The sequence below is a fragment of the Ursus arctos genome, unplaced genomic scaffold (assembly GCF_023065955.2).
Source record: "Ursus arctos isolate Adak ecotype North America unplaced genomic scaffold, UrsArc2.0 scaffold_7, whole genome shotgun sequence".
Classification (NCBI taxonomy): Eukaryota; Metazoa; Chordata; class Mammalia; order Carnivora; family Ursidae; genus Ursus; species Ursus arctos.
The window spans coordinates 22,253,981-22,830,696 of NW_026623089.1; the positions used below are offsets into that span (position 1 = coordinate 22,253,981).

The window sequence follows — 576,716 nt, forward strand, 5'->3', positions numbered from 1 at the left end:
CTGTGTATTTACTGTGTTTTACAAAAACATCCATCAGTGGTGGATTTGAAAGGGAAGAAAAAGGAACAATTTTCCCTAACCATAAATGGTTTGAGAAATGCTGGTCTAGACTAGAGGTAGAAATTAGGGACCTTCTTGCATACTGATTTTCCAATAGACCAAGAATGTGGTGGCCTGTGGTTAAAAACCACAATGGCACAGCTAAAATCTAGCCTTCCCTTATCCATCATAGGTTTTTTTCTTCTCTCTTTACAGTGTTTGTTTTATCTTTATATGGATGTCTATATATACACAGGGCGGACTGTTAGCGGTGTCCCTTAATTTTTAAAAATTATTTATTCAGAAACTTGAGAGCTTGTTGAACACATATACAATCATAAAGATGGTAACAGTGATCACGGACTATTTGGTGAGGTAGGACTGGATATCTTTTACTACTGACCTGGCCCATGCTGTAGAGTATTTCACAAACTTACATTCACTCGGAATACATTTTGTGGCAAAGAAATTATAGCTTGTTGTAGCTTAGGCAGATGAGTGAAGATAATTGAGAAATGATTTAAACTCTACCTACACACGGTCATTAAAAATGAAATTCTCAGTCAATCCACTGTTATTTCTTCTCCAGAGCACTAACAGTGAGTTTGCCTTTTTCTCCCCCCTTTACTTGATCAACTGGTAGTTACGGTATCCTGTAAGCACCGTCTTAATAACTTGCTCACGAGTATAAGTAATCCAAACTGCATATTGATTAAATTTCAATTATAATAAAACGAGATTTTAAGAAATCTAGGGGGAGGGTACTCTGAATTATACCAATTAAGAATTTTATTGAACCTAGGGGATTTAAGACATTCTGCTCTGCTGCTTTTCTCCTGAGTGATTGATGTTACTTGTAATTTAGAAACAAAACAAAGGGGATATGCTTTTTAAATGTGCAATAAACTACAATTTTACTTGAACTAAATTATCTCCTTTCAAGAAAGCCTTTTTTTTTTTTTTCCTCCCTCCCCTTCCTACTGTGAGCTTATGGTTTTTCCTGTGTGGTTCTTTAATGTCTTTATGGTTTGCATTTTCTTAACAGAACTTTTCTGACACAAACCTGAAAACACCTTTTGATCTCAGATTCATAATTATCCTTTGGAGCTTCTTAGTCCCTTTTTCAGAGCTCAGTGGTTTCTAACAGGAAACAGTAAGGAGCAATACATTTAGTAGAAAATTCAAAGTCCTTGATGAATTTAGTGTGATCTTAAACATTTAACAAAGCTTTTGTGTTTGACCGTCCTTTTATGCCATATGGGAATAAAGCTGGCCCTATTGATTTTGCTAGTGGCTTTGTGTGAAGATCACATGAGATAATGGATATAAAATCATTTTAGACATGTATTAAATGTATTCAAAATGTAGAATATTAATATTATCAAAGAGAGTCTGGGGAGGTAATTTTTTTTTCTTGTAAGGAATATATAAATCAATGCCGAGTAAGCAATATAAGTTTTGATGACCTTGGGACCTGTAAGCCATACATTAGTAAGGAGTAAGTTTGGATCTTTGCTTTCATTATACTTTTACAGCCTTGAAACTTCTGCCACCCTTTGCTTCAATCCTTGTTCCCAAGGCTGTAATGTGGGACTTCTTTTAAAAAGATCAACCTTTCCTCTGCCTCTCCCCTACCTGCCCCCCGATTTGGGGAGGTAAAGGGAATATTCCTATTTATTACAAAAATTCAGTTTAACAAAAAGAAAAAAAATCCCATTTAGGAACCTACGATTTAACTGAAAATTTACTTCTATTTTCCCAGGTGGGTACCAATTCCTACCTTCTCAGGAGCATTAGTAGTTCACCTTGGGGTAAGGATATTACTTCAGAGAACCACTTATTTTAGGAGGAATGGAGATATTTGGGGCACAAAATAGAATCCTGTGGAAGTTTCTTTGAAATGCAAATGATCCTCTTTAATTTGGTCCTGAATGCACTTTCATTCATTCATTCATTCATTCAATGTGTGTTAGGTCCTGTTCTGGGCCCTGGGGAATACAGCAGTGACAAAATCCCCTGCCCCCCTCGATCTCTGTTCCAGGTGGAGAACATAGACATTAGATAAAACAAGATATGTTGATATAAGATGGTAATGAATGCAATGTAGGGAAAAAAGGCAAAGTAAAGGGCACAGGATGTGGGGGGGGCAGTGGAAGAGGATTGCAGTTTCTAAATTAGGTGCTGAAAGAAGGGTAAACTTTGAAAGCACGGAGCTGAAGGATATGTGGGAGGAGTAATGTATTTCTGTAGTATTTCTGGCAAAGGTAAGCATGAGTGGAAATGCTCTGAGGTACGGGTGTGCTTTGTACCTCCCAGAAACAGCCAGGAGACCAGTGGACTGGAGCAGGAATGAAGGAGAGGGTAAAGGGAAAGAAGTAAGGGGGTAGAAAGAAAGCAAATCATGTAGGGATTTGCAGGCAGAGATGAACAGGAGGTCCTCTGGGGAATGCTGTCAGGAACAAAACCTGAAGCAAGTGAGGGAGGTGGGATTTAGCAAAGGGAGAAGTCGAACCATGATGTAATTACAGTAGAACCTCCAAAAATCGTATGAGGAAGTTGAGAGCTAAGTGGATCCTTCAGAGTTGTTCCAAATTGAGGCAAGGAGTCTGGACCTTTGTACTCACGCATTAACCAGCCATTAGATGGGAGCTGCTTCTGGGAAGGGAGTCCAACTTGGGGTGAGGCTTCTTGCTTTGGCCAAAGACAATTACTGGAAGAGACTCAGCCATGAGTTCTTAGCAGCCCACACTCCCAGCAGCTGGGAAACTAAATGTCCTTTTACTGCATAAGATAGATATCTGAGTGACACCCATGGCATTCAGTTCAGGGAGGTACTGGAGATTTTTTGAGTAAAGCATTGAAATTAACTTACTTTTCTCCAGAGAATCGTTCTAGGTCTGTATTAATATATAAAATATCGAGAACAGAAATAGGGAGCCCTCTGTAGAGGTCATTTCAATAATCAAGGCAAGAGAGATGGTGGTTTGGATAAACATACTAGTAATAGAAGAGCTAAGAAATGGTAAGAACTTGAATATATTTTGATGTAAAGCCAATAGAATTTGAAGATAGGACAAATGAACAAAAGTGTGATAAATGACTCCAAGGTTTATAAAGCAGCTCAAATGATGGGATTACGATTATTAGAAAATGAGAAGACTACAGGAGAAGCACACTTTAGAAGGAAGTCCAGGAACCCTATCTGGGACATTTAGAGTAGAACGTGCAAGTTCAGATGTAAAGAATACAGTTCTTTATGTGAGTTCAAAAAATAGGTCAGGGCTGATCATAATTATTTGCAGGAAATGAAATCTTTTTGCTGCTAAGCTAAGGAAATTGGTATCTTTATTTAGCTTCTCTATGATTTAAGAACCTTCATGGACTTCCCATTAAGTAGTTCAAGTTCAAATATTTTAGCCTAGAAATTCTTAATAATTTTGAGTCAACTGCTTAAATAATTTTAGTGAATTATTTCAAATATAAGGGAAAATATGGAGAATATTACAACCACCTGTGCCTAGCATCCAGTTTTTAACAAATCTTATATTTTGCCATTTTAAATTTAGCATGAACATTTGCTTTTTACTCTTGCTCTCTATAGATATGGTTGGTTCTGTCTTTGTATGTTTTCCCAATATTTTCTTTTTTATTCCAAAGGTAGTCACTATTTTGGATTTATCATCTTCATAAATATTTTTATCATTTTATCATTTGAAAACAAAATACATAAACATTTTAATATATATTATATAAAAGATGTAATAAAATAATATATTCTCCACATTGTTACATTTTATATCAATAGTATCACAGTATATTTCCAATCTACAACTTTATTTACTTAAAATTACTTTTTGGAGATTTAACTGGGCCAGTAGGTAATGACATAGGTGTAGGTATAAATAGAGATAAAGGTCATTTGCATTGATGTTTATGGTACTCCTTTGTAAGGCTTTACCATAATACATTTATCCTCTCTCCTGTGATGGATATTTGGGCTCTTTCAAATTTTTCACTATTGAGAACAGTGGTATGAAAAATATGCTTTATATGTCTCCCTGAACATTCCTTGGAGTTTTTTGGGAGCGCTTACTTAAGAAAGGAATTGCCTGTAGATGGAAGTTCTGTATCTTCTGCTCTACACAATATTGCTAGAATACTTTTTAATAATAGTTTTACAACACTTTACAGTCTCCCCCAGTAGAGTATGAGAATTCTAGTTCCTCTGTGATTTTGGCAACACTTGGCATTTTCAGACTTAAGACAAAAAGAAAGACTTACGGTTGTGATATAATATATTATTGTTTATATTTTCACTTCTTAGACTTCCAGTGAAGTAGAGCATATGTTCATTTTTCTTGGCCATTTGTGTTTTCTCTTATGTGAATTATCTATTCATAGTCTTTGTCTATTTTATTTATTTCTTATTGATTTATAGGGTATGAGGAAGAAAGATATTTGTATATACTAAACACGAAACATTGTCCGTCAATTTCGTGTATTGCTGATACCATCTCAACATTGTTTGCAGGCTTTTATTTGTTATATTAGAAGTTTTATCTTTACATAATTATTTTTAATGTATCAATCTTTACTCTTATAGTTTATACTTTTTCTATCTTTCTAAGTCATTCTCAATGTTCTGGTCATTAAATGTGTCCCTATAGTTTTTTTTTTTTTTTTAATTTTGTTTGTTTTTACATATAGATGTTTAATATGTCTGAAAATTCTTTTTGTGTACCATTTAAAGTACAGATCCATATGAGCAATTATCTCAGCATCATTATTAAATAATGCCACCTCTAAGTAATAAATAACTTAATATTTATTAAATTATATCATAAAGAAAATATCGAATAAAAATATTAATATATTCATGAGGGTTTTTTTTTTTCTTTCTGTAATTGCTAGTCTAGTTCCTGGTCAATTTGTCTCTCTCTCTGCTAACACCATCCTGTATTTTAATTACAATGATGTTATAAATGTTGATATATATAGTAGAGTAAGTTTTCTCCCTCCACCCTTAGTTTCCAAAGTTGTCTTTATTATTCTTGGTATTATGGTGCTAGATAGCTAGCCAGATAGGTAGGTAGATGGATAGATAGATTCATCAAGTTTCATGAAATACTCTATTTGGATTTTAATATAATTTGCATTGGTTTAATTAATTAAATTAGGAAAGTAACTTTACTATTTTGCACTTATCTCTATAAAGACATGTGCATTTTTTTTTTTTACTAGGTTTATTTCTGGGTACCTTAATTTTATTGTTTTTGGTGTTAACGTGAATGTATTTTTTTTTATTAGAAGCCATACTGCAGCCCTAGGCAACAGTCAGTTAATAACTACACTTCCAAAAATCTTTCTTACCTAATTAGATGTTTACAAGTCTGTCTTTTAGTAGATTATAAACTCTGTGGTTTCCATACATGTTGCATGTCTTCGGTGCATGTCACATGTTTGAAGGAGTGCTGTTGTCTATCATTAAGAAGTCCTTTGTGGTCTGTTTCTCTCCACTCTTACCTCATCTATCCAAAGAGATTGGTGAGAAATTAAAGCTTTCAGGGTCTGTGATAGGCTCCAGATTCTTTTGCTTCTGAAATATGGACTTGACTGGCAGAACAGAAGAAGGTAGTAGGTGGGTCTCTTCTGCAACATTTAGGATTTACTGCTTGAAATGTATTCTGGTCTCCAGTTCTGTGACATTAATAGCAACTGCAGCCTTGGTGAATTCCTTTTGCTTACTTGTCCTTTCCTGAGATGAAAATGTTTAGAGGTAGCTACACTGCCAGTCAAGGACAAGCTTTGACATGGCAATGATCTGAACTTGACCATGCAAACACTAAATCTTGAGATGTTTCTCCAGATCTTTTCCACAAGTGAATTGATTCCAGATTTATTCTGTATGGCTCTGTTGCAAGTAACCTCTGGAGAGGTCTGTCTACCTGTCAGGTAGAGTGTTTGGACTCTATCCTTCTAGACCAAGGATAACATTAACAAATAGAAGAAAAACCCTATAGTGAAGAGAGATTTGAATTTGCAATTTAAATAAAATTTTAAGAACAGGCATTGATTTATTCTTAATGTCCTTTTCAAAGTTGTACAAAGACCTTCTCAAGTTCGAGGACTTTTGATTTTATGGTGCCTTTGCACTATGAATAAAATATTTTTTGGAGTACTAGCAGAAATGAACTAAGTTTATAAAGAAACTGCTTATCCAGATCTCTCAATACTTCATTTAAAAAGAGCCTTTTGTTTTTCCTCTTAATGTTTCCTGTCTCAGGAAGGTCAAGTTGCCACTCACATGTTTGCAGTCAGTATCAATTGGTCTGAGTGTCGTCCACTAATCCTCTCCCTGATTAATATAATTTGGATATTCCTAATTTTATTCTTCCATTTCACTGTAAGATATAATTGAAAGTGCTCTGATGCAGATAAGGAAAGGCAGTCATAGTACAGAAATTCCCTTCCAAGAAACCAATATTCCCTTTTTAAACAATGATGGAGGAGGAAAATATTAACATAGTTATGGTGTGTGATCCTGAAGCTAGAGATAACTATTTTCTTTGAATAGTACAATATACTTTCCCTAGGGAGTAGATCAGCTTCTTGAGGGTAATGTAAATAATTTTCAACAACAATAAAAATCCTACCATCAATACCAGAATGAGAATTTCAAGTAACATTGGACATATCTGTTTCAGGAAGTATCTACATTATCTCACTTAAGACCCACAATTATTATTTTATTTTTAGATAGCTATTATTATTATCATTTAATGGATGAGAAAACTAAGACTTAAAAAAGCCAAATTGCCTTCCTAAGATTCCATAGCTAGAAATAGGGAATTTGGGCATCAAATTGATGCTTTTCTGACTTTTAAGCCAATACTTTTAATTATTGCACTGCATTTTCCTTCCTCATTAAAGTAGGGGTAAGACTATGTAGAAAAGGAACACAAAGAAAATGACTATATATTTGATATCACTGATGACACAAAATACCATAAAATAATACTTTTTCTGTAAAATAAATAGAACAATTCAGACTCACTTTAACTCTCTCTCTCTCTTTTTTTTTTTTTTTTCCAGAACCTGAAATCTAAATATATATTGAGCACAGTATGTTTGGGTGCTACTATTGTGAGACTGGAATTTTCCATTGAGAGTGTTCTAAAACCCACTAAGAAAGAATATTCTGTATATTAATCACTTGAAAATTTTTTTCACCAGTGTGCCTTCTTGGTAATCTACTTTCTCCCTCCCTCTTTCCCTCCTTCCCTTCCTTTCCCTTTCCCTTTCCCTTTCCCTTTCCCTTTCCCTTTCCCTTTCCCTTTCCCTTTCCCTTTCCCTTTCCCTTCCCCTTTCCCTTTCCCTTCCCCTTCCCCTTCCCCTTCCCCTTCCCCTTCCCCTTCCCCTTCCCCTTCCCCTTTCCTTTCCTTTCCTTTCCTTCCCTTCCCTTCCCTTCCCTTCCCTTCCCTTCCCTTCCCTTCCCTTCCTTTCCTTTCCTTTCCTTTCCTTTCCTTTCCTTTCCTTTCCTTTCCTTCCTTTTCTTTCTCTCTCTTCCTTCTTTTCTTTCCTTTCTCTCTTCCTTCCTCCCTCCTTCCTCCCTTCTTCCCTTCCTCCCTCCCTCTTTCTCTTTTTCTCTTTCTCTCTCCCTTCCTCCTTCCTTTCTTCTTTCATAACCAAGGCGATTGTAGATGTCCCTTCCAAACAATGATTATTCTGGTTATAGTCTGTTCCCTAAAGGGGGTGTGTTTCTAATCTTGATCTACCAGAGGCAAATTCATCATGGTGCCTGGAATTCAGAATCTATTGTCTTCCTGCTTGTCTCTTTCTATGTTTACCATTTTTAAAGCTTTTCATGTTTGGTACTTTAAAACCTTTTAATTTACGGAGCCAATAGAGTTGTGTACTGAGTGGGTTGCTTAAGTCACCCTGACTCCTCCAGAGGACTTGAAGTGCAGTCAGAAGCAGGCATGCAAGAAGGACCGGTGTGTCTGGAGTGCAGGAACCATCCTCTAATATGTTCCCTTTTCTTTTCTTTTCTTTTTTCTTTTCTTTTCTTTTCTTTTCTTTTCTTTTCTTTTCTTTTCTTTTCTTTTCTTTTCTTTTCTTTTCTTTTCTTTCTTTTCTTTTCTTTTCTCTTTTCTTTTCTTTTCTTTTCTTTTCTTTTCTTTTCTTTTCTTTTCTTTTCTTTTCTTTTCTTTTCTTTTCTTTTCTTTCTCTGTTTTCCCTCTCCCTGGGAAGATCATTTACTGTGACTGAGAAGGATGTTGTAGGCAGACACTTGATTTAATGAAAGGGTTTCACACAAATCTTCCCTTTGGTAAGATTAGTTGCACTTGTAACATTGGCCGAAAAGTCACCCTGAAATAACTATGCTATTGGTACAAGGGCCCAGACAAGGGGAGGGAGACTCATTATTTCAGCTGAGTATCTGAAAAGGGAACCTCCAGTTTAATTCATGTTTAGAAGCATTTTCAAGACAAGCAAATAATTTTAGTAAGTGCTTCAAGGTAGAAACTGGTTCTTAACTCAAGTTCCAGCCTTAATCCCTGGGGCATTGATAACTCAAAGTCATCTTTGTTTGTTTGCCTTCAGTTGTTTTGGCAAGTGTGATTCTCAGATATTAACACAATCATCATCTAATGTAAAGAGAATGAAAACTGGAATGTATATGAATAAGCTACTTTGTGGTTAGAACTTCTATGAGTTACTAATTGTTTAATTCAAGTTCTTGATTTCTAAAGTCATATTTAAAGTGCTTTGGAGGACAAGCCTTTTTTTTTTTTTTTTTTTTTAGATCAAGCAAATACCAAGTATTGGAATGTTGGCTAATACTTCCAAGGTTAGACCAAATTCTTATTATGTGACTTTGTTTTGCTCAAGGACCTATTCTCCCTTTTTAAAAAGTGTATTTATTTGTTTATTTAGTAATCTCTACACCCAACATGGGGCATGAACTCACAATCCTGAGATCAAGACTTGCATACTCTTCCCACTGAGCCAGCCAGACTCCCCAGGATGTATTCTTGATTTCAAATTCTCTATTTATTAGAAACATTTCATAAAGAATGAAGAATCACTACTCCATTTCCAGGGTCCTATTTTATTCATTATATGATTTTTGAAAAAGTAAGATTTTTTTAAAGCCCCATTAATTAAAGAATAAAATCGTCGTCTTCTGAATATTGCTTGTCAGAAAAAGCAAAATAAAGCAAATTACAGAGTGGAGAACTGCTTCACACGCTGCGAGGGGTGCAACAGCACATGATGCAAGGCAGTGTGACAGCCTCCCCAAATGTTTCTTTCAACATTTCATTTAAAAAAAAAATACCCTTGCTTGATTGAAAATTCTAAAAAAGCTTTTTCTATAACTAGTGTTGATTACCTTTCCCCATCCCCTGAATTTTCCATTCACTTCCAAACGTCCTGATTTTTCTTGGGGTTGAATTATAATAATGTGGCCTCAGGACTCTGGTTTGGAGAGGTGGTGCCTCTGTGGGGTCCTTTGGATTGAGAAAGGAAGGCAGAGAGGGCCTTCACTTGCCTCTCCTTCCTTTTCAAATTTTGGGTAAGAAGAAGGAGTTTGCATGACTACCAAGGTCTGTTATTTTTCCTTTCACTCTGAGTTCTTGATCTTCTTTGGCTCACAGATCTTTAATATCTAATTCAATGGCAAAAGAATTTCTGTGGGCATTATTGACAACGTGCTTTAACAACTAAAATCTCTTCTTCTGCAAGAGCTTGCTGATATTCATTCAGATTTTTTTTTCTTTTGTATACTCATAGATCTCATTTTATTTTCTTATAGAATATTTTTTAAAAAACTCGTACACAACATAAAACTAACGAATATAATATTCATTCGACAAGAACATAAGAAAGCCTTGAAGAGTTTGATGGCACCAGTTTTATCAAGTGTCTTTTTTCACTTTCAAAAACATTATCAGTTATTTAACCTTGCAGCATTTTGCAGTGTTGAGTTGTTAAACAATCCTATTTTATGTACTGCAGACAATCCTTCAGACCAGTGAATTTTTAATTATATATATTATAATACAAACACACACCACAAAACAAATATATACATTTGTATTATGGTCCCTGTTAATCTTTAATGTGCTTCTTACAACAGAAATAATAACCCAAATAATTTTTTTTACAGTTATTGGCACTGAGCATTAAAATGTTCAGTTATTTACAGTTTTGTAGACTGGTTAGGTGATCAGCAAGTATGCATTTTTAATTGTTCTATGAAAGGCTTATTAAATGTGAAAGAAGCGACTAGCTTGTCATGCATCATGCAATCTATTTCAGCCTCATTACCTGGGCGATTAGGTTGTAAGTAAAGAATATTTAAATACCTATTTATTATCTAATTGTTAAATAAGCCTGATATATTTAAGTTAGTAGCACAATGAAAAAATAAGATAAATTGAGAACTGGATGATTGATTCATCTCCTCCAGGGGAAAAAAATAAAACAGAAATGTGTCAAATCCAGTTACAGAGAATTGATGTTTTATGTAACTCCTTTTGAAGTAGAAATTAAATTTCCTTAAAAGGTTATATTAAGAAGGAGATGGGATGGAACCATGAACCAACACACCATTACTCTAATAAATCTGGGGGAAAATACATTTTGAAAACTTTTCTGAAGTGTGGTGTTAAATTGATTTATTCAGTCCTAAGCAGTAATTATGGAATGTGCTTATCTAGAAACCTTCTGCTTCTATTGATCCTCATGTCTTCTGATGAAAAGCTCATAATTCATTACATTCTTGAAGTTTAGAATTGTTAGAATTATTTATGATCCATGGTCTTAGGTGCTGGTAACTAGGCAGTGGGAGTGATAATTCTACACTGCAGCACACTGACTGTTTCCCTGAGCCAAGTAGGTAGCTGGTGGAGCCAGACAGTATATACAAAGAAAGTTCTGGTTTCCTGTGGAAATTTTAAGAGCTATTATCATGTCCAGAAAACTAAAGAATCTGTAAGGATGTTCAACTTCTATGATCTACTTTTCCTCTAGGGTACTTTATCAGTTAAGAAGGGATAGTCCTTGTTGTATTTGTTTACTTCAATTTTTAAAATGCCATAGTCTTCTGGAAATGCAGTTCTTTAGGTTTCTGTTCCTGTGGGCAGAAATTATAATGAAGAGGTCCCAGTAGTGTTACAGCATTTACATAATCAAATTCATATTTCCAGTTGCCACACTCTATGCCTTATACCTAGCCTAGGTTTCATTTTTCATCGTAGAATTTATACTGCATTTGCAATTTCTCCCAAATCTGTTCTTTTTTACCATTTGCTTTTTGTAATGATGCCACCCATGTCTACCCAGTTGCCTCACCCTAAACCATGGTACCTTCTTTGACTTTGTCCTCTCATCTCTTCTATCCAGTTAGTCACAAGGTCCTGTCAAGTCTGACTCCACAGGTGTCTTCCACCTGTTCTTTCCTTTCTATTCCCATGGTCACTATTAGTTTCAGGACTTAATTACCTCTCATTTGGACAGTCTTCTCCTAAATGATCCCCCACTTCCGGTCTCTTCCTCACCCAATCTTCTTGCTGCCAAATTCATCACCCTGAAGCACAGCTTTAATTATGTTATTCTCTAGTGCAAAAATTTAATGCTTTCTCCTTTGATCACAAATTAAATTTAGTTTTCTATTTAACTATCATGATTCTGGGTAATTTGACTATACCAACCTCACCCTTGAAACTTTTCAACAGCTATTGCATTACTCGGACACTCTCGTCTTGCCAAACCAGACCAGTAGTTTCCAGACTTCAGGATTTAATAGATTTTTATATTTTTGTTATTATTAATTACTATTTTGATTTTGGGCTTTGGACCTACACTTAATATATAAGATTATAACACATAAGATTAATAGAAAAAATAAAAATGCCATCTCCTATAATTATATCATCATTATTTCATAAAACAAAGACTTCAACTTCAAAAAATTGTAAAGATTACAGATTTGGAATAAATGGCTTTTTTTAAATTATAACAACCTGTCTTCATAAAACACTAACAGTTCTGTCCTTATTTTCCTCATTTGGCTAACAACCTGTAAAGAATTCCCATACAGTGTAGAACCATAGAATCAGTTTATTCCCCAGACACATAATGTGATTTCTCACCTTAGGTGTTCTTCTATATGTTAGACATTTTTTGAGAGTAGAAGCTGTCCCATTCTTCTTTCGATTGCTAAAGTCCAACACTTGAGAGAATCTGGATGATTTCCTAAGCACGGATGTTAAATTAGTTGACTCACCTGTCATCCCTAGGGGTGTTTTACTATGCATGATTCCCAGGCATTTGGTGTTCGATAAATACATGTCAAAATTTGGACACTTCACTAATCTGTGAATGTGAAATAAGAACTCAGGGTATAACAAATTCTTGTTCTCAGTGCCTACTTCATGTCATGAACTTGATTATTTTGAGAGTCAAGTCATTTTATACTGTACAGATGAAGATTTATAGTTAACACGTTTTATCAATTAGTACACATACATTCACAAGAGAAGATAACATTGAAAATTAGGAAAATTAGTTCTGTTCTAGAAAATCAGAATTGTAGTTGGAAGATCAGCAAACTGGTCAAATAGTGAATATCTTAGGCTATGTGGGTCATACAGCAAAAAGGTCAGACAGTAACTATATTAGGCTATGTGGGTCATACAGTGTTTGTTACAACTACTCAGTTTGGCTGTTGTAGGGTAAAGCTATCGTGCATAACATAGAAATAAATGAGCATAATTCTGTTTCAATAAAACTTATTTAGGTATATACTATTTGAATTTCATATAATTTTTACATGCTGTGAAATATTATTCTTGTTTTAAATGTTTTTCAACCATTTAAAGAAGTAAAAACCATCCTTCATTCATGGGTCACATGAAAGTTGTCAGCAGGTCAGATTTGACCCATGGGTCAGAGTCTGCCAGTTATGAATGTACCACTAGCTCAGATAGCCAAATACATCAGTGTCAATGAAAAGGGCTTAACTAAGACTTACATTAGTTTCAGTATATTCAATTTTAAATGAGGAGGTTATCCTTATTCTTAGATGCCAGGGTTCTAATTGGATCTTTCTCTACGTGAAGCTATTTCTACAATGATTATGAAATATAAGAACTCTGTTCAGAAACCGACTATCTGTAGGGTAGAGTTGGCCTGCAGGGGATCGATTTTCTTGTTGTGAATCAGTATTTAGATATCTGCTTTGTTATTTATGGACTGGGGAATTAGTTTAAGTTGGAGGCCTGGGAAGCCTAACTTGGGCTGTAGGGGAAGACTTTGCCTTTTAAATAGTCTCTGGATTTGTTTGGTTCTGTGTATTATTTTCAAAGACTCTCAAGTGATTTGATAGCCCACCTCCAAAAAGAATATACTGCATCTAGATTTTAAATATTACTTCAGGCAAAAGGGACCTGGACAGGAATTTCTATTACGTTTTCTCAGGAAAAAGTTGGCCACATTTTCCTTTCTGGTTGAAGTTTCCCATACTTTTTTGTAAGGTACATTTTCAGACAATATCTTGTCTTTTTATATACCCTCCTCCCAACAGCGTTTTCCTTGGGGTCTTCTGTTCCATCTTTGGTGAGCAGATCTAATTCGGCCTTGAAATATTAATTATAGTCTCTGGTGAAAGGATAAGTTCTCATGCCTTAAGGATATCTGTCAAAATACATGCACAAAATGTGAAGCTCATTACTTTCCTGTAGGGTGCAGCTCTCACTGCTTCCAAATTCTTAGAAGTGAAAGGAACCATTCTCTTTGGTTTTAGATTATGGTTTAGGTTAGCAATTCTCTGTCATTAAATGTTTAAGTCCATGGGCTCCTTCACATTGTAGAACACACACATTTAATAAAACAAGCCGTAGCTTGCATAAGGAAAAGAAGCTACTGCTTCATTTGTGTTTTCTGAAGTATCATTTCCCTACCATACTTTCCCTCTACCACTACCGTCCTCTAAATGTTTTGTTTTGGAGGCACCTGGCTGGCTCAGTGGGTAGAGCATGCAACTCTTGATCTTGTGGTCATGAGTTCAAGCCCCATCTTGGGTGTAGAGATTATTTAAAAAAAAATTTTTTTGAACAAAAAAAAAGGTTTCTTTGTGTCTAAACTCCTGCATAGGAAGCATCCATTTTCAAATTTCTGTCCGTTTGAGAATTATTTAGAATTTGGGGAGTCTGCTTCTCCCTCTCCTCTGCCCACGCGTGCTTTCTCTCTCAAATAAATAAATAAAATCGTTAAAAGGCACCTGGGTGGCTCAGTTGGTTAAGCATCTGCCTTTGGCTGGGGTCATGATCCCAGGATCCTGGGATCAGCTTCAGGTAAGGCTCTCTGCTCACCAGGGAGCCCGCCTCTCTCTCTGCCTGCTACTTCCGCTGCTCATCCTTGTTCTCTCTCTCTCTCTCTCTGTCAAATAAATAAATATTTAAAATAAATAAATAAATAAAGTATTTGGGAAGCTTTTTGGAGGAGATGATACATAGGTTGGGTCCTATTTATAGGGCTTCGGACAAGTCACTAAAGAACTTCACCCATTAAAATGGCATGGAGTCTCACCAGGCCATATATTGTCCAGAGCAATGGTCACTCCTCTCTCTCCCCTTCATCCTCGCAACGATTTAATAAGTATACACCATACCTGTACAAGTGTGCCCACCTTTCTGGCTAGATTCTAAAAGTGTTTTCCTTACGCTTCTTGTGTAGACATTTAGAATGCAGGGTTGAAATGGAAATGTCAGAATAAATGGGGAATGAAACTTCTTATAAAACCAATAGTCTATTTTCAAGTTTGAATACTGTTCAGCAATTTTGAGGTCTCAGGAAGATTAATAGCCTAGGGAGGCAAAGGTGTAGTTTCTGATAACAGAGAGAATGCAGGGTATAACAGGTCTTGATAACTATCAATGTGCATATTACCCAAAAGGACATTCTAGAAATCAAATATTCACCATGCGTTTTTTCCATCAGGACACAGCTCTGGGCAAGGCACAAGGTTCTCGGATGTCCATAGAGATCGGCTGTGTAATTGAGCATATTTGATTCCTTATTCATATTGGCAAATGTTATTTTTGTCTGGTGAAAATGACAGAAGGATATTTCCCACTGGGAGAGGTGAGATGAGTCTAAATGAAACCTATAATTCATATGATTATAGCCACGGCAAATGAAAGAATCTGATTTGCCAGGAAACTTAATAATAGGTAGGACCATGGGGGCAAAATAGCAATCAGAGATTAGTCAAACATTTTCTACATTTATGGAGAAAAATCTGTGTTTCTTTTATTTCTGCTCAGAGCCATGCAGAGAAGCTAATGTTTCTACTCAATCTATAGTGCCCACCACCCTTACTCAGCCTCATATTTGCATAGATATGGTTCTGACTTCTAAAGGCTGATTGTGTTAATAATTGTGACAGTTTCTTTCTATTCTCAGCTTTGTCTTTGATGTAAATTTGTTTTCTTGAATTTGATTAGCAATTACTTTGCTACTCTCTCTTTTTTTCTAAGTACCCGTATTGGAAGACAGTTTATCTCTTTGGGCCTCAATGACCTCATCTGTAAAACACAGGTGGCCAAGATCTCTTTTAAACTCACACCCTGTGTTTCTCTTCTGTAATTCTCCAAGCAGCATTGGACACTGGTTTCATTTTTATACCAGAAGCCACCTGGTTCCAAAAAAATAATTGCATATCCTAAGTTTAAATGTATTTTTTTTCTGTAACAGAACAGTCAGTACAAGGGCATATGTAGGTTCTCAAAATTATAACTGTCAGTAGTTTGTTTAATGTGAGGCAATAGAAGCTATTTTTGGAGAACTAATTCTAAATGATTCATTTTGAGATTAAAAATAATAATATATTATTTTCATTACTCACAACTTATAAAAAAATGTGTAAGGAGTAAAATTCCACCAATTCTAAATTGTAAAGTGGCTTGGAAAAGCTCCCAGAAATTTGGACAAATATTTGTTATTGTTTGAACTCGCAAGTCACTATTTAATATTTGATAAAAATGATTTTTTAGGGATGACTGGGTGGCTCAGTTGGTTAAGCCTCTGCCTTGGGCTCAGGTCATGATCCCAGCGGCTGGGATCCAGTCCCGCATCAGGCTCCTTGCTCATCGGGGAGCCTGCCACTTCCTCTGCTTGTGCACAGCCTCTCTCTCTGACAAATAAAATCTTTAAAAAAATGATTTTTTAGCTATGCCATTTATTGTTATTCTGCTATTCTTCTCTGTTTACTTCTTTTTAAAAAATTAAGTTGTTTAGTTTCTATGTCTCTGCTTCTTCTTCAAATTTCTACTGGAATTCTGACTTCCCTTTCTCCAAAACTTACCACAAATGGAATCTTTTCAAAATTGATTGTCTTTGGTATAAAATCCCACGTAAGTTTTTAGTTTGTTCTTTTTCCTGGGAGCTTAAAAAACAGCAACAAAAAAATAATAAAAACTGCCACTATTGGTTTTCTGAGGTACTTTTTTTCCATCTCTTCAATCATTAATGTGTCTAGTCTAAATAGGTATTCTTAAAACCAATTAGCATATTTTTAATCCATAAGAGTTGTTTAAAATGCAATACTAGGGAACACATTTAGCTGTTGGAAGGTGGCAGGCCATTTTCTAGGTGGACGAATTTGCATTTGCTGTCACATTGTAACTGGGGTGCAGGGGTGCAAGAGCACCTGGCTCCATTGGTCCCAAACAGACCAGGTTCAGCCACTCCCTGTTAACAAAATCCAAAGGCAGAGGGACAGGTGGTGGTGAGACAAGAAAGGGATTTATTTCAGTGAGGCCAGCCGCCAGGAAGACAGCAGACTGATGTGGTCTCGAAGACTGTCTCTGAAGTGCCAAAAATACCTCTAGGTTTATATAAGGAAAATGTGGGACAAAGGTCAGTGGGTACCGCAGGTGGGCAGTGAAGGTCATGTTTATCATTGTCTTGAAGTCTGTCACGGGCGGGGTCTTGCTGGCTAAGTCCTTATTGCTTGAGGGGGTAGTTTTGGTTCTCATCAGGGGATGCTTTGCCCACAGGTTCTTTTGCCTGAGTTAAGAGAGAAACTGGAAAGCGGAACTTAATTAGAAGTACAGTCTGAGGTCAAAATGAAAGTAGTTGAAGTCCTCTTTCAACATGTCTGATTATGTATTTTTGAGGAAGGTATTGTTATCTTTGTTGTGTAGAAAAATAATAGGAATAGACGCTTGAGCACTGTTTCCAGTGTGAAGTCATTAGTTAACTGGTAGCAGCTGGAATAATAGGAGTAACTATACAGGCAGGTGTAGGATACCCAAAACATGTGTTGTCCATCAGCCTCTTTGATCCTAATGTTGCAGTATTTCTTTTCCTTTAGTGCCTGAGGTTTTTGGTCTCGAGGCTTTAAAGAATGAAGAGGTAGACCAGATGAAGAGTGGAGGGCAGCAAAGCAAAGTTTGTTGGGCTATAATACAAAGCTCCTGAAGAGGGAGAGGACCTGAGAGGGTTGCCATTGGAGATTCCAAGTCTAGGGGTTTTTATGAGATCGTGGGTGGGCTGTTTAAATCTGTTTAACCCTTCATGCATCTGTCACCCAATCAGATTTTTGTCTATGCACTCATTCACCTATCAGATAGTTGTTTACACGGGAAAGGGTGGAGGGCTCTTTTCAGGGTGGTGTACGTTAATGGGATGGGGTCTTTTTCCTTTTAAGGGTAGGTTCCTCTAAGGAAAGGGGCCCTTTGCCCCTGCCTGCCTTTCTTCTGACTGTCCTCAAGTACACCCATACGGCAGGGAAGGCTTTCTTAGATTCTAAAGCAAAACATCTACAATGACTAAAAGTCGTTCTCAGGTCATCTAGAAATTACCTTTGGCTCCTTATTTTTACCAGGAGTGATTCATTAATGGAATAAAGAACTGTCAGCCAATTAGCTAAAGCATCACGAGAAGCTGGTGGCACAGGTGATGGGCTGAGTGTGGTTTTAATTTAATGGTAGGGTTCAGAGGCTGTCCCTTCACAAGGCAAACGTTTGTACTTTCTTGAGGCTTGCATACTTATCACTAGATTACTAAACTCCAAGAAAACATTCTTCTCCTGCTCTCTACCTTGTAATGGGATTATTTTGTTAATCCGATCTATCTCAGTGTGAGAAAGAACTCTACTTTCTTCCAGGTTATGATATGATCATCCACCATCTACCAGGGAAAAACAAAATCTGCCTCTTTCCCCAGCAACACAGGTTTTGTTAAATTTTACTTTCTGTAATTTGTGCAAAGAATGCCACTGTTGTCTTTTTAATACAGCCATAAAATTATATTTTTATGTTTGATTATTTGCTTTCTAAAACTTTCTCCCTTAATCCCCCCCAGAAGCAAGGGGAATAATTACTACGCTTGCGTCTGTGTAGACCCAAATTGTTTTGGAAAATACATGAAATTTTTTATTGCTGAGACTCTGAAGAAAAAACAGTAGAGGAAGCAATTGAAGACTTCTAAAGTACTTACCTAGTTGTTTGTAGGAAAACCAGGAATGAAGCTGTGATTGACTCATCTTTTGTTGACTTTAATATTATGCCCTGGAATGATCTGAGGCACCCCATTATCTGTCCTGCAACTGAGCTGTCTCATTTGTCATCTTTACCCAGAAAGCATAGGAAACCTATTTTACGTCAGAGTTATATGGAGCAAGACTCAATCACTGGAGCCACATTTTTACACTCTGTGTTTTGCAGAGAGATGGTTTCATCATAATCTCGGGCTGATCATACTGTGTCTTTTCCTTCAAAGCAGTTAATGGTCCCCTGCGTAAGTTGTGAAATGGATATATAAGTGTGTTTGTGTTATTGGGTCTGGGTAAGATCTGGATATTTGCTGAGAGCAGAGATCTGTAGCTATGTACATTAAGTAGACTTTGAAATAATGCGTGCTTGGTGAATATCATGAAGAATTGGAAGGGGCCCCTTTGCGAAGTTTTTGTAATGTCTGTGTGTGTTTGTTTCATGAAAGTTCTTTACATTTTCTTACAAGACTCCAAGATTATAGGCATCTATAAAATAAGAGCCACCATAAATACACAACTGTTTGCCTCAGGAAATTTATCTTATTCTCCATTTCTTCCAGGCGTTGATTCCAAGGTATCATAAGTTACCTTCATTTTCTTACTCTCATGGCTTACCTCTGGCTTGCTCCCCTCACCCCATCCTGATTTGTGTTACTGTTTAATCAGATCCAGATTGTTACAGACTAGGAACCCCCACATTGTATGAATAGGGGGGCAGGCATTTGTAACATCATCTCATTTACTGATCAAAATATATGTTGACCCTGGATCAATTAAGTAATAAAATTATAAAATGCCCCAGGGAAAGATTAGGCACATACTCAGAGCCTCAAGTGCATATAGTTCGTGAATATATATTTTTATGTTACTGTGGAAAGTGGTTCCACAAAACCGCAGGCAACTTCAACTCTGGCTAAATAAAAATAGAGAGTAGCTCAGCTGCTAATTCGGAGTAGAGGATATTGGCTAATGTCAAGTAGAGGATTATCAGAATCAGTGCAATCTCCTTTTTGGGAGGAGAAAAATTTTTTTCACAAAAGAGAAAAATCCCCCCTAATTCTTCTTAACGAAAAATATTACCCAAATTATAAAGGAGATAATTTTATTAGATTAATACTGTCAAAAAATCAGATAAAGAATGAATCAACATTTTATTTTCTGTAAACAGAAGTTCTTGAAATTTAAAAAATTTAGTCTTAGAAGCAAAAAACTATATTTTTGAGTATGTATGTCTCCATGTAAATCTATATATCTAATACTCTTAAAATATTATTTTGTAGATAAGTGGGAGTTAGAGAAATTAAGTAATATGCCTTGCTTCTCCTAGTTAAAAGGATAAACAGATTGAAATTTTAAAATTAAAATCAGAATTTGAACTCAGGTCTATAAAACTCCAAAGACCACTTTCCATCATGTCATGTCATCCTAAGACACAAGTGATCTCTCAGAATTTTCCAGATAAAAACATTTGATAGAAAGGGCATATAGTAGTCACTTCAAAAAATAATTTAAAAAAAATCCATTTTTGATGAGCCAAAAAGAATAGTATAGAGAAGGAAATTCTGAAATATCATATGCTTAAGCTATTTTACCAAAATTGAAATGGAGTCAGATTTGCTTTTCCTTAAAATTAAATGTTCTTAATTGGTATCCTTTTACATTATTTAATTTCATGCTATTAAAATTAATAATAGTAATAATAATAATAAATAATACTTTGACTCTCCATGGATTGGGGTGGGAAGAAACATATAAGGTGGTCAGAAATGATTTGAAATCACTGGATTTTGGACACAGAAACAGTCTCCAATACACCCTAGAACAGATGGTAATAATAAAATCAGTCTTCTGAATTGTTTGCATCTAATTTCAGATCAGAAATCATTACTGTTCAGAGGGCAATAGGAAAGATATTTTGTAAGTTTTGCATATTAGACTTAAAAGTCAGTACTGCAATTTCTGCTTCATTGTTCCACCTCACCAACATTAATGGGTGATCTAAATAAAACTGGCTCATTTTGCTCTCACCACAGAAATGGCCTGGTCTCAGCACAGCAATACAAATAAATGGCCACATAACAACTCCAAAAGGTTTGAAACAATCATGTACATCTTTACGGAAGATTTTCTTAAGGGGGTATCAAAGGGAAATTATACAACACAGCACCAAGTGAAATGTCTTGAAAATACTCTGTGCAATAACATCTCTAGAGTTATATCCACCATTAAACAGCTGCCTTGTAATTAAGGGGCAGTTCTGCTAACTAAAGTCCCCCGTCTGCAAACCAGGCTCTGCTAATCACACTCTTTAGAGATGGTAGGTCATTAATACTTTCAACATTGCATGAAAAGAGCACCAATTAATTACAGATGAGGCATGGGAAGATTTTCCTCATTGCTTTTCATTTTAAATCTCATGATTGTGTACTTAGTATAGCTTACTTTTAATGAGACCATACAACATTTCTCATATATATTTTTGTGTGTGTGATTCTAACCCCTCCTTCCTCACCTTGCTCAATGTCATAACATCTCAGATCATTAATTTGATCCCTTGAGATATATGTATAGGACCATGAACTTTTTTAACACTGCAACACAGACAATTGAGGTCTGTTAATGATAGCCTCAGCAAGGGGAAATTCATTTAATGACCTGTGTGGGAGCCATTCTTTCAATCACATGGACATTCTGAGCAATAGAAATTGGAGGCTGTAACTAAGTGTGTAACCAAAAGATGCATGGTTTTAGGTATCTGTGTTGACCTGAAGCCATTGCACTCTAGAATAAGGGTATATACAAAAGCAATACATTGTAAGTGGTCCTGTTCCTAGACAGCATTGGCCATTATCCTAGCCAGATACCAAACAGCATGAGATGATTTCATTTTCTTTTAACTTGACTCAATAATGGCTAGGATTTCAAGACAAGGTAGTAAAAATATTTATGAGGTCATTAACAGGAAATGTCATTACTATTGCTGCATTTGTTCTTAGAGATGCTGGAGGACTCTCTCAGGGCATACCTTGGTACCAGAAACTTCTGAGTTCATTCCTCTTTCCTTTATCTTTTTCCCAAGATTGTGTGTGTTTGTTTTAGGGGGGGCGCAAACATAGTCTTCTGTTTCTGAGTTAATGGAGAAAAAAGGAGCTATAAATCCATAGGATATAGAACTGAAGAGGACCGTTGATAGCCTCCCAACCCCTACAGAACAGGAGGGAGAGCACAGGTTGAGAAAAGTGACATGGTTCAGCCAGGGTCAAAGAGTGGGGCAGAGACTTGGGTCTTTCCCTTTCACTACCATTCCACGGATACGAAGCATATGCCTTGTATGTAACACGTACTTTATAAATGTGACCTTGGGGAATGAACTGATGAATGAATGTGGTAATGGCATACCGGGTACCAGCACTCAGAAAACCTAGTTTCCCTGTTCCTGCACACTGCAGCCGTTTCTCTTGGATTGTGGTTTTCTTTCAGTCTCCCTGCTGATAGAGGGAATGGCTCTGAGAGCAAGTGAAGGACAGCAGAAGGTCAGACAGTTTACAATGGGGGGTTAAGTGATGGACTGTAAGGCTCAAGTGTAGAGGAAACTGTTCAAGATGAATGACCAGGAACTATTTGAGATTCAAAGACTTGTTAGACTAGAAGAATTTAGTGAAGAGTTTGGAAAATGGTGAATTGGTGATACAGCAGAAAGCAGAATGGACACGGATGCTTCAGTGTTATGCTTGAATCAAAAGGCCAATGACAGATGTGCGTGAGCTTCCCTTAGGTTGACAGAGGTATGTGTCCAAAGGTGTGACCTCTGAAATCAGAGCATAAGTGAAATGCAAAGTATCAGATAGCTAAATTCCTAATAGTTTGATATATTTTTTTTGTGTGTGTGTTTTGCTTTTCTTTCTTTTTTTTAATAATATTTTTTTATTATATTATGTTATTTATTTTTTATTATATTATGTTATTTATTATATTATATTATATTATTATATTATATTATATTTATTATATTTATTTTTTTATTATATTATGTTATTTATTATATTATATTATATTATTATATTATATTATATTATATTATATTATATTATGTCACCATACAGTACATCCCTGGTTTTTGATGTAAAGTTCCATGATTCATTAGTTGCATATAGCACCCAGTGCACCATGCAATACGTGCCCTCCTAACTACCCATCACCAGCCTATCCCATTTCCCCACCCCCTCACCTTTGAAGCCCTCAGTTTGTTTCCCAGAGTCCATAATCTCTCATGCTTCATTCCCCTTCTGATTACCCACCTTTCTTTATCCCTTTCTTCTCCTACCGACTTCCTACTTCTTATGTTCCATAAATGAGTGAAACCATATGATAATTGTCTTTCTCTGCTTGACTTATTTCACTTAGCATTATCTCCTCCAGTGCTGTCCATGTTGCAGCAAATGTTGAGAAATCATTCTTTTTGATAGCTGAGTAATATTCCATTGTATATATGGACCATATCTTCTTAATCCAGTCATCTGTTGAAGGGCATCTCGGCTCCTTCCACAATTTAGCTATTGAGGACAATGTTGCTATGAACATTGGGGTACATATGGCCCTTCTCTTCACTACGTCTGTATCTTTGGGGTAAATACCCAGTAGTGCAATGGCTGGGTCATAGGGTAGCTCAATTTTTAACTTTTTAAGGGACCTCCACACTGTTTTCCAGTGTGGCTGTACCAACTTGCATTCCCACCAACAATGTAGGAGGGATCCCCTTTCTCCACATCCTCTCCAACAATTGTTGTTTCTTGCCTTGTCCATTTTTGCCATTCTAACTGGCCTAAGGTGGTATCTCAGTGTGGTTTTGATTTGAATTTCCCTGATGCCTAATGATTTTGAACATTTTTTCATGTGTCTGTTAGCCATTTGTATGTCTTCATTGGAAAAGTGTCTGTTCATATCTTCTGCCCATTTTATGATTTGTTTATTTGTTTCTTGTGTATTGAGTTTGAGAAGTTCTTTGTAGATCTTGGATACCAGTCTTTTATCTGTAGTGTCATTTGCAAATATCTTCTTCCATTCTGTGGACTGCCTCTTAGTTTTTTTGACTGTTTCCTTGGCTGTGCAGAAGCTTTTTATCTTGATGAAGTCCCACAAGTTCATTTTTCTTTTGTTTCTCTTGCCTTTGGAGATGTGTCATGAAATAAGTTGCTGTGGCCGATGTCGTAGAGGTTGCTACCTATGCTCTCCTCTAGGATTTTGATGGATTCCTGTCTCACATCGAGGTCTTTCATCCATTTGGAGTTTATCTTTGTGTATGGTGTGAGAGAGTGGTCAAGTTTCATTCTTTTGCATGTAGCTGTCCAATTTTCCCAGCACCATTTATTGAAGAGACTGTCTTTTTTCCACTGGATGTTTTTTCCTGCTTTATCAAAGATTAGTTGCCCAAAGAGCCGAGGGTCCATTTCTGGATTCTCTATTCTGTTCCATTGGTCTATGTGTCTGTTTTTGTGCCAGTACCATGCTGTCTTTGTGATCACAGCTTTGTAGTACAGCTTGAAATCCAGCAATGTGATGCCCCCAGCTTTGTTTTTCCTTTTCAACAATTCCTTGGCGATTCGGGGCCTTTTCTGGTTCCACACAAATTTAAGGGCTGTTTGTTCCAGTTCTTTGAAAAAATGTCATTGTTATTTTGATTGAGATAGCATTGAAAGTGTAGATTGCTCTGGGTAGCATGAACATTTTAACTATGTTTATTCTTCCAATCCATGAGCATGGAATATTTTTTCCATCTTTTTGTGTCTTCTTCAATGTCTTTCAAGAGTGATTTGTAGTTTCTAGAATATAGATCCTTTATGTCTCTGGTTAAGTTAATTCCGAGATAACATATGATTTTTGGTGCTATTGTAAATGGAATGGATTCCCTAATTTCTCTTTCTTCAGTCTCATTGTGTATAGAAATGCAACTGATTTCTGAGCATTGATTTTGTATCCCGCCACATTACTGAATTGCTCTATAACTTCTAGTAGTTTGGGGGTGGATTTTTTTGGGTTTTCCATACAGAGTATCATGTCATCTGCAAAGAGAGACAGTTTGTCTTCTTCTTTGCCGATTTGGATACCTTTTATCCCTTTTTGTTGTCTGATTGCTGTTGCAAGGACTTCTAGTACTATGTTGAATAATAATGGCGAGAGTGATGCCTTCCTGGAAACCTATAAACCACCAAGACTGAAACAGGAAGAAACTGATTTTTTAAGCGGACCAATTAATTATGAAGAGATTGAAGCAGTGATTAAAAACCTTCCTAAAGGGGCACCTGGGTGGTACAGCAGTTGAGCGTCTGCCTTCGGTTCAGGGCGTGATCCCGGCGTTCTGAGATCGAGCCCTACATCAGGCTCCTCCACTATGAGCCTGCTTCTTCCTCTCCCACTCCGCCTGCTTGTGTTCCCTCTCTTGCTGGCTGTCTCTATCTCTGTCGAATAAACAAATAAAATCTTAAAAAAAAAAAAAAAACCTTCCAAAAAACAAAATTCCAGGGCCTGATGGATTCCCCGGGGAATTCTACCAAACATTCAAAGAAGAAATAATACCTATTCTCCTAAAGCTGCTTCAAAATATAGAAACAGAAGGAAAACTACCAAACTCATTCTATGAGGCCAGTATTACCTTGATCCCCAAACCAGGCAAAGACCCCATCAAAAAGGAAAATTACAGACCGATATCCCTGATGAATATGGACGCCAAAATTCTCAACAAGATCCTAGCCAATAGGTTCCAACAGTACCAAGGATCCATCATGACCAAGTGGGATTCATCCCTGGGATCCAGGGTGGTTCAACATTTGCAAATCTATCAGTGTGATACATTATATCAACAAGAAAAGAGTTAAGAATCATATGATCCTCTCAATAGATGCAGAAAAAGCATTTGACAAAATACAGCATCCTTTCCTGATTAAAACCCTTGAGACTGTAGGGATAGAGGGTACATTCCTCAATCTCATAAAAACCATCTGTGAAAAACCTACAGCAAATATCATTCTCAATGGGGAAAAGCTGGAAGCCTTTCCCTTGAGATCAGGAACATGACAAGGATGCCCACTCTCACCATAGTTTGATATATAATCAACATATCAGACTACAAAATGCATATGCATTCATTATTTTATTTTTATGAGTGTTTTCATTACACATGCAAAATATATTCAGTTTTTATGTTAGTACATTTGCAATATATGAACATGGTAAGGGAACCATTAGAAATTCTACCCTCTAGATAAAACTACCGTTAACACTTTCATTTGTATACATCCAAATTTTCCATATATATATATATATATATATATATATATATATATATATATATATGTTATTACTTTTGAAAAATTAAAATGATAAAATATTAAGTTCCTTTATACCCTCTCTTACTTGAGGCCTTTCTCTTTACTGTCTAATTTCTGTGAACTTGTGAACTTGTGGTTTGATAACAGTCAGTTGGTGTGGGAATATTAATGTAGCAGTCAGTTTTATTCTGAAAAAAGGCACAGATATTCTGAACTGAATCATGATGTCATAAAAAAATACTCTGTGTGTGTAAGTGATCCATGCTTTTACTTCCGATTATGCATTTTAATGAGGTGGATATGAAAATGTTTTTGCATCTGCAACATATGTAAAAGGAGGTCAAGATTAAGAATGAAAAGAGAGTTTAGAATTAAATATTTTCTCAAAGATCATCTATATAGTGACAAATGGAAAGCTGAATGTGGTAGAATCTTTGTGACAAATGAAGACTCTTTCCTAAACTTTCAGTGACTTCGGAGCAAAGCAGCTTTCAAGTAAGGAAAAGGATTCACTAATAAGTGATATGAGACTTTCAGTCAGGGCGCCATTGAGGTACAGGGAATAACTGGATGAGGCTTTTCTTATCTTTGGACCAAAGGAGTAAAAATGAACACTTACTATATTCAGAAGAGCATGTCTTTAGAGCCAAGGCATCTAATATGATAGGTACTAGGCAAATGAACCTATTTACATTGAAATAATTGAAAACTAAATAAAAGCTCAGCTGCATTAATGATTTTTCGAGTGCTCAGGAAGCCACCTGTGACCAATGGTCACCATATAGCACAGTGCAGATTTAAAACATTTCCTCATTGCAGAAAGTTTTATTGGACAGAAAGTCCTCTGTTGGAAAACACAAAACTCAAAACCTTCATAGCAACTGGAGAAAGAAGACACAAAAACTCAATGCTAAATAATAGTAGAAGAGCAATCATAAGGCCACGTACATTTCATGATCAAAGGAGTAAGAATGGCAGTTTCTACCCTAAGTTCAGCTAAGGTGATGTCAGTCTATGGAAGTCTGTAATCAGAAGTTTAGATATCATGGACAAAATGGAACTTGAAGTGGGTGCCAAAGAAAATTTCGATTTGAAATAGTAGTGAATAAGGTAAAGTTTTTCAGATGTCAGGTACAGGATAAAAAGTGGGGGGGAGGGGACTTAAATTAATTTTAAGAGAAGTGTCCTTTGCCATTTTCTTGTTGTCTGCTTGTGCTTACATTATAAATATTTAATTCACAGTGCCTTTCTTTAAATTTTTCAAGCCACACAGACATTTTGTGAGATTTAGTAAAATTAATTCCCCTATTATTATTTGTCTTAACTGGAAAAACAGAAATGAATTGAGTTGCAAAACACTGAAAATAAGGATTTTAGAGTGCCATTATTGAATCTTTTAACTTAAAAAAAAATTTTCCAGTACAGTTCACATACAGTGTTATATTCATTTCAGGTATACAATATAGTGATTCAACAATTCTATATATTACTCAGTGCTAATCACAATTAGTGTGCTTTTAATCCCTGTCACCTGTTTCAGTCATCACCCCCCATCCTCTCTTGTAACCACCAGTTTGTTCTCTGTAGCTAAGAGTCTGGTTTTTGGTTTGTCTCGTTTTTCCTTTGTTTTGTTTCTTTAATGCCACGTGTGAGTGAAATTGTATGATACTTCTTTTTTCTCTTATTTCACTTAGCATTACACTCTCTAGATCTATCCATGTTGTTGCAAATGGCAGAATTGTGTGTGTGTGTGTGTGTGTGTGTGTGTGTGTGTGTGTGTATACCACATCTTCTTTATTCACCTATCAATGGGCACTGGAACTTCTTCCATAATTTGGTTATTGTAAACAATGCTTCAATAAACATAGGGGTGTGTATATCTTTTAGAATTTGTGTTTTCACAGTCTTTGGGTAAGTACTTAGTAGTTTAAACACTTTGGCTTCTTAAGTCACCTTTTCTATCAGGACATCTCTTATCACATATGCTGGATAGACACCAATAACAACAGCAACCACAGTAAAACTTACCTTTTTATTTTTCCATTAAAAATAAATACAAATACATGTTAATATTTTCTCCTTGATCCCAGTGAATTATCTTGTGCAACCCAGGGTGAGGATGACTGCTAGAGAGGGGAAATTGGAGCCCTTGCCCACATGCATAAGTCAGGTAAACATGTGCTGCAGTACAACGGTGCTTGTCATCCATACCACAGTGAGATCTAATTACCCTTCATGATGTCGAGGAAACTTGACATTGAATGGGTTTCCTAAGAGCTCAGAGAAGCAAATGGAACATAGAATGAAATTATTGCATGTGAACCCTTTCTTTCAAGAGAACCAATCACTATAATTGAAACATCTCACAATATTTGATTTGCTTTGGCCCTTAAACCAAATGTTTCAATTAAACCCATTTGAATTAGCATGGCTAAGATCATTTCCAATGCTTTGTCTAAATAACCACAGGCCTCAGCCTGGAATCTCACCCTCAAACCTCAGAGGACATAGCCCAGGCTTTGGGCTGCCTGTGGACCAAATGTAATGGGGATCTTTATCATTCCCATATGGGAGTACTCATTAGTGACTACAAGCATTTTTCTTCTTATACTTGAAGCAAAAATTCTTCCGCAGAGAGCTAATCAGTTTCCACAGCCAGAAAACAGAATTCCAAAGTAGTTTTTCTATTTAAAGAGGTGTCTGGTTTCACACATGGTAATGGAAGATGAAAATACTCTTTCTGCTTGCATTTTGGATCTATTCAAAATATTGAAATGTTGTATATGGAGACATGAACTTGAAGGTCAGCTCTCCCTTTGGCCTCTTATCTATGGTCTAAAGAAATAATAAGGACCAAGTTCTGATATATTTGTCCAATTATTTTGACATCTAGAATTTTACCCATTAACATTAATTAAAATTTAATCACCCAGGAATATTGTTTAACACAAGGGGATCCTAAATTGTATATAAACGTGAAGGAATAGTCCACCTCCCGCAAGCATCCCTAATGTGGGAAAGTAGTACATTAATAGCACCAAAAGACCTCAGTGAGATATGGTAGCCTGGATATTGACTGACACTCACTGTCCTCTGGCACCGTGAATCACAGACTTTTGGAATTCAAAGAATGTAAAAATGTAATCTGTATCTCCCTAGGTGATAAACCTAGTCCAAAGAAGAGAAGTGTCTTGGCTCCAGGTCACACAGCTCTTTCGGGACAGAGCCCAGATAAAAGTCAAGATCTTAGGCATCTCAGCCTTGTTCTCTGTCAATATATCTCAAAGCCAGTTTGCATTCTTACATTTGTAATTAGCAATTATCATGGGTAGTGACTTTGTTGGCTGAAAAAACAGTGATTTTCCCCACCTGAACCTCAATTAATGCAAATAATTATAAAACAATTGACCATGAATTAATTTTTGCCTTTAACTCAGTAGAGGTTTACAGAAGTTGTACATGTGTATGTGTACTTCCTCCGAAGGATCATGAAGTTTTATGAGGTCAGAGATGAGTTTTTCATTTCATATGGTTCTTCCCAGATAGCACAAGGCTTTCTTCACTGTAAGTGCTCAGACATTGCTGTTCACTGAGGAAGAGCATCAGTTCCTGAAAACTGGAGTATCTACCACCCTCCCTTATAAGCCCTACCCATAACGTAATGTGAAAGAAATCATAGTCCTTGGCATAGAATATCTGAGTGGTGGAGTTTAAATCTACTTTTGAAGAGATGCTTTTGAAATTGTTCCCCTCTCCTTTTCTTTTCCTTTCCCCATCCCTGCTGTGAAATGTCAGAGAAGATTTTGGAGATCTTACTCATTTTGGTTCTCTGAGTGGAGGAAGGTTGGAGGACCTAACCCTCATCTCTGGTGATGCAAAACCAACCAAGCAAGGTTCAGTCTTGTCTTTAAAGTTTATAAAAACTCTTTGAGCCAGAACCTTTTGTCTTTAGTAAGAGTTCTGCAGGAAAGCAGTACTTAGATGTTAAGAGCTAGTTACTGAGTGGGCAATAATCTCTAGACAATTTTGTTGTTTAAAAAAAAATTGGACAGGATCTCCAATCTAGCCTCTTTCCTAATAAATACTAATTTTGCTCTGCTAGGGGTACCTGATCAATACTTCTCCAATTCCAGAGAGTTAATTAATTGCCATCACCACACAGCCATGATCGTTTGAAAGAAGAGAAAAGTAGGGGAATAGGATTGACCATTTAAATAAATTTAATCACCAAAAATAAACAAAATATCTATAATTAAAGATCGTTAAACATGGTAGGGAAAACTAGCTAAAATAATCTTAGGTCATGATAAAAAAATCAAACAAAGATATTTTATTTTATCTATTTTAGACAAAATAGATTTACGATTTATTTATTTATTTTAGAGAGAATGTGTGCACCACGTGGGTGTGCAAAAGAGGGGGGGAAGGACAGAGGGAGAGGGAGAATCTTCAGCAGACTTCCCTCTGAGCACAGAGCCAGATGCGGGGCTCCATCTCAAGGCCCTGAGATCGTGATCTGAGCCAAAATCAAGAGCCTAACACTTAACCAACTGAGCCACTCATGTGCCCCTCAAATGAGGATATTTTAAAATGTAACTCTAATTTCTGTATTGATGTTGTTCTTAAATGAATACAGACTCCCCCCCTCCCCCCGGCTCTGTTTGGAATAGCTTTAACATTAAAACTAATCTTATCAAGCCCATGAAATTCAAGTTGCATTAGGGTTTTATGGATCTTATTACAGCCTCAAACTAACATTAAAAAATGTATTCTTCATTCTCTGAAAGCAAAAATAGCTAGTTGGCTTGATAAGGGACCTTTATTTCTTAAAGTATGAGAACACAGCAGGGATTAAGATGTGTAGTTTTCCTTGCAAGTTAGATAATTTATTTGTGAGGAAAAACCCTATGCAGAATTGTGGTGAGACAAAGCAGTAATGACTATTAGTTTGTAGTTTTGGTTGAATAGATGTTGATGGGAGGAAAACTCAGCTGCTGGAGTTTTTAGAATTAATGTTTTATAAAGTTGTAAGAAAATCTAAGGCATTCTGGCTATGTTAGCAAAGTACGAAATTGGTAGGGGGCTGAAGGACAAAATTGAGAAAAAATAATTTTCCCCAAGTCTTTTCTGATTTTTTTAAATTTTAAGTCATTGTTACATCTGTGCAAATGGCTACGGAGAATAGAACAAAGAAACAATGTTCTAGGAACATAGTGGATGAAAAAAACTAGTTCACTCTCTTATGTACACAGCGTTCTCCTATCTGTTGTCTCATCTGGTATTCTGCATTACATGGAAAGTCAAAAATGCCTATCATCATTTTAAAGACTAGAAACTAAGGTTTCAGAGAAGTTAAGTCTATTTACCAATGGAAGTTGTAGCCAAGAACAAGAATGTCAAAAACTTAACATGAAAAATTCTTTCAGTCTGATGCAATCCAGTATCAACTCTTCTAATTCGAATTCGAATTGAATTCTAATTCACAATTGTCAGTCAAATTCAATCAACCTCCTAGATCAAATTTATTGGGAGCCTCCCATGGGCTGGTTCAATATTAGGGATTGTATATTTTGATAGAGAGTATTGTATGTTTAAAATGGTGCCAACTGTCTAAAAGATTCATTCATGCGTTTCCTTGGATAATAATGGAGTAACTACCACGTAATAGGCATCGTACAGAGCTGCACCTTGTATTTTGGTTGTAAGTGTAGCCACCAACATCAGTTCCTCACTAGTGCCCGTCTTGACATTCTAATTAGAGATTCCCAGAAGTAGAAAGATCTCAGGAGGGGAGAGGAGACTAGCTTTTAATGAGCATCTACTCTGTACACTCCTTATTTTACCCATAAAGAAACCCAAGATAATGTCACCGAGAATATTGGTGAGAAATAGTATAATTCACAGTGCACTCAGGCATGACGCTGGTCCTAGAGGACCCTGGGCTCAATTAACTTGCTTGGAAAACATAATAGATACATCTTCACTGGCTACTGAAAAGCACCCACTGACCACCACCTGGATGTGCAAATGTCTGCAGTCTCCAGCACTGACACAGTTTTAGTGAATGTTGGAAAGAAATCAATAAGAGGATGGTAAAACAAACAACTGATGAACTTGCCCACACAGACTTCAGACATAGTAAGCTTGAAATGATCTGTCACCAGTCCCCTGTAGAGGGACGCATGGCATTACGTTCTGTACAATTCTAGAGCTATTATGGTCTAGTGGGTATAAAATTTGAGAAGTTTGGGGAGTGAGGTTCTAGTATTAAAGAAGTCTACATTATCTGAGATTTTTTTTTTTTCCTGGCCGATAGCCCTAGGATATTTACTGAAACTTTGGTAAGGACGGGGGATTAAGTTATAATATTTTCAAGGAGCTTCAGAAGTTACAACAGAGATCTGTAGATCTCTTCAGGCTAATTCTTTGTGGAACACAACAATAGACTAAGTCCAAAGACTTTTTTAACCACTAACCTTGCAGACACCAGTCTGGTCTTTAAGAGAATTTTGCTTCCTTCCTGGTGGTGGCTTATTTTAAGTCTTAATCTTTCTTTCTTAGAAGGCACATTGCCATCCACAGTTAATCCTATATGGTATTTTTGCATTTCATCCTTCCATAGGGATGTGGAGAGTAGGGCAGATCATGTATGTCTGCCTAAGGTGAGACAGAGTGAGGTAAATCTTGATTCTCTCTCATAATGAACTTATAAGAGCATTTTGTAGTTGTGCAAGAGTTTTATATATATGTGTGTGTGTGTGTGTGCTTATATATAATGTAATATATTTATGTAGAAATATATACAATTTATAAAAATATACTTTAAAATATATCACATATTATCACATATATCATATATATACATATGGATGAGAGATTTTGAATATTATAAAATATTTTTAAAAAATATTTACTTTGCAATGAAGATTCATAGAATCTGGGATTATAGAAAATACAGTAGTATTGTACCCCACCGTGACAGATAATTTAAAACAGCCTTAGCAAAAAGCTCTGATGGAGAAGCAATATTTTTAAAGCAATTATCTTAGAACTAAAGCTTAGATGGAAAGGCTGCTTTGAATTCTTTAGGAACTCATCAGCCATCATTGTCTAGAGGACTATATCCAGTAGCTAGTCTGAGATACCTTGGGAACTCATCTCCTTACTCCTAAGGTCAGAAATTAACTGGTGTGGTCCAAGGCGAGAGTACATCTGAGATAGATGGTTTTCTTTCTAGTTGGAGTTCATGCCTCAGCAGCCCCATGACATATAGATGCATGATGATGTGCTTTGTGTTATGTTCAATGATAATCATATCATGAAAATGGGAGTGTTTCAAGAGTCACATGGTGCCTAGTGCATCAAGCAGTTGCTTATTCATAGATTTACTAGCGCATGTTTCATGGTTTATTCTAATTCAAAAGGCTGTCACATGTGTGGTGCCATTTTGTGATCTGAAGTAATCTTCATCTCCATAACTGGTCGGCGCAATACCCCCAACTCTGACATTCCAAAAGTACTCAGCATAGCACTATTGCGATCTCCAAGATCTTATGTACTTTTGCTTTTCCTAGTCTTGTTTCACTGTCTCTCTGATTCCTCTGCTCAAGCCTTACGGGTTTCTTTCCACTCCTTAAATATACCCTGCTTTTCCCTTTCTTGGGGCCCTTTACATCTGACATTCTTTTTACCAAGAGCACCCATCCTCCAAATTTTCATGTCTGGTTTTCTCTGTATTCAGCTCATCTATTATCTCTTTAAAGAGATTTCCCATGATTAGCTCTATTAAGCCTCCCTACCCACAAACACATGCCATCACTCTCTGTCGTATTTCTCTGTGTCATTTTTCTATAACATTTAGCACAATTTAAAATTCCTATTTATTTCTTTATTTCATTATTGGCTCCATGCTGGGCAACACAGGGCCTGAATTCGCAACCCTGAGATCAAGACCTGAGTTGAGATGAAGAGTCAGACGATTAACTGAGCCACTCAGGCACCCCATTATTATTTTTTTTATTTGTCATATCTCCACCTAGAATTTAGGCTTTACAAAAGACAGACCCTTGTGTCTTATTCATTGTTATATCCCCAGAACTCAAAACTGTACCTGGCATACAGTAGATGATCAAAGTTCAAATGATTATATGTCTAATAAAATATCACTGCCACACATGGCCTAAATTAGGAATTTCTGGGAACAGTTAGAGCCATCTACTAGGCACTGTGATTCCTCCATGGGCTCATCTTTATTTCCCACCCATTTGATACAATAGTTGAACATATCCTGATTTTGGAAAGAGCTAAACTTAATAAGGTGCAATCTTGAAAACAGCATTGTTCTTTCTTGCCTTTTCCCACTAAACTTGCCTTATGGTTCCCCTCTTCCTCAGTCTCTGGATTAATCTCAGGCAGACCTCTTGGCTATCCCAGTTATTTTGAGACAATAAAAAGAACTCTGTTCATATCTAAGCATTAGTGATGTGATGTCAGAACTTTAAAATCATTCAAAACTAAAACTTTCCTCCTCCTCATGATCCAGCCTGCGTCAGGGTTGGAAGACTGCAGTGGATAACGGGGTCTTGGTTGGCTTCTTTCCTCTTTCCATTCACCACCTCTCCCACTGGAGAGGCTCACTGCTGATCCATACCCCTTCAGGGTTGGACCTGGGGAGAAGAGGTTAGAAGGGAAGGGTAGAGCTTTACATGGCTAATATAGATGCAGTCTAGTATGAGTGTCCTCTTGGCATGAGTTGACCAAAGATGACTTTTATTCAGGGACGTTTTCTGCAGGCTCTTCAAATATCTTCTAGGTTGGGTTCTTTTTTCCTCCTGGATATTGCCTCTCCTTTGCCTGGTCAGTTATGACTCACCTTCTACTTGCTATAATTGGAGCCCCTTTATCTCTTTCTGTGGTCTTCTGTAGGAATTTAAGAAGACCTCAGTCCACATTACTTCCTGGGGGTCCACATCAAATTCTCAGAAAATATGCAGGTTTTTACTTTACAAAATGTTAAGGAAAAGGCACCTTGACCTTCAACACAGCCCTCCATACTCCACAGTTCAGGAGCCATAGATTCTCAACTTTAGATATTCAAGTGTGAGGCAAACACTAGTCACCATGGTCCTTATATGCCGTATGATATCTTTCAGGGTCACTGAATGGTCCTCTGCAATCCTTCTGTCTTAATTTGAATTGAGGAAGCCTGCCTCTACTTTTCCTCATGGTTGGCAATATAAATAGCACAGTAATTGTGCTCTCTAAATAAATCCTCTGTCTTTGTTCTGTTGGTCGTGACCAGGCTGTCACTTCCATGTTTCTCAAGAGTGCATCAGAAACCAAGCCAGCAATCCCCACACTCCAGAGGAAATACAGCAAATACTCTGAGAACTGCCTTTGAAGCCTGTCTAGTTGGACACAGGGTGATTGAAAAGCCTTACAATCCCCTCTTCTATGGAGAGAAAGAACAAGCAATAAATTAATATTAACACCTTTCTTCAAACACTATCCTTTCCCTTCTAGCCTTCACACCTAAAACCTTTATAGTCCAGAGGTGGGTATAAGGTAAAGGCAGCATGGACATTTTTACAATCTCTTGTAAAATCTCTTGTCACATGTCCTGACTAGCAGGTCTAGTCTTATTTCTCCTTACCTTATTTCTCCATACAAGGATAATTAACATTTATTGTATTAGTCTAGGCCTTTGGGGAATCAGCCAGAGATGAGACAGAGTCTCATTTTAAATTCCTGTTGCATTAAAAAAGTATATTATTTAGGGGCGCCTGGGTGGCACAGCGGGTAAGCGTCTGCCTTCGGCTCAGGGCGTGATCCCGGCGTTCTGGGATCGAGCCCCACATCAGGCTCCTCCGCTATGAGCCTGCTTCTTCCTCTCCCACTCCCCCTGCTTGTGTTCCCTCTCTCGCTGGCTGTCTCCATCTCTGTCAAATAAATAAATAAATCTTTAAATAAAAGTATATTATTTAATAATATTAGATTAGTAGTTGTCTCTCCCATACTGACATAGTTTTGCTCTCATTTGCGTTTGCAGCATGGACTGGCTAGAGTCTTTCTGGAATGAGCATTGCTTAATCAGAGGTGGACTCTATTACTAGAGGAGAGAAATGAACCATTGTTAATTACTAGGTATCATACAAAGGCCTAGATTCAGGGAACATATACAGGTGAACACAACCTTCTAGAGAATGAAACAAAGTAGGGAGAAAACTGCTGAATGTTTTACATTCTTTGATCACAGAAACTGTACACAAGAGTTATACTTTAACCAGGCAGAACACAAGTTCTCAGCAAAAGTGGAACCTGACATTAACCGTCCTGTCAGTGGGGTTCCTTGATTGTTTTGTATATAATTTGAACAACAGCAGCAGCAACTTTGCCCTCTAATGCTTTGGAAACTTTCTCTTCATTTAAGTTCATGGTGCCTGTTGTCTGCTTCTCATTGGGCTCTGACCTTTCAGTTCAAGGAGGCATAATCTTTTCTATAATCCATATTTGTATGTTTTGTTTCCACAATTATTTTCCATACAAAGTGTCTTTGTATTCTCCTATAATGTCCTTAAATTTAAGCTTACAAGTAGTAAGTGCTCAATTAGTGACTACGAATTCATGACTAGATTTCCTTTCTTTGTTTATTCATTAGGTTCCTATTATGTGAAAATATTTTTGTAGTAAATACCAAGAGTCAAGTCACAATCTACCAGGAGTCAACTTTAAGAGGCTCCCACTTCAGCACCCAGATGGCTCAGTTGGTTAAGTGTTTGACTCGTGATTTTGGCTCAGGTCATGATCTCAGAGTCATGGGATCGAGACCTGCATTGGGCTCCACACTCAACAGGGAGTCTGCTTGAGGATTCTCTCTCTCCCTCTCCCCCTCTCCGTCTGTCCCTCCCCGTGCTTGAACTTTCTCTTTCTATCGAAAAATAAACAGATCTTTTGTAAAAAAGAGGCTCCCATTGGCCAATGATGTGGAAATTTGGTCCTCTATAAAGACAATAATAGTAATATATTAAAGTGTATCAAATATGTCTAAATCTGATTTTTTAAATTAAAGAATAGTTGACATACTATGTTTGTTTCAGGTGTATAACACAGTGATTTGACAGTTCTGTGCATTATGCTGTGCTCACCATGATAAGTATAGATACCATCTGTCACTGTATAATGTTGTTACAATATTATTGATGATATTCTATGCTATACTTTTCATCCCCGTGGCTTACTCATTTTATAACTGGACATTTGTTCCTCTTAATCCTCTTTGCTTATTTTGCCTTACCCCAACCTGGCAACCACCAGTTCTCTGTATTTATGATTCTGTCTCTGTCTTATTTGTTTATTTGCTTGTTTGTTCATTTGTTTTGTTTTTTAAATATGCAAATAAGTGAAGTCATATGGTATTTGTTTTTCTCTAACTTATTTCACTTAGCATAGGTCCATCTATGTTGTCACCAATGGCAAGATCTCATCCTTTTTCATAGCTGAGTAATATTCCATTGTATGTATATGCCACAACTTTATCCATTCAACTATCAGTGAAAGCTTAAATTCTTCCATATTCTGGATATTGTAAATAAAGCATAAGCATTCTTCCTCCAGCTCACCCTGAGCAACATTGAACTCTTTTTCAATTAGTGTTTTTGTTTCCTTTGGGTAAATATCTGGTAGTGGAATTACTGGTTCATATGTTTTTTGTTTTTTGTTTGCTTTTGTTGTTTTTTGTTTGTTTATTTGTTTTAGAGAGAGAGACAGGGTGGGGGGTAGGTGGGTGGAGAGGGAGAGAGAAAATCTTAAGCAGGCTTCATGCCCAGTATAGAGCCCAACACAGGGCTTCATCTCACAACCCTGAGATCACGACCTGAGCCAAAATCAAGAGTTGGATAGCCAACTGAATCACTCAGCAACCCCTCATATGATATTTTTATTATTAGTTTTTTGAGGAAAATACGTTTTCCATGGTGGTTGCACCAGTTTACATTCCAACCAACAGTGCATGAGTGTTCCCGTTTCTCCACATCCTTAGCAACACTTGTTGTCATTGATCTTTTTGATACTAGCTGTTCTGACAGGTGTAAGGTGGTATCTTATTGTGGTTTTGATTTTCATTTTCCTGATGATTAAATAGGAGATCTTAATAAAATAATGATTATCATTAAAGAATAGTAGAAAACAGTTCATTATTTGGAAACTGCTAAATGAAGGAAGAGAGTCAAGTATTTATTCTGCTTTTGCTGTGCCATTGTGTAACTGAGTAACCAAATAGATGAAGGGAAGTAATCAATAAAAATGAATGTTGATGTTAAAATACCAACATTTTAAATCTCTAATCAAGAAATGAGTCTAGACATTCAATATCAAAGACTGCCTATGTCAAAAAAGAGAGAGGGGGCACCTGGGTGGCTCAGTCAGTTACCCGTCTGACTCCTCATTTTGGTTCAGGTTGTGATCTCAGGGTCCTGAGATCGAGCCCTGTGTTGGGGTCTATGATCAGCACAGAGTCTACTAGTCCCTAGTGCTTGCCCTCTGCCCCTCCCCCCTTTCAAATAAATTTTAAAAAATTTTTAAAGAAAAAGAGAGCAACAACCAGATATTTTCTGCTTTCTAATGGAAAAACATCATTTATAAAAGTCTTAAAAAAGACTTAACATCTGCTCAAATATGATCAAGCTTCTGGATCGAATTTCTAATTTATAAGAAATATAGATAACAAAGGAGCATGTTAAACTATACCATGGAGTGTAGTCAACAAAATCTTGATTTTATAATACTCCATAGAAAAAATGACCCAGTCTATTTGACTAATAAATTGTAGGACAGAGACAGAGGAAAGGGAGAGAGAAAATATAGAGTAAAAAAGATTTGAAACACATGTCAACTAATCCAAGTATGGGGATATTATTTGAATCCTGATTCTAATAAATGGTAAAAATAGGTAAGATTTCTGTAAGACAACTGGAAAATTGAACATTAGTTAAAATTTGATTGTATTAAGAAATAATTATTTTTGGTATGACAGTGGTATTGTTCTTAGATCTGAAAATGGTCCTTATCTTTTAGAAATGCATACTAAAATATTTGAATGAAATTATATGGTTGATGATTTTTGCTTCAAAATAATATGGGTGATGAGATAGTAGATGGGGCATAGATTCAACATAGTTCACCATGAGTTTATAATTGCCGAAGCTGGGTGATGGTTGTATGGGAGTCGTATATAATATTCTACCTATTTTTGTATTTGTTTCACGTTCTTCATAAAAATACTTTGAAAAATACTAGAGGGAAAGACAATATATTAATCAATATAAACATTCCTTCATAAAACCTAACATGTTAGTTTTAGAGAGAGAAATTTGTGCATTTCGTTGTATTTGTTTTTGTTTTTTATAGAAACCATGCACTACTGAATAGCAATAGACTGACTTTTAACCTAGTGTATTGATCCAAGAATGATTCAGGGAATCCGTAACTATCCAGAAATATATGCAAAATTCATTTTGGATGTATGTGGTTTTGCATTTTGGAGGTCAAAGGACTCCATAAACCAAAAGATTGTAAGAACAGAAAATTTATAGACATTACTTTTTTTAAGAGAGACTCCAGAGAAATATTGTTTTAGTATGATGTAGCAACTGAAATGAAAAAAAAAATGTGTTTTCAAAATAACTTATTAAATCAGCAGGAACATGTTTCCATTTTGTCAAATCCAAGCATACCAATGTATAATTTGAGGCAAACCTGTTTGAGCAGAAATGGTGATGCGTCCTATGTGTCTGAGGTTTTCATTATCTGGTTGTGCTTTGTTCAAATTCTTACGCTTAAAACCACCTCCTCTCTAGACCATGTCCCTTCACCTATTTAAGGCAACCTCCCTTCTGGACCAGAGCCTCCTCCAACTCACCCTGAGCAACGTTAAACTCTAAGAACTCTTTTGAACAACTTTTAGATTTCTATATGTACATTTTATGTAAGTTCTCTCTGCAAGTGGAGGATAAGTTTTCTGCTGGCAGAGACCATGTTTTTGCTGCATGTGTATTCTTCCCACTGTGTGAATCTGATTAGGAAGAAAGCATCACTATTCATTTAGTTCACTCTTTGTTCTATTTACCCTTGATCTAGAAATAAAAGTGCCCAAATTAGATATTGTAAAGGAAACTGAGTAAACACTATGTTTGAAGGAACTATTTGCATGATCCTCACTTGTCTGATTCTCTAAATTTAGTTATCTGCTTTTATTTCAGTTCAACTTGAAAAATCTGACACACATGGGAATATACAATGCCATATCTCTAGGCAAAATTCTTTTTTTGGCCGTTATTTTTTTTTTACTTGTTCTTATTTAATTCTAATAATCGGCCATTTAAAGCCGGAAGGATTAATTTTAAGATAATATTATAAGAAAACCTTTCTCCCCCATGTAAGTTTCCTTGTAAGGTCATTTTGAATGTGATCTTATTTTTTTTTTAATCTTCACTGCTTCACTTACATTTTTTAAAAAAAATATATACATTCACAGCATTACTAGGTTATCACTACCTCTTATTCTCACATTTAAAACTAATTTTAGGAAAATACAATATCTAGAAAGATTCTCATGAGTTTTCCCATCAGCAGGGTTACCATTTTTCTGCAATATAACAGCTTGGGAACACAAAGGCATTTGAAATAGGCATCCTTGATACAAATTGCAGATTACTTTCTCACTACTCTTGGCTGTCTACTCCCAAATCAATAGAAATTCATGGGATCTGAAAATTAAATCTTGCAGTGCGTTTTTTTTTTATTCTGATTTTATTGATAAGGTTATAATCCTCCTGCACTATTTTAGCAAGTTCAGGTGGAAAAGTATTAACACTGACATTTGAAAATGAATGTGTTAGGTAGGAGAGGAGGAGGAGATGTTAAGACTCCCCAGCCCAATTACCTAGGTCCTCTTTAAATTTCATGGACTGCACTAAGCCTACCAGAGCTGTTTTGCTATGGAGGCGTGCTAATGTTCAGTTTGTTCCTACTACATTACCCAAATGCAAGGGAATAGACTCATTTAAAAAAAAAAAAAAAGAAGGAGTAAAGGTCTTTCCCAACTGAGGGAAAAAATCAAATCATCAAGACTCAAGAGTTCTTCTGCAAAATCCAAGGCAGTTTTGTAAGTACAATGACCACAGACTCATTTCTGAAGGGCTGACATAAGGTGGTTTACTAAAAACAAATAGATTCTGAATTTAAACAGAAGTTTTAGTACTCCACATGTTCTTCCTGGCTATCATACATCATTTAGTAAGAAAAAAAAGTTGTTTCCTTAGCTCTTCTCCTTGGTAAACCACTAATCCATGTCATGCCACAGGACTGTGATTTATTATCTCATCTAATCTCTAAGAGAGGGTATCATTAGAACATTTCCATCTTTCTCTGGTAAATTATTTGGAGAGAACCATTTTTTATATCCTTATTTACCTCAGTCACTGGGGGAGGTCTAAAATTCCCTGTTTCTACATGTAGATAGATGGCTTATTTCCTATATGAATACATATATCTCCTGATTTGATTCCATTCTGTGCTTTACCTCATTGCCCCCAAGCACTCAAAACCCTCCAGATCTCATAAACTGTCAGCATGTAAGTCCCCCATCTCTTTAATTTCATCAGTTACTGGTAGCTTTTTCTTGTTCTGAATCCTGAATCCATCCTGAATCCATGGCTTTACTTGCAACTCTATGAAGTTGCAACTCTATCATCAGTAATAACGGTACCATCTCGAAAATTTCAGATGTCTCTGACTACCACCTCCTGTATTTCTGCTCATTTATTTCATTCCCTCCATGACAACAGCTTAACTTTATGTGAACTTTTAACCCATTTTCCCCTACCATTTTCCACTCTTCCTGGTGTATGTACTCATTCCCTTTTACCCAGCTTAGTTTCCATAGTCCACCATCATTTGTCCCTTGTTTTTAATTTACTTTCAATTCCCTTGCACCCCTCCCTACAACCATGAATCTCATAAAAGATCAATGTTTCTTAAACCTAACTCTCTCTACTCTGTTCTTGCTCCCATAAAGCAGTGTCTAGAGAATTCACATAACCTTACTGCTAGGATTTAATTTAAATTTGTAACAGCAGATATAAAGTGAGGACTCAGAACTTATCAGAAATATCCAAATACTCTTCTAAATTTCCCTAGTCAGATCATTTTCCCTCTTCCCAGAATGTTTTACTTGTCTTCTTTCTTCAAATCTCATATCTTCCACCAGATCCCCGCACTTTCAGTGAAGTCATGAAAAATGAGAAACATTATCTTCCACCATTGAATCTACTAACATTTGTACAACCACACTCACACTCTTGATATTCCTTCTCATTGCTATATATGGCATGTTTCTGCTGCTGTCACCAGCCCTGACACTCAAATTCTAAGTTCTGTTGTTTCTTGTTTACTCAAGGATTTCACTCCTGCTCTCTTGCATCATCACTTTTTCTGTCTGTCTGTCTGTCTCTCTCTCTCTCTGGTAACCTACAATCTTCCTGAATTCATTTATTAGCTCTAATAGCTTCTTTTGTGTGTGGATTCTTCAGGATTTTCTATATACAGTATCTGTGTATAGACACATTTTTACTTCTTTCTTGTCTATCTGGTTGGTACTAGTGTTCCACAGCAATGTTGAACACACATGGCTCATGAGAGTTGGCATTCTTATCTTATTCCTAATATTAGAGGAAAAGGTTTCAGCCTTCCACCATTAAATATGATGTTAACTATGAATTTGTTTATACATGTTTTTTATTGTGTTGAGGAAGTTCTTTCCTACTTCTAATTTGTTGAGTGTATTTGTAATGAAAGAGTATTAATTTTTGTGAAATGATTTTTACATCTCTTGAGATGATTGTGAGATTTTCTCCTTTATTAATATGGTATATTACGTTGATTTCCATATATTGAACCAACCTTACATTCTTAGGATAAATCCTACTTGGTCATGCTGTATAATCATTTATAGATTTATTTAGCTAGTACTTGTTGAGGATTTTTGCATCTATATTCATAAGGGATTGTGTTACTCAAGGTTTTTCAGAGAAAGGGGTAATAGGATAAATACATGCACAAACACACCTATCTATGCTAGTGTGTGTGTGTGTGTGTGTGTGTGTTTATTTATTTATATCCTGTTGTGTATATGAGAGAGAGAAAAAGAGACAGAGATTGATTTAAGGATTTGGCTCACATGGTTGTGAGGCTGGCAAGTCCAAACTGCAGAGCAGGCCAGTAGGTTGGAGACTCCTGCAAGACTTGACCCATAAGTCTGAAGGCAGTCTGCTGGCAGAATTTCTTCCTCTTCAGGGTAGGCCTTCAACTGATTGGATGGGCCCATTCACTTGACGGAGGGCAATTTGCTTTACTCAAAGTCTGCTGATTTAGATGTTAAATTTGTTTAAAAAAATACTTTCACAAAAATATCTAGAATAGTGTTTGACTAAATATCTGGGTACCATGCCTTAGCCAAGTTGACACATGAAATCAACCATCACAGGAATATTGGTCTGTTTTATTTTCATGTGATGTCTTTGCCTGGATTTTATATCAGGGTAATACTTGACCTCAGAAAATGAATCAGGAAGAATTCCCTATTTTGCTTTATGGAAGAATTTGTAAATTATTGGTGTTAATTCTTTTTTTTTTTTTTCTTAACATGTAGTAGAATTTGCCGTTTCTTGGTTTTTCTTTGGAGAATTCTTTTGTTTACTAACTCAGGCTCGCCCTTCCTTCCTTCCTTCCTTCCTTCCTTTCTTTCTTTCTTTCTTTCTTTCTTTCTTTCTTTCTTTCTTTCTTTCTTTCTTTTTTTTTTTTTTTTTAAGGATTTTATTTAAGGGAGAGGGAGAAGCAGACTCCCTCCCTGCTGAGCAGAGAGCCTGATATAGGGCTTGGTCCCAGGACCCTGGGATCATGACCTGAACTGAAGGTAGGTGGTTTATCGACTAAGCCACCCAGGTGCCCCTAAGCACTTTATTTGTCATAGGTCTATTCAGATTTTCTCTTTCCTTGAGTTTGTTTAGATAGTTTGGGTCTAAGGATTTGTCCATTTTATCTAAATTATCTATTTGCTGTAAATGTACAGACAATTTATTTTAATTTATATTATTGTACATGCCATCATCTCCATCTAGTTTTTGAGGAGTTTCATTACACAAAAGAATTTCTGCTAGTGTATTTGAGGTCATTTCTCCATCTACTCCCAGTCCCAAGAAAAAACTAATGTGCTTTCTGTTCCTAGTTTTGTCTTTTTCAGAAATTCCACATAAATAGAATAATACACTGTATCATCTGTTGTGTCTGGCTTCTTTCACTTTATGGAACATTTTTGTGGGCACATTCTTTTTGCTTGTAAAAATAGTGAGTTCTTTTTCATTACCGAGTAGTTTTCCATTATGTTGCCATCCTAAATTTTATTTATTTATTCATTGACAAGCATTTTTTAAAAGTTTTTTAGCGATTATGAATAATTGCTGCTATGAACGTTTGTACAGACATATATCTTCATGTCTTTGAAAAGAGATGTAGGAGTGGAATTGCAATCATCCAGTATGGGAAGTACATGTTTATTTTTTTAAGGAACTACCAAACTGCTTTGCAAAATTGCACTGTAAGAGAGTTTTGTGTTCTCCATACTCTCACTGACACTTAGTACTATCTCTTTGAAATGCAAATTAACTACAATGAGCTACCATCATAGTCTCCACACTAGTAGTGTCTCATTATTATCTTTTTTTAAAGATTTATTTACTTAAGAGAGCGAGCACCTGTGGGTTGGAGTGGGGGAAGGGCAGAAGGAGATGGAGAGGGAGAATCTCAAGCAGACTCCCTGATGAACATGGAGCCAGACAGTGGGGCTTGATCTCCGGACGCCAAGATCAGGAGCTGAGCTGAAATCAAGGGTCAGATGCTCAAAGAACTGAGTCACCCAGGCACCCCAGTGTCTCATTATGACTTTAATTTTCATTTCCCTGCTAACTAATGATGTTGAGTTTCCCTTCTTATGCTTATTAGCAATTGCTACGTCTTCTTTGGTGAAATGTCTATTTAAATCTTGTGTCAATATTTTTAAAATGTTAATATTTAATATATAACTCTTATTATTACAGAGTTATCAGTATTCTTCATACAATTTAGAGATAAGGCCAACAGTGAATATATAATCTGCAAAGCTGTTCTTCTAGTCTATGGCTTCTTTTCTTATTTCAAATGTTTTTTAAAGAGCAAATTTTTGAAACTTTGAGGAAGTAGAATGTATCTTTTTTTTTTTGTTCTTTTTTAGACTGTGCTCTTTGTGTTATGCCTAAAAATATACCTCTGAATCCAAGGTCATGCAGAATGTGTTCTGTGTTTTCTTGTGTAACTATTATGTTTTTAGTTCTTATGTTAGGTCTCGAATCCACTGAGTTGTTTGCCATGGTGGTTGAAGGTTGTTTTTATTTTCTTTTCGAATGCGGCTAGGCAATTGTTCCATCATCTCTGTCAAAAAGACCATTCATTGAATTCCCTTAACACTTTTTGTCAAGTATCAGTTGACTATAACTGTATAGATTTATTTCTGGGTGTTCTGGTCTATACCATTGATTAATATGTCTACACTAGCCCCTGAGATAAACAGTAAAGGGGACACGGCCTTCCAGAACACTAGCCCAGGTTTATTTCCTTTGTTCTTATGATGATCTCAGGCTTCCAAGTATAGTGAGAGACACAAGGCTCGGGGCACAAGCACTTTTCAAGTGTCTGCCTATATCATGTTTGCTGTGTGCATGCTGGCTACAACTGGTTATGAGGCCAGAGTCAAGGGACTGAAAGGCAAAGTTACACTACAAATTCATGGGTATAGGAAAGGGAAGAATTTATGGAGAGGTAGTAAGACCCCACGAAAAGGAAATGACTAGGTGATGTGCCTAGACAAACAGGGCCTTAGGGCAGTCTTGCGGATATTTCCAGGGCTTAGCAAGGCCCAGAAGTGTCAGGAAGATTCCTTTGTACCCCTGAATGGCACAAAGTTAATAGAAAGAGCTGGTTAGTATAAAGGGGCTTTGTGGATGGGCACAAAGGATGACTTAACAATGACAAGCTGAACTAACAGCATGATGAGGCCTCGTGACTTGATATTCAGAGTCAGTGCAGGGAGAAAAGCTGTGAAGGGCAGATAAATTGAAATAGATCTGGTATTCCTATACTTTGGCAGAGGAGGGGTTGAAATAGAAATTTAGTGCAATACAGAAAATTAAAGAATGTTCTGTTTTTTTGCACCTCTCAGTTTGTGGTCTAAGAGTCATTCTCATAGTTGAATTTTCTACAGCTGTTTGTCCAATTTGTCTCCTGCAGCCATGTTTACACTAGCATGTTTGGTCAGGGGAGAGCCTGCTCTTACGTGGCAAGCACCAAAAACTGCATTACTTTCTTATCTTTTTTCTTGGGTGGGGGCAGAGATATATTTTCCAACATTCTCCTGCCTTTGGCAATGCTCAGTGTAGAGCTCTTTCGTGGCCAGCAGCTAGACCAGTGACTTCACTGAGTCCGTGATGAATTACATGTTGGTGGGAACATTCTGGAGCCTGCTGTTAGGGGCTGGGTGACAGCCTGTTTAATGGACTCTTTGGAATCATGTTCTACCTGGTTTGGTAGAATATTTTTAATATTCTTTTAATAATTTTATTTATTTTTATTTCCTGCTCTTTTCCTCCTCCCTACAGGCCATTGTAAAATTTAATTTCTTCCTTCCTTCCTTCCTTCCTTCCTTCCTTCCTTCCTTCCTTCCTTCCCTCTCTCCTTCCCTCCCTCTCTCCTCTTTTTTCTTTTCTTTCTTCTCTCTTATTCTCATTTTTTAATGGCACAGGTAGCTTTGGGAACAAAAGCTGTAGAGCCCAAACTAAATGGTCAGATTTAACATTGTTTAAATAAAATTGCCCTTCATATTACATGGCAAAGACATTTAAATATTAATAGCATTCTTTCATTTGGCATATAAAAATTTACTTAACAGACTTTGAAGTTGCTTTCAAGTTTTTACCATTATAGATTGAATACTACCATCTTAGTGTATGTCATTAATTATGTATTAACTAAATACAGTTAAAAATCTTGTTTCATAAATATTGCTTAATTGCTCACCATTACCGAGAATGTCTTTTTAATGGGAGTATGGGTACTCGTTAATGCTGAAACCTGTTTTAAGGCTGAGAGGAATAATAGTGCCAAGTCAGGCAGGCTCTGAAGATAATCTTATTAAGAGCCCCTATGGATTGTAGCCTGGGATAGACCTGAAACTCATAGGGTAGCTCTGGATTCAGTGATGTAATTGGAAACACAAGGTGGAAAAGAAATCAGGAAAAAAGAAAATACTCATATCTAAACAAGCAATTTCAAGCTACAAAAATTACGGAAATGATACCAGGTGATAAACAGCTAGGAAAAATGCAAGGCATGAATGGCAAGGTTCAGACAAGGAAAATTCAGAGTTTTTTCCAGGGATAAATCCCCCCCTGAAAATTCTATGGCAGTGGATCTCCAACATTAGAATGTCTAATATTCCCCCAGGCCCAGGTGCCTGGGTAGGGGCCTTCCTTCTGGGCTGTACCCCAGAGATTGTGGTTTGTATAGCTGAATTCAAGTTCTATGTGAGGAGGTTTTCCTTTCAGAATCCAGGTGATTCCAGGGGAGATATTCATCTAGGAGCGTGCATTTCAAGCATATTGATCTTAAAAGCTGAATTAAGTAATCTCTGCAATCCTTCAACAAACACTAAAGACTTTACTTCAGATCCCTTCAAATACAGGTGACCCTTGGATGACATGGCAGGGGCATGACCGCCCCCCAGAGTCAAAAATCCACAAAAAAGATAGCTTTTGACTGCCCCAAAACATAACTACTAATAGCCTACTGCTGACCAGAAGCCTTACTGATAAACACTTAACATATATTTGTCTGTTATATGTATTATATTTCTGTATTCTCACACTAAATTAACCTAGAGAAAATATTATTAAGAAAATCATAAGAGAAAATGTATTTACTGTATTGTATTAATTGAATAAAAACCGTATGTAAGTGGACCTGTACTTTTCAAGCCTGTATTGTTCAAGGATCAGCTGTATTTATTGGAGGGTCTTTTAAAGGTCAGTGATGGCTCGTGGGTGAAGTAGTGTCTTCTCTCTTCAGGGCCTTATCTCAGTGGGCAGCTGCCTGTCCTCCCTCCATGTCATACCCCATTTGACCACAGGCAGGTGCTGTGTACGGAGTCTGAAAGCTCGCTTTTCATTCATCAGTTTGCGTCTCTTCCTACCCGCTCTGCCCCCCTCCCTCCTTTGTAACCTCCACAGGTACTCATTTAATGACACTCTGAAAGGCCAGCAGATAAATCTGGATTTCTCCGAGCTGAAAGCTGCTTCCCTTCTATGGGGACATGTTCTGAGACATTGTACACAGACAGGAAGCATTCGCATCTGATCTGCTTTATCCTGAAGCAGTAGGAGCCCTAGTGCGTTATGCCGGGAAGCTAGTCTGCAGGGTAGGCCTAGAGATAGGGAGCTTCTTCTTGCTCAGCGTGTCAGAGAATCAGCGTGGAAGCTGTGTGTCCAGGGCTGTTGTCTGTGACAAATGCCTCCCGAAAGCCAGGTGGCGTCTCTTGACGGATGCAGCCCCTCTCCTCAAGATTTCGATGAGCCTGTACATTTTCGCGACCCTCTAAAAGAAACGCTTTGTTGAAAACTTTCTTTGGAAGTACCCAATACTACGTGTGATATGCAGATTTGGTCTTTTTCCAGTGTCTCGGTTCTGTGACAGGCCAAAAAAGGAGAACAGAAAATTTTGCTGCTTTCTCTGCTTGCCTGTGAGTTGAGTGAGGAGATTTTTATGTCAGCTAATTGCAAGGCAACCAGAGAAACACAGAGCAGGTTGTAGCCCTGGCTTGAGCTCCCTGTGGTCACTCAGAAGCAGGGACGGCTTAGATACAATCCTCTCTCTGCCAAATGGAATGGCTGGATGTACTCTTGCTCAAGTGGGGCCCTGGGAGGATGAAGTATGCTGTAGGCTCGCAGTCCTCCTCCTGAAAATGGATATGGAGAGTCACCTGTATTTGAGTTGACCAAGGCACTGTTAGGTGTGTTCCTGCATTTGATCCTGGAACTGACACATACTGGTTCTTTGGTTCTCCCTCTTACCAGCACTGTGCCTGCCTCACTAGCTTAAGAATGAATAGGAATCTTTTAGCCAGTCGTGTTCAGAAGAGCTGAGATATTGGCATTAGGAAAGAATTGTATTCACAAGGAGAAATGCATTCACAGAATGTATAAACAGAGCTGTTACAAGTTTGCAAAGTGTATGTGCAGATCCTACAGTCAACATCTCATGGTCAAGATAAACCAAGGTGTAGTCTTTCTTTCCATTTGTTTAAGTCTTTTGTTACATTATAAGATGAGAAAATGTTATGCAAATTGAGATCAATTTAAAAATTTCCATTTAATACATTGGTGCTTTAATTTTTCCATTGAACCAATTTTACATTTAAAAAGTTGACACTTTTTATCAATTTTCAGTATCTTATGAAGATAGGACCAAAAGCCTAAATCTGAGAAAGACTTGGGGACAGTGAAGCTCAGGTCAGATCCCTTGCTTTCCAACGCACTGTTTGCTACCAAATGGCTGGTACATCTGACATCTTCTTAGACTCCCTCCCAGCCTGTCTAATATTTCCATGAGGGGATTCAGCATCTCATTTCACACCAGGTGGAGGGTTTCCCCATATCGGGACCCGTTCAGTGTTCCCAAGCAGAAAGGAGACCTGGTTCAAGTCGTCCAGGTATCTTAGGGTGTGTCTTCCAGGTTAAATGTACACAGGAGTGATTTCTGTTTTCAGATGAGACACCCCCTGCTCTCTCCATTCCTCTCTATATACAAAAGAGGCCAAACACAGAGTCATAGCACTAGGAAACCTTCACCATTTAAACCCTGGAGCCATCTGTAAGAACTACCTGCATACCCAGAGGGGGAGTCAGCCCCTCCCCAGTAATAACTACCTGCAGTATTTCCCTTCTACCTGCATTAAGACTCCCACTAACAGGTGGATTTTTTTTTTTTTTTTGCGCATTTCTTCATGTTACAGGTGTGCTGACAGCCAGTCTTCTGTTTTGCTACCTGTAGCATTCACCATGTCACAACACAGGTACAGAAATTCCCTCTTTAGGTTTTTGTCTACTTCCCTGAATCACCAACATAGCAGAACACTAACAATAGCATTTTTTTTCATACATCAGTTGTCTTTTACTAACAGTGACGGTTCTTTCAACCCAGTGTCAGATTCAAGTTTCTGTATTACTGAATTGATGGGCATTCACACACACACACACACACACACACACACACACACACACACACGCACACGCACACGCACACGCACACGCACACACACACGCAAATATGTTGTTTCATGTAAAGTTATTTAAGCTTTCATTTTTCAAAACTCTTAAGGACACTGCAGATACCAAGTGGATATATGACCACAGCTTACTCCCTTTACCTGGGTTAGAATGCAGAAGGGTTGGGAGGCTTTGGTACTAGAGCTCCTAGAGATAATTTCTCTTGTTCCCTCTTTTGTATGCAGCCTGCTGCCACCAACATGGCCATTTTTGGAATTTTTAGATGGAATCAAAAGGCAGGTTTGGTTAGAATTTCAGACTGACTTCCCTGTCATCATCGCAGGAGAGGAGTCCAAGTTTAGCTATTGTTATTTAACTTCACACTGGATGAGGTAGAAGTAAAATGTATCATATGATGGAATCCTATCATGATTAGATTTTAGGATAGTTCATGATTTTAGAGTTCAAAAGCCCAAATTTCACATGGCATGCCTTTCAGCTGAATGGACACTTGATTTAATTTTGGGAGAGTAATACTCTCTATGGGGAATCAGTCATACTCTGAAATTAGTATTGCCAATCTTCTTCCTGGATGAGTCAGAAGGGGATCTGCAGTCCTGTGACTGAGGTGGGCTGTGCCATTCTGTGCTGCGAGTGGGTTTTGCTATTCTCAGCTAGGTTGGATTGTGCCAGCTGATGCTGGGAATAGCCACGTAATCCTATGCTGGGATGGATTGTGCTAATTTTTTCTGAGGAATGGTGTCTCTTTTTCTAGGACAAATGTGAAATGCAGCAGTAGGATGCTTTTTGGGATAAAAGACATCTTATAGCTACCATTGTTTCTAGGTAGATAGAGGAGATAGAGTTTGATTCCAAGAAGGAAAGGTATGGGTTGATGATTGATAATTATGGGCAATGTATCACTATGATTTTTATTTTTTAAATTTTTTATAATGATTTTTTATTATGTTATGTTAGTCACCATTCAGTATATCCTTAGTTTTTGATGTAATGTTCCATGATTCGTTATTTGCATATAACACCCAGTGCGCCACTATGATTTTAAACTTAAAAACTTAACAACTAATAGTTGGCTTGAGGATTTGTGAAAAGTGCTGTCACCTATGTTATCATTCGTCGCCCATTGAATCCCTTGATTTGTTTTCAATTAAATTATTTTTCAGTGACGCAGATGGTTTATTTTTCTATAGCCTTCTCAGAATTCACCCTGGGGTCATCAGAGATCATGTCATAGTTACTCATTATTCTTCCAACAAATACTTGTTGAACATTTGTAACATATAACACTCTACGGGGAGGTGTGGAGATACAAATAAATATACATCATGATCTGGATCCTAAAGCATGTAAGTTCTATTAGGATCCTAGTTAAATACAATATAAGCTTGTAATTAAAAAATCCACATATCACCCTGAAATTTTGACTTTGCAACCTATTAGTTGTAGGACCTTGGGCAAGGTTCTTGACATATTTAAGCCCTTATGATTTTTTTTTTAATTATAGAAGGAGATGATAATAGTGTCTACTCAATAGAAATAGGTTAGGTGGGAGAATTGCATGGCATAATTTTTGTAAAGAATTTAATTTATAGGAGGTGTTGCAAAAGGTTGGCAATTATTAATAATCCCAATGTTATAAGCAATGTTATAGGGGCGCCTGGGTGGCACAGTGGTTAAGCGTCTGCCTTCGGCTCTGGGCGTGATCCCGGTGTTCAGGGATCGGGCCCCACGTCAGGCTCCTCCGCTATGAGCCTGCTTCTTCCTCTCCCACTCCCCCTGCTTGTGTTCCCTCTCTCGCTGGCTGTCTCTAAAAAAAAAAAAAAAAAAAAAGCAATGTTATAATACAGAGAATATGTATTCTTTTCTCATTTAATTTTTAAAAATAACATGCATGTTGAATCATGAATGTAAAGAATAAGAGTTTCTTGAGGATAGACAGGCTGCCTTCATTGTTTTTAAAACTTTCACATCCTGTCTTCAGAGTATGTGGCTCTTAAATGCTTGTTGCTTTTGTAGTCTGATTGACAGATTAAATGAGGAATTCCTCCAATAAGTTTGGGTAACATTTCCAAAGAAGCTGAAGATTGTACGAACTCAAAGATAGTGGTAAGTTCAATGCCTTCAGAACCTAGAACTGTATTCGAAGTCCACATACTGGCTCTGTGACCTGAGGCAAACACCTGAACATCTTTACACATTAACTTCCTCCTCTGTAAAATGGGAGTAATATTGTTTTATTTTAAAATGTTGTTTTTAAGACTAAGTATAACTACGTGAAAGTTTTAACACTGTGCGGAACATATGCTAAACTTGCAATCCTTAGTTATTCTAACTATGCACCTGGCACCATCCATCAACACACTGAGGAGTAAATCACACACATAAACGTAAACTCTGTACCCTCCTCACCAAAACAGAAGCAACAGTCCTGATTTTTGTTCTCAAGGCATTTGATCTGTATTTAATTGATGAAATTCAGAAAAATTCTAGCCAAGTTTAAGAAGCAAAAAATTCTAGCTTTCTTTATTCAACTTCTAAGCGTTTAGTTTCAAGAATAATAGACATAGCTTGAGACTTATTATTAAGAGGTCATAATTGGCAAACTTAAACTTATAATCCCTTGGCTCTATGTACCGTGTTGGTGGGTGATGACCTAGTAAAGAGAATATTCAAGTAGTTTGTTATTCATGCTTTTGAGGAACCAGCATATAGTCATCCCTTTCTCTTTCAGACCTGCAGTTACCAATAGCCTTTGGCCTGAATTGGAAAGATATATATTTTTTTATGTATATGAGTAAGGAGCACAAACACACACACAAACCCCACAGATGAATAAAAGCAAAACATGCCCATATCCCTAAAAGAAGTTTTTCTGTAAAACAGTCTCAAATGCCACTATAACTTTGGCCTCGATAGCAACCACTTATATTGTAGACAGAAGACAAGTTTTGTGGAGTTATTGCAAGCCCTTTATGCAGAGCTGAAAAGCACATGCAAAAAATGAGCATGGGTTTTTAAAAACAGCTCTTATAAAATCTACCCTGTAACACTTCTGCCGAGTGATTTTTAATAAATTATTATTCATAGCATAGACTTCCAAGGAGCAATTATGTGTTGCCCTCCTTCACAAGTTAAAGTGGGAATTGGAAAAGACAGGAAGGTATTCTGCATTTGTCCTGTGAGAAAGATGCTCACAATTGTTCTTATGTGTGTCAGAGTATTGACCTATATTATGTTATTTAATAAACTAAACATGTTAATATCTCTCAGAAATTGTGAGTAAATATTTGACCATGTTTGATCAGTGTCCAAATATAGTCAATATATGAAAAGATCTGAACTTAAGTAAAGACTTAAAGCAGCTTTACTCCCAGCATTTTGTTTAGCCATGTTCTGTTAAATCTTTCAATATTTTGAACAGATCCTATGAGTTTCCTGTCATGTTTGGTTATGGAAAATTCCAGTTGCATTTAATCCAAGTAAAAATGTAATAATGCCTTTTCAAGTGAAAGTCTTCCTCTTTCTTGGCTCAGGGACTTGCTCTGAAGACAAGACTGGTCAGTCTTTTATCATCCTCCACCTTAAATTTAAGTCCTCACTTCATTACTAACTAAATGGTTCAGCATTATGTGTATTTATGACAAACATATTTGGATTCGGTACTAGAGAAAGAGATATGGATCAGACCTGTCCTTTATTCTCAAAACACAGTGTGATGGAAAAATGAGACATTAAAACAATTCCATTAGAGTGCTGTGTGGTATGAGAAACAGTGAAGAATAAATAAAAGTAAAACAATAATAAATGGCGTGCCTGGGTGGCTCAGTTGGTGAAGTGTCCGACTCTTGATTTTGGCTTGGGTAATGATCTCAGGGTTGTGGGATGGAGCGCCATGTTGGGCTTCACGCTCAGCATGGAGTCTGCTTGGGGCTCTCAACCCCTCTCTTTCTGCCCCTCCCCCCACTTGGGCTCTGTCTCTCTCAAATAAATGATAAAATCTAAAAAAAAAAAAAGTAAAACAGTAATGGACATAGAAGGCAGTTCTCCCCACAGTGGATTTCAGGGAAGAGTTTGTAGAGAGCTGTGTCTTGAAATGGACTTAGAGGGTCAGGGAGAGGACAGGCATCCTGGGCAGCAGTGATGGCATGCGCACAGGCAGAAAGGACCAAAATAGTCCGATTTTTCAGAGAACAAGTAGATACTTTGTAAAATAAATGATGGCCAAAGTATTATTAGAGTATAAAATAAAAACAGGTATATATAGTGCTTGGGACCCAATCTCTAATGTGAATATTACATTACTCTTATTTCTCTTGGCAGCGCAATGAACGCAGCTGAATCCCACTTGCTATTGTTTTTAGTATGAGATCTTTGGGAAATTCAGAAAGAAAGGCCCATAGCATAGGAATTCTTAAAGGAAACTTGAAAATTTATTGAAGTGAACATATATCCATGCACTCATTCTTGTGTTGTTTATTGTTGCTAAGTGTAATCCCCTACATGTGGAAATTCAAAGATTAATGGCACAGTCACTCCTGTCAAGAAAATTCAGACATGTGGAGGCTATAAAAAGTGTGGGAACTTTGGTAAGAAAGGGGTGGAATTCATGGATTTCAGGGTAGGGGATCATAATTCCCAGGGAAGAGGTCAAGTGGATGGCTTCCTTTATGCTTCAGTACACAGCCCTTGACAGAAGTCTCACAAAGGTAGCATCACGTCAATAGGTTAGGGTAGGAACTTAAGCAAAAACATAGAGACAAGACAGTACAGGCACACCTGGGCGACAGTGAGAAATCTGGCCCATGTAGGCAAATAGGGGAAATAAAAATGGGAAATACGTTTTGCCTGGAGAAGAGATGATGACCCTGAATGTCATTTTCATTGGGTGGGAATCAGTAGAGAATCACTGACTGTCTTTTGAATAAAAATATAATAGGAACAGAACATGTGTCAGGACACTTACTATGGTGACAGTGTGATGGACAGATTGCAAAAGGAGCTCCCCAGGATCAGTTGGAAGGCTACAACCACAGTGCAAGTGAGAAGCTATGAGGGTCCAGAAAACCACATGCACAGAATAGAAAGAATTTGGGAAGTATTATGTAGCAGGGGGTGGTGGTAAAAGATGACACTAAGAGAAATCAGGGGAAGAACTGGTTGTGAGTTACAGAAGCAGTGAGAGCTGCCTACCTTAAGCTCTGTCCTACAACCATGTCTAAGCCCTGGTTGAGCTGTGGCTCACAGATCCATATCACATGGATTCATTATAGGAGTTGACAATTATAAGAACAAACTCCTTGCAACTACCTGGTGACCAATCGGTCCCATAGAGAGTGCATTATATAAGAAATCAATAATTCAGAAAGATGAGACCTCAAATAACTACTTTTGCCTCTGGACAGGTATGCTCCAGGTGTGAACCACACGAGCAGGTTCAGATGCAAAGATTCTGGCATTCACATGCTGCCTGGGGTATGTTTTGTAAGAAGTTTGAGGATGAGGAGTTTTGCTTTACCCCAGATGTTAACTCCTCAAACAAAGGAACATTTATCCCAGCTTAGTCATTCCTCATTCTATTGACAGAGAATTCTGTCTCTTTACAGGGAAAAAAGAGCTGCTGTCATCTTCACACATTAGATTGGATCATAAGAAAGTACTGTTATGGAGATCAAAAAGAGTCAAGTATCACAATGGTTCGACCTCTACATGCCCAGTAAGAGTGATGTAGTGGAAAGAACATTGAGTAAAGCACAGAGAGAATGGGAGTACTGGTTCTCATTCTCCCATTATTAGATACATGATCACTATCAGTTCATTTTCAAAGCTTGGAACAAGTAAAGGACTATAGAACTGGAGCTCCAGGAGATACCTATGGAAGAAGCTTATTTTATCAGAACAGGCAGCCATGATTAATTATAATGTTGTCACTCATCCAGTATCAACTATAGGAGCTGTAGATTGTACTGGTAAAGCATCGGAATTCTAAGGCCATATTACTTTGGTTCGAATCCTGGCTCTCTCACTTACTATATCCAAGATTTGGACAATTAACCTCTTTACATTATAGTTTCCTTACTGGCGAAATGAGGATAATAAGAGTACCTTCTTATTGGGTTGTAGTGTGAATTAAAACAGTTAACATACATAAAGTTCATAGAATAATGTCTACTACATTATAAACACTACTCATAGTTGCTACTTTGAACACTATTATAAGGAAGTTCTTTGCTAGAAGATTCTTGCTGCCTTCACTTTCCATTCAGTACTTTTTTTTTTCTTTTTCTTTTTTTTTCCATTCAGCTTTAATGGACTGGTGCTAAACTGTCAGTGGTCCACTTTGAAGCCATGTACAAATCCCTGGGGTTGGGGATCAATAGTGACAGCAGCTAATTGTGGTGCTCAAACATGGGGAATCTTAACTGAAATAAATCAATAGTATCAAGGAATGGGATAAAAGCCCAATTGGAGATGTTTACAATGGAAAATAACAAGGGCTAAATTACCCTTTAAAACTTTCGATCAAGTCATCAGCTGGTAGAGAACAGAGTGTTTTATTACAGAAAAGTAACCAAGCAACTATGGTATGGAAAGGCAGCCATGTTTCAGGAGTTGCTGTCGGTGTTGGAAGCACTTAGCTAACATTAAGCCCAATTAGTGACAGGATATACTTCTCCATCCACTCTAGTCAAGGGGAAGTGAAAAGCAGCTATTGAATTCGGAGAATACAGGAGTGAGGGAGAAATCAGCTTCAAGGTCAACTGCCAGCAATGAAGTTCAGTTTTTCTTATTCCTTTGCCTTTTATTTGCTGCCTGCCCTTTTTCTCTGCCCTTAGCCCAAAGAGTAACTTCCAGCTCTCCTAGCCACAAATGCTCTCCAGATTGCCACAAAATAGATATTGCTTATGATTTTTGGTGTAAAGTAGACAATAAGGAGAACATTAGATACTGGTTTTCTTTTCACAAAGAAAGTTTGCACAAAAGGTGTTGGGCGGGATATCACAAATATGAAAAACAAATTATATTCTACATTTTTGAAGATCAGGTTGCTTACTCAACTCTTGTCATTTAGGTTTCTGCCACTGGGTATAGCATCAAGGTCAACAATCAATAAACTCATTAGGACTTACAAGCATCTTTGATTAATATTCCTTGTCTAATTTCCTGAGAAATGTACTATATCTTCTAGCTTAATGAAGACAAGGCTGAGTTATTTAGGTGTTTGTTAGTGAGGCTTATTTACATATAATTAACTAGATTCTCTGTGTTTATAGCAAGCAGTAAAAACTTTGTACCAATGGATGTACTTTCTACCGAGTTCTATATGATTAACCAAATGTTTTTGTTCCACTAGAAACTCTTTGATTGAAAGGGCTAATTATTCTGTCCATCAATTAAAATCAGACATACCCATGTAAACATTGGTTGGGCTCTTTGTTGAGAGCAGTTCTATATTTCTCCTCTTAAAATTAGTAAGCTTTTTTAGGTTCACAGCAAAACTAAGTGGAAAGTGTAGAGTTGTCATATGTCCCCTTTTCCCACACAAGTACAACCTCCCTCACTGTCAATGTCCCCCATCAGAATGGTACATTTGTCATAATTGATGAAGGTACATTGATGCATTATTATCACCCAGAGTCCATAGTTTAAATTAGAGTTCACTCTCGATGTTATGTATCCTGTGGGTTTGGACAAATGTATAATGACACGTATCCACTCTGGTATTACGGTACAGAATAGTTTCACTGCCTTAAAATCCTTTTTTGCTCTGCCTATTTATCCCTCCATCCCCCTAACTCCTGGCAACTACTGATCTTTTTACCATCTCCATAGTTTTGCCTTTTCCAGTATGCCATATACTTGTAATCACACAGTGTGTAGCCTTTTCAGAGTGGCTTCTTCCACTTAATAGATACTCATTCGAGGTCCCTCTACGTCTTTTCAGGGCTTGATAGCTCATTTATTTTTAGAACTGAATAATATTCCATTGTCTGGATACCACCATTTATTTATCCATTCACTTGCTGAAGGAAAACTTGGTTGCTTCCCAGTTTTTTGGCAAATATGAATAAAATTCCTGTAAACATCCATGTTCAGATTTTTATGTGAACATGTTTTCAGTTCACTGGGGTAAATACCAAGGAGTAATTGCTGGGTCTTAGTGTAAGTTTTGTTTTGTAAGAAACAGCCAAACTCTCTTCCAAAGGGCTATACTATTTTATATTCCTACCAGCAATAAATGAGAGTTCCTATGGCTCCACATCCTTGCCAGTAATTGATTTGTCAGTGTTTTGGATTTTGGCCATTCTAGTAAGTGTGTGGTGGTATCTCAGTATTGTTTTAATTTGCAATTGCCTGATGACATATGATGTTGAACATCTTTTCGTATGCTTATTTTCCATCTGTACATCTTCTTTGGTGAGATATCTGTTGAAGTCTATTGCCCATGTTTTAAATTGGGTAGTTTGTTTTCTTATTATTTTTTAAGAATTCTCTGTATGTTTTGGATAACAGTCCCTTATCAGATGTATCTTTGCAAATATTTTCTCCCAATTTATGGCTTGTCTTCTCATTCTCTTAACACTGTTTTTTGCAGAGCAGAAGTTTTTAATTCCAACCAAGTGCAGCTTATCACATTTTCTTTCATGGATCTTGCCTTTGGTGGTAGATCTAAAAAGTCATCAGCATACATAGGGTTATATAGGTTTTCTACCATGTCTTCTTCTCGAAGTTTTATAGTTTTATGTTTTATATTTAGGTCTGTGATCTATTTTGAACTAGTTTTTGTGGAGGGTGATGGATCTGTGTCTAGGTTCCCTCCCTCCTTTCCTTTCCTTTCCTTTCCCTCCCTCCCTTTCTCCTTTCCTTTCCTTTCCTTTCCTTTCCTTTCCTTTCCTTTCCTTTCCCTCCCTCCCTTTCTCCTTTCCTTTCCTTTCCTTTCCTTTCCTTTCCTTTCCTTTCCTTTCCTTTCCATTCCATTCCATTCCATTCCATTCCATTCCATTCCATTCCATTCCTTTTTTTTCCCATATGGATGTCTGGTTGTTCCAGCACCATTTGGTGAAAAGATTACTTTTGCTCTATTGTGTTGCCTTTGTCAAAGATCAGTTAACTATAATTATGTAGGTCTATTTCTGGGATCTCTATGTTGTTCCATTGATCTATTTGCCTCTTCTTTCACCAATACTATGCAATCTTAATTACTTTAGCTTTATATTAAGTCTTGAAGTTGGGTAGTGTCAGTCCTTTGACTTTGTTCTTCTCCAATATTGAATTGTGTATTCTGGATCTTTTGCCTCTCCATGTAACTTTGGAATCAATTTTTAAATACACACAGAGTAACTTGAGGGGATTTTGGTTGGGATTGCACTGGATCTAAATCAAGCTGGGAAGGACTGACATCTTGACGATATTGTTTTCTCAGTCATGGACATGGGCTGTCTCTCTATTTAGTTCTCCCTTGATTTCGTTCATCAGAGTTTTATGGTTTTCCTCATAGATCTCGTGCATGCTTTTTAAGATTTATACCTAAGTATTTCATTTTTTGACTGCCAATGTAAATGATAACAGGTTAGTATCTAGTAATGCAGTGTTTTTTGTTTTGTGTTTTATTTTGTTTGTGTGTGTGTGTGTCTGTGTGTGTGCGCGCCTGTGTGTTTTGTCTTTTTTTGTTTAAGGGCAGGCCTGGTTAGAAGAACAGAATGCTCTGGCATATTACAAAATGGTTGCTTTTTTTTTTTCTCCTTGCCAGAAGCATAAGGGGATTTTTGTTAGATTTTGCTCTTAGGACCTGGTAAAGCTCCTGGAAGTAAAGCTCACAGAACTGTGGGGCTCCCCCCCACATGTGACTCAGTCCCCCTGGAGTTTTTAACCCTCAGAATTGTCCACATTGAGCATCCAGCAATTTGTCAATTATGGTCAGGTTTTCCTATCTCAGCACTTACTCCCAGAGGATTTCTGCCCATGGATTTCTACTGTGGTTATGCTGTAATTCTCAGTATGCACCTGTGTCTCCTCAGTTTTGGGGGCATTGGTTTGCCCTGTGACCTCCCTTCTCCAGTGGATCTGTGAAGAGTTGTTGATTCTTCATTTTGTTAAGCTCTTGTTGTTAGGATGGAGTGGTGACTCCTTATATGCTGGGCTGGAAATCTTCCTCTCCTCCTAATATCATGTGTATTTTTTTTTTTTAGGATTTTATTTATTTATTTGACAGAGAGACAGTCAGCAAGAGAGGGAACACAAGCAGGGGGAACACAAGCAGGGGGAGTGGGAGAGGAAGAAGCAGGCTCATAGAGGAGGAGCCTGATGTGGGGCTCGATCCCATAACACCGGGATCACACCCTGAGCCGAAGGCAGACGCCCAACGACTAAGCCACCCAGGTGCCCCTATCATGTGTATTTTGATTTATGAAGAACTCAAATTAGGAGATTATAAATTCCAGTAAATAGAGCAAATAGCATGTCTCAGGCATTATTAGGATACAAACCAGTAAAAATTGATCAGGTTTTGTCTTTTGAGTATTTTTAATCACTGGTTAGGTGAGGACAGTTATTTAAAGATTTAATATACTTTGGTTGTTCCAAGGAAACGATGTGTCTAGATTAGAGTATTAACTTCAAGAAGGCAAAAACTTTGTATGTTTGTGCCTAGCATCTACTCAAGGGTTGAATGATGAAAGGAAGGACTGAATAAAGAAATAGAAATGCCCTGTAAAGTGTAAGACGTTAATAAATGTAAGGTGGACTTTTTCACATGCTTTCATCAAACTTCCACAGAGGAACACAAACTCTGGGAGTATTGAGACTATAGCCAAGAACTGTACCCCTCTCTGGTACATAAAATGTGTTTAATCTCAAGTGTTATATTAAAAATAAGTTTAAATGATACATAATCAATATAATCTTGTTCTACTATAAAATACAATTTTATAATTCCTGAGTAGAATGGATGTTCCCCAAAGGTGAATTCTACTTGTTCTGTGGCTTCAAGGAATCTCTAGCCTGCTGGCAAGTACCATGGAGGTCTGTGGTTTCTCATTTAAAAAGCATAGAGTAAGGTATCATTGTTATAAATTCATATCACAGAACTGTCGGATCAAATTGCAAAAAATGGCATTCACTAAAAAAGATGAATATTTATCACACTGCCAAGGAAAGATGCCACGTGGCTATTTTATCAGATAACATTATATGTAATCTAAAGAACTGGCAAAAGTTGACAAAAATTGACAAAAGCTTTCTTTAAAGTCTGCCTAAGGTGAGCAGTATTTCTTAACATTTTTTAGTCCTTAGATTCTTTTGAGAATATGATGAAAGCTATGAACCCTCTCAGGAGGAAAAACGGATATAAGCAGATACACGCAATGTTTTTCACTTAGTTTTCATGAATCCTCTGTTGGCCTGCGCTCCAGGCTGAGGACTCCTACTATGTAGACTGCCAGATGGATTAATTGTAATGATAGCAGACAGTAGACATTCTAAAGTGAAAGTGTGATGTATGGCCCTCCTTTCTCCTCTTCCTCTTAGTTTTGAGAGGGGATATGCATGTTGGTGTCTAAATAGGGTGGGTTATTTTTCTTAATACAAGCAGGTACAAAAGGTTATACAGTGAAAATTTTCTCTGTCTCAGAGGTTACAGTTCACCAGTTTCTTTCGTAGCTGCCATGAGATAACACTATGCATACACAAATATATGTTCATAGATATATAATGCAGGCATATGCTAAAAATACAAAAGTACTTCCACATTTTGCAGACCGTTCTATGCCTTCCTTTTCCCCTCCTCAGCAACAGTGTATCACACATGTACTCAGTGATTTTTAATATTGCAGAGTATTCGGTTTATGTACCGTTGTTTATTTATCCTGTCTCCTCCTGATACGCATTTCGGTTGTTTGTGATCCTTTGCCTCTAAAACCAATAAAGCAATAAACATCCTCATACATATGTCTTTGTGCACATGGGAGTTACTCTATTTTAAACATAATGAAAGAGCTGGGGCGGCTGTAGAATGACTGGCATTTGTTCACAGGCTCACCACGTTCAGCATGGCACGTTTAGTCATAAGAATGCTGTGGGGAAATTAATTCATTATATTCATGCCACCTCAGGGTACCAATCATCCTTTCTATTCTTGCTTCTATGTCTCTCATTGTAGCTTGATTCTGTAAGGGAACAGAAATGAGGCTGAACCTTAATTATGTTTCAGCATCCAGTTTGCCTGAATTACAGGAGGACAGAAATGTTTTCGAGGCTCTCTTCTACCCTGACTGCATGTCCTTCCCATAGCAGCGGTCCAGCATGTTCCTGCACACTGACTATTGTCTGCAGCGGCATTTGGCACTGGCTCATAGAGTCTCTGTGGGTGTCGTGGGAATGGAGTGGGGCCTGAATTTCTGGTACATGGATTTTCTTATTGTGAAAAGAAAATTAAAAAATTAAAGGAACAAAAAGGCATAACTGTCGGGCTTTTCTACTTGATTGGGTTAAGGTGCTGGAGCCATACATTCAGGCCAACAGATTGCTACATGGTAAGAGATTTGTCCTGTGCTGGAAAGAGCAAGCTTTCAAGACGCTTTCACACTTACGCCATAAGTTATTTCATCATCCATGCCCGTTTGTTACTCATGTAGGCTCTCCTGACAACTTTGCACATGGCAGGTAAAAGCTAACTTTCATTTCTATTGAAATCAGGTTCTTTTCTCTGGATATGGTTATTTCCTATTTTAAATCTTATCCTGTGTCCCGCTTCCTTAATTTGCACATTGGCACTGGTCTACTTCTTATTAACCCACTACTCAATAAGCCCTTATTGCTGCTACTAGACCGCAGACTGTTCTGGAAACTTCTGATCCCCACCACTCCTAGATGTGTCTCCAAGCCCAACTGGTCTCTCTTCTTTGGGTGAGACTTATTCTTGTACTGACTTTCACATTGTTATGTGTATTCACAACTAATGGGGGGCAGTATCAAGACAGAAGTCAGAACTGCAAGGTAAGAAGTGGGATGCAGACAGGATGACATAGGTTACAGGGGTCAGTGTGGAACATGAGTCAGGTAAGTCAGTTGGAAAAGAGTCAGGGAAAGCAGTGGGTTAAATTCAGTTAAATGATTTACAAAGAAGACCCAAAAATCAAACTCAGGCAAGGTGAGAGAGCTAAAGGGCAAGCAAATTGACTTAGAACAAGAGAGGTTTAGATGTTGAAGGGAAGAGAAAAGGGAGGAGAATAAATAGGACCAATGGCAATAGAAGACCTTGTAAAACTTTCAGTAAATATTGTGACATACGTACCATGTGTTGGGAATTCCACTGGGCATTAAAGACACGATAGTGAGAGGGAAAAAAAAAACTCACAAAAATCTCTCTTGTCATGAACCTTAAATGAAAACAAGGTATCTATATAATTAAAGGAAAGGGAGGATCAAATGTCCTTACATGAATAACATGAGACTGGTATGTAGAAATAACTCACAATACTTGCATTGTATGGGACAATATTTTTTCAACTATCTTTGGTAGGAAATAATTCTATAGGCTTTTTTTTTCAAGTTCTGTATTCAAATACATTATATAAGTGGTAGCAAAAGTTAAACAGATTTTTTAAAAACTCTGGAATTCTCAGTACCTTTAGTAGGCTGGAGTATCATGTGAATTTACAAGAGAACTATGTATTTTCTCAATATTTACAAGTTCAGTTAATCCTTTTCTAATCGAGTATTTTCTGGAATTATTATTTCATAAAGCTGTGTTTCACAAACATTGATGTTGGAAATGGATGAGTAAGATAAAAAGTATAATTCTTTTTATCTTTTGCCTATTATGACTCCATCGGCTCCCCTGATCTTCCATTGCCAGTACTTCTTGTGATGACATCAGCTTCATGTGGGGACAACTTCAGCTGCTTAACTTCTCCCTCTTCATCAGTCTAGAGAGCCACTGGGCCACATGAAGAGAGTCTGTGAATTCTTTTCTGCAGCATATGGAGAAGTCAGTGTTCGATGCTAGTAGAAAAAATGGCAGGTGCCTCCCTTCTAGCAGGAGTGGCTGATGACTTTATAACGTGAAGGAAGTGTTGCCATCTGTACAAAAAAATCAGCTGTTACACCAAATGGGAAAATGTGTGAAGTGGCTCTCTCAGATTGCCATTCTGTTTTGACAGGTGGAGTGATGGCATTTTTTTTTCTCTAAATCTGCATTGTAAGACATCCTTTCTAATGCAAGTCAATCCCATTTCATTGCTTCCAAGTAATATCTATTTCATCCATAACTAATATACATCCCCCAACTTAGAGTCTTTAATTTTGAGGGAATCTCATAATTGCCCATGATTATCCACTGCATATCTATTTTCTTTAGAATACTTCGGTATAAGGGGTAAAAATGTGTATACTTAAATGAAAAATTATTTAAGTTGCATTGTTTATTGAGAAAAAGAGAAAGGACATGTTCAGAGAGTTGTACTGTTTTCTACTTTTATAAAAAAGTTGTTATATAGCTGCTAGTGAAGTGTACTTTTTCACTGTTTTCATAATTCCAAGAATAATTCATCCACCTAATGACCCTGATATATAATAGAACCTAGAGCTCTTGGTCTAGATAATCAGAACAACAGAGAAGTCCTCCAATAAAATACCCAAAGCCCTGAAAAATAACTTTGTGAATTATGTCTGATATGAAGAGGAAAGAGGGGGTGCCCCTATTGCTAGTTTGACTGAGGCATAAACGTTTTTGGAGACAATGAAGAAGTAAGAATGCCTTTCTTTAGAATACAAGATGACAGGTTCAATAACTACATTAAATTGGTACATTTCTCAATCTAGTAAGTTTTGATGGAACATGGTTAACCTCATTGTTCAATAGATTAAGAGTAAAATAAGGTGCTGATTAGCCTTGGTATCTGTGCAATTCATCTGGGTATTTTGACAATTTGTATCCAGTCTGGCACTAATTAATGTACGATTCACAGGGAATGGAAGTTCGGTGGCTAAATGTCCTAATTGTCACAAAAATTTTCTACTGATGATGACAAGAAGCAGAAACATGAGCAAATCACTTGTCTGTGATGATAAGCATCATGGCAAATTGAAGGGTAAAGATCACAATGTGTGTAAAGGGAGTTAACTGGAATAGACAGCATTCTTCCTCAATACCCTTTCCTTCTTCTTAGAAATGGTTGGGAAAAAGGCAAAGGGAGACTGCACGGACATAAGCAACTGAAGATAACTGACGTATTTTTTTTTTTGATTCGGAAATCTTTTCTTTTTTAAATTTTTTAAATAATTTTTATTTTGTTATATTAGTCACCATACAGTACATCCCCAGTTTTTGATGCAATGTTCCATGATTCATTATTTGCATATAACACCCAGTGCACCATGCAATATGTGCCCTCCTTAATACCCATCACCGGCCTATCCCAATCCCCCACCCCCCTACCCTCTGAAGCCCTCAGTTTGTTTCTCAGAGTCCATAGTCTCTCATGGTTCATTCCCCCTTCTGTTTACCCCCCCTTCATTCTTCCCTTCTTTCTCCTACTGATCTTCCTATTTCTTATGTTCCATAAATGAGTGAAACCATATGATAATTATCTTTCTCTGCTTGACTTATTTCACTTAGCATTATCTCCTCCAGTCCCGTCCATGTTGCTGCAAATGTTGTATAATCATTCTTTCTGATGGCTGAGTAATATTCCATTGTATATATGGACCACATCTTCTTAATCCAGTCATCTGTTGAAGGGCATCTCAGCTCCTTCCACGATTTAGCTATTGTGGACAATGCTGCTATGAACATTGGGGTGCATATGGCCCTTCTCTTCACTACGTCTGTATCTTTGGGGTAAATACCCAGTAGTGCAATTGCTGGATCATAGGGTAGCTCAATTTTTAACTTTTTAAGGGATCTCCACACTGTTTTCCAAAGTGGCTGTACCAACTTGCATTCCCACCAACAGTGTAAGAGGGATCCCCTTTCTCCACATCCTCTCCAACATTTGTTGTTTCCTGCCTTGTCAATTTTTGCCATTCTAACTGGTGTAAGGTGGTATCTTAGTGTGGTTTTGATTTGAATTTCCCTGATGGCTAATGATTTTGAACATTTTTTTCATGTGTCTGTTAGCCATTTGTATGTCTTCATTGGAAAAGTGTCTGTTCATATCTTCTGCCCATTTTTTGATTTGATTATTTGTTTCATGTGTATTGAGTTTGAGAAGTTCTTTGTAGATCTTGGATACCAGTCTTTTATCTGTAGTAACTGACATATGTTTTGGAAGCAGCACAGCAGGATAGAAAACTTCTTGCCCTCGACCTCAGATGCGTTCGAGGGGTTGAATCTCAGATCTAGCAATATGTATTAGAATAGTTCTGTGACCTTAGGCACATCTCAGAATCATCTACAAATATATATTTGTTGGTAGGATAAAATGAGATATTGTATAAAACACATCAGGCATAGTGATGTAGTGATTTACCAAATAATAAATGCTTAATAAAAATTGTTTTTCTTTCCATACCTCACAGCACATTTGTATTTAACACACATGCCTGTTCATACCTCTACTTTTCTTGGTTGTTAGAATTTCACTTTCATGTGACCCATTCAACTGTGATTTCATGTGCTATGAATTATTGTATATATATGCAGCTATGTATACATACATATATATAAATATATAGGTTAGTATTATCTAAAATGCATAGCAACATGGCAGTACTAGTAGAGCTTTATAGAAATGAAAGGACAACAAGCATCATGTTTGATGATTAAAAAAGCTAGATAAGAAAACAGATGTTTTAGAAACACTGAAAACCAGCTAATTTGTGATCTCATGCCTCTCTCTCTCTCTCTTTTTATCACAGTGACTCCTTTCTGCTATTGGCCTTTTAGCTATAGTGAGCATCATTATGTTGCTTCTCTGTCTGCTACTTCTACTCCCTCTCCCCACAGACATGTGTGCAAGCCTGACCTCACCTAGAGAGCACAGGATAGGTTAAAGCACCACTATCCCCAGGTTTCAAAATGTCATCATTAATGCATAAGTGTCTACAGCTTTAAAAAATAATTTAAAACACTTTTACATTTATTTCTCATTATGTCTTTCATGAGAACCTCTTTTCTTACAAATATGATTGCCATTATTTCCTTCAACACAGGACACAGAATCCAAGACAGAGTGACTAATTCCTTTGTCCAGCAAGCAGCAAGGAACAGGTGGAAATCAAGCCCCCGATTCACAGGTGTTGTTTTCGCCACTCCATCTTTCCTTGTAAAACCCAAAGTCCAGTTGAGAATTCTAATGGAATTCCAGCTGCTGGAGTGGGAGAGCATGCTGAAATTCCTACATGTGTGTTTCTTGGTATCTATTGACTTTAAACACATACAATTGAGTTGGTTGACAGATCAATTAAAATATAATTAGACTTTCTCCCTGGCAATATCCCACATTTGAAACGAGTTTATTGAGAGCGACTAATCAGTAATCCTCCTTTTCAGTCCCATCAGGTAGACCACTTTAAGGTGAAGTTCCATTTTTTGCCATAACCTACCTAGAGATTCTTGTAATTGACAGGATGGGCACCTGACTTTGATATGATGTGGCTTTGCAGACGTTTATTTACTCATTATATTTTAGGAATAAAAGGAAAATGATGATCTAATTGTAATCTCTGATTTCACAGAGAGAACTTGGTGCAGAAAGTGACTTGAGTTCCCCCTAGAAAAGCCAAAAGCTAGTGGTTGTTTTCTGACTAGAATCTAGTTTGACTCCTTTGACCCTTGGTTCAATGTTCATTTGTCTTTTCACTCTATCTCAGTGTCAGTGTAACCTACTGGCTTTTTTTAAACTGATGTAATATTATATAGCTCCTCACAGCTTACAATTTTTAATGGGATAATCTCATGAGCTACTAAATTCCATGAAGTGTACTACATTTCTGACCACCTGTAATCAGTTTAAAAATTGTTAATGTCTGAACTAGCCTTTAAGGGCAGTCATATGCTTTTATTATAATTTTTCAGCTTTATTGAATTATACTTAAAATACAGAATTTACACAGTCAATATACACATTTTGATGAGGTTGCCCATATTTAATTTTGAGGAGGTATATATGCATATACCTGTGACATCATCACCCAGTCAAGGAAATAAACATATTTATCACCTCCAAAAGATTGCTATGTCCATTTGCGTGTGTGTGTATGTGTGAAAAGAATACTTACCATGAGATATGCCTTCTTACCAAGTTTTTAAATGTCCAACAAACATCTCCTTTAGAGAGATCTACCAGAAAGTGTAGTCTCTAGTTAACAATACTGTATAGTATATTTAAAAATTGCTAAGGTAGTAGATCATATGTTAAGTGATAAATACATACAGACAGACAGACAGGAAACTTTTTGTGGTGATGGATATATTCATGGCATAGTTTGAGGTTATGATTTCATGGATATATACTTACCTTTATGCTCATCAATTTTAAATATTAAATATATACAGCTTTTTTGTAGCAGTCATACCTCCATAAAGTGTTTTTTAAGAACAATGTATGAGATTATATATATATATATATTTTTAATATTTCTAACTGTCAGAATCAGTGAATCAAAATTTTCATACATAATGTCAAAAAAACAAGAACCAACAAATAAAACAAAACACCATAGGCTATTCTGTTATATTACACAGAGAAGCTGTTTCACTAAGCTATAAAATAAAAATTAAATGATTTTGGAGAGGATTCCCCTTGGAGTTACTGACTAATATAACACTAGAGAAACCTAGGATGAGTAATACCCTTATCTCTGAGGTACTGGAGCCCCTGCCTTAGACACCGTGCTTTATAGGGTCTGGTCTTGCCCTTCCCTAGCCTTCCTTGCCTTCCTCCCTGTTCTCTAAGGTGAGTCTACAGAGCTAATAGGATATGTCTGCCAATGGTGTATGCATGTATGTTCCTATCTACACCATGTTCCATGTACCTGGAATCCAGAAATTTCCAAACTTAACCTGTCTCTGGTCTGTTTCAGGGCTTGGCAGGACCTGTTTCCAAGTCCATCTTATTGTGGGTTCAGTGCCCAATTAGTGACCATAACAGCAGTCAGTCCCTAGCGCATGTGGGGATAGCGCCTGGACATGGAGATGGGTCTCTATACATGCCAGCCATGTGGAGGGTGGAGGAGGAGTGTAAGAATCATTCATTTATACTCTCTCTCTTTCTCTTTTTTAAGCACTCCGCAAATGTCTAGAGCAGTCTATTTGGAATTATCTGATATCATAAAGTATGATAAGTCTACAAAGACTTAGAGTTTCTCAGATATCATGTTTTTGTTTTAATGATATGTTTAAAGTATAATGAGAAACTAGTATTTTTTTTTCTAGTATGTTGACTATGGAAAAATATGAACTAGGTGAAGTTTTTTGGTGCTGCCCAAACTGAGTGCCCAATAGCTTTCCACAGGCATGATAGGCTGCTCAAACCCTTCCCTTCTTGGGCAGTGCCCTCGGGTTAAAGAAACAAATACATCAATGTATTTTTGCTGTATATGGCAAGTGCCTGCTCTCTTCTTTCAGAAGTTAGACAATCAATCCATATTACCAGTAACATATGGCCCCAGGCATAAAACCTTACTTGCATCTAGTATATCACTGTGCATGAATCACCTTCCCTTCTTTGGCATTTTATAATTCACCAAAAAGTCTTATGAGGTAGGTGTATCAGTAAAGTGTTACACTTTACAAATGAGGACACTCAGCCTGGCACATTTAGTTTTCTTGTCCAAATTCACATGCCTAATAATTGGTAAGGCCAAGCCTAATGGCCAGGAAGCACAATTCAACAGAGAACAGATCATGTTTTACTGAAGTTCTACACTTGGTGTTGTAGGAGAGGTTATTAGGGATGAAGGGACTGCAGGCGAGAGTATGTTAGATTTCTGGTTATGATTACAATTTGGAAGCAGAGTATTCTTGAGCTTAAGATGTTACTAGGGAACATTTTTTCATTTATATGAGGAATCACCTAAAGAATAAAAATTAGGGATGCCTAGTAGCTCAGTCAGTTAAGCATCTGCCTTTGGCTCAGGTCATGATCCTGGCATCCTGGAATTGAGTCCCACATTGGGCTCTTTGCTCCATGGGGAACCTGCTTCTCCCTCTGCCCGCTGCTCCCCCTGCTTGTGCTCTTTCTCTCTGAAAAATAAATGAATCTTTTTTTTATAAGATTTTATTTATTTATTTGACAGAGAGAGAGACAGCCAGCAAGAGAGGGAACACAAGCAGGGGGAGTGGAAGAGGAAGAAGCAGGCTCATAGCGGAGGAGCCTGATGTGGGGCTCGATCCCAGAATGCCGGGATCATGCCCTGAACTGAAGGCAGATGCTTAACGACTGAGCCACCCAGGCGCTGCAAATAAATAAAATCTTTAAAAAAATAAAAAATAAAAAAGAGTAACTTGTATCTGCAGAAAAAAAATTTACATCTATTTTTAAAAGACAGAAAAGGGGAAGATTTGGAAAGATACAAAAGGACAATGAAAGTAGAAAGTACCAAATAAGATTCAGAAATAAATCCAAATATATTAGTAATTATAAATAGGCTCAATTCATCAGTCAGATGATAGACTGCTATGTGAATAAAAATCAAGATACACTAATGTTATTATACAAAAACTTTATTTAAACAATTATTTTTTATTTACTTGAAAATAATGTATAAGCCCAAAGAAATCCAGGCTAGGAATTTTAAGAGCTAACTAAATGTAATATAAGAGTAAATGAAAGAGAGAATGGATCAGAAAGATAAAAATTAATGTGTATGTATTGAATAATATTTTTAAATTCATAATTAATAGTTGACAGAACTATATGAGAAAAAATAAGTGAACAATTATAGTTCAATAATTTAAAATACTCTTTTCTAAAAGTAGATCAAGCAAACACAAATAAGCAAATACATAGGAGATTTGAAAATCATGTGCTGGTAAAAACTTTATAGTCAACAATACATTCCTTCATTAATTTCTTTCTTTTTAAACATTTTTAAAGGTTTTATTTATTATAAAGAAAAATTTTATGTATGAGAGAGAGAAAGAGAGAGAGCAGGAGCAGGGGGAGGGGCAGAGGGAGAGGGAAAAGCAGGGAGCCTGACTTGAGCTAAATCCCAGGACACTGGGATCATGACCTGAGCTGAAGGCAGACACTTAACCAACTGAACCACCCAGGCGCCCCATTCCTTTGTTAATTTCTTCTTTCTTTTCTATTTATTCACATATTCCTCTGCTCTTAAATAATTATATGTATTATAGATTTTAAAAATCAAGTAATACATTTATCAATTTATATATCAAACAGAAATCTGGATGAAGTTGATACATTTCATGAAACATAAAATGCCAAAATTGGCTAAATAAAATAGAATAAAATGTGAATCACATAATAAAGACAACAAAAACTTTAGTAATGAAACTTTTGATTCCATTTTTATCAGAAAGCCCAAATCTGGTTTAAAGTTGAGTTATGCTAAACTTTCAAGAAACAAATAATCCCAATCTTAATAAGAGGCTATGAAAAGTAAAATAAAGAATGAAGTAATTTAATTTTTTCATGAAATTAATAATAATCTTGATATCCAAATACAAGAAGAGAGATCATAGGCCAATTTCACTTTTAAATATAGATATAAACATTCTAAATTAATTTAACTGAAGAAATATATGTTAAATTAATACATCAGGAACCAGGTTTGTTCCAGAAATGTAATGATCTTTTAACATTAGAAAAATAGAACTGTAGTTAATAATGAAGTATAGGTGAGAAAAACACATCAAACATGCAGAAATCTCACAATCTTCAGAAATGTGATCATGTTCTATATGACTCTGATAAAAATAGACAATTTTGAACAAAAGATAATTTAACTCCAGGAATAACAAAATTACAAAGTTGTCAAATATTAATGTGCAGCTAAGACTGTTACAAGCTCTTGTGAATTGCTGGTGGGTGATTCAACTGTCCATTCATTGTGAAGAAGAGACTGGTGATATATATCTATATCTATCTATCTATATCTATATCTATATCTATCTATATCTATATATATCTATATATCTATATCTATATATCTGTATATATCTATATATCTATATCTATCTATCTATATCTATATCTATATCTATATCTATATAGATATATATCTATATAGATATAGATATATAAAATTTCATTAAGACCCAGAACTTTTATTCCCAGGTCATATCCAAAATAAGCCTGTGTAAATTCATCAAAAGACATGTGCACAATTTTTTATAACAACTGTTTTTTCTTTTGATGGTGGTTGTGAATCGTTGGAAGCAACCTACATGCCCATTCCCAGGGGAATGGTTAAATAAAATATGGTATATGCAAAAAATAAAATATGATGCAGAGTCAGAAGCAAAGAGCCAGATTTATTGCAGTTAGGCTACATCTCACAAACATGTTAATAAGAAAAGAAAGCAAGAATAAGATTTATAGCACCATTTATGCAAATTAAAACTGCACGTTAACACCATATATTTTTCAAGGATACACATATATCTAAATAGGTACACAGAAGGGAAATTGGAAAGATATATATTAAAAACACTAGTGTGAGTACCTTTAAAAAGGAGGGGAAGAGCAGTAGGGATGAGAAATGAAGAGAAAATAATGCAATGAAATAGAAGAGGGACTGCCAGGGCTAGTGGTGAGTGCTGAATAATTTAATTTAATTTAATTTAATTTAATTTAATTTAATTCTGTGCACCTAAGGTGCAGATAAAATTAAAAGATGAAAGTAAAATTGACTATGTGGTATATGTGTAAAAAAAATTGTATTTTTATGTGTTCCTTGCAAGGCTTTCTTAATAGCAAGTTCTCCAAGTACTTTTGGAATGGGATTCAATTATATACTATTTTTCCCATGAACACATCTGTAACGTAAAGTATTTTCATCTATTGTGCTCTGAAAAGTAGTTACTTTGCAGGTAATCATAATTTTTCTGTTTTTCCTTGGCTGAATGAAACAGGCTTGAAAAGTTTGCATATTTCCTTTGTCTGTTCAGGCAGTAAGGATAAAAGGAAGTCTGTAGTTTTTAGACAGCCTTTGAGTTGACAGGCTGACACCTTGAATCTGAATCAGATTCTTTAAAGGTCAGGCTGACAAAGTGAGCGAGGCTATGAATTTTCTTTCCTGACATTGAACTGGCTTGGGTGAGGACCCATTTGTAATGAAGCACCAGCATCTATTTGCCAAAATGTACAAACAAGCAAAAAAATAATAATAATAATAATAATAATAATAATGAAGGCAACTGCTCTTTTAAGAGCAGGTATTATTTCATCTTACTGGTAAAGGAAACTGAGTCACGGGAAGATTTAGTGACATTGCTTTCCAAATCACACCATGAATCAGACAAAAGTCAAGTCCGAACGAGAACCACATTTTCGGATTCCTAGCAAGTACAGCTTCCAGGACTCTGCTGCCCCCATAACGTACTCAAGTACACTTGATCCAAGGTACAGTAACAAAATGCATCATCAGTGTTTAAGATTCTTCATATGAAACATTCCATAGAGTTTGGTAGTTTATGGGAAGATGCAAAGTAGCAATTTGTGTTTGCGGTAGAGGCATTTTAAATGACTAAAGTTTTAATTAACCGCTAATTTTTTTCTTCCCGCGGTATGCACAGTAAACTTTATCTGTTTGCTGTCTGAAGCTCTGTGTTTGCAAATTAGGAGCTCCTGCTTCTTTCCATTTTAATTAAAACCTGCGAGCTTGACATAATCAACTTCCTTCCTTTTTTGGTTGTTTAATGAACATTAATGAAACAAAATTAAAGTGCTATTTAACATTCATCCAATTTATTAATGGTTAGGCAGGATAACTTTGTTTTCAGGGACAGGAATTGAACTTGAATAATTTAGGGAAATTAACTTTCTCAGTAGCATTTAATAAAACCATAGCAGGGCATGTGACCTGCAAAATCAGGTCAATTCACTATTGATGTTATTGTTTATACTGAGAAGTCATCTTGAAATCAGAGAGACCATCAGAAATTTAATCAACAATTGTTTCCACTTGATTAAAATTCTGGCATTTCGGGTGAGGACAGAGTGCCATTTTCTCATGATCATGCTATCACCTGTTTCACCCATGTATTTTCTCTATTATCTCAGGTACTTACTTCCTAGTTTTCTACTTCTGTGCATTCTTTGCTTACATATTAAATATCTTCTCTATACCAGGCCCTACCGGATATTTTATACATTTCTGTGTATATGTTTATGATGCTCAGGAGTTCGTCTTTAGAAGCAATAGAGTGTTGGGGCGCCTGGGTGGCACAGCGGTTGGGCGCCTGCCTTCGGCTCGGGGCGTGATCCCGGCGTTCCGGGATCGAGTCCCACATCAGGCTCCTCCGCTGTGGGCCTGCTTCTTCCTCTCCCACTCCCCCTGCTTGTGTTCCCTCTCTCGCTGGCTGTCTCTCTGTCAAATAAATAAATAAAATCTTTAAAAAAAAAAAAAAAAAAAAAAAAGAAGCAATAGAGTGTTTTACGGTAAGCATTCCAGCTTCGACAAGAAAAACCTTACTTTGAATCCTAGATCTGCCCCTTTAGCAGCCGTGTGATCTGGGGCAAGTTATCTTCTTTGATCCCCAAGTTTATCTCATCTGTGTCTGCCTCACAGAATATGTCATCCAATCAGAAAATATTGTTTGTGCCAGGTGTTGTATTAGGCCTAGGTTCATAAGAATGAACACGGTGAACGTGTTTGTGCTTTCAGGGAATTTGCCATCTAGCAGGGGAGAGAGATTTAAAACATTAAATCACGTATAATGATTTCTTAAATTTTTACCAGGTTTACTGAACAGCTCAGATGTCTGGAAATCATCATAGTCTTTCCTGAGGAAAAATAAAATATTAAACTACAACTTGAAAGTGAGTAGAAGGTAGCTGGCCAAGAGAAAATAAGAGGGGTAAGTGTTCCAGGGAAAAGAAACAGCATTGTCAAAGCCGCGAGAGGAAAGGAACTTGGTTTTCATGAGCATTTGAGGAAGGCCAGAGCAGAGACAGAAAGCGGGGAGTTGATAGACATTGGCCACAGGGTAGATCATGCAGAATCGTGGATGCCAAATTGGATGTTAGACTTTGCCTAGGTGCAATGGCAGCCACTTAAGGGTTTTAAACAGCAGAATAAAGAGCGTGTTAGTTTTCTATTGATGCTGTAACAATTCACCACAAACTTAGTGGCTTGAAACAACACAGGTATTTTATTTTATACTTCTCTACGTCGGAAATACAACGCAGGTCTCACTGGTCAAAATTAAAGTGTTGACAGGACTGTCTTTCCTGCTGGAGGCTCTAGAGAAAAATCTGTTTCCTTGCCTTTTCAAGCTTAGAGGCTGCCCACGTTCATTGCCTAGCATAAGGAGGAGGCCAAACAAAGCTGTGATCTCAGAAAATGCCCTGCAAGGCAACTGAGGAATATAAATTCACTTCCTTTTGTTTGTTTAAGTTTTTTATTTAAATTCCAGTTCGTTAACAAATAATGTAATACTGGTTTCAGGAGTAGAATTTAGTGTTCGTCACTTACATACAACGCCCAGTGCTCATCACAAGTGCCATCTTTAATACCCATCATCCATTTAGCCCATCCTCCTGCCTACCTCCCCTCCAGCAGCCCTGTTTGTTCTCTATAGTTTAGAGTCTCTTATGGTTTGCCTCCCTCTCCCTCTTTTTTCCCTTCCCCTATGTTCATCTCTTTTGTTTCTTAAATTCCACATATGGGTGAAGTCATATGGTCTCTGTCTTTCTCTGACTGACTTATTTTGCTCAGCATAATATACTCTAGCTCCATACATGTCATTTCAAGTGGCAAGATTTCATTCTTTTTGATGGCTGAGTCATTTTCCATTGTGTGTGTGTGTGTGTGTGTGTGTGTGTGTGTGTGTGTACACACCACATCTTCTTTATCCATTCATCAGTTGATGGGCATTTTGGCTCTTTCCATAATTTGGCTGTTGTTGATAATGCTGCTATAAGCATTGGGGTGCATGTGCCCCTTCAAATCTGTATTTTTGTATCCTTTGGGTAAATACCTAGTGGTACAATTGCTGGGTCATAGGGTAGTTCTATTTTCAGTTTTTTGAGGAAACTCCATAACGTTTTCTAGAGCGGCTGTACCAATTTACATTCCCACCAACAGTGTAAGAGGGTTCCCGTTTCTCCACATCCTCACCAACATCTTTTGTTCCCTGTGTTGTAAATTTTAGCCATTCTGACAGGTGTGCGGTGGTATCTCATTGTAGTTTTGATTTATATTTCCACAGTAAGTCATGTTGAGCATCTTTTCATGGGTCTGCTAGCCATCTGTAGGTCTTCTTTGAAAAAATGTTTATTCATGTCTTCTGCCCATTTCATAACTGAATTCTTTGTTTATGGAGTGTTGCATTTTACATGTTCTTTATGGATTTTGGATAATAATACCTTTTCAGATATATCATTTGCAAATATCTGCCCTCATTCTGTAGGTAGCCTTTTAGTTTTGTTGATTGTTTCCCTCGCTGTGCAGAAGTTTTTGTCATGATGAAGTCCCACTAGTTCATGTTTGCTTTTGTTTCCCTTGCCTCTGGCAATGTGTTTAGTAAGAAGTTCCTAAGGCCAAGGTCAGAGAGGTTGCTCTAGGATTTTATGTGTATTCCCCTCCAGGATTTTGACGGTTTCCTGTCTCACATCTAGGTCTTTTCATCCACTTTGAATTTATTTTTGTGAATGCTGCAAGGAAGTGTTTTAGTTTCATTTTACTGCATGTTGCTGTACCATTTTCCCAACACCATTTGTTGAAGAGACTGTCTTTTTTCCATTGGATATTCTTTCCTGCTTTGTCAAAGATTAGTTGACCATATAGTTATGGGTCCACTTCTGGGGTTTCTATTCTGTTCCATTGATCTACATGCTTGTTTTCATGCCAGTACCATACCATTTTGATGAATACAGCTTTGTAATATAGCTTAAAGTCTGGAATTATGATGCCTCCAGCTTTGCTTTTGTTTTTCAGAATGACTTTGGCTATTTAGTGACTTTTGTGGTTCCAAATAAACTTTAGGATTGTTCAAGCTCTGTGAAAAAATAATGTTGGTGTTTTGATAGGGATTGTATTAAATGTGTGACTTGCTTGGGTGGTATAATATTTTAACAATATTTGTTCTTCCAATCCATGAGTATGGAATGTTTTTCCATTTCTTTATGTTGCTTTCATTTTCTTTCATACGTATTCTGTATTTTTCAGAGTACATATCTTTTACCTCTTCCATTAGGTTTATTCCTGGGTATCTTATGGTTTGGGTGCAATTTTAAATGGGATTGATTCCTCAATTTCTCTTTCTGCTGCTTCATTATTGATGTCTAGAGATACAACAGATTTCTGATGTTGATTTTGTGTCCTGGTACTTTAGTGAATTTGTGTTTTAGTACTTGCAATTTTTTGGTGGCATCTTTCAGGTTTTCTTCATAGAGTATCATGTCATCTGCAAATAGTGAAAGTTTGACTTATTCCTTGCCAATCTAGATGCCTTTTATTTCTTTTTGTTGTCTGGTTGCCAAGGTTAGGACTTCCTGTACTATCTTAAATAACATTGGTAAGAGTGGAAATCCCTGTTTTGTTCTTGAACATAGAGGAAAAGTTCTTAGTTTTTCCCATTGAAGACAATATTAGCTGTGGGTCTTTTGTATATGGTCTTTATGATGTTGAAGTATGAACCCTTTATCTACTTTGTTGAAGGTTTTTATCAAGAATGGATGCTGTACTTTATACTATATCTATTGAGAGGATCATATGGTTCTTATCCTTTCTTTTATTAATGTGGTTTATGATTGATTTGCAAATATCGAACCACCCTTGCAACCCAAGAATAAATCCCACTTGATCATGGTGAATAATTCTTTTAATGTACTGTTGGATTCGATTTGCTAGTATCTTGTTGAGAATTTTTGCATCCATGTTCATCAGGGATATTGGCCTTTGGTTTTGGAATCAAGGTAATGCTGGCTTTATAGAATGAGTTTGGAAGTTTTCATTCCATTTTGTAATTTTTTGGAACAGTTTGGAAAGAATATTAACTCTTCATTGAATGTTTAGTACATAATAATAATAAAATAATATAAAAATATATAAAAATAATATAAAAAATAAAAACCCAATTTCATTGAAAAAAAAATGTTTGGTACAATTCCCCTGGGAAGCCATCTGTCCCTGGACTTTTGTTTTTGGGAGATTTTTGGATACTGATTAAATTTCTTTGATGGTTATGAGTCTGTTCACATTTTCTATTTTTTCCTGTTTCAGTTTTGGTAGTTTATATGTTTCTAGGAATTTATCCATTTCATCCAGATTGCCCAGTTTGTTGGCATATAATATTTCATGGTGTTCTCTTATAATTGTATTTCTGTGGTATTGGTTGTGATCTGCCCTCTTTCATTTGTGATGTTATTTATTTAGGTCCTTTCTCTCTTCTTTTTGGTAAGTCTGGATAGGAGTTTATCAATTCTGTTAATTCTTTCAAAGAATCAGCTCCTGGTTTCATTGACCCATTCTACTGTGGTTTTGTTTGTTTCTATATCATTTATTTCTGCCCTTTTCTATTATTTCCCTTCTTCTGCCGGCTTTAGGCTTTATTTGCTGTTCCTTTTCTAGCTCCTTTAGGTATAAGTTTAAGTTGTGTATTTGAGATTTTTATTGCTTCTTGAGGTAGGTTTGTATTACTATATAATTCCCTCTTTTGACCACTTTTGCTGCATCCCAAAGTTTTCAGACTGTTGTGTTTTCATTTTCATTTTCCTGTGCTTCCATTTCTTCTTTAATTTCCTGGTTAGCCCATTCATTCTTTAGTTGGATGTTCTTTAACTTTCATGTATTTGTGATCTTTTCAAATTTTTTCTTGTGGTTGACTTCAAGTTTTATAGTGTTGTGGCCAGAAAATGTGCACGGTATGATCTTAATCTTTTTGTACTTGTTGAGGCGTGATTTGTGACCCAGTATGTGATTTATTCTGGAGAACGTTCCATGTGTACTCGAAAAGAATGTATATTCCCCTACTTTAGGATGAAGTGTTCTGAATGTATCTTTTAAGTCCCTCTGCTCCACTATGTCATTCAGAGCCATTTCCTTGTTGGTTTTCTGCTTAGATGATCTGTCCATTGCTGCGAGTGGGGTGTTAAAGTCCCCCACTATTATTGTGTTGTTATCAACCAGTTTCTTTATGTTTGTTATTAAGTGATTTGTATATTTGGGTGCTCCCAAGTTGGGGACATAAATATTTAGAATTGTTAGATCTTTTTGTTGGATAGACCCCTTTATGATGACACAGTGACCTCCTTCACCTTTTGTTTAAAATCTAGTTTGTCTGATATAAGTATTGCTACTCTGGCTTTCTTTTGATGTCCACTAGCATGGGAGATCGTTCTCCATCTCCTTACTTTCAGTCTATGGGTGTCTTTAGTTTTAAAGTAAGTCTCTTGTAGGTAGCATATAGATAGATCTTGTTTTTCTTTACCTATTCTGATACCCTGTGTCTTTTGATTGGAGCATTTAGTCCATTTACATTTGGAGTAATTATTGGTAGATATGAATTTAGTGCCATTGTATTACCTGTTAGGTCATTGTTTCTGGAGGTTTTCTCTGTTCCTTTCTAGTCTTTGTCACTTCTGGTCTTTCTCTCCCACTCAAAGAGTCCTTTTAATATTTCTTGCAGGGCTGGTTTAGTGGTCACGAACTCCTTTAGTTTTTGTTTGTCTGGGAAGCTCTTTATCTCTGCTTCTATTCCCCTTGCTGGATAAAGTCTTCTTGGCTACATATTTTTCCCATCATGCCCTCTCTTCTGGACTGCTAAGTTTCTGTGGATAAGTCTGCTGCTACCTTATTTGTCTACCCTTGTAAGTTAGGGATTTCTTTTCCCTTGCTGCTTTTAGGAATTTTTTCCTTATCTCTGTATTTTGCAAATTTTACTATAATATGCATTGGTGTTGGCCTGCTTTTGTTGGTTTTGGTGGACGCTCTCTGTGACTCCTGGATTTGGATGTCTGTTTCCTTCCCTAGATTATGGACGTTTTCAGCTATAATTAGCTCAAATAACCCATCTGCCTCTTTCCCCCTCTTCTCTTCTTCTGTGACTCCTATGATAGAAATGTTATTAAGCTTTATGGGGTTGGTGAGTTTCTTAAGTCTCATCTGTGATCAATTATTTTTCTTTCCCTCTTCTTTTCAGGTTCATTATTTTACATAATTTTGTCTTCTATATCACTTATTTGTTCCTCTGCTTCTTCTATCCTTGTGCTCATTACATCTGATCAGTTTCACATCTCAGTTATAGCATTTTTTATTTCAGCCTTACTAGTTTTTAGGGCTTTTATCTCTGTGGTAAGGGACTCCCTGGTGTCTTCTATGGTTTTCTGAAGGCCACCTAGTATCCTTATGATTGTTGTTTTAAATTCTGGATTAAGCACATTACTTATATCTGTTTCGATTAGATCCCTGGGCGTGACCTTTTCTTTTTCTTTCTCTTGGGTGAAATTCCTCTGTTTTGGCATTTTGTCTAGGTCTCTGTCTTCTGTGTGTTAGGAAAGCCTGTTATGTTTCCTGTTCCTGTGAGTAATAACTTTATTAAGAAGAGGTCATATACCGTCCAGTACCTGGTGCTTTAGGAAGTGTTTCTGGTGTGTGCTGTGTGCACTCTGCTGTTGTGTTTTGCCTGTGTCTTTCCCTCATGTCAGCCCTCTACAGAGTTTCTCCTTGTTTGCAGTGGGAAGTGTTTGGACCTTGTCCAATGGGTTGTGAGTTTTAACTAGGTGTGCTTTGGTCTGCTTGTTAAAATAAGCCTGATGGTAAATTCGTTAGAGCTGAGCTTTGCAGCAGTCCATGGTCAGCAGACTTGGTGCATGCAGGAAGTTTGTGCTGATCTTCTGGGGTAAGGGCCTCACTGCTGCTCTGGATCTCAGGCACATTTTCCCTAGTAAAAAAGCACCTGCAGAGTGCAGGGAACTGGGGCTTCATGTAAGTGGCTTAAGCTACTCACTGAAGTCTGTCTGTGCTGATGGGTAAAAATGATGCCAGTCTGCTCTCTTATACCCAGAGAGAGGAGTTTGTGCCCACTGTTGTCCAGGAAGCCCTCAGAGAAGAGTGAAAATCTCCCCTCATGTCTTCCACGCATTCCTCTGATTGTCTCCATTCTATCTCTGTCTTTGCCATCTGCCCACCCATTAGTGCAGTGCACCTGTATTTTGTCTCAAGCACAATGGCTGAGTTTCAAAACTCCAAATTTTAGGGGCCCAGCACAGCGCAGACCCACACTCATCCTCTGGCGGAGGGTTTCATCATTCGGGCTGGTGCAGTTTTTTCCCAGAAGGCAAATACATGAATGCACAAGTGCTTGGAGTTTAGAGTAAAGTGCAGCAAAAAGCTGATATCCAGATTAACTGCCATCAGCAGGTGTCTCTGCCGCATGCTAATGAATGGGGCAGCACAGTGGTGCCCACTGACTCTTTTGTCCTCTGAGAGGCAAGGCCAGCTCTCCCAAATGCACTCCAAAAAGGGAAACTCTCTCTCCCAGGATGACCCAGGGGATCTTCAGATCATGCTGTCCACTCCCGGGCCTCTACCTTCCTTCTCACAGGAGCAGCAGTGTACCTGCTGGGCTCCACACTGGCTACTGTGCAGACTTCTAAAACTTTAGTTTTTGAACTCTACTGGTTATAAAAACTCGCCATAATCAGCCCTTCTCATTTTCCCAGTCAATGGTTTGGGGGAAGTATTTTTCTTGTGCAATCCTTTGTATACTTCTTGCTTGCTCTTTCTCTCTGTCTCCCCCTCCCTTTCTGCTCTCTGTGATCAGGGCTCCCTCCCCACCACAGCACCTGCAATTATTTTCTCCCCCAAAATCATGTTTCTGCACATCCTACCTTCCATGATGGTGTCTTTTCTCCCTCTAGTTGTGCAGTTTGTTCTCTTAGTCCTCAGTTCAACTTCTTGGGTATTCAGAATGATTTGATATTTATCTAGCTGTGTTTGAGAGATGAGGCAAACATAGGGTCCCCCTACTACTCTGGCGTCTTAACTCCTCCTACATAAATTCACTTCTAAATCATTCATCAAGGGTCACGCCAGAGAGAAGTAAATTTATAGGTACTCACAGCATAAGTGGATGGTTGTGGCTGTATAAAGAGAAAGTAAACTGGGACAAGTACAATGTACTATGATTTTATGTAGCACTAGGAACAAATATTACAGTAATTAAACTATAATAGTTCATCAGTTATAGGATGTTTTCTGATTTTAATGGTGTTAAAATGTGAAAAAAATGTGCATCTTACATGAAATCAGAAAATGATAATTAAACTTTTTAAAGCACTTATTCTTATTACCATATCACCATTTAAAAAATATTATTTATGTATGCCAATATAGAATATGTTGTCACATTATCTCCCCATATTGTCTACTTCCTTTATTCTTCTTATTCTTCTTGCTAAACAAAGTATTTTTATCTGGCTCGTGCATTAACATGGACATGACAAACAGAAGGTACATATGGTATTCTGCCAACTTTCCCAGCTTTTTAAACTACTCTGGGAAGACATCACAAAAAGACATCAGTGAGCTTTAGGAAGACTCAACTTCTTCCTCATAGATGAAGTGAAAACATAATTGATTGTTGAAACTAGGAGTATTATGAGAGTCAAAGTGACAGCTATTAATAAACATGCCTGAATAAAAAACCTTGAAATGGAAGTGTCCAAACAAAATGGGAAATAGTGTTTCTCTGGTCCTAAAAGTTCTGTAACTCACCACCAGTTTATTAGAATTTAGCTTGCAGGTTGAAGCCTATTTGCCAACCCCATGTCAATATAAGATATTGATATAACTGGAAACAATAAAGAAGCTATCGGCTAGACTGGAAGCAGCTGTGGCTTCAGGATCTCCTGAGGAATCCTGACTTTTGTCTCCAGTCAGCTCTCCAGTTTGTCCCCATTTCCTGTCTTTCTCTTTCTCTGACCTTCCTTAGCTGTGTGTACCTTAACTCCAGCCTTGTCACTGTGGGATCCTGAGCAGTGGTTTATGAGGCTGCTGCTTTCATTTTTCTTGATGCATGTTTCCTTCATTGTCAGTGTTGCCCTGCTGACTATAGTAGTGTGGGAGTTGTCCCCACCAGAGCCTGATTTTGATAGTTGGATGTATGGTGTGTCAGATAAACATGGAAGAGAGAAGTGAACCACAAAACAGACACCATTTGCAAGAGTGGTGCCATGCAATGAAGAAAGACTAAAAATGTGAATAGCCCTAATGTGTAAAATATCTAAATATTTTCTCTTATTTCTGACTAGAGATTTGTGAAAAATTTAAGGGAACTATAAACACTGTAAAGGAGATACACCACATATTGAAGTGAGGTGAGACAAATGATCCCATTAAATAGTTTGATGTTTTGGCTATATGCTACAAATGATCCAAACAAGTGAAAAAATATATAAAAATACAAAGTATCTGCTTACCTTGCATTCTTTGATTCTAAGTACATAAACCATAACTTTATGTAAAAAAAACAAAAAGAATCAGTGCCATGACATTCCTTTCTCATTTAACAAAATGTTAAATCATAAATTAGGCTGATCCTGCTCTCTTCGTCTAGAATAAAAATTGATGGCCACATGGCTTAAACAAACTACTACTCTTTCTCATAGCAGAATTGCTTTATTTGTCAGTTTTGATAAGAGAAATCCAAGCATAAATGGTTCTATAATGAATATCAAGGCTTATATTTTAATCAATAGAGCTTGAAGGAGGATGTTGGGAAGAAAAAAAGAGAAAGAAGATTAGAAAGAGGCAAAGAAAAAGAAAGATAATAAATACTTTAAAAAGAAACAGCTAAGTAACAGAAGACAAAGTTATTTACCCACCCATCTTAATATTTCCTACCAAAACAATACAGAACAGCAAAAGGGGGGAACACACACACACACACACACACACACACACACATACACACATTATCCATAGAGATCCATTGTAAAAATTTTGAGAGCAAAATTCCAAACATACTAACTGCAGATACTTCTCAGTAAAATAGTCAAGAAGCAGAAGAAAACTGCAAATCAACACTCCGAAGAGAATTAAATATACTCAAACAAGCATTTGAGGATATGAAAACCACCTTGAATCAGAACTACAAAAACAAAAATAGAAATGGCCAAAAAAGGGAGAAATGAAAAGAGACTTGTTGGTTTCAAGAAAGACCTGGAAGGTGAGGCAAACCATAAAACAGACTCAACTATAGAGAACAAACTGAGGGTTGCTAGAGGAGAGGTAGGCAGGGTGATGGCTGACTGGGTATTAAGGAGGGCACATGTTGTGATGAGCACTGGATGTTGTATATAAGTGATGAATCATTAAATTCTACTTGTAAAACTAATATTACACTATATGTTAACTAACTGGAGTTTAAATAAAAACTTGAAACAAAAACAAAGTAAAAGAAAGACCTGGAAGAAAAAGATAAAATTATCTCAGAAATAAAATTAAAAAAAATAATAACAGGGTATCTACAGGGTAATAGACTGAAATGCAAATTAAGTAAGTGGTTTGGAAGAAAGGCATAGAATCAACCAAGAGAAAGCAAATGAGATAAAAAAAAAAAAAAACAACTAGAAATTGATCAGAGGAGGGGTACCTGGATGGCTCAGTCAGTTAAGTGTCCAACTCTTGGTTTCAGCTCAGGTAGTGATCTCAGGATCATGAGATTGAGCCTGTGTTGGGCTCTGTGCTCAGCAGGGAGTCTGCTTGGATTTTCTCTCTCCTTCTCCCTTTTCCCCTCCCCCCCCCACTAACATAAATAAATAAAATCTTTCAAAAAATTTGTCAAAGGAAAAGTAGTAGAAATAGAAGAGAAGCAAAGAAGGAATAATAATAATAATAATATTAGCAGAATCTCTGGAAAAGAAAAATAATACAATTACATGGAAGTAATAAATGAACTCACCATAGACAATACCATTTGTAATTGTTACTGGAAAGAAACATCCATGGCCATTTAAACTAGTGGCAGAAAGTAAAATGAGAAATAGGAGATGTGCAGCGTGTCAAAGTATCTCTTCACAATACACTTATTACAGTGGAAAAATTAGCAACTTTACGATGAAGAAACCTGGTAGATGCCACCTCAGCCAAGTGATCAAGGTTAATGTTAACATTCCCAGTAATAAGACATCTGAACATCATGGAGACCCTGCTAGAATTCACTAAGAAGCACACCAACATCACTTCTGTGTTACTTTTATTAAAACTATGCAACTTCAATAATTGTGAGAAAACACCAAACTCAGTTGAAGGATACTCTACAAAACGTGGTCACTGTGAAAAGTGTCAAGGTCATGAGGGACAAAGATTGTGAATCGCCATGACTAGAGGAGCCTAAGGAGACTTGACGACTAGGTGCAATGTGCAGCCCTGGACAAGATCCTAGACCAGAAAAATGACATTATGGAAAAACTGAGACTTGATAATGGTCTTAGGTTAGTTACTAATTTTATGTAAGTATTAATTTCCTGGTTTCTGTAATTTCATTGTGGTTGTTAAATATTATTAGGAGACAGTTTTTGAAGGGCATAAGGGAACTCTGTACTACTTTATATAGTACACACTTTTTTGGTCTGAAGTCATTTTAAGCAGGAAAAGCTAAAAAATAACCTTAGTTGTGATAAGCACTATTTTTGCTCTGTGATGTTGTTATGTTCTATAAGAATACCATAACACATGTGAAAATGCTCTATATTTAATTTTATTTATATTTGTACATAAATATATACTATATGTAAAATATATATACAATTGTCATATGTAAGTACATATATCTATGTAAAATCATATCAGAATATTTTTCTCAATAAAAAATATTCTTTAAAGTTTCTCTTTGTAAATATGAATATTTAAGTCTTATACATGAAATGAATGTCTGCTTATTAATTAATTCATGTTTACTAATGCATGTTTAAAATAACATGTTATAATGACTTTTCACATATCCCATAAAACAGCATTATTTGAATCATTTAAATCATTTTTGCCATGTTTTCACTAGTATTAGTAACTTTTTGGGTCATCTAATGAGATTGTCTTTATTTCTCTCTGAATTATTTATGATATGGTATTTTTGAGTCAATCCATGAGGCTGCCCCTAAAAGTCTTATTCTTAGACTTGGAACTAAATCATTAGAAGTTACAACAATTTTCTTTTAAAAAAATCTACTTGAAATTAAATAGAAAAGTTTGGTTGAATTGTGAAGCTACTTTATTGTTTTTAAAATAGTCTTAAACAGGTTTGCTTATAAAAAAATTTCCAGTCACAATTGAAAATAATGATCAATAACCTATCTTAAATTCATTTATCTCCTTTCAAAATTGCTTATGCTATAAGAATTTGTAGTTATCAAAACTAATATTGTCTGAGATCTCTTCAGTCTAATGTATTCCCCGACAGACCTTCAATGTAAAAAATGAATTAAGAAACCACCTCAGAATATGAGATTGATAAGACAAACTTTTTCTTCTTCTTCTTCTTCTTCTTCTCCTTCTTCTTCTTCTTCTTCTTCTTCTTCTTCTCCTTCTCCTCCTCCTCCTCCTCCTCCTCCTCCTTCTCCTCCTCCTCCTCCTCCTCCTCCTCCTTCTCCTTCTCCTTCTTCTTCTCCTCCTCCTTCTTCGACTGATGGGTAACCAAGGCCTATATTATGTATCTGACATAACTTACTTTAGAGGAAAGTACCAAAAATCCAACAGACTTTTTAAAAACTTTTCATGTCAGTGATTCAGAACTGTATACACACTTCCAAAGTGGGATTGTTACTTAAAATCACACCTTTGTGCATTGAGTTGACTTGACTACATAGATCCAAATGACCTTTCTCCCTATTTTGAGGTTCTGATTAAAGCAGAATAGCTTTAGGGAAACTTTCAGTAGCAAATAAAAGTCTCCCCATTTTTGTGGAAATGAAATGATGTCTGACAACGGGTCAGAGATAAAATGAGATGAGAAAGCTCCTGTTCCCTGAAGTGGTCAGGTCCAGTGTATGATCCTCTGCAATAGCTAGAGATAAATCTGTCAGCAGGACTTTATTTTCCTTGTCTCTAAGTCCATACAGCTCCCTTTGCAAATATTTTTTTTTCTCATTCACAGAGCTGCAAATCAATATTTACTTTTGTTGGAGAAATGTATGTGGTGGATGTGACTTAGTTCCTAACTCAAGTATGCAAGAGAACACAGGGGGGGCATTCTCTCTCACTCATCCATGGAAGGTTTATGTGCTTCTGGGAAAATCCAGAAAGTTCTAATCTCCAGTCTATCATGCTTGTTGCTGCTGGCCTTATTATTCAAGTCCATGAGCTTCCTGGAAGAATACTAGCTCAGGATCCCATGCCACATGCTGGCATGTGATGCTGTACTACACAGGAAGGACCAGGGGCCAGGGAATAGCTTCCCTAAGTTTGCCAAACTTTATCCTCTAGGTGTTTCACCATCACACTGGACTGATATACAGAATCAGACATGAGAAACCCAGAGAGCTCTAACTCCTACTTGGCCTAGGGAAAATCTCCCTTTTTCCTCTTACACCTGCAAAGGTTGAGACTCTCCCCCTTCCTCTGCAGTACACCGAGAACATTCTCTGCCCTGAGTCTAAAGAATGGAAGGAAACATTAAACATTGAAGCTTTTACATTATACCTATAAAATTCCAGAAACAAGAAAACACTAAAACCTGCATGGCCTAGAGGAAGGGTAAAGGATAAGACATAAAGGGGAAAATACCCTAAATAAAACAAAACTAATAATTTAAAAATTCTTTTGCTGCCATGAGGCAAATAATAATTGACTACAGGCCTGGCCAGATGAATATCCGGAAAACATATTACAATTGACTCTTAGGGGGAAGGTCAGTACTATTTTGTTACACTGATAGAAATCTGATTATTTGCATCCAGAGAGGCAAAAGTTCTATAAAGTATGTACTCATTTCCATATATCATCACATTCGTTTATCGCAGATGCTAACTTCTGCAGTCCAAAGGGACCTCCTCCCCATTCTGGGAACTCCCGAAATGCAAATCTGTGTGTTTCATTTACTTTGCTTTTTCTGGCTTACGTGTGTGTACTCCTGCTTCTTCCCCAAGCCAAGGGCAAACTCCCTGAAGTATGATTCATGCTTGCTGCACATCTGTAATGGTCACAGTACTGAGCATAGTACCAGGCACACAAAATATAAACTTAAAAAATTAACTGGAATTGAACTACATGAGCATTTAACATATGCAAATACAACTATACAGACTGAGGAAAATAATGAAAAAAAATAATGCATAGACTGAAGCTATTTATCCTGCCATTTCACTTGTTGGACATTGGGACTCGTTCTCAATTCCCTGCAGATTTCAGCCTTTTATGTTCCTGACTGTGGTTGTAATGTTTGAAAAAACCTTGTGATTAAACATACAAGTGTCAAACTAGAACACAAGAGTCTGTTGTGTAAAACTGACTGAAGTACATCTGTCTGTGTTGAATTTAGGGAGTGATAATACCATGGGGAAACTTAACGGCATCCTCAAGGGTAATGTTGATTATGAGCAATGTTCATACCATGCCATGATTTTTGAACCCAGTTATTATGTGTGATAGATAGTTTGCATTGAGTCTGTCAGGCTCCTTTCTACCTATTTTATCTTTGGAGAGGCTGGAAAATTTGAGACCACAATTCCCAGACTCTTGCAAGCAGGTTGGAATATGCGTCAGTTTCTGCGAGTAGAAGAACACGTGCAAACCCAGAATCCATATGTGAATAGTTCAGATAGAAGTCATCTTCCTTCTATGGGATCACTGGAACACTTTCAGCAGCTGGATGCTTCATTCTAGTGTTGAGATTTCAGTTTTCAGATTGTGGTGGTAAGACCTGTAACACTAAGGGTTATTGCTACAACAAAATGTTCTTAAATTTCACAGGCCAGAGGTAACTCCCTGACTTGTGCTACTCTAGCCCTTCAAACTATTTTATAAGCATCTAATTCTGTCTTTCAAATGGGTAGGAGTTTTCCAAGAACCTACCTACTTCCCTCCACCAGGAGGCAGTTTGAAGTGTTGACAAAGAAAAATAATTAAGACGTATCTGTGTGTGTGTGTGTATGGAATAAATATGTATTGTATATTTACTGATTCTACATCATAATAGTGCCAGAGGAATAAGGAACCTGAAAAAAGCATATGACCAACCCCCCCTTTCAATTACAGATGAAAAAACTAAAGTCCAAAAATGTTTTGGTTTGTCCAGATTTAAGCAACAGTGACCTACAGCAAGGGGGCTAATACCCATGTCTTCTGGCCACGTGTTCAGGGCCCTTTCCACTGTGTGACTCTGCTTCCAAAAGATTCAAGAAGACTATCTACTTAAAATCATTGCTAATTACTGTGTTCTACTCTCTCTCTCTCTTTCTCTGCTGATCTCTCTCCTCCCATCTCTTTGTCTTTCTCTCCTACTCGTTAAGACAGAGTCCAAGTAATTAAAACTCAAATTTGGTGCTTATAATTACAGCACAAAAAAACATGTTTGTATATGTGTAAGTGCACTTCCCCACGTGATATGTCATTAAGAATATGGTTTAAGTTTAAAAATGACTTTAACCCGGTCATATTATTTAGATACCATTTGGAGAGTACCAATCAACTTGGGGGCATTATCTAGATTCTAACATTTTATTAACTTTGTGACTTGAGAAAGTTTCTTTACCTCTCTGGGCCTTGGTTCGATCATCTATAAGGTAGAGTAAATACTAGAGTGATTAAATGTGGCTTTCCTGAGTATTAGGTTATGCTCATGCATTACAAGCAACTCATCTGCATGGGACCCAGTTTGATCTAATGACACTGGCATTACAAGCTCTGGGGACATAGAAATATAGCACTCTTTGCACAGACATTGGTTTTCTCATGATTAGTAGAAGCAGCTGTGAGGCCTCTTTGAGCAGCCTTATTAATGATCAGAATTTTGAAGAAGAGAGGAAGGATGGGGCAAGTTCCTCCTGGTGACTGTAGATAACAGAAAGGTTGATAGACACACTGAAAACACATCATTGTGGATCCCCAGATATGGCTAGACAGTACTTTGGGAGGGTTTCCTACCTTGCTTAGAAGGATATATGCTATCAAGATAACAAATACAGTATTTGCATTATAAACTTAAGATATCGATAACAAAGTGTTTGGTGTGTAATTTTCACTAAATAATTGGTATGCCATTTGTAAACAGCTACTGTATTCTGTCTTTCTAACATAAAGGAGATTTTGCCTCTTCCCCATGGGGGACAATTCTTTGCACAACGAGTTTCTTTAGTGAGCAGAGCTTCAGCAATGACGAGATTAAGAGGCGCTATCATCCTGGGGCGCCTGGGTGGCACAGCGGTTAAGCGTCTGCCTTCGGCTCAGGGCGTGGTCCCGGCGTTATGGGATCGAGCCCCACATCAGGCTCTTCCACTATGAGCCTGCTTCTTCCTCTCCCACTCCCCCTGCTTGTGTTCCCTCTCTCACTGGCTGTTTCTATCTCTGTCAAATAAATAAATAAAATCTTTAAAAAAAAAAAAAGGGGGGGCGCTATCATCCTGAGATGATTAAAGACCTAAAGAAAGTCATTTGCATCACTCACTGAAAGACAGTGTTAGGGGCTATATATTTTATAAAAGATCCAGATACGGACATTGATTTTGCGGTGGACCACCAGAGTCCACATTCTGTCCTGGGGAAGCAAAATTTAGTGCCATTTTTTAAAAAGTTAATTAAACCCACTGATGTATGACCAGTAAAAAAGTGAGCATGTCAGAATGCCCGTATTGCAAGAAGGCACTCTGAGAAAGCAGACTTCATGACCGAAAGGGTATCTATGAATGGTGCCAACACCTGTCCTCATCTCTCCAGAGAAGACCAGAGAAAAGAATATAACCAGAAAATAGCTATGGGGGAGTCTAATGGCAAAATGTAATAGAAACACCACCAGATAAAGAGCCAAGGGGTCTGGAGTCCTTCCTCCCCCCATTCATTTATTTAAAAACATTTACTAAGCCCCTGAAATATTGTATCAGCTCTGTGACATAGACATACAGCCCTCAGGAAGAAAAATAAGGCCTTTGATTTCAGTGAGTGGATATTCAGTAGGCTCTGGTTCTCCTCACTATGTGTTCTTTATCAGGTTGGTTCTCCTCTCTGAGCCTCAGTTTCCTCTATGATTCTACTTTTGTCAGAACCCTGGGGAACGGGGCATGCAAAATGAGGTACAGATTTGGAGGAATGCAATGGAGAGATGGTAGATTTGATTGGGGGCACATTGAGTTTGAAGTTCATTGGAGGACCCTTGCTTAGACCTAGGGATGGAGACAGAGATTGAACATGGAGAGGAGCTGAATCCACAGGGTAAGTCAATAGCTCTCTTGCAGAAGGAGGGCTTTATGGGAAGGGGCCATGGGAAAAAGTGCAGAGGAAACACTAGGCTAACACCCTGGCCATGTTACTGTGCTGTCCTCACAATAACTCTGTGAGGTTGGGGGCTCCTCTTGTTCCTGTTGTAGAGATGAGGAAATCCAAATGAAGCAAGACTAAAATGTCAAAATGACATGGTCAGTAGCTTATGAAGTCCACTCCACCCTAGTTTAACTCTATAGACTGTATCTCTCTTTCTTCCTCACGTGGACTTTCCTAGAGCATATGAAGGAAGCTTCAAAAGAGGAAAACGTGCTTCTTGCCGGAGGAATTCTTGGGGAGTCTATGGAAAAGGTAGCATTCGGGCTGGGTCAGCATAGGCAGGGCAAGATGGAACTGATAATTATAGGTCAAAATGCAGTATCAATGGAATGAAAAGTTGAAAACTACAGAAAGAAGAGTAGGGCTGGAGGTTATAGTAGTAAAAAGAAGAACATTAAGGGTAGAAAGGTAGTTTGTAACAGTCTGTCCAAGGCGTGGAATGTCAAGCCAAGTATTTGATTAATAGTCAAATGGCTGAATCAGCATTGAAGGTTTCTGAGCAAAGCAGTGATGTACTCAGAGTTTTACTCCATAAGGATTAAATTTCCAGGATTTTCAGGTTGACTGAAGTCCTTGTTTGACATCACTAAAGGACCTGGAAATTTGGGGGAAGGAACTTTTAATTGTAGTGCCTGGCTCATTTTCAAGGTTGACTCTTCTAGACTAATCCTGTTGGTTTATTTTTTGCTCCTTTCCTCCCACCCTCCCACCACCCACTTCCTAAGGTACATTAGACTTCCCCATTCCTTAGGTTAAGCCATAGCACCCAGCTCTGCACATCAACGAGCCGTGATAAACATCACTTCCTGTATTACTGCATTGCACTCTGTATATCACCTTGATAAGCCTGTGTCCCTGGAGCAGAGCAGCTCAGATGCTGCGTTTTAGATGTCAGAAAATACTCTTGAAACTTGCATTTCACCTTCTCCCTACCCTCAAGGCCACCCCAGCAAAACACAGGCTCCCTCTTTTGATATAGAAAAAGCCCTGGGGACGGGTGGGTGGGATCTGAGCAAATGGCTCCAAGAGTGAATGTGAGGTTATGGTTTTTCCCATCTATTTTCACTTTTGTTTGAAGGTTTCAGAAAATACAGGGGGGAAAAATCTAACAGCTCCTCATTTTCGTGTCTTTCTGGAGCTGTTGTATCACAATGATATCCAAATGCCAATGGGTCCTGAATACTTTTTAAAAGGGAAACAGTGTCTTTGATCTCTGATAAGTTGTTTGTGGATCCAGATGAAGAAAAACTGCTCTACGGTGAGCGGGTGAGCATCTATCCTTACAAACAGTGGTGTAATAAAGTTTACAATGGGTCTCAGAATTGGTCCCTCTCCAAATGACAGGGATAGCTTTCCTCGTGATATCAGGCCTACAGCACTCTCCTCCTAATCCAGAAGACTGTATTGTTGCTGCATTGTTTTTTTGTTTGTTTGGTTGGTTGGTTTTTTTGGTAAATAGTAGAAAGAATCACTCTATGTCTTCTACTAAGATACTAAATAAGGCTCTGTGGGTTCACTCTAAAAGCAAACCAGCAAAAATGAATATACAAAATAGTGTTTATTCTTTCTCACTTACATGGCAACTATGAAGGTGGTTCCTAATTGTCTTACTCACAGCTGGGCCCTAGATTTAGTGGCTACCTAATTAGATACATTTTACTGGAAGTCTAAGTATGAGGTATTAATGGTTCTCTTTCTGTTCCACTTTAAACAGTAATCAAGAGGTTGGGTATGCTTGAGTATTTCCTTCAGGGCTATTCACTGGTAAATTTGGAGATGATCTAAATCTCATAAGTAATTGTAACAGAATATCCCAAGAATGTAGGCTATATAAAATGTTTAATTTACTGCAAAATATACTGCCTCTCAATATATTTTTTTAAATACCCTATTATAGCTTTGGCCAGCTGTTGCTTTTATTAGAACATTCAATTAAAAAATGCTGTCTGTGTTAAGACTCTCCAAAACTCAAATTGTTAGAATTAATTCTCTATTAAAATGTATATCTAAGATTTGCTCTATCTATGGACAATTATTTTTTATTAGAAGTCTGCTAGAACACATGATGCCTTTTATGGTTTAGTTATTAGCCTGTAAATAGTGCATAGAATGTCACTTTGGGGTCAGGGAAGATACATATAAATTATGGATGGCGAACATAAGGTGAAACACAGTTTTTTAACAACAAAATCCCCTTGCTCCCCTCCTATATTGTAAATCAACCTGGTGTTTAACATTTCCCTGAAATGAAACTAGAAATATTTCCTTCACCGGTGAGATCTGAAGTCTCACTTATTTTAGACAGACTCACAGTATCCTGACCAAGAGGGTTCCATTCTGAATAGACTACATACACACACAGAGGATGGTCCTAAGAGAGACTGCCCATATGCCAAGTCCAGAGAAAGCTACTTCAGGAATTGCATTAATTCTTTCCCCCACTTATCTGTAAACCCAAATGGCAACTACTCCCAAGGATTTTATATCAAGTTGCTTTTATTATGCCCATAATATGACCCTCCTGGGTTTGCTGGTAGTTCATCTTCATTTTATTTCCTTTGATTATTTAATCATTCATGAAAGCCCCTCTTCCCTCTGGTACTCTCTGATTCTATAGAACCTGATAATAGAAAGATGTATTTTACAACATCCAGTGAGAGACTTCATAAATTCCATCTGCTCTCAAGACAGCACCTAGTTTAAGATGATCAGAATGTTTTGCCAGCATATACAACACTCTGATTCTTGCTCTTCAGAAGGTCATTTAATTGAAAGTGATCCCACATGTCTTTGGTTTGCCTTAATCCTAATTCTGCCCAGAATTTTTTTTTTAAATCAGATTTCAGCCAGTATGCAAATTCTGAGATCAATCAGTGAAACACCCCTTTGTTGGCAGGAAGCACAAAAATCCAGGGATGATGGCTTGCTTTTGAGCACGGTTTTCACGTTTCATTTTTGTTACGGTCTTGACTTTAATGCTCCCAGATTTATTTTAGAAGTGGGTTTATTGTCTGCAAGACCCAAACTCATTTTCAAATACTCTGTAATTTAAGAGCACCCACTTCTACCTCTGCCTTTCTCTCTTTCCTCTCGTCTCTGGCTTCCACCTTCTGTTTTTCCCCCTTCTGTGTTTGTTGCCTTTGCAATGAGCATAGTTGCCAAAAATCTTGTATGGAACATGCCAGAAAACATTAGCATGCAACTTTAGTGAAGAACAAAGGTTAAACCTCAGAGCTGCTGAAATATTGCTGTTAATTAATGATATTTTTAAAAATCATGTAGGAAAAATTAATAAAATCCGTGGTAATAAATGGCCATTTTTTACCTATATGTACATTTTTTTTAATGCATAGGGAGGCTGTTTGCAGCTCCTCCCCTAAAGCATAGTTCCCCTAATCTGGTCAAGGTCCTCCTTCAGGAATGCCATTGGGTATTGAGAACTTCTCCATGGCTACTTTCTCAGGCTGGGCATTATACGAGGTTATGCTGAGCTCTAAATCTATGCCTATTTCCTGAGACACAGTCCTGGAATTGTTGACACTGTTGATCAGATTAGATGGAAATGTGGCTTATAGCAACAGCACATGTTAGTGACAGATAAAAGCTTCTTTATGCAGCAATTTCAGCATTGAGTCCTTTATAAAACAAGGTGTCTGTGCGTTGTGATAGGGAGTAATTAAAAATGAAAAGGCTGTCTACGATGAATGTCCTATACATTTTTCATTTTTCAGAAATGAAGTTCTATGTCAATAAATAACCATGCAGCTGTGATGGTAGCTTTTTGCAGTGTATGCGTGCGTGTGTTTGTGAGCATGTGTGTGTGTATGAGCATGTGGGTGCGTGACAGAAGGGGAACAAAACAGAGTAATTGAAAGAGGTTGAGAGAGTGGGGGGTGAGGGGAGCACCGGGGTGGGGAGAGAGAGAGAGAAACAGAGAAAGAGAGAAAGAGAGGTAAAAGTACTAATAAAATGTAACAACAGCAACAAAAATATGTGTAATACTTAGTGTTTAATATATGTCAGATAAGGCAGGGTTGAGACTAGGGTGAGGCAAGTGCTGTACTTAATTCAGAAGCAACATTTAAGAAAATGCCAAAAAATAAGCCAACAAGATAAATACTTTTTTAAAAGATTTTCTTTATTTGAGAGAAGAAAGAGAGAGCATGAGTGGGGGAGGTGGAAGGACAGAGGTAGAGGGAGAAGCAGACTCCCTGCTGGGTGGAGAGCCCGACATGGGGCTCAAACCCAGGACCCCGAGATCAAGACCCAAGCCCAAGGCAAATGCCTAACCAACTGAGCCACCTAGGTGTCCCAATATAAATCATATTTTAAAGCAAGATCAAAAAATCGAAATTGATGCAAAAAATTCCATTTTGAAATATCAAAATCATAAATAAAAATGAGTTCAGTAGTAAGATGCTAAACTCTTTGACTAGCTTGTCTGGTTTAATACCCAAACAACTATATGAAATTTGTATTATTGTTATGTATATTTTAGTGATAAGAAATAAGGCTTAAAGCAGAGAGGTTAAGGAGGTAGAATGGTAAGGAGGTAGAGGAGGAAGAGATAAAGGAGGTAAAGAAGGTGAAGGTAAGGTACAGGAAGAAGAGGTAAAGGAGGAAGAATGATGCAACAGCTTGCACACACACACCCCCAAGGTTAGGATTAGTGTTTGCTGGGAAAGAAGTTCAAAGGCAGACACAAGTATGTGTCACCCACTGTCCATTGTGCTCTGGACTATGCAGAGGGATCTAGGTAGGACGGGGTGTCAGATGCAGAGAGGAGCCGTGGCCACAGGTGTGGAGCTTTTCTTGTTATGATGCAGTGGATCTGTGGTCCGCAAGCCCAGTTCCTGCACCTCAGCTTGCAGGGCTGGTGGAGCACTGGCCCCTCCCTGGGCGTGTCTAGGAGCAGGAATGGAGGCATCATTTGCAGCTGTGTGGTCGCAGTCTCCTTGTCCCTGGTTCTTTGTGGAGGCTCCTGTCCCTTCTCTGTGTGATATGGCTGCATGGCTCCCACAGGATGCACTATCCAAGCCGTGGCCATGATTGTTTACTGAACACTCCCAGCACTGGCCAGCTTCCATGGAGCAGGTTTCAGTTCTCAAATGGTCCTGCTCTGTAGGAGACCAGCTCCCTCTCTGGGAGGCCATCCTTCAGGGAGCCCATCACTCCCTTAGCCTTTACCTTCAAGTGCTAAATATATTTGTCCAAGTCCACACATGCAAGACATTTGCAAAGTCAGGATTCAAATCTGGTCTGTGCGGTTCCGCAGCTCACACATTTAGCCCCTATGTAGGATTCACATCATTCATTTATTCCTTCAGAGAACAATGACTGAAGATTTAATTTATGTCAGATCATTTTCTAAGTTTTGAGGAATAAAACAGTCAACACGACAGGGACCATCTTTGTCTTCATAAGACTTATTAGTTAAAGGATGAGGAACATAAATCTTTATGATTTTGGAGCACAGGGATTCTTCGAGTAGGTCACCCCCAGGTTTATATCGTGCGACATGCTGTAATATGACCAAAGAAAATCACTACTGTGCTTAGAATGAAATCCAGACTAGACCCCATCTCATGGGACTGTGCACTGGGGGGTCTCTCTCTCTCATTATCATTTCATACCAGAGTCTCTCATGCTTATTATTTTCCAGCCACTATAATGGTCTTGCTTTAGTTCCTCAAACATAGAAAGTTACTTTCTGCCTTGGTAAATGTTCTTCTCTCTAAGAGTCATGTTTCTTCCCAGGCTTATCTCCCTACTTTCTCATCATTTGGGTCTCAGTTGAAGTCTGTGTTTCCAGGGTGGCCTTCTGTGACCATCATAGGGAGAGCAGATGGCCACCCCTGTCATTGGAATTCTCAGTCCCTCATTTTTTTCTTTTTCTTTTTTTTTAAATAGCACTGACTATGATTTGTAATCATTGTCTTTATTTATTTGATTTTCCTTGGTCCCCTTAACAGAAACAAGGGCAGGAAATAGGTTTGTTTTGTTTACCATTATATCTCCAGAAATTTATGCAGTGCCTTGTGTAGAAGTGCTCAGTAAATGTCTGCTAAGTGCATAAATTAAACACTGATAATTATAGTAATAACGACTACCATTTAACCAAGATTTAGTCTGTGCTAAGCCCCTCCATAAGTACAACAATTCTTGAGGTAGAAGCTATTTTAATAAAAATGTCTTATTTTATAATTATGAAATAATAAATCCCCAATGGGAAGAAATGCAAATAGTGCAGAAAATCTACTTCTATCTAAATCCACTCCCCAGATATATAACCTCTGTTCATAGCATGCTGTATATCCTTGTCAGTATATTCCTTGGTCATATATTCTGACTCCTCTGTGGCCCTTAGAGTCAATAACTTCACATTTCATAGTGTCTCTTGACCAACAATGAAGAACTTGGAAGACTTGAACGAGCTAGCTGGTTATGAAGCTTCAACCGTTGACCACCTATCTCCATCCTCTAAGACTTTGAAAAGGCCAAGAAAAGAGATGCTAGAGTTTAGAGAAAGGATTTCTTAGGAGAAAGCTGTTGTCTCTGTGAGTTCCCTCTTTGTGTCTTGAAGGGTAGAAGGGTTAATTTGCTCTCACCTTAAGCCTCCTCTCAAGGAGAAAATCAAAAGTGGCCCTTGTGGAGATTTGGGGAGGCTGTGTTTGAGAAGCAATCACATTTTTTAAGTGGCAGAACAAATGTATAAGCTTTCACTTGATGAGATAAGAACTACAAGTGAGAGAGAGTGGGCCTGGCAATGTCTGACAGAGTCACTGGGAGGACCAAGGAGCCCTCAGCCTAAAGAAGTGGGGGGAGTCTGTGCCCCAAAACACCATAACTCCATTGGTGGAGGTACGTTTATGTGTCAACAAAGCTGTAGTTACAAGATCTTCAATGGTAGGTGTTTCTCAAGAAGCTACAGAGGACCCCAGAGAGGAAAGAATTGGCTTTAGATATGTACTTGGTTCAGGGAAAATAAATGGCATTTGCATTAATACTAGTCAGTAAGACCTTTCCTTACTGCTTTCCTGCCTCCTTCTAGAAGTGGAGGTAGAGGAGGGGAGGGTTTCCAGTAAAGAGAGAAGATAATACCTATGCCAGCATTTCCCCATGAAGGCTTCCTCACTGGGGGGTTCCATTTGCAGAGGGGAGAGGTACCAAGGTAAATGAATTCCAAAATTTGACCGCTACATGGCATTGAGCATTTTAATTACTTAAATGAGATTTTTCTGGCAATATGAAAGTAGTATTTTCTTTAAGAGTGATTGAATAAGTTATGGAGCCTCCTCAATATTACAGTTTGGTTTAGACGTATAACCTCACAGAGGGGGGAGGTTCAAGTAGGGGAGAGGAATGCAATATTTTCTTATTGCACCTGGAGTCCCATTTAATCAATTTATGAGATTATACACACTTAAAAAAACAAAACAAAACAGAATTAGGATCATGCCATACCTCCTATTTATCATGCACACCCTTCCATGTCAATACACAGTCAGCTATATGGTAAGTATTCTTACCCTCATTTACACACCCTAAGCTTCCTTGTTCCAGCATACCACTAGGAGCCAGGCAAGTGCATAGAGCCAACAAATGACATTTGGTGGTCTAATATAACAGAAAAAATAAAATGTTTTCTGTAGAAGGTGGAACTTTCTAATGTTTGAAACGTTTACAAATAAGATTTATTTAATTAATTTTTTATTCATTCATTTATTTATTTATTTTTATTTATTTATTTTTTTTTTAGTAATCTCTATACCCAACGTGGGGCTCGACCTCATGACCTGAGGTCAAGAGTTACATGTTCTTTCAACTGAGGCAGCCAGGTGTCCCTACAATCAAGTAATTTAAATTAAGTAAAGAGCCAAGGTCACAAAAGAGGTCATTGGGGCAGGAGGAATTCAAATAGTACTGTCTTATTCCCTAGGCTTCACTCTTTCCACTGCTAAGTTTTGGCCATCTGTATGTGATCCAAAGTGAGCAGGCCTGAAGGGAGGACTGTGGTTGATCAGGGCATGGGAAGGTGCTATAGGACAGACAACATGCTCCGTGAAAAACACTACAAGTAAGAGAGGATCCCGCCATAGGATTCAAACCCTGCCATTTGCTGTGATGTGACTGTGGATCAGGCACTTAGACTCTTAGAGTCTCTTTTCTCTTAGATATAAACAAGCAGTATTTCACACGCACAGAAGTATCATGAGAGGCAAGTGAGATTATGTATGTTGAGGTACTCTTAAGCTATACAGCATGTCCACATAAAAGATGCTTATATGTTGTTTAATCAGGATAGAGAAAAACTTGTTTCACAGCCTGCACATCTGGGTGTGCAGTTTTGATTATTTCAAGTCTAGGAGAACTTTGCTAATGTTGGCTGAGTTGGGTAATTTCGGAAGAGAAACCGCAGTGGTATGCAGAGTATGTACCATTGTACTGAGCTCAGAATCAAGGCTTTTGATGTGTATCTCGGTCTGCACTTAGCTCTGCCCTTACTTCCCTTGGGTTTTTGGACAAGTTGCTTCAAACCTCTAAGTCTGATTTTTTTTCATTTCTAAAATTGGGTTAATAATGCCTACTTCCTAGGTTTGTCCTCAGGATTCAAGGAGATGATGTTTTGAAGCACGTAGAGGCATTCATTAAAGGCTCTAGTATTATACCCGTTGTTACTATCCCATAGCTCTCATTTTCTGCCCCAGTTGGGTGTGGTTTTGGGAAAATAATTCTCTGTTTCAATATATGTAGGAGCCGTCCTCCCAGCTCTGTAGGGACCATGGTCTGTGGGGCTCAGGCAACAAATCACTTCTTGGTTAATACAGCGATAACCTCATGCTGCCTGGTGCGGGAGGCAAGACCTTTCTGATCTATCAGGCTTTTACATTGTTGATATTGTTGCTGATGATCCAACAGGGCCTTTCTTGGAATTTATAGAAAGAAAAATCATGACCTTACAATCCTTACCACGGGAGGAAAATAAACTGACAAAAGAATTTTGTGGTTTTTGTTTGAGTATATCCAAGGTTCTTTTCTTTGGATTGAACCCTGACCTTCATGTCAAACATGAACAGCTAATAAGTTTTTCTGTTTGTTTACCTGTTTCTAACAATGGTGAGGCTTTTGGGGGACATTAGCGTAAAGTACAGAAGAAGACTGCGTTTGCTATGACCCCTCCCCCTACCTGAGCTCTACGCTGCAGCCCGAGGCATATTTACAAGTATAGGGTGATATCACTCAGCCCCCATGTTATGGACTTACTTGCGTCCCCCCCCAACAAAATTCATATGTTGAAATGCTAATCCTCACTATATTTGAAGATGGAGCCTTTAAGATGGTAATTAAAGTTAAGTGAGGTCATGAGGGCCCTAAGCCAACAGGACTGGAATCCTTACAAGAGGAGGAAGAGCTACCAGGAGTGTGTGTTCCCAGAGCAAAGAGCATGTGAAGACACAGCAAGGAGGAGGCCATTTGGAAGCCTAGAAAGGAAGCTTCCCCAGCAACCAAGCCTGCTGGTGCTCTGATCTTGGACTTCCAGCCTCCCAAACTGTGAGAAAATAAATTTCTGCTGTTGAAGCCGCCAGTCTGTGGTATTCAGTTATGACAGCCCAGGCTGACTAATACACCCTGCGCCAAAGTCTCCTATCTCTCACCATTTAGTTCAGCACAAAATCAATCTTTTTAATTGATTGTATCTGGCTTTATCCACTTGTCCAAGCTTATCTCCTGCTGTTCTCCCCACTAAATTCCATCCACACAGTCTTGTATTCCTTTGATATTCTGAGTTTGTAGGAGGAAAAAATCGTTACTTGAAGTGTGTCTGACTGGAACTCTCTTTCCCTGGTAGTTTTCAAGAGTGGCTCCTTCTCTTCCTTGACATTTCAGCTCAAATGGCCCTTCATCAGAAAGGTTATGTCTGATCATTTCATGAAGAGTAACCCCTCCTGCCCCATCCCCAGAACTCTCCACAGTACTCTTGTCTTATTTCCTTCTCAGTATTTGTCACTCTCTGACAGGATGTCGTTTACTTACTATTTGTTTGTCTCCTCTCACTAAAATGAAAGCTCAGTGAGGGCAGGGGCCTGTATTTGTTGAGCGTCCATCCTCTGCCTCAGTGTCCTGTGGAGCACTGGAAACATGAGCAGGTCACTATGTGTATGCTGAACATTGAATGGATGAATGTGTCTCTTCTGTTTCCTGTTCCCCATGCCCCTTTCTACCAACTCTCCACCCATTTCCTATCCCATAGTCCATGTCCCAGGCTGCCTGCTTTTAGATATCTGCTCCAATTAACTAAAAGCTCTTATAAAATTGAGATAATTCTCCTCACAGAGGCAGTTGTATTTCGTCTGGAATTAGACTTCTTATGTTGGAAGTTTAGTCAAGTGGGCAAATACTGAGGTCTACAATGACCGGTCCAATGCCCCTCAAATTGAGATCACCATCAGTAACCTTTAATTCCACTCAGTTGAAGGGCCTTTCAGGCCTTAGCCTGTATTTAAGCTGTACAGGGAAAGATTGGTGCTCATAAAAGGAAAATATGTTTTTAATAAAGTGATCTTATAAGACATTAGATATTGGCTGGTTTTGAAGGTCTTTTATTGCACCAAGTCTTCAATAAAACACAATTCCCTCTTCCCTGAAGGTGTAAGCGGGAGAAAATGTGGGAATGCAGTGGTCACAAATCTAGGAAAGGATCCACAGCTCAATGACGTTGAAATCCAGTCTTGAGAGGTATAAACCACCAAACCTGTTGTGTAATTTGCAACTATACTACTACACGTGCCAACAAGGCAGGGAAGTAAAATCCCAAACAGAACCTCTAATCATTGGTTTTCCTGTTTAAAGATGCCCCCAATCTACTATCAAACCTTTATCTCCCTCTGTTCCTGCAAGTTGTACAAACTGAAGCCTGCTAATTCTGATGCCAACATGATGCTACTTGTCATTTTTCATTGCAAGTGTTTATATAGAAAATACCATCCAGCTTTCATGGGGGAAGGCTCTCTTCCTTTACTTCATTACCCTGAGCCTAAGCTCAGTTTCAATATCAAACACAGAGAGAATGATCTGAATCTAATAGAGTAGAGATTGGTCACGGAGAAGCATTAGCCAGGCCCCTATGAGCAAACATGGTTTCTAAATTAATATCCTGCTAACAGCTTCTTCCTCCTGTTTTATTAAAGTAGCATTATGACTTGGAATAGTTCTAGATTTTTTTTTCCATCAGTGTCCAATATCTAATTTTAGTACTTTGCAGAGGAAGATTCTATTAAGTTGTATTATATAGTTAGCATTGAATATATAGTTATTTTTCCCCACTTGAGCATAACAGGAAAAGGCTACTTTAGTTCACAGGATGCTTAGCACACAAATAGCTTTACCAGTTCGTTGAACAGCCCTATAAAAACCAGTCTCTGTAAGTTTAAATGCTACCTTCAATCTATTCCATTCCTCTCCTCCCCGCTGCCTATGCATGTAGAACCTTGTCCCTATTTTGCCTTAAACTTGATTTGATTAAAGAGAGGCTGCTTGAATTGTCTTTGCCAAAACATAAAGAGCAAAAGCAAATATCCTAGAAACATCCCTCACCTTTAACAGTAGGGAATAATAACAATGACATCTGATCAATGCAGAAGAGCTGGTGAGACAGTGGGCAGCTGGAAAGAAAAGCATGAAGAAGAAAAAAATCATCAAACCTTTAAAATTGTAATAGACTGGGAAAATTACCTTTTCATCCTGGCAATGATTTCTGTTGAGAAGAGCATGGTCTCTCTCCCTCAGTTTCTCTCTGTCTCCGCTTCTCTTTTTTCTCCTTTACCTCCAAAGAAACAATTCTCTAAGAATGGGAAGGTGTTTTTTTTTTCCCCTATTAAATGGAAAATCATTGAAGTTTTGCAGTAATGCTAAAAAACTAATAATAGAATATATTCTGTTTGTAAATATGTAATCCTTTTGGCAGACCTACAGAAACAAACCAGCACTGATGTTTTGTCTTGCATTTATTTCTACTTATAGGAAATTTCCCTAAAGTAAGATGCTGATAACATTCAATCCAACTTTTCAAAATAGATGGCAAGAGTTTTAAAGCACTAACATCTTTTTCTTTGCTTATAAGGAATTAAAAATCCCAGTAAATTAAAATTCTACCATTTATACAATCGTACATTATGAGTCACCCATTTAAATACACCGATTGTAAGATGAGTACATGAGTCCTGATTGTCTGCATTTTCATGGTCGTTTGTTATTTCCTCTACAAATAAAAAATGTTACCATTCATTGCATTCACTTCCCCCCAGTTCTTAAAGAAGAAAGATGCAAACCTCTGCAACCACTTATTTCCGTAATCCTTTCTCTGGATATGTTCTCTAAGGTAAACTGGCATAATCTCATCATCACGTGGTGAGTCCATATTTCAGACCTACTCTGGATTTGCGTATTTCCTCCAAGATTACTGCAAAGTTATGTAGCTGAGTCTACAGCAGTGTTTGTCAGGGTAGTAAAAAAAATGAAAAAAAATTAACCCTGCTCTAGTGTGCCTGTTTTCAAAACTGATTTAGCATACTGTTTTTCAAGAAAGTTCCTAGTTTATGTTTTTGTCACTCATGTATTTTATTTTACTGGAATAAAAGAATGTGATGTTTTAAAAGTTTAAATATAACAAATTACTTATTCTTTTTCACTCAGATATTCTCATTTACTGCATATCTTAATCTTTGTTGCCTGCCTAGCTTTCTACGAGCAGCAATCTTCCTGGCACTGCTTCTCAAATGAAATGGTCCTTCTCGTCCTCTTCAGTCTTTGAATTATAATCTTGCTCTAGAAGGATTTATGTGCTTAAATCTTGGAATTATAATCTTTCTGTTTGTTCTTATGATGATTTTTCAACTTACCGGATAAGACATCACTTTTACTTGTGAGGTTCTCTAATAACAGGTTACGTTTATTTAATATTGACTGCAGGGTAGACACCCTTCTAAGTGTATGCTGTTTGGGGAACCATCAGGAAAGAGCATACCTAAAAGGAATTATTAGAGAGTTTAATTAAGGGACTATTTACAAAAATATAAGCAGAATTAAGGGAAAACAACAGGGGATGGCGAAGTACTCCAGAGTCAGCAACAGAAGAACCTGCTAGACTCATAAGCAATACGGTTGGGATGAGGTTACCAGAACCTGGCCACCAGTGGCTGTGGAAGAGGGCCACCCAGTACCAAGCTGACTCTTGGTAGAGGACTGCAGTGTGACCTCTCTGTGGCCTGGCATGGGGCTGCTGCGGGAACAAGTATACATAGACCTTGCTTTCCCATGCCTTCCAGCCTCCTGCAGATCTGTCTTGTAGGCAACAAACCTGATTGGAAGCCAGAGGAGGAGGCTGGCTGCTCAGGGTACACAGGTGTGCCTCCCAGGCACCAAAGCAGGAGGAGAAAAAGGGAGGAAGTAAACCCTCTCTAGCACTGTCTAGTGATCCTGTAGATAATGGGCTGAATGCCCTCAATGATCATATCACATGGGTAGCTAATATTAGCCCTGTTTTACATGTGAGGCAACTGACTTAGGTGGTTTGCAAATGGGTCATATATCTCAGGAGCAGCGGAGCCAAGTTTTTGAACCCAGAGTCTTTCCCCACAATCCGTGTGCTGATTCATTACAACATGCTAAATAAGGAAGAGCTTTCTTATTGCTCCGTGGAAACCAAGACACAGAATGTGGCTCTCTTCCTGAAGCTATTCTCCCCTTTCCTTAACTCTCATTTTTATGCCTTTGTAGCTTCATCTGAGAACGATAGCGTCTGTGGAACTAGTGTGAACCTTTCATCGACCTTAGGACGTAAATTACCCATTGAGGGGCTTTCCTTGTGACTAGAACAGCTGTTTTCTGAATCAGTAAATATTTTAAGAGTTAATTCTGTCTTATTCTTAGCCTTTTTTTTTAAGTAAAGATTTTATTTACTTGACACAGAGAGAGCGCGAGCACAAGCAGGGGGAGCGGCAGACAGAGGGAGAGGGAGAAGAAGGCTCTTGCCGAGCAGGGAGCCCCACTCAGGGTTTGATCCAACGACCCTGGGATCATGACCTGAGCCGAAGGCAGACACCTAACCGACTGACCCATCTAGGTGCCCCAGCCTTTTGAACCATCATTCAAACATCTAAATACAATTGCATAGAGGTTTCTACTCTTCTGATTAGTGAGAGAGAGAAACATTTTCTGAGGAATAGTACAGTGGTGTAAAACTGAGATGTGTGGTAAAATTTTAAAAATTAGCTGAAAGATTTTCAGAACATCTATCTTCTTTCATATGGGAAATCACACTTTCATTAGGTTTCCACTATCCTGGAGTAAACTGAAATTCTCTCATGTCAGAAAGCTTAGTGGAGGGGCGCCTGGGTGGCACAGCGGTTAAGCGCCTGCCTTCGGCTCAGGGCGTGATCCCGGTGTTATGGGATCGAGCCCCACATCAGGCTCCTCTGCTATGAGCCTGCTTCTTCCTCTCCCACTCCCCCTGCTTGTGTTCCCTCTCTCGCTGGCTGTCTCTATCTCTGTCAAATAAATAAATAAAATCTTAAAAAAAAAAAAAGAAAGCTTAGTGGAATGCATATTTAAACTCTATTCTTGTCACAGTCAAGATTTTCTGTTGCAATGAACAGAAACCCTATTCATGGTAGCTTAATGAAGAAAGGGCTTCATTGGCTCATGAAGTTGAGAAAGATACTAAGAAATTAGTGGAATGAAGAAGGTTCTATAGGAATCAAGGTCTAAAGGATTGCAATCTGAGACACCATTCCAGAAGGATCTCTCTCTGTTTCTTTGACTCCACTTGTATTTCATCTCTGCTTTTACCAGCTTCTCAATGTGTTGGCATCATTTCCTTTTATGCAGTAGTTTCTTCACATTATGGATGGATAACCATTGTCAGCTCCAGTTTAGCAGCTCCAACAAAAGGAGTTTCTTTCCTTAGGGTCCATATGTCAATCCAGGAGATAAATTCTGATTGGTTCCTCTAGACCGGAATGATTATCCCATATCCTATTCCACTGTTACCAGGAAGATGGGGTGGTATGATTCCCCAGACCTGGCTCACTTGCCAATCTATATGATCAAAAGTCCTGTGTGAGTTACCAAAGAACAGAGACAGAAAAATGTGTTAGGCAAGGGGAAAAAAAAAAAAACTGATCTGTTACCATGGCCCAATAAAGTCAGCCAGCTACCCAGTGGTTTAATAGATTGTGAGCTTGCCTCCTTCTTTCATTTTCTTCTTCCTCAACCATTCAAGAGATAATGCTATTTTAATTTACCACTTCGTTTTGAAATGGTATAAATTTCATGTACAGGAAAACCATTTTGAAACTTTCTGATTAAAAATTCTTATTTAAGAATACTTTTGTATATCTTACATCTTGATGAAGAACATGAAAAATGTTGAACCACAGATGTTCCATGAGACATTCAAAATTTGCCTTTGCTGTATGAGTCACATTATTTTTCTTCTCAAATGAAAGTAGGAGGTTGGTGGTCATATAACTCTTAATCAAGTGTTCACAATTCACTATCTTATCTATCTGGAATATTGACATTTTATTCTGTTTTCAGTCAGTACAATAAGGCCTATTTCCATTATCCCCACCATCAATCTTTAAAAATCTATGGCAGTTTTTCCATTTCTACATTAATATCATATCAGTTTATCCCTCTTCCCTATCCTCCATTTTCCTCAGACCTCTAAAAAATAGTGGGAGGTCCAAATGTATTCATGTTTGTGAAGGCTTTTTTTTTCAGAGCTCTGAAATTTTTAAGGAGAACAAGTGAACAACGCCCAAATATAATGTTTATTCTCTTCACCTATAATTTATTAGGCATTTAAAATTTCCCTTGACATAGTAAATAAATGTTTTCTTCAGCTACATTGGACATAAAATTCACGAAACCACTCCATTTTTTTAATTACACATGGTACTTGGGAGAGTGATATACACATCATAGACGCTTACTGTGGATTGGGATATAGGCATTTATATTGTCCAGACAATATAAGTGCAAGAAGAAATTTAAACACTATACTTCATTTATCCAAACAGTTTGAAATGTTGGACACACCATTCTTTTAGATTTTAGTGGGGTTACATTTTCAGAGAATGTTTGATTGAACACCTTTTTTTAAATTTCGTCTCTTACAACTTTATGGTATACCAAGACCTTCTGGAAGAATTATCTCTGAACATTAAAGTAGGAATGACACACAGGAAATGGTGATAAAAGTATATAGAAAAAAGAACTAGGTATCAAGTGTATGATATGCTATATATTATCTAGGTATGTTAGATAACATTTATTGAACATTGACTATATATAACATCGTAGACCCAGTGCTTTTGTGCATTAGGTCATTTAATCTTCATAACAATTGGAGAGGGTAGAAATTAGATGTCCATGCTACACATGACAAGTTGGCACTTAATGTGGTTAAAGCAGTCACTTATGGACACAAACTTATAAAAGTTGGAGCTTTACATCAAATACAGGATTGTCTGCCGTCAAAGGTCCTCATCTCAGTCAGTATATAACCTCACTTTCAAGCTGTGTCACAAGATCATGATTTAAAAACTGTTACCAAGAAAATACATTAAAAAACAAATTAAATAAATAAATAAAAGCATTGCCACTGCATAGGTGTGTTAAGTGTTTAAAGGAATTATATGTTTCACTCAGTTTCCCACAGTTAATGAAGGACAAAGCTGGAATCGGAACTCACAACAGTGGTACCCTAGCCTCACTTCTAATAAGAAGTACAGAAAGGCTGTAATTGTGTTATTTCATCCTCAGCTAAAATGAAGTCCTCTAGAAAAAAAAAATCAGCTGTTCTTTCCCTTGCACTCACATTAAGAAGTCATAAAGGTTTAAGATGTACCTCCTGGAACATTTCCACTTCTGACAAATTGAAAATGACACCATTGGCATCACCTGAGTGGACACTTTCCTGGACAGTTTGGTCCTTTTGCATCTTTTCCACTGCTATTATTTATAAACCATCTAACTAGGCCTGGTGATTTCATTTTCAAATTAGTTATTGATCCACACTCTAGGAAAAGAAAGGTCTTTCTTCCTATCTATCTATCTATCTATCTATCTATCTATCTATCTATCTATCTATCTTGTACTTGTTCAAGGGAGTCCACAGGAGAAAAGTGTAAGAGTTATGATGAGAAGATATCTTCTTCTTTAGGAACTTCATGGTAGTTCTGAATGTCAACCTTGAAAAGATAACACCTGGAATTAACCATAAGGAGTGACTCAAGGAAACATAGTAAGTCAGGGCCTTGACCCTAATACTCTTTTTTTTATATCCCTCTGCAATGACCCAGGTCACAGTAATATTCTGATGGTATGGTTTGAATAATTAGTCTAGTCTTATATATATTAATTTCCAAATGCTGTGTGTTAAATTATCAAACACTTAGAGGCTTAATACAACACATATTAAGTATCTCATAATTCTGTGAGTTAGGAGCCTTGACATAGCTTAGCGAGGTTCTCAGAGTCTTTTAAAGCTGTAATCAAGAGGTACTTATGCTGCAGTCTCATCTGGAGCCTAGACTGGAGAAGAAACAGCCTCTAAGCCTACTCAGGTTGTTGGCAGGATTCACTTCCTTGCAGTTGAAAGTTGTATGTCCCAGGCTTCTTGCTGGCTTTTGGCCCGGGGCTGCGTTCAGCAACTAGAGGCCAATTGTATTCTGTGTCACATGGCCCCCACCATAGGCCCTCTTACAGCATGGCAACTTGCTCTTTCAAGGCCAAAGAGGGAGAGCTAGACACTCTAGCAAGACAGGTACTAGATCCTTATATAATCCCCCTAACCTATGCCACATTTCATTGGTTAGAAGCAAGTTCCAGGTTCAACTCCCACACAAGTGAGGGGATTTCACAAAGGGGCAGATACTAGAAAGCAGGAATCCTGGAGGTCAACTTAAAATCTGTCCTACGCTGTGCAAAACGGAAACAAGCCAACTCCAAAAAAAAAAGGTGCATAAAATAGTTTCAAACACCTAATTCTTTCACCTGTCCTCATTCACCAGTATCCTATAGAGGACCAAGGTCTAGAGTTTTCTGGGAGTCAAACTTAGGCATGAATAGTGAATAGTTGCTTAGGGCTTTCTTCCTCTTGTATCAGATTCTCATTAAAGTTATCTTAAGCAAGGAAGTGTAATTCCTTGACAGAAAATTGGCTATCTTGTATTTTGTTTGTTTGTTTAAGATTTTATTTATTTGACAGAGAGAGAGAGAGAGAGCCAGCGAGAGAAGGAACACAAGCAGAGGGAGTGGGAGAGGAAGAAGCAGGCTCCCAGCGGAGCAGGGAGCCCAGTGTGGGGCCCGATCCCAGGACCCTGGGATCATGACCTAAGCCAAAGGCAGACGCTTAACGACTGTGCCACCCAGGTGCCCTATCTTGTAGTTTTTGGACTTTAGGGACAGTTTGGAATCAGGGATCACGTTGTTATAAGGAAAAAGCATTTCTCTGTCTCCATCTTTTTTGTCTTTGTTTCACTCTGAGCTTCTGCTATATTCTAAGTATAGACCACATTTTATTTTTGTATTAGAACACAAGTAGGAAAAGGATTGGAGTGGAAGAGAGGTTTTGAGGAAGTCTGTCAATGATGCACTATGGGTCAAGAATTCAACTATGAGCCATATGACTTGGGTAAAGGGGTAGAATTTGGTTATGCAAACCTGACTCTATAACACATCCTCATATTGTCCCTTCCTTGCTTCCTACCTCAATTTTTTCCCCCTCAATCCTGCTCCCTGGGATAGCACTCTGGATAAAACAATAGCTTATACCTCTTCACATTAGACCCTACGTTGTGTGGGAAGGCAGACTAAGTGGAATTTGGGGTGGCTCTAGAAAGGAGATGGAGCTGAATTATTCTCTGATCTGATGACAACAAGAATCTCATGACTGGTGATGATGGCGTCATTATCATTGGGGCTTTTATTGTGAGTAATCAGAATGAAGTGCAGGTAGAATATAAGGCACTGGCTATGCAGGAGCTGAGGGCTTGAATGACATGGGGGAAATGATAATTATAAAGAATGTGAATTCATTTGGTTCTTTATTGGAAAACTTGAAATAAGATGATGATAGCTTCAGGGCAGCCAACTGCTATCTCAAAGCACATGAAAGCCAGAGAACCTCTGGGGCAGCTATTAAGGAGATTTTCATCTTCTGAAGCCACAGCACAGACTGCACTGAAAATTAGGCCCATTGTAAGGATGGTCCCTCCATATGGCCTAATTCCTCCAGAAAACCAGTTTTCCACACGGTGGTAGGTCAGTTAAATTGGATTCCTTCTACACAGAAAGGGAAAGAATTGATATCTACTAAATATGGATTTTCCTTCCCTGCCAGTAGTACATGTACCATCACCACTTAGGAACTTACAAAATGCCTAATTCGTTATCATGGTAGCCTACATAACATTGTTTCAGAACAAGGGACCCTTTTACAGTAAAGGGACTAATACTATGAGCAATGATTGCATGATAACAGATACATCGGTCATACTATAAATTCTGTCATCCAGACAGAACAGTAGAAGGCGTTACTAAAAGTTCAACTAATGAGACAGTTCAGGAACAACATCTTGGAGATTGGGACACTGACCACTGGAATACATACTGTCTAATGGATCAAAAGTGTCCATAATAACTAGTATATATGGGTCTGGGAACCAAGCAGTGGAAGTAGGATTGGCTCTTCTCACCTTACTCCCGGTGATGTGCTTATGAAATCAGTGTTTTCTGTCCCCCAGGCCTTAGGCTTTGACAAATTAGTGACCATAGATCTTAGAAGAAAGAATGCTTCTCTTAGAAACATCAGGAGTTCTGTTGAATTTTAAGCTATAACTTCTTTCTAGTTGCTTTGAATTTCTTATGCCAGAGGAACAGGCATAAAAAAGAGTCACATTCTGATGGAAATAGCAGATCCAGATTATCATGTTGAGTTGGCGTTGGTTCTACATAGTAGTAGACGATGAAAGGAATGTCCTGAACTAGGGAGCTCACTGTGGCATTTGTGCTTCTGTGCCCAGCAATAAGGGTGAAGGAACACTTGTAAAATCTTGACTTTTCAAGAATGAATTAAGGGCAAAAATATATTAGGGATAAGGGCCTGGGTTATCCCACCAGGCAAATCATTATGATAAGTTGATGTGCTGGCCAGGAGTGAAAGAAACCTAGAATGAATGGTAGAGATTGAAAATTGGTGTTTGCAAGCATACATAGAGTGATCAAGTGACAGAGGGGTGAGATGACCTTTAGAGTCTTTTCCCATTGGAGACTCAATGCCTCAAAAGGTCCAAATATTCATTTATTTTCTTAATCTATTAACTGTTTGCCTGTTTTGTATCCACCCCTTAAATCCATCTGGATAATGTTATTAATTATCTTGATAAATATATGGCAACGGTGTACTTGATGCCCTTATACAAACCTGTTCTTCGTGATAAATCAGGTGTATAGAAAACAAGAAAAACAAAGTTCTCAAGTAACGCCTAAGATGATAATTGAGTGATGATTAACTCTCAGGTCGAAAATACATGCACTTCACATAGAGCAAGCTGGGGTTTAAGCAAAAGATTTTTCACAAGAAGTGCAAATGAGGAGCTCTATATTATTACTTTAGGGTAATAGGAAAAAACACCTTAATTAGTGAAGGTGAGCAACCAACTTGATAGGCTAATGAGATGTTGAGCTTCAATAAAGGAGGTTTCGGGAAGGAATTACTGCCAGTATCAGGTTTTGCTGCATTGCCATGTTAGAAAGTTCCTGAACAAAGACTAGAGGAAAAGAGTTGATCTTCACACCCCAGGCCTCAATCATAGGGGGTGTGATTTGGAGACTTCCTGGGAGACTTTCTCCTTTATACACTGTTCTGCTCAAGTGTGATTTTTATTTTTTTAATTGGAGTGAGCTTCGAGGTTTGTTGTGTGGCCTTGGATGAATCGTTTACCTTTTTAGAACTGAGATACCTGTGCCATAAAATAAGAGACAATGGTTAATTTCTTTACAACTTTATTCAACTGGTATCTTTTGGACACCTGGGGTAGGCTAAATTTTGGGGATGCACTTAAGAACAAGATTAGAAACTCTGTAAAAGCAGTGAAGGTGACTTTCCAGTATACTAAATAAACAATCCTCCATTAGGCTCTTTGAGCCCGTTTCTGGCCTACACGCTGAGAGGTAATACTAGAACTATATCTTCTCAGATTAAAATTTGAAGACGCCATTTGATAGAAGCCTTGCCTTCAGGCTTACTCTGAAATGGAGCTTGTCTCTTTTATTCTGGAAGATTTTCAGCCTTCATGAGTCACTCGTTTCTGTTTTTTATCCTAGGCAAATAAGATGTTCTTTCTAATGTTCTACCAAAATCTCCGATTTATAGTAACTTCATTTTCTCTGATTTGTATCTGAAATAACTTCCCAGGATCCTTGTAAAAGATACTTGAAAATAGTCATTGAAGCTGGGGAAAAAGTCTCATTAAAACTATACTGTTGTCATGGGTGGAACAGTTTCAGACACACACCAACATTGCTGGAGATGCCATAGAAAGCATGGCATACTAAAAATGGCTATTTGTCAGAATAATACCAGGAATGGGATCTGGGGAAATGAGGTCGGGCATTGCCTGACAGATGAAGATTTCCTCAGGGTCCTTCTGGTGGCTCACACCAGCAGTTGACTTTGTTTGGTTTTATCTTGGTACGGTATGTCAACACCCAGCTGCAAAAGGGAGATTTTTCTGGCTAAAGTTGGGGGCATTAGGTATGTGAGGCTAGTGAGGAAAGGTGTAAGCTGTATACAATATTCTTAGAGCACCCAATGAAATACTAGCCTTGAGCATTTGCTAGTTCTACTAAAATACATCTTTGATTAGTTTGAAATTGCAATTATTTTGATAATAATACTTATAAAAGAGCTTGCAAGAAAAATGATGAACTTTTCCTTTCCATTTGAAAACAGTTCCTTGAGATTAGCAGAAGGCATTAGAGAAATAACTGCTGCTTTTGCATCTAACCCTGCAAAGACAGGATGGCTGGTTGTTTAGAAACCTATCAAAATCATTACAGCTCCCGCAGAGGAGTTGGACTTATCTGGATGTTCTGAGCCAATTATAGGGGGGGGTCCCCTGTTTTTCTTGGTGATGCTACAAAAATAGAGGCAAAATTCCATATGAGAAATGAAACTGAATTTTGTATCTGGCAATAATAATAACATGATAAGTAAATCAAATGATATTACATATTAAAGCATGTTCTTAAACATAAAATAAAGTCTAATTTCATTATTGTTTTTACCCATTCACTTGTTTCTTTCTTTTTTTTTTTAAAGATTTATTTATTTATTTATTTATTTATTTATTTATTTATTTGAGAGAGAGGGAGAGCGAGCACACAGAGGGAGAGGGAAAAGCAGGCTCCCGCTGAGCAAGGAGCCTGATGTGGGGCTTGATCCCGGGACCCTGAGAACATGACCTGAGCCAAAGGCAGATGCTTAACCAACTGAGCCACCTAAGCACCCTGGCATTCACTTGTTTCTTTCTTTTTTTTTTTTAAGATTTTATTTATTTATTTGACAGAGAGACAACCAGTGAGAGAGGGAGCACAAGCAAGGGGAGTGGGAGAGGAAGAAGCACGCTCCTAGCGGAGAAGCCTGATGTGGGGCTTGATCCCAGAACGCCCGGGATCACGCCCTGACCTGAAGGCAGACGCTTAATGACTGCGCCACCCAGGTGCCCCTCACTTGTTTCTTAAGTGAGAAAAATAGTTGGTAAAAATTAGTTTCTTTGAAATTGGTGAAGAGGCACTCCTCATTGTGAAAACTTTGACTTGTTAAGCCATATTTAGGATTATTATGTTACAACTTATCCTTATATGTTTCCCTGGGGTGCTGGAGTCAATGTCTCTCTTAATGGTAAAAAACTCTGTTGAATAAGAAAATAGAATATATAGAATTATCCACATATTGTCCATAAACTAGAAATGTTTATTCTTTGATTAACTTATTCACCCAAAAAGTTCCAGATGGTTTTTTTCCCCACTCGATATAGCTGCCAATTATCTTGTGGATCCTTTTGGATATCTTTACATTGTCCAGAAAACAATTTTTGAATCTTTTTTTTTAATAATAATATTTTTTATTATATTATGTTAGTCACCATACAGTACATCCCTAGTTTTTGATGTAAAGTTCCATGATTCATTACTTGTGTATAACACCCAGTGCACCATGCAATATGTGCCCTCCTTAATACCCATCACCAGCCTATCCCATCCCCACCCAAGCCCTCAGTTTGTTTCCCAGAGTCCATAGTCTCTTGTGCTTCATTCCCCTTCTGTTTACCCCCCCCTTTCTTCTTCCCTTTCTTCTCCTACTGATCTTCCTATTTCTTATGTTCCACAAATGAGTGAAACCATATGATAATTATCTTTCTCTGCTTGACTTATTTCACTTAGCATAATCTCCTCCAGTCCCATCCATGCTGCTGCAAATGTTGGGTTATCGTTCTTTCTGATAGCTGAGTAATATTCCATTGTATATATGGACCACATCTTCTTAATCCAGTCATCTGTTGAAGGGCATCTCGGCTCCTTCCACAATTTAGCTATTGTGGACAATGCTGCTATGAACATTGGGGTGCATATGGCCCTTCTCTTCACTACGTCTGTATCTTTGGGGTAAACACCCAGTAGTGCAATTGCTGGATCATAGGGTAGCTCAATTTTTAACTTTTTAAGGGACCTCCACACTGTTTTCCAAACTGGCTGTACCAACTTTCATTCCCACCAACAATGTAGGAGGGATCTCCTTTCTCCACATCCTCTCCAACATTTATTGTTTCTTGCCTTGTCAATTTTTGCTATTCTAACTGGCATAAGGTGGTATCTCAGTGTGGTTTTGATTTGAATTTCCCTGATGGCTAATTTTGAACATTTTTTCATGTGTCTGTTAGCCATTTGTATGTCTTCATTGGAAAAGTGTCTGTTCATATCTTCTGCCCATTTTATGATTTGTTTATTTGTTTCTCGTGTATTGAGTTTGAGAAGTTCTTTGTAGATCTTGGATACCAGTCTTTTATCTGTAGTGTCATTCACAAATATCTTCTCCCATTCCGTGGGCTGCCTCTTAGTTTTTTTGACTGTTTCCTTGGCTGTGCAGAAGCTTTTTATCTTGATGAAGTCCCACAAGTTCATTTTTTCTTTTGTTTCTCTTGTCTTTGGAGATGTGTCATGAATCTTAAATACACTTAGAAATTAAAGTATCATAGTAAAATAGAATCAGAAATTTAATTAAAAAAAAAAAAAAACTGGGTGTAGTCCCTAGCTAGTCTCATGAGATGTTACTTTACTTTACCTAGCATAGGTTCCATCCTTATGCACGTATGGTCTGTGAATCAGATTGTGTTCAATACTCTTTCCATTTTAGTTTCTGAGGTTTTAGTTCCCTGTATAATTATCTCATCCATCCATCTCTCCTCTATCATTATTATTATTAATAGTAGTAAGATAACAGTATTTTAATCAAGGAGGAAATGAAGAGCCAGGAAGATGAAGTTATTTACTCTAAGATATACAGCCTTTTGCTGGCAAAGCCAGAAACAGTAGATTGAGTTTTGTGCTAAGTACATTAGGAACATTTTTCTGTTTGATCCATCTCTCAAAAAGTTAAATACATGAGAATATGTATCTCTTAGTTTATCAGGGAGAAGCTGATAAAAATAGATAATTGGTCCTTACAAAATGAGGGCTAAGAGTTGATCACCAGACCCAACACAGCAGAATGGACCAGGAAAGTCGCCTTCAGGCATGGAGCAGTATACAATGGAGTTATCATCACGTCCTAGTGCCATCTCCCTAAAACCCTTCCTCTCTTTAGGTCGGACCCCTTGCAATGAAATTTCTCTTTGAAATGTTTTATTATTTCTCAAGAGCAACTTAACATGACTCCCTTAGCCTGGAGGCCTGAAACCCCTGAATTAGATCCCTGAAATGATGCCACAAAGCTGAACCCATTTAATTTTGTCTGGTTCTATTCATTTGCATAATGAGTATTGAGCTCATTTACAGCTCTATGAGAACACTCCATATTAGCTAGTGGCAAAATAAAACTCTTTTTATAACTAGGATTTTCTAAGTAGCATTCACTCAAAATAACTTGGGAAAATATTAAAATTGTGAATTGAATTACAAATTAATTTGTCTGCATAATTTCAAACTTAAACAAAAATTCCGAGATTAAAGGCATACATTATAATTTAATAATAAACTGAAAAATGGAGGGGGATCAGGAAAGATGGCCAATGAAATAGGTGTTCCTTATGTGTCCTTTTGGTCACCTACTTGCACTCTGACCAGTAAAGTAACAAGGACTGACTATAGATATATATGGAGAGCCACATACATAGGCCAGTGCTCCCATAAAAACAAGGAGAAAATGCAGACAGAATCTAATGTTTATATACACTAAGTCATCAAAGAACTGCAGAAGCAATATAACACCAAGCAAATGAAGCTGTATACAAATGACCACGCACTAAATTGTTGATATAAAATTCTAACCACGGAAAACTATGGTGACCGAATTCAGCATAAGGGTTTATTAGTCATGTATCACTAGGTAACAAATTCCCACAAATTTAGAGAATTTAAACAACACAGGCTGATTATTTCAAATTTTCTGTGGGTTTGGAGGTCAAGTATGGCGTATCTAGATCCTCTGTGTAAGCTATCACAAAGAAGCAATCAAGGTATCCGCTCAGTTCATTGTCTTCTGGAGGTGTCTCTGGGGAAGGATCTACTTCCAAAGCAGTTCAGTTTGCTGGCAGAATTGATTTCCTTGTAAGGATGAGAGACATGGCTTCTCTCTGGCTGTCAGTTGACTCGGGTCCTGGAGACTTCCTGCAGTTCCTAGAGGCTGCCCTTAATTCCTTGCCATGTGGGTTTTCCCAACATAGTCACTTTGTCAAGCCAGCAAAGAGTCTGTGGAGCGAATTCACTAGCAAGATGAAGTCACATATAACATAACAAGCACATAGTAACGTCTCATCCCCTTTACCATTTCTTTTGGTTAGAAGCAAGTCAAGATCATTGGTGTAGGGGGTGGAGAGGATGGCAAGGGCACCTTACAGTCTTCCTGCCAAGTACCTACATCAACGTGTTTATTTAAAGGGAAATAACTGAAACCAGAAACAAAGGTGTTTTTTTTGGATACTGAAAATACTATATTTCTTAATCTTGTTGGTAGCTACAAAAGTATAGTCACTCCATAACAGTTTAGCAAGCTGTGCACTTATGATTTGGGCCTTTAGGAATGTTAGATTTTGATTAAAAGTTTACTCTAAATAATAATGTTGAACATATTTTCATATGCCTGTTAGCTATTTGTATGTTTTCTTTGGTAAAACATCTGTCTAGTCCTTTGCACTTAAATGAGGTATCTAAAATAGTCCAACTTATAGAAGCAGGGAATACAGTAGTGGGTGCTGGGAGCTGGGGAGTGGGGTATTTGGGAGTTGTTCTACAAACAGTATCAAGTTTCAGTGATGCTCAAAGAATAAATTCTAGAGGTCTGCTATACAACACGATGGCTATAGTAACAACACAGTATTGTGCACTTCAAAATTTCTAAGAGAATAGATCTCATGTTGTGTTCTTACCACAAAAAATAAAAAAGAAAGAGACACAAAGAAACTCTGGAAGGTGCTGGATACATTTATTATCTTCATCCTGATGAGGTTATCACGAGTGTTTGCGTATATACTAACTCATCAGATTGCATACATTAAATATGTGCAGCTGCTTAACAAGTATACTTCAATAAAGCTGTTGAAAAATTTACTTACAGTCAACATATGCCCACAGACAAATATATACATTTCTAATACATATTTTGTACTCACTATATCTACGTAATGTAAAAGCAAAAAAGAAATAGGCTTTATTAATATCAATGCTTTATTTGATACTAACTACATTAAGTTAAAGAAAAAGACACAACTTTCTATCTTACAGGAAAAAAAAATCTATGGTGATATACTAGTCATTACTGTCTTGTACCAAAATCTTATAGCAGCAAAATACACAAAGGGGGTATTTATGTGTCTTTTACAGAAATTGATAAGCCCAGTAGGCAAAAATTAAACAGAAATTTGAATAATATAATCAAGTATTTCCAAAGAGATCACATACATACATATTCTTTTCTTAAATCAATGGAATATTTACAGAAAAAATTCACCAATATAGTTAGCAACAAAGAAAATCTAAATTTCTAAATTAAAGATACTGCATAGGCCAAATTATTTAATCATAGTCCAATAAGAGTATACCAAAAACAAAGAAATAAACACACAAATTCAAAACATGAATAAAAGAGAACAAATTTTACTCCTGAAAAATTAAGAAACAATCCTCTGAGTATTTCCTAATCACAGTGATGATAAACTCAGCATTAAAATTGTCTAGAAAGGAATGAAAGTAACAAATCATAGTAAAACAAGAGCTTGACTTAAAGCTAGACTCAGAAGAATATCTCTAAGTATTTTTTAATTAAAAACGAAGTTGTGAGTGAATTATTACTAATAAGAAACTAGTAAAATGAAACTAAAACTAAGCCCCCAAAATTGAAAGAAACTTTTTGATAAAGACAGAAATAGAAATTAATGAAATAAGAAAATAGTAAGATTACATACAATGAATAGCTGCTCTTGAAGATGCTGGTTGGTTTGGAGAAGGAAAGAAAGAAGAACATACACAATATTAAGAAAATTTAACCTGTTTTATGTAAAACTAAAGAAAGTTACAAGGTAATATGGTGCATGACTCTAGAAGTATATTTAAACTTTGGGAAAATGGGTGATTTTGCCGCAAAATATTAGACATCACTTTGATTCAGGAAGAGCTGTAAAATAACGGCAGACAAATCATCATAAGGAAATTTCAAAAGTTTTTTTTTTTAAAGAAAGTACAACTTGAAAAGTGCCAAATTCAGATCGTTTTATGAGTTCTGGGTTTCTTAAGAGTTACATAAGAATTGAGCTTAAAGATGATCTATAATTCTGATAATCCCCCACCAAAGAAAAATCTAGAGATTTCTCCAGGTAATTTCATAAGTTATCACTAAATGTCTTAGTCAAACCTGATAAATGCTGTACAAAAAATATGGACAAAATTAATTTATAAATACAGGTGTGAACATGCTAAATAAATATCAGTAAATTATATATTGAAAGAATAGGGTGCTGTGAGAAAGTTGGGATTATTCTAGGAATGCCAACATTGCTCAATGTGAGGTAATCTATCAAAATATGAATGATATATTTAAATTAAAAATGACACCTAAAACTTAGTAAATAAATATATCAATAAGTTAAAGGAGAACAAAAATTCACTGTAAAAAATATCTAATATGAGTAAAACAAATAGTAGGAAACTACCTATATCTAATCCTATTTCTTTACTCAAAACTAATAGCAGACATCATCTTTAAAAGTGAAATAATAAAGCCATTCTCACTGAAATCTTGATGAGAACACAGATGACTATTATCCTACTAATCAACATTGTAGTTGATGTTTTATCTAATCAATATAATTTAAAATAGCCAAAACATGAATAAAAGAAAATCAACTTGAAATGTAGATAACATAACCTGTACTTTGAAAATACTCAAGGGAACCTAATATATGGATTTAATAAATCATTTGACTCAAAAATAAATCTATAAATCCCAATAGTTGTCTTTATTAAAACAAATAATATGTCAAGAATGAAAATGGGAAAAAATCTTGACCAAAACGTATGAATTACCTAGAAGTCAATTTAATAAGAAATATATAACATGTATCATAAAGAAATCTATAAAATGTTACAGAAGAACATTAAACAAGATATTGATAAATGAAGTAACAGACCATTTCACTAGATGGTATAAATTAGCAACTTAAAAATGCCATTTCCTTCCAAATGTATATATAAAATTTGTTATCAGGTTTTAAAAATATACTGTGATTCAGATTACCAACTGATATTTTTGGGAGAAGAAAATACTAGGCCAATTTCAGTTTTACATAAACTAATATGTGTACATGGAAATTGGTAAGAAATGAGGAAGAAAAAAAGCGAGGAAGAATTTGTATCTCCTTCACATTAGAATTTTCTAGAAAACTTTAATCTTAACAGTATGTTATTAGACTAGAGTTAGGCAGATGTATAAAGGATAAGCAAAACAGACTATAGTGTTCAAGAGCAAATTTTACTTTATAGGGAAATTCAATATATGTGAGGAGTAACACTTGAATTTTGTGGAAAAGAGACAGATCTTTTATAAGAATAACTGGATTCTTTCCATTTATTCATCTGTATCATTGGTGCAAGTCACATATGTAATTTTAAACTAGGAGTCATATTGAAAAAGTAAAGAGAGATCAAATTAATTTTAATATATTTCATTTAATTCAATATATTACTGTTTCATTATGCAATGATTATAAACAATTATTAATTACATATTCTTTTTTGCTTGTTTTTCCTGCTAATTCTTTGACATCGGTCTCTATTTTACAAGAACAGCACGTCTGTTTAGAGTAGCATATTTTAAGTACTCAGGAGCAGACTGTAACTACTGGCAGCCATATTGGAGCCTCTCTCCAACTGATGAGATAAATGCTGTGAACTGCACCCATCAGGCAGGCCCCTTGTTCTATGAATTCTTGTAGAGTTCAGCCAAAGAGAAGCACCCAGGAGAAAAACCTGGAGTGAAAGGAATAGGTATTGGAGGACTGGCGTATTTATTCCTCCATGTACCTCTCTGCTGGGCTGTGAGTTGGTTTCATCCCTGTCCTGCAGAGTTCTGGTAATAACCACTCTGTCCCTGCCTTTCCTGCCCTTCCCGCTCCAAGTAGAAGAAAGGAAAGGCGCTTCACTATTGGTTTCCCTTGACCTCGCCTCACCTTTGTAAATCATTGCTTTATTAAGCCTTCTAATTTACTCTGTTTGAATGTGCCATCTTTTTTGTGCCAGGCAGTATCCTAATTGACATAATTATTCAGTTTGAAGGATGTAAAATTATACTTCATCACATATCACAGGTAACATACACACACCCACCATATACCCCAAATGTATTACAGCTTTCAACATAAGGTATATAAATATATATAAGAAAATATTTGAGTAATTTTGTGGGGAGAAGCACAAACTGAGAAACCATAAAGTATAAAGCAAAGCAAGAAAACAAAAAAACCTGAAATATTAGATGACATTTATAATTAGGATGTTTATGTGGTTAAATTAATCAAAAACGGTAAAAAGATTTTTTTTAAATATAGAAAAATATGGATATCGTAAAATAGACAAAATATTAATATCTTTAATTTACAAAGACCTAGAGATTTCTTAAGAGAATCTGAGAAGAAAAATGGACAATAAATGTGAACAGAAAATTCACAAGAAATTAAATGCACATGTGAAATAAGCATATGGAAAGATGTTCAATTTCACTAGTAGCTGGTCAGTCATGAATTAAAATAATAATGTGTCATTTTCCCCCCAAGTGGTAAAATGAGAGATTGTGTAATTTGTTCCCCCAGTGGCAAAATGGAGGAGATTGATGTCATGCAGTGATGAAAAAAGGGCAGTGTCAAAAGCACCATCATAGATTACTGGTGTGAGTGTAAATTTCTACAACCACATTCTTGGGTGGTAGAATGGCCTTATCTATAATCTTAAACTCAAACTTTGCCTTTGCTTTGCTTCCACAATCCCCTAATTAGTCACCTACCAGAGTGAGATAAAAATATCAGTATCTAAGGATATGTTTATGAGGATTCTTATTACTCTACTGTGACCTCAAATACTTGAGGAAAAAAAGTCTGCCATAGGGGAAATGTTTGAAGAGGTGTAGGCATTTATTTTATGAAACAGTATGCAACTAATAAAAACAGGTTATGTCTGCATGTGTTGATCTGTTAGCAAGGAGAAAATATACAGGAGAATATATATTGTACAATTTTATTTCATCAAAAAAAACAGGAAAGAAAAGAAAGAGAAAAACACAAGTCATGCATGTATATGTACATAGAAAACCACTATGGAAGAAGATGCGCTACACAATTAATGTTAATTACATCAATATGTTGGAAATGAAGAGGGGAATTAGGAAATAATACAGAGTTATGCAGATAAAAAATACAACAATAGATTCATTAAAAAAGCAAATACTTTGAAATAAGAATAAAGAACAAAACCAGAAAGCTACACAAAATATCATTTAATATTTACATATATAATTATTTAATATTCTTTATATATAATATCTATATCTATATCTGTCTATATACACACACAAAAAACTGCTCTTTGTTAACATCCCAGAGTCAAATTCGGGGTAGTCTGAATATCTGAAACTTGCAAAAAGAGAGGATTCCTACTCACATAGATTCAGCTTTCTGGAAGACTGTCCTGTTATCACACTTTCTACTGTTCATTAAGATCAGTTCCCAATTTTAGAGCCCTCTGATCATTGTGTACTTATGCATTCATTAACTGATATAATTATTTTAAGAACTTAATTGATAGTTTTGGTAGTAGATTGGTCCAAGTTTAATTCAGGAAAAAAAAAAAGGCCTGAATTGGGAATTGTGCTTCCCTGGGTTCTATCTCAAGGAATTGCTTTGTAAATTAGGAGTGCTTAGTGCACTTAGTCTATGTCTCAATCTAAAATGGTGTGTAAAAACAGAGGAAGTTGAGTGAAATCTTTGTTACAAGTTATCAGAAGTTTTAATATTTAATAACCCCTCTTGTGTTTTCCCATTCTTAAGTGAGGATTTCACTATAAGTAGGACTATATTTTTAAATTTGTGTTTTAGATGTTTATGCACCTAGTCTAATTTTATAGCATAATTGGCATAGATAGTGTATGGGGGGGAGGGCAAGAAAGCAACGATGTTTCCCTGCTCTTCTGAGATAAATGTCATTCAGAAGATAGATAAACAAAGTGCCTTGCCAAATAGAACATGCACTCTAAATGCAGAACCAGAAGATAATTGGTCTATTACCAGTCTTGACTATCTGATGTTTGAGAACCTACCTAGCTTATCTGAATTCATTTTGCTAGGAATCCACAAAAATGTTTTACAGTTAACCAGATAGCATCTTACTCCTGCCATCTGCATTGCCTGGCACGTCATCCTCAACTTCAATCATACTATTTTTTCTACCCAGTCACAATTCAAATTTCACCTCTTTCCCAATGATTTCCTTAACGACAGTGATTGGAAATTGAATTTCTTATCTCTTATCCAATACTGTCATGCATTTTTGATAATGTTGTACATGCTTTAACACTCTTAATGCTTATAAATTTCCAGTGGCAATTAGTAGAGCTTTGCACAAACTAGTTACCCATTATGATTTTTTAAATAAGAAACATGTTGAATATGAAAAGATTTGCAATCATTTTGTACCATATTTAAGTAATTGCTGAAAAATATTTAAATCTGGATGTTTTGGGGAATTGCAGATATGGCCCAAATTTCATAACAGAAACTAGTTTAGATGAGTCAGAAAGTTGGAAGAGAAGATAGTCCACTGATTCTATGTCTATTTTATAATACTTTGGAGACCAGAGAATGTTGGAATCTAGAGATTTATAAAACATTAGCCCTGCAGCTTTCCTGTGTTTGGTTTTCCAGATGGTACATTGCATATTGTGGGTATTCATACAATACAGAGAAGATTAATCAAAAGAGCAAAACATGTAAATGTCTTTTTTAATCATAATTTTAATTCTCTCCTTTCTTCACTTCCAAAGATTTGGATAAAATATTTCCCTGCCTTGGCAGTATTTTTCTTTGGAATGCAAATTCCTAGTGTGGACCAATCACATATCATTCCAGGCCAGACATCTCTAAAATGGCTAGCATATGCAAAAGATTCTCCTATGAATTTGTGTTATGTATTCAGAACCCCTGATAATTTTAGGCAAACACAGGTAGAGAATCCAAATGAAAATGTTTACTTACCTTAGGAAACTAAAGACTTATATCAACTTTAATTCCATAATATAAAACTTGTTTACCCCTGCCTCCAACCATTTCCACACATCTTCCTGTAATAATTCCTGCTCTCCTCTGATATATATTAGTCCATATTGAGTGGTTACTTCAAATTCGATCTCAAAACTGGTTTTTTTTGACTTTACCTTCCAAGATTTTCCTACTCTGATAATTCTTTTATCCAGATTTCCATGTAGTACCTGTCTAATCATTGTTGTATATTTATTCTATCATGTGTGTATTTTCTACCTTGTTAGTGCATTATTTTGCCATTATTTTTAGACTGGATTGTGTCTTTCTTAGAGGATAAGCTTCTAAATATGAGAAATTTTATTCTGTCAGGGTTCTATTTATTTAGGGCTTAAAGAATGATGGCAGAAAAGATACAATTAATAAAATACATGACAGAGCTAGGATAAAAACAGTTTAGAGTTGGGTAATGTCTCTCATTTGATGAGGTGAAATTGAATTTCAGTCATTGTAAGGTACTACCTTATAGTCTGCAGAAACTGCATCCCAAGTGCATAATGTAATTACGTTGCAGAATAGAAATATGTGTGAAAATAGAATAGAAAATATATGTGAAAAGCCAGTATTGTATTTGACTGTAAACCAAGGCATTAAGAGAAAATATACATGTGACAGACATTATACATCATTGAAAATAGTTGGAATTAAGGATATAAGAACTAAAAGCACATGAGGTTGGGAAGATATATGTAAATCAGTTTATGAAAGCCCTCATGATAATAATTTTCAAGTCAAGACTGCATTGAGCACTGGATATATGCCAGACATTGTAACTAATCAGTTTAAACATATCTCATTGAATCTTTGCAGTATCCCAAGAGAAAGGGATTTCTATCCACATATTATAAATGTAGAAACTAAGCCTTAAGAAATTAGAACAGCTAATAATAAGTAGAGAAGAGAAGTTTGAATTAGCTGGCTAAAAAGCTGCAAGTAACTACAACAGAAGGTATCAAGAAAGCCATTGGAACAGAAGAGTGATAGTGTCAGATCTAGACTATAAAACAGAAGCTTCTTTGGTTTTTAATCAAGGAATAATAATTGCGAGGGGTGATGGAGGTATATAAAATTTCTTCAAAGGATTTTTGGTAACTTCTCTCCTACCCAATTGAGAATCACTGTCTCACAAATATGGGTTGGCAGCAACATGAAGAGTCAGCTTCCCTAATGCATGCTTCAATCCACTGTTCCAAGAAAGAGACTATTTGGTGTCCTCTCTGCATGGGTTAGATCAGCCTTGTAATACAGCATCCATTTGCAAGGCATTAATTAAGAAAAATTGATAAAGCGCCAAGTATTCAGGGTCAAGCAATTAGGATGGTGAAGACATTTGAAATCATTTTATGATGGAAAAGTAACCTGGGTGTTTATTTAAGAAGAGAGGAGAGCATCAGATGTATCTTCAAATGTTTAAAGAGTTGTTCCTTGTTGGAGGAAATCAGGTGTTTTAGGTTGTTGTAAACATAACTTTTTTCTGGGTTCAGTTCAATGTAAGAAGGGCATTTCTAATAATCATCTTTAGGGTGTTGGGATGGACTGCATTGAAGTAGGTGACCTTCTGAGCACTAGAAGTTTGAAAATTTAGGTTGAGCAACCTTTCATCAAAGGTATTATCCTTTTCTGATTTTTCCCTTGGATGGGGGAGATACCTTAAATGCCAGAATTTTCTGTGTTTCAAAGAAGAGGTAATCCAATGCAAATGAGCTCAATGTATAAGGGAACTCATTAGCTTATATGAATGGAAGTCAGGAGATAGGGCATGTTTCAGAAGTAGTTAAGACCCAAAAGTTCATATACCCCTATTGCCAGGATACAGTTTGATTTTCCAATCCGGCTTCACTCACGTTGGCTGCAAGTTGCATGAATCTTAATTTGTATTTAGACAAGGGAAATCTCAGCTGCAATAAAGTGCACTGTTTCAGTCTCATCCTATATCCCTGAATGTGCTGATCATGTAGATCTGGGTCATAAACCCATCTCTGACCCACAATCTCTGGAAAAAAGGTTATGAGTATACTATAAATTTGTCGTATCCCCCTGAGCAAGGGCTTTTGATTTTTAGCAAGCATTAGAGTCACCTGTATTACTTGTTAAAACACAGATTACTGAGTCTCTCTTCCAGAGTTTCTAATTTGGTAAATATGGAGCCCAATAATTTGTATTTTTTAAAAAATTTTATCTATCTATCATCTATCTATCTATCATCTATCTATCTATTTATCTATCATCTATTTATCTATCTATCGATCTATCGATCTATCGATCTATCATCTATCTATTTTCGAGAGAGGCAGACAAGGAGAGGAAAGCAGAGGGAAAGGGACTAGCAGACTCCAGGCTGAGTGCAGAGCCCCACGTGGGACTCGATCTCACCATCCCTGACATCACAACCTGAGCCAAAATCAAAAGTCAGATGCTCAACCACCTAAGCCACCGAGGCACCCCAATAATTTCTACTTTTAACATCTTCCCAGGTGATGATGATAATGCTGGTCCAGGGACCACACTTGGGGAACCACTGTCCAGGCCCCATTTCAAAACAAATGAAAATCTCTAATGACAGGACCCAGGCATGTGTATTTTTGCATGTGAATACAAATCATTTGAAATCTTAAAATGCATTCTCTGGTTTGGTAGGTCTGGGCCAGGGTTTGAGATTCTGCATTTCTGGTAAGCTCTCAGGTGATGCTGATGGTCCTGTTCTGGACTTCACGTTGAACAACAAGCATCTAGAAGATCCTGATTGAATTCATCTGGGGGAGGTGTTCCTAGTTGTGAGGCATTAGCATAAGCAATCAGGACCCAGGAGTTAAAAGCCAACCCCCAAGCACGAGGAAGAGTCGATTTCTTCTGGAAAGACGCTTGGTTGGCAAGAAGGTGGGTAATCGGACTGGCTGTATTGGTCTTTGAGCTATCTTGCAACTTTTAGTTTCTAGGAATCTTCTTGAGATTCTTTGTGTCAGCTGATACAAAAAAAGGACTCAGCTTCAGAAGCTCTTCATAGTTGAGAAATCAACTCAAGTAGAAATATTTGTTTTGTCAATTCAAAAAGAGTCTGAAATCATGACTGTCTTCTGCCAGGCTCCAGTCCTGGTGTGTTCTAAAAGGAAGTCCCCAGACACCCGCACAGCTGTTATCACAAGAAAAGGTAAGGGAACAATTTCTCCTTCACCAATGGGATGGAATTTGGATTAGCCTGTTAGTTCCTTTTTTCTTTTCTAACATCTCTGCAGTGTTTACTTTACCTTTGCCACTGTGTTTTGCTCACTAATAACGGCTGCTCTGGTCTGAATTAATAGATCAGTTTATAGAAAAGATTTGCATGATAGAGAATCAATAAAGCAAATTTAAATTCCTAGGTGATACGGAGAGAGGAAATAGGACAAATATCTCTGGTCATGATTGACAATTGTGAGCAGACAAGTGAAAATATCTTCTTTCTGGGGGGGGGGGGTAGGTGTGTGATGTCAAGGGTGAAAATACCAGGAAAATTCAAGTCGAGGTCTGACGGTCTCTGGTCTCTGCTGTAACCCACACTTATTAAAACTGATAGGAGTTGTTGATGGATTCTGTTATTAAGAGAAAATGGCTTTGATAATAAATCATTGATCTATGCACTCTGTTTTGCCCAATATGAACCACTACACCTTGATGGTTTTTGTGTGAGGCTACTTTAGGAGAATCTTAAACCCTAAATAAGGGCAAAAGAGAGCAGGGGTCAAGGAGGCTTCTTTCTATGGATGTTTGTGTTATCTCCGGTACCCATTCTCTGTGGTTCTGAAGCATGGCTGGCGGAGTTGAGCTGGGTTCGTTAGGGGCGTGTTTTAATCCTCAGGTGGCTGTTCCCCCAGTTATCCGTTGTCTTTCTGTGGCATATTTTATAGTTAGGATCTGCAGGGTAAGCCTCATAAAAATTATAAATTTTATCGCCCCACATTAAAGTGACTGGTAAAATGACTTGGATGACTTAAGAGCATGGCTAATTACCCACTTCTTACCATTTGCAAGGTCACCGTATCAACTGCTGTGGAGAACAGTATTGGGGGAAGGGCTGACATGAGTTTGAGGGGTTTCCTGAAAAGATCAATGACCTTGGTTGTTGGAGGAGACAAAACGGGCTCCAGTTCCGGTAGAGGGCAGCAATAGCAGCATATGCTTGTCCTTGTCCGAGGCCGGGCCCAGGAGGAACTCATGATCAGAGTAGCAGTAACAATCACCAGCTGTGTTATTACTCCGGCAAGCAGTAAATATTCCTTCTCTTAATTTTCAAAACAAATGAATGAGATTTTTATTATCCTCATTTTACTAACGAAAGAGCACACTTGGACTTTAATATACCATAATGAGTTGACCAAGCCCAGGTACGTCAGAAGTAAGATTGAATCCAATCCATACCCTGGAAAACGGTCAGGACTACAGACTATCTTCTCATGCTCCGATGATGGTCTCATGTGATTTCCTGCAATTGTACTCCCGAGACCTGAATATTTCTGCAAGATGTTCCTAGATGTTGGGGAGGAGGGGAGTTCCTATGTGAGTAGGATAGGATTCATGAGAAATCTGGGGTACATAATTTTAAGCAAGTTCATTTCTTCTAGTACCTCACCAGGAGGGAGATACACTATAAAACACAGTATATTATAGAATATTATCTATAGTGGAACACAGCTCAGGAAGAGCTAGGGGAAAAAATACAGGACCAAGTGTTAAAAACCTGGCCTCAAGTCCTGCTCAGATGATTTAATTGACACCCCCCAAGCCCTAGTCGCTATCCCCCACACTGGGCAAGTTACTATCATCCTTCAATTTTCACCTTACTAATAGGACAGTCATAATGCTTTCTTCGTTCAGAAGTGGAGGAAGATTTTCTTAAATTTTTTTAATAATTATTTTTATTATGTTAGTCCCCATAAAGTACATCCCTATTTTTTGATGTAAAGTTCCATGATTCATTAGTTGCGTATAACACCCAGTGCACCATGCAATACGTGCCCTCCTTAATACCCATCACCAGCCTATCCCATTTTCTTAGTATTTTAAATATGTATACAATATAATTATTTAAGTGTATTGGTATTTTATCCAGGAAATTGATGCACATAATTACTATATCTGAAACCTTCCCCAGTTGCTTTTTCTGTAAGTCTACTACTTGGAGCTATAGTTTACCTAAGGAAATGGCTCACAACACTTGCTAGACTTGCTTTTTCCATCCACAAAGGATTTGAAGTGACTTATAGCCAGAGATATTTGCATATAGATAAGAAAAGAAAGCCAAAAATAAGTCAGGCTCATTGGTAAATTTAATGGACCAATGCAAAAGAGAAAGTAATATTGTAGATTGTCAGCCTAAAAGAGTATAGCCTTACTAAAGTTGAACCTCTACTTGGTTCTTACTTCCTGGTAGCTAGGGAGGTCTCAGGTTGAAGCCACATTGCCTCATCACTTGGTATTGCAGCTGTCAGAGCAGGAAAATGGAATCAAAGAATGGGAGAAAGTGAGCATATTGTATAGGGAAAGAGAGAAGAAACTGCAGAAGTTTAGAGAAGATGAGGGGACAGAAGCAGATTATCCTATCTGCTTGATTCAAAATACTTTAACTCCTGTATCTGGAGACCTCCTTCCAAGACTGTGTCTATGCAACTGACACACTGGGATAGGGATTATAAACATCAAAAATTATACGACAAGCTGTGTTTTTACCCTATGAATCCAAGATAAGTCTGCCAACTAAGACATGTAGAATATAGAAACAATAACAAAAAAAATAACATGTATGTGTTTGCAATGATCATGATCTCAACAGAACATACTGAGCATGTGGCTAAAATGGGAATTTGTTGACTTTGGAGGCAGAGTAAACACTATCACCAAAAGAAGTCTCTACGAATTGAAAGACCCCACATCTGGCATCTTTCTACTGAAATAAGAAATTCCTTTTATTGAGTAAGATGCCTCCTTTACTACTCTGTGAACTCTATAGAATTTACTTGAACTATAAGTACCCAAATTCATAGAATAATAGGACTTTGGTTCAAGCAAGTGCCTTGAGGGGACCTACACTTTACAAACAAGGAACCTGAGGCCTACTAAGGAGACTTGCATTCTCAAAGCGGTTGATGACAGAGTTAGGGCTTTAGATTTCTGTTTATACGCAGCCCTTTGAGAGAGTGTCCGCATGTAATTTTATATCTACATCTTCAAAGCAATAGTGTATTTTGTAACTCAGAAGGCTTCAGAGCTAATTAGAAGTCAAAACAAGAAGGCATCTGATGAACATACAAAAGAAAACTGATTTTAAGTGGGCGGGTACAAAAGGAAAAGAATGGCCTGAGTTTCTGTTTTAAAAAAAAAAAAATGTTTTGGGAATGCGGCGAAGCACTTTGAGTTAATATTTACCGTGATGTGTAATTACAGGAATTTGAGCTGATGCTCTTGGGTAAAAATGGTCCCCATCTTTTCAGAAAGCAATTTCTGCTCCGCTATGGGGAGGGAACAAACAAGACCACTGAGAGATGGGACTGAATTATTAAAAGCTCGGTTGGCTTATAAGGATTAATTGTGAGTCCTGAATCAATATTTTATCATTTTAGCTGGTGAAAAATGTATGAGACAGCCCCCCTTTTTGCTAGTGTCCCAGTATAATTAAAAAAGATCTAACCCTCCAACAGGCATCTCCTTCTCCTTATGCCCGTGTCACGTTGCTTAGGTTCTCATTGATCTAGGAGCGGTGTCTCTGAGGCTCTGTGCCCAGCATCCTTGCTCCCCTAACCACCACATGCACACAACAGCTTAACTTACTCAGAAAACATGTATTGCTCGCTGATTGAGGAATGGGTGTTGTGAGGTATATGATGAGAGATAGAGTCCAAGTCCACCAACAAAATACAGACATTGCCTATGTGGAATCCAACTGTCCTTAGACTACATCATGGTGTGAATGTGCGTGGGGTGTGTGTGTGTGTGCGCGCGTGCGCACGTGCATGCATGTGCACCTGCCTGCACAGGTCCAATGGTTGTAGATACAGTTTAAAATAACCAGAAAGCCTAAGCAGCTCAGTCTGTTAATATTTTTAAATTTATTTATTTGTTTATTTAATATTTTCAGATTAACTTGGGGTTTGGGGTCTGTCCCAGACCCCAAGTTTTTGGAAGCTCTCAGGAAGTGTCTCACGTAGAAGGAGTGATAACAAATGGATGGGTACATGAATTTGGAATCTGAATCCTGCCCATACCCCTTAATAGTTCGGTAACCTTGGGCAAGCTCTTTAACCTCATTTTCATCCTCTGAAAAATGGAAATAAATCACTTATTCTCCCCCAGATTTGCTGTAAAGATCAATTAATGTAAAAGCATTTGGTATGCAGTGCCTGATGTAAGCCCTCAATAGTTATTTATTATAAATCCATACATGTAATTAGATAAATATTACATGTTTCACTGACTCAGATGATTTTTCTATTTTAACATCTCTGAAGCTGGAATACAAATAAAAAATAGTGTCTTAAATTCAATGAAGGAAAATTCTATAAAATGTGTATTTATATAACATGCATATATGCATTTATAATATATTCAGATAACATACTGATAATATGTATTATTGGTTCATGAACAGCCCTTATCTACCTGCATATTCGTATCTGTTTTTTCCTTACTGGTCCAGTTCAATGTGGTGATCTGACGTTGAGATCTAATTCATGTAATTATGTGGACATTATAGCTGGAATCTTATAGAATTGGTTGTGTTGCTGTTGTTTCTGATACCTGCATTGGGGTGTCCAGCAGTCAAGGTCTGAGGCATTGAGGAATCCATGGAGAGCAGTAATTTCCTTTACTACAAGAGTGATTAGTACTTACTATGCCCCAAATCCCTCTAATTTCTGCTAACATGGAGCTCATCTCATGGATGCTCCTTGTGTCACATTGTTACTCATAACTTATGCCAGCAGGCTTGAGACTCTATATACTTTACAGATTGAATTAATCAACTCTTTCAGGTTTGGTTTGTAGACTGGCTTTCTTAAGACTGAGGCTTCTATCCTGGGGCTAAGCTCAGGCTGGGAAAAGCTGAGTCTCTGGCAGTGTCCAGTCCTTAGGATTGTTCTTCCCCTTCAGTAGGTATGGGCATCTGACTCTTGTTTGCTGATGAATTATTTCCTGGGTATCACTTCTCCTTCCAAGGTGCCTACGTGTGCTGCCTAACTGCCATAGCTGAATACTCGGGTTGTGATGTGCGGTATATAGTGTCGCAGCCCTGGTGTCCGTTCCTCTGCTGTCTACTGCTCTGTTTGTGCTCAAAGTGCTTGACTGCTCCATCCTTCACTCCACCCCATATCACAAGAGATTGAGCTCTACAGACGGTATTTCCCAGACTACTTTTCTTCCATCTGGCCTCCTGCTAGCTCTATTTGATAGCAAACACTGACAAGAGCTTGAACTTGAGGAAAGGAGAGCCTCAGGTATGTTTGACTGTGGGATTTGGGACTGCTCCTAGTAGGGACTGCATTTTTCTATTGCTGGATGCCTCCTCTGGCCCAACCTCCTACCACTTCTGCCCCCTTGAAGGTAGCTAATCTCTGGGCTCTAGCAATTCCATTTCTTCTCTTTATCCCTATAGCCCAAGGGTGATGGAGACTTCCTGCTTTTGCTTGTTTCTGAGTTGCCCAACCTCCTACCACTTCTGCCCCCTTGAAGGTAGCTAATCTCTGGGCTCGAGCAATTCCATTTCTTCTCTTTATCCCTATAGCCCAAGGGTGATGGAGACTTCCTGCTTTTGCTTGTTTCTGAGTTGCCCACTGTTCAATATTTTGACTTCTCCCACATCTTTGTAACTAGTTTTCTATATTAAAATCCTACAACTTACCTGAAATGGGTATCACTTTCCTAACCAAGTCCCATGCAAAAAGACCTTGGGAACCCCGACCCTGCAGAAACTTGATGCACCCTCCTGTGTCTAAACATTGGTAAGACAATGAGTTTAAGCTGAGATCTGTAATGTATCTCATTAACTGATTGTCAAATGTGAAAAGAGCATCCAAGAGCCATGAAGAATGATAGAACTTTAGAGCAGGCTGATCGAAAGATGGCAAGGTGGCAGTGGGAAGTGTTTTGTGTATTGTATTCGGGATGGGGGATGGCGTATCAGAAAAATAGCACATTGAGAGAATAGTGATTCACTTTGGAGTGTAGGATACTACAGAAGACAAGAAAAGATGTTACAAATTAATAACGTCAGACACAATGTCATTTATTTTGATCCTTATATTTGCCAAGCACTAAGTGGTCCATTTACATTCTGTAACTTTATAAAACCTTGTAAGGGAAGCATTATTAACCAATATAAAGATGTAGAAACTGAAGGTGAGAGATGTGAAGTGATTCTTTTAAATCCACACAGCCAGTTGCAGAGCTAGGCTGTCGAGTCCGATGCTAGCCCCATCTGTTCAACCCATCTGACTTGCCATTCTTGACTGTGGCATGCAGGTGCCCACCGTAGGGCCTTTGCACATTCCTTGATCTGCCTCCAGAACTTCACATTTCTCTTTTTCATTACCTAGAAATAGTCCATGTATTTGTTTTTGATCCTCTCCTGTTCCCCCTACCCCAGTTAGAACATAAGCTTCATGAGAACAAGAAATGGGACTGTCTTTCCACTGTTGGATTCCTGGTGCCTAGAACACTGCTTGACACATTGTAGCTACATAGTATCGATTCAGTGAAAGAAAGAACAGCACATAGTAGACCCATAATAAATATCATTGCTGTTTCCTTTCCCCGTTCTCCAGGGTGCCCAAAGCCCAGCCCTTAAACCACTTTCAAGGACATATACCATATATCCATCAAAGTCACTGGGTCTGCTCCCAGAAAAAGTATTTTTAGGGAAACCTATAAATAGCAGGCTTTAGAACCATCTCTCCCAGCCACTGTCCTCAGGTTGGTTGAGGAATAAGATTCCTACCCTGCCAAACTACTTATATATTTTTTAGGTAATTAAAGCAATGAAGATGTCCGGGAGCATAACACATTGTATGCCATCCCCGCCGGACCTATTCATCTGCTTAGTTTCTGATTCCAGTTAGCAGTTTTATGGAGGAAAATCACATTGGAGAGGGGGAACTCAGGCAGAGCCTCATGGAGGAACAAGCTATTTGCTATTTCCAAGAGAGAAATGAGTGAGAAGAATGAAGGTGTGAACCTGACTTCCTGTTTCAAGCAAGAGCTGTGTATTTTAAACAGGCACGGGGAGCTCCAGCCAGCAGCACGGCTTCTGTGTGGACATTGGAAAGAACCTTGCACTGTTTGAACTACATCTACATAAAAGGCAAGCACATAGGGACATACTGTTTCCCCAGGAATCAGTGTAGCACAGAAGGGTGTTGTATCCCTGTGGAAGTAAAATGGTAAACTGCTGTTTCTTTGCAGGACACCCCCTTGTGGGGGCAGGGTGGGGGTGGGGCAGTGGGAATTTGCCTCTGGGAGGGGTAGTGTGAGCTTCTGGGTAGCTCTCTTCCTTACTGCAAGTTCAGCTCCAGAGAAGTCTCAAGGGAGGCTCTCTGGATATCTTCAAAGATCACCTTTCATCCAGCTCTGATATCCTGCCCAAGTGTCCTGGAATGAACACATAGGTAATCTTAAAACAAAACAAAAACAAAATCTTTCCACACTGTTTGGTAAAACTGACATGCCCTGAGCCCCCTAGTTTCCTCAGCTGCCCTGACCACTTTGGCTCCTTCCTGGAACCCACAGTTGCTTCATGGCCCAGGTTGGCATCCAGCCTGGCAGGTGGTCTGCAGAGCTGTCTGAGCTCATGGGTGATGGTGGTCGTGGCTGTTCAGGGCCTCCACCTGACAAAATGCAGAGGATGAAAAATACTGTGCTTCTGATCAAAAGGGGGCACATCTTTCAGTGTCCTTCAGTCTCCCCTAACTGTTGAAATCTCTCCGATTCCTTTAGAGGCCTCTGATACAGGGCTAGGGACAGTGTTAGGGGGCACAGCTGAGTGCAGGCCTGGGAGCCAGCCTGAGCTGTGTTCAAATCCTTCTTGCTAGTTGGGTGAACATCTGTGTTGTCATCTCCATATCTTGCCGTCACAGTTCTATATCTGAATCTCGGGGCCTCCTTGGTGAACTGGAGGGTAGTCATTTGAACGTGAAGGCAAGAAACGGGAATCAAAGGGACTAACTTTATGCTTGACAAAATAACTTTATTGAAAGGACTTAATAAATAACTTTCATGTAGCTCCCAGAAATTGAAGGAAGGACTGAGCACCTGAGCATTGTTGGAAAGAGCAAGAACTACAGCAGAACTGGGTGTTTCTGAACAGATGACTGGGCTCCAAATATAACTCCTCTCCGTATGTGTTCCAGTTTCTGGAGGAGAGAACCTGGCTCTGCGAGCTTGGGCCTCGGGCTTGCCTTGTATCAAGGGGAGCAGGTCCCTTTGATTGGCACCCCCACAGAATCTCATGGATTAGAGAAGAAGAACTTTCCTGAAGAAAAGAAAAACCATCCACAACCAAGCGGGAGATGTCCAGTAGAGCAGAGTCATAGGGTCACCGGAAAGTTAATAAATGTGTCTAACATATCAGTTGCTTAGCTTAACACATCCTGTGAACACTCAACAAATAGATGCCAAGTATGAAATAAATGATAATGATACAACAAAGTGTGCAGACACAGTATCCATACTATTACCAGTAACGATAGCATCAACAGCAGCCGTACTGGGAGACCAGGGTCTTTCGTTTTGGATAGGCTGGCTGTAAGGTCAGTGGCAAATCCAGGATTCATTTTCTTCATCATAGAATGAAGGGTATGCTAGTTTCCTTCCATTGCTAAATTAAATGACACAGTATACATAAAACACTACATTTTTTTGGCTTGTGGCTGAGTACTCAATTTTATGTTTGTGCATAGGGTCGTATCTCTACATCTCCATCTGTATTTATGTATCTTTGTCTGACATAGGATTACATATTAGGACTCTAAGAGAATCCTAAAATCCATTATTAAGATAAGTTTGAGGTTGTGTCTTTCTTTAACCTTTTTTGGACCCCTTTCTATCTGTAAATGTGCTACTCGAACATCCACGTGCAAATAGAACTGACAGATCATTCCACCAAAAAAAAAAAAAATCATCTGCTGGCAGACTCTGGGCAAGTATATTAATTATTAGGTTTCCATCACCAATTTTAAAAATATTTGACAGGCAGAGCACGAGTAGGGGGAGAGGGAGAAGCAGTCTCCCCACTGAGTAGGAAGCCTGATGTGGGGCTCAATCCCAGGACCCCAGGATTATGACCTGAGCTGAGGGCAGATGCTTAACCAACTAAGCCACCCGGGTGACCCTCCATCATTAAATTTAAGAGTACATTTATAGTTACTAATTTACAAATTCCACACTGAATATTCAAAGTGGATATTAAGAGCTGTGCTTTAATGAATGAGACCCAGACCTAGATAAAGGAATCTGCTCGTGGACTAGCGTGTGCTATTTTCTGAAGAAGGCAAGGTCAGAGGAGGATGCTTGTGTCAGTAAGAGCAGATTTTCACTTTTCCAATGACTTATTTGGCAGTTGTTCTTTTGCCTTCCTATCTGTGGCCCATCTTGGAAAAGCAGCTGGTGCTTAGTAAGGAAATGAGGTGCACGCTCTCAAAGCAGGTCTCTGCTTTGAGTTGTTTGTCTTGGAAGGTAATCGAATGAACAAACTGATTTCACCTCAGAAGAACGCATGCTCCATCAATGTAGGTTCCCACCATATGCCTTCTTTGGTGATGTTTCCAGAATACAAGAGGAGAAAAATTAAGCAGAAGTATTCTCCATAATATTAAATTATCTTGAGGTAAATTTGAGCTGAGACTAAGTAGTGATGATGGTAGTCATTTTCCCCTGACAGCTGCTTTCTATTTAATCCAATTCAGAAAATACAACAGATTGTTTGCCCCTGCAAACCCAGAAGTAATTAAGTAGTCCCAATCAAATGGTTAAATAGGTTATGGTGTGCAGTATAGTACACAGACACGACACTCTGGAACCATTATTTTTTAGACCCTATCTAATGAACATGGGGAAATCTTCCGAACATATTAGTAGGTAAGAGAAGGCAGGGTTCAAACAACATTATGTAACACAATCTCAAATAATCAAATATTTTAAAAAATTCTACACTGATAATTCCTTGTTTCCCAAAGATTCTGAAAGGAGTAGGTGCTTCTTTATAAACATAAAGAAAATTGCTGCTCTATTTTTAAAAGTGGCTCCACTGGCCCTTCTACCCAGCCTCTGGTTCTGGGTAAGCAGTGTCACTGGATCTACTCCTCCCCTTCCATCACATAATCTTCTCTACCTCTGTATGATTGCCTAGGATCGCTTCAGTGCATGGACCAGACCTTCTGAGATTAAACTCAGAAATCTTGCTCCTTCCTTAATGAATTCACCCTTAGCAGTTCTACTAGCTTCCACAACTCATTTTTTCATCTTACGTTATTAAGTGCATACACGATGAGCTTTCTCTAGATGAGGTCTGTGGAGGATATGGTGTGAAGTCCTGCAGCACACCCTTGGTGTTAGCACAGTGCCCATCACAGCATGACCAAGAGTAGAGCAACAAGAAGCAAATAAAATTGTACAATGCTGCCAGTTGACCTCAGCAAGGTACTATACCGACCTCTTTGAGGTCTGCATAGATGACGGTAATCCACATATTTTCCATCAAGATGAGAACAAGGTGGGGTTGAAAATGTGATCATGTGATAAGAACACAGATGACTCCTACCTAGGACAGAAAGCGTATGTTCAGTTGTCATTCTTATAAACAAAGATCAGAAAGATTCAAAGGAGGTAGAAGTCATGTGGTTTAGTGAGTTTCTGGGGATAATTTATGTAGGATTTATCACTCAAGGTGGGACTTGAAGGAGGTAGAATTTGGTAAGCAGATGGGCACTTCAAAATGAAAGGCATGAGTAATTGGAAAGTATGAATAATTTCCAAAATCTGGAATATGTTTGGGTGCCAGGGGAAATTGGGTTTGACTGTCTCAGGAGCAGTATAGATGGTGCAGGATATGTAGGTCATGGTCCTGCAGCAGAGAGTACTTACTCCGGGAGAGTTTATTCTCCATTTGGTAGGAACAAGAAACCACAAGTGGCATGGTATTCTTAGACTGAGTGGAGGTTTCATTTACATAGAAAAACTGGGGATGGGGAGGCCAATCAAGTGGTTATTCTAACATTTCATTCAAGACCCAAAGAGGGACTTTAGAGTGATAGTATTGGAAATAGACTGAGGTGGACAGAATCCATGGGTTGAATTCTAGCATTTTGCAAGGTAAATAAGGTTCTTTACAACCTGTATTTAATTTATATTTCCTGGAGTAGCATATTTCAAGGCCCACCTATCCGCGTGCATTTCTGCTGTTCAAATATACAATTCTGGATAATTCTGGATCACTCTGTTGTTTTGCTTTGTACATGCTATCTGTGTTTAGAATGCCCTTCTCTACCAGTTCAGATGTCCTCTCTCAGTATTTGTGGACTCATGCGGATAGTTTTCCATCCTAAATTACCCCACAGTATTTTTTCATATCTTTAGTCCTTGACTACCCATGATAAGTTCATTGAATGCATATCTGTCTCCCTCACTGGACTATGAGTTCTCATTCCCAACCTACAGATATCTGAAAACTTGAAAAGATTTTCTTCTAGGTCTTCTAAGTCATTTCCCCAAATACTCAACAGGACAAGCCCAAGGCCTTGCCACACTCCAAATTCATTCTATTTAAAATATTTATTATGGAGCCCTGGCTGTGTTCGGTCTTGTGATAGATGCTGTGTAGGATTTAGAAAAAAATAAAATATATGATCCCTGTTCTCAAGTTGCTCACTAGATAGCAGGGAATCAAGATCAGCAGTTGTAAAAACAGTAAGAGGGCAGAACATGATATGTAATTAAGAGTTTAATGGTGTGGTGAAGATGTATAGAGATTTAAGGGGATGGAAATTGGTGAGTTCTGAAGAAGTCAAGGATGGCTTCATGGAGGAGATGGAAAGAAAGAAATGGTGAGGACATTGGAAAGTGTTTCCTAATTAACCCCCTTCTCTGCCTTGTGACATGTACCTGTGGGACTTGGCCAGGACAGGTGGAGACATGGATGTACAATGGCTCAGAGTTAGGATATTTGGGAAGAGAAGACACTGAGTGTGCACATTTCAAAGATAAATAAGCAGTGTTTTTGTGTGTGTGTGTGTGTGTGTGTGTGTGTGTGTGTGTTTTTGAGACAAATCAGCCTAATACATCTCCAGATATTTTTGTCTGAGGTTAGAATAGAGTTCAGCTGACTTAGCTACTATCTTTTTAATCAGAATCCGTAAAATAGTTGGTAAATGAGGAAGAAACTGATTTCTTTATAATAATTACCAAGAAGTCCTTGTATCCAAATTCTTAATTTGAAGAGCTCAAAGCAGTCAGATATTCAGAGGTGAACTTAAGATACTAAAAAATATGTAAATAGCTGTAGATATACACAATAATCTTAATATTTCTTTGGAAGGATTTGGTTTTATTTGGAGTCTTTCCAGTTTATCATTCTAGAATCAAAGACAGTCTAGTGTTTGCAGATGATAAAAATCCGAATCGAATCGGTTATCCCCATAATTGAGATGTGTTTGTTTTTAGCATTAAAGCTGCATAATGTTAACTTGATGTTTTGAATGAGAGGTTGCCACCAATGGAAACCCACTGCAGCACTGTATTTTCTTTCCTTGTTTAACAACATCCTTCTTTAATAAAAAGAATGCAATATTTATGCTGTGTTAGAATCCGAGTACTTGAGAATTAATAATTATATGGGATTGAGGTTGTGCTGACTAACCAAAATGAAAAGGTAGAGGCAAATTTAGTATTTCAATCTTAAGTAAGGTTTGCTGACTTTGTTTCTGTGTGCTTGACAAACGCCACCAAAGTGACATTTTGTATAAATACATGTACACCTGTGATTCCTTTTTTAATGTAATGCGCTGTATTTTTCCTTACATAATAACCACAAAATAATAAAACTGGGTGGGGGGAATCGTTTACTTATCATCTTTAGGTCCATCTGAAGATCATAATCTCTTAGATTGTAGTCTCTGTGTATGATTGAAGAAATATGTGATTGTCAAGGTTTAATGCAAAACAGCAATCAGGTACAAACAGTAAGCTCTATGTGTCCTATGTGGGAGCTTTTCTCCACCTATTGCTACTGCCTTTTGTCCACAAGGTGGCACTCTCTAGATATGTCTAAATTCAAGCCTTTTTAATAAAGATGCATCAAAATAGAAATCTTCCCCAACCAGCCTCCATTGTTAAAAGCCTTCCCCAAAAGCCAAGTAAATCCACTTAATGCAGTTTAGAAAAATAGCATGGTTAAATGTGTCACATAGATCAGCAACAAGGTGTCATTCTTTAGATTGTTAATGTATAAAGTCTTTAATTCTGGATCCGTCCATTTAGGTCTGATTTTTGTTCCCAGGTATGAACAGGAAAGCAGATTGTCCCTACCAAATGTAATTAGTCCTAAAGTCTGTCTGTTCCAGCTTCCTTCTTAGGAAGTCCACGAGCGCATTCCATTGGGCGGAGTTTATGGAAAGAGAAGGGGCTTGTCCACTTTGATTGCAGTGACCATATATCTCAAATTTGCCAGGACTAAGATAACTTTAGTTTATCTTGATTACTCCTCATGGGTATTTATATTTCTAGAGTTTATGTTCCACATTTTAGATTTGAAAATAGATTATTTTTAAGGCAATCTTGATTTACTTTTCAGCCGTGGATACCTGGGTCTGTCAGGAGCATGAATACAGATAGTCCCTATTTAAGTTTGGTATTTTCCCTGGGAGATGTCTTTGTTCATTGGCCAGGGTATAGTGCAAAGATGTGGCTCTGGCAGCTGGATTCTAGGAACAAGTCATTCCTGTAAGCTTTCACTGCCTCTTGTGTACCTGTCTCAGGAAAGAGATACACTGTAACCCTTGGCTTGAGATACTTTGAAATTAAACTCCCAAAAACCAAGTCATTGCTCTATGGTCTGGTTCTTCTAGGCAGAATTTTATTGTTTCTTCACCTACCATTGAATAATTATGAAATAAACAGACTTTCAGTAGAGAAAACGATATGTTTTCTATGTCATGCAACTGAGAAGGCAGACACTGGGTAGTGCTTACAATCAAGGCTGTCAGAGGGCTTCTAGTGTTTCCCCCTCTCCCTTCTTATAAGAAAGGAAACTGAGATCTACTGAGACCAAGGATTAGCTGAAAGTAACAATGTAGATGTTGTCACTAAGACAGGTTAGTGTCCTAGAACAGGTAATGTAACAGGTTAGTTACAATCTACCTTTATATTTTTTGCCCATAATTCAGGTACAGATAAATCAGTGACAGATCCTACATTTTGTTAATGTGGGTGATGAGGACTGCCTATGTTTCAAAACATTTTTTGGGGTACATGGAGCAGGTATTTAAAATGTCCATGAGAAACTCATGCCTGAAATTAACTGGATGTAAATTAAAGGAGGAGGAGGAGACCGTAGAAATTCTCAAATACCAAATAATGTGGAGTGGGTGGATTACCAGGGACCATGAGAAAAAAAAAACTGATTAACTGAAAAATGGCCTTAGAGAGGCATCTTATAAAATCTTCATACCTTCAATGTCCTCCCTGGCCTTATTGTGGAAATGACAACTGGGAGGAGTTATAGTCTTGCAAAATCGAGTAGATGTAATAAAATGGGAAAGAGTTTTGCTTCGGGAAGCCTCTTTGATGCATACGGTGTTGTGAAATGCATTAAGGCCCCAGCATAAATAACCTAGGTATAAGTGTACCTGATAGACTTTTGTGGGTGGTAATGTAAGTGTGAAGTAAACAGAAGGACTTGATTTGATTTAAAATGAGGAGGAAATTTGATAAAATAGGGACTATGATGGAGAGGTCAAATTGGAGAACAGGGGTTACAGAGCCCAAACAAATCAGCATGAAGAGATGGAGATGTGTGCGGAGACGAGTGAACTAATCAGCCCAACACTAAATATATTATACACTGTGCTCTTCTTGTGCAGGGAGAGTGAGTGCTACATGACTTCAGGGGCCACAAGAGGGACGGCATAAAACAGGTCAATTTTTCCCGATAATCTTAGAATCTTACTGGAGAGGAAAGATGTCGGCACCTAAGAAAGTTGGATTTTAATACAAATATTAACAAAAGACAATACAACAAAAATGGTGCAACATAATATATGAAGAATTACAGAGACAAATCACATGACTCTCCAAAGATCCTCACTAACATGAAAGGGACAGATTAAATTACATGAAATCCATTAGAAAGGTGAATACCTACCATTTACATCGATATGGATGGAACTGGAGGGTATTATGCTAAGTAAAATAAGTCAATCAGAGAAAGACAATCATATGGTTTCACTCATGTGGAATGTTAAGGAATAGTGAGAGGACAATAGGGGAAGGGTGCGGAAACCGAAGGGGAAGAAATCAGAGGAGGAGAAAAAGCATAGGAGACTCTTGAATCCCAGAAACAAACTGAGGGTTGAGGAAAGGAAGGTTGGGAGGGGGATTGGGATAACTGGGTGATGGGCATTAAGGAGGGCACGTGATGTGATGAGCACTGAGTGTTATTTGCAACTACTGAATCGCTGAACATTATATCAAAAACTAATGTACTATACGTTGGCTAATTGAATTTAAATTAAAATAAATCCATTTTTTTGGACAAATTTCTATCCTATACAACTACTTGAATTCTGTTAATATTAATCATTAACTATTAATGTGGATGATGGAGCCTACTTATGTTTAAAAACATTTTCTTGGTACATGGAACAGTTGATTGAACTGTTAAATTAACACCATGTAAGGTAAAATGATAGAGACTTGGTTGCCTTTGCTTCCATAGCTACGACTTTCCAAATTTCCTCCTCCAGTCTTTGATCTCAGGGATTATTAGCTCAGAAGAATAAGCTTTCTAAGTCCTTTACTTTTAAATGTTTATGTTATTAAAGAAGAAGCCTGCTAAAATAGAAGTACAGTTCCTACACTTGGAAGAACTTAGTTTGAATACCAGTATTTTTTAAATTAACTTTTAGATTCCCAGGGAGAATCACACATTAGATTTTTTTTTGTCAGTGGTAGTTAATTATGTACAATCATTTGTGACATTCAAAATGTTTTAAAAACTATAATTCACTTTGTGATTTAGGCTGAAGAAATTATATTTTTCAAGGAAGCAGTTTTTCAAAACCCCATTTTTATTTATTTAGAGAGAGCATATGTGTGGGGGGGTGGGGGAGAGGAAGAGAGAGAATCTTAAGCAGGCTCCACTCCCAACACAAAACCTGACATGGGGCTCAATGCCGGGACCCAGGAGGTCATGACCTGAGCCAAAATCAAGAGTTGGCCGTTTAACCCGCTACGCCACCCAGGCACCCCTCAAAACCCCTATTTTAAATGATTGCTAAAATGCTCACTCAATGAACAATAGTTGCTGTTTTTTCTATTATTATTATTCCTCTATTCAAGTACCTAGAACAGGCGCTGTATATAAATTAACCCTCACCGACAGATTTGCAGTTTCAACAAATCACTCAAAAGATGGGAACAGTCAAGCTCAGAGAGGTAGCATCTTGTTAGAAAATGGCTCAGCTGAAGTTCACTCCAAAATCTCCCTGATTTCCAAATCACTGCTTTTTCCACGAGGTTATGCTGCCTCCTTGCGGAGTACCATGTTGGGAAATTGTCACATGACGTGTGTGTGTGTGTGTGTGTGTGTTTGTTTGTTTGCACACACATGTACAGGGTTATGTAGAATTTTTGATCTCTTAGACAAGCCCCTAATCAGCTTCAAGATTTGGAAAAAATTGAGACCCAGGTTAGAATTAAATGTTACATTGTTCTTTCCTGATCTCCATCTATACTACCCTCATCCCACTCCAGAAGAAAAACTCTGACGGCATGCAATTTATTGCCATCAACTCTTGGACATCTTTTCATCCCCATTTACTTTTAATGACTGCATACTGTCTGACCCAAATCAGGTTCTCCAGTATCTTTGGAAGGCTGAAGCTATTAATCTGTATTTATATCTGATGGTTCCACAAATAACACTTGTTTTCCCTCAGGCCCCAGAAAACCCAAAAGCACATTAAATTTTATTTATTAAAAAAATATATCCTTAGGTGTACTTACATGTAGACAATAGTTTAAAGCTCACTTATACTGAATTTTTAAATGCTTATGTCAGACAATTATATAATCTAAGATTTATGAGGGTCCTTAGAGGTAACATAGTCTGAGTTTTTCATGTTATCAAAGAGTAAAATGAACCTTTGAGAAATTAGGACATCCTTAGTTTAAAATTAAATAATATTTTAGGGGCATCTGGGTGGCTCAGTCGTTAACCGTCTGCCTTCGGCTCAGGTCATGGTCCCAGGGTCCTGGGATCGAGCCCTGCATCGGGCTCCCTGCTCAGTGGGAAGGCTGCTTCTCTCTCTCCCTCGGCCCCTGCTTGTGTTATCTCTCTCTGTCAAGTAAATAAAAATCTTAAAAAAAATAAAATTAATAAAATTAAATAATATTTTAAATTTGCCAAGGAAATCCAAAGAATTCACATAAACATTTCTGTCAATGAGAGTATTTATGTCGTCTAGCCCTTCCCTTATGTGTTGTGGCTGAGTATGAGGCAGTGTTGCATGGGGAGTGGAATCAGGGAGATCTGAATTTGAGATCTACTTCTAGCAAGTTCAATATGTGGCTTGGAGTATATTGTACAATTTTCTCTACCCAAGTTTCTTTTTCTCTATATTAGATGTTCTAACTATCTCAAGAGACCCATTCATTCATTCATTCATTCATTCATTCATTTTAGGAATGTGTAATTTTAAAAATTTAATTACTGAAGTATAATTGACATACGTTATGTTTCAGGTGTAAAATTGATAATTGATTCCATAATTTTATGCAATACTCAGTGCTCACTAGGATAAGTGCAGTCACCATCTGTCACCATACGTTAATACAATATTGTTGACGACTTTCTTTATGCTATACTTTTCATCTCCATAACTTATTTTATAACTGGAAGATTGTACCTCTTAATCCCACTCATCTATTTCACCTGTCCTGCTACTCACCTCCCCTCTGGCAAGCATGAGTTTGTTCTCTGTATTTATCAGTCTGTTTGGTTTTTAGATTATACATATAAGAGAAATTTTATGGTATTTGTCTTTGGCTTATTTCATTTAGCATAATACCTTTAGATCTACCCATGTCATCCTAAATGGCATGATTTCATTCTTTTTATGGTTGCGTAAGTTTTGTGTGTGTGTGTGTGTGTGTGTGTGTGTGTGTGTGTGTACACCATATCTTTATCCATTTATCTATTGATGAATATCTAGGTTGCTTCCATATTTTGGCTATTATAAATAATGCTGCAATAAACATGGGGGGCATATATTTTTTGAATGAGTGTTTTTGTTTTCTTTGGGTAATTCGTAATGGGATTGCTGGATTGGATGGTAGTTCTATTTTTAATATTTTGAAGAACTTCCCTCCATACTGTTTTCCATAGTTTTGTACCAATTTAGGTCCTTACCAACAGTGCATAAGGGTTCCCTTTCCTCAAGAAACCATTTTAAATGTTAAATGATATAACATGTGAAAAGAACATAACACACAGTCTTGTTTATAGTAAAATTTCAAAAAATATCAGTTTTCAGTGCTGTCGTGTCACAATCCCTGCTTTGATTACTTCTTTGACTTTGGCGATATACTGATCTCTCTAAAAGAGGCTGATACCAAAAAATGGTAGTAATTCCTGATCTGTCTACTATAGCACGTGCTCGCTCTTTCTTTCCTCCTTTCCTCTTTTCTTTACTTAAAATCCATCCCTTCGACCCACTTCTGATGTCAGTACTGCTGTTGTGGACAGCTCAGTGCACTGGCTGATACATCACCTGAAGTCACTGCAAAGTCTCTTCACTTTTCTGCCCCAAGGCTTTCCTGCCTCTGGAAGCCATTCAACCTGGCCTCAAGTGCAACATGGAAATGAAGGGGGGTTAACACTTACTCTCAATCAGTGGGTGTTGGTGGGTAAATGTGCAGTCTCCTGTCCTTCAGAGGAACAACCCTGAGGCACATTTTACATTGACCCCTCAGGATCCCCAGGATATTAACCCCAATTGCCCGCAGCAGGGATGAACTTGATTATACTTCCTTTACTGGCTTTTATCCTTCCTTGCCTTTCTTTCTTTACCATCTCTCTCTTATCATCCTATTTAGAGTTTTTATCTTACACGGGATGCCTGGGTGGCTCAGCCGTTAAGAGTCTGCCTTCAGCTCAGGGTAAGATCCCAGGGTCGTGGGATTGAGCTCCGCACCGGGCTCCCTCCTCTTTGGGAAGCCTGCATCTCCCTCTCACACTCCCCTTGCTTGTGTTCCCTCTTTAGCTGTCTCTGTCAAATAAATAAATAAAAATATTTAATAAAATAAAAATAAAATAAGTAAAATATAAAAAAATAAAAAATTAAAAAAATTAAAATTAAAAAAAGAAAAAAAAGAATTTTATCTTACACAGACTACCTCTACCCAAGTCCTTGCTTCAGGCTCTGTTTTTAGGGCAGTTCATCAAAGATCTCCCTCTCTATCACATTGCTTTCAGTTACCAAATTAAAACTGGACTGGGACAACAAGAGGTTTTACTGATTCAGACAAGTAAGACACCCAGAAGAAGGATTAGTTTCATGTGTGTCTTCAACCCTGCATTTTTTTTTTTTTTTTACCATATTCCAAAATTTGCTTTCTCTCCATTATTCTTGGCCTCCAAAATAGCTCCTTCATCCTGTGGTAGATTTTTTTCATAATCTCAAGATGGGTTTCACTGGCTTCCAGAGCCAGATATTTTGTCAATTACATGTGGTATGAAAGAGACAATATTTTCATCCCAGGATGCTTCAGCATGGGTTTTTATGTCCACACTGGTACCAATCACTGTGACCAGGGACGTTATATATACTGACTGGCTTAGATTGATTCGTGGATTTTACCCTAGATCTAGGAAAGGAAGCAGCTTCTGGAGAGTCACATAATTTAACAGAAAGTGAAACTTCTGCAAAGGGTAAATAACTAGGTGGATGTTGAGGTAACCAAAAATGTCTGCTATTTTACCCCCACGGGATGGTGTTGGAATCAAAATGAGAGGATATTTGTGAATATCCATTTGTACAGCATGAGGCTTTATAAATACCAATGGTTGTTGTTAGAATCTGATTTTCCTTGGCAGGGGCATCTCATGAGGTTCTATCCCTTTGTCTTTAACCCAGAACAAGGATTCTATATGCAAAAATGTCTCAAAACCACTCCCTAGGTGTTCGCTGAGAGTTGTCAGCTTTGTAAGCCACAATACTCCAGCAGATGTGCATGGGTAGGGAATCAAGAGAAATTTCTGTATATACAGGAGGAATGATGCAAATTTTCCTCTGGGCAAGGTTTGATGCTCACTGAAGCAGCTGTTCGGTCTCAGCTGCTGCATATAGGTGAAAGGGAAAAGGATATGGTTAGTATGGGCTCAAGCAGTTTTTATTTTAGTAACAGCACCATACCACACATGGGCCAATCTGCCATTTAGAAGACTGTTCAATTTCGTTCCTCACAAGAGGAAAGAAACAAATTGATTCCACAGGAAATAGTATAGTCTACCCTAAACACGATACGCAACCTGTTGTCCACATCTTAAAGTCATCTTAAAGCACCAGTTTGGGAAGTAACTTTGACTTTTTGACCATAAACTATAAACTGTTTGAAAATACCATTGTTTGAGAATACCATTTCTAAATTGAGATCCAACACCATACAAATTAATAAATAAAACAAGTTTTTAAAGATGTGGTAGTGTTTAGAACAAGGAGATCCCAAATGGAGTAGAAAATGTCTTATTAAATAACATAATGGCCATTTCAGATAGGAACAGTGTTGGTCAGAGCACAGATAGAATCTTTGGAATAAATGGCAGTGAGCAAAACACCGTGAAGCTGGCCAATAAATGTTTTGGTAAACATTTTTCTTTTTTCCTTAATAAAAGAACATAGGGTTCATGTGCTAAGGCAAAAATAGGAGAAAAAACGCACTAATCCAGGGAAAAGAAATAGGTCAGCATTAATCCTAGCCTTGCTTTATAGCGATAAATGTGTTTTTTAAAATGACTAATTGAATACATGACAAGAAACGACATTCCTGGAAAATAACTAGCAATTGAAAACATATCGCTACCTTGCAGAAAGCCAGACTCATAGTAACTCATACTGAAACACAGAGTAAGGATTGGTAAACCACAGCAATAACTCAGGTTGCTGTGAAATGGCTGAGAAAATTGTTTTTACTCTGCAAACTTTTGGCACCAAGCTTCTTCTCTGATCCTACCTGCTTCTGCTGGGAATCACATGTGGTGGCTCTAGGGAGGAAGGAGTCATGAATATTTCAGAGTATGGTAGTCAGATAAGTACACAAGGCAGGAAAAGTAAAGAGGTGAGAAAATACCTTGAATTAGATATTGGCAATGTTTGTTAATTGGTGGTTCTATGTGAAAACGCTCAAAGAACCAGTTGGTTTCACAAGTTGCACCATGTCACCACAGATAGGATGTAGCAGCATGACCAAACCCGGATCCATGGTATGGGAGAAACATTGCAGGGAAGTGTTCAAAATGCTACAACGTTAAGACGTGTCCTGTGCAAGGTGAAGAGCAAGTATAGTAAGAGCTCAGAGATGAAGGCTGTATCACTTTATTCTACATTGTTCTGGAGGACACATTCAGAACTACGTGGAAAAGTGACAAGGTAGTTGATTTCTGCACAATACAAAGAAAAACTTAATACCAGTGAGAACAATCCAAGAGTGAAAGGTCTAATCAGATCCTTGTCCGTGAATGTGGTCAGAGACCCCATTCTCCCAAGATGCTGTTGAGGATCCAGTTTGAGTTCAACTAAATAAATAAGGCTTCAGATGTTCTAGGAGAAAATAATTTATCCCTCAGCTATTGCAAATATTTTTTATTTCTTTGGGATTTTGGAAATGAGGGGTTTTTTGAAACATTTGAGAAATATGTTTGATATGGGAGACCTGAAAGCAAGAGAAATTTCACTCCGGTTCTCAAAATTTCTGAATTCCAGGATAAATTTATTGGCTTTTATTAATTTGAAAGTAAACTTTATCTAATTGATGTTTTCAACTCTTTTTAGTTGTTATATCTGATATTTTTGGTCTTCTCACAGGCTTGCTTTTACTCCTGTTTATGAGTTGTATTTTACTGTTTCCTTGCATGATTCATGATTTTTCCTTGAAAACTGGATATTTTAGGTAATATATTCCATCTACTCTGGATCCTTATTTCCTCCACATTTTGGGATGTCTTACTGTTTGCATGCTTAGTTGCTTGATAATTTGAGTAGTTTAGTGTATTTGATTTCTTCAGTAGTGTGAAGTCTTTAATGTTTCTTCTGGGAGTATGCAGCCTTGGGCATGTGCAGTCCCCTTGAGCACCTGAGATGGTCAGCCTCTATTAATGTCATAACCATTTGCTTTCACTAATTGCTAGCTGATTGCTGTATTTTTTGCAACACTATCCTGAGGCATAAATTGTTCCCCAGTCTAATCCAATTAAAGTAAGGCTCCTTTACAGGGACAGTCTTACCAGTCTTTGTGGTTGTTCTGACCCCCTGAAAGCTCTCCTTAATGGTCTCTTTCATTGGTTCTCTCAGTTAAAATTCTTTCCTGCTTACAGTTTTGATTTTTTGTGTTTAGAGTCAGAGAGCTACCAATCTCCTCTTAATTGCTCATTTGGTGATCTCCGTTGTGTTAAAAAAATGCTCATAATCTCTTCCAAATTAAGTGAAGCTTAATTAGGAAAAGTTGTGGACTCTGTGCTTACTGTCTGCCTCTCCTACTGGACAGAACCGCTGTGCCACGCTGAGTGTGGGCTGACGGTGGAAGATAATTGCCCACTTCTAGAGGGACTCCATGTTCAGCAAGTGGGGCTTTGGGCAGCAAAGTAGCTCCTGGACTTCTGGACTTGCCCTTTTTGGCATGGAACCTCTGCCGTACATGTTAGGTGGGCAGGGGTGTTTGGGATCAGGCTTCCATGGACTTCCGGAACTTCTAGAACTTCATCTGTATGAGTGAGGACTGGGTGAAGGAAGAGATCAGTGTTTTTGCCAACAGCTCCCAGAACAGGGTTTCTGCAGTTCTAAGTTGGCGTGGGATGTGGGTGCCCTCCTGGGTCCTACGGTAGCCCTAGACTGAGAGCTAGTAGACAGGAAGACCTATCTGCTTTGCTTCAAATATCTAAAGTAGAGCTTCCATCACATTGAGCTGGGGGTGGAGGGGAACAGGGTATGAAATAACATTGAGTCATGGTTTAAATGCCACAGATTCTTGCTGTTTTTACCTAGATGTAGTAGATTGTCTTGAATAAATGGTTGTCCATTTGCTATATACACTTAGGACAATTTCTAAAGACTTGAAATAAGTTAATTTCTTAATTTTTCATAGTTAAATGCTTGTTTGCTTGACTGGAAAAGAGTCCTCAAACTGCCATTTGGAAAGTCAATCTCACTGCTTGCTTTTAAAATAATAGCTTATCTTGGATATTCTGTGAATTTACTACAATGTGTAAATTGGATTTGCTGGCATTTATTTTGTTAGTGGATCATTTTCTCTGTCAATCTTAAAGCTCTCTCTCTCTTTTCCAATTTGGTGATACTCTCAGTCACTATGGTCTATAATAGTGCATCTTTTTAAATTTATCCTACTCCTTTCCCCTTAGAATATTTAAGGTATGTTGAGGAACTTCTAAGTCTCCATATCTCCGAATCTACTTTTCGTCTTCTTTAGTTCAGATATTCTCAAATATAGCAAATATCTGAATTACTTGGAGAATTTATTAAAAGATAGATTGCTAGTCTATACCCCCAGAATCTGATTTCATAAATGTAGGGTAGGTCTCAAATTTGATTTCCAACAAATTTTCAGATGATTCTGATATTTCTGATTGATCCAGAGACCACACTTTGAGATCTGTTCTAGTTCTTTTATCTCTTTACTGAACTTCAAATGATTTCATCAAATTTATCTTTCCATTTACAAGTCTCTTTAGCAGTGTTGGTTTCGCTATTTCACTCATTCTCTGTAGTTTAAATTTCGGCTGACTAATCATAGCCTCCTGTTCTTTCATTGTGGTTTGTTTATTTTCAATCCTCCTTTATCTCATTTTAACATATTTAGAACATTTTTTAGATTACCGCATTACATCAAGTTCTTGGATACTAATTTTTTGGTATTGTGCTAATAGACTGTCCATTAGGTAGGATCAATTCCTCATTTGTCTGCTAATTTTTAATGTGAGATTACCCTTGACATAAAATATTAGCTTATGGGAGTTTTGTTCATGCTGGTCATAGTCATAGTGGGTGAAATCTGGAGTTTTATTTTTGCCAGGAGCTTGTAAAAATTTATAAACCTGGACCCATTTCAGTAATAATTGTCATCATACAATTCGCAGTGTGTGTGGTATAAATTTGGATCCCAATTCTAAATTCAAAGAGGTGATATTTTAATTTTACATTCAAGTGTGTGTGTGTGTGTGTGTGTCTTTTCTGGTTCCCCTTCCATGTTAAGTTAAGGTTTCTGTGGGTTTATAAACAAAGTGACCACTACCAGCACATTAAACTAGATTGCCATGGTGACAGGCTAAAGGATTATTCCTGTTTTTCAGAGATTGTTCTTTGTTTCGAGTCCTAGGATTTTCCTGCCATTCACCTTTTGTATTTCAAGTATGGAATTCATTATCTTTAAATGTATATTTATCAGTTTCTATGTATGATGTTGGGCATTACATATCAGGTGAGTCTCACAACTATCAGAAGTTTATATTTGTAATCAGAAAACAAATTAATTAAAATAAGACACTAATCATCAAAGGATATACACTTACGATCTGTTCACATATTGCATTTTATATTTCTAAATGAGATTTTAAACAGGTGACACAGTGAATGTTTACAGGCAAGAATGTGCTGTACTTAAACACTACATCTCCTGATTATCTTAACTTCCTCTCTTGTCCATTGGTTACACCAGTCATTGATGCAATGGAAATGACCAATTTCAAACTTTTCTTATTTCCTGAACATGAAACAGGAGTTGAATTCACTACTGCTTTTGAGGAACAATAGAACTGACAAGTAATTGGACTGATAAGGAAGTCTGATGCCATTTTGATGGACGGTTTTCCAGGTCCACGAAAACAGTCACGGTGGCAGGCAGTTCTGGTTGTTTTATTTACTGGTATATTCTAGCACATAGAATAGTGCCTGGCATGGAGTGAAGGTTCAATAAATGTTGAGTAACTGCGTAAAACTGCTAAATTGGTCTTAACTAAGGAATTGGTTGTAGTCTCTAGAATCAGGCTAAAATTCCAAATCCTGATTCCCAGAGCCCTAGCCCCTGAGTTCCTTCCCTAATGGAATCCTGGAGATTAAACACAGACCTGTAAATGTGAGGCAATGGTAAGGGTAGGGGGTGCTCTGTGAGACCATGACTCTGTGGAACTCACTACAGCTCAAGCTCTATCTTTGCTAAGATTTATGGTATTTCTAATGAAACAAGAGTCCTTTGCATTAAAAACAATAGATATCCCACTGTTTAAGTGTCAGGTAGTTAGACTATTGTTTTCCCAAAAGCATAAAGAGGAAAGGTGAACTCATACACATAGCTTGCTTAATTTGGTAATTACTAAGATCAGGACCTGAGCGGAAGATAAGAGGAAAGCCAGCACTATTAGATCTACTCAGGGCCACAGACATATCCAGTGTTCCTGCCTTTCTTTTGTGAACAGAGGTCTTGTCACTGGGATAGGAGCAGACAAGTGATGTAAAAAACAAAAAAACAACAAAAAAACTACCTTCTCCCAGTATTCTCTACATATTTGGCCATAAGACTGCATCTCGGCTTTGATTAATGAAAATTCCCCCATGGAATCTTACAACTTTTTAATGAGTATTCCTAGTCTGTAATTATTTGTATGATTTTAATACCTGTTAATGGAAAGTGAGGTGAAGCTGGATCAGATTTTACCACCTATCTGGTAACTTAAAATCAAAGCTTCTAAACCCCTATTATTCTTTAATTCAAAGAGTTTCTCCTTCCCAATCAACATGTTCATCAAGAGTCAGTTCCTCAGTAATATATCTTTCTTTTTAGCTCCAGTGTGATTTAGGGACCACTTTTAAGATTAATGTAGTATAGAGGGCTTACCTGTAGCCTTACATTTACTGGCACTTATTTTAATAATTAAAATGTTAAAATCTTCTATTGGACTATAGGCTCCTTGAGAAGAAGGTCCAAGTCTTATTTTCATATACTTGGTAGCTAATATGGTACCTGGCACAGCCCACTCAATATACATATATTTAGTGAGGACACGATACCTCACCCTCACTTCACTTCTAGCAAATGCCTTCCAGGATCCTTAGGCACAAAAAATCCCTTTCCTTATGAGATCACACCTTCCCTAAACTATGGAAGCTCTTGGGACATTGCTCTGCCTGAGCTAAATGAATTTAAATTTATATAAGTAGAATGCTGTTATAGTTTATCTAATCAAAAGCAGAAATTAAAGGGAAACCAGATCCTCATTTTAAAAAACTCAGGCTCTTTCTTACTTGAAATACTAAAATCAACTATTTAAGATAGATCATTGGAATACTTAACATTTAATTTGACTAGTGGTTTGTTTCTTCTCCTTCAAATTTTCCTCCAAGGACTGGCAGAGAGAAAAGGAAATGCTCCTTTGGAATTTGCTTCATTTAATCAGTTAATGACCTAGAATCATCCCCTTCTTGCAAAGTGGGTCCCCTGGTTAGTGATTTCTTCTCTGCTGCTTTCTGGTTGGCATTTCTAAAGTTTCTTGGGAGATAGGGTAGGACAGGAGCAGGGTTCACAGAGAGAGAGGCAGAACCCAAGGATTTCAGTGAATTCAGACTTGAGTCAGGCGTGCCACTTCTGTGGCTTCATGTCTTTATTAAGTAGATGCCTTGATCTAGAATATCTCTTCTAGTTTGAAGGTTCTGTCCTGGAATTCTGAGACTCTCTCTGCCCACTATTCCCCCCCTCCATACCATCACCACCATGGACACAGAGAAATCCTATGGCTGCAATGAATCCACTGGGATACAGAAGCATGATAAGAGACAGATGTTGGGCTGCTGTATCTGCACACAGCTTCTAGTGCCTTGTCCACACCCTTCATGGGCATGCAGGATTCTCAAATACCAGCATGTTTTCAGAGTATGTTTGTGTAAGGTAATAGGGGAAGGGTGTGTGGGGGGGTGGTATATGGTAGGGAAGGAGAAAGGGAAAGGCAGGGTACAGTTTGATTATCACTATGTTTTAATCTAGTAGTTATTAAATGCTCACAATCTGCCAGGCATTGTGCTGTGAGCTTCTGTTTCTAAATTTTACTATTAGAATAAAACTTCGAGTTGGTACTATTTTAAATTCATTATGCAGATGAAGAAAAGGCTCAGGGAGTTGAAATAAGTTGCCAAGTTCACATGGATTTTAAGTGGTATGAATGGTAAACCCAGGCTTTCTGACTCCAGGGGTTAAGCTCATAATCATTGATCTATAGAGAAAGGGTTTCATAATCTTGCTATTTATGAGCAAACAAGCAAGCAAAACTCAGTGGGAGGAGAGGATCTGATAAGTTTCAAAAGCCTCAATGTGAGCAGCAAGACATGGTCCAAAGAAGAATGTTGGTCTCCTTGGCTTTCAGAGCAGTACCTTCCCCTGAGGAAAGCTCTGGGTGTGAGATCATGCAGGACCAGCTTTGAGCCATCAGTCAGACTAAAACAACAAAACAACATAAACAGTAAGAATGTGATTTCTGCTATTCTGGCTAAAAATACGTATGAGTATAATTGAAGTAAAAGAGAGTTTTACAGAAACCTAATTTTAAAACCAAGTTTCTCAATGGTCACATTCCTGCACAAAATGGCTCCTTTCCTTTATTGTAAATAGAAATTTAAAATACTTTCTCTGTAATTTGAGGCCTTTATTAAATTTAGTTTGATGGCACATTGATGTGTTGGTTTATTTATTGAACAGACATTGAGTGCTTTCTGTGTGTTGATAGGTAGGGTTGATGTGATTCTATAGGCATTGGCATTGTGACTAACATATAGAACATGTGCATTTAATGGTAACGATGACATTGATTAGGTATCCACCAGTTCTTCACTTAGGATGTAGGTTCGGCTGAACCAGAGGTACGATTTTAGCAGATGCAGGGTAAAAGTGGAATGTACCGTATGTGATGTAAGGAGGTACACAGGTTTGCATCACCCCAACACTTGCTTCCATCACCATATGGCTTTCTTCCTTCTGTACCTGTGTGTCTCTGTGCCTTTACATGGTTGTCTTAAAAGGATAACAGTCATTGGACTTAGAGCTTGCCATAACCCAGACAGCCTCTTCCTGCCTGTTCACATCTACAAAGACTCTATTATACCAAGATGGGGTCATATTTATAGGAACTGGGTGTTAGGATTCCAACTTATCATTTTGGGGAACACAGTTTAACCCACAACACTACTATGCCATTTTCCTTTTTAGCCATGGTTATTTAAGAAGTTATGTTTGGATTAGGTCTCTTGATAAAGTATTATACTTCATGCAGGATGTGTAAGAGGCCAAAGGTTTTAAATAAATCAATGGGTAGGACAAAATCCTCCATTGCCTCGCATTCCTCAGGCTGATCCTTTGAGAAAATGTGTGCTGTGTTCATACAGAGAAATGGGCAACAGAGAGGGGTTCACTGTATAACTATAGATCAATGTTGGAGAAAGAAGGGAAAATAAATTATATACCATTCTGAGAGGGTGATGTGCTATCACCACTGTGTACAGTGCTAATACTTAATACTTCTTAGATGAATAAGTCCCATTCTGTCTTTAGCAAATCTCAGCATGATTTGAGGAAGCCTGAGAAATATTCTGCCTTCTCACTATTCATTTATATTTTTCTATTCACTTATTTATAAGTGCCTTGTTCCAACAAAGATTTAAAATGATATAAAAATGTAGGCAAGTAGCCATAACAAATATAAACTACAGAACTCAATGAGGGAATTTAGACAATAACATTTTGGGGATGAGGTCCTCCAAATAAATGTTGCTCTCCACTTAATCATTGTGCTGTCCCACAAATTAGTTGAAATTCGTGTATCTTAAAAACATAGTGAACTGATAAAACTTGAATATCATGTAGCTATTTGAATTCAGGTGCCAGTGGGAATGCCTTAAGGGAAGTGATATATTTTAAAAGGATTGCAATTTATTTTTTCTTAGACATTCTGGCCCTAAATTCTTGCAAAGAGAGCTAGTCCTTAAAAAGTGAGATCCCTTTGGTCATCTCTCCAGAGTAACCTGAGGCAACAGGAGAGGGTAAGCATTGTGTGGTCTATGCAGCTGTCATCCTTCTGCACCTTGCCATTCCTCTTGTGATGGCACAAGATCTGGCTTCCGTGGTAACCAAGAAGCAGAAAGCCATTAGTCTTCCTCCTTGAACATCCAACCTTTGCCATACCTATACTAGAGCAGTGAACATCTGCTCATTGATCCTTCCCTTTCTTCTTACTTGGTTTAGGGAAAAATAAGAGCGTTACAATGTTTTGTTTTTTTTCTTTTCCTGTGATCATGGAAAAGGTGTTAATTGTTTAATCTCCATCATTTAGGGAAAAATGGTGCTTAGAAGGGCGTTATTAGTCATTGTGCCGGGACCACAGGCATAAACTAGGATTGTCCCAAGCAAACCAGAGCACATAGCTGCACCGTATACAAGTATCATCAATTAATGTTTATAACATTATAGCAAAGTATAATTCAGTAAAAGCAATTCTATGGTGAGCAGGTGAGAGGGTTGGGTTGAACAATACAATGCACATTAGAAGTTTGTTTCTCTGCTGTTCTGGCATAATGAAAAGATAGATTTTAAAGAATCCTGTCTAATCAACAGGCAGTATAACCTTCAGGCAGTCCTCCAACATTTTTCTCTGCTGAGTTTTGAAAGCTGAGCTTCTGGGAATTTGAGATTATATTTCTTGAAAACTACTTGGATTGAGGCTATTTAAGATTCACAGTTAAATGCAGCATCTTAAATAATCAAATATACAGTGCAAATTGACTTTTTTAAAAAAGCAATGTGAGGATACTAACACCCATTTGTATTGGAGGCTATGCTTCATACGTTCTGAAGTAAACCATACTTCTACTTTGCAAGCAATTAAATATTTTAGCTTACTGGCAGTACATTTGTTTACTTGCTTATTTGAGTGCTAAACAGACTTTCCCTGTAAGGTATGGCATGGATGCTATAAGGTATTCCAACATCGTGCTGTAATTCTCATTCGTTGTAATTGTCCCTGGCAACTCAGTTTTCAAAGACAGAAGACCTGCTTAATGGAGCGCCTATCCTCTTGGCTGTCATTGGCTCTCCCTGCAGTGACTTCCTACTATTGGTGATATCTTCAGTGAGGCCATTTCTTTCAGAATACCAGCAACTTTTCTAGTTTGGAAAAATTTCAAAGTTCATTGAATTCACATATTTATTTTTTAGACTTAGAGTACTTGAACTATACAGGTCATATGTGCTCTTAGTAGCAAAACTAGTAATAGAATCCAGACATCTTGACTTCTAGTTTAATCTGTGTCCTGCTTTCATGAATTTCAGGTGAGTCCCATGGAAGAGATTTAAGGCACTTGATTCATGCATCCCTCTTGCTCAAACCTCTTTTTATGGGTTAATTTTGTTTTGTTTTAAATCCTGTGTCTGCCTGAATGTATCAACTACAGGCAAGTTCAGGTATTTTCGTTGGGTTTTTAATTAACATAAATAGGACTTATTCACCAGGCTTGCTATCACCCGAGACACCATAGCATTCAAGATTTTGGAATGTTCCTGGTTGTAATCATTTGTGGTAAGCACCCCTGGGCTTTAATATTAGTATCTTCTAAATAGTGTCTGCAAACTAAAACTCTAGATCCAAACCTTGTCTGCTTTTGTAAATAAAGTTTTATTGGCCACACTCATTTTTTGGCATAGGCTGTTTTCACTCTACTCGGGTAGAGTTCGAGTAGCTGTAACAGAGAATGTCTGCCCTACACAGCTGAAATATGTATTATCTGACCCTTTGCAGAAGAAGTTTGCCAAGCGTTGCTTTGGAAACTATAAAGCTCACTTCTTGTAGTCAAGATTCTGTTGGTTAGATTCTATTTCTTTTTTAATGGTCTATAGGAAAAGCTTTAGATAATTTTAGATCCATACTAAGAGTTGTCAATAGACAACTTAGTGCCTTCCAGAACAATCAGTGAAGTTGTGGGTTTTGTTGTAATGATGATTCTTCCTGCGTCTTGAATATTCATTTGTCCTTAAAGCTGACAGGTAATTATAAATTGAGATGACATAGTCTACATAAACATGAATGCATTTCTCCTTTAAAATGTGAGAACCCAAAGATACAAATGTGTCTTTGATTTGTGAATTGACATTTGCAAGCTTTTAATGAATTATCTATGAGAAGAATATGAGAGAAATCAACATCTGCTTTGAAATTACTGTTAAAGTTTTTGAGCCTACCCTTGTTCTTAGTGAAGATGCTGAGGTGATAGATGTATTCTTCTGTGGATATAGTTATAGAATTAGCTCTGCAGTAAATTGGCCAAGTCTTAAGTTTTTTTTTTGTTTTTTTGTTTTTTTGTTTTTTGAGAAATTTCCAAACAAATCCAATAAACATCCTGGCACCATTTATAAGGTTGACTTAATTTTGTTAGGTGTCTTTCAACACTTTGCCTAATCAGATTTTAAACAAGTAATGAGTATCTGCAAATGGTACTGTGAATCTTTCCCTTTCAATTTCCTCTAAGAACATCCACTAGTATTTCAGTGACTTTTGTTATTGTTATTTTGTTGGGTAGTATTCATCGTGTTATACGTTTCTGCAGTGACTACTCATTGATCACTACGTAACTATCCTTCTTCCATCACACTTATGACTAAACAATACAATCACTTATTTAATAATCTCTTTCACTTGACTATAAATTTCACAAAATTAGGCTCCAAGTATATACTGTCCCTCATTGTATCCCCATAGTACTAATTTATTTATTCAGCATATATTATTGAGTGGTTACCTACACCAAAAGCTGTGCTAATTCTGAAGAAAAAAAATATGAGACAATCATGTCCGAATCCTGCTGGACTTCACCGTTGAGTTTCTAGAGCACGACTGAGCATAAAGAAATTGCTTAGGGTTACTCCTCCAAAGAATCAGTTAGTGAAGACTACTAATATTCTATACTAAATCAGTAAGAATCATGGTTAATTTTATTTTAATTCATTGCTATAGGTCTCTAGTCTCATGACTATAGCCAACAAAAAGGATAATATGAGAAATAGTACATGGTTCAACTCTCACCCACTACTAGAAAAATAACAACTAACAAATTAACTACAAGGAGTGCTGAGGATAGGATGAGCTTCAATTTAATCTGGATATTTTTAGAGTAAAAATATGTATGTATCAAGTCTAAAAGGCAAGGTCCCTGCAGTGACCTATAAGAGCCCATGCATCAGGTTTTCTACTTTTCATTCTACTCCAGCCACATTTTTGTCTTTGACCTCTATCCATGGCAAATGGGCTTCTCCCTCTGGATCTTCTTTTTTTTTTTTTTCTTTCTTCTGCCAGAAGCATTCCCCCTCAAGGAATCCATGTGGGTCACCGTCTCAGTTCCTTTTGCTGGATCTTACTTCACTTGTGTTAATTTTTCAGAGAGACTTTCTCTGACCTCCCCATCAAAAAATGAGCGTTCCTACCCAGGTTCTATCTGTACCCTTTTTCTGCTTGCTTGCTTGACATACATATGTATGTATGTATGCATGCAAGCATTCATTTATATACTCAATTATTGCTTTAACCAATGATATTACAGATTTAAGAAAAGGTGTTTTATATATTATAAGGAGCAAACTTAGACCAACATGGCTGAGGCAATAGAGAATGTCTTGGCAAAATAGACATATAATGCTACTAACATTTACAAAGGGTAGTGATTACTGAATATTTCGGTAATGGAGAGATGTAGGCTCTGATTCTTAGTAAACAACTACTCTAAATGAAATTGAGGAGCTGCATGAGTCCATGAGGTTATGGTTTCTAAATATTCTGTGGCCAGATGAATCACTGAACTCTACCTCTGAAACTAATAATACACTATATGTTAATTAATTAAATCTAAGTTAAAAAATAAAATGACCTTAGTAAAGTCATAGAAAAAAAATATTCTGTGGCAGTCTCTGTGCAACATTTGAGCAATGTTGTACACATGACTGTACAAATGACTCCTGTACCTTTAGATTTTCAGGTTTCCTAAGGCATGACCTTTTCACCTAATTTGAAATTTTACTGGTTATACTCACTAGAATCCTAGCTGAACATTGCACATGGCTGAAACAGGCAAAAGTAACAGATATGGCCGTCTGGTTTGCGCCTATCTCAGTGCAGAAGTCACTGCCAGTGTCTTAATTTTATCAGCCCAACTACCAAGACTTGCTGTATGCCTGCAAAGTGTTCTGAAAATCCTTAACCTTCAGAGATGATTTTCAGCCTGGGACCAGCAACTCAGGGCCGCCCTTGCTCCCAGTACTATCCATACAGGTTCTTAGATGAAAGAAACATGCTCTATTACATACTTTTCAATATTTATGTGGAGTCATGTGAATTTTGTTATGAAAATAAGGCTAAAGTTTCAACATTCAGAACCACTACTTTGCCAGAAGAATTACATTAGAGGCGGGATGTGTATGGACGTCTCCTCCAAGAACTGCCTTACAGTCTGCAGGGCATGGGAACATTTTGACTCTCAGTAGATGCAAAAATGTGACACTCAGCAGGGGAGTGAAAAATTGGACTTTATTGTTAGAAATTAGCTGTTTGGAAAAAGGAACTGATAACATACATTTTAAAGGGCCATGGCACTTCTCCAGGAAAATGTTTTGGATAAAAAGAAATTTTTCGTTCACAGAAGTGAACCATTCAAAATCGATGAAGAGGATACAATGTTTTTGTAAGGAAGTAAGCCTTAAGAGTTCCTTGTAAGTGGAATTTTGGTCTTTGAGAATGCAAGTCTGTTCTGGAGTTCTGTTGACTATGGATGTAAGTTGCCTTCTCGGTCTGTGTATGTGTCCATAGCAATTCAATATTGACATACATTCATTATTGTTTGCATATTCTGAGGGCACCTTATAAGTTCTGAACATGCCATGGGAAGTTATTCTTTTCTAGTTGAGCTGTGAGCTCTTTTAGTGTCCCTCTCTGCCATCACATGTTCTCTTTGGTTGCTGTTGGAAGCTTAGGCAGATGCTACTGCCCACAGCCAGAGACCCTGTTCTCCGGGAAATTCAGGACAGGTTTGGTCTCAGAGGACTGTGCTTCAGGTCTCCTAACGCTTCTTGCATGGCTCCAAAGGAGGCAGGAAGTAAGTGCGAGAGTGCACACTATCCAGGGATTTACAGATCCCCGATCCTTGCTTTGAGAGTACATTATTCACACACAACCCTGAAGGAAGCTTATGTTCTGTCGACACCAGAATTTTGACTCTATCATGATGTGTTTTCTAGTCTAACTTTAAAGATCTGACACAATCCATTTCCATTGATATTCCCTATTTAAAATTTAGGTCAGAAGTTCATCTTTTTAAATTTTTAAAAAACTTATTATTTATTTATTTTTAGAGAGAGAACAGGGGGAGGGGCTATGGGAGAGGGAAAGAGAAAATCTTAAGCAGGCTCCTTGCCCAACATGAACCCAATGCAGGGCTCGGTCTCACAACCCTGAGATCATGACCTGAGCCAAAATCGAGATTCAGACGCTTAACTGACTGAGCCACCCAGGCATCCCCAGCAGTTTCTTTCATCTTGAGGCTAACTTTACCTCATCAAACAAATGTGTAATTGCACTTGGAGGAAAGCTGTGGATGGCTTTGATGACCTGCATTTTGCCTTGGATCCTAGTACTGGGTTTCTTAGTGGAAATGGTAGTTTTTCTGAAGGTATATGGAGACCGTCAGGACCTAATCAGCCCAGGAACATGTGACCAATGACCAGGTCAACAGTGAGAGCAGAGTCACCACAATGACCTAATCAGCAAATTTAATTCATTGTACACAGTCTTTTCTACTGGCTTTGATGGCTTCTCTAGGACCATGTAAAATTATTTGTCCATGGGCTTACCAAAATCTATGATGATTTTGATCAAGAGGCACAAACCTATTCCCATGCTCTTATCATTCAGTTTGATGCACAAGTTGTTGAAATTGTGGATGGAAACAAACATGGCATCCATTTGTGAACACATTTTTTAGTAGGAATCTAAGTTCCTGGGTTTAGTCTTGTGCACAGATTGAAACTAATCTATTATTATCTGGATGATCTTTTTTACTAATCTCCTGTGACTCTGCTTCTAGAGCTCAGGAATATGTCAGACACAGGTCCAAAGTCCCATGCCTACAACAGAGGACTGAAGCACAGGAAAATAGCGGTTAAATCACACGGACTTGAGAGAAACTAGTGTCTTCTCCCTTGCTTTCTTGTATCTGCTGCATTCTAACCCAGTTAGTTCTCATACAGTTACCAAAATCAGAAGGGTCATTTAGAGCAAGAAGCACTCCTACAGGAATAGGATTGCATAGCCATGAGATCAGCAAAGGAAGGTTTGTAGTATATCCCAGGGAAGTGGGGTTTTTTGTTCCTCTAGGAAAACAGGATCAGTGTGGAAACATCAGCATTTTACTTTGAGTCCAGTTAGAGTCCATCACACATTCCTAAGCTATTTGAGTAGATTTTGACAATTGGAAAAATATGCAAAAACGGTATTGATCCAAATTGTAGGTACTGTGGGAAAACTCTGGATTTGTGTGGAATAAAGAAACATTTGTTTGTGTGTGGCTGTTAGTATAGTTTGTATCACTGTTGGCTCGTGTATGTTTTATACTTTGGCTGGTAATGCGGTACTACTTTACCAATTTTGCTCTCTCAAATTCCTTCCGGTTTGGCCACTGGGAACTCTTTCAGTTGACTCTTGTGTTGCTTTGACATTCCCCCATCGAATGTTCTTCCTTGGTCTTCATTTCTCTGTGGTCGTTGCCTTTGTCCTAGTCTGAGTACGTGTGAGTTTGATGCTAACATAAGGTGTAATTGGTAGGTTTGAGAAGTCCCGGAGAAGAGCAGTTCTCAAGCTTGTTCTGTTTCACTTCAACTCTTAAACCAAGCTACTTTAGAAAAACAAATTTACTGACTTGCCTCATCCAGTTTGTAAAAGATGTTTTCCCTTGGTATTTGAAATCTAAGCCACAGATTAAAAAGAAGAAGAAGAAGAAAAAATTAATCTCCTATTATACTATTACGCACACACACACACACAAACACATGCATATATAGACTCTGGGAACTTTGTGTGAAGGGATCTAATAACATCTTCGTATCTTCAGAATTCAGGATTTCATCTGACTTTTTAGCATTGAGCACTAAAAATGTTCAGTCTTTCTTGTGACCTGATTGTAGAAATTTCAGCCATGAGCGTACTCATGTGTTAAGGTTTAATGATATCCTACAGCTACCTCATCAAGGATGGTTTCCTGTCTGACAGGAAAGTGACAGAATTTGGATAACTAGCTAGCATGGGCAAATTTTGTTAAGGATGTGGAAATTAGGGAATCCATCCCATTTACAATAGCACCAAAAACCATACGTTACCTTGGAATTAACCAGAGACGTAAAGGACCTATATTCTAGAAACTATAAATCACTCTTGAAAGACATTGAGGAAGACATAAAAAGATGGAAAAAGATTCCATGCTCATGGATCGGAAGAATTAACATAGTTAAAATGTCCATGCTACCCAGAGCAATCTACACTTTCAATGCTATCCAGATCAAAATACTGAGGACATTTTTCAAAGAACTGGAACAAATAGTCCTTAAATTTGTATGGAAACAGAAAAGGCCCCAAATCGCCAAGGAACTGTTGAAAAGGAAAAACAAAGCTGGGGGCATCACAATGCCGGATTTCAAGCTGTACTACAAAGTTGTGATCACAAAGACAGCATGATACTGGCACAAAAACAGACACATAAACCAATGGAACAGAATAGAGGACCCAGAAATGGACCCTCGGCTCTTTGGGCAACTAATCTTTGATAAAGCAGGAAAAAACATCTGGTGGAAAAGAGACAGTCTCTTCAATAAATGGTGCTGGGAAAATTGGACAGCTACATGCAAAAGAATGAAACTTGACCACTCTCTCACACCATACACAAAGATAAACTCCAAATGGATGAAAGACCTCGATGTGAGACAGGAATCCATCAGAATTCTAGAGGAGAACATAGGCAGCAACCTCTACGACATCGGCCAAAGCAAACTTTTTCATGACACATCTCCAAAGGCAAGAGAAACAAAAGATAAAATGAACTTATGGGACTTCATCAAGATAAAAAGCTTCTGCACAGCCAAGGAAACAGTCAAAAAAGCTAAGGCAGCCCACGGAATGGGAGAAGATATTTGCAAATGACACTATAGATAAAAGACTGGTATCCAAGATCTACAAAGAACTTCTCAAACTCAATACACAAGAAACAAATAAATCAATAAATGGGCAGAAGATATGAACAGACACTTTTCCAATGAAGACATACAAATGGCTAACAGACACATGAAAAAATGTTCAAAATCATTAGCCATCAGGGAAATTCAAATCAAAACCACACTGAGATACCACCTTACACCAGTTAGAATGGCAAAAGTAGACAAGGCAAGAAACAACAATTGTTGGAGAGGATGTGGAGAAAGGGGATCCCTTCTACATTGGAGGGCACTGGAGGAGATAATGCTAAGTGAAATAAGTCAAGCAGAGAAAGACAATTATCATATGATTTCTTTTATCTATGGAACATAAGAACGAGGAAGATTGGTAGGGGAAGAAAGGGATAAAGAAAGGGGGGTAATCAGAAGGGGGAATGAAGCATGTGAGACGATGGACTCTGAGAAACAAACTGAGGGCTTCAGAGGGTAGGGGGTTGGGGGAATGGGATAGACTGGTGATGGGTAGTAAGGAGGGCACGTATTGCATGGTGCACTGGGTGTTATACGCAACTAATGAATCATCAAACTTTACATTGGAAACCGGGGATGTACTGTATGGTGAGTAACATAATAAAAAATCATTAAAAAAATAAAATTAAAAAAAATACATCTTTTGAGAGCCTAAAAAAATAAAAAAAGGATGTGGGATTTCACAGACTCTTTATTTTACTGTGATCCTGTAATACCTAACTTTATACCTGATTTTTGTGTTTATCATCACATTGGATACAGATAAAAGGATGAATTCACTGTCTTCATCGTATATAACACAAAGCTAAAATTAGAGGTAGGAGATGAAACACGCTGGTACTAATGCAGAAGGTTTGAAAGGGGATACTTTGAATTGAGAGTTGGGAAACATATTCTGGAGTCTCACAGTGTCCTGCACAGTACACTCTTTAGATACAATAGAAGGCAAATACCTTCATAGATCAATGTTCCTTGGCATCCTTGGGAAAACAGGACTACAGAACAACAATAAAATCTTAGAGAAGATTGTTTATGTAAGGTAATATGCCTGCTGTGCTCTTTCATTTACCTCCCAGGGTCAATGGTTACCTACTTAATCTCAGATGGTAATCAGCGATTCTTGAAAAATTTAAAAGACCACGAAGTGGTGAACCAATAGCAACAGTGATTAAGTTTTTACTGTAAAGAGCCAGACCAAGACAAGTGAGCAGATTTAAAGGAAATGAAAGCATTAAGGAATCAATATACAGTTGCAAGAGCTTCTTAGTGAGTCTATCTGAAGAATGAAACATTTGCTACAACCATTACATCAATATGTGGCAAACAATATCTTAAAATTTACAAACAGGTTCTTCTTACTCGATCTGTAGTCTGTTCTTTGAAATGATGCTTTAAAGAGACCATTTTTAGGGGTAAGACTAACTACAATTCTTGTATTTTCCTTTTCAAAGAGGTCATTAGTAATTACATGGATAAAGATGAAAAGAATGAATGATTATTAGCTGAGTGTAGAAGATACATATATACTTTGAATTTTAATTACCTTTATTTATGTCAGTGATGTATGAATAGTTGTTTTGTGAGATGCCGAGCCTGAAAAATGCCTTAAAATAAAAATGTTCTGTGAGGCAGTGAGTTTTGGAAACAGTTTCTCTAATGAGGAATATTAAAGTGATTTAGATTTGGGTAGAGTGGAATTGGAGTCATAGCTCTCTTTAGGTTGAGAGATGTATGGATGAAGACCAAAGATATATATATATTTTAAATAAAATACCTTGAAATAAAAAAGTTATGGGACCAACAGAATAGGTTCCAGAATGGGTAGCTAGAGAAATGGCTTAAGAATCACTATAAGTCCCATTTGATTGATTGAATTATGTAAGAATTTCATGTATGATTTAAAAAAATCATTAAAGTTACAAATTATTTAATGCATATTGTGAGGAAAATAGCTAAATGTTAATGAATAGCAAACTAACACAAGTGAACACCAATATACTCCAAAATGATTTAGATACAAATTTCTTTATAGCATCCCACCCACCAAAAACAAACAAAAAAAGATGAACTACAAAATCATTTATTTTGCTATTTTGAAAAAAATTTTATATGGACTTTATTTTTTAGAACAATTTCAAAATTACTGGGAAATTTTAGAAGCTAGTAAAGAGAGTTTCCACATGCCCCCATACCCAGTTTCCCCTGTTATCAACAACTGACATTTGCATGGTACGTTTGTTACAACTAATGAAATGATATTGATACATTGTTAGTATTTAGCATTTATAGATGGTTCTTAACTCCTTAGTTTTTATCAGATGGCCGTTTCTTGTTCCAGGATTCCATCAAAGAGATCATAGTGCATTTATCTGTCGTATCTCCTTAGCCTCTTCTTAGCTGTGGCAGCTTCTCAGATGGTCCATGTTTTTGATGACTTAAACCGTTTGAAGGAGTACTTGTTAGGTATTTTGTAAAATAGCCCACTTTGGAAATTTCCTGATGTTTTCCCTCATGATTAGACTACGGTTATGTTTTTGTTGTTGCTGTGTTGTTTTGGGAGGAAAACCACAGAGGCAAGTTTCATTTTGTAACACTATGTCAAGGATAATAGATCACCTGGATGAGGTGATAATACTTCAGCTTTCTTCATCCTTAATTTCCTCTCTTCACTCCTTTTCTATACTAAAGTAGAGCTGTTTCTGGCTGCTTATGGGCTGCCCTACAGAATTGAGCCTGTAGAATTAAGTACAAAGCTATCAGATTTGATTCTCTCAAAGACATTTATGCTGACTATTGGACAGGAGAATAGGGACATCTCTCCAGATCCTACAATCATTAAAAGAACTGCAAATGGTATTATAAATAACTTCATGCCAATAAATTTAACAACTTTGATGGAGCTGTTATTTTGTTCTGCAAAATTAAATTTAATGAAAGTGATAGAAGAAAGAATTAATTTAAATTAAAAAAAGAAGCACATACATCAAATACATGAAAATTCTTAAGTAAAAAAAAAAAAAAAAAAAAGAATTGCCTGATATCTGTTTAAAAATAATGAATCCTGGGGCACCTGGGTGGCTCAGTTGGTTAAGTGACTGCCTTCGGCTCAGGTCATGATCCTGGAGTCCTAGGATCCAGTCCCTCACTGGGCTCCCTGCTCAGCAGGGAGTCTGCTTCTCCCTCTGACCCTTCCCCCCTCATGCTCCCCCCCCTCAAATAAATAAAATCATAAAAAAAATAATGAATCCTAATTAAAAATTATCTAAGCCCCAATGACTTTGTGGTGAACAAAACATTTAAAGCAGGAATAGGTGCTTTCAGAGAAAAAAAGTAAACTTTTCTCATTTTACAAGGCTATCATAATTCATCACAACATTACCTAAATAATAGTAGAAAATAAAATTATCTCAAGCAGGAACACAAAAATATTAAAATATTAGCAAATTTAATCTAATATATATAACACGAGCAAGTGAGGCTTAACCTTAATTAAGACAAGTTATTTTACTATTTTAAAAAATCTGTTATAAAGAATTCTTCTCAATGGATAAAAAAAACTTAATAGAATTAAACACACATAAATATTTCCAACTTATTTGGAGTAGAAGGAAACTTTCTTAATTTGATAAAGGGTTTCAATGCAAAGGTCAAACCACATGTTTCTTCATGCATGAATAACTATTGAACTCTGTCCCCTGAATTTGGGGCAAAACAAAGGCCATCTACTCTTAAAGCTTTTTTGTGCTGGGGCTCATTCCTTTAGCGTAAGGCTTTCCAGATTCATACACATTGTTTCATGTATCAGGAGTGTGTTTCTTTTATCGGTGAATGCTGGTTCATTGGGTGGATATAGCATAATTCGATCATTGGTGGACATTTAGAATGTTTCTAGTTTTGTTTGTTTTTTTTTTTTCCTGTTATGAATATAGCTGTAATATACATTTTCAAGTGTTCTTTGTGTGGAAGTGTTTCATTTCTCTGCAGTAAATTTCTAGGAGCAGAATTGTTGGGCAGCATATTTAACTTTATAGGGAACTGACAAACTCTTTGTCCAAACTGGCTATGCTGTTTTTATTTGAGATCTTTTTACTGATTAGCAGAGTCCCACAACTTGAGATACATCGTATTTTCATTTTCATTCCATTAATCTATATTCTAATTTCCCTTACGACTTTCTCTTTGACCCACAGATTATTTAGAAGTAGTTTGTCCAATTTCTAAGTATTTTGAAATTAACCTGTTACCTTTCTGTTATTGGTTTATATTTTAATTCTATTATGGTCAGAGAACATGTGTTTTTATGATTTTAATTCTTTAATATTGTGAAAGTTTGTCTTATGAACCAGAATATGGTTATCTTGGGTCGTGTATGCACACTTGGAAACAATGTGCATTTTGCTCTTTGGGGTGGAATATTCTATAATATCAGAACCCATTGGTTGATGGTATCATTCAGTTCTTTTACATCTTTGCTGATTTTCTGACTACTAGTTCTATTTATGGTTGATAAAGACATCCACAGCTGTATTTGGGGATTTTTTTTTTCTCTATTCCAATCCTGCTTCATGTTCTCAAGCTCTCTTCTTATGTTCATATACATTTAGGGCTATTTTGGTTCCTTGGGGGATTTACTCTTTTGTCATTATGTAATGTCCCACTAATTTCTGGTAATTTTCTTTACTCTGAAGTCTGCTTTGAAATTAATATATCCACTCCAGCTTTCTCTGTCTTAGTGTTTGTGTGGTAAATATTTTTCCATCCATTTAATTTTAACCAACTATCCCCTTGCTTTTGACCTTAGTATCTTGTAGATAGCATGAAGATGAGTCAATTTTTAAACCCACTTTGCTGATCTCTTTCCTTTTGTTAGGGTATTTAGATCATTTAGAGCCCATTAGTTCATAAATAACTTGCATTCCTGAGCTCCTCCCTCTCCAAGTTTTCTCTGCTACTTTATAGTACTCTGGTATTCCCCTTTTCTGTGCTCTGGCCAGAAATATGGAACTTTAGCTACTCTACCTACCATGTGCTTCCTATGACTTTGCCAGCATCAGGGACATAGCAGAATAGAATAACTAAAGCTCCAGCTTTTTGGCTAAGGGGAAGACAAGAAAAAAAAGAAAACAGCTGGGGTTTTCTTCACCTTCTTGGGACCACAGATCTCTAATCAGGGGAAGGTTTTTTTCCCCCTAAGTTTATGCACTCCTGGGTGGACATACATTTGTGCAGCCATTTTGGTGGGCAATATACAAAACAGTATCTAGCAAACTTGAAAATGAGCAGCCCTGGAATCCTGTTTTTCATCACATACCCTAAAGAAACTTTTTATTGTGTGTAAAAAGAGACAAAAGTAGTTTATCATTTTAGTATTTTTTTCGTATTAGTAAAAATTAAGATTAAAATAAAAAAAAATTAAGATTATCCTGAATTTCTATTAACAGGGAAGCGAATGGTTTCCTTCTTCACTCTCTTCATGTCTGTTCTCTAAAATAGCCTCTTCAGAAATACCTTTCTCGACCACCATATTAAGATGGTTTGTTTCTCTCAATGCCAATCTCCCTCTATCTCCTTATCCTATTTTATTCCCTTAATTGTTCTTAATATTATCTAACACTATATGGCACTACTGGTTTGTCTCCTGCTAGTTCTCCCTAGAACTCCACAAGAATGGGGATTATTTATTGTTCATGTCACTACATCACATTATATATTTATTCGTTAAAATATTTGTTTGTTCTCTCTCTCCCTCCAGAATACAAGTTCTCTGAGAGGTAGGAAATTTGTCTTAGTCACTGTTGTATCCCTAGTAGCTGGAAAAGTATGTGTTACAAAATAGGTGCTCAGAATATTTATAGAATATATGAATGTGTGAATTATTTAAATCAATAAAAATTTCATGACATTTTATAATTTTCTGTATTTTTCTTCACTTTTATATTTTCTAAATGACTGTGGTTAAATTGTAGGTGATCCTTTTTTCTCTTTGTTATGTTTTATTTTTCAAATTTATTTGAATACATTTTATTTTCAGAAGTAGAATGCTAATTATTTTTATTGTTAATATTGTATTTTAAAATTTAGCAACAAGCCCTTTGCTTAGGATTCTGGCCTATTTATTTTATACCCCCTTCCTCTGGCAACCTATTTTTCTAGCAAAACAATTTAGTACTCACGAGTGAGTATTTGGCATGGAAAACTGAGAGTTTCCATATTAGGCTCTATGCTTACTTCTCCAGCTTCTAACTCTGTACACATGCTGTTCTTTTTATCTGGAAAAGACAACACAGGATAAGATTCCATGGTAACTAAATTTGGGATGCCTATGTTTAGGAAAAGCTAAATAGATTCTTTCAAATGCAGACCTATTGAGGGCATTTTATTTTCTAGGGTGTGTTATGAGTCTCCAAGAGGGATCTATAACATGCACAGATTCAGCTTGTTTGCCCATCGAGTTCCTTCTTCAATTCGAATGGTCTTCTGCTAAGCATTCTTTGAATATTTCACAATGTGGACCATTATATCTTGCTGTATTTCATACTTTGTTCAGGCAAATAATCTTTTTATCTTGAAAATTCCCTCACTACAAGTGATAACTATCAAAAATTTCTAGAGGGAGATGGGGCTCCTGGGTGGCGCAGTCGTTAAGCCTCTGCCTTCGGATCAGGGCGTGATCCCGGCGTTATGGGATCGAGCCCCACATCAGGCTCCTCGGCTAGGAGCCTGCTTCTTCCTCTCCCACTCCCCCTGCTTGTGTCCCCTCTCTCACTGGCTGTCTCTCTCTGTCAAATAAATAAATCTTAAAAAAAAAATTTCTAGAGGGAATTCAGCACTATATGTATTGTGACCCTGGAAGGACAGTCCTCTTTGTTCTTAATCTCCTGACAATGAAATCCAACCTGTTAAATTGACCCCTATCCCACATCCTCCTCTATTCTCTGAAGTGTACAGTGACTTAAGGCATCTGTGAAGAATTTGTGACCTCTTGTTACTGATGAATGGTTCACTGGGTGAACGTGTTCTGTACGTATGAGTCAAAATCAATTTGACAGGTGGAAGTTGCCTTCAAGCTTTTCATGAGAACGAGAGAAGACAATGTACCTTGAATTGTTTTCCGCTCTTTCAATGTTGGTTGACAATGAAATTTTTAAGGATTACAGAGTCAAAGTGGGTGGTTTTGGAGAGGGAATGTGTTGGAATTTCATTTGGTTTCATGATCAAACAAACGGACTAACTTGGATTAAGGGTGAGTTCTGAATGTAGGCTTAGTTTGCTCTTGTAGAATTCTGATGTTGTATCCACTTCAAAATGTATTCAGAGAGGGAGCCATTGTCACTCCATCTGCTTTACATTTGACAAAAGTAATCCTTTTGGAAAGGTTTCAGCTGAAATCACTTAGCTAGAAAAGCCCATGGTGACAACAGTGAATTTGGGAAATTCATTTGTCCTTTTAAAATTATTAATTTATCAGGATAGTGGGAAGATCCACTAAAAAAGTTCTAGTTTGAGCTTCACAATTCATAGCATTGATGAATTTCCAAATTTTAAAATGTCTTTTTATGATTCTCTTTGCCATTTGACACCCAGTTTTCAATGATCGAGAAAAGTTTTTGAGTTATACAGCAGTATTACTCTGTTTTTGTTGCGGTTAAAATCTATTGTGTACTAAGTATTTACTGAGTACTAGGGATAATTCTAAATGTTTTACATATATTGTTTCATATAATCCTCAGCACCATTCTTCCGCCACTAAGAACGCTGACATGACAAGAAAATAGGGTACTTTGTCCAAGGGGCCAAGATGGGATTCAAACTCACATAGTCTGGTCAAAACCAGAATATCTAATGATGGCTATACAGTATGCAAGGGAATTTAACAGTATAGGCTCTGAAGCAAAAAGCACCCTAAATTCCAGAGTTTACTGTATACTGCAAGACTCTGAGGAAATTGTTCAATCTAGTTAAGCGTCAGCGTCCTCATCTGTAACTTAAGGAGAAGAAATTCTCCCATTTAATAGGCTATTTTTAAAGATTAAATGTGTTTATGCATGTGCATGGTGGGGCTGAGTAAACAATCAGAAATCGTTACCTGTTATTCTGATACTATTATTCAGATTATGTCAGAAAAGTTTCCCCATGTTAACTGGTTGGTTCCTCTATGGAAAGTTCTGTCAAAGGCTTTATCTGGAAAAAAAAAAATGTAACGATACAGTAAAAGTTTAGTGTGTTTCAAGCCACAGATAAGATTTCCTGCAAGAACACATTATTTTAAATCACTCTTGAATTAATCTGTCCTTTTTCAAGAGGATAGTAGTTCAATACCATCATCATAAACTTCACTATCATATTCATGATTCATAAAGGCTTGAAATATGTTTTGAAATGTGTGCTCCAATCAGCAAAGAAATAGCACCCTGCCCTCTCAATGGACCACAGAGATGGTCTTAGTACTACGTTCTTCAGTTTTCTACCTGGGTCCAATTAGCTTCACAATCCATAACATCAAATCAAGAGTTTTACCGTGGGAACTGACTGGCTGATGATTTTCAGGAAGAGAACATATGCTTTGACTTACAATTCATTTACAGACATAAAGCAGATTTACCCTCCTAAAAGACCCAGGAAATAATAAATTCCTAATGAATATCCCTGAGTTTTAAAATCCTTCTATTATACCTACTGTATGAAAAATTTCTCTACTCTAAACAAGTTTATAAATTCAGTTCAGTTTTCACATATTTTTTGTAATCTAGGTACTTTTTAGGTAAATAAACAGATTGTTCTCTCTAGAATTCAGATTTAGCAATAATCTTCTTAATGTTTCAACTCAAATGACTGTCTCCTGCAGGTCATTTGCTGGCCTCACCCACGAATCTCCCTTGACAGAATCCAGGGTAAATTGCATTACTGCACATTACAATCATTGTTAATAATTCCTTTTATCCGTTAGTACTTTCTTGCGGTACCTTAATCCGTCAGTTTGTATCCTTCTTTTGAATTGCCTTCTCTTGACCCTCACACTCACAAGGTCTGTGGCTCTAGTCTAACCATCATTATGTACCAGGGAAAGGGATTTTGCTTTAAAAAGATAAACTGTCTTGTTTCCACAACTGAAAGTGTGATTTTTGGGGCTTTCTCCAGTCAAGCCCTACACTGGTACTCCAACAAAATAATGTAGAAAAAACTTGAGCACATAATTTTGAGATTTAAAACTCTTACTTCATATCCTTTGTTGTTTATTTGACCAAAGACTTCAAAAAATTCCTTTAATAAATTTTGTCCTCTACAATTTTTCTGTTGAACGCAAAGTGATAGAAGCTCATCCTAGACTCAGTGCTGACCACACGGTTATAAGCAGCTCTTCGTGAATGGCAACCACAAGGGCCGCTTTGGATGAACTATCAGCAAGGTGTCTCATCATTGCAAGCAGGGAAAGTTCACATGTGATCATGTCACCTCCTACTGTAACATACTGTCTTCTCTTTAGCCTTCTGCCAAGAAGGCTTTGGTGGCTCCAGACACCACTCAGATGCCTTAATAACAATTGAAACAGTGAGCTACATCATTTATGGCTTGTGCTTTTCTTTGCTTGCTTGATTATTAATTTTTTTAGGATGAGAGAGGGATCTGAATTAATCATGTCGATGCTGCAAAAATGGTCTACAAAAAGTAGATGTCATCTAACAGACCCCTACTCTTTATGTCGCCTCCTCTTTCCCGTTCATTCTGTTCCCACCCAACTAAACTGCTCTTTCAAGTGGTCAAATCTAGGGACCATTTCTCTGTATTAGCTTTTCTTTCCATCTCTGCAGCAGCATTTAACATACTGCTCTGTGACATTTGGACATGTTGTCTCTCTCACTCTCTCATCACACATCTCCCTTGGATTGTGGGATCATGTGCATTAGTCTTGGTATCCCTTCTTTCTCTGTCTACCTTCACAGCGGTTCCTTCTCTACCTGCTATTGAATACTGGAAAGTTGAGTCTTCTTAGATACACTGTATATATCTCTACCTCCTTTAGTTCCAAAGCTTTGTTTATTTTTTTTAAATTATTTATTTACCAGAGAGAGAGCACAAGCAACAGCAGCATCAGGCAGAGGGAGAAGCAGGCTACCCACTGAGCAAGGTGCCCGATGTGGGACTCCATCCCGGGACCTGGGATCATGACCAGAGCCAAAGGCAGACACTTGACCAGCTGAGCCACCCAGGTGTCCCAGTTCCAAAGCTTTAAATACTGATGACTTTCAGATTCGAATCAAGAGTTTTCACTTTCCCTTGAGCTCTGGACTTGGACACCAACTTGGAGACTAAAATACTAACATACACATTTAAATGGCTCAGAGTTGATAGGTCTCCCAATTTTCCACATTTTCTACCCTTCCCCATTTCAGTAAACGAGGCTGCATGCCACTCCATTGTTGACTTTGCAACATAGTTATTCTTAATTCTTTCTGTATCTTAGAGAATATGGAGAGTTAATTTTGACCAGATGGGTGAGATTTCTATAGGAGACTATTAGTGGGAGACTGAACGTAATGTTCTTCCATCTGGCCCAATCTCTTGTATCTTCTTAGCTTTTTGTCTCCTTCATCATCCTACCAAGGAGGCTTCTGGATTCTTTTACTACATTTTTATATTGCATATTTAATGATGGGACTATGTACAGAAGATAATGATACTAAAATTTTTGTGTAAAATATAATTGTTGAAAGAAACAAAAGTGAATTTCCAGACTTAAGATGTTTTGACCTACAATATCCCTTTTCTTTGATAACATTAATAGCTGTGATTTTTATTTATGAACGGCTGACAGCTGACTCCATTGCATCAAACACTTCGACAACCCTCATAGGAGGATGAGGTGAGAGGGAACATGGCTGATTGAGTCTGAACATAGAATCAGAGGAAAGATATGTCTATCATAAGCCTTTTGTCTTTGGGTATTTTTTTTTCAAACTTAGAAGTTGATTTAATCTTCCGTAAGAAAAGGAAACAATGACGCATAGAATGTCAAATATATCTGTACATGAAGTATATTCTGAGTCAACCAAATTCTTACATGAAAGGGAGCTAGTCTCTGAGTCATAATTTTCTTTCCACACATCATTTTGAACTTAGAAAAAAATAGAGCATCTTGAAAAGCAGGAGTTTCATGTAAATGAAGACTCGGGAAGGAAAACTTTTGGCATACCTGGAATCCTACACCTCTGAATCAAGAAGGAATTCTGGCAAAGACAGTGTCTGCCTTTCTAGAGGTTAACAAGATCAGAAGGGAAACTGAGGAAGTGTTTTTGATAAATAACACATGACTCAAGAGGAGACCCCTGTTATATATATAGCTGTTGAGGACAGGAGTATGTTGTAAGGGCCAGTGTAAAACAAAGACTTCCCATAAAAATTCACTTAAATACTTGGAGAGGAAAGGAATTTTCTGTGATAAGTGTAAGGACCTTCTGGAAATTTATATCTTTGCAAAGTTACACTGGGAAAAAAAAAAAAGGTTTCTAGGAAGCCGAGGAAAGACTGTTGCTCTTCCTCGTCTCTGTCAGGGGTCCCTTGCTCTTCCTTGTTCCTCTGCCCTGAGAAACATGAGAGGATGATTAAAAAAAAAAAAAAAGAAAAGAAAACTTTCTAATCTCCAGCACATGTTATCTAAAGACTTTGGCGGCATTTATAGATACTCAAAAGAAAACGACACTTTTGGAGACAGACACATCTACTTTGAATGATGTGATGTAAACTGGGAGCTGACACTTCTTTCTGGAAAGGGCTAGAATGTAAATATTTTAGGCTCTGTGGGCCATCTGATTTCTGTTGCATCTGTGCAACTCTGCCCATACAGAGTAAAAGCATTCCTAGACTATATGTAAACAAATGGGTACAGTGTTCCAATAAACCTTTATCTACACAAGCAGGTGGATGGCCAGATTTGACCGGTAGACTTTTTGCTGCCGATCACTACATTCAACTATTGAAGAATGCTTGCTGAAGAAATCCTTACTAGGGGGAAAAAAGGACAAAGATTCATTGCAAAATTTACTAAATCCAGGGTTTCAAAAGCCTCATCAGGGCATTCAGTTCCTATTTAAAACCTCACAAAAAACATTTGTAACATTCTTTTAGTTTTCAGTTTTAAATTAAAATGGAAAAACTCTCATTAAAATATATATAATACTGTGTTATTTACATAATTTGAAAAAATAGTAAATAGACTTTCAAGATCTGAACCTTAATTTTCAGAGCTGCACTGGAAGCAAATAAAAAGCCTACTTAAATGCTGGTTTGCTATCTTTTAGGAACAAATTAAATCATAAATCTGGAATTCTTCCAGTCCGTCTTCTCTTAGAACAATATAAGCTTATCTTCAAACCAGTGAGAAGTCTTAGGTCATGTCTGAAATCTTAAAAGCTTGAAAAGAATTATTATTATGCTTATAGTCTAAGCTAATTGACGTGGGGGATACAATTGTAGCCTTTGATAGTTTACTCACTACTCCCTTGATTATATCTTTGCAAAAAATTGTCACCATAGTCTAAAATATCTTTCACCAAAGAATCAGCTTTGTAGCCATGGTAGAGCGGAAAGCGAAAGATTTGTAAATCAGGCTTCTTAAGAAATATGCAAGATTTTGATGCAGATTTCAGGCATATAGTAACAAGCATGCAGTTTTGGAGAAATGTAGCCAAAGATCCATTGCAGTGAAATTGAAGTAAGAACTGTATACATACTGTGGAATTGAGACCTATCTTGAGGAGCTGCTTAGATTTCAGTTAGAAAAACAATGATTTATGAGACGTGGGTGGAATCAAGGAAGCACCAGCATTGTCAGCTGTGAGCGAAGGAGGGTATGGATCTAAACGGTAAGCAAGAGAATTAAGGTCAAATCATCCTAAGGATTTATGGGAAACATGCGGGATTTTTTAGAACCTGAAAATTGGAGGATTTGAAAACTGTCTTCTTTACACGTGGACAAAATCACACTTTGGCTTTAGGATGCACAACCATTTTTTTTTTTTTTTAACCTCTGCAGGTTTGTACAATAAAAGCATCCATAAGGCCATAGACGCACTATTTTTTTTCATAGATCCACTATTATATTAAGGCAAAGTCCCAGTGATTTGCAACGATTCTTTTAAACAGATTTGTTTTGTTTTGTTTGAGAGTTTTATATTTCCACGGTGGAAGCTGGAACATGGGTGGTCCCCTAAGGAAAACATTGATCTCAAAAATGTAAAAAACTAATTATCCTGTCATTACGGTTTAAATAAAGGAAGGGAGAGCAGGCAAATTTTTTTTTTTTTTCAGTTGGGTTAGTGCAGCTTTTCATGTTCACCCAGAGCCTATAGAATTGCTCAATTAGTCACCAAAGCCTCGCACCAGTCCTCTTGCCAACTGTCTAAAACACACACATGCAAGCCACATGGCCGTGGAGCAGCTGCACGTTGCTCTAAATTACGCACCGTGGCTTTAGAGTCCTTAGCTGCTTGCTTTTTACAGCAGCCTTAGTGAGGATGAAAAAGTACATTTTTTATAACACATAGGATGATGCGCTTAATGTTTTCTCTCCAGTCTCTGAATCCTAGCTCTATTTTCTGTGACATATAGCGTACAATGTAAATGAGATGTGGAGTAACAAATTAAAAAGCTTTTATAGAAACCTTTAATTACTATTTATGGCTCCCCTGGCATTACCTAAGCTGGCTACTACTCAAATAATTACAAGTTCCCCGATGAGTGTGGGGGTGTGCATTGTTGACTAACAACAGATGTAGTGAGCAACGTGATTTATTATTAAGGGAAAGCCGTACGGTAGTTTTGTTTTGTTTTTTAATCAATGATCCTCTGCCTCTGCACAGCCAGGCAGACAATGAGAAAGGGCATTTTTTAAAAATGGTGGCATTTTTCTGCCCTGCAGCTGTTCTTCTTGGGTGAGGACTCCTTAACCCTGTCACTGTCCTTTACTACATACTATCAATAGCATAATGAAAGGGACAGATATGCTCACCTAGTCCTACAGTAATTTAAGCATCATGAGAAGTGATATTGCATTTGTAGTTATGTAATTAATACATTTACTGAGACCTCCCTCCAGGCAAAGCACTATGCTGTTGCCTTGTTAAAACTAAAAAAATAGTGCTTGACGTAAAGGGGAGTATGATCTAGTACATGATTCTTTCATTAGTATACGACATTATTTCCTAAAATGACGAGGTGGTATAAATTGTATTAATCCAACGTTTACTGAATACCTACTATCTGTCAGCTACTGGTTAGGCTCTGGAACTCAGGAATGACTGTCCTGGCCTCTAGATACGATCTAGTAAAGGACAGAGAGAGCTACATAAATGGCACTGCTAGATGGCGGAGAGGATACGTGATTGGATTTCCAACCCATATATATATTAAGGGAGTAGGAGGAATGAGATTAAAACTGAGTGGAGCTGATGGGAAGACATCTGGGATAAGTTAGAATATGAATTTGCTTAAAAGAAAATGTAAGACTTAGTCCTGACATGAAGGGACCTTCCAGGTAAAATAATGGCTTGATATGAAAAAAAGTATATATGTATTCACAAGGATAAAACTGGAAGAAATGTAGTTGTTGTAAGACTGGAAATCAGCCACAACTATTGTGTAGACATCTGTTTGATGGGATGATACAGTGGTAAAATTAAAAGGAAAAAAGATAATTATTATTTTCATGATGCTTACAGTCTAGCTGGAGGGTGAGAGCATCTATTGTACAGGATCGGATTGGTTTATACATAGTTTGTTGTAATGATGGAAACTTGGATTTATTTTGAAGCAATGTACCTCGTCTAACGCTTAGAGGTTGTGTGAGTGTAGAGAATACACATGGAATTACTTTACTAATTCTGAAACTTCAAAGAAATGTCAACTGACTTGACTCAAGGGCTACATAAGCACTACTTCTCCTCAAATATCTCACAACTGACTTCTTTGCAACCCAAAGGGCTTCCTTGGACAGAACAGATAATTTTGGTTTTTTGTACTTTACTAGCAGTGACGAAATGCTGTCCGTAATGATTCTACCTCTTTGGAAGGCAGATGGCATCATATTTCACCACATTGGGAACCTTGTGTTTGCAACTGACAATCAAGAAATCCAGAAAGGAAGTTGCTATCACTTCTTGAATGTCAGTGTAAGAGTCTTGGCCCCTCAGGTTGGGACTCCAGCTCTGTTTCCAACAGCAATGTGGGATGAGCCAGCAAACCCGTCAGCAGTAGAGCCACACTCATCCCAACAGCACTAATGGCCACGAATCTCATGCTTGCAGAGATTGCTCGGTAGGACCTTGAGTCATTCTTGACTTGAAGCACAGTCTTGTGATGGTGATTGTAGTGTTCTCTGGTACGGTGATGTAGCCTCACTTGGGTGAGCCCAGGCTGAGCAGGGCTGGTCAGTAAACCCTCTGAAGTGTGGTATTCTCAAGGGAAGGATGACCCCAGGATATCAAGGAAGTAAAAATTTGCAGAGGAGAACTCGAAGTCAGCCTTAGCTGATTAGGTGAGAGCCTGGTCCTCCTTGAGCAATGCAGGCTGGTGTCCCAAATACCTCTCTCACTCACCACTCATATTTTAACTTTAAGAAAATCTCTTTTACTTTTTTGTATGAATCATATCAACATTAAATAATTTTATATAACCTTTATCCCTCACACAGCTCTGAGAAGTGAATGAGTACTATATTTGGTCTCTTGGACACTTCACATTATTTCCATGACTCATGTCTTAGACTTTGAGTATTTTGATTTTTAGAAAAAAATTTTTAAATGCTACAATATGGCTTTTCTTACTTCCCTATACCTTCATATCTCTTCATTGGGACAGATAGACCCAATGTTGGTATCTCATTATATAGCATTTCTAAAATAATTATAATACCCACTGGCATTTACTCTAGCTAAGTAATGTTGTCATACTCAGTTGTCATAGCCTGAGAAATGTGTTGAGGCATGAGAAGTGGACTGTTGTCTCATACTTACAGCTCACTCAAAGCCCCAGTAGATTCTAAATCCATGGTAAATTGTTAGGGTATCTCTGTGCATTGCCATCTCTTTATGATCCTTAGACAGAATTGATCTAAGCAGGTGCATTAGTGTCCAAAGAAGATAAACAGAAAATCCCAATGAGATGGGCACACATAACTCATTTACTCATTTTATAACACTGGAAGCCTAGTGACTATTGCAGTTGACCCCTTGAACGATGCAAGGGTTAGGGACATTGAACATCCCCCCCATGCCCACACAGTCGAAAATCTAGGATTACCCCCAAATTTAGCTAGTAGCCTGCTGTTGACCAGAAGCTTTACTGATAACAAGAACAATCAATTAACACATATTTAATGTGTATTGTATGCTGTATTTATACAATAACTAGAGAAAACAAAGTGTCACTAAAATCATAAGGAAGAGAAAATACATTTATGGTACTGTACCGTGTTTATTTATTTTTTTTACAAAAGCCTATAAGTGGACCTGAGCAGTTCAAATCCATGTTGTTCAAGGATCAGCTGTATTTCAAACTTTATCCAAATGCCTTTACCTCACATTTAAAATGACTATAGATATTCATGTAATAAGAAAGTCTAAAAATTCCAGTTAGATGTGCGCTCAGCAGAGGGTTGTAAGACCTAACAAAAATCTATTTATGCATGCTAAAAGATTCTGCATTTCCCATTTTCTATGATGGTGTGTGCATTTTAAATACTAAGGGATTAAGAAGCTTAAAAAAAAAAAGATAGTCAAGGGCTGACCTGCATAGATAAATAAAAGTGTTAATCTGAGAGAAGAAAGTTTGAATTAGAAATGAGATAATTAAAAGTGAAGATATGGTAGAACAAATAAGTAGATAAGGATGGAAGATTTAGGTCCACCAATAGGCAGTCTTAATAAGTTTGCCATACTGTCTCCTTGATCAACTTGGTGCCTACAAATTGTATATTTTTAGTGGAACCAGTAGAAAGTCTATCTGTAATATGTTTTTTTTTTTTTTGGTTTATTTATTTACTTATTTTTTAATGATTTTTTATTATATTATGTTAGTCACCATACAGTACATCCCCGGTTTCCGATGTAAAGTTCGATGATTCATTAGTTGCGTATAACACCCAGTGCACCATGCAATACGTGCCCTCCTTACTACCCATCACCGGTCTATCCCATTCCCCCACCCCCCTCCCCTCTGAGGCCCTCAGTTTGTTTCTCATAGTCCATAGTCTCTCATGTTTCATTCCCCCTTCTGATTACCACCCCCTTTCTTTATCCCTTTCTTCCCCTACCGATCATCCTAGTTCTTATGTTCCATAGATGAGAGAAATCATATAATTGTCTTTCTCTGCTTGACTTATTTCACTTAGCATTATCTCCTCCAGTGCCGTCCATGTTGCAGCAAATGTTGAGAATTCATTCTTTCTGATAGCTGAGTAATATTCCATTGTATATATGGACCACAACTTCTTAATCCAGTCATCTGTTGAAGGGCATCTTGGCTCCTTCCACGATTTAGCTATTGTGGACAGAGCTGCTATGAACATTGGGGTGCATATGGCCCTTCTCTTCACTACGTCTGTATCTTCGGGGTAAACACCCAGTAGTGCAATGGCTGGGTCATAGGGTAGCTCAATTTTTAACTTTTTAAGGGACCTCCACACTGTTTTCCAGAGTGGCTGTACCAACTTGCATTCCCACCAACAATGTAGGAGGGATCCCCTTTCTCCACATCCTCTCCAACAATTGTTGTTTCTTGCCTTGTCTATTTTTGCCATTCTAACTGGCATAAGGTGGTATCTCAGTGTGGTTTTGATTTGAATTTCCCTGATGGCTAATGATTTTGAACATTTTTTCATGTGTCTGTTAGCCATTTGTATGTCTTCATTGGAAAAGTATCTGTTCATATCTTCTGCCCATTTTTTGATTAGTTTGAGAAGTTCTTTGTAGATCTTGGATACCAGTCTTTTGTCTGTAGTGTCATTTGCAAATATATTCTCCCATTCCGTGGGCTGCCTCTTCTAGCCAAGGAAACAGTCAAAAAACTGTAATATGGTTTAAAACAGAAGAGCAAACTAGCACTTTACTTGATACAGTATAATGGGGCCAATGACCACTGAACCATGACAGTAGAAACCACATTTTTAAATTAATTAATTAATTAATTAATTGCATGCCCTTTAAATGACCCTAATGTCTTTGTTATTACTTCACGGCTCTTTATGTCCAAGCTTTTGATCTTTTTTCACACAGTTTTCATAATGAGTCTGCTTAATTTTCATGCAGAGGAGGCAATCCTTGCAGCAAAGCAATATGGGAAACAATTGCTATTCTTTGATGTGGCGGCTTTGCATGAGGTCCTAGGAGCATATTGGGCACTAGAATTTCTTTAGAGTGGATGTAATAATATTTTAGCATCTATTACTTTTAAATGCTGAATGCGATTATTTCATCTAGTAGGAATGGGGTATTCTTGGCTTTATAAAATTAGTGTAGTTCATGTTGAAATGTGTACCAAATTATTTAAAAAAAATACTGCCGCTACCCTAAAAATGTCTCATTCTGTCTCACTGAAAGATTTTTTCTTTTGACTGCTTTTCATTTTTGTTGTTGTTGTTGTTGTTTTTGTTCTGAACTACTTAGATAGAGACCCTAATAGTGAGCTCTTGCCTTTGTCAGAATGGTGTGAAATTTATTTTTTTATTAATATTTTATTTCTAGAAACCTTGATCAACAAGAGCTTTTCCAAAAATACTTCTATGTTTCTCAAGGGTTTTGAGTGCTTTCTGGTTATACCAGAGAACTTTGTAACTGTCAGAGACACAAAATTTCACTTCAATTTGGATGTATGCTTTGTTATTCTGTTTTCAGTGACTTGAATGAAACTACTGAAATGATCCAAAAATAACCATTAAAAAAAAAATTCTTCACCACCTGGTAGATTCAATAGTGGTGAAAAGATACTATCTCTGTCCAGGTCTGGCCTATTGTGTCCTACCCCAGGTGACTTGTCTTATGAACACAGTGCAGATGGTTTCTTAAATCTGACGGTAAGGCAGTAAGAATGAGACATCTGTGAGGTGTTTGAGATAGCCAGGGAAAAAGAAATCTGCAAGTGAAAGCCATCCTTGTTATTATAAATGGAAATATCAAAGATCCTGGGGTGGTAATTCTAGAATTCAGATTATTTTCCAAAGCATGGCAGTGCCCTTTCCCACCCACCACCCACCACCGGAGAGAAAAGTCTCCTTTGAACCACCCAAGTGGGTGTAGGGAAAACTCCTCAACCATTTGTGCTTTGGATATTATATTATTACAGAAGCCAATAGATATCCTCAACTGACTGTATATAAATGAACATTTACTTTGACAGGTTGTTCAATATGTTCCATGCTGTCCAGCCAACATACAGTAGGCAATGACATTAGAGAGCAGGAAACTTTTGTCAGCAGGAATATATAATTACAATGTATTTACCAAGTGTGTACCTGGGAGCTCTATGAAATTACTACGTAATTAAAAGGCAGTGTGTTTTTTTACTCAAGCTGCCAGGTGGAGTATGTGGAGTGTTCTTATACTAGTTAAAAGAAGCCCGATACTTCATAGAACTGTTCAGAACACTGATGGGGAGTTTCAGAGTGGATGCAGATTGTTTTCATTAACCGTTCATTGTCTTTCAATTAATTCCCATTTATTTTTGTTTCAGTATTTCCTCTTTCTGATGGCCACTTAAAATTGGATAACCTAGTGAATAGTTTATAATATTGGTAAAATTGATACACCCCCACCCTTGAAGCTTTTCATTTAGTAGAAAGAATGCACTGCTTTTTGAGAAACTCGTTCCTGAAATGCCAGGCTTATAGTATATGGGAGATCCTGTTCCTCTTCAGAGATTCCAGTTCAGTGGTAAAAACATAATGGCAAATTTTCAGATTTATTCTGTATTTAAATAAACAGATATTAGTGAGAGAAATGGTACATAGTGACACAAGGGCATTCAGTAATGAAATCTGTGTGTGTGTGTGTGTGTGTGTGTGTGTGTGTGTGTGTTTTGCTTACAACTATAAGGCAGGGACTATGAAGATCTTGTTCATGGTGTTTCAAGGTGCTTATGACTAAGGACAGTGTATTTCGACTGGAAATACCTAAATAGTCCAAATTTCAAGCCACTCTAAAAAATATTAGGGGAAACAAATGGTTGCAGCAGAAATTTGCAATTCAGATAGCACTGGTTTCTGGAAGCAAACTGTTTGCTTCCATTCAGAAAAAAAACAAAAGAAAAAAGTACAAAAAAACAGCCCTCAAACCTCTACTCATGCTGTGAACACCTACCATACACAGTTGAAATAGGCGTTAATTGTCCTATCATATCACAGTTGTTTTTCATGTAATTTTATCGATGCTTCCCAGGGTGTAGTTAATGTTTTAAAATACTTTGCATTTAATCATAATTACCTGAGCCTCTCTCACAATCTTCTGCAATTCTGGCTGTTAAGGTCCCATCTGTAATGAAACAGGTTTGTCTTAACATTTTTCAGTATCGTTTCTTTTTGTCTTTTCTGCACTCATAGTTGGGCCTTCAGTAAAGGAGTACAGGACTAGAGCAGGGTGCAGTTTCCTCTTGGGGACTTTTTCCTTCAGATAAGCTTGAAGATTTGTATGGTTCCTTTTTCCATCACAACATACAGAAACAAAATGTCCCTGTGGACATTGCTATAGTACCCTAAGCTGGCTGAATGAGTGGTGAATTCTGTCCCTAAGAGACACATATAGATGAATGTGCAGATGGAGAAAATGGTTGAGAATAATTTTACATGAAAGAGAACCACAGAGTATCCAGGAATTCTACACATGAGGTGGAATTTATTTTCCAGCATCTTCCAGGACTCACCCTGTGATGAAAATCGATTTATCAGGTGCAAAGAAAGTTTGGCAGAGAGAAAAATAAGTGCTATATAGAAGATGAAAATAGAGAACAGAGAGTCTGTCTATATCACTCTAAAAGAATTTTGAAAAGTAAAAAATAAAGGTAACTGGGTATTGTGGAACATAATTACTTTTCTGAATGAACAGGCTGGTTTGAGGTTGTGTGGACAGAGCTGAGTAGATTAAAATGACAGGCATTCCTCCTTTGCCTCCCAACAGGCGCACAGCTCTTGCCTAATGGAATATAATTTGTATTTGGAATAGTGACTGAAAGTTCGAGAAAATAGCAAATAATTACTATTTTTCTCTTCTATAATTAGGTTTCAACAAGGACACAACAAATAAAAATAGTAATGAGAGTTTCATATTCTTTTAGATTTAATCTATGTTTGTATGTATTTTTTTTCTTTCCTAGAATTTCTCCCACTCCTTATTGTTCTATATTTATTGACTCATAGGAGGGAGGGAAGGTAGAAAATACATAGAGTTCTCCTGGCTTTGGTTTCTAAAAAGCGATGTCTGTGGAAACAGAGCTTCAGAATCTCAGCAAAATGATGGAGAGAAACAGTAAAAAGAATCCTGCCATCTTATACAAGAGATAGGTTTCCCTATCCTATGAAGCAGATAGAGTGAAGTAATGAAAATAAATATGTTTATGTATTGAAGAAAAATTTCTTCCCTTTTCTCAGACAGAACTCTTGAAAAATGTGTCCAGTGATATAAGGGGGATGGAACCACAGAAAACCTTCCAGAGATTTGTAGGTCCCTGGTCCCACAGTAGCACAGTAGTAGAGATAATCCCATTAATCCAACATTGGCAGGGAAACAGGAGAACTGATAGACCTCAAGGTGCCATGAAGACAGTATTGCCAAAGAAGATAGGGTCCATCGGTGCAGACCAATGACTAAAAAATAAAAATCCTCATTTGCCAATGCCTTAGCATTGTGTATCTCTCCCAGCAACTTGATATAACACCAGAAGAACTCTGAAAAGTCTATGGCTCAATTTTCCTGTCAACTTCCATTTCCCGAATCCTAGTAGATGGAGGCTTGAGACCGAAACAACTTTGTTTTTGTAGAGCTCAATAAAATGCGCACTACATACCTGAGGTTGTACAGTGCTGATTTTGAGTTTAGTGGGTTCAATTTGCGAAGGATGGGTTTTGTTAGATTGGCTTCCCCTGAAAGGAGAAGTCTGAGATCGGACGTGATTGCAGGCAGTTTATTGGGGAGGTTGTCTCAGGAAGCCAGGGTAAGGGAGGACGAAAAGTGAGACCGAAAAGGAGAGAAGTGAGTACGCGTGCGTGCGCGCGCACACTCACACACACACTATAAAAGTGCATCATTGTAGTTCTTGCTGTGAGTAATGAGGGCTTGATTCTTCTAGGGTCTCTGTGTAGCATGATGAAAGCCTCCAGAATTGTGCACTGGCTCCTCCCCCCACATACCCACCCCCAACTGTCAAGGGTGGCTTCTGAGAGTCTTAACTCTAGTATCTGCCCTACCTTTTTACGTGAGGAAGGCCCTGAAGCAGGAAACCATAAAAAGACACACAGCATGGGTACTGTCTGCATGGAAATGTTCACCACTGTTTATTAGAAATCAGATTTGGCCCAAGCAAAAGAGATAAGGAATATAACAAAAGCATCTGGTATAGTCCCTCCCTTGCATGACTCAGATCCACTTTTGCTCAATATTATGTCCATCTCTTATTGATTCTTAAAGATGGGAGCCAGATAAAATCTCTCTTAAAAACTTAGGGAAGAGTTCATTGAATATACTGTAGTCCCTACTGCTGCCAATGGTGCTGAGAACATGAAAATAATAATTTTCCTCCTCTACCACTGATTCTATGTTCCTACATCTTTTTTCAGCCCTTCAGTGTTCTGTAGTTCTTGCCTGCTGATATGACTCAGCCCTTGTTCCTGAGGCGTGTTGCCCTTGTTAGGCTGTAGTTGAAGACACAAAGCACCAAGAAAAGCTCCCAATAAATCTGTTGATTCCAGAGACTGTCTCTCTACTCCCTCTAACCCCCATTATTTAGCAGTAACCCTAGCTCTTTAAAGTAAAACAACAATAACAACATGAATATTCCAGAGTGATCAGGTTGCAGTTGTAACTTTGAGTTTAAGGAAAAATTGACTATGTCCTCTGGTGGAAGTTCACCTCCCTGACTGGGAACCAAGACCTCTTATCTAAAAGAGTATGAGAGGCACAAATTTTGCAAGTGGCTCAGTGAGAGTGATGATGGGAAAGATCAGTTCTTCTAAAGCTTAGTTCCCAGAGCTGTGTATTCCATCTTTGGGAGACTCAGCATTTGTAGGCTATTGGTTTATTGTATATATTACATTCTGGAGGAGAGAGTGTTATTCTGGAATGTTAGTGGAGCCTTTAATGGGTCACGCGAACATTTTATTAGGCTGGTCAATTCCATGTGATCTGTATGGTAAGGCCAGTGAGTTATGTCATAATGCAATAACTGGTACTCCTTAACTGCAACCTTGTCCAGTTGGTCCGAGATGATGTTATACAATAGTCTATGCCAGTATATGAGACATTCTGTAAGTACTCTAATAGCACTGCTGCAAGAAGCACTTTGAGCAGGGAAGGGAAACATATCTAGACTAGATTTCAAATCTAATAAGGATACACAATTGCCATTTACAGGGTAGAAGGGATCCAATGTCTTCAACTAGACAGAAATGACAGACTAATCTCCTCAAGGGATTTTACTCCCAATAGGGGTCACAGAGTGGAATTTTGTTGATTATATGTCTGCTGTTTAGCTGTTTGAGTAGCTAAATCAGCTTCACTTAGAGGGGTTCTTCCTGTTGGGGTCATGCATGGGCACTATCCAAAATGGAGACACTTTTTGTGAGCCAGTTGCACAAGCAGAGATTGACAGAATATAGAAGCAAGATAACAACCATTGGATGAGCCATTCTGTCCACTCTTTATTGTGATTGTGTGCTTCCTTTGCAGTGGGTCCTTTTTGATGTTTACTGATAGGATCCACAAATATTCGTGTACTTAGTGCCCACTCGCATGGATTCATGAATACACATCAACCTCACAACCTCTTGGATTTGAGTTCCCAATTTTTTCCTGACCAGTCAGCCAAGATATTTGTAATTTTTCATGAGTCTGTATATCCATTTCTCTCTCCAAAAAGATAACTAAATAAATAAACAGGTATATTTCTAGAAGTTTCCCTCACCACTCTTTTAGGGCAATGCTCAAACTGAAAAGTGGCAGAATAACATTTCAGCTTGCACTGATACTAGCTGGACAAGGCTTCTTCACGGCAGGCCTGATTTTTCTTTTTCATTCATGTGGTTGGAGGGATTGGCACAGAAAGACACAGCCATAACCATTGGTGCAACATCAGTAAGGAGGGCAAGTATCTTGTTTGTGTGCACGACTCTGACTTGCACTCTCTGGACCACTCGGGCACAATTTTTAAATGTATTGTTTCCATCATATCATAGATTGCTGTTGATTAGCCTGATGTCATCAATAAAAAGTTCAGGCATGAATATAAAGGTGATTTAACATTTCTTTGGGCTGTATCATGACAGAAACTAGGAGAGTTAACCTTTGGTTAACAATACACTGAAAGTGTATTGCTCTATTTCCCATATAAAAGCAAACTGAATTAAATTCTCATTATTGATGGGGTTTGAAAAGAACACATTTTTCATACAAATAGCTCCATACCAGCTCCAAGAGGCTGTATTGATATATTCCAGGAAACAGTCCTCATCTATCAGAACAGTTAGGATTGTGGATATCACTTAGTTAAATTTATAATTATTAGTTATCCAAAACAATACTTTGATTTTTGTAAATTCCTTTAATTTTTGAGGGTGGCCTTAATCTCTGCAAAGGATTATGAGGAACTGTAGTGCTTCAGATGTCTCTTTGTTAGGATGGGGATAGTTTTAGGGGAGTTACGTATATATTCTTTCAAGGACTCTATAGACTCTCCAGATGACTGGCATCTAATCAAAAATTCTGACACACAATTATTTTTTAAAAGGGATTAGTTTATAGTTGTTTCTTAAACAACAAATAAAAGTAACTTAATCACAATTCAGATAATAGAGACAACATTCTAAAATAAATGTTTGAGAGTGTGAAAATAGAGGAAAAGATGGTTAAAAGTGGAAGGAAACCTGTAGTATTCCAATAGAGAATTAATACTTATAAAATTAATAAATTAGCTATTTTATAACAAAATACAGTATACAATATTAAAAAACCCACTGTATGAATATAAAAAGAATCTGGACACAGGAGAAAACAGGATTAATGGATTTGATAACATGTCAACAGAAAAGCATTTAAACTGAAGCAAAGACAGGACTAAAATGGCATAGAACAGGGTGTGAAAGACATGTGAGACACTATCAAACCCTTTAATGTCTTGGGAACTGGAGTCCCATAAAGAGAGGAGAGGGAAGGTAAGGGAGACAAAATTTGAAGACCTAATGACTGAGAATTCCTCCAACCTGATAAAAGATCCCAACCCCAAAATGCCAGAAAATCAGTGAAACCTCAACAGGAGACATGCAAAGAAAGTCACCTTTAGATGCCTCCTACTCAGATTGCTGGATAGTAAAGAAAAAACCTGAAAGCAGCTAGAGAAAATAGAAACATTATCTTCAAAAGAGCGACAATAAAACTGAGGTCTGACTTTGAACAGAAATGATAGAATCCAGAAAACAATAAAATGACATTTTTTTAAAATCACTGGAAAAAAAAAAAAGAATTCCAGTCTTGAATCGTAAACCTAGAGAAAATATTCATCAACAGTGAGAAGGCAGAATGAAGACTCTTTCAGACAAACAAGAGCTGAAAGAATTTATTACCAGAGATTCACACTGCACGAAATCCGAAAGGGAGTTTTTTTTTTTAGGCTGAAGAAAAATGATTTCAGATGGAAGGTTTGAACTACATGAAAGAATAAAGGATTACAGACAAGATAAACATGAGGGTAAATAGGAAAGAATACTAAGTGTGAAAAAACAGCAACCATGTCTTACGTAACATGTAGAAGGAAACTACGGTAGCAAAAAAAAACCCACAGGGAGAGTTAAACTTTTTTTCTTTTTTACGTTCCTTGCATTATTCCAGATGCAGCAAATATACTAATTCAGGATGGACAATAGTAAGACAAGTATGTATATCTAGGATATCCACTAAAAAACCAGAAAGGTGTACTAACAATCTAATAAAAATAGTTCTGTTTTCTTTTTCTTTTTTTTCCTGGGCAAGAGGAATATATCATTGAACAAGCAAAAGTCCTTGCTCTTTTGAAAAGAGAAAATAATTTTACATATAAGACAAGTTAGGTAATGAAAGCTATTGGTAAAAATAAATGTTAAAAATTGTTATTTCTTGACCATGTAGTAGATTGAGGCACTGACCCAAGAGTTCAACGCGCATAGCTGGATTTCTTTTTTCTCCACATCAATCTTACGAAGGAGATATCACTATCTAAGTTTTACGTATGGATAAAGTAAGGTTTATAGAAATGGAGTGATTTACTGAAGGCTACAAATGAGTAAGTGACATAAGCAAGTTTATAGCATGTTTTTTTAAACCTCCTAGCAAAAGCGTTTTTTTCCATGTTATCAGTTTCTTCAACCTTATTTTCAATTTCTACATAATATTTTTTGGTAGATATTCAAGGCACACTGTATGCCAGGCAGTATTTTAAAAAGCAATTCCTCTCTTGTGGGTTATGGCAGAGCTTGTAGTGCTATTCCATATGTTCCATGACATCTACTAGGCCTCCTTTTCTTTTGGTTAGGAGACAGGTGGCTAGTTTAGGCCAATGGACTGTGAGTAAAATGATGTGGAAGCAATTAAGGTCTGATTTTGTTCACTTACCTTCCCCTGACACAGTGCCACATTTCGAGATAGCCGAATCACAAGACAGAGTGAGTCTGGATCTCTGATTAGTGAGTGGATACAGGAGGTACCCTTTACCTGCATCTTTGTGTGAGGGAGAAATGAACTTCTGTTTGTACAAAGCCGGTGTATTGTTTATTTTCATAGGGTAGCCTATAGCCTATCTGGACTGATGCATGAGCTATTTAGCTTGGGTTCATTTTTTTTAACTACACATATTGAAAATAATTGTAGATTAAATATTTTCTACCTTTGGGATTATTTTCTTGGTATAGATAATCAGACATGGAATGAATGGTTCCAAGTTTCTGAGGCTTACCTCTAAGTTGCCTTCCCAAGGGTGGTTTTTATCATAGGTCTATTGAGTTGAGTGCCGTGTTTTACTAGACTATCAGGATTATTAATCATTAAGGTCAAAGTCATATATTCAGACACATGAAACAGGAAAGAACTTTGTTGTTTTGATTCATATTTATATGATTATTGGTGAAAGTGAACTTTCCTACATTTACTTTTTAAATAGTTTTATTGCACTCTGACCTATGATAAACTGTACATATTTAATGTCTAACATTTGAGAAGTTTTGACATCTGTATATGCCAGTGAAACCATTGCCACAGTCAAGATAATGAACATATGGGTTACTCTCAGAACTTTCCTCATGCTCCTTTATAATCCCTTCCTTTTCTTATCCCCAAATTAAAAGGTAACTGTTCTATCTCTGACATATTTGCATTGAGACAACTGGTGCCATCCATATCTTTGTTCCTTTGTTCCTAATACTTCTTTTCTTCAGGTATTTTTAAGATTTTCTCTTTATTATTGGTTTTGGGCAACTTGATTATGATTATGATAGGTCTTATGGTTTTCTTCATGTTTCTTGTTCTTGGGAGTTCATCAAGCCTCCTGGATTTGCAGATGTGTAGTTTTCATCAAATTTGAGGATCTATATCCAAATTATTTCTCTGAATATATTTCTAATTACATGTACATTAAGCTGATGAAAGTTGTGTCACAATTTCATAGGCGCTCTGTTCATTTTGTTGACATTTCTTTGTATTTCATTTGGGATGATTCTTACTGCTGTATCATCAAGTTCAATCTTATTCTGTATGATGTTAATCTGTTAATCTTATCCAGTTGTGTTTTTCTCACAATAATTATAGTTTTCATCACTAGAAATTAGATTTGATACTTTTTTATATTTTCCCTGTCTATAATCAACTTTGTGCACATGTATTATAATACCTGTTTCCATTTTCTCATCTGTAGTTCAAATGTCTGTGCCAAATCTAGGCTAGTTTTTTTATTTGTTTTGTTTTAATTAAGGTATAATATACCAATTGAGGTATAATTGCCATATAACATTAAATGAGCTTCAGGTGTACAACATGATTTGATGCTGTATCTGTTACAAAATGATCACTACAGTAAGTCTAGCTAACATTTACTGTCATACATAGGTGCAACTTTTTTCTTGTGATGAGAAACTTTAAGATCTACTTTTTTTTTAAGATTTTATTTATTTGTCAGAGAGAGAGAGGGAGAGCACGCACATGTGCAAAAGCAAGCAGAGAGAGAAGAAGGCTCCCCTCTGAGCAAGGAGCCTGATGCGGGGCTTGATCCCAGAACCCTGGGATCATGACCTGAGCCACCCAGGGGCCCCAAGATCTACTTTCTCACAAACTTTCACATATGCAGTATAGTATTTAACCCTAGTCACCATGATGCAAGTTACATTCTCATGACTTATTTATTTTGTAACTAGGAGATTTATTTTATACCTTGTAGCTTTTGACCCCCTTCACCCATCTCACCCACCAGCCAAACCCTGATTTTGTCAACCACAAGTCTGTTCTCTGTATCTGTGAACTTGGGTTTATCTTTTTAGGTTCTACATATAAATGAGATTGTACAGTATCTGTCTTTGTCTGACTTATTTCACTTTGCATAATGCCCTCAAGGTCCATCCATGTTGTTGCAAATGGCAAGATTTCATTCATTTTTGTAGTAACTAATATTCCATTATATATATAATGTACCTACACCACATTTTCTTTATCTTTTCATCCATCAATGGACACAGGTTGATTCCAATTTTGGCCATTGTAAGTAATGCTGCAATGAATATGGAGGTGCATATATCTTTTTGAGTTAAAGTTTTCTTTTTGTTTGGATAAATAACTGTGGTGGAATTGCTGGATCATATGGTAGTTCTGTTATTATTTCTTTGAGGAAATTCTGTACTGCTTGCCATACTGTGTCTGCCAGTTTGCATTTCCAACAAGTGTTCTCTGTGCTCCATCCTTGTCAACACTTGTTATTTTCTGTCTTTTTGATAATAGCCCTCCTAACAGGTAGGTGGTGATATCTCATGGTGTTTTGATAACTAAAATTACAAGTATGGTTGACACATAATGTTACATTAGTTTTAGGCGTACAACAATGTGATTCGACTTCTTTACATCTCATGCTGTACTCACCACAAGCATAGCTACCACTGTCACTATACAACTTTGTTACAATATTGTTGACCATATTCCCTATGTTGTGCCTTTTATCCCCATGATTTATTCATGCAATAACTGGAAGCCTGTATATCCCATATGTGGAATCTAAAAAAAAAAAAAAAACAAATGAAAAGCTGAATCAGACCTATAAATAGAACAAATTGATCGTTGTGGTTTTGGTTTTCATTTCCCCGATGATTAGTGATGTTAACATTCTCATGTACCTTGTTGGCCATCTGTAGGTCTTCCTTGGAAAAAAAAATATTCAGATCCTCTGCCCATTTTTAAATTGGATTGGGTTATTTGTTTTGTTTTGCTACTGAGTTACAGAAGTTCTTTATATATTTTTTATACTAACCCCTTATCAGATACTGATTTGCAAATATCTTTTCACTTTCAGTAGTTTGCCTTTTCATTTTGTTGATGAACATTTGTTGTGCAGAAGCTTTTCTATTTGATATAGTTCCATTTGTTTATTTTCCTTTTGTTGCCTTTGCTTTAATGTCAAATCCAAAAAAAATCATTGCCAAGGTCAATGTCAGTAGCTTACCACCTATGTTTTCTTCTAAGATTTGTATGGTTTCCAATCATACATCTAAGTTTTAATTCAATTTGAGTTAATTTAAGTGTATGGTATAAGATAGGGGTCTAGTTGATTTTTTTTTTTTTTTTGCATGTGGCTGTCCAGTTTTCCCATCAATATTTATTAAAAGGACTGTCCTGTTGTCATTGTATGATCTTAACTCCTTTGTCATAAATTAGTTCACCATATATGTGTGAATCTATTCCTGGGTTCTCTATTCTGTTCCATGATATACATGTCTGGTTTGTTTGTTTGTTTTTACTTTCACAAAAAAACTAAAACTTTATTTTACCTGATTTCCGAATGTTGAATGAGTGTTCCCCAGAGCCACCATAATGAAGAGTTACCGAATTTTTTTCTATATCTTTTCTGAATTTTCTTTGTGACTGGTAGTTATTACCAAAACTTTTGACTAAAACACTTTTTTCTAGACTTCAGCATAAAGCTTACAGATGTGTATGTTTTTCTATTCAGATAATTCAGAGGATAAAAATGCGAAGCTTAGGGAAAGCACATATGAAAATATATACAATAAATTATCTGGGTGATATGTTCCCATTGAGCACATTAATATTTTTTTAAATGTCAAAATCTCCTTACGTTCCAGTCTTGTAAACTATATGGGAAAGTACAGTAATTTATGGAATAAGGAAAAACTTTGACTTACTTTTCACATTTAGCAACTGCTATTTATAGGTTGTTTAATGGGCTTCCTATTTTTTATTTTAGTGTAAACATAGTAACTCATTATTTTAAGAACGTTTTCTGCTCAGTGTTATTTTATAAAGTGAGTCTCTGCCAGGAAATGAATCCCTTAACATTCAATCAACAAATATTTTAAAATTATACAAATTTATACTAGTTAGAGTCACACATGTATTTTCTATCAATGAGCAGTAATAGTTTTAGTAGATGGAGACAATCTCAGGGAAGAACATACCGTATTTCAAATCAGAGTATAAAAAGCCACCTGAAAATCAATTTACTAACAGAATTTTCTGTTTATCATTTTTAGCTTATTTCTGAGAAGAAAATATAATTATTTCAAAATAATTTTAAAACATTTAAACAAAATATCCAACTCAATCTATTGCATCATGACCATTTAATAAAGAAAACTTCCAAGATAATATAAAATATTTGAATTTGATAATACTTGAATATCAATCCTATAAAATGTTTATCAAAATTCAAGATACGAAAAGTAAATGAGATTACCAAGTCTAATCTGTATACAAAAATACTGTTCTTGCACATGAAAATTTTAGTCTTTCTGAAAAAATTTTCCCAAAAACATGCTTCAAATCCTTCTTTTATTAAAACAGTTCGTTCAACAAGTAACATTTTTTTGATAAGTATATTTTAATTCTTATTCTACAGCAGTCTACAGTCACATTTGATTTAAGTTGCTACAAGAATAAAGAAATTTCTGGGGCGCCTGGGTGGTTCAGTCATTAAGCATTTGCCTTCGGCTCAGGGCGTGACCCCGGGGTCCTGGGATCGAGTACCGCATCGGGCTCCCTCAGGGAGCCTCCTTCTTCCTCTCCCACTCCCCCTGATTGTGTTCCCTCTCTTGCTGGCTGTCTCTCTCTCTGTCAAATAAATAAATAAAATCTTAAAAAGAAATTTAAAAAATAAGATCATGATATGAAAACATAACACATGTATTTGACCTTATTAGAGAAAAAAAAATGAGCTCTAAAATAGATTTTCGATTTCATTTAGAAAATTTTTAAGCATACCTTTTATGAAATATATACATTAGTGGATTTTTAAATAAAATTTCCATTTTTAAGACAAGACAAGGGAAATATTCAGTTCAGAGCTGGAGAAGGAAAATTTTCTTCTGGCAAACTGAAACCAGAGTTTTTCCAATTTGGGTAGTGGTATGTTGCTCATTGTAGTCATAAACTGAAAACTCGTTTCTTAAATGCTATAAATCAATTAGAATGTTCTTTGAATTCTATGAAATGTTGGGCGTGTAAGTATTTACAGTTGTTATATCTTCTTGTTGGAATATCCACTTTATGATTATATAATGCCATTCTTTGTCTCTTTCACAGTCTTTGTTTCTAGTTTGGTATAAGTATTGCTATTCTAGCTTTCTTTTGACATCCATTTGCATGATAAATGTTTCATCATCCCCTCACTTTCAATATGCAGGTGTCTTTCAGTCTAAAATGAGTCTCTTGGAGGTGGCATATAGATGGTCTTTTTTTTTTTTTAATCCATTCTGACACCCTAAACTTGCAATTGGAGCAATTAGTCCATTTACATTCAAAGTAATTCTAGATATGTATTTATTGCCATTTTATTACGTGTTTTGACATTGTTTCTGGAGATTTTCACTGATCCTTTCTTGTCTTTGTCACTTTTGGTCTCTACTTTGATTTAGAGTCCCATTTAATATTTCTTGCAGGGCTGGTTTAGTGATGACAAATTCCTTTAGTTTTTGTTTGGGAAATTCTCGCTCTCTCTGATAGCCTTGCTGGAAAGAGTGTTCTTGGTGGCAGGTGTTTCCCATTCAGCACTTTGAATATATCATGCAACTCCCTCTGGCTTGCCAAGTTTCTGTTACGTAATCTGCAGCTAGCCTTATGGGTTTTCCCTTGTAAATTAATGATTTATTTTGTCTTCCTATTTTTAAGATTTTTTTTCTCTTTATCACTGTATTTTGCAAGTTCAGTTACAATATGTCTTGGTGTTTGCCTGCTTTTTATATATTTTGATGGGAGCGCTCTGTGCCTCCTGGATCTGGATCTCTGTTTCCTTCCTCAGATTAGGGAACTTTTCTGCTATTATTTCTTGAAATAAACTTTCTGCCCCCCTTTCTCTCTTTTCTTCTTCTGGGACTCCTATAATGTTAATGTTATTATGTTTAATGGAGTCATCGAGTTCCATAAGTCTATTCTTGTGTTCCATTCTTCTTCTTTCAGCTTCATTATTTTCCGTCATTTTGTCTTGTAGGTCACTAATTTGTTTCTCTGCTTCTTCCAGCCTGCTCTTTATTGCATCATGCCTGTTTCTAATCTTGTTTATTGCATTTTTCCTCTCTGATAGATTCTTTTAAAAATCTCTTACCTCTGTGGTAAGTGTCTCCCTGATGTCTTGTACTCTTTTCTCAAGCCTGGTTAGTATACTTATGACTGTTGCTTTAAATTCTCCATCAGGCATGTTATTTATATCTGTTTTGCTTAGCTTTCATTTGGGATGAAATCCCCCATCTTGGCATTTTGTCCAAGTTTCTGCCTTTCTTTTGTGTGTTAGAAAAGCCCGTTAGGTCTCCTACTTCTTTATGTAATGGCCTTATGAAGAAGAGGTCAAGTAGTACACAGGGCCTGGTGCTTCCAGGAGTGTCTCTGCTGCTGTGTTTTGGCTGCTCTGTCCTTTAGTCAGTTGATGGCAGAGGCTTTCCTTGCCTGCTGTGGGCAGTGTTGGATCCCTGGCCTAAATATGTTGACTTTTAAGTAGGTGTGCTCTTGTCTGCTTGTGAAATGAGTCCTGACACCCATTCCAGCAGAATTGAGGCCCTGCAGAACTCTCTGGGTGGGAGACATGGTATGCCCAGGGGTTTGTGCTGGTCTTTGCGGGAGGGGCCCACCACACTGGGCCTGAAGCAAGCTTGACTGAGAAGGGGAGTCTCCCAGAGCACAGGGGGGTGGGGCTTGGTCCCAGCAAGTTAGGTAGCTAATGTCAGTGTTGTACTGCTTCCCACAGGTGGCTCTATATTTATGCTGAGGGGTGGGGGAGGGAAATGGCGCCAGCCAGCTCCTTTGTTCCAGAGAGGCATCTCTATGAATACCACCTCTCAGGGACATACTCTGAGAAGAGTGAACAATCTCCCTTTGTGTGCCCCAGGCATTCCCCAGATTGCCATTTCCATACTATCTGCCCCCTGGAGTGTTTGTCTGCCCTCTCTCCGGGAGCAGCACAGTGCCCTCTGGGTTCTCTCCCAGCCAAGCTTGCTGATTTTTAAAACTCCAGGCTTTAAGCCCCAGTGGTTGCAAGAACTCATGGAATTCAGACTGTTTCATTTCTTAAGCCAATGGCTTTCGGAAACATTCTCCTTGTGTGTTCCCCTGTGAGCTCCTCTCATTCTTGTCCTTCTCTGCAACCATGGCTTCTTCCCCTCCACAGCACCCATGATTCTTTTCTCCCCTAAACCATGTCTCTGCACTTTCTACCTTCTTTGATGTGGCATCTTCTTTCCCTTTAGTTGTGGAATTTGTTCTGTCAGTCTTCAGGTCAATTTTGGGGGTATTTAGAATGATTTGATAGTAATCTAGTTGTGTTCTTGGGACAAGGCAAGCCTAGGATCCTCCTAGTCTGCTGCCCTCTTGCAATGCCTCTGATACATGTGTTTGTTCTTATGCCAATACCATACCATTTTGATTGCTATAGCATTGTAATAGCGTCTGAAATCAGGGAATGTGATGCCTCCGGATGTGTTCCTTTTTCTCAATATCGCTTTGGCTATTTGTTTTTGTTTTGTTTTGTTTTGTGGTTCCATACAAATTTAAGGATTGTTTGATCCATTTTTTTTTGTTGAAAATGCCATTGGAATTTTTATCAAAATTGCATTGAATCTGCTTTGGATAGTATGGACATTTTAATGACATATATTCTTCTAATCCATGAACATAAAATATCTTTCCATTTGTTTGTGCCTTAATTTCTTGCATCAGTGTCTTATAGTTTTCAGTATACAGATCTTTAACCTCCTTGGTTAAGTTTATTCCTTAATATTTTATTCTTTTTGATGCAATTGTAAATGGGATTGTTTTCTTAACCTCTTTTTGATAGTTTGTTACTAGAGTATGGAAACTCAACAGAGTTTTGTATACTGATTTTGTATCCTGAAACTTTACTGAATTTATATAATGGTTTTGTGGTGGTCTTTAGGGTTTTCTATATATAATATCATGCCATCTTACAAGTAGTGACAGTTTTCTTTTTGATTTGAATACATTTTATTTTTCTCACCTAATTATTCTGGTGAGGACTTACAATAACTATGTTGAAAAAAAGTGGTAAGAGTCTTGTTCCTGATCTTAGAAAAAACACTTTCAGGTTTTCACGCTTGATATTAGCTGTGGGTTTGTCATATATGGCATTTATCATTTTGAGGTATTTTGTACCTTCTATACCCATCTTATTGAAAGTTTTTATCGCAAATGGATACTAAATTTACTTCTAAATTTGAAGTCAAGTGTGGAAAAAATAACCATAGGCTGTATCTGAGAGCCCATTTCCTCTACTGTGAGATAGAAGTGTGCTTGGGCACTTATGAACAAGTGACAATCAAGTAAGGTGTCCATGGTGGTATTTTGTTTGAGTTCTCTGCTATCAGTGCCAGCTCAGACCCCATATTTAATATCATCTCATAAGTTCTCATTAGTATACAGTTATAGGATACATGGCTGAAAGTCTCTATGGAGAAGGATTGATAGGATCTTTATTGTAATTATTTTCAATGACATTTCAGAGTCCCTACCCAAGTAACAATTGGCTTCCTATTCAGTTGGGGGGAACTGCATCTGAAAACTTGGGAGGGAAATCCTTTTAAGGTTTCTATCAGCCTTCTTATAAACTCTTTCATGTTTCTAAGAAAAAAAAAAACCAGTATCCTTATCAACTGCCTTGTGTCTTACCCGAGAAACCCATTTGTTCATTCGTCATTGCTACCAGATCTGCAGACAGAAGGGCATCCCGGTTGATGCTCTGTTGCTACTTTCTGGTAAAAAAAAAAAAAAAAAAAAAAAGCATGTCCAATGTCACCACCTGGCCTCTTGTATACACATTGTCACAGGGAGCTCAGTTCCATGGCAGCATCCCCTAATGCCAATTTTGGCCTACAAATGGCTGTCACCACTAAACCAGGAGTAGGGTTGAGGTGTGCTTCAGCCAAACTGGAAGGTTCCCAGGAATCTACTCATTTATATGCTGATTATCAATACTGAGGTCCTACAGAAGTCCCTGACTTTACCCTGGGCTACCTGCCAAGGTAGTGCATGATCTCCTTTGCTGTTCTGCTAACAATTAAACTCTGAGCTTAATTTTTAGCACTGCACTGGTTTCAGTGAAGGGTCTCTTTAAATTATGCCATGATCTTCAGGCTTGTATGTCACGCTCTACTGGTTGACAGACCTAAGCATGCCATCCTCTTTCTTCAAGTCTTAAGAAATTTCACAAAAGCCAGCTACCTCCTAATCTTTATAATTACTATTGCCTCACGCCTTTCAAGTGCCAGAACTAATGAATACATTACGCTTCCCCTTCGCATTGTACCTCATCTCAGTCCGTCACAGGTAAGATTATTGGTGACTGTGATGTTGCATCACCCATCACAGGTTATCGGCACCATATATAGTGCCGTCAGTAATTGACATCTGGGCAGCAAGGAAGCTAGTTCCAAAATTCCATCCTAAGGATATGTTTTCTAAGACCAGTTCTGGAAACAAACAAACTGTGTAGGCCTTGCCAGTTGGAGAGCTTGGAAGAAGAGAATTTTTGAAGGCAGTTTATTTGAAAGGTTATTCTATGAAATAAGAATGATGGAGTAGGTGAAAGATAAAGAAAAATTTGAATTAAGGGTGAGGGTTAGGTTGTTGTTGAGGGCTGGATTCCATTGGTACTTCTGTGAAGCAAAGGGAATGCCTCCCTGTATTAAATGTCCAATAAGCACGGAGAGCTTCTACCGGTTGAAATTGTCCCTGTGGGGTATTAACTCCAACGCTCTTTAGAGCTTTGCAAAAATATATTACCTAAGCCAATTCTCCACGTTCAGAACGTGCCCTGAGGTTGAAAAGGAGAGATAAATAGGACTCTTTCAGTATGCATGCAACTTCGAACCACAGTTGGTGCTGAAATAAAAACTGGGCCAGGAAACCTAACTTGTGCAAAACAAACAAACAAACAAAAAAAACCCAAAAAACAACAACAAAAAAAAAACAAGTTTATCTGCCACATATACGATTTATCTGTCTTAACCAGGACCCTCTTGAAAATAAAATTAGAAGTAAAGTGTACACATTAACAGTGTAGCAGGGGGAAAGAGGGAGTGGGTAGGGTGCTATAATTCTAGTACCTAGAAATAAAGAATTAAAGATGGCCACAGTTTTACACAAAACCACAATGACTTCTTAGTCACTACCACTCACCTTTGGAAGAATTTGTTGAGAAGTAGAAGGATTTTTTTTCTTTCTAATCTCTTCTCTCATCAGCATTTGTCCACAGTGTTCTTTTTTCTTTTCTTTTTTGCATTTTTTAATAGCTTTATTGAGATGGAATTTACGTACCATGCAATTCACCCATTTAAAATGTACAGTTCAACAGTTTGGGGTATATTACATTGATTTTTTAAAATTGTAAAATGTGTAACATAAATGTCTCCGTTTTAATAATTTTAAGTGTACAATTCAGTTGGCATTAACTTCATTCACAACTTTGTGCAGCCACTGCCACTATTTCCAACATTTTTCATCATCTCAAACAGAAACTTTGTAGCAAGTAGTAATGCCCCAATTCTCCCTCTTTCCCTTTCCCCTAAGCACCTCTATGCTTGTCTTCATGAACTTGCCTATTCGAGGTGACTCATATAAGTGGAACAACACAATATTTGTCCTTTTGTGACTGCCTTATTTAGGATATATTTTCAAAGTTTATCCATGTTGTAGCAAGTTTCAGTATTTCATTATTTCTTAAGGCCGAATGACACGCCATTGTATACATACACTACATTTGTTCATCCATTCATTCAATGATAGATATTTGTGTTTCCACTTTTTGGGTATTTTTTGGGTATTGTGAATAATGCTTCCATACTCAAGTCATCTGAGTCCCTGCTTTCAAAGCCTTGGAGTTCATTCTAATTTTTTGAAAGGTACAGAAGTCTGTGTTAAGTTTATTTTTTCTTTCTGTGCTTTCAGTATCTTTTTCCATTTTTGTTCAGCGCTCCATCATTTCTAGTAAGTCAGCCTTGATTTTTATTGTTCTCCTATATGTGATGTGTCATTTTTTTTTCTGCCTGCTTTTAAGATTTTGTCCTTTATTTTTTTAAGCTTTATTGAGATAAAATTGACACACAACATTTTGAAAGTTTAAGGTGTACAATGTGATGATTTGATACACATGTATATTGTTCAATGATTGACACAATAAGGTTAGTGAACATACCCATCATATCTCACGATTATCATTTCTATTTTGTGGTGAGAACATTTAAGACCAACTCTCCTGGAAACTTTTAAATATATAATTCAGTGTTATTTCCCAGCACCATTTATTGAAGAGACCATCTTTTTCCTCATTGTACGTTATTGTCTCCTTTCTTAAAATATTCATGCATGGGTTTATTTCTGGGCTCTCAATTTTGTTCCATTTGTCTATGTGTCTGTTAGGGCAATACCATACCATTTTGATTAGTATAGGACTGTAATATACTTTGATCAGGAAGTATGATGCCTCTAAATTTGTTGCTCTTTCTTGATACTGCTTTGGCTATTCAGGGTCTGTTGTGGTTCTATTAAAACCACATTGTGAAAAATGCCATTGGAATTTTGATAGAGATGTGCATTGAATGTATAGACTGCTTGGGTAGTATGTATATTTTAACAATACTAATTTTTCTAACTCGTGAGCACAGAACATCTTTCCATATATTTATATCTTCTTCAATTTCTTTAACCAGTGTCTTAGTTTTCACTATACAGATCTTTTATTTCCTTGGTTAAATGTATTCCTAAATATGTTATTCTTTTTGATGCTATTATAAATAAAATGGTTTTCTTAATCTTACAGTTCACTAATTTTGTATAGAAATGCAAACTATGTTTGTATATTGATTATGTATCTTGCAACTTTACTGAACTTATTAGTCCTACGGGTTTTTTTAAAAAAATTATTTCAATTCAATTAACACATACTGTATTATTAGTTTCAGAGGTAGAATTCTGTGATTTCAAAAGTTGCATACATCATCCAGTGCTCATTACCTCAAGTGCCCTTCTTATTGCCCATCACTCAGTTACCCCATCTCCCCCACCACCCCTCCAGCAACCCTATAGTTGTTCCCCATAGTTGAGTCTCTTACAGTTCCTCCCTGTTTTCCTCTTATTTTTCCTTCCCTTCCCCTATGTTCTTCTGTTTTGTTTCTTAAATTCCATGTATGAGTGAAATTATATGCTAATTGTTTTTCTCTGAGTCCTACAGGGTTTTTTGATGGAGGCTTTAGAGATTTTTATATATAATATTATGTCATGTGCAAATAGAGGCAATTTTACTTCTTCGCTTCCATTTTAGATGCTTTACTTTTTTTTTTTTTTAATCTATCTGCTCTGATACTACGTTGGGAAAAAAAAAAAGTGAATGTGGGCACCCTTGTCTTATTCCTGATTTTAGAGGAAAAGCTTTCAGCTCTTCAACACCAAGTATGATGTTAGCTGTGGGCTTGTCATATATGACTTTTATTATATTGAAGTACATTTCTTCTATTCCCTAGTTTGTTGGCAATTTTTATCATGAAATTAAGTTGAATTTTGTAAAAAAAATTTTTTCTGCATCTATTGAGATGACCATATGATTTTTATCCCTCATTTGTTAATGTGGTTAATCTGGGATCAATAAATTCCACTTGCTCATGGTGATCCATCATTTTAATATACTGTAGAATTCAATTTGCTAATATTTTGTTGATGAATTTTACATTTATGTTCACCAGAAATTGGCATATAATTTTCTTGTATTATCCTTATCTGATTTTAGTATCAGTGTAATGCTGGTGTCATAAAATGAGTTTGGAAGTGTTCCTCCTTTTCTATTTTTTGGAAGATTCAGAGAGTTTGGCATTAGTTCTTCTTTGAATGTTGGGTAGAAGTCACCAGTGAAGAAATTTGATCCTGGACTTTTCCTGTTGGGAATTTTTAGATTACTGACTTAATCTTTTTATTATAACTACTTGGGTTTGGATTTTCTATATTCATGAGTCCCTCCTAGTAGGTTTTAGATTTATAGGAATCCATTCTCCTAGATTAACCAATTTGTTTGCATATTATGGTTCACAGTAGTCTCTTACAGTGTTTGTGTGGTATCCAGTGTAGTTTTCTCTTTCATTTATAATTTTGAGTTCTTTCCTCTTTTTTTCTTGGTGAATATAGCTAAAGATTTGTCTATTTTGCTTATCATTCCAAAAATCTAGCTTTTAGTTTTTATTGATCTTCTCTACTGTCTTTTTTAGTCTCTATTTCATGTATTTCCTCTCTGATCCTTTTCATTTTCTTTATTATACTAACTTTTGGTTTACTTTGTTGTTTCCTTCTTGTTCCTTGAGAAACAAAGTTAGCTTGCTTATTAGAGATGACTTTTTTTTTCTGAATGTAGGCATTATTTTGATGATCTTCCCTCTTAGAACTACTTCTGCTGCATCTGGTAAGATTTGGTATGCTATATTTCCATTTTCATTTGTCTCAAGATATTTTTTGATTTCCCTTTGTTTCTTCTTTGAGCCATTTGTTTAGGAGATTATGGTTGAATCTCCATATTTGTAAATTTTCTAACTTCCTGTAGTTAATTTCTAGTTTCATACCATTATCAGAAAAAGATGCTTCATATGATTTTAATAATTTTTAAGCCTTGTTTTGTGACCTAACATGTGAACTGTTTTGGAGAATGTGCCATGTGCACCTGAGAAGAATGTGTATTCTGCTGCTAGCGAGTGGAATATCTGTTAGGTCCATCTGTTCCAATGTATCCTTTAAGTTCAAAGCTTCCTTATTGATTTTCTGTCTGGATGATTCATCCATTGTTGAAAGTGGTATATTAAATCCTCCAATATTATTGCTGTCCATGTCTCCTGTTAGGCCTGTTTGTATTCACTTTATGTCAATATGTTGGGTGAATATTTACAAATATGACATCCTCTTTTTAGATTGACACCTTTATCATTATATAATAACCTTTTTTCTTATTACAATATTTGGCTTAAAGTCTATTTTGTATGATACATGTATAGTTATTCCTGTTTTCTTTTGCATGAAATATCTTTTCCCATCACTTCACTTTCAGGGTGTCCCTAAAGTGAGATGAGTCCCTTGTAGGCATTGCATATTGGGGATAGATATAGATATATAGATGTGTGTGTGTATATACATATATGTGTGTGTGTGTGTGTGTGTGTGTGTGTGTGTGTGTGTATATATTCTTTCAGCCACTGCTGTCTTTTTACTGGAGAATATACCTGTTTACATTTAAAGTAATTATTGATAGGTACAGACTTTCTGTTGTCATTTTGTTAGTTGTTTTCCATTTGTTCCGTAGATCTTTTATTCCTTCTCTTGCTCTCTTCCTTTTTGATTTTATAGTTTTCTGTTGTGGTATGTTTGATTTCTCTTTTATGTATCTACTATAGGCTTTTCCTTTGTGGTTAGCATGGAGGTTATATAATCTATCATCAGCTTAAAATAGACTAACTTCAAACAAACATAAAAGCTCTACATTTTTGTGCTCCCTCCCCCACATTTTGTTTTTGATGTCACAGTTTGCATCTTTTTACAATATTTGTTATATCTATTAACAAATCATTGTAGTTATTTTTAATATTTTTGTCATTTAACCTTTCTGGTAGAGTAAAAAGTGATTTATTCTCCACCATTACAATCTTAGAGTATTCTGAATTTATAGATTTACTTTTATCAGTGATTTTTATACTTTCATAAGATTTTCTATAACTAATTCGCCTTCTTTCATTTCATCTTAAACTCCCTTTAACATTTCTTGTGAGGGTGGTAATGAATTCCTTCAGCTTCCTCTACTTTGTAATGTGTACTTAAGCACTCTCCATGTTTGTTTGTTTGTTTTTTGGCTGGATAGCTCACACTTTCTGGGACTGAATAACACTCCTTTGTCTACACATAGTTGATTTGTCCACTTACTTGCTGAAGAACAGCTTTGTTTCTTCCATGTTTGGGCAATTATAAATAAGCCTATTATAAATACCACGTGCAGGTGTGTGTGTGTGTGTGTACACATAAGTTTTCCCACTCCTTTGGATGAATACCAAGGAACAATTGCTGGATCATATGCTGAATGTGTTGCATTTGGTAAGAAACTGACAACTTGCCTTCCCACATGGTTGTACCATTTTGCATTCCCGCAGCAGTGTGTGAGTGTTCCCACTGTTCTACATCCTCGTCAACATTTGGTATTGTCAGTCTCCCAGGTTTTGGCTATTCTAATAGATGTGTAGTTGTATCTCATTGTTTTGCTTCGTATTTCCCTGATGACACATGATATGGAACACCTTTTCATATGCTTGTCATCTGTACATCTTCTTTTGTGAGTGTCAAAGTTTTTGGCCCAATTTCAAGTTGGGTTATTTTCTTGAGTTTTAAGAGGTCTTTACATATTTTGAATAATAGTCCTTTAGCAGATATGTTTCTTTCAGTGCCTCTTTTAATTCTATTGATATTGCCTTTCACAGAGGAGAAATTTTCCATTTTAATTCACTCCAGTTTAACAATTATTTCTTTCATTGGTTGTATCTTTGGTGTTGTACTTCAAAAGGCATTGCCATACCCAAGGCATGTAGGCTTTCTCCTATGTTTGCATTTTAAAGTCCATGATCCATTTAACTTTTGTGATGGGTATAAGGTCTGTGTCTAGATTCAGTTTTTGTTTTTTGCATGTGGATGTCCAGTGTCATTTGTTGAAGAGACCATCTTTGTTCCAGTGTATGTCTTTTGCTCCTTTGTCAAAGGTCAATTGAGTCTATTTATTGGAGTATATTTCTGGGCTCTATTCTGTTCAATTGATCTATTTGTTTATTCTTTCACATACCACATTGTGCTGATTACTGTAGTAATACAGTAAGTCTTGAAGTCATGTAGAGGAATTCCTTGAATATTGTTCTTTTCTGTTTTTTTAATAATACGTGGCTAGATGTATTGCATCTGAACTTGAAATTCAAGAAAACTCTTTGTAATATTACAATTAGATGTGTTCCTTCAACTACAGTTTATTCAATCTGAAGCCTCTCGGCAGTCAGATTGAAATGTTTGTCAAGGGCCATGCTAAATAAAGGTGGTACTTAGTGTGATTTTGTTTCTTGAAGTGTGTACACTTCTGAGTGGAACTTTTATGCATGTCCAATCCTGTTTTGAATTTTACATGAGGTCTAAGTTCTATCTGCACTGAAGACTTCTATTTTCTGATGCAGTGAATACTTAGACCTTAAGCTGGCCTCAAAATAAGCTTTCCTTGTTGTAACATATTGCAAATCAAATTCAGCCTGGCATTTAATCAGGTTGTTTAATTTTAGGAATGTGTATGTGATCTTTCTGATGATTCTTCAAAACTGTCCCTGCTTTTTCTCGCCTTTTAAAAAAAATCATTAGGACAGAGACTCGGTCTTTTTTCTTAATAAAAAGAAAGCAATTATAGGGTAGAAATGAGAGATGAGACATTCAAACCAGCTGATTATAGATATTGCCAACCTTGAGCTTTTCTATACTTACCTCTTAGGTTCATTAACAATAGCCAAATTGAAGTATGAGTAGATGAACAGAATTCTAAGAAATTAGTACTGCTGCCATGTTGATATTTGTATTACTTCATATACAGAACTCAACACAGTTCCTGAGGCATGGAAATTATTAAATGAACAATTCATCTAGTTTTGTCTCATTTACTCATCACAAGAACACTAATTAATAACTTATTATCTAAAATTTTTTTTAAAAAACTGAGGCACAGAGGAGGAATTTGGGAAGTCCCATAACTAGTGACCGAGAGCTGAGATTCAAATTCAGGTTCTCTAAGTAACATGCACTCACATTCTTAACCATTGTCCTCTCTTGCATCATAATTATTAACCAATGCCACATGCTTATTTTGTGGTGGTGGAATGCAGGAGGATAATTAACATATATTAAGTATTTACCATGTGGCAGAATTAAAATGACTTTATATATATTATCATGTCCGCTCTAAGTAACATTCAGTATTTTCTCTGTCAGTGCACCATTCTTCTCTGGTCAAATATTGTGTGTATTATCAGTCACATTATATAGTATTTTTTCAGTTTAAGGCACAGAGATTTGAGATACAATTTAAAATGCTTTTTTGACTATAATATCCTAAATTTGTTTTGAAATATTCAACATATATAGGAACATATTTATGAAGTATGAAGGATAATCAAATGGCCACATGTGTACTCACCACAGCTTAAAAAACATCGTTATTGATGCATTGTGTCTCTCCCTGATCATATTCTTCCCCCCCTTCCCACAGGGATAACCAATTTTGAGCATGTGTTTATCATTCTCTTAAAAACATAAGATAGAGACAAGTATTCCCATATGAACTATATTAGCGTTTATTGCTTTTGAACTTTATATAAACGGTGTTAGACTCGGTGTATTCTATCGTGACTCAATTTTATCAAGCAACATCGTTGACACAATTTATTCATGTTGATGCATGTAGCTATAGACTTCCTTTATTCCCAAAGCTTTATCAAAATATACTTAGTTTATTACACATTCTCCTGTCAGTGGAAATTCGGTTTCCAGATTTTGCTCTTATAAACAGTGTGCTACAAACATTTGTTTCCATGGCTTCTGGTGGTACGCTGATGCAAGTTTATCCAGTGTATGTGCCCAAACGTGTAAATAATGCCAAATTCCTTTCCAAAGTTTTTGGATCAATTTACATTTCTCCCTATGCTAGCTCTCAATACAGCATATCTTTATCAACACTTGATATTATTTCTGACGTGTATCTCTCCAGCTATAGGATTTCTATATATATATATAGAAATATATATCATCATATATATCATCTATATATATATATAGAAATATATATATCATTCTATATATATATATAGATATATATATATCATCTGTCTATATCATCTATATATCTATAGAGAAAGTCCAAGTAATTGACTCAAAACCTATGTTAAGATTTTTGGTGTATGAACTAGAGATTCACTCGGGAAATAGAAAATTGGAAACAGAGGAGAGGAACTTGAAGGTTTATGTAAAGTTAAGACTTTTGAGCACCATGATCTGGCCATGCAGGAATGTATCAGGAAAAACAAAGATCAAAAGCCTCTAACAGCCAGGGAAATCTCTTGGGATCTGGATGATTGTTCAGAATCGGGCACTGCTCTGGAGAACGGGTATGCTTACTGTCTTTGTAGTGGGAGTGAATTATCAATCTCTGCTGGTGGGGACTTTCCATTCTTGTAACTCTCTCAATACTGAGATCAAAACCAAAAAGATTCAGAAAAAAACAAATGCTAAAGTTTCTCTATATATTTCTTATTCAAATGAAGGAGAGATACATAATTTTTATTCTAAGTGATCAAGGGTCTCCTGACAGTTTGCTTCATACTTACATACAAATACCAATGACTGTATCTTCATTTGTGTCAGCTTTTTGCACTCAATACATTTTTATTACAAGCCTGGATTGTTAGCTATTCTGTAACGTGATTTTGCTGCCTATACAATTCTACATTATGCTTCTATTCAATGTTGGTTTCATCTCTTCGTGTAATAATTCTACATTATGCTTCTATTCAATGTTGGTTTCATCTCTTCGTGTACTCTCGTGGCACCTTTCTCCACACACCCCTGGCCTCCTCATCAGTGCCCTGTTTTGCTTGTTCTATAACGCAGGTGGTCCATCCATGACTGCCCCCATCTAGTCTCAGAACATCAGTGTTTCCATTGTTCTTCCTCTTGGTATTCTGTTAATTAGAATTCACCCTTGCTGGTTCCCACTCTGATTACTCACAGTAGGAAGTATTGGGTGTTCCTGGAGTGTTATCTTTCATATCTGCATTTGTATCCTGTAACCTTGGAGACAGTATCTCAAGGGTCAGAACTGGTGGGATTTCAAGGCATTGTGACAGGGTCGAGGTAAAGCCACTTCACTTTTATATAATTGTAAAATAAGGTTTAGCCTCTTCCCTATACATCTGGGGCCACACCCCATATGTAATTGATCTCAACTTTAGTTGCCCTATATGCAAAAAAAGCCAATTAGTGAGATGCAGTACGCAGCAAGGGTTTGAGAGGCTGCCGAAGGAGGAGAGAGAAGAGCAAGCCTGAAATCTGCCCACTGAAGGAGAGTAAGAGAAACGTAATGGCAAAAGAAAAAGAATCTGGGTATAGAGAAGAACTACCTGACTTTAAAATCAGATAAGTGAAGTAATTAACAGAGGATTGAAGTCAGTTGGTTGCCTCTACGTGCATGGATCTTCTGCACACATTGGCATGTGATCCATGACCAGAAACTGGGACCCTTGGCATGGTCCAAGGGTGGATTTTGGGCCCTTCTACATCCGAAGTCCATCCTTCAGATACCTGCACGTGCTCAAAGAGAAAGGCGGCGGTCCTGACTAGTTCTGGCCAGTTTCTTTGTGAAGGCTTGTGTCTCTGCAAAACGACTAAATCAAAATTTTGGCAAGCATGTTATCTAATGGAAACATGGTGGCAGAAGAACAAGCAGGTTTTGGCAAACAGTTGGAGTTACGCTTACTAGTTCTGTTAACTCTTTGGTTACTGGTTTGAGTCCCCACTGTCTCCTTGAGGGAATTGGAATCATTACTCCAGCGACTTCCTGCTGAAAGAGGGTGGAGATCAGTTAGAAGAATGAAACTTTTATTCCTTATTTCTAGGTTAAAAGCCAACATTTGCGTTACTAATTCTTTTGCTCTTTAATAGTTTTTGTACAACATTGCATAGCACATTTTATGATTAAGTAGCAAAGAAGGAGAATTATGACTATAGGCATTTCACATTGAGTAATCCTAGTTAGTAAAACTGACCTAATTTCTTGGAAGGATCCAAGAATACTGGATCCCTGAAAACCAGTCTAAAGCTATTCTGAGACTTTAGGAGAGATTTGTTGTAACCAAGTAACTTGTCTTATTTTGTCAAGAGGAACGTTAACTTCTGAGGGAATATTAATATATGTACAGCATGATGAATTAGCTCCTACACGAACTCTTGTTCTGTTAAAATAAAAATTTACTGTTTAAAATTGGCAAAGAGTTGAAGGCCTTTTGTTGGGCTGCTCTGTACGGTTTGGGCAGTTTCATTGTGATTCCTAAAGTCATTAAAAGATTTGTACTTATATGTTCACGTGATTCCACTCTCTAGCATAATGTGATGTTCTCCCAGGTACGAACCAAACCTTATTCTTCCAATTTCTGGAAAGATAATTAGAAGATTATTTTGTGGTTTTTCTCTTTAACCTGTAGAGCAGTTAGAGAAAAAAACCAGTTTAATGACTGACTTTATCAGAGTTATATGTAAAAAGGGGTGACCAGAAATCCTAAAAGACAAGTACTTTCCATGCTCCAGCTATTGTTTATACCCACAGGGGGGAAAAAACTGGGGGTACACATAGTCATTTCTGTGAATTCAGGGGGCTCAATACTTTTGTTTTGCAGAATCACTAAAGGTGCTATTTATGTGGTTAAGTTTAGTGTAACTGGTAAGAGGCATTCAGGGAGAGGGTGGGGGCCCCATGTGGCCAAGTTTATTAGTATTGTACAGAGAGGAGTAGAATCTGATGAGTAACTTTTGTTAAAAGTATGTTTCTCCAATGTCTCTGGAAGGTGGTGAAAGGAAAAGGGTCAACTGAATATACAAAAGGTGACGTTATTAACTCCTATGGTTATTTTGTAAGCATAAGGAGAAGTACAAGCTTCTCATAGTGGATTTCAATTACTGAATGTGGGGAACCCATATTTCGGGATAGTTAAGAAAAAACAAGGATGGGAACAGTGAAAAAAAGCTAACCTGGTTAATTTGACTCTTTAAGCTAAGGGAGTATGTCAATTTGGATGTTTTGAAAGCTTATGGACCAGAAAGAAGTTGGTTATGGGCATCACTATAGGGTGGTTGTGGTCATACTGAGTGGGGCTTAGGGTAACACAGCCAACAGTGAGGAGGATTGCCAGCAGCTTTGGCCAATGTTTGAGAAATCCTAAATCTTCCCAAGCATGAAATGTAAACAATAGGAAAAAGGAGTAACATTCACAATGTATACGCTATGAGTAGTTCACAGGTTACTTACCATAGATTACTCTCTTCCAAACAGCTCTACAAAATAGCTCTTTCAGAGGCTCATTGGTGCAAGCAGGGTTCTTTCTGAAGTCTTCCTTGGAATATATAGGGAAACTGTGGAATTTGTGGAGCCAGCCTAACTTGAGTGTGGCGAATCCACGGCTTAATAGCTTCAATTACCCTGAAGAATAATGGGTAGTCAAAAGCACCTCATAAGGTCCTCTTCAATGAGGTTGGAGTTAGTCCTCAAGGTGCTTGTTCTTCCATATTTTTAAAAAATCAAGTCTCCAGGATTCAGGTGGTACAAGGGCACATCTGTGGGGTTACATCAACCTACAGGAAGCAAACTTTATACATAGAGTATTTCCTAAAGATTAAATGTACCTGATAGTATCCAGTTTCCTAATTTGAGCCTCATCAAAAATGCTTATGTCATAAAAAGAACATAGAAAGTGTCTTACATATGACATTTCATAAACATTTAAACCAAACCTGCTACTAGGGGCCACTCTTGCTCTGCTTTGGATAACCAGGAGGGCTTCCCCCCCCCCCCAACTTAAGTTGGTTTCTTGGAAAACTTGTCAAAGTTTTTTGTTTTTTAAGTGTATGGTTCTGTTTTTCCAGTTGATTTGGGTTTTCCCGAAGTAAGTAATTTCCATTGAAAGCCCAAGGCATTGGCTACTGCTTATATGACTTGTGCCACAAATGATGCCCCACTGCTACTCTGCATTGGTAGTGGCAATCCAATTTAGGAATAAAAGTGTTTTTGAGGGGCACCTGGGTGGCTCAGTCAGTTGAGCGTCCAACTCTTGATTTCAGCTCAGGTCACGATCTGGTCTCAGGGTTCTGGCATCAAGCCCTGCATTGGGCTTCATGCTCAGGGGGACTCTGCTTGAGGATTCTCTCTCCTTCTTACCTTCCTCCTCCCTAAAATAAATCTTTAAAAAAAGTGTTTTTGACAACTTTTCAAGTCTTCTCTGAATGTATGCAAAAGCCTCACCCCAACTTCTGAAGGCGTCTACAAATATTAGCAAATATAACCTGTTGTTTTTTGCATAATGGTGAAGTCTATTTGTCAGTCTTTTCCAAGATAGCTCCCTCAAGGGTATACACTGTTTAGAACTAGTGGGAGCCCAGACTTATGATTGATTTTAGCAGATTTTGGACTGTCAATTGAATCATTCTCTGAAGATCAGGATCCATTGAAGATTTGCAGCTTGTCCATAATCAGTCATATTCACCAAAGCACCCGTGATCTCTTTCATAAGATGTTCAAGCTTGGAGTCTTGATCTACCTGATTGGTCCCTGGTACAATCAAGCAGTATGATTTCTAGTCTCCTCAGCAGTGGACAATAATTCTAAAATGTCTTCATATTTTTCTATTTCCCATAGTTAACCCATTTTCCTTCTAGATAGATCCATGTGCATAAACCAATGAAAAGGCTTATTTAGAATCAATAAAAAGTCACTCTCTCATCCTTAACCGAAATGGAAGGATCTTATGAGAGCTACTATTTCAGCTTTCTGAACAGAGATACCTGGAGGGAAGGCTTCTATTTCCACTGTCTATTGATGGATCACAGCTGCATATCTAACTCTTTATCATCCCCGATCCATAAAACTCCAATCTGCAAATATCTCAAGGTCTGGTTTTAGAGGCAGATCTATCACATTGAGATGGCTGGAATAAACTTGTTCAATTATCTGTATATAGTCATGTATGTGTCCCTCAGGGGGGAGCAAAGTCACTGGGTTTGGGTTGGAGACTACCTTCAAAGTAACACTGGGATTGTCAAATAGGATGGCCTGATATTTGCCTCACCGTTCCGAGGTGGCCCAGTAGCCAACCTCTTGCTTTAGTAGGGACAGTACATAGGTGGACTATGCACTGCAGTAGGCTGCCCCCAAGTAAATTCTTCCTCTTCTTGTAATAGATCACAAGAGGCCACGATTGCTCTCAGACATACAGGCCACCCCTTAGTTATAAGGTCAAATTGTTTTGAAAAATACACAACAGGTCCTTTTATGTTAACCCAATTTCAAGTTAGCACTCTTAGATTGATCATGTGTCTCTCATGGACAAATCAAAAAAATGTTCTGATAGCTGGAGGTCCCAAGTGGAAGCTCTGAGTAGCTTCTCTTTGGAATGCCTATGGCATTGTCTGGAAGTAAGAGGCCCATTTCCTCCTCCTTTTAGTACTTCATACAAGGGTTTATCAGTGAGTTCAGAATTGGGTATCCAAATATGGTGGAATGTATACAAGTGTCTTTTAGTTGTGGGAATGCTTTCTTCCTGTCAGGGAGCAGATTCCTTTCTCTGTGACGTTTCAAAACCCAGCTAATTAACAGGTAGATTTTTGAGACCTGCTCAGCCAAAAAGGTTAGGGTCAGAATCATGTTTTAGTCGGAGGCTTGTCTAGTCTTGCTGACAGCCAAAACATCTATATGGGCAAAGAGTGTTCCTGCCTGGAAGTCTCTGGCTAAGATTTCCCCCCAAATGGTTTCTGTGGGGGAGACAGTTTTTTAAACCTCGAGAAGGGGTATCCAGCAACACTGCTGCTCATTCTTAGTCTTGGGGTCTTCCCATTCAGATGCAAACAGTTCTCAGGAGTCTGAACTGAGAGGGATGCAAAAGAATGCATCTTTTAAATCCAGTACAGTGAACTTGTGAACGTCCCCAAAGTCGTTAACAGCGTATGGATTGCGTACCACCAGGTGGATATCATCTACAATTTGGTGAACAGTTTTAAATCTTGCACAAACCAAGTTTTTATACAGGTAAAATGGATGTATTGTATGGGGATTAACAAGGCAGGTGAGGCCAAATTCCAAGAAAGCAGAAACAATGGGCAGAATGTTCCTTTAAGGGTTAGTATCTGAGGTTTGAAATCTTAACCCCATCACGAGGTTTAACATGTATGATAATTGCTGATTTTGTCCTGACTTCTCATCTACCCAACCAACCAACCTTTCTTTCTTCTTTCCTTCCTTCTCCCCTCCCCTTCCTTCCAATAAATAGAGAGTACAATTGAGGGAAGGAGCAGAGCCCCCCCGTCTTACCTTTTAGATGCTATCTTCTAATAGGTCTTTCCACCTTAATGGAGTAGCATTGTTTGAAAGGCTCAAGCTTGCTCTGATGGTACTTTTATATCCACATATCCAGGTTGAAAAGGAACTTTAGCATTCAATTTATTTTATAAGTCATGACCCCGTGAAGGGATAGGGCATTTGGGCATCTACAGAACATTAAGATGAGTTTGGCCTATGTGGCAATCTAGTGGTTGGAGGAAGGTTTTAGTCAATACTTCCCAGGAAATTCCCATTACGGCCATAGTTTGATTTGAAAGCCAAGAGGGCCAGGTATTTAGTACAGAATAGGTGGCCCCAGTATCAATCAAAAAATCTGAGCTTATTTGCCCTCGTAATCTGGGGTTCCTTGTGGGAAATGATGGCAGGCTATGTAAGGTACACGAGAACCACTGGGCCCCTTCATTTCTGCTCACTATCCACCAATTCAAGCATCTGGGGGGCAGTTTAGGGCTCTGTCTCCTCAAGAGACCTCATGACCTTGGGCATTTTCTTTTTCAGTGGGCCTCTTCTGTACAATAGGCGCATTGATGAGATCCCAAACTTCTTACCTGGATCGCCCTCATCCTTATAGTGGTTCTTGTCCTTGGATTCCATTGAGTTAGGGCAGTGGCTAACAAAGTAGCCTGGTGTTTCATCTTCCGGTGACATTTTCTTTCTTGCACTTGGTTCCTGCTGTTCCAACCTGTAAAGGCAATTTTAGCCAACTGTTACCTAGGCATTCCCAATGCATCCTCTAGTTTTTGGAGTTTCTCTTAAATGTCCATGGCACTTTGTCTGATAAACATCCTATTAACCATTTTCAAATTTTCTGGAGCCTCAAAACCAGTAATTAATATGTCTCAATTTTTTCCCCCAAGAAATTCTGAAAGGTTCCCAATTTTTACTTCTTGAACTTTTTTTTCTTTCAAACTCTCTCTTTTTTTTTTTTTTTTGCTTAAGGGCCCCTTTTTAAAAATCTAACTAAAATACAATCCCAATAGTGTTTAACTTACCTTGGTCTCCATAGTCGAGATCCATGGTAAGAAGAACTGTCATAGCAAGAGAATTTTGGGGGTTATTGAGGGTGTTCACATACAGCTGATTAGCTTCTGCCCTAGCCTTTTTAGCACCATGTAGTATTCCTTAGAAGTAAGGAAAGTAATAAGTTTGGTACATTTGTCCAAATGGGGTTATGGGTGGCAAATAGAGGTGAGAACAAATTTTTCACGCTCTTGAGGCCATCTCTATAAATGGTTATAGTGTTTAGAGAATGGAGACTGGACCCAAATCTTTCCTGCAGGTTTTCCCCTGGCATCTAAGCTCCAATTGCCTCAGCAGAGATTGGCCTCCTTGGGAATGAGATGCTCCCTGACCAAATTGAGTACCACACAGGGAATGAGAAAGGAAGGCCATTCCTACTTCTTGGCCCCCCAAGGTAGGAGGTCCTGGTTCAGGGCTCTGTTGGGGCTCAAGTTGTTAGGACTAGTGCTGTGAGGGAGTTTAATTCAGTAATTAATAAAATATCCTATTTTCCCTGGATAGAATTGGGTAGCACATGCTTTATAATTGGAGTAAAATTTTACATTTTCTGAGCTGGCTTATTCAGATATTCTGAAAACATAAAAGATGGAACATAAGGTATTTCATCCTATTTTTTCCCTTTTACAAAACAAATATAATTGTAATGTGGTATACTAATTTATGGATGTGTTAATTGACTATTTTTCTCCGGAGTCTAACAAATATTGTGGCCAAGCAGTATTGCAAAAAAAGATAGATATAAAAAGAAAAAAATATATAACTAAACATTGGTCAGTTTTGGAGAATATAGTCAAAAGAGCTGCATTTGGGGACTGAATTGTCATTTCCCTTTTCCAAAATTTTATCCAAAAATACCAAAAGCTACAGCAACAAACAAACCAAGCCCAGGGTGCCTCTACGAATATTAGTTCCTCCCTAATTCTGGGCTTCAATGACTGAAACAAAAGGCTTCCTAATTTCTAGTTCCTCCCTAAAAGTCAGAGCTTTGCCAACTGAACCAAAGGGCTTTCTAATCAACCTTTCTTTTAAAGGCTAAGAAATGCCCTAGCTAGAGGCAACACAATGGAAGGAAGAAATCAGCCCAACCAAACAGGAGTAAGAAAAAAGCTCATGTGCCATCACATACAAAGTATTCACCAAGAGATGTCTGTCCAAACTGAAACCCAAATCCATTTCCCTGCCACAAGAGTTGGAGTAAGGTCGTGGGGACTGTCCCGAGGACAAAGAGTCCAGGCGGCTGCATGGACTCATCAGATTCCCATTACTGGCTGGGAGCTAATGAACCATGGACAGTGGCGATCTGGCTTGCTCACCAAATTTGTAATCGAACTGAAGTGTATTTGTCTGATGCAAACCCAGTCATTAAGACATCAAGGATGCAGAAAGGAAAGGGTTTCTTTGATATGCAGCCATACAATGAGACTCGAGGGCAAGCCTCAAATCCACTTCCTAGAAAGGGGCGAGTCAAGGATCCTTACAGGTAAAAGAAAAAGTATCTGGGTATAGAGGGAAAAAGCTATGTGACTTTAAAATTAGATAAAGTTAGAAAGTAAGGGAAAGTTGAAGTTATTTTGTCTGCCCCTGTGAGGATCTTCTGCTTACGTTTCCATGTGGTCCATGACCAGAGAATGGTGTCCTTAGCAAGATCCAAGGGCAGATTTTTAGGCCCTTCTATGTCAAAAGTTTACCCATCAGACACTCATGCATGCTCCAAGAGAAGGTTGGAGGTTCCCACCGGTTCTGGCCGGTTTCTTTGTGAAGGCTTGAGTCTCTGCGAAACAACTAAATCAACATTTTGTTAGAGAACATTCCTGCCTAGCACTATGCTATCTTAGAGAAACATGGTGGCAGACAACCTTCTAAGTTGCACGTATTAGCCACCTTAACCCGTTGGTTACTGGTTTCATATCTGGGGTTTTATTTTTGAATAGTAAGTTAAAGAAATATTACCTATAGATAGTTAAATAAAATGTACATTGTGAAAGACCGCTACAATAAAGCTTTCAAAAAAACCCTACACTTTCTTTACCTGAGTCTGAGTAACACTGCCAGAGAGTAGGAGCTGATGGAACTGTGGGGCTTTTAACTTTCTTAGGGCAAATTTATTTGAAATCCCTATCTAATTTCTTTATTGAGGGGAAATAGACAACCCATGCTTGGTCCTCTCAATGAAGAATAACCTTAAATGTCATTGACAGGGTTTTGATAAAGCAATCACACAACACAGGCTGCTCAGTTTTCGTGTGGCAATGAATACAAAGTACCTACATTCCAGGGTCTAAAATATATTTGTTCCTTAGGGGCGCCTGGGTGGCACAGCGGTTAAGCGTCTGCCTTCGGCTCAGGGCGTGATCCCGGCGTTATAGGATCGAGCCCCACATCAGGCTCCTCTGCTGTGAGCCTGCTTGTGTTCCCTCTCTCGCTGGCTGTCTCTATCTCTGTCGAATAAATAAATAAAATCTAAAAAAAAAAAAAGGAAAAATTAAAAAAAATAAAATATATTTGTTCCTTTTAAATTTTGCTTTTATCAAAAAGGATCCTTATGCAAAAAAAGAACAATATAAAAACTGCATATATTAAACATTTTTAAATGATCTGATGATCATGATGGTTGGTAACATTTAAGTAAAAAAGAAAACTCAATTATAAATGTCCTCTTCCAGCAACATCTGAAAAAATATTAAGCTCAATTTGAATCCAAACATAAAGGTTTCCTAGTAATTGTACAGATTTTTAAGCTTCATTGCGTTACCAGTTTTGGAACTTCTGGTTTTGCTTTATTGATCTTGCTAGTCATGCCCTGCAGAGTTCAAACATTGCTCAAACCAAACCTACCCATTGATGATCTCCAAACGACTTGGGTCTTATCTTGTAATAATACTAAAATCAGTTTCATGCACCAGCCCCTCCCACCCTCCCACACACAATTTATCTCTATTAAGGAGTTTTCCTTTCTATAAGTCATTTAGCTCCATGTTTTATTTCCCACATCCTATGAGAACCTGGATTTCATGCCTGTACTTAAAACCAGGAGCATAAACTACCTGAAATAAGTGTGTTTTGGGACTATAAGAGACTAGTGGGTGAAAGGTGAAGTACAGGAAATAAGATCCTCCCACGTCTGCTACTTGTCAAGTCTGGTTAGTGACTGCTTGGAGGACCACAGCCTTTGGGAGATAACAGAGGGATGGCTCTAGGGGAGTGTAGATTGGGGAGAATATTTGAAATGTCACTCTTATTCTGTCTTTAGAGATGCCTCTAGGGTCAGGAACATATTGTAATTTGCAACTGCAGCACAAGAGGAGAAAAGAGATCCAAAAAACCCTTTAAACCTCTCTCTGGTTCCTTTTATCCATTTATACTCAAAACTAATCTCACCTGAGGATATATCTAATTTTTATTTCACCGCATTCTGGAGACCTCTGCCAGGCACTGGTGATCTGTTATCAGGTTGACTGTATTCACTGGTAATACCATCAGTTATCAACAGATCTAGGATTATTTAGTTCTAAGAACCAGGTTATTAAATCCTCAAATCTTCTATAGCTCTCAGCCTCTCCTAAATACAACTTTTTAGTTAAATAATTTTAGAATCAGATTTAATAAGAAGCATCAGTGGCAAGCAATTGAGTCTCTCCAATTTGACACTGGGAATACTGTGATTTTTTTTTTTTTTTTTCAGATGACCAGTCAGAAATCTTAAGTTAACCTTTCTATTCGCTATGGCAACATCCTTCAAAGTATAGCTCTTGAACCCTTGTATCATCCAGTGTGATCACTAAATGTCTACCTTCCTGGGTTGTATTCCAGAGTACTAGAATGAGAATCTCAGGAGCAGGGTGAAGAAATCTACATTTTAACCTGCATTTAACCTGCATTTTTCTTTCATGATTATTGTACTGATTGGCTTTGGCAAAGCAGTTATCTGAAGCTAATAAAAAGTCATACTTTAGCTCCTTTTCTTCTGAAGGTAAGATGACACTGACTATTAAATCATTTTTAGGATTTGCCAGTGCTTTCAATTCTGTCATTCCGTCACTGGTATAATTTTAACCAGGACACTTCTGGAACGTTAGAAGGAACTCGGGAGTTGGACCTAGTCTTGCACGTGCTGACGCTGTCACTTACTAGCTAAGTAAGTGCACAAGCCGGATACTAAAACCTTTCCAATCTATTAGCTGCCTTATCTGAAAATGGGGTTATTAATAGTGTCTTTCATTTAAAGTAATTGTTTCATGGCATTTTCAAAGCTGGGACTCCTTTGAGGTGTTTTATATGCTATAGTGATGGAAATATATAGGCAAAACAAATGTTCACCTCCAACTTTAGTTTTTCTCTAAAACGGAAGCAAGAAACATTAAAACTATGAATACTGTGTGAAATTTTTTAACAAAGGTACTCCCTTTCACAATGAAGACTGACTTGCAGAGTCAGTTCTGTAAAATATCTCTGAATGTTGTTGTTGAAGATATAGTATGGAATGATTTTGCTAATGGGTGATAATATGGCTAACATATGGTGAAATTTAAATTTGTGGGTGAAAACAATGTGTGCAAATCTGTATGGTTACCTGGAGCTATATATAAACCTTTCCAGGATATAAATATATAAACACAGGACTACTTGTGAATATGTCAGGGTGGGGGGATTTCAAGAAAGGAATATCATTAAAAGATTGAAATACAAAATTCATAAAATATTGAGTTTATGCATTAACGAAGATAATACTAATGGGATTCATTTGAGTCTTACCTGAGAATCAAAAACTATGTTTAGAGAGTTGAGAATACCGCTTGGCTTATTTGCTTTCGGTCTGTTTCTCTGTGGGAATTAATAGTGCATATTTCACTCTGAAGCCGGCTTCAGGCGATGCTCGATGAACATTATGCAGTTAAAAAAGTTACAGCTATCACTGTCTAATGAAAGGAGCCTGGTGGTGACTGGCCAAGAAGACAGGTCTTCTCTCACTTTCTTTGTCTTAAATATCTAACCGTATGCTTGGTTTTTGAAATTTAGTGTCATTCTAGGTAGCAAATAATGTCCACATAGGTCAAAGAGTTTTGAAAGATCATATTTGCATTTGTGTCAGTGTTACTCCATTCATATTTCTTTGAGTTATAACTAAAGAGCCAGCCTTCCATAGTCAAGGGAAGAAGGAGGACATTTTGTCACTCACCTCCTGATGGAAGCTCCGGAGAGAGTTATCTGTCTATCTGTCTCTCAGGAAATCTGTTCTTGACGGCAGCGCAGGTGATCCACCAGAGAATCTGGCATGTTGCAAATGATGGACGACTACTAACAAAGTTAGAAAATACTTGTCTTTAAAAATAACATTGCACAGTTTCAAGGTTCCACCTATGACAACCATATTCTCAAACACTTGTTTTATGATAGGTTTTCTTAAACAAAAAAGGGCAAAATTTTAGCTTGTGCATAGGTCTGAACATTATGTGGTATATGTCTGTGGCATGAAGAAAAATGGTTGCAAACTACTTGCCCATAAATTGTATTTTTGGCTTCTAGTAATGCAAAAGGGAAGAGAAATAGAATAGTGACAATGATCCTTTTCTGAGAAATGTATTGTTGACCTTAACAAAAATCAAGAAACCTTTGTGTTTTCTTGAGGCTATTAGATAAACCCTTTGAGTATGCTGTTTGCTTCTGAGATTCGTCTTGATAGACTCATTCTACAGGTTCTAAAGTTAAAATAATTTTTATAGAGTATGGGGTATGGCTAATTAAACCACACATAAAAAAATGGTGACGCAGGGTACCTGAGTGGCTCAGTTGGTTAAGCGTCTGCCTTCTGCTCAGGTCATGATCCCAGGGTCCTGGGATCGAGTCCCACATTGGGCTCCCTGCTCAGTGGGGAGTCTGCTTCACCCTCTGCCCCTCCTCCACCCTCACGTGTGCTCCCTCACTCTCTCACAAAAATAAATAAAATTTTTTAAAGAATGGTGACACACATAGGCTAGCAACAGAGGTAAACCATTACCACTTCTAAGCCTGCTGGACGGAAAGAGAAGCTATACAACAAGAGCCTTTAGAAAATGATGAGCCCTGAAAGAAAATCCTCCCATAGGATTTATAAACACTGAGTGTGTCCCCCAAAAACTATAGACAAAAAGAAGAAATAAAGCTCCTCCCGTCTTCTCCAATAGGAGGCACTATTGGCCAACTCAGCTGGAAGCCAGAGGCTAAGGAAGTTTCCCAGGCCACAAAGCCAGCAAGGAAGAGCAGGGGGTGAGCCCAAGAGGAACAAGGAGTGCAAACAACGAAAGCAGTACTTTGTTAGATGTGAGGGAAAAATAAAAGGAGAAAAACGTGATTCTTCCTCTTTCTTCCAGGTGACTTTGCCAAATAGCAATTTCTATATACTCAGGAAAGAAGTGAGCAGAAACATCATGCTGAGAAAAGCTGGAGCTAACATATTATCTATTTCAAATAGATCTGTGACATGCTTTTATAGTGATGACTCTCGGTAAGTGAAACTTTTGCTTTGGATATTCTAACTTTAATCAAGGGAGCCCAGACTAAGTCAGCTATGTGTTATTTCTGCATTAAAACCCAGATGGAAGTAATGCTTTCCTTTGATGGCGGGTCTGCCTTTGTTGGTGCCATGGAAGAGAGAGAAAGCATCAAATGATACATTACTTTATCTGCTGCTGACAAGTGTGATACTTACTCTATTTCAGTGTGTGTTATGACTTCTGTTCCTAGAAACAAAGGAAGAAAAATTATTAAGCCGTTAAAAAACCTTTTGAATATTCATAACAATATGCCCATGCATGATTATTTAGAACAGGAAGTCACTACCAGATAAATAAGTTAAAAATGAATCATTTTTCTTCCTTTAGCCATATTCAGTCAGTTTCAAGGCAACTACTGACAGTTAATCTTCATTATTGCTAAATTATTTTTGCTTTGGTGTCTCTGCTAGTAAAGGTGCATAGACTATGGGGAGCTGTCCACAGCAAAATTAGTACTTGAACAAATAAAGTGGCTTACCTGTTATATATTAATCCTGGATTAATGGGGAATGGAAATACAGTTGGCTCCAAAAGTGCTTGAGTTTTTATTAATGTGCTTAGGAACACTTTTGAAGGGAAGGTAGATTAAGGACAGCTTTCCTAAACACAGTGAAAGAAAGATATTATTAAAAGGTTTAAATTTTATGGGTTTATAATATGAAGATTTGGACAAAAGTTACAGATATAATTTTCTTGACTCCCATTACTGGTAACATATATATCACTGGTTTATCCGACCAATACAATTTAATACAGATTGTATGTGGAAAATTTATGTATTTAATATAGATGCAAGTAGGTATACCCATGCATGGGCAAAGACAACGAAGTGGAGATTTGGTGGTACTAATTTACCAATTAAAACTGTAAATGCTGTGTATGCATCAATCTATCTAAAATAATCACTATCCTAATGATTTAAAGTTCATTTTTTGAAAAATTACTGGTACAATTTCTCTCCAAACATTGTAGTTAATATACAAATATATATTATCAATGTATTTGTGTATCTCACTATTCCTGACTAGCCTGTGCCCCTTGACTGCAATAATAAATCCCCAGAATACATAATATTTTCTATGACCCAGAATCCATAACATCAGAAAGACTATATAAATGCTTTGAATACAAAAGGTTGTCAAAGTTCAATGAGTTTAGGATTAGGATACACCAAGTTTTGATTCAAACACCATAACATACAGGTGTAGCTCATCTTACTCTGCTTCACTTTATTACACTTCACAGATACCCCCCCCCCCAACACACACAAATGGAAGAGGTGTGGCAACCCTTTTCTGAGCAAGTCTATCAGCACCGTTTTTCCAACACCTAGTCATCCATCCTTCTCCCTCTCTTCAGGCCTCCCGATTCCCTGGGGCACAATATTGAAATTAGGCTAGTTATCAATGCGACAATGGCCTCTGAGTGTTCGAGTCAAAGGAAGAGTTACACATCTCTCACTTTGAATCAAAAGGTAGAGATGATTAAGCTTCGTGAGGAAAGCATGCGGAAAGCCAGGCCTCTTGCAGCAACTAGCCAAGTTGTGAATGCAAAGAAAAAAAATGCCTGAAGGAAATTGTAAGTGCTATTCCAGTGAACACTTGAATGATTGGTAAGTAAGTGAAACAACCTTCTGGCTGATATGGTGAAAGTTCTAGTGGTCTGGAGAGAAGGTCAACCCAACCACAGCCTTCCCTTTATTTAAAGCTGCATACAGAACAAGACTCTACCTCTCTTAAATTCTCCAAAGGCTGAGAGAGGTGAGGAATCTGCATAGCAAGAGTTTGAAACCAGCAGCAGTGGGTTCATTAAGTTTAAGGAAGAAACCATCTACCTAACATAAAAGTATAAAATGAAGCAGAAAGCGCTGCTGTAGAAGCTTCATGAAGAGACATAGCTAAGATAATTCATGAAGGTGGCTATAATAGACAACAGATTTTCAGCGTAGAGAAGATAGCTTTATATTGGAAGCAGATGCTATCTATCTCTGACTGCCCAGAGAGGAGAAGCCAATGCCTGGTTTCAAAGGTAGGCTCCTAACAAGAGGAGAGTTAGCAGCTGATGTAGCTGGTGACTAGGGCCCTTAATAATTACAGTAAATCTACTCTTCCTGTGCTCTATAAATAGTGCAGCAACGCTGGGGAATAGTACATCTGTTTACAACATGGTTTACTGAATTTCTTAAGCCCACTATTAAGACCTACTGCTCAGGGAAAAAAAAAAAAAAAACCTTTCAAAATAATAGTACTGCTCACTGACCCTGCTCCTGACCACCCGAGTGTTCTGATGTACATGTACTGAGATTAAGGTTGTTTTCATGCCTGCTAACACAACATCCAACACATGGGTCAAGGAGTAATTTCAACTTTCAAGTCTTAATATTTAAATACATTTCATAAGGCTATAGCTGCCATGGATAGTGATCTGGGCAAAGTCGATTGGAAACATTCTGGAATGGATTCACCATTCTAGAAGCCATTAAGAACATTCACAATTCATGAGAAAAGGTCAAAAATCAACATTACCAGGAGCTTGGAAAAAGTTGATTCCAAACTTCATGGATGACTTCAAGGGGGTTCAAGATTTCAGTGGAGAACATAACTGCAGATGGGGTGGAAACAGCAAGGAATTAGAAGTGGAGCCTGAAGATGGGACTTAATACTGCCATCATCTCATGATAAAATTTAAATAAATTAAAAAAAATTGCTCCTCGTCTGTAAAAGATTTATTTGGGGGAGAGAGAAGGAGGAAGGGGAGAGGGAACCTGTTGCAGGGCTTGGTCCCCAGACCCTAAGATCATGATCTGAGCCACCCAGGAGCCCTGAGGAGCTGCTGTTTATGGATGAGAAAATAAAGAGGTTTCTAGAGATGGAAACTACTCCTGATGAAGATGCCGTGCAGATTGTTGAGATAGATAACAACAAAGGATTTAGAATATACATAAACTTAGTTGATAAAGCAGCATCAGGGTTTGAGAGGATTGACTCTAAATTTCAAAGAAGATCTATTGGTAAAATGTTATCAAACAGCATTGTGTGCTATAGAAAAATAGTTCATGAAAGGAAGAGTCACCACAGCCACAGTAGCCACCCACACTGAGCAAAGACCCTCCACCAGCAAAAAGTTCCAACTCACTGAAATCTCAGGTAATGGTTAGCATTCTTTTAGCAATAAGGTATTTTTTAATTAAGGTATATACAGTAGGCTTTTAGATCATCTTTTAAGTATGCAATCGTATTCTAAAATATAGTGCAAAGGTAACTTTTAAATACACTAAGAAACCAAAAAAATTCATTTGCCTTGCTTTATTGCAATATTCATTTAATTGTAGTGGTATGGAACCAAACCTGCAAGGTCTCTCAAATATGCCTATACATTATTTCTTATAGAGAACTCACTAGCACTGGCCACATTGATAGCACAAGGACATCCTCAAGTAGAATTTACTTGTCAGTTAGAAATATATTAGGTTCCAAATAACAACAACAAAACCTTGGATCACTGCAGTTTAAAAGGGAGGATCGTTCACTTACTTATGTCTGTCTGTAATCTTAACGATCAAGTTATGTTCTTTCTCCTGCACTATGCTTGTCAAGGTGCCAGGTTGCCTCACATCCACGAGAGAGCTGAAAAAGAAAAGAAGGGCTATAACCCCCATTTATAACAGATAAAAATGTAATTGCTTTGGTTTGTGAATATTCTATGAATGTTTTAAAAAACACTAGGCAAAAAGCTCTCTTAGATCTTTTCCATCAGCAAAATCCTCGATAGGTTATGCTTTAATATATAAATAAAAACAAAACTCTTATCTCTCTCCCAAATGTAAAGCCTTATCCCATTCTAATTTTGACATGAAATCTTCCCAGGAAACAGTAGGACTGCACCATAAGTCATTTCGATATGAGCTCATGTATTTTTAGAAATTTATTGTTATAAGTGTCAGTGGATTCTGAGGGAACTTTTGTAATTGCAATATAACTTAAGATTCATTACTAGAGGAGAGGAAAAAAATATCCAAGGGAATGGAGTAGAGTCCATAGAAGATAGATTAAAATGGTTAAGATCTCCCACGTATCATTTTATATATATATAATATATATAATATATATATAATATATATATAATATATATAATATATATATAATATATATATAATATATATAATATATATATAATATATATATAATATATATAATATATATATAATATATATATAATATATATAATATATATATAATATATATATAATATATATAATATATATATAATATATATATAATATATATATAATATATATAATATATATATAATATATATATAATATATATAATATATATAATATATATATAATATATATATAATATATATATAATATATATATAATGTATGTGCCAAGAATGGATAAGAGTAGAACCCATAAAATTAGCCAAAGAGCTCAAAGAAGACAAAATAACCTAGGGGGTTCTCTAGGGGGGAACCTAGGTTTGGGGCAAATAAAGACCTATTTTATGCAAAGACTTAGAAAATTAAGTCAAAATGAATGCCTTTCAGTTTTGAAATATTAGTGATAATAGTCCAAATTCTCCATAAGCTTATGATACACCTATAACAGACAACAAAAGGAAGTTGGTGTTTTTGACATTACCCTAAAAACATTAATTCATAGTACATGTTGTCACTTACTGACCTCTTCTAGTAAAAATCCCTTAGTGTTACTGTCCCCCACACTGGTTTAAGAGACCACAAGACTGACCCAAAGAAATGTTTTCAAGATTCTAGTGAATTCACATATATTTAAAGTGCTCATTGGGTACAATTCTCTATGCATGAGCAGAGAAAAACATACTATATATCTATATCTATATATATATATACACACACACACATATATAAGGTATAGTGCCTATACCTTTATGAATCCTTAAAATTAGGGAGTTAAAATATACAAATGGAAATGCATTTTAAGCTATTCGTATACAACCTGAAATAGTGTAAGCACTCCTATTTAATTCTCACCATACAATAGCATTATCCCTGTTTTGCAGATTGCTTGGGTTTGGGGAGTATCTTGCTCAAGTGTTACTTATTTGTTGTGTTATCTCTTTTTCTTCACTTATTGGGATGTTCATGTTCTAAACCATTGCACTATAATACATTTTAAATAATAAAGTTATGTTAGACCTTCCTGTTTCATCAAGCTGCCTTTTTTTTTTTTTTCCAGCCAATGACATGGTCTCTTCTTAAAGGAAATTGAGAGCTTGCATTGAAAACTATGGGATCTGCATTTTTTCCTTCCTGAATACAAGAAGGATAGAAATAAAGATTAATACAGATGCCAAAAAAAGTCCTGCCAAATAATCCTATCACTGTGGTTCTTGAGGTCAGTGATTTTGACTTTCTGGTTATCTGTTTATGTCTCTTCTTCCTCCTAGATGCCTTCACTTTTCCCTCTATTACCCCAGCATTAAACTATGAACCCTTCCTCTCTCCTTCCATAAATAGAACACATCAAAATCACTCATAGCCTAAAGAAACTTACCTTTCTTTTTTCATTTTGGTCAACGATTTTTCCTTCATGAGCACATTCAGTAAGGAAGCACTAAACTTTTTTTTTTTTTAAATAACGTCTCCTAGTAAATCTCAGATCATGGGCTTAGTGCATCTATTAGGAACGGTCTTCTGAGCATACCAATGGCATTTAAGCTGCCCAATTTAGGTTCTTACTTACCTATACATTAACATGATAGTGGATACTGTTGACAACATGTGTTTTTTCTTGAAATTCTCTTCTTTCATTGAAAGTGAATGTTTTCACCTTATTATCTCACTTTCTGGAAGAGTACACTGCATTCTTCTCTCTAGTTTCCCTTTGTGGTCTCAAATGGTGCCAGTGCTCTCCTGGAGTCTTTCCTTCCCTGAGTCATCCCATACATAACTCTATGATAAAGCCTCCATAACTCTAATGACTTAATATCTTTGGTCCTGACCTCTCTCTTGAGCTAAAAAATTGACCCTCCAGTGAATCCATTCTTATACTTCTTTTGAACCTGAAAATCAACATTCCCTTACTAAACTCATATCTTTCACCCCAATCCTCTTTAAATCCTCTTTAGTTTCTTCTTTTGTCCTAAAATACTTTTCATACTTTGCTACCTTCCCCTTACGATCTAAACTCTACCCAAATCTGCAATATTAATAGTCCTGACCTCTCCTACCTTCTTGTTCCACCTTTCAGGAGATATCTCTATGTGAATGCTCCTCGAACACATCAAACTTTAAAAATATATATATATAGTTTCTATTACAAAACTTTTATTCCTATTTTATTCAATTTTACAAATGTTCTACCAGCTAGAAGTAATGTCACCAAATGGCAACATCTGTAGTTCCTGACTTTGATCCACCTCACAAGAAGAACAAATAACTACTATTCATGGACAAGCCACCACTGAGGGAATCCAAGGATACAGGGGGAGGCTAACGCACACACCCCTGAACCACATAGACCAAGAGAGACCACATCGCCCATTCCCCCAGGCTAGCAAAGTACCATGCCTAGAGGTGTCCTCTGAGTGTACCATTCCCCACAGTGGGAAAAGAGAGCCCAGGGTATACATCTGGACCCCCAACATGGTGGGTTACTTCCTGGGAGTCCCCACTCTGGTCTTACCCCATAGGAATTACAGGGGAATCTATCTATGGAGCTTGAACACTAGAAACCTAAATGTGACAGAGAAGGGGAGAGGGGCTTTGAACAACTAGCACTTGGATCTTGTCCAACCAAATGCCTACCCGTAGTACCTAAGTAGTGGTCCTAGCCAGCAGAAGCAGTGGTACAGTCTGACTAGGGAACCTAGTGGTCTGTAGGTCTGTATGATTTGGGTTCTCACCCAAAGAGATTTGCCAGCTCCAGAGCCTGCTCTGCCCTGCCCGGGCAGTGGAGTTACATCATAGCTCTGCCCATTGCTGATGGGCTCAGTGCACAGTCATGCCTGTTTCAGGTCCCCTACAGAAAATGGTTCCATCCCTGGGATGCTTCATGCTGCCCTGCCAAGGCAGAGAAGCTAACTGATAGCCTCATCTACTGCTGAATATAGTACCCAGTCCTGACTGAGTACTAAGCCTGACCAAAAAATCCAGGTGACTGCAGAATCTCTCCAGTAGATTTGCTTAGGCAGGGAACCAAGCCATCAACCTTATCCAACTGCTCTCAGCCAGCATACCCTTCCACCCCAAAGCTCAGTAGTGACTTTACCCCAAAATAAACCTGATAGCAAGCCCTACCTGCCAGGAGTTTTATAAGCAGTTGCATCCAGAAACCCAAATGTGCCAACTGGAGATGAACTGTCTCTGTGAAATCAAATCTGCAAAGTCTACAATGAAGACCACTTACTCAAATGCATTGATACCACTCTAAATAATCAAAGATCACGAAAATTTGGTAAACATGACATGCCAAAAGAAACTAATAAAACTTGACCTTAAAGAAATGTAGAAATCTGAACTGCCAAAGATTTTAGAATAATCCTCCTATTGGAGTTTATAAGAACACACACAATTAAAGTTAGGAAACTGATACATGAACAAAATGAGAAGTTCAAAAATGATAGAGACCATCAAAAACCAAACAGAAAAGGCTAGAGCTGAAAAATACAATGACTATCCTGAAAAATTCAGTAGAGAGCTTCAAAAGCAGAGTCAACTGTGGGAAGAAAAAGAAAATCAGTCAACTAGAAGAGAGGACATTTAAAATTAATCAGAGGAGCAAAAAGAAATGAATAAAAGAATTCTGTAAGACTTATGGGACACAACCAAAAGAAACAATTCACAGTATGTAAATTTCAGAAGAGTAAGAGACTAAATTCTATTTTAAATAGTGGCTGAAAAATGTTCAAATCTGGTGAGAAATAATGGACACCTAAATTCATGAGGGACTCAAAAAACCCAAATAGGTTGAACCTGAATAGGGCTATACTGAGACATATTAAATTGTTGGAAATGAGAGAAATTGCCTAGAAGAGAACCTCTGTAAGCCTATAGGTGAATTTCTCAACAGAAATGTTTCAGGCCAGGAGAGAATGAGAAGATGTATTCAAAATATTGAAAGATAAAACCATCAACCAAGAACTCTATAGCTGGCAAAGCTTTCATGAATGGAGAAATACTCTGAGAAAAATAATGCTAATTAACATTGTAAAAACATAAGAAGGTAGTATAAAGCTCACTGATATTGGTGAATATGTAAAAATATTTAGATTCTATAATATGGTAATTTACCTACAATACCAGTTTAAAATTTACCTTAAATATAATCATCTGTTTGTTATTAGTTACATAATATAAAACTATGTAGACTAATATCAATAACCTTAAATGTGAGGGGAAGTTAAAGTAAAAATGTAAAGTTTAAGAATTCTATTGAAGTGAAGTTGTTATCAGTTTAAGTAGGGTGCCATAATTTTTTTAAAGATTTTATTTATTTATTTAACAGAGAGAGAGAGAGACAGAGAGGGAACACAAGCAGGGGCAAAGGGAGAGGGAGAACCAGGCTTCCTGCTGAGCAGGGAGCCTGATGCAGGGCTCGGTCCCAGGACCCTGGGATCATGACCTGAGCCGAAGGCAGATGCTTAACAACTGAGCCACCTAGGCACCCTTAATTTTAAGGTATTTTATGTAAGCTTTATGATAACTGCGATGGGAAAACCTATAGTAGTTACACAAATAGACATAATAAAAAAGTCAACACTGATACCAAAAGAATCAACACACACACACCCAGGACAGTAAGATATAAACAAGGAACAACTGATCTACAAAGCAGTGAGGAAAAAAAAAAAAAAGCAATAGTCCTACCTATCAATAATTTCTTTAAACATAAATGGATTAAATTCTCTAATCAAAAGCTATGGAACAGCTAAATGGTAAAGCAACAAAACATTCAAATGCTGCCTATGAGAGACTCAATTCAGCCTTAGAGAAACACATAGGTGAGAGGAAGGAAAAAGATATTTCAAGAAAATGGTATCAAAAGAAAAAAAAGTAGTGAAGCTATACTTATGTCAGAAAAAAAAAGACATTAAAATAAGACAAAGGAGCTCATTAAATAAGGGGTCATTCCATCAAGAACATAACAATTGTAAGTACTTACACCCCCAACATCAGAGCACACAGGTATATAAAGCAAAAAATACAGAAGTAAAAGGAGAAATAAACAGCAATATAATAGTTGGGGATTTTAATACCTTCTCTCAGTAATGGATAGGTAGATCATACAGAGAATCAATAAGGAAATAAACACACTATAGGCAAAATAGACCTAACAGACATAGACAGGAGAATATGCATTTTTCTCAACTGCATATGGGAAATTTTCTAGGATACACCATATGTTAGGCAACACAATATGTCTTAGCAAATTCAAAAAGATTGGAGTATCCTCTCTGACTATAATGGCAGAAAACTAGAATTCAACAGGAAGAAACTAGAACATTCATAAATGCATCAAAATGAAACAACACTCAACAGCTAGTGGACAAAAAAAATGCAGGCGAAATAAAGTGCCTTGAGAAAAAACAAAATGGAAACCCAACATATCAAAATTTATGAGATACAGCAATAATAGTTTTAGGTGGGAATTTTATAGCAACAAATGCCTACCAAAAAGAAAAAGTTATCAAACAACTGAACTCTATATGGTAAGGAGCAAAAGAATAAAACTGAGTTTGAAGTTAACAATGAGAAGGAAATAATAATGAATAGAGCAGCAATTAATAAAATAGAGAACTGGAAAACAACAGAACTGATTAACACAAGTAAGAGTTGGTTCATTTAAAAGATAAACAAAAATTACAAATCTTGATGTAGACCAAGGAAGAAAAAAAGAGGTCCCAAATCAACAATATTATAAATAATAAAAGACATTTCATTGGATGCCATAGAAATAAAAAGGATCAGGAGGTCACGATGAACAAGTACACATCAACAGACCGGACAACCTAGAAAAATAATTGGAAACATACATCCTACCAATATTGAATATACCAGTTATAGTAAGGTTGAAGAAGTAATAAAAAATCTACCAAGGAAGAAAAGCCCAGAACCACATGGACTCACTGATGAATTTTAGCAAACATTTGAACACGAATTAATGGCAATCCTTCTTACTCTTACAGAAAAACTGAAGAAAAGGGAACACTGTCAAACACTTATTTTATGAGGCCAGCATTATCTGATACCAAATCCAGAAAAGAACACTACCGGAAGAGAAAACATAGGTCAATATCTCTGATGAATATAGATCCAAAAAAAAAAACCTCAAAAATATTATCAAACTAAATTAATCAGCACATTAAAAAATATTTTACATGATCAAGTGGGATTTATCCCTGGGTTTCAAAGATGGTTCAACATATTAAATCATATTAATAGAATGAAAGAAAAAAATTATTTCAATGGATACTGAATATTGTCAAATGCCTTTTCTGGATCTATTAATTATAAAAACTTCTAACAAAGTAGGTATAGAGTGAACATATATAACGTAATAAAGGCCGACTATTATAAGCCCACAGCTAACACCATATTCAATATTAAAAGACTAAAATCTTTCTAAGATCAGGAACAAGACAAAGGTGTCACTCTCACTACTCCTATACAACATAGAATTGGAGTCCTAGCTTGAGCAATCAGTCAAGAAATAAAAAGCATCAGAATTGGAAAGAAAGAAGTAAAATTGTCTCTACTGTCAAATGACATGATGCCATATACAGGGAAAAAATTCTAAAGACTCACCCCCAAAATATTAGATCAATGAATTCAGTAGTTGCAGGATACAAAATTAACATACAAAAACTGTAGCATTTCTATGCAGTAACAACAAATTTTCTGAAACATAAGATATATTTGGGATACATTTAACCAACTGAGAGTGCTATACATTGAAAACTATAAGACATTGATGAAAGAAATCCAAGACAGAAATAAATGGAAAGATATTCTGTGTTTATGAATTGGAAGAGTCAAGATTGTTAAAGCTATGTATAAATCCAATACAATTTTTGTCATGCTTCCAGTGGCATTTTTTTTTTTTTTTTGCAGAAGTAGGAAAAAAACACTAAAATTTATACAGAACCACAAAAGACTCAATCATGAAAGCAATCCTGGGAAAAACAAAAGAGGAGGTATTACACTTTTTGATTTCAAGCTGTATCATAAGCTATAGCAATCAAAACAGAATTGTGCTGGCATAAAAACAAATAGACCAATAGAACAGAATCAAGGGCCCAGAAACAAACTCCAGCATATACAGCCAACTAATATTTGACAATGGAGCCAAGAATACTCAATGGAGAAAAGACAATTTTTCCAATAATTGTGCTATTTATTGAAAAGACTGTATTTTCACATGTAAGAGAATGAAACTAGAAACTATCTTACATCACTCACAAAATTAAAACATACATAAAACAGCTAATAACTAATTGATAGTAATACAATAATACTAGGGGACTTTAATACCCCACTTACATTAATGGATAGGTCATCCAAACAAAATCCAACAAAGAAACAGTAGCTTTGAATGACACATTGGACCAAATGGATCTAATAGATATATTCAAAACCTTCCATCCTAGAACAGCAGAATACCCATTCTTTTCACGTGTGCATGGAATATTCTCCAGAATAGACCACATATTAGGTCATAAAACAAGTTTCAACAAGTTCCAAAAAAATTGAAGCCATATCATGCATCTTTTCCTACCACAATGTTATCAAACTTAAAATCAAGCATAAGAAAAAAATCTGGAAAGAACACGAATAGATGGAGATTAAATAATTTCAACATATACAAAGCTATAGTAACCAAAACAGCATGGCATTGGCACAAAAATAAACACATAGATCAATGGAACGGAACAGAGAGCCCAGAAATAAACTCATGATTGATAAATAAATCTTCGATGAAACAGGCAAGAATATGCAATGGGGAAGAAGGCAGTCTCTTCAATAAATCGTTTTGGGAAAACTGGAGGTACATGCAAAATATAGAACTGGACCTCTTTCTCTTACATAAAAATAAACTCAAAATGGATTAAGGACCTAAAATGTGAGACCTGAAACCATAAAAATCCATAAAAATAGCACAGGTTGTAATTTCTCTGACATTGGCAATGGCAACATTTTTCTAGATATGTCTCCTAAGGGAATTGAAAGCAGAGAAATAAAAAGCGATTCAACACCAAAAGAACAAGTAATCCAATTAAAAAAATGGGCAGAAGACATTTCCCCAAAGAAGACATACAGAGGCCAACAGAAACATGAAAAGATACTGAACATCACTCATCCCGAGGGAAATGCAAAGCAAAATCACAATGACTTATCACCTTACAGAATGACTAAAATAAAAAACACAAGAAACAAGTGTTGGCAAGGATGTGGAGAAAAAAGAACCCTCATGCACTGTTAGTGAGAATGCAAACTTGGTGCAGCCACTGTGGAAAACAGTATGGTGGTTCCTCAAAAAATTAAAAATAGAAATACCATATGATGTAATAATTCTACTGCTGGGTATTTACCCAAAGAAAAGAAAAACACTAATTTGAAATGCACTCCTATGTTTATTGAAGCATTATTTTCAATAGCCAAGTTATGGAAGCAGGCCAGGTATCTATCAATAGACGAATAAAGAAGAAATGGTCCATATATACAATGGAATATGACTCAGCCATAAAAAAGAATATAATCCTGCCATTTGCAACAACATGGGTGGGTCTAGATAGTATAATGCTAAGTGAAATAAGTCAGAGAAAGAAACACCACATGATCTCACTCACATGTGGAATTTAAGAAACAAACAAACAAAGAAAAAAGATAAACCAAAAAAACTGACTCTTAACCACAGAGAACAAACTGATGTTTTCCATAGGGAAGGTGGGTTGAGGATGGGTGAAATAGGTGAAGGGAATTAAGAGTACATTTACCATGATAAGCACTGAGTAATGTATAGAATTGTTGAATCACTATATTGTATACCTGATATTATTATAACACTATATGTTAACTATACTGGAATTAAAATAAAAAAAACCTTGAAACAGATTACAGGCTTAAATGTAAGACTGGAAACCATCAATTCTAGAAGAAAACATAGGAAAAATATTTCTTTGACATGGGTCTTGACAAGGACCTTTAGGTATGATACTTAAAGCATAAAGAAGAGAATCAAAAGTAAAAAAGAAAAAAAATGGGATTACATCAACTTAAAAACTTTCACACAGGAAAATAAATGTTCAAAAAAATTAAAAGACAGCCTATTGAATGGGAAATAATATTTGCAAACCATACATCTGATATGGAAATAATATCCAAAATATTCAAAGAGCCCATACAACTCATAAGCAAACAACCCAATTAAAAAATGGGCAAGACACCTGAATATTTTTTTTTCTGATGAATATAAATGAATGGGCAACAGGTACATGAAAAGATGCTCAATATAACTAGTAATTAGAGAAAGCAAATCAAAACCATAATGAGATATCACCTCATGCTTGTTAGAATGGTTAACATCAAAAAGAAAAGAAATAACAAATGCTGGCAAGGATGTGGAGAAAACAACCCATTGCACCGTTCATGGGATTGTAAACTGGTACAGCCACTATGGAAAACAGCATGGAGGTTCTTTAAAAAATTAAAAAGAGAAACTAGCTACCAGATGATCAAGCAATTTTAATTCCAGGAATATATTCAAAGGAAATGAAAACACTATGTTGCGGAACACATCGTAGCGGAATTATTTGCAATAGCCAAAACATGGAAAAATGTAAATGCCTATCAGTAGATTAATGAATAAAAAAGATGAGATACACACACACACACACACACACACACACACACACACACAGACACACAGAGGAATATTATTTAGCCATAAAGAGGAGGAAATGCTCCCATTTGTGACAACATGGATGGTAAGTGAAATAAGTCAAAGAAAGACAAATCACTTGTTTGTGGAATAAAAAAAAAAATAGACAAAATCAGAGGTAGGAAGTGGGGAGAGGGGAAATTGAATGAAGGTGGTCAAAGATATAAACTTCCAGTTATACGATGTATATATGAAAGTTGCTAAGACAGCATATCCTAAGAGTAGTTATCACAAAGAAAAAAATGTTTTTGTGTGTTTTGTATCTGTATAAGATGGTGAATTTTAACTAAATTTATAGTGGTAATTAATGTTGGATATATGTAAGTAAAATCATTATATTTTATACTTTATACAGTGTGACATGTCAGTTATATCTCAATAAAACTGGAAAAAATAAAATAAAAAAAAATTGCTCCATGATATCCATTATCTCTCTAGCTTAAAATCTTTATTGTTGGTACTTAGTAAATGCTCATTTGAAAAAATAGTTGAATAAGACAACACATTATTTTACTCCTCTCTGTTCTTTCAACCCAATTTCTACATCCAATTAATTTCCAAGTGCTTCAAAGTCCCTTCACAACACTTTTTGAGCTGGGGCTTTCTTTCTTCCTATTTCCATTGCCAGATCTTCACTGTCTTTGTAGCAATGGCTTTCTACCTGATTTTATGATCTTCAATCACTACACCTTTATATGCCACTGATAGTTTAAAACAAATGACACTGGACTCCGGCCATGTCTTTGGCTAGGCTTAAAATTTTTTTTCAATCACCATTCTACAACCTATTTCCATGCCAGGACCCAATACTCGTTTCTATATTTCTACTTCCATTGGCTTTATTCAACCTATATTTGAATAAATGTTAGAAGGAAGGCGAAAGGAATAGATCTGACTTTGTACTCATTTTTCACCAATTTCTGTTCTCTCATCTTTTCTCTACACATACAAATAGTCTCTACTTTTCATAGCCCAGTTAAAATGCTTAATGAAAATTTTTCTGATCTGTACAGTCAATGGCAACTTCTTTTTTCTGCAAACTTCAATGGCACCTTGAATTTGGGCCAACATAATATGTTACTGCTGATCCTTTCTGTAATGATTTTATTTACTGAGCACATGCTATGTGTCAGGCTATAGTAAGGTTATAAATGGTAAAACAGACTCAGAATGGACCACATAAAATTTATAAACCAGTGGGAAAGTGCTATTAGAACTGTCATGTGATACCATCTTTCACGCCAATGGACCTCAAAAGAAAGCTGGGGTAGCAATTCTCATATCAGACAGATTGGATTTTAAACTAAAGACTATAGTTAGAGACACAGAAGGGCACTATATTATTCTTAAAGGATGTATCCAACAAGTGGATATGACAATTATAAATATATATGCCCCCAACAGGGGAGCAGCAAGATACACAACCCAACCCTTAACCAGAATAAAGAGACATATAGATAAAAATACGTTAATAGTAGGGGACCTCAACACTCCACTATCAGAAATAGACAGAAACCCAGGCAAAAAATCGACAAAGAAACAAGGGCTTTGAATGCCATACTCGACGAGTTGGACCTCATAGATATATATAGAACACTACACCCCAGAACCAAAGAATACTCATTCTATTCTAATGCCCATGGAACATTCTCAAGAAAAGACCATGTTTTGGGACACAAAACAGGTCTCAACTGATACCAAAAGACTGAAATTATTCTCTGCATATTCTCAGACCACAACGCTTTGAAATTGGAACTCAACCACAAGGAAAAATTTGGAAGAAACTCAAACACTTGGAGACTAAGAACCATCCTGCTCAGGAATGACTTGATAAACCAGGAAATCAAAAATCAAATTAAACAATTTATGGAGACCAACAAGAATGAAAACACAATGGTCCAAAACCTATGGGATACTGCAAAGGCAGTCCTAAGGAGGAAATACATAGCCATCCAAGCCTCACTCAAAAGAATAGAAAAATCTAAAATGCAGTTTTTATATTCTCACCTCAAGAAGCTGGAACAGCAACAGAGGGACAGACCTAATGCACACACGAGGAAGCAGTTGACCAAGATTAGAGCAGAAATCAATGAATTAGAAACCAGGAGTACAGTACAGCAGATCAACAGAACTAGAAGCTGGTTCTTTGAGAGAATCAATAAAATAAAGACAAGACTTATCCAAAAGAATAGAGAAAGGACCCAAATTAATAAAATTATGAGTGAAAAAGGAGAGGTCATAACCAACACCAATGAAATTGGAAGGAATATTAGAAACTTTTATCAACAGCTTTATGCCAATAAATTAAGCAATCTGGAAGAGACGGAGGCCTTCCTGGAAACCTATAAATTACCAAGACTGAAACAGGAATAAATTGATTTTTTAAACAGGCCAATTAATTATGAAGAGATTGAGTCAGTGATAAACAACCTTCCAAAAAACAAAACTCCAGGCATGGACAGTTTTCCTGGGGAATTCTACCAAACATTCAAAGAAGAAATAATACCTATTCTCCTAAAGCTATTTCAAAAAATAGAAACAGAAGGAAAGCTACCAAACTCATTCTATGAGGCCAATATTACCGTGATCCCCAAACCAGGCAAAGACCCCATCAAAAAGGAGAATTACAGACTGATTTCCCTAATGAATATGGATGCCAAAATCCTCAACAAGATCCTGGCTAATAGAATCCAACAGTACATTAAAAGGATTATCCATCATGACCAAGTGGGATTCATCCCTGAGATGCAAGGGTGGTTCAACATTTGCAAATCTATCAGTGTCTTAGATTTTATCCAGAAAGAAAAATTCAAAAATCATATGATTCTCTCAATAGATGCAGAAAAAGCATTTGAAAAAATACAGCATCCTTTCCTGATTAAAACCCTTCAGAGTATAGAGATAGAGGGTACATTCCTCAATCTCATAAAAACCATCTATGAAAAGCCTACAGCAAATATCATTCTCAAGGGGGAAAAGCTGGAAGCCTTTCCCTTAAGATCAGGAACACGACAAGGATGCCCACTCTCGCCACTATTATTCAACATAGTACTAGAAGTCCTTGCAACAGCAATCAGACAACAAAAAGGGATAAAAGGTATCCAAATCGGCAAAGAAGAAGTCAAAATGTCTCTCTTCGCAGATGACATGATACTCTATACGGAAAACCCACAAGAATCCACTCCCAAACTATTAGAAGTTATAGAGCAATTCAGTAATGTGGCAGGATACAAAATCAATGCTCAGAAATCAGTTGCATTTCTATACACGAATAATGAGACTGAAGAAAGAGAAATTAGGGAATCCATCCCATTTACAATAGCACCAAAAACCATACGTTACCTTGGAATTAATGTAACCAGAGACGTAAAGGACCTATATTCTAGAAACTATAAATCACTCTTGAAAGACATTGAGGAAGACACAAAAAGATGGAAAAATATTCCATGCTGTTGGATCAGAAGAACTAACATAGTTAAAATGTCCATGCTACCCAGAGCAATCTACACTTTCAGTGCTATCCCAATCAAAATACCGAGGACATTTTTCAAAGAACTGGAACAAACAGTCCTTCAATTTGTATGGAACCAGAAAAGGCCCCAAATCGCCAAGGAACTGTTGAAAAGGAAAAACAAAGCTGGGGGCATTACAATGCTGGATTTCGAGCTGTACTACAAAGCTGTGATCACAAAGACATCATGGTACTGGCACAAAAACAGACACATAGACCAATGGAACAGAATAGAGAGCCCAGAAATGGACCCTCAGATTTTTGGGCAACTAATCTTTGATAAAGCAGGAAAAAACATCCAGTGGAAAAAAGACAGTCTCTTCAATAAGTGGTGCTGGGAAAATTGGACAGCTACATGCAAAAGAATGAAACTTGACCACTCTCTCACACCATACACAAAGATAAACTCCAAATGGATGAAAGACCTTGATGTGAGACAGGAATCCATCAAAATCCTAGAGGAGCACATAGGCAGCAACCTCTACGACATCGGCCAAAGCAACCTTTTTCATGACACATCTCCAAAGGCAAGAGAAACAAAAGATAAAATGAACTTGTGGGACTTCATTAAGATAAAAAGGTTCTGCACAGCCAAGGAAACAGTCAAAAAAACGAAGAGGCAGCCCACGGAATGGGAGAAGATATTTGAAAAATGATGCTACAGATAAAAGACTAGAATTCAAGATGCACAAAGAACTTCTCAAACTCAATACGCGAGAAAAAAAATAAACAAATCATAAAATGGGCAGAAGATATGAACAGATACTTTTCCAATGAAGACATACAAATGGCTAACAGACACATGAAAAAATGTTCAAAATCATTAGCCATCAGGGAAATTCAAATCAAAACCACACTGAGATATCACCTGACGCCAGTTAGAATGGCAAAAATTGACAAGGCAAGAAACAACAATTGTTGGAGAAGATGTGGAGAAAGGGGATCCCTCCTACATTGTTGGTGGGAATGCAAGTTGGTACAGCCACTCTGGAAAACAGTGTGGAGGTCCCTTAAAAAGTTAAAAATTGAGCTACCCTATGACCCAGCCATTGCACTACTGGGTATTTACCCCAAAGATACAGACATAGTGAAGAGAAGGGCCATATGCACCCCAATGTTCATAGCAGCATTGTCCACAATAGCTAAATCATGGAAGGAGCCAAGATGCCCTTCAACAGATGACTGGATTAAGAAGTTGTTGTCCATATATACAATGGAATATTACTCAGCTATCAGAAAGAACGAATTCTCAACATTTGCTGCAACATGGATGGCACTGGAGGAGATAATGCTAAGTGAAATAAGTCAAGCAGAGAAAGACAATTATCATATGATTTCTCTCATCTATGGGACATAAGAACTAGGAAGATCAGTAGGGGAAGAAAGGGATAAAGAAAGGGGGGTAATCAGAAGGGGGAATGAAGCATGAGAGACTATGGACTCTGAGAAACAAACTGAGAGCTTCAGAGGGGGTTGGTGGGGGAATGGGATAGTCTGGTGATGGGTAGTAAGAAGGGCACGTATTGCATGGTGCACTGGGTGTTATACGCAACTAATGAATCATTGAACTTTACATCAGAAACTAGGGATGTACTGTATGGTGACTAACATAATATAATAAAAAAACATTAAAAAAAACACAGATTAGGAACCTGAGAAAATAACATTGCTTCCTTCAGAGAATTTTGCTGGTAAAAAAGATGAGGAGAAAGAAAAGCTCAATTTCCTTTAAAAAAAAAAAAACTGTCATGTGTTCTGTAAAGAATAGGAACATATAAAAACTAATGAGGTAGGTGGGTAGGGGGGCTTGCATTTCTGGGCCCCATGGTACTGAAACAATTAGACAGTTCTGAGCAGGCTACCATGACCAGAACATAGAGGCCGACTGAAACAAACCCCTGGCTTTCCTGTGACCACTCCTTTTAAGACATAGAGATAGCTGTTTTGCCTAAAACTAAACACAAAGAATCAAACAAAATTAGGAAATGGTGACTGTGTTCCAAATGAAAGAACAAGATAAAATTCATTTAAAAAATATACCTTAATGAAATGGAGATAAGTAACTTACCTGATAAAGAGTATGGTCATAGTAATGGCCATAAGTAACAGTCGTAAGTAATGGTCATAAACATGCTCACCGATCTCAGGGAAAGAATAGATGAATAGAGACAAACCTTCAGCAAAGAGATAGAAAAAATAAAGTACCAACATAAGTCACTGAGGTGAAGAATAAAATAACTGAGCTGAAAAATATACTAGAGGGGTTCAACAACCGAGTAGGTGAAGCAGGAAAACTGATTAGTGACCTGGATGACAAAGCAGTAGCAATCACCCCAACAGAGCAGCAAATAAATAAATAAATAAATAAAATAATTTAAAAAGTTAAGATATCTTAGGAGACCTAGGGACAACATCAAACAATATTCACATAATAGGGGTCTCAGAATGAGAAGAGAGAGGAAAAGGACAGAAAATTTATTTGAAGAAATAATGGCTGAAAACTTCCTTAAACCAGGAAAGGAAAAAGACATCCAGATACAGGAAGCCCATGAGTTCCAAATAAGATAAACCTAGAGATATCTACATTAAGACAAATTAAAATAAAATGTTAAAAGAGAGAATTTGAAAAGTAGCAAAAGAAAAACAACTTGTTACATACAAGGAAACCCCAATAAGACTATCAGCGGATTTTTCAATGGGAACTTTGTCATACTACCCCTTTCTGGCCTATATTCAAAGTGCTGAAAGGTAAAAATAGTCAACCAAGAATTCTCTACCCAGCAAGGGTGTCATTCAGAATTGAAGGAGAGATTAAGAGTTTTCCAGATAAGCAAAAGTTAAAGGCGTTCACCACCACTAAATCAGACTCAGAAAGAATGTTAAACAGACTTCTCTAAGATAAAAAGAAAAGCCAGTAATACAAAACATATAAAAGTAAAAATCTCACTGGAAGAGAGAATTAAATTTAAAAACGTAGTGAATTAATGACTTATAAAGCAAGCAGAAGGGTAAAACATAAAAGTGGTAAAATTAATTAAACTTACAATATTTAAGAGATACACAAAATAAAAAAGATGTAAAATATATCAAAAATATAAAAAGGAAGAGTAATAAAAATACAAAGTTTTGGAATGTGTTCCAAATGAACTCAGCAACCTACAAGAGATTCATTTACAGATGTTATATGTGAAATTCACAGTAGCCACAAAGAAAACACTTAAAATGTATACACAGAGCTAAAGGGAATCTATAGAAAACAATCAAACCACAAGGAAGATGGAAAGAAAAGAAGAAAGGAACAGAGGGGAACTACAAAAGTAGCCAGAAAACAATTAACAAAATGGCAATAACTACATACCTATCAATAATTGCTTCAAGTGTAAATGGACTAATTGCTCCAACCGAAAGATAGGGCAGCTTAATGGATTAGAAACAAGAACCTTCAATGTGGTGCCTACAAGAGACTCACTTCAAACCTAAAAATACAGACTGAAAGTGAAGGAATGAAATAAGATGTTTCACGCAAATAAAAAGTAAAAGAAAGCTGGGAGCTATACTTACATCAGACAAAATAGACTTTAAAACAAAGACTGTAATAAGAGGTAATGAAGGGAATTACAGAATGATAAAGAAGGTCAATCCAACAAAAGGGGGTAACATTTGTAAATTTTATGCACCCGATTAGGGGCCCCTAAATATATAAAGCAATTAACAGACACAAAAGGGAGAAATGACAGCAATACAACAGCAATAGGAAATTTAATACCCCACTTACACCAATGAATATGTCAGGCCTTAAAAGGCACTTTAGACCAGATGGACTTAATAGATATATACAAAATATTCCATCCAAAGGCAGACTACACATTGTTCTCAAGTATGCATGGAAAATACTCCAGGATAGATCATATGTTAGGCCCCAAAACAAGTCTCAATACATTTAAGAAGATTTAAGATTATTTTTTCATTTAATTCAGAGAGAAAGAGAGTGAGGGAATGAGTCGGGGGAGAGGCAGAAGGAGAGGGAGAGAGACAATCGCAAGCAGACTCCACGCTGAGTATAGAGCCAGACTGCAGGGCTCAATCTCACAACCCCGAGATCATGACCTGAGCTGAAATCGAGTTGGATGCTTAACCAACTGAGCCACGCAAGTGCCCCAAATTTAAGAATTTAAATCATATCAAGCATCTTTTCAGAATACAATGGTATGGAACTGGAAATCAATCACAAAAAGAAAATTGGAGAAATCACAAATATGTGGAAATTAAACAACATGCTACTCAATAACAAATGGGTCAATGAAGAAATTGAAGGAGAAATAATAAAAAAATTAAAAAATACCTTAAACAAGTGAAAATACAACATACTAAAATCTATAGGATGCAGCAAATACAATTCTAAAAGGGAAATGATTCAAAGTGATAGAGGCCTCTTTTAAGAAGTAAGAAAAAGCTCAATCTAACTTTACACCTGAAACTAGAAAAAAGGGACGAAAAAAGCTCGAAGTTACTGGAAGGAGGGAAATAATAAAGATTATTTGGATATAAACAAAATAAAGACTAAAAGGGCAATAGAAAAATCAATAAAAATAAGAGCTGATTCCTTGAAAAATTGACAAAATTGTTTACTCTTTAGATTCACTAAGAAAAAAAGAGGTGTGGCTCAAATAAATAACATCAGAAATGAAGGAGGCAAGTTAACAACTGATACTGAAGAAAAACAAAGGATCATAAAACACCATTTTGAACAATTAAATGCCAACAAATTGGACAACCTAGAAGAAACGGTGATATTCCTAGACACATACAAATTACTAAGACTGAATCATGAAGAAATAGCAAATCTGAACAGAACAATTACTAGCAAGGAGATTGAATCAGTAATGAAAAACCTCCCAACAAACAAAAGTCCAGGACAGATGGCTTTACTTGTGAATTCTATCAAACTTTCAAAGACTTAATACCTATCCTTCTCAAACTCTTCCAAAAAATTCAAGCAGAAGGCATGCCTCCAAACTCATTTTATGAGGCCAACGTTACCCTGATACCAAAATCAGACAAGGATGCCACCACCACAAAAGAAAAAAAAAAAAAAAAAAAGGAAAGAGGGAAGGAAGAGAAGGAGAAAGGGATGGAAGAAGAAAAGGAAGAAAAAGAAGGAAGAAAGAAAAATTAAATTACAGGCCAATGTCCTTAATAAACATAGGTGCAAAAGTCTTCAATGCAATGTTAGCCAACCAAATTCACTGATACATTAAAAAGATCATACACCATAATTAAGTAGGATTATTCCAGGGATGCAAGGATCATTCAGCATTTGCAAATTGATTTGATACACTACATTAACAAAATGAAAGATAAAAAGTATATACTATCTCAATAGATAACAGAAAAAAAATTCACAAAATTCAGCATCCATGAATGATAAAAATACTCAACAACGCAGGTATAGAGAGAGTGCACCTCAACATAATAAAGGTCGTGTATGATGAACCAATAGCTAACATATTTAATGGTGAAAAGCTGAGAGATTTTCCTCTAAAATTAGGAAGAAGACAAGAATATCCATTCTCTCCACTTTTATTCAACATAGTATTGGAAGTCCTAGCCAGAGCAATCAAGCAAGAAAAATAAAGAAAAGACACTCTAATTTGAAAGGAAGAAATAAAACTATTTGTGGATGACATGATTTTATATATATAAAACCTTGAAGGCAATATCAAAAAACCATTAGAACTAATAAATAAATTCATAAATTTGCAGGATACAATTTGTTGATTTTTATACATTGACAATAAACTTCCAAAAAGGAAAATCAAGAAAACATCCTATTTATAATTGCATCAAAATAAAAATAAAATACTTAGAAATAAATTTATCGAAGGAGGTAAGAACTCTGTACACTAAAAAATGACAACACATTGATGAAAGAAATTGAAGATGACTCAAATAAATGGAAAGTTATTCTGTGTTCAGGGATGAATTAATATTGTTAAAATGTCCATACTACCCAAAGCAATCTACATTCCAACGGCATTTTCACAGTAATAGAACAAAAATTCCTAAAATTTGTATGGACCCACAAAAGACCTTAAGTACCCAAAGTGATATTGAGAAAGAGGAACAAATCTGGAGGTGTTGTGGATTCTGTGATTTTAAACCATATTGCAAAGAAATAGTAATCAGAACAGTATGATATAGGTATGAGAACAGTTTTATAAATAAATAGAAAAGGATAGAGAACCCAGGAACAAACCCACACATATATGGTCAATTAGTTTACAACAAAGAAGTTAAGATGATATAATGGCAATAGGACAGTCTCTTCAATAAATGTTGATGGAAAAACTGTACCACTATCTTATACCATACACAAAAGTTAACTCAAAATAGATTAAAGACTTAAATGAAACCATACAACTCCTAGGAGAAAACATAGAAAAGTAAGCTCCTTGTCATCACTCTTGGTGATATCTCTATCTATCTATCTATCTATCTATCTATCTATCTATCTATCTATCTAATCTGACTCCAAAGGCAATGGCAACAAAAGCAAAAACAAAAACCAAAAAAGCAAAAACACCAAACCAAACCAAAGCTAAACTAAAAACGATTAGGACTACACCAAACCTGTAAGTTTCTGCACAGCAAAGAAAACCAACAAAATAAAAAGGCAACCTACTGAATGTGACAAAATATTCGGAAATTGTGTCTGATAAGGGGTTAATTCAAAAATATTTTAAAAACTTTTATAACTCAATAACAACAAAAAATCTGATTAAAAAATAGGCAGAAGATCTGAATAGACATTTTTCCAAAGAAGGAATACAGATGGTCAACAGACACATGAAAAGATGTTCAACATCACTAATCATCAAGGAAATGCCAGTCAAAACCATAAGGATGTATCATCTCACCACCTGTCAGAATGGCTATTATCAAAAAGACAAGCTATATCAACTGTTGGTGAGGATATGATGAAAAGGGAACACGTGTGCACTGTTGGTAGAAATGTAAATTGGTGCAGCTACTATGGAAAACAGTATGGCAGTTCCTCAAAAAAGTGAAAATAGACCTACCACATGATCTAGCAATTTCACTGGTATTTATCTGAAGAAAATTAAAACACTAATTCAAAAAGATATATACACCCCTATGTTCATTACAGCATTATTCACATTAGCCAAGATATGGAAACAACAAAAGTATACATTGATGGGTGATAAAGAAAATGTGAGATACACGCACACACACACACACACACATATATACATACACAAACATATACACACAGTAAAGAGGATGTGATATATATATGTATATATATGTGTATACATACAGACACACATATATATGTGTATACACAGACACACACATACACACACACACTGGAACACTACTCAGCTTTAAAAATGAATTAAACCTTGCCATTTACAACAATGTGGATGGACATCATTGAGGGCATTATGCAAAATGAAATAAGCCAGACAGAGGACAAATTCCATATGATTTCACTTATACATGGAACCTAACAAAACAAGCAGATGAAACAAAACTCACAGAGGCAGAGAATACACTGGTGGTTACCAGAGGGGAGGGAGGGTGGAAAAATTTGGAGAAGGATGTCAAGAGGTGCAAAATTCCATTCATAAAATAAATGTCATGGAGATGTAACATACAGCATGATGAATACAGTTATTAATGTTGTATTGCGTATTATGTAACTTTATATGGTGATGTGGGAAACTAGACTTATTGTGGTGATCATTTTGCAGTATATACAAATATCAGATCATTACGTTACATACCTATAACTAATATAATGTTACGTTGTCAATTGTACTTCAATAATAAATAAAAGAACCAATGAGAAAACCTAAATCACATTTGTGTTGCAATATAAAGGATGAAAAAGTGCATTTCCCCTAATAGACTTTCAATTTGTGCAAAGACTTCATATCTTTTTTTTTCTCCTATAGCTCCCATCTCTGCTCTTCACAGGGTAAATAAGTATTTGTTGAATAAAGACATCTAAATATTGCCACAGCACACATCCTACCACTCTAAAGACAGTCATTTTGGAGAAGCACCATAAGGGATGGCCCAAACTGAGAATATACCTGCCAGCTCATGCAAATAGAAACGTTCTGCTTACTAAGACAACAGCACCTGTTTCTAATCAACCTTGACATATTCTTTGTAGTTGGTGGGGTTGATGGTGACCCATGCTGTGTTCTAGCAAATCCTATCATTTTAGCTGACACAACTGAGGTGGGATACAGTAATGTAGGGGTCACCTTAAATCACCAGCCCAAAGGATTCTTCCTCTTGGAAACTGGAGAGGCTGGTGTGTTAGCACCTAAGACACACAACCAAGGATGTTCTTGTCGGTGAAATGAAATGTCACAAAGTAATGCATTCATGCTTCTCCCTAAATGCCATGGTCTTGATTTTCACTGATCTCGTGGTGGTATTGTTTTCTCTCATATAAGGGAGTTGGTGCAGATATAATCACTCAAGTTCTTAAATGCCGTTACTTGACATCCATTGCTGAGAAATGCTTCATTTGAGAAATTGTCATCGAAGGCAGGAGGCTTTGCCACCTAAGTGCCTAAATTCTAAAATGGAAACCAAAACTTTTTCATCTCAAATGCACACTTGTATCAATCAATAATGCTGTCTGGAGTATGTTTTGGAGGATTTTAAGTATGTGCCAGGCTTCTCAGCTAAAAGGATCGTTAACCCTTTCCCACTCCCCCCTTTTTTTTTTTACTTTATCTAGACCATTTTTCTTATCTTCCATTTTTTTCAATATCTCATTCCAATATCTCAATTCTCACTTCACTTAATTCCACACTCAGCAGACTCTGAAGAGTGCTGACCCAAACTATTTTCTTACTCTTATTTCCTTTTCCACTATATCCTCCCCTCACTCCTGTTCACCCCAAAGCTCCCCAAAGACACATACTGTCCTCTATGTGGTTTAGCTGTAGTCACCTGTGAATCACTTATCTAGGGTGAGAGGATTCCGTGACTCCCACAAAAGTTAAAAAAGGACTTTAAATCAGTTATGACAGGAAACATGCATAAAGTTTCTATGATGTATAAGGCAACATTCTATACTCCTCCTGAAAGATATATAAATAAAGCTGAATAAGTGTTCAGAAACCATGACTACTTGATGTTCAAATGGATTGTCTTACGGTGTTTAATAATTGTGGTCCTAATGAGTTGAGATGAGATGAATTCCACTCACTTCTAAATTCATCAAGAAAATCTTCCTGGGGGTGATATATCATAGTATTATATAAAGTTTCAAGAGACAATACTTAAGTAGAATTTCCTAAATTGGAAACTTTCCTAGAACGTTTGGATCAATATACCTAAACTATGCTAATTGGGGTTACTTAGGACAAAACAGTAAGTAGTGTGTATTTCTTATTAGCTATTGCCTTGGTTTTTAATGTGTGCTGTGATTTTATTTGCAGGGGTTGTCAGACTTTTCCATTTGAAGCTGTGTATGAGAGAGAAAGAGAGACAGAGACGGAAATGAATGCCTACTCAAGAGAAATTTATTAAATGAATTGCTATTGGTGTGTCTGTTTTTGTAAAGAAATTCACTCTAAATAAGAAGCTGTCATAATTTTCCAGTAGTTTCCCTTCAGGTGTTGGCTAATCTAATATCATTCAACTTACTAGAACTTTTATATGAGATATTATACAAATACCTTAAAATTGAAAGTACTCATATTTTTAAAAATCACTATATTGACGACACTGGATGAATCTTCTAGTTCCAACACTATTCATTTTATTTATGGAATTTACTTTCATATTTTTTTCAACTTAGAGGTAAATAAACATTTAACTGTTTTTTTTTGGTGTTTTAAAGTTGTATTTTAAAGAGACACATGCATATGCAGAATTGTTCTGACCTGGGATACAGAGATTAAAGAGTCTGGCTTATTTTTGAAAGGATGAAGCAGCATTCAGAAAGAGAATTCTGATGAGGACCCATGATCTGTTAGTCCATATTTTTAAATCTGCAAGATCATGAAAACAACTCAGACAATGAAATGGAGTGGTATTAAAGAACCTATGTGAATTGTCCCAAGACGTCCAATTTGAAAATGTAACTCTTTAATATAAAGAACAAAATGAAAGACTGTAATTTGACCAGATTCTGTCCGTATCTCCCAATGACATTTTGACCATATTCTCCTCATTTAGTCCAGTAAAATTAAATCACCAGTTCACTGTCAGAACTCTCAAGATCCTGAATTTAGAAGTTTGGAATACCTTACCATTAGCCATTCCTTAATCTAAACTTCACCAGGTTTCAGGCATCACGCTGTGAAAACACCTACGAGGGGTGTTAAGTAACAAATTTTACCTCATTTCATCATTTTATGAAAGAGTTAAGAAGCATGACAGTATGTGAATACAAAATGTTTAGAGAATTTCAGTAAGAATGTTCAGAAGTACAAATAGCTGCCTGCTACAAATGGCTTTGGTGGGTACCAGTAATTCCTGCTCAAAATTAGTCTGCTTCCATCACTAGAGGAATTAGATTTTACATTTTTACAGTGCCTTTTATTTACACATACTGAAAATTTCCACAACCTCCATTTTCTCAACCACCTGGTGATTTTTTTTTTTTTAATTTCACAAATGGGAAACTGGGGGAGGTTAATTGGCTTTTCAGTGCAATGAAGGGTGAGTCAGTGACAGAGCCAGAAATAGACACCAAAGCTTCATCTCCTCTCCTCCTGGTTCTCATCATGAGAAAGAGCTTTCTGCTTGTAAATACGTTTAATGACATGGTTCCTGGAACTGTTAATTAGGGTAGTTTTTAAAACCCACCTGGTTTCAGAGCTAGATAGAAACTTTCAAAGGTATCATGTTTTAATCAAAAAACGTTTGGGAGTTTTGTGTCAATTTTGTGAGACTTGGGAACTTCGTGGTGTATCTAGCACAACTTAATAGTAAAATCTGTGTAGAGTTACCTCCGTGTATGCTTACTAAGTACGCTCAACCTTACTCTCCCAAGAGAGTTACACAAATTGTGTTTACAACTTCTATACCAGGCAAAACCACACTTATTTCATTGGGAGCGTGAACCCACACCCATGTAAAATGGTGAAAAAAACCCTACAAAAGGAAATATACTCAGGACTGGCATTATCTGTCTTAGTTGCATATTTGACACATAGTTAAGAATGTCTATCAATGATGAGTTCATAGGAACAGGGAGCTGATAGACATCACAGATGAGTGGCTGCCGATAGTAATAGTTATAAGAATAATAACAATAAATACCTTAGCCCTTTTAAATGCATGTATGAAGCAAGTAATTTTTTAACATATTTACAGAACTGGTTTAGTTTGTGGTGTCCAGTTTTTAAGAGAGAAAGCAATTGGCCATGTTTTTAAGCTAGTAGCCAGAGCAGAGAGAAGACCTTTAAAAAGTATTGATTAATACTAATATGGGAAATATTTAATTTGGAAAAGATTTGTGAGAATACTAGATATTGTATGGGATATTATATGGAAGATGCATTACAGTTACTCCATATAGCAACAAGAAACAGAACCATTAGTTGCGTGTAACACCCAGTGCACCATGCTATACGTGCCCTCCTTACTACCCATCACCAGCCTATCCCATTCCCCCACTAATGAATCATCGAACTTTACATCAGAAACCAGGGATGTGCTGTATGGTAACTAACACAATAAAAAAACATTAAAATAAAAAAAAAGAAAGAAACAGAACCAAAAAAAGAATAAATGGAAGCTATACAGGTGCAACATTTTAACTCCAGGTAAGGAGGAGATTTCGAATAGAGATGTGCAGGTATAGGATAGGCTCCAGACATTTCTGGGGGGTGAATAAGCCTATGCTCTATTGTTGAGGGGATTCATGTACCAAATCAATTGTTGATTTAGCTGGAATTTCAGGTCCTTACAAGCACAGAGGGTCCATTATTCTTATTGACAGGATGTGTAGTGAAGCATTAATTTCTGTGGGGAATTCAGAACAAAGAAAGGGAGAAAACACTGGAGAGATTGCAAGGACAGGAACTAAAAGGGAGATTAGAGTTTTCATGGATGAAAAGGAACATTGAGGCCATTTTAAGGAAAAAGAGAAATGAAGAAAAAAATAGCCTGTTCTTATAAGAAATTGTCAAAAGAATAGTCTTGAAAGAGTTGAATGTACATACATATTCAAATTGGTAAGAAAGAAATAAGACATAAAGGCCAAGAATATGTTTTGATGTAGTTTGACAAATCACATATTGTGAAGGACAAAGAACACAGACCTTGGAACCAGAAAGATTCAAATTCATATTCTGATTAAATAGTCTCCATCTCCGAAGCAATCACATTTACAGAAACTGAACAATGGTTACCAGGGGATAGGGCAAGAGAGAATAATGGAGTTGTTTAATGGGTATAGTGTTCCAAGTTTGTGAAAAACAACAATAAACACACACACACGCAAATGTTTTACAACAATGTGAATATACGTAATAAACTGTACACTTAAAATGGTTAAGATGGTAAAAGTCATGTGATTTTTAGTACAATACAAAAAAAAAAAAAAACCTCTCTAAAATCTGCGTGTAAGATCTCTGAATACTAAGTTCCTCCCTGTGTAACAATTTTGCATACTTGCTGGGAGTATTAGCTGAGTTCTGTTAAGTGACTAGAATAGCACATGAATGAAAATGTCAAAATGTTTTCATTTTTCCCCATTTTCTCTCTCTTCCTAACCTGTTGTGAATTTTATCCAGAAAAACATAGGAAGTAGTTACATGAAATTACCTTTTCTGTGGATGATGGTGGTAAATTTTAAAGTCACTTTCCAAGGCAAAAATTTCCCCTGGAAATTCTTTTAATTTTGGAGAGAATACTAAACAATGCCTTTTCTAAGTATATACAGTTATATTTTCTTCTCTTTTAACATGTCATTACTCTGAATATTTTTCAAAATAATTGGCTTATGTGTAACAGCCACATTGCATGAAAAATACACAATTCATCTTCAAACGCATACTTTCATTCAGCTTGAAAAGACAGATCAAGACAATGAAGACTGAGGCAGCAGATTTACTTCTTCAATCTTAGGTTTACTGCAGGTCAGTGGTTCTCAAACTCTTTGTGCATCAGAATCATCTGGAGGGCTTGTTACAACCCAGATCGCTGGGCCTTGCCCCCCGAGTTTCTGATTCACTGGGTATAAGGTGGGTCCTGAGAATGCATTTCTAACAGATCCCAGGTCAGTGCTGCTGCTGCTGCTGGTCAGTGCCACGCTTAGCACTTACATATCCATTACTCTACTCATACACATTGGGTGAAACAGTACAAAGTATCTTCCAAACTGTTAAAATCTCAGTCTCATAAATGAAATTGCACGTGTGAGGCAAATGGCCTTATAAGACCCATTGTACTCAACTCCTAAGCACATAAATTTCAAAAACTAGGGGACAAAATAAAAATGAATAAAACACATATAAAAAACACCTCCTTGATGAAGTTTCTTGGCCACTTGTGAAGAAACCCACCCATTCCACATCCCAATCCCACTGTCTAGTCAAAAATCTGTCTCTTGTTGGTTTAACTTACCATTAAGTTTCAAGCAGGGCCAGCTCTGGTACTAATCACTGAGAAGAATGCTGATGTGACAGCTGTGCTGGGACTGAGGGTGACAGAGTCTCTACTTGGACAACGAAGTTATATAACATACTAAGTAAGCACCCTTCTGATATTAAACCCCTTCGAACATCATAATGCAGATGGGTTTAAAAGATATCTGCTTCCTTTAATGACCACACTATTTAGGCAAATAAAATCAAGGTTCGACCCTGCTTCCCCCACAGTGGGCTAAGAGGATAAAAGAAAAAGTCACAGCTCATCTCTGTAAACAAGAGATCAAAAATTGAAACCACATGTGACAAGCCTGATTTATCTGTGCCAATATACATGTTTTTTTCTGAACACAATATCCATTTTTCTAACTACTTTATTCAATTTGCTTCCATAAAATTCAGTTAAAGCTCTTGTTTTAAATTGCTTTTAGTGTACATTGCCCCAAATTGTTTATTCAGTTCTGTTTGATTCAAAGCTTTGCTTTTCCTTTCAGATCTCTCCATTTCTCTGCCCATTATGCATACTCTCCCTAAAAGAATCTTCTCCTGGGAGGGTAATTATCATGTCTCTTGTAATGGTGTAGTTAAGGTTGTGTCAAAAGGATACTTGCATAGTAGGATTAACTACTCTTTTGTAGGATTTGCTGAAATCAAAGTAATTATTTCCAGTTACAGTGGTATCATAGTGAATCTACTCTGAGCAGAAACTTGGAATATTTAAACTCACTGGAGGAGTGAACTCGGCCCAGGCAAGTAATAGAAAAAAAACCTTTTACCTTAGACTTATAGTTACACTCCAAAAATTATCAGGTAATGGGAGAGAATTAGCTTCTAGATTTGCAAAAAAATAGACGGTCTTTCTTGCATTTCATGTTTGTGCATTAAAAAGAGCAATAATAATTTCAATAGATTCAGGAGGGCAAACCAAGGAGAGAGAGTGGGGTAGGGAGGGATGACTTTTTTTAGGCTTTCAGGAGGAGCTATAGATCCTAAATTTAAGTATTCTCAAATTTTTGTTGAGTGTATTAAGGACATCCTAACTTGAGGAAAACATAGCAAGGGGAGGGAATGTCTTTACTTCAAGATTTCAGCGCTACCATTGCTTTCTGAATTACAGTATGAGAAACAACTCCCTGTGAGGAGGAGCCTTATACTATTTTCGTAACCAAACAATAAAGAACAATTCTGTTAAGATCAAAGACATAGGAGAGGAATTGACTGATATAATACGTGCTTACTATTACATACACACAAACAAACACATCTTAAGTCCTGATTCTACTGAATGAGAGAAAATATACACTATTTGCTTCTGGGATGCATGAGGATGGTAGTGAAAATAAAATTTAGTTAAGGTGAGAGTGCTGTTTCTCAATAAAGGAAAATTTATTAGGCTGTCAAGAATACAGTCTTAACAGCTTATGCTCCCACAATAAAAGTTGTCTATCAGAGAATCAAAGAAACTCAAGTTCATATAAAAGTCTACATAAAACATGTCCTTTGTCTATTTCCACATAGTTTCCTTATTTTAACATGAATACCCAGGATTTCCAATCTTGGGGCAAAAATAAAATTATGAGTACAACTCTATAATAAGAACTTTGGGAATCTTTTTAAAAATCACTACATCAATAACTCCTGAATAATTGGCACAACTAACAATGAGGTTAAAGATATCAAAACAGAATCCCTGCTCTTTAGGGTTGTTTCATTCATTCAAAGTAATTCTGTGGATATGATAAGCCCAGTTCAAGTCAAACACTTCTGGAGTACCAGTGATTATAAAGATAGAATGCTAGGCGCTGTATTGAACGTTAGGGATTATAGCAAATCCTTGTCTTCATTGAGCACACAATCCAGTAGCAAAGTCAAGTACAACTCAGGCTCTTTACAGTGATTAGTGTTATGTTAGATAATTAATTTGGATTTCTGTCAAGAGTGCAAGGCAGTTATAGGAAAAGAAAGATTGAGTATAACCAAGAAGCATTCAAAAAAGGTCTCTGAAAGGTTTGGTATTTGAGCTCGACCTTCAATGATAGATAGCTCATTGCTATAGTCTTTGACTTCACTGGGATACCATATATCATATCTTGGCATGTCGAAGGCATAGAAGGAGGGTCTGATTTGCATGTAGGCAACAGGGGTGAGTAGTCCATTGCAACAGGAATGTGTGTGACAGAGTATAATTGGAGATGTGCTTGAAAAAGCAAGATGGGTGATTAAAAATGTGGCTTAATTTTTGGAACCACCTTATGAATCAGCTAGCATAGACATCATTATCCCTATCTTATCCCTATAATAAAGCAGAAAATTTAAAAGTGTAGACATAACTCCCTTGTGAGAGTTGATTAAATAGTTGTAAGTCTGTTTTCTCTGGGGCCAAAGTCAGAAAGGCCATCAGTCAGGGAGGGGAGATGATCATAAAGTGGGGAATGCCAGAGACAAATATGAATCTAGGAAGACTATCAGCTCCCCAATCTCACTGATGGTGATAGGCTCTAGGAAAAACTGGCACCTTGCACCACAGGTGTGTACACACTTGCCCCGGGATTCAGAGAAGGTAAGGAAGAAATCTGGTTGCAGCTGGAGGAACCTTGAGCCTATCTACTGCCCCACTCTACAAGGTGAGTACGAGATAACATGAGTTGCATATGAGTTGCAACAGCACCTTCTGTATGGTGGCCTGCAGAGAATAAAACAGCTACTCCTTTACTTATGCCTTGCAAATCTCATAAAAATTCTCAATGGCCAACAATAGTTCAGAACCACATAGGGAAGAGAATTCTGGGAAGGTAATCCCAGTTTAGCTAAGCTGACTTGTACAAAGCTACCACAGTTGCAAAGATTCTGGATACTATTATATTCCTCTAAAGAGTGATTTTTGTTCTAGCAGGTAATTTATGTGATGGGACTTCAACTCCATAGTCTGTCTTCTGGCCTTGGGCTGCAGTGGAAACCTCCATTCAGTTTTTTCAACTGACTTCCTGGGTTCTTTTTGATACCTGCATTGTTCAGCAGTCAAATTTAGGAAAATTTTCTATATATCTCTCCTGTGTCTCTCTTCTTTCTGGGAACTCCCCAACTAACTTTTAGTCTGTCATACCAGCAATGAACTCTGTCCTCTGACATCTTAGACCAGTTAGGGTGTTGCTTTCTGCTGCTTTATGCCACCTACAATTTGAGAGATGTCCTCAAAAAAGCACCAACAGGCAACTCTCACCAGGTATGATTCTTGTCTTCCAAGGGTAGTGTTATAGACTGAATGTTTATGTTTCCCCCAAATTTATATGTTGAAGTGCTAACCCTCAATGTGATGGTACTTGGAGGTGGGGCCCTTGGGAATTAATCAGTTTTAGATGAGGTCATAAGATGTGCCCCCATGTTGGGATTAGGATCCTTATAAGAAGAGAGAGACAAGAGCTTATTCTCTCTGGGCACACACAAAGAAGACGTCATGTGAGCATACAGCAAGAGAGGAACCATTTAAAAGCCAAGAGAAGAGGCCTCAGAATGAAATCTACCTCGCTGGTTCCTTGATCTAGGACTTCTCAGCCTCCGGAACTAAATAAATTCCTATTGTTCAAGCCACCTAATCTATGATATTTTGTTATGGTAGTCCAGGAAGACCAAGACAGGGTTTGGTCCCAAGAGGTGGGATATGACTGTAACAACCACCCAGAATTGTGGAACAGCTGTGGAACTGAAGGGTAGAGGCTGAATGAATTTTGGGGTGCACGCTAGAGATATGGCCAGTAAGATTCTGGTGAAGTCTCAGATGGGAATGAGGAACACATTATTAGAAACTGAGAGAAAGACAATCCTTATCATAAAGTGGAAAAACTGTGTTATGGTGTTTTGTGAGGGATGAAAATGGATATTTGGTTGAAGAGGTTTCTGAGCACAGTGGTTGAAGGAGACTTGGCTCCTCTTGACTGCTTATAGTAAAAATGCAAGGAGAGACAGAGAAACTCAAGGAAAACATTTTAAACAAAAGAGACCCAGAACTTAAAGATTTCAAAAATTCTCAACCTGCCTGTATTACAAAACAAATAAGAAACATGTTTGGAAGGACTATCAAAAGTGTGGCTGGACTACCATGGAATAAAGAGCTCCTGGTTACGATTCATAGACTTAATAAGCTATCCTATGATAGAAGAGAAGAAGCCAGGAAGAGAGATGTTATCCTATTACAGAAGCACTGACAGCTGGGACTAAAGGGGGCAGAGTCACATGGGCATGGCCTCACAGGGGCTGAGAGGGTGATCGTCCCCTGCCAAGCCACAGGGGTCATATTGCCACTCCAGTAGACCAGTAGGGCGAACCACTGGACCAAAGAGGATCACTCTTGAATCTTAAGATCCAATGGAATTTGCCTTGCCACGTTTTGGATTTATTGAAACCTATCACCTCTTCTTTCTTATTTCTCCTTTTTGGAAAGGGAATGACATCCTATTCCTGTCCCACCTTAAATGTCTAGTGTTAAGGCCATTCCATCTATGGCATGTTGTTATGGCAGCCCAAGTAGACTAAGATGGGTAGTCTCCATTTTCTGCCTTCAAACACTGTGCTGTGAGCTTTTTTTTTTTTTATTTTATAATTGTTACCTGTGGGAGAGTTAGTGTGATTAAGCCATTAAATCATTATCAGATATCAGTGACATATTTCTTGATGGTGATATATTGTTAAAAATCACATTTCAAAATGTTCAATATATAATGCCTTTTAAATTTCTGAATATACTTATTCATATATGCATAGAAACAAGGATTTAGAGGGCTTTCAGCAAAATAGTGAGTGGTTGTGTTATAGTGTGAATTTATGGGTATTTTTTTTTTTCTATTTGCCTATCACATTTTCTATGTTTCCTTATTTGATCATGTAAAATTGTGTAGTTTGGAAAATATATATAGATTAAGCTGGAAAAAAGACAAGAAAAAACATAACGCTGATGTGTCAGTTCGTATTTGTAATATTTTTGCCTTGATTTAAGACAACCTAAAAACAAATTAAGAATGTTGTTCGTATTGCTAACTTATATGCGCCCAGTCATCTCCTTCACTATTAAAAGTGATTAATTAAATCTAAAGTCAGTAATTCTGAGAGTACCCACTGGATATTAGTAAGTGTTAGAATCAGCCTGTATGTTTTGTCGTTATGAAAACATGTATTTACATATTAAATAATCCTTCTCAAATTAGTTTGTTACAGGAGTGTTACTATTTTTAATTTCCTTCTTGAAAATTGGAATTCCTATTCTTTAGTCAACTAATTTTCTCTCTGTCTCTTCCTTATTTCCCCTTCCCTTCCTCTCTTTTCCTCTTCGCTTCCTCACGGTAGTCAACAAGCTTATCCTCTATGCCAAATACTGTGCTGGGCTCTGAAGATCCAGAGTTGAATGAACTCTCAACTCTAGTCTCCTAAGGAACCTACCTAGGAAGACAGACAAGACATGACTTGATTTGACCGTATCTGAGATGCAGGTATCCACAGGGGGCAGAAGAAAGCAGAGTAGAGACACTAAAGCGTCTCTAGAAAAACCGGAGAGCAGAGGCTTTCTGCTTCTGAATGATTTTTATAAGAAAAGATATGAAAAACACATTCAGGTAGAGCGTCGCCATTCTGTCCCTTACAGATTCATATTTAAATTATAACTTTTCATTTTAAGTTCTGTTTTAGCAGGTAGAGACAACAGAGAGCTGTTTTATATCAAGTGATATATCAAGAGATTGTTTTTACAGCAATCATAATTTATGTTGCAGAGCTTTTTCTGTTTACTTTTAAAAATACTTAAAGAACTCTTACATATCCTGAAAGGCTCGGTTCGGTCACGATTGGACAATAGTGACAGAGTCACATCTCCTTTACAGTCGAGATCAGCTACATAAAAGTTGAGAAAAATTGGTGGGTTTTGGCTGATCAGAAATGTGTTAGTATCCAAACAACTTCAGTATTAGCATTTGGACTGAGCCTCATTTACGGAGACATAAAAATAAAGTTTTTCCACAGTAATTTTAAATGCCTTATGGTGAAGTTGATTGATCTCCTACATTAGGCAGAAAAAATGAAAATTCCCCAAGGAAACACTTAACATGAATAAAAAACCACGGAATATTAATACACCGTGTCTGTGGGTCCTGCATATTTTATTTCTTTCATAGTTCATATAATGATCATTGAAAACCTAGTGCTTTCATGCATATTTGAAGTCAAACTCCCCCCTGACTTCACTGGGTAAAGTGTGCAAGATAACAAATGCGTTTAGCCTTTAAATGAACTCAACTCATCAGAAGTGATAAGTGCTTTTCAACTAGTGATGGGCACAAGGCAGAAATTTGGGGAGGTAGATACAAGTTGGAATATTCTATCTGAAGCTATTTGATTCAGCATTAGGGGGTTGATAGTCTCACAGGAGCAGAAATTAGCACATTCAGCAACATTACAATAATATAGAAGTTAACATTTGTTGGGCAAATGAATTTTTGGTGTCAAACATAAAAGTAGGTTTTTTCTTGCAACCCACTGTGGAGACCCATGAGGAACCATAAATTTGAAATATTGTGAATTTTGAAAAGTGAATGTCAAAGATTAATTACTTCTAAGAGAACAGCACGGAGCTTTTGCATGATTCACAATGACAGAGAGGATATTATCCCCTGTAATTTGAAAGGGGAAAAATGCCATTTCTTTGCATATAGTCAGGAGAAAAATCTTGAAAAATAAAGTTATCATCTCATTTGATACACAAATTTGTAAAGATATTTATCTTTTGGATGAAGAAAGAGGTAGATGGCTTCCTACTTCCATGTGCTTTCTCCAAACTAAAATAGAAGGAATTAAACCAATTTAGGTTTTATTCATGCAATGTGTAAATTCAGTAAATACCAGCTTCTCTTTAATACTGCCTTCCACACTGCCAACCATCTCCAAACGAACACTAGGAGAAGTCTCACTCTGACACATTTCTGGAACAACAGAACAAGGTTACATTCTCTCAGCTTCCTGGTGCCCCTTAGGTCCTCAAGGACTATAAATTAGCCAAAATGGGGAAGTGAACAGGATATTAAATAAGAAGTTGAGCTCAATTCCAGTCAAGAAAATTTATTCTCATAGTAACTCTTACCACAATTTTGGTGATTTTCCAGGCATGAGGGAAAGTTTGCCATGACGCCACCAATCTCCTTGTCTTGGTTCGTCTCTAATGTTTATTGTTACAGTACGATCTGGCTTTTAAAGGATTTCTGGAGATCCAAGGCTGTACTAGCTCATAAGGAAACAGGCAGCCGTGAGAGCTGCTGGAGGAAGGCAGGAGACTCCTGCACCCCACAGGGTAGTGTGGACTAACTATGCAGTCCATTCATAAAACGTACTGCGTTGAAAGTTCACTGAACCCCCGGTGAGAAGGGTAGGAGGGAATTGAGGTAGGGAAGGCACTCAAGTCTTGGCTTTGGTACCGCTCAGGAATGATTTTTGGAGGGCTTATGAGGGCACACAAGGGAAGACAAAATAGAGCAGGGGAGAAGGGAACAGGTGGAGTGATTAAGAGCTTCGACTTCGGAGGAATGCAGCCCGAACTTCACCACCTGCTTCACTATTCCTCCGGTGTGGGCACATGCCATAGCCCTCGGAACTTTCGGGATTTTATTTTCCATTTATATACTTGGCACATGTATTGTATCTTTTGCATATCATTATTGTGAGGTTTAAAGTAAAGTAACAATGGTAATCATAAAACGACATCACAGTACTTAATAATTATATATTTCACACGGTTATCACAGTCCCTGGCAAATACGATCTTTAACGTCACTGTATTTATTAGAGCGCTACTCTGATTATATTAGCTCTGCTTTTTCTTTGCAATGCTGGTTAGGTGAGTCTCCCTGGACAATATGTCCAACCTTTGTTTCTCATCTCAGAAATGGCAGAGATGGGTCAGCTTGTCTCCAGGGTCCCCATCTAACTAACAGTCCATGACTTGGTCTATTTTTTTTTTAAAGATTTTATTTATTTATTCAACAGAGATAGAGACAGCCAGCGAGAGAGGGAACACAAGCAGGGGGAGTGGGAGAGGAAGAAGCAGGCTCATAGCGGAGGAGCCTGATGTGGGGCTCGATCCCAGAACGCCGGGATCATGCCCTGAGCTGAAGGCAGACGCTTAACAACTGTGCCACCCAGGAGCCCCGACTTGGTCTATTTTTACAGACTGCACTTCTGAGAGTGAACAACTATGTACACATATTCACGTGGAATTCTAAATTAGGAGATTTTATATGAGGAATAGAAATGGGGAAAAAAAGCAAATAATTAGAGAGAGAACATAATGAAAGAAAGGGCCCATAAAAATCCCTGCCTATTTCCAAAGTCTGTTTTTACACATATGCATTCCCCATGAGACTGCCCAAATGCAATTTAGAGAGACACTGAATTGGATTCAGAAAGTTGAGTGCTTTATGAATTTTTGTCTCTAAGTGACATATGCCTTTCTGCAAAATCAGAAAATAGATTTGTTCAGTGCAGGGAGTGGAGTATTACTGATATAATTGGGTAAGGCTGGCAAAATATGTTCGGTTTTAGTTGATGACACTGAATAAATCTCCTGTCAGGAATAAATTGAGTATTCATGGAAGCTTCAATGTACCCATGAACACAGACCAGCATAGAAATCGGAGAGCCTGATCAGATTTTCTTATATGGATTCAAAAACATTACAAAAATTGACTCACATGTAGAGGAAAATGCCACTGTTGAAACCCAGCAGTTTATAAGACAACAGCTTCCTTCTAGAAATGAAAAAGAAGCCATCAAAGTTGTGTGCACTCATGAGATGCTGTGCAATGTTACGACGCCCGAGTTTACTACTAAGTGTCATTTCTTCTGGATCTCATATTAAACCTAGTTCTCGAAATTTTAAACTAGAGTAGAAGATGCTACCACCCCAGAGATGGGAGGAGCTTTAAAATCTATAAATCTATTGGTTGTAACCAACAGGACGAACTAGCTACCAGGATTGGGTGGTTGACAGGACGACTGAAACAATCATCATCATTTTCTGAATCCTATAAACAGCCTACAGTTCAGAAAGCAAGAGCACTAAATCAGACAAAAATATTAAGGATATTTCCGGTATTTCTTGCCCAAAGTGGCATAAATCCCAATGCATTTGCTTTGACTACATTTATAGAGGATGGTTTGATGGTCAAAATTTTATTTTCACAGACTCCTAGCAAAGAAAACTGAGGATGAACTGGGACTTGTGTCTGACAAACCATAGTCATAGTACTTAAAAGGGGATTTTAATACACGAGGAAAGATCTAGACTGATAATGCAGGACTTAAACGGTGATCCCTGGGTTATGATGCAAGCTGCAATAACTCTTCCCAGGGTTTATGAATCCATGCTAACCATTTTCATTCCAATACACACACACACACACAATCACTGTCATTGGAACAAAAAGAAAAAGTCAGAATGCTCTTCAATCTTCAAGAATGTCTGTTTATATTGGTTACTGTACTGGAGAAGAAGCTTTGGAGCTTATGTCTAATTTTCTCAGGGTAGGGACCACCGCCTCTACAGAACACACCTCGACAGATACATTACTATCTGAGTTCAGTGAAACAAGAGGCTTTTTCTCTCTAGCTTCAGTATCTCAAATGGAAAGAATGGAGGCTGTGAGGTAAAGACAATGATTTATATCAGGCTGCACCATTTACCAGGTGATTGACTTTGAGCTAATCAATTTGCCTCATTTAGCTTTAGTTACCTTATCTGTAAAGAGTAAAATTCAAATACATTAAATAAGGTCCATGGAAGCCTATTATAAGGCATAAAGTATAAAGGGCAGCAAAGTATAGTGTTTAATTGCGTAAGATCTAGCATCGAAACACATCGGTTTAAATCCAAATTCCCTTGCATAAAAGCAATGTGACATGAGCAATTTTTTTTTTCAGTGTCTAGATGTATAAGATAAAAATAAGAGTCTACGTCTCTTAGCACTATGCGGTGGGTTCAAGAAAATGTGTAACAAAAACGTTCAGAAAACACGTGGCAGATGGTAAGTGTTCAATAAATTCTAATTATTAATTTGATGTGGATAATTATACAGATATGATTGTTCTCCTTTTGTTTTTCCCCCCTTTTAGTCTGCTTGTTTCCCTTATCTTTTCCTTATTTAATTTTTTTTTTTTTTTTGGTGTGGAATTTTCTTTCTCCATGCTTTTCTTACTCCCTGATTTCTCTCAATGGAATATATAGCTATTAGGTCCTTTTGGGACAAGCCCTGTGCATGACTCAGAACTTGCTGAAGAGTCTTGGGACAATTGTCAATGGACAATCTGACTGCAGGCTGATGTCCGGAATGCCTCCTTTGTCCTAGCAAACAGACAAATTCATACAGAAAGCTCTGCAAGTCCTTACTTAGCTGAGGGTTGATACTATTTTACAACAAATTTCTCCTTTTGTATCCATTCAAAACCATATTTATTAAGCAGCCACTGTGCCAGTCACAGGGAATGCAGAGAAGAATAAGACGGACAGATTTTTTTGTGGTTATGAAGCTTACACTCTGTTAGAAGAAGTGCCCGAGTATGTAATCCCAGCGACCCTACTCACGTTAAGGGCACATTCTGAGGCGGACTACCGCCTGTAATTATACTTGGCTTGCTTCTTCCCCCTTCCCTTTCTGCTTTCTCCACCCTTACTTTTTTCTCTTGACAAATCCTCTTCATCTAATAAGGCATTTACACAGATATTCTCATTTCAGGGTCTATTTCTGGGGCACCTAACTTAAAGTGTCCAAGAAGAGATAGTGAGCTTATGGATATAATTTCATGGATTCCTGAGTCAACAAGTGTTAGCAAATGGCTTATCTTAATGACTTGTGAAAATTTCCTTTGGGTTCTGTATTTTTTTTTTTATTCAAGTAGATGGTTAAATTTAACTCCAGGATGAGAGTTAAGAGTCTCAGAAATTACCAGGAGCCAGGATAGCAGCACAGGTATAGGGAAAGAGTATTCTGTTGGTGGCAATGGAATAATTTCCTCTTTCAGGATTAATCTTCCATTATAGAAAACAGTGATGTTTTAATATTAAGAATATTAATGAAAGTAATGGCAAATATTATAGTACTTTCAATATCAGAATTTTTTTCCTAAGTACTTCATAAGTATCAACTCTCATAGACCCTAAGAAATCACCATCATAACTTATGATGAAGAAACAGAGACATAAAGAGAGAAAGTTATTTGCCTTAAGTCACACAGCTAGTGACAAAGCTGGGATTTGAACAAAGGTACTTTGGCTCCAGAGAATGTGCCCCAACACAAAATACAGCCTTTCATAATATAATAAATGGAATGATAATATCAGCAGCATCATCAACAAAATAATAGCAGCGTTGAATGTCTCTTCTGTGTCGGCAAGACCAGGCACTGTTCTATATGGCCTTTGCATATAGTATCTTGTCTAAACCTCACAAAAAATGAGATGATAATACCATATATAGTTTAAGAACTGGGAAACTGAACCAGAAAGAGGTTAGGTAATTGACCCAAAATCACAGATAGAGGCAGAATCAGGTTTAAAGTAAAATGTATTGCATTCTCAACAGAGAAATATGGGATATTGTAATATAGGACCACTCATCTTACTCTGTTTTACAGTAGCTGAATCATCTTAGAGTCAGGAAGGGAAAGGGAATTTTTGAAATTTTACTTAGAAGTAAATTATATTACCTAAAACTTTTTACTACTATGGTGTAGTATGAAAGACAAAAAATTATTTAAAAATCATTATTGCAAAGATTTTCTTTTATAGTTTCTTAGACATTTTATATTTTTAATATTTAATCTCATGCTTTTCCAATAGTTTTTATATATGAGGCAGAGTGGAATTTCATATTTTTTTTTCTTCTGGCATGGATATTGGGTAATCTAGTACTATTTACTGCAAGTTTATGTTTCCCCATTGAATTTCCTTAACCACATGTATATCTAGGTCAATTTCTGGATTCCCTGTCTCAACACCATCCTGCCTTTGTTATGGTAGCTTTACAGTAAGTCATGAAATTTGTGGTGTACCTTCTCCAAATTTGTTCTTGATTTTCAAATTGTTTTGGCTACTCTAGGTTCTTTGCATTTTCATATGCATTTTAAAAGTAGCATGTCAATTTCCTACAAAAGACCTTCTCTGATTATGGATGGGATTGTCTTGCAACTATACATCGATTTGGGGAAAATGGAAATCTCAACGCTGTTTTCCTACCCATGAATATTTTATACAGGCATACCTCATTTTATTGCACTTTGTAGATATCGCATTTTTTACAACTTGGAGGTTTTTGGCAATCCCGTGTGAAGCTTTATCCATGCAATTTTTCCAACAGCTCACTTTGTGTCTTCACGCCACATTTTGGTAACTCTCACACTATTTCAAACTTTTTCATTATTATATTATGGTGATCTGTGGTTAGTGATTACGACTCACTGAAAGCTTAGATGATGCTGTATTTAAGCAATAATGTATTTAAAATATATACTTTTCTAGAAGATGTAATGCTTTTGCATACTTAATAAACTATAGTATAGTGTAAACGTAACTTTTATATGAACTGGGAACCCCAAAAATTCATTTGACCTCACTATATGGCAGTGGTCTGGAACCGAACTTGCTATATCTCTGATATGTATTATTCTATTTAATCACCTTTGTAAGGGCCTTTTGTGGTTCCATAAATTTTTGGATTGCTTTATTTCTGTGGAAAATACCATTGGAATTTTGATTGACATTGCATTAAATCTATAGATAGCTTTGGGTCATATGGATATTTTAACATTATTTATTCTTCCCATCCATAAACACAAGATACCTTCCATTTATTTGTGTCTTCTTCAATTTCTTTCTGCAGAATCTTGCAGTTTTCACTGCACAGATATTTCACCTTGGTTAAGTTTATTCCTAAGAAGGGACACCTGGGTGGTTCAGTTGGTTAAGTGTCTGCCTTCAGTTCAGATCATGATCCCGGGGTCCTGGGACTGAGCACCACGTGGGGCTCCCTGCTCAGCTGGGAGCCTACTTCTCCTTCTCTCTCTGCCCCTCCCCATCCTCATGAGCTCATGCACCCTCTCTCTCTCAAAAAATAAAATCTTTTAAAAAATTTATTCTTAGCTTCAATGCTCTAAGTTTCACCGTGTTTATAGTTACGTAGAAGAATAAAGGACCTACCAACATGAAAAAAAATTTATTCCTAATTATTTTATTGTTTTTGAGGCTAGTAGGAATGGGGTTTATTTTTTTTAGATATTGTTAGTGTATAGAAATAACTAATTTCAATATGTCAATTTTGTATCCTGAAATTTACTTCAATTTGTTGATTAGTCATAATAGGTTTTTGAAGTCCAAGACTACATATCTATCAATCATCTATCTATCTATCTATCTATCTATCTATCTATCTATCCATCCATCCATCCATCTAGTTCTGCAAAAAGACAATTGTAATTCTTCCTCTCTGACTTGAATGTATTTTATCGCTTTACCTTGCCTGATTGTTCTAGCTAGGATTTCCAGTACCATGATGAATAATAGTGGTGAGAGTGGACATCCTTGTCTTGTGCCTGATCATAGAGGAAAGCTTTCAACTCTTCCCCAGTGAGTATGATAACTGTGAGCTTGTTGTATCCAGCCCTTACTGTGTTGAGGTATATTCTTTCTTTATCCAATCTGTTAAAAGTTTTTATCATAAACAAAATGCTGTATTTTGTCAAATGCTTTTTCTGCATCTATTGAGATGATTGTATGCTTTTTATCTTTCACTTTCCTAACGTGGCATATTACTTTATTTGTATATATTGAAACATCCTTATATCCCAGGGATAAATCCCACTTGATCATGGTGTTCATACACCTTTTAATGTGCTGTTGAATTCAATTTGGTGATATTTTGTTGAGAATTTTTACATGAATATTTCTCAGGAATACTGATCAAGAAGTTTTCCTGTAGTGTCTTTAACTGGCTTCGGTAATAGGGAAATTCTGGCCTTGTAAAATGCGTTTGGAAGTGTTATTGTTTCTTCAAAGTTTTTGAAAGAGTTTACAAATGATTGGCATTAATTCATTTTTAATTTAGAATTCCCCAGTGAAACTGACTGGTCCTGGACTTTTCTTTGTTGGAAGCTTCCTGATTACTGATTCAATCCCTATACGCGTTATCAGTCTGTTCAGATTTTCTATTTCTTCATGATTCACCTTGGTAATTTTTATGTTTCTAGGAATTTCCTCATGCTTTTTTTCTGGGCTATTGAATTTGTTAGTACATAATTGTCCATAGTAGTCTCTTCTGATCCTGTGTGTTTCTGTACCAGTTGTAAGGTCTTCTCTTTCATTTCTAATTTGATGTAGTTGAGTCATCCCTCTCCTTCACTTAAAGGTTTGTCATTTCAAAAAATCTTTTCAAATAACAAACTACTAGTTTCGTTGATCTTCTCTCTCATTTTTCTGGTCTCTATTTCTGCCCTGATTTTTGTTATTTTCTTCTTTCTGCTAATTTGGGGCTTCACTTATTCTTTTTCTAGTTCCTTGAGGTCTGAAGTTTGGTTGCTTATTTGAGATCTAGTTTTTTTTTTAATTAATATAGTTATTTCTTGCTATAAACATACCTCTTAGAACTGCTTTTGTTAATCCCATTAGTTGATACCTTGTTTGAGATTATTATTCCTTCTGATTTCTTCTTAGATTCACTTGTTGTTCAGGAGTATGTTGTTTAAATTCCACAGATTCATAATTTTCCAAGTTTCCTTTTGTGGATTTCTATTTTCAAACCATTATATTTAGTAAAGATATTTGGGATGATTTCAGTCTTTTAAAATTTGTTAAGACTTCTCTTGTAATGTTATCAATGCATGCTGGAAACGTGTATTCCGTTGCTATTGTAATGGAATGTACTATACATCTGTTAGGTCCCTCCACTACAAGGGAGAAGCTGGCAGGGCAGCAGAGGAGAGGCTGTCTTCAATGAGGCAGTGGGTGGGGCTATGAGGAGGAGATATGGAGACATAGGGAATCTTCCTTTTTGGGAACTGTACCTACTTGTAAGTAGCCCATTGGTCAGTTAGTGCCTATGGATATTTTGGGGTGGATTGCCTGATGGCCTGTCTGTATTCAGCCAGGTGGTCCCTATGGCCCTTTCTGCATTCCATTGCTCAAGCCTGTTTGCCTAAAAGCAGCCTTTAAAATTCCCTCAACAGACTGCCAATGACGAATCTTTGGCATTTGGGTGGAGGTCTCATCTTCAGTAGGTTCTTCCTGCTGTATGAGGGACATAGAGATGTCCCTACCTAAACTTGTCAGTTCATTAGGGCTTCTGCGCAGTTATAGATCAGAGAATGGTATTATATTAATGTGCTGATAGGCGATTTGAGTGAAAGTATGGTCTAGATTGGAAGTTTTGTGGGTTTGTCACACAGTATGCCGGAGGCACCCAAGGTCCAATTGGGTGGACCAATAGGTGAGGTTTTCCCTACAGCTTGTGGGTGGGCTTCCTGATGGAGCCTAAATTGCAGTCAGCAGGAATCACATCCCCTTGATGACCTCTGGGAAATTTATGTGTTCCTTTCCCAATCTGCTTTCTCCCTCCAGTAATGGAGCTCATGATTTAATACTCTGAATATTGTGAAAGACAAATGAGCCTCTCCGGTAGCATCTCACGTACCTGGGGAAGTCAGGCACTCACGCCCCTGTTCTTCTTTTCCCTTGTAGGAGAAATCACAGTCTGTCTCATTTAGCCCTATCTTATGTCACCTTGAAGGTGGAGAGATGTTGGCAAAGGTATATATTTGCTAGAATTCACTACTGACGCTATCTGAGCCTGGGGTTTTCTTAGTGAGATTATTATTATAAATTCAATGTTTTTGATAAATCAAGGATTATTCAAATTTCCTATTTCTTGTGAAGTTAGTTTTAATTATTTATGTTTTTCAAGAAATGTATCCATTTTTTTCTTGATATCAAGTTGTTTATAATGAACTTTTTTTTTTTTTTAAGATTTTATTTATTTATTTGACAGAGAGAGAGACAGCCAGTGAGAGAGGGAACACAAGCAGGGGGAGTGGGAGAGGAAGAAGCAGGCTCATAGCAGAGGAGCCTGATGTGGGGCTCGATCCCATAACACCGGGATCACGCCCTGAGCCGAAGGCAGACGCCCAACCTCTGTGCCACCCAGGAGCCCCTATAATGAACGTTTTATACTTTTAATATCTATTGGATTTGAAGAGGTATCAACTCTCATCTTGACAGTGTAATTTTTAGTTTTCTACTTTTCCTTGAAAATACTGTGAATTTAATTTTTAATATTTTCAAAGAGCAAGTAATATATAGACTTTCTCTACTTTCTTTTTATTTTATTGATTTATAATCTTTAGCATTCCTTGTATTCTACTTGTCTTGGACTTAATTTACTCCTCTTTTTTTATGCGTCCTATAGAGAAAATAGAGATCATTGATTTTTAAACTGTCCTGTTTTTCTCAAATGTATCTTCAGAACTGCAAACTTCCCTTTCAAGTCTATTCTAGGTTCAGTTATGATTTTGATATTACTGTGTTATATGATCATCCAGTTTTAAATATTTGTCTCCCTTTATCCATTGTTTAGAAACCTGTTGATTAATTTGAAAATATTAAGATATTTTATAGTATCTAATTTGTTACCAGTTTATAATTTGATACAGTTTTAGTTAGAGGAAATACCTTGTAATGTTTTATTTTTTTGAATTTATGGAGATTTGTGTTATGGCTCATTTTATGGACTATATCAGTCAATGTTCCATACACACTTAAACTATATGTATTCTAAAATTGTTGGGTATATTGTTCTGTAAAAGTCAAATAGGTCAAATTGTTTGATAGTGTTCAGGCCTTCCATATTCACTACTGGTATTTGTTCAGGTCATTCTATTAATTACTGAAGGGGGGTTAAAAATCATTATACTTTGTCATGTTTTTCTCTTTAGTTTCTTTAATTTTTCTCTTCAACTACTTTGAAACTTTGTTATTAGGTGCAAATATGATTAGGATCCTATGTCATTCTGATACCTCTTATTATGAAATTATATTTTTTATGATTAGTAAAATTTTTTTCCTAAAGTCTACTTTGTGTGATACTGATATAGCCATGCCAACTTTGTAAGTATACAAAGGTACACAGATTTTTCATCTTTACAACTTATCTGCATCTTTCTGTCTAAAGTGTGTTACAAAAAAAATAAAAAATGTGTCTCTTGTAGACATATCTGTTTTTTGTCTTGTCTTTTTACTTTTACCCAGTTCAATAATCTCTAGCCTCCACCTATAATGATTTATAATTTTTCTTTCATTAACCTTTAATATAATTATTGAGATGGTTGGGTTTAATTCTACATCTTATTATTTTCTTTTTCTTTTGATCTTTCTTTTTGTGATTACTCTAGAGCTAACAATATACATCTTTAACTTATTAAAGTCGACTTAGACTTAATATTTTATTTTAAACTTCACCTCTCACAGTTCCTAATTATATTTTACAGTGTTTTCTTCAGAAATATAATAAACACTGTTAAGGAATTGAAATAAGAAAAAAAAGCAAAATATATCTGACAAAGGAGTTATATCTATGATATATGAAAAAAAATCTTAGACTCAACAAGAAGACAGTCAAGGAAAATCTGTGCTAATAATGTGAACAGATACTTCCAAGGAGATATATGGATGGCAAATGAGCACATGAAAAGAAGATACTCAACATAAGTAGTCATCAGAGAAATACAAATTGAAACTGTGAGATATAACTACAAGTCAATTATACTGGTTAAAATGAAAGGAATGCAGAAACAAGTATTGGCAAAGATATGGAGCTACAGAAACCCTCAGACAGCGCAGGTCTGATTTTAAAATGCGGTGCCGCTCTGTAACCTATCCCTTGATAAGCCCAGTCATCCTAGGTCACCCTCCTAGGTCCACTTTACTTGCTGAAAAGTTACTTGCTGAAAACTCTTTTTCATCCAACCCACTTTAGTGTTCCCAATCTTATCCTTTGGCACAAAAGCCCCATTTTCTTCTATTCTTTTAAAATTGGCTCATTTGGACCAGAACCTGAATCAGTAGTGATTGAATATTTTTTCTTTCATTTTAGGATTGGGGAGAACTCAGTCTTTAAAACACAATGCCTTATCTAAGTCCTCTTGAAGGAAAGGAAACTGGGTATCTTGGCTGCGGAGGCAGAAGGACCTTCCCATTCCCAAACCTTAGGATGATTTTTTGTTTTCTAATATGGACAACAACTATAGTAGCAACAAAAACAAAGTGCTGCTACATTAACACCAGATGGAACACTCATATTTTCCTACAGGAACATTAACATTTTAAGTTAATGTGACTTTCCTTAGACACAATTTAATAAGGAAGGTTGAAAGCATCACTTGTAGAGATCTAGTTCCCTTTGGACTTAAGGGTCTGGAGCCTTTAATACAGTTCTACCAAGAATAAAGGAAATATGCTAGATGTCTTATATATTTATTTCAAATATAAGAGTTCTAAGATACAGATTTTAACTATTAGACTGTTTTAAGGATTGCCCTATAGAAAACATTTTTTGATGTCTCAGTGACTAGGAAGAACTCGATGAGAATAATTTCTGATCTAAGTTGAAGCTCCCTAAAACTCCTCTTGGAGTGGAATCTGATCTCAGTATACAAGTACCACAGTGCCTTATGGCAACCTGAATAGAGTCCACTCTTGGGGAAGCAAGGAGACAGTTGTCAGTGTGCTGTTAGTGATTAACGCAACCATGAATGAGAGCACCCCTGTGTAAGACATCGGTGGGAGCTCTACTTAAAGAAAACAATTCAGTGAAGCACCTAATGAGATGTAAAAATAAATTTAAAAGGAGAAATATTTCATTTTTTTAATATCAACTGTTACGTAGGTGTCTTAGCCTCGGTTCCCCCAGAGTGGGGCATGAGACAAAGAAGTACATGCAAGTATATTTTCCCCCTTGGGGGAGAAAGGCTTGTACCACGGAGCAGGAGCAAGGGATAAAAGAAGCTTCATTGGAAAGATGAAAAGACGTGAAGAATAGCTATACATGAAGTTCCTTTACGATGTTTCTTTGTGAAAAAGACATATTTACTAATTTTTCCTTCTGGACAATGGAATTTTTATATTTTGAGTGCCTCATACGGAAATTTGAGTTTTACTGCTTGCTGTACTACGTAATTGTTCTTTTGTCCAGACAAAATTACAACACGTTTTCTCTTCTCTAGAAGTTTGGACAAATCTAAAAGTACATTTAGGTTAGTTTTGGAATTTCTCAACTGACAAAAGCTTCCCAATAACATTATCTGCATTAAAAATCTTTCCTTGTAAGCATCCTTCATATTTGTCCACTTGATGCTCTGCAAATGTACCTTATTTTGTCGGGGAATTTGGGCTTCGGTTTTTATGAAACACAATAAATTATACATGCAACATATTTCATATCCTTATAGCCAGAGAGTAAACCTGTCACCATTCAATTGAAAATAGGTCCCTGATTGATACAGCACTTTTCCGAGTAGCCTCCATGAAGGGACTGACCCTCTGTGACTTAAAAATCTGTGCATCTCAGCAATGATTATTCATCTGTACATGCATCCTTCTGATATGACATTATTGTTTTTGTGTTTGATTTAATTCAACAAAGCGATGGTGAATATATTCTGTGCACCAGAAACCACTTTGTTCTGGGGATAAGAGATTAAGAAGGCACTGTACCTGTCCTGGCAGAGCTCACAAACTAATGAAAAAAATCAGAGGTGTGTACTTTCCTATAATATAAGCAAAGCTATAATAGTGCCAAATAATAAATTTCAGAAAAGCTAACTGGAGTGTAAACCAAGTTCCGCTGAAGATGAGGGAGAATGGGATGTGTTATACAGGAAGAAAAATAGGAGAGAACACTGAACTGGATATCAAAGATTAAGTTGCAGTTTGCCAGATGGACATGTGATAGAGAGGAGGGGATTCCGACTTTCCTGAGATAGAATGGGGTAGGCATAATTTGACTAGGAAGTCAAATGACCTGTTGTGTTTGGAAAATGCCAAATGTATCTACTAAGAATGGATGGGAAAAAATTAGTGAGAATGAAGAAGGAATAAACCTAGTTATAAGGGCACTGAATTCCATGTCCAAGGATTTGGAATTTTTCATGAGATATACCAGGAGATATTAGAAATGACACCTAGGCTGCAAGGCATGCCACTAAAATCAGATGTTTTCCTCATACAGCCTGCAAAGCCTTTTTCATGCCCTCAGTCTTCCAAGAATTCAAGAATAAGCCACAAAATCTCTGGGTTTTACTCTTGGGAAGAAGAGAGAAACCACTGGGGCAGCTGTAGGCTTGCGAATACCAAACTGTCCCGTTGACTAATATGATCTTTGGCGTTGGGGGGAAATAGCTAACCGGCCCTGTCCAGTGGAGTAAAACAGGTGCCTCACAGCAGCAAACACAACCATTATTCATTTTATATACTTACTGAAATAAAAACAGAAATACAGGAATTCCAGCACTTGTAAGTTTGTACACTGGACCTAACTCTAGTTCTTGGAAATAGAAAGCTTGTAAGCAGATTTACCCAGAAGGGACAGGAAAGAGAGAAAACAAAGACATAAAATCAGTAAACAAATGCCTGAGCTCTACCAGGGGAGTCTGTTTCCCCTTGAATGCTCTATCTGCATTAAATGCACATTGATGACAAATGGAATACCTCCATTTACTGGCAGGTCGATCCGGAGAACCCACAATTTCTGATGTATAGCTCCAATTTCTGTACACTAGAAAGCTTTCCTTTCCTTATGAAGCTCTTTAGAACTCTCCCTTGGGGTTTTGTTGTCTATGATGATGAAAATACAGGCAAAAAAAAAAAAAAAATAGATGGAACCAAAACGATGAGAATAAACATAAAGAGAGTTTCCAAAGGCTATTTGTTGCTAAGTGAGTGCAGTCTTGTACCATTGCGCGTATGTCATGCTCTCCTGGCTCAGCCTAGTCCTGGAGATCAATATGCATTACTAATCAAAACGGCCTGAGAACTATAGTGCTACAGTCACCTCAGTGATACCAAGCGGCTTTTACTGTAATCTCAACTTTGACAGCCGCATGTTCTATTAAAATGCTTCAAAGGTAGGAATTCAAATAATGTTGGAAGTCTTATTATCCAAATTAATGTTTCCATGGGCAGGCACTTCCCAGGAGCAGCACGCATGGCTTAGCACTCCCCATCTACTTACTTCTCCGTATAGCACTACCCATTGTGGGTGAACACTGGGGTGCTTTTCTCAATAGGGAAAAGTTACTCTCTTACCAAGCAGGGAGTACTGAAGAGTCAATCTCTTTTCTTGCCTCTCTTCCCTGAATCACTGACAGATAGGGACTCAATCTGCTCAGCAGAACATGAGTCTTTCTGCATGAGGGCTGTCCCAAAGCTAGGTCAGTTAATGGGTAAGGCAGAAGAGAATTATAGTACACTACATTTGGGGAAACAGCTAGCTTGGACCTATATCAAAAACCAAATAAAAGACACTTAGATGGTCATTTACATGCCTTGCCTTTTCTGGTAAAGTGAGTGGGTGAGAAGGTTTTAAAGGCCAATCAGCCTCAGATTGTATCTTAGCTTGAAAGTTTATTAGTTATATCATTGGACAAGTCATTTTATTTTCTCTGTTTTCACAACCATAAATTGGCCAAACCAATGGTCCCTAAATCATCAACATGTTGTGAGGAAAAATTGAGTCTTAAATGTGAAGATCTGTGCTCATAACTAGCCTTTGATAAATGTATGCTGGAGTAATTGTTACTATCTTGGAAGTTAAAAGTTGTGTCATCAGTAGAGGAATTTTTAACTTGTGTAGACAATTTTGAAGAATAGATACCATTCCTTAATCATTGGAAATCAGAGTAAATGATTTACATTTAAGCTTCTATGGAATGTATAGCCTGGTCACTTCAGTCTTTCTACAATTCTGCCCAGATATTTGACTATTCTCAAGATCACATTTACAGCATTACTTATTTGTGTGTGTGGAGTAGGAACCAAGTCTTACAAGTTGGCATATTATAGGAATTAAAGATAACTCCATAAGAATTAAAGATAACTGAGTAGATTACAAACTTGTTTCAAAGGTTGATCAGCAAAATGGAGGGAGTTATCATTGGAAGGCCTCTACTGTTCCTCCCCAAATTAGAGGTGAGAGATTAGAGGTGATTTGTCTGGACCTAGAACTATAGAAACTTCTGTTACCCTAAGTAAGTTCTAACTGCAAACTTAAGTCTTCATATTTATTTCTGGTCCCCATTAAGATTTAGGGTATTTACAAGGTGTGTGGATTCCAAAGATCAGCACTGCCAACTGTCAACTCTGTTGCGTCAAATGCTCAAACAACAGGGTCTCTATTGTCTCCATTATAATCATGTTAATTACCACCTGTGTGATGGAATCTTATCTTGTGCAGGATTATGTTTAAGGTTCTTTCTTATCATGGAATTGTTTAGAGCTTCCCCAGTGATCTAAGGCCAACTATGAAGACTGTCTCCCTACTCCATAGTCTTTGGTGAGTTTTTCCTATAATGTTATCTAAAAATGTAAAGAAAAGATGTTATTGATTACAATGGATAGAACTGCAGTACAAACTGATGACAATTTCAAATGGAATAATTTGAGAAAAGCTTAATAGAGGGACTATTTATAGAAAGTCCTGAGCAGAGTTTGAGGAAGCTAATAAGGGATAGCACTGTGTCCCAGTGCCAGTATCAGCTGGGCAAACATTAGTGTTCTTAGCATCTGAGGAGGCAAGTGAAAGGAGCAGAAATTAATTCCCATTGCTTCGCTGTATGTAAAGGATTGTTTCAGAACAACTGGGCAGAGAAAGAGTGGAGGAGTAGATGTCCGAAATTCAATTCCTTCTAGCCCTATTCCTTACTTTCCTTCTGTTTTTCTCCCTATTGACTAAAGTTTGAGGTCATGGAAGTATGTTGATGTAGGCAAACTCCTAGCACACAGTATTATGAAAAAGATGGAAGAGTGGATCTGGAGGGACAAATGGAAGATATCCCTTACACTGATCGGGGGGAACTTCCCGGGGGGAGGGGAGAAAGAAGAATCCAGATAAGTACTTTTTTTTTTTTTTTGCAGAAATGCTGGGTAGAACTGATTAGACAATAAGTTTTATATGCTGAAAAAGTAATGTATCTGGTATAGCTGTTAAAAAGAGAACATCTGAGGTCACCAATTTCAGGACAGACATACATAGCCACAAATCAGATAAGAAGAGGCAGAATATAAAGTGTTCACACTCCCATGACTACAAAAGCAAGGCAAATCAAGAGTATGTATGGAACGTAAGTGGGGTAGAAGGTTTGGCTGAGGCCGGGAGATAATTTACAAGTCTTTGTAATGACAAACTGCCTTCTTAGGTCAATTGTGTTATAATGAGATAGAAAACAAATAAAATGAACTGAAACTGGGGAGAAATAATACATGGTATATGGAATCTGCTACTCAAAATGTTGTTTACAAACCAACACTGTTGGTACTATCTGGAAATGAGAAATTAAAAAGATTGGGTCCCAGCCTAGGAATTACTGAGTCATAATCTGTATTTTAACAAGTCTCCCTAAGATTCATATGCATTAAAATTTCAGAAGCACTGATCTAGTTATTTCTTCTTTGGCGAACTGGAGGATGTGGTTGTATGATGAATAAGTGAGGGGATAAGTCTGTAGTGAGAGGTCCTGTGCTTTGAGCTGAGGTGATTTCATTGAGTCTATGAGCTCAGGAGACTTGAGGCACTAAAGATTTCTATTACCATCCACTGACTAGCTGAAGTTAAAGTAATTACATCAGGAGTTTGTAGACACACCCTGTCTCATGTTGTCCAACTGATTGCCACTGAGTCAAGGGAGGAAACTTCAGGACAAGGATGTGATTATAATCATCCCCCTCTGCCTTGATCAATTACCCCATATCTTGCGACAATTTAAGAGAGATGAGGCCTCTCCAAAGAAATGGGAGTGGACAGGAAGAATGACAGTGGTAGATGTCCAGTGTATTTGTAAACCTATCCACTCTGCCAAATTATTCCTGGTATCAGGACTCACTTTTCAGAAATTGGAACCAGTTGGAGGATAACGTAAGGAATATTTCACTGATGTCATATCTTCATAACCATGAAAAATCAGGATCAGGTTGCAAAGGGGTTTTATCAAGTCCAAAAGGATATATTTTGACCAAAGCGTATAAACTATAAGCTCCATGATAGCAGAGAGTTATATCCTTTTTTGTTTACTGCTATATCTCCTTTGTTTACTGCTATATCTCCAGAACCTAGGACAAAACCTGGCAGTGTAGGAGCTTAATAATATCAGATAATATTATTCAACAAATAAATTCAATAAATTGAATTTCTTGAATGATTCAAAGTATTTTCCAAAATTCTTAAGTCTCAAATCTTAAGACTAAGTCTTACCCCCATATACACCAGAATAATAAGAGGTCTTATCAGGTCAGTACACATAGACAATCAGCTATTGAGACCTTGGTACAATATTCAGGCCTCCCTTCATTTTGTTGGAAATTCTTTAAATATTGTGACATTCAGCAGTTTCGATCACCACTTATGGATTCAAGCTTTAGTTAAGATCTTGACCACAGGGATATTACTAGTTCCCTCCTCTAAGAAAGGAATTAAAAAACAGGAAAAAATATCAACCATGAATGAATCCATCCTTTCAACTAAGAGAGAGATAAATTTTCAAATAAAAGGGACTACCGATTAATATGATAATAATCCAGGGAAGCAAAACCAATCAGTGCTGATTTTACTCAAGGACATCTAAAGTTCTTAAAAGGGGGTGTTTAGGATATCCCTTATTTTGGGACTGAAGCCACTATTAACAGGGAGACATAATAACTTGCACATAGCAAGTCTCAATAATGTCTGAATAAGTACATAGAGTTAAAAGAAAGTTGAAGTGGAGGTAAGGTATTTATTTTCTCTAGGATGAGCATAAAGGATATCATGGGGAGAGGGAAGAAAGTACAGCAGATACCAAAAAACAAAAACCCACAAAGACAAAAAGCCATACTTGGTGATTATTAGAACAAGTATCCCACAAGGTAGCTACAGCAGGAGTCCTACAAATGTGGTCCACATACCAGCAGCATCAATGTAACTTAAGAACTTATTAGAAATTTAAGTTATTGGGTCCAATGCAGACCTACTGAATCAGACATTCTGAAGTTAGGGGTCAGAAAGCTGCACTTTGCTCTACCTTCCAGGTAACTGTGATACAGGGTAAAGTTTAAGAACCCCTGGTCTCAGTTTGGGAAATAAGTCCAAAAGAAAAGATCAGGTTGTAGAAAGACTTTGAATATTCCAAGAAGCCTGGACTCCACTGTAGGCAATTGTGTAGGTCAGTACTCAGGAAAAAATTGCAGTTGGGGAGAGTGTTGTGCAGTGTAGACATAGGTGAGTCTCTTAATTAATCTATGTTTGAAATGTTTCTATAATTTGATATTTTTCTTTAATAAACTGTCCATTTTTATGTTAACTTTATTTTTCTAAGATCACAGCTTTGTTATAGATCTTTGCTTTTTTTTTAATTTGAAGTTGGTAATATCCTAAGATATTACTGATAATAACATTCATCTTAGTGAGATAACTTTGGAGAAGTAATGTAATACTTCTGTCCTTCAAATAAATAAGAAGTATTTTTATTGAATCAAAATCTCATTGGCCCACATTTCTCTGTGAGCTGCACTCTTTTGCAGTTTGGATTGATTCATCATATCTTTTCTCCAGAAATTGACTTTCTCAAGTGGTTCCTAAAAGGACACTGTCTAGACAATATCCACACGAACTTTACCAGTTTCTTATCGGAATTCACACTTTGAATGCAGTCCAATCCATATCCCAGTATACAACAGCTAAAGCCCAAACACCCCAATGATAGAATGAAGTACAATAATGAGATCCTCTGGACAGTTCCTGAGGTACAAGTTCCTGAAGAAAAAAAAAAAAATCAAATGCCCTTAGAGGCCCTTTTTAAAGAGGAAACACCTGCTTTCCCAAATAGAGAGTCTTTGAAATCAGTGTGTATTTTCTCAGTTTATTTTGACCACTATTTTAAGAAGCATCAGGTGACTGTTACTACAACTCTGTGAGTCATTCTCCCCTCCCCATCTCCCCCCATCCAGCCTCTAGTAGGGAGTGAAAAATAAAAATGTTCATAGGGAAACACACCTACTTGCAAGAGACTTATTTTGTTTTATGTGCTCTAGGAATGTGAGGGCCATATTCTCTGTCTATACTGGTTTTCTCTTGTATGTACGTATGCATTTGTCTGCTTGGTTATTTGTGTTTTCATGCATTTATTTATATAGTATTTATAATGAGCGAGGTGCATTTTCTGATCTTTTTCTTCTCTCTCCTCTTCTTTAATATCCAGTCTCCCCTCCCAAGGGGAAATATCCACTAGGAGGGTTTTATTGACAAACAAGAGGGATGTAATCAGTGTTGGGGAAATATAATTAGAAACAAAATGTCCTCCAAACCCAGAAAACCTCTCCACAAAGAGATTTCCAAAAGGAAGAACACAATTTTATTATTGAATAAGCATTAAGCCGGATGTACATCACGGGCAATCTGCTAAAGAGATTTGTAAAGACAGAAAAAAATCTCACCCTTTTATACAGCCAAGCAGATACAACCCATTCCATACATCTTCTCAAGAAAAACAATAACCGGATTCAAGTAAGAGGACTCGACAGCACCATTTGTCACACATCGTAGTGCATTGCAGATCTACTTGGTAATTGGGGTGGCCACCTGTGTTAGCTAAATGGCTTCCTCCAAAAATAAATACATAGGTAACAAAGACAAACTTCTCACATCTTTATGACAAGCAGTAGTTTTAGAGCAAGGCATCAGTACTGCTAAATGTAGGCTACTACCTTCACACAGGAACTGGGAGGTAGTGGTACTATTTTCCTTGATGATATCTGAAAGACATGGCCCCCAAGTCCTTGAGAAAGAAATACATTCCTTGGTCCTAAAGCTGGTGGGAAGCTTATTTAGCTTTTAGAATTTATCAATTCTATTACTTCTAACTAATGCATAGTCTCATAATTATAACCATCAAGACATGAAACATTCCTATTACCCCTAAAAGTTCCCTCATTTCCCTTCATACTTAATCTTCTACTTCTGTCTCCAGCCGTAACAATGACTAATAAGTTTTCTGTCTCTATTGTTTTGCTTTTTTCAATTGTCATATACATGGAATCATGTAGTAGACATTTGCCTCCAGCTTCTTTCACTTAGTCTAATATACTTGAGAATCACCCATGTGTATTGCTTAATTACCATGTTTTCATGAATTTTCCAATTGTCCTCCTGTTATTGACTTGTAGTTTTATACCTTTACAGTCAGAAAAGACATTTGATACATTTCAATCTTTTAAAATTTGTTTTGTGTTTGTGTTAAATTTTCCTGTTTTGCATTCTAACACATGATCTATTCTGGAGAATGTTTCATGTGTACTTGAGAAGTATACATACACTGTTGCTGCAAAATGGAATATACTATATATGTCTGTTATGTCCATGTGGCCTATAGTGTTCAAGTCTGATGTTTTCTTATTGATTTTCTGTCAGGATGATCTATCCAATGATGAAAGTGGGTACTGAAGTGCCCTACTATTACTGTATTGCTATCTATTTCTCCCCTCAGTTGAAAACGAGAGAACACTTACAGACTCAGTTTATGAAGCCAACACTACCCTGATACAAAGCCATGAAAGGACACCACAAGAAAATTACAAGCCAATACACCTTATGAAATAGATGCAAAATTCTCAACACAATCCCTTGAACTGAATTCAACAGCACATTTAAAGGATCATACAGCATCATCAACTGAGAATTATCCCTGGGATGCAAGGATGGTTCAATGTATGCTAGTCAAAAAAGCATGATACATCACAGTAACAAAATGAATAAAAATCATATGTTTATCTCAATAGATACACAGAAACATTTTGAAAATTCAACTTTTCATAATAAACTCTTCACAAGTTAGGTACAGAAAGAATGATCCGCACATAATATAGGCCATATATGAAAAGCCCACAGCTAACATCATACTCAATGATGAAAAGTTGAAAGCTTTTATTCTAAGATCAGCAACAAATCAAGAATGCCCAATCTCATCACTTCTCTCCAACATGGAAATGGAAGTCCTAGCCAGAGCTATTAGTCAAGAGAAACAAATAAAAGGCATTCAAATCAGAAAGGAAGAAGTAAAATGGTCTCTAATTGCAGATGACATAGTCTTATATATAGTAAACCCCAAAGACTCCACCCGAAAGCTATTGCAACTGATAAACAAGTTCAGTTGTAGGACACAAAAGCAATGTACAAAAATCAGAGTGTTTCTATACACAGACAATCAACTGTCAAAAAAAGAAAGAAATTAAGAAAATATCCCCATTGAAAGTGCCATGAAAAAGAATAAAATGCTTAGGTATAAACTTAACCAGGAGGTAAAAGACCTATACACTGAAAACTATAGAACACTGATGAAAGAAATGGAAGAAAACACAAATAAATGGAGAGATATCATGTGTTCATTACTTGGAAGAATAGGGTTAACATGTCTAAACCACCCAAAGCAATCTACATATTCAAGCAATTCCTATCAAAATGCCAGGAGCATTTTCACATAGAGGGGAAAAAAAAACTTAAAATTCATATGGACCCACAAAAAAATCCAAACAACCAAAGTAATTGTTAAGTAGACAAAGCTGGAGTCATCACATTCCTGATTTCAAATTATATTAAAAAGCTATATTAATCAAAATAGTTTGGTACTGGCATAAAAACAAAAACATAAACCAATGGAATAGAATAGAGAGCTGAGAAATAAACCCACGCATATATGACCAACTATTCTTCAATAAGGAAATCAAGACTATACAACAGGAGAAAGGATTATCTACTCAATAAATAATGTTGGAAAAATGGAGTATCCAGATGTCAAAAAACATAAAATTGGACCTTTATCTTAAAACATACAAAAAATCAAGTCAAATGGATTAAAGAACTAAATGTAACACTTGAAATCTTAAAATTTCTAGAAGGAACCCAGGGAAAAGCTCCCTGACATTCATCTGGTCAATAATTTATTGAATGTGATACCAAATGTAAAGGCAACAAAAGCAAAAATAAGCATGTTGGATTACATTAAACTAAAAAGCTTTTGCACAGCAAAATAAGCAATTGACAAAATGAAAAGGCAATCTATGGAATGAGAGAAAATATTTGTAAGCCATCCATCTGACAAGAGATTATTAACCAAAATACAATAGGAGTTCATGCAACAAAATAGTAATAAATAAATAATCCAATTTCAAAATAAGAAGGAACAACATAGACATTTCTCCAAAAAAGACATACTAATAGCCAATATGGAAATACATCAGTAATCATCAGGGAAATGCAAATCAAAACCACAATGAGATATCATCTCACACCTGTCAGGAGGACAATTATTTTTAAAGAATAACAAACATTGTCAAGGAAGTGAAGACAGTGAAAGCTTGGTACACTGTTGGTAGGAATATATATTAGTGCAGTCATTATGGAAAATAGCATGGAAGTTCCTCAAAAAAAATAAATAAAAATAAAGCTATCATATGATCCAGCAATCTTACTACCAGATATTTATCAAAGGGAAATGAAATAAGGATCTCAAAGAGATATGGACACTCTTATGTTCCTTAGATTATTCACAATGTCAAGATATAGAAACAACCTATGTGTCCATAGATGGACAAATGGATAATGAAAATGTGGGGTATGTGTGTGTGTGTGTGTGTATAAATAATGTGGTGTACACACACACAATAGAATATTACTCAGACTTAAAATAAGGAAATCCTGCTATTTACAACAATGAAGATGGATCTTGAAGGCGTTATGTTAAGTAAAACAAGCCAGACACAGAAAGAGAAATATCATATGCTCTCAGTTATATAGGGATTGTAAATTAGTCAAATACACAGAAACAGAGAGTAGAATGATGGTCATCATAGACTAATGAGAGGGGAAAATAGGGACGTGGTGCTTAAAGTGCAAAAAAAAAAAAAGTTATTTAAGATAAGTAAGTTCTGGAGATCTATATGGCATAATGCTTATAGCAAATAATACTTTATTGTATACTTAAAATTTACCAGGAGAGTAGATCTCATGTTAAGTGTTCTTACCATATGCTCACAAATAATAACAAAGGAGACAGAAGGTAACTTTGGAAAATGATGGATAGGTTTATGGCCTTGACTGTGGTGATGGTTTTTTGGGTGTATTCTTATCTCCAAACTCATCACTTTATATAGGTTAAATATGTATCTCTTTTTATATATCAACTATACCTTAATAAATTAGTTTTAAAAAATAACTTTAAAAATACATAATTAAGAAAAAAAGAGAAAATACAAAAACACAATCATAAAAATACTCAAAACTAGAGAAAGCAAAAAAACAAATGGAAGACCAAAACCAAAAAAGACAGAATGATAAATAAAAGGAAACATAAAGGCAAATAGAAAACAATTACCAATACAGTAAATATTAAACCAACTATATAATAATCACTGTTAATATTGATGTCTAAATACACAAAGTGGATTTTAAAAAACTACTTTAAATATAAAGACACAGGGGTGCCTGGGTGGCTCAGTCGGTTAAACATTTCTGTTCGGCTCAGGTCATGAACCTAGGGTCCTAAGATCAAGCCCCTCTCCCTCTCCCTTTGCCTCTCCCCCCACTCATGTGTGCTCTTTCTCAAATAAACCCTTTAAAAAAAATAAAGACACAAATTAAAAGGAAAGGGATGGCAAGAGATATACCATGACAACACAAATGAAAAGAAGGCTGAACTTACATATTAATTTCAGACAATACAGACTTCAGAATAAAGAGACTTATTGGGGAAACAGAGGAGAATTGCGTAATGAGAAAGGAATCAATTTTCTAAGAAAACATAGCAATCCTAAATGTGTATGCTCCTAACAAAAGAGCACCAAAATACTTGAGGCAAAAACTGGTAAAACTGCAGGGAGAAATAGGAAAATCCACTATTATAGTTGGGGTTGAAGACAACACCCATTGATTAGTAATTGATACATTGATACATCTAGCAGGCAAACTGTAAGTTCAGTCGAACTGAACACCTACCCTTAATCAACTGGGTCTAATTAATAGAATATTCCATTCAAGAACAGCAGAATATACATCCTCCTAAGCTTACATGAAATTCACCAAATCAGTATCTGGGTGATAAAGCACATCTTAACAAATTTAAAAGAAGGTAAATCGTATGAAGTATGTTCTCAGACCACAGTGGAATTTAATTAGAAATCAGTAACAGAAAGATAGCTAGAAAATTTCAAAATATTTGGAGATTAAACAACATACCATAAATAACACACAGATCAAAGAAGCCTCCAGAGGAATTTTAAAATATTTTAAACTAAATGAAAATACAACATATCAAAACATATGAGATACACCAAAAGCTGTGCTTCAAGTGAAATTTAAGGCACTGAATGCATTTATTAGAAAGAAGAAAGGCCTAAATGTGTAATATAAGCTTCTACCTTAGGAAACTAGAAAAGGAAGAGAAAATCAAACCCAATGTAAGACAAAAACAACACTTAAAATTAGAGAGCAAAAATCAATGAAATTGAGAAAAAAAAAAGGAAACCAATCGAAGAATCGGTGAAATCAAATACTGGTTCTTTGAAAGGATGGTAAAATTGAAAGCTTCTAGCTAGGTTAAACCCATTGCCACTCCCCACCGCCCAAAGCAGACATAGATACCAATTATTAATGTAATAAATGAAAGAGGAGCCATTAAAAGAATAAAAAACAATAAAAACCATAATAAACAAGTCTATGTTCCAGAATTTGATAACCTAGATAAAACAGACCATTTCCTTGAAAGATACAATCTACCAAAACTTACACAAAGAGAAATAGATAGCCTGAATAGACTTATATCTATTAAATAAAGTCAATCAATGATTAATAATCTTCTAAGCCCAAGTGAGTTAACTGGTGAATTCCACAAAATATTTAACAAAGTGATAGTGATTTTCCACAAACTGCTCCAGAAAATACAACAAAAGGACCAATTCCTAATTCAATCTATGAGACCAGAATTATCTTAATACCAAAATCAGACAAAGACATTACAATAAAGGGAAACTACAGACCAATATACCTTATGAACATAGACCCAAATATCCTCAGAATATTAGCAAAAGTATTCTATATCATGACCAAGTATGATTTATCCCCATTGCTCAAAGCTGGTTCAACATTCCAAAATCATTTAATGTAATCTATCATATCTACAAACTAAAGAAAATAATAAGCATGATTATATCAAAGATGTAATTTTTTTTTGGAAAAAACCCAATGGCCATTTAGGATCAAAGCTATCAGCAAACTGGAAATAGAGGGGAATGTCTTCAACTTGATTTTTTAAATCTACAAAAAAAAAAAAAACAACACTTACAATTAAAGTTATACTTAATGATGAAAAGTAAGTTGTGCTTCAACTGAGATCAGAAACTAGGCAAGGATGTCCAACCTCAACATTCCTATTCAACGTTGTACTGGAAGTTCTAGCTAATGCAGTAAGACAAGAAAAATAAATGTATGCAGAAAAGGAATGGAAAAATAAAGCACTTTTTGTTTACAGGTATCCTGACTGTATGTACAAAACCCCAAAGAATCAACAACAAAAATCCTCTGGAAATTAGTGATTATTTATGGTCGCAGGACACAAGGCAAATACACAAAAGTTGACTGACTTCCTACACACCAGCAATGCACAATTAGAATGTGAAATTTAAAATGCTGCATTATTTATATTATCTCCTTCCAAAAAAATTTAGGTATACAGGTAACCCTTAAACAACATGAGTTTGAATTGCACGGGTTCACTTTTACATAGAATTTTTTTACAGTACAGTACTTCAATGTATTTTCTTTAAAATTTCCTTTCTTTAAATTTTCCTTTCTCTAGCTTACTTTATCATAAGATATATAACATACATAATATGTATTGACTGGTTATAAGTAAGGCTTCTAATCAGCAATAGGCTACTGGCAGTTAAGTTTGGGGGCTCAAAAGTTAAACATGATTTATGACTGTATGGGGGTTAACACTCCTCACCCCTGCATTATCAACTAATGTAGGTATAAATACAACAAAATATGTATATTATTTCTATGTGGGGATTATAAAACTCAGGTGAAAGGAATAAAAGACATAAATTGAATGTCGTGTTCTTATATAAGAATTCTCAGGAATTTTAGGATGTCCGTTCTTCCCAACTTGATCTGTGGATTCCGTATAATGTCAGTAATATCTGTAATTATGCCTCCTCTTTCATTTCTGATAGTAATAATTCATGTTCTCTCTCCATCTTATCAGTATGACTAGATGCTTATCAATGACATTGATGCTTCTGAAGAATGAGCCTTTAGTATCATTAATTTTCTATGTTTTTAATTTGTTTTCTATTTGTTGGTTTTTGCTCTTACCTTTACTATCTTTGTCCTTCTGTTTGCTTCAGATTTTTTTTTCTAATTTTTTTCGGCTCCAATCTCTCTCTTCTATTTGGAATTCTAATTACATATATGTTAAAATGTTTGATATTACTCCTCATCATCTTGGATGCTGTGTTCTGTGCACTCTTTCTCCCTAGTATATCTATTACTTTTCTTGATAGGATTTTTATTTGACTTTAGTTCCCATTTCTGTGATGAAATTCCCTGCATCTTTGTGTGGGTTGTTCACCTTTTCCACTAAATCTTTAAAAACTAATTATAAAGTGTCTGATGGTCCCAAGTGCTAGGTCATCTCTAAATCAAATCCTTCCTTGTTTATTGCATTTCCTTTTGACAATGCATTTTTTTGTTTTCTCTTGCCTTTTAATTTTTGATTGAATGCCAGGCAGTGTGATATCCCATGAAGTATATTAGAAAATATGCATTATCAATGTGTAAAAATACACACATCTCTTCTCAATCAATTGTAGAGGAATTTAGCTGGGAAGTCTTAGTGTTGTTCTGTTTACCCTTCAGTGCACCACGAACTTCAAATTCCCTTAATTATGACTGGTGTGTATAAAGGTAGCTGTTGATTGTGGAGTTCCTCTCGGTGTTTTTGCTCCACCTTGCCTTTAAGCCACCACTATACATCTCTGTTTCAGAAGGATGTCTATGTTCTTTGCCTTTTCTGAGTAGTAAACTCATATTGCTTGCTATGCTGATGGGAGACAGGAACAGTTTTGTCCTGCTCCAGCCTGAGTGTTAGGTATCCCCTGTGTTTCTGAGCCATGGAGGTGGTGTTCTCTCAGCATTCTTGTCCCGTCTTTCATAGCAGAAAGCTAACTTCTGCTTTGAATGTGTAGCAAGTCTTGTGCAGGAGTTTATGACCCCTTTTCCCTGAGGTATGAGACTTCAGACAGCATTGGTATGGAATCCTGGGCTCTGTACATTTTTTTGTGATTTTAATAAAGAATTTACTAATGCCAATGAACTCCATTTCATACTGCCCCCCCCCTTTTGGGGCAGATAAATCTTCATTCAGTTCTACTTTTGAGTTTTTTGGAACACACATTGAGTGAAATTTCAGAAATACAGAGATGCAAACTATTTGAACCAAACACACATTTTCCTTTTCTCTATTATGGATGATAGTCAGCATTTTCTTTTCTGTTTTCTCCTATTTCTCATTTTATACTTTCCCTGGAACAACTTTTCTGGAGCCTCGACATCATTTTTAAATTTTAGTTGGAAGGCTGCATTTTCTTAATTGAATCCCACTCTGCCTGAGAGTGGTTAATTATCAGAACAGCCACTGTGACACGCAATTCTCTGGAGTATTTCTGATGTTTTCCAAGTCACATATGTGAATGGCTTGTTCTTTGTGGCAAAAGAAGTCAATCAGGCAGAACAATCTATGTGGATAATTTAGAAGTTATATATGAGAAAAGGGGATCTGTACACAACTGGATTTCAAGGTCTTTCTGTCAAGGGTGCTAGTCTAATCAATCATTACTTCTAAATTCACATAGTCTATTTATCTCTTGTGTTGAAGTGTTGAAAGCCAAGATTAATGATGGCAATGGGGAGTGCAGCTTTTGCAGAAGATAGTGACAAGATATCCTTGGAGAATCTTTTCTGTGTTATCCAAAGTTTTCTAATAGACTAGTATGAAAGTAGAAATATTTTGGTTACTTGAGCTTTCTAATTTAGGTGTAAATGTTAAAATTACATTAATTATCTAGACAGATTATATCTAGTGTTGTTTTCCCTTTAGTTGAAGGGTTCATTAATTAATATCAAATCTGTTTTTGTTTTTGTTTTTTTTTTCCCCTGACACCATTGCATTCACCATAACAAATCCAATTGACTTTTCCTGGCTATTTCCACAACGTTTCATTGCAATTTGCTTCATCTTGTTTGGAATAAAAAATTTAGCTGACATTAAATGCTAACAGAGTAAGAAACAGTGACCATGTTAACATTGTAGCATTAGGACCATTTTGGCTAGTCTGATTTATTTAAAGAATTATGGTAGTAAATTAGACTCATCAAAATGAGCAATGCATATTGTCCATTTGGGCAACACAAAGAGAGATATAGCCCAAATAAAAATTATGTTTGTGTTTTATATGCATATATATATATGCTTTTATATATATATATTATATATACATATATATTATAGACAGTATTTTAAAATATTTTAAAAATATTTTCCAGTATACCATTATCTGTAGGATGTTCAACTTAGCATGCATGACATAGAAAAAGCTCATATAAATTTACCCCAGTTTATCCCTCTATCCTCCCCTGATGTTTTTGCCTAAAAATCCAGTGCTCTGAAAACTCTGAACTTATGACCAATCTCAGACATCCGGTGCCCGCACAGAACTCTATAGTTAGGCATCTGCCACCTTCTCTGGGCTGTCCATTCTACTCCTGCGGACTCATCAGCCTTAACATCCAGTTGGAATGTTATTTGTGCTCATGGCTTTTACTTTTTTATTCAGAGCGGTAAATGCATTCTTTCATTATAGAATCTATCTTACTATATGGTAATTTTCTGTTTATATTTTATAAAAATTTTCTTCTATATTTCTCCCTATAGGTTCCTAGAGGAACAGAACTATACCATCACTTTTTATAGTCTCAGTGTTCTAGGATATCACTTCTCATCTAATATGTATTTGTTGAATGATAAGTGACTAAACTACCTATTTGATGATGGATTGAGTAAATAGAAGAATGAATTTAGGTTGTTAGTAATTAGTTGATCCTAATGGAAAATATGACAGGATCAGCACAGTTCCATTTCTACCTGCAGAAAAGCCTAAAATATATTATCTTTTGGCAGTGACCTAATTGCTTATTTGAAGATTTTCTGAAAAATTAAGAAAACAGGTACAAATAGATAGCAAAGACTATCTTCCTTTGTCTCCCTCACCGCAATGCAGACACTTCTTTTTTGCAAAGTTCAAGTATTTCACAATTTTATTGTTATTACTATTACTGAACAGCATGTATTTAGTCTCATCAGAGCCACAGAGTTGCCTGGATTCAAAGATGCTGGCTCATGGTAACAAGACACAAATCACTATGTGAAAACCCAGAATGACAGCTTGTTTATTTTCCATGAGACATGTAAGATTTTGGATCAGTCAACAGTACTTTTGGTCTGAACAGAATTGTCTCACTGGAGGTTAGTTACTTAGAAGCCAAAGTATCAGAAGTATACTTGGTGATCAAAATTTGATAAAAGGAAAACAGAAGCTATAATGCAGGCTGTACAATTAGTGACACTGGGTTCTGATGGGCCTGCCAGGCAACCCAGATATTAACTTCAGTCTAATGGGCATCCTCTCCTCTTGACCAGTTTCAATATGCATTGCCAATGTTTTTCCTTGCCATTCACTTTTTCTGTATTTATTCTTTCACTCGTGATCTATTCACCTTTTGATCAATGCATTCTTTCTCTTGGTATGTTCCTATCTCCAGTCAGGTTACTCTCACATTTTGCTGCCGAAGAGTGTCTTCAAGAGGGTCAGTTTTTTAAAATTAACATATAATGTATTATTTGTTTCAGGGGTACAGGTCTGTGATTCATCAATCTTACACAACACACTGCACTCACCACAACACATACTCTACCCAATGTCCATCACCAAACCACCTCAACTCCCCACCCACCTCCCCTCCAGCAACCCTCAGTTTGTTTCCTAAGAGACTTTTATGGTTTGTCTCCCTCTCTGGTTTCATCTTGTTTCATTTTTTCCTCTCTTCCCCTATGATCCCCTGCCTTGTTTCTTAAATTCCGCACATCAGTGAGATTGTATGATAATTGTCTTTCTCTGATTGACTTATTTCGCTTAGCATAATACCCTCTAGCTCCAGCCACGCCATTGCAAATGGCAAGATTTCATTTTTTGATGGCTGTGTAATATCCCCTTGTGTGTGTGTATATATATATACACACACATCATTTCTTCTTTATCCATTCATCTGTTGATGGACATCTGGGCTCCTTTCATAGTTTGGCTATTGTGGACATTGCTGCTATAAACATTGGGGTGCAGATGCCCCTTCGGATCGCTACATTTGAATCTTTGTGGTAAATACCCAGTAGGGCAATTGCTGGGTCATAGGGTAGCTCTATTTTCAACGTTTTGAGGAACTTCCATACTGTTACCCAGAGTGGCTTTACTAGCTTGCTTTCCCATCAACAGTGTGGGAGGGTTCCCCTTTCTCTACATCCTCGCCCACATCTGTCTTTTCCTGACTTGTTAATTTTAGCCATTCTGACTGGTGTGAGGTGGTGTCTCACTGTGGTTTGTATTTGTATTTCCTTGATGCTGAGGGATGTTGAGCACTTTTTCATGTATCTGTTGGCCATTTGGAGGACTTCTTTGCAGAAATGTTTGTTCTCGTCTTCTGCCCATTTGTTGACTGGGTTATTTGTTTCTTGGGTGTTGAGTTTGGTAAGTTCTTTATAGCTTTTGGATACTAGCCCTTTATCTGACATGTCATTTGCAAATATCTTCTCCCATTCTGTCAGTTGTCTTTTGGTTTTGTTTACTGTTTGCTTTGCTGTGCAAAAGCTTTTTATCTCGATGAAGTCCCAATAGTTCATCTTTGCCTTTGTTTCCCTTGCTTTTGGAGACATGTCTAGCAAGAAGTTGCTGCAGTTGAGGTCCAAGAGGGTAAATTTTTAACATCTCTATTGTAAACCATCACAGCAACAGTGAATTGATATTTCAGTAATAAACCAGGCATTGTTCCAATTATTTTCCTTTTATAAAATTTAGTTTTCCCAACAACCTTTTAAATAGTTACTTTTTATTTCTGCTGTACAAGTGAGGAAATATTGTCTTAAAGAATCTGAATAAATTCCTCAAGAATACCAAGTATTAGGTGGGGGGAGTCAGGGTAAAAATCAAGCTCTATGTGTTTTCAGAGTCTGAGTACATAACATTTGGAGGATTATGAGTTGATTTCATTACTTAGCTCTCACAGGGAAAGTTTATTTCCATATCCATTTTCTCGAGGACATGCCATTATTGCCACCATGCGCTTCCTACAGCAGCTATGATTAGTCTTTTTCTTTTTTTTAATGAGACAAATGATGGCTAAATACATTAGGTGAGCTGTCCGAAGTCACACAGCTAAGGAAGTGGCGTAACAAACTTTGAAATCTAAGGTTTTCTGGCTTCAACATCATTGATCTTTCTATCCTATGATGTCAATGAAATGTTTGCTTTCCTACTCAAATTAACTAGAGAAATAGAAATGTTTTTCACCCTCAATTGAAGAGTTGTCTTCCAATGGCCAAGTTGGATGGGGTTACCCTCTCCTAGACTCTTAGAAATAGGTATTTTGACTCTGTATGACTTGGGTTTCTAATCTAACTTAGGTCCCAACATTTAAGAATTTAAAATCTTTCAGGGGAAAGCAATGACTTGGTTCTTCAATAATAGTAAGTAGGGCAGACTGGGGAAAAAATTTTTTTTGGAAAATTTAGTATGATACAATATATTATAATGTTTTATAGAAATATAATCAAAACTGAAATAGAATGAAAATAAATTTTATACTTTCTCAGAAAATTCCACATTCCTCCTCATAGGTAACACATTTCTACTAGGCTTTTCTATGCATAACATATCCACAAATTAGATGATGTTTCTTGTACCCTAAATTTTCTACAAGTAATATTCTCAAGTATTTAAGGTTCACAAATGACTTCATTGGTTGGGAAAAATATATATAAACAAGCTTCCTTGCTTGCACTGTTTTTCACTGAGCTTTCAAATGATAACATGGGTGGGCATGTCTTGATTCTTTGGACCCAACCATGATGTGGCAGGGGAAAAACACACTGGAGACTTAAATGTTAATTTTCTATTCTAGTGACAATAGCATATGTAATTAACAAACATTAACACTATCATAATAGCAGTCATTTAACACTTATGAGTTACTAAGTTCCAATTATATCAGAGAAAGTTATCTCTCAGCTTCACAGTAGTACCATAGGCAACTATTATTTGTTCTATTTGTAAAGTGAGGAGGAAAAAAAAAAAAAACTGAGCTATAACCTCCTTTAGTACTTCACTCCAAATAATGCAGTTAGTGTATCAGGCATAGTTCCATTGGAAAAAATAGAAACTGAGATAATTTATAACACAAGGAATGGATCACAGGTAGCAAAAGGACAGAAAGGGGGCAGTGAAGCAGCCTAGAGATTACCATCAGGTAGGAAGCCATTCACTCCTGCACTGGAGGGACAGATGAAGGAAGCAGTGTTACACCAAAATACTGAATGTTATTGTAGGGACTTCTGCGTGCATCCTCTATGGCCTTAGGAGGACTAATGTCTAATATTTTTAATTAAAACCATTTCCTTTTGACTCCATCAGTTTCTTGCTTGAACAGTACCTTGTAATATGGACAGTCGACTTGTACAAAATTTTTAAAAATAATTACATTTAGAGGTTGAAGACTTTAAAATGGCTTGTTACTCTTAAAAGATTGGTAGATCAATTCAGTCAGAGCTAATCCTCAAAAACAAGCAAAAAACCCAAACCCGTGTCATTGGGATTACATTCATTAGGGACTGAGATTTAGGAACACAATGGTGACATGATAGCTCATGAAACCAGTAAAGCTCATGAAAACTTTGGTAGCTGGACAAATGATCCAAACATACAGCTATTTTCCAGAACAAACAAGATTTGGATGATCTGTTAAAAATTATTTCCAAGAATTTTATTGGACTATAGCTAATGAGGAATCTCAGGAGTATCATATATGGATAGGCAGAATCCAAGGAGAAAGAAACCATAGATGGCTTTCTACCAGCCCTAGCTCAAGTGAAACCTTTAAGCACTAAGTCAGTTTGAATACCTGGGCACAGGAGGCTCCAGAGAATGGAGATCCATTCTGATCCTAATCTTCATTCTGAGCCTAGGTTTCTTTACTCAGGGGAGATGACCAGCAATAGCTTCTCAACTTGCTAAAAAAAAGTAACCATGATAATGAGAGCTGTGCAAACAAGATGACAGGCAATTGATATTCAAGTAGGAGAAACCAGCAGCTATTTGGTTGTCCATTCCAAACTGAATCCAGAGCTCTCCTCCTAATGCAGGTATTCTAGAGAAATCCAACTGTTTCAAAGAGCAAATCAGACTAGGCCCCAGGATATATTTATCTCTTCTTGGTGGAAGATAGGGCAGAAACTGGGATATGGAATTTGGAGAACTCAGAAAAAGAGAAAGGAAAATCATAGAATGCAATCATCTTCTTAAGTTATTAATGCATCAGGACATAAAGAAGACAGGTCATTGATGAGATGTGATAATATCAAAAGCGATAAGAAGGAACAACGTGCTGGATTCATTTGAGGATTGATCAGCAATGCACATTTATCACTGATGAATATCTAATAAAGAATTTATGAAAGTCATCTCGATAATGCACTTCCAAAAAAGTTCTGCCACGATAACATAATGCCTCATCCTGTGACTTTTGTTCTCTTGATGTGCAGTTAGGAAGATCTGACCTAGGACAATTTGGAGATTTTGACTCTACGGTAAGTGGAGAAGTGGGAAGTAGCTATTTCTAGTGTCTTTGCATGGATATCACCAGGGATTCTGTTCTTACTATGGTGTTTAGTTTTCTTTATAGGACCTGAAATAGGCCCTATACATTCTCTGTCTGCACTAAAAAGGAAATTAGGATAAAGGATAGCTAGCTCTTGAGCATAACTTCAATATCAATGTACTTTATAGGCCTTTCCTCTTCATAACTCTCTTTCCAATTTTATTTGATGCCAGATGCATAAACTATGGACATTCTATTTGAAACTGTTAGAGCAAAGGCAGTTAAAAGAACTATTTTGGAAGACTATTATCTAAGATATATATATCTCTCTATATATACACACACACACTACTGAATAATTTAGGACGGCGATTTTTGTTAATGACATGTTAAAATAATTTAACTTCACTCAACATTTTTTTAAAACACTTTAGAAAGGTGGCTTTTCTAGAAGTATATGGACTTTGGAAATCCATGGTCTTTTAAGTCTTGCATTTTTGAAATATTAAACAAATCTGTTTCCAGAATGTTAGAACCCTAAATAACCTTGGGAATCTAGTCTAATTCCATCATTTTCTGATATGTAGAGAATAGGTTCCTTCTCCGAAGTTATTCAGCAATTAGGGATCAATAAGATTTCCACATGTCAATGAGTTTTGAAATGTTGTTCCAGCAGACATTTTATCAGGAATAATGCCTCAAGGGGTGCCTGGGTGGCTCAGTTGGTTAAGTGTCTGCCTTCGGCTCAGGTCATGATCTCCAGGTCCTGGGACCAAGTCCTGCATCAGGCTCCCTGCTCAGTGGGGAGCCTGCTTCTCCCTCTCCCTCTACCTCTACCTCTCCACCCTGCTTGTGCTCTCGCTCTCTCACTCTCTCTCGAACAAATAAAATCTTAAAAGAAAAAGGAGTAATGCCTACAATCTCCAGAAATATTAATATAAGAAAATAGGTACTAGTAATCCCACTAGTATATGAGAAATATTGGACAGCTCCTGAGAATCAGGGATTAGTGGTCACTCAGATGGTTAATAGAGAATAACTGGTCCACCAATATGCACAAGGTACTACCATGTCTTGCCTTCCATCATCCTCCATCAGTATCTGGGATACTATCTCTTTAGCCTCAACTTTTTTCAGCTATGACCCTAAATTTCTTCCTTTGACCTTCAGTGTTTCTGACCACTGACTCTTCCCAGAGCCCAGTTTGTGCAACACTGAACTCAGATTCCTTAAGTTGATAGTTTAGTCAAGATCAAAAAGTTGGAACAAAACTATTCAATTCATCCCTGGGATTAGCAGGAAGTAAAAGTCTACTAGCCAACTGTCTTTCCAGGCTTACTAAACCTGTTACACACACACACACACACACACACACACACATATATGGCCTAGGAAGAATTTGGCAATATACTTAGTTTCTCTGTGAAACTTGCCTTGAGAGAAGCATTGTATTTGTAGACAATGGCTAGGATTTCCAAATGGCAGTTCTGAGTGTCCAGAATAATGTTCAATGCTTGGTCCCTTCTAATCCTAATTAGGCAGCCAGTCAGATGAACTGCATAACACCATTCATTATCCAGCCTTTTGAGCCTCCAAAATAAAATCCCAGATTGATCACTGGCCAAAAATAAAGCTTCTCTCTTCCCTTCTAACAGTCAACTATTATGTTTATACTTCGAAATGGAAATGATACTTCAGCTATCCATCAACTGAAAGCCAAACGTGAACTTCACCCAAAAGCAAAACAGGCAGTTCGCTAGGCAATTGCTTCATTTTCAAAAGTCCTACATTAAATTCAAATGTTATTCGAGGTTCACTGCCATTCAGATTAAATTGACATTTAGAAAGAAAATATGCATTCTTTTCTAACCTTTAGAAATAACATAGAATTTAGACATTTCAATCTTGTTTCTTTCCCCCTTACTTGTGTTCCTTATCAGTTTATTCAGTGCCCAGACAATTGTTTCTTAACCTTTGATAGGAAGTGATGAGCTGGTCTAAGAAAAGCAGCTAGTAGAGACACTTCAGTGTTGCAAAGAGCTGAGAACATTTTATCCCAACTTTTGAAAAATCATTTAAAATGGAAAACAATCAACTTTTTGTTGTTTGTTTAGGGGGGGTGAGGTTTCACGTTCTCTTTGATGGAACAGAAATACTCTCTGAGGAAAGAAAAATAAAGCCCAAGTTTTTACTATGTCCATTATCAAATTACTCTCCCCTGTCTTTAAACCAAGAATAAAATCAGAGCCAACTTCTCCTACTTGAAATGTTAAAATTGGTCAGAATATTTTCACTGCAAAAAGCTGAGACTATAAAATTAATAGTGGAGAATATTGGTCAAGCATTTCTTCCACAATGAGCATGGAATACAGAGAGGGTCAGGAGTCAGACCTATGTGAAGTTCATTCATGGATTATTCATGCACAAGAACGGGAACATTGCAATTTGATGGTCAAAGAAATTTAAAGGAGAGAGAACTGTTTGCTCTTTAGAAGTTGGTGGTAAGGTAATTGTGCAACTGTAGAGATGAGAAAGACATATACAATGACCAAACCTCATTTCTGTCGTTACATATGATTTCAAAGCATAAAGGCATATGATTTAAGGCATAATTTAAAAGTGGTAGAGTAGATTGATGTGAAAATTCTCCAGAGAGTATAAACCCAGGTATTTATAGACCAATTATCTGACCACATGTATGAAGACAAGTGGCCATATTAGCACAATATTAGAGAGGAGAGGTTCAGGGCACCAGAGTTATGATTGTTATTGTGTCACTGGCTGAGTGTTAGCCCTTGAGCAAATCATTTGTTTTAAAAGTGGCTACACCCACTTTTAAACCCAGTGGTTTCCATTACAGTTTTCCAATAAAGGGAACCAGGGCTCTTTGGAAAAACAACTGATTCTAAGGTCAGAATACAGAATATACAAGATGAGCTTGAAGCATCACATTGCGCCTTAGAGTAAGGAAGTGCTCAAAAAACAAAATGGTGGGGGTAAATCAAAGGGATGCAGGAGCCAACTAAAAGCGCTCCCAATTGCTAAAGTGGAACAATTTGAGCAACGAAAGAGAAAAACTAGTCACGTATTGTAACTGCAGTATAAAGAAAATACCCATGTGTCCGTGTTGACATAAATAATTGAATAAATTTTAAAATGGGAGACAAGAGACACACCTCCCCAGCAGACGGATTCCAAATAATTTATGTAGATATTTTCCCCTCAAGAAATAGGACTCATCTTTTCAGTGTGGACTGTGCTTACGGATTTGCTTCTGAAGAGTACAGCATGAAAGCCGGGGAAGGGGGGAGTAATGTTGCAGTGAGAAAACCTGGCAACAAATGTACCATAGTAATATGTTAGTAGAAGAAACTGGGTCCGGAGTATTCAGCAACTCTGCACTACCATCGCAATCTTCCTGTATTTTATTCTAAAATAAGAAATATATTTTATATATATATATATATATATATATATATATATATACTTATATGCTTAACATGTTTTTGAAATGGCTACATTGTGTATGTTTTAATAAATACATAATTAGGAAAGTTTAATAACTCACACTCACAATTCTAAAACTGGACTGTATTTCTATTTTTTTGTATGTAAATATATTTTCATTCCAGCAATATTATAACATGTCCTCATGCCTCAATCTTCCATACTACAATTTTTATATTGGTGAACCTCAGTATATTGAAACTTAGACTACTTATAAGTTTTCTTTAGGTGCTACCTCAATAAATACTACAGCTAATATATATTTTTGCTCTATGGAAAACACAGAAGGGAAATTGCTGGATTGATATATGAGTATCTTAATGGCTTTTGCTATGTATTTTTTTTCTAAATAATTTGTATTACTTTTCAGATCAATACTGAGTATATGTAGAAATTTCACCAAAAAAATTCCCAGTGTTGAATTTTAACTTATAAAAAGAAATAGTATCACAAACAAAACAGCTGTTGTCAAGTTTTATCTTATAAATATACAAGGAGAAGTTTTAATTATGGTTTGAATATTCACTGCCAAATTTATTCTAGCTTTCAGCCATTCTTTTCCTATAGTAATATACATACTCTCTCTCTCACCCTCTCTCTCTCAGCTTTTTCACAAATACGAATATGTAAGAATACAGGATCCCCATTGATTGACTTAATTGCTTTCTCATCAAAAGTTGGATTCAAAAGATAAATACTAGATAAGTAACTTCCAGGTTTCAAAAGATAAATACTAGGTAACTTCCAGAATTCTCTTAACCTCTGAAGTGATAATAAAAACAACAACAAAAAAACTCTGCCCAGTTTTGCTCTCTTGGGACCCAATCCCTGCAGTCATACATGCATTTAGTTAGTAGCTGTATCCTGGATTTATCTAGAATTCATTAAGAAACTATAAGTGTAAAATTAACCCACACTCTCTCATTTTCTCTTTCTAGTTCTTAAGTGGATATATCAAAACCTACAAACTAGGAATCAAATATATTTTTTAATAATATTAAACTATCTACAAATTCCCTCAAGTCTCCTTATTTTAAATTAGGTGCTGCTTATAAACTTCTCAAATATATATATATATATATATATTACACATATGTGTGTGTGTGTGTGTGTATTAAGGAGTATAAGCAACTTCACATAAAAAGAACAACCCCATACAATATATTTGACACAGTCTTCAGAGAAATGATTAAATAAAAGTTATAAAAACATATATAAAGCTGCTGGCTTGATGATTTAACAGGCATTGGAGTCTGTGCTCATTTTCTTTATAGCTCAAATCATGCCAAGTGCTCATATGAGAAATACCTTAATTACCAGGGTAGTTTAAGGCTTGAAGACTTTAAAAACAAAGAGGGCTAAGAATAAGGTTTGGGTCATTTATTGACACCATTTCACCTTTAACTTTCTGATTCTGAGCCAGGCTTAGCTCCCTCTGACCATGTGTCTATAGAGTATCTCCTTGTGGGTAACACAATTTCTGCCGTAAACTAGAGGACCCTCTTTATGAAGGATTGCTTTGGGATGATTAAATAAACTTTGTATCATAGACAATGGATGTGGCAGTATAGAAAAGCACCAGATACAGTTATTAACTTCTATGTGCAGGGGGGAAATGCCTCCTGCAATGGTCATACAGATGAATAAAACATGCCCTGTCATTGAAGAGAGTAGAATAAAGAGAGAGAGATGCCAGAGAAAACCAAGAGTTTAAGAGTGTAATTCATGGTTTAATAAACAGATACACATACTGACGGGAGCATATAAGAAATCATAACAACTGTGCCCGGGACAATTCAAGGTTTCATGGGGAAGGGATAGCTTCATATTTGAAGGGGAGACAAAGTTTCACCAAGGCAGAAAAGACAAAAGACTTAAGAGTTTGAGAAAAATGAAAAAAAAAAAAAAAGTTTGAGAAAAATGCCTGAAGGCTTGAACGTTCAGAAAATTTGGGGGTAATTCAATATGAAATGGGGAAGAACATAGATGAAGTTTGTATGTTAGCTTGGTAATGGATTATGAAGAGCTGTGTCTGTGTGTGTGTGTGAGGATTAGGAGTATGACAGTGAGTTATTGATGGTTTTTGTCTAGAAAGGAGGATTTTTGTTTTTATGATTTTAGAGATATACTGTTGGATACAGTGTGAAGAGTAGATCATAGAAGAAAAAGACCAGGGTAATAAGGGGAGGTTGTCTCAATCTTCCAGACTAGAAATGATGGTGACCTGAACTTTAGCAGTAAGGATAGAGAAGAATGGACCACATTTTTAAGAATATATTCAGGAAATTAATTTGCTGGGCTTACATTGATGATTTATTCTCAGAAAGTTGGGAAGAGCGATTTTGAGCTGGAATAATGACACATGGGAAACCAGAGGACAAATGGATGAAAGATAGTTCAGATGCAGCAGAACTGCATTTGAAATTCTACAGGAATGTCTACAGAAAAAAAAAAAAAAAAAAAAAAAAAAAAAATATATATATATATATATATATATATATATATATATATTCTAAGCAATAAAAAATGTGGATATGGAACTCTGAGGAAGGCTGGGACTTGGAGTCACTGGTTTTAGTGTTATTGGTTTATGGGGGCCCAGTGAAGGGAACGGGGCTCCCCGGAGAGAACAGAAAGAGAAAAAGCATTATCAACATGACTTGGACCAGAAAGCCAAATCTGAGTACTGGGTCTTGCCATTAATCAGCTCCGTGGCCTTGGCCTCGTAGTTTTCAACAGATAGTCAACAATAGTCACCTTCTTGACAAGTGAGTTAAATAAAATGCGAATGTACTTTGGAGATCCTTAGTGTATTTTCTATACTCTCGATTATGATGTGCTTCCTGCATCATCTATATGTTAAGATGTTCACTGCAGGATTTCAGTGAAAAATTGGACATGGCCTAAATAACTGTAGCCCAGATCGCTTATGTAAAAAACAGTACATCGATTTACATACAATTATTATGATGCTGTCAGTAATTTGTGTTGCTACCGAGACAGCAAAACCACAGCAATTATTTACACTTCTCATCAAGTGGAAAAAGGTACAAAGTTGTATATACAGCATACTCATTATGATCTAAAAATCTATCCAGAGAAGAAAAAGAGCAGGAAAGATTTCTAAAATCTTAGCAATTGTTGCTTTGGGAAGAGATGATACTATGGGTGGTGTCTTTCCATTTTAGGGTTGCCATAATTATTGGGTGGGGGGACTTCAATGTTTCTTTAAAGAATTAATTCACCTGGGATATAAACTAAGTAAGTTTATGTTTGGCATGTAAAATCTTAATTGCATTTAGTAGCATATAGAATCTTAACCCTGAAAAGAAATTTAAAGTGATTATGCTGGGCCCATCACGTCATACCTATCAATTACAGATAGAGAATTTAAAGCCACAAGGAAGGACATGCTCCTTGAGTCACAGATTTCACGGCAGACCTAAGCTATGACCCCAGGACTCATTGCAGAACCAAAGCAGGTTAGGTTAGAAATGCCAAAATAAGTCTGTGCTGCAGCTAGTCTGTGGGTAGACAGGACCAATGCAACTGCGGGATGGGCCACAGGGTATGAGTCAGGATTTGAATTCAGCATAAAAGTGGTAGAGGTGGGTAACAGCTCAGAGAGAAGAAGCAAGACACACATACGGAGAACTTTTCCAAAGTAGCTCTTTCTATCTGGGTCATCTTGCAGAAAGATACACGGTCTCCTGTAGCCTTTTTGGTTCTGAACTGTTAATTACAAGTAGGAACTCTGGAAAGGATTTCAACAGCTCAAGAAAATGATACGTTGTTGTCAGAAGGTCTGGTTCTGTGACTTAATTTTCTGTGTGGACTTGGACCAGCAATGGAACATACTTCTGCATTGGGTTCTTCGTTTCATTTTTAAAAATGTCATAAGACCACTTATCTTGCTGCGATTTTAGAGGTCGTGTCTTTAAAGCCCTGATCACAGTGATTATTGTGGCTGCGGTGGTGGTGATGACAACAAGGAGGAGGAGGAAGAGAATATGAGTCATGACAATAACAGTGATGAAGAGGACAGCAAAAATAATGGGGATGAGGAAGAGGAGGATGAGGATAAGTGATGAGGAGGAGGGGGGGAGGAGGGGCTTGTTCTCTTGAATTTTTAAAGAGGTTCTCAGAGATGACCCTGCGTTTCTATTTCGTCTATCGATGGCTTTCATGCCCTGCTTGCCTGCAAACTTCAAGAGCACAGAGTCCTTTCTTCCCAGATACTCCTTTTGTGCTTACTGACAAAAGAATGGGCTGCAGTAACTCACAAATGCTTGTGTGTATTACCGCCGATAAGAAAGCGAGCTGCTTTCTGCAAGAGGCCATTTCACTTTTTCCTATAGGGGACAGATGGAGAAAACACTGCATTTAATTTAGCTGGCTGCTTCTGATTCTTTTTTCATGGATCTTTTTTTTTTTTCTTGAGGGGAAAATGGTTTTCTTTTACATTTCTTTGATGGATTCGTTCTGGTGTTCTCTTTAAAATTTTAAACTTGGTTTTTGGTACCACAGAATTGCCCTCCAGACATTTTCAGGAGGTTGACTGACAAGGCTTGGGAATAGTTATCATTCTGTATCTTGACAAACACTGACTATTAGTAACTGTGATGGGCAGCGGTCCGAAGATGAATTTTTAAGTACGTATTCGAGGTACTCTTGGCAACACGCGTGATGTATGTTACTACAGGTTTGGGGCCAAGAGCGCGTTGTGGAACTTAAATTATGTGGGGGCAGAGGATATCTGTCCTCACCTTCACAGATCCATAAGAAAATGGAAACCACAAGAATTGCATCTATAATTACCATATAATTTATTATTATGACTGTTGTGCCAGAGAGATTGGTATTCAGTAAAGTAAAATTTATTGTAAGAAGAATTCTCGTCCTACTGCTGTTGTAACATGGATGTGTGAAAAGCAAAAAGGCACCTGAGTTGCGGAATTTCTGCATTAGTGCCCATGAGGGAGATGGGTTTACTGTAGTCTGACAAGTCTGTGCCTGAGCCCTGTGCTTCCGAGCAGCCCTTTCACTGTAGTGGCTCTGGGTTTATAGGAGTTAAGTCCCACTATGAAGTAGAAAACTGAGTAACGGAACATCAGATCTCAAATCTTATGCTCTAAACGTTTATAGATGACAACTTTAGAGTAGCTCAACTTCAATAGCAGATAATCCTCAAAAAAATCGTATTTTTCTCTAACATCTCTTTAACAGAACACAACAGCAATTCCCATTTGCAGGCGAAAAAAGCTGAGGTATTGACTCCAATCTGTTTTGATAATTTATAAAGATTTGTCATCAGAAGATCAATTCTCAGGTCCCAAGATCCAGAGTAATTTAAACATTTGATCCATTATCTCAGAATCCTGCAGGATATTGTCTCTTATTTTAGTCTTTCAGGCAAACAAGTAAGTATTGAGATCTTGCTATGAGCAAATTCCTTTGCCTTCTAGGGGAGTTGGAAATTTATAATCTTATTGATAGTCTAATTTACAAACCTCATTATTGTTTTACATTGAAATCTTATGGTTAAAATAATGTATGTTTGTTGTAAAAGATTCAAGTACGACATTATTATAAAATTAAAAATAGCCCTCTCCTTATGTCTATTCCAATAAGTAATTTTTATTAGAATGTTTGTATAATTATCTTGATACTAATGATACTAATGATACATATTACTTTGTATCTTGCTTTCCTTCTCTTAATAGTAAGTGATAAATTGCTTTATATGTCAGTAAATGCAGACAGAATTCTCTAGCTATTTTTAATGACTGACTAGTGTTTCTTCCCATTATAGTAACTACATGTATTTTTCAAGTCCCTTATTAATAGACTCTTGTTTTTTTACATTTTAATGCTTCTAGATTTAGTCCACTACATTTGTCCCCTAATTCAGAGCAGCATTACTTCATGATCAGATTATCTTTTTCCTGCTCTTCTGACCTCTGACATGTTACTTTCTATACTACCCGCATGTGGCTGCCAAGATCATCATGTTAGAGCTCCAGGCTAATTACAGACTTCTCACTCACCATTAAGTGAAGTGCATACCCCAGTGTAAAATTCAGGACCATTCAACCCCATGCAACTTAACAGAAAAACAAAATCTGATTAAAAATTAAGCAGAGGAACTAAATAGACATGTTTTTCCAAAGAAGACCTAAGGTACTCAAGATCACTAATCATCAGGGAACTACAAATAAAAACTTAGAATGACTATGATCAAAAAGACAAGAGATAACAAGTGGTGGGCAAGGATGTGGAGAAAAGAAACCTGGTGCACTGCTCGTGGGAATATAAATTGGTGTAGCTAGTATGGAAAACGCTATGAAAGTTCTTCAACAAGTAAAAGTACAACCACCATATAATCTAGCAATTCCACTTCTGAGTATTTATCCCACAAAATGAAATCACTATCTCAAAAAGATTTCTGCAATACCATGTTCATTGCAGCATTTACAATAGCCAAGATATGGAAATACTAAGTGTCCATTAATAGATGAATGAAAAAAGAAAATGTGAGATACACACACACACACACACACACACACACACACACACACACACACACACCAAGTAACATTATTATTTAACCACAAGGAAGAAGAAAATTCTGCCATTTGCAATAACAGGGGTAGACCTTGAGGGCATCATGCTAAGTGAAATAAGTCAAACAGAGAATAAAAACACCATACTCTCTCACCTATATCTGGAATCTAAAAAAATGTGAACATAGAGGTAAAAAAACAACAGATGGGTGGTTATCAGAGATGGAGTGGGGCTGGTCAAACAGGGTGAAGGTGGTCAAAAGGTACAAACTTTCGGTTATAAGATAAAGTCCTTAAAAAACACTCAGTGCTTTCTGAAATCTGTAAATTTCATGTGCCATCCATTCGCCTCATAAGAACATTGTACATTTGAATCAAACTAAGCCCTGTCCCCACACTTACCAGTATTACAGTTCTCCTCCCTCCCATTCTCTTTATCCTGAACATTCTCTTCAGTCTCTGAAATTTTACCTGTCTTTCAAACTACAGTTCAAATTCTAGACCCTTTTGGGACTCTTTCTTTCCCTACCTCATCTTTATTACCAATATATAAAAAAATTAGTCTTTCCCTTTCGGGGCTATCTAGCAAACTCTTTGGTGCTGCATAGTCTTGGTCTGATACATAGGAATATACAAACTAGCAGGAAAGGACAGCTATACTACACATATCTGTAATATAATACTTGGAATGAGATACAGGTTTCTCTCATCTCCCATCCACTTTGGAGCTTTTCCCAAATGCTTGTGCATGTAATAAATATTATTATGGTAAAAATAAAATTTTGGTGAATGTTTATTACCTGTACTAGACATCAGGCCCAGTACTTCAACCCTCTTATTTAAATGTCACAAGAAGGGGCGCCTGGGTGGCTCAGTCGTTTAGCGTCTGCCTTCGGCTCAGGGCGTGATCCCGGCGTTCCGGGATCGAGCCCCACATCAGGCTCCTCCGCTGGGAGCCTGCTTCTTCCTCTCCCACTCCCCCTGCTTGTGTTCCCCCTCTCGCTGGCTGTCTCTCTGTGTCAAATGAATAAATAAAATCTTTAAAAAATAATAATAATAAATAAATAAATAAATAAATAAATATCACAAGAAATGCACAAGATACGTGGCCATTATTCGTATTTTGCAGATGAGAAAGGAGCCTGTGAAAATTCAACTACTCATTCAAGACCACGTAGCTACTATTTAGTAAAGCCAGGATGTCAATTCAAGTTGTCAGAATTCCTGAACTTTACATTGCTTTTCTTAAAATTTGTATATCAAATCAATAACATAGTCTTTAGAAGAACTAAATTGGTGGTCTGCAACCCAAGGGCCATGACACAAGAAGATATACAAGAGCCCCATTATAGTCAAGCCATGGGAAACATTTCTCCCTTAGGGACTGATTATTAACTAATAATGACATGCCATTGCTTAATAGCTAATTAAAAGAATTATATTCTTAAAAGATCAGGTAAATTGCCCACTAATTTGATTAAATGGCATTTTGCTTCTCAGGCTAAAGTCAAGACAGCTTGTCATTTTTTTTTCCTGCTTCACCATTCATTCTAGATCCTAAAGGAGCATTGCTCTTCATTGAAAGATATTGACCGCAAATGGGTAATTCATCTTTCTTCAAAGCAAATTATGTTTCATGTCCCTCTGGAAAATTTAATCATTAGGACAAATTCTGCCTGTATTTACTCTTTCTAGAGAAACCTTACATTTGTCAAAATGAATGACCATTTTCCATGAAATATGTTCCTTGATATGGATTGTAGTAGCTTCCTCATTTATCTCTCTGCCAGCAGTTTCACCATCAGTATTAGTTGTCTATGACTGCTTTAACAAATTACCACAAACTAAGTGCCTAAAACAACACGAATTTATTTTCCTACACTCTAGGTTAAAAGCCCAACATGGGTCCACAGGGCTAACGTCAAGGTGTCAGCAGGGCTGCTTCCTTTCTGGAAACTCTCAGGGAGAATCCATTTCCTTGCCTTTTCCACTGTCTGGAGGCCATGTACATTACTTTTTTCATGGCTCTCCAGCTCCATCTTAAAATACAGCAACAGTGGATTGAATTCTTCCCAAATTTTATCACTCTGACTTCCTCTTCTGTCCACCTGGATGGCCCACAATAATTTTCCCACCTCAAGGTCCTTAGCAAGACCTGCAAAATCCCTTTGGCCACATAAAGTAACATAATCACGGATTCAGGGGATTAGGATGTAGACATCTTTGGTTGGCCATTATTCTGCCTACCATACTATCCCTCCTTCTTCTCTATTCTCCATCAGCAGAGTAGACTTTCTGAAATGTATACATAAACATTCAGGTCCATGTGCAAATTTTTTCAGTAGCTTATCCTAGCACACATAACATACAAGAACTTCATCATTTGGCTTCTGTTTTCTTGGTCATCCCCATAGCTCACTACTCTTACCAAAATGATTTTGTTCCATGTTTATTCACTTCTACCACTGTGCTTTTCATAGACTGCCAAGAATTTCTTTCTCTTGACCACCTCAAAATCTCTACTCTATTTTCAATTCTTAGCTCAGGTTTACCTTTTCCATAAATCTTTCTCTGACTTTTTGCAGGGAGTATTAGTTGCTCTTCTCCATCATCCATCAAAAGTCCTCAGTCCCTGTAGTGTTTAGGAGATCAGTAAGTGTCTCTACTGCTGTACAGGTGTTAAGAAGTACTGATGGCTAGATCAGAGTGGTCTTGGGCAAGCTATATCCAAACACTGCGAGAATCTATCTCACATCGATTGAATGCAAATCAACTATATTAATTAAGCTGAGCCCTTCTAGATCAGGGGAGATGTAATCTCATTCAGTGTCTAACGGTTAGCTATGACTGCAAGAGGGATCTTTATTGACAATTACAGCATTTAACCAGAGCCACATATATAGCAAGGTCACCTTAGTTTATCAACTCCTGCTCCTGTCCCAAAACCACTGCTTCAGTTCCTATCCAAAAGCACTCAACCTCCATTCATAAGACAACTGATTGCAGCAGTGGGTATGGGATTAAGAACTGAGGTCTGGGTATGCTTATGTGGTGTCAGAATCCCAAACATATGCCCTTTGCTTTACCTTTCCTGGTGACCTAGGATCTTTTCTCTTTGGATTCTTAAATACCAAGGGCAGTTGCCTTAGTGCCTTCAGTCTGGATGTTTCCCTTTCTTAAACTTTCAAAGAAAAAGAGATGGTTAGACTTTATTTTCCAGACAACAGCGCCATTTACCTACCCTCCTATTAACAGACAGTCTCATTGTTTTCCAACAACATTATAGCATCAAGACCATCATTCATTGCTAGGGCTAGAATTTATGATTTTGTTTCCCAAATACCTGTTAACAGTCTGGCTACAGCAAAAAGTAAAACACAAGAACATCAATCTCAATCTCCTTCAGGGCCTCTCACTGCAATATCACACATTGGTTCATCAACAATGAGTAGACTGTGAGCTCCTTAAGGTAATGTAAATTGTTTTCTTTGTTAAGAGTCTTTAGACCCTAACAGGGTACCTGTAACAAAGAATTGGATCAAGAAAAAAAAGAGGTAAAAATATAAATCCATTTTTTTGAAGTGGATAATTAAGTAATGGACAGAGACCATAATTCTCTTCCTCAATGGTCTTTAATACTTGTATTAGAAAGATCTATCCTATGACAGCCTTATAATGCATAGCCTTCTTGAATGAGAAATATCCCCATTTGTTTAATTTCACTATTTACAGCAGCTTTGTATTCTAGCTGACTGTAAATTACTGTGGTATCTCAGTCTAAGTAGAAGAGTAGAAAAATATGGATGAATTATAATCAAAATGTGTATTAGAAAGAAAATGGCCCAAAATAGCCAATATAATACTGATGAAGAATAAGTTGAAATGATTTGTTCTATTTGATAACAAAACTTACTCTAAATGTCTAGTACCAAGACAGCTTGGTTATTACAGGGATAATCAGAACACATGTTCATAGAAACTTGACATATTTTAGCATGTCATTACAGATAAGTGAGGAAGGGATTATCTGTTCAATAAATGATGTTGGAACAATTGATTATCTGAATGTGGGGGGAAAAATTGGATACCTACCCCACAGCATACATACAAGTTATTACCAGGTGAATTAAAAGCACACATATAAGAGGAAAACAATAAAACTTTTAGAAAAAAATATAAGATAATGTCTTTATGAACTTGGAGTATGGAAGGATTTCTTATCACATACACACACACAATCACACATGAATAACAAAAACGGAAAGATCAATACATTATAACATATTAAGAATTTCTATACATAAGATAAACTGAGTGAAAAGCAGCAACAAATTGGGGGCATAAAGAATTAGAATTCAGAGTAAATGAAGTGTTCCTGCAAATCCTTAAGGAAAAGACATCTAATCCAATAAAAAATGGCAAATATCTATCAGTTACTCATTGGCATACAAGAGTGAGTGTTTATTTCTCCTGTGTCTGTGTTTAGCTGGGCACCTCCATACCATGTGTTTCGTGCTAGGACCCAAGCTGGGAAGTGGGAATGGCTACCTGCAGCTTTTTCTCATGGCACTGCTGAACGCTCAAGTGTTGGGACAACCCCCAGACATAAACACATTTCAAGTCATTTTTCACACTGTTTTCTCTCAGATCCTGTTTCATTTATTGGCCAAAATGAGTGAAATGATCAAGACCACAGTCAAGAGGAAGGAAAACCCAACCCTTCCACCAGGAGGCTGTTAACACGGAACAAGGATATAAATGCAGAACTGTATTACAGGAGAGTGAAACACTGAAGCAAAAAATTAGTCGGCTACATATGTGAACTGGACTTTATAGAACTTACTTACAAAATCACACACACAAATGATAAGTAGATGCAGGAAAAGTTGCTCAAACTCGTTAGCATCAGGAATAATGAATTCAACATCAAGACAACAATTTTACATCTATCAATCTGGCTAAAATGAAAAATTAAACAGGAAGTGTTGGCAAGGATGGAGAATAGAATTTCTTACGTACTGCTGGGCAATATCAAAGTTTCTCCATGTTCTGGGAAAACAATTTGGCATTATCTACTAAAGTCAAGGGTACACAGATTCTACATTTCAGCAGGTCTACCTCTGGGTGTGTATGCTAGAAAAAGTCTTGACATGTATCCCTGGAAATGTAGAGAAGAAACTTTACAGTGGACGTGTTCCAAACAGACACATATTCAAAGCAAAACAAAAAATACTGGGAATAAACTAGTTGTTCATTGTGCAAGAATAGGTAAGCAAACAAACCATGGCACATCCATACAAAATTCTATTCAGGAAGTGAAAATGGACAACTACACGTATCAGCATGGATAAAACTCATTAATACAATGCTTAGTAAAAAGTGATAAAAATAACGATTCCATCTAAAGTTTTAAAAAAATAGAAACTAAAACGATCATTTAGGAATACATGAAGTGAATTATTTCATATATATGCACTGCATGTAGAGTGTAAAATACAGTTATGATAATATATCAAATACACAGAGCAATTCTTAAGCTAGGGAATAATCAACACAAACATGTGGGAATGGTGACAAAAATTGGGGAGAGGCACATGGTAGATGTTTTGGTGATATTCATTTTCATTAATTGGGTAAGGGGAAGATGGACTAATTTTTATTATTATTATAGTTACTGTATCTTACATGCATTCTATGAATATTCATTTGCAAGTAATCATAATTTGAAATGAATGAGTGTATATATATGTACACATATATATATAAAGCGTTTATTTAGGATATTTTATTTATCCCTTTAAAGGAAATTTAAGTTACTTTTTAAAGAGTTCTTTTGAATTTGTTATTCTTACTGACTTTTCCATGTAAGAGCAAACAAAAGCTGATTGAAAGATTACATGTATGTAGTATATTAATATAATCAGGGAGTTAGAGTCTCCATTCCTATGAAAAATAATCAAATACGGGGGCACCTGGGTGGCTCATTTGGTTAAGCATCCAACTCTTGATTTCAGATCAGATCATGATCTCAGGGTTGTGAAATCGAACCCTGCATTGGGCTCCAAGCTGGGCGTGGAGTGGGCTTAAGATTCTGTCTCCTTCTCCCTGTGCCCCTCCCCCATTCCCTCTCTAAAATTAAAAAAAAAAAAAATCTAATACAAATATCTACTCAGTTCATTATGTGGTTCAAGTGATGTACAGCAATTCTTCAGGGAGTCCCAGTTCCTTCCTTGTGCCTTATTACACCAACCCCAATTAACATACCTCTTCTTTTTCTTTAATGGTCTTTGAGATTTTGGTTCAAATGTGTTCTTCTACCTTTTCCCAGCACATCTTTCAGGCCCATGGGGAAGTTGCTTCTACTGTGCAAACTACATTTTCAGAGGCCTAATGCTCCTTAATGGGCTGCAGGACCAGTCATTTCATAAGAGGGCACCAAGCTCATTAGGGAAGGAGAACTGTTCTTACTGTGGTAGTGATGGCCAGAATTTATAGAGTCTGCTTTGCAGGTCACAGATCCATCATCTCATATACACACTATCCTCTCTCCCGGAGTTTTATTATCCTCCAGGGCATTTTGCTGATAGCTTCATTCTTCCAAAGTGTATTTGTCACATCAGGTCTTAATGTTGGAGTTCAAGTTTCAAACCATATAGAATGTGAGATTTTTCTGGAGTCCCCTTTTTATTCTGAGTAATCACCATATATAAAATATCATGTGGAAAAGAAAACTATATAGTTTTCATTGCTGAGGCAGAAAAAAAATCTTCAAACTACTTACATAGATATGCTTAGAGATGAATACAGTTGAATCAGAGACCAAAAGCAATACACCTCCAGAAATTTCCTTCAGCAGATTTACAATGAAAAAGGTTTAGCAACACAAGAATGCATCTTATTTTGCTATGATCAAACTTACTTATTTTGAAGATTCTCCTATAAATGACCTTGAAGTTCTTGAATGTCTTACACTTTATGGAAACACACTGATGAAGGTGCACATTTTTTTTTTTTAAATGAGGGTCACATTGCACCTTTCTAAATTGATGTCTTAGGTCAACTTTTTCATTGAACCAACAACTGGATCTTGAAAGTTAGTCTGAAAGGCTATAGCAGAGGAATGAAGCTAAATCTGTACCCTTATAGAAAGGTGCTCACTTATTAGGAATGCTTTTTGTCTCTGAGTGACCAATAAGCACATAAGCCGCTTTACCATATTTATATTGCAAGTGACGGACAGACCAGTTACAGCCAAAGCGCCTCCAACCGTTTTTCTTCTGATCAGTGAGAGCATCTGCCTTTTCCTAAGCGTGTTCTAGGAAGGTCAATCAGAGTTTTTCTCCACGGATTCAAGCAAGCCGTGGAAAAAGCTCCTCCACCATAGTCAGGACCTTGTTGGTTACAGTGTATTTCAAAGTGTAGCAGAAGCACTGAACTCTAAAGCGTAGATCATTTGTCAGGTCTGGGTTCAAGTTCTGACTCACATTTCAATCATGAGACCTCAGGCAATTCACCAAACCTCTAGGGGTTTCTGTTTTCTCACCTTTACAAGAAGCTGCATGGATTAAATTATTTCTGAAGTTCCTCCCACAACTAGACACTTAGGTTTATCATCACTGTGTTCTTAACTAAAAGGTCCCAGTTGTCACCAATGGAAACCCCCCCGAGGTTTATACATCCCTCCATAGCTATCCATTAAATAATTATCTGCAAAATGTTACTTTTAAGAAGAGAGGACACTGCTGCCCTGAGAAAACACCACCATCACACATCTATCTTCAAACAAGTATGTGATATCACAGATTTCTCCAGTAGGTTTTATCTTTTTCTTCCTGGGTAATCAGTAGTACTATGAATGCTGTTCTATCTATTTGTAAAACAAAACAAAACAAACAAACCCACACCCTTTCAAAGATGTTATAAACTGGTATCTTGCTTTTATATAGCAAACGGAGCCATGCACTCAACATAAATTATCTTTTGGACATGGATTTTTAGATATTCATCACCCTTACTAAAATGAGTTTGGATTTCTAAACAGCTTTTGGAGCTTCAAATAGGCAGATGAAATTCAATATGCCAGGTTATGAGGTTGAAAGCAAGGTTGCTATTTTTTTCAGTTAAAAATACTGTCACCAATATCGCTATATCTCCCCGCTCAGAATTCTAAATATTTCCTCTCTGAAAAAGTGGAGAGTAACTACGAAGAGGGAAAGTCCCAATTATTCTGATTTGCCTCATGTAGTAAGGCTTTCCAGCCCACAGTGAGCCTAAGTTCTAGTGCTTTTGCAGAGGGCAGCCCCCTGACATCCAGACACAGCATGATTTAGTTTCTTCCTGCTGGTGTGTGGGGGTAGCCATGGGTCCAGTCATCACTATGGCAATATTAGAGAATGTTAGATTTATGGAAATTAGAATATGTAAGCACAGTAGATAATGTGTGTTTTTGATCCTGAGGTAAAGGTAATTGGCTTTAATTATTATAGTAAATGTTCTTGCTACTTCAGGTAATTATAGGTGGACCCTTCCAGATAAAGGATTTATTACAGCATCTAACAAGCTCAGCTAAAGCTATGGTTCAGGGAGCAATTTCATTATATGTCTCTTGTTATTAGAGGACGTACTGCCCCCCCCCCATACATTTTTTTAAGTAATGCTGCCATCTGAAACATCATGTTTTGTTTTGTTTTAAATCTGGAGCTGAAAGTTGGCAATTCTCCTTTTAAGACTGCTTAAAGAAGAGCAGTGAAAAGAGTAGGTCAAGCTCCTGAGATTCACCATTGTCAAATCCTATCTCTTAAAGCGCAGAGATTCTAACCTTTATATAGGAAATCAGAATCTGTGGCTGCTTTGGTTTTCATTGGTTTGTTGGTCCACTGGAAGAAAGCGACTCATTGTCAAATCATTCCTTCCCATTCTCCGTATTATGACACTACTTGCATTTTTACTTTAAAAACACTGAGAAATACTAAAAATCTTCATAAAATTAACATTCTGACTATAGGACTTAGCAGTTTTCATTTTTAATTGCTGTGAGGTCGATTAATGTGACTTACGAGGTCATTTGGGAGAATAAATAAAGGTGATGTTTTCATTTTAGTGTTTTTTTTAGTTAAACCAGTTCATCACAGCCATATTTTCACACATATTATCGGAGGTAAAGTTTAATTGGTATTTTAGATCTTTTTTCAAGGGAGCTGGTTTAGAGAGAAGTATTAGGCAAATACAGGATGTGGCTGTACACAGCTGTAGCAGAAATAGTGAACATCGTTCACCCATGACACCATCTTCAAAAGCGCCACTATAAGGAAACTTAATGATCACTTTGGTCTATCCCATTATTTTGTAATTGAGAAATAGTTTGTCATGAAATACTCCAAGCCTGAAACAGATGCTAAGTCACAGGCAAGGGGTGGACAGTGGAATGCATGCTCGATCGGCTAGAACACCCACAAGACACCAAGAGCCACGCAGGCACAAGAACGAAGACAGAAGGTAATTGCCTGTCCTCTAGAGAAACCATTTTATTTGCTGATCTCCAAAAGGCCTCCTACACAACAGGTAACTCTCCCCCTAAATAAACACGGGAAGGACTTCCTATTTGCCTCGTCCCTCTGCTACAATAGCGGCTTATTCAACACCTTTGGTTAGAAGCTTTGGCTTTATAGATAGGTTTCCCATTATTTAGTATTGTTTTTCTTTCCCCTCAGAGAATGTCCTTTTGATGATAAATTTAACCTGCTCATCTGTAATCTTAAATAAGGCCATGCTTCCACGAAATTCAGCATATTTGAATTGCAAGGAAATCCTTTAAATTCCTCTTATCAAGGAATGCTGGATTTTCCTCTCTAGTCTAAAAATGTAAACGGCTGCCTGCTCAAGGCCAGAGAGGACATTGGAAGCCCTTTTCTGTTTCTGGCTCTGAATGTGAGCTGGTCTGGAAACACTTTAATCACACAGTGTAATAGAGCATGTTTTGGGGAGACTCAACTCCCCAGACTCCTATAAAGTTACAAAGCTAGTCAAGCAAGTTGTTGCAACTCAGTCTCCGTTGTGTAGAGAAAATCCCTCTGGAGTAGAGGTTATTGCTTCTAATTAGACCTCACAAATTGGGAGAGCTGGAAAATCTGGACTGGCAAGCAGGTATAATATTGGTGATTATGGGTTACTTCTGTACTGTGCACTGAACAACTTCTAAAACAAGAAAAAAAAAAAAAACGCTCACAAATTTAAAGACATTTTAGAATCCTGGCCTGACTGACCCGCTACAGGCATAGATCTGAGCCACCCCTGACTGCATGACTAGCAGTCTTTCTCTGTAACAGAACCTTTCCTTGTTAGAGGTCTGACAAAAGAGATTCCTCTCCCCCCCCCTTTTTTTTGTCTCTATAAAACACTTTCAGGGCTCTTCAGAGACCACAAGCATGGCTGAAGGACAGGAGAATCCCTTGTTGTCCACCCACCACAGGAGCCTTGTTAGCTCCAAGATCACAAATATGGATTTCAAACAGTCACTTGCTGCTTCTTGAAGCCTGAGCCCCCCTCTCTACAAATGCCCCTCTGACTCACTGGAGTAGGAGAGAAGGAAGGGCCATGAGGAAGGGTCGCTTTGTGCTCATCGCATGACACATGAAACAACATTCATATCTTGGTCTCTGGGCTGTATCACGGGAAGAGGGGCCTCAACCAGTCTTTGAATTGACCTGCAGGAGTCAGAGCAAGACTGAGCACGCCCCAGCAAGAGCAAGGAAAACAATGGTATCAGAGAATGCTCATTCCAGAGTGCTGGACTGAATTCACAAGGCTTCGTTCTATCCCATTTCAGATCTTCTGAACCATGGAGATGTCTTGGACTTATTGACAAATAATAACTTCCTTTTTTTTTTTTTTTTTTTTTTTAAACTACTCACTTAAGGGGCGCCTGGGTGGCTCAGTACGTTAAGTGTCCGACTCTTGATTTTGGTTCATGTCATGATCTCAGGGTTGTGAGATTGAGGCCCACGTCAGGCTCTGTGCTCTGCTTGAGATAATCTCTCTCTTTCCACCTCTGCCCCTCCCCACACTCTCTCTAAATAAATAAATAAAACCTTAAAAAGCAATAAAGTACTCACTTAAACCAACAGCTGTCTTTCTCCCCATGTGGATTAATTGAGAATGGCTTTAGGATCACAACTGTTTTTTTTTTTTAATTATGTTTTTAATTTCTTTTTACATGATTTTTTTAAATGATATTTTTAAACAATTACTAGGTAAAAATGTGGAAGAGCAGGCAGGCTCTCTAGAAGCACATTGAAGCTGAGTTTAGGAGCAGGACGTAGATATCCTACACCGTTTGAGCCACCTCTCTGTCTCTCTAGTTCTCACTTTGATCTCTGAGAGACTTTTTTTGGTCTCTGTGTATTCCTATGTTTCAGTGTATTGATATATAAAGTTCAAAGACTGAACAGTATGTCTCATGTAACAGATACACCTGGGAAGCTGTGACTGTCCAAAGTGGTTTAGATCATCTCTAAAGGTCATGAAATTGAACCACAGATCTTATAGCAGAAAGGGGGCTGACATCCCCATTCTTGCAAGGTAAGCATGTTTAGCAAAACAATACCCTCTCGAGCCTTCTTGGCACCCACACTGATCTCCCCAGCTAAGAGGGTGAAGTGACTAGCCTAATTCTGTAGACACCCAGAGGATCACCCCGTTAAACATGGGTCTGCCTGTCTCCCTATGACATCTGTTTTACATCATATTGTCTAATTTTATAGTCCATTTAGGTTTGGGAGCTGCATTCACTGTGATTGGGGAAGATTGATAACAATCTGGAGGATTGATAACAATCAACATGGGAAAAGAAGTTAGCAGGTCAAGCTTGAGCCACAACTGAACTCCACTTCTGTTTGGCTTGCTAGTGAGTCTAAGATAGTGCTTTTCCCCATCATTTAATCATTTTATCTCTATTCTCTTCTTCAGTCATTTTAAGAAGGGAGAAAGATCTGTTAAATCTCAGGTGTGAGTACTATACTTCGAAGATCATTCCCACCTCATCAGAAACCCTGAGTCCAGGGGCAATAGGTACCGCTCAAGAAACTCTATAAGCCCAACTGATTTGGAACAGGGATCAGCAAACTGCTATCGACAGGCCAAACCCAGTGCACCACCTGATTCTATAAAGTTTTATTGGAATACAGCCATGTCCACTTGTTCACATACTATCGCTGCTTTCGCACTACAACAACAGTGGTGAGTGGTTGACAGAGACCCTATGACCCACAAAGCCAAAATACTTACTATCTGGCCCATTTCAGGTGAAGTTTGAAGACCTCCTCTGATTTAGGAATTTGACTCAAGCTTCAATGTCAGTAAGTGGTCTAAATATGGGGAAATTATATCAAGGTAAAATCTGGTGGGGTATAAAAATTAATATAGAGACTTCAGTGTTTGCTGGAATAAGCTCTTACTAGATTAGATTCAGGAACTTTGCAAGCCAGTTGTTACACCATAAAACACGAAATTGGCCATGGTTGGAGCATTTGCACCATGGAGATCAGCAAACACTACTAATACAGATGTCATGTATGTATGTTTCTGTATTTCTGGAGAGCTAGTTTACCAATACTCGCAATGCACAATCCTCATGCTTCTTAAGAAGAAAGATGGCTAACAACAGGTTTAGAGATGAAACAGAGGGAAGAAAATCTAACCCCATGCACCTCCCTTATGTATTGGCCATGTCTGTCCCTCATGCCATGTGGACTGTAAACGATTAACATTGCCATCGACAATACAGCACATATCTGATGTCCAGAAAAATCATTCAGTCTTTTTAACCAGAAACCATGACTGACAGAGCCTATAGGTCTTATAAAGGAGCCTATAGATTTACTATTTTTCAAGGTCAGAAGTATGAGGAAGAATTAGATCAACTTCTCAGGGTGGGACACTCTGCCAAAGACACTCCACCTGGTTTTCCTTCTACCTTCTTGACTGTATAATTTTGTCTACAGTGGAGATTCTCAAATTTTAAAGATCACTAAAAGCATCCACTGTGGGTTTTTTTTTTTTTTTTTAAGATTTTATTTGACAGAGAGAGAGACAGCCAGCGAGAGGCGGAACACAAGCAGGGGGAGTGGGAGAGGAAGAAGCAGGCTCCCAGCGGAGAAGCCCGATGTGGGGCTCGATCCCAGGACCTCGGGATCACGCCCTGAGCCGAAGGCAGCCGCTTAACAACTGAGCCACCCAGGCACCCTGCATCCACTGTGTTTGTTAAAATTGTTTTTTCCAGGCTTATTATGCACAAAGTTTCATTTAGTGGATTTGGGCGGGGCTCAGAAACTGACCTTTTTAACAAGTACCTCAAGAAACTTGGTCTCAATGATCCACAAAGGGAACCTTAAAATCCTTCAATCAATTCTGGAAAATTTTAAATAACCATAAATTCCCAATATATAGAAGACCTAAGATGGTGTAAGGGTGTATTAAACACTGTTTCAGTTTGTTCCCTCCTCCTTGCTCAGAATTGTGCTATAGAACTGAAAATCTGGAAGACCCTTGGAAATCTGCTCTTCCAGAGATTTGGGAGTTTTTTTCCCTCTGACTACACAGTGTGTTCTCCTTGTCAATCCCAGTCTAGGCTCTGCCACGACTTCAGGTTTATGAACATCAGGGAATAAGACTTCTCAAAGTCAATATATACCAATATGTATATTCATGCATGTGCATAGAGAAAATGTTCAGCTCTCCTTCCTTACAGTAATTGGTGCTGGGGTGCACCACCCAGATCCCACCTCTTCTGGATAAAGACCCCTCTATTCCAGCAACTGGGAACAGATGTTGCTAGCTCACAGCTGAGTCTAAATCACTGGGCTGACCTAGAGGACCTTCCCAGGGTTCTGTCTATCCCTTGTGCTCAGTCTGCATTCATTAATAAGGGAGTACTAAGGCATCCTTTAACTTCAATTCAAGACAACTTGGAAAGACTATCTTAACTCTAGGGTTTCCGGTGAGATTAGTCAAGACCTTTGTTAAGACTGCATTGTGTAACTTCTCCCTTTGCCCAGTTCTGCTTCTCTGACCCCCGACACCCCCAGATGCTATTGCTGAAAGCACCCTTCAATGAACTATATACATGCAAATTTCTATCTCACAGCCTGTTTTCCCTGGGAACCGAGTGTGAGATACTATCCTTTAGCCTGGTTCTTAAGGACCAGTTCTAGTCCTATCTTGAATTGAATGGCTGGATTTTAGAATTAGCTATTTCCCAAGATTTCCCTCACCCATTTACAAAATACCCTGGAGGGGGCACCTGGCTGGCTCAGTCAGTAGAGCATGTGACTCTTGATCTCAGGGTCATGAGTCCAAGTTCTACATTGGGTGTGAAGCCTACCTAAAAAAAAATAAAAAATAAAAAAATATCCTGGATGGAATAGGGTAGCTAAGGAGAAAACTGTGAAGGGAAAGTTTCATCCCAAGCTTAAATCATAAATTCATTTGTTACTAAAAAAATTTTATTAAAATACTATTCTTTATAAAATACTGCATTAGTCCCTTTTGAGAATACAGTTGATCCTTGAACAACCTAGGTTTGAACTGCACAGGCCCACTTATAGGCAGATTTATTTCAATAAACAGTGCTGTAAACGCATTTTCTGTTCCTTAAGATTTTTTAATAATGTTTGCTTTTCTCTAACTTATTTTGTTGTAAGAATACAGTATATAAGACATATAACATTTAAAAAGGTGTTAACTGACTATGTTATTGGTAAGGATTCTAGTCACCAATAGGTTATTAATAGTTAAGTTTTAGGGGAGTTTAAAGTTATATTCAGATTTTTTTTTTTTTTTTTTTTTTTTTTTACCTCGCGGGGTGGAGGACGGTTTCAATGCCCCTAACTCCTGCATTGTTCAAGGGTCGACTGTACAAGGATTTATTTTAATAAAGATAGAGCCAACTCCAATGTAAAACACAACTGGTGGGGACTAGAATGGCATAATAGACTTGGTACCTGCAGAAAACATTGGCCAGGTCCTTAAGAGATGAGGGGACATTTTGATATTGAGGGGTGGGATAAGACATGCTACTTCAGGCTGGAATAATAGGAACCTATTGATAGAACCTAATGATAGAGAAACACATGCTTTTTTTTTGCTGCTGTAACAGAATAAAAATACCCATTTAAAAAGATGTCCAAGAAAACAAAGTTCAAGATCCCCACTGTGCTAGATGCAGAATTCTCTCCTAATCAGAATTCCAATTTACCAAGACCCCAGTGAATGAATCTACATAGGTGGAACCGAATATTCTTCTAAAATATTCTTTTTTAAACTCAAGCTAGAAGTGGTCTCCTAGATCAGGCAATCAATAACGGTCCCCCTCCTTGTGGGACTTAATTTGGGGACCATATTAAGAGCAGACTTGTCCTGTTCCATAGGGAATTTGAGATCAAATAGGGATTAGAAGTTAGCAAAACCATTGGCCCTGTCATAACATTTGCCACCGTATGGAAACTCCACAGGGCTTTAGGAGGACAGAATTACAGAATGCTAGGAAAGGAGGAAGCTCTTAGATATCGATTTTTTAAACCTTCTGTATATGTGGTATTCATAGCATAAGTTTGGATTCAGATTGACCAGGATTCAGATTTGCCATTATAATTCCATTTGCCATGTAATCTTAGGAAAATTGCAGAGTCTTGCTGAACCCCAAACCCTTTGTCTGTATCATGGACATAATAATGTATCACTAAAAACCTTAGTAGCAGAGAAGGTTAGTAAAGCACGTTATATAAAATAGGTACTTAATTCATAGGCTCGTCCCTTTTCTCTCCCACGTTACCTATGTAAAAAGACATCAAGGAATGAAGCTAATTAGTAGTGAAAATACAAGAATCGGGTTTTCTGGTCCTGAGATGGAATTCTAACATGATGCTTCCCTAGACTAAATTTTCGGCAAACCTTCCCTTTCAGCATGTCAAAGCCAAATGCTATTCATTATACGTGTGTTTGCAAAAACATTAGGGAAGAAAAATCGTCACCTATGACATCCAAGTAAAGGACAAGTTCTTTAGAAGCTTTTTATTATTTTAAATAAAAGTAAACCCAGAGTGGTCTAGTTCTCCTTATCCCACACCTTAATATTTTTTATTGCTCATCATTAATATGGATATGATAAGGACACATCAATATGTGTGGACTTAATTCATTCTAGATCAGATACCTTCCCTCTCATTTGCAAATTTCAGACTAGAAACTATATGTGTGACACCTGATTTTTCTTTCCACCGATACTGCTTCTGAAGTGCCAATCTCAGGCACAAAGGAAGGCTGGAAAGATCCACATGGAACAAGGATAACCAGGGTTAACAGCAACTCAGAGCATCAATCACTTTTATTGCCCCCAAGGCAGTGTTTCCATTATTTATGCTTCTGGGTGATCTGCTGTATTTATGATACAGCTAGTTGTCATGGCTTTAAAAATATGATGGATTCCTAAATTAATCCCCTATTCCTTGTCTTGTGCTTGAAGCATGGGCAGTCATAAGGAGTACAGAGGTATCTGTAATCACGAAGTTAAATGCCCATGGGTCATGATGAAGGACTGACCATTATGTCCAGAATAAGTTTGTGTCAATAATGCTAAGCTCCCCACCTATGCTTACAGATTGAGTGCTAAAATTTATTCTATCAATATTTAACAGTGCAATGAGGTTTCCTAGTTTTCCAGGGGAATGAAAACATGAATAAGACACAGATTTGACTCTTGATGTGTTTTGAGTCCACTTACAATTAATAAATGAAAACACAGAATCTGTCTTAGGAGAAGCAAAAATAAAGTGCTGGGAATTTTGTAAAAGTGAGAATACTTGCTGCTGTGATTAGGAGTGATGATAAAGAGTATGGCATTTAGGGAGACAGGAAGAATGGAAAAAGTGTTGACAAGATGGCAAACAATTCATGTTTAGAAAATGACATGGATAAAGGGATCAAAACAAAGCCAACAATTGAATGGCACACAGGAAAATATTAAGGAGAAGAGTAGGTAGGAGCCAGCTCCTGCAAGGTCAAGGAAGTTTCGAGTTAATTCTAGAAGCAATGACAAGTTTAGGTGAGGTTTTCTTTTAAGGAAAAAGTACCTGGACGTTAGGAAAATAAATTTGCCCACAGAGTTAGTATGAATTGGAATAAGGAGGGACATAAATCAGGATGTCGATTTGCAGGAATACAGGTTGTAAGAAAGGACATAGTAGGAAATGGACTGAAATATTTTAAGTCAAATTAAAAAGAAATCCTAAGGGGAAGAATAGAAAAAAATGGAGACCAACATTGCTGTTGGAATTTGACCCCGTATCAAAAATCCTTAACATGGGTTACAATGACCTATGTGATGAATCTTGCATGGACTAATAAAGCCCAGTCCTAGAACTTTTCCCACCTCACCACTCCATGCTAGACACACAGGCTTTCTTGCCGGCCGCCAAGTGGAGCAAGCACATTCTAGCATTCGGACTCTGCAGTACGGAAGAGGAAGTTATCCCCCAAATTGTTGCACGGCTCCTTCCCTTGCTTTCTCTGAGTCTTTGTTCAAAGGTGAGGCCCTGAACCCTTTACTTAAAACTGCAACCACCTCATGACCATCCCACCTCACAGCACTCCCCTTGTTGTCTATGGCACTTACTTTCATACAAACAATAGAATGCACCTATTTGATATACCATTTATTGTCTTTTTCTACCATCTTGTATATAAACTCCACACAGACGGGAGTCTGTCCAGTTCACTTACTATGTATGCCAAATGTTTAGAAGAGTTCCCGACATAGAAGAGCAGCTAGTAGATGTTTGTTGAATGAATAAACCAGTACAATTCACTCACTACTTACCCCGTTGGTTATTCTTGGATCCCACGGACCTTCATGACGTTCTACCAGTCAATGTTGGCATTTCTCCACGGCACGTGCGTCTCCAGCGTGCTTGATCGTTCACATCAGTTCCAGGTTTGACTTTGTTGGATTTCCAACTAGGACAAGAATGGCTTGTTTCAGTAAATAGAGACTGAGAACATTTTTTTTTTAAAGGACCTATTTTTCTGTACCCTTGGGAATCTTCCTCCTTCCTTGATGCCTTGTAGGCTGTTAAGAAATCCCCTGTGTTGCCTCATCATTCAAGTCTTACATTATATTTAGGATACTTTGAAATTTTAATTAGGAAATCTCTTTGAATTTAGTTCTTGGTAATTAATAGCTGTGATTAGAAACTGTTTTCCATTTTCATCATATGTTCTTTAAATCAAGCCGAACATATCGGCAGACTTTTGGCAGAAACAAAGGAAGTGATATTTAGTGTGATTTGCAGCTACCTAAGTAATTTCCATCTTTTCTCTAGTGTCTTCTCCAGAGTGGAAGCACCATTTAACTTGTCATCCCAGAGCCTACTCAGTGCCAACACATCAATACTCTGGCCCAGTCAGAATTATGGTAGTTTCTGTGTGCACAGACAGGGGAGTAAAGAGATGAGAAATTTTGAGTAATACTCACTAAAGTTTTCAATGTGGGCTTTTATTGATATCCTGCCATGTATTTTCTCTTGCCCAGTACTAAGCCAAAGGACCGTGCTCTTACTTGGGACATAAACATCAGTATTTATACAAACCGATGAGAAAAATCTTGGTGATTGTAAGCAAGTATTTGATGTGCTAAACTTCCTTTCATATAATCTGTATGGAAATTCAATGAAGCCAAAAAGTTGATAATCGATGAACAAGTAAGTCCTGAGTACCCACCATGTCCCTGACAAAGTTCTAAGGAATATGAAGTCAAAAAACATGTCCCGTCACTGACACTGCTACACAAGCAACATGTGACAAATAACAAGGGAACAAAAAAAGTAAGAAATCATGGCAATGAGCCAAATTATATCTTTTTTTAAACCTCCTGACAAATACAAGTCCTGGGTTTTTGAAAATTCAGCATAATTACTGTATTATAAAAATAATACATATAAACTATAAAGTATTTAGAGAAAGTTAAAAATGAGGAAAATTTAAAAATTTAAAAAGTGAAGAAAATAAAAATGGCTATTATAACATCTCTTAGAAATATTCTGTTCGACATTTTGGTGGGTATCGTTTCAGTATATTGTACCTCATGCTCTTTGTTTGTTCCATGCTTGTTGAATGCTCTTGGGAGTCAACAACGATAAAGTCTAAAATAGTCATTAAAATCCCTGAAAAGATGACAAAGATTTGGCACATTTACTGTGCTGACACTCTTCAAAGTTCAATTCATGATTACAAGATCCTTTCTTGGGAGATTTGAGAGATGAAAAGTGTTTTAATGACTACAGAGTTGATGATGACAACATTCTTGGCATCGGTGAGAATTTGCTGACAAGATTGCTACACTCATGAGAAATACATACAGTTGCATATACAGGGTATGGGTCTGGCACTGTGATCAAGAATAGATTGCAGCACCGGGTACAAGCCGAATTTATGGTGTAGACCTTTAGGTTCAGACTGGCAGCACCAGGCATATGCCTGGAAGCTTGTTAGAAATACAGAAACTCAGCTCCTTCAGATTCACTATTTAAGAAATTGCTTCCCCCCTCCCCTGCCAAGATTCCTAAGTGATTCCTCTGCACATAAAGTTTGAAAATACTTTCACACGCAAGCCAAGATGGTTCATTGGAGGGAGTGCTCAATGAAGCCAAGGAGGTTAGAGAAGCTTAGAAGACTCTCAACGTATACCAAGAATTTCAACATGAGTTATAAAGAAAACAAGTAGGATCAAACTACACCAAAATCAAAATAGGATCTTGAAGTGTACATACACGCTTTGTAAACAATCATAAAGATAGCAACAGTAAGAGACCAATGGTGTAAATACAATTTATGAAAGACAAACTAGAAATCGAGGACAGTTTATCCATTAGTGCATTTTCCCCTTCCATTTGGAGGAAAGATGTTCTAAAAAATACTTTAAAGATGTATCTGAAAGTTACCAAAGATCATCCTTTGAGAAAGACTAGCTTCTGTCAGGGTTAAAGAAGAAAGTTCTTGTCCCACTTTAAAAAAATTATTAATTCTTTAATTATGTGCCAAGTTTACATCAAAGACAGTCAAAATATACAAAGCCAGGCTAGAGAAATAAGGCTAATAGGACAGCTGAATATAACACTTAGGATTTATTAGTATGCAGGCAGAAATACTGAAACTGTAGTTATTTTAGGTTTTAAATTTACATGTTTGTTCCTATTGCATAATATACATAATTGTTGTAAAATTTCATGGTTGTGTTGTCTATAACAACGCATTGAGAAGTGCATTCTGAAATGTGTTTTTACTGCTGTGTTTCCCTATTCCAAAATTATACATTTACTGATTTTACTTTACTATTTTTATCTCTTTTTCCCCAAAAAGTTTGCCAATAATTTACTTAAGTTTATGAACTAGTAATGTAATAATTTATTTTTTTTCTTTTTTATTTAGGAGAAATGCTGTGTCTCCAAGTATGAGCAATTGCTTTTTTAAGAGATTCTTTCAGCAACTGTCATTGATAAATTATACCAAGAAGCCCTGTTTTTAACCTTATCCAATCTCCTATGTAAGAACCAAAAATTACCATATAACTAGGTAGAACGGAGCAGCAACAGAGAAAAAGTAAAAGTACTTCATAATGACTATATACACATATTGCTTTAGACCTAGTTGTCTCTAAATAAATGTTGGTTAATAGGTTGATAACTACTTACCTCCCAGGCACAATGTAGAATTTAAATCCATTTTTCTTCCAAGAATGTCCCCTAGCTTTCCTGAATCAGAGTCTGCTAGTGTTTTGTGAAACACTAGATGGGGACAGAATAGGGGTGGAATCTAGCCATCTGTATTTATTTAAAAGTGTCCCAATGCTTCTAATGCATTTTAAAGTTTGAAAACCAATGATTTTGGGGCACCTGGTGGCTCAGTCAGTGAAGAGTCTGCCTTTGGCTCAGGTCATGATTCTGGGGTCCTGGGATCAAGCCCCACAACCAGTTCTCTGCTCAGCAGGGAGCCTGCTTCTCCCTCCCCTCTGCCCCTCCCCACCCATCCCCCCAACTATGCTCTCATGCTCACGTTCTCTCGTGCACGCGCTCTCTCTCTCTCACACTCAAATAAATAAAATATTGAAAACCACTGATTTCAAGATCTTTACCTTGATATAGAAGATGGTTTCCTTTTAAGACCAAAAGCATACCACAGAATTTTTGCAATCTTTATTCTCTGAATTTCCATACCTTTCTAACGAAATTATTCTGGAAGGATATAGCATACTATACTGATCATTGACATCTTGTTTTGTTAGTTAGCCAGTTATCAAGATTTATTGTACGGTGGGGTAAATATTGACCTCAGCATTGGCCTATCATTTACCCATTAACTGTGTTCATCTTCTCTGCCTCAGCAGGAGACATCAGATGGGTCTCTAACTGCAGCCACAGATTTAACCATTTACCTGGAATATGTTAGAAAAATTGAAAGCAATATTGATGAGGAGAAGAGTAGAAAAATTGATTTATATAGTAAGATAAATGGCAGATATTTTAAAAAAATGTACTTGCATTTTACAAAAAAAAAAAAAAAGCTTCAATCATAAAGCTCACGTGACCAAACAAAACCAAAAAGAAATGGAAACAACATACAAGAAAAATCTGAATATGGAAAGTTTATCTTTATGATGGAAGTACACCAGTATTTACAACAGAGGTCAGTGAGTACGGAATGAACAAACCCATTCTCAAAGGCAATTTCTATTCATATCAGCAAATACAATACTGAGAGGTAGAAAAGGGGAAAAGTCAAGATAAAGAAAGGAAACAATGTCAAGGACGGACACTCTGGGCTTCTGGCAGAGTCTCCCCGGGGACTTTAAGAAAAGGACTCTTCATTTCAAGGGAGTCTGAATAGAACACTAAGAAGCTTGCTGTAAGCATGAAGGGGATGGAGCTCCTGGAAGGGGGAACCGGGCGAGTGGAGTGGAGGGAAGGAGAGATTGGAGTTGGAGAATTTGATGTCCCCAGCTCTGCCTTGGACGTCCTCAGACTTTCTTCCAACAAAACAGCCTTCCTTTCTGAAGGGACAGATGCTTCAGACAGATGGTTTTGGTTTTGAGGGGTTTAGGATTTTGGGGGGCAGGGAGGGTAACTGGTTTTGAGTTTTCTCCAGTATTGATCTACTTGATCTTTTCTACATTAAACATCAGCCAAGCAGCCTCAATAATCTATAAACCTCCTTTTGAAAAAGGGTGCTTCTGAAACCTAGGGCATCATTCTCAAAAGCTCGGTGAATACCCTTCCTGGATGGCCTTTCTCTGCTCGCTGTAGGAAGATCCCAACCTGCAGGCGTGGCAGCGTCATTTGTCCTAACGGTTCTTGAGAGGCATTTGGGAACCTGATTTCATCTCTGGGTAGAGCTGCCACACAAGCAAGTGACCTACACGTGACATGCCAGACAGTAGCTGTACTTGTGAAAAGGCGAGAGTGGCCATGTCCCCTGGAAGTTTCCCCAGTGGTACTGGGCTCACTTCTTCGTGAGCTGCTTCCAATCATCAGCTTTTAAGAGGTGTGTTCCTGGCTGTCAAGCCCCAGTGCGGCCTCATTTACACCGATAAGGAGTTCTAATAAGATACTTTAGAAAGTCACTTATACCATAAGGTATTCACATGATCTCAAGACATTTCTATTTGGCTAATAGGAAATGAAAGTGTGGATTAATGCCTTTCGCATGCCATTAAAAAACTGAGAGGGAGAAGCCTCATTTTGGCCACCAGGGGCCTTCTTCTCATGTCTGTTCACCGCTGTCTTAGCTCATCGCCTTCAGTGCTTTCAAAAGCTAAGGATGAATTTTGACTTCATAGAAAATGAGTTTAAGCCAGAAAGTCCATGTGGCCTCCAAACATTGGATTCCTGCCATGGCACGTTGCATTTCACCTTTGATTTAAAGATCGAGAACATGTGGCTTCCTAAAAATGAAAAACTCTTTTGCTCAATTTCCAAAAGGCTAATGCAAGCAGCTGTTAAAGGAGAAATAAAAAGGCAGACACCAGAATTCCAAGTAAGCCAAACTCGTACAACTGGGTCACTGATCACCTCTCCGTAACCCTGAGGAGTCAGGGTAGCAAACGGATCTCCTTCTCCCTTTATCTGACCCCTGATCAGATATAAAATTGCTGGGTATGGCCTTAAGTATACATCTTATAGAATGAGATTGGGAAAATTAATAACAAAATATGGTAAGGTAACAATGAGTGATTAAGTACCAGGCATGGTGCCAAGTGTCTTAAAAGTAGGATTTCATCAAATTCTACCAAACTAGGAAGGTAAGAACTAGTATGTCATCCCATTTTAAAGATAAGGAAAATTAAGTTGCTGGGGCGCCTGGGTGGCTCAGTCCTTAAGTGTCTGCCTTCGGCTCAGGGTGTGATCCCAGCGTTCTGGGATCGAGCCCCACATCAGGCTCCTCTGCTAGGAGGCTGCTTCTTCCTCGCCTACTCCCCCTGCTTGTGTTCTCTCTCTTGCTGGCTGTCTCTGTCAAATAAATAAATAAAATCTTTAAAAAAAAAAAAAAGAAAATTAAGTCGCTAATTTTAGTGAAAGAGATGCTATTAGAGAAACAAGCAGACTGAGTCTTTAGCCTCAGTACAGCTCTAGCTGTACTTTGACAAAATAAATGAATTTTCCAAAGGGAATTTTCCAAAGGGAATTTCTGCATTGGACAAATGCTTCAACATTTGCCTAAATAAAGGATTTCCCAAACAGTATCAAGACACATATCAATATTGAACCCTTTGCAGCTCTAACAAGCCCTTTCTGTCAGCAGATGGTGGTGACTCCGAAGCACAGCTCCGCTCAGCAGAGGTCAAACCACCTCACGATGAAGGTTGAAAGCCTGTTCAAGGACATTAAAACCCTCCTCCGAGATTATAAATCATGAAAAGTAGGAATGATGCCACTTAGACAAATTGCAGGGCTATATGGGGCTGGGGTTACACTGCTTTCTTACAGGACGGGCTGCTTTTCCTTTCTCTTAACATGCAAGTCATAACCTACATTTTCTTTTCTTTGAGATAGTGTTTCACCCTGTGAAAACTCACCTGCTCTTCCCAGCTCCTAAATTAATGCCTCCTGGCTCCTCCGAGCTCTGTTTTATGTACCACAAAAGACCGGAGGTTTGTAGGCCACCTACCACAAGGGGAAGGTAGCTGCCACCAAGGTCCACGCTCTTCCTTTTCCCTGCTCCCCCCCGCAGCCAGCCATCCCAGCAAGGAAAATGGACCCCGACTTCTCCGTTAAAGAGAAAGTCTTAGACGGTGAAGAGAAGCAGGCCATAAAGTTACCAGCTTAATTAAGCCATTACAGTTTAGGGGTTTTTAAATACAGGCAATTTGAATATATAATTAAGCCCGAGCACAGCCCCATCCTACGTTTCCCTCGGTCTTCTCAGAACCAGATTGTGACAGAAAACCGCTGAAGTCACCTCCTGGGAAGACAGAGCCAGTTCCTCATGGTCACTGTGGTCTCCACAGCGGATTTATGAGGTGGCTTCTTCCCTTGGCTTGGCCCCCAGTGGGGGGCTTGACCCCTTGGAATCCAGGTACAGAGGTCAACCCCACAGACAGTGCTGGGATGTTCAGCTTATCACCCAATGTTCTCCGGAAGGATACCCACGTGCTCTTCTATAAAGAAGCCTACAGAATGTGCTTAGGGGAAGCATGGTCTTTAGAAAAATAATTCTCCACTCCAGCCTTGAGGTTAGAGACAGGGAGCTAAGATGACAGTTTAATGTTCTTTAAATTTGACTATCCGAGGATGAGGTCAATCTAAATCCCTCCTTGGGGGCAAGTGTACGTTTGGAGAAAGTGCAGGAAGTGCATCACTTATGTGTGACCCTAACTCAGCACTTCCAGGATGAGGTGATTTTACTAGCTGATAGCAGTTTACGCCAGCAGGGTGGAATATTTCTTGTTTAATAACACAGTCAGTGCATTAGTTTGTATCTCAGATTAACTCTAATCCCTGCTGTCTCCAGTACACAGACATAAACAAGTATATACATACATGGAGATGTTAAAAGAAACTTTGCTGTGCTCACTTGGGCAGCACGTGTACTAAAATTGGAACGATGCAGACAGTAGCACGGCCCCTGCACAAGGATGACAGGCGAATTCATGAAGCCATCAGGCACAAGCCCAGTAACTATGAAACTCGCAGAAAATATAGGCAGTAAGCTCCTTGACATTGACCTTAGCGACGATTTTTTGGATTTCTCATCACAAGCAAAACCCACAAAAGCGCAACAAAACATGTGGGACTAAGCCAAACTGAAAAGCTTCTGCAAAGCAAAGGAAACCAACACAATGAAAAGGCAGCCTACCAAATGGTTGTATCTGATCAAGGGCTAATATTCAAAACGTATCAGGAACTCATGCAGCTCAATAGTCCTAAAAATGGGCTGGTTAAAAAATGCGCAGAGGATCTGAATAGACATTTTTCTAAAGACGACATGCAGACAGCAGGTACATGTGAAGGTGCTAAACATCACTGTCAGGGATCAAAACCACTAGATACCACCTGCCGCTTGTTAGAAAGGCTGCCAACAAGAAGTGCTGGTGCGGATGCAGAGAAAAGAGAAGTGTAGTGCATTGTTGTTGGAATGTTCAGTGACTGGTGCAGCCAGTATGGAAACCAGTATGGAGCTTCCTCAAAAAATTAAAAATAGAACTATCCTAGGATCTAGCCATTCCACTTTCTGGCTATTTATCTAAAAAAAAACAAAACAAAAACAAAAACACACTAATTGGAAAAGATAGGTACAGCCATGTTCACCGCAGCATTATTACAAGTTACAGAAACAACCTCAGTGTCCATTGGTGGATGAAGAGTGTTTACATGCACATACGTGTGCAGGCAAACACACACGCACACATACACGTACATATATGCTCACAAATAGGTGATAGAATATTATTCTCCCACAAAAAAGAAGGAAATTGTGCCATTTGCAACAACATGGATGGATCTTGGCATTGTGTGAAGTGCAGTAGGTAGACAGAAAAAACCAAATACCTTAGGAGCTCATACGTGAAATCTTAAAAAAAAAAAAACCAAACTCAGATACAGCGACAATATTGGTAGTTGCCCGACGCAGGGAGCGGGGGTGTGAAAGAAATGGGTGAAAGCAGTCAAAAGGTACAAACTTCCACTTTTAGAATAAATCATAAGGATGTAATGTGTAGCATGGTGAGTATAGCTAATAGTACTATGTTGTATATTTAAAAGTTACTAAGAGAATAGATCTTAAAAGTTCTCATCACAGGGGCGCCTGGGTGGCACAGCGGTTAAGCGTCTGCCTTCGGCTCAGGGCGTGATTCTGGCATTACAGGCATTACAGGATCGAGTCCCGCATCAGGCTTCTCTGCTAGGAGCCTGCTTCTTCCTCTCCCACTCCCCCTGCTTGTGTTCCCTCTCTCGCTGGCTGTCTCTCTCTCCCTCTCTGTCAAATAAATAAATAAAATCTTTAAAAAAAAAAAAAGTTCTCATCACAAGAAAGAAAAAGTAACGATGGAGGGTAAGGGGTGTTAACCAGATTTGTTGTGGCAATCATTTCATAATATACACAAATATCGAATCATTTTGTTGTACGCCTAAAGCTAATATAAGGTTATGGCAACTACACCTCAATAAAAAATAATTAAAAACTTTTGCTGGCTACATGCTTCTGATAAGAGTCCCAATCCCATACCACCGTTCCAGCTGCTGGCAATCATGTGGCCTCTCTTAAAACTAGTTCAACCTGAGAGGCAGAAGCGGTGGGGTAGGAGCTAAAGGAGCAGAGAGGTGATACGGGGGAAATGCCCTGTCATGGGTCACAGAGGAAAATGTTAAGAATCAGTGAGTCAGCAAGTTTCCTCCAGTTCTAGCAATTCTGTGTATTAACTATTTCCATAGTGATGAAACAGTTTGTGTTTTTAGATCATCCTAATAATCCATTGAAGTTGGCATTAAATCATATGTCTAAAGGATCAGTTAAAATCTAAGAAAAGTATTTTTAGGTCAAATTATACACACAGACATACATACACACATACATACATACATACATTCTCTCTCTATATATATATACACTCATGTATATATATGTGTATGTATGTGTATATATATATATATGACAGAAATTCTTAAGAGATTAGAAGCCAAGTTCCATACTTCCTAATATAAAGCTAGATTAACTTGAACCTCAATTTTACTTGTGTTCACATATAGGACTATGGTTTGCTTTCCCAAATGGTAGCCTCCCAGAAAAAATTTCTATAAACCCCAAATTATGTGTCCATCTGCCTTTCCTCTTTCCTACTAAAAGGTTAACTCAGTTGAATCCTATTTTATGTAAATCTGGTTAAATGAAAACTTATATTTGTTAAGATAAAACATACACCATGATGTACATTTGAAATGGACCCTCTAGAAATCTTCAGAGAATGTGTTCCTTTAATGAGCTTAAATGTCTGGATTAAAAGAAAACTAAAATGCATGCAGTTTCCCAAGTAAACACCTGCATTATAGGGGAACTATGCAGCGTGTTTGCAGTAGAGAGAGGGTGCCACGTGAAGATATTTGATCTTGTTTGGGAAGTTGCATTCCAAAGAAACTTCCCCTGAAATACGTTTGCATACAATAGGTAACTTTTTGAGTGTCTTAAAATTATGCTAGTGTTCTCCCTACATTTTTTAAAGATTTAAAGATTTTATGTATTTGAGAGAGAGAATACAAGCGAAGTGGGATGGAGCAGAGGGAGGAGCGGGCTCTCAGCTGAGCAGGGAGCCCGACTCAGGGCTCCATCCCAGGACCCTGACCTCATAACCTGAGCCGAAATCAAGAGCCGGACGCTTAACCAACTAAGCCACCAGGTGCCCCAAGATATGTATTTTTGATGTGCACCTTACACCCAGTAAGACTTGATAAATCCTTGTTTTGAATCACCCTTAAGAGGAACACTAAAAAGCAAAATCTATAGGATGGAATGAAAGGAAGAAAATAATAGTGCAGATGGTCATATCTAAAGGATAGGGTAACTCTGTGATGCTGTCCCAGGTTTTGCCAACTCACGTTTATGAATCCTCTGAATTTCTTCAGTTCCTTGGGCCACATGGGAGAACATCCTGTACTTCCAAAGGCACCCAGCCAGCTATCCAAGCACCTTCAAAGTTGAGAGTCCTCGCTTTGAACTGAGCTCACCAACGCCTGCAACTCTGGAGACTGAGGTGAGTGAGGGCTGCTCGGTGTTATAAATAGTAACGCCACAGCTCACAGCCAAATGCCATTGGGTCAATTACCCAGTACAATGGTTCTCAAACTATGGCAACTATCAGAATCACCTGAAGGGCTTATAAAAACACAAGGTGCTTGATTCCATCCCCAGGGTTTCTGAATAAGGAGGTCGAGACTAGGACCCGAGAATTTAATTTCTCAAAATTTCCCAGGTGCTGCTGAGGCTGCTAGGGTAAAGTATGGGGATGATATTTTTGAGGACCTCTGGTCTAGGGGGCCCAATTGCCTTTCAGATGAATAGGAGCTTTTCTAGAAACATCTGTCAACAAAAGTCCCTGGCCCTTCTGTCCTCAGTGAGGATTTGAGTAGGTGTAATAGGGGCATGGACTGTGAGCAGGAGGTGAGAAGGTCAAGTGCATTAGATTTCTATTCCATCCATCCTCAAGCTCTAGGGCTGAGAACTATAGGGATTCCAGGTGCCCGGTGGGTTTTCAGGTAATTAAGCTTTTAAAGGATGAAGTCTGCCAGCTTGCAGTTTGAAGGCAAGCAGCCAAAAACTCATGAGAGGAAAAAAGATATGGCCTTAAGGTGCTTGCCCAGAAGTTTTGAATTCATCTGATATAACCAGGTCATGACTTGAGGGGGAAGAAATTCTGCTTGTTAGAATAATCACTTACATTTCCTAACATTTGGGGAGAAGACCTCAGGGAAAGGTAGTTCTCTTTAAACTCTGCAGATTTGTGGATTGCATCCCCTCACAGGTGTAGCCCTTGGAGACTATGTAATTAAGAAAATGGAATAGTGTAGGAACATCTGCATACAGAGTTAAGATGATTGGAATGAATCATACGTCTGTCATAGAGGAACTGATGTTAGGCATCTATAATCATAGCTTGATTATCAAACTATCCTAAATAGAAATAGAAATGGGATACAGAGTAAAGAGAGGTTTCTGAGCTAGGGGTTAAAGGACAAATAGAAAGCAGGTGTTCCTAAACAGAGCTTTACTGTTGCATTTATCTGCACTACTCAAGTAATTTCGAAAGAGACGACTTCATTGAATAGTCTTTGAGGAAGTATGGTTTTATTTCTCATCCTTGTTTATTTCTCATCCTTGTTCTCCTTTCCCCTTTCAATTTTACAGATACAACCTGAGTCCCTACTATGTGCAAAACACTAGATGTTTTGTTGGATACAAACATAAGTAGAACATGCAAGCCTCTATTCTCCAGTAAGAGGCTATAATGCCTATCAAATTACAAAATGTAGTAGAAAGCCATCAACACACAGAGAGGTACACAAGGCATTACTTGAGGAATGTGGAGGAGGAGTTATCATGCATTCCTCTTACAAAAACCCTCCATTAAGAGAATCACTCCAACTCAACAAGAGGCTCAATGAGACGAGAACCTAACTGCTGGTATCAATTAAATTACTGATGCATTTTCCACGTTGACTCCATAATTAGTAGGAGAGCCAGGCAGTGCAAGATTCAGAAATTAAAGATATACCCTCCTCCTTAAAATTAATCTCCTTGACCCTGAGCTTTGAGTCACCCTAATCCCTTAGCCGATGTCTTCAGACTACACCTGTTAGACTCTAATCTAGTCCCTTGACCTAGGTACCTGGTGTATGTGTGCTCTTCACATGTTTTGTCCTGCTATTCTTCCTTCTGGTGGATGCAGAATCTCTTTATTGCTTTTCTCCTCCTTTCCAGAATGTCTCTTCTATTTCTTTCTTTGAAAAGCAAGCTATAACACTTTCTTCCCTCAGAAACAAAACTTGAATGCAATTGCTTTTTCATGAGGACTAAAATGTACAATCCTACATACAAATGTTAGGGGATACTTGGAGTCCCCTTACGATTTGGGATAATCTGGAGTCCTGAAAAGACAGTGATAGAGGATGCATGTAAGCCCTCCAGCATACCTTGTAACTGTGTTCAAGGGAGCTAGGATTTGTTCTAAGTATTGATTTGTTTGTTTGTTTATTTAGAGAGAGGAAGAGAGAGAGCAGGGGAAGGGGCAGAGTGTGAGGGAGAGAAAAAACCCCAAGCAGATTCTGCACTGAGTGGGGAGCTCAATGTGGGGTTCCACACAGGGCTTGATCTTATGACCCCAAGATCATGATCCTGAGATCATGACCTGAGAGGAAATCAAGAGTTGGACGCTTAACCGAGACACCCAGGTGCCCTAAGGGAGCAGTGATTTGAAGAAGACTTCAAATGGTTGGTAGCATTTGAAATCATTTTAAAGCAAACTGGGGTGGGGATATTTGTATAATAAAATAGGCTTATGCATAAAGTATGGTGGTTTTTTTCTAGACTCTGAGAGTATTGTAATATTTACCTCATCTACCCTTCATGTGTGGGCTGCCCAAATGCCCGGCAACTCAATCTAAGCCCAAACTTCTGTCCCTGGTGCTTAAGGCATTGACATCAGCTGTTTGATCAGTTCATTCTGTTTCTAGTTCTCAATTAAAAAAATAATAAACAAGTAAATCTCACTTTTGAACATTCTATATAGGGTTTTAATTTTCTTGCACCATTTTAGGAATTGTCTTAAATGTTAGTCAATGGCAAATCTTTTTTGGAATGGAGTTAGGATAATTACGAAGCTTTGTGCAGGGAAAAGTTTGTGTGGAACTGGTCTATTTCTCAATCACACTGTTATTTTTGAGGAAAGAGGGCAAGTGATTTTTTTCATTAGCTAGCTCAGTGACCAACACCGTCAGCTGGCTGGACAATTTCCAATAATTAAAACTGTTTCCCAAGTATACCCTGATAACCACAAAAATATCATCACTGATCTTCCTGTGTTCATTTGGTTAGGGAGCTGTTGGGGATAGTCCCCGACCTTAGAACTGAATACATGGAATGGTTTCTTTCTTTTTTTTTTTTAATAAGATTTTATTTATTTATTTGACAGAGACAGCCAGCGAGAGAGGGAACACTGCAGGGGGAGTGGGAGAGGTAGAAGCAAGCTCCTAGCACAGGAGCCTGATGTGGGGCTCGATCCCAGAACTCCGGGATCACGCCCTGAGCTGGAGGCAGCCGCTTAACGACTGCACCACCCAGGCGCCCCCATGGAATGGTTTCTTATCATGTAATTTACTACAACATATTCTTGTGTGATAAAAGATGCCATCCAATGGGGATAGTTTCTGTAAGTTACGTGCCGTGGGCATAGTCCTCAGAAATGCAGTTGAGTAGGACCAGATCCAGCAGTGTTACCTGTCAGTGAAGTCCTCCTTCCTGCTCAGCTGCATTGGATCACTTCATTTTAAGTACCATGGCTACTCCATCAGTAGGATTCAAGAGAGAGCCTGAAGTACTCAAAAGATTGACTCAGCATCCCAGACTTCTTGGTTCCATGTACACTGGTGAAGAACTAGGTCTCAGACCAAGAGCCTTGCTCAACCCCCATACTTAAAGCAGCACCATAATATATGCTTTGAAAGTGTCAATAATTTCATTATTCGCTTTGGCTCTATTCAAGCCAGTCACATAAAGAAACCCTAGCCTCCTAGGTCATGTCCTAGCACAAGCCACTCACTATCCTTTCACCTGGATAATAGGAATAGCCATGGAACTGTTCTCCCTATTTTCACTTTATTCTTAACTATCACTACGCACAGCATCCAGAGTGATCCTTTTAAAACGAAGTCACCTATGCCTTTGCTCAAAACTCTCCGTGGCTTTCTCTCCCTGAATATAAGATCCATAAGGCAGAGATCTGTGTTTTTCTTTGTAACGTCTCCTGTTGTCTCTACAAAGCCTAAAACAGCATCTAGTGAGCACCCAGAAAATATTTATCAGATAGATAGATAGATGGATAGATAGATAAAGAACATTTCCTCTTCTCAATGCTGACTTCTGACTCAGTTCAAGTCCTTATTATCTCATGTGGCTTATTTTTTTCTGTATTTAGCTACAGTAGTATGTGCCTATAGTTCTTTAAAAACTGGAAAACATAAATAAAAATAAAGAGGAGAATAAAAGTTATATAGAGTCCCATCATCCAAAGTTAACATTTTGGTATATATTCTTCTAAGCATGTCCCATAGTAATAGTGTCTGCCATTATATCGTATCCCAGACCATATTCCTCTCTCAAGCACAGCCATAATGTTACCTCCAGTTGCGTTGGTTTCCTGTGGCTGTCATAACAAATTATCAGAAACTGGGGGTTTAAAACAAGGTATATTTACTTGCTGACACTTCTAGAGGTCAGAAGTCAACGTGTCGGGAGTCTTATGTGCCCTCTGGGACTCTAGGAGAGAACCCCTTCTTTACCTTTCCAGTTTCTTACGGTTGCTGGCTCTCTTGACTTAGAGCCACATCTCTCCACTATGCCTTCATATCGACATCTCTTGCATGTGTCCGTTCTCTCTTATAATGACTCTCGTCATTGGATTTATTCTCTACCTAGATAATACAGAATAAACTCATCTCAAGATCCTCAACTTAATTACATCTGCAAAGACTCTTTTTTCAAATAAGATCACATTCGCGGATCCTAGAGATTTTATGTGGCTCTATCTATATCTATATCGACATATATCTGTAGATATATATTTTCCCCCCTTTGGGAGGGGTGGTATGTCACTATTCAACCTACTACACCAGCGTTAAATTCCTAAAACAATGTAAACCTGTCTGTGACTGCTGTGGGTTAAAAATCCTTCAGTGGTTCCCCATTGCCTAAGTATTCCAGACTCTATTGCACGGCGTGAAAAACAATTATGGCCTGAGCCTTGCCTAATCCTCCGGGAAAACAGGCTTCATAATGGCAGACAGTCCTCCATGGCCACTCCACCCCAGTGATGTCTAAGGTGAAAAATAGAAGGGAGGGCTCCTTAGGAAAACTGGACTGCTTCCTAATCAGAGAGCTAGAGGCACAGGATATGGAGATTTGGTATTTTGTGTAAATGTGACAATTTGAATTCATCAGTGGGTCAGAGCACAGACCATAGAGATTAGTTTACACTTGTATTTTGCATCACCTGGAACAATACTTGACATTAATAAATTATTAATCTATTTCGTTGAAAGGAGTGAATGGATGCAAGCATTGAATTCACGGTTCAAGGACTCAAATTCTTTTTCCTACCCAGTGTTTGCCTTTCTGCTGCCCCTCCTAGCTCAAGTTGTTTTCTACACATTTGCTTTTGAATCTCTCTTTTAGAAGAGTCTTCTTATTTATGTCTCACTGAATTAATTTCTCCAAAAAGGAACCCATTATTCCTGCCTCTCTCTATTGTTCAGATGTTGTATCAGTGCAGGATGATAGCAGCAAGGTAGAAGCTATGCTAAGTGACAAAGTGTGAAGTGTGAAATTCACATGTATTACTTAGTCATTTTCTCTCTTCTGTCTCTTTTCCCTAATGCATTAAAGGTAATAGTCTGAATCAAGCCTCTGCAGTTGTTTACTCCTTTCTGACTGAATTAGCTGGGGCAGTTCAGTCTCTCTGATTTATTGTTGAGTCTCATCTACTTTCCATTGCTTTCAGGCATATTTTTTTTTCTTTCATTCTCTTAAAAAAATTAAAATTGCCCACAGTCCTCCTCCATGGTTACTTGGTTTGATAAATTTATCAGAAAATGTAGAGAATGGCTTAGAGTAGATTGTGTTAGCCCTGGTGTATTTGTGATGCAAGATCATTAAGCTTACAGGAAATTTTTCTGAGATGGTGAGCCACGAAACCCCAGAAGGAAGCAGAGCAGTAGCTGAGTACAAGGGCAAGTGGTGGCGGTGGTCTGTTGCAGTGCAGACAAAAATGGGGGTGCAGGACGTTGTCTTTTGTGGATTTAAAAACAATAATACTACCAAATAATGTCAGTCTACTTCTTTTTAACTTAAGAGTTTCCTTTTTTAGAGAAGTTTTAGTTTCACAGCTCAATTGAGGGGAAGGTTTAGAGATCTTCCATATACCTCCTGCCCCCCAAACTCACAGCTTCCCCCATTTATCAGCACGCCCCACCAGAGTGGTACATTTGTTACAACTGATAAGCCTACATTGACACATCATAGTCATCCAAAGTCCGTCGTTCATATTATGGCTCACTCTTGTCTTCTGTGGGTTTGGGTATTCTATGTCTAATGATCTTTCCATCATTATGGTATCACACAGAATTTTTCACTGCCCTAAAAATCCTCTGTGCCCTGCCTATTCAACCCTCCACCACCCTCACACCCATCCCTGGAGACCACTAAATCTTCTTACTGTCTCCATAGTTTTATGCTTTCCAGCATGCCATATAATTTGAATCATACAGTATGTAGTCATTTCAGATTGGCTTCTTTCACTTAATAATAAAAATTTAAGGTTCTGTTCTGCCTCTTCATGACTCAATAGCTCATTTATTTTTTGCACTGAATAATATTCCATTGTCTAGTTCTACTAGAGTCTGCTATTATTCATTCACCACCGAATGTCTTGGTTGTTTCCAAAGTTGGGCAATTATGAATAAACATCTCTATGCAAGTTTATGTATGGACATGAGTTTTTAATGCCTTTGGGTAAATATTAAGAAGCATAATTGCTGGATCGTATGGTTAGTGCATGTTTAGTTTTGTAAGAAAGTGCCAAACTGTTTTCCAAAGCATACTATCTTGCATTCCCACAGTAATGAAAGAGAATTCCTGTTGCACACATTCTCGCCGGATCTGGTGCTGTCACTGTTCTGAATTTTGGCCATTCTAACAGGTGTGTAGTAGTATCTCTGTCTACTTTTTATTATCACAATGAACCAATAATTGTAAACAATGTCAGTGATAAAAACACTCCTTCATAGAAAGAAATATATTTTGTGGGTCTAAGTTTTAAGCAATTATTCCAGTTATTGCTGCATTTTAAAATATAAGATCCAAATTAGTTTATATTTATTATTCTTTAATAAACATTGTGTTCTACATGGAAGGTAACCATACTAACCTACACACATTAGTTCTGTGTTTTTAGTGCTCAGAATAGTTTAAAATTGCTTCAGGCAGAGTGCATCTCTAAAGTCTATAGCACTATATAGTCCTGCATTTAAAAAGTACATTCAAAATAATGACAGCGTAGTGACTGCAAAGACCAAGATACAGAACTTGAATTGGTTTAATTCTGTCATTGTATCTGACCACTTGGAACTTTTTATTTGTGTTCAAAATTTTTCTACTGAAGAAAAATATCAATATGGAAGACAAAGACATGGAAATTATGATAATTTCTGGAATTTATTATGAAAAGGAATTTTTTTTTACTCTGGCAAACTTACCCTGGAGTTTAAGATTTTTCTTAAATTATTTGTCTATTGCTTCATGTGAAAGAAACTTTTGCAACTAAGATTAATAAAATGTTTTCTTCAGCTATCAGTAAAGACAGATTAAGACCGACAAATCTGGGTACATTATCTACTGAATAAGAATGTGTGAAAAGGATCAATTTGGATGAGATCATTTACTTTGCAGAAGGTAAGGTGTAAAACCAGAAACTGTCATATTATTATTCATTACTGCATCCAATATGTAGGCATACATTTTCCCCCCTTGTCTAAAAACATAACTAATGTCTTAAAATGGTTAATTATTACTTTTTTCTTCTTTAACATTATCTTATTTTTAATTATTTGTTAACTAGCATGATTACATGTATGATATTTCAATAAAGGCAAATTTCAGTTTGCATTTTCTTCCCCTCTTCCAGTTAGTACTATCTCTGGCTAATCTTTTCATTTCACGATTATTAATGAAAATAAGTCTGTTGTTGTATGGAAGAGGTAAATGTTAAAAAAAAAAAAAAAGAACTGTTCTGACTTTCAAGTATGCTGGGAACTTCAGCAGTGAGGTTAACTTGGTTGCTAAAATGTTGAGCTAGGAAGGTGGAGATTTCAAAGAATACCAATGCACAGAGAAGGAGTTATAAGAACAAATCAACCTGGATTCAGAAAGAAAGAACCAAAAGTGAGCTATGGCAGGATCTTTCATTTCTTACTGAGGTCCCACCTCTACATGAATGATTATCTCCAGGACCCTGTCTTTCTGATGGTGTCATGCTATTTCCTTCTACAGTATAAAACTTTTGGGAATCTTGTCCCAGTAACCAACTGGCTTTAGGTTGCCCACCTACAAATGTGCAGGTCTCTAATTTTGAGACAATTGAAATCATTTGGTAAATAAAGAATATTAATAAATGAACAGAAAGATTTAAGTTAATGATGGGTCTTGCTTTTAATCACGACTAAGGGAAAATTGGGTGCCTGGGTGGCTCAGTCGGTTAAATGTCTGCCTTCAGCTCAGGTCATGAACCCAGGCTCCTGGGATCGAGCCCCACATTGGGCTCCTTGCTCAGCTGGGAGCCTGCCACTCCCCCTGCTTTTGCTCTCTCTCTCTGTCAAATAAATAAATAAAATCTTTATATTAAAAAAAGGAAAATTAATGGAAGATTTAAAAAAAACCTCGTTGATGTGTCTATAAGTGAGTTGTTGATAATAGTTTCTAATTGAGAATTGCTGTCTATATTCCAGCAAGGTGGGACAGATTCATTTAACACCTCCTTTGAAGGCCTGGAGATGCTTCATAAAGGGTCAAATGTGGTGGGTAAGATGCTGAAGACACCCATCTCTTATCTCAGAAGCTACCTGAGTTACTTAAAAAATAATCCTAATACTTGGCTAGGTTTTAGAAGACCTAACGAATATAAACAAACAGGCTTGTCAGCATCTGGGAGGAATCGGCTGAAAGAATTTGCTAAATCCACAAAACAAGTAAATCTTTGCTTAAGACTTGCACATGCCATTAATTAAACATTTTTATCATGTGGCTTGTTTTGTCGTTGTTATTGTTGTTATTTTTTTAAAAAAGGGAAAAGAAACATCTTCTATTATGTGAACAGGTCTATAAATAATGAATGGATTATCCAATTTTAGCTGAATGTTAACAAATTTTAGCCAGGTCCTTCAGAAACACAGTGCCTTTTACTACCTAACATTAAAAGAAAAGGGTTTTAGCACTTTGCTAAAGGAGGCAACAAACAAGAGAGGGAACATAGGAGCTAGAGAGCATTGGTTAAAAGGCAAACCACTGAAACATTTTTCCATATCTGAAATATGTACCAGTTTCTTTCTTCCAAGGTCTAAGTACAGAGCTTAACTGTGAACTGTCATCAAGGAAAGTCCAGAGACTGTTTTAAGCACTATAAGACATACGAGGTAAGTTCCTTGAGGACAAAGATTAGGCTAGGTAGTTCTCAATTATATGCTCTATTACTTACCGTCATCACCACCTTTGCTTGCCCAAGTCAACTGTCTTGTTCTTGATAGAAGCTTAATGATAATTCTAATAACCAATAAATACATGTATTCACCATGAACCGTGCATTGCGCTAAACACTTTAAATACTTTGTCTTATTTAGTTCTTACAACAAACCTATGAGTTAGGCAGGATTGTTATGCTCCTTTAACAATTCATGAGAAACGGTTGCTTCATAAGCTTGCACCAATTAAAAAAACCTTTAGATCTAAGAATCTGACTCAGGATTCACAAATAAGCTGATCTAACTTATCAATACTTGGCTTCCATTTATTATATAATAGTCAATAAATTTTTTTCCCACTGCTCCTCAATGTCCACCCCAGTTGCCCAGAACTTCCCACACTGATCTCTTGATTGAGTCAGTTCTTCCATTTTCCCTCAATTTTCTCACTACTCCTAGAATTCAGAACAAGCATCCTTATTTATAAACTATGGCTTAGAAATGTCCTATTAAATGGTAGTTCTAGACCGTTAAAAAAGTCTATACTCTTATGTTAATACCTGCCAGCTAACATGGCAAGATGGTAGCAAGAACTTTCTTGAAGGAAAGTTCTGGAGTTGGTCCTCATTAATGTCACTTTTATTTATTTAGGGATTCTTACAGGTAACAACTTGAATTATTTAAAACAATGTAACGAGGATTACTTAATGCAACGTGAAATGTCACATCTCTAAGTCTACACGGTTTGAACTCATGTACGTCATGGTTAGTATTATTACTAAAACACTAACCTTTTATTGGAACCTAACATTTTCTTGAATGCTTACTATACACTAGTGAGCACTTTACATGAATTAAATGATCTAATCCTTTTAATAACCTAAAATCCTAGTACCTTCTTAAATATAAAGCTAAGGAAGTAAGACACAAAGACAAGGCCAGCCTGTAGTGAATACCCTCAGGAATACGATAATTTCCGAGCTGTGGGAGCACTGGTGACTGGCTGCTCACAGCTGAGTTTCTCTCTGAGCAATGTCCTCAGCAGAGAAACCGTAAAGCCCAAAGTCCTGTCCCTTCCTGAGACGTAGCCTACAGCCCGTGCTTTTGCTTAGCGCCCAGGGTATACTGCAGAAAGACAAGGGGAGATTGAGAATGATTAATCACCAGCTGAAAGGGAAGTTAGAGGGTCTCATTGGCAGCATACGAAGAGATTTACCTCTTGAGCCTGAAGCGGGAAAACTGAGGCTCCCTTTCAGGACTTAATTTTAAGAGTAGTAGAGCTCCAGAGAAGGTCGATTTATCAGCCTGAGCTAATCTGCTGTGCAGCTGTAGTGGACCTAGTTTGAAAGAAATGGGATCCTGAGACTTGGCACAGGGATATCTGGGTCTATGCACTCGAAGACCTTGAAACCACTAACACAAACGTCTAAACATTCTTCACTTGCAGAAGTGGCCCGTTCCTCCCAGTTCAAGACCAGAGCTCTCCCCTTGTCTGAAGAAAATTCAGAGGCCCTGCCTTGCAGGATTTACCTCCACCTCCCTTCCCCTCCCATCAGATCAAAAGCTAGAGTCAAATCACCATATAACCTGGCCAGAGAACTGCTGGATCTTCTAAGGGAGAAGGGGGTTATATCCTGAAGGAGCAACAGGATACAACCAACATGTAGCAGCTGGAGCCAGAAGAAAACGTATGGGACGGGATTCTGAGGATGCTAGATTAACAAGGAGAGAACACAGAGCTGGATAATGGAGTTTATTGATATGTGAGCACTTTCCCGTGACACAGGATTGAATACCTGGTAAGGATTTCGAGAGATGTTGCCAACGTGGTAGGATAACTCTTAAAGAATCTTTTAAAAGTGATATAGGAATTCCATAACTGGTTAGAGCTAGAATAAAAGATGGTACTCAAAGAATCAAAGACTTGGGGAATGAGCATATTCTAATGGATATATATTTAAAGTTGGAAGATACTACAATTGAGTGATTCAGCAGGAGAGTCCACAAGGTATTCATTGTACTACAGTGATAGGGAATGTGCTAGAGAAAAGAATCATTAAATATCATTGAGAAGCTCAGTGGTGGCTGTCCTCCACAGGCCAGGGCTTACAACAGAAGATGCTGTTACACAGCTGGATTCGGTAATAACAATAGTAGAGGCTAGTTGGTAGAATTTTCATTAAAAGCGAGGCCAGCACAAATACCATAATGAGCATATTAGTCTGCTCAGGATGCATAATAGAATACCATGAACTGGGTAACAGAAATTCGTTTTCTCATAGTTGTTAGAGACAGGAGTCCAAAATCAAGGTAAGAGCAGAGCTGGTTTCTGGTGAAGTCTCTCATCCTGGCTTGCGGGAAGACTCCTTCTGTGTTCTCACATTACCTTTTCCTCTGTGCATACACAATCCTACTATCTCTTTATCTTCTCCTAAGGATACCAGTCCTATCACATTAGGGCCTGACCCGTGTGACCTCATTTAACATTAAGTATCTTAAAAGCCATTATCTTCAAATGCGTTCACATTGGAGGCTAGGGCTTCAACGCATGAATTTAGAGGGAACACACTTTTGTCAATAACAATAAACATCTAGGTTAGCAACTATGAAAGTGGCTAATAGGGCATGGCATCCTGGTAGGCCTGTTCAGATTCTGGAGGTAGCATATTTCATAGTTAGAATACTGTTATGACCTTTCCAGGTGATACAAAAGATTACCAGCTGAGACTCAAAGTAAGAAGGGGGTCTCCAATAGGTTTAAGCTATTGTATAAGTAGTTCTGCTACTTGGGCTATAAATGCTGAAGATCCTATGGTATTAGAAATATCTATGATGGGAAAAGATGTCATATGGAGTTTTTGGGAGGCTATAATAGAATCGGAATATAGGGTGGGGCAGCACCAGTGGTATTCTGAAATCCTGACAAATAGGCTTCAAGTAACTTTGTGTCCATAATTATCTATCATGAGCTGGGTTCTATCAGACCTGCCAAGTCAAAGATACAAGTGATACCTCTGGGAGAGGATATAAGTAAGCTGCACAAGCAGGTGGTCCAGACCTCATATCAACCTTCAATATTACATGGGTTCCTCTCCTTTAGCTCACTTCTGTAGCTACATGGGGGAATCACTTATGACCAGCTGACAGAAGAGGAACAAAGCCAAGTTTCAGCCACACTCAACGGTGATGTTAAAAGGGAAAAAGGTGGTAAAATACTCCCAGTGCTCAAAGCTTTAGCCAGTGTACTTTTTTCCTCTTTACCTGGATAAAGAAGTGTCCTGGGGGAAGAATATACACAGTGACAATGGACAATGACAAATAATTTGTTTTGTTGCTCAGGACTTAGAATAAAAATGATTGAAAGATTGGGAACAAAGAACTCAAATAAGAGGAATGTGGAGGGACCTATTAAGAGTAGGCATGAAGTGCAAGGATCCTGATGATCCTGGTGTCACGTGTTAATGTCTACACCAATCAGAGGACATCTGTAATAAAAGAGACACCAAACAACCGAGTAGACAGAATAACTTGGCCAGTCTCTATATTTGGTCACCCTGTGCTAGCACAATGGATTTACAAAGTAGACATGGTGGTAGAAATGGTGACTATCCATGAACTCAACAGCATGACTTTAACTCATCAAGTCTGTCTTAGCTACTGCTAATGCCAAATATCCAAACCTCCATTAACAAAGACCAATACTGAGCCTCCAATACGACATCCCCTCTCAAGACCAACCAACCAAAAAGCAAAATGAAACCAAACCAACCAGCCACTTGATGACTCGATGACAAGCTGATTACAACTGGACTTTCACCCTAGAAAGTACAAAGATTCATCTTGTTTAGAATAAACACACAAGCTGGATATGGATTTGTCTTTCCTACTCTCAGGGCCTCAACCAGCACTATGATCTTAGGGATTACAGAGTGTTTCATCCTCCGGCACAGGACTGTGCATAATATCATTTCAGTCTAACAATCCTACTTTACAGCAAAATAGATGTGACCATTGACACGTGACTATGGGATCCATTGGCCTTATCACATACTATACCACCCAGAAGCTTCTGTGATGCTCTTTTTTTTTAAGATCTTATTTATTTATTTGAGAGAGAGCAGACAAGCAGAGGGGGAAAAGAGGGAGAAGGAGAAGCAGACTCCCTGCTGAGCAGGGAGCCTGATGCAGGGCTTGATCCCAGAACACAGAGATTATGACCTGAGCTGGAGGCAGATGCTTAACCAACTGAGCCACCCAGGTGCCCCTCTGTCATGCTTTTTAAAGGCATTATTGAAGTGTATGCTAAAGATTAAGCACCATTATCAAAGATGCAGAATACACACAAAATTATAGTTTTTTGTCCTCAGTAGGTAAATGCACTAGAAATCAAGGAGTGAAATTAAAGCAGTACTGTTTACCATCAGTCTAGGTGACACTTTTGGAGAATTTGTGCTTCTCAACCTCGCAACTCCGAACCTTGCAGTTTTAGAGACCGTAGTTCCCAGAGGGAAATACTTTCACCATAGGCAGAAGAAATGTCTCAATAAATTTTAAGTCATAGTTGTTGCATGTTACTTTGGTCTCCTTATACCAAGAGATCAATAAGAAAAGGGTGGAGGAAGGAGTAATTGATTCCGATCACTTAGCTGCTTTAGGGTAGCTTTTATACACTATAAAGAAGGAAGAATATGTTAGACACCCAGATCACCTACTATAATGCCTCTTGCTAAATTTGATAGTAAATACACAAGAGCAGTGGCCATGGCCTAAGGAAAGCATGGTCACCAAGGGCTCAGATCCCTCAAATTTGATGAGGGTATTTGTCACCCCATCAAATTAGCTTTGATACCATCAGAAGCGTTAGCTGAGGGTGCAGAGAATTGAGAATGGATAGTAGGGACGAGGCACAGTGAGTTTAATTGTGTCTTCAAGTTCAGCTGCAGTACCAGGGCCTATAGTTATTCCACTCAACTTTCTCTTCTCAATATCCTTAGTAAAAGAGAACAACAGAATCCTAATGGTGCCATTCCCACGAATTATATGAAACAATGGATCTGAGTGTACACGTGGTGGACCATACAGAACAGTGTGCATCGCCAAGTTCTACCTTCACAACTAATGTACGCATTCCACCAGCTGTTGGGAAGAGTTGACAGCTGACAGCTATCAGCAGAGACCTTCTTGGGGCTTTTCCTCAGCTGGAAAGACATCACCTAGCTCCAAAATAGGATCATCTCCAGGAACTGCTTGGGTCCAATGACTGATCAGTATAGAGATAGAAAGGTTTGGCACCCCTGCTTCACGGAGTAATCCCAATAAGTCATTCTAACTCCCAAGCAGCCTGTGGGACTCCGTTTTACCTGCATCATATCGATTCAACGCCTCCTCCTGCCTCACCCTACTCCTTTACTCCCCTACGTGTTTTGATTCAATGGTGCAATCACATCCCTGTACCAGAATCTGGTTCCCAGGCAATTCCTCTAAAACAGAGGCAGAGGCACAACTGTAGCCCAGGCGATCTAAATCCAGAGCCTGTGCTGACTGCCATCTAAGGAGCAGGCTAAATGTCTTCTTTCTCCCCACTGCCCATTCAGTTTTGACCCCAAGCCCCTTCTGTGACATTCTTTTTATGTTTAGTGGTGCAATAGATATAGTTTATTTTTCTCTGGTAGGGCCCACAGGTTGTACTGATTTCCAAAGCCTGCACTGAAAAAACATTTAACTAGGGACAAATAGGGATGTTATAACTTCCAGCTGAACCCTCTTGTGTGTAATGACAGTAAAAGGCACCCTTCCATCTGGCTGGCTGGTCTACTGCCAGCATCTTTGACCTCTCTGGAGATGGAGCAAATAATTGTAGACAGCTTTATGTCGCCGTGTTATCACCATTAGACAATATCTTGTGTCATACTTCACATGCCAGTGATCAGTGATGGGGTCTTCGCATGTGAAGGGTGCCTGCTCAGTCCTGACACTGGGCTTATCATGCACGCACATTGGAGAGTTGAAGGAGTTCTTCTTCATACATAGCCGAATTAGGGGTTTTTCCCTAGTAGAAGAGAACAACAGAATCCTAACGGTGCCATTCCCACAAATTATATGAGACAATTGGATCTGAGTCGTACAAGTATTTTTCTGATGGCTTTAAGAATGGTATAGTAGAAAAACAAAAACAGGGTTTGAAGTTGAAAAGACTGGTTCTAACTCTACCCTCTGCTTGGGTGGCCCTGAGCAAGTGGGTTGATCTCACTCTGCTTCACTTTCATGTCTACTACAACGGTGCTGGAGAACAAGGAACAGTTCTTGGATTTTCAGATAGCTTTTACCCATTTTGGCAAGGCCCTATTTTCTGCCTGTTTGAAGAAAACCACAAAGACCCCTTCCAGACAGAATAAGGCATTTTTTTCATATCTGCTCTAAAGGAAGCAAAAATAAATGTTCCTAGCTAGGGTGGGTGCAAATTTCTCCAGACCACAACACTTCCCCAGGTGTGTATATTCTGCTTTATCATCTCAAGTCAGTGGCTTTTCTAGATATAGAAAATAACAGGACCCTTGTAGTAGGCACTCATGTGCCTGAAGGATTAGCTGGAGGACATGGCCCAAAAGTGTGAGCACAAGGTTCCACATATTATGTTGAAAAGGGGAGGGGTGTGTGTGTGTGTGTGTGTGTGTGTGTGTGTGTGTATGCATGTGTGTGTTGGAGGGGGTCAAAGGACAATGCTAGAATTGCCTATCAGGCATTTTTCTGAATATACACCAATATTTAACTTCAAAACACTTCTTCCCATGGGGATTTCATCCTGATACACATTTATATATCCTCAGCTCTACATTTCTCCTTTTTTCAAAGTGCTTGAGAAAACAAAACAAAACACTGATTGAATCCATAATCAAAAAGCTCCTAACAAAGAAAAGCCCAGGACCAGATGGCTTCGCTGGTGAATTCTACCGAACATTTAAAGAAGAATCGATGCCAGTCCTTCTCAAACCCTTCCAAATAATTGAAGAGGAAGGAACTCATCCAAATTCATTTATGAGGCCAACATTACCTTGATACAAAAGCCAGGCAAAGACATCATAAGAAAACTATAGGCCAATATCCCTGATGATTACAAATGCAAAAATCCTCAACAAAATACTAGCAAACCGAATCCAACAGCGTATTAAAAGGATCATACGCCATGACCAAGTGGCATTTATCTGTGGGATGCAAAGATGGTTCAACATATGAAAATCAATTAATGTGATACACCATATTAACAAAATAAAGGCTAAAAACTGCATGATTGTATGAATAGGTGCAGAAAATGTTTGCCAAAATTCAATACTCTGTCATGATAAAAAGCTGGCAATAAACCAGGAATAGAAGTAAATTATATTAATGTAATAAAGGCCATATATGAAAAGCCAACAGCCTGTATCATTAATAGCTAATATCTACTTTGAAAAAATGAAAGTTTTTCCTCTCAGATCAGGAAAAAGACAAGGGTGCCACTTTCACCACTCCTATTTAATATAGTACCAAAGTCCTGGACAGAGCAATTAGGCAAGGAACAGAGATACAGGGCATCCAAATCAGAAAGTGAGAATTAAAATTGTCCCTGTTTGCAGACAATAAGATCTTATATAGAGAAAACACTAAAGAGTCCCCCCAAAAAACTGTCAGAACTAAACAATGAATCCAGTAAAGTTGTAGGATATAAAATCAGCATATAAAAATCACTTGTGTTTCTATACACTAACAAAGAAGTACCTGAAGAAGAAATTAGAAAAACACTGCAATTCACAATGATATAAAAATACTTAGGAATGAATTAACCAAGGGGCTGAAAGATCTGTATGCTAAAAAGTGTGACACATTACTGAAAGAAATTAAACAAGATACAAATAAAATGGAAACACATGTTTATGGATCAGAAGACTTAATATTGTTAGAATGTCCATACTACTCAAAGCAATCTACAGATTTAATGCAATTCCTATCAAAGGTCCAGTGACATGTTTTACAGAAATAGGAAAAACAATTTAAAATTCATATGGAACCACAAAATGTCAGGAAGAGCAAAATCAATCCTAAGAAGTAAGAACAAAGCTGGAAGCATCACACTTCTTGATTTCAAATTATATTCCAATGCTACAGTAATCAAAAATGTATGGTACCAGCCTGAAAACAGATGTACAGAACATTGGAACAAAACAGAGATTCCAGAAATAAATCCACGCACGTACAGTCACCTGATCGTCAACAGGGTGCCAGGAATACACAATGGGGAAAGGATCATCTTTTCAACAAATGGTGTTGAGAAAACTAGAAATCTCCAGAAAAGGAATAAAATTAGACCCTTATATACATAAATAAATTCAGCATGGATTAAAGACTAAAATATAAGACCTGAAATGACGAACTCCTAGGAGAAAACGAAGGGAAATTTGTATAATACTGGCCTTGGCAATGACTCCATGGACATTGCAACAAAAACACAGACCAAAAACAAAAAACAAACAAAACAACAAACCAAAACAAAACACCAAAATAACAAAACAAAACAAAAATAAACAAGTGGGACTATATCAAGCTGAAAAGCTCTGTACAGGAAAGGAAATAATCAAGAGTGAAAAAGCAACCTACAAGCCGGAGAAAATATCTGCAAATCGTATTTATGATAAGGAGTTAGTCTTCAAAATATATAAGGACTTCTACAACTCAACAGTCAAAAAACTAATAATCCAAATACAAAATGACCTAAGGACTTGAGTAGACATTTTGCCAAGGAAGACGTACAAATGACTAAAAGGTATTTAAAGGAAAAAGAGGCTTCACTAATCATCAGGCAGATCACAGTCAAAGCCACACTGAGAGAACACCTCACACAAAGGACAGTAAGTGTTGGCCAACATGTACAGAAATTGGCCCCCCTGTACACTGTTGTTGGGAATGCAAAATGGTGCTGATGCCAAGGAGAATAGCGTGGAGGTTTCTCAAAAAATATATAAAGAACTACCATGTGATCCAGAAATCTTAGTTCTGGGTATTTGGCCAGAAAAATGAAAATTGGGATCTTGAAGACATATTAACACTCCTAGGCTCATTGCTGCACTCTTCCCAATAGCTAAGTTCTGGAAACAACCTGAATCTGCAGAGAGATGAATGGATAAGGAAAATGTGGTACATGCCTCCCGTGGGTACTAGTTAGCCCTAACATGGAGGAAATCCTGCAGTAGCAACAGCATGGATGTACCCTGAAGGCAGTAGGCTAAGTGAAACAAATACTACGTGATTCCACTTACAAGATGCATCTAAACTAGTCAGATTCATACAATCAAGGAGGGGGATGCTAGTTGCCAGGGGCTTGGGAAAGGGGAGAAGGGGAGCTCTACAGTTCCGCTCACAAATTGTAACTACAGTTAATGACGATGTATTTGTACACTTAAAATATAAGAAGGTCAATCTCCTATTAACTAGTGTTACGATAATAAAATTAAATTAAGCAAAAACAAAGAACAAAAACCCTGGGGTCTAGAATTTAGGATTCAAAACCTTTAGAATCCAAGCTGTATTATTGTTATTTTAATTTATCTTTGACCATTATGGTAGTCTCTCTCTGAACCGTAAGTTTATATGTGTTAATAATTTGGAACATAAAATGTTTGTAGGTTTTTTTGGTTTGTTTCTCCTCTTCTTGCCCACCCTTCTCCTGCTCATCTGGGTTTCCTGAGCAGAAACCACTGCTGAGAGATGGGCTAGAATATGGGGGCCCTATTCTTGATCATCCTACCCATCCAGTCACAGACTCTTAAAATCCTGGGACCGAAGTTTCGTGACATAGTTTACCACTGAAGCAATGCTCAGTTCAGTGATTAAATACCACAAAAGAAAGATATAGAGGGGCAAGTCATTTCATTAAACAATAAAGCTGTCTGGTTAATATATAATGAAGAGGAGTATTTGTTCGTTACAGATTCAATCTCATCCTCCTTCCTACCTGCTCCCACCACCTGCTCACAAACAGGCTTCCTCTCTCCTGCATCTCCCTGGCTTTCCTAATAATATTTCCAAAGGGGGCTCAAACTGATTAAGACTCACATGTTAATAAATCCATAGATCAGGAGTACATTTAACTCACTTATTCCTGCTTAGAGGCACAATGCAATTACCAATGAACTAGAACTTCATCCCATGAGGAAGAGACTAGTAATGAAAATTCTGAGCTAGGAGAACTTCTTTGCAAGATACAAATGAACAAGTGTCTTATTACAGCTACACATGCAGAAGCCGATCCCCTCAAACACACTGAATAATCCCACGTAAATCCTGTATGGGGCCCAGGTCTGAATGATAGTAAGCGGTAGGCCTGGAAGCCAAAGCCAGATCTATTTGAACCCAAAGGCCATGGTCCCTTGCAGAATATCAGTCGGCCCGGTATCTTATAAACTCACTTAAATTTGGTCCATAGATGTTTCTGCTCGCTATTGAAGTCCCAACACCTAACTCAGTGCCTGATACTTAGGAGACTTTCAATAAATAGCCATTCAATGAATAAATACTTCTGTACACATGAGTATCTCCTGAAGGGGGCACCATACCTTCCATCAGGAGAGGCCCTCCATACTCAGCAGCAGAGACTTGTGTTTTTGTATTTGGCAAACACATAACCAGATATGGACGTGGATTGAACTTTCAGTGTTGTCACTCCCACCCCTGTATTTCAGGTTAGGAAGCTAGACCACAGAGAGAGGAAGCAGCTTGTCCGAAGCCTCATAACTAATTGATGAGCAGAACAGAATCTGATCTCAGGTTGTTTGGTTTTGTTTGGAAAAGGTTCCCTGTGCCTATTGAAAATGATGAAATGACGAGCGACCTTTCAACCAAGCGGTAGTGGTTGAGGTGATTTCTCGAGATATTTGATCAAAACCAAACTGTCGTAGTACAGTTATTTTTAATCCGTTTGTTTTTAACTTTTAAACTAGGTTGTAAATGAATTATGCCCCACCCTGACAATATCAGAGAACCTGACTTTGACTCTATATTTACCATTACCGTTGAGTTTTACAGATATATTCTTATCTTTTCACCATGTTAACTGGCATCCTTTGCTTTCCACTTGAAGAACTACTGTTAGCATTCCTTATAAGTGGTGATGAACTCCCTCAGCTTTTGTTTGGTTAGGAAAGTCTTTATTTTCCCCTCATTTCTGAAGGACAGCATTTCCAGGTAAAATATACGGGGTTGGCAGGGTGTTTTGTTTAACGTGAAGAAAACAGAACCCTCGTGCACTGTTGGTGGGAATGTAAATTGTCACAGTCACTGTGGAAAACTGTATGGAGGTTCCTCAAAAAATTAAAAATATAACTACCATATAATCCAGAAATTCTACTTTTTTGCTGTATATCTAAAGGAAATGAAATCCATATCTCCAGTGAGCTATCCCTATCCCTGTTGGAGGAGGTAATCAAGAGGATATGACTTCTGGTGGACCCCCACGCTGGGCCTGGGCACTCAGGAGGCTCCTCACCCCCTTCCCTGACCTTGGAATGTATGCTCTGCCCACCATGCACATAGCTGGAGGTCTTTCAAGGATGCAGCCTTAAGGAATTAATGCGTTGTTAAGATCATCTGAATTGAATGCTTGACTGAACTCCGTTAAGGCCCCTATATAATCTTTAGGGTTCTGGTGGGTGAGGAGGGAGATCTACTTGTCGTGTGGCCACACAAGAAACCTCGCATGTAAATTCCCTTGGTTATTAAACCTGCCACCGACCAGTCTGAAGTGGCTCGCCTCTTTCTTTGATCTCTCCTTGCCCTCCGTGTACAGGGCCATGTTTCAGATTTCACCCAGGAAATTCCCGAGTTTGCAAGCCAACAATCCCCATGTCCATTGTGACATTATTTACAAAAGCAAAGATGTGGAAACAATTTAAAATGACATTGACGGATGATTGGGTTAAAAAAAAAGTGAGATATATATATATATATATATATATATATCACACGGAATATTATTCAGCCATAAAAAAGAAGGAAATCCTGGCATTTGCAACAACATGGGTAACCTTACAGGTACCACTCCCAGTGAAATGAGTCCAATAGAGAAAGACAAATAAGATATGATCTCACTTACATATGCAATCTAAAAAACACCCCAAAGTCATAGAAAAAAACAGAAGAGTGGTTACCAGAGGTGGGGAAGGGGCATGGGTAAAGGTGGTCAAAAGCATAAACTTCTAGCTTTATAACAAATTATCTGGGAATTTAACGTACAGCCTGGTAACTATAATTATATTGTATTATATATTTGAAAGTTGCTAAGAGAGTAGATCTTAAAGTTTTCATCAAAAGAAAAAAAAATATGGCTATGGGGGTGATGGATGTTAACTAAATTTATTGTGGCAATCATTTCACAATAAACACAAATGTCAAATAATTATGTTGTATACGTTAAACTGGGGAAAAATGAAAAGGTGTAAAAGAAATAGAAAAAAAAAAAAATATATATATATAACCCATCCTACAGCAAAGACACCAACCAATTGGAATAAATGCTGCCCAGTACGTGATGTTGTCACGCTGCTCAGAGCAGGAACCAGCCTCGGTATGTGTGTCCGTGGTCTCTTTACTTCACATCTTCCTGTTCCTTTTCTGCTCAGGTTGGTTAGTTCATCTGTAAGGACTTACTGTCCTTCACTCACTCGTCATCTCTCCTCTCATGGCATCGAGGGGAAAGGCAGTAACACAGTACTGTATGGGAAGAAGGAAGGCGGTTCCAGAGGCTACTGAGATGCTGGGACTAGGGCAGAATCTCGACGAACCCATTGCATAAGGAGATGCCAATGATGGCTTTTTTTTTTTTTTTTTAAAGATTTTATTTATTTACTTGACAGAGAAAGAGACAGCCAGCGAGAGAGGGAACACAAGCAGGGGGAGTGGGAGAGGAAGAAGCCGGCTCCTAGCGGAGGAGCCTGATGTGGGGCTCGATCCCAGCACTCTGGGATCACGCCCTGAGCTGAAGGCAGACGCTTAACCGCTGTGCCACCCAGGCGCCCCCCAATGATGGCTTTTAACCAGCATGACAGTGACAGGGAAGCTTCTGGGGTGCCATGGAAAACCTTGCAGGCAACCTGAAGTCCGCTAGTAGATTCCAACTTTGCTGAATACCTCACCACCTGTGCATCCCAGGAAATGAACATCTTTGGGGCACAGAATGTTGAGATACAAAGGATGGATTTGAACACCTCCCCTTCTAGGTATGTACTTTGGCTCTTTTCTAATTGACCAACACACTGGCTGCCCTCATGGTAGACTAAAAGGACTTTTAATAATATGAGACATTACGTTGACATTGCTCTGCAAACACACAATATGCGAAATAGCAATCATTTTCCATGAGAAGTAACGGAGCAGAGCTCGTGAGTTCAACAGATTACAAAAGGAAGCTAATCCCATCAGTCTCTGTCTCATTCATTCTGGTCACTTCTCACAGTGAGTCACAGGCGAGGCTCAGAAATGATAGTTGTTCTCCAGGCCTGACCGAGCCTGGACTTCAAGAATGGGTCTTGCTGTGTATGTGAACAGACCTCACCGCAGGACCGGTGCACAGATGGCTGCACACCTGAAAAAATGAAAATTTCACGCACTGCAGGGAAGTTGCTCTAGGGCCTTTCCCTCATTAAAGCAGACTATCTTATCAATTAGGAAAAATAAAATATAATAGCAAATGTTGAATTCCTTCACATGGGGCGTGATTTTTTTTTTTTTTTTTCCATGCCAGAGAAGGCTGATTACAGGTTGGGAACTGGGCTGCCTGGCTTACATCAGGACAAAGGAGAACAGAGGAAAGCTTAGGATTAACATGGATAAGAAAAAAGTACTCTCTTCAGCTGCTGCACAGAAAGGGTGAACATGTTTTGAACGTCATGAAGATTCTTTCAACACCAGTATGGTGACTCTTGATACAGTTGTCAGGAGTGTTTGGAGACCAATACGATGACTCTTCTCTCACCAACATCATGAGACAATTTAAAGAGAACTTGACGTCTCGACCGAACGAATGCCTCACTCTTGATAGAATCTATTTTTGTTTCGGTTTTTATTTTTATGGGGAATATCTTGTCAGTCCCAAAGGATGTTGACCTCTTTGAGAACTAAGTCCAGGTTTTAATAGTTTTTTTTTTCTTTTGATAAAAACTGGTTGAGTAGCCTTAAAAGAAATTTTCTCTCAGAAAAACTGCAACCCTAAATCAACATGCTGATTAATTGGAATATCAGAAACATAAAATTTAATCTTTGGAAGGGACTATGAAAAATCATTAGGTGTGGTGTAAGTGCCTGACCCATTAGCTTTTTTGATTGTAAGGTAAGTGCCTGACATTAAGCTTTGACTGCGAAAGCATCCATTTCAAAGACATGAGTCTCCAGCAAACACCTTGTGGCCACAGGACTCCCTAAGGAGCCACTGCAGTCCACGGATGAAGTTGCCCTTTTAGAAAGTCTTGAGGGGCCTAGAAAACTGGCCACTTGCTTTTCCCTTTTTGTGTTCTAATTCCTGCTCTTACATTTTAAATTCCTCAATAAAAAGTGGAACCATGAGACCCTAGGCACCCCACCCTTGTCCCCAATAAGAAGGCAGAACCCTATGTCTGCTCTCTGTATCGCTGTCTCTTCAGGCAAGCTCACTGTGTACCCCAGGCAGCCATGTGCCCTCCAGGACCTGTAAGTAATAAACCGTGCTTTTTCAAAGTTCCCTGATCTTGTTGCTGGGATCCATTGTGCAATCATTATTAGAACCACAAGGGCCAGTGCAGTGACTACAGTGGTTCCAGTTGAGCAAATGTCCATGGGGGTCACTTTGGGCCCAGGTGAGCGTCCTGAGGCATCACTCTCCATAGGCTGAGATCAATACAAAACACCAGGCCACCTCTTCCTCAGAGTAGGAATGCTCTTTAAAGAGACTTCAGGATACCTGTATCCCTCCCTTTCTTTGGTTTCCTCTCTGGTCAGAATGCAAATAACCCCCTCTTGATGCCATTTTCTTCAATCATGGTAAAATACTCATAAAATTTACCATTTTAACCATTTTAAAGTATATAATTCAATGCCATTAAATACTTCCACAATGTTGTGTAACCATCACCACTATTTAGTTCCAGAATTTTTCCATCACCCCATTTATTTTTAAAGCCAGACTCTTTATGACTCTTCCTCTCTCTACCTTTCAATCTCTCCCTTCTCCTCCCACTCTTTCTCAATACTGAACTGATAGTCGGCAAGTATTAGAGGCTATCAATGAACCAAAGTGAGGCAGAATGGTACCAGACACGCAACCAGCAAGTATTTATTGAACACCTCCTGTTGGATAGTTCTACCATGATTATCAAATGGGGTTGGAAATCAAGACTGTAAATTCTAGTTCTAGTGTATTTAATAACTACCCTACCTGTACTAACTTCCCTCTGTTCAATAGATAGCAGAGAAATAATATATAAACTTAGCAGTAATGACTCTTTGGGACTCTCAGGTCCACTGCAAGAATGAAATGTTATTATGTGTGTCCACTCCCTTTGAGAAGCGTAAGTATAAGGTATTACCCGACCTCAGGGGGAAAAGAGTGAAAGCTGTTTTGACCAATTAAAAATTTCATCCTGTGATCCTCTAGAGGGCGCCATATCCAAGAGGTGATTAACAGATATGCATAACATTGATGTTCTAATGAATTAACCCTAATGAGAAGTGAGGTCATTAAATAGCTGGTTAACATCATATCAGAGCTAGTTTATAACTGGCACCCAAAAGATACACCCAAACCTCTTTCATGTCTATTCTCTTGTATTATTTGACTTGATTTTTCTTTTACTCCTCCAAACATGACTCATATTTTCAACCACACCGTTAGGATTTGACAAGTCTTTGTTAAATGCCTGTCTTTGTAAATGAATGAATGAGTTGTGAATGTGTGAATAAGTTATTTGTAAGCTGAATGAGTTTTATAATGAAGCAATGAAGAATTTGTGGTGAACTAAGTTTTTCAGTAATTTCCTTAGAGAGGAGGCATTGGCCTGTAAAAATTGGGAGACCAGGAGACACCATTTTTCCCCCCATCCCACTGCTGGAAATGGAAAACACTGGTTCTATGTGAATCTAGTCTGTGTGATGCTGCCTTGCCCCAAAGATGAACACTTTGTCCCTCTTTCTGCCAATTCCAGGCAGAAAGGATTACTTTTATGAAGAACTCTTTGCTCCCTCTGCTGGCGGTATGGAGTACAACACACATATTGGAAGTCTCATTATTCATAATGGTATGAACATGGAAATCACGCGGGGCCTCTGGGATACAGAATTTATTTGGTTGAAATTAAGTGAAGAGTCTCTTACCAGCTGTAGCAAAATAATGGCAGAAAACAATAATTAACATGAAAATAATAATGGCTAATATTTGTCAAAACTAACTGTGTTCCAAGCATAATTTCAGGCACTTTACATGCATTTTCCCATTGAGGAGATTTCTCTATGGCTGGTAATGGATTACTATAATTTGGGTTGGGGTGTGAACTAAGGAGGAAGTCATTGCTCAGTCTCATAACAACAACAACAACAAAATGTTTTGTTTGGCATCAATTTTAGACTACCACCTTCAATAGAGATTCTATTTCAAACTTGAAGATTCAGAAATAAATACTTCCTAAAAGCCAAGTAGGGAACTCTCCGGTTAAAAGCCATTGTACAAGTATAAATAGTGAGCTTATTTTCTTGGGCTTTTTATTTGTTTTTTATAGTCAAGGGCAATCCTATACACCAGCCTTTCAATTTTAAGAGCCCAAACTTATGTTTAAATTGGTGCTTCAATCAAAATTCATCCAAGTTCTCAAAGCTCACATTGGAAAAGTTCCTAGATGGACCTCGTTGAGTGGAAACATTCTGCTGTTTGTGTTTTGTTTTCCATCAACTTTTTATTTTTTTGCTCCAAAATGCAAAATGCTTTGGCAGGAGCTAGTGGAATCATGTTAATATATTTATGATGCAGAAATGTTTCGTTTTATAAATATTTTGAGAAAGGAATATGTAGTTAAGAAGACTGCATGGAGTATGAAAAGAACAGATTTGGGAATCAAGCAGATGTGGTTTTGAATCTTCGGTAACGTGGGGATAATTATAAAATACAGAGCTGTTGAAAGTGTTGAAGTTGAAGTGCCCAACTCAGTCCCTGGCAAATAGCAGGTGTATTAGTAAGGGTTCAACAAGAGAAATGGATACATACATATATAAATAGGTAAGCAGGCACTTGGGCAAGAATTTGACCTTAGACAATCATCATGGGAACTGGTTCAGCAATGTCTGTAAGACTGTTGTCCTCATGACTGGAGCTAAGCTTGAAGTCCATAAGGCAGGAGGCAGGAGGCAGGAAGGGCAGATGTTCGTAAAGGAGAACAAGAACAAACCAGAATGCACAAGCAAGAGCTGGAACTTAGGAGGACCAACCAAACCCTGTAACAGTTCTTACTGGCTGTGGCCTTGGTGGTGTGGGTGTCCTGCAGAAGCTAGACACACATGGAGCTTGTCATGGAGCTGAATACACATTGGGCCAGGGAGGCCGATAAGCTAAAGGAGGACAAAGGAAAGGTGGGACTACTGGTACCCATCCCTGTCTCATGCCAATAAGGTAAGCAAGCCAATAAACAGCAGTGTTTATGGCCATCAGATAGTTGCTCCTTTGCTTCTTCCCTCCAAATCTCACAAAAAATAAAATCTCTTTTTTTGGCCCACCCAAATCAGAAACCTACAAAAAAAGAGAATTTTGGAGATATGATTCAGTCTAGCAGACATATTACAAAGCAACCATAGTACCAGCCCATTAACTGCAAGCTACTGGTATCTCTGCATTACTCCTGAGGTACCCTTGTATTTAAAAAAATTAACTATAGCTAACATCATTTAGTTGCAGAGCTTTATTTGGTGTCTAGTAATGGGGGAGATAAGATACAATCATGACAATAAAATACGTTGTAGCCTAAAAGAAATGGCAAACGTAGGTAGAAAACAGAATTCCACCTTGAATTCTAATGACCATTAATTGGTAGTGCTGGACAGTAGTTCTGGGTTGAGAAGGATTCTGAGCTGTATTCATTCAACAACCTTCTAGTGACTTTAGCCTAGTCTATGTGAGACACTATTAAATGCTACGCTATAGCAGTAAATAGAAACATCAAAAAGCCCTGCCTTCATTGCAGTTAACGAAGAGAGCCAATACACCCATAAGTAAGCACAAAATATAACAAATACATTTGAACTTAGCAGAAAGAATGCTGTAATCTGCAAGTGATGTCTGGAGTTGGGAGTGGCAGCCCACTGGGTGGCCATTTGTACTCTGGTTTAGAAGGGCAAGAGCAAGACAGTGATGCTGCTAGGGGTGTTCCGGAAGCACTGAGGTATGGGCAATGTTTGACCACTGACATCCAGTCCGTCTTTCAAGACTCAATTCAAAGTTTCTTTTCTACTTCAAGAAATCTCTGCTCTGAGAAACAAATATGGTGTGCTTCAGTTGATCAGAGTGGCTGAAGGAGAGGATCCATGTAAGTGTGGCAGGTGTAGGAGATGTGTCTGAAAAGAAAGACCAGGGTTAGGTTGAAGGGGACTTGAATGTAAGGCCTGTTACATAACATTTGTTTTTCTAAGTTGTGCAGTATGGATTTTTCCAGAGGCTCATAAAGCCAGCAGTGATAGGACCCATGTTGGAATCCAATCCCCTTTCTCCATGTGAGGTTGATTGTGAAGATGAAAATCAATAGGCAATAAAGGTAGTTCTTGTTAAAACTAAATTGGAATGATTGATTTTCCTCTGGATCATTTAGATTCCTGAAATCGGCGGGCCTCATTATGGAAAGAGAAATATTTACTCTTCGCTTAAAGTTTTATAACATAGAAAGGAACAGATAAATCCAAATATCACTGGGGGAAAATGCAAGAAAACCAGGTTTTTATGTGGCCATTTAAGGTAATAATGTGGCACATAAAGAGGGGTTAATGTGCCCTGACTTCTCTGAGAACAAATCTCATCATCAAAATAGAAGCTCAAACGCAGGTAAACTTGGGGATTGCGGGGTGGAGTTATGACTTAAAGTGAATTAATCCAATATCCTTAAAAGAAAGTTCGATGGATTCCTCCCCACCTCCAGAAGGCTCTACTCTGAGAAGTAAATGTGTTTGGGGGGATCACAAGTACATTAGACTGTCTGATGAAGAGTTTTTCTGGGGCACAGGTGGGAGACATGATTGAATAGGTTCTTCAAGTCATCATAGAACACACAAACATTACCTGGGACATGTAGTTTATGGTGCAAAAAACACCTATTAGTAAAATACAAATGCCATCAATAGCAAAAAAGAAAAAAGAAGGCTCAGAATCAATGATTTGCAAGAAAAGAGCTGGTTGACTGGGGTGGGTGACTTTAGAAAAGTGGAAACATCAAGTTAGGCGGGTCCAGAAGGGAAAGGAAGGCTAAGTAACACCTCAAGTAATATAGATATTTAAAGTCAAAAGTCCTTCTTTTTTTTTTTTTTTTTTTAAGTAGGCACCATGCCCAGCATGGAGCCCAACATGGGGTTTGAACTCACAACACTGAGATCAAGACCTGAGCTGAGATCAAGAGTTCAATGCTTAACCAACTGAGCCATCCAGGGACACTAAGTCAAAAAGTCCTTTGAGACTGAAATTCTAATTTTTGAAAATTGAGGGCCAATATAAATGCTTTATCAGACAATTTTTATATGTTAGATAATATATTTTCCCATTATTATATGATAATCCAAGTAACAATTCTAGTTCATATTTCTAGTCCCAGAACCTGGCATCCGGGCTTAGGACATTCAGTTTTCAGACTAGGCCTGATCGCTGGGAATAATGTCAAGAGAACTTGGATTCCCTCCTGCAAATAAGCCCTAGTCTTTGGATCCTCTGACTGCTGCAATGCGGGATCATTGATAAGACAGGTACTCAGTATTGTATATGCTGACGCAGTCTAGAATTTATCTGGAGTCATATTTCAACAAGACTTTTTGAAAAAGATAAATTACATAGTTTTTTATCCAGATACGTATGTTCCATTATTCCTGGACAAGATATCTCGATAACTTTTCTGATCAATTTGTGGAAGGAGAAAAACAATTAAAGCACATGGTACCTGGTGAGAGTCTCCTGACTGATTGTTGAGAATATCTGGTCCTTTTGCCCAGGCAGTATCTACTATCCCTTCCTACATCGGCACCTCAATCTTCGTTTAGGGAACTCACTCTCTCTTCACATGAGCCAGTCCTTGGCTTCAGAAATCGACAAAGGTACGGGTTCGGACAATCAAAACACCACATCCCTTTGGGCACAGTGATTGTTTTATGGATAGGCCTGTGGCTCAAAGCCACTTCTGTGATATTTACCCAAAAGTTCCAATGTGAGGTGCTCTCTTTCCACTGGATCACTTAAAAGGTTCAATATAAGCCTGAAGCTAGTTTGGCCACCTTGCTTGTCTGAGAATAAAGCCAGCACATTGGAAAACACAGTGAAGATGTAGAAAAGAACACTCCATGATGATATTGAATGAGAATCTGACATTTGTGAACCAATGAATTCCACTTTTCGTTTAAGATAGACTGAATTACTTTCACTATAAATAGCAGATACCTAACTCAACTAATACACATATAAAGAAAATATGCGTATAAAGAAAAAATAATAATTTCTAATTGGTTAGAATCTTCTAAAAAATATCACTCATAAGACATTATCCAATTCCACTGATAATGAAGATTTAAGAGACACAAGCTTTGTTTAATGGATTTATCCAAGGCCTCATCATAATAGTATGTTAATAATAATGGCTAAGATTTAATGCTAATATTAAGGTCAGGAATAGAACTCATTTATCTGGCAGACGGTTCTTCAAAATCTGCAAAAAATGGTAATAGTAACAGCAATAGTAATATCACTACTACTACTACTAGTAATAATTTGGGGTGGATTCTAGCATAGATGCAACCCAAATTATTGGTCATTAATATTGGTTGTAAATGCAAAGGTTAGTAAGATTATTTACCATTTCTAAACATGTGAAAAGTTTCTCTTAACATGAAAATGTGCTTTTCACATTATCCTCAGAACTTCCTTAAAAACTGAATGCATTTTATAGCCCTTTTCACAGAAGAATAATACAATCTATATTCAGTAATTCAAACAATAATGATTAAATTAAGTTACTCCTCATATTGACATCCCACTTATAACCAATGAGTTGCCCACAACTGTCTTGAAATGCCTCTAATTTGAAAGTACAGTATAAGTGAATTATCATACTTCAGAGCCAAAGATAATTATATTCATTTAAAAATATGAAAGATACTGTCAAATTGAAGGTTCACAAAGTCCAAAGTATTAAATCTATTTCTTTATGATATATGGGGTATTCAAAATCTGGATAGCAGCATGCAATTAGAAATGTTAAAAAGAGGATGATCAATTTAATCTTTCTATACAATTTAGGAATCAAATGTAATAATAAGTTATTATTGGGACTCACTGAAATTATTGATAAAATAACTGTGATCATCATGGATTCAGAATGTACCTTTCCACTAGGAAGTTGTGAATGCTTTTCACTACTTTCCTCTTTTTACGTGTTTTAAAACCACAGACATTAGGTACAGCATAGGTCCAAAACTATTTATCTAATTTACAGATTGAAAGCCACAAATAAATTTAAAAACAAACAGGAAACAGAAATGGTTGAAGAAAAAAGAGGAGGTAATTATCCTTGATGGAAAAATAATTCATACTCTTTTATGATACATTAATAAGAAAACCCCAAAGACTCCAATTTTTAAGAGGAACAAATAAACAACTACCACTAGGAAATACGAATAAGTAGCAGAAAAAGAAAAAAAAAGAGAAAGAAAGAAAAAGAACATGCAAAGTGACATAACGGTGATACAGCAAGTTCTTTCTAGTAAGTGAGCCAAGAAAATAAAAGAACAAAACGCACTGAAGTAGGAAAAATTCAAGTAAGATTACTGGTGAAATAAATTTACCAATTTGCCTTTTATCTTACAAAAATTTCTCAGTTTCTGCTCTGCTGATGGCATCCTAATCCCCCCCATCCCACCTACAGAATTATGGCTGAATTATTTTTAAATATCATTTTTTTCTGCTATTTTAAGTGGCTCAAGTTGGGGAAATGAAACCATATGTAGTAAGTCTACCATCATCTTCCTTTATATATATAGAGAGAGAGTGAGAGAGACACTTGGAAATAATACATTAATTTATTATAATATGCACTGTATTTTAGACCAGAATATATTATGCACTATTTTTATATGAAATATATAAATATACTTTTAAAATATATACTATATTTATGCTATACATTATTATAAAGTAATTGTATATATTATACACAAAATACCATTATATTTAGCATTGTTTTTTTTTTTCCAAATGCATTTTTATACAGAATGGTGAGGTGTAAATAGAGGAGTGAAAGTGTCCCATTTACAGTGGGGAAGAGGCCCCAGAGCCCTACTGTCCTGGCTTCCTCCTCACCTCCCTCATGTGCACACATCTCTCATAGTAGCTGCCTTCCTCAGTGGGAAGAGTATAAACCAAATACTCTATGTGTGAAGGGCATTAAGAGATGATGCTCATGACATGGAAAGCTGGATTCACATTATTCCCAATGTTGCTTAAGATATAAAGTCAGTATTAAATGAATACCTGATGCATGGGTGCTCACAAGCAAGAACATTCCTATATTTGTTTCCTGATTCCTGATCAGTGTTGAGCTCCCTCTTGAACTCTAGTAAAGGCAGTGATTGTTGCTGTATATAGATAGGAGAGGCTAAGTTCAGCAATCTGATTCCAAGTTAGCCCTGGACTTGCAAGATCAGTTTCTGCAGTTACCATACTGTTCCCTAAATTCCCTTCCCCAGGCCCATTTTCTTTACCCCAGGCCACACTCATACTAAGTTGGGTGATAATGGAATTCCATTCAAGAATATTTTTAACCCATGGGCATTTCAACTACAATGACCTACTCTTTTTCAAACCCTACCTATTCTTTTTTTTTTTTAAGATTTTATTTATTTATTTGACAGAGAGAGACACAGCCAGCAAGAGAGGGAACACAAGCAGGGGGCATGGAAGAGGAAGAAGCAGGCTCCCAGCAGAGCAGCGAGCCCGATGCGGGGCTCGATCCCAGGACCCTGGGATCACACCCTGAGCCGAAGGCAGACGCTTAACGACTAAGCCACCCAGGGGCCCCAAACCCTACCTATTCTTAATACATGTATCTTGGAGCATCTGCCAACTTGGGAAACCTCATGTCCTTTCTTACTATTTTATTAATCTATGATTGCAAGACGCTATCCAATATGCCCAAATCATGCAATTCTTATAAAACACAATCATCCAGAATAGAAAAAGTTGAAATTAGGACACTTTAAAATAATGGCCTAATCATAGTTAATTTTCCTGGTATTTACTCTAAAAAAAAAAAAGAATCCTGATGAACTCTTCAGTACAAATATGGATGCCACTTACTAGCACTTATATAGAATTTTGACTTGAATTCAACCGTAATTAACTAGGCCATTAATTTAAAGTGCAAGAGCACAAGATAATAAAACATCAGTTCATGTATAAAAGACATCTTAGTTAGCCATGAAAACAAAAGACTGTCTCATACAATTGCTATTTAATTTGTCTTAGTCACAAACGGAGACAGAATCAGCCCAGAGGAATTCTGAATATAACTTTCGGACACATGGTTCTGCCTTTAGTATGGTGCCATGGACACAGACATTCCGTTTGCCTTAAGGAGCATGAAATACCATGATATTCACTAGTTGTATTTCTTTTCTAAGTTGGACCCAAATAGTTGTGGCTACTCAGGGGTTTGGCAGGTAAAGAAGGAAAGTAAAGAAGGGAAGACATTTATTTATTCACCAATAAGGCAAATTACAGCATATCTCATGTCTTGCAGCTTCCCTGTATATTTGCCACCTGTTTATAGTGGTGTTAATACTTTTTCAGGGTTTTAGCAAATGAGCTACACGTTTAAAGAACTGATAAATGTCCTGAGGTGTTAACTAACTTGTCCCTCTGCCTTTCAGGACACCTAAACATACTACCTTCCTAATAAAGTATTTAAATTCTTTAAAAAAGAGAGAAAGAGAAACATTTCAAGACTTAAAATTACCAGTATCATCAGAACAATGTTTTCTTCCTCCTTTCCTGAAAATGTCTTCATTTTTTGTCAACAGTGAAGCTGTGGTTGAGGTGACCCCTGTTCCCCATCACTCACCACACTCTATATACCCATTGCCAATATTAGATTAGCCATCTGGCTTCTTTTCTGCAAATTCAGCTCATCTTAATAATCTCCTCTGAATCCTTTCCAAGGCTTTTGTGTCCCTCCATATTTCTGGGACACTGATATGGAATTAATTATGAAGTGCAGGAATATTTTGCAAGCTTAAAATAAAAATCACTTTATCAGCGTACAGAGCTGTGTAACGACGCTCTATAAGGTTTATGCTAGTTTTTTTTCTTACAGGTGATTTTAATTTTTTGCTCTGCCTTAAAGAATTAGCTAGTCTATGTTCACATCAATATTCCCCAAAACAAATATAACAATTTCAGGTACGTATACATATGTGTGCACTTCACAGAAACTGAGGCTAGGGGCAAGGATCCTGGAAACACAGCAGGAGTCAAGTGCAAACAAACATAAACACAAACCTAGTATACTAACTCCAAAGTCACACATCCGTAGTGACAAAGGCATGTTTTCACCTCCAAACAGAGACGTCAAAATAGGAGACAACAGAAAGACAGGCATAGAGGCCAAACAAATTGGGGAGAGAGAAATGAGAGACAGACAGACAGAGAGGCTCACAAAGACAGATGAGATAAAGCCTATTGTCAGGCAGGAAGCGTGTTTAAAAGCTCCAACTTAACTTTATGCGTGTGAAACTTTTTCCACCCATGGGGTTTCTTAAATAATGTAAGTCTCTAGACAAGCTACTTAGAGACACCTTTAATATGATAGAGGACATTTCTAGCAGTTTACAACCCCTGCAGGGAGAAGGGCAGCACTTAGTAACTATTATTTAATGGTAATTTTATATAGCAGAGAAAAGATGTTTCTGTCCTTTCTAAATGTGGATAAACAAGGTTCTAGAGGCTTCTTGAAATTAGATGATATACATATATTTGTAGCTCCTTAAGAGGATTTTATGATACAAAGTAATGGAGAGTTTGCTCCACTATAGTCCAAGACAAAGGGGACATACTGACATTTTTTTAAATAAAACTCTGCTTTAAAAATGGAGGGTCTCAACAGTGTGGTTGGACCTCTAAGGTATTATGCTCAGTGAAATAAGCCAGACAAAGACAAATACCATATGGTTTCATTTCTATCTGGACTCTAAACACATACACAAAAACCAAATGAATAAACAAACAACAGAAAGAAAGAAAGAAAGAAAGAAAGAAAGAAAGAAAGAAAGAGAAAGAAAGAAACTGAAAAATATAGAGAATTGGTGGTCACCAAGGGGAGGGTGGTGGGGGCATGGGTGAAATGGATGAAGGGGATTAAGAGGTACAAACTTCCACTTATAAAATAAATAAATCACAGGATGAAAAGTATAGCATAGGGAATATAGTCAATAATATTGTGATACACATTATGGTGAGCATTTATTTCATAATGTATGTAATTTTTGAATCATTATGTTGTACGCCTGAAACTAATTTAACGTATGCTACCCATACTTCAGGTAAAACTATAATTTTTAAAATGGAAAGTCAGGACAATAAGAAGCCCACAGAAATGGAAGAGAGAGTTTGGAACCTGGAATTTGGGGAATTCATCCCTAGCAAAGAGTTCAAAGAGCAAATAGTCTTTAGATTTCTCAGTTAGGTATGAGCAAACAAGAGGCAGTTCCCAGGTTAGCAACGATTCTGAATGCCAACTTACTGCTTTGCCAAAGGACTTTCCTAACAAAGGACTACATCACTTAGCACAATGTAAAATTGGCCAGTCTTCAAAGGCTGAATATGTCCCGATACATCTCTGAAGAATTAGGCATTCCCAAAACCTCTCTCCCCAGAAACTAACAGCGTGTAAACTCATAACTATACACCGTGAGTGCTTTTCATTAATGATCGGTAATCCTCATGTCAACGTGACATCATTGGAAAGCAGAGGAAACTGAGTCTTGGGAGAGTTGAAGTAGGTTATACAGGCCACCTACCAGCCCAGGTGTTTAACAACCATATGGCTCAGGCAGATATTTGATGGAAGATATCTTACACCCCAAATAATTTCATTACTCTCAGGACATAGGGTGTTTCAGAAGCAGAAATTTAGAGGTTGCAGCGGCTAGCTTCTGCATCATTCATTCACTCACTCATTCATACGGTTACTAAATACCATTGAGTACTGTGTACGTGTCAAACACTGTGCTAATGATGACTGCGGTCTTGGGGAAGGAGGTATGCTGAAAGCTGCTAGATATGTCTCTCGTCCAGGTCAGTGAGGAGAGTAGGCTGCCTCTAGAAAGCAGTAGTTAAGGGCTTAGAAGAAGCATTTCAGGGTGTGATATGAGCAGTTCACTCACAGGTAGGGTGTTTGTAAGTCAAGAACATGAGAGTGAGTATCTCATTTTGAGGACCACGGAAATCTTGTATGTGTACATGTAAAGATGCCTATAGAAAAAGACTTAAGCAGTACCAAAGAGAATAAAGAAAAAAATGTTCGAATGGCTCATTTCTTAAGCTTCTTCAAGCAGCAGCTATGGTAAGTTGAGTATAACTGGTTTATGTGGAAGGGGATCCCAAGAAGGCCTTTTAGGGGAGTGTGGAATTGAGTCAAGGGGAAGAATCCAATGAAGGAGCCTTAATGAGCAGGTTACTGCTGACAGCAATTAGATTTGCCAAAGACCTCTGGAAGAGTGAGGAACGTGCCTCAGAGTTGTAACCATTCTACCTCAGAGGAGGGAAGCTGGAGTGTGTAATTTTTCAATACCATTTATCATTGGCTGAGGAGTCTTCTCCAAGCGTTTTTTTTTTTTTTTTTCCTTTCTTCCAGACTGTTCCATATATGGAGCTAGAGAAAGATGGGGGGCAGAGTTCCAGAAATTTGCAGCAGAACACTGTCAAGCTTGTACAGGAAAAATGAAAGCTAATGGGTATGGAAAGACCCCCATACCACCATCCATAGCAAACACTGTCGACAATCTGGTAAACCTCCTTCATTCCAGTCATCTGTCAACAAGTGCATTTAACTGTGCTTTTCTGTGATATGTTTTTTTTTTTTTTTAGATTTTATTTATTTATTTGACAGAGATAGAGACAGCCAGCGAGAGAGGGAACACAAGCAGGGGGAGTGGGAGAGGAAGAAGCAGGCTCCCAGCGGAGGAGCCTGATGTGGGGCTCGATCCCATAACGCCAGGATCACACCCTGAGCCGAAGGCAGACGCTTAACGACTGCGCCACCCAGGCGCCCCCTGTGATATGTTTTTATTAATTCACTGAAAAATATGTCTTAGACATCCATTCAGATTAAACAAATCTCTATAGTTTTTTTTTTAAAAGATTTTATTTATTTATTCGACAGAGATAGAGACGGCCAGCGAGAGAGGGAACACAAGCAGGGGGAGTGGGAGAGAAAGAAGCAGGCTCATAGGGGAAGAGCCTGATGTGGGGCTCGATCCCACAACGCCGGGATCACGCCCTGAGCCGAAGGCAGATGCTTAACCGCTGTGCCACCCAGGCGCCCCACAAATCTCTATAGTTTTAAGCAATGGCGTGATGTTCCATTAACTGTGTGTTGTAATTAATTTGTCCAATTTCCTTATTGATGGACACTTAAGTTGTTTTAAGTTTTTATTATTATAAATATTAGTGTCATAAACATATTTTGGAATACTTTTAATTTTTGCACTTTCCTTAGATTAAATTTCTGGACCAATGTGAATGCATAGTTCAACATAAAAATTGTATCATTCTCCAGAAATGTTTAGCAATTTATATAGTCATTAAAAGTGCCTAAATTTGACCATCTCAAATCATTCTCAGTAACTGTGAGCTCTGTCAGTCTTGTTAATATCAGACATTTTACCACTTTGTTTATTTGTGAGCTTAAATATCTTTTCCCAATGTTCGCTAATTACTGTATTTTTATTATTTTATTTTATTTTTTTAAAAAGATTTTATTTATTTACTTGACAGAGAGAGATAGACAGCCAGCGAGAGAGGGAGCACAAGCAGGGGGAGTGGGAGAGGAAGAAGCAGGCTCCCAGCGGAGGAGCCTGATGTGGGGCTCGATCCCAGACCGCTGGGATCACGCCCTGAGCCGAAGGCAGATGCTTAATGACTGAGCCACCCAGGCGCCCCATAATTACTGTATTTTTAAAATCTCCTTTTAGATGCTTTGCTAGGGAGTCTTTTAATATGTCCATTGTTTTATTTTTAATTGACTCATGAGACTTCTCTGTTTTGTTGATATTAACCTTGTGTCTGCCACAAATATTGTAGATGGTTTGTCAAATTAACCATCTGTGTTCCAACTTTGTTTCTGTACGTGAGGTAAAAAATAGGTTATTAGTTATTTTATGCGCTATGTTAAGGAAGACCAGGACCATGTCAAAATTATGAACATTTTTAGCTAGATTTTTTTTCTGGGATAATTTTGCAAACTCTTTTCCAAATAAATTATTCCAGGAAATATTGATCAGAATATCAAGAAAAAGCATGTTTAGGAATCAACTCATTTTAAGAACATCAGATTCAACATTTTGAGCAAGAATCCTTATTTCAAGGCTACTCAGAGCTTTTAGTATGTTAATAGGAATTGTAAGTCTAAGGAAAATAGAATATGCCATCTTTCCAAAATGTATTTGACCTTGGATCACTTAAAAATATTTTTTGGGGTGCATTTATTAATGTCATTCAAACATGTTCTATAGAACACTAGTTTGAAAGACACTTATAATAAAGCAAAATCATGAAGGTACTAGTAATGTCTGACTAGGAAAGATATAAATCTTAATCTTCCTGGGATTTAATCTGATAAACTTAATAGTAATATGGTCATATTTATTAGTATAAATCAGTTTTACCTTATTATAACTCTAGTCCAAAGCCTCGTTATCTTACTGAGGATTTAAGTACAGATGAACTATTTCAGAATCCTTATATGATAAACAAACTTCTGAACATAATGTCTAATTTTTGTTTTGCCTTTTTGGTCTCCTGGTAATATTTCTTTTTTTTTTTTTTAAGATTTTATTTATTTATTTGACAGTGAGAGACAGCAAGAGAGGGAACACAAGCAAGGGGAGTGGGAGAGGGAGAAGCAGGCTTCCTGCCAAGCGGGGAGCCCAATGTGGGGCTCGATCCCAGAACCCTGGGATGGTGACCTGAGGTGAAGGCAGACGCTTAACAGCTGAGCCACCCAGGCGCCCCTCCTGATAATATTTCTAACCTATGCAAACCCTTAGATTTATCTCAAGATATTACCATAGAGTGTTTTGAAATAGTCTACATGCTAAACCAACAAAATCAATTATAAGCTTTTTAATTGTACCTTCTTTGCCAAGTATTATTGCTTTCATTTATGTTCATTTCATGAAAGGAAAAAAAAACATAAATGTGGTTGATGTTAATTGCAGTATGAACAAGTTAAAAAAGTAAAATAATATCCAGGAAGCCTCAGGAGAACGCCTTTTAAGCTACTAGATTTTAATAGCTGGAAACAAACTTGAAAGTTGACTAGCCATCGCCTTCTACAAAGCAGGAAGTGGGTTGGCTGGCCTGCTTGGGCAGAATAGAGAAGTTCCCAGAAGTCCTCATAAAGAGAAAGCTCCATGTTAATACTTTTGAAAGGACACTTTGGCAAAAAGCATTCTACTAAATTGTTGTAGCCTTGAGATTGAAATAGCATTTAATCATTTTTAAAGACAATTATCACAAAGCAAAATGATTTTCAAATGATGTCTAAAATTCGTACCCACAGTTAAATTTTATAAAATACTAACTTTCCTTGATGCAGAATTAGTGGTAGAAAAACCATGGACTCACTGCTCATTTCTTTTATTCAAATCAGCCTATTAGAGAAAATGAGGTATGTCTTCCATTTAATCTGTAAAGCAAAATTGTCTTTGTGCCTCTCTCTTAGCAGATTACACTAACTACAGAGTTTTATGCAACTTTTCCAGGAAGATCCTTGGATGAAAGGAGCAGAGAACTTTAGGTTTTTAGATTCAGTAATGTCCTCTCTTCTCTCTCTCTGATATATATTATACATATAATATATGAAGAAGATACTTTATGAGAAACTATGCATATGAATACGAAGGTCCTATGGGAAACAGAAATAAATCATGTTTAAAAGTGTAGATTTCTTCCACTGGCCTTCTGTCTTTTGAGAAAAACAAGTGATTCTAGTAAGATGAAAGTTTATGAAAAGCCTTGGTCAGGATCATACAGCCCTTCCAAACCCATATTTCATGTATCACAAGGAGAAACAACTTCTCTGAAGTCTTTCATTATAAGGAAGAACATTTCTCTTTGCTCTGAGACCATGTCCAAAGGGGAAAAATACTTACATATGTGTGTATTCATGTGTGTCCGTGTGTGTGTGTGTGTGTGTGTGTGTGTGTGTGTGTGTGTATTTCCCAGGTGTAAAATAGTAAAGAAAAGCAAATGCTCTTTTAAAGGAAGAGGTGAATGTGGTTTAAGATAGATAATTACTTAATTAGAGCATCTGGGATGTTTGTGTCAGACAGGCCTTTGTGCTTTCCTGCCAACGGGATAATTCTCACTTACCACAAAGTACTGCTGCTTATATAGTCATCTTCCAAGGTCATTTACTCACTGTTTGCTATTTCTAGAGCATTCTGATTCCCCACCAGGCATGCTGGGGAAGTGGCATCCTTTAGAAATTGGGCTGATTTGTCCTATATCCCCTGATGTGAGTTTTTCTGTTTAATAGGGTGCTGTCAATGGAAGGCAAGAGGAGTTAGTATGCTTTGCCTTGAGAATCAGGTCTAACAATTGAGAATATTAACATTTCATTCCTTAGGACTATGTAAATTTCTTTTACTAAAAAGCAAAAGATACTAATAATAACCAACGTTCCTCTTACTGATTTAAGTTAGGAACTTAGGAGAAAAGAAATAATAGTGAACACTGTTGAATTCTTCTTTCATTTGTCAGACATTGTGTTGATGTCTCATTTGCCAGATGTTTTCCTAAACATTCTCTTTTAACGCCCACCACAACTGTAGGGGGTCAAATCCTATAAAAGTATCCATGTGACAATGGGAAAACTGAGGTCCAGAGAAATAAAGTGACTTGCCCAAGTCCACTCAGCTAATAAGTGATGGAGCCAGAATGGAACCGTGGGTTTATCTCTGACTCTAGGCGCAAGTTATTAACTATGATTATATGCTGCCTCTGTGGAAATTCAAGAGAAAAAACAAGAACATTCAGGTTTTTTCTTTTGTTCCTTAATAATATTTGTTTAATCATGCATTAAGGCTTTTATTCAATAAGCTCTCAACCAGTTCCTCTTATATCCAGGAAGAATTCTGTCTATATGAGGCTAGGAGGGAAAAAAAAAAATCTGTTGAGTTCTCAGAGAGTATCTGGCATACAGTAGGTTCTCAATAAATAGTTGTTGAAGGAATGAATTAAGGATTTAGGCAAGAGATGATGAAATTTTCACATCATGAAATATTGCTGGAATTGAGAAAGTGATAGTTAATTTCCTGAGGTCTCCTTACATGGACTATGAATCTTAGAGTAATGGAAGGTAATATGGAAGAGGGAGTCGGCGGGGGGGGGGAATCTGAAATGTCTGCTCTTTTTAGAGCTTGATGATTCCCCACTAGGCATCTAGAGAAAGCAACATTTTTCAGTGTTTGAGTTAATTTGCTTTCTTCAACTTTCATTTATGGCTCTTGAAAAACAGGACCCTCTCAGTCTTCCCTGCTGCCCTCAGACATGAAGTAAAACAATCCTCCCTGATTCCTCAGAACTGCTCCCAGTAATTCTGGATGCATTTATACTGTGTGGAGTGTTACTTCGCATGGGCATTTCACTGAAGACAGAAAAGTAAGTCCCTCAATGAATCTCTAATTGTAGGGTTTAGATGTCAGAAGTCATATAGGAAATGTATTCAGTGTGGGGAAAATAAGGCTGGAATTTTTGGATGAGATTTCTTCTGTGATGCCTGAACTGATTCATCTATGGAGGCATTAATTATTCTGCTAAGTCAATTCTTCCAAGTTGCAGCAATCTGGTGGCATTCCATCTACTTTCTCTCAACTTTTCTGCCACTAGGATTCATTCATTCATAGAGTCATTCATTCAATCATCATATGTGCCAGATAATGAGGATATACAAAACAAAGTAATACAAGCCCTGAGCAAAAACAAATACATCCCCTTCCCCAAGGGGACTTACTGCCAGTGGAGAATGCAAACATGTAAACAAAAACCAGTAAGACTCAAATGTGATAAGGACAATAATGGGCATACAATGGGCTGGGGAAGGTGGGTAGGGGGCACATCTGAGACAAACCCAGTCTGACCTAAGGGGATCAGAACAATTCTTCAGTAAGTTGTGATTTTTATAAATGAGATCTGGAGGATGAAGGGGTAATTACCAGGCCAAATGCACAGAGAAGGAAGGGTATATATCAGTCTATTAAATCCATCAACTCTGGGCCTGTTGTCCTTCCTCAAAGTTCAGATTGGCTAGAGTGTTAGGGATAAGGTAATGAATGGTAAAAGGTGAAACTAGAAAAATATGTCGGTAATATGGTGAGGAATTTGGACCTTAGCTTCAGCCCTGGTGAAGTCTCTGATGGGTTTTCAACCCAAGATAGACATGATCAGCTGAGTATCTTGGAAGTATTACCCTGTCTACAGCACGGAGGGAGGATTGGACAGGGGCAAGTCTGGGTTGAAAGGACCCACTGAGGACACTGCTCTTCCTTCTGAGTATTTCCTAAGAGATGACTATGGTCTAGGAGGGATGGCTTAGGTGTCCTAGAATGGGCTGACCCAGGAGACAAACTTTTTAACAAAGATATCTTAAAAAAATCAGCCAACCCTAATTATATACCTGTTCTGCTCTTAGCTCCATTGAATAGCTTGCCATGAAATCAATTGACCCTACTTACCTTAGAATTCTTTCTTTGAGCCAGTTTCCATAGATGTGGGTGATTCTTCACCAGAGGATGCTCCTTTCTCATGCGGAAAGTGTTTTCTTTCAATGTCAGCTGCGTAAGAAACCTGGAAAATATAACATCCGATAGCTACATTAACGAAGCTCCTTTTCCAAATTTAGTAGTTTTAGTAAGAGCAGAGCATTCTCCTCTGGAGCTCAGAAATCTCCTTGGCCAGGGAGAGAGTAAAATTGCCAATTATAAAAATCACTATTTTATCATAACAATAAGGAAGGCTGGAGAAATATAATGCCATGCATCCACTTCTCCATAAGCATAGTCTGAGGCAAGCAGAGTTCTTAACAGTTCTTGAGTGAAAGACATAATTTATCCTCTGGGCCCTGGTCATTATTTTCCCTTCGTTTTCAGAAGGAGGTCATTTGCTAAATGGAACCCAACTGCACTAAAAAGGGTAAAGGCCTTGAAAAAAGAGAGCAATTTATTCTCTTTTTAATCCCTTATTATGGCTGCTTTTAACTGTCCCCTCCAGTGACTAATACTATTATATGGCTTAGTGTTCAGTTCATATGGCTGTGTATAGCTTTTTAATATTTAAGGGGCCTTGTGAGGGGGGCAGTAGGTGTGTGGTAGGGAGGTTGGGGGAGGTACTTGTGATATCGGCTTATGAGTAAATGGATCGGTGAAGGTGGAAGGCAGTTCTTGAAGCTGGTTGAACAACATAACCAAGAAAGGAGTGTCTTGGTTTAAACTATCCAATACTTCTCTGGATTTCTTCCCCTATGAGTTTTCAAAATCGATAGAGGCTCTGGCTGTGAGCTAACCTGCAAAAGGAGATCTGATCTCATGTGGATAAAAAAGTGCAAAGCTTCTTCCAAGAAATACCAAAAAAAAATAGCCTTAAAAGAAATTTTTCCTGCAGAGCCAGCCCCAGCTGTTAGGGGTGGGCCACATCAAAGAGATTTGGAAAGTCCAGAGAGGAACTTATTTTAACGACAGCACCAATGCCTTACAAATTGACTAGCTATTTTAAATATTAACCAAGAGAAAGAGAAATGCTGGTAAGGTTACAGATGCTGATTAAAAATTTGTTTCTAAAGGATGAAAATAGCAGAGTGGATTATGGTCCTGCCTTGTTATTTTGTGACACCTACGTTGGGGACCAATTTGAATACTTGTGTCAAATTGACATTGTTCTATTTGCATGAGGCAACGGTTGCAGTTTAAATAGCAGAGTGTTTACTGACATGAGCAGTTAGGTGAGGAGGCACTTCGAGGTGTATGCAGTGAAATTTGCCACCTGTGGTTTGCTCCTGGGACGCCCAGCAGCTCTCAGAGTGATGGACAAGCTCCGTGCCTGCACTTGAAAGATGGCAGAATGGCTTGGGGAGAGTGAAGGAGAGGAGCAGCTTAATCCACTTCCAAGTTTTCACCGAAATTGGCCCTGACGGCATTTTTAATTCACATCTGGAGGAAAATAAATGTGGCCACAATTATTAACACATTCTGAAAGGAATAAGTCAAGAGCTACTTAGACTGCACAGGTGTCTGTTATCAAAATCTCAGCAGAGAAGTGTTAATGTGGCGTGTGTTATTTTAGCCTCCCCAGGTGGGCGCAGCTAAGAACAGGAGAGAAACGCATTAAGGGGATGCTTAAATACAAAGTGTTAATTTTGCAAGAAGGGAAATCAGTGTACGAGATTAGAGGAATCCATTGGTACAGGAACTGAAAGACTTCCAAAGATTATATAGGAAAACCAGAAGTAAATCCCCATCTAACAGAAAAGAAACCTAGCTCTAAAGAGATTTACAGTGGCAGAGAAAAATGTCTCTGGCTTTTGTCTCACCAAGGCCCACAGTTGGTTCATTCCCTTCCCCAAAGAAATTTATTTTTGATTAAATTCTTAATGACATAATTTGACTTTGAGTAACATGCTCTTTTACTGAGACTCTTTCAGCATGAACACAGTTTGTGTGTACTGGTTGGTATTTTGGGGATGTTTAGGTAACCCTCTATTTCTGAGGCTTTTCATCTAGAATCTGAAAGTTTGGGGATCCGTTTTATGGGGCTTTGACTTGGATAAAATACAGTAGTGGTGTTATACAATTGCAGTCACCTTTGGAGAACCAAGTGGTGACCAATGTGCTAGAACGATCCAATGACTGGCTGGAAGGCCTCTCACCTAGGAGACTAACATAGGCCAGGAAACCCAAGATAGTCCGTGATTTTCCAGAAAACAGGGTGCTAAGCAGCTGCGTGCCTGAGGGCAGCTCCCATCTTTTTGGCATCACGCTCCCATGGAAAACCTTCGCATCTTACGCGGTAGGTTTTACATCCCGAAGCCGGCATGTGCGAGGCTGCAGGACCCTTGTCTGCCCAGGGAGGGAATGACAATCCAGATCCCTGAAAAGACGGTGTAGTTGTGGTAAAGTAGGGCCTGGGCTGTGTTTGTGCGTGTGTGTCTGTGGTTGAGAGGGGTTGTAGAAATATCAGTGGAGGAGGGTTTACGTAGTATTGAAAATGCCATTACATCTAGGTAGATGGCTTTACCATTATTGTTTCGCTTTCCATATGGCAACCAAGATCTTATTTGAAATCAGCACCCGATATCGAGTTATGACACCTGTTGTTTTGGGAAGTGATTCATAAACCTGAGTGAATTTGCTCTTTCTGAAAACGACGTGTTTCAGTCCCGTGGCCTCTAAAGGCTGATACCATTGCCTAGCTGATGGATAAGAAAGGGAATAAAGTATTTATAGCAAAACTAGGTACAGCAGAATCAGAGTTATGATCCCGCCGAAAATGAACTCCAGTGGTTCTATAGATTTCTCATGTGAGTCAGGGCTTATTCAGAAAGACGTTCAGATCGTTTGGATTTTCTCAGACCAAGTACTCTGGAGGGTCTTTGTTTCTATGTTGGCAGACAACAGACACACAAGGCAGGGAGATTAATAGCCTCAGAAACAGGAAAGGATAGGTCCCGCACCTTGTGGGAGAGTCTCCCCTGCCACCCAGAATCTGGCATGACGGGTGCCACCCAGGGATGGCATGACGGGTGCCACCCAGGGATGGCACACCTCCGTTCGGGATAAAGCTGCTTGTTTATGATTACTGATGAGTTCTGTCCTCCGGTGGGCCCTGGCTTATCACTGTTGCCTGCTAAATAAGTATCTTCTCCTCCCTTTGGGGATCTGAAAAAATGCAATTCTGTTTCCGCAGCTGCCTAATAAAGCAATGTAACAATAAACACTATATGCGAAATATGTAAAAATTTTCCCCAAAGGGAAGAATATGTGCTATCGTGGTTTATAATGAGGAAATCCAGGGAGGCTCTTCCCATAAATGAGCACTACCGTAAAGGATATGTCTCCCCAGCCATGAGACCTAATTAGTGGAGTCAAGTTTGTAGAAAAGGAGACACAGCCTAACTGCTTTTCAGTACCCCTTTAATTTAAATTAATGTAAGTGAAAGGCTGGGGTTAGAAGAATAATACATTTCATCATCGTTTTTAGTAAAAGCTTTATTGAGATACAACACACATGCCACAGAATCCACCCCTATCACAATGATGGTACTTTTCAGTCTATTCACAGAGTATGCAGCCATGGACACTATTTGATCCTGCCTATTTTTATTTATTTATTTTTTTTTTTTAGTCTTCACAAAGTACAAAAAATCTTTCTGACCCCCAAATTTCTGATATCTTAGGCTGTCTTTATACCATGTCTAATGAGGACTATTTACTGGCCAGTTTGGCCATCATCAGCCTTGTACCAAGTTTAAAGGAAATCTCCTCAACAACAAACAGAGAAAAGTATCCATCGTTGGATTGTTGCCCCGGACACTTGTCCAGACAACTTAGGCAGGTGAAACTGTGTTTATAGAAAAAGTAACACATCTTGATGTGGGTGTGGAAAGAGAACTTAAGGAGGGTTCTTGAGATCTGGGTTCTCTGCAAGGCATACTGCTTAGAAGCTTGGCCGAGCCACTTAATCTCTCTGGGATGGTCTTTTCTTTTTCTTTTCTCATGTATAAAAAAGGAAAATCAAATATTTGTTGAGAATCCTCTATGTAAACAGGGTGCTATGATAGCAGTGCGTTACAGTGGGCTACTTGTTATATGCCCCGAGAAGTTTTCCTTGGGGGTTGACATGTGAGACGAAACATGTATGTTGCCAAAGAGGCAGGAGCGTAAAGCTCAGGGAGTACAGACTTTCAGGCAGAGGGTAAAGCAACCGTAAAGGCCACATGGCTGAAATGCACTAACTGGGTGGAGGGACATGAAGGAGCTCAGACTGACTAGAGCAGTGAGCAGTGGGGAGAGGGGCAGAAAACAGACAAGAAGTCAAGAGCTAGATCATGCAGGGCCTTGTAAACTACCGCAATAGGCTTGGATTTTATTCTAAGATCCCTGTTTAGGTACTAACTGGTTCTAAGCAATAAAGACTTGGGTAAATATGTTTAATAGATTCATGCTATGTGAAGAACAGAGGCCATAAAGGAAGCAGGAAGGTAAAATGGGAGGCTACTGCAATGGTCCAGGCAAGCAGTGATGATGGCTTGGACTAGAGTGGAAGCACTGGAGGTGAGGGAGAAAATGACGCCTACCTTTGACACCATGTGCTCCCTATAGTTTTAATGAGGTTCAAATGAGCAAAGGAAACTGGTATTTATTAAGTGATGACACATGTGGGCTCTCTGGGCAAGACTTAAATTTTGTTTTATTAAATCTTCCCAAAAAAACCTATGAGATTAGTAGCCAACAAATGTGAGTAATGCTTGAAAGTTATAAAGTACTATACAAATATTAGGAAATGGTACTCTTACTATGATAGTTATTGCTATCCTTCATCTGTTTGGGTCCACCATGGATGCTATGGTAACCCTGATAATGACTTGTATACCACATAACCTCTTCAATGAGCAAATGGTCTGCCTTCTTATATTTTCCATGAATCTTTATTATGCTGTCTCTGAAGAGGGCTTTGTAGTTAATCAGCTGTCAAGTTTAAAATTCTAAATCTTGTCTGCACAGCACGTCATGTCTTAAGAATAAAAGAGCATCATCCTTTCATTTGTACACATGTAAAAAACTAAAACAAAATGAAAACAAAAACCTGTTGAATACGTTTGGATTCCACTGCATTTAAAAAAGCAGCCCTTCGCTCAATGTAATGATAAAGGGCTCTGAGTATGCCAAAAAATGAGCATGTGTTCTGCTCTGAAGGAATTCAGAATCTAGTGGAGAAGACCGATTCGATCAATGATCACAGTAATCATAGTCAGATCATGAGAATTAACATCTATTGAGAACTTAAAACATGCCAAGCATTATTCCAGGCACTTTACATTTAATATATCATGCAGTCCTCACAAGAACCCTATGAAGTTGGCAGTTTAAGTAGCCCCATTTTACAGGTGGAAGTTCTTAAATAACTTATATGATATACGGTATGAGAGAAAATTAGGGGAAAGAATTACAGAATAGGGTGCCTAGATCTCTTCATTTTTTTTCTTTAAATGGAGTGTTACCTTTTTAAATTTTTTTAAAGCTTTTATTTAAATTCCAGTTAATTAACATAAGTTTAATATTAGATTCTGCTGTACAAGATAGTGATTCAACACTTCCATACAGCACCTGGTGCCCATCACAACAGGTGCACTCATCCCCACACCGACCTCCCCTCTGGTAACCATCTGTTTGTTCTCTACGATTAAGAGTCTCTTTCTTGGTTTGCCTCTCTTTTTCATGCTTGATTGTGTGTTTTGATTCTTAAATTCCACATGAGTGAAATCTGAATTTGTCGTTCTCTGACTGACTTATTTTGCTTACCATAATACTCTCTAGTTCTATCCACGTCATTGCAAATGGCAAGGTTTCATTCTTTCTTATGGCTGAGTAATATTCTATTATATACATTATGGAAATAGCCTAAATGTCCACCAACTGACAAATGGATAAAGAAGATTTAAGAAGATAAATAAATATATCTTCTTTATCCATTTGTCAGTTGGTGAACATTTGGGCATATAATAAATAAATAATAAAGATACATAATATAAAAAAGATAAATATACCTTCTTTATCCGTTTGTCAGTTGGTGGACATTTGGGCTGGTTCCATAATTTGGCTATTGTAGATAATGCTGCTATAGACACTGAGGTGCGTATATCTCTTTGAATTAGTATTTTTGTATCTTTGGGTAAATACCCAGTAGTGCAATTGCTGGATCATAGGGTAGTTCTATTTTTAACTTTTTGAGGAACCTCCATACTGTTTTCCCGAGTCCTGCACCTGTTTGCATTCCCACCAACAGTGCAGGAGGGTTCCCCTTTCTCCACATCCCCGCCAACACCTGTTGTTTCTTGTGTTGTTGATTTTAGCCATTCCAACAGGTGTGAGGTGATATCTCTTTGTTGTTTTGATTTGTATTTCCCTAATGATGAGTGCTCTTCAGTATCCTTTCATGTGACATTTTTCCAAAGAACACTTTTCCTTATACAGATGTGTCCCTCCACAGGAATCTCCAACTTCTTCAAAATATCCGAACTCTGCACCAATATATTTGTTGACAGTCCACAGCATAGACTTACTGCTCTAATCACACACTTACTGATATCAAAAGTGACTTGTTGACTGAAACCAGTATTAATAAACAGAAACCAGAGATTTAGGAAAGAGTACAGTTCATTGTCAGAGAAAGTAGTATTTTGGCCCTAACATTGATTTCTATTATCAAAGATTCATAAACTTTCACATTATCTTTAGTAACATACATATCTAGCTGAATTTATTATGCAGTATAATGTTCAGACCTTCTATATCCCAAGTAAAGATCATCCTTCTACTTTTAAAACAATGAAAGTCTACAGTTTTACTTTTTCTTTTGATTTAGAAGGGATGACATTTTAAAGATGAAGTTGTAGTTCAGAGAAGTTAAATGATTTGATCGTGGTCACAGATCAAGTATGTGTCTGAGATACATCAGAATTTTATTTTTCTGACCTCTACTAATTCAGAACTCTTTATTCATTCATTCATTCATTCATTCATTCATTCAATTATCTATCTGTTTACATATTCATTATTTTTTATTGAGCACCTACTATGTGCTAGATTTGGTCCTAAGTATAGGGTTATAGCAAAGAACAAAACACATAGAAAAACTGCTCTCATGGAGCTCATGTTCTAACGAATGAGATAGGCAATAAACAAAATAAATAGGTAAATATATACTATGTGAGAAACTGATAGATATTAAGGATAATATTAAGTGGATTATTGTGATATAATTTTTTTGGAGGGGAGAGGGCAGAGCATATTTTAGATAGGTCAACCTGGTAACACCTCATTGAAATGTGACTTCTGATAAAAGAAAACATAGGAGTGAGTTCTTGAGGATAACTGGGGGAAGAACATTGTAAGCAGAAGGAATGGCATGAGATAAATCCCAAGGCAGACATGGGATCAGTAGGTCTAAGGAAGAGAAAAGAGCCCACTATGGAAGCAACAGGGTGAGCAAAGGAGGGAAGATCAGACAGGAGCCAGGGCATGTACCACTTTGAAGGTGCCAGTTAGGATTTGGACTTTCCACTGAGTGAGAAATACAGCACATGGAGGGTGACTACCCATCTCACTTATACTGTATTATGATGCCCTGAGAGGTCTCATGCCTATGTGGGACACTAACTCTCTTTTATCAAAATGGTGTTAGCTCAGTTATAGAAAATAATAATGTGCAGGCCTTTCACTTTATGAAGCTGATAGTTCTATGAATGACAAGGAAATTTAAATAGAAAAGAAAAGAAGAATGTAGAATTGATTTGAATCCACTTTAAGACTTCAATAGAAGGGGTGATGTGCTTTCTTTGTTAGTTTCATCTTTAAGGGCGGCATGGAGCTACATTTCTAAATGTGGTAAAATAAATAACATTAAGGATATATATTGAATGATTAAAAAATCAAAGCAAGATGGCATTAAGTGTTTAATTCTCATGCCTTTTTATAAAAAAAAAATACTGGAAAGACTTAGCTTGTATTATGTTCCAGCAAAATGAAATATGGCCTTTTAATGAGAAATGCCATTTTCCTGGGTTATAAAAAGACAACAAAAATTATAAGGCCAGTCAAAACTACTAGGGTTCTTTTTTCCCCCCTCTCTCCCATACGTCCAGTATTTCATTTTGATATTCTTATCAAACCCATTGGTTTCTCTTTGGGAGGAAAGAGGTATATTATTAAGAAATATTACTCAACATGTATTTATGGCTGTCATTGGCTTTAATAGTGAACAAACATAGAATTAATTTTTATTTGTGTCTGCTGTTCTTTATAAAAATTAAACAATCAACTTTATTTTTTTTTCCTAGTTGGATCCTAGATTTCCTTTACAAATATTAGCTATTTAAACCTTAGCACCTTCTGGAGAGAGTGGTTTATAAATTGAGAAGTTAGTTGAGAAACCAAGACATCATCACCAGTCACCAGGCAGGAGAGAGGAGCAGAAATAGGCAGCTTATGTGTGCTTCCTAGAGTTTGCTTCAGTGTGGAGCATACTTTACAAGTGGTGTGATTATTCCAGAGAGGGCAGATGCCTTTGATAAACAATAATCGATATGGGCAAATATGGGGGAGTTCACCTGCATCAGGAAAGACCAGAGCTGAGTGCACTATTGCCTGCCAGTTAATTCTAGAAGAGTCCTGAAAGGAGGTAGATATGCTAATAAGGGAGCAAAACATCCTTATAACAGATCAAACTGAATCTTGTATTACTGACTCTTTGACTAGTGTGGCCCATAGAGTCCTAGGGTGATTTATACCATCTCATCAACCACATGGGAAATTTTATTTATACCTGTGCAACCAAAGAGCTAGATAAGGGACATAAAATAGTTTCCCAGGGGTTCACTTTTGTCCAAGATTTATGGGGCTCACAAGAAATCTCTTTTCCCTGTCCAGCATTTTTCAATTTCCTCTGATTTCATTCCTTTACCAAAAATAACACCAACAATACCTACCTCATATAAAGTCTATAGGTGGCAGAGGGGGTAAGATGAATGCAACATTATTATGACAGTGTATTTTATATTTTATACCAAAATCTACTTTTAATTCTCAGAAATCCATATAAACTTTTGACCTATGCTGTTCTTCACATTTGGCCCATAAAAACTGAAGATTTTAGTTGTAAAATTAAATATTCAGAATGCCATGGGTAATACGTATCTACCAGAAGAATGATAAAATATTCTAACAGAAGAGGATGCTGTCATACTGTACTACGTCTGATAGATAATGAGACACAGGCTGGAGAACTCTGAAATTACTTCCTGCAAAATGACAGAGAGTTGATGTACAGTTTAGAACAACTGTAATTCCAGATCTCTATTGTTTTGTTTTGTTTTTTAAGATGTATTTATTTATTTTGGAATGAGAGAGAGAGAGAGAAAATGCAGGGGAGAGGGGCAAAGAGAGAATCTCAAGCAGACTCCCTACTGAATAGGGAGCCCAATGTGGGGCTCAATCTCATGACCCTGAGATCATGACATGAGCCAAAATCAAGAGTTAGAAGCTTAACTGACTGAGCCATGCAGGCACCCCTCATGATTTCTATTGCTGAAGAGGGAACCTCCGATTACATTATTATAACACTTATTCATTGTTTCAATTATTCATAAGCAGTTTGCCCATCTATACCTGCAAATAAATTTCCAGTCCTTACAATAATATTTATATCTCTGGATTCCTAAGATTTCAAAGATAGAATGATCATTGACTCTAACTCTTTTAGAGACAAGATCTAGAGTAGTCACATCTAGCAAGTGTTTGTAGATGGCCTAATCAATCCTGGTAAATGTCCATGATATAGTGTGAAATTATGCATACATATATACATACATAATTTAGCCTATGTACTTTTTTTCTTAGAAAATACCAAGTACTGTATGCCTTTTCCTATTCTCCATTTAGCTAGTCCCTACTTACTTTATAAAACCCGGGGTGCCTGGGTGGCTCAGTCAGTTAAGCCTATGCCTTTGTCTCAAGCCATGATCCCACGGTCCTGGGATCAAGCCCCCATGTTGGGCTCTCTGCTCAGTGGAGAGTCTGCTTCTCCTTCTGCCTCTGCCTCTGCCTCTCCCCCCTCCCCCGCTTGTGTTCTCTCTCTCTCTCTCAAATAAATAAAATCTCTAAACAAAACAAAACCCAGCTCAGGGGGCGCCTGGGTGACTCAGTCATTAAGCGTCTGCCTTCAGCTCGGGGCGTGATCCCAGAGTCCTGGGATCGAGCCCCACATCAGGCTCCTCTGCTGGGAGCCTGCTTCTTCCTCTCCCATTCCCCCTGCCTGTGTTCCCTCTCTCGCTGGCTATCTCTCTCTCTGCCAAATAAATAAATAAACATCTTTTAAAAAAAAACAAAACAAAAAAACCAGCTCAAACATTCCCCTCCCATCTCACTTCCTGACGTCCAGTCTGAGTGGTTCCTCTACTTGCTCCCACAGCACAAAATCATGTCTTTATCACTACACTCATCACACTGAGATGTAACCTTTGATTTACTTCTCTCTTTCCCACCACTGGACTCTACTCTCCATGAAGGAATGAGCCATTTTTTTTATTTCCTACAAATCCCTCTTATATGATAAGGTAGTGAATTTAAACATGATCTTGAGAGTAATGGAAAGACAAAGAACATTTTATTTATGGAAGTGATATAAATAGATGTTTTCTGAAGTTTCACTTACTCTGTGACATGAACTATGGCTTCTAGATGGCGATGACTGAAGGTAAGAACAGTTGGGAAATTAGTTCAGTAATTTAGGAAATAGGAAAGAGTGTGCTAAACTAGAGGACTACTCTCGAGGAGGTGAGGAGAAGGAAAAAGTATGTAAAGGTTAAATCATTTAGAGATTTGTAGGCTGAGTCTACTTTTTCCCCTCTCTCTTCATATTTAATCAAAGATATTTTCTTGAGTTCCTGGTTTATACTTTTGAAAAGATGCTGGTAACATTCTCTGAAACAGGAAACAGAGGAGGAATATGCAAAATCAGGTACGCTCAGTTTTGAAGATTTTGAACTTGAACTTTTTAATGGTATGTCCCTCAGGATTCTCAGAATGGAGGGGAACATGGTATCATCCAGGAAGGGTACATCTTTTGGGAAATATGGAGGCTTAAAATGGAAACCTAGAAATAAGAATGCTAAATGATGAACAAGGAGGGGGGCAAGCAAAGGAGAACTATTCAATTGCAAACAACACCAAGAAGAGCAAGAGAAGTTGTTGGCTACCTTTAGATTATAACACATGTCATTCTTTACCTGCATTGATCTCCTGGGGTCTCATCTTGCAGGAGTCTACCCCCGCCATTCTTAATCTATAACACAGATCTGCTCAGTAACATGTGGAGAAAGAACTGTCATTCTCCAAGGAACATGCGGCAAAGACCAAAGATTGGGTGAGACTTTTCCTTCCCTTCCCCAGGGTGGTGCTCTCATAATAAATCAATTCTTGCTTTCATTTTCCATCTGAAAAACTCAATTCATTGTAAATTGAAACAAATAAAACTCTACATAATACAAATCGCATTCGAAGTGTTCAGTGCTTCGTTGGCTGATGATATGGAGAGATTGTTTTATCAGCTTTGAAGGAAATATTCATCACCATTTTGGTAACTTTGTCACATTTGGAAGCAACCCTTATGTTTAACTGAGAAAAGGAAAGGATGAGCTCTTAAAATAAAGGTGTAAAGGTGGAATCATTCTGGGCTTTGCTTAACCACACAAATAAACAAACAAACCAAAACGAACAAACAAAAAGGATTGAATAATTCTGACCTAAAAATGTCAAGGTCCCATTATTATCTCATGCTTGTAAACATGCGGATGAGCATTTTATTTTCCCTGAGGCAAAAAAAAAAAAAAAAAGAACATACAGGTCACGCTGGTGATAAAGTTTGGTTCAGTTGAAGTTGCTGCTTCTGAGTTGTCACCTCAATCTGGGCAAATCAAAAGGTGGTCTGAAGTCTGTGACATATCTCCTCAATGTGAAATTTTGGTGACAAAGTGACTTGTACATTCATTTTAAGCAAGTCATTTATTTGCTAGAAGAGCAGTAAGGTTTTTGCATGAGAAGTCCATAGAAACATCAGAAGGACCACACAAAAGTGTAGAAAAGCTTATGTTATTTCTAAATTTTGTGGTTAATGGTGGCATGTTATTTCAACAGGGTACATGGGCTTTCTCTCCTTACAAAACTGTAGGAGTTTAGGCAAAGGTAACAGCAGCTATAGGAGCCATTAGGAAACAGAATCCTCACCAAATATTGTAAGAAAAGTCTCCATGAAGTCTGCGCCTTCAGGTAAAATCAGGCCCTCACACCGGATTCAGAGAACAGTCATTCTTCGTTGTTCTCATCCGTCCCACCGGGGGCTCTTTACCCAGCACAGTTAGAGAGCACCATTGGCCAACTAGTGTTCTGTAGAGGGTGTGCTGGGGGTCCAAAGAAATTATTGTTTTGTTGCCTTCATATAACAGAAGTCAGAGATGCTGAGGTGAAGTGGAAATGTTGCATTTCACTACTTTGTTGAGACAGAGAAGGCACAGATGTCCATATGTCATGTTCTTGTTGTAAGTGCCCAAGTTCTTTTAAATTACTGAGAGGTGAGGGTAAGGAAGGTAACTCAGGCTTTGGCTCCTCAATGGCAAACAGCTGCTGAGTTTAGCTCCAAAGCTGAGTGAATTAGGGGTGAAAAGTCACACAAGTCAATTTTCAGGATTATGTATGTTTAGGGCAGTCAAGAAAGGATTTGAAGTAAATTTTTGCTGAAGATGAGGGAAATGAGTCTCTAGAGAAGGGAAATGACAGATTTAACATCACTGTGTGAGGAAGTGTTTAGTACTTTTTGCTAAAAGTTTTCCATTCTCATCCTCAAAGTTTCATGAGAGATTGTATTTTCCTGCCTCCATGATGATGGGATGGCCATGTGACTTATTTTGTCCATTGAAAATGAAACAAAATGATACTTGCTGCTAGAAGCTTTAAGAGTCATGTGTAAATTGCCTTGTTTCATTTACCTATTAGGGAAAATATGGAAACAGGGAAATGGAGCTTCCCACTGCCTAGACCCATTAGTGAGGACCACATAAAAAAAACCTCCTGGTGGACCCATGATGGGTAGTTGGTGTGAGTGAATACTGAGTCTGCTATTCTTTTAAGCCCTTTAAACTCAGAGATTGTTTATTTTATTTTAATTTTATTGTTTGTTTATTTTTAACTGCAGCTCAGTTTGGCCTATACTGATTGTTGTATTTCTCTAGAAAATGGAATTTTCAGATGCAGAATCCAAATTTACTTACTCGTAGCTTAGTTCTTGGCTTACAATACAAAGCTGTGTGTAAAAGTACATACCAATACATGTGCCCAATCACATGTGGCCAAGAAAATATGGTAGTCATTACACATGCTGGATGAACGATACTTACAGTTCCTTAGCCAGCTGCCCTTTAGAAATTATGCATGACCTTTTTAGTCACATCTACAATTTAGATATCATGGGAAGGTGTAACTTTGTCCAAAATCACGATCACAGGAGGCATTATTCTATTACTCCTTAGCCTTGCATTTCTCTCTCTGTAACTCAACCATAATCTCCCTCCCCATGTAAGTATACGTGTATTGGCTGAGATTGTCTATGTTTATCCGTTAGGACTAAGTTCAAGTATAAATTACAACCACACCATACTAACAGTGGCTTAAACAAACAGGAGTTGTTTCTTTTTCTCATATCAAATATTTAGAGATTGGCAGTTTGTCAATGTGGTTTTCAAAATCTAGATCCTTTCTTCTATTCAGTCTTATTATATTCTCCTTCGTTTTTATGCATGGTGCACCATGGTTGCAAAATAGATGCTGTGGCTCTAGTCATCACAGCCACATATGAAGTAGGAAGAAAAAAGGAGAAAGCAGAGCAGTGCTGGCAGAGTTCATTTCAGCCTCATTGGCCAAGACCGTGACTTATGCTCACTCCTCAATTCAAGAGATGTTGAAAAACTGCAAACCAGAATTTTCATGATTGGCTTGGACCAATTCATCTCTTGAAAGTGAGCATATTCTCTCCCAGAAAACAATCAGGATTCTTGCTGGCAAGGAAGAAGAGAATGAATATAATATTTATCTTGCCATCTGTTCATGTTTTTTGCAGGTCATGAGATGAAAGATGATGTCACCTCAGTACACCTGAAGGATTGTGTAATACCCAGTCATCTTTTATTGTTGATTTAAAAGCAAAGACATAGAAAGTTCTTTGGAATAATGAAAATTGTGTATAGTACCCCCTCCTAGAGGTCCATGCCATTGCAGCTACTTTTGCTTTTATGAATTAAGGCTCTTGAGTTATGTCAGAGCAAAGACTGAGAGGGCTTGACTGCATAGCATTGTTAGATAACTATAGAAATATGCCCAGTGAGAGATGTGGCTTGTTAATTCCAGTTCCTGCTGAATTCACCGGGGTGGTAGCAAGCACCAAGCTTTGGATTCAATTGGACCTGAGTCAGACTCAAGGATTTACTACTTTGCTTTACTACTGGATGACCACATGTACAGGTCATTTTACCTCTGTGATTCTCACCTCTATATGTGGTAATAACCTTTAGGATTTTCAGGGAAATTAAATGATAATAGGTCATTAATATCTACTGGTATGACTCATGGGTTCTTCACAAAATAAAAGCACTGGAAACAATTTAGAAAGTGATGTAGTAGAAGTGGAAGAGGGAGAAGGTTACATGTTGGGATAGTAACACATTGACCCCATGTTCCACCAGGAACTCCATTTCCCTCACTACTTGAAGCTACTCTTCATAACAAAAACTCTCTGTTGGATTTTTAAAAAAAAAATCTGAAAAATCTCTCCTATTTCTTTCAATTTCTCTGAGCTCTAGCTATCAGCTTTCTAACCGATTCTTTAAATTATTCCTTATGCCATAGTGTTGTATAATTTATACAGAACACTCTCTCCTGTCTTGTATTATTTAATTCTCCAAAGTGTTTGGTGAAAGGATTTTATATGAAAGCAGTGACACAAAATAAAGCGGCATTGTACCAGTGTCTTGCATCTTTAATAAAGTTGCTCTCAAACAGCATTTCAGTAAATGAAATGTACCCAGCAATGGCAAATTTTCATATATCAAAGATATGCTCTGACCTGCTCTGGGACATAAAGCCTAATACCATAATAGAGCCCAGAGGTTTGTGTTTGATTTGATTTGGCTTTCTTTCTTTCTTTTCTTCTAAAGAAGATATTACCTAGTTTCCAAAATAATAATCATAAGAGTAAAAAACCCATCCCATCCAATGGCAGAGAAGCAGCATCATTAAGATTGAAGGCATCCAGTGGCAATGTTAGAGCCTAAGCCTTTTGAGAAAAAACGCATACACACACACACACACACACACACACAACAAGGAAGGGAAAGGGGCTTTGTCAACCTTAATTATTTATAACACATTTCCAGGAATGTTCCGAGCCTCATTCTGTAAGAAACTGTCAAACATGAAACACAGAACAAAGAGAGAATCCCTGAAGGACTTAGTAAAGCATGAGTGAGATTTATGATTAAGGACACGTGACGACAGAGTGACTTCAAATGCCCCAGAGCAAATAGTCACGGGAGGCAAGTGGAGTCACCCCTACTGGTGAGGGAAGATGGAAAAAAAAGGCCTGACAACCATAGCATCCCCTCCTAACCATGGGACACCACTGCTACAAATCAGCCTGCCTCACCATTCCAGGGTGAGTTGCTTCCTATAATGGGAAATAATAGGTCTTTCAAGGCCACAAAAAATACAATATTTGTCTTATAGAGGAGAGATTTTCTTTTTCCCTGGGTAAGCATCTCCATGGTAAAAACTGAAAGGCATGGAGCAGACAGCTCTGCTCCTATATAATGCCTAATGGAGAACCAAAGTGCTCTCGGCAGCGCAGTGCTCATCTTTTTCTTTTTGGAGTTTGGAAACACATTCATCTCCACCTTTAAGAGTTTTCTGTTGAAAGATAAGTGTCTCACGGAAGAACAGCACTTAAGAGATTGTCAACTAACTCACAAGGCAAAGGTCCTATGATGGCCAGATCAGATGATGTAAGTGGTGATGGAAACCACAAAGGTACCTAAGATATTTGACTCATTTAACATATGTAATGAGGACTAGGCTTATTTAAAAGTGGGAAGAGAATATCACATTGTATATATATATACCACATCTTCTTTGTCCATTTATCTGTCAACGGACATTTGGGCTCTTTCCATTGTTTGGCAGTTGTGGACCTTGCTGCTACAAACATTGGGGTGCAGGTGCCCTTTTGGATCACTACATTTGTGTCTCTGGGGTAAATACCTGGTAGTTGCGGGGTCATAGGGTAGCTCTATTTTTAACTTTCTGAGGAATCTCCATACTGTTTTCCAGAGTGGCTGTACCAGCTTGCATTCCTACCAGCAGTGTAAGAGGGTTTCCCTTTCTCTGTATCCATGTCAATATTTGTCTTTTCCTGACTTAATTTTAGCCGTTCTGAATGGTATGAGGTGGTATCTCATTGTGGTTTTAATTTGTATTTCCCTGATGTTGAGCATTTTTCATGCCTGTTGGCCATTTATATGTCTTCTTTGGAAGAATGTCTGTTCATGTCTCCTGCCCATTTCTTGACTGGATTATTTGTTCTTTGAGTGTTGAGTTTGATAAGTTCATTATAGATTTTGGATACTAGCCCCTTATCTGGTAAGACATTTGCAAATATCTTCTCCCATTCTGTAGACTGTCTTTTGGCTTTGTTGACTGTTTCCTTTGTCAACAACGTGGGTGGATGGAACTAGAGGTCATTATGTTAAGTGAAATAAGTCAATCAGAGAAAGACAATTATCATATGATTTTACTCATATATGGAATTTAAGAAACAAAACAGAGGAACATAGAGGAAAGGAGGGAAAAATAAAACAAGACAAAATCAGAGAGGCAGACAAACCAAAAGAGACTCTTAACCATAGGAAACAAACTGAGGGTTGCTGGAGGGGAGAGTTTGGAGGGATGGGGTAACTGGGTGATGGGCTAAGAAGCACACAGGGCGTAATGAGCACTTGGTGTTATATGCAACAGATGAATCACTGAACTCTATTTCTGAAACTAATAATACATTATATGTTAATTAATTGTAAATGAAATAAAATTAATAATAGAATCTGAAAAAAATAAAAAATACAAAAATAAAAGTAGGAAGGGAAGACACATACCTACTTTCCCACTACCATTTTTATTTCCAGTTCCTTCCTTCCCTTTAGTTCCTGCCTATGTAAATGCAAGGTTTTTAGCTTTGTCAAAGAAACCTGAAAGTCTGAGAAAAAGGCAACTGCTTCTCTACCATTTAAAATTTGGAGATTAAATAAAAGGGCACTAATCTTTTAAAACTTACTATGTGTTGGGCACTCTGCTAGGCACCCTCATATATGCTAATCCCTATAATCCTAAATCTATCTTATAAAATATTATTCTAATTTTACAAAGCAGTAAAGAAGTCTTTGTAAAAGAAACAAATTTGTTCATGATGGTGTAACTAATAGCTAGCAAGCAAGATTTGAAACCAAATATCCCTATACACACTACATAAATATTATTTTCAAGATGAGAAAAGCAGTTGATAAAATCACTGGGGTACTGATAAATGTCCTTCCTTCCATTGAAATGGATAGAATGGATAGAATTTTCACAAGTCTATTTACTTCTTTTTCTTCTTTCTTCTCCCCATCCTTTATTTCTTCAATAAATATTTTAGGCTGAGACTAGAGGAATGACTAAAACAAAGACCCCATTCTTGGGACTGTTATATTCCAGTAGGTGGGATACAAAAAATAAACAAAGAAATAAACATATGTTGGGTAGCAATGAGCATCATGAAAAACGTAAACCACATGGGGCGCCTGGGTGGCACAGCGGTTAAGCGCCTGCCTTCGGCTCAGGGCGTGATCCCAGCGTTATGGGATCGAGCCCCACATCAGGCTCCTCTGCTATGAGCCTGCTTCTTCCTCTCCCACTCCCCCTGCTTGTGTTCCCTCTCTCGCTGGCTGTCTCTCTCTGTCAAATAAATAAATAAAATCTTTAAAAAAAAAAAAAAAAAAAGAAAAATGTAAACCACAAATGAAGATAGAGGGTGAGGAGCTAAGGCCATGTTTGTTGTAGTTTTGGTGGTACTCTCTGGGAGGTCCTTGTCATAGCATATAATTTGAGCAGACCTAAATGAAAGGAAAGTAAGCAGAAGGAACAGTAAATGCAAAGGCCCTGAGAAGAACCACACTTGGAGTAATTAGGAAGAGCAAAGATTTGAATAAAAAATGGCTGAAGAACAAAGAGGTAGGGAGAAAATAGGAGATTAAGTCAGAAAAATATCCAAGGGATAAATCACATAAGACCCTACAGGCCATGGTAAGGCTTCAGCTTTTAGGCTGAGTAAGAGGCGAAGCCACTGGAGGGTTTTGAGGTAGAATAATGACATGATCTAATGCAAGAGATGGATGGAGCTGGTAAGAAGTATTCAAAGTCTGGATATATTTTAGTTATGGCTAATATAATATACAAATGAATTAGCTCTGGAGTATGTGAGAAAGAGTTGACAAGAAAAACACTCATGGCATAATGTATGCCAAGAGTTTGGATGAAGGTAGGAATACTCTGAGGTCTTAAACCTAGCGACAGTGCTGGTCTACAGTATCATCCTACCCGTCTTGTGGATTTTGTAGTCCTCTTTCCTTTGACTTAGACCTATCATATTGAGATTCTGGAGACATCTTTTGTTATCCAATTTCTACTGCATTATCAATTTGTTATTCATACAAATTCATCCCAGGGCAAGTTTGATTTTTGTCTCTTTCCTCCTAGTTTGCTTGAACTCTTAAAAAATTGTTTAAGTCTGAATCTCTGTAATAAACCCTTTAGAAATGAAAATGCCACATTTAATGGCACAAGACATGTCAGAAAGTTGGGATTTTGTACTACCAGAGAAATGTTCATTAGAAAGACATCTGGCAGCAATACTGTCATTGCTAAATTCAAGTTAAAAAAATCTAACAATGCAAATGCAAAGCCAAGAAACTGTGTTTGTTATCAAGTTATTCTATCAATGAAGAAAATCTCCGTGCTGCAGATTCAAACTTTTCCAGGAACGGTCAGGCGAGAAAGAAAAGATTCTATAATTTTTAGCATTCTTGTGACACCTAAATATTCAGTGAAATCAGAGTTTCCTGGGGAGGGGTGAGCAATGACTTCTTTAGCCCCTGTATGCTAGATACTGTTCTTAAATTATTATATTGTGGAAACAATGTATGTTAGGGCAGAGTTGAATGCCCAGCTACCACTCTGCAGGTACAGACCATATGTAATCATAGAATTCTCCAACTCATTATTTCCAAACACTGGTGGAGTAGTTAGTGATCTATGATGTGTGGTTTCTGAGATCTGCATAAAACTGATCTCAATAAAAAATATTCCCCTTTTACCTCAAAACTCTATTATTTGGGACTTGGTCACCAGAGGCTTTCCCACAATTCACATACATCCTCCTTATCTTGTTCCTTTAATATTTTTTCTATATGCTTTAAAACTTACCTGCCTCTCTACACCCAATGTGGAGCCCAATGCTAGCTCAAACTCACAACCCTGAGATCAATACCTGAGAGGAGGTCAAGAGTCAGATGCCTAACTGACTGAGCCACCCAGGCACCCCTAAAATTTAACTGCTTACGCCCACTTTTTTTAAAGCCCATTTTTAATCAGCTACATGACCTCAGGCAAGTTACCTCATCTGAGTGAACCTCAATCCTTACCTAAAATGGAAAATTCAGGTGGGGAATAGGGCATATATAAAATAGCAACTCAGTACACATGGACATTTTCACACCAATTGAGAAGTTCTGCACAGAAGCATACTGAAGTATTAAGAGCCAGGGAAATAATAAGACTTGGGAACACTTCCTTTTCAAAGTACTTTGGGGGTAGGGAGATGCATAGAGGGAATTTCTATATCACTTGGGCATTGAGTCAGGGCAGTGGAGAGAATATTAGACAAATTTGACCCCAAAGACTTATCAGACTTTTGTTCTAGAGCTGGCATGACAAATACGTGTTATTTCATTTGCAAACTCCAAATCATTGTTAATGGCTGCCCAGAGCAATGTGTTAAGAAGTATTCTAATGTGTAGTTTGGACAAATCTGGACAGAGACCCATTATTGATGTCATGGATCATATTGATGCCAGAATAACAAAGTGAGAAAATGGAGGCATTGAAGCACATTATTTGCTAGTTTTCCCTAGCATTAGACAACTGGTTTTAAGGGTTTTATTACACATTGACTCTATTTGAACGTTACTGGCTTTATGCCAAATGTATATGACTGGATTCCCCTAAAGGTATTTTCTTAGTATGAGTCCTTGAGTTTTTATGTTCAAATTATTTGTCTTAAATGCCTATGTGGTTCTTCTCCAGACTGTATAATGAAGAAGTATTCATTGTTGACATAAATGGCTCTACCTCCACTGCAAAGAACACTATAATGCTTTAAGATAAAAACCTTGACTTTTTTAAAAAATTAGGTTGCATTTGAAAAACTAACCCTTACTGATATTTGGCTGTTTAAAAATTACAGAAGTAAAAAGAATAAGTTAAAACCCTGCACAACCCTGCATAAATTCAGAGTTTGATCCAGTATATAATATTTTGATGAATATAATTCTATCTTGTTTCCCATCATATGTATAGGTAATTGTAGATACATACATATATTGGGGAGTATTTAGATTTTTAAGCAAATACAAAATTGTGTAGCTGTACATATCCTTTTGTGACAGCTCTAAAAACCTTCATATAACCTTTTAGTTTCTTATTTCTGTTAGAAAAAAATACATTTTAATAAATGCTGCAAATCCAAATGACTAAGAGAATGGGAGAGTAGACAACAGCAATGGAACAATTTAAACAGTTTTGGGTAGATGCAAAGCAGGTCAGAGAGTATAAAATGATTTAACAGAAAGGAGAAAGATGAAATACAGGTGCTGAAAGAGGAATGATTCTAACAAATATGAAGCCTAATCATGTTTGGAATTCTGGAAAGGTCGTAGATATAGTAGCATTTTGAAACTCTAAAGGCACATACATGGTGAGGAGTGCACTAAAAACAAAAGGAATTCCTGAGAGACTGAAATTATCAGAGATGTCTTTCTCCATTTCACTCAAGTAAATATACCTCCTTTCTATCTACCAGTGAGGAAAGGTTTATTCCCTGGAGAATAACAACGAGAAAGTCTTTGCACAATTATGGAACTCAGGCACTGGAGGGCAGGATGATGTAGTTCACTGACATTCAGGAATTGACTAAGACTGACCAGTGTGACTTCCTCCTCACAGAACACTGGCTCTGAGGTATATATGCCTAGGCAGAAGATTGCAGAATTTGCCTCTAAAAAAACTTACTCATCCAAAAGAAAACATCCCACACACTGACATTCAGGATTTTCCAATAAAATGGCCACCTGGTCACCCAACAGTCAGACCCACCATCAACACACATGGAGATTCCAGTCAGCTTTTCAGTAACTTACTATAAACTATGAATATACAGCCAGGCCACACTAGATGTTTCAGTAATGTTTTTAATAAGAAAGACAAAAACAACTGATAAAAAAGAAATAAATTGGTAAAAATAGTGTCACTGAAAAGAACAGAAGATAACCTCAACAATAAGATAATTAGCATGAGCAAATAGAACCAAATGGTATACAAGAAAGACAGATGGGAAATACTAACACTGTGAATGTTAAAATTGGGATAGCAGAGATTTGAAAGTCAACAGAAGAACTGGGAGATAAACTTGGGTAAAATACCACTAACACTGGAACAATGGGCAGTATGTTAGTTTCCTAGAAGGGTCATGACAAATTACCACAAACTTGGTAGCTTAAAATAACAGAAAGTTATTCTGTCACAGCTCTGAAGGCCAGAAGTCTGAAATCAATGTGTTGGCAGAGTCACATTCTCTCTGAAGGGTGAAAGAGCAAATCCTTCCTTCCCTCTCCTAGGCTCTGCAGGCTGCGGGTGTTCATGACTTGTGACAACACTCCCGTCTCAGCCACTAATTTCACATAGCCTTTTCTTCTCCCTGTGTGTCTCTCCTTCCTGTATCTCTTATAAAGACACCTGTCATTTAACTTACAGCCTCCCTGAATAATCTAAGATGATTATCACTTGAAATCTTTAACTTAATTATATTTGTAAAGAGCCTTTTTTCAAAGGAGGCCATATTCACAGGTTCTAGGAGTTATCCAGACGGAATGTTTTGGGGGTCACCATTCAAACCACACAAGGACAAAAACATAGAGGAAAAAAATACAGGGAAGTTAGAAGGTCAATTTAAGAGGCTCTATATCTAACAGAAATTCCAGGAATAGAGAAGCACAAGATAAGAATTTGAACATTCTCAAAACTGATGGGCATGAGTTTTCAAATGAAAGGCATTACTTTCCATTTTAGCTCCAACACTTAGAGTATAAGGAAGTCATCATTCTTATCCCTATATCAAGAAAAAAAAAAATCTGAACAAACTGGAAATTAATGACTTTCCTAGACCCATCAGAAAACTGAGTTTGCAGGGTTAACTGCCACTTTGATATCTGTAGAGACAGACAAATCAGAAAGCCTTAGAGATCTGCTTACCTAGAGCAGAAGCTACTGGAGGCATAAACTGGTAGGTACACTTGTATGGTAATTTTGATAAACTGCTGGAGTCTTGCGTATGGACTAGCCTGAGAATCAGAAGTTCCTGGGGGCCTCAGTTTTAGATGGAGCCCTCATACTTTCATAGTCTATTTCTAAGAACCTCATCATGTTTCTATGACTGATGAAAATCTGATAAAGCGTATAATCTTGGCAGGGGGAGGGGAAGAGTAATCTTTGTGAAATATGACCATAGTGTTCTTTATAACAAAAGCCAACTCTTCAAGGGTGAGGGTTCATTTCACCAGAGCATATCCCAGAGTTGTGGAAGAAGATTCTTCTCATTCCAGCTCTCTCTACCTTCCTGTCTTAACAAAAGAGGAAGTAGGGAGGTGATACAGGAAGAAACACTTATGAGGGTCAGAGGCCTGACTCATAGGCCCACAAAAAGACTGAGATTTAAGTAGAATACTATAAAACACTTCCCCTCTCCTGTACCTTTACACTGTAAAACATAGACTCTACCTGAGAAGGACTAATCAGGGAAGCCCAAGCTCAATGGAACATTCGTCTAGATGGACCATATTCTGGGCCCTAAAATAAACCTTAACAAATATACAAACTATATTTTCAGACCAAAATGGAAATAAACTAGAAGTCATAACAGAACGATAGTTGGAAAATACTCAAATATTGAGAAATAAAACTATATACTTCTAAATAATACATAAGTTAAAGAAGTATCAACAAAAAGTTAAAATTACTTTGAACTAAATGAAAACAAAAACACAACGCACCAAAATTTGAGAAACGCAAAGAAAGCAGTGCTTAAAGGGAAATATTTAGTATTAAATGTGTAATTAAAAAATAATTATCTAAGATCAATAACCTAAGATTTCACTTTAGAAAACTAGAGAAATAAGAGAAATTCAGGCTTAAGGCAAGCAGGAGAAAAGAACTAATAAAAATTAGAGCAGAGATCAGTGATACTGAAAAGTATAAAACAGTTGAGTAAATCAACCAAGCTGAAAGCTAGTTATTTTATTGATGTCAATAAAATTAATAAAACCTGTAGCTAGACTAATGAAGAATGAATGAAAAGAAAAGACACAAGTTTCAGTTTCAGAAAGTAAAAAGGAGTCATCACTACTAATTCTATGGATATTAAAATGATAATAAAGAAATACTGCAAACAATTCTATACCTCCAAATTTCATAATTTAGTTGATATAGTCCAATTCCTTGAAAGACACAAACTACCAAAGTTCACACAAAGGAAACAGCTTGAATAGCCTTTTATCTATTAAAGAAATTGAATTAATAATAATCTCCCAAAAAAGAAAACACAAGTTTACATATTTAAAGAATGTATGGTGAATTCTACAAATATTTAAGGAAGAAATAATACCAATAATCCACAATCACCTCTAGAAAATTATATGACTATATTAATGGATACAGAAAAAGTATTTGAAAAATACCAAACAAAACTCCAAAAACAAAAGCAAAAAAAAAAAAAAGTCATAACAAAAACCCTCAGCAAACTGAGAGAGAGACTTCTATTTGAGTAAGAACACCTACATAAAACCAGTATTTTATATCATACTTAATGCTAAGACGGGACACCATCTCACAAGATTGGGGAAAAGAAAAGAATGTCCTCTCTTATCTCTTCTACTTGAATATCACACTGGAAGTCCTAGGTAGTGTAATATTACAAGAAAATGAAATAAAAGGCACCCACATTTGAAATAAAGAAATAAAACTGTCTTTCTTCTCGGATCTAAAAAACCCAAAGAATTGGCAAAAGAACTCTAGGAACTAACAAGTAAGTATACCAAGATCACAGAATATTGAGACTAATATACAAAAATCAGCTGCTTTCCAAAAATACTACTAATGTAAAATTGAAATTTTAAATTTAAAAAGCAAAACCATTTACAGGTGTGCCAAAAAATATGAAATATTTAGGTATATTAAACAGGTATAATATAAGTACAAATTTAACAAAATCTATATGGAGTAAACCACAAAACTCTAATGAACAAAATTAAAGAAAATCTAAATGGAGAGCTAGTCTGTGTTCATGGATATTAAGACTCAATATTTTAGGATGCCAATTTTTCCTAATATAATCTATAGATTACAATCCTACTCAAAATTCCAGCAAACTACTCTGTAGATGTTGACAAACTGATTTTATAGTTCATGGAGAGAGTCAAAAGATCCAGAGTAGCCAACAGAATGCTGAAGAACAAAATTGAAGGACTCACATGACCTGATTTCAATATTATTTTAACACAGTAATCAAGACGGAATGGTGTTGGCAAAAGAAGAGACACATATATCAATGGAATAGTAAAACGAGTCCAGAAATAGAACTATGCAGATACGGTCAACAGTACTTTGACAAAGAAACAGAGTCAATTCAATGGAGAAACGATAAGTCTTTTTATAAAATATATATAATCTCCTAGACACAGACCTTGCATTTTACATAAAAATTAACTAAAATTGTACCATAGATTTTTGAAACAGGAGAAAATCACTACGACTTTGGGTTTGGTAATGAGATTTCAAATATAATTACCAATACTGTCCATGAAAGAAAAATTTGGTAAATTGGACTTTACTAAAATTAAAAGCTTCTGCTCTGTGAAAGACAGTTAAGAGAATGAAAAAGCAAGCCACAGACTAGTAGAAATGTTTGCAAAGTATATGTCTGATGAAGGACCTATATCTAAAATATACAATAAATGTTAAAAACTGAACAATAATAAAATACATAAGCCAATTGGGAAAAGATTATAAGAACTGAACAGATAACTCATCAAAATTTACATATACCAAATAATCGTATGAAAAAATGTTCAACATCATTTGCTGTTAGGTAATTGCAAATTAAAAAATGGAGATACTACTAAACATCTATTAGAATGTCCAAAATCCAAAACGCTACCACCAAATACTGGTAAGACATGGGACACCAGGAACTCATTCATTTCTGGTGAAAATGCAGATGGCATAGCCACTTAGGAAAACATTTTGTTAATTTCTTACAAAATTAAACACAGTCTTACCATATGATCCACAATTGTGTGCCTCGGTTTACCCAGAAGATCTGAAAACATATCTCCACAAAACCTTCTTGTGAATGTTTATTGCAGCTTTAATCATAATGGCCCCAAAGAGGAAGCAACGAAGAGGTCCTTACAGAGATGAATAGATACACAAAACGTGATTCGTCCACCCAAAGGAAGTTTTCGTCTGCATCACCCATTTGATCAGCACAAAGAACCTAGAAGACCATTGTAAAGAAACTAATTTGGTCAGTCAGGAATGGTCTTTTCTGGTTTATTGCCCTTTTCTATTTCCTAAAGGTAAAGGATTGGGCAGGCGCTCCATATTCATCTGTTTTGCGATTGCATCTCTTTTGGTTTGAACATGCTCTAGAAATCAGAGTATAGTGTCTGTAGCCCGCCGGTCCAAAATCCTGACTTTAAGCTCTCAGCCCTAGACTGCATATAAAATGTCTCTCAATATGTACTTAGATCTTACAGCTCTTCAGAAAAGAAAATCCTCTGCCCTTTATTTCAGTATCTAACAACCCATATTTTAAAAATATTTATTTTTTCGAATCCAGGGTTTTTTAACCAGTGGTCTGTATTGAAATCACTTGCTGTAGGGTTTTTGTTCGTTTTTTTGTTCTTGTTTTATTTTTAATTGAAAAGAGACACGGATGCAGTATATCCAGAATGAGGACCACATTTTTACGCTTTTAAGACACTCCGTGAGTGCTTCCGCGTTCACTACCCAGTAGAGACTGCTAATTAAATCAGTCACACTAGGCTCCGAACCCAGGTCACATAAAGAAATTTTTAGCAGAATTCTACCTCATGGCACAGGAAAAGTCTGGCTGACAAGCAGAATAATAGGAATACCATTACTGTTTGTGGCAAAGGGAGCAGAGAACCAGAAGAAGCCTGTGAAACCCTGGGAGCAGTCTTTTTGAGTTTCTGACAGTGACATGTTGTTAAACATTCGCTATATCTGAAATTGAGTAGGTACCCCAATGTGAACTGATGCAGGCTTCTGGGAGGATTTTGCCTGAGCCATCTTACACTGCTACTTGAAATCTGCAGTAAAATTGGATGGAAGGCTTTGTTTCAATCTGTTCCAATATTCCTTGACATGCACACAAATCCCCACATAGGATAAATTAGCCGGAGAGAATAGAAGCTGTATGAGAAGGACTGGCAGGCAGTCTTTTTGAATCACATACCAGATACATATTTACATTTCCTATTTGTCTCTTCTCTCATAGAAATGGACTCATGTGTGAAATGAAAGAAATATGGGCCTCCCACTAAAACTCTACCTTGGAAAGGATGACAAGGGAATGGATTGATGGATGGTAGCACAGAAGCCTACACAGGCTCCATTTACCAAACCAATGAACATCCTTTTATGCAATGAGTCTGTCTAATAATTTGTGTTGATGAGGATTTGGTAGCAAATTAAAATTAATTAGTGAAAATTTCCTTTCTTACTGTGCTGATGCGGCTTCCAAAACTGTGGATTCACCTTCTGAGAATTAGTAACCTTTTTGCTACCCACATTCAGGACGTGGCACCTTCCTTTCTCTCTTTGTGTTTCCACACTACTTCGCTATTCAGTGTGTGATCCCTAGATCAGTGATATTGGTATCAGGTTTTCATGAATGTAGAGTCGCATGGGATTGGGATCTGTCCTCTACCAGTGTCTCCTGATAATTAGTATGCTCATGATTGCAGTTTGTGGAACACTGATTGATGTAGTAGGTATAAGTCAGAGTGTTAGGTAAACAGACCAGGAGTTTTAGATTGGTATACTTAGTTGAATTACCCTGGGACCACTTTTTTTTTTCTTTCTTGTTTTGAAGGTATGGTACTTTGATGATCAGTTTTTTCAGGAATGGTTACCACCTAGCTTATGCTTTTCAGACTCCAGTCCAGAATTTTCCCAGCTTCAGATCCATATCCAATTTTTCTCCTACTTTGACTCCTGATGTACCCCTGGAGAAGCTTTATCTATCACAGCACTTGTTTCATTGCACCAAAGTTATCTGTTTATCGGTCTCTCCTACCAGACTGTAAATTCCTCCATGATATGATTTATACCTATATAGTTTTTGTGTAGGACACTAACAGTGACACAGTGTGCTAGACACTGTGGACACAATGAGGATCCAGTAACTTCACCAGCAGAAAAGGGTGGAGAAAAGATAAATTAGATGATAGGTGGTACAATTAGCTAGGTGGCTGCCAAGGAGAAAATGCTGTATTGGGCAGCCTTAATGAACTAATATCCAGGAAGAGGGAAATGATCATGTAGACCTGTACTTCTCTCATCTTGTTTATTGTGTTCAAGTCTGTGTTTTGATCTCTAAGAGTATTTATGCATGACTCTTGTATCTAAAGTGTTAAATAACACTCAAGTCTGGGTCCCACCCCAGACCAACTGAATTGAAAACCGTTGGTGGTGTGGGCCAAAGATTTGGCATTGTTTTTAAAACTCCTCAATCAGAGTGCCTGGGTGGCTCTTTTGGTAAGCATCAGACTCTTGATGTTGGCTCAGTTCATGATCTCAGGGTCATGAGATCGAGCCTTTCATTAGGCTCTGCCCTGAGTGTAGAGCCTGCTTAAATTCTCTCTCCCTTTTCCTCCGCCCCTTCCCTGCTCATGTGCACTCCCTCTGTGTCTCTGAAAAAAAAAAAAAAAAAGTGAATAACAATAATAATAACCCCCCCACACAAAACTCTTCAGTAAATGTCATCCACTGTTCTAAGAGGATTGTCTAAAACCAATATATAGGCAGAAAAGAAACCAAGATGCTGAAAGTTTTGGGAATCAAGAAATTGGATTATCAACTGGATTATTTTGACCATAAGTATCCTCGAACAAAAGTGACTTAGAGAAAGCAACAGAGTTAGCTTTCAATTACTGTAGAGCTGTCATGTGAAAAAGGGTGTTTTTCATGAATCCAGAAAGTACAATAAAGATCAATAAAGAAAAATTTAAGAGAGGTCAGTCTCAATTCAATATATAGTAGATACAACATTTTTAAAGACATATACTCAGGTGTGGAAAAAAAAAGTATCTTTATCTCATCCTTCTCAAACTCAACTTAACCTCTCTGCCAAACCCCCATTTTACTTGATGCAGAACATATAATCTCAGTCATTTCTGGTTAAACTCAAGTGCTTCAGTATTTTCTCAGTCATCTCAGGTTTAAAATTTAGTGAAGTCAAAATTCTTCCTTTTTTTTTTTTCCTTAGGTTCACAGCTAGATTTTGCATGGCTTATATGAAATCCTCGTTTCACAGAAAGATACCTTCTCCATGGACATCCCTCTTTTCCAAGCTGGGGTCTGCTGAAATTTAACTTGTTGTCACTAGGCTGTGGCCACTGCAAGGATGTGTCCAACAAAATGTTCACGTCTCCAACTGGGGCTCAGTTTTATGAGTCATGGAGCTTTTCGGCTATGGTAAACCTACCTCAGATATATCAGTTCTTTCCCTCAGACAATCTTTGAACCCTTCTGAGGGATACAGGAAACTGTGAATGTCTCTGAAACTATTACAGTGCTGTGGGGGCTTCAGGGTTGCCTTTTCTGTCTCCGGCATCACGTTCAGTTAACTCTACTGATTCCTTCCCGAGTTTCAGGTGTATGGAAACTCAGCACCTTCCTTTCTCAAATACATTTGATGGTTCATCCTCCCCAAAATACACCCAAGTGTAAAAATCACTAGATAATGCTTCAAAATTATCATCCGGTCATGTGAAGTAGGATTTTTTGGCAAGTATATCTATTCAAAAGTAAAATGCTCCAGATTGACCACTTTTAAGAAAATGGTCAAGAAAATCCAAAATTATGGTATAAGGTTGGATTTAATAACTAGTTCCTGTTTCTAACGTCATGCAGGAGAAATCTCCTGGAGAGTTTTTAAAAGCTCAAATTCCAAGAACCTCTCCATTTTTACTTATTCAGAAGTTTGAAGAAGGAAAGGCATTCATTTTTCTGTAGAGCCTCACTCACTAAAATTACTGTAATACTAGAGTGCACAGAGTTTTCATCCAGAGAATATTCCGTGACAGATCTGTTGACTCTGTTCTCAGGGAAAAACAAAGAGGACAGAAGTGATCATTACAGTGCCCTCGTGAGCCATACACTGGACCAGCTCCTGGTACCACCGTCTGGGGTTACCAGTCTTTACGCTGCTCTGCTTGTCCAGGCAGAAGGAACGAGAAAGATCAAGGTCACAACCCATAAAGAAGGAGTGAGTGCACAATCATTGGGACTTTGCTGAAATATTCCTGCTGGGCTCTGCTGCAAGAGAGTAACCACTCATAAAACAATCTGCTTCCCTTCATGTAAAAGGCAACTCTCCACAAGGGAAGCATAAACAAAGGATGTGCCAAGACCAAAGTTGCCTCACTTTTCCCGGGGAGCTTTTGGATGTCTGTATGAGCTTGTATTTGAGGTAGCTGCTTATGGTTAAAATACCTAGGTACAACTGGTGTGTGTGTCCCAGGTGTGTATATTCGCTGCCTCCCTCAAATCATAGGAGCAATTTTTTATGCAAATATTTTTGCAGTTATCAGGTTAGAGATTAAAATGAATATACTTTTATATCTAAAGTAGAGCAGTAGGCTAGACCATTCACATGCAATCAGTTAAAAACAAAACAAAACAAAACAATAGATGTTACTAACTACTTCACTCAAGCCAGGCTTGGTGCACAGTCCTGTATACCTCATGTCTTACTCAGGCCCATCTTACACCTGTGCATTGGCTTTCACTGCCAACTAATTATGTCATATTATCTTAGGGTGGGGGAGTCTGGAATCTATTTTTAAGGCCGGGAAGGGAATAAGTTTCAGGGAAAGATTAAAGATATGGAAAGAGGAGGGGGTGGTCCTAGTGAGGATCGCTGAAGACAGGCTTGAGGGTATCTGATAACAAGTGGGATGTACTGCTACTTTCTAGAGATGCTGCTGGCAAGGGCAGAGAGCATAATATATTAAACTTGAATAAATCGAAATGTTGATTAAATGTGTCTCGCCTCCCATAGTTTGTTTTTAAGTCCTGAATTATAGAAGTCTGGAGTTCTCCATGAAAGATTCTCTTCCCTGTAAACTTTCCCTCCACTGGGTGTTGACCAATGCCCTGTGAGTTTCCCTGAGCGTCGTACAGCCCAGATCAATGGCAGAGCACGGTCTAAGCTTGTAGGACAAACATCTTTTAAGTAGGGAGTTTGAAATAGTACAGACTTGGTCCAGAAAATGAAAACTACCCTTCTCTCTTTTTAACTTCTGACATGCAGTGGAGGTAAGTAAGATAGAAAGTTCTGCCATTATTACTGCTAAATTACCATCTTTCAGGTAGAAAGAGATCCAAAACAGAAAAAGCACGGATGGGAAGAGGCAGATAATAGAAAAATCAATATGAATCTTCTTCCACTTGTTAAGTACCTAACTTCACTTTAGCCCCTACAGGCACAAAGAAAGAATTAACTCACTGTCCCTGACAAAGGGGAAACTCAAAAAAGAAAAAGAAAAAGAAAAAGAAAAAGAAAAAGAAAAAGAAAAAGAAAAAGAAAAAGAAAGAAACAAACAAACGAGGGAGGGAGGGAGGAAGAAAGGAAGAAAGAAAAAGAAAAGAGAAGTGAAAGTCAGAAAATGGTTAATTCCCTGATTTCTCTTTCTGTTCCTTCATTATCGGTGTTTAGAAACATAATCAATTCCTGCATGTTGATTTTGCATCCCGCAACTGTACTGAATAGGTCTATCAGTTATAGCAGGTTTTGGGTGGAGTCTTTTGGGTTTTGTACATAGAGTTTCATGTCATCTGCAAGTAGTGAAAGTTTGACTTCCTCCTTGATGCTCTGGATGCCTTCTATTTCTTTTTGTTGTCTGATAGCTGTGGCTAGGACTTCCAGTACTATGTTGAATAATACTGGTGAGAGTGGGCATCCCTGTTTTGTTCCTGACCATAGAGGAAAAGCTCTCAATTCTCTCCCAAGGAGGATGATAATAGCTGTAGGTCTTTCATAAATGGCCTTTATTATGTGAGGTATATTCCCTCTATCCCTACATTGTTGAGGATTTTTATCATGAATGGATATTGTACTTTGTCAAATGCTTTTTCTGCATCTAATGAGAGGATCATATGGTTCTTGTCCTTTTTTTTTTTATTATTAATGTGGTATATCACATTGATTGATTTGCAAATATTTTACCACCCTTGCAGCCCAGGAATAAATCCTACTTGACTGTGGTGAATGATTCTTTTAATGTACTGTAGGAAACCTTCTCAAAAAATTAAAAAGAATTACCCTATGATCCAGCAAATGCACTACTAGGTATTTACCCAAAGGACACAAAAATACTGATTCAAAGGGGCACATGTACCCCAATGGTTATAGCAGCATTATCAACAACAGCCAAATTATGGAAAGATTCCAGATGTCCATCAACCAATGAATGGATAAAGATACAATATACACATGGCAATGGAACATTACTCAGTTATAAAAAAAGAATGAAATCTTTTCATTCGCAATGACATGGATGGAGCTAGAGAGTATTATGCTAAGTCAGAGACAAATACCATAAAATTTTCCTCATATGCGTAATTTAAGAAACAAATGAATATAGGGAGAAAACAGGCAAAACAAGAAACAGACTCCTTTTTTTTGTTTTGTTACTTAGCATACACTGCAATATTGGTTTTTGGAGTAGAATTCGGTGATTCATCACTTACATACAACCAGTGCTCATCACAAGTGCCCTCTTTAATACCCATCACCCATCTTGCCCTTCCCCCATCCACCTCCCTCCATTAACCCTAAGTTTGTTCTCTCTCCCTAAGAGTGACTTATGGCTTGTTTCTCTCTCTCCTTTGTTTTCTTTTCCCCCTTCCCCATATGTTCATCTGTTTTCTTTCTTAAATTCCACATACGAGTGAGATCATATGGTATTTGTCTTTTTCTGACTGACTTATTTCACCTAACATAATACACTCCAGTTCTAGCCATGTCATTGCAAATGGCAAGATTTTGTTCTTTTTGCTGGCTGAGTAATTTTCCATTGTATATGTATACCACATCTTCTTTATCCATTCAACGGTCGATGGACATTTGGGCTCTCTCCACAGTTAGTTTGGCTATTGCTAAGGGTGAAGATGTGGAGAAGGGGGAACCCTCTCACACTATGGGGAATGCAAACTGGTGCAGCCATTCTGTAGAACAGTTTGGAGTTTCCTCAAAAAGTTAAAACTAGAACTACCCTATGATCCAGCAATTGCATACTAGGTATTTACCAAAAGGATGCAGATTCAAAGGGGTACACACAACCCAATGTTTATAGCAGAATTATCAACAATAGCCAAGAAACAGACTTTTAACAACAGAGAACACACTGAAAGTTGCTGGAGGAGAGGTGGGCTGGGGGGGGGGGGTGTGCTAAATGGGTGATAGGGTTTAAGGAGTGCACTTGTGATAAGCCCCAGGTGTTATATTTGAGTGATGAATCACTGATTTCTACACCTGAAACTAATATTGCACTGTATGTTAACTGGAATTTAAATAAAATTTGGAGAAAACAAAAGAAAATTATTAAAACAAAAATGATTCTGTTCAAACTTTATTTATAATCAAGAAGAAACTAAATATAAACTTCTAAATAGTTTTATGTTTCCTTATTTTCTTTGACCTTCTCATTCAGGCCATGCCTAATGCTGGACGCTGGAAGCCACCCTGTATAGGCCCAGAGCAGAAAATACTTTGTAATAGAACAAAAACGTCAAGTAACTTGGATCAGATCACACAAGTAAGTGATAACAGAGGGTGTGTCAAGATTCAAACTCAAATCTCTTTCTCAATTGCCTCATGTGTAAATGGGGTAACGGTACTCTCTTCATAGGATCACTGTAAGAATTAAATATTATATAAGAAAATTGCATAATATAGAAGGTACCGTATAATGTCTTCAAAAGTTAATACCGCTGTTATTATTAACTAGCAGTTCATAGATTTGTTACCTCATCAAACAGGTATTGACTTTCTTTTTTTGGCAAGAAGTCTAAAACAAAGGTGAGGTTTTTATCAACAACAAAGATAATAATATCAGAAACAATAAAGTAGTTTAGGCCATGGTAACAAACAAAGCTCAAATCTCAGTGGGTTAAAACAACAAAGGTCTAAGTCTTGAGCGTCAGCTGGGAGTACTGCTCTGCATCCTTCTCTTGCCTGACTCTAGGCTAATGGAGCATCCCCTTCTTTCAGGGATGTGCTGGTCTTTGTGGCAGAAGAGGGAAGAGAACAGAGATCAGTATACCCTGGCCCTTACAGCTTCCACCTAGATGGGGCGCCTGGGTGGCACAGCGGTTAAGCGTCTGCCTTCGGCTCAGGGCGTGATCCCAGAGTCCTGGGATCGAGCCCCACATCAGGCTCCTCCGCTATGAGCCTGCTTCTTACTCTCCCACTCCCCCTGCTTGTGTTCCCTCTCTCACTGGCTGTCCTATCTCTGTCGAATAAATAAATAAATAAATCTTTAAAAAAAAAAAGCTTCCACCTAGAAGTGAGGGCATTTCTGGTTATATTTCCTTTACCAAATGACCACTTGGGTAGGGAATCACAATGCTATGTGTGCCCAGATTGAGAGAGAACTAGAATATTTGTGAGACATAAAGCAAGTCATCATACTGACCATATGCTAAAGTCCCACATGACAGCTACGGTGATGGGTGATTTTATACACTATTCCATAGTCATGACAATTCTGAATGAGGCCTGCTTCCATCTCCAATCTATAGATGAGGACACTGAAAGTCAGGGCAGTTGAGAGACTAACCCAAGGACACAGAGTTAGCAGGTCACAAAGCCAAGATCTGAATTCGGATCTTGGGCTACGCTGCCTCCCTTATCTACTCATCGACTTGGAAACAACCTGATCCTGATGCTTTCCTTCTTTGGGTGGTTCCATAGGGGAACAAAAACATGGCGAACATAATGTCACAGCTTTAGAACCAAAACATAAACAAAAGTGCCCTGCAATAACGTAAAGAAGAATTGCCCTGAATTGGGACCCCGCAACATCCTCAGCGTCATAATCATCACTCTTATATCAAAAAGAATGTCAGGCAGATGAATGGGTAAAGATGTGGTATATATATATATATATATATACACAATGGAAACTACTCAGCCATCCAAAAAAAATGAAATCCTGCCATTTGCAATGACATGGATAGAACTAGAAGGTATTATGCTAAGTGAAATAAGTCAATCAGAGAAAGACAATTACCGTATGATCTCATTCATATGTGGAATTTAAGAAACAAAACAGAGGAGCATAGGGGAAGGGTAGGAAAAATAAAACAAGATGAAATCAGAGAGGGAGACAAACCATAAAAGATTCTTAACCATAGGAAACAAACTGAGGGTTGCTGGAGGGGAGGGGATTAAGGGGATGGGATAACTGGGTGATGTAAAGAGTGGGTGTTACATAAGACTGATGAATCACTGACCTCTACCTCTGAAACTATTAATGCATTATATGTTAATTAAATTTGAATAAAAAAAGAATGTCAGGTTCTGAACTAACAGGCTTGCTGCCATGCTCAATTTGAAAACAAAGGCATTCAACGAATGGGGACTACTAGAGTAAGCTAGAAAATGTACTAACATTTCCTTATCTTTGCTCACTTGGTCTTCTCAGCATCTCTCTGAAAAATTATTACTATCTCTACTTCCCAGTGAGAAAACAGGCTGAGAGAGATCTTGCACTTTTCCCCAGGGTGCCACAGCTGGGATGCAGAGGGAGGCTTGGTGCTCTCTCTCCTATCCCTGGATCCCACCGACTCTGCTGTGTCCATCATGTCTTACTAATTCCTTGGAGACCGAGTACAATGACGCTCTGGTTGGGAAGTGTTTACCCTGGAGACTCAACCCTGGTCTCTCTGTGTACATTTCTCTACCTCCAAGATCTGCTATCCCGTTCTCTTGCCTTTTTGTTTGCCAAACTAGGCTTTTTGAAAACCGTCCAGTTTTAGACATCCACGTCTCACTGAGCATTTAAATGTCATGTCACCACCTTTTTTTATGGGAGCTTCCTCAATAAACGTGCATGTTCAAGGAATTTTTAACAGAGGACGCTATAGGAAGATACCTGGACGTTAAGCATGTTCAGATCCTTTTAAAAACTGTGTTGACCTCCTACTGTAAGCCTTTGCACCAATAACATACAAACAAATTTAGGTCCTAATCCTTGAAGAGTTCTCAAACTTGGGAAGTAAATTAGAATATAGTTCTCTTCTTACACTATCACGCCAGACATTGTATCTCCAAAAACTCTCTGGAAATTACTAGAACTATAATTTGTTTAATTAAGAAATGTCAATTTGAGTGTGTCCTCCCAGATGTGGAACTTGCTATTCTCATAAAAGTGGAGATGATGGAAAATCAGTTTCTAGTTATGCCTGACCATACTTATGGGGCTTTTTCTTCCTCCACATGTTTTAAGAAGCAAAGCCAGATGGATTTGGGAATTGTACACACACGGGGAGATTTTCTGTGTATTTTAGAAAGCTTTTCATTTGATAATTGCTTCCAATAAAATAGAAACTGGTATTCTCCTGTAGCGTTGGGAATGGTGATTTTGTTCTAGTGCTTTTATCGATTTGATTCTGTGTCTTTTTCAAGAATGCTCTTGCCTTTAAATGGTTTAACTAGGTTAAAAAAAGTTAAAACAATAGTGGTGATTAGCTGGTTATGGGATTGGGAAAACAAGAGCAGGCAGATCAGAACAATAATAATGAATGGGCATTTTGAGGGTGTACAAAGAGCAAGGAGGTTCTGTGGAGTAAGATCATATTTTCTCTCGTGTCTATTTGAGATTCCTATTTGAAGTTCATAGAGATTGATTATATATCCCTTCTGTCTTTACCTGTATTAATCTGCTTCACTTTTGAGTAGCCTAAAAACTGCTTATAGACAGCACTTGGCAGAGAACAGGCCTCTTAGAGATAGCTCCATATATTTAAACGTATGATGTTAGCTAGCTGCCTGGTAAAGTGAGTTAAACACAGCCTAATGTTTGAGGTGAATAAGAAGTATAGAAGAGTGGTTAAGAAGATTGGTTCTAGCAACACAATTCCTGCTTTAATCATGACTTTGCTGTTTACTAACTCTGGACCTATTTACCAACTTTGCAATGAAAATACAAGAAGTGTTAACCTCATAGGGTTGTAATGAGATTTAAATAACATACTACGAGCAAAATGCTTATAGGAAACAGTGTGCTGTAAATGCTATTTATTACTATAGTTCAGGGACCTCACAAATATTTTTCTTGGTGACTAGATGATACGCTGCTTTTCCTGCTTTTTAACAAGCATTTAAGGGAGGGCAGAATTATTGCTACACAGAGCATGTGAAAAACAGAGAAATCACAAGGACCCACTAACAAGAGGTGGCGCTAGAGCTCAGGTCGATAGTAACACTGAGTTTAACGCCTAGTCCATCCGTCTTCTTTTGTTGCCTGTGTCTAATAACCATCCAAAGGCCCCTGTTTCTTTTATGAACAGCGGAATAGGTTTTAGTAAGCCAAATCCAGAGCACTGGGGAGGAAGGACTCAGGCAGGAGACCCTTGAGCGTCTCTCAGATAATGTCAAAAAGTTCATGCAACTATTCTCTGTTGAGATCTCAAACGCATAGGCAATGCTACCATCTAGGCTTCCACAGAGGCCTTGCAGAACCAGACCGTTATTACATTCACTGTCAGTCTCATGCTGGGGGAACTGCAGACTCTTAACTCTCTTGGAGGGAGCTGTTCATACACCTGAGACATCATCACCCTTCCTGTGTTAGTATGGACATCATGCCCTGCTTGGATGGAAGTCTGAAGCATGATCAGAGTCTCATTACATCCACATGGCAAGAACAAATATTCCTGGGAAAGAGAACTAAGTATATGAAAATGTGGAAGTGTGAAAAGGACATTGGTTTTCTATAACTATATGTCGATGGGATTAGCTAGCAGCGAACTGCAAGGAAGTCAAAGAAACCTGACTTGCATTGCTTTACTTGCTGCACCAGGGACACAGTGAGTGTATCTCCCACTGAAGAGTGTGGAGTATATAATTGGTGTATTGGTCGGAGCCTGGGTTTATGACAGGTTCTATGAGCTTGAACCTGGACTTGACCAGCTGTTAATTTTGTCAACTTGGACAACTTGTTGGTTTCTGTAAGCCTCCGTGGTAGAATCTACTGGTCTGAAACACATTGATTATACCTGTTTATTGGGTTGTTGTAAGATTAAATGTGATGGTGCACGCAAAGTGCTCAGCATAGCATGTGGTGATACATAAATGCTCAATAAACCTCAGCCATTAAATTTCAGGCTGTGAACAGCAAATTAAACAGCATTTGTATAGCTGTTTTGACAATGGAAAATAAAGCACACAAATATAAATTCCTACATTTTACTTGTAGTTAGATTGCTAGACAATAGCACTATAGAAGGAAATTTAAATATCTACTCATTTTTCTTAAAATGAAATTCTTAGAGACAGTTTTTTAATTGGGAATTTAAAATAATTGTCTTCCACTAGTTTCTTGATAAATATATTTTAGTAACTATTTAGCTATGGTAAATTCTTTACTCATTGTTAATTCGAAAAGTGCTTCCCAAATTTGGACTTTTATATACAGATTATTGGAAATGATTTTAACAAATTATGAAATCAGTAAGTCCCAGGATTCTGTTCTGAAAAATTTCCAGAGCTGTTTCCAATGATTTGTCAGATTTCAGAACCCCTGAAATAGATCATGTTTTAAGTTTGAACTCTATGCATTTTGTTTTACGCTCCAATAATCAATTATAGTTAATTGTGTCAAACACCTCTACCTATAATATTTTCTTTCTCTTCAGCTTGCATCCTCGTCTAGGTTATAATTCTTAGCACCTAAGCTGTCACCGCTGTGGCTTCATGGCTGTCACTCTATTTCCAGCATCTCAAGCCATCATTCCCTTAAGCACTCAGCAATCCCAACAACATTTTCTTTACAGTTAGTTAAAATGCATTTGTAGCCAAGATGGTAAGGCAAGAAGTGGGCATAGATTAACTATTACATGTAACAAACAGTGAAATGATGATTTGGGCTACATACCTAGTAAACGGTCTAAGATAGTGTGATATGACAAAAAAAAAAAAAAGGAACATTTCTATGTACCATAAATAATTCCATTATATATATATATATATATATATATATATATACACACACACACATATATATACACACACACACACACACACACACACACACACACATATATATATATATGGTGTATTATTCACCATTAACTACTAATTCACAGTGTTAGGGCAGGGCTGGGTTCCATTGGAGATGGGAACAATGGCACCCTGCTCTACTCTCCAGAGGTAGATGGGCTGATGCCAGGAGTTAAGAAAGCCTCTCTTGAAAGTATGCAATTAACTCCTGTCCTTCACTTACAATTCATCTAAGAGACTATGTGGAAAAAAAGGATTCTCACTCCTCTCTCATCCTCTTCATCTTCTCTGTTAGTGAAGACACATTTTAAAAGTCACCTGGCATGCACATACTGCATGGCTTCAATTTGCATAATAAATTACTGTTTTTGACATGGAGATGTAGCTCCAAAGAGATGAAAAGACTTGTGACCCAGAATTTAGCATTTTATCTGGGTTAGAATAGGAAAATCTATTTACATATTTTTTCTTTATGTTGTTTTTCAAATACAAAGAAATGGCTTTTCTTAAAAAAACACTGAGATCTCCATACTTTGAGAGATAAAAATGTGTATCACATTTAACTGCAAAGTGTGCATGTGCATATTTTCTATTATTGAGGTTTCAAAAATCCAAAGATTAGTCATTCAGCCTTGGCATTCAGGCAGAATACAGCTGTGTGGGGCTCTTGACCTTTGCTAAATTTGGTGCGATACCCAAGTTGTCTTTACTTCACCACTGGACACAGGTAGAAAGTATTGCTCCTCTGACCCACTGGATAATATAATTTATTTAGGAGGGTTTTTTTAAATTACTGCTTTGTAACCTGTAAAATAGCATGTAAAGTTGAGATAGATGGATGTCACTGTAAATATAATAGAAATTTAAGGAAGAGAATGGGAATACAAAAATCTTCAAGGAAGATTACATGGAGAAGTGGGAGCCTGAAGTGGGCCCTGATAGATGGATATGGTTTGAATTTGCAGGGATTTCCGTTCAGCAAGATCAGTGTGTCACGGCACTGGAGGCAAGTTAAATGGTTTGTGTATTTAGTTTTGTGTTTGTTGCTTATTTTTTTTCTGTGAACATTTTAGTTGCACTGTATCATAAAATCTTGAACAGAGAGCTTGCTGAGATATGTACACACAGACATGCACAAATACACATAAAAGTGGACGGTACAGACACCTCCAACATTCCAATTTGTTCCTTTGTACCCCTTTCCAGGCAATATCCAGACAGCCACAAAATGTGACTCCTATAACATAGAATGGTTTTACCTATTCTTCACCTTCACAGACAAGGAATCATGTAATAAGTACCTTTTTGTATCTGGCTTCTTTCCTGCATTCCATGCCTCGGAGATGTATCTACATCATTGCACATAGCTCTCGACTGTTCAATTTAATTACTTTATAGTGTCCAAGTGATGAATAAGCCAAAATTTATTTATCTACGCCCTGGCTGATAGACATTTAGATTGTTTTTTATTTTTATTTTTTTTCAGTTTGTGTCTATCATGAACATTCTTGTAATTGTCTTTCAGCCATCTGCTGTAATTTATTCTGAATATATACATAGACATGGATTTGCTGGATTATAAAATAAGCATGTTTTACTTTAATTGAAATTACCAGTTTTCCAAAATAGTTATAAAGATTTGCTTTCAGGGGCGCCTGGGTGGCACAGCGGTTGAGGGTCTGCCTTCGGCTCAGGGCGTGATCCCAGCGTTATGGGATCGAGCCCCACATCAGGCTCCTCCACTATGAGCCTGCTTCTTCTTCTCCCACTCCCCCTGCTTGTGTTCCCTCTCGTGCTGGCTGTTTCTATCTCTGTCAAATAAATAAATAACATCTTAAAAAAAAAAAAAAAGATTTGCTTTCATAACATCAATGTATGGGATGAAATTTCCAGGGCCGCATACCCTCATCAACAGTATTAAGTCTTTTGAATTTTAACAAATTTTGAATGATCCTATCTTCTTGATGGATTGACCCTTTCGTCTTTATAAAACACCCTGCTATAATTCTATTAATATATAGTGTGTTAATGTTTGCCATTAATGAATTGAATTAATGAAGTAATGGTTAATTAATGAATTAACTAATATCCCTCATATTAGTTACTAGTATTAGTTATTAGTACAACTGGCCAGGTTTTCTTTTGGTTAGTGTTTATATAGTCTTATGTTTTTTAATCTTCTGCTTTTTTTTAAAGATCTTTCTAAGTATCATTTTTTTTTTTTTTTAGATTTTATTTATTTATGTGACAGAGAGACAGCCAGCGAGAGAGGGAACACAAGCAGGGGGAGTGGGAGAGGAAGAAGCAGGCTCCCAGCGGAGGAGCCTGATGTGGGACTGGATCCCAGAACGCCGGGATCACGCCCTGAGCCGAAGGCAGACGCTTAAGGAGTGCGCTACCCAGGCGCCCCAAGCATCATTATTTTTATCCTACCTGAAAGTCTATGTCCTTTAAATGAATTAGTTTTTCTATGTTTATCCCAATTGTTAGTATTTTGGTGTTTAAATTTATACTATGTCTATTGTTCCCATTTGTTCTTTATTCTACTTCCTTTGCCTCCTTTTTTCTTGCTTTTGTTTGTATTGATCAAGTATTATTGTCATCATCACCTCCACAACTAGGGTGATATATTTTTAAAATAATCCTAGACATTACAATGTGTATCATCCTGTAAAAAAAATAATGTTTTAGTTCTAATATAAATTTGAAAACCCTGGACAATGAAAAAACCTTATAAAATGTTAATTCCATTTACCTCCTTCATACTTATGTGCTATTGGTGTCCTGCATTTTAATTTAAATTTAAATCACACAAGCATTTTAATTATTGTGTAGCCAATATTATTTACATTCACTCACATATATATTCATGTATTGCTTTTCATTACCTCCTGCATTACCATGCTTCCAATTAATACTATTTCTACAGGAAGAATTTGGTTTACTATTTTGAATGGGGGTAGGACTATTGACATAAAACTCCTGTTTTTATTTGCCTCAAAACATTTATCCTGCCTTAATTTTTGGAAGAATATTTCTGCTGAATATAGAATTTTAAGCTGGAAGCTATATTCTTTTATATCATTCAAGATCACATTTTATTCCTTCTTATATTGTCTCATTCACAAGTCAGTTGTCTATGTTTTGTTATAATATAAATGGAAATAGCTTTTTATTTGATTTAAAAAATCTTTGTCCTTCCAGTTGGGTTTTTTTTTTTTTTCATTTAAAAAAATTTTTTATCATGTTCCTATATATATTTTTCTCTGATTATTTTGCTCTCTTTGATTACCTAGTCATCAATTATGAAAACTTTTGGCCAACATCTTTTTAAATATTTCTTCTACCCCATTGTTTCTCTTCTCTTGATCAAAACTAAAAAAATGCATTTCTTAAATATTTCCACCATGGTCCGTGGGTCCTCCTTTTTAAATACTTTCTATCCATTTTGTTTCTCCGTGCATTAGCCTGGATAATTTTGTTCTGACTTATTTTCCATTTTATTAATCTTCTCTCCTGCTGTATCTAATATGCTATTAAACCCATTAACTGATTTTTTTATTTAACTTATGATATTTTTAGTTCAATAATTTCCATTTGATTGTTTTTATAGGTTGTAGTTTTTGGTTCAATTCTTTGTCTTATCTCTTTTTAAAAAAATTAAATCTCAATTATTTAAAAACCTGTATCTGAAAACTCCAGATCTGAATCTATTTTTATTCTGGGTTTGGTTTGGCTCTTTGGTTTTTTTTCTCCCTCTTTTTTGGATTTTGATCTGGCCCTACTCCAGGTATATCTGATGTTCTTGCTTTAAATTGAATTCTGTCCATATAGACAAGATCTTTCAGAACCTCTGGGGCTCTTATACAAGATAATTTAAAGATAAATTATCTTTATCCAGAGAGGATTTGGTGTTCTCCTGGCAAACAATTAATGTAAGAGAAGATGGCCTTAATCCAGTTAGCTTTTCAAATGGCTCAAGCTTGGGTCTCAGTCTTGGTGAAGGCTGGTCTATATAGAATGCTATCACTGTTTTGGAATAGCGTTCTCACTCTCGCAACTGAAAATCTGGGTTTACTAAAGGCCCAAATCCTTATTGCTCTTTGGTCCAATTTTTGTCCTCTCAGCACAATTAGACCATCAAAAGCTCAGCTTGACTTTTTAATTTCTTAACTTTCACTTTCTGTAGTCTTGCAGTCTTCTAATTCTCTTTCTTTGTGAAGAATCAGAATCAAAAAATGCCTGAGGAAGAAAATGATGGTAATTATGAGGCTTCCTTCTCCAGGTTCCCTTTTCTCCAAAATTTTGGCCTTGATCATACCAATTTCTAATTTTTATATCCCCTCCCTGTGAGACTGCTGAAAGCTCCGAATCCCCGATTCAGAGTATCTCTCAGCCCAATGATGCTTGAGAGTGGTAAGTGTGCTAAGGAGAAAAGTGATGGAGCATGTCTGGCTTACTTCATTGTGCTGCCAATTTCTTGGAACTCATGACCCATCAAATCCTGGCCCTCTCTCTCAATTGCTTTCTGATGCCTACAAACAGGTTTTTTTGTTTTGTTTTTTCTATTTCTTTCAATAGTTCTTTCAAATGTTCTTTCTATTTCTTTTAATAGTTGCTCTCTGTGGAATGGTTTGCTAAAAGCTACTGTGCCTTAGCTGAAAGCAGAAGTCATTTGCAAGCTTTTTAATTTTTTTCCAAGGTTTTATTTATTTATTGGAGAGAGAGAGAGAGCAAGCATGAGCAAGAGAGCACAAGCAGAGGAAGCAGCAGAGGAGAGAGAAGCAGACTCCCCACTGAGCAGGGAGTCCGATGTGGGGGTGGATCCCAGGACCCTGGGATCATGACCTAAACTGAAGGCAGCCACTTAACTGACTTAGCCACCCAGGCGTCCCAGCAAGCTTTGTAATTTTGTCAACGAATCAGGTTTCAAGATGGTCAATTAGGAAAAGGGGCCAAATTGAATGTAACAATCAACCTGTTATTCATTTACTGTGACATTGTGAGCAAGAGGCAAAAAGAAGCACTGGCTCTCCAAAGTTCTCTTGATTTCCAAGGAACGGTACCAGGAACAGGTCAGGTAGAAGTAGGACAGTTGGGGAAAGTATCTCACTAATAACATGCCCCAAACAAAAGGATCCTGTCTCTGTAGACACAGGGACAGAAGGGAGGGGGAATGGGGAGGGCTAGAAATAAAAAGGTACTGAGTTAAAATGGAGCAAAAGTGCCTCACCCAATAATGTGATCTAGGTAGTGGTGCCAGGAAAGTGGCTTACCTGAGGCCCCCAGTGAAAAGGTTTCTGAATGGAGGACGCAGACTTTGAATACAGCATCCTCCAGAAAACTGCCATGAACTTGCTGTATGCCAAGTCTGATGTCTTGCCAGGTGAATCCTTGTAATGGCCTATGAATAGGTATGAAAGATCGCACATCGGCCGAGCCAAGCTCTTCCACAAGGAGGCTATTTATCCCTCAACTCCCTGCTCTCAGTTCTGTTGTTGTTGTTGTTCTTATGCACTTCAGTACAGCCTACTTGGCTAAGTACATTCCATTTCCTTGTGATTCATTAGTCCTGTCTCCCTATGCAGATAACTCTGGGCATAGATAATCCAGGCCTTATCTGTAGAAACGGTTAGCTTCATCCAATACCACTTTCTTTATGGACATTAGTTAAATATGAGTATGCTGTGTGTGTAGAAAATATGCCATATACATGTAGCATACATATATATGTATATATTATGTGCTAAATATATTATCACATGTTATATGTACATGCATATACTAATAAGAATATGTATGTTACAAATATGTATGTAACATATACACATATACATATACACACATGAGTTTGATGGATGATTTTCTGAGACAAATTCTATAGGCAGACTACTTTGAAAATAATTTAGTGAAATGTTGGAGAAATAAAGTTCATGAACTTCTAAGCCTAGAGCTTATCATTCTGTCTTGATTTTTAATTTTTATTTATGTTTCTTTTCTGTCTGGAGTTTTAAAAAATATCTCAGTCCCTTCTTCCTGTAAGAGGAGAAAGTGCTGAAATCAGCTGTCTCGGGATGACACTAAGATTCTGTCCAAAAGCATGAGTGCTCTCTTAACTCCTTTTCATCTCTCAGGGGATGTAGTCAGCCCAGGAATCTAACTCCATGCGTCAGCTCTATGCTGTGATACAGCAACCAGTGGTGGTGTAGCATGGCTCTTTTTCTGGTCATGAAACAAGAAAAAAAATCATCTAATTTTTACAAAGAAATACTCTGCAACGGAAATACAGTATATTGGCATGCAAGGAAATCCATCACATCTGCTACTCTGTACAAGATAAGGGCTTCCCCCAAATGCACTTTCATTTCGGTTAGTGTTGTGTCATCATCGTTGCCCCTGTATCAGATTTCTAATGCTTATACAGTATGAGGAAATAAAGAGATCTGGAGTTTCTATTGATCATATAACCTACAGCCGAATCTCCCTGATCCCGTAACTCTCAATTTCTTCCTATAGTTAAACATTTCAACAAAATAAAAATGACTCCCCCTCCCCCGCTCCGAATCCCCACCGCAGCACACAAACCCCCTGCCTAGTTTAATCAGGTGCTAGGGCTGTACTCCAACATTAACCAAAGAAGAGAAAGGATACAAGAAGCTATGCGGAGGTCTCCAGCCCGTATGCCAACCTTGGTTGCTCCACTGCAGCCTTACTGGTAGCTACAAACATAGCTGGACAATATCATAAATGTGGAAGACAAGGTTAAAGGTACCAGGCCTAAGCCTTTATCTTAGAGCCAACTCTTCCCCTGTATTGGATCATTGGTTCTGAGAACCAAGGTCTCCTCAACGATCTTAAGCTCCCACCAAGTAGGAAAGAAGGCAGAGTAAATGAGCTAACATGAATATTCTTCATAAAAATCAAGGTGTGTGTATATGAGGGGTGGCAAGTGAGTGCTGGCAACAGCATCTTGAACTTTTCTTGCAGGCCTAAAATGAGGCTGATTTAGCATGGCATATTTCTTATTTTAAGTAAAAAAATCCTGAAGTTCAATTTTGTAGAAGGCACGATGCTTCTTGGTCTCTCAAAACTAGTAAGAATATCTTGGGAGTCTCCTGGGATCAGAAGGTATTTCTCACATATCAGTTGGTCTTTGCTTTTATACTCCACAGTGCCTTGCCAGGAATGACCCCATGAAAGGAAATCAATTTTTCTTTTTGAGTAGAAGATTGGTAAATATGGCCCAGACTTGACTCCTGCTTATAGGAATACAGAGGTCATGGAAGTGGAAGTTCTCCTGCAGGCCCATCCCAAGGATTCTTGAGTTACTCTCTGTTTTTCCTGGACATTGAATGACTTGAAGATATCCTGGCACTTTATCACCGTGCATCACTTGGCTAGACCCACATTTCCCATTTTTGTCTTGAGCATGCAGAGCTCAGCTGTAAATCCCAGGCCACTCTGTATGCAGTCTGTTTAGCGGCAAAACAGAGAACGCATTTGCAAATAAAGCATCTGTCCTCTCAAAATCAATGCATGTGCCCAGAGCTGACAAATCATACAGTATGTAAACACACGCAGTGCTATATGAAACAGACATGGGCTCTACCCATAGCAGAGGGTTATTTTTATGGAACTTTTTAGCAAGAATTACTGAAGTGAAAATAATTTCTGGGTTTTTCTTTGGTCTTTTTTTTTTTTTTAAGTATGTCTTCCCTTGAAATAAAATCCATATGGTTCCAAAAAAGTACACAAATCAAGTTTACAGCCAAATAAATTTTCAAAAAAGAAACACTCCTCCAACATACACACAGATCAAGAAACACAAATTACCGCTCCAGAAGTTGCCCTCATTTCCCCTTCCAATTATTTGTTACCATTCCGCTTGGACGACTAGAATCCTGAACTTCAAACACCGTAGATTAATGTAGCCTATTTTTAAAATTTTATATAAAGGGAATCACGTAGTACGCCCTCTTCTGTGTCTGACTTTCTCTGCTCAACATTGTGAGACTTATGTATGGTTTTTGCTTTCATAGTTTATTTACTCTTAACTCAGTCTAGTTTCTATTACCCGAATATACCCTAATTTATCCATTCTACTTTTGGACATCTGGGTTGTCTTCAGTTTGGGGACTACTAAGGATAGGGTTGGTGTGAATAGTCTTGCATGTTGGGGTTTTGTGGGGGTTTTTTTGGCAAAAATATGCATTTTGCTTGTTAGCCACATAGGAATGAATTTCTAGGTAAAAGTTTACGGGTATGATCAACTTTTCTAGTTCGTGACAAATGATTTTCAAAAACGACTGTACGGCTATATTCTCCTTGAGAAGAGAAGGCGACGCCCAGCTGCTCTGTGTCTTCGCTAACGCTTGGCACGGGCTGCTTACATTTTGCCCATCCTGGCAGCTATGTGTCGCAATGCATGGTGGCTTTAGTACACATTTCCCTGATGATGAAGGAAGCCGAGAAACTTCCCAATGTATTTTGGTCGTTTCAATACCCTTTTCTGTGAAGTGTCCGTTTGTCCATTTTTAATTGATCTCTTTCCCCCTATCTCACTGATTTGTTCTGTTTTCTGTGCGTGTCTATCTTTTGCTGTACCAGGCCCGATTTATGACTTACCATGGTATATTTTGATTAACAAAAATTCTTCAGGTAAAATTCTTCAGTTTATTGCCTCATGGTTAGCACAGTTTCTTTCTTGTTTACGAACTGTGCTTATCATCAATGTCATGAAATTAACTGGCTTTCTTAAAGCTGTTATTGCTTCATCTTTTATATCTATAGTCTATCTAGAATTGTTTTTATAAAGAGTGGGAGATAGGGAATCAAGATTGTTTTTACCCTATATATATGTCTAATTCATCCAGCACTACTTATTGAAAAGACTGTCATTTACATCATAACACAGCAGGATTGCTTTTTTATAAACTAAGTAGGTCTGTTTGAGAATCTCTATGTCATTATGCTGATTTCTTTCTTTATCGTAGGGCCAATAACATACTGTCTTAATTACTATAGCTTTGTAATAAGCCTTGATATTTGGCGAAATAATATTCCATATTTATTGTTCTTCACGTTTATCTTGGCTATTCTTGAGATTTGTATTTCCATACAAATATTAGAATCGCTTTGTCAATCTCCAAAAAAAAAATAGTGATACTTTTATTGGAATTCTTTCAAATCTATAGAGCAATCTAGTATGAAATGACATTTTTATAATATTAAGTTTTCAATTCATAACATGATATATCTCTCCATTTATTTAGGTCTTGTCTAATTTTTCACAGTAATATTTGTAACTTTTAGTACAGAAGTCTTGCACATCTTTTGTTAGGTTTGTATCTATGTCTTGATGGGTTTTTTGAAGCTATTGTGATGGGTTCAGTTTTAATCTAAGAAATCATGAGCTATAACCTATATATTCTGAAAAAGACATTACTAGCAAACAATAGTCAAGCAGTGAGAGAGCCACCTATTCAGTAACAGGTCATTCTAAATATCTAGTATGGAAAGTGGGATGTGCAAGTAGTTTTGGAATTCTGGAATCAGACTGCTAGAATTTGAATGTTAACGCCACCGTTAAGAAATGTGCAATATTTCATTAATATTTCTGCACATCTACTTCCTCACCTAGAAAATGGGAGTAATGGGGCACCTGGGTGGCACAGTTGGTTAAGTGTCTAACTCTTGGTTTCGGCTCAGGTCATGAACTCAGTGTTGTGGGATCAGGCCCCGTGTGGGGCTCCGCACTCAGCACTGAGTCTGCTTGGGATTCTCTCTCACCTCTCCTTCTGCCCCTCCCCCCTGCAAGCTCTCTGTCAAATAAATGAATAAACCTTAAAAAAAAAAAAACAAAGAAAATGGGAGTAATAATAATATATAACTCATTATGTATTGAGACGCTTGGAGATGGTGCATGTCAAACATTTAACGCAGGTCCTGGCATATAGTAAGTGCTGAATAGATGCTGATGTTGACAATGATGATGATGATGATGACAATGGCGACCACGGTGGTGGTGGTGACAATCATCGTCTTGTATTTGTGAGTCTTGAGACGATTTTTCCTCTCCAGCTGTCACTGATCTTGTTCAGAACTCATCATGCATGTTCCAAGGGCCCTGGGTTATCTTTACCTGCTGTACTCATACCTCTGTAGGTCCTGAAGACATGCATGTGGTTTTTTTTTTCTCTGTCAAACCACATTTGGGGGTTCAGCAATTCACCAAACACCTCCTTGACCTAGGTCATGTTAATTAAAATACTCTATTGATACATTTAAAACAAGTAACTTGATTTAGGGAGAAGATCTTTATATATTTCCTCCAAAAGTGTGAGGTTTGAATCAGACTGGAAAAGACTACCCCTTGGAGTGCACTGACATCACCTGGGAGAGTTGGAGTGCGTGGGAATTATCTTGGAAAGGGTAAGTGAAAAGGTATTTCTATGCTGTTCTATTTTTCCTTAGTGTACTTATTGTTTTTTTCTGTTTGCACAAAAGCATTTCCCTGGATGCACAATGTTTTATAGATTACCAATTTACTTATTTTTTAAAGTAGTTTGATACAGATTAAAAGTCTGACTCTACTTGCATTTCTAAATATCTCTCAAGAATTTCTTGTTTCGACCAAGCTTTTATATGCAATACAATACATAACGAAGCAGAAACCCTTGCACCTCTCTGCATTTGCTCCTGCTGCCTGCTCTTCCCAGACTGAATTGCCCCATCCTCAAGCATTGTGTGTGGCAAAGAACTGCACACCAGTCACAAGCCCTGCCCCATCTCTAAAGTCCTGTCTAAATTAAGGAATTCTCTTTCCTCTCCTAAAACCTTATGCTACCTGATGATGCTTAGTCATGCTTATGCTATCTGCTTGTTCAATAATAATTGCAGTAATAAAAAAAAAAAAACCCTTAAAATCTAAAACATGTTGATTCTTTACCACATGGCAAGCACTATCTTAAGTACTTTACAGATAATATCCTATTCAGTCCTCTCCAAAAGCTTCACAGGACAGACACCATTATCCTCGTTTTACCTATGATCAAAGAGGCACAAAAGCATGGTTAGTGCTTATTGGAAACGAGGGCCATTTTCAGGATGTAACTTAAAGTGTGTGGCTCTCAAATTCTTTCTGCTCTTTCTCATTGGCATGTCAAGGGGAGCAGAGGGAAATGAAAAGGAAAATCCCTTACAAACGAAGATATTTTTCAACAGATTGGTCAAGTGTGGATTTGGGGAGCATGTCTGTGTGACACGCACAGGCTCACCCTGTAAATCTTTATTGCTTTTGTTGTTTGCCTGTTAATCTCTTGAATCTCTTGACTTTTCACTCCCACAGACTCTCACTCCCACAAGAGGCAGTCGCAATGACTATATTAGTCACAAAACGTGGTACACCTCTTTTGGGATTTCTCTCTGGCCTAAGCCACCCCTAATTCTGAAAAAGTTTCCACATAAGGGGGCCTCTGCCACGTTTGAGGTGTTAGGCACTGACTCAGTGCGGGGCCAAGGCAATTTATCCTGGGAATTTAGAAGCAGGATTCAGAGGCGCGAGTCAGTTTTGACACCTTCTAAAATTGGGAAGTTAAATTATGAAATCAGAATGAGAGTGGCCACATTTGGCATATTCATGCTAAGCAGAGACAACCAGTTTAGAGAGAGGATATGATCCTATTTCACCGAAACAAATCAGAGACTAGAGGCCTTGTAGCTCTAAAGAAAGTGAAATAATTGCTTTTTCTCCTAACTTTCTATTTGTTGGTTCAATTCCCCATGACCTAATATTTACTGATTTAGCCCTGGATTATCTGAGCTATCCCCTAGGTCCCTCTAACGCACTCCCCTCTCCCTCCAACACTTTTGCTTGTTTGTTTGTTTTTGTTTTGTATGCCAACTTGATGCTTTTCTGTAACTTGCAGCCAAAAAGAGTCATAAATACATCATAAGACCATTCTTGAGAGAGTTGTCTTTTGTCCCTCCCTCACCTTGGAGCCCTCCCTCGACTGTCCCTTGGCAAAGCCATGGAGCAGAGGAGGGACTGCATGCCAAAGCTGGCGCCCCAATCTTTCTGCTTTTCTCATTTCTTTCACTTCCATCTGTCTCATCCTAAATACACTCAGTGCACTCGTGCTTCGAGTTTAAACGTTACTATTCTGGAAATGTGCGTGTTAAAACAGAAATCTGAAGATGCTGATTAATACAAATAAAGCACTCCTAATATAATCCATACAATAACGCTTTTCCATGGTTAGATGGGATGATACAAACATGTACCTCACCTCATATGGTTTGCAAAGCGATCCTGACATGGATACTTTTCTCTCGACTTTTTTTTGTTTGTTCATTTCTAGTGTTGCTTTATGGTGCCAAGCACAGAGCTGTCAAAGCTCTCCTCCACCCCCACATAAAGACCAGAGTGTGGGCAGTGTTGGAGTTGCTAGGGTCCCAGCTATTATCCCTATGTAACAGAGGGACATTAATGCACAGAGAAATGGCAAGATTTGCTCCCAGAAATATACATAGAAAGCTGGTATGTGAATTCCACCCATTCTTCCAGGTCACTGCCTTCCTGACACTGTTGCTTTCTCCAGCTATTAGAGGAATCTCTCTCTGCTCTGAAATTTAGATTGCTTGAACAAAATTGTTCAGGTCTCAATTCTAGATGAGCTTCGCCCAAATGGTTTTTTCTGGACTAATATTTAGGAGAATGTTAGTTGATGTTGGGTGTGTGTGTGTGTGTGTGTGTGTGTGTTGCAAATGTATGTTATCCCCTCATATAAGCCAAGGAAGACAGACTTGAACAAATTGTGTTTATTTACTGCAGGACTTCTCAGAGGCTTTCATGTGTTAACATGTCCTGTGGATTTACCCCCCAAAAAGCCTATAATATCAGGTGTTTACTAGACCCTGGAATTGGGAGAAGGCAGAGATGGCATATCTCTCATGATTTCTTAAAACATCATTCCTAAAAACACAGTCCGGGAAATGCTGGTCAAGACACTTTCATTTTTCTCGCCTCAAATTACCTTTTTTGGTATGTCTGTGTTTAGCCATACCATCTGAAAAATTTAGAAAAATGATCACAGTTACCCAAGCCCTTAATAATCTTTTATGTGCAAGGTTTCTAGAAAAGTTCTCAAAGACTCACAGAATTATAGGGATCTTAGAAAATTCTTTCTCTCATGTTTTACCTATGGTAGTCGTAGAATAATATACCAAGTCTAGAAATGGTAAGCAACTTAGCCAAAATGATTCATGTAGTTAGTGACTGAACCAGGGTGAGAACGCGGCTCCCCACATTGGCAGCTCATCCATCTTTCTGTCACTCCCTGGACAGCTCACATTGTATTGCCTGGAAACGAATTGCCTTCTGGGGCCAGGGTCTCTTAAAAACCGCTAGAACACGTGCTGCATGGTAGATCTGAGCCATGAATGAATCGGGTCACCCTTTCCTCTCCCTCGTCCAGGAATAAGAGAAAGTCTTGATGCTTCTTTCTCCATGGATGTCAACAAGTTAACATTATAACTGGGGAATAAAATTTAATTTATACTCTTGGACCACAGAGTGTAGGTTAATAAACGGTTATTGCGATATGGGTATTAGCATCATCCCAAAACAAAACAAAACAATATAATCAATAAACAAAGAAAAAAATGCCGGCAACTTTACAAAATGTAGAGTAGGAACAGGGACAGGTAGATTTCTGGAAAGATAAGTAGCTAAGAAGTGAATTCTGAGCCCCATTCAAATAAATTTCAATCTGTGTAGAAGTGTTTGAATTGGGGGTGGGGGGATACTCAGATTCATGATTCTTAAAATAAAAATAAACAACAAGGTCGACGAAGAGTTTCAGGAAGAAGGTTGAAATAAATGAAGAATTTGGGGAGGTAGAAAGGTGGTTACAAACTTTCTCACTGAAAACAAGAAAATGGTGTGTATTTACATAGATATATAATGTATTGATTATTGAACAAATGGCATCTCTGGGTGATATGAACATTCTTTAATACATGCCCTTATTAATCCTCACGGTATCACTGTGCTACACATCCCCGTGTGATCCCACACCGGCACAGTCAGCAGCACGTGGCAGCCAGTTAGAAAGGCAAATTCTTGGCCTCCACCCTGGTATTTGGGTATCAGAAACCCAGCAATTGGTGCCTGACCGGGCTCTCCAGCTGATTCCCACACACACTGAAGCTGGACTATGTCTTCACCATGTCCATTCTAAAGACAGGAACACTAAGAGTAAGGCACATGATATAATTTGTCCCCAAAATCACTCGGCTCTCAAGTGGTGCACGCAGGGCATCTGGACTCAGTCTCTCTAACACTAAAACCCATGGTCTGAACCAACAGACTCTGTAAGCAATACAACCAATACAGTCTATAACCCTTCTTTGATACGGGGTTTGTATTTCTAGCCTCCATGGAGATCTGGCTCCTAAGCAAATAAGGTATTAGGATGGAAACTGAACTCTCCCAGGAAAGGGAACAAGGGAAAGAAGGTAATAAAGCCTTCCTACCAGGCCAGAGAGAGAGACAGCTGCAGAATCTATTCACTTCCGTGAAACAACTCACCAAGAGGGAGGCGTTCAGCGAGGCAATCGGGGTGAAAGCCCTGGAAAACGCCCCAGTCTTTCCCTGCCGGGTTTATGAACCGCTTTGGCAGGCTAACAGCAGCACATTATATGTAATAGCCGGTTTACTCTACCTTGTCTGCCTTTTATTTTCACAAGGAATCCTTGTTATTCAGTGGAATTAGCAAAGGAATCCATTACATGCTGGCTACAAAGACTGCACAGTATTTATTCCAGTAATAAAAAGTCTAATTTTGCAATAACATGGCAATCTTTGGAAAGCGCTGGCTGATGGAATCCAAGTCTGGCAAAATTAGCCTCTTTTGGTGGTGCTTATTATTATGGTGTCTGTGAGAAGGGAGAGGAGGAGTGGGGGGGGGGGCTTGCTTGCCAAGTAAGCACTTTTACAAAACAAAACAAATTCTCTTTCACAGAATCCTAAAATGGGAAAAATGGGGAAACTGCCATCCGGCTGAGAGAGCAGAAACACCAAGGGGGCGGGCTTGTAATTAATGTGGCTGAGGCTCGCTGCGTTTAGTGTCCTTGGCAAATGCACTGACTAGTTTGCCACCTGGTCCTATTCCTCCCTTCCTGAGCCACTGGCAGGTGCCTGGTGCCATCAACACGCCTGTGGTCTCCCAGCACCTGTTGTGATTCATGAAAACCAATCCGCACTAAGCAATTTATAGAATATCAGAGCTTAAAGGGACCTGAGAAGTTGCCTCTTACAACCCTCTTATTTTGCCGGTAACTGACAAGTTATCAAAGACACGGCACCAGGACTTTAAATCATGTCTCCTGGGTGTTTTTCCCCTTTCTTTTCCCATAGTTTCATCAGTTAATGTTGTTTTACACATCACCATTTCTTCATAGAACAGCGTTAACAGCAGATCCCTAGACCACATGAAAGTTGTACCATAGATTCAGTATTCCTTATTTCATCAGCGGAAATCCCAGAGGTATTCATTGATTAGGATAGCAGTTGCTTCTTTCTTGATCTGAAAGATGTTTTAAAATTCAAATTTCTAGTCTGACAAAAAACAGCTGTGCGTCTCTTTCCCAAAGTCTGACAATGCTAGACTGAGGACAACTTATTTTTCTCATCCTTCCCATGCCTCCAGAGGCATTAACTACAAACTTGCTTGCCTTTGTTTCTTAAACGATGGCTCTGGCACTGAAAGAATTTAATAAGTGGGCCGCGAAGTCTTAGTTCTGATTGCAAGAACAAGAGACTGATCTGTTGTGACTGCACATAAAACTAGCACTCCAATTAACCCCGGGACTCCAGGAGCTCTGAGAAGCAGCTTCATTTCAGAGATCCCCATTACAGCACAAACTCGGACAGCTACCAATAGGAGGGGGCATTCTAAACATTAACCAGAAATGACTAACTGCTGTCCCCACCAGAAAGAGTGAACATCTTTATAAAGCACCTAAAATGGTAATTAGAACATACACAGACACCAAAAAAAAATGGGTTATGGCTTCTAGCCTTTCATATTTCTTCTTAATTTAGCAGCTACTCTTAAAGAGGAACAGTGACTATTCCATACACCCTTATTTGAGGTAAGATGCATAGTTGATCCTTAAGATTTTAGCATCACTAAATATTAGCCCACTTTATAAAATTTATATTGAACTCAGTAAGCCCAAATTATCTTAGATTTTAGCCAGTGAACATTAAAGTGAAAGACTGACTCCTAATGCACGTCTATGACAGGAATGGACGGCGTTCTTCTCCCGCTCACTGAAAGGAGCCATATATGAGTTGGGCTTGTGGGAGTTTCTGTCTAGGCCACGGCCATTAGTAGTCGTTGAGTTTGAAATGTGTAAGTAATTTTTCTTTTCTTTTTTTTTTCTTTTTTTTCTTTTTTTTAAAGATTTTATTTATTTGACAGAGATAGAGACAGCCAGCGAGAGAGGGAACACAAGCAGGGGGAGTGGGAGAGGAAGAGGCAGGCTCCTAGTGGAGGAGCCTGATGTGGGGCTCCATCCCATAACGCCGGGATCACGCCCTGAGCCGAAGGCAGACGCTTAACGACTGAGCCACCCAGGCGCCCCTGAAATGTGTAAGTAATTTTTCATCGCATCTAAGTTCAGTCAATAAATTCATGGAGCCCTCTGATAAAGCACAGCTCAGTTAAAGGACCATTTAGTGAACGGGATTGGTGTCTTTGCTTATTCTCTTTCCCCTGCTCTTACCTTACCTTCCACAGCCTGTGTTCTTGATCCTTCTCCTCCCTCTTGACCTTCCCTGCTACCTTCTGGGGACATCACGGCCTTCAATAAATGTCCTGAAATAAAAGTGATATATCGACTCACTCAATTCCACTCAGACCCCTCGCATATTATCAGGTCTGTGGAGTCTATGTAAATACTTATAATAGCATAAACACATGAAGAAAGGAGCCCGGATGTTGTATTTCAGAGCAAGCTTTCAGCCATCTCTCAGAAGCAATAGTTCGGAATATGTGACATTTAATGGAAAACACATACAAACGAGCACAAAGTATTGATTTCTTGATAACTAACGTCCTCTTAACCCACCCAACGCTCCCCACTGCAGACCCACGTGAACACCCATATATACCCCAATACACACAGTAGAACATCTCAGAATGACAAAAAATCGGGTAATTTTTGTTATGGACACTGTTAAAATATACATATTTATATTTCATGTAGGTTCCAGGCATTCTGTAAGAGACCATGACCCAAGGAGGATCCAGTGCCTCTCCTTAGGAGATGATACAAACATTAAGAGACCCTTCTTCGCGGATCTTAATTTGGACAGAATAAAAATGCCCACTTGTCAGAAAGATGAATGTAAGCTTTGATGCAAACAACTTAATCTGAAAAGAGAGGATCCTTCCACTACGATTCGTCTCAGATGAGATTAAGAAATCTGTGATTTCTGTAACGGATGGAAGAAATGTAATTGTGAATAAACAAGCATGCTGGCAGTCCTTTGTGAGACTGTGCTCTGCTCTTAATGTAACCACAACAGAAAGCAGGAGAGAGTGCAGAGTATCTAAATCACTGTGCGGTTCCATTTCCCACATCCTGGCTCTGCAACAGCAGTGCTCTTTCACTGTTCCTCCTGCCACCCACATAGCAACTTACTCATGTGTAAAGGTTAAAGCTGCATAATTATCGTAGAAACACATAAAAGCTACACAGCCTGATGTGTTCAGCACATAATATTGGAGGGAGTAAGGGACAATATCTATGCATGGAGCAAGCAGAAGAGACAGAGAAGAGAGAGAGATGAGAGAGATGTGGGGAGGATATTGAAATTCTCTGCTTCAGACAGAATTGATTCCTGAAAAAAGAAAAAAAAAAAAGAAAAGAAAGAACAAAGAAAAAAATGAAGTTTGTGGCTCTGCATCTGATAATGGCCATGAGTTAGCACCTGGCCACATCTAACCCCATACGACAGAAAGAGAGCTTTACTTTCCAGACATCCAACCACTGTGCCTCCCAGGACAACTCATGGTAACATCTGATACTTTTAACTCAAAAACATGGGTGTACTGATGGTAGGAAATGAAGATTGATTTAACTGATCTAGTTTAGAATTTCCGTCTGGGAAAGGCACTCATTTAGGTACACAGTAGGGGCAAAGTAAATGCTAGCTGAATGAAATGAACTGTACCAGGGGACTAATGTCAGGGGTGTATATGCTGCATTTTCCATATATATATATATATATATAAAGAGAGAGAGAGAGAGATCCTGAAATTCTTTAAATCTTGGAGAATTGGTCACTGCTAATGAATTGGGAATTGGTCCAGGAAGATATAACTTACCAGAAAAAGAAGACAGATTGGTTAAGGGTTGAAAATCACTTTAAAGCAGAAATTTTAATGGCTAGGATCACTTTCCTTACAAATAACCATGAAATCGGTACCTTAGTATAACCTACACATTATAACTGAAAGAAGACCATGTTGGGAGTCTGGTATTAATATTATACATTCTTACAGCAAATTCTGTTTGCTTTTTAATTTAAAGAGACATAATGGCATCATTTCAGATAATTTCTATAAGCATAATCCCAGCAGCACCATTATACTTCATGGAATAGCGGACAAGTCAGTCTCTTGATAGAAAGGGAATGAAAACTCTGAACACTTTGGCATGGCATTTATTGATTCCTGATAACTAGTCCAAGTTGAGAGAAAAAGGAAGGATAAGAACCTAAAATCTCAAAGAATATAATACTAGGACCACAACAGATCAGATGATGTATTTAATAGGAAATATTTCTGTTACAGCTGACATTGAATAAGCCCTCCATTGATGCCTAATTTTGTTAGTGAGGAAATCACTTCTTCCCAAAGAGTCGAATCTAGGCCAAAACCTCACTTCTTCTGGATCATCTTTCAGAACTTATTTGCCATTTTAATTTTTGAATTAGAAAATTGTAATCTAAGTTAACAATGTCCACAATGTGCGAAAGCAAAATTCCCCTGACTCCTGGTCACTGGGCACGTTTGTCAATCTCTGATCATCTTTGCCTAACTTCTAGTCCCTTTCTACCTAATTTAAGCCACAGAAATTTAAACCTGTGGGTATCTATCTCCTTGTAGAAATTTGGCGCCTCCTCTAAAATAGAATTATAGCGTTACCTATAGACAGAGGCATCCTGGGCTTAAGAATGTGTTTAGAATACTTGCTCATTTACAAAGCACTCACCAGGGCTTGAATGGATGGACTTAAATGAGGAAAGGATAATACTGATGAAGATGATGAAGACGACGGCTGTAACAGCTCACGTATGTTCCAGCCACTGTGCTGAGCACACAGTCATTACAACAGCTCTGTTGTAACTTGCCATTTACAACGGAAACCAAGATGTAGAAAGGTTAAGTGCATGTTAGAATCCAGGTCTAAATCCAGATATGACTGATTTATATGCCCTTGATCACTATAAAATGTTACCACCCAAATGAAGAAATCAGAGAAATAGTCCTTATCCTCCAACCCAGGTGGATCAATGGAAATTTCCTCAGAAATTCTCTTCCTGATGCTTTTCCTCCAAAAGGTTCAGAGATGTTCTTATTTATTCTATGTTCTTGCTTAGTTTTCTTGAAAGCCACACAGTGGTGATGTGATATTGATCTTATTAATTAGGTGAGGAAATAGAGAAAAGTATGATTAGGGTTACTGATGAGGTCTATAACTGAATTACCCAAATTTCAGTTGAGTTTCCTAATTTGGGTATCTTTTTACATAGAGTTATTTACATTACATTTAAAATATGTAATGTACACATACAAATACTCTGTACTGTTTAACATTAATTTTAGTTCTAAAATGCTTCATTCCCGAAGTTATCTGTAAGTTACTGCGCACCTGCCTTTATTCAGCATGCTTACAAGTACCATGGCTGCAGAGAAAATGAAAGTTTAAATAAAACTCAGACAGTGTTTGTGTGAAATCATGAGAGTGGAAATGAAGTGCTCTCCTTTGATTTGTGACAGTGGAGGTATTACAAGACCCACAGGACTTTGCAACCCGATCCAGTTATGTTGAAAATTCAGTAAATTTCTAAAGGCTTGGAATTCCTAGAATTCACCTCATTTCAGAAATCTTCCCTTATTATACTTTGTCAGTCAAATTATTTCTTTAGCATTGTTGTTGGAATGTGACACCATTCATTGATGTCCCTTCTGGCTCTGCTGAGGGACTGGAGTCAGGTGGAGAAGGAGAAAAGAACATCGGATCTCCACTCTTGATCAATACCTACAGGGACTTCCAGCAGAAGAAAATCTCAGCAAAACCTCTTACACTCAACGGAACTTTTAAAAAGGTATTTCTTTGGTACTTTGAAGGCTATGCAAAATGTAAGACTTTTTATTCTGGGGGGGGGTAGGAGTTGAGAGGGTGCTGGTGGTTGAATGGGGATGTTTACTTTTGATTTTATCATTTTAGCATTATACTTAGCACTGTCACAGAAGTAAAGAATACTCCCATAGAACCTCCAAATAATGCGGAAGCCCTGGGAAGGACTCAAACTGAAAATAATAAAAATCAAAAATTATACTGATAATATACTTATTTGACACTGACTTTTGTCACTCACCCTTCTAAGCACTTACATGGATTACTACCTCATTTACTCTCCACAGCCACCCCAGGAAGACAGTATTTTTAGTGTCCTCACTTTAGGGATTAGAACACCAAGAGTTAACAAGGCTTACATGATTCATCTAAGGCTGCACAATTAGTAAATTGCAATTAAGCTGTAACTTCATGCTTGTGTACTTTCAAAGTGAACGCTCTTAACCACTAGTTTATTTTGTTTTTTTTCTTTCTGTGTTCTTTTTCTGTTTTCATTCAAACTTTCAAAATATCTGCTCCTCCAAGCTAGCAACAGCTCAAAAGTTAGCCAAAAATACAACTTTGACTGTAAACTTAATGTGAATGTTTACCTAATTATTTTTTATAGCTAACTACTTTTTAAAATTTACCTTTTTGTCGCCCTTTACTAATTTTACCCATCTCCCACCCCCTGCTTCCAGCAACCACCAATCTGTTCTCCGCATTTATTTATTTATTTTTAAAGATTTTATTTATTTATTTGATGGAGATAGAGACAGCCAGCGAGAGAGGGAACACAAGCAGGGGGAGTGGGAGAGGAAGAAGCAGGCTCATTGCGGAGGAGCCCGATGCGGGGCTCGATCCCAGAACGCCGGGATCACGCCCTGAGCCGAAGGCAGACGCCTAACCACTGAGCCACCCAGGCGCCCCTGTTCTCTGCATTTAGGAGCTTGATTCTTGTCATTCTTGTTGTTTACATTCCACATGTAAGAGAGATCATACGCTGTATGTCTTCCGTATACTTCCCAAATGAGTGCTGTTAACCACTATTTTATTTTGTGTAGCTATTTATTCCAGGGGAAGAAACCAAGGCATGATTCTAAAGAGATCCATCAGATTGCCATGGAAGAAAGAAACGCAGGCCGATCTAGCTCCCGAGGAAATTATTTCCAGTGGAAGAAATCACACATAAGAAATTTCAGTCCCAATGTAATATTGAGGAGAAAGCTACATGCAGAAATAGAGGCTGTGTCCCTAATAGCCACCTCGGTCTTTATTCTGTCACCGCTGCCTGACGCTAAATAACTTCGTCTTAGATTCATAGCTCATACATATCGAATACACCAGATAGTCCCAGAAACATATAATGAAGGGATCAGAAAACCTATGATTTCTTCTCCTCTTGAAGTATATGCAGAGCTACCATTAATTTCCCTCCTGCTCTTCTTCTGCTGAATTCCAAGATTGTGTGAGATTTTATAACTTGCTTCCAGAATGACTGGAAATGAAAATTAAGAAAAAAAAAATTGTAAGTTTGCAACTTGGTCTTTTTTTTTTTTTCTTTACTTCTTTCTCTATGTCAGACATAATTTTTACCTCCAATTCTTTCTGGATCTTGAGGACTTTCATATCAAAGCAGGACATGAAAAAGGGGGGGTGGATTGAAAGAGCAAAGTTCCTTTTTACCAGTCTACACTCCTATAAACAGAGATAAAGTATACTACTTTGGCTTTCATCATAGCCACTGCCTCTTTAAGGCAAAAATAATGAATTTGACAGATCTTGCTCACTCCACTACTTCTATGAGGGGTTGCTTAGCAACCACAGGACATTGGTGAGAGGGAGATATTAGAGCAGGTAGCAGAAAGAAGGAACTATCATTAACTCTGCAGATGTTAAATATGATCCCGCTCCTATCTTCCTTTCTTTCGTGTGACCTAACGGTCAGTTCAGACCCAGAGCTCAGGGTTCACTATTCAGTCCTTTACCCTTCAAGCCCGTGATCAGATCAAACTAAAAAAGAGAGAGAGAGACAGAGAGAGAGAGAGAGATCCCTGATAGAGCTGAGGGAGCGTTATGGTTACAAATAACAATGACCTGTATGGATATTATAACTCTGATCTTTCTCACATTTTTCAGGTGACAAAAAAAAAAAATGACTAACCAAAAAACCAAAATATTTCAATAGTTTCATTGGCTAATTTTCACTTTGCAGTTGGATTTTGGACCTATTCTCTTGTCATGAGATGGGCTTGATCTCATTAGAAACTGATTCTATGAGTTTTGAGTCCATGGGATAACAACATTGGACTGTTTCTGTGAGAGCCCGATTTCTCTGTGAACCTGTTGCCACCGGATTCGGTTATTATTTTTTTACATATTTAATGTACACATAAATGATTACGAACACAAAAATGATTCCAGCTAACCTTTATTTGACCAGTATCTCTAGATGATTTCAAATAGTTCTACTTTCTAGTTATGGAAATAGATATTCAAGTTATTAAAATTATTCAAAGATCATAAAGTCTGGGAGATCAAATTTACTTCATAAAATAAACGGTAACCAAGAGAGCATGGATTTTATTGTGTATTTACTATGTGCCAGGCTTGAAGCTAATTACATTAATAAAGTATTCCATTGAATTCTCATAGCAACCTTTTAAAGTGAGTACTATTATTTTAGCCACTTTTTAAAAAGGAAACAAAGGTTTACTATCTTGTTCAAAATCATAGCATTCTCAGTGGTGGAGCCAGTGAGTGGGCCTAAATCTGCTCACCCCAAGAAGCCAAGCAGGGAACCCCAAAGCCATTCTATGTTTCTAAATGTTGACTCTCCCACAATTTACTCTTCAAACATAATCACAGAGGAAGGAAGGGAGGGGAAAATATTATTACCTGGTATTAGGGTCTTAAAACTTAAAACAACAAAACCATGCCCTCATCTTCTGATTAGTGTCCCAGAAAGCCATCAGTTTACTTCCAGGTGATGGAATCCAGGACACATAAGTGTGAAAACAAAAATATAAGATATTTATGGTATGGTAAAAGCACTTTATTTTTGTCATAACTAAATTCAAATCAAGGATCTACCTGTGTCTCTACAGTTGGACACGGTGTTTTAAGCTCTCTACACTTCAGAGTCATAATCTGTAAAATGGAGATTACGATACTAGATTTGTACGGGAAACTGAGATTACAGAGTAAAACTGCATTATTCATTTCCTATGCATACAAGGCATTCAACAAATACTGGTTAATATTATTTTTAGAAAATGAAATAATTATGAGTGATTAAGGATCTATGAAAATCTTAAATAAGAAAGTAAATAATCTCTGCTAACGGTAGGAGACATCCACAGAAACTGTTCATGACTGATTTCCATGGTTCTGTAATTGTTCACATTTCAGTTTTCTAAAAATTATATAACCAATGCTTCAAATCCAAAAAAAATCTAACAACACAATAATCGTCCCTTCTTAATCACACACTTTCTGTATGGAACACACACCACAGCCTGTGTTCAGTTCAGGTGCAAATAGAACACAGTGCCTTTCATCGAGGATTCTGAGAAGGAGAAGGCACACGCACGAGTAAATATGACAAGGCAAAGAAACAGAACTCCTTAATGGAGTTTATTTAGAGAGGAAAGCTTCACTTCTGCCTGCCGTATCAGGAAAAAGTTCCCGAAGGTAAGGAAATAGGAACAAGGCTCCTTAAGTGGGCATTTGTAGGTGATTTGGTGGTGGTGGCTTTTTTTTTTTCTTTTCCCCCTCCATACAGCAACTACTGATCTCTCCCGCTACAACAGAATCTTACGATCTTATTTTTTATGTAGGGGACTTGCTCTCCCTCAGTTTCAGCCCTTGTGGTCTGGTGGTGTTGACTCCATCTGGTTATGTGTAAGCAGCTGGCAAGGTCTGGGCCAGTCAAGAGAGAGTGTGCTCCTGGCCATAATACTTAGTTCAGGGGTAGACACAGAATTCATGACAACCGGGCCAGTGAGGCCCATTCTGGCTTTGACCTAACAGAAAGCTGCCTCCCTCCTCTATAAGACTGGTATCTTCCTACTGCTCGACAGTGTTTCTATTCTATTGCTATTGTTGATGACATCATTTAAGCACTGAGCTTAGCCATGCTAGAAGCTATGCCTCTATCTTTTGACTTAACTTGTGTATTTTAATTATGTAAAGTCTATATGTATTTTTCCCTACCCATTTTTGTTGCTTTTGTTTTACTTTTTGTCAGAGGTGATACAGAACCTTGTTGATATTCATAACTGGCATTATCTTTGAAGATCAAATAAAATTTCAGCATAAGAAGAGAGGGGCAAGAGACATATCAATAATGGGAAAACCGCAGGCAAGGGCGTAGTCTAGGCCAAGTGTTCAGGGAGTAGAAATGTCATGTCACCACCCTGCTCTTCTATTGGCAGCTGAAACAGTTACTTCCCTTCGGGACAAAGGCTTTGTGTTGGCTTCCTCACTCCAGACAACTCCTGCTGCTTGAGCTACTCAGACCCACTGAGCCACGTCCCCTTCCACTAGTGAGGAAGAATGTGTTCACCCTTGTCACTGAGCTAAATGACTTCCATTTCCATGTGGTTCAGGGGCAGGGACCTTTTCTACCATCTCTAGGACTCTGGCACCAGGTTTTTCACATGGCTTCTGGCCTTTCCTCTTTAGCCATCTGGACTCCTATGAAGAAGAGAAGTCATTCAGTGTCGCTGCATAAAGAGGCAGCTGTGGTCCTATGAGATGGCCTCATAATATTTATTAGGTGCGATGAATCTTTTTGTATTCACGTTTACGGACTAAACCTGAAAGGTGCTGGAGACACATGCTTGGCAATGTTCATCCCCCAGAAAACAACTCTCAGGGAGAGAGAGGAGGAATGACGAATACTGCTGGACACGGCGTAAGGTCTCTTGCCTTATGAAGATATTTCCTCCTTTGTACTTGTCCTAGAGAGTTCGATGAGTAGTAAAGCAAGGCATATTTAATTAAAGAGAAGGAACACGGATTTCCTTCCCCCAAGTGGCAGCTCACTGCCTTTTTCTCTTCTCCAGAGCATCAGTCTTGGGTCTGAAGAGACTGCCATATTCAATATCTGGCCTTTCTCCTCCCCTTCTGAGTCAAAACCTGACCCTTCATTAAAGACTCAGTTCTGATCTCACCTGTCCGATTTAGTTTCCCCAAAACACATCAGCCCCCACAGGTAGGGGGAGTGAGGATGGTGCATCACACATAATCTGTCACTAGTAACACAGTCATTTGTGAATAATTCACATTTTTCATAGTTCAGACCCTACAGAAACATCATCCTCACTGTCTTTGCTATGTGTTTTATTTCCTGAGAGAAATGGGGGAGGGCTACAGTAAATGTGGTCAGAAATTGTAGGTGAGTGTAGTCAGAAAATCCTCTTTTCTAATTCATATGTTCCAAATTTCACAGTTCTTACCTCCTTCACTCTTACTCTCATGACTCACCTTTTCCTTGAACTTCAAGAGCCTCCTAACTCATTTTCCTTCTACTATTTTCTCACCGCCACTCTGGACCATAACCTACCCGTAAACCTCTCCAATGGTTCCAAAATGTAAAGGAGATCATGTCAGGGTAAGTCTTATAGCCCTTCAATGACTTGTCAATGTATTATGAATAAAAACCTTGTCCATCAGCTTCCACATGAGAAGCACTTGTTTTCTCATACTCGTTTCCCACCCCTCTGCCCTTTGCCCAGTCCACAGTACACAAAGTGAGCTCCTCATCATTCCTTGAATACACTGAGTACCTTCTAGTCTAAGGCCCTTTACACTCCCCACTCCTGAGAGGAATGTTTACCCCCCAGATACTCACATAGCTTTCTCCCTCATCAAACCCACGCCTCTGTTCATCGGCCAAATCCTCAAGGAAACCTTTCTTGATAATGCTATTTAAAATGGCAACTTCACCACTCAGTATTCCTTTACCATCAGAGAAGTCAGTACTCCTTGACATTATCAGACTATACAATTGTTTAGTCTGTCTCCCCCATTAGAATATAAGCTCTATGACGGCACGAACGTTGTAATGATTACTATGTTGTAACGGCACCTTGAGCACTGTTTGAAAAAAGTAATTACTTAGTACTTATTGTTGAATAGCCTGTGAAAAAAATTATCTATTTGAAAGCCAATAATGTGTTTAGCATTATTAAATGTGGCCAATTGTTGTGTGTTCCCTGGAGTAAAATAAACAATGGTATCCAATTATGACCGTCTATTTATAATAATCACACTGATGCTTAGAATAATTCGTGGAGCATAGCAAACACTATATAAGTATATAGACATGGATTTACTATGTAATACTAATAGAATATTCATATAAGTTTCTGGGGAAGGTACTGTAATTTTCTCCATGTTAAATATAAGAAAGCCAAAGCATATGTAGTTCAAGGGATTCCCCCCATGGTCATGCAGCAAGTCCATAGCAGAACTAAGAGGGGAGGCCAAGTAAGCTGGCTCCAGATTCTATAATTCTCACCAGAAGGCTATAGTCTCCCCTATTACTAAGTTGTTTGGAATAGATAAAGCTTTGAGACAGTGATTCTATCAATAGCAATTAATCAGCTATCATCTTTATTGTTCTCTCTACACCATCTCTTCTTATCAACCAAACTAAGATAATACGCTATGAGCAGTATCTAGGTCTTCTGTCACCCCTCAGTGCCACACACATATGACATGCACCAGAAGTATCTGATGATTGTTTAATATTTAGATACTCTAGAGGGACTAATCTTATCAGCTACTTATGTCTTTACTGACTCCTGGTTGAGAATGAAATCCTTAAAAAGCCAAATCCAGAATAAGAACCTCACTGTGGTACAAGAAGAAGGTATATATGAATATTGAAGGGAAGAGAGAATACTTAGGTCAAATTTGATGTCCTTTAAAAGTTTGATTTTAGAGTTTCCTTTCTCTCTCTCTTTCATCAACACAAAATGGGGCAACTTCTCTCTTTTAAGACAAATGTATCCGGGGTCAGAGTTTCTGAAATGGTAGAAAGCACCGCAAGCAATTCATACTTATGCGTTGGCACCTTCTCACACTTCTGTGAGCTAGGAGTCCACCTCCATCATAGATCCTCTTCACTACTGCATCTGCTTGTGACAACACCATGCCAGACGTCAACGGTTCTTGTATTTGCAAAATCTATCCTGAGAAAGAGTAGTTTTTCATAGAAAATGTTTGCAATAACAAATGCTCAATAACCATTACCACTCTTTCTTGCTGAAATATCTAAAACAGTGACATGAATTGAATTATTCACTTATGGTGGTATTCATATTATGTTATTTGACCTTTCCTAATTGGCATAAGGTTCTTTTATTTGAAAGCAATTGCAATGGCATTTCTTGGACAATTCAGAGGTCTGTTAGAGCTAATTTTAGCTTTTTCTCCTATTTAAGCAGCATGGATAAAAATGTTTCTTCTTGGGAGCTACTTCAAGTATTCCACTAGATTAACTCGCCTTCCTTCTTCTGTGAGCAAATGTTATATTCTGTTTAGGAGGTCATGAGTCAGAGATCTGGAGATCCCAATAATCCTGATGTGAAAATTTCTGCTATGACCCCAGAAACCTTTTTCAAAATGTCTTGCCTCAATAGTTGGAAAAGATATCCAGGATAAGAACTGAATTCACCAGCAAGGACCTCTTTGGTTGCCCTTGGCTTCCCTGTGATTTGCAGAAGCAATGTGGTTTTTTGTTTGTCTCTTTATTTTTCTTGCAGGTTTCTTGTTTCTCTTTATTCTTCCTACCCTATTCACAGCCCTAGTCCTTGGTATTTTTCCTCCTCCCTTCCCTTCACTTTCTACCACCTCAAATAGAATGAACTTTATAAACAGTAACTTGACTCAGTCTCCTCTGACTTCAACCAAGGAAATAATGTGGAATATACAGTTTCACCCTGAGAATGTTAATATATATAAAAGAATTCTTAGCTTTTAAAAAATCAATCAGATAGCTAAGTGCTAAATACTGAAGGAAGATTGGATGTGTATACACACACACACGTAATATATACATTTATATTTATATTTATATTTATATATACATATTTAACTTGCTTTGCCTTTGTGAATGAATAAAGCCTAGTCATGTAGTACAATTTAGATAAGCAAAGCCTTCTTTAAACACCTGGGGCCTTCTCTAAATGATGCCACCACAAATGTTCGATTGAGTCAATTTAGTGAGAAAATCAGGCAAAGCAGCTATTTGGCACCATGTGGGCAAAACATGGGCTAATTAACTAACTTTTTCCACTTAACTTGTTTGGGTATCATATAGACTTGATCCTGTAGCAACAAGCTAAGAGTATAGCCTTTCTGATATGTACCAAATAGCTATTTTTAATCCTCTGAAATCCTATATGTTATCACAATAGTTTAAACCTATTTTTCACAGTGATGGGTATTAAGGAGGGCACGTATTGCATGGTGTACTGGGTGTTATATGCAAATAATGAATCATGGAACATTGCATCAAAAACTGGAGATGCACTGTATGGTGACTAATATAACAAAATAAAAGTTATTAAAAAATAAAAAATAAACCTATTTTTCAGTGAAAGCTCTATGGCATAGCGTTGTCTTAAAGACATTCACCATGATGAAATGCACAAAATATCAAGTTATGTATTAAAAATACATGACTCTCTTGGTATGTACCTGTGAGGATTCCTGTGGGCCTCCTCTGCTCCATCAGGCTACGAGCTCTATTTGCCTGACTACATATTGAAATAGCAATCTACGTTCCCCACCTCATATTTTTCACCTCCCATTTATTTCTTAGCCAACTGAAATCTAGTTTCTTCTTTCATCATCCCTCCAAGATGGCTTTCTCAAAGGTTAGCAATAATCTTTGAATTGTCAGATGCAATGACTTTTTCTCAGCCTTTATCTGGTTTCAAGTCTACATAAGTTGACTGTTTTGAGTACCTCCTGTTTGAAACTTTGGCGTTTATGCAATCACTCTCTGCTCTTCTCGTTCTGTGGACAATCTCTCAGAATCTTTCACTGGTTCATTTATCTCAACCTGTTCCTTAAGAGTAGGTGTCAAGATAAAGTCCTGTTCTTTTGCCCTCATCTCTCCTCACACAACCCAATTTCTGTTCATAGCTCAGGTTAGCCATTTCTAGATGGGAACTCTCTGCCTATGTGGGTAGCCTGACAAATATAAGCCTTCAGCCTGGATCTCTCTGAGAACTAAAGTTGAACTTTCGAACCATCTGCTAGGCATTGCAATCTGGATCTCCTATGGATGCTAACCAGGCTGCCACATCAAATTCTTTATCTTTTTTCTCCAGATATGACCTCCCACCCATACAGGGTAAATCGATATTAATATGCTCTATGTTAATTATACTCTTAAGAGTTAACACATACTAAGTTCTTCCAGTATTTTAAGAGCTTTTATATAATGCCATTGAATCCTTGCAGCTACCCTTCAAGGTAAGTACTATCATTATAATTATATTTAATGAGACACAGACATTTTTCTAAGGTCATCCAGCTAGATAGTAGCAGACCTCGACTTTGAACTCAATCTGGTTGAATGTGGGTTCCAAAAATCTATACTATTCTGCAGTATAGGTGGGGGTGGCAGAGGAAAAAAGAAGAAGAAAGAAAGAGCCTCTCCTAAGCAAAAAGTTGACAGAAACATACTATTCATTGCACCTTTTGCTTTTCTGAACCAGAATTGAAAGTTTATTTATTAAAACCTGTGTTGATATAGTCCCCGTGAGTAATTTAGTGTTGAGTGATATATGCCTCAAACTTTTCTGGGCCATCCTTTGAATACAGAGACCAATTTGCTATCCAGTTGCCTCCATATCAAGAAAGGGTATATTATATACGTTAGATTTCTACATTCTTTTTAATGCAACTTATATATAATCATAGATCTTCAGAACCAAAGAAACTAAGACAAACTGAGAACTAAGAAAATCCCTTTACTTTATAAAGGAACCGAGAGTGTTCAAGTAACTGTTCACAGTCATAGACCCAGTTAGTGGCAGAACCAGTAATACAACCCAGATCTTAAAATATCCAGTCCCTTGTTTATTCTACTGTATCATATATATATTTTTATGACCTAAGTAGTACTTGAGAATAATATTGTTTTTAATGGTTACAGTACTAACTCACAATCTGAACTTTATGCTATCTTGCACAGAGTTTATCCTTTCTTAATCAGCACTTGTTGGGCATCTGCTATATGCGGAGATGTGCTTCAATATTTCCATACAGGTCTTAGCAGGCTCTATGTTAGTGAAGAGCATGTAGAGGTTTAGGGGAGCTCAGCATGGATTCTTCCAAAAGCTTGGGATGAAATGTCCCTGGCAGGGCCCAGGAGAGGGGACCTAGCCGGAGAGAACAGAGCTCAGTATTAGCGGAGACCACACGCGCAGTGTGTCTGAAAAATGAGGATAGAAAAGCAGAGAGAGGGGCGCCTGGGTGGCACAGCGGTTAAGCGTCTGCCTTCGGCTCAGGGCGTGATCCCGGCGTTATGGGATCGAGCCCCACATCAGGCTCCTCCGCTATGAGCCTGCTTCTTTCTCTCCCACTCCCCCTGCTTGTGTTCCCTCTCTCACTGGCTGTCTCTATCTCTGTCCAATAAATAAATAAAATCTTTAAAAAAAAAAAAAAAAGAAAAGCAGAGAGAGCTCACGTTGGCAGCTCTACCTCTTCTATGCCTGAGTCATTCCCAGGGGGTACAGGTACAAAGAATGGGCACTACCATGCCTGAGGAAAGAGAACCACGCATCAGTAGCTTCTAGCTGATCTGCCACACTCCTGGCTAAAGCACCCATTCTTCAGAGCCTGACATGGGAGCAGTCAATATCCTGCATCTCATATACCAGATAATGACCCTCTTTCCAAGAGTCTGTGCCTTTGACCTCTACAGATTATAAAACTGGCAACTACCATTACCACCTGATTTTTCTTTTAAACCCTACATAGCTTGGGCACCTGGGTGGCTCAGTCAGTTAAGTGACTGCCTTCAGCTCAGGTCATGATCCTGGAGTCCTAGAATCGAGTCCCACATCTGGCTTCCTGCTCGGCAGGGAGTCTGCTTCTCCCTCTGACTCTTGCTGCTCTCATGTTCTTTCTCTCTCTCTCAAATAAATAAATAAAATCTTTTAAAAGAATAAATCCTACATGGCTTTATTATGGACCAGGTTTAAGGTGAATGGAGACCTTTTATGAATTTCCTTTCATTTGATCCCTATAACGGCCAAGTAGGGAAGTAGGACATGGGCTATTACTCCATCTACAGATAAAGAAACTGACAGAGCTCTACACTGATGGTCAAAAAAGACAGAGCTGATTCTGTCTCCAACACTAATTAACTAATTAACTTTAGCAAACCACATCCCTCCTTGGATCACCTCTTCTTTTCAGGGTGCATTTTTATCCTAACAATGTGAATCTAGGAATCCCAAGTAGATGGTATGGTTGTGGTCCTCTTACCCATTCTCTCTATTTTTATTGAGGTACGGGAGGAAGTAAAGACAAATATCTAACAATGTTCATAATTATTTGACATTATCTAATCTTTGAGTTCTTGTCCAAAGACAGCATACTCAAAAGAGGTGTATACTCCATTCCTCTCCTGAGAAGAACGTCCGATGGAATCACTCATCCTTTGTTTTGAATCTATACTTAATACTAGGGACAGATTTGTGGCCAAGTCTGCAGGCATTTAAAAACATTATATGAAAAAAATAAAATGAATAAAAATTAAATAAATAAAAGCATTATATTTATAGCTTCAACACCATTTTTTTTTACTTCTCATATCTGGTTTTGGTGCGAGGTGCAAAGAAAATAACTGTTTTGATAGATTATAGGTAACCTTACCCAGTTCTACTCTAGCTGCTGTCTGTATGCAAAGATTATACTTACAAGGTAATTGTAACACAAATAAAGCTTTTTATAGCTTCTTTCATTTACCTTCACATCAAAGCCATGCTTTTTAGTGCCATCTCTTCCAGCTACATAATTTTACAACTAGTTAATGCATTATAATCTAGTCTGCCATTTGTTGTTGTTGGACAGTTATTTTCAACCTTTTTTCAGTTATTATTGTAAGCAGTCACGAGACACGTATTTTCATGTGTATGGCATATATGCCTTTTATGATATAAGTCCCCTTTAAGTAAGTTCCCCAGAGTGGAATTAATAGGTCAAAGACGATGAGCATTGTTACTGCTTTTTAAATATATTACCAAGTTTCTTTCTAAAAGCAATATAAGAATTCAGAAGTTCAGATTCTCACTAAAGAGGAGTCATCTAATTTTGCTTGAACCATAAGCAAAATCAGAAATCACCTAGTTTTTTTCAGAAACAGGGAACACTACTTTCTTTTCTAGTCCTAGGAAATTACCAGAAGGTCGGTTACACATCACTTAGTGTCCTAGGTAGAGACTCATTCTCTGTATTTAATAGAAGGTGGTTAATTGACTTAACACTACCCATTCATCGTGACAGGAAATCGGAAGTAGGGAGCTTTGTTTTGGTTTTGTTCCCACAAAAGCAGACCCTGAGACAAAGACTTACTAGGAAGACTTTATCCGAGACGCAATCTCAGGAAGAATAAGTTGAGGGAATGGTGAAAGAGAGGGAATGAGGGGAGCCAATAAAGGTATGTTAATATGTGAAGGATGCTTTAGGGGTCAGGCTTCCAGGCTCTCTGTGAACCTTCAGGTGTCTGGTCAAATGAACTGGCCAGAAGGGGGAATGAACCACGAGAGACTGTGGACTCTGGGAAACAAACTGAGGGCCTCAGAGGGGAGGGGGGTGGGGGACTGGGATAGGCCGGTGATGGGTAGTAAGGAGGGCACGTATTGCATGGAGCACTGGGTGTTATACGCAAACAATGAATCATGGAACACTACATCAAAAACTAAGGATGTACTGTATGGTGACTAACATAACATAATAAAAAATTTTTAAAAAATGAACGGGCCAGTTGTCCCATAGAAGTTGGGGAAGCTGGAGTGTTTATTTACAAACTTCAATCAGGTTGCCCTGAGTGTGCCAAACTCCAGCATTTTCAGGGTGGCCTGTTGTCCCAGATGGGAAGAAAGCTGTCAGACAGAAAAACAAAGATAGAGCTCCTTGCGGTGAGACACTACCAGGCTGTTCAGGAAATCCACTGAAGCTAAAAGTGAGATTAGAAAGATGCGGATTGGACAGGTTAGATAAATTAGATTAGACAGGTTGTGGACAGTGCTGTTACATACCTGAGAGTAAGGACCTCCTGCTACCGTTGCTCCATCCAAAGGACGAATGGATCTAAGAACTCTCCTCATCCCTCTGGGAGTCTACCAAGCCTAAAGCAAGTCCTAGGCACTGCATCATGGTCAAAAGTTTAAAAGCTCTTATATTATAGAGTTGATCTAAAGTAAATATATCAATTGAGCCAAAGACTTGAGCATAAGAGATTGTGGTTCACTGAATTCTCAGGTTTGACAAAAATACATACATACATATACATACATACACGCATACATACATACGGAATTCTGGTTTTAACACTTGATGAAAATAGTTTTCTACAGTCTGAGTTGCTTTGTTTGTTTTAATGAGAATAGTCCAGTAAATGTGAATAAATAGTTGTTTGATAATTAGGACTTTGTAAGGCGTTAAAATAACCTTTCTGATAGTTAATTTTCCTGATCTATGGACTAAAGATAGAAAAATATATGGGAATCTGAGTTAAATTGAATTGAGGCCAGGACATACACTCACTTCTTTAAATCTCCTTAACAATCTTCATTTATTGATTTCTGTTACCTTTTTTTAATAAGACAAATGTGCAGACATAAGTGAGGGTAACTGAGAAAATACACTTTTCATATTGTACTCCTTTAGGTTTTTATCCTACTGAGTTAATAATATATGGAAATACTTGGAAATTCAACTATTCTCTGAGCAGGAATCCAAAGATAAATTAGAACAGTTAGTAGAAATAATGTGAATGAAAGAGGACAGTTCTTTGGCTTGAGCAAATTAAACTAAAAATATGCAACACATTAGAAAAAAAAAAGATAACTTTGTCCAATAGAAGGGAGATTAGTCCTAAAATAATTGCACAAAAAATCATAATCACAAGAGAAAAGTTGGCTGTGCCTCTCCAAGCTCTACAAGGGCAGAGGGAATTTAGGTCAATGAAATGTGAGTATTATATGGCTGTTTGAAAGGCTATCCCTGCTGCGGAGATGGACAGATCAGGCTGTTTTTGTCTCACATCATTAAGCCTAAAATCATCTCATTCACTCTCCTGTCTCTAATTCCATACTAATCAAGCAACCTTCTGATTATAATTTGGTTTCCCGCATTGGTCTGCCTACAGGGTGCAAATGTGCTGGCCATGCTTATGTAAGTATTCCAGTCAGGGCAACTATACTTCTCATTGCAAATTAATGAATTAGTATCCTTATCTACATCATTTTCATGAAAAAATGGAGCCCTCTTGTGATCATATAATTTGGCTTGTATGCCCAGAAGACAGAGGTCCACAGATACTGTGTCATCACAGAGCGTCCTATCTGTGGGGGTTCTCAAGGCATAGCCACTGAGCCCCACTCCCTAAACTTCAACAACACTCTGTGAAGTCTTCCCATTTAAGACGTCTATTTGCTATTGTTCCTGACCATCAGTCCAAAAAATCTCACAGGTAAAACTTTCTATTGAGCCCTCAAAACTTCAACTATAAAAAATCCAAAGACTGATATACCTTGTTATTACCTATTTTAATATTTCATTAATGAGATGGAAAAAAAGGAAAGGATGGTTTTTCCCCCCTTACGGGACACCATTTCTGAGATCATTCAGCAACCTCACACAAAACCCAGCTCCAAACCTCCTGCAAAGAGGAAAGGCCGGGTAGGGAGGTACATGAGACAGACCACGCAGTAGCTTGGGGAAGTGTTTGTTATCAGACACTCTGGAATATCACTGGATTTGAGTTCTGGCCAAGCTCTAGATGACCTATACCAAGACACATGAGCTTTCCTATGCTTTAGTTTCCACATCTGTAAAACAGGGGCATTGATAGCACTTATATCATAGGATTGTCATGGCAGTTTAATTACACAAAAAATTTAAGTTAAAGGACCACGTACTGCTTGCACATCTTTTAAAAAAACTTACTGCATTTACCAAACGTGTTAGGTGAGTGGCATAAAATTCTATTTTTATTTTTTTAAAGAATTTATTTATTTATTTATTTACTTGAGAGCGCGGGAATGCATGCATGCACGCACAAGCGTGGGGGAAGGGCAGAGGGAGAGGGAGAGAATCTCAAGCAGACTCTGTTGCTGAATGTGGAGTCTGACTCAGGACTCCATCTCACGACCCTGAGATCGTGTCCTGAGCCAAAACCAAGAGTCAGATGCTCAACCGACTGAGCCACCCAGGAGCCTCTGGCATAAAATTCTAGACACTGGTCTAGTGGCCTAAAATTCCAGACACTAGTACTCGACCTACAAGATTTATACACCTTTGGGACCAATCTGCAACACTACTATTCTGGTTGGCTTCTGTAATGCAGTAGTGACTTTGAAACTCTGTTAAACGCACATTAGAAGCCTCCTCGATTCATTCACTAGATTTCCATGAAGCAAGGGCAGTGTGTGTGGACAGAGGATTTGTTGCAGTGCAGTGCTATTGGCTATACTCCCAGATCTGCCAAGGGGTTCTTCCTAACTTGTCTTGATCCGCAGACCCTTGTCTACTCTCCTGAGTCGAGCAGAAGAACCAGAAGGACACATAACAGATAAATGTGTTGACCTCTAAGATCCTTCCAATTCTAGATATGGACTGTGAATCATGTCTGTTCATGAACATCCATGCAGTTGACCTTCCCCCTCACTGGTCACTGGTCTCAGAGAAAACTGAAGCCTTGTGCCAACCAGCTGAGATTCTTCCAGACAGTGAGAAACCCGACGGCCTGCTGTTGTTCCGGGTTATGATGTCAGTTCCCACAACTTTGGAACAAAAGGCCCAATGTTTTAGACTGGTGCTGTTTAAGCATTTTATTATCTGTGGGCAAGAAAAGCCTGAGATAAGTTTTATCTAATCTATAGAATTTTATTGGACTATTCTAGTAGACTATATTTGAAGAGGGCGTGTTCAAAAAATAATAATTTTCTTAGCATTCTCTGGACTTGTCTGCATCTTAATTTGTCAGCAACTGTTATACATCTTCAATGAAATATAGATAGCCTACTTGGGAATTTTCCAGGTGACGGAAGTTGAAATGACTAAAAATAGAAGTGTTCTGTCTTTCTGTGTTACTACATCTTGCGTATAGACTGTCAGTGGAGTTGCCTGGGTATAGTCCGAAGTATTAAAACTGGAAAAATGTCAGCTGGGCTGGATGTTTGCCAGATCCAGTGCGAAGTATTTTAAAATTTGTAGCGATGACTCTTGATGTAATGTGCTATTCTGTCTCAACTGAGGGAAACAATTGCATTTCAGTCTTATGTACATAATTGTCTTTTCACATTAACGTAACTCATACTTGTGCACCCACCTTTACAACTTGTACTATTACTTTTGTGTAATAAAGGTGAATCTCGTCATTATTTCCTAATATGCAGGCAGGCCTGGAAGCCCCACTTTAAAAATATATGCAGCGAATGCCCAAATTATTTTCACAAAGGTATTTATTCTTACTACTCAGGTTACGGAAGAGCATTATGCTTGCTTCCTAATGTGCCTGGCTTTTACACTTGATAAACCTAAGTCATTCTGTAAAATTCACAGGAAATGAAAATTTATTTTTGGAAGAATAGTGGATTGGGAGTAAGGAGATGAGCCAGAGGTATTAGCTCTTCATCCTAAGCATCTGTGATCCTAACATCTTCCCAACTCCTGCCAACCTCCTCAAATTCTTGGTCCTCCAGGATGTCTCTCTTCCATAAATAGAAATGATCTTGCAGATAAAATCTATCTAGCAGTTCAATGACTCCCCAAGCAGCACCGTTTTTGTTTTTTGTTTTTAGTCAGTGGCCTCTTCAAACAGCACAGGAATGCACCTGTAGTCCCCAAAAACAGCTGAAAATTCTATCATCAAGATGGTTTCATTTGGCTAAACATTGCCGTTCCTCATCAAAAGCACATATCACTTGAGGGACCAAACACTGCTAGTAACATCTTGGTGAGGGTATTAGTTTGTTCAACTAACATTTGTTGAGTGTTTATTATGCGCCAAGCATTGAACTCATGGAAAGATGGCATTCTTAGGTGGTGGGTACATGCCTTTCCCAGAAACATCCTGCTCATTTTGCCTGCAGAAGCAGGATTCATAATAAGTTTATATGCAGAAGTTTGCTCTGGTATAGTGACAGAGCAGGGCTTATTTAAATCCAATTCATGAACTATTTAATAATCAGCAGTTCCTCGAATTTAACTCCTTGACCTCCTTGGTTCATTTATAAATAATTTGCATGGCTGCTTCAGTTCTGCGTTTGGGGAGTAAACTGAAATCTATTTACCACAATGATTAATATCCACTCGTACTCAGTGATATAAAAATATATAAAAAATTTATCTTTTGTAAATAACTTATTTGCTTGAAAAATCAGGTAGCATAAAAAGACTAAGAAGATCTGCTTTTTTTAATCTGTGTTCAATGAATCATGAAGTAGAAGGACCCTTAAAGGTGTTCAAGTTCACTCCCTAATTCTGTGCATGAGGGCTGAAAAAGGACGGGGGGCTGACCCCCTGGAACTCCTTCTATGTCCTCAAACACAAATTCCTCTGAGATTTTTGCAAATATTAGTTTCTCCTAAAATTGTTTCGTTCCTATTTTTAGCCAAAGGCGGGGGGGGGGTAATAGATGTCAAAAATAATGGAATGGTCTTCTTCCCTGAGTCTAGTTCATTAGGAAAAAAGGGAAAGTTGAAAACTCCGTAAGTTCAGTGTTAACAATTACTAACACTCGTCCTGCTACTTTTGTGCTTTGTTATGTTTGCCATATCTGTGTTCCACTTTGCAGACTAACTAGGATAGCTCTTCTCCTCTACGACAGATATGAAACCCAACAGCTAGTATTTTAACATCATTTTAGAATTTTTTCTACCTTCACGAGTAAATTATTTGAACTTTGTGCTAAGTGAAAACCAATGTTCTTGAGACTTGGGTCTTCTCCGTGCCACCACGGACTTGCTGTGTGATCCTGGGTATATTCCTCCCTATCTCTGGGACTCCACTTCCTCCTTGGTATAAGGAAGGAGACACAATGGTCTCTAAAATGCCTTCCACTTTGGACAGTTCAGAGCTGTGGTACTCAGACACCAAGGCCCCTTCTTGGTAGGTTGGCACAAGGCTGGGGACAGTCTCAGGAACTTATATTTATTTATCTCTGTGTGCAAACATCAGTACAGCTTTTCAAGTTGTTTGAAAGGCTCAATTCTCAAAGCAAAAAAAAAAAAAAAAAAAGAATTAAAAAAAAATAAATGTTAAATCCTTATCCCCCTGCCTCCAGCTATATTGTTGCCAATTCCTTTTTAAAATAAAATTTAGATCTTATTTTTCTCCTGCTTTAAAAATATTTTTGATTTTTTGGAAAAAGTCCAAGCTCGTTAACAAGGCCTCTGAGACCCATGGAATGTGGTTTCAGAATACCTTCAGGAACCTTTTTTTTTTTTTTTTAAAGGAACTCACACTTTTCAGAGTCCTTTAGCAAATTCCTTCCTTTATTTTCACATTCCAGGTATACTCAAATGTTCTCAGTCACCATGTCAGCTCTACCATGCTGCCTTCTCCTTTTTCCCAAGGACTCTCCTGTCCCCTGTGCTTGGCCAGGCTGATCCCGTACAGCCTCTACATTTCAACTGCTTTGGGGAACATTTTCTAAACACCTTACTCTCCAGAGAGATCAGTTCAGATACTTGTCTTATTGTGCTTCTGCAGCTCCCTGTATGCCTTCTCTTAGGTCCTACCCGTCGGTGCACCTGTCACTAAGAACTGCATTTATTCATTTCCGTTTCATTTTCTGATGCAGGTGTTCGTTCTCAGTATAGCGCAGGATGTAGAACAGGTGTTCCGTAAATATGTGTCGCATGAATGAATGAAGGAGTGGAAGTGGAAAGACGCTTATAAGGCTTCATAGTCCAAAAGATATCTTTCTCCATATCCTAACCAGCCAAGGTGTTCTACAGCCTTCTCCAGGTGACAGTTCCTCCACTGGATCAATAGTAAGTGGTCAAGAAAAACAAGGGCACCATCTCCAAAATGGCCCAGATCATCCTGGGCACAGCTTCCTGAACACCTCTACTAAATACTGCTTGTATTAGGCCATTCTTCTTTTCCAGTATGTTCATTGTCTCCCTGTTTCCAACCATTTCTATTGCTTTTATTTTTCTTTGGCTGGCATGAACTATCCTCCATTGTTACAGCCCATACAGCCCATTCCATAATCTCTTTCTCCTCTTCAGGTCGTACCCTTACACTTCAAACATTGGGACACTCTACTGTCACAGCCACATGTTAGTGGTTATTCCCATTTCTCTATACTCAGATATGATTATTTGTTTTCCCATTCCATACCACCAATCCCAGCCTTTCGCACTTTTCAAGAAGCATTGTGAACCTTTCTTAGATCATCTTAACTTAGCAGGTTATTAGACTCATCTCTTAACATCAAAAAACCTCTACATCTGGTATCTCAAACAAGTATTGCTTTGTCCAAATTCAGCTCACAGAACTTTTGTTTGGCCCACAATATGCTTTTTTATTTTTATTTTTTTATTATTATATTATTTAGAGAAGGAGAGAGTGAGAGAGGTTAGAGGAAGAGGGAAAGAGAGAATCTTAAGCAAGCTCCATACCCAGTGTGGAGCCAGATACAGGGTTCAATCTCATGACTCTGATATCATGACCTGAGCAGAAATCAAGAGTCAGATGCCTAACCAACTGAGCCACCCAGGTGCCCCATAATACGCTTTTTTTTTTTAAGTTAATTAATTAACAAATGGTAAAAAGAAAAGCATTTGCACAAAAATAAAGATTGGTGTTAGTAAGGATTTGGGGTAAGGATCTCTTCAAAAATATCAGGACATCTGGCAACAGTGGGTGGGACCAGAGCAATAATCATTTGATGCTGAGATGTCCCCACCACTGTAGATGGTCTGTGACCTCTTTAGTCTCACCCATCCTCAGCTAGCCCTTCTTACTCATGTATGGTAGTTTCCCAGCCCCTCTATGAGCTTGAGACCCTTATATGGGGTGGTTTGGGAGTGGTGTAAGAAGAAAATTGCCCACTGGATGAAGGGCAATGCTCACTATGAACTCCCCAGCATAAATTTATTGCCACAGATATTTTTTTTCTTTTAATATTATTCAGGGGACACCAGTACCAAAAGAATTATGGTTTGTGTTTTGTTTCTACAGACAATTCACACACCCTTGGTTGCCACTGAGATAACAGGGAGGCACAATCAGAGAGAACTTTCAAAAGGCTTCAAGCTATTGCTTAACAACATATGCTCTCTTAAAAATACAGGAATTTATAAAAATGCCAACTGTTGGGATTTCAATTTTCTGTTATAAATCATTCTTTTTTTATTTTTTTGACAGTTTAAAGCTGACACACATAATTATTTCTTGTTAGATACTGAATAGAAAAGCCCAGAATATATGGTTGAGGCTGTTCAGAGATGGGGGTGGGGGGAGGACAGGTGACCCATAAGCAATGAAGGGTTTCCTGCATAATAGCAATATTGTTGTTCATACTATGTGATAATTATTAGTTACTTTTTTCTCAAAACACAATACAGTTCTGCTCTATCTGTACACAATTTAGACAGCAGCTAGAATTTCTTTCATCATATTATTGCTGCTAATTTTATTTGCAAATACCTCTCAGAGTATTCAGTGGACAGTGAACAGTGGCTTAGTCAAGAGACAGAGAAGGGGAAAAAAGAAGCCTCCTAAAACCCACAGTTGGGAGATTTCATTTCTTCTTAAGGCACCCGGTATCAGGGAAATACATGGGAACTGAGAGATGGAAGATTTAGAAATAGTATATCAAAGCATTTTCAAACTACTTTAAGTCTCTGAAGATAGTCTGGGTTTCCCCAGGAGTTAGTGAGTTCTCAATCACAGAAATGATTGAGAGGACACCGGATGGTCTTTTGTAGGCAAGTAGGTGCTGAAGCATCTCTATAGGTTAGAGTACAATTTCTCATGTCACTTCTAGAACATTCATGTTTGTGTAAGGCAATTCTGTCTCTCAAACTCCAAAAATGAATCCATTCATATTTATCAAAATGTTAATAGTGGTCTACACAAGGTGATGGGGTTTAGGCTACCTTTAATTTCTTAGATTTGCTGAATTTTTAAAATAAGCACATAAAATTTCTAAACAGAAATACATATATATATATATACACATATATATATATATATACACACACACACACACAAATATATATATATATATATATATATATATATACACACACACACATATATATATATATATATGACTTAAAGAGAAACTCTCACTGTTTTTGTTGGGTTGCCTGAGGAAGCCAGCACTGCTACTTGAACATCAAAAATAAACTTTGCATTTTTGGAATAGCTTAATGTTACCAACAACAACAACAAAAGATGAGATACCTAATGCAGCCTCAAAACCTAATTTAAATACCATCTTCACTATCAAGTTTGTCCTGGTTATCTCAACCAACCACCCAGCATCTCTCCCTCCAGCATTCCCTATAGCATATCCTGTAACTAACACCTGTTCAACTACTTATAACCTAGAATTAATTATCATCTTCTGTGTGTTTATTCTGCCTACTCAACTAGACTGTAAACTTTGAAAAAGCTGTCCCATGACAGCAATTAGCAGAACACTTAATGGACTTGTACATATATAATTCAAATGCTTCTAGTGTGTGTATGCCATTTCCCAAACAAAGATGACCATGTCTCTGTCAGTTTTTTTCATCTTTATATTATAGATCTCATTTAATTGCAAAGGATGCCTAATGGCAGATACATTAAAAGGCATTTGCAGGAAGGTTTATGCAGATATATTGACATTTTCTTTCAAACAAAAGATATCCGATGTCATCTTTCCATTGCGCATGTGTGTGTTTCCCCAATATTCAATAATGGAACAACAGCCCCCACGCAATAATCTGGAACTTATTTGCAATACCTTTTAGAATTAATTATATTTCTTTCTAATTTTCTCTCACCTCTCTCAAGTAAAGTACTCATTTTTGGTTAATGTTCTTCCTGTCTTTACTATTCTTATTTTCTTTTTCACTTTCCCAGAACACAAACTAATGAGAAAAGAGGGCATAAGACATACTTCAAGGGTATATTGGAGATCTGGGTTGTCACCCTTCAGAATTGATGATAGATAGATGATAGATAGATAGATAGATAGATAGATAGATGAATAGATGAATAAATTTGTATGTTTAAGAGATTTTTGTAAATTTATGGTTAGGGGGATAGTTATAGCCAAAAGATACTTAGAAATGTTACTTCAGCTTCTATTAAAACATCTTTTTCAAAAAACTATATATTTTTAATTTAAAAAATATTTTAAATCCAGTATAATTAACATACAGTGTTGTACTAGGTGTAGAATATAGTGAATTGACAGTTCTACACATTACTCGGTGCTCATCTTGGTACAGGTACTCTTCCTTGAGCCCCTTTACCTACCCATTTCACCTACATTTTAAATGAAGGGTATTGTGCTAGACCAGGGTTAATGCTAATATTGGTCTTTCTCAGTATGCTTCCATCCTCATAATCACATTCATCTCTGGATAAAATAATTGAAGCCAATCAAGCTCATGCAAAATTTTTTTCCGGGAGAATATAAATGAAATATTACAGCAGATGCTATTGGTGCCATTGAGTAGAGCAAGTTTTCAACCTCCACCCCCTGGCACTTCGATCATGACTGAGCAGTGTGGGGTACAAAAGCCCAGTCCTTGCCTCAAAGCTGGACTAGTCTCATGGTACAATTTACACTTCAGAGCTTCCCAAGGAGTCAGCCTAAGGCTAGACCTCATCTGAACCCATATATTTACCGCTTCTTCCCCTTCTCTAATCTGCTTCCCTCCCTCACAGATATCTCCATGGAACACTCCTTTGACAAATTGCTTGCACACAAATCCCTATTTCAGGCTCTTCTTCTAAGAAGTAAAACCTAAAACAAATAACCTTAAAATTAGATTGAAAGAACTAAACTCTCTGTCTTGACAATCAGTCTTTGATAATAATATCCATAGTAGATAAGAATGGTTAGGAGAGTCATAATGGAGAGGTATTGAGGTTTTTACTTTGGACCAGCGTCTCTCAACCAGAGCAATTTTGCCCAATAAGCAACGTTTGGCAATGTCTGGGAACATTTTTAGTTGTGAGAAGTGGGGTGAAGGGAAGGATGCCACAAGCATCTAGTGCAAAAAGTGAGAGAAGCTGCTAGGGATTCTTCAGGGCACATGACATCCTCTTCCAACGAAGAACATCGGGCCCAAACTGTCAGTAGTGTTACTATTCAAAAACCCTACTATAGACCCAACGAACTGTTAAATTCTGTGCACCTGCATGTGTGTGTGAATGTGAATGTGTCTAGATAGTCTTTAAGTTACACTACATTGACCCTATTGCAAATCTAAAGAGAGTGTCCATGTTTGCTTCCCTTATATCATGGATTTTGATTAAAGTCCTACAATTTAGGAGCACAAAAAAATCTACCCAGACAGAGCTTGGGATGCATTAAAAAAATATATGTATCAAGACACGTGATTGATCAAGTCAAATTTTCTTTGAGCAGATACTTAATTTTCTTCTCTGAGGTAATTGCCACTTTCCTCTTGCTTTGCACTTCCCATCCTGTGTGAGAAAAGGATTAACTCATACCCAGCCTGCTTTGAGTCACGTACCTATAAGACAATTATTTGGGGGTGGATTTTGTTTGTTTTACTCACTGGGCACAATGAAGTTAGGATATTTTGTTATAGATGTTCTTAGGCATGTATTATGTATTTATGCGTGTATATATGAATATTCCTACTTACACATACACGCTTGTCATTTTCTAGGATTATGGTCACTAACATTAATAGTCTCAAATAATTTGAATCTTTCTCTTTTTGGCAAGAGGAAGCTAAATTAAGTTTAAAATTCCATTTTGTGATTTCAGAACTGGCACCACCTTTTTGTACAGCCTTGGTAAGCCAAGACATATAGACCACGTGCCCAGAAAGCAACAGTGAATGTGACTTCTGCCACCATAATTCTTGTCTGTGACAAAGCCCAATCTCATTGTCTTTGAAATATATCCCTCAGTTCATCCCATCAAACCATGCAGTGGTGGTTTGAAAGGGCTGACTCTCCCTTGTGGTGGTTCCGAATCCATCTGGCACTCTGGTGTAATGGATTCTTTCGATTATCTGGATGCCAACTGATGAAGGAGGTGCTGGCGGCCCTGCAGCTAACAGTTCCCTCATGGCTTTTAGTGGGACCACACAGAATCCAGTGAAGCCTTGGCTCGTGGGAAAGGGGGCCCTGCTGAGGCAGTTTAGGCAAATTCGATTTATAAAAAAATCCAAGTTTACACAAATGCTGAATAATGAACAGATTAAAGAAAATAATTCTTCCTTTTGTGGATTTAATGGTAGAGTTCCCTTAAATTGCATTATCCAAGTGCATTTACAATATAACTTCATTTAAAAAAATCATACAGAACATTCCAGGAAATGGTTCTTTTCAGCACTAAAATTATAAATCATAGAAAATGTCGAGAGAGACCTTATTGATCACACAGCTTAAATTTTAACATTGTAACTGTGAGGAGAAGGGCTAAAGAGATGCAGCACCTAAAAGCCCAGATGCCTTCAACGTCATGGAAACCTTGATTCCATAGCATCTGTTTTATAAAGTGGTCACACCCCTAGACGAGCTTGGCCTGAAGTAATGCTGACTCTCCAGTGCAGAGTTTCCCTTCCTTTGGAGAATTTACACAGCCATTGTTGACTCTGGGAATCACGACTCCCGAAGGGCTCTTTCACAACACTTGAGTCTGTTATTACCTTCAATGCCAAAATTATCAGCCTTTCTAGGGAGATAATCAATCAACTTGAGGGTTCAATAAGTGCTTGTTAAATTACACTGCACCAAGTTTGTTCACCCATCCATCCACCTGTGCTCGACTCTGGGAATACCATGGTGAAAAAATACAGAGATTTAAGTAGATCAGATACTCTCTTGATGAGTTTTTGTGGTACAATTCTAATGCAAAGGTGAGCTATGCCCATAACACTCTAAAACACTTCCCTCACCTGCTCTGTGAAGCTTGAAAGTCTTTAAACAGTAATGCATCCTTGGGAGGCAACAAGTTCTCGGGAAAACCCAGTTGTTTAAGCATTTAACTGGAATGGAGAGTGAGGGTTGCCTCGAGTATCAGGCTAAACTGCTAGTTACATATCCATTGTTCTGGGCCTTGGAGATGCTTGTCGGCAATACAGCTCTTCTTCCCTCTTTCTAGCAGCAGACCCAGTCTACTTAGTTCTGGGGGTTGGCCAGAACCTAGTCTAAGCCAAATGGAATATCTCTGCCCTTGGACCATACTGCTTGATTAAAAAACGAGGCTCATTAGCCATGTTGTACCAGCCAAGGCATTCTCTAAGACTTTTAAATTGGGACCCGGGATTTTCTCTGAGCCTGGAGCTGCCAGGGCCCCTGCTTCTTACCAAAAGAAGGAAACAGAATTCCTAGTTAGCCTCCAAGAAGTAGAAAGAGCCTCCATGCATGAGAAAGTCTATGTCTAGAAATGATTAAGGATGATCAAGTGGTTAAAAATACACATTTTAGAGCCAGACTGCCTGGTTTCAAATCCATAGTTTTCCAAGTATTCTGAGACTTTGAGAAGGTTATGTATCTTCTCTTTAGCTCAGTGTGACTTTAGGCATGATGAGGGTATAGTATCCATCTCATAGGACTATGGCAGATTAAAGACAGCCTCAAATGCTTTGATACTCCTCTCACCGAGATTTGGGAAGACTCAGTGATTGTGTTAGAATACAGTAAAAGCAGCATTGTACCAGTTTTGTGGTTCAAGTCTTAAGAATCTCGCAGCTTCTACTTTGTCTCTCTTGTAATACTCCATTTCATATACTCCTGAGCCATCTTACAAGAAATTCAACGTCCTACTGAAGAGATCACGTAGAGAAGTTCTGAAACTGTGTGGAAAGTGAAAAGGGCCTGGCTCGGTCCAGCCTTCCAGCCATCATCACCAAGTGAATGTGCATGGAACCATTCTGGATGCTGTAGATGAGCCCTGTCTTAGTGGAAAACTACCCAGTGATAGTCAACGCAGTATGGAGCCATGACCTGCCTGAATTCCTGGCCCATACGAACTTGAGATATAATAAAACAGCAACCAAGACAACCAAAACAATCATTTTAAGATTAAACAAAGTTCTATGAATAATGCCTGCCCATAGCAATGTCTGATAAACTAATTATCACTGCCATAGCTCTGGTCTCTTCTGAATTTGATTAATTCACTCCTTACTCAGTACTGAGCTATGCTTCTTTTAAAAATCCCCTAATTTATTTGTAATCTATTCAGAATGAGGGTCTTATCACTTGCCTTCAAGTGGGTTCATACTAATACACTATTTAAGATTCCCGAGATTCTATGTGGATGGTCCATCCCACAAGTCACACAGAGATACATATTTCTTTTCACTTTTGTTCTCTCTTTTTAAATCCCTAATTTTTCTGTTATTAGCTACAAATCTGTGGCTTCATAATAAAACCAAACATCAAAACAAACTCTTTATCCCCCAAAATTTATAAAGTCGTAAGTTCTGCCTTTTACTTTCGTCTTATTTTGTTTTTGTTTTTTTCATTACTATACAATTTGGGGGAAACAGAATTGTCCATATTATCAAGCCTGTCAATGAAGACTACACCTTTCACATTCCTCTTTACCAAAAGAGAAAAACAGAGAGGAAGAGAGCAAGTAGAGAGTAATTCTCTCAATGGAGAACAGATCGTAGTGATGCTGGTAAGCTGATGGAACCAAACAGTAGTCCTCAAGGTTTTGAGGAAACTGAGGAAAGTGAGGGTATACACACCTATTATTAGCAGATCTCAGATGCTATCTCCAAACCCCAGCCTTGTTTATAAATAAGAATAGCAGGTAGAAAGGGGGTTTTATCCTACATTTTTGGAGAATTCAAATGCTATATGTTTCTGGACGGGTTTGAAAAATGTTTTCCTAAAAACGCATCGACATGTTTGTTTTGGCTTGCTGTCTTTTCTAAGTGAGTCTGAGAGATTGGGGTGAGAAGTGAGAAGCATATCTATCTATCTATCTATCTATCTATCTATCTATCTATGCTGTCTTTCTGGGCCATTTAAACCCATATGAAATGGGTGTTCTTGATGATAGGCACAAAGCCCCTGCTTCTCTGCTAGACCCATGTTTTATGCACCTTATGAAGGAGGTGACTCTACCATCCTCCCAATTAACTCTATTACTTGTTCACTGGAACATGAAGGGTGTTTTATGGGGACAAGTAAGTTTTAGGGGAAGAAGGAGATGTGTATTAGACACGAATAGTTATCTAGGCGGCATCATTTCCCTATTCTTCCCTCCTAACAAAGTCCCTTAGGAAACCTGTGTGCCTGAAGGAAGATGATTTCATTCAGAGTTCTTTTTTTCAAGATTTTATTTATTTATTTGAGAGAGAGAGAGAATGTGTGTGTGTGAGAGAGAGAGAGCACAAGCAGAGGGGCAGAGGGAGAGGGAGAAGCAGACTCCCCACTGAACCCAATGCAGGACTCAACCCAAAGGCAGATCATGATGTGAGCCGAAGGCAGAGGGTTAACCGGGATTATGACCTGAGCCGAAGGCAGATGCTTAACTGCCTGAGCCACTGAGGTACCCTCATTTAGTGTTCTAAGGGTAGGGCTGATTGGCAAAAGGGAGGTAACACTCTTAAAACAGTGCTTGATTGGAATTGGGTATCTGACTTGGTCCAATAAGGCTGAAAGTAAGATCATTTACTCCATAATTTTTTTTAAAAAGTTTCATTTTAAATTTTTTGGCTGCTTGATGGGAATAAACAAACTGATAATCCAAATTATTAGTCAGTCACCTTTCCATACATACAACTATCCTGATGCTTAAGCCAATAGTGTAACTTGGCAGAACAGAGAAACAAGCCCCTAATAACACGACTGAGCTGTGGAATTAACATACCTGAATCGTGCCCTGATACAGGACTTATTATACTTAAAATTTCATTTCCATAATCTTTAAGGCAGTCAAAGAAAATGTTTCTGATACTTACAAATCAAAGTCTTCCTAAATTGGGAAAGAAATGACATTTGAATACTAAGAAATCATTCCTTATTTCCTGCAATTAAATTTAATAGGGGAAGAGAAAGTGAAACAAGGTATAAGGACCCAGGATGACAAAAGACAGGACAGAAAAAGATTGGAAAGTCACAGAAAGTGGAGACCAGCTGAGATCAAAGAAAACCTCCTTGAATTCACAATTTCCCCACAAGCCATTTTAAACCTAGCTAACTCCGGACTAGAGGGCTGCTTCTTTTATTCCATAATAATTTTTTTGAATCCCTATCATGTACTTAGAGTAGTCAAAATCATAGAGACAGGAAGTAGAATGGTGGTTGCCGGGAGGTCAGTGGAAAGGGAGGGCAAGGAAGTTACTGTTTAATGGGTATAGAGTTACAATTGTATGAGACAAAAAGAGTTGTGGAGATGGATGGTGGTGATGGTTGCACAACATAATGAATGTATTTAATATCATGGACTGCACGCTTAGAGATGGCTAAACTGGTAAATGTGAGGTGATGTGTATTTTACCACCATAAAAAATTAGAAGACAAAAAATCCCCACCATGTACTAAGCCAACAGAAATACAAAAGATAGATACTTAGAGGTCAAGAAATTATAAATATTAAAAACTCCATAATAACCTCTACATTTTTAATCATTCCTTCTACTTACTTTATTTCATTTAATCCTTAGAATAATGCTGTGGGCATGCATATATTTCCCCATTTTATGGAAAGGAGTCAAAGACTCAGTTTCCATAGTCCTATAAAGAGCAAGCTGTGGAGCTGGCGTTTCAATCTACCTCGTTCTTTACACGGTACTACCCTCTCCGGAGAATAGAGATTAAGATTCATGGTCCCTAGCTATCTTGGGTATTGTAATCCCATTTTGTAGAGGAAATTTTTAAACAGTACAGTGATACTAGTACTCTCCCAAGGCCCAACCCTTTGAATGACACCAAGAGAACAAATGATAATTTGGTAGGACTAAGTTGTTTGTTAGATGGAGGGGAATGAGCCAACGTATGACCCTCAGTCACAGAACTAGGAGAGAGAAGATGTTCTAAATTGAGATTGAATCTGTTAGTTCCAGATTCTAATGACAGCACTACATCAGATCCAGCATCTTACTGCCTGGAAAGGGACCAGACCAAATACTTTGCTTTATCATGGTGTGCCATCTTTTCTCAGAGCAGAAGTAGAAAACACAATTTTGAATCACACTTCCTGAGAGTTGTTAGTGCACTAAATATCAGTGAATGAGCTCTGCCGGTTGCAAATAAGACTGACAGGAAGCTGTACTAATTGCAACACAATTAGCTAAATAATCATGGAAGGGCAAGGTAATGAGTTGGAAAGTGAAGAACAGTGTAGGCAAAAGTGCCATGGATCATCATTAGTGGATCACTTGTGATTTTTTTTTCTTTTTCTCATAGCTCCATTTACCTGTCACGCCCCAGCTAAGACTTTTCTATAGTTGACCACTGGCCATAGGTTAATACCTAAGCGATTAAACATGCAATATATATTCTCTTACAATCTGGCTCATGTCAAACCTTCTGTTGTTATCATCTCCTTCTAGCATTGTATGTAGTTTCCTAAATTTATCAGCTCTCTTACATATTTAAGTTTTCATTATCATTATTTTATCTGGCTGGAACATTCTCTTTACATCTCTTGGAAATACTAACTCTTAAAATGCTTCCAACTCTTATCCATTCAGATAATGGTAGATACTCCACTTTTGGATTTCCCTGCTGTCAACATTATTAAAGTTCTTTTAAATATTCAGTTCATATTTAATTTCTTTTAAATTTCTCACCTACAAGGGCAATTCCTGAGGACAACACTTTGTGTTGCTCACTGTTTCATTTCCAGTACCTGATATGTCATTGGTATTAAATAATTATTTGCTGGATAAATTCTGAATGACTTTATACAGTCCTCTAAATATTTATGCACTCACTTTCTCATGAATAACTTGGCTGTCAGGAAGGACAGAATTTTCTGCACTGGGTCAGGTTAGAGCTCATATAATTCAAGGAATATTTTTGCATTCTAAGTCTATGATTCAATGTGTTACTAATAAAAAATTAAATTGCATATACCTTATTGTTAGAGATGGCAGACTGAACACATATATTTCTATTTAATCCATTCCTTAAACCCCATAAAGATGACAGAAACGTTTTAAGCATGAAATAATATGGAATAAAACAATGGGGGATGAGAAAATAAAAAGATTTGGGAACCTGGAAACAAATGGAAAAGTGAAAACTGACTTAGCAGACCCAAGAAATCTGAATTCTGTGCTTAAAGCCAGGAAGCCAAGAAGAAGCCTTATGTTTAAATCCCTAAAAGGCTCAGACTTTGGGAAAACAAGTAGCTTGGAAGATTGACAGGGACTAAATGTCCTGTTTGAAGATCTCATTAGGAAAGAGTAAGATCCACAAATAATCTACCTCACTCTATAGGCACATGGCTGATGAACTGATGATCAGAAGTTCATTTTCTACAGAGAGTGAAGTAGACAGTGTTTACATTTGGGATTCCAGACACATTTGAGTGAAGGAATTCATGTCTGAAAAAAATAAGAAAACATTTTTTAAAAGAGGGAGAGAGAGAAAATTAAGTGAAAGTCTCACAGAAAATATTTAATTTCTTTTCCAGTCTTCTCCTACATAGTTTCCTGAAAACTAGCAGCCAGTTTATAGCCTCCAAATGAGAATACTGAAGCAGTTCTTGGGGATATCTGACCAACTGGAGCTAAAAGACTGAAAAATACTGACATTCATGATTCCCAAAGAAACAGCCAATTCAGATGAGGCTTGAGTGAACCACTCCAATCAAATGCACAGCGTTTCTGATCAACTCTATTCGAGCAAAAAACAAGGCTCACTAAGCATTTGAAACACGCATTGGATATTCAGATACCAAAATCAAATGAACAAGTAACTCTTCTCAATTTTAGTTTCTTTAGTTTATTACCATGAGTAGTTTCTTTATTAATATTCTCAAAAAGATAAGTAGATGTATTGCATCTGTGCAACAAGAACAGAAAGCTACCTAAAGGAACATGTATAGAATATACATGAGATCTTAATAGGAAAAATTAATAATAACAGAACAATTAGAACATAAAGTTAAAGAAATCACCTTAATCAAGGAGAGCAAAACAGAAGAAAAGTGATGAAGAATAGAGGGTAAATGATTCAGGAAGTACAATGTCTGAATAATAAGTCATCCAGAAAAAAGGGACGAAAGAAAATGGAGGATATAATCAAAAATAAAATTCAACATTTTTTTCTAGAACTGAGAGACATGATTATCCAGAAAAAAAGACACCAAAGAATATTACTGAAAATTTGAAAACATGAGTGATGAAAATAAAATTCTAGAAGCTTCCAGATAAGAAGAAAAAAGTTTTACATAAAAAATTATAAATAATAATGGCTTGGGATTTCTCCCATAATAGCAACTACAGCTGTCGGAATGGGGTAGAAAAAATGTCTTTAAAATTCTGAGAATTTTTTTTTTAAAATAGAACTGTATACTCAGATTGCCAAGATACTGTCATAAAAAGTAATTATTATTATTAAAAAAAATAAAATTTACCTGTTATACACTGTCAGGAAGCTACAGGAAAAATATGTTATACCAATACGAGCGAGAAAACCAAGGAAGACCACGTGGGATGTAGGAAACAGAGGAGTCATCAAAAGATGACATTAAAAATCTCCTTATAATGATGTTTTAAGGAGTCTTCCCAATGACATTTGTTCACTAGATTAAGAGAGCTACTTTTTAGAATGGAAATGGCTGGAAGGGAGATATTGCTTTAAGGAAATGAAATTCATAAAAATTTAATTTCATTGAAGGTACTGAGAAACAGTTTGTTCAGCTGGTGAAGAATATGGGATTGGGTTAATGATTTCCTCTTATACAGGAAAGGAAACCAGCCGTGTTAAATGCTACATATCAGATCTGTGAGCAGTGTCAACATGGTAAGAATAATTTAAATAATAAACATTGACCAATTTTTACGTTACAACTATGTTGGAAGGATGTGGGGCAGGGATCGTCAGGATGGTGATGAAAGAGAGGTACATTCTTATCTTCCATAGCAAGAAGTCAACAAATTTTTTTTTTAAAAAGAACTAACAATATAAGCTTTATTTAGAGATTTTTTTTCCCCCTGTATGGTGCTAATGACTCTTTTTCATGTGTTCAATCAGGAAGAAGCTCTACCTTCTTCAACTTGATAAACTAAGTCAAGTTTATCATTACCCAAGTCAGTCAAGGAGCATAGAGGAAACTTCATGGGAAGTTCTGAAGGAGCATGCAAGTGTGAGAGAGTCACACCACTTCTGTCTCAACTGAGTTGGTAGAACTCAGTCACATGGTCATTCCTAATTGCCTCAGAGGTTGGAAATGCAGCCTAGAGGTGTGTAAAGAAAAAATAGTACACAAATTTTGGTGAACAGTTAGTATTTCTGCCATAATTTGTAAAACCATTTGATTCTTTAAATTAAGTCCATGTACAACCTGTTGTTTCAGTTGTGATTTTTCTCTAAAATGGTAAACCAACCAGAGAGAGTCATTAACATTGATATAGATTATATTTACCTGGCATTGTTTTGATTATAAAATCTCACAGAAGTTACCAAGTACCTCTTCTCAGGAGTCACTTTGCTCTATGCTTCCTGTGAGGGAAAGTCAATGGCTCTTCCTAAGAAGACAAACTGTAAATTAAACGGCATAACCCTAAAATAATGGCAGAGAAGGTGGAAATATCTCTAGTTTTGCATATGAAACAAATGGATTCTTGAATAACTGATAGACACAAAGCTGGTCACTTACTCATTCATGTATCTGATATTTATTAAAGGACCTACCACAGGCCAGTCATCATCTATGTGCAACAGATAGGGCAGCAAACAATCCAGACAAGCTTTCTGATCCCACGGAACTTTAATCCGAGGGAGGCAGCCCAGCGGCTGAATGAAGATCCTAACTCAGGTCTTCAGCCTGGGAGTTCAAAAGATCCCCAACAGCAACCGCTGTGCTTCTCTGGCTCATATTTTTCGCATCCTGTCTCTTCGGTTGCACTGAAATAAACTATCTACAGCTATACAATTGGCGGGGACTTCTCCTATTTACAGAGTCAACAAAAGATGCAAATTCTTTTTGGGAAAATTTCTGTGAGTCAAAATCACACCCCTTTTTTTTTCCCTTAGCAGTTTTTGACAGATGCTTCAGACCAGTGTGAAAAGAAAGACATGTGTATTCTCTTTCTGGATCTCCATTGTTTCCCCCAGTGATTACTGAGGCGCTTGTGACAGGCACCTTTATTTCTGGCCGCCTCTAACACTTGTGAGGCATGTGCTTCTATTCAAACGGATGTGGGATGGTCTGGTCTCCTATGTTGTGATGTCTGTAAGATATTTATCCAGCTGCCTGAAAATCAGCAATTGTTTCTGTTTCCTTCATTTGGGAAAATATCACCCACCGACATACCTACTTTCACTTAAATGATGAATGCTTAGTTGGTGTTAAGGTTAGTGAAAGAGAATCTTTGCAGAAGAGCTCTAAACTTGCACTGAATATGAGAAGTGACGCTGTTAACATCAGTGATGCTGAGACCACGCATATAAATAGTATTCTGGACCAAAAGGAAACGTGAGCATTCAAGAACGATTTCATTTTCTTTATCCCTTGATGAACGAATTAGTAAACACAATGCGGTAAATACATAAATGGAATATTATTTAACCTTAAAAAAGGAAGAAAATTCTGACATAGGCCACAACATGGATAAACCTCGAGAGCATAATGCCAAGTGAAATAAACCAGTCACAGAAGGACAAATGCTGTATGACTCCACTTTTAGGAAAGATCTAGAGTGGTCAAATTCATAGAAACAGGAAGAAAAAATGGTGGTTTTGCCAGGCACTGAGAAGAGGGGGAAATATGGACTTAATTGTTTAATAAGTACAGAGTCTCAGTTTGAAAAGATGAAAAAATTCTGGAGATGGCTGGTTGTGATGGTTGCACAATGTGAATGTATTTCATGCCACTGAACTGTATACTTACAGGTGGTTAACATGATACATTTTATGTTACATATATTTAACCACAATAAAAAAAATGATTGGCTTCACTTTATTTATTGGGAAAACGTGAAAACTAGGACTAGAGTATCCCAAGGGACCTTGGTCCCAGGCATTACACATTATGATCCTAATTAAGAGTCACCAAAGTTAGGCTGTGGTTGAATCACCCACCGCTCCCCTGTGTTATCATCACTTGAGGAAAGACATAAGGATTCCAATGGCGAATTCCTCCTGGCAAAGCTGGTCAGAGAACTCAGCCAGCCTTCCCAACTACCTCCTCAGCCTAAGCCTGTTAGTGAGCCCAGATGTTAGTGAGCACGGGAGGCAGCAAATCTGTAACTAAGAGAGCAGCAATCTGCTGGCTCCCCAAAGCAAACTCTACTTGATTTGCTTACTCCAGGAAGCAAGAGTAGGAGGCCCAAGAAGCCAAGAGGGAAAAGATCTAGGAGACCAAGAGGAAGCAGACCTCCCATGGTCTGGGTTTCAGATGGCCCAACCTGCCTTTCCATTAATGCCTCACAGATGTCAGGTTCTGCCCAAGCTCCACAACCACCCCAGAGGCCCCCACACTCTACACCCAATGAAGAGGAGAATATAAAGGGATGAAAGAGAGAAGTGAAAGTAAAGATTCCCCTCCAACAAAAACCACTTTAAACCTTTGCTTTTCAACTATAGCCTCTTAGATGCACAACAAACATTTTCCCTCCCGTTAACATCTGACACTGGGAAGTGGTGGGATTTCTTCCTTGCCTTGTGGCCCGTCATTTTCTGTGCATGCCATTCTGTTTCCCATTTACTCCCAAGGTGGTGCACAGAAAAAGAACTGTTTGGAGTGCACATTATAAAGAGGGAGGGGAGTCATGGTCCTTAGATGCAAGTTGAGTTGTTCTGGAACAGTGTCAATTCTGCATTCTACTTACCCTAATTCTGCCTTGTACTGTTAATGAACTGATTCATGTGTGTATGACCTACCGCACCCTTCAGCCCCAACTTTAGAGCAGGCTCCTGAAGGCCACACACAATGTTGTTAACGGCTGAATCCCTCTTTCCGTAAGACTCCATGCCACCACACCTTAGCAGTTCCATAAATGCCACTGCTCCTGGAGCCTTCATTATATCCCCCTACATGGCCAGGGCATGGCCAGTTCCCTGCCCCAAGAGAACCTATTATTTAATAACAATCTATAGATTCCAGAACAGCTAGTGTCAGGATGCCTCCTTACAGCCCCAGTGGGGCCTCTGGGAGGAAAGACTTTAAAGAAGATTAGGAGATGAAGGTGTTCTGAAAGACAGCACACAGTTAGCCTTGACTGCAAATTGGGCATTTTATTGCATTTGTCTGATGGATAATCACAGATAAAGACTTTGATCTTTATCCCCATGGCAGCAATAAGAAAAAAAGCAGGAACTCTGCCTACTGTCTTTTAGTTCTTTTTTCTGCAGTTCTGAGAAAACAGAACCCATTAAAATGCTCAGAATAATCTCTTCTGTTGTGCTCTTAAGTGTCAAATCAGTTTGGCTGTGTATTTCTATCCTGCCCCTGTCTCCCACCCATGCCACGGTAAGAAGGGGAGAGAAAGAATAGGAGAATATTCTCCCTCAGCAGAGAGACTAGTGGATGGGGAAGAGGAATAATGTTGAAGGGGAGGGAAAAGGGGGAATGGAGAATTAAATGCTGAGTGGGGGTGGGGGGAAGGGAAGAATTATGCTGGTAGTTGTATTGTAGCATGGCGGCTGTAACACCATGATCAGATCAGGGCTTTCTTCCTCGGGCACAGAAGTCAGAGGGCGTGGGGCCTGGAGTGGCAATGTCAGGAAGGTTCTTCCTCCCTCTCTCATTGAACCAAGTGAAACATTCTGCAAATTTGAGAACTGAATCCAAACAGACCAAATCAATCAATCAATCAATTAATCAATCAGCATGCAGGGAAGCAGTGGCAGAGTTCCAGGAGCTTGATGGTCCAGCATGAAGCTCTTTCCATTCCATGATGCATTGAGCTGAGTCCACTTGTTATCTAATCAATATGATTAGTGGTCATGTTCATTAGGGACAAAAGGGTAACTTTCATGATAAAATGAAGATTAATGTTAACTGTTATGTACCCTCACAAAGAAATCGGCCAGAGATCAAGTGCTTCAAAGCTTGAGATAAAGTCTGATGTGCTGGAGTGGACGTGTGTGGCGCTGCAGGGCACACTGGTGTGCTAGCGCCCAGGGCCCAACACGGCGGGGGCAGGGGGGCGGGCACACGTATTCCATCCTGGTTTGACCAAGAGACTCAAATGTAATCATGTACCACTGTATCCCAAGAGGACTGGTGACTGCTCTGCCGGGAATCTGCTTCTCCCTCTGCCTCTCCCCCTGGCTTGTGCTCTCTCTCTCTTGCTCACTTTCTCTCTCTCTCAAATAAATAAATAAAAATCTTAAATAAAAAAATACTTTACTGGTAAAAGATGCTAAGCATCATCTGAGCTTCCAGCGAGCCACAGTCACTGACCACAGAGCTCACGTTGTTTTATTGCACTTCTCTTTACGGCTCTACATGGTACTGCATCTTTGACACACTGAAGGTTTGTCACAACTGCACATCGAGCACGTCTGTCAGCACCATTTTCCTACATGCATTTGCTCACTTCGTGTCTCTGAGTCACACTGTGGTAATTCTCATAAATTTCAAACCTTTTCATTTGTTATGATGGTCTGCAATGCTATTATTTTGTTTGGGACTCCAGAAATTGCACCATATAAGATGATGAATTTAATTGGTAAATGTTGCATGTACTCTGACTGCTTCACCAATCTGCTCTTCCATGTCTCTCTCCATGTCCTCAGGCCTCCCTATTTTCTGAGACACAACGATACTGACATTAGGCCAATTTATAACCCTTCAATGACCTCTAAGTGCTCAAGTGAAAGAAGAGTCACACCTCTCTCACTTTAAGTCAAAAGCTAGAAGTGATTAAGTTTAGTGAGAATGACATGTCAAAAACCAAGACAGGCTGGAAGCAAGGCCTCTTGCACCAGTTAGGCAAGCTGTGAGTGCAAAAGAAAAGTTCTGGAAGGACATTGCAAGTGCTACCCCTGTGAATACACGGATGGTAAGAAAGTGAGACAGACCTATCGCTGATACAGAGACAGTCTGAGCAGTCTCAATGATCAAATCAACCACACATTTCCTAAACCAAAGCTTCATGCAGAGCAAGGCCCTGCTCTCTTCAGTTCTATGAAGGCTGGGAGAGGTGAGGAAGCTGGAGAAGAAGAGCTTGAAGCCAGCAGAGGTGGGTTCGTGAGGCTTGAGGAGAGAAGGCCTCGCCACAACATAAACGTGCACGGTGAAGGAGCAGGTGCCGCTGGAGACGCCGCAGGAAGGCATCCAGAAGATCCAGCTAAGATTGTTCTCGAAGGGGGCTACACTCAACAGCAGATTTTCCATGGAGACCAAACAGCCTTCTATTAGAGAAGATGCCATCTAGGACTTTTTTAGACAGAAGTCAGTGCCTGGCCTCAAAAGGCAGGCTGACTCTCTTGTTAGCGCTGTTGCAGCTGGTGACATTAAGTTAAAGCCTATGTTCACTGACCATTCTGAAAATTGTCGAATTTTCAGAAGAATTATGTCGAATCTACTTTGCCTGGGCTCTATAAAAGGAACCACAAAGCCTGGATGATACCACATCTGTTTGCAACATGGTTTACTGAATATTTTAAGCCCACTATTGAGACTTACTGCTCAGAAGAAAGAGTCCTTTCAAATTCTTACTGCTCACTGACAATGTACCAGGTCACCCAAGAGCTCTGATAGAGATGGACAATGAGATTAATGTTGTTTTCATGCCTGCTAACACAATATCCATTCCCCAGCTCATGGATCAAAGAGTCATTTTGAATTTCAAGTCTTATTATTTAAGAACCACGTAACTGCCAAAGACAGTGATTCTTCTGATTGATCTGGATAAAGGAAACTGAAAGCCTCCTGGAAAGGAGTCAACATTCTAGATCCCATTAAGAACAATTGTGATTCGTGGGGAGAGGTCAAAATACCAACATTAACAGGAGTTTGGAAGAAGCTGATTTCAACCCTCATGGATGACGTTGAAGGGGTCGTCTTCAGTGGATGACGTAACTTCAGATGGGGTGGAAATAGCAAGAAAACTAGAGTTAGCAGTGGAGCCTGAGGATGGGACTGAATTTCTGTGATCTCATGATAAAACTGTAATGGATGACAAGCTGTTCCTTATGGATGAACAAAGAAAGTGGTTTCTCGAGATGGAAACTACTCTTGGTGAAGATGCTGTGAAGACTGTTGACACGACAACAAAGGGTTTAGAGTATTACATAAACTTAGTTGATAAAGCAGCGACAAGGTTTGAGAGGATTGACTCCAATTTTGGAAGAAGTTCTACTGTGGGTAAAATGCTATCAAATAGCATCGCATGTTACAGAGAAATCATCCGTGAAAGGAAGTCAATCGATGCGGCAAACTTCATTGTTGTCTTACTTTAAGAAATTGCCACAGCCACCTCAATGTTCGGCAAATGCCACTGTGATCAGTCAGCAGTCATCGACATCCAGGCAACAACCTCCACCAGCAAAAAAATTATGACTTACTGAAAGGTAGGACGATGGTCAGCATTCTTTTTAGGAATAAAGTATTTTTAATTAAGGTATATACATTGGGGTTTTTTTAGATGTAATGCTATTGCATATTTAATAAACTCTAGAGTAGTATAAATGTAACTTTTATATGCACTGGGAAACCAAAAAATTCATTCGACTTGCTTTATTGTGATGGTCTGGAACTGAAACTTCTTATCTCAAAGGTATGCCTGTAACCTTAACATTGTAACTAACCTAGACCTCACTTGACTTTTGAAATGCCCTGTGGTGTGTGTGTGTGTGTGTGTGTGTGTGTGTTAATGTTAGACAGAGTGGGAAGGTCTTAAGGTGAAAGGAATCCTAGGTTGAAGATTCAGTCGTGTGGAATGTTAAGAATTGCCAGTTTCATTCACTAGCCCTTTACTTATTTATTTTTGAATGGCAGCACAAGTCCCAAAGCAGTTAATTATGTGCCTAGTCACTGGAACCACATATTTACCAGGTACAATTTACAGAAGTAGTTAAAACTTCTTTAAAGAAAATAAACCTCTAAGGCTGTCTCAGAATCAGGTACATCAGAGATGATTTTTGAATGACACATGTAAAAGAACGACCCCTAGTGGTAAGAAGCCAACTCTACGGGACTTAATTAAGACCCAGCTCTGACTGGGTTGGGGTGGAAATGTATTCAGTTAATAAAACAGCATGAAGCTTCCTGGAAGAGAGCACACAGCTGCCTGGATTTATCTCTTATATTCTATCAATCCCACTGGAGTAGCTCTAAAGCCCCATTCCCCATAGAAGCCTAGACTTAGATCATGGGCTTGTAGGGAACTTTCTCCTAACTTCCCTTTCCAAAGAGCAACCCTATGCAGGGTATTACTTATAGGTACCCACCCAACTTCTGCCTGAAAGGTTCCAGTCACGAGACACACTGTGGTCAGCATTTATCTTTCCCACCCCCCTCATAAAAACAAACTCTCTGTTTCTTGGGGCGGGGGGGGGGGGGTTTCCCCCATGTGCCTAATTTTGGGGAAGGGGTAGGAAGCAGACAACATTATTTCTTAATATAGACATGGATGTGGAAGATCCTCCCTCTTTCAGGTCCTTTACAGCTAGCGTCTAAGCACATGAGCTAAGAGTGGATAGTTGTGCATTCCTGCTCAGGAATGTGGATCTGGAATGAGGGAGGCAGTGATTTATGGTGGCAGTGGGAGCACGCCGAGTTCCTGTCTAGCAGATGTGGTTGTGTCCAATGCATCTAGCATATCGTGTCCTGGCCAGATTATTTCATCCCCAAATTTTCTACTCCCTTGATTCCACTCCTTTCCAAACCTCCTCTTCCAAACTTTCGACATCCCAGAACATCCCAGTAACCCTTCTGCTTAGCCAATCAAAGTTCGTTTCTCTTACTTGCAACCAAGAATCTTAATGTTCCCTGTCTACTTCATCACTGGGGTGGTGAACAACTTCATGTTATATATTCCCACCAGACCTGCTGCTACCTCCTTCTGCAATGAGATATTCCTTTGGTATAAGGTGAAATTCTTCTTGAAGTGTTCACATTATTTCTTTGAAGCCTTATGTCTCCATATTAACACTTCTGTAAGGATAGAAAACCATCTCTATAAAGTTGAATAACTGGAAGACAACTGCCTACGTATTTTCATTAATTTGAGGTGGTGATATTGTTGTTGTTGAGGCAAAGATCTTTCTCATAGTATCTCATAAAAACTTGTTGACCTTATGGTGCCTCCTACCATCATGGGAGTAGGCAATGTGGTGGCCTTAGTCAAGCTCAAAGGTATAAAATATTTTTTTATTCCTTCCTTGAAGGAATCTTCTCTAGTACTCTAGTCATCTAACCAACCACCTTCACCCACCTCCCACCTACCCTTAATTATGCCACGCATTCCATATCTCACAGACAAGGGCATTCAAAGGAAAGATAGAAAAGGGAAATTTGTCTATTTTTCTTCCAATATAGGCCTCCAGAATCCCCGACTTTCTTGTGAACTAGAACTTTTAAACTTTCCAGATTCAACAGGACACATACACTATATTCGAGAAAGTTTCCCCACCTCAGTCGATAATAGTTCCCTCTCACTATCTCTACATGAAAATTAGACTCGACCACAGTTATATAAATCTTCCACAGTAAATAGAATACAAGTGAATCCTGGAATTATAATTAGATTTCAAATACCCAAAAGGCCCAAAACTCATCCTGCAAATATAGGAAATTACGGGAGGTGCCATACACCAAGAAGGATGTCAAGCCAGGAGAACAGCAGGCTCTGACCAGCTAATACTCCCTCGTCCCAGGAGCTGGAGCATCAGTATGCGCATTACGACTCAATTTGACTCTCTCCCTTTTTTTCCCCAAGATTTTTTTTTTGTTATTTAAGAGAGAGAGAGCATGAGCAGGAGGAAGGAACAGAGGGAGAGGGAGAAACAGACGCCCTGCTGAGCAGGAAGCCTGACGTGGGGCTCCATCCCAGGACCCCGAGATCATGACCTGAGCCGAAGGCAGACGCTTAACCAACTGAGCCACCCAGGCACCCTTGACTCTCTTTAAACCTTGTTAAAATTCTACAAAATTTTGGGGCGCCTGGGTGGCTCAGTCGTTAAGCGTCTGCCTTTGGCTCAGGGTGTGATCCCAGTGTTCTGGATGGAGCCCTGCATCGGGCTCCCTGCTCAGCTGGGAGCCTGCTTCTTCCTCTCCCTCCCCCTGCTTGTGTTCCCCCTCTCCCTGGCTGACTCTCTCTCTGTCAAATAAATAAAATCTTAAAAAAAAAAAAATTCTACAAAATTTCTATCCAGAGTGAGACACCTGAAATTCTCATCAATGAGAATTTGCATTCCAAAAATCAATAATATCCAGAATTATCAGAGAAAAACCCTGTGCACAGAAGTATCCTTACTACCTCTAGAAAAAGAACTTGAGCAATGTAAGTTTTTGGTGTTTTACAGCAAGGAGAGGGTAACCAGAACACGAGAGTAAGCCTAACTTATTTGCCTGAGTCTGCAGATTACCGGTGCTTCCCTGTATTTCCGTGTCCAATTCCATCACCAGGCAATGAACAGCCCCCACACAGCTCCCTTTGAACAGGCAGTGCTTTAATTGCTTAAAATGCAGTCTTTATTGGCGATGACAGTGCATCTGCTGAAAACCTACAACACATTTAAACAAAGCTTTCAGAAGCAGTCAATTGTCTATTGAACAAATACGACCAACCTTGCTGCAGCTGGGCGTTACCACTGCCCGTTCATCAGGACACAAAATACTATGTCACACTGAACCGTTGTAGAAATTAGAACCAGATTGAGCTGTGTGGGGTAAAAAAGTTACCAAAAAACTCAAGTGGCCTTAGAAGTATAACAACATACTGGAAATTGTGATAGATATTTGCACGGAGTCACATTATCTACAGAAAGCAAAAGAGAGACAGAGTTACGCCAGTTAGAATGGCAAAAATCAACAAGGCAGGAAACAGCAATTGCTGGAGAGGATGTGGAGAAAGGGGGTCCCTCCTACATTGTTGGTGGGAATGCAAGTTGGTACAGCCACTCTGGAAAACAGTGTGGAGGTCCCTTAAAAAGTTAAAAATTGAGCTACTCTATGACCCAGCCATTGCACTACTGGGTATTTACCCCAAAGATACAGACATAGTGAAGAGAAGGGCCATATGCACCCCAATGTTCAGAGCAGCAATGTCCACAATAGCTAAATCATGGAAGGAGCCGAGATGCCCTTCAACAGATGACTGGATTAAGAAGATGTGGTCCATATATACAATGGGATATTACTCAGCTATCAGAAAGAACGAGTTCTCAACATCTGCTGCAACATGGACAGCACTAGAGGAGATAATGCTAAGTGAAATAAGTCAAGCAGAGAAAGACAATTATCATATGATTTCTCTCATCTATGGAACATAAGAACTAGGAAGATCGGTAGGGGAAGAAAGGGATAAAGAAAGGGGGGTAATCAGAAGGGGGAATGAAGCATGGGAGACTATGGACTCTGAGAAACAAACTGAGGGCTTCAGAGGGGAGAGGGGTGGGGGAATGGGATAGACTGGTGATGGGTAGTAAGGAGGGCACGTATTGCATGGTGCACTGGGTGTTATACGCAACTAATGAATCATCGAACCTTGCATCAGAAACCAGGGATGTACTGTATGGTGACTAACATAATGTAATAAAAAACATTAAAAAAAAATTTTACCACCCATAGATTAAAAAAAAAAAAGAGACAGAGTAAACAGAAATGGTCCCACAGCTGCTAGACTCTCTCTCCTGCAGTGTTCAAATGCACACATCAACACACACCCTCCAATATGTATCCTCACGGTGAATAACCATGACTCCAAACACACACACACACACACACACACATGCACACACACATGCACGCACACACGCACACACACATGCGTGCACACACACATGCACACACAGTACACGCACACACATGCACGCACATGCACACACACGCGCGTGCGCGCGCACACACACACAGTACACACGATGTAACCCTACGTTGGGTAATGGCTTGATAGGTTCTTCTTCTTCTTCTTTTCTTTTTTTTTTTTGCCTTGATACGTTCTACATAATTGTCTCCCTTTTGTTATCATCGAGGAATAATGTAAATCTGTAAATTCACACATCACAAAATGTATCGATTTATAGCCTACAGTTGGCTCAGGTTTGACAAATGTTTACACCTGGGTCATCACCACCCGAATCAAGGTATGTCCGACATACCAACGCTTTCTTTGGGCACCTTTTCAGTCAGGCTTCTCTCCTACCCGGGCAACTACTGCTCTGATCTCTTTCACCATAGATTAGTTGTGCCGGTTCATAAACTAGAGATGAACAGAGGCATACAGTATGTGCTCATTTGTGTTATCTGGGGCACTCCACTACATTCATTTTATAGCTCACTAATGGGCTGCAACCTTCAGTTTAAAAACAAAACAAAACAAAACAAAAAACTGCTGTAATGCATACCATAAACTGTGTGCATCTGATTGCTTGGTGTGTTTTTTTAAAAAGCAAATACTCAGGCCTCTCCCACAGAGTTTCTGATTAAAATGTAGATTACTGGGACCTACTCCAGGCCAACTAAAGCATACATCCTAGTGCGGTTCTGATGCAGGTTTGTTCAAGGACTACATTCTAGTATGTTTTACAGCCAGGTTTTTCAATCACTCTAAACAATGCTTTCACCATGTCACCGCCTCTATCCCACCTAAGAAAATACAATGACTCCTCGTTTACTGCCTACTGAATCAAACCAAAGTACCTTCACCTGCCACATAAAGCCCTCCATCAAAGGGCCTTGCTTTCCTGGCGGATACACCTTTCTATTACACAGCACAAGAACCTCCTTGGTCATCAGTCTCCTTAGTGACCCCCCACTTCCCATTCATCCCCACACTGCAAAATCGAATGCTAAGTTTTTTCCTGCATTCAAGAACCTACCAATGCTCTTTAAATTGCATAACAGCCTCAGATTTGTATTCCCTGGAAACTGCTGGTGGTGGGTAGGTCTGTAACAGCCAAGTGTGGAAGGCATCCGAGCCTCCCTCAGGCGATTGGCTGACTTGTGTTAATTCTCCTCCACAAAACTGTGCTCTGTGTGATTTGTCTGTGAGAGAGAGCTTCCTTTGGCTTTACCACCTTGTTGGAGCAATGGTACTATGTGGTCTCCTGGGTGTATTTGGAAACAGATTGGTCTCATTTTTCCTTGTGTTTTCTTACTCTGCAAATAGAAGAAGAAAAGCCCCTTGAGTTATGGCTAAAACAAAAGCCGTAGAAATCTATCACTGAAGGCAGGAAAGAAGGAGCAAACTAAAGAGAGGAGGCCGGGGAAGCTAAAGGCAAATTTCAATTTATAGTCCTTACGTTCTTGTGTCTACTCTCTGACCCATAGGAAACACGGTACAAATGCATGTTGATGCCAGAGTTCAAAGCACTCTCTCGGTTATATTCATTCACTCTTTCTTGCTTTTATTCACCCAACAGGTATTTTTGAGATTCTACGATCTCTTAGGCACTGGTCTAGGTACTGAGACCACAGCCATGAGGAAAAGAGTCTCTCACATTCTGAACAAAGGAACTTACATTCTAGGGGGGACACACAGACAGTATCCTGTAAATAGACAGAGCAACATATCACTAAGATGAGGAGGAAGAAAGAATGCACTGTTCACAAATGGTGATAATAGAAATTCTCCTCAATGAGGTAGCATTTCAACAGACTTGAAAGGGGTGAGAGAGTAAGCTATCCAACTACTAGAGAAGAGAAGGTTAACCAGAAAAGAGAGGAATTACAAAAGCCTTCAGTGGAAGCCTTGTTAGTGTTTGATGAATACTAAGGAGGCTGTTGTGGGTGGGTCAGAACAATCTGGTGGCACTAGAACACAAAGGGCCTTGCAGGTCTTCGTGAGAACACTGCCACTTACTCTGAGTCGATTAAGAATGAAATGGAGGCTTTGAGGTGAGGCATTCGTGGTGCATTTTGTATTTTCATAGGTTTGCTCCTGCTAGTGTGTTGAGAAGGGCAATCAAGGCGGAATCAAGGGAGGCTATTACCGTAAACCGAGGATACCATGATGATAACTCGCATCAGGATGGTAGGATTAAAGGGGCTAAAAAATGAGAATTACGAATATATTCTGAAGGTGGCAATGACAAGATCTGTGAGAGTGTGAGGCACACGTACAAGAGGGTAGTCTCAGATGATTCCAAGGCTTTTGGTCTGAGGGGCACGGGAAGGAGTTTCGCCGGTTCCTGTCACTGCGGGAGGAGCGGGTGGCAGGGGGTTTAGAGCGTCATTTTTGAACGTGTTCAGTTTGAGGTGCCTTTCAGATATCCAGCCAGTGAATCCAGAAGACAGGGAACATAGAAGTGTGGAGTTCATGTGATATGTTCAGTTCAGAGATACGTCTTGGATTTGTCACTGCACAGATGGTGTACAATAGTTATGAGATGGGATGGCTGTACAAAGAGAAGGAATGGTATCTATGGAACGAGCTCTGGGCCATTACCGATATACGGCTGTCAGAGAGGGCCAGAGAAGCCAAGAAAGGAGATGGAAAAGAAATGGCCAGTGATAGAAGAGAAGAAACACGAGGACGTGGTGCCCCAGAAGCCAAGCAAAAAGAATATTTTAGGGGCGCCTGGGTGGCACAGCGGTTAAGCGTCTGCCTTCAGCTCAGGGCGTGATCCCGGCGATCTGGGATCGAGCCCCACATCAGGCTCTTCCGCTATGAGCCTGCTTCTTCCTCTCCCACTCCCCCTGCTTGTGTTCCCTCTCTCGCTGGCTGTCTCTATCTCTGTCGAATAAATAAATAAAATCTTTAAAAAAAAAAGAATATTTTAACAAGGAGCAGGTTAACAATGTCAAATGTTCCTATAGGTCAGTAAGATGAGGACTGAGAATTGACCACTGAATTTAGCAATAGAGTTCGTTAGATTTTAACAAGAGCAGGTTTGGTGACTGTATAAATACCCATAGAAATGGGTTGAATAGAGAATTGGAGGAGGGAAGTTGGAGACAAAAATATGACTAACTCTCTCAAGGAGATTTGACATAAAAAGCAGGTGGAGAAATGGTGGAACGGTTGAACTTAAACAAGTAAGTGGGAACAAGATACGCACATATGCACAAATATCTCATCTTAAATAAATATATAATAGGTTTGTGAGCTTAGAAAATCCAGGCGAGGGAGAAAAAAACTGAAGATTCAAGGGAGGAACAGAGAGAATTCTTGAAGTGTTGTAGCTAAGGAGGAGACAGGAAATGGGATCTGGATAACAGCAGAGATGCTGGCCTTTGGAGTATGAAGAGCTCACCTATAACACCAGGAAGGAGAAGTAAATGTGTGGGTGCTGGTGATGGACTTATGGTCAGGGAATCCTACAGAACTTCCTTCTAATCGCTCTTGTGTTCTCCAGGAAGTAAAGATCAAGGTCATCCACTGAGCTTGCGGATGAGAAAGGAAGTGTTGGAGGAGCAAGAGGAGAAGGTGTGAATCCTCTAGGAGGATGACAGAGTAGAAGGATTTCCAGACAGCACTGAGGGCCCACATGACAGAGTCAGAAGTGTACAATGCAAGTGGTTGCGAGACTGGGTAACCATGTATCAGTTCTCCCTTATCATCCCCATCTTGCAGATGAAATATGTCTTATGAGCTGCTGAGAGCTCCTAACGGGCGTATAATTGGCATCAGAGATACCCCAGGTCCTAATTCACCGTCCCCTGCCTCTATGCTGTTTTGTTTTGCCCTCAGTTTTACACATGTTGGTTTTATTTCCTGAAGCAGACTTGAAACTCTTCTGGGATAGTAGTGTGTCTCCAATGCCACTGAGGCTTTTATAGGACCTCAAACTGTAAATGGCATAACATGTGTAATCCCATCATTTATATCTTTAGCAAGTTTTTATTTTCTGGCTGAAAAAAACTATGGCAGATGGGAAGGCTTACTGGAGCCTATTCCCTTAACAAATGCCATAAAGTGACTATTCCTTAATTGTAGAGAAAATCAATCTAGGAAAAGGACAATCAATATACATAAAGGAGAGCATGAGTGATCACCCCTCTTCTTCTCTAAGAGTCAGTATCTAAGAGGAAGGAGACTCCAGGTGGAGCTCCCTTTGTTTAAGACAGAAATAGCAATGGAGTATTATTTTAGTAAATTTACTCATAAAATATGATGGCTGGACTTTTTAATCCACTCATAGGGACAGAGGTCCAAAGATTTTAGAGATGTTAACTGTTACTGATAGCAAATCACATTAGAGCCTATGTGCTTGGTTCTCAGTGCAGTATTTTTTTTTTCTCCTATAACGTCAAAGAGATGCACCAGAAATTAAAGATTTTCTCCTTCTGCTTCTTTAGGTAACCCAGACTGCTTAGCTCTCTCCTTCTCAGTCTTGGGCTTGAAGGAGTGGACAGACTCTTAACTACAGAGAACAAACTGATGGTTACCAGAGGGGAGGTGGGTGGAGGGATGGGTGGAGAGATGGGTGAAATATAGGTGATAGGGATTAAGGAGGGCACTTGTCACTAATGATCACTGGCTGGTGTATGGAATTGTTGAATCACTATATTGTACACCTGAAACTAATATAGCACTGTAAACTATACTGGAATTAAAATAAAAACTTAATTTAAAAAAAAAGATAATACATTTCTGAACTCTCTAACTTGGCACCCTGACTCTCAACAATGAACTCTAAAACAGTTATTCCTGATAGATGGTCTTTCAGGGTCCTTTGCATTATAGGTGTGATAGACCCTACAATAATAATATAAATATTAATTGGAAAAATAAGAGCTTGAACTTGACACAACCTCATTGGTATCTCAAAAGAAAGTCAGAATAAGTCTTTCTATTTAATCTGACTGGGTTTATTTTGAAGTTGATCAAAAATATATTTAAGAAAAACACATCTAATTCAAGTCACTGTGCTAAAACAGGTAATGTATAACAATGAATTTCCATATATTTCAATGTCTAAAAGTACTGGTTTGGGAAGAAGAAAACTTGAGATTGAGTCTCTATGCCACCTACTCATCCCATGATCCAGCACAATGTAGTTTACTTCTCTGAGCCAAGCTTCATAATCTGTGAAATAAAGATAATGACACTGGGCTCTGGTTTCTGGTCTAACATGTAGGAAGCTTAGAAGTCTTCACTTTATCCTAACAGCAAGTAAAAGGCTGAACAAATTGAAAAAAAAAATCAATAATTCTTCTTAGATCTGGCAAAGAGGAGAGGTCACAGGGCAAACCACTGACCCCAAAATTGGAAAGACACACAAGCAGATATAGAGAATTATAATTTATCAAAGCAGAGACCTCTTGGGGAACCAGTAAGGGAGTAGGGAAACCTGAAATGTAACTAGCAAATTGCTAGAGGTTTAGTGTGAATAAACCTGAGAGATAAAAATTTCAGGGGACCCTTTCATGGGTGGGGGGTCTTGCAATTTGGGGAGTTTTACCTCCGGGAGCCTTACGAGTGTTTTGCGGTGAATAACAAAGAAAAATCACCTGTTTCCAGAAGGGAGAGGGGAAAGGAATAATTTTGAAATATACAACATTCTGTTCTTAACAAGGCCTGTTCTCAACAAAAACTTTTACCTGAGCCTAACCTGCTGGAGTTTATCAGAGCCTAAACTTCTTGGGGAAAGGAAATACCTAACTCCAGCTCCCTCCAGCCATCCTGTCCCACCTAAGGGTTGGTGGTGGGGTATGGGGAGAGGCAATGAGAAGCAGAGGTGAAGTTCACAGTCCAGGAGCACAGACTTACCAAAAGACTGATACCATGTCAAAGGACAAAGCAGTCTTCCTCTCCCCCCTACACCTTATCACTACATTACTAAAGGCCTATTTAATTCAGTTCCTTTTACCCAGCACATTACATCCACCTTTCAACAAAAAATTACAAGGCATGCTAAAAGATTTAAAACAAAAAGAAAAACACAGCTTGAAGAGATTGAACAAGCATCAGAGCCAGAGTGGGATGGCAGGAATGTTGGAATAATCAGACCAGGAATTTTTTTAAAACTATGATTAACATGCTAATGGATTTAATGGAATAAGGGGAAAACGTGAAAGAACAGATGGATAATGTGAGCAGAGAGATGAAAAGTCTAAGAAATAATCAAAAAGAAATGCTGGAGATCAAAAACACTAATAGAAATGAAGAATGCCTTTGATGGGCTCATTAGTGGCTGGACATGGCTTTTCTCAAAAAAGAAAATAAAACAAAAACCAGTTCTTTGAAAAGATCTATAAAATCAATAAGCCTCTAGCTAGGCTGTGAAAAAGAGAGAAAACACAATTTACTAATATCAGAAATGAAAGAAGGAATTACGACAGATCCCATGGACATTAAAAGGATAATAACAGGATATTATGAAAAACTCTATGCCTAAAAAATTGATAACCTAGATAAAATGGGCCAATTCTTTGAAAGACACATCTTTCAGCACTCACACACAACAACAGCCAATCTGAACATATACCTACTAAAGTACTTGAATAAATAATAAACTTCCAAAACAGAGAGAACCAGCCCTAGATGGGTTCACTGGTGAGTTCTATGAAACATTTAAGGAAAAAATTATGTCAAATCTCTACAACCTCTTTCAGAAAGTAAAACCAGAAGGAATGCTTCCTAACTCCTTGTATGAGGCCAGCATCACTGTAACCAAAACCAAACAAAGGCATTACAAGAAAGAAAACTACAGATAAATATTTCACATGAACATAAATGCAAAAATCTTCATCATAATATTAGCAAATTAAATCCAACAGTGTATAAAAAAATCATACACAATGACCAAGTGTAATGTATCCTAAATATACAAGGCTGGTTCAACATTCAAAAATGAATTAATGTAATCCATCATATAAAAAGCCTAAAATGCAGAAAGAGCATTTGACAAAATCCAACACCTATTCATGATAAAAAAAAAAAAAAAAAAAAAAAAAACTGTCAGCAAATAAGGAATAGAGAGAAACTTCCTCAACCTAGTAAAGAATACTTACAAATCTGCAGGTAATATCACACTTCATGGTAAGAAACTAGAAGCTTTCTGGCTAAGACTGGGAACAAAGCAAGGATGTCCCTTCTCACCACTGCTTTTCAACATTGTACTAGAAATCCTAGCTAATATAATAAGACAAGAAAATAAAATAAAAGGTATACCAGTTAGGAAGAAAGAAAACTGGTTTTGTTTGCAAATGATATAATCATCTGTGTGGAAAATCTGAAAGAATTGAAAAAATAAAACCTCTTTGCACTAGTATGTGATTGATAGCAAGTTTTCAAACTACAATGTTAAAATACAAAAGTCAATTACTTTCTTATTTACTAGCAATGAAAAAGTGTTATTTAAAATCCCAAACACAATATTATTTATATTAGCACTCCCCCCCAAAAAATGCCTTGATATAAATATAGCAAAATATGTACAAGATCTACATGAAGAATGCTTCAAAACTCTGAGGAAAGATATCAAAGGACTAAATAAATGGAGAGACATTTCATGTTCATGAATAGGAAGATTTAATATTGTCAAGGTATCAATTCTTCACAACATATCTGTAGATTCAATGCAGTTCCCATTAAAATCCAAGTTAAGTTATTTTGTGGATACTGACAAATTGATTCTAAAGTTTATTTGGAAAAGAAAAAGAAACAGAATAGCCAGTTCAATATTGAATGAGAACAGAGTTGAAAAACTAATGCTACCCAACCTCAAGACAAAGTATAAAACTTTAATAATCAAGATAGTGTGGTACTAGTCAAGAAATAGACAATTAGATCAATGAAACAGAAGAAACAGCCAGAAAGAGACCCACATATGTGAAGTCAACTGATCTATGACCAAGCATCAAACTCAATACAATGAAACAAAGATAGCCTTTTCAACAAACAGTGCGGAAACTCTGGACATCCACATGCAAAAAATGACTCTAGATACAGACCTTAGCCCCCTAACAAAAATTTACTTAAAATGGATCATAGACCTAAAACTAAGATAAAAGTGGAGAAAATCTTGATGATCTTGGATATAAATGACATTGGATATAGTAATGACCTTTTAGATATAATACCAAAGTCAAAATCCATGAAGGAAATAACTGATAAGCTACACTTCATTAAAATTTTAAAATTCTGCTCTGCAAAAGATGATGTCAAGAGAATGAGAAGATAAGCCACAGACTGAGAGAAACTACTTACAAAAGACACATCTGATAAAGGACTGGTATCCAGAATATATAAGGAATCCTTACAACAATAAGAAAACAAACAACCTTGTTCAAAAATGGGCCAAAGATCTTAACAGACACTTTACTGAAGAAGATATGAAGAATATAAAGATGCAAACAAGATATATTAAAAGCCGTTCAACCTCATACGTAATTAGGGAATTGAAACTTTGAACAATGAGGTACAACTACACACCTATTAGATTGGCCAAAGTCTTGAACACTGACAATACTAAATGCTGGTGGAGAAGTGGAACTCTCATTCGTTATGGAGAAGAATACAAAATGGTCCAACCACTTTGGAAGACAGTTTGACAGTTTTTTACAAAACTGAGCATACTTTACACAATCCAGCAATCACATAGTAACTACCCAAACGAACTGAGAATGTAAGTCGCACAAAAACCTGCATAAGCGTGTTTATAATATCTTTATTTATAATTGCCAAAATTTGAAAGCAACCAAGTAACCTTCAGTAGATTAGTGAATAAATGGTACACTAAGATAGTGGAATATTATTTAATGCCAAAATTAACAAGCCACCAAACCACGAAGAAACATGGAAGAAACTTAAGTGCATATTACTAAGTGAAAGAAGCCAATCTAAAAAGGCTACATACCATACGATTCCAGCGAGAATACATTCTGGAAAAAGCAAAACTATGGCAATAGTAAGAAGATTAATGGTTGTCAGTGGTTAGGCAGGAGGGAGGGATAAAAAGACAGTAAACAGTGAATTTTTAGGGCAGTGAAACTATTCTGAACAATAGTACAACAGTAGATAACGTCATTATACATCCATCACAATCCATAGAATGCACAATGCAAAGACTGAACCCTAACATAAACCATGGACTTTGGGTGATAATTGGTTCTAGACTTTCTGCTCTAGAATCCTGACTACACTAGAAGATCTCATTTCTAATTAATGATTTAATAGCTAACACCCTAACCAGATTTCAAATTCCATGAGGACAGCAATTTTATCTGTTTTGCTCATAGCTGAATACCCACCACTTTGCATAGTGTGGGCAAAATAAACATTTGTTATATAAAAGCACATGGAAAGTATCAGGCAGATAAAATACATAATAGCACCATCAGATGGTATTTTAAAGAGTTTAATGAAAGAACCACTAGAAGTGTGGGCAGGTTTAAAGGAGCCATCAAATTATGTTAAGGCACCTAGCAATTAGCAGCAATGAGACACTATTGCTATATCCAGACCTGGAAAAGCAAGGGGGAGGAACAATATGATCAAAGCCTAATGATAAATGAAGCACTGAAAGAATTGCCACCTGGAAGGGAATGAAGTTATAGAGGGCAGAGGCCAATACCAGAAATGTGCACCAGTGTAGGGAGGAAGTGGGCAAGAAAAACCGTCCTCTCTCCTCCTGAATTAGGCTCCTTGCTGTGACTTATTAGGTGTATCCAGCAGTAAACCAGAGGGCAAGAAAGTAAGAGTTCATAGAAGTCAGTCTCTCAGGGTTCCAAAGCAGACAGAGAACACATGGTTGTGAATTGGGAAAGGGGAAGTTGGTGATGGAGAATAATCAACACAATGATATTATTAAAGAAGGAATCTTTGAGATCTTAATATTGGATTATGAGAATAAAATGCAGATACATGGAAAGACTTGATAATGGAGGGGTAATAGAAAGTTTCCGTTAGTTCACCCCTCAAGCAAGTCTGAAAAATAAGGTGCTGGTCAACCTGAAAAACAGGTTGGGGGACACTATCCAGAATATACAGAATTAATAACATTTTTTTTGTATAAAGAACTGTCATTCTAAATTGCTAAAAAAGTTCAGAAGCAGTTTGTCCTTTGGCATCCCCTTTAATCCAAATATACTCAGCAAGAAAATGATACGGCTCAAAGTTCCTTCTTCCTCCCCAGCAGCCCAGCCCAACCACTGCTCTGTTCAACCAATTAGCAATTTGCAGGGGGAAATGTGAACAAATTAATGCTGATGATTGCAGGCCACTAATTGGCTGCTGGGCTGTCAGAGCAGCTTTGCAGTTGCTAAATCAAATTGATAGCTAAAGGCCATGAGCTGTTCAGCTGTCTACTCTGCTCATTTGGGGCTTCAAGGCCAGGGAAGAGGAGTGGTTTACCATGGCATTCCGGTCAATCTGTCATGACCAGCCCATCATCCCCATGGCTGTGCCTGGTCGGTGTATTTCCCCATAACTGTGGGGCTGCTTACAAGACTGTGGCTCTAGAAAGGCACGAGGCTGCCAGTCTCGGGGAGATGTTCTCATCCTGTCTGACAGGCAGCAAGGCATGTGAGGTGAACTGTGAAGCTGAAGCTCTTCTGCAGAAGCAGTGTGACCTTTCGGAGGCCACACAGTCCGAGGCCCCAGTGAAAGTGGATTGGGTCAGTGAAGAAGGGGAATCAGTCAGGGGAGGTGCTCAGGCCCCTCAGAGGCAGGAAGCCTGGGCTGAGTCCAGTCAACACATCCAAGTCACTGTTTGTCCCACGGGTACCTTTCCCCTTTGGTAAATGAGAGGATTCATTAATGAGCACTTCTGGACTTGACAGAGGAATATGTGTTATATGACCTTGAAATGAGTTCAATTTTTATCAAATGTATACAAACTCACAAGAAAGTGAACATCACAATGTGTGCTGCTCCTTTCCAAATGGTCCACTTACGAAGGTATGTTACTTATTCCAAAGATGCTGTAACTTCTCCAGTTATGTCTGGGCATCTTTATGGAGAATCACCAGAAAAATGAGTATTTGCAGCTCTTAAAAACAACAATAACAAAACCCAAACAACCAACCAAACAAAACACCTCTTAATGGTTTACAATAGTGTTTCTTACCCAGGGACCCTTTTGTCCCAGCACTTATCCACCCTGGGACATTTGGCAATGAATGGAGACATTTCTGGTTGTTACAACTAGGAGTGGGGAGGGGGAAGATGCTATTGACAGCTAAGGAGTAGCGACCTAAGGGATGCTACTTCACATCCCACAATGGCAACCCCCAGAACAAAGAATTATCCAATCCAAGATGTCAACAGTGCCAAGGTTGAAAAACCTTGATTTATACTGATTTACTTCAAGGGGAAATTTGGTTGATTTTGTGGAACTATCCAAAGGTCAATCAGAAGTCTGGTGATTGAGGGAGGTCCATCAAGTTGGAAAATGTCATTCCTGAACTAAAATAAGGGGTAATTATAGAATAATGAGACTGATTTTCTTACATGATAATTTCTAACATGGAGTCCAAAAAAAAAAAAAAAAGGTTTCAAGCAATATTGCCATCCATTCCTTAATCCTTCCATTCATTAAGTATTTATTAAGCATTTAATATGTTCTAGGAACCAATTAGCAAAACAAAATTCCTATGTTGAAAGAGCTCATAGTCTAGAAGCATACAGGGTAATGTACCAGGGCTGTCTGATAAAGTAAACTCTTTTAACTCCTTCACTATGCTGCCTTCCAAAATGTTGTTTCTTATGAGGATTATATAAATTAAGAAGCACAAAATATTCCCAACAGTTACCTGGCACATAGTAAACACTCAATATATGCTAAATACAAGTTATTAATGTAAAAATGCAAAAACCCTAGATGGTTTCCCAAATGGATTCTCTTGAGGAATAAATACTCTTTAGAAGTACACCTTCGGCCATCCTCGTAAATATACACATACTGCCAATTGTACACTTTCTATGTTAGGCTGTGATTAACAATGTGTTCCACCAAGGGAAATATGACTACATCCTTGTTAGGTGTGGTTAGATCAGAAAACAACAACAAGCATCTTGTAGATTTTTGTCTTGTCTTTCTGATCTGGGGGACACTATACAGGCAAATGTCCTGGGTATAAAATAATATAGGCAACTATCTCTGCTTTTATCCGACTTTTAATAATCTTGGGGAGACAAACCACAAGATAATTAACCAGGAAAAATTAGCAAAAGCTACATAAATGGCAAAGAAGTTCAAAAGAGGGGAGGATCTTTATAGGTATAGGCTAAGAGGAACATGTCCAGAGGATGGTATTAAGAGAAATAAGAACACAAGAGACAGACAGACATTGGTCTCTGTGTTTTTCATCTCTGAATGTCTCAGGAAAATACAAGGGTATCAAACCAAATGACTTACAAAGAAAGTGCTGGGAAATTTTGCAGTAAGATAATGCTGCAATGGAGTTTTTTAAAGGGAGAAGAAAGGAAGAGCCTGAACTAGTTGGAAGCTAAGAAGTCGGTCTCACTACTGATTAAGAATTATCTTATACTGAGCAGATGGAGTCAGGGAGGCCCCCCCCCAGGGCCTCACTGGAGAAGCTTGGGGCTCGATGCGTTATGAACCTCAACATTATCATCAGAAATGTGGCTTCTTTTCTGAACTGGAAGCACCTTGCTGATACTTTCTGAGACTGGACATAAGTTGAATATTCATGAGTGGCTCCTGGAATATCTGTTTAGTATTAAGCAAAAGAAGGGCTAGGAAAGGTGGTGTGTAAATCAAATCTCTGCATACCAAACTGTAACTCAGAATGCGCGAAGGGAGTTCATTATTCAAAAGAACTTTGTAATAAACCCTTATGAAGAGCAAGTAAGGGGTTTCTGCGACTGTCCCAGCTCAACCATCTTCTGGCTGTGGGACTCGGAGTAAGTCATTTCGACCCACTGAAACTTATTAGGACTCCATATTACAGAGGAAGAGACTCTTCCCTCAGCCTCTCCCAAAAGGTTGTAGCAAGCCTTGGATGAGTTAATGTATGTGATAGTGCCTTGCATACTGTAAAGCAATGAGCCTCGTCGACGTCTTGAAGACATTTAATTTCATCCAACAGGCCGTCTTACAACAAGACTGCTTCCTTCTAAGCTGAGTCACCTTTACAGGGTAAGGAAAGTTTGAACGTTGCCAACATCAGATGATTTAACCTAATTATTTCAACCTTCTCTGTCTATGAAATGGTATCACTGAACGAAACTTGGAGGAAGAGCATAAGACCTAAACACTGTGAGCCGGTCCCCTTACCTTGAACACACCAGGAAAATTATGACAGAACAATTTGCTCTATAGAATGTTGGTAGAAAAAGAATAGGCTAATGACTAGGAAGACATTTTTAAGTGAATAGTACGCCATTGATACATAGGGAAGCGACGTTCATTTTTTTTCTTCTACTCTAGTTGTAAATGTGAGTGGGACTTGGTGTTCACACGGTGGAGGTACATGTTGGCAGGAATGTATCGCTTAGATTGAACCTCTCCCCCCCCCTGACCACACATACTCCAGGGTATGTTTCAGAGAGTCAGTCAGTCCCTTTGTAAAGAACCTTGTGGCACATCTTCATGAAAAGCAAATAAAAAGTTATAGATTGCTCCACCTTTACTATTTTCTGAGTACGGGAAAACAGAGACAAAAATCTTCCATGCTGCCATTTATCTATCAGGGACTGTGCAGCGATAAAATTCTATAGCTGACAGGAGCCTTAGCTAAATAAAATCTGTATGTTTACGCTTTGAGGTTTCCAGGAAGTAAGGAACTCAAACAGTGATCATTCTTAATAGTGTTCTATTAAGCTAGTTCCAGACTGTTTGGTCCCTGGCAGGAATTGCTTGATGAAAAGGATGAACCCAGGATGGGTCTAGCAGAGCAGCAGACTAATTGCTTTATAAGTGTTTCAACGCAGTTTCGGCAGGCAGTGGAAACCAATGGGCCATCAAAGGGAAAAGCAAGCTTTTCTCCCCTACCCGTTCTCACAAAGCTCCCAGCCCATAGGCTAGCCAGAGGCTCAGTGTCCAAAACAACACTTACCCCAACTTCTCTCCAGTTCATGTCTTAGCATCTTCCAGACAACAAATGTCCCCCAAACAACACGTGTGGTTCTGCTTCATGATGAATTTCAATGTTTACTCTTAAGTCTCAAATATCTGCCTGTGTGTGAATCTGTGTTTGATTTAAAAAAACCTCTATAGGGGACGCCTGGGTGGCTCAGTCGTTAAGCGGCTGCCTTTGGCTCAGGTCATGATCCCAGCATTCTGGGATCGAGCCCTGCATCGGGCTCGCTGCTCAGCGGGAAGCCTGCTTCTCCCTCTCCCACTCCCCCTGCTTGTGTTCCCTCTCTCGCTGCCTCTCTCTGTCAAATAAATAAATAAAATCTTAAAAAAAATAGAAAATAAAATAAATTTAAAAAAAAAAAAAAACCTCTATAATCCCAAACTACCAAATACCATAAACTGAAGGATAAGATACAAAGTCAAGCCAAAACCCCAATCTATTGTGAAGACAAGGGACAATGATGAGCCACCTTGACATGTTGAGGAAAATCACAATATCCCTGATAACTAAAGAGCATATTGTGCAGAAATCTTGAAATCCATTTCTTCTCTCTTTTGTTCCATCAACCCATGAATCACCTCTTCTGTCTCAGACACTGCTCTGGGTTCTGGGGTGCAGTGGCAGTGAGCACATTAGCAGGGTCAGTGCTTTCTGGAAGCTTAAAGTGCAGCCAGACCGGTTGAGGAGGTGGGGGCAATAGAGCAACAAACAGGCAAGGAAATATGCGTGGCAAGAGCTGTGTTGAACCCAAGCAGACTAACAAGAGTTGCTCCCCCGTCAAAAGGCCCTGAAACAGCTAAATGAGTAGCTGTGAGTCCTATTAGCCACAAGGTTCACAAAATATCCTGATTTTGACAAGATCCCATGGCCAGGAATCTCTGAATCAGGGATGCCATGCTGCCTAGAAGAATCTCATTTTTGCATAGGAACATGACCAGGTGCACGCGCACTCTGACACATAGCCTATGGCATCAACGGGATATTAACAGTGACACTCAAGGCGGCAATTCACCTAAGAAGGACTGAAGGGTCTAGGACTCGGTGGAGTCAAGTTTGAATTCTAGCTTTTCCACCTACTGTCCGTGTGAACACTGACCTCTCTTTGCCTCCACTTCCCTTGTGTTAATAATAATCTGCAGATAGTTTGTTGAAGGAAGATTTCATTTTTGTTTTTAAAATACTACCTAGCACAAGATTGCAGGATTGGTTGAGTGAGGAAAATCCTGTCAGGTAGAAAGCAGAATGCTGTACTCGACAAAGTGTATGTTTTATTTATTACCCATGATCTGAGAGGCAATTAAATTCCCAGAAGAAAAATGCTGAAAGCCCAATGTCAGCTCTTGATATGCAGGAATGTTAGTTGATGACCTGGTTAATTTGTGGGAATTTTTGCTTTCTTTCTTTATTTTTTAATTCCAGTATGGTTGACATATTGTGTTGTATTAGTTTGAGGTGTGCAGTATAGCGATTCAACAATTCCGTATATTACTCCGTGCTCATCATGATAAGTGTGCTCATTAATCCCCATCACCTATTTCGCCCATCCCCCCACCCACCTCCCCTCTGGTCACCATCCCATTGTGCTCTACAGCTCAAAGTCTGGGATTTTGTTAGTCTTTTTTTTTTTTTTTTTCTTTGTTCACGTGTTTTGTTTCTTAAATTTGATTTGTAGGAAATTTTCAAAGTGCCCTCTCCTTTACTATCTTAGGGTCAAATGATAATAAAAATATTTCTATCTTTAAGAATTGAAGATTATAATAACTGTTTTCTGAAGCTATAGATGAAAAAAAAAAAAAAAGGCCAGAACTGACATTAATACTAAAATATCAGTCCCACTAATTCTTTCTAAATGATGAAAATCTGGTTTGGGGGGATTTTTAGAGATCCCAAATCAGATTGGTCAGGTCACCTACATCTAAGAAGTACTAAACTAAATCAATCAAGCTTCCAACACAGTAGACAGTATCCTCCCAAGGAAATAGGAAGTGGTGAAATTCACTTTTACCGCACAAATGTCTACTTACTGAGTATTTTTTGGAATTTTATATGTACCTGTTGTCAGCTGAGGTTCTAAAAACAGTTTATACATGACAATGTTCTTTGTGGGGAATCATTACTTTAATTTCTATGTTTTAGGCTCTTTAATTAAAGGAGGCCAGTTACAGGCCTCAATTTATAAGGTTGTTTTGAAGTTTTACAAAGATAACTTAATTCATGTGGCATAGGGCCTGGCACGTAATAGGCACTCAATAAATCTTAGATATCATTATCATGATTGTGCCTCCCAAGAAATTTAGTTCATAAAATCATAAAATAAGACTGGCACTGAAACAAAACTTGCATGAAAGCAGAAACTGGTTTGCTCATGGTTTTCAGAACCTTCTTTGGCCAATGCCCGGGAAGTAGTGAGAGGAAATCTGTTTCTAATTACAGTATTTTCTGTATATCATTTGCTTAAGAAAAAAAATAACTCGAAACTCATTTACAAGTATTGGAGAAATATTTAAGAAATACTAATTTGGACAGGAACTCCTTTTCTGGCTGGCTTAAGACTTCCATACACTCTCGCCAGCTTTGTTCATACAGAATGCGTTGCTACCACACCCGGCATTTTGCTCGTTTTAACTGACATTCTCTCCCAGTTCCCCAATTCCTTAACGAACACGATCTCTTCCAAACGTGGGGTCAGTGTTTACCAGGAGGCCTGTTACGGCAATTATTTCTGTATCTGTCTGGATTCCGGACCTCAGGGAACATTCACTGGAGAAATGAAGACAAGCCTCATGCATGTTCACAACTACCTCAGAACGCAGCGCTGTCCCTTCCACATCTTGGGGTGAAATGAATGCTTGACACAGGGGCAGCGTTCTCTCCAGGGAGCAAACAGAGTGAGCAGAAATTATATGGAAGCTCACAGGGCTTTTTAGACACCTTTACTCTGCCCTTTTACTGATTCAGAAGTATACGAATTGTTTTTTTCTTCTTGGAGCCCAGGGTCTAGAGAGTTTTTCTGTATTTTACAGTCATATTCCTGACTTGTGAATACAGATGTAGGTTTCTGGATGATGACACAATAACTGTGTAGAAACTAAATCAGCAAGGCTTTTTTCCTGAACCATATAGAACTGGGACCTTGAGTGGATTTATCCATGTCTATGAGCAGTAAAGCAGGAGAGCATCTTCCACTAGTTTATTCCGCTGATAGCTTGCGTGCACTGCTAAGAAGCAAGCGGAGACACTGGCTGAGTGTTTCCTTTTGCTTTGCTTCTTTTGTTCTGTTTCTCCTTTCTGTTTATTGTATTTGTTTAATGTGATTCCTACTAACGATATTACGGGATGCAAATCAGCTTTGATTGAAAACTCCTACAGACACACATTTGCCTAAATACAGTCATTTCCTGTAAGACCCTTCCTCAGAAAGGAAGAGAACGGGAGTGGGGGGGATGTGTACTGGGATAATCCCAACCTGTTACCTTTCTGCTTTAACAGTGCAGTTAATGACGATGGTGGGGGTGGGGGTGGGGGCAGGGATGGGGTGGAGGGGAGCTGTTCTATTTTCAGCATCTTCAAAATGCACAGCATAAGCCTCCATTCTACCATGTCCCGAGGCCTTGAGCCTGTCTACTTCCCTGAACGTGCAGGGCCTTTCCACGCACTGAATTCCTCCAGAACTGCCGGTGGAGCGCAGGTTGGTTTTAGGTACCCTATTGGCAGTTAGGGCAAAACCAGCCTTTCTTCTCAGACTACACGCTCCATACCTCCAGACTCATTTTGAATCAATTACATTTTACCTTAAACTTGAAATTTTCCAGCTAAACTACTGTGTCGAGTCAGAAGCTAAAGGGTTTACATCATGAACGTTAGTCAGAAATCGATGTCCTATACAGATACTATCAGCCCTATTAATATCTACTAGAACCATATAAATCTTAGTTAATGGCTTGCTTATCTGTATACTTTCGCAGTGTGTTCTAGTCCAAAGTGATGCCCCGGCAGCATTTTCTCTTGTCAATGGAGCAATGTCCGCCATAGAGAACTTCCCAACCCAGTGGGACAAGCCCCCCCGCCCCCAACTGTTATACCCAGAGCGTGGCCACCACCATCTAAAATGGTTTGGATTAATAGTTTTTTCGTTAAGAGTCAATAAACAAGCTCCTAGGTCCACGCAAGCTTCTTACAGCAAAAGCTCAATGTTGCCATTCATCATTGCCACCAGAGAACCAGAAACCCCATTTGTTTTCTCTGCTGCTGACAAATGTAATTTATAGGCTTTAAAGACCTAATTATTTTCTGCGATGCAGGATTAAATCTGAACACTTCTTACTGGAGGGGTGAAAGAGGTAGTGGATATCTTGGAATCTGGGGGCCTCCCAATTCTATGTCTCAGATTCTCAGGTGTGAGGAATTAATGGGGATAAAATTGCAAGTTCAGGCCAATACAAAATGAGGGCAAAAGTAATGTTCTCATACAGCCAGTGCCCTGGAAGCATTTACTGCTGGTGCTCATTCCAGTCCCCTCATGCCTTTTCAGGGCATCCATCCCTGACGTCCCTGTTGTTTTGAATCTTGTCTCTGGCTCTTTCTCAAGGAGGGTTGCTTCGGCCACTAGCACAGAGAGCTAGAAGCGCCTGGAAGTTTACTCTCTGACTCCCTCCCCAGGCCTTCCTTAGGCAATGACTACTTGGAATGAGGAAATTAAAATCCATCTCCCTTGCCTTAGAGAATTCAAAATGAACTCAGGTGTAATTCACACCCCAGAGTTCCTCTGCAGGATGACTGGGGCTTTTTGTTTTTGTTTCTGTTTTTTTTTTTTCCTGAAATAGTTCCCTTGCTTGGCTTCTTCCCTTTCCTTGTCTTTGATTCTCCACTCTGACCGGTGTTTCTGGAGAGCACTTCCTTAATAAATCACTTGACCATCTCTCATAGTCTCAGAACCTGCTTCTGGCCCACCTTCCCTAAAACACCCACCAACGAGCCCCATTATGGGCAAAGTACCAGTGGGACACTGAAAAGGAATACTGGAAGAAGCTATCATTGTCCAAGAAGACAGTCAGCAATGACAATAAAGCCCTCACAATATGTGTTTATCCTGTTTATAGAGTTTCAAAGTGGCCAATTCTCTACAAAGTTGGTTTGATATGTGAACGCTTCCTGGAGAAGCAGACTTTTGGTCTCAGGTGGGTCTACATCTTCTGCACCTGGGCTGTTGCCTAAGTGGGCTCGCTAGCATAGTGCTGCTCAAACATGATTTCAGACCCCACCTGATTCCCTATCACAGCAAGCACAAGCATCATTCCCTGGCCTTCAAGATCTCCCTATCTTTCCTCGCCTCCCACCTAGCTAATTTCGATTTCTACATGATTCAGCTTATATCCTCTATGCCCCGTTCCATTCTCTTTGCCCCCAAAATGTTTTAGCTTCATTCTGACCTCAGTACCCTTGTTCATAGTCTTTGTCTACTTAGAATACTCTCCCTTCTACCAGCCACTAATCCACCATAACTTAATTTTGGTCTTCAGCTCTTGAATTCTTCTAGAATACATACATCTCTTTCTTCCTCATTGGCAAAAACTCCTTTGCCAATTTCTTACTCTCTAAGATTGTAAGCTTCTTGAAAGTAGAAAACACCTCTCTCTTTTTTTCTTTCCTTTAGTGACTAGCATAAGGATATTAACATTAGTCATTTCTAAAGTAGTTATATCTATAATATTATTTATAAATATAAATAATATAAATACTTACATTTAGGATGGAACAAAAAAAGGGGCTTTTGTGGGGTTTTGTTTCCAGAATTATAATCAGAAGTTGACGGGAATTAAGAGACTTTCCCAAGATATACAACTTACAGTAGGACATAGCAAAGAGCTAGACAGACCTAGGATAGAACCCTGATTCCACTGAGTTACCTCCTACTCCACTTTATCCTGACTCTGATAATCTAAAATCTATCCTCTCCCATTCATGACTTGGTTAAGCACTGTTCTGCTGATTCTCTGTCAGGTACAGTCCTCCTGAGTTGGGTAGCACAGTGAGTCACCTACATTAAAAATGATCCCCTTATGTGTTGTAATTCTTCTATAACATGAGGTGTATGGATTCATATGGGATAACTTGTCCCTTAAAGATCGAGACAAGAAAATAAAATAAGGAAAATGGGAGCAAGGAGAAGACAATATGACGATGTCAGATTACAAAGCCCTGGGTTTCGATATTTTGTGACAATTGAGCTAATCTAGAATCAAAAGAAAACAGAAGTAAAGTGTTTTCCAATTAAATAACACCAGGAATGTATGCAACATTGGGGGGGAGAAAAACCTCACATTACAAAACTACTTACCAAATCAATAGACTTGACATTCAAGCACACTAGTTTTACAATGTGAGGTTTTCCTGCCCCCCCCCCAGTGTTGCATACATTCCTGGTGTTATTTAATTGGAAAACACTTTACTTCCCTTTTCTTTTGATTCTAGATTAGCTCAATGTCAGAAAACCCAAGTTAGGAATGAGTGTGCTAATTTAAGATGTCAGGCCACTGGGGAATTCATTATGGACCAAGAAATGGACTCAAGCAACATCAAATACTTGATCTTCTCTCCCTCTTGAGTTGCAGAAAATAAAAGTCTAGCTAAATCCCTTTGTAGGTCACTTGAACTTAAATTGCAAAGGTAGAGGAGAAACTCACCATAAGCATTAATAAGTACGTAATATTTATCTACAAACAAATTGAGAGCAAGGAAATTGATCAAATTCATCATTCAAATCCCTTTCACTCTGTTCCCATTGATAATACTGGTTTGCAATTTCAGAGATGCATCGCTATACCATGAAAAGTTTGCTTCTTGTTTGGGTTGGATAACTTTACCATGTCTCCAACTTTCTTGTCTGGAAAAGGGGAGGAAATCATATTCGACTATTTCCTTTCCTTCTCGGTTCTCTTCAGAGAGACCAGATTTTTAAAGCTTCATTTTAAGCAATAAAATATTGTCATAACTTTAAATATAATAAAAAAAAGTTAAGGAATTATGGTGCGCTCTGATAGTCTTGGATGACGGCTACTATTTAAATACTAATTTCCCCTCCTAGATTTTCTGCATCTTTATATTATTGTGGAGAAATATCTTTCTCATGGAGGAGACTGGAGTATATGCCTGCTTTTTATATGTGAGGAGAAGCACTTAAGAGTTTTATAATATTTTAGAAAAATGTATTTAATCCTTCTGAAAAAATACATAGATGCCGTGTGAGCTCATTGCATCATTTTAAATGATGGCAACTATCTCTCAGTAACTTGTTTTGGGGAAGCTAAGTAAAACTTTAAAATGTTAAATACGCTCTTTGGCAAGGCGAGCTGGTGTCCACGGTGACTCGAGTACCGGTTATGATCAGAGTCAGCAGCTTGCGCCCCACCCCAATTATGGAGGTGCAGGGATGTTACAAAGATGGCACTCCCAGCTTCAAAATTTAAAAAAAAACAGTATTTACTGAGCACCTGCTATACACCAGCTTTTATGGCTTATCTCATTTGATTGCTGCAATGCCCCTATAAACAATTATGGTGATTATCCCCATTTTGTGTAACAGGAAATGAGGCCCCAAAAAGTAATTACTTGCTTAAAAAGTCATGGACAGTAAACGTCTGAGTGAGAATCCAAGTTAAGCAGTATGACACAGAGCTCTCACTCCTAACCACTGGATGGCGCACCCTCTCCTGAGCAGCTGCCTTTCACCTGCCCGCAGAGGGAAGGAGTCAGAAGCTCTACACACGGGACTCCATTATGCAAAACACGGATCCACTCTGACATCTTAGTTTAGGGGCAAGCAAACTAAAAATAATGGGATTGGACAGAAAAGGATCCATTACTGAGAATGTCAGGGAGTGGATTCATGAGAAGTAAGAACAAGTCAGGATATATGGAGAACAGGAGAAAGAACGGCATGCAAGTATCTCATGGCCAATTACTTATCTGGAAGAAGAGATGTCAGCTTGAGGTGTATATGAGAGAAACTTTCCAGGACATAATGATTCAATCAGGAGAAAGAGAAGCAATGACTATTGGATGAGTTGCCTTATCAAGTTCAAGAATTATATCTGAGGAACTTCCAAACCCTTAAGTGTTCTCTTCTGGTCACATTCCTTTTACATTTTGATTAGATGTAGATATGGCAGAAGTAGCCATTTTTTAAATGGGCCCTGAAAGGTATTAATAAGATCCACCAAAAAGGGTTATTTGTTTAATCAATTACCCTTTGTCTAGGGAAGGAAAACTTCGGTCTAAAATGAGTGTTCCATTAGATGAGTTCTGGATTTAAGTTGCACCGTGTTTGGAATCACCTGAATAGTGTACGAAACCACTACTTTGAGATACAGAGAAGGTGCTTTGATAGTTCCAGACCAGATATGCCTTGAGGTAATGTGAGGAGAGAACAAGATGAAGTCTGGCCTCACATAATTTTTTCTACTTCTTAGTACAGGGTAGCAATGTAGAATGAGAAGGCTGTACAAAGGAAGGGCCATTTTACTGAACGTGTTTGCCCTACTCTGAATAATGTCGCCTTTCCCCAAATATGTCTGTGTCCTAATCCTTGGAAGCAACACATGTTACCTTACAGGGAAACACAAGGAATTTGCGGATGTGATTGAGAAGATCTTGAGATGGGGAGATTATCCTTGGTTATACAGGTGAGTCCAGCGTTGAAGAGAAACACAGGCGAAGTCAGATTCAGAGATGGAGATGTGATGGAAGCAGAGATTAAGGCGATACCTTTTGAGATGGAAATAAAGACCACAAACCAAGGGACCCTCCTAGCTGGCTGCTAGATGTGGGAAAAGGCGAGGGCATTCTCTTTTCAGATCCTCCGAGGGAGCCAGTTCTGCTGACACCTTGACTTTAGCTCTGTGAAACAGATTTTGGTCTTCTGACCTCCGTAATAGTAGGGAATACGCTGGTGTTGTACTTAACCCACCAGGTTTTGGTCATTTGTTACAGCAACAATAGGAAACTAATACAATGTTCAAGGGGTTGTATTCCCTGTTTACCAGCCCCTTTGTCTCTTTAGCCACCTTTCCAATCAGCTGCTTAAATCAAGCCGTCTTAAATCAGCAACTTCGGCTTCTGGCTCACAAGGATCTCTCCAGCCTACCACTTCCCATTCCTAGACCCTTGTTACGTGAAGTTGGTCCTTGGATCAGCATCACTCGAGAACTTGTCAGAAAAACAAATTCTCGGGTCCTCACTGAGGCCCTCTGAACCAGACATGTGGGGTCCCAGCAACAGCTCTTTCAATGAGCCGTCCAGGGGGTTCCAATGCACGGTGAAGCATGCGTACAACCCTACGACAGTCGCTTCCCTGATTCCATCCAACAGCTGCCTTCCTCTCCCCACCCTTCACAGTGCGCTCTCCTCATTTTCATTCTTCCTCCACCTTTTCCCTCCCTCGCTTGTTCCTGATTCTCTCTCTGTTACGTTGCCTATGCTGATGTGAGATTTCATTAAGTGAATTGGAAGTGAGTACTTTTTATAACTTGACAGGACCATAGCCAGTCTTCTCTGTAGGGTGCCTGGTGTGGGAAAGACAGGCGGGCAGGACTCCACCATTTTTAGAGTAAAATATTCCACTCTGGATGGTGGAGTTACCAACCTCCACCCTTACTAATCGTCTTCCCTTCACCAGGGTCTTCTACAAAGGTCTGGATTAAGGGCTGAGACCTCATCGCCCACCCTCAGACTCTTCTCCAGAAAGATCACACACTTTTCTGTGGCAAATAATGCTAAAGATTTCTCTGCAAGGTCCAGCTTTCTCTGTGCATGAACACATGGGTAGTGAAGGGAGGGTATACCCAACTAGCTCAGCTGTTTTGAAAGCAATTCGCCATCAGTTCCCCTGAGCATTGCCCAAGGCCCACCTCCACTCCTTCTGTGAGCTGACTGAAGCTTAGCATCTCACCAGGTGACTGTGAGTTTCTCCCACTTCAGTTTAGCTTTCAGTCTGACTTCGTCTGTTCTCTGTCTTCCAGTATTTACTCAAAATAAACGGTCTGCTGCTGACTGCCGTTCTTGATTTCCAGCACTATTACAGTGTCATTATTTTTACATATATTTTCTTACTTTAATATCTACTCTCACTCTTTCATGTTGACTACTCTTCACTAGACATTTCTCCCCATCTCCCAAACCCTAAAAGGGAGGTAGCCCAACACGCTTTCCTTTGGTGGTGAAACCTTTCTGGCTTCAGCTATCCTCTGTCTGATAACCTATAGTGCAGCCAGCTCTTCCCCGAATTCCACAGCTGTTCATCCAGTTTCTGTTCAGCAGCCCTGCATGTATCCTGAGGGTCTTTGCTTGTATCTCCCCTTCTTCCCATAACCTCTACTTCCTGATCACAAGGATGCGTGAGAAAGAAAAGATCATTAATAAAACGTGGAAATTGTCATATCCTTCCCTCCCTCTCTTCTCCCTGAACTCTCAGTCACCAAAACACAGTGCTTTTTCTACTTCCCCATGTTTCTGTTCGCTTATTATTCCCTAGCTTTGACCCCCAATCCCCTTTGCCTGAAATACTATGTACGCACTTGACTGCAAAGACATCCTAACTCTAGCTTCCATAGTCGTCTTCTCACTGTCAAGCTCTGCTTATTCTCCAACTCACATCTGTATGTTTTCTCATCTCTTGCTGGCCTTAGGTGAATATACACTGCTGAGTCGAAGATACTCTTCATCATCTAATCTCTCCCTGGATTGTCTTAAATGTGACCATTATATGCAGCACACTGGAATTTTTTTGTTAAAATATGTATTTGTCCCTTCCCACGTTCATACCTGTGGTGTCCATACTTCTTCCCTGTTCCACCAGGAATAATCCACACTCTTCTTTCAAAGCCTCCTTATCTTTCATTTTATATTTTTTAATCTTATCAGCTTGAAGCCATTTGTCCCTTCTTTTCATTCCCAGAGCTCTCTATACTTCTTGTTTAGTTCCGAACCTATTCTCCCTTGTATGATATGTATATATACCCTAGGAAATAAATTTCTTTGGGACAGGGACCATTCTTTCACACTTCAGTACATTGCACATTTGTAAGAATTCGATAAATTTAGACTGAATTAATTAGAATCAACAGTGCTTTTCAGGGTTCCTGAAAGTACAATTTAGAATAGTAGCTAATACGTGTTTCACAGGTCATGAACATATGGGAGTTAACACATTACTGAATACATGCAGCAACAAGAAAATTAGAATGACAAATTAAATACATTCCCAGAGTTAACATATGTAGTGAAACGAGTGAACTGTTATTCCAAAAGTGAGCTTGCGTCTTTTTCCTCTGCCAATTGTTCTCTGTACATATTCTACATTAATTATGTTAGATCGGCATTTGAATTTATAAGTTGGAAGTTCTAGATGATTCAACATACCATCTAAGTCCCTGAAAGTACACATTATTAAAATGTGGTTGATTTAGATTATTGTCTACTCAGTAGATAAGTGTAATTTATATCAATATAAATAAATTCTCATCTTAAATTCCGGTGGATGCTTAAGGATTTGAGGGCTCTAATTTAATGTCCCCCAAATTAGCCCCCAAATTTCATCCCCATTAACAGCATTTACACATTTTTCTAATAAGCACAGGGCTGATTGTTTTACAGGCATTCGCTTATTTAGTTCTTAAAACAGTCTAACTTTATAGATGAGGAAACCAGGATTCACGGAAGTTTGAATATTACCCAAGGTATCAGAGCTAATAAATTATAAAACCAGCATTCAAAGAGATGTGTGTTTTTTTTTTTCCTGTGTGCAGAGCACATAATCTATAAAACCAGGCTTAATCCACTAAAATTCCCTTCCTTCTTTGATGTCCCCTTGTAATTTTAGAGACTGTGCAGGTGGTTGTAAGCCTGCCACCACGTAAGGAAGTTTAAAAGCACCGTTAAAATTTCTATTGACTGATCTGGAATATCAATGAATCAAACAGATACAGATCTATATGTTCTATCTATGTGATATGGAAATATATCGGATTCACTTTCTCTTCTCTCGTCATTAGAATAGTTTCAAATACCTAGTGAAAGGAACCATATATGGTGCAATTCTCTCTGTTAGATTTCTGCTTTTGCTTCTGTTCTTCAAAAGGAGACCCAGGGGGCTCTTGAAATATCTACACCTGAAGCTTGAAGAAAGCATCTCAGTCTGGATGAGTTCCTCTGAGAGATTATGCACACCCATCTGTTTTCATAAAAGTTTAATGGCAGACAGCAAATTCATATATTGTTTTAACTTAATTTTTATCCAATCTGTTGTCAGAAATCTGACTTCTGCAGTCTGGTGGCAGGTGCATAGTAATGAACACACAGCGTGGTCTCCCCATGCTTCCCCAAAGAACCGTTCACGAACACACTGTCGGTACACACGGCAGTAATTAGGGCTGTAGCTGGATGCGGGCATTGACTCCTGGGGCTTCACTTCTACTCTGCCAGAGCCCAGAGGTGGAATATTCCCTTCTTAAACACCACAGTTCTCATTACTCAACCCAGACCAAGCACCAGGGATTTTGCCTCCCCTTGGCTTCTAAAATCTAGAGCCCAGGAGGATATGCCCTCACACCACCACTTCCCTGCCCCCAGCCAGCGACAAGAACCACGTGTGCTCTCGTCCTTGCAGTTAAGGCTCACCAGTCTCGAATTTATGCCCCATGCCAACAGCCTCTGGCATTATTTTATTTTTTCTCATTGGGCAGAAAGGGACATTTTTACTAAGTTTTTACTTTATGAAGTTCTATTTTTCAGGAAATTTCCCTGAATATCCAGATCTCACGCTGTTTTCCTTTCAGTCAGCTACAATACCTAGTGCTGTGGGTGATTTGTCCTCTTTGTTACTTTCGACCTGTGGATCAAGAATAATAGGGTAGCTGTCACTTCGGGGACCCTCCAAATAAGAGACGGCCCCTGCCTCTTCATGAATAGATAAATAATGATCTTTCTATCTGAAAGAGTTGTGTCTCCTTCCAAGCAACTCCCCAACAGGAAAGGTGGGGAATGCAATTTAATGAGACTTTTCTACGTTGTTGGGATGGAGCTGTCAGCTAAAGTGATGAGCTCTTGCAATGAAGAGTAACTATTCCATTATCATGATTATTCATTTTAAGCAAGGTGTAGGAATCGGCTCACATATAAGACTGGGGTTAACATACAGGTAGAAGTTACATGATTGTAAGGGTTAGAGAAATAGTTTTCATTGCTGGGAGCTTTAAAAAACTGTGCCCAGACTCAGACTCTACCAGTACCAATCCTTCTAAATAGCCGAGAATGGCAAGGAAACAAATCATCTCATTGTTCAGTTGCAGTGGTTCTCAAACTCTACTGTGCCTCTGAATGACAAGATGGGTTTGGTCAAACACCAGTTGCTGGGTCCGACCCCTAGAGTTTCTGATTCAGCAGTCTGGAGTGGAACACAAAAACACTTCCTGACAAGTTCCTAGGCGGTGCCCAGGCTCCTTGTCAGGGCCCACACTATTCTTGGCATCCCCAAGTTCAGTTACACATTGGAATGACCTGGGAAAATAATTAAAAGCCACAGTCAGCTCCACCCCAGGGCAACTGAATCACAATCCTCATGGCTGGATCTGAACATTTCTTAAGAAAACTCTCAAGAGTTTCTTGGGTGATTCTACAGTGTACCAAGATTTGAGAACCACTACCATAGAATCATACAAGTCTTACTTACTGTTGGACTTGTTCTCACCTTGTTCCTTGCACTTCCAGGAACAGGCCAGGCCACTTTACTCAAGTGTCAATCTTAGCATGTCAGGCCCCTGCTCTAATCAATTTCTCAACTTCTAGGCCAGAAAGTTAGGGGAATATAAATCTCTACATGGTGTTTCAGGCAGTGGGCAGTGTAAAAAGACAGCAATCCCTCTTAGGAAGAGAAATGTCTTCTTTATCTGTCCCCACATCTCTGTCTTCCTCTCCTCCACCTTTTCCACTGGAGACATTATCTTCCTTGGAGTTCAGTGCTGGATCTGCCAGAGGTCAGGCAAGGACACTGAAGCTGTTACTGTATGACACACAGAGGATGATACCCCCCGGAGTGCATTCACAGCCTCCCAGCAGCAAAGGGCATCCGCTAATTGCTCTATACTAGAGAGGTACCTCCAGTCAAAAATTCAGCTGAATTAATTGGCAACTCCATTATTTCTGCTGAAGATGATGGCTTGTTGTGGTGCCGGGACTCAGCTGGAGAGAGCATACCACCACAGAGTAATTAACTGTGTCCCAGCACTGACGGCGGTGCCCTCCCCTCTGCAGCTACTCGCCACGTCTCACCTGCCCACTTCGTGTGTCTGGGATAAAAGTAAGTAGCACTGGGGACATAACTTGAGCAATGCTCCTTCTATATTTTCAAATGAGATGAGAGATGCCTTGAGCTCGGGCATGTGGGTGATCAAGCAAAAAGCAAAATAAATCATGTCGTCCAAAGGACTCAAGGGATGCTCTGTTTTCTTCAAAAGCCTGGGAGCTAGAAATGAGAGGACTACAGAACTTCTGGGCAAAGGTGGTTTGGGACACTTCTTCATTCTCTGGCTGATTGTGAAGGCTCATTTAAGTTGAACTACGTATTCCCTGAGTTCATTTTGGGCACCGACACAACTTGAATTTTTCTGACTCTGAATGTGTTAGCCTCTGAAATCTTGACACAGTTCTCTTATTTATTTTAGAAAGGAACTGGAGACAAGGGGGAATGAGATAAGCCTCATTAGAAGGGTTTTCTCTTTTTTTTCTTTCCCAGCTTATTTGTAATTTTATCTAAACCAGGGATTTTCAACCTCATAACTTCTGACCCTTTGAACTGTATAATTCTTTATTTGGGGGGTTTGCCTTGTGCCTTGTAGGTGTTTAGCAACCTCCCTGTCCTCTACCCACTGGATCCAGTAGCCGACAATCCCTGCCCATCCCCAACCCCCTCACTACCACCCCCAACCAGTGTGGACAGCCAAAAATGTCCCCAGGATAGGAGGGAGGTGGGCAATGGGAAATTGTCACTGCTATGAACCACTGGTCTGAAACACCACCTATTCCTCTTTATAATTTTCTTGTGGGTTTTGGAAGTGCAGGCACTCGTAAAGAATTTTGCACTCGAAACGTGCTTTAGTGTGCATTTGCTTAGCTGAGCCTTCCCAGTGATGTTCAAGGTTGATAAGAGAGCACATGATTCTGAAAATCATACCTCAAATTCATGACAGAGCTGGGGTAAGAACTCGGGTCTCTAGATTTGTAACCCTGCACCCTGTTACTGCCATTACAAGTGGGGCACAAACTACGCCCATGATGTCAAATTTATATTGGGGATCGTGACTCTTCAGACCCTCCATGCTGCAATAACATATGTGACACAACTGATCCCATTCCTGTGGACTTTCATATTAACCAGGATCTGCAGTGGGCAGTCTGTTTCTCTGAACCGTTGCCCTTGTGGCCTGGAAAGTACTGGAAAGAAAAATACAAACTGAGAGGAAGTGATGGTACATTCTCTGGTCTTCACTAGCAGGTCTTTGTCAACTTTAAAGTGTTTCTTAAGTTATTATTAGTATAGTCTCAAGAGTCAAAGAACATTTACATACCTCAGCTCTCTGAACCTTAGCTATTTTTATTTTAAAGGTTCATTTATCTATTTGAGAGAGAGAGCGAGTGTGTGTGCATGAGTGGGGGTGGGCAGAGGGAGAGGAGAGGGGAAGAAGACTCCCTGCTGACTGTGGAGCCCAACGTGGGGCTTGATCTCAGGCTCCTGAGATCATGACCTGAGCTGAAACCAAGAGTCAGAAGCTTAATCCACTGAGCCACTCAGGCACCCCTCACATAGCTATTTTAAAGATTAAATGTGATCGAGACACTTATCCAAAAGCCCTCATTTCATCTAGTTGTTCACTCTGGGCTTGTCAACCATAAACCCTAAGTTTATAAAAGTTAAGTGAGTTGCCTAAGGTCACAAAAGCAGTCAGGGAAGTTGCTGACTTCCTGCACAACCTACAAGCCCTGGTTTCTCTCTGCTCAGGCTCCTCCCATGCTATCATTTTAATGAATTAATATAGAACTTAAATCAGTTCTCCTCTCTTTGCTAGAGAAGACAGTACCTGTGAATGGAATAAGCCCAGTTAAATGGTTACTTATTGTATTAAATAAATAGGTACTGAGCATCTCCTTTGGGCATGTCATTGTACAATGCTGCCTCTCCTGAGTTCTCTTTTATAAACTACTTCTAGACAACACTCAAAGTTCAGACATGTACCTGGTGGCGGGGGGAGAGGGGGGACCTGGTACATGTGTGCGCACGATGTGAATCTTCTTAGTAAACCTCTTTATATTTCTATATTTGAATCGTTAATCCTATTACATGTACAAGCCTTATTTATTAACTGTTCACACATATGTGGACACACACCCAACCACAGCACTCTAGTTTCCTGTTTTCAAGTAGTCCCTTCAGTGCTTCAGTCAATGTACAGAGGCTGATACACCAAGAGTTGAACTTATTTTTAACTTCAAAGATGTAGCTTGTGGCTTCATGATCATGATTGGTTACTTCTCCAAGTGAAAGAACGAGAGTAGGTGATTATGCTGATGAGTAGGAGTTTTTGGTTTTTGAAATAAAAACCTAGGATTTTGTGCAAATGAAGAGTTTATTCTCATTGGATATGGCTTACCTAGATTGAAAACATGCACAGTGCTTTTACTTTCCAGAGGCTATAAGGAGGCCTCCTTTAACTTGCCTTGTACTGATTGGAAGAGAGTGAAATAATGACAGGATGGGTCATTAGAGAGGTGGCCTTAATTTATGAAGAGATAGCGATCAATGGGTCAACTGCCAGCCCCAAGTCTGACCCACATGTCCCAGCTACTTGGGACCACTGTGTTGACCAAGCTGTACAGACAGACCTAAGCAGATTTTTCTGCCTTCTTCTCTCAAAGTGCTCTGTTCCAGTGTTTCATTCAGTATTTGTCCTGTGAGCCTTCCCTAATCCCTCATCCTGAGTGGGAAATACCAGTCAACAAGCCACTAAAAGCTACATCACTTTAAAACTTAATTTCGAAACTTCAAACGGATGTGCTGAACTTGAATTTTAAAAGCTAGAGTCCTTTAAAAAGGACGTTGGCAGGGGTAAAATCTTTTCTTTTCGAAGAGGTTTTTGTTTTGCTGCTGTTTTTTATAACCCAAGTGAAAATATGGGCCGCAGTCCCTGTGTTCTTCAGCAAAAAGAACTTCATTCCTCATCATTAGCTACAACCTAGAAATGAAGAAAATTCATATTTACCTTCTTCCTTTGGTTAATAGACCAACAGGGTTTAAACTCTGAGAAATGTCAAAGTGTTCTAATCCCTCATTGCGTATTTTAATTTACAAATCTTTTATTTATTTGCTTGTTTTTCCTTCCTTTCTTTAGACTACTGGACTACTGCAAGATTTGAGTTTTGTATTTACCTACTTAGCCCCAAATCTTTTCTTTCTTCTTTTTTTTTTTTCTCTCTAAGAACTTCACTGGCGCTTTTTACCATTTTTAGTTGGGAAAATGAACAAAGCTTTTATAGACTGTGTCAGCCCCATGTTAAGCTTTAATTTATAGAGTGACTTTGAGATTTGAAACAAGGTAATTGGCAGAGTAGTGAACACTGTGGGAAATGTTTTACATGAATAAAAAGGGAAAGTTAGTTAACAAATATTTGTTTAACAACTGCTGTGTTCAGAACCCTATGTTCAGCAGCTCAATGGACAAAGGTGGTGCAAAGAAAACAGAAGTGCTGAGAGGCTTACTGCATAAGTGGGGGCCTGAGGACTGAAAAGACACAGGGAAATGATTTACAAAGTCACATAGCAGAAGTCCTGAGTTACATAAGACAAGTGGAACAAAAGAAACAAAATGGCAGGATGAGTATTGGCGTTATACCCCTACATCTATGCTCAGAACATGGCTTCGTCACCTGTGAACAGCCATGTGAACTTGGGAAATTTACTTACACTCAGAAAATGTCACCTTCCCCTAAGTAATACGGGCTTCATATTCTTTATGTAACAGGGTCAGAGGTAATACCTGCAACATATTGCGCACAGTATCTGGCACACATACGGGCAAAGACAGCATGGCACCTGCCGCGTCGATGGCCATGGTGGGTGTAATTTCTGTCACTGTTGTTGGTGCTGCTACTACCAGTGCCACCACTGCTTTCATTACCACAATTATGATTTTAATTGCTTTATCCTTCCAATCATTACCCATCCATTTGGAAGGAACTAGAATACTTCCCCTCGGGCTAAGGGATATGCAACTGCACATGTGTGTTTGAAACTCTACCTAAGAACCGATCTGAAGATTTAAGTTTACAGTGTTCCATTCTGTAATTCTAGAAGTCCTACAGGTCATCTGGATTTCCAAGGAATGGAGGAAACAAGAACGCCAACACACAAAAAATCCAAGTAAGTTTGTTGTAGGTGCAGTGCTAAGGTGTCAGTAGTAGTGTCTACTATCAGAATAGTCACCATTATTGAAACCTTAGAATGCGACGTGCTCTGTGTTAAGTACTTTACAGAAACTATCTCAGGGATCTCAGAGCAATCTTATAAGGCAGAAATTATACTTTTGCCCATTTACTACTAAGAAACTGCAACTGGGAAAACTTACTCTACCAAGGTCATACAGCAGCCAACAGAACCAGAATTTTGAAATTGGTATCCACCCACAAAATATTTAACTGCTACTCTAGTGCCCCCATGACTAATCTCCAATCTCTTAAATAAGTAAGACATATGGTTTTATGTGAATTACTTCTGAAGAAGACCAGTTTCATTCTTCTCTACTTATTTGTATTGTTTTACATTCATGATACGGCTTTCCGTGGACCTCATCCTCAAATCCTGAAGCTGCCTTCATCTCACAAGAATCAGAGGGATCTAAAGGTCCTAGACAACTGCTTTGTTATTCTGAAGAACGTAGTCATTGGATGGCCCTGGACTACTGCTGAATGCTTGATTTTGCAACACAGCAACCACCACCAAATCACCCAAATGGCATTCTATTCCTGAGCCACAGTAGAAAAGGGAGATTTCATTGGGATCTTTATATCCTGGAGAGTTGTATGGTTTGTCTTTACAAAAAGAGATATATTTTTTAAATTGGTTATCCCTTTCCTGCCTGCCGTGCTTCCATCAACATTATTTTCCATGAGATTATAGGATACCTTACTACACAGGTTCTGACCAAGGAAACAACAAGCAGTGAAAGATGCAAGACACTGGGTACAATCTTTCATGGTGGACAGAATACAAGTGTAGAAGAGAGAGCATGGTTCTTACTATTTTAGATAAAGCTGTACTTACAATATATATTTTTAAATTATTCCTGTTCTTTAATTGGACTCTATTGGCTTAAAAATATCCATAGTCGAGAAAGAACTCTTCTACCATGAGAAGGAAGGAAGAAAACAAAATGAAACATGATTCCCTTGAAATGAAGCTGAGACTACCCCAGGCCAGGTACTCTCAACCAAGACAAACAGTCAAAAGTGGTGGGAAAGGTTGGAGTATTGCCCGGAATGGTTGACCCTCACCATCAAGGGACTTAAGATTCTGTTACATGGTGGAAACAAGAAAGAGTATGACAGATCTTAGAGGATCCCCTTAAACATTAGTACTGTTTTATTCAAGGATAAAGTTTAATGGAAGATTCCAGGACTCCCATATAACACAATGCCATCACAAGCTCACATCCCTCAGGAAAACTTGCAGTTGCTGTACTTGCTGTGGGCAATTTGAATGTGGAGTCAGTAGTGAAGAAAAGTTATCATAAACACCAATTATGCCCTTGGGGCTAATTACAGAAATAAGAACTATAGCATTGACTTATTTATTTTGTTTTGGTGTTTGACATGTATATACATACCTATATATCTATCTATTTCTATAGTCATCTTGTAAACTAATTTTCCTCTTCCATTCTTGCTTGGCCCCATTATTTGACATATGATGGTATATTGATGGTTGACTATACAATATAGCCCACAGGTTATGGAACATTAAGACAGGATCATTGTAATGGCCGTAAGAACACTCCCCACAGATCCCCAGCCACAGGGTGTGTAATTGACCAAGGTCTTCAGCTGCTGTGCTCTGAAATCCAAAACTTCACTAGTGCTGGGGCCATGCCTTGCCTGAGTTGTTCCAAGCCAATGACTGAACATGACAGCAATATGAAAATAGGCTCTTTCCTAGGAGAAATGCAGAATTTTGGCTCAGGACTCCTCGTGAGCCCTCCTGAACTTTCCTTGGACTGCACAGCAGCTCAGGGTGCTCCCACTCAGCTTGCCTTCCTCCTCTCCTTCACTGGGGTGGGTGACAGGCATCAGACCTCCTAATATCTGACATCTCTCCCAACCTCTCCTAGTTCCCTCATTTTCTTTTACAGGGGTTTCCTGGGAAATCCCTTGACTATTTAATTTGTAAATATTTTAATAGACATAGAATCATTGCATATTTAATCCCATCTTGTCCTCTGCTTTCCAGACTAACACAATCATCACGCAATAAGACAAATAAATGCCATGCAGAGATTCTGGGTTTAGAATAGGGAATAATAACCATGAATTTCTGGGCTGTACTTTTTTTGATAAGGGAGTAAAAGAGGCATATGAGGAATGGGATATTACATTAGGAAAGAACTGTCTTTCCTTACGTTTCTTTTAAGAACTAGAAGTTGGAAAGAAAGCAGTTGTGAGTAGTCAAAATGGCAGATTTTACAGATGACTGCCAACATCTTTAAACTCTTTTCTCTAGGTCTTGTCCAGGGTCAGTGGTATGGAGGGTCTGACGGTGGTGGTATGGCTGGTACAAGCTGTGTGGATGTGCTTAGCAACAGAAGCACGAGAGTGTTCAGGGACCACTTGTCAGCAGCAGAGTTGGTATCATTCTTGCTCCTAGCCGGCATCCTTGGCCTTCCAGCATTCTCCAGCTCATGGTGTGAGCTTTCATAATTCCTGTTTTGTTTCCAACTCCTATCATTACTTCTTCCTGTCTGCAAATAAGAACCCGGACTGTGTCAGTCTAGGTTTTTATAGGAAACAGATGATGGAATCAATAGGATAATTGAGGGTAGTTTAAACACTGTTGACAAAGGTATGGGCAGCATTAAGAGAAAACTGCAAAGGACAATGAGCGCTCTGCAGCGAGCAGCAGCAGGGAGTCAATATCCCTACCCTCCTGAGGAAGCTAGGGTAGGAAAGATCACCAGAACTCAGAAAGAGAGCTTTAACTATCGGAGACAGCTCCAGCCAGGAGCAGGACATCTCACGGAGGAAGGAGGAATACAGCCACTGCAACTCACAGCTCAACAGTGAGGGAGCTGGGGCTTTAAAAAGTGACCCTCTTTCCTCTCCCCTTCGACTGTCCTCCTGGTTCCTTCCATTGGCTGAAGTCAAATGGAAGCTGGAAAGCAAGTAAGCCTGTTGGTGCAATTCATAAAGATCAGCATCCCATGGCAGATGGAAGGATGGAAAATGGTAGACGATAGGTATGCAGGAAGAGACCATATCCATCCAGTCCACTGACTGACAGAGAAGGCAAATGTTATTGCTTTTGGTTAAGCTTAATTTAGAACGTTAACATATTCTCCTTAATACATCTACAAACAGAATCCTCTGGCAGGTTTGACCTGATTCATTGATTATGAAATGGGCTTTTTAAAATGTTTAATAATGTATGGTTTATACCAGAGGATTCAGAAAGATGAGTGAGGCTATTACTTTACCCTTACTTTGAAAAATATTTTCACCAGATACAGAATTCTGTATTGCTGTTTTTTGTACCATGTTCAAGATGTCCTTCTCTTGTCTTTTGGTCTGCATGGTTTCTGAGGACAAGTTAGCTATCCATCGTACCATCATTCTTTTGTACGTAATGTATCTTTTTTCCCGTTTGCTTTTAATATATTCTATTTATCTTTGGTGTTCAGTATGTGTGTGTGTGTGTGTGTGTGTGTATATATACACATATATCTACACATACATATATACATATATATAATCAAATATATATTGAAATATATATATTGAAATATAGGTATTAAAATATATAATTAAATATGTTGAAATATATGTATTGCTATATATATATGTATGTATATACGTATATATATGTATATGTAATTTCAATTTTAAAGCCAAATTTTAAAGTTCGATTTTAAAGTTGCTTTTGGAAGAAACACTTATCCAGACCAAGTTATTTCTTTATGCCAGAAGGGGAATATCCATTTGTAATTTATTTTGTAAGAATACAAGTTTTTGCCAAGTCTTTTAGGAATTGCTCCAACATTGCTTTTGAATAAACCATTCTTCTAAATCTAGAAGTTCATTTTATCATATAAATAAAAACTGTTTTTATTTGAATCTCTTTCTTTTTTTTTTTAAGATTTTATTTATTTATTTGACAGAGAAAGAGACAGCCAGCGAGAGAGGGAACACAAGCAGGGGGAGTGGGAGAGGAAGAAGCAGGCTCCCAGCGGAGGAGCCTGATGCGGGGCTCGATCCCAGGACTCCAGGATCACGCCCTGAGCCGAAGGCAGACGCTTAACGACTAAGCCACCCACGTGCCCCTATCTGACTCTCTTTCTGATCTCTAAACTTTGCCATTGGTATAATACAGGTGACTATATTCTTTTAGTTTCTGCCTGTATAATGTGTTTTTAACATCTAGTACTAGATATCATTACTCCACTTTTACTAATTTATGTATGTATATATTATATATTTCTTCACAAATTTATTTCTAGATAGTATATTTTATTATTATAAATTATATAGTTACATTATATAACATGGTGTTCATTGTGATCAGAAAGCTGTGGAATATTCACTTTGGGTGACACTAAATTATTATTCCATTTTTAATATCTTTCATTGTATCACTTGGTTTTCCATGTATATAATGATATCATCTGCAGGAAATGATGGTTTTTAATTCCTGCTTTCCAATTTTAATATCTCTTATTTCTTTATAAAAATGCAATCTGTGGAATGGGAAGAAATATTTGCAAGCCATATATCTGATAGTTAATACCCAAAATATATAAGGAATTCCTGCAACTCATTAAAAAAAAAAAAACCTGATTAAAAAATGGGTAGAGTAAGTGAATAGATACTTCTCTAAAGAAGCCATATAGATGGCCAAGAAAAATGAAAAAGTGCTCAACAACACTAATCATCAGGGAGATGGAAATCAAAACCACAGTGAGCAATCATTCCACCCGTTAGGATGGCTATTATCAAAATAACAAAAGATGACATGTTGGTGTGGATATGGATAAAAGGAAAGCCTTGTACATTACTGGTAGAAATGTATATTAGAGAAGGCACTATGGAAAACAATATGGAGTTTCCTCAAAAACTTAAAAATACAACTACCATATGATCCAGCAATCTCACCACTCAGTATATATCCAAAAAAATTGAAATCAGGATCCCAAAGAGATTATCTGCACCTCCATGTTTATTGCAGCGTTATTTACAATAGCGAGACATGGAAGCAACCTAGATGTCTGTGAACAGATTATTAGATAGAGAAAATGTGGTTTATAAATACAGTGGAATATTACTCAGCCTTAAAAGAAGGAAATACCGCTATTTGCAACAACACGTATAAAGCTGGACAGCATCATGCTAAGTTAATAAGCCTGGCACTGAAGACAGACACGGTGTGATACCACTTACAAGAGGAATCCAAAATAGTCAAACTCCTAGAAGCAGAGAATAGAATGGCTATTGCCCAAGCTTCACCTGGAGGGGGAACAGGGAGGCCAGGCATTCACTACTGGGTGAAAAGTTCTGGTTACACAAAATGAGTAAGTCATAGACATCTACCATATGGTATATTGCCCGTAGTTAACAATCACATAGTAAGTAGTTAAAAATTTGCTAAGAAGGTACATATTACGTTGTGTCCTTACTAAATAAATAAATGGTCAGGAGAAACTTTGAGGAGGTGTGGATAAGTTTATGGTGTAAACTGTGGAGATGATTTCACGGGTGTATCCTTATCTCCAGACTCATCGAGTTTTATACATTAATTATGGATAGCTTTTTGCATGTCAAAAAATTTTTAATTAAGAAACTACACACTATTATCTAAATATTTTCTGTCTGTAGGCTCTAAATTATATGAGCTATAACTAAAGCAATGCAAAAATATATTTATTCAAACAATAAAAAGTATGCATTAATTGGTATGCATTAATTCTCCTCTCCTATTCACATGAAACATTGGCCTTTGTTTCCATGTTTTATGTGGTATCTTTTTTGGGTCTTAGTATCTATATTATACTGCGTTTCAGCAAAAGAATTAGGAAGCCCTTCTTTTTCTGGGCTCTGAAACAGGGAATCAGGGAAGCACAACTAAACACCACTGCATACCATTTCACACATATCAGACAGGAACAATAATTAAAATGTTAACAATAATTAAAATATATCAATTCCACGTTTGGAGAAAGATGTGGAGCTTTGCTCTCTGCTAATAGGAATATAAATTTATAGCACCAATTTGGAGAAGTCAGTAAATCCTAGTAAATATTAAGATGCACATACAACACAAGCCATCAATTACACTCTCAGGAAGAGAACAGAGGACTTTTTACATTTGCTTGTAAAAAGACTTCGTAAAGGCATGTTTTTAATGCTATTGTTATAAAAGAAGATCCTGAAACAAATGTCTTTCGGTAAGAGTGTGGATAAATCAATGGTGTCACAGTTATAGTTGAAAATTAAGTTAAAGCCATGAGTATCAACATAGTTAAATATCATAATGTGGAACTTAAAAAAATGTTACAAAAAGATATGCATAGTTTAATTTCATTTACATAAAAGATTTAAAATATGAAAAAAATGTATATTTTTGGAATAAAAATGTAGTTAATCTATAAAGACATATATTCAATTAGGAATAGATGTAGGGATTTAATGCCTTGTTGAATTTTTAATGCCTTTCAAACATTTATGGAAATAGCTTTCTTCTTTTTTGGACTACAATTGTGAAATATACCATTTGATCTGATTTTGAAAGATCATTGCATTCTTGTTTTGAAACACATTTTAATTGCAAGTGTTATTTTAATACATTTCTAGATTTTATTTATTTGGAGTTTTTTCCTTGATATTTGTAAGAAAAAACAGACTATATTGCTGCTTTTTTAACATGTTATTTTAGCAATAATATTATCCCAACTTCATTTTACACCAACTTTATTTTAAAAGAGTATTGAAATATTTCTTCTCATCTATGTTTCAGTGAGTTTAAATAATATTTCTCTATATATTCGTAAAGTTTCAGTAATCTATACCTAAAAAGCCATTGATGCTGGTACTCTGTTAAGAATAGCATGTGACTAACATAATATAATAAAAAATATTATTAATAAAAAATAAAAAAAAGAATAGCATTTGAGTAATTGTCCACTATTACTCTCTTTGGCTATTTTATATCATTTTCTTCTGCAGGCAGATTTACTAATTTATATTTGCTAAGAAGAACACTCCTTTCATGTGGATTTTGAATCTATTTGCTCAGTCTTGAGCTAAGACATTTCAGTTTAGTAACGTCCTTTGTCTCAATATTTATTTCCCTATTCCCATTTCTTATTTTATGTGTGTGTTTTCTCCCTTTTAATTCAGTGTATAATCTTTTATTTTGTTTGGATTTTTCAAATGACAAGTGAATAGATTTATTATTTTCACTACTTTCTTTTTTCTAATTCATTTTATGTTATACCCTTATTATATTCCTTCAACTTTCTACAGGCTTTGTTATTGGTCACTTTCTAACTTACTGATATGGATGCTTAATTTGCTTTTACTTTTTATTGTTTGAATAAATATATTTTTGCATTGCTTTAGTTATAGCTCATATAGTGGAATATAGCATTTTAAAATGTTACTTTCTATAGATTCTATGATTTCAGTTTGCATTTTCTGTTCTGTTTTCTAGTTTTATTGGTTTATTAATGAGTTAATGTATTAATTTTGACTAAAGTTGTCATCTATGCCATTTCTACTTTTTGGAAGGCATTGAGTTATTCTTTATTGCTTATTACAAGATCAATTTTATTAGTATTCCAGGGCCCTTGAAATGTGGTATATTCTCTCTTTTCATAAAATGTTTCAGACCAAAGTAGCTAGATTCTTTTAGGCCATACTATTTTTTTTCATTTTTAATCTACAATCTCTGATGGACATAGATGCAATTTGACATTATCTTTAACATGTTGGCTATGCACTCTATTTTTTTTTTAAGATTTTATTTATTTATTTGACAGAGAGAGACAGCCAGCGAGAGAGGGAACACAAGCAGGGGGAGTGGGAGAGGAAGAGGCAGGCTCCCAGGGGAGGAGCCTGATGTGGGGCTCGATCCCAGAATGCCGGGATCATGCCCTGAGCAGAAGGCAGATGCTTAAAGACTGAGCCACCCAGGTGCCCCTGGCTATGCCCTCTAAATAGTGTTTATTGCTAAAAGAATTTTAAAGAACTACATAATAAATATTATGATAAGAGAAAATAATGTGTTCTTTTTAGAGCCTCTGAGATCAGTCAATAGATTTACCCCTCGTTTGTCACCTATGGAGAGTTATGTTCTAAAGAAAATATGGAGACAAGTGTATTCAGTAATTCCTACTACTTACTCCAGTAAGAATGAACACACTTGTTAAAAATAATAAACAACACACAACTATACACATATGCATACAATTATCCTATTCCCTGGATCTGTTCCCATTTGTATAAGGCAGTCTGTAAAGGGTAGTAAACACCATCATTATTTATAAGACTGGCTTATATGTGGTTATAAGTCAGAATAAGCAAGCTTTAGAAAAGCTTTCTATTTTGGTATCACGTATACACAATGAAACGAAACGTACATTTTTAGACTCACTATACATTTCTTTCTCAAGATACGCTCATTTGATCTGGGAAGGGTTCAAATGCAGCTGCATATTTCAAATTCCTGGAACAGCAACACATATTTAAGCTACTGATTAGAGAGTGGAAGTGTGGGAAACAAGAAATTTGGTGTTCAAAAGAGGAAAAGCCTTGAACTCAGAGTCAGTGGCCAGTAGGGCTCGATTTCATCACCATCAGTGTCTAAGTGACTTTGCAAAACCGAGACACTCTGCATCTCCTAGTTCTGCCATCTGTTCAACAGCTGTGATTGCCATTTCCCTATAAACTTTAATGAACTGGTTCACAAATGGAATTAGATGAATTTTGACAACTCTGAAGCCAAGAAACTTCTAAATTCAAAATGGTGGTATTGATGTTTCCTCCAAACTCCTTCCCTCAGAACAGATGAACTCGTCTTCCTCCTGGTCTGCCCCCAAATGCTTTATGTATGAGAGTTTCTAGTGAAATAACCTTGTGTTCATCTTTTACACATGTTTAGAGACTTTAACATTTTGGTTATCAGCTCAAAATCAGAGAGTTTACATTCCAAGTTTATCTTCACAGAACTGCAAATGCGTCCTATGACGGCTAAAGTCGGGCTGTCTGTACATGCATTTCCATTCATTTCAACAGGCATGCACTTGTCACATGTTATTTTAAAAAATATACCTGTGTCATATACTGGGGTTATTCAAAGTTAACTAAAACTGTGTCCTCCAAGAGCTTCCAGTCTAACATAGCTACTCTTGCTATTTTCCTCTTCACAGAAATACCCTATAACAAGCACAGTCATACAGAGGTCCCATATGAGAGCCAAGAAGCAAATGGAGCTTTCTAGAGTAACATTCAGGGTACCCAGCATGTTAGCCTTATGTTAAAATAAATAAAAAAAAAACTACTGAGACATAATGAGCCCTTGTGATAGAAGCCTAAATACTCAGAATTCACCACCTCAATGAGATGGAAAGGTAGCAGCTTCTGACAAGCCTTTTCCAAGGCAGTGACTGGGATATAGGAACATGTAGGCAAATAAAGCCGGCATTAGGCACGAAGGGACGTTCCACCAGGAACGACACACTTGCTAATACGTATTAATTTTTTTGAGCAATTAGCTTACAAATATAGGGCAAGAAAAGCATTTTATTTCCTTTCCTATGTTCGAGTTTCTGCGCTTTGTAAAATGCAACGGAACCATATCCAATAGCTGAGGGTCTGCTTTAAAGTGATCACCTGTATATCGTATTAGCCGAGTGTGAGTGGCTAGCGTTGTATTTGTCCGGGCTTCACATTAAAGCTTCATGTCATAAACAAAACTAAAAGTGGATTTTTCTATGCCAACAGTGCAGACATCCCCCTTTCCATGTTGTATCTTTTTATAGCTTCCATCGCTATAAGTTACAAAGGGCAGTTTTAATTCCCCTTCCTCGGTTGGGATCGCCGTCAAGCTACAGGACCTTCCTGACCGTGCCCAGCATGGTGCTCATCAGCAGAAGCGCTTATAAATATCAGGTCATTTTCAGCTACTGCATCTGAGCAAGGAGGATCTGAAAATACTTAGGTGTCCAAATGCACAATACAAGAGCATTCTCCATTTCTGTCAATTATGATTTGGGAAAATAAATCCCTTCTAATTCTGAGCAGCTTCAGAAAAGCTATTTATTGTTAACAATTATTCTGGGGCTCCAGAATATCTAGGCAGCTGCACTGTCCTCACATGCCTCTACTATGCGCCGGGATCGGTGACGTGGCTGCTACCATTGCGTTCTCTTAATACTGAGTCGCATTAGATCCACTTTTTGTTTTGGGAGTTCTTATATTCATAAGACCCTATTTTTTTTTAACATGCATTCACTCACACCCAACCCTGAGTGTTTAATGGAACCCAGGTGACTCTGTTAACCATCGTACTCATTATATTGAATAATCCATAAATAAATAACATGAAAACAAGTCATTTTTACACTCAGATGCTTTTTTCCCCTAACCTCTTTCTCCCATTTCAGTTCATAGTTGCTGTTGAACATTACCCTGTCAACTCTTCAAGTATTTGACTACAAAATATGCTTGGTAAATAATGTAGGGGGATTAACTAAATGGCACATAATTACCACAAATTTAGAGTCCTGTAAAAGAATATATTTTATCCATGATTAGAAGGCTTACAGACTTTCCAAATCCATTTTAATATATTTGACAGTAAGCCATAGGAAATTTTAAACAGCAGACAACGCTTATTCAGAATTCATAATAACTCAGCCTGAAATTATTGTATTATTAAAGACGGCAGCACATGAAGCTACTAATTTGTTTCCTTTTCCTGAACACACACTCTCCCTCCCAGCACACTGGTACACACCCCCACACCGCCAACTATAAACTTTCCTATGCCAAGAGCTGCACGAAATTAGAATTTCAGTTGTTTTTCAAACTTTGCCCCTCTAACAAGATATATGCAGTTCTGCTACACACTCAAACAGGTCAATTAAGTGAAGCAATGAAGCAGTACAGGAAACACTAAATTTTTCCTTTTTTTTTTTTTTCTCTTTACTTAATTGGTGCCAAGGCAGGCTGGGTGCACTATCTCTAGCAGGAGAAAATGTCCATGTAGTAATTGTCTCAACAGCTTTTGAAATGTCACTAAAAAAACCTTTATCTCCTCGTAACAGGGCTGGGTCCACAACACTGATGAGGCAACTAGGGAGCCCCCTAGAAACTTGAACTATTCTTTTAAAAAAATGCTCCTCAAACGGATCAGAATCCATGAATATATTGTATCTCCAACCACTGTTTTTGTCCAAAAATGTATGTTTATGTTGGAGCAGCAGACCATCCCCATCCCACCCGTGACTCCTTCTTGATACAGACGCTTTCACTAATAGCATGGGGGAGTAATCGCCGAACTCACTGCTGATTGCGTCCTCGCGCCATGGGGTGGGCTCAGCCTCCACAGAGGGCAAGCTGGACAGCGGACATCCCAGGAGCAGTGCTCAACAAGCAGAAGCTAGTGCATCAGCTCCCTTGCTAATTGAGCGGTATGGCTCTGAATGTGTCCTATGCCATCTCCCAAGCAGCAGCCTGCTCACTGATGCCCCCTGTCTTAGGCTCTCTTCCCTTTCCTGCCTCAGTCTCCACTTCTCCTACCAGTACTTCTTGGATCATTCCTCAAATAAACTATTTACAATCAAACATATCTCAGTATTAGGAAACCTTCTTAAGGAATTCTCATACACGAGGAGAACAAGACTATAGATTCTTGGAGTCAAAATATCTGGGTTCAAATCTTTGTTTCCATCAGAATAGTTGTGTGATTTGGAGAAATACATGTATCCTAGCTACATTTTACATTAGTTTGCTCATATCACACAGAATCATGCATGTAAACACACCTAGAGTACCACCGGACACATAGCAAATATCAAACAGGTTTTAATACTAACTGCTTTTATTACTATTATGGTTAGAGCCAAACGTTGGGCTGCTAGAAATAAAATAAGCAAACAAACAATGATAAAGAAGATAGATATCCCGACTTCCACCCTTAAATTGTTCACGATCGAAAGGAAAGGTAGACACACAAAAGAATAACATCGATTATAACTTTAAAATAGTTGTATATAAAATATCATTTCCTTTCACCTTCTGTGAATGTTCGGATGATTTTCTACTTGACATGCACATATGCTAAGCCCAAGGGATAGCTGAGTATAAATGATTTTTGTTATTCAGGTAATATACTATAGAATCCTTACGCAACTAACAAAGAATCCCTGCTTTAAATTAAACTCAGTAAATGTAGATGCCCTGATTAATTTGATTTACATATTTGATGTGTCAGATTCCCTTAAAATAAGGCCAGCCTGTATTGAAACAAGTCTCGTAAGCCCCCGCTGGAGCCTCTTCATCCCATGGTCTTCCATTCACCCAGTAAATAAAGATGCTCCGAGGGGAAATGCTATCTGTTAGATTAATTGCTGAGCTAATCCAATCATTCTATTCCATCAGAACATTTTCTTCATTTATTTCTGGCAACATTGAAAGACAGTCCTCAAAGGAACCTTTCATGTCCTCATGGATGGCACTGGTACAGGATGACAAGGAAGCAATGGATGGAGGAGCAGGACTGCTGACACCAGCACAGATAAAAAAGGGTACCGGCCACTCCTCTGAACGTGCCCTATTTTCTCTTTTCTTGCTTAGAGAGAAACATACCTAATGGAACAATCTTAATGAGGAGACTTTGCTATCCATTGGGCCAGGACCCAGTTGGCTTGACACTGAACCGGGACTTGGTTCTGGGATGGAGTCCAGGGTCAGATGCCATGTGGGATAGTCAGTATACTGGGAGAAACTGCTCCCTGGCCCAAATCCAGAAATGAGCCTGACAATAAGAACATCGGCTCTAATTAGAAGAGAAAGCTGTTTGTTCCTCCTCTGTGCTGTCTCCTTCACTCCCTCCAGTCACCTCAAATAATGATAACATTGATGATATATTTTCAAAGAAGAAGACAGAGAAAAACAAAGGTTTTAAGACCCTGGTTCTCATCAACACCTTGGAGCCGAGTGCCTGCCTGGCATGAGACACCAAAAAGGACAGGGAGGGTATCCGCCCTTTATGAGATGCCTTTCTTTTCTAGAGCATGTTTATAGACTGACTGTAGCTGCCATGAACTCACGGGTGTGACTGTCTCTATAGATGATCAGTCCCTTTAGTCCCTTTGAAAACATATGCATTTGAAGCTTTTCTTCCCTTTGAACATGGAACGCTGATAAAAGAAATTTTGTTGTTGGTAACACACGGATCTGCCGTTCTATAACTTGAAAGCCCACCTGCACTTTAAAGATGAAACCTCAGCCCAGCCCCCGGGCGGGAAAAATAATAAATTAAAAAGAGCAGTTCTGTTCTGCTTTGAGAAAAATCTCGAGTTTCAAGAGTGAATAATTAGAGAAAATCACAGTTCTGCCTTGCTGCTTTTTCCATTTCTGTGTTCTCCTTGCAAGACCTTGACATTATTGGAAACCGTGGTCTATTCTTTCCTTCTAAGATTATGCAATTCAAATTGTGGACACTCCCTCGTGGCTGTGGCACGCGAACCTCTGAGTGTGGCATCTGTGCCATGTGGCTCTAGAAACTCATGGTTAGGCAGTTCATTCTCAATGCATGCCACCCCCCACGTGCATCACAAGGTAACTTTGTTAGGACTTAGGGCAACTCACAAAATCGTTTTTCCTTCAAATTATGACAGTATTTATTTCTTACACTTCTCATTTTGAAAAATAATTCACTCATCTTGGATCCAGCCCAGATAGAACTATTCGATATTCACCGACCCCACACCCTGGGTCCTACCCTCTTTGCTTCTACTGTTCCTTCCACTTAAAGTACTTGTCCCAAATATTCTTTATCTTGTTTCAGTAATTTTAATGTTTTGTCCTTCAAAATCCAGATCATCTGATTCTTTTTTTTAAGATTTTATTTATTTGAGAGAAAGAGCATGAACAGAGCTGAGGGGTTGGGGGAGAGGGAGAGGGAGACTCCCCACTGAGCAGGGAGCCTGATGCAGGGCTCCACCCCAGGACCTTGAGGTCCTGACCCAAGCCAAAGGCAGATGCTTAATCGACTGAGCTACTCAGGCATCCCCAAATCATCTAATTCTTATTCCAGAAAGCCCTCCTGATTTTTCTAGCTAATGGGACCTCTCCTTCCTCACCGAACTCATAACATGCTCTCTTTTCTTTCCATTACACTGAACCCTATTCACTTTGTCTACTTGTAAAAGCTTCCCTGTTTGAGAATCTGTCAGTGACAGTGTCTCCTGAAATACTTCTATTGGGATCTGAAAACCAATAATTATTGTTGCACTCGCTTATTAGAATATTTGCTATACGGGGAAGTTGTTTTCCTGTGGTCCTGTTTCTCAAGGTTGGATATGCAAAACCTCAATGAAAAGCAGCTTGGTATCGCCGTGATTTATGGAATATTCATGATATATCCTTTTTGTTTATTGGTTGGTCTGTTGGTTTTGTTGTTTGTGTGTCTGTTTTCTTTTTGGAGGATTGAAAACATTGTGATGTGCTTTTGGGGTGCAGCGTCACGTCCACATGGCCCCCCTCTGATTTGTCATAGGGGTGTGAACCGTTCTGTGCAGAGGGATGGTGCTGCCCCTCGAGGGCCCTCTGTGAATCTCTCTGTGCCGCACAGCCTCTGGGATCTAGCTCAACCCAAGTGAAGGCAGAACCCGCGATTGTAGGACTATTAAAACCCTTGGGGACAAACCTCAAACACTGGGGGACAAGATCAATAGATAGATGCCTGAGCCTCTTCCTCTCTGTCGGGTAATTCTGGGAGGTGTCTCTATTATCTCTCAGAGTTTTCTATGGAATTAAGCCTTCATTTCCTACAGAAGCAAACTTGACAATGAAAATCTTACTGATGTTTCTCACTTTTTTGTCTCATTCTTCTCTACTCCTAACAGCATGCTTAGAAGGATCACTATCGGAATGAAATACCTGCATCCAATCCCTCGCGTAAGGGGAAGCCAAACTCAGAATGCAGACGTGGCCCTCGGAAACAGACATCAGAACGGAATTCTGATATCAGGCCAGTTTGAAGCCCACACAGACCCCATTGCTGATAGTGGTATAATGATAGCATCTGATGTGTTGAAATATCACAATTCCTGAGATTCTAACTCTTGGTAGAAGGGCATACAACACAGATAAAAGGGCAAACATTAGTTTATGCAGTAGTTTTAGCATTTGAGCAGTCTGGCTACATTAGCAGTTTTAAGAATAGTGGAGTTGATTGGCTTTTAACACCTTAAAGAAAGAAAATGGCAGATTCCTTCAGACAACTATAGCCTCGGGGCATGCTGTGAAAGCAAGCAGTCTTCTTGGCAACATTAAAAAAACAAAAACAAAAAAATTTCCTGCAGCTGGAGAGCAGCTGATTTTAAAAATCATGGACCCTGGGGCGCCTGGGTGGCTCAGTTGTTAAACGTCTGCCTTTGGCTCAGGGCGTGATCCTGGCGTTCTGGGATCAAGCCCCACATCAGGCTCCGCTGGGAGCTTGCTTCTTCCTCTCCCACTCCCCTTGCTTGTGTTCCCTCTCTCGCTGGCTGTCTCTCTCTGTCGAATGAATAAATAAAATCTTAAAAAAAAAAAAATCATGGACCCTGCTTAACATTCCTCTCTCCCGCTGCCCTTCCCTGCTTTCTCTCTCTCTCTCACTCTCTTTCAAAAAAAAAAAAAAAATCATACCAGGTGATAAACGTAGCTCTTGCCTAAATTTTTTTCTGCAGTGGGTCCAGTGGGTTTGTGGACTCACCAAGTGAACATTTTCCTGGTTCACTGTATTGTTTTTCACCTTGACGTGGAAGAAAAAATGGACTTAAGTAAGGAGTCCATAGATGCCATCTCCCAGCTGCATCGAGGACCTGGAATAAGTAACTCTGGAAGACAGAGCAAGAGCGGTCTAGGGAACAGGCATACGGGTGGGTCTAAAGATATGCCACAGAGTATGCCAATGTCTGTCTTACTTCGATGTCCAGCAGAGAACTTCAGTGGTGGATGGGGCATTAAAGAGTCAGGTGGATTAAACAGCTCATGCAGCGGACGTCAGCCAGCTCCTGCCTCAGCCATTCCAGAGCTCATGCAATAGGGCTATGAAAGGAGCCGCCACGTGGCAGGCGAGAGGGCTCTACATGGGCTCTCTCATCAAAGCTGATCTACCCACGGCTGCTGATAAAGGCCCAACCTGTCAACGACAGTAACGGAAGCTGTGTGCTAAATATGGGCCATCACTCAAGAAGACCAGACAGTCTCTTGGTAGCAAGTTGACTTCGCCGAACTCATTCAATCCTGAGGAAGCAGTGATTCTTCCTTAATAAAAATGACAATTACTGGGGCACCTGGCTGGCTCCATTGGAAGAGCATGTGACTCTAGATCTCAGGGTCATGAGTTCGAGCCCCACATTGGGCATAGAGATTACTTACAAATAAATAAATAAACTTTAAAAAATGACAGCTACTTCATATATGGGTTTGGCGACCCACCCTACACTATTCTGCCAGCCCCATTATTTAAGGGCTTACAGATTAGCCTAATTTAGTGACACGGATCCAAGAAAATATTGCTTTGGATCAAAGGACTCATTTTAAAGCAAGTGAGATGTGACAATGGACCCATGACTAGAGTATTAACTCTTCCCACTGTATACTTTATCACCTCGAAGCAGATGCCCTGATAGAATTTTAATAAATTATTAAAGGCTCAGTTAAGGCACCAGCTAATAGATGACACATTATGGGGTAGAAGTAGTCCTCAAGGATGCTGTGCAGGGACTAGACTAGCAGCAGAACCAGAGCTAGACTACATCAGACTGGAGACCTCAAGATGGATTTATAATTGGCCCTTCTTTTCATTACTCTCGGAAACCAATTATGGAATTTGTGCTTTCTGGCACCACAATGTTAAACTTTGCAGGATTAAAATTCCTGTTTTCTGGCAAAGAATATTTCCACGGAGAAACACAGTGAGAATTCTATTGAACCCAAAGTTACAAATGCTGCCAGATCCCCTTGGGCTCCACACTCAGGTAGGACAGAAGACAAAGAAAGATTGGGGTTATCAACCCTGCATATCCTGAGAAGCTGGCACTGCTATTATATCATAGACATGGGAACTTACTAAAATATATTTTCAGGCTTTATGTTTGGTTTTGACAGTGGGTAGGAAATTTAAACAAACATATTCTGACAAGTGTAAGAGAATCGAGGGATTATCTCTCAAGGATGAAGGATTGGTCATCACAGCATGTAAGCAACCCTTACGGGCTGATTTTCTCCTTGGAGGTGAGGGAAATGTAGAAGGTGGTGAAGAAGATACACAGTGAATATCAATTTCACAAGAACCAAGCAGCTGAAAAGCTCGTAGTGCTTTCAATTAAATTCCTTGTCTTTCTTTCTTTTTCTCTCTCTCTTTTTCTTTTTCCTTTCCTTTCCCTTTTCTTCTCTTCTCTTCCCTTTCCTTTTCTCCTCTTAGAGGTCCTTGCCAAATTCAGCTCTCGTTGCCAACACAGCAACTCAACAGCAAAACTTCATAACATGCCTCCGTTGAAATGTCCACCTTCCCTGCCTCACTGCCCTCACTTTCACTGCCGCTTCCTGGGATTACTTTCCAAAGAAACCACCCCAAATCAAGTCTTGATCTCAGGCTCTGCTCTTGGTAGCATCCCAACCAAGGCAAAGATGTTTACATCTGATAAGCACATATATTTTGAAATATGACACACATGTGACTTCAAAATAAAATTTTCTTTCTGTAAAATCTATCGTGCTTAGGACACACCACCATCTCTCTCCTGGAGTACTGCCTGAACTTTTCAGCTCTTCCAAGCATCGGCCTTGCTAGAACAGCAGACACGCCCCTACAAACAACACTCTGATGCCCCCATACACCTTGCTCCTGAAGTTCAAACTTAACAAGATTTGCATGATTTTGCATGATCTGTTCCCATCTTGCCTTCTTAGCTTCTCTACTAATCATGCTTTTTCTTAAAATGCGTGCTTCACTTAAGAAAGCAGTTGCACAAATTTCTTGTCTTAGCACATATTGCTCTTTCCATCTTGAAAACTTTCCCTTTCCAGTCTTCATCTGGGTCTCATCCTTTAGGTCTCAATAAAGGCATTACTTCCTTTGAGAAGTCTTTTGAATGGCGAGTCTGAGTTAAATGTCCCCTATGTATCATACTCCCCTGTATACCTGCTTGCCTCCCCACCTCCTCCACCCTATCTCCAAACTGTGAGGACCACAGTTCCCAGCCTATGTAGGCATGAAATAAAAAGCTGCCAAATGAATGATTATAATATTTGTCCCCTTATCATAGTCATATGTTACCTTGAGCTGATTAATACTTTATTAAAATAACAAAGGGGATTAAAAGAAGCTTTACTTTAGAAAATGTATTTCTGGTCTAAAGTAAACAAGAATTTGAGGAGGCTTTATTTTTGTTCCATTGCTATGTCCTTCAAGAAATTACTACAAACTTGGGCATCCACTTTCTGGTCTCTGATTTATGTCTTTTCTCTTAATATAGGAAAAGATGTTTCCCAAAGGATAAATCACCCAGTGAAGCAGGGTAATAGCCAAGGCTCTGAAAATCCTAACAGCAATCTGTTCAGGTCAAGAGTCATAAAAATGACTTCCATGGCACATTCATATACCTAATTTCTCCATGCTTCAACACCGTGAGGTTTACATTATCATTCCCATTATACAGATGAGGAAATGAGGCTCAAAGATCCGTGAAGCATGGCCCTGAGTCAACTAGCTGCTCTGGCAATGGCCCCCCGTCTTGTGGCCTCTGCCTACTGGTGCCTTATTGTGCACTCTGGAGTTGCAACCCAGATTGCCCCTCTTCTTCAATCTGTAATCTACACGTCCATGGTTAGTTCACAAGCAGGCTACCCTTCCTAACCCTTAGGTTACCTGCTATCAGCACTTAATGTATACTCCCATAAGGGTGCTGTTTGAGAGGTATGTGGTTCTCCATCCTAACAGCTGGAGAGTTGTTTTTTTTTATTTTTATTTATTTATTTTTGATGTAGAGTTCGATGATTCATTAGTTGCGTATAACACCCAGTGCACCATGCAATACGTGCCCTCCTTTAATATCTGCCACAAGAAGCAAATGTAAAGCCACTCCAAAGGCTGAAAGTGGCCCCAAATAGTGGCCTTCTGCTTGGTGTCAGATCAAATATTCATACATAATTGCCACCAGAGTTGAGATCTTTTGAATGGCTGGGACCAAACCGCTGCCCATAAATTTGTTATTCACAACAGCAATAGGCACTTGCAGGAAGACAAGAAGAAAACAGATGGGTGAGAGAATTAAGCTGCTCCATGGATGCAAGTCTCATTATTTGATGTCATTATGTTGCCTTTTATTTAATAACAATTGCTCACCCTGGTGTGGGGGGAAGGCTGAGAACCGCAGTACTACAACAGGCTACGAGGGTATTGTATTTTTCCATAAACTAGTGTCTATACATCTCTGCACGTACGGTCAGAAGAACCAGGTATGGCCAAAGTGTAGGTAAGTTAAAAATCCTCAATTCATCTCTTTTTAAAGCTGTCTTGAAGTATAATTGATATTTGTTAAATTACACACATTTAATGTATACACATTGATGAATTGGAATACAAAGCATAGAACTGTGATACCATCACCACAGTCAACATAGTAAACATATCCATTACCTCCCAAAAATTTTCCTGCTTTTTTTTGTGTCTATGAGTGTTAAGAACACTTAACATAAAATCTATCCTCTTCACATATTTTAAAGTGCACAAGACCACCCAGGGGCACCTGGTGGCTCAGTCGATTAAGCATCTGGCTCTTGGTTTCGGCTCAGGTCATGAGCTCAGGGTTGTGAGATCAAGCCCCATGACGGACTCCGTGCTCAGTGTGGAGTCTGCTTGGGATTCTTTCTCCCTCCCCCTCTACTCCTCCCCCTGCTCACGTTCTCTCTCTCTCTCTCACATAAATACATAAATAAAATATTTTTAAAATAAAAAAATGAAGTGCACAAGACCATATTGTTAACTATAGGCACTATGTCATACAGCAGAGATCTAGAACTTACTCATCTTGCATGACTAAAACTTTACCCCCGTTGAGCAACAATTCTCCATTTCCCCCTCTTCCAGGCCCTGGCAACCACCATTCTATCCTCTGTTCCTATGAGTTTGACTATTTTAGATACTTCATAAAATGGAATCATGTAGTATTTGTCCTTCTGTGGCTGGCTTATTTCATTTGGCTATAATATCCTCCAGGTTCATCCATGTTGTCACAGGTGGTGAGATATCTTCCTTTTTTAAGGACAAATAATACTCCATGGTATGGATATGTAACATTTTCTTTATTCATTCACCTGTTGTCGGATATGTAGGCTGCTTCCTGGTCTTGGCTGTAGTGAGTAACACGGCAATAAACACGGGGGTGCAGCTACCTCTTCAGGATCCTGATTTCTATTTTTTAGGCCACGTGCCCAGAAGTAGGATTACTGGATCCTATGGTAATTCTATTTTTAATTTTTTGAGGCCCCTTCATACTGTTTTCCATAGTGGCTACACCCAATATACATTCCCACTAACAGAAAATAAAGGTTCCAGGCTCTCCACATCCTCTCCATCACCTGTTATCCTTTGTGTGTGTGTGTGTGTGTTTTTTAAATACTAGCCATACTAATAGGTGTGAGATGATAACTCATAATGGATTTGATCATCATTTTCCTTATGATTAGTGATATTAAAACACCTTTTCAAAAACCTGATAGCTATTTATATGCCTTCTTTGGAGAAATATCTATTCTGTAGCCCACTTTTAATTGGGCTATTTGTGCCCTTTGTTTTGTTTTTGCTTTGCTGTTGAGTTCTAGGGGATTCTTATATAGTTTGGATATTAACCCCTATCAAAAAGATGATTTGCAAATATTTTCTCCCACTCATAAATTGCCTTTCACTCCGTTGATTGTTTCCTTTGCCGTGCACAAGATTTTTAGTTCAACATAATCCCGCCTATCTTTTTTGTTTTTGTTCCTTACGCTTTTGGTGTCAAGTCTGAGGAATTATTGCCAAGACCAATATCAAGAAGATTGTTCCCTGTGTTTTCATACAATTTCACGTCTTATACTTAAGTCTTCAATCCACTTCCAGTTGATGGTTCCGCCCCCCAATGTCTTTGATGGCTTTCTACTTTGTCTTATATTTATATCCCCTTTTTCCCTTTCTCCTTGTTTCCCACCAATTCCTGTTATATGCAAATTTTCTTGAAAATTAACAACATTCTTATACATCATTTATTGGGTTCTCAGTGTGTGTTGGGTACTCTGATAAATATATATATGAGATAAATATTGTATGTGATATATCATCTATGGTAAGCACAGATATTCTGTATGTGGTATAGATATAGATATATATGTTCATTTCTTTTTTTAATTCTTTTTATTATGTTAGTTCATTTCTAATCTTCCACAACACTAGTGGTGTTAATATACCCCTCACCTTATAGAAAAGGAAACTGAGGCTTAAGACGTTTGAAAAACTTGCTTACGGTACATAACTACGTAAATATTAGAGAAGGGTTTAGAACTAAGACTCTCTTCAATATACATGCTCTAATACTACCAGGGTCTTGCTATAAAGTAAACAAATGCTGGGGACACCTGGGTGGCTCAGTGGTTAAGCATCTGCCTTCAGCTCAGATCATGATCTTAGGGTCCTGGGACTGAGCCCTGCCTTGGGCTCCCTGCTCAGTGGGGAGCCTACTTCTCCCTCTCTCTCTGCCCCTCCGCCACCCCGCTTGTGCTTCTCTTGGTTTCTCTCTCTCCCATTTTCTCACTCTCTCTCTGTCCCAAATAAATAAAATAAAATAAAATAAAATACCCAACAACAACAACAAACAAATTCTGGCTAGGATTTTAGTGATTACTAATGATGTGTTTTTCCAACGAAATAGGATTCCATTTTAATAGATCATAATGCATTTCTCCCCAAGAAATGTATTTATATTGGTGAAAATTAAAGCATTGTAGTATTAGAGGCAGGAACCCTGTCTGGTTTCTTTCCACGTAATGCTAAGCATACCGATGCCTCTTTGCACGGTGGAGGTCTAAAGATCAAGCTGTGGCCGTTCAAAGCACCCATCACTGGAGACGGATCTGGAGTTAGAGCCGTTACTTAGACCTCAGCTCAGTGCTGATGACACACAAGAACGAACTGCATCTTTCCTTCAGAAAAGGTTGCTGGAAACCTAGCTGAATGTGGGAAGTGCTGGGCAAGGTGCCTTGGAGAACATACACATACACAATTACTTGGGGGAAAAATAAATGTCTAAATACGTAAGTGTTGCACAATATTGAAAGTAAAAATGCTTCCAAAATAAAGTTTTTATACAGATCAGGGAACATTTGGGAAAAGATGCACTAGCTTTGAAGCCATGTTTGTAGTTAGTGAAGTGCTGGTTTTAGAGCTAGACCTACATTTTATGTAAAAGGAAACAAGTTATTTAATCTCATTGTGCTAGTATTTCCCTATCTATAAATAGGAGATAAAATTCACACTTAATGTTAGAAATATCAATTGAAATCATTATATATGTCTACTATGCCTATAGTATATGTACATAGTATATATCTACATATATATGTGTGTATATATGTGCATGTATATACATATATACATATACATACACACACATATGTATATACACACACACATACACACACACACACACACATAAAATCTAGCATGGCCCATGGCATACTGTAAGAACTCTGTAAGCAATGCTTTCTTTCCAATTGCAGTATGAAGGGAAGAGGCTATGGAAAGATAGCAGGTTAAGGAGCCTGGAAAGATTCGGAGAATTTGTTAGAGCCGCTATGTGCTTGCTACGTGAGAAGAGGGAGGGAGGCTGGATCTAGGCAAAGTGAAAATCAGAACAGATAAGAAACTGTGAATCACATGGGTGGGACAAGTCTTTGTTACATTTGAATGCTACAGAGGAAAATCCAGTTGGAAATGTAGTTTAGAACCAGATAAGAGAAGAGCTGGCATGAGCTGAAGAGCTGGCGTGTTATACTTATGCGTATAACATGAGGGGCTACTGACGGAGCACAGGGATGTCACAGTATCCTGCTCATGCATTTGTTCAGGAAAACTAGTAGAAAAGCAGTACTGAGGACTGATCAGAAGAGGAAATAGGTAGTAGGCCAGGAGATCATAAAACCATCCAGAGTAATGTTCCAGGCAAAACTATTGAATGACTGAATTTGGGCAATGACTGTGTAGATGAGGTCACTAGGACAGCACAATATAGTGGTTCACAACAGCTTAGAGGTCAGATCAAATACGACACGGGCATTTTGACACTAAGATTGGGAACACAGTGGTATCATTAGTAGAAATAACTGTGTTGGAGTATACTATAAGGTTTGGAGAAATGATCAGTTTCTGGGTGTGAGCTTTCAGTTCCAGAGGAATTTATAAACCTAAGTTTATAAAAGAAAGGTAGGAAGAAATACAATCCTTAGTCGGGGAGAGAGGCTGAACCTCTAAAAACATTAGATTCCATTTACATATGATAAAGGATAGTTGGAAGAAAAACAGACAGGGACAAGGGCCCCCCATCTCCCCACGCCCTCCCCCCGCCCATCCTAAAGGGAAACCACCCTTAAAAGGATTTTACACTGCCCTGGAAGGAGCACTCCGCCCTTTGCCACATGATAGAGGATAAAAACCTGATGGGGTCACAGGTGCATAGAGGGTTAATCAGATTAGAACAGCCTGCCAACAAGCCCATAAAAACCTCTAGACTTAGAAACTCCAGTGGATAATGCTAAGTGAAATAAGTCAAGCAGAGAAAGACAATTATCATATGATTTCTCTCATCTATGGAACATAAGAACTAGGAAGATCGGTAGGGGAAGAAAGGGATAAAGAAAGGGGGGTGATCAGAAGGGGGAATGAAGCATGAGAGACTATGGACTCTGAGAAACAAACTGAGGGCTTCAGAGGGGAGGGGGGTGGGGGAATGGGATAGGCCGGTGATGGGTATTAAGGAGGGCACGTATTGCATGGTGCACTGGGTGTTATATGCAACTAATGAATCATCGAACCTTACATCAAAAACCAGGGATGTACTGTATGGTGACTAACATAATATAATAAAAAAACATTATTATTTAAAAAAAAAAGAAAAGAAACTCCAGTGGCAACCCTCTTGGGTCCCCTCCCTCTTTGGGAGCTTAGTACTATCACTCAATAAACTTTGCGTTACTATCACTCAATAAGCTTTGCTTTGCTGCCCACCACCCTGTCTGGTCTACATCTTCATTCTCTGAAGCGCTGTAACCAAGATCCTCGGGCACCGAAGGAAAAGAAATCCTCCAACACATAGAGGTTGAAATGAAAGTTGTGGGGATTAAGTGAGAGGATAATAGAAATAGATTTACTTAAGGGCAGGTCCACAGAATCCACATTTGAAGTACAGAAGGAGAAAACATTTGATATTGAGAGTAATTTTACAAGTAGGATGAGTTACAGAAGATTAAATATCATGGAAGCCAGAGTAAGGTAGTGAGATACAGAAGAGATTTTCGAAATTGGGTAGGAAACAAAAACAGTGATGAGCCAAGTGGTCACTGCCTTTGTTGGTGACAACTTCACAGAAAGAGACCTATTATGGACTAGTAGTACGGAAGCCAAATTATAGAATTTAGGAATAAATGGGCGGAGAGTACAGGAAGGTAATTAGTATAGAACAGTAGTTTCCAACCAGAAGCAATTTTGCTCCCAAGGGAAATGTCCCTTTGGCAGTATCGGAAGACATATTTGGTTGTCATGACGGGGGTAGAGGGGCTGCTACATCCGGTGGGTAGAGGCCAGGGACACAGCTAATCCCCCTACAAAGCACAGGGTAGCCGGCCCTGCACAACGAACTATCTGGCCCAAATGCCACCAGCGCTGAGGGTAAGAAACACTGGCATAGAATGAGAGGCTTGTTGGGAATTTGAGAGAACAATGCCAAAAGTATGTTTCCTTTTGTGCCATTAGGTAATATGTGCAGATATCAGTGAAACAGACATTGGGGAGGAAACTAAATGTCCAGTTGAGAGAAGGTTTTACTGCTAGGACAATGTATCAGTGAGACGGATATGAGATCAGATCAAGGACAGGAGGTGAGGAGTCTCCCTTTTGGAGTTCCACCATCTCTTGGATGCCCGCTCAAACAATTCTTCAACCACATCTATTTGCCTGCTCCCTCGACTACCATTTTCCTCTTGTCCCCATTTTCCTCTCACTCAACTTACATTCTATAGTCATCATTGTAAACACTCTTATGATCGAACATAACTCCTTGGATCTTCACTTTTTCTACTTTATTCACCTATAATACCACCAAATATTAGTAAAATCATAATAGCCCTTCTTATTTATAATGTTGAATCCTAAAATGGACCTGAAACATTATCTAAAACCTCTTCAGTAACATGTTTTCATGTCCAGTTTCCAAAATGATTGTTTCATATGTCTTACTGACTTCTTTCAACTGTTTGCCCTTTCCCTTATTCAATCTCGGCTGATGACATAAACCCAAACTTCACTTAGAAAATAGAAACAGAAAAAGCTCCCTCAAATTTCTACCACCTAGTCTTCCAACTCGCTGCATCTACTTTAAAATCTCTGCCTCTCCTCTATTTGCAACAAAACACCTTGCTCTCACAAAGATCCACGGACCCCTTTACTTGCACCTGTATATTTTTTATCTCTCCTCCCTTCTCTTCTCTTCCCTTCCCCCACTCCTTTTCCTTCTCTTCACCTCATCTCTTCTACATCTCTCCCTCCCCCTTGTTCACTTGCATACTTTCTCTCCCCTCAAATATTTATCTAATACAAGTTTCTTCCTTGTTTTCCACATAATCACTTTTACTCTCTACTGAAATATTCCCATCGGGGTATTTATACACTGTAGTACATCTTATATTTTTTCTGTAAAAAGTCTTTGGCCTACATAGCCCTTCTTTTACTGCCTATTACTTCTCTTCTCCCCTCAAGATCAAAGTGAATGAATTTTCTATAGTCACTGTCTACCCCACCTGTCTGGTTTCTATTCAGCCCACTCCAAGAAGCTTCATGACCACCATTCTACTTTAGCTGTTTTTGTCAAGACCGATAATCATTTCTATTTTACCCAGCCCAATGGTCCTCAAATATTCTCTTACTATATAGTGTGATTATGTGATAACATTAACTATTACTCCTTGAAATATGTTCTATTGAGTTTCAGAACATCACTCTAACCTCTACCCTCAGACCATTCCAACTTGGTCTTTCAGTTTCGACCATCCACCTCTGCTCGATTTCTAAATGTTTATGTCTTCTATTCTACTTGCTTCTTTGTCAATATACTCGCTATTCCTATTTGGACAATCTCATTCAGCCAAATACTACTTGTATACCACTATAGTTCAAATGTATACTTTCCATTTCTGACCACTTTACTGAACTCAAAATTCAAACTTACCGATTGCTTGACACCTCCTTTCAGATATTTAGTAGGTATTTCAGAATTACAATGCCCAGAACCAAGCTATACATTTCATCACTATCAAATGTGTTTCTCCTGCCTTTTATATCTCAGAAAAAGGCATCAATATTAAGGGATATAATCCCAGGAACCATTCTTTATTTATGTCTGTTTCTCATCTCCCCCATCTAAGGCATCAGTAAATTCCATCAGTACTACGCCAAACACACATCTTGAGCCTCTCCACCTTCATTACTAATATGCTAGACCATACCAATGTCTCATGGACTAGTTCCATAATCTCATAACTGGTTCTCTGTACTGCCTCCTGCATAACAATACAGTCTTCTTCAGAAATTAAGAATAAGACTTGAGTTTTAAATCCAACAATTTCATTATCTTGACAAAGCCCTTCATTGGCTTCCCATTGTCTTGTAATCAAATCCAAACTCCTTACCACAGTCTTAAAAGATCTCCATGGCCCTGCCCTCCTTTCCAATCCTTTTTCCTCTCCCATCTCTTTCCCCCTCACCTCACTCTCATACTTTGATTCTTATACTTATAACTTTGGTTTTGTTCACCAAAACAAGCCAGGCTTAAAGTCTTTAAGCTCATTGATTTACCTCTCTGAATATTCAGTCTCAATATCATTGCATGCTGGTTCTCGAACATATTAGCTCAAGTGTTGCTTTCCTGATAACCCTCTAGGAAGGAACAGGACGATACACACACATATTCTTTGTCATGATATAATTCATTTTCCTCAAAATGCTTATCATTATCTAGAATTATCTTAATCAGCTATTTGGTTTTTAATAGAGTGTATCTTTTTACAATTAGAATCCGATCTCTATAAAAACAAGGACTTTGCTTTTCTTCTTCCTTGTATCCCAAGAACCTTGAGCAGAATCTAACACGCTGGTATTGAGGGTATATTGTCATAATTAGTAAATTTCATTTTAAAAATTACCAAAAAATGGGGGCGCCTGGGTGGCACAGCGGTTAAGCGTCTGTCTTCGGCTCAGGGCGTGATCCCGGCATTATGGGATCGAGCCCCACATCAGGCTCCTCCGCTATGAGCCTGCTTCTTCCTCTCCCACTCCCCCTGCTTGTGTTCCCTCTCTCGCTGGCTGTCTCTATCTCTGTCGAATAAATAAATAAAATCTTTTAAAAAAAAAAAAAAAAGAAAAGAAAATCATTTAAAAAAAATAAATAAATAAAAATAAAAATTACCAAAAAATGAAGAAAAATTATTTTTCTCTTAATTGGAGGTGAGGCAACAGGATTTTTTTTTTTTTTTTTTTTTTTTAGCAAGATTGAAATAAAGTTGTAAACATGCAGATTATTTGACCTTTAGCTTGGAACTGTATCCTATTCATCTGGCTCCTTTCTATCTGTCACAATGCCTAACTTATGATGGGAACTTACTAATTATGCCCTTAAGGAACTCAGAAACCAGAGGGCAAGAAGTCAGGGTTGAAATAGGAGAGCTAAGGCCTCAAGAACAAGTGTCATGGATAATTTGAGAGACCTCTTGCAGTTGAGGTTAGACAACACAGATTTGCAGTAAAGTCCCAGCACCAGGTCACCAGTCCAAGGACGCTTTGCTCTCTCCAAACAATACCAGCATACCTGACATAAGGGAGTTCCTAATAAGAAACCACAGCTTAAGAAAATTAAATATTAACAGATTTACTTTCTCCATTAGCAGTCTATTGTTCCCTGAGCACCATTTAAAAAGTCTTCAAATTAAACAGAACCATCTTTGTCTCTGGAGCCAATCTCAGCCTGGTAATCATTTTCCAGGTATAGGACTGGAGGCCTCTGTGAGGTGTCTACGTATATCAGCGTCAAGCATGGTTCTCACATATGTCCGCACAAGAGTTGGCAGTAATTGGCATGCGGGGAAGGAAGCATGGGCCCTAAGGACTGAATAACCCCTTGTCAAACATGTACCTGCCAGAAAAAATTGAGGCCTGGCTGCAAAAACTGGGAAACAGAAAGCATCTTTTGTCCCTTTCAGCATTTCAGAAAAAGGAGACTTCTGATGTCTTGGCGAAGTTACCCCCAGTATTCTCAATTCCTTGGACCTCAAAGAGCACTGAACTAGGTAGAGCAGGCTTTTGAAACTTTATGTCTGTCATCTTTCTGCATTCCCTACCCAGAGGGTTAACACACACACACACACACACACACACACACACACACACACACAAGTTTGGGTGAACTCATTGTGTCTGGCATTGTCTTCATTGCCCTCTATAATTTGGGGAATTTGGAGGAAATAGAAAATATATTGTGTTCTCTAGTTATGATGGAATTTGTTCCCCAGGAAAGGGCTAGAAATCAATGCAGTAAGGCATACCACTACAGGTACTCCAGGGTAGAGACTATGTAAGAAAATTAGCTATAATGTGGGACAAATGGGGAAGAACCAACAGCCTCTGGAATTAATCCAAGTTGAATCTGGCAAACGAGGCCTCAGACAGGTGTCCAGGCCTAAAAAAGCACGATCAAGAACACAGTAGAGAGAGAAACTGTACAATAAAGATCGTAGAAGTGCCAGAGTCCGGTCACTCCACCCAAGGTCTCTGTTGGAAGGCACCCTAAAGAAGAATAAAGCAGGACCCAGACCCCAAATATTTCAGCCTGTAGGGAAAAGTTAGGTCAAATGGGGTTCAGTCAGCCTATACCACCTTTCCACATATCTTGTCCTTAATGGAAAATATGTCTGGGATAAAGAAAGGAACAGAAAAGAAGCAATTCTGCCGTAATAGTAACAGATAGGTTATCTGTCCATCCACAAAGGCAGAACAAGATGGCACCGACATTGATCTGTCTAGTCCATACCCAGCTCCATGGGAAAGTAGACAGTCTTCCAGAGTGGTTGGGATGTGATTCAGCTAGCTGTGAGAGGCACAGGGAAAGAGATTGTTTGAGATGACAAGTCAGAGAAGAAGATCTCTAGGTCAGTCCCAAGCACTGAGGCTGTCTTCAAATCAATGCTTTGCTGGCTATTAGAAATAGTGGTCCCTACTACTCTAGAAGAATTATTTTTTATTACATCCCTTGATAGGTGTTCCTGAACTAGGATAAACAACTTTTCCAAAAAAGTAGCTGATCGAGAGTCATTTAATCAATAGATTCATAATTAACCCACACTTTGTGAAAAGCACTATACACTTTGCTGGGTATGCAGCAGGGAAGGACAAGTACAATAAACTTTCCCAATGGAATTCTACAGAGAAAATATAGCAAGTAAATGGGTAGTTACAATGTGAAATGATACTGAAGCAGTAGAGAGCAGGGAAGTTTCCTAGGGAAAGTGGTGTCTGCACGGATTGCTGAAACTCGACAGGAGTTAGTTGGATGCAGAGAAAATGGGAGAAATGATGTTCTACACAGAAGAAAGAACATGTGCAAAGCCCTAGAAACAAAATGGAAATATGGAACACTTGAGAGATGGAAAGAAGTTTAGCATGACTGATTTTTGGCATGCAAGGTGGTTGTGGGGGATGGAAATGGAGAGAGCGGAGATGGGAAAGGTAAGCAGATATAGATCACACAGAGCCCTAGAGGCCTCTTCAAGGAGCTTGATCACAAGGCCCTTTCCCTCCTCAGAGTTCTTTCAATAGTTACTAATGGTGCCAAGACCTTGCACTTGATTCACTCTCTGGTATTGGTACCTGCATATGTGTGTCTGTGTGTGTACATGTCTCCAGCTAATATATGAGCACCCAGAGGAAAACAATCAGCATTTCACTTCTTTAGGGATCTTTGGATGCCCTCCAAGAGATGATCAATATTTCTAATTGATTGGTTAATACAATGAATGTTTCATGACATTGAACTCATGACTGAGAACCAGATGGATCAAGTCTCCATGCAGATCAAACCAGTAAGGCTTGGGAGGATCCACAAGAAGAGACAAAATAAGTTAAAATAAAGCAAAGTTCAAGAGAGACTATGACAACATATATAATTAAATGTGAAAATTTGTCATCATTAATATTTTTAATATTACCATGTGCTCCTCAGTGTTCTAAGTTCTTTAAATGTATTCATTCACTTTTTCTCAAAATAACCCAGGGGTTATTATTTTCCATCTTCCAGATAAGGAAACAAAGGCACAGAGAAGGTAAGAAAGCTCACCCACAGTGACACATATTAAGTCCTAAAACTGAGACTCAAAAGCAAGCATTCTAGATCCTCAGCGTACACTTCATCTCTGGGCAACACTGGATCCTACCACACACACACACACACACACACACGCACCACAGAAATAAGCATGGACAACTGTACACTGAAACAATACTCATGTCTCGCAGCCATCCAAAAAAATGAAATCCTGCAATTTTCAATGACGTGGATGGAACTGGAGGATATATTGTACTAAGCGAAATAAGTCAATCAGAGAAAGACAATTATCATATGATCTCACTGATATGTGGAAACAAGGCAGAGGATAATAAGGGAAGAAATGAAAAAATGAAACAAGATGAGACCAGAGAGGGAGACAAAACTTAAGAGACTAATTTTAGGAAACAAACTGAGGGTTGCTGAAGGGGAGAGGGGTAGGGGGATGGCGTAACTGGGTGATGGACTCTGGGGAGGGTATATGTTTTAATGAGCACTGGGTATTATATAAGACTAATGAATCACAGACATGTACCCCTGAGATGAATAATACATTATATGTTAATTGATTGAATTTAAATGAAATAAAGAAAAAGAAATCAATCGTGTCCACCTCTTGAAAATAGGATTTTATTAATTAATTAATTTATTTATTTTTAGTTATCTGTTTTTGTTACTTTTTTGTGGTCTGTGCATCACAGGTAGAATAGTGAACGATATGAAGGTTGTAGAATTCCAGAACATCAAATCAAAATGTCACTTAAAAACCCTAACTATAGAAGATGAAGTAATTAAGACCAAATGAGGTGAGATGATCCAGTTACTTTTTCCATCTAGTGCCTGCTGTCTGCCAGATTGTTCAGGCACTGAGAATACCTAATAAATAATAACAATCAAATTAATGAAGACCATACCCGCCCCCCCGGAGCTTTCATCATAACGAGAGACACTGGCAATAACAGAAGAAAGCACAGTGTAAGGTAAAGATGAGTCACTGAAGAAAAGCAGGGTAAGGTGTGGGGAGCCTTGATAGGTGGCTTCTTGGAGAAGGTAGTGCGAGAAGGCTCTATGAGAAGTAATATACCAAGATAAGCCTTGTGAAGAGCCCAGGGAAGAGCATCCCAGGTGGAACCACCAACATGAGAGTCTCCACACTGAGACATGCCTGTGGATGAGCAAGGGGGCCAGCACGGCTGGAGCCCAGTAAGGGAGGGAAAGCATGTTAGACAATGCACTGGGAGATTATCCGAGAACCAGGTCTTGTAGGATGTGGTAAGAACTCTGGAAAGTGTTCTAAGTGGGTTGGGAAGTCATCAAAGGGTTTGAAACATGGGTGATCTGATTTTATTTTTATTTTACACAGAACATTCTGGCAGCTGTGTGAAAAGATGATGGTAACATGGATTTTGGTGGAATAGTGGTAGAAATGGTGAAAAATAGATTTGCTCAAAGAATGGATGAAAAATATTAAAGAAATTTCTTTAATATTTCAGTGAAGGGTGACATTGAGATTTGGGGCCTGAATAAGTAGACATTGAAGACAGAATTTAATATCAAACCTAGGGCTCTTGACTTTTCAACTCGGGCTCTTTCTAGTACTTCACGATAGGAGAGGCCATGAAGGGATTCTTATCATCTCATCTCTGAGGAACACAGTACATTTACAGTTAATAATTATTCTTTTGTTTTAAGTTTTAAAAGGAAAAGAAAAGCAGCAAAAAGCATTAGAGAGATTTCTCATTTCCCTATTTCCCTCCTTCTCTTAGAATTCAGGGTAAAGGTAATTATAGCCTAAAAGCCTTAGAGAGGCAATAACAATTTCATACACAAATTGAAGCTCTGAAATGTATGTTTTTGGCTAAGCAGTGGCAGCCATTTTAAATCCCTTTGTTTCTGGGTTAAGAACGGCAACATTTTGCTTATTTAAACTCATGGCTTGATAAACTCAGAGCTTAGCAGAAACATAATGCCTCAGCTGTAGTTTGGGTGTGAACAGAACAATCTGGAGAGCGATTGCTTTCCGATTCCTGAAATAGCTTTTGGACAGCGTGCTCATTCAGCCTCGACCGATTTCATTTGTTCACCTTGTCTTCATCTAACACCGTCTTTCCTCCCTGTCCTCGGAGACTCTGGCAAGCACAGAAACCTCTCTCAGCTGGACATTTCAGAGCAGATTTGGGGAGGAATTGTTGTTGCAGTAAGACACTGCACCAGGGTCCCCAGGTTGGAACAAAGTCCCCAGTTTTCCTTCCCCGGCTCAGAGGCTCCACTCTTAGTCACCCAGCACGTGACTCCCATTGGAAAACCATCACTAAGCCAAATGCCTCCAACCCAAGCTCACAATCGTTTCGCATGTTAGAATGTGAATTTATTACCTGTAATAACCTTTTGAGTCTTCATTTCTTATGGGTTCAAGAGTGATGATGATTTTTTCCCCCAGTTCTTTCTAATGCCATCTTTATTAATGCCATTACTGAGATAATAGCCAGTGGAAAAGAACGGGAGCATTTTATTTCTCATCTTCCACTCACTCTCCTTGACCGTGAACATGGGGCTCAATTAAAAGAACACTGTTGTATGTTGCAGAGGACAATGGGGTGTTTAAGACCCCCTCAGTGAACAAGCAGGACTGGGCCTTGACTTTGCCCTTCATCAGAAAAATCGTCACTAAGGTTATTTTGCATTTTTCCGTATGACACTTCTGGGACCCCCTGAGACTGGGCTACTTTTCTAAGAGAAATAGAATGCAGTTCCTAAGTATCAATCATCAAGTGACTGTTTCTAGCCCGTTCTGCCTAACCCAGTGAGGACTAACCTTTGCGATGGGAGGAGAAAGAAAGAGAGTACACTGTCAAAGGCTACACTATTTGGCGGTATGTTTTGAGAGATTATAAAAGAATAAAGCAAACTTTTAACAATAGGTGTGAATGTCACCAGTCACTTGCCTAGTCACTCGAAACCCTCCCCATCCCTCTGCCACTGTCGGGTCAGACTCTGTTGCCTTGGGCAAAGTTCACACACAGGTGAAGTTGGGATGATCGGGTCCCTATTCTTTTGAATGGCTGCGTTCAACCAGCTGCTCTGAGGAAAGAGGAGTGCTGATGGACTTGGGGCAGAAAGAATGAGGGAAGAAGACATTGGCATGCTTTGGAAATGCCCTGACCTCTGCCCTAAAGGGCGGGCCACACTGGGAAGCTGCAGTGGAGTTCGTTGTCAAAGAACCACATATGTATTTTAAGCAGCAACAGAATGGGGATATCTCCTACAAGTGGATGGGAGGGACAGTCATTCTTGAAAAAGCATATGAGCTTTAAAACGAGAGAGACTTTGGTTAATTATCGGTTCTAGTTCTTGCTAGCGTTGTGACCTTGGGCGAGTTGCTTAACCTCTCTGAGTTTCAGAATCCTGATCAATAATGAATGCACCTAAGTCGCAGAGTTATTGTGAGAAGTGATAGAAATTGTTCTTGTGAGAACACTTAGGGCTGCGTCTAGCGCGTAGTAGGCATTTAATGAATGTTAGAGGCCACCACCACCATGCATGCCAAAAACAGATTCATAGCAATTGTACATTGAGGCCAGGCATGAAGGAGGGAGTATAGGAGGGATAACTCTACCTAAAATGGAGAAAAAAGTCTAGAAAGAGAAAAACTAGTCCCTTTAAATATAATAGGAAAATGCCCCAATAAATATTATCAAAAATGTGGCACTGACCCAAACCTCTCGAAAGATTCTTTTCCTCATCCGGTTCTCAGGGACCTTAGAGGTCACCTAGTAAAAGGATTTTTCAACATGATATTTTGGTCTCTCGGATTCTATTTCCATCTAGCAAGAATCGATGGTGAGCGGAGCATTAAAGTTCCACGAAGTCCCATCTCCAAGCATTTCTAAGTCAACAGCTCATCATTATTAGAGTCATGGCCATACTTGTATTTTATGCACTAAAATATACAAAAGGAAAGGAACTCCCTGCCTGCTGTTCATCACAAAGGGGGAAGCTCCAATTCAAGGAAAGGACTTCATGTCTGAGAAAGACCATCAGCTTTGCAAGCAAAGAAAAAAGGATTCCATAGGAGAACCTATTACTTGCAGTGATACTTCCTTAAGAAAACTCTTTTGCTTTCTAAAGCTTGGTTTCCTCCTCTGTAAAATAGAAGATGGTAAAATAAAAAGAGAAAAATAAAGATGTGATATCAGTAGTAGATGAAAACTGACCAAAAATGAACTTTTCGGCAGGCTGGATTTCCATGGAGATAGTATGGGAAGTACTTTCCACAAAATAGCTTGTGTTCATTTCCTATCACTGCTGTAAGAAAAAAAAAAAAAAAGCCTAAAGTAGTGTTTAAAACAACATGAATTTATTCCCTTATAGTTCTGGAGGCGAGAAGTCCAAATCAAGTTCACTAGGGGAAAGACAAGATGCTGGTAGCGCATGTTCCTTCTGGAAGCTGTTTCCTTACCCCTTCCAGCCTCTGGAGGCTGCCTGCATCCCGTGGCCGTGACTCCTTCCTCACAGCACTCCTACATCTTGCCTCCATCCTTACAGCTACTTCCTCTTCTATAATTAAATCGCCCTCTGCCTCCCTCTGAGAACACTTGTGAGTCCCTGTAGGGCCCATCCGGAAAATCCAGAATAATCTCCCCATCTCAAGACCCGTGATTTATTCACATCTGCATGTCCCCTTTGTCCCATAAGGTAATATTCGCAGGTTCCAGGGATTAGAATGTGGACATTTGTTGGCCCACCTCAGAAGCCATTTCCCTATTTCTTCCCCTATCTGGTCAGAGGAACACTGGGCAGGCACGCAGCCCAGCATGCTGGGAGGTAGGAATGAGAAGATGTGTGAATTGTGGGATAAGGAGAGGGCCACAGGACCACCGCGTAGTTGAACTTTAACAAAGACTTTGAGGAGCCTGGATTTGAGAGGACTGAGATGTGGAAGATGGGTATATCGTAAAGTGTGAACTTCAGCCTCACAAAACACACCAGAAGCTGCTCGAAGTGAGCAGGTCATCTCTAAAACTGCATCAGCTCTGAGTGGTCAAATCTGGGTCCATGACTGGCAGCTATGCCCCGAGTAAACGCATCATGGCAGTTAGGCCCCAGGCTGTCCTGAAGACAAACATGGACATAAATATCATAACTAATCAATAGTTGGAACTGAACCTTCTGACAGAAGACAATGCCATGAGGGTTGCGATACTATATAGAGATTATTTACAAAACACAAAAAAACAAGGCCTAGATGATGAAAACGAGCAAAGACTACCATGTTGTATGAGCTACGCTAACATTATGATTTCTATTTACTTCCTGTGAGCCGATGATTGGACCCCTAATAATCAGTATCAGATACAGACAGACAGGGCCCTGGAAAAGCAGCGAGGCGACCTGGCTTGTCAGAATAGATCATTCCTGGAATTCTGTTCTTTTGTTTGTGCTCTTCTATTCTGACTGCAATTCAATGTTTGTGTGTATGGGTGTGTGAGTGTGTGTCAATATTCTTATTTCTACTTTAATAAGTGATTGGCTTACTTATCTAACGAGCTATGTGACTTTGGGAAAGTCTTTAAACCTCCCTGACCGCCAGTTATCCTTTTTAAAAAACAAGAGACCACAAAAAATGGTCTCATCGGACCTCCCATTATTCTTCACCTCACAGCTCACACAGAGTAAATGTCATATTGGGGTAAACAGATGAGGCTGTCCATTGCCAGGGGTTCCTGGCCCAGGGGCTCTGCTGTCCCAAGCCTTGCACGTCCACCCCGAAAGCGAAGGATCCACAGACCCACACACCTGTAACCCACTGTGATTCCACAATAGGACTTGGCACACAGAGCAGAGCACTGCCTGAAAGAATTAAAGTCTGTGGGATCCCAGCTCTGCCATCTCCTGAACAGATGATCTTTCCCAGCTTGAACCAGGCCGTTTTCTTAAATCACACTGTCACTGACGGCATCAGTTCTATGTATAAAAAGATATTGGGCACATAGGTGCTTTCTAAATTTTTTTTTTCTTTTTCCACTTTCTATGCCTCATCTGAACAGACCTATTCTGTAATTCGTTTGCTTACTATTTAAGTTGTCTGGTCCTCCAAGCTTGTTTCTTTTTCTTTTCTTTTTTTTTAATACCTGAATTTCTGGGATACATGTCTATTGTCAAAATACAAACCATACAGAAAAGGGAGAAACTAAAACCACTCCCAAATTCCACTACCTGGAGATGACCAGTTTTAACATGTGGTGAAATCTTTCCAGATTATTCTTCCTGCCTATAGCATATCTGTGCACGGTTTTATATACATGAGGGCATCTTCAGCTCTTTGCCACCTAGTGATCGGTTGTGGATGTGTGTCTGTCTTCCCTCGTAATGACTGGATTGTATTACTTCGAACAAGTTAGGCCGTTGCACATTTATACAATTTCTACTTTTCTACTTTTCTCTAACCCAAAATAATATTTCAGATAAGCCTTTTTGTGCATGTTTCTCTCACCCTTTCGTGGTAAGTGAAATTACAGAATCAAAAGGCATAGACCATGTACGTTTTGATAGACGGTGATTGTGTCTGCTACCAAGAAAGCATGAACGTGCCCTACCGATATTTTCTATATGTTTCTGGCATCATACGCCTCAAGATTCAGCTGTAGTGTCTCCTCCGGGAAGCTCTTCTCGCCTCACTTGGAAATGTACTTGTGTTCTTCTCGGTTCTCCGACAGACCGCCCTATACACCTCTGCCTCGGCTCGCATCACGTGCGTGGAACATATTCCGCATGTCCGTCTCTTCCCGGGCTGCTGGTGCCTAAAGCACAGAGCTCACAGGAGGCCACACACAGCACCCCGGCCTCTGGTTTCTGACCGTCTGGGCTCCGACACCAGCTCTGACATTGACTAGCTGGGCGGTGTAGAACATGCAATTTACTTCCTTTCACTTTCACGTCCTCACCCATGAAATGGACACAGAGGCAAGACCTACTTCACAGGATCGGTGTGAGAACTAAGGTGGGATAATGTGCTGTAGAAGTCAAGCTTCTCCCGCAAAACAGAACCGAGAGGACATTTATCTCGATCCCTATCACCATCTATCCCTATCTCCACATTCACACCTGTATCTACCTACCTACCTTCCTACCTGCCTGCCTGCCCAGAGCAAGACTGAACATGAGCAACTGGCTCACACAGTTAAGTTAGGCTGAGAAGTCCCAGCACCTGTCCTCTGCTAGCTGGAGACCCAGGGAAGCCAGTGGTGTCATTCCGTCCAAGCCTGAAGGCTCAAGAGCCAGGGTAGTCAATGGGGTGAATCTCACTCGAAGGGCAGGAGAAAATGAGATTAAGTCCCAGCTCAAGCAGTGAGGCAGGAAAAAGGGGGAATTCCGCCTTCCTTCACCTTTGTGTCCTATTCACACCTTCCAGGGATCTGATCATTCCTACCCACAATGGGAGGGAGACCTACTTTGCTGAGTACACCAATTCAAATCTAATTTACCCAGAAACCCCCTCACAGACACACCCAGAAATAATGTTTAATCTGGGCACCCCATGGCCAGTCCAATTAACACAGAAAAATAACCGCCTCATATGTGTTCAGTGTAAATCAGTTAAACTCAGTGACGAAAAGAAGTAAACAACAGTGAGTGTCCATTCTGTGCCAGGCACGGTGCCCATTGTATTTTTGATGAATTACATTCATAACAATTCACTTCTAGGTTATTTTAATGCTGGTTTCTTAATTTCCAAAGTTAACACTTTACAATCCTTCGCTGCTTATCTTTCTGGAATACACTTTTGCTCATATTTCCTCTTGCAAAAAAAAAAAAAAAATGTGGGATAGCAGAGAATGATAACCCTACACTTTCCAGAGATCAACTATCCCACTCTCTCGCTGCCTAGAACTCTCTGACCTGTGGGCTAAGTTGCTCATAATGATAACGATGGGAGTAATAATAATAATCAGTTACATTTACTGAACCTTCCTACGTGCCTTGATAAGCACCTTGTGTACGTAATTTAGTCCTCAGAAAAGCCAATTAGGCAGGCACGATTCACCCCATTTTGCAGATAACAGAGAGATGAAATAAACCACCTGAGGCCATGCTGCTAGTGGGTACGAATCAGTTTTCAAGCTGAGATTTTAAAGAAAAAAAAAAAAAAAAAAAACCTCCCTGTTCCTAAAACTCTATACTGCACTGAGGATCAAGTTGCTCCATGAGGCCTGAAGGCTGCTAAGGCCACATCCAGCAAGGGTTCTCGGCAGTGGAGCTACTAGAGACGTGGCTGCCACCCACATGGCTGGCCCAAGAGCCTCTGCTCCCGTCACACAGGCGCTTGGCTCCCCTGCTCCCCTGGAGGCTACCTCCTGGACCCAGGCCACCACACGCATCAGCTTCAGGCATGTCTGACGACTCTTTCGTGCTGCTTCAATATGAGGTCAGGTCACCTTCCTCTTTTCCTGTGCGTCCTGCCAGGCACCTCCTGCCATCACTTCACCAGCACACCCAACTTGGTGGTTTTCACTAAAACTGTCACTACTCATCCTCTAGCTCTCCACTTGTGGTTCAGATTTCTATATCCTTCTATTTCAGTCTCTAGAACAGAAGACACTTGAGTGCCTACAGAGTCAACTGTGAGAACACAAATGACTGAGATACCAGTATGTGAGGCCAGAAGGAATGGTGGGAACCGTGGCACAGTGGGAAACCCAAACTTATTCTAAGTAAGGTCATGGCCTATACACATCGGAATACATGTCCAGCTACAATGGGAATGCATGTTTCTAGACCTTCCAGTTTGTACTTTTCAGTAAAAGTAGAAATCTAAGCAAAAAAATAAATTCCAACTTAAAAATGTTACCAACTAAGTCCATTCTCTTTGTCTATGATCCAATGAAGTACTTTTGCCTTCTTTCTCAACCTAGCCTCACAGTTATTTTCTTCAGAAATAATGAGCCCCGTCCAGCTGAATATTCACTGTGTTGTCCAGCTCAGTGGCTCCAATCCTTTTGCCTAAAATCCCATTCCCCACTGGTCATCATTGCATGTCTACATTGTACCCATCCTTTGAGACGTTCTTTCACTGATATTCCCTTGACATGTACTCAATTTCTGTTTCCCTTCTAAAATTTAAAGCACTTAATGTCAACCTTGTATTTTGAGTTATTACAGGCAGGTCACACCCCCCACGCACATGAAATGTGAACCCCGTGCAACCAGAGAGAAACACTACATCTCACATTTTATCTTCCTACCTGATTATCAGTTACTAAAACACAGCAAGTGCTCCCCCCAAAATGTATTTTATAGACGTGGTGTCTATCATAATATAAGCTCATACTTTTTTTTAATACTTTTTGAAGACTTATTATAGAGAAGATGCTATTCCAGACTTCACATAAATAACTTCTTTATTGTTCTCAGTAACCCCTCAATGCTCTTATCACCCTCACCTTTTATATTCTGCATTAGGACACTGTGGCACAGAGAGGTTAAGTTGCTTGTCCAAAGTTACACAGCTATTAACTGGCAAACCCAGTATTTGAACGGAGTCAGTGTGTCTCCAGAGACTACATTCAGGCTACCATGCCGCCTTGAAGGATAGCAGAAATAGAATGTCGCTGACCAGAGATGATGAGCCCATGGAGTATGTGGATGAAGGCCAAACAACATATGTACATCAGGAAATGAAAGACAGATCTTCAGAGAGTTTACTGAGGGGAACTTTACCTCAACATAAAGGTCAAAGAAGCCAAAAAGTCTGCTCCCAACAAAGATGGCACCATTCTTGGCGCTCCAATGCTTGTCTACTGGGCTGCCCTAACTCACGCCACAGAGGAAACAGTGTTCCTCATAAATAATCCTTAAATGTAGGCCTTTTAAAAGAATTAGTTCAAATCAGAGCTTCCACATTTATGGAAAGCAAAAAGAATCCCTGCCCTTCACTCTACAGAGACATAAAAAGTACCAGACTGTATTTCCACAGTTCCCTGACTAATGAGCAGAATGACAGAGTGACGTCCATAAGGCCACTGCTACCCCCAAACTAGTCCAAGGGCTGACTGCCTTCGACCTGTACACAGCTTAAATCCACAGCGGTAGCCCGTGTCTTGAGTTCGATGGAAGGTGAGAGACAGTAATATACAATTCTGTTATTGGTTCTAGGAAACATTATATTATTACTCTTAATCTGGGGCAATTTGATCCTAAATCCTAGAATTATCAAAGTGCTTTCCAATGACCGGTTGGAAGACTCCCCCAGGATTCTTTACCTATGACATAAAAGATGGTAGCAGATGTGCTAGGCATTAGCTTGGCCAAATCAAGAATCGCTCTATCAATACATGTTTATTCAGTGCCTGTGGTGTGACCATAACCGGACTGGGCACTGTATTAATAAACAAATTCTTTGTGGACCAAGTGCTAAAGTGTTGGCCCTCGTGCTTTGTACTATGAAATAAAGAAGGAATTTAGTACTTAGGGAGTTCTGGGAGCCATACCAGGCACTTTACATGCATTATTTTATTCAGTTCTCACAATAAACTTATTGGGTGTGTATGTTTTAATCTAGGTTTTGCTAATGAGGGATGGAGGCTCTGTATCTTTCAGGGTTTGGTCAAGAAAACTAAAGACGTCCTGGTAAAGATGTTTTTCTACAGGAATTAGAGGCTTGTACCACTATTGAGATGTCTTTCTGGAGAAAGAGAATGAAAATTGGGGAAGCCACTAGTGGAATTCCAAAAATCAGAAAACCTGGGCATAGAATCCCTTGTAACATCAAATCAGGAAATTAAAGATTTATACCCAGAAGGAGCTGCAAACATCAGCAATCACAGGGAAGAGGCTACTGAAGATTTCTGTCTTCATCAGCTTCACGAGCGCCCCCGCGAGCACCCCACGACGCTGGCAGCACGTTCACATCTGCCCAAATCTCTGCCTGCAGCTGTCCCCGACAATGATCGTGCTCCTTCTCATTCAGTGTGCAGATCTCACCAACGTAGTGAAATCTAACAGCATCATATAAGAATAAGGCTTCGCGGCGATGCTCTTCCAAACCTGCCCCTGCTCTACCGAGGACAGTGTAATGATGCCAAGCTAACAACAAAAAATCGGAATGATGCTTATAAAAGTGAAAATTTGCCGGGAATGGGCTCCTTCTCACTCTGTGTTGTGCTGAAGTACCTCGCTCCATGAGAAACTTGGTAGCCTAGGTAGCCACGGAAATCTTCAAGGAGAAGACAGAGTTTGAGTGGTCTGTAGGGTTCTGATGGGTACATGGGAACAGTAGATACATTCCAGAAATGGCCTGAGCAGAGAGGAGTGTGCTGCTGAATAGCAACCTATCTGCAGGACTGTGAATCTAAATGTGCTTGTGCGGCATTTCTTGTCCCCGGCTCCAGACCCCAGCCCACCCGGGATCGTGAATGAATAATCACTGCAATAATGATAATGACCTGTAACCGGCCATGTTTAGAGACATCTGGATCCCTTCAGGCAGGGACAGTGGGCTGGAAAGGGGCACATGTTATACTTCTGCCTTCTGTTACTCCTGGCGAAAAAGCGTGAGCCACGGGGAAAAGTCTAAGAGCGACAAGAGTTAATGAGTTGCTTCCAGTCTCAAAAATCACTTGTTTAGATGAGGCTGGGGTATTTTACTGTTTTCTTTTTAAAGGCAATGTTTTCTCCGTTTTATCCTATGTCTTCAAAGCTGTGACCTGGGAGGGGAGGGAGGGAGGGAGCAAAGCAGTAAGTAAACCAGATATTTAGATGTAAATATGAAGCCCACTGGTGTTTCGCATTCCAGAGGTACGGGATTTGACCATCATTACCCTGAAAACAGCTTTAGCTCGCTGCAGATTTCCTCTCTTTTCTGCCCATTTCCAGCGACAGAGCCATCATGAAGAAGGATGTTCAAAGACATCACATCTATAACCTTTGCCAAAGGCACACACAATCTTTGGAAGGAAGACTTTTATTTTCCCTGTCACCTTTAATGCTGGATATACCAGCTGAAAGCTGGATTCCAAGTATAAGGTCACTGCACGGAGGCTTCCTAAAGACACAGAGCTTGAAAAGAAATCTTTTCTGAATGTCACTCTTATTTCAGCTCACATTTTCCTGACACAGCCCAGATGCACTAATTGGCCTTGCTGTAGACAACAGAAAGAAAAGAAAAGAAAAGAAGAGAAAAGAAAGAAAATTATTTGTCACCATCCCTCATTCAGGCATTCATGCCCATAATGAGCCTAGCCCTCAATGTGGAAGAACTGAGAAACACACAGGAAATGCCCACCGCATAATATTCTTGTTCACATGTTCTATGAACGTCCGTGTTCTTCCCCTGGAAAAGAATCCTGTGAATTTTGTCCCACTTGGGTTTTGAAAGAGCCACTGGAGATCTAAAGTATGAGAATCAGATGAAGACAGTTGACATTCTGTGTTTTTAGAATTGGGTGGTTTTATTTCCCCATCTCCAGTATTTGACAGCACTCCACTAAAGAATGCCCCTGTCTCCAGAACACTTAGTGAGGCCAGCTTATTCAAATTAGTGACCTACTGACCACGCCCATCTGACAGATAGGTCTTGCTTTTCATGAGCAGAAATTTTAAAGAAAAAAAAGTGAATTAGCTTCATGGCAATGGAAGGTTTTGCCAAAATTCAGATGATTTGGCAACAGGAGCCCTCCATCCCAGCATAGGATTATTTAGCTTCCGCTTCCCACCAGTGAAGCAGACTCCTCCCTCCAGGATCCTCCAGCCCCGTCCCTTAGACATGTGTGTGGACTCACCAGATGGTCCACAGAGACAAGCAGATCGGCCTCACCTGGGAGTTTGTTAGAAATGCAAATTCACTGGTCTCACCCAAACTGTCCAACCTCTGCGGGAGAGCCCTTCGACCTGAGTTTTAAGGAGATGCCGGGGTGATTCCTAATGGATATTCGAGTTCGAAAAATCTTGCACTGGACTAATTCATTTGCATGTCCAACCTTGGTTAGCATTTAGGTTTGTACCCCTAACCTGGCCCAGCAAACACTGTGATTTCCCTGTTTTTTTGCTTTGTTTTGTTTTTGTTTTTTAATTACCTTACGAAAATGGTGAGAAATTGATGACGTTTTCCTTTGCACCGGCCTGGGTTACATCTCAAGCACCCAGTTGTTTTGTGATGTGCCAGAAAATGCTGACTGGACTAAAAGCCATTGGCACATTTGGTTATTAGTCACTGCAGTGTCCCTGACTTGTTTTTCTTCAGAGGATCACTGAAAACGGCCAGATTTATTTCTTGGTTCACTGGAGCTCGGTTATTTCGACACTGCGATTGTATCTCCTCAAAGAGCAGCAAACTGGTCTCAGGCTAAAACCAAAGTTAGAGCAAAAGGCAGTGGTCCATGCTGGCCCAGCTACACCCCATCACAAGAGGGCCTTGGGCCAGAGCCACCTGCCTGCCTGAGCATTAAGTGAGACCTCTCCCAGGAGGGACAAAAGCTTAGCATCACCTTTCAAAGCCAGACCCTCTCTGCCTCAAGAGAGTAGCTTTAAACAGCAGCCCCACGGAGGAACACCGGAGGCTGATAATAGCTCTGCTAGATGCCCCGTAAAGCATCTTGGTGAAAATCTTCATTACCATTTGAAAACATCAAATGCTTTAGAACTGCCTCCGGGCTTTAAAAATCCCATCTTCCAATCCTGCCAGGACTAAGACATTCTGTCAACTAGAGTTAAGCCTCAACCCAGAGCTTTGGAATCACGATGCCATGTAATGGCATTTCACCTCTCTCTTTAGATCACCCGGAGAAGAACAGTCTAATTGTTCATGCCCAATTTAGTTGTGCTCCTCGGCTGCATTCACACGGGCAGCGTGGACAGTCAAGGGAGCGTGGAGTGTAAAAAGCATTCCAATTAGCAACTGGTAGTTACGGTAATTGAGGAATCAGCCTCGAGGTTAAGGTATTGATTCATTTTGATAATATTATATATGCTGTGAAATTCTCTAATAGTTAAACCACCACTGAGATCTACTGAGGTAATAACACACGCTTCATCATGTTTCACATGACACCGCAGATTCGAAAATGCTTTGCGCTTTTCAGCTCCACTGGGCATTAGCACGTGGACACTGGTATCCGCTCAGAACTGGGGTGCGGAGCCAGGAACTTTTCTCAACGGTAACTTCAGAAGGAATCAAAACCTGTGGGCTTGTTCCTTTTCATCAAAACTGGGCTTAAACGATCACCCAACTCAGGACGCAGGCCAGAGCTGCTACGGTCCCCTCTGAGCTTGACGGAGAAACTAACAGACATTAGCAAAACCCATGGCTCCTCTCTAGATACTCAGCACCAGAAACTGCTTTGGGCCACTAAAAAGAAGGTTCGGCTCACAGCAGTTATTGGCGTTTGTTCCTTAAAAGTGACCAGTGGGAAGGGGTGCATAAGGGACTCATTCTTGAAGAAAAGGCATCTCAGAAGATTATATTCCTGTAATGTTTCCCAGCACAACCAAGACAGTCCAGCTCAGAAAGGGCATGGGGACTTCAAAGATTGGTGTTGGTAAAATCCGAATGTTCACCTTGGCATTTGAGGCCTCGCAATTTTGGTCTCTGCGTCTGACTTTGCCTCACCTGCTCTGCAGCAGGGACACGTGTTCCATGTGCTCCTGGGGACGATGTGCGCCTTCCTGCCTGCCAGGTTTGCTCCAAGGCTTAGAGCCTTCCTGGAGCACAATCTCATCACTTTCTCTATGGATCCGAGGTCCTCCTTTCTTTGGAAGCCTGGCTTCTTCTGCCTCCTCCAGAGATCTTTTTGAGCAGCCCCCAGCCCTCACTCTTTCCCTCCTTGTGTCACTGCTTGTGACTTTAGTCCACCCAGGCACCCTGATGCCCTATGCAGAACACACACCCAGCGAGCGCCTGTGCTCCGGAGGGGGTGTATCTTTAGCTTCAGTTTTTATTCTTGCTTGGTTTCTGTCACAAGGGAAAGACCTCTGCAGATCATACAGAGGCTTTGCCCCTTAACTCTCACCATTTTGAAAGTGGCGACATTTCATCTCACTAACACTACTCAAAACCAGGAATAGGCAGGGGAGAAGAAGGCAGGTGGCATGTGTAATGCAGTCCTCCTGGACCTGGGCAATATGTCACAGAGGAGAGCTCAGCTGCCTGAGTCACTGAACACTTAATAAGTCAGGTAGCTGGGAATAAATCCGGGAATGTTTGGGGAAATCCACCACTCATGCTTGTGACTCTGGCCTCAGCCTGGCCAACGAGGGCAAGGCGGCTGATTCACAGAAGCAAGCTGAAAACCTCTGTGTTTTAGATAAGGTAACGCTGATTACTCATTAATTCAAAAATATTTATTGAGCATCTACTCTATGTCAGACGTGGTCTAAGCGCAGGAATTAGAGCAGCTCGCAAGGCAAACACTGTCCAGCCCTTGGTTACCACACATACATGTAGTTAGGGTACCCTATGTGGATGCAGAGGGGTTTGTGTTTTTTTCTGCCTCTGGGATGCAGGATTTTCAGAATGCATAAGAGTTTGCCAGGAGGAAACAACATGAAACTGAGCATAAAATTTTGAAATTACTTAGGAAAATGCAAATTGAGACTCCAAGATTAGAGTAGAGCTGGAGTGGCCAGAACTCATTTCACAGAAGGCCTCAAATTCCACAACGCCAGAGCACTGTAGAATCATCATAATGCAACCAATATAGATTTACTGTAGCTTTTTCTTCGGTTCTAGATTAAAGCCCAAAATGAACTTAAAAAAAAAAAATCTTATTCTACTATGGCTTCGGAAGCAGCAGATAAGAGATAATACGCGTTAGAAGAATAAGGAGTTACCATACTTCCTCTTTTTTGGAAATTACCTCTTCACACCCAGTTCTACTTTGGGATCCTATACACAGTAATACAGTCGTTGCCAAAATACCTGAACATAGGCACTGCCAATCCATAACAAGAAAGGAAAAAGAATAATCGATACATCAGCAGAGGACTCCACCTTATTGTCACCCACGCTCTCCTACGGGAGAGATCCTAGCTGGAGAAGTTGCTCCCCACACTTCCTCTGATTAGCGCTGGCACATCTTTATGTTCTAGAAAAAATACATCATTTATCTTACAACATTCCTGTACACAATGGTTATTAGAGTGGTGCGCCATTCCGATAGCTTTGTTTACGGTAGTGTGCAGGGTAAATATTTTATTTTCTGATGAGTGCTTGGGTTTTATTTGCCAGCATTAAGACTGGGGTAGAGTGGCTGGAGCTAGGAATCTAGATATTTACCAGCACGAGGAGATGATACGCAGATGCTAATGAAAGCTCTGGGGGTAGTTTTCCAGGCTGTTGAGTGTAATTTCTCACATCTCCAAATGGCTATAATAGGGAAACACCCTGAAAAGAATTCTCTAATGGCTGTGCGAATGTGGCAGAGGATCGTTGGAAAGTTAATGGGCCATGCAAAGCAGAGCTTTCTTCATTCATTCATTCAGTATGGTGTAAGGTGTCGGACTGAACATCGGACGCTCTGCGCCTCGTTCTTTTTGCTCCTTTTGTTCCTTTGCCCCCAACCATCCACCACTGCCAAGTTACTTTCCCTTCAAAGATCAAGGCTGACGCTCTTACTGCATCTCTCCTTAGCATGTTCACAACGGGCTCTACCTCTCTGCGTTCATATAGCACCCCAGGCATCCCTCTATTATAATAATCAACACATTTTAAATTAACTCTGTGTTTACTGCCTTGGAGAGTTCACTGGACTATGGTTGTTTAAAAGCAGAGAGCATATTTTATTCTCCATTTTATTTATCCTGCAGCACTTTTCAAACGTATCCTGAAGAAAAAAAACAAAAAACAGAAAAACAAAGAACCTTCCATCTGCTCATCTACCTTCTCATTCTTCCTGGTACCTAAAACATGTTTGTGTCATGAACAAATGAATCCACGAGGCAGGAGACCTTGGCTGACTCTAAGAAAGTCACCTCTTTTTTTTCTGAGCTTTCAGTGAGGGAATTCAGGAATGATGCTTTTCAACAGAGAAGTCACATACATATTCATTCATTTCACGAATGTTTACCGTGTCCTTAATGAGAAGGACACCACAGAGATGCCAGCACCTACTTTCAAACTCCAGAGAATCCTAGAGGGGGAAGCTGGGAGGAGCCACGGCCAAGAAAACATATAAGAATGTTGCCCACACTGTAGCTAGAAAATTCAAAGAAGATGCAAAGTAAGGGTATGATCAAGACAGTATAATTTTGCTTCTGACTTCCTAGGACCACCCACTGACTCCAGGAAAGGGTTGGCTGAAGAAATCTTGCAGACGCAGAACTCGGAATACAAAATGTGCTTCCCAATTCCCAAATCTGGCACCAAAACAATGTTCCGTATGGAGGAGAAGCTAGCCCAGTGAAATCTCCATTGGTCAGCCCACGTGGAGGCCAAGGCTCCAGCTCGAGATCTGGTCCTGATCAGTGGCTAGACATAGCTCTCCAAGACTCCCGCCTCTGTCTGTATATTGACCTGCGGTGCTTCTTCCCCAGTAAACACACTGCTTCCACTCACCACAGACTGGACGAGGTCAGTCTTCCTGAGCAAATTTCTGTCTGAGCATGCAAGGCTCTTGCAATGTGCCGTGCTCTGCACGAAGAGCCTCACGTACTATGCCTCTTTCAACAGAATCACTTTTGGTAAGCTCCAAGAGAACACCATACCTAACTGCAGGTGCAGCCTCTTCCAGGAGCGGAATTCTTGAAGATTTTATTTATCTATTTGACAAGAGAGATAGAGAGCACAAGTAGGCAGAGCGGCAGGCAGAGGGAGAGGGAGAAGCAGGCTTTCCCCCGAGCAGGGAGCCTGATGTGAGGCTCGATCGCAGGACCTTGAGATCATGACCTGAGCTGAAGGCAGCCGTGTAACCAACTGAGCCACCCAGGTGCCCCAGGAGCAGAATTCTTAACCAGGAAGTCTGGAATTTCCTGATCACCACTGGTGAGGTCATTTGAATAAGACCCCCTACCTTCCGGGAAGCAAGGCTAACCTCGAGTGAAATAATCTACTCTTTTAAGTCCCTTGTCCCACCTTCCTTCTGCTTATAAAAGTTTTCCATTGTGCACAACTCCTCAGAGCTCCTGTCTCCTCGCTAGATGTGATGCTGCCCGATTAAGGACTTGTTGGAAAAAAAAAAAAATCAAATAGATCTTTAAATTCACTCCGTGGAATTTCTTTTTTGTTTTTGTTTTACGTTAACCACATAGTCTCAGCACTGACACCACAGCTGTTCACCGCAGAGGAAAAGAGAGCACAGTAACTGATAACACAACCCTAGGAAATTAATCATCCCTCTTTGATTTTCACTTAGAACAAAGCGCGCAGCAACGTGCCTGTCTATCCTTTGCCCCAACTTTCAAGGAGCTACATCCCCAGCAGCTCCCTCCTGAATGAGCAATTAGTGGAACTGAATATTGCAAGCCGAGCAAATCCGGTCTGATACAAGAAGTGGTTTCATGTTATCTTGAACTTCGCATGTCAAAGATTAGAAAATACAATTCAAGTGACTGAAGTATCTACCATACAAACTGCTGATAATTTCTGGATGCGCCCCCACCCCACGCAAGAAAGAGAACGGCAAGGAAGCTAGAAATGAGGGCCCTATCGCAAAGACCCCAAATCTACATGTTTGATGAGAGAAAAATCAGATGACATGATTTTGAAAACTGACTGATGAGACGCCTAGAATTAATCTGGGGCTTGGAAAAAGAGAAAATGTCAAATCATCTCTAACAAAGGTCGCCTAAAGAGCCAGTGTGCGGAATTGCCTGCCTCCTGGCTTTCTCCACGGGGAAGCCTTCATCATGGCAGGCTCACTGCGGGTCTTTAAAAAAAAAAAAAAGCTAGAAGAAGAAACGTACTGGATGAAAACGACTGGGAGCTCTATGACAGAAATGCCCTTCCAGACTGAAATGTGTAACCACTGCTGTCACTTTGTTTTGCCTTTGCACTAACTGAGCCAGAAGTGCCTGGAAGACCATTCTTCAGAGCGGTCTGAGCAACGGAAAAGCTGTGCCCATCCTTTCGATTTCCTCAGAGTCCCTTCATGTGGAAAAGTCCTTATTTTCCCATACCAAGCAGTAGCCTCCCGGGCCCTCCTCCCCACCATCTCGCAGCTCAAATGTGATTTTTGGCATGATGGTATGTGTGGATCGGCCCTCCCTGCTCGCTCGCTCTCAGGATCCTTGGCCTTCGTTTCTTGTCCCCGTAGTTGTCTTACATCCCTCCGTCCATCACTGACCTTCTCAACTTGTTTTTTGTCTCTATCACTCTGCCTTACCAACAGCCCTCTCAATGATATTTTAAGTTATAGTTTAACAATAATTTTCTAATCCAAGGACTTTCTCTTTCTGTCATTATGATTTAAAGTCATGTCTAATATCCCAACTGTTATTCATTTGACATTTCCCACAGTAGTAAATGCAAGATATGTTGCCAATGCTTGGTGCATGCACTTGGGAGAATCAATGGTTGTAGGCATGGTTTTATTTTGGTTGCAGGGTAGAGAGGGGTATCACTCAGTTCACTTCTGGAAAACACATGCTTGTCATGCCTGATGAAAAACTATCATCAGAAGCAAGTTGTTAACAACTTACATATGGCTTAATTTACTCCTTACTAATTTTACGGAGGAGCCGAGTGACATTCAGAGATAGGGTAAAAAATTTGCCCAGAAGTATATTTCTGGCAAATGGCTGAACCAGGCTTCAAATTCAGTTGTCTTCATGAGTGATAGATGTCTATGTTATATGGATTCTGGGGGAAAAGGGGAAGGGGAAGGAGAGGAGGGCCCAAAAGAATCCTTGCCTCCTCTTGGACACACAAGCTTCACAAACTCCAAGAAGACTTAAAATTCCAGGATCAAAGTTTCAGTCCCTTTGTTTAAAACACTGTTCCCATTAAAATGCAAATATAAGTAGGAGTAGAAAGATTATCAGCTCTCAGTCATTGTCACATTCATGACAATTACCCCGTGGCTCTTCTCCAGAAAGTCGACTTTGATAAGACCCAGTGTACCAGAGGGAAGGAGGATTCTCCATAAAGAGCCTCAGGCTTAGGAGGAGGTGGGTAGCTACTCCGGTATTTTGGTCCTGGCACTGTGTAATGTGTGCTTTCCTCCAAGTCCCCCCCCCCCCCCCGGAAGTGTCACTAATTTAAGGAAATTTAATTCTAAAGAGAATTAGAAAAGGATAAAGATTGAAATACCTCTGTCCTACTCAGTATAAATTTTAACACTAATCCCTAGCTTCTCAAGAGATGTTTATGCCATCTGCTTAATGCTGCCTACCTGGCCAGCTTTGAAATCGTTGATTCTTGGTCCCTTTGTATATACTGGATTTCCTAAGCGTTATTAACAGGGAGGCCTTTTGCCTTCAGATATGGCTTCTGGTTTATGACAAACAATTCAATACCAAACAGATCCGCTGTATTGAATTTAAGGGACTACCCACCCTGAAACCTGCTAAAGGTCTCAGAGATGATCCAGGGGCTTTAAATAGCTGTGTCTTAGAAACAGAAGGGAAGAAAAGGGGGTGGGGGGGGGGATAGAGGAGAAGTATGAAAGAGGGAGAGAGGGAGGGAAGAAAAAAAAAAAAGGAAAAGTGTCTCTAAAACTCTGTCTTATTCTACAAATTGGCTTTTCCTCCCTCTTTCCTCAGACTTCAAACAATGCTACTTACCTACCTAGCCCCTGTAGTTGAGCTGAGCTGAAGGATGCTTCGAGCTCCATATTCTTATCAGAAGCATCTAGATCCCTTATGTACTGTTACCAGTTTAATGACACTGAAATTTACTCCCTCAAGTAGTTGGGTTTTGTCTCTTTAAGACAACCAACACTCAAAACTGATTTCCAACACGCCTATTACCTACACAAGAACAATAATTAGAGAAGACTTCAAAACAACGAATGACCAATAAATGTCAACTATGAAGGTGATAATGATTGATAATGATAATCATGACCATTTTTTGCTAGCAAGTATCTGAAAGACATAATTGATGTGGGGTGACTTAACATTTCCATGTGTGTATCTTTCGCCAATTAATTTTAAAGTCATTGCATAATTGCGTGTCCATGTGTACCAAACGCACATAGACTATACTGATATTTTCAGTTTCATATTACCCAGAAGACTTAAAAGTGAACATTTCTTTTAGTTTCCATTTTTGCCAATTCTACCCTTCTACCCCAAAGAGAGATTAAGTATACCGTCTCCAAAGAGCTGGGATTCACAAATCTCCTAATTCAGCCAGGCCTCCTTCCACCGCAAACCAAAGGCCTCCCAGCATGGCAGTGCCCCGCTCTCAAGCTCAGGAACCCCATGTTTATGAGGGCTGTGAACAAAATTCTCCTTCTCCCTCCTAGGAGAGCCGGCAGAAACCACACACGAGGGAGGGTCAAAGTCTTAGAGAACACCAATATCAAAACTTTGCTTATATGAGATTGTGCTGACTTCAGTGTCGGGGAGTAGTTTGTGGGAAACTAGTGTCCCCCTTTTAAGAAAAAGGGAATATTTTGGCACATGACGTTGTTTCACGTAACAGTATAAAAACCATCCGTTGTTGTGGTTGTTTGTTGTTTATTAGTTGTTTTTAAAAGCATATACAAAAGTCAAGTAGGGGGATGTATCAAACAAAATACCTCTCAGCTTTCTCGGCGTCTGCAGGCCCTAGCGTAGTGTACGTAATAGGCATCCAATCATTATGTTCAATAATCAGATGATGAGCTTCCGGCCCTGAAGAATCTGATGGGCTAATGACCCCAGATTTTTATAGAAGAAAAAAAGTGAACAGAGTTCTTTATGGTGAGTATTGTTAAAAGACAAATGAGACAAAATATTAAGTTTACTTGATCAGAAACTGATTGGAATGAGGCAGTGCCCAACAGGAAGTGGACAGGAGTGCTCCACTGACAGGAGTTTCAGGAGACGATAAGAGAAAAGGCAGAAATGAGACAGGAAAACTGAAGGACTCCATAAAGATCTCCTTTTTGCTCCTTCTCCTGCTTCTACTTTTCCTGGGACCTGCACCCCCACCCCACTTTAACACTCGCCACATAATGCAAATAGTGTGTGTCCTCCTTGTAAGGGACAAGGAGTTAATGATTTCTTCAGAATAGATCCCATCTAAGGAAGGGCCCCGTGAGAATGACCAGACAAGCCATCATATGCATGTTTCGACCACCAGCGCTAGACATCTCAATGTCAAGGCCCCCTGCCTCCCAGGAGTAACACCTGGACCCTGGTCTTTGTTCTAACCAGTTCCTAGTTGCCTGAAGGGACACCTATACCCGACCATCACCCTCAGTAAAAACTCCAGGCCCCAGACAAAGACAAGACTCATGCTCCAGCCCTTTAAGCTTTCCCAGTCTCCCAGACGCTCATGTGTATCTGCTCTCTCTATATCTTCAATAAACTCTACTCTCACTTCCTGCTGGCTTGCGCTTGATTTCCATCCTACATGAAGCCAAGGACCCTCTTGGCCGGTCCTTCCAGACCCCCTCTGGGTCCTCAGACCATGCCCGTTGGAATCAGAAGCAAAGTAAGGAAAGTGTTCATTAGCTACAGCTTCAAGTCTAGTTGGCTGTTTGTAACTGCTGTCCTTAGGTTTAATTCCGTGACCTTGAAGTACATACAGGTTGAGATTTGGGATTGCCCACATAGACGGCCACAGTGTTAGAGCCACTTCAGTCTAACGGCCTCTGTGTTGATTCATTGAACAGCATGGACTTCGTACTCACCCCCAAATCTTCAGAATGGGTGAAGGTAGAGTTTAGTTTGAAACAGAGAATCCATGTAGGCTCCTTTGAGTCAGAACAGGGATAGAATTTTGAGTTAATTAGAGTGCGATCAGGACCCCACAAAAACGACGGCTAAATCCTCCTGCGGAAGGTATGCATAATAAATCTAGAAAATCCACCCAGTAGAGGGGGCTGTAGGCCCAGGAGTTCTACCTGCCATGATATGCAGAGGAGGCAAATCTTAAGATTCCATTTTTCCACATATCTCCAGATGTTTGCCAGGACAAGAGATGTATCAAATATATCTATATATCCAATATACCTCTATCTGTGTACCTGTTCATCTCGCTAGCTGTACTTCTATATCAGCATAATATGGAAATTCGGTCCTGAGCTGGGACATGGGTGTGGAGTATAAATAAAAGAGAACTGATATGGGGGAAAGAAATATTTGAAGTACTTTTTTAGAAGTTTGAAAAATTCTGAAGTTATATATAGGAAGCTCACAAATCATTAGAGTGAGTTTGTTTTCTTGATCCAAGTGCGATTGTTAGTAAACTCACATTATACTCGAAAAGGTCTGCCTTGGGGCACCTGGGTGGCTCCCTTAAGCATATGACTCTTGGTTTCGACTCAGGTCATGATCTCAGGGTCATGAGATCGAGCCCCTAGTCAGGCTCTGCGCTCATCGTGGAGTCTGCTTGAAATTCTCTGCCTCTTACTTCTCTATCTGCCCCTCCCCCACATTCTCTCTCTCTCTCTCTCTCTCTGAAATAAATAAATAAAATCTTTTAAAAAAAGTTTTGCCTTACTATACAATGTGGTCTCCGGGGAAGACTTTATTTAAATAAAATAAAGATTTTATTTATTTATTTGACAGAGAGAGCACAAGATGGGGGAGGAGTCCAGAGGGGGAGGGAGATGCGGGGCTTGTCCCAGGACCCTGGGATCATGACCTGAGCCAAAGGCAGACGCTTAAGCAATGGAGCCACCCAGGTGCACCTGCATATCTATTTTTGAAAGTCTAGCACTGGAAAGTGCTGCTGTGGGTATTTTAAAGACAGGAAAAATGTTCAGACTGGTGATGAAGTACCCAGGACATAAGAATAAATACTCTAAAAAATAAGGGGACAAAAGAACTTATCCAAAGATTGGCAAGATACCTGAAGGGAGTTCTGAAAGTTTTCAGTGGGACAGATACTCTTGGCTGCGGGAATCATTTGCCTTGTGACTCACATTCAATGGAGCTGTTAATTCCAGCTCACCAAGAACATAGACAAACACAATATTAAGACTAGCTCATGGGAAAGTCATGAATAGTTTCAGTAATGATGGGAAACTGTCCCTTTCTTCTCCTCACTGCAGCCCCAGGATTGAGCTTGACTAGGATTTGGAGACTGGAGTGTGAAGCCTTGGAGCTGCGTTAATGGAGGAGGCCGGGGGGTGTGGGGGCAGAGACCATGGGAGCAGCTCCCATTGGACCATTTTAATGCTCCCGAGGAGACTGCAGAACAGCTCTGCGGTTTTCTACCACAGGAGAGAATTCAAAGTCCTGATAATTCCAGTGGTGGCAACTCAAAACCAAACAACACCTTTCAATCACTGTCCATGATATGATTCATCCTTTTTTTTTTTTTTTTAATTCTCCCCAGGCTACATCTAACGAAATAAAATGCCTCACAGTGAGAAACTGGATGGTTGCACATTCAGGGTTGTCTATGCCAATGAAGACGTATTGCCAGTGTACTCTTCATATTTTCCACAAGGAAAGTGGCTACTTCAAAATATTTTCATCAGGTTGGTCAGAATATATCATAAATGTGAGATTTACAATGACTTTTCATTTGTCTTTAAGAGGTTTCTTGTATTGACCAACCCAAAAGAGCAGAAACTTGCTGTATTATTCAATGTGACTATTTTCACTCCGTGTAAAATCCACCTTCTTCTTGCTCCCTGCCCTCAACGTAATAACGGACCTTCATTACATCCATAAATGGCCAGCATTTGGCAATATAAATTTATTTTAACTTAAACCTCCAATCCCTTACATATGTAGAGCATAATAAGATCATGTAACAGATGGAATTATTTTATAGCTAATACAGACTTTTGAAAATATATAGTTAATGCAACCATGTTATAGCTGGAAAACAGGATGAGGAATATTACTCAACTTTTCTAAAGTAACTCAGCAGAGCTAGAAGTGCATTTTAATTTTTTGACTCCAAGCTTTCTATCTATTTCTAATCCTAACGACAGTATCAGTAATGATTCCAAAATGTTGGTTACTTACATTTTTGAGTATTTTCAGATATGAAGGTCTTAAAAAAATATTTCAACCATGGGCCAAGCTTCTGGTTCTAGGCTAAAATTTATTCAAAATATCACTGGGCCTCTGACAAGGTATTTAATGATTTGGATGAAGATCGTTTGAATTTATAAGACCAACAAATGCAAGGAAAGAAATTTAATAATTTGGATTATTTAAATAAAGTTTCATGGCTCATTTCAGAAAGGTTCATTTGAAAGAAGAATAGCTGTGTACTTTATATTATTAATAGACACCTAGATGGAGGGGGGCAAATAAAAACACTCTGGGCTTTTATAAGGTTTACCATCACTTTTCCACAGACCAAAGAGAATGGTAGTGAGGGTCACTCCACCAGATCATTGACTAGAACCCAGTACAGAAATAAATTAGACAAAACACAGCACGCTATGCAATGCACTCACTTTGCTTTCTCTGCCTCAGCCCGTGACTGAGTGAGGCTAGATGAGCAGCCTGCCTGTTCGGATGGAAAATAGCTGCCTTTGACCCAGAGGAAGACAAATGACGTCCTTTATAAGGTAAGGCAGCAAAAACTCAGAAGGAATGTAATGCCATATCTTCACAGTGCACAGCCAATGAGCATCGTAGCAGAAGAACAGCGTGGCGGGGGAGAGGGATGGAGATATCAGAGAACATATGGGAAGAGTCTCTTCCGTGCAATTGTGGTCAGAAATAGAAATCCTTTCACTTCTTTTTACTTCTCGGTATTTTTTTCTTTCTTCTTTTCTCTTTTCCTTCCCCCAACTCATTTAATGCCAAACTTAAAAAAAGCTATTCCCATTAGTTACGTAGATAGAACTGATGAATAACTATAACCTCTGAACAGGGAACAGTAGAGCTGTTTTATATACATACATATATATATACATATATATATACATATATGTATATATATATGTATGTATATGTGTATATATATATAACCTCTGAACAGGGAACAGTAGAGCTGTTTTATATACATATACATATATATATATACACATATACATATATATATGTATATATATATGTATATGTGTATATATATATATGTATATATATGTGTGTATATATATGTTATTTATTCATATATTTATTAATTGTTACACAATATAATGAAGAACTGCTAAGTATAAGGCTGTATTCCCTAATGGTGATAGAGATACGATGACTATTTTTGCTCTCTTGAAGTTGGTCATCAAGAAAGATGACCGGGATAAATTCCAAATTGCAAAAAAATGTCTTTTTTTTTTTTTTTTTAGTTTATAAAATCTGGAAAATAGGAAGAAATTAGCAAACTAAAAATGCTTAAGACTTTCTGAAAAATAGAACATGGATAAATTGGATGAAGGGAAAAAACCACAGACCAGACCAAAACATGTAGAAAAAGGTGGTTACAAAGGGAGGCTAATTCTAGAGGTTGTTCAGGCTCGGGTTTGATTAAGTTAGAGAAAATGAGAGGGCTCTGGGGAAATCATCAGGGTGCTTAACTGAGAAAGTTTTTTTTTTTTTTTTTTTTTTTTTTTTTTTTTTTTTAAGAGCAGCAGCCTGCTTGGAACCGTCTCTATTTTATGCTTTTTTTCTGACCAGGGATTTTGCCATTGGTAATGAAAAGTAGGGTGACGTCTCAGGTGACTGGCTACTCCAGGATAAACAGATTCTTTGCCACAAATACAAAGCATGAGGCACCTCTTCCGTAGCATATGTAGTCAAACTCCCAAAGATGCTAGAAACAGGCTTCTGCAGTCAGAACTGGCATCCACAGAAAGGAGAGCTGGGATTATAAATGGCAAAGAAAACCAACCATTTGAAGAGAATCAATAACTCGAAGGAAGGGCAACCCATTCAACAACTGAAAGAACACTCAAGGATTCAAGATAACAAGGATACATATATAATGAAATTAAACACTGAGTAAATAGATACAGGATAATGAAAGCCAGGGTTCTCACTACTGGATGGAAGATTACAGATAAGCAAGGGGAAGAGGTTAGAACAATCCTTGTGGTAATGGATTGGAGTTGGAGACATCAGTATGAACTCATGTTTAGATTAATAGAGACACAGATGGATATTATATATACACGTATATAGATATAGATAGATACAGATTATATATATTATGGATTATGAATTATCCATGATCATATTATACATATTGTATATATAAATCTAAATCTATCTATATCTATAGATATACAGATCAGTACACACACATATGACTTCTTGCTCCTTCAGCCAAGAAGCCTTAGAGGCAAGGAGACCCCAGTAGCAATGAACAAACCTTGCCGCAGATCTTGGTTTCTTTTTTTTTTTTTAAAGATTTTATTTATTTGACAGAGACAGCCAGCGAGAGAGGGAACACAAGCAGGGGGAGTGGGAGAGGAAGAAGCAGGCTTACAGCGGAGGAGCCTGATGTGGGCTCGATCTCATAACGCCGGGATCACGCCCTGAGCCGAAGGCAGACGCTTAACGTCTGCGCCACCCAGGCGCCCCAGATCTTGGTTTCTAATACCATTCTCAAATACAAGGAACAGGAGAAATGGCTGATTATAGGTCTGAAGCAGTACATTCACAAAAGGAACCTGGAGCATCTCGTAGTGTCAGAAAGTAAGGCAACGCCAAGAAAAAGATTTTTTTAAACGATGGGAATGTGTCAAAGGATACAGGAGCTCTAACTGAATGAACTTCCAATAAACAAACCTGAAAGTAGTGTCAGAAAGGAAGGCAGTGCTAAGAAAAAGATAAAACTGAACAAATTTGAGCAAAAAATAAATAAATAACGTGCTATTAGATTATAAACTGACATATAAAATAAATATCCATGAGCCCATATTGAGATAAATAAATGATTGGGTGAATGAATACAAGGGGAGAAGAGACACATCTTGTGTGCAGAAGAATCCCAAATAATTTATGTAGCTACTCCATCCTCAAGGATGTGGAACATAATTCCTTATTCTTTAAGTGAGAGCTATAAATGGTAACTTCCTTCCAAAGAGCACATTATTCAAGGGCAGTGGAGAGAGTGATTTTACAAATGGAGAAACTTGACAAACATACACCACTGCAGCCAGTGAGCAAGGTCATTCTCACTTGTAGTAAGTTATACTGATAGCATGAACTCTTGATATATTGTGTTAAGAATCACACTTTACCTCTGCAGTCTTCCCCCCGCCCCCGCAAAATCTATAATTCTAGTCTAATTATGAAAATAATAACAGACAAATTTTAATAGAGGGACATCCTACAATATATTTAACTATACTCCTCAAAACTATCAATGTCAGGTGCCTGGGTGGCTCAGTTGGTTAAGCGGCTGACTTTGGCTCAGGTCATGATCCCCAGGTCCTGGGATCAAGTCCCTTGTTGGGCTCCTTGCTCAGCGGGGAGCCTGCTTCTCCCTCTCCTGCTCCCCCTGCTTGTGGTCTCCCAGTCTCTCGCTGTCAAATAAATAATTAAATTAAATTATTAATTAAAATCTTAAAAAAAAAACCTGTCAATGTCACCAAAATCAGGGAAAATCTGAGAAATTGTCCCAGCCAAGAGGAACCTGAAGAAACATGGTGATTAGAAAATATAAAGTGATATCCTGGATAGAATTCCAGAACAGGGAAAGGACCTTAGCTAAAAACTAAGGAAATCTGAATAAATATGGAGTTTAGTTACTAATACTGTATCTGTACCAGTTCATTGATTATAACAAATGTGTCATATTAATGTAAGATGTTAATAATAAGGGAAACAGTACAGGATATATGGACACTGTATTATGTTCATGATTTTTCTGCAAATCTAAAAATGCGCTAAAAATTAAATTTAATTTTAATGTAATTAAAACACAGTAGGTGTACTAAGACAATGCAAAAACCTGCTTACCACCCTTGAGCCCATTAAAAAAAAAAAAGATATACTGCAACAAATTTTTAAAAAAAAAACTTAAAAAAGGAAAAAAACCTCATGTATCACTGTATCACTAATACTTCTGTATCATTAAACCTTGTGATACAGGAAATACTGGTGAACGAAGAAGAACTTCTAATTCAAGAAAGATTTTGCTGTGTTGCATAATATAAAACTATTATACAGATTCTATCGGTAAAATCTTATATGTTACCAATGTCCTGGAAAAGGGATTGAGGGACAGTGATAAGATTCTTACTGATTTCAGATGATTAAACAGATGTTTATAGGAAACATAAAGTGATTTTGTATTGAAAATTTAAGAGTACCCACTAAAGCAGTGGTTCTCAAAGTGTTCTGTAAAGTGTTGTGCAACATCATTATTACCTATTAACGAGTATTATTATTAATAATGCAAATTATGGGGTCCATCCCAGAACTAACGAATCAAACTCTGAAGTGGGGCCCAGCAGCCACTGTTTCAACAAACCCTCCAGATAATTCTGACACGCTTTAAAATTTGAGAATGACCACACAGAATTTACAACTTGAAAAATAATTTTAAACAAATGAACTTTAAAAAGTGGTAATCACTTTTTGTGATGGGTATTAAGGAGGGCACATATTGCATGGTGCACTGGGTGTTATGCACAAGTAATGAATCATGGAACTTTGCATCAAGAACTTGGGATGTACTGTATGGTGACTAACATAACATAATAGAAAATTTTTATTAAAAAATAAATAAATAAAAAGTGGTAATCAATTCAGCATATGGCAGGTTAGGATAAAAGAAACAAACACTAAGAACATAAACAGGAAAAATGATTGCAAGGATTAACTCAATCATAGAAAAGTGATCACAATAAAAAGGCAAAATAAAACTGAGTACAACTGAGTTACTCTTAGACTAAGTAAAATTTCAAAATAAAATCAGATGCACGCTGGTTGCCAACGTCACAAAAAAAATGACAGAAAAAGTTTAAAATCAGAGAATGGATAAAAACTGATGAGGTGAATTTAAACAGCAACAAAAAACAAATATAGAATTATTAATATCAAACAAAATAGAACTTTAAAATATGAAATGGAACAAAGAGAGATATCCCGTTTGATAAAAATTGAATTTGTCAAAAAGATGAGAAAATGAGTTTTTTTTGCACCTCACAATATGGATTTAAAATATAGAAAGCGAACAGTAATAGAAATGTAAGGAGAAATAAACAAAGCTAAAATTATACTTGCAGATTTTTGCATATTTCTGGGGAATAAGTGGGATTCCAGGGTGAGGAGCAGGACTTTCACATTTGAAATGATTTATTTTAGATTTACGTATTAGAATTGGATTATTCTCACTGTAAAAAAAATGAAAATCTGGGGCGCCTGGGTGGCTCGGTCGTTAAGTGTCTGCCTTCGGCTCAGGGCGTGATCCTGGCGTTCTGGGATCGAGCCCCACATCAGGCTTCCTGCTCCACTGGGAGCCCGCTTTTTCCTCTCCCACTCCCCCTGCCTGTGTTCCCTCTCTCGCTGGCTGTCTCTCTCTCTGTCAAATAAATAAATAAAATCTTTAAAAAAAAAATGAAAATCTGACTAGTAATAAAGCTAAATTTCTCCTTGATCGCCTATACAAATCCCAATCTTTCTACAGAGTTACCCATTCTATGAGTTTGGTACTATCCCTGTAAACATTTTATTTTTTTGTATTTTTTTAAAGATTTTATTTATTTGAGAGAGAGAGAGTGTGGTGTGAGAGTGCATGCATAAGTAGAAGGAAGGGGCAGAGGGAGAGAGAGAGAGAATCCCAAGCTGACTCCCAGCTGTGTGTGGAGCCCTAAGCGGGACTTGCTTCCAAGACACTGAGATCATGACCTGAGCTGAAGTGGATGCTTAACTGACTGATCCACCCAGGTGCCCCTAAACATGTTTCAGTAGCACTTATGCAATACATGGCTCTATCAAAATACAGTTTGTTTCATTTGTTTTCCTTTGTTTGGGCTTGACTAGTTTCACATAAATGATAGGATCTTTACATATCAATCTGCATATTTCTTTTTTTTTTCTTTTTTTTTTTTTTTTTTTCATTCAAGGCTTGGAGTGAAAATCTCTCACTTGAAGAACTTTCCATGTCAGGATAGAAATCTATCTCATTTTATTTAACTGTTACTTATCCCAATATAGTATCGTTTATCTTATCGTTATCGTCTTGGTGAACACTGAAGCTGTTTCTGAATTTCTGGCTGTGTCTTTGTGCACACTACCTGTGTACATGGATGGTTTATTGCTTTGGAATCACAGATCCCTCAAAGTGAGCTTGTTAAAGAGTATGCCCATTTAAAATATCGATAAGATCATGGCAGATTGCTTTCCACAATGGCTACGTACAGGCACCAATGTAGAGCGAGAGTTCCTGTTTTCCTACGGGCGTAACAACACTTGATATAAAAATTTATTAATTTCTGCCAAATGAATGAAATTCTATCTCATTATTGGGATCGTTTTCATTTCTTTTACTGTCCATTTGGACTTGCCCTTTGTGAATTCCCTATTTCTTAACAAATCTCTTTGCAGTTTAATTTTTATCTTATTGTCTTGTAGGGATTATTATATACATTAATCTTTTGCAGATTACATTCATGGCAAACATTTTTTTTTCCAAACATGGCACTTGTCTTTTAACTTTGCTAATAATATATGGATGTTTTCTTTCAAACTATAGCTTTTGGGCTTTAGCACATTTTTATTCATGTAGTACAGGTATTTTAAAATTATCTTTGCAAAAACTTTAAACCCAATGACAAGGGAATAGAGATGGAGAACTTAACTTTTTCCCAAGAGATTAGGAGAAACTTCCCAAGGAAAAGAGTGCTGGAACTTTCCATATAGACAAGAAAGGAATGCCTTTCTCTTATCGCCCAACCCCCTCCCCCAGAGAGGGGGAATCTCTATTCAGGAAACCAATGCGAGTTAACTATACAGGCCATGCAAGGATATGGAGGGAAATGGATCTGGAGGAAAGGCAGGATGCCCTTGTTGAGCATTTGGACTCTTTTCAGGATCCAGAAATAGCGGGTGGTATTTGACAATGTCACCTCAAGAACAGAGTTAGCCACACAATTGCAAAGACATTGACCTCCAAGTGGAAATTTGCCCCATAAAGGAGAGAAGGCAAACTCACAAAAGTTTTTGTGGAATAAATGGAGACAAAGGATCTCACCTTCATCCAATGGGCCTAATCTGTGGCATTTCAGACTGGGTTACTACTAGAACCCTATCGTACATATTCACTACACTTGACCTTTGGTCTTATTTCCTGGTCCTATACTTTTCTGGCTTTAGATTGTCTGGGAAAAGAGCCTTGGATTCAAATTCCAACTTGGATGCTGATGAGTTTTACCCTGCAGGTCACTCTCCAGACATCAATTTCCCACTCATCTATGACACGAATGATTTAGATGATTTAGTTACTTGGTCCTCAGTTTTCCTCCTATGCTGCTAAAGCACAAGTTTATGTTTCATATTTGGAATGTTGAATAAAACAACCTCATAAAGTAAGACATGTTGAAAATAATAAAAATGCTATAAAAATTGAAGGCA

The 576,716-nt window shown here is 38.1% G+C and overlaps 1 non-coding gene and 1 pseudogene across 1 annotated transcript; both read left to right on the top strand.

Annotated features, from left to right (window-relative positions):
- Positions 1–332,073: 332,073 nt before the first annotated feature.
- On the top strand, positions 332,074–332,177 carry LOC113252580 (U6 spliceosomal RNA). Its single transcript, XR_003314931.1, has one exon. It is a non-coding gene; the product is annotated as a U6 spliceosomal RNA (small nuclear RNA).
- Positions 332,178–474,642: 142,465 nt separating this feature from the next.
- On the top strand, positions 474,643–484,390 carry LOC125282750 (tigger transposable element-derived protein 1-like; annotated as a pseudogene).
- Positions 484,391–576,716: the final 92,326 nt, after the last annotated feature.